This window comes from Pithys albifrons, chromosome 9 (assembly GCF_047495875.1).
Source record: "Pithys albifrons albifrons isolate INPA30051 chromosome 9, PitAlb_v1, whole genome shotgun sequence".
NCBI classification, from domain to species: Eukaryota; Metazoa; Chordata; class Aves; order Passeriformes; family Thamnophilidae; genus Pithys; species Pithys albifrons.
In genome coordinates this window covers 17414787-17970996 of record NC_092466.1, presented here as the reverse complement: position 1 = coordinate 17970996, position 556210 = coordinate 17414787, and the positions used below count along the sequence as shown (strand labels likewise).

Here is a 556210-nt window from a genome sequence, read left to right as displayed (position 1 = left end):
AGCCTAGCTTGTCTTGTCCTGTTCCAGATGGCTGGTGCTTAAAATTGAAATGCAGTAATTCCTTTTGATTTTTTGGCCAGAAGTGGTGAGATTCCTTCTCTGTAGTTGTAGTTGGTGTTGGTACTGATCAACTTGCTCCAAAAGCAAATGCTATATCCATTGTTATTCTTCATGGCTGTGGTATTTAATATTTCAGAATCCCTCCTTGAAAAAAATTGAAAAAGATTAAAGTCTTCTTAAAGCCTCTGTTTAATGTCCTGACTGTCAGACAAGCATGTGTTTTTTATTCTAGAGCACCTGGTTCTCTTCCAATAAATTTGTCTGTTTGGGTCAAGTAAGTTTTCAGTCTATTTGTAATCTTTTTTCTTCAGGATCTGTGCTGCTGTATCTGTTGTTGAAGTTCCTTGCACTTTTAAATAATCATAGTGCAAAAGAAAATAATAATGGGACAGCCTGGGCTGCTACAGCTGTTTCACTTGTGTTAGAAATGTCCTAATTAATAGTCAGGTAGGTTTTGTTGTTAAATTAATGAGCAAAAATGGGGCCCCAGCCATCAGTACCTTTCAAAGTGTTAATTACATTCTTATTGAATTTTAAACCTTAATGGCTTTATGTAAAATGCAACAGGTATGGCAAGGGTTATTGTGTTTTGATATAATTAGTGGATTCATAACTGTAGAATGGATATTTGATACAAAAATAATTTGTTATACAAGTAACATCTGTGAAAAACCTCTGAGGTCAAGGGAGATGGAGACATTTTGTCTGATCATCTGGTGAAGTAGTTGCTCATTAAACTCTGGAAGTCTGGTAGAAGTTCACATAAGTTGGGCAACACTTCAGTTTTGGTCTCTTCTGCAGTACTAGAATTCAGTAATATCTATATGCATAAGAATTGGATATCTCAATGAATATATTATGTGTTTCAGGAGTTTTGTGTTCTACCACAGCAAGGCTTCATTTCCTGTTTTTAGCATAAATTTGATTACTTGGTACTTATACTGAGGGATGAATAGAGTTTTACTCTTTGGTGCAATATATTCTTCCCATCAGAGTTGTCCTGGATTCTGTAGATATATAATGTTCAGGTTTAATTTATGGGCTTCTTCTTTATTTGGTGTTTTAACTCTATAACATGATTTCTTATTAACCAGGAGAGATACATCATGCAAAGGTATTCTCTGTTTATCTTTTGCCCTTGAATTTCTTCTCAGTTTACTTGTTGATGGCTTTATTAGTATAGGGCTTATTAATTACATATGACATAAGCATGGCTGCTACACTTAATCATACATTCAGTTATCATTTTCATACTTGCAGGTGTACTGTGAAGAGGTAATAACTACTTTCCTGCAGCACAACCAATCCTTGGTTATTTGTCCTGCCATTGCTGATGGCAACAGTCTGCATTCTTTGTATGGTTATGCTGCCTATGTTCAGGATCTACTGTCATTCATAATAGATAGGTAATTGTAGAATGATTGATGGAAGCTTTCACTTGGAATTTTTCTAGATTAGAAAATCATCCCTTTGGCTATTTGTGACATTTTTTCTACTTTTTTTTTTTTTCATTAGAGCTCAGGTTTTATTTTGTATTTTCTTAATACATAGGGTAACTTAGGGAAATTTAACAAACATTTTAGAAATGAGTTATCACTTACACAGATTAATTATTTAGTTAGCTCTCTTGTCAGTTCTTATCCTATGTAGATGCAGTGTCAATCCTCTATTTGCAGCACACTTTCATAAATCAAAGTGATTTTAATATTAAGGAAGAATACATAGACAAAGGTGCTGCAAAAGGATAGTGACTTGTGTGTCTAGGGTGCAACTTGTGTGTCTCTGCCCCTTAAAAAAGAAAGCTGATTAAAAGCAATGTTTCAAGCTGGTGGCAGGGAAAAGTGGAGAGAATTGCTATGCTTCATCTCTCATTTCTGGGAAGCTACGCAGAAGCTACATATTGAAAATACCCTGTATGTGAGAAAAATTCCTGTGGGATAGCTCTACAAGCTTCAGATCTGTCATTGTAACTCAGTCTGCTCTTTTGGTTGGTACTAGCTTGTTATTTGAATTACCTTGGGAATGTTTGCTTTTTTCCCCATTGATCTTGTCATAGCCCTTGCTTGCCTAACTTCTGCTAGTGATGGGTTTCACGTGCTTTGATTGTCAGAATTCAGATTTAAATTGAGGAATCAAGTTCCACTTATGAGATGAGAAAGAAGCCAAGGCTTGACTTGGACCATCTGAAATCCCAACCTATTTGACAATATGTGGAAAGCTGAAGAGTTAACAGCATCTATCTCAAATCTGTCTAGAGGGACCCATTTTTAACCAAGCCCAGATTGTAATGCTGCTGGGGAACCTTGCTTGCCCATATAAAACAGCAGAGCCAGTGCAGAGACTGCAACTGGGGCTTGGCAGTGCAGCAAGTTGGCTGCAGTCCTTCACTTCAGCTCTCTAAATGCTTCTCAGTTTTTCACTCTGGATTCATTACCACTTGTTGGTGTCAGTCAACAAAGGCTGGATCCCAGCTGAAGCTCACCAAGTATCTTGGCTCTGTATTCCAGTTTTGATTTCTCATCTTTTTCAAACAGATTTTGCTAGAAATTGAGAAGTGGTGGTGAACAAATAAATATGAAATGTAGGTTTGTTACCTAATTAGAATTAGTCAGTCAAATATTAGTAATTTCTTTTGAAAGAAATAATTATGGAGGGGAGGAGGGGAACCCACAATCTATCTGACTTTTTTAGGTTTCCTGTTCATGCCTTTTAGTATGTGGCCTTAGAGCTGTCCTGAAAATATCATAAATGCAAAACCCTGGTGTGCCAAATTTCTGCAGTTAGCATTCTTCCCTGATTAGGTGCATGTAGGTATCTCTATGATTACTTCACTCAATTTGAACCCCAATATCTTTTCAACTCTGCAGTCAAAGAAGAAAACCAAGAAGCAGAAGATTCTGGTGTTTTGGGTGACTCAGGTACTACCACCAAGATGTCAGCCACGTGGTTGGTGACTTTTATTAAGTTTTTTATATCATGGCAATTTTGGAAATGTGCAACACTTACATAATTACTTATAATATGTCTTAATTATTGCAGACTAAAAGATAAAACAACTGCACCAAACGCCATCTTGGAGCTTTTTATTAATAAGAGCAAAGAATTTTTCACATAGCTTAGGATCAGAGCTTTGTCACAATTATTGACTATTACTAGTCCAAAGCAGCTAAATAAAATATTCTCGTATTATCTTAGCATATGGTACATGTTGAGTATTATATGTCTGTTATATTTTGCAAAACTGGATAACAGCCTTTTCCATCTCCCTCACTACTTTTTTAGCATAGGCAGGATGTGGAGAGAGAAGAACAGAAAATACTGAACCACACATTGTCAACTTGCATATAAAAAAGAACAATTTGTTCATTTTTGTGTATTAAATGGCAGGGGCGTTTGATTTGGGGTTTTTTTTGGTGCTTTTATTGGTGAGGTTCCCAGACTGCCCACAAGAAGATCATAGGATAGGTTTGACTGAAGGGAATTAAAAAACAAGAAGTAACTCTAGGGCAATGGTCTGGTCTGTAACTGCTTTTCACTTTCAGGAGCTAGTATTGGATCTAGCCAATAGTGTAAGTGCTTGTTTCATTAGTGATTTACTTTTGTAGCAAAGATGTCTGATTTTTGCAGCAAGATAAATACAGATATGTATACCATACACATCAGAAATTACATTTTATGAATAAAACATCCATAAAATACACATAAAATACATGTAAACATCCAGTTTGCATACTTTCAAGTATTCAAACCTACAGTAATCATCCCTTGTGCCTTCATAACCTACTGGAGGTTTTTGTTTGATCCAAAACGGCTGATAAAATTTAATGGCTAATTTTGGCTCATGAGCTTTGTGGGGAGAAATACTTGATTTACAAAGTGAGGAAGGTATCATGCTTTCCATCCTTTCCATTCAGCACTGAGGTGGTCAGAGCATTTACCAGCAAGGGGCAGGAGTTGGCATCCAGTCTTCTGATTTGAACTTCTGTTGTCTGTAACCCTTGAATTCCTATATCTGTGGTTTGCATCAGGCATAGAGAGGCTGGTCCTGTCCTACTCTAGATGAGCACATTGACTCGTTCAGAGAGAACTGAATTCTCCCACCATCATGCTGTATGAGCTCTAGCTTTTAAATTCCATGGTTGCTCTTGTTAAACATCTCCAAGTGGAATAAAAGCTTCAGTTCTGATTCAGTATAAACCATGGCCACCTACTTCCTCACCTTAGGAAAACAAAATAGCCTCCACTGCACTTCTGTCTTGATTTGTCTTGAGATCCCACCTGGAGTACTGGGAGTACTGGGTCCAGATCTGACGCTCCCAACACAAGGAAGACCTTTGGAATGAGTCCAGATGAGAGACATGAAGTTGATCTCAAGTCTGGAGCGCCTCTCCTATGAAGGCAGGCTGAGAGAGTTGGGGCTGTTCAGCCTGGAGAAGAGAAGGCTTCAGGAAGACTTTCAGCACCTTCAAGTATCTGAAAGGGAGCTGGAGAGAGACTTCTGACAAGGGTATGTAGTGAGAAGACAATGGCCTTAAGCTGAAGGAGGGAAGGTTAGATTAGATATTAGGGAGAAATTCTTTCCTGTGGGAGTGTGGAGGCACTGAAACAGGTTGCCCAGAGAGATTGTGGAGACCCCATCCCTTGAGGTGTCCAAGGCTGGGCTAAGTGAGGCTATGGGTAAACTAGTCTACTGGAAGGAAGATTTCCCTGCCTATGGCAGAGAGTTTGGAAATAGATGATCTTGAAGAACATTTTCAACCCAAGACATTCTATGATTTTACATCAATCTTTGTTTTCTGTAAATCTTTTAATTTGGTGGCTAAACCAAAATATTAATCATGCTCAGGAGTCATGCATGAAACAAACCCTCCCTCCTACTCACAAGGCAGATGTAACCCAAGGACAGAAGGGGCTGAGAATGGGAAATCATTCTGTGAAGTGTGGTAAGTCTAAAAACTAAAGTACCATTTTTCTTCATGTCTCAGTATGCAATTTTCCTGAGCAACCTGCAAAAATAACAAGCCAGAAATACCTTATTGGATGAAAATACAGCGAATACTGTGAAAGCCATCAAGACAAATTGTTGAGTTATTACTTAGCCCTAACTTCTTTTTTACTATCAAACTCAGAAAATAGCATGTTTTATCTTGATATCAGTGCTACATTCTTTGGGCTACATTTGTATTGTATGGCCAGGCTTTGTGAACAAAGATTTGGGAAGGGCTCTTCCCACATGGGTGTGCCCTTCCAGCCTGCACAGTGGATTTTTTAGGTGAGGCACAGTGTGCGCAGAACTGGCTTCACCTTTTAACTCCTCAGGTTCATCTGCCACTGCCGAGTGAGCTTGGACAGTGCCAGTGAAGTCCTCAGGACTAGAACCTACAGCCCCTGATATTGCCAGGAGGTCTCCCATCCAAGTACAGACCGGGGCTGACCCTGCTTGGCTTCCAAGCTGACAGGATCGGGTGTCAGGGAGGCATTCTGCCTTAGGGCTGCATTTAGCTGTTTATATAACATCATAAACCTTTGAGCAAGGTATTGCCTTGGCTTCTGAAGCACTGGAAGAATTATTTTCTCTGGGGAAACTGCCTTCTCTTCTCAAAGTCTGGTGTTGGGCCAGGCTTTGAGCTTGATATCAGTTTGTGGGGTTTATTTCCTGATGCCAGTTTATTTGCAAATATTTTCTTGTGTGAAAGAGACCTTATCACCAATTCTTACCATTCCTTTTTAATATTCCAGTCCTTATTCCACACTGTATAATACTTCTGTGTGAACAATTGTGATTTAAGGCATGCTAAAATTTCTGCTTCTGTAACACATGGAAAGATTTGTAAACATAATTTTTAGTGAGCATTTGGAGAAGCCATACCAATGAAATTATGAATGCTTTGTAGGGCATTTCTTGTAGAAAACTCTCTTCTGGGTTGCAGATAATTAAGAAAAAAAGTTTAATTGTTTTTTACAGATTTTCTCAGTAAAAAAATCTTTGCACTTCAAGTACTGGATGAAAGCATACCTATGGCACTTTGAAACCATTGCCATCACCAAAGAACAGATTATTTTGCACAAAATCACATAAAGACTTGAACCCCACATGGATATTTTGACTTCTAGTTCTCTGTTGTACTCATTAACTGAGTTTTTTTTCACATAGATAAATTAAATATAGACAGTTTTGAAAACTACTGTGTTGAAAAAATATGCATATGGGGTCTCCATGAAACTTTGAATTTTTAATATGCTGAAAAATTCTAAGCTGAAAATAATCCATTTTGACTATAAAGCTTTAAGCAGTTTTTCAGAGATAGGTGTTGAGAATGCTGTGTCATTTGCATTATGAAGCATATCCTGTTAAAGTCCTTCTTCAAGCTCATGAAAGCACTCACTGAATTCTGTAGGCTTTGGATGAATACCATACTTGCCAACTTGTAAAAATGCTGTCAACACAGAACTCAAGTTTTGGCTGTAGAAATTTCAGTTTAGCAGCTTCATTGGCAAAGACTTTAATACAACTATTTATATACTCACTAGTTTACAAAATATACTTCCCAAACTTAACAATTTCATCATTCTTTCCTTATTTATGAAAATCATAACTTTGTGCATAGAACTGCAGTTTGCCTGATGAAAAGGATGTTTGAATCCTTATATTCTAATATTTCTTCCCTTTGTCAAGCTTGGATGTTTTGTGCATGTTTATATCCAATGCATACAGCATGCCAAAAACCATATAAATCCATTATGCCCTCTGTATATTCCCCTAAATTTGCCATATTATTAAGTTACTTCTTATAACACCCTTGAAACAAAAATACTTGAAGTTCTAATGGAGAAGGTGTTTGTTTTCAAGTAAATAGCATTGCTGTAGGTATTCCCCCCCCCCCCCCCCCCGCCTAGAAGTACTACTGCACTGAGTATTATGCATCTTTTTCAAGGAATCTCTCATTTTTTTAATGAATTGACTTTTGTCAAGACAAGGAAATAGATTGAAATGGGCTTATAACTCTCCAGTCTGAGGGCGGGACCATAATCAGCTGCAGGAACACTGTGGTGCTGAATATACTGTGGAGAAAAAAGAAAAACAGCATGAGCAATTTTGTGTCTGTTTCCCATGGGTATTCATGCAGCATATATTTAAACAGTTTTTACATTTATCCTATTCAGTAAGAATGAATAGTGCCATAATTTAGCTGCTCCAATTCTGTGTTTGGGCTTACCTTGCCTAATCACATTCCAATAAAGGTCCCCTAGCTCCAGATGAATTTGTGCCCGAGGTGAGTTTGACCATTCCCTTACATGACTCTGCATCGCTCCATTCTGTGCACTTGCCCTGAGGGTGTAGCTGCTGCAGAGGGTACAGGCAGCGCCTTCCATAGGAATGCTCTCTTCCAAAACTGTTAACCACTTTGGAATGTTTAAAGTGTTGAATGATGAGGCTGAATGAATAAAATAAATCACTGTCTAGAACATTTAACCTTCTCCAGTCTAATTTTGTTGTCCACTAATCACTTGGTCTGTTGCTCTTTTTCCCTCTATTTTAACAGGATTGAGGTGTTTTCCTGTTGTTCTCTAAACTTGTTGAAGAAGTTTGACTCTGTCCAAGGCAAGAAATGCTGTTGATAGGTTGATATGGAGTTCATGTGGAGAACTTGCTTGAGTCAGTGAATATTGTCAGCATTAAAAACTGTGATTCAGTGTTCACAGGAAGCTGTTTAAACAAGCAGAGCCATACTCCATCCTAGAGGTGCAAGTTCACGCTAGGCAAGAATTTGCCCTAAGGCTTTATCTCCACATAATCCTCACTTTAATGTGATGGGGTGCTTGCTCAAAAGTGTGTTAACAGTTAAGATGTAAAATTAAAAAAAATCTGTACTTTAAAAACCCTGAGTATATTTTGTTCGCAGAAACATACCCAGTCTTGCATTATAAATTTTTAAATTATTGTTAAATGTTTTCTTTATTTAAGACCAATTCACCACCTAATTACCTCTATCTTACAAGTATAATTTGTGCTTGCTTGAAACACAGTAGAGTTTCCACTTAATGCTGGGATTTATGCATTATGGACACCAGACTGCTTAGAGTCCAGAGCACCCTGGTCTCTCTGCATCCACTCTCTAAAGCTGGGTTCATGGGCTCTGCCTCTTCTGGCCCCACAGGTGGTCTGGTGCACCAGCAAGAGCTTTCTTCTGGCATAGAGCTGCACCTTCAGTCGCAGTCCTCCAGTTTCGTAAAATTATTCAATTAGAATAATAATTTAATTTACCTTTATTTAATTAAACTTCATTAAAGGTGAACTGTCTCTCATTGAAGTGAGAAATTGCTGACCTTCAGAAGGAAATAATTTCCTTTTTTTGTGCTACTCCAAGTCTTCTGGTAACAGTCCAAAGGGGAAGCGAATGAGGGCACCCTCTGCTGCTGCTCCAGGATGGAACCAAAGCCTGTTTGTGAGTTGGACCTGGATTTGAAGCTGAAGGAACAACCTCTTGTGCCAAGGCAATCAGCCTGCCCTGTCAGTAACAAGGCTCTGTGAGGAGCGTGGTAGTGAGACTTGGCAGTCACAGGCATGCTCCAGGCAAGTGAAAACACTATTTCAGGCTACTCTTACACCACCTTTCCAGTACTCTCCCTGACGTGTCTCATTGCAGACTTCTCTTATATGCTAGCACAGCAGCTTGCAAGGAGATGGGGAATGAAGCTGAAGAAACCAGAGTTTATGTTCCTTTTACCTAAACTTTTTTGCTTTGTGTATTTAGGTTTCCATTAGGCCTTGTCTCTGACAGCAACTGCCTCTGAGCCTCCCATGAGCAAAATGTATTTGGCTGAGCTGCTTCTCAGGGCTCACACACTTCTTTCTGCAGCAGTCAGACTTCTGAGCATGAAGAGACAACTGAGGAGGGAAATGGCAGACAAGGTAAATTACTGTTTCTTTCCCTGTACATTCCCATGTCCTGTATTGTTGCCAGTTCAGTAAGACCATGAGTGGTCACAGGATTCAGAAGATTACAAAAGCCAACTCATCTATAAGATGCCAGGAAAAAAAGTAAAGAAAAGAAAAAGGAAAAAAAAATCAAAACCAAATGGAAATGGCGTGTCTGCCAGATGAGCCGCAGCACATCGTAGGAGCCTGTTCATCCCTCTAGTGCCAATTTACTGCTGAAGAGCGAAGCGTCAGCTCTTGAGCAGCTGATGGCAAGAGGCAGCATTTCATGCAAATTGTAAGGTCATGGATACAGCAATAACTATGAAAGGATTTCATTAGCAAGGCCTGTCCTGTTTCCCTAAGGCTGGTCATCTTGCAAAATCTGATCTGAAAGCTGTTGGTAAATTATTCTTTCCTAAATCCTTTTCCAACATCCACAAACTTTCTGCAAAATATAGATGTGGATTTAACCACTGTTTTGCTTTTTCAAGCTTACCTCAGGATTGGTATTACAAAAATCAAATAGAAAACTAATGAAAATACATCTTCTTGGCAAGGTACATCTCTGGGAAAAAGTCAGTTAATGCTGAGATTAAATTCAAAGCTAATATATGCATGGTAATTCTGGATAATGCAATTTTTAAAATTATATCATATTTTAAACTCAGGCTCTGATATATTTTTTGTGTCTGCCTTCCCTTGGAGGTGAGTTTCTTGTGGATCACTGAGATGCCGAAGTCCTTTCCAGCAACTGGACACTGTATGTGGTATGTCAGCCCAATAGGCTATTAAATTCCCACCTAGTAGTCTATCACAGTCACTGGTATTTTGGGACTGAAAATTAGTTTCTAATGTGTCTGATACTTTCATCACATCTGGCATTTTATCAATAAAGATACAAATATAGCTCTGAATTTAACTCATTTCATGCTATGAGACATAAGTGTTTGTGGGAAGTTAGATGACAATGTGGATTTACATTATAGGTGTGTTTAATGGGCAACCATGTAAAGATAAATTTTTCCCACCTTGCAGTACTTCACTGAAGTACATTTACAAGGAAGCAAAAGAATGTTTTATAAAACTCTTCAATTAGAACCATAATAATGAATGTTAAATGTGAACTTTCTCATTCAAATATGAATTTGCTCATTTGCAGAAGGAAATTATTTCCCTGCCAATGTTTATGTAAAGTCCAAATGATAATGTAAAACTTTTTAAGTGGAATTTTCAGGCTTGCCGCAGAACACTATAGGTGGAATAAAGGTCTAGATGAAAAGAACAAGTAATAATTCTTGATACAATTCTGTAGACTTTTCATTATATTTTCTGTGGGACTCTTTCTATAACATTCTGGGACTTTTTTATTATTATTATTCTGTGAGATTTTTGCATAAAATAATTACAGTTCTTAGGTTTCTCTTTATTTTTCTTTCCCTGTTCTTTTTTTCTTTTCACAGTCATACACCTTGGAGAGTAAGGGCAAGTGATTTGACAGAAAATAGAGGGAGGTTGTGAGGAAGGAACTGGCCTGACTCTCCAGAGATCTGTACCAGGCTTTTGTGCAGAGCACCTGGCTCTGTATCAGGGCTTCTGTGTGACTGGCACAGGCAGAGGCTGGGACCCAGGTACAGCCCTGCAGGGCATGGGAGCAGACAGGACACACTGGGCACAGAGCCTGCCTCTGGGCAGGGCTTGGTGGCTCCACATGATCCCACCCTGCTGGCCAGGAGCAGCAGCAGTCCCTGTTGAGCCTGGGAGCACCAAACTGTGCCTGGTAAGATCACAGCCCATCTTACACCAGGGTTAGGCAGCCTCAGCAGCATCCCACTGAGTTGCCAGCTCCTGTTTAGCTGCGGAGCAGGCCCACAGCTCCTTGCACAGGGGTCACATCCAGCACCCACAGACCCCAGAAAGCCACACCCTCAGTAGAGCACAGGGGTCCCTTTAGCTCTGTCCCTTCCTCAGGAATTCAATTACAGCTGCAGCAAAATTCCAGTCACTCTCCATAGCTTTTCACAATGCTCCAATGATGCTCTTCCCATTTCATTACAGCTCCCAGGTAATTCCTACAGATAACACCTGTGTAAATGGAGGCAGCCACAGATCTCTCTCTAATAAGGTAAACATGATTGTTTTACTTTTGGGTTTAACATAGCCAACCCCTTCCCTGAGCTGCATAGTTTGTGTGTGACATTACTTTTGCAAATATTGGCGTGTTTCCTTAGCTCTCTGTTCTGAAAGCAAATAGCCTTTACTTGAAAATTACGGTATGTTGTCAATTTTCTCAAATGAGGCTGCAACAAGATTGGTAATTATTGACTAGACAGAACCTCAGATAATCTTCCTAGGCTTCTGTTTCCTTATGTGAAAAAGTGAGAGCAATGTAGGGGTTTAGTAAAAGCTCTGGATACTGAAGCACACCAGACAGTGGGTGCCTTGTTGCTTGCTGACTGGTCAGATAACCTCACCAGAAGTAACCTTCCCCCAAAACACTACCTCTGGATGAAGATTATTATTTGTTTCAAGAATGTATATGGATCTGAAAAGAATGATAATACACTGAGTAGAATTATGATAACTGTGAACTTAGAACAAACAGAGCTGAGATTTCAGCTGGGGTGAGAGTGCCTTGATGCCAGAATAAACACTCTTGTTTTACTTTGGCTTTCCTTTGGAAAAATTAGCTGCACACACATAGCTGCCAGCTTTTGTTGGCTGAGTTGACACTCTTCTTGCAAATACAGATTTAACTCAGCCAGTGATTACAACACACTTTCTTTGCCTTTATATAGTTGTTTCATGTTTCTCTGCCTCTAGCTTAGTCTACTCCCAGTTATGACTTCACAGCCTAAGAAACAAGCTTTGTGTTTCTGGGCATCTTTTGCAATTTCTTGAAATAGTGTGGCACCAATGCTTTTATGCTTAAGGGTTGCTAAACCCACAACTTCTAGTCAGTTGTGGAAACGTGATGGCATCAATAAAGAATGATGCTGATAGGTATTAGAGTAGCCCTGTTTTATTTGTGAGAATTGTGTTGTTCTTGATCATTTCCCACTAAGATTTATCCATATGTGTTGTTAAATAAGCACCAGACTTTGTTTGCACATGACGTAATTATTTGTTCTAATGTTCACCATACTTAAACAGAATGGTGTTCATATTCCCAAGGAAAGTTTTCTCCAGGACAGGGACTATTAACATTGCATTAGCAGAATGTCTGGAAGCTGGAACACATCTCTGTGCTACTGACTTCTAGTTTGTCCAGTAAGAAAGTGCAGCCTATCTCTACGTATGATAGTGGGGTTCTGCTACAAACCAGCATTATCCCTGGAGACTCTTGTTCCTTCATGAAAAGCTTTGTCCTGAGATGTGAGTCAGCATAATAATACCACAGACTTGCCGCCAGCCTCCACTATTGTTATTCCTGGGTCAAAGCAAGATGCTGGGGTGCCAGAGCGTTGCTCAACCTTTTACCAAGTTGCCTTTTGTCTGCCACCACTTCCTTACTGCAACAGCCCTTTCTGCTCTTGAACAACCTGTAAGGTGTGACCAGGTTTGCACTGTTTGGCATCCCACTTGCTGTGGCCCCAGCACTGCTGCCAGGAACATTAGCACCACGAAACTCCCTCTTTGTAGTCACGGAATTCCCTAAAGAGGGTTTAACAGAACCAGAAACAATACTGGCAAAGGCAGCAAAGGGCAGGCAGGGTCAGGGATGTTTGGGAAACAAAATCCTGAAGCTGCTTTAAAAGGACAAAGATGTAGCCAGGAAAGAGCCCAGATCCTCGGGGCCATTCCTGCCTAGCAGGAGCTCACCTGAACTTTTTATATTGGCAATTTACACCAGATTTCTATGTCTTCTGTACCCTAGGTGACTAGAGGAAAGAGAAAGAGACATCGGAACCTGAAGCAATGTGTAAGTTGGTTGGCTCAGCGCCAAGTTCAGGCTTGCCTGCTGAAAGTGAAGGCATTTTGATACCAAACGTATGGCTTAGATACTCCCAGCTGGCTTTCCTTTGCCTGAAATGGCTGAAACTTTGCCTTTGCTCTGTGCTAATGTCACAATAAAGAATACAAATTAGCTTGTCTGGATAACATAAACCTTATAGACATGTTATCTTTTCAACACATTTAATTAATCGCAGTCAGAGCTATGTTAGCCCACTACCAGAATATCTGCTACAGAACATGACACAGTAATTTCTGTCCATACTAATTATGCAGAATGAGGATTTTGGCCACTGAAATGAAAGCACTTCCAACAATTTTCTTATTCCTAACACTTCAGGAAGAATCAGTAAGGCATTTGCTTTTGAATGCCAAACAGCCACCTCTTTTCACTTAACCAGGATGACCAACAGCTCTGATCAAATTCAGAGCCAACAGAGAGATTTTGACTGGTGCTCTTCAAAACTCAGGGGTGTATTGAGGGGCTGCATTTAGAAGAGCAGTGTCACTCTTAGTGTCCGTGTTTTGTATTTGTGATGGTGTGGATCCTCTCTGTGTTTGAGTCCGTGCCATGGCTGTGTAGCTCTGGGATAGAAATATTCATTATTTAAAGGTAATTGAAAATTTGCTATGTAGCATACCTACCCAGGGTTGGCTTCGGTTCCAGTGTTGGTGGATGAGACCTGTGTGGTTACATCCCATGAATACAGTTGTGTGCAACACCAGGCAGCACTGGCTGTTTGCATTTTCTGTATCCCGAAAGTGCATCTACTGGTTCATGTACCAGCCTTCTGGAAAACTCTGGCCAGCTGACCTCTTAGCAAAATAATTTAATATATCAGCTCTGAGGCTTATGTATGTTCCTACATTTGTTATGAATGTTTTAAGCAACATGCACACATTTTTCCTAACAAAATCAGTTGTCTTGTTTGTTTGTTTGTTTGTTTTTACTGTTCCTAGATTGAAAAAATTGGACAGATTCTTAGGACTTAGAAATGACAATAGGACTACCTGTCTGATAATGAGTCCCAAGGTATTTCCATATTTCAAACCCAGTGGATATGAAGATAGAATGAAGGACAATTTGCTTTCATTTTTTGGCAATATTGCTTTTGACAAAGTTTAAAAACTTGCTTAGAGACCAGCTGAATAGCTTGCTTGGGGAGGCAGGAGAGGAAGGGAAGGCCTCTAGTTCATGACATGGTTTTAGTTCATTAAACTGCAGAGTGTTTACATTTTTGTTTGCTAAATGCACAAACAGTCTATTTCTTTCAGCTGAGAGCTGCATCCAGGAAACTGTGTTGAAATATAAAAAGTACAAAGCCAAGGAATGGCTTATTATGTTGCAGCAGGGTTGTGTTTCTGGAAGACATCAGTGAGAGAATGTTAGAATATGTCAAGAAAAAGAAGGTTCTCACAGTTCAGAAACATTTCATGTAGATCATTTATGGCACAGGAGTTATATTTCTTCTACAACCAGACAAGTAATTTCTGCTTTCTGCTGCAGAAGCCACAGCAAAAGCTTATGGCTTTATTGCCATCTCCTCACATACCTAAAGTAGTTCTTTAAGTGTCATATCACAAAATTCAAGTTTACACATGCTACTGAACCAGGTAGATAGAAATGAAGCACTGTCTGTGCTGACACACTTTGGTGGGTCCTGTCCGTTTTACTGAGAGAAGAGGTTCTTCATTCTGCTGGATGTTTGCTTTGTGGAGTTCATCCTCTCAGTCCTGGGAATGAAGTCAGAACCTAATTATGTAGAAAAGAAAAGCAAAACAACCAAACGTCTAGTTGAACCTGTGACAATCATCTCCAGACTCTAAAAACATAGAAGAGCTTTCACTGCTAACCATATTTTACATTAATGATAATTGGATCTAAATGTGAAAATACTTGGCTAATGGGATAGCAGGAGAGATCTGTGTCGTACACAAGGCATATAGATGGGGTAAATACTGATATTCACACTAGCAACAAGTAACCTCTTAAAATATTGGCATTAAAGAGAAACTATCAGAGGGGTTAACTTTATGAAAGGGCAGTCTGAGGTGACATTTTTGAAAAAACAAAGCGCAAAACAGTGATGACGTGCCTCAGGGTTATCCAAAGTGGGTCAGGATGGGGATGGGGAGGAAGCCCACACGGCGTCAGCAGCACATGGGAAAGCTGCCAAGTGCCAGGGCCTTGCTGCTTTTCCTGAAACAGGATCAGCCTTCAGGAATTTAGGAAATCCTGCCACAAATGAAGAGAAATGGTTGTACTGAGTTCCAGATGAAACCTTCTCAACTCTGTTTATTGGTACAAACTAGACTGAGAAAAATGGACCAAAAAGATGGACCTAGTGTTTCCCTTCACCTTCCCAGATCCAAAGAAAGGTATGGACAGTGCATGTTCAGGTTCCCATTTGCAAAGTACTATCTAAACAAGACATATAAAGCTCAGTGTGAATTAAAATTCTCTGTTGGATAGTTGTAACTGTCCACATTTGGGCTCTGTGGTACTTTCAGCATAAGTTGCATATGCAAAAAATGGTACTACTGCACTGGGAAAGGGAGGAGAAAAACAGGGAATGAGAATGCCAGTGCCTTTATGTTCCAGCTACAGCCAGCAAATCTAACTATTTTTGCAAACAGCCTTCATTGCTCCAAATTCATCCTAAGAGAGCTGAGGCAGAGGTCTAAAAGTCTGGTTTTGGCAGCACACGCAGTCTAAAAGAGAAAAGATTCTGCTTTTGATTGTTCAGTCCCATCATAAAGTCTTCAAATTAGCCCATTAGACAGTTATTAATTAGCATCACTCTAGAGGAAATATATTTAGTAAAATATAAAAAGAGCTTTGGCAATCCCCATTTTAGGTAAACAATCTGGATTTATCATTATAGTAAACGTTTTGCTAAATTTTTTTGTTGATGGTTTTTATGGTTTGGGTTTTTTTTTTACCTTGAAAGGTACTCAAAGAGAACAGAATTGTTTAGTTAATTGGATCCAAGAGACATTTCACCACACTCAAGGCAGATGTATCAAGAAGGATCATTTGTATTGGCAGTCCTTCAAAAGTTACTCTTTAACCAGGCTCAAATCAGATGAGTCCCCCAGAGAACTCCTACTTGATTTTGGCCATGGCTTCAAAGTCTGCAGCCACACAAGCTAAAACACAACTGTTAAATTTTAACTGACATTACAGTTTCTGTCTGATCTATCAAACTTGGATAACCTCTGATTGGTAAACACATATTTTTAGACATTTGCATGTTAGTAAATATATAGAAGCTGATCAAAAATGTTTGTATCCCTTGGGGTTTGAATGCAGCTTTATTAGTAAAAAATTCAAATAGTTTCATCTTTAATGGATTGTAAGAATTTTTTCTCCATTACTTGCTAAGCATCATGCTGGTGCACTTTCAGAAATCAGCAAACTTTACAAGTTAGCAATTCTTTTTCCTTTCCTCTCTTCTCTTTTCCTCTGCTTTTACTCCTAAGTAGAAGGAATGAAAAATTAAAAAAAAAAAAAAACAACAATCCAACAACAATTTCTTTCTACAAATCGAGAGGTACTCTCTTAAATTTGAGTTGGGCAGCCAACCCACTGTTCAGCAGCGCAGGAAGCTGGTACAGACTCTGCGAGTCATCAGATTCAGATTTAAAAAAAGAAATGGCAGTGCTTGTTTGCACTTCTTTTACAAAATGGACTCTGCGGGTGAATCACATAAACAAAGCACCAGTCCTAGCAAATAATGTTGTCATTTAATTTACCCACACTGGGTATTCAGAAATTTGCTCATGTGAGAGTGTGAGTTGTGCCCTTTCTGCACTGTCATACCGGGGCTGCTGCAACCTCTCCAGCTGCTTTGGGGGGCTGGGGAGTCTGGGAGTGGGGAAGAGGCTCTGAGACTCCATGCAACTGTAACAGTGAGAAATGATCTTTATATTCCACTCAGGGTGTGTGTGATAATTTTTTTGGTTTCTATTAAAGAAAGTTGAGTTCAAGGGTGGAGGGGGAGGGTGCTGAGATGCACTGCTCACTTCTGAGCCCAGATTCTTGCGATTGCAAAGGTCTGTTCCGGGGTGCTCCAAGGCATTAGCAATGCACGAGTTTGCCTCCATGGGGAGGTGGATCTGCCACACAGTCACATCTGGGGGGCAGGCCTCTCACCACATTTATTAGGGTGAAGGCTGGAATCACAGAGATTTCAAACTGCATCTTCCCCATCTCTAGAAAGGAATAATGTGCCAAAGGGAGCAAGATCTTTTTTACTCTTTTCACATGAGGGAGGCCCCAGCTCAAATCTAAGATTTTGCTTATAGGGAAGAAAGTCAAATATACTTCGTGGTTTTAGCCAACTTAGTTTTACTCCTTTTGTTTTTCAAAAGACTCAACATGTATTTAATATGGCTCTGTAAAGCTGAGAATCCTCATTCCCTGATATCTCCAGTCTACCTTTCTGAGCATCAGTTTTCTGAAACACATTGCTTTGTCTAGCCTGTCACTGATTGAATATTATTTATTCTAAAAATGTCCTCTTTGTGTCTGAAGGAATTTGGTCTGGCTGCCTGACAGGATGTGAAAAACAGCCCCCAGCTCTCTCTCTTAGTATGCCACACGGGTCTGCCAGTGTGGAGCCCAGGCTGCCACTACCCAGACATTCCACAGAAGATGCTGAAAAGCTGAACCACCTTCACTTCTGAAAACTGCCACAGTCAAGGGAGGGACGGGAAGGATATTCTGCTTTTCAAAGAAGCAGAACAGCAAACCCAGTGCTGTAATCTGGATGCTTGCAACGCACCATAACTGGACAGAGACTGCACAGACCTAACCAATGTGTTATCTGCAAGAAAAATATTTGAACTGGACTGGGCCTCTTTAGGCTCTCTGTTCATGTGTAACATGCTACTGGCTGCCGTCCCAGTGACACAGCAAACTAGAGAATGCACCACTCACACAAGCTCCCAGCTACCTTCAAATTCAGAAGCCCTTTGTAAGCTTCAGTTCTGTGCCCATGACACATGGTCATCCTCTGCAGTCAGAAGGACGACACAAATTTACAGGTATTATCAAAGTTTAGAATCATGGTTACAGTTGTACTTTAGAAGATTTCTTAAAAACCTTTTAAAACCACAGCCTAAGAGATACATCAATACTTCTTCCCTGTGAAGACCAATCCTGCTGGGAGAAATAGGGTTTATACAGGGCTCTCTTGTGCTATATTTTCTCTTTCAAAGGTATTTTCATTTCCTTAAAGACATATTTATGGAGTTAGAAAATCATATTCACTGGTCTCAATGTAGGATTATCCTACATGGTGACAAAAACCTGTACTTTTCACTTCTTCAGTTTTCTGAGGCCAAGAGAATGTAGTGAAAATCATGAGCTGAAAGATGCACCAAGATAGTTAAATTCACTGAAACACAGGCCCCATTCAGGAATGTGCTTTTGTGAAGTGTAAGGATATATTTATATAGAAAAGACCATTAACTAGATGACCATTATAACAAATAGCCTAATATAAACACATTGCAGCTTAGACCAGGGATTTTACTGAATTAGTTCCTAGCTGAATAAACAAAATCATAGAATGATTTGCATTGGGTAGGACCTTAAAGACCGTTTCGTTCCAACCCCCCTGCCATGGGCAGAGATACCTTCCACTAGAGCAGGTTGCTCAGGACTCCATCCAATCTGGCCTCAAACACTTCCAGGGACAGAGCATCCACAACTTCTCTGGACAACCTGTTACAGTGCTTCACCACCCTCACAGTAAATAATTTCCTCCTAATATCTAATCTAAACCTTCCCTCTTTCAGTTTAAAGCCATTGCCCCTTGTCCTATCATTATATTTAGAATAAAGTCTAATTTGATTTCAAAATTGGTATTGATGAAGTGTCCACAATAGTCCTTAGCAAATCATTCCAGCAAGTCAGATGGTTGAAACTTTGCAGTTTACTTAAATAACTTATTACTAGCTCCTAGACACTTGAATCTTGTCACATGGGTAAGTTTATGGTCCTTCTATTCTCATAAAGGATTCTCATATTTCTGATCTCCATGCAGGGACTGAAGATTTAAAGAGAGGTAGATGTTGGCAGGGACCTCTGGAGGTTATTGAGTCCAAGTCCTCTGCTAAAAGGAGCTTTGAATATCTCCAAAATCTCTCTGGGTGACCTGTTCTAGTGTTTGATTACACCCACAGTGAAAAAGGATTTTCTAATGTTTAAGGGGAATTTCCTGTGTTTCAGGTTTTGCCCATTGCCTCTTGTCCTGTCACCACAGAGAAGAGTCTGGCTCATTCTTCTTTACTACTCACCACAACTATCAGGTATTTATAAACAATAATACAATTTTCTGTTAATTATTCCTTGTGGTCTCAAATTCTTTTTAGAATCTGTTTCTTTTCCCTTCAATAACTACTGTGTGGCTTCTTCCATTTTGGACAAATTTATTCCCATTTGCAAATGTACATTAATCATTCAACTTGTCAGCACATGCAGATTGAATTGTGGCAATGGGTTGATCTCTTTACAGTTTGCTAGCTTACTATCTTCCTGATAAATTTTCATAAATGACTTTTAATTATTCTGTGTTTGAGATTTGCTGAAGTGGTTCAAGTGGAGAACCATAGAAAACTTGCTTAGCTCTTGCTCTGAAGTTCATGTTGCTATCACTGTAACAAGGGAGAAGACTGGGAATGGTAAGAGGCAGGGGATGCAGGGACACTGGATGACCAAATTTGGTCAGGGATTTGGAAGTTCATAATAATTTGCAGTTGTTTATTACACTAATTTGGTAATTTTATACTAACAGTAGATTTTACTTGCAAGATCTGGCACAGATACGCTTACAACTTATTAATGCAGCTTTGTTATTCAAAATAGAGATTAAGATAGAAATTAATTGACAGTCTACCCACAGTTGCACTTTACGATTCATAATGCAGTACATGAACAGGAACAGTCTATTCTATAACTTGCTCAGGTTCCACAGATCTATAGATCTAGAATAGACAGGTCAGTGACTCAAGGAAATCCTGCTAGAAGATGCTGTAGTCATGGCTCACAAAAGCCCACTGAAGTCACGACCAATAGGTATGAGTCACCTCAGTGAGAGCACCGTGCCCCTCATCATGCACTGGGCTCTTATCTGGTTGCTTTCCTGTTACTGGGAACTTGCAAAGTGCCTCACCTCCCAGGAACACTGGTAATTGCTAATATGCAACATTAGATTGTTGAACTCAGCCTGAACCCAATTTATTTTTACTTCTGTTAGAGAGGACATGAATTATCCTTCTGACACCAGATCTGAGTAAGCAGATGCACTCCATGTGATCACACATGTTGGATGCAGGAGGCAGCAGCAGGCTCCAGTGCTTCCCCCCAGCACTCTGTTCCTATATCTATTGCTGCGTGGCATGGATATGCTTACATGGCCATGTGGGAAAAGGATTGTGTACACCCTGGGGAAAAGTGTGTAGGAGTGAATTCTTCTCAGACAGCAGAGAGTCCACAGGAGTTCACAGTTGAGAACAACCCTCCATCGATTCACCACCATTGTTAGCACTATTTACAGAGGGTTTCTATGTTGCCTCTTCCTTTCTTCAGAAACGAAACTGAATATTTACCAGAGAAACTGTCATGAACTATATTAAACAAAAGCACCGTTTAGAAAAATCACTAATTTAAGAAGGGTCATAAATATTTACACCAGACAGACCATAAACAGCACCTTAGAGACCATGCTGTGTTTATATAAATCCCTCTTAATTTACAAAATGTTGGTTTGATAGACTGAAGCAGCCATAGCCATCAAACGCATGTTTAAGAAAACTCCTCTACAGTCTCCTGTGACCAAAACTTCTTCATTTGTATAGTATTCGGCTTTTTTTTTCTGATTAAAACTACTTTTACTAGTTGCTTACCATACTTTTTCTTATAACTCTCTCTTCACCTTGAGTTTTCATGCTAGAAAGTTTGCTCAGGCCCAGACATTACCCTGGCAGCATAGACAAGTCCTTTCAGGCCTGCTCCCAGTCTTGCAAGCAGTTTGTGCATGAGGCCAGGAGTCCCTTGGGGGGTGCCGGCTCCAGGCTGCAAGCTCTGAGTACCAGCAACTACACAGGGCTGGGTGGTCAGCACAGAGCAGCTCCTGTCCTGAGCTAGAGTTGTTGAGAAATCATCTTGCTAGAAATTATTTCTCTAAAAGTGTTTCTGAAATTTGTTCTTAGTCTCAGACCACGTAAATCTCACTATTTGCACAGAACAGGTGATTGTCTCTGGAAATATATTCTGCTATCCAGGGGTTATATTTGCAGTTGGAGGCTACTTTCAGACCTTTTAGCCCAAAAATATGAAATTAAATGTTATTTCTCTACACAGACTGTGTATACAAGAAAACCATGTTGCTGACAGTCCTTCCCTTTTATTTTAGATTGCAACGGATTGTGCAGCAGAGTTGTCCACTTAAAATCATCTTTTATTATCATGGAGTAGAGCCTCTGACCTCTTTTTCTGCTTAAAGGAGGAGTGAGCAGGTTCCAAGCTCTAGGATATGGGAAATAAGGGAGCTGCTGAGTTTCAGAATCTGCACCCAAGCCACTACTGGTAATGACACTGGATTACTCAGTGATAATGAAGACGCATTCCCCAGTACAAAAGTATTATTTATTTAACATTTCCTATCCTGATGCAGAAAAGAGGCATCAATTTGAACAAAAACCTGACTAATGACAAGTTATTTGCCAAGTTGCCATGTCCCACTAAGACAGCACAGTATTTTATACACTTCCATTACTGTACTTTTTTCCCAAGTTTGAGCCCAGTTTCCTGAAATAAAAGCAATTTCATACAAAATGTGAGGGCTTGATGTGAGGAACAGCAGCTGAGGGCTCTGAGTGCACAAATACCATTGCTGCATCTAGTTTAGTGACATGAATTGTGGGAAAGGGCAGCTCTTCTACAAGATATTGTAAGTTTTTATGATGAGGGCAAAGTGCAACTGAGCTACAGTATGTTCTGCATTTTTTCTCTGTTAGCCTGATTACTCATATCCAGATTATGTTGAACAATCCTTGGCATGCTCTGTGCTTTAATATTATAATAGTTTAACAACGTTCTTAGCAAATTTACTTAGTTAACCCAAATAAAGCCAAACTCACAAGAATCTGTTGGGTTTGGGGATTTGTTGAATCTGTGCTTTTATCAGAATTTATTTTGGTGCTGTGCCCATCTGCTAGACCTCTCATTACTTTTTAACTATATTACTCATTTGTTGCAGCTCTGCACATAAATCAGTGATGGCATCACATGATTTTGACTGCAACTTTTCTAAATATAACTGGTCTATATGGGATAAATTGAAGTCACTGGGGTAGAATAATTATTCTGAATGAATTCCTCAGAGAACTACCAAGAAAGTTGTTTCTCAAGAAGTGATGAGGTTAGCACAGGGTTCTACAGAAGCACTTCCCCAGCTGCTGCTGTCTCACTGGTCCTTTCTTGATTTTCTCTACAGAGAATGAATGTTTCTTATAGTAAAGCACTTGGCCTTCACATGAATTCACTCCCTTAATAAAAGAAAACATCCAGTACTACAAAAAAATGCATCTGGCATCCAAAGGAGTGGGGTTTGGATTTGTGTGCACTGAGCTTAGGTATACGTAGGAAAATTTTTCAGAAGGGGAGTGGAGCATAAGAACCAATCAGGGCTCACTCACTGTCTGCAATGGGTTTTCAGAAGTAATTATAGAGTCATTTACATTGGGAAAGACCCATAAGGTCATTAATTCCAACCATAAACCTAACACAGTCAAGTCCACCACTAGACCATGTCTCTAAACACTGCATCTACACATCTTTTTAATACCTTTGGGGACACTGACTCAACCAGCTCTCTGAGTAACCTATTCCAGTGTTTCACCCCCTCACTATAAAATATTTTTTCCTTATATCTAGCCTAAATCTACCCTATTTAGTTTAAAACCATTACCCCTTGTCCTGTCATAATAGGCCCTGCTAAAAATTCTGTCCCTATCTTTCTTATTAGCCCCCTTTAAGTACTGAAAGGCTGCAGTAAGGTCTCCCTGGAGCCTTCTCTTTCTCCAGGTGAACAATCCCAACTCTCAGCCTTTCATTGTAGAAGAGATATTCCACCTGTGATGACACACCTTCAAGCTCTGAGCCACACATTCTTCTCATGATTTTTGTGGCCTCTACACACCGAGTCCTCTTAACCCTTGGATGTCAGCGACGGAACCCCAAGTCCTGACAGTGAGATGAGTATGTAGGATAGATGATTTAGATGCAACTGAGCTGTCTGCTGCAAAGAAAGGTTTCAGCCTGGAACATTAGTGATGCCTGTCCTCTATTTGAGGTCCTCTAAAGAGTGTTTTCTCAAGAGATATGGAGAATTTAAGATTCTGTGTAGAAAATTTGAGAGAGGTTCCTGGCCTGTCTGTGTTTCACATGTCGAGATCAAGTTGTTGTATTGAGCACAAAAAGGTACCTTCTGGCAGTAGGAATGTGAGCTTGGGATCAAGCTCTGACATGGGCATGTGGAAATCAAGACCAGGACACAGTGTTTTTAATGCAGCTTGAGCAAAGAAAACCTCCCACTGAGCACAGCTGGTGGGCTGGGGCTAGGAAAGAATGTCTACCACTGACACTTCTGGCATTTCTCCTCAGCTCCTAAATTGCTCTTCTAATTTTTCTAAAGGCTGATTTAGTGGTTCTGAGAGATATGATATGACCACTAAATCCCAGAAACACCCAGAGGGCAGACTGTGAGGCCTCCTACCCCTCATTTTTCAAAGATGTAAGGCTAGAAATGCATCTGTCTTCTGACTCTGTACGAAGTTAAAATTGTGGTTCCTTCTTATACTCTACATATCTGTGCTTTTAAACCCACGATTTGACCCTGTATCTTTTGGGGACTTAGTAGTCTTTGTGTTATAAAGTGACCTGGCAGAAGATACACATCCCACTTCCCTCCTCTGTTTGTGAAGCCTTAGGTAGCTGTCATGCCCAACAGTCTGCCCCTCTGCATTGCCCCTCCAGGCCCAAGTGTAAGTCTGTGATACGGAACGACCTCAGGAAAGACCTGGAGGACAAGCTGGATAGTCAGAAATGTGGCCAAAGTGCTCTGTGGACCAAGTAAGTCCCAGTAATGTCAGGGCAGCTCACTGTGCTGCTCCAAGTCACAATGAAGGAGAGCAGCTTCTCGCTCCACTGAGCTCTTGGTAGCCAGGGCCAGACCCAGAAGGTGTAAACCTGACTTAACACACTTTCAATTCTCTTCAGCCTCCCTCAAAGTCCCTGGGAAGCTACTGGGCATACAGTCTTTGCCTGAGGTATTTCTTCTTCATTACTCAAGTCTGCTGTACACTCACTTGGATGAGGTAGGATAACTTAGATAAAGTAAAAGAAATGTGATGTTAAAAATATGTAAATGAGGCTATTAGAACGTACTGAGTGTGTTCACTTTTGCCATCAGCTCTCTAAAAGGAAGAGCTTTAAATAAAAGTAGACGAAGCTGTACTTTAGGTGAGCATAAAACACTTTCTGTTATGAAGGCATAATAAAGGCGTCAGCTGAAGCAGGGCCTGATTAATCCATGGCTTGGGTAAGTGTACGTACATTGCAGATGATGTCTTGTTTCAAACCAAAAAGAAAACCCTGTTCATTGAAACTGAAACACTGTTGAATATGGGATCTGTTGTGAAATCTCCTTGGAAATGTGGTAGTCATGTCCATATGGTACTGTCTGGTGAAGTGAATTTTGCTGCATCAGCATCGCTGCAATCAGAACAACACATGACTATGCTTTATTTTTTATTAGGGAAAAGATTTTATGGCACCTTGACTACCTTTAAACAAAGTTTAGACAGAGGTTTCAGTGTGGACTGTGTTTCTAGCCATTGTTGAATGCTCAATAAATCTATACATACTTGAAAAAGATGTAACTTTTCACACCTAAGAACTGGATAGGAACTCTGCAAAACTGTATAAAGAAATTAGCTTTGGTTTGGGGGAAAGGCAAATTCTGTATACATTTCTGAGAGTGATTCTTCCATTTTCTCCATGAAAATCAGTTTCCTCTGAGTACATACAAGTTATCCATTAATCACTTTATCTCTTTAACTCCTACTTCAAGTATTATCAGGGCATAGGGCAACCTTACTATGTATCCACCTTTCTTTTGAAAGGGAAGGGAGAACCACAGGCCAAACCACAGACTCCTTGTTGAAAGCCAAAGGAAGCTTCATTGCACTGAAGTCCAGATACAGAAAAGAACTTTAGGATCCAAATCCTCTGCTCCCCTGACTCCCATTTAGCTGCTGCTTAAGTCCACAGCAGATGCAGTCTATAGCATCTTCAGATTCTGTTGTCAGCATTTCCCAATTGCCTAGTTCTGGGACTGTCTGCCCCAAAGGTACCTCAGCTGTGAGAAACCTCAACAACTGAGCATTTATTCCAACTCATCCCTGTTGCAGATAAGTGGAGGAATACATTTTCCCTGGACAGCTTCAAGAATTGCTTGTGCAATTTATCCAGTGGCAATTTAAAAATACTTAAGTGTTCATAGGGCAGGCCAAGCCAGGTTAATAGTTTAAGCAGTGTTCAGATATATTAATATTTTTATTATATGCAAGGAAGCTTTTTGCCTATGATGAGTAGTGGGATACTCTGACAAGGTTATTTCCAAGCATTTTCTCTTAGATTCAGAGGGAATATTAGCTCATGGGCAGGAGATGCTCCTAGAAAATATTTTTAATTTTTTCTCTGATATGAAAGGGAATCAAACTGGACATCGTGCACTGGGGTTAACATAGCTAGTGACAACCTAGAAATGGGAGTGTAGGACACCAGTGGCTGCAAGAGCTCCCTTAGCCTGGGCTTCACCTGGTAAATTTGCCATCTGAAATATCCACTCTTCTGTGTGGGCTCAGTGAAGTGCTAACACTGAGTTGCTGCTGAGGGCATTGACTGGCTTTGTGCACTATGGATGCTTCTCACAGCATGCAGTGCCTGTCGTGTTGGCAGAGCCCTGGAGGACAGAAATGCACTGAGCAGAAAGCTCGGTAACATCCTGTGCTTGCAAAAGGCATCAGTTGCTGTTCAGTCCTTGAGAGGCAAAGAGGAAACCGTGGAGTTATCAGAGCCAAGCTACCAAAATCCCATTTCCATTTAGTGTTAGACTCTTTCTGCTATCTTTCTATCCTTCTTTCTTTTATTTCACAGAAATGGGAATCTTGAAAGGAGATATGTAGGCTTTAATTCAGACTTCTAAGAAAAAAAAATGAAAAGAGGGAAAACCAAAAGCATCAAGGCATTTGGCAGCACTAAATTAAGAGAAATTTTTTAAGTACAATTAAGTAAAAGGCAAAATAAGTTATTGAGCGGAGCAAGACTTGACAAACACTTTCATGTTAACTAATTGAATGGTTTCCATAACCATGTAACTTCCACAGAAATATTCCTGAAATGCCTTGTTTCTCCTTAGGAAGAGCAAGCAGTCTCAATTCTGAATGAAAGGAAAAGTTGCTGCTTAGCAGCCTTCATGTCTATTCTTGGATGCAACTCCTCCTGCACAGCCACAGCACTCTCATTCCACTCGCATCTTTCCCTACTTGGCATTCAGACAGTCTCTTCTGCTTACATTAAAACCACAGCACTTGCATCCTGACATGTCTTCAAAATATTGACAGTCTTAAAGAGAATATTTGCAGATAACATCTTTGTACTAAGTAAACAAATATCAAAACATGATTTTGTAAAATTAGAACAGCCATACATCCATAAAATGTACTGTCTTTATTAACATCTGCAAATGCTGTTCAGGGTATTACACAAAACTTATCTAGAAGATAAGGAAAGATTATCCACTTGGCCTTGCAAAGAACTGTGAGGACAGCATGTCATTGCTGTAAAATACTTATAGGGGAAATATGCTAAGCATTGCATTCTTTAAGCCACAAACTACAAGTTTTTTGCCATGCTGACCCTTTACTGATTCGTCTCATACAAAATATCACGTAATTACTAGGCTCTGTTGGGAAGAGTAGACCAGAAGGGGAAGATACTGCACAGAGGGTCAGAGTGCTGGCAGGGCTCTACAGGAGCAGTGATGGTTCACCCTCAGCCCCATAAAGAGCTACTCCCACCATACAGTTTTAAAAAGAACGTAGAAATAGTTACATTTTGGAAGAAATTACATTGACTTTAGTTTGCTTTGCTAATTACTGTAATTTATAACAAACACTAGCTAAGCCAATCACACAATTAACTGCAGTTCCTTTTATGGTATTGGAATGCAGTGCTGTTTTGTTCTTGTTTTAATGGCTGTTGCAACATAATTCCATGGTGGATTCATTACATAAATCAAATAATTTTTTTTAAAGACAGTAGATTTTAACTCTGCAGTTAGACTGACATCAATATGGCACATCTCTGTGATACCTGATTGGACATCTGCCTCCAGCTCCTTCAGAGCAAGCAGTAAGCCAAAAACACATGAGAACTGGCAGTGATTAAAAAGGCAGAACAACTGGGGAATAAGGTTTAATTGCTAGTGCCTCAGTTGTGCCAGGATAATACTATGTGCACTGACTCATCAGATTCAAATTATTTCTATCTACAGTGCTGCATTTTGCGAGAATTGAGAGAATGTTTGACGGAGGGAAATGCGAAATTGCTTATAGCACTTAGGCCCTATCCCTGCCTTTCCATAGTGCTTCAATTTGCAGTCTCAGTATAATGGGATAGCATATTTCAGACTACTGCAGAAAGCCTTTAGGGTAGCTATCTTTTACACAATGGTCTGCAACTGTGAAGTTTGGACCTGATGACTCAGGTATGATGTTTTTCCACTGTGATATTGCTAATAAAGTGTTGTGCTAAATCACCTTCAACTCCTTCACCACTCTCGTTCCTACAGATGAAGTGTCCTGCTGATTCATACTAGCACATACAACTTTTGAACTTCAGGAAGGGCAGAAGGTAACAATAGCTCCACTGCAAGTCTGGGAACTGGAGATGCATGAAGGGAAAACTTGCAGAAAGCCCCAGAACAGAGGAAAGCATGACCGACACAAGTAAGAGGTATCCTTTTATTCCTCTCCTCCCTAAACAAAATTCAAACTTGATTTGTAGCTCTGGTCTTTACTGAATGAAGGAGTAGAACACCTGTGAAAGAAGTGAGGGATAAAAATACATGTATTTCTCAGTTCTGTTCCAAATCAGTGAGATTAGCTGGAGGCTTTCAGCACTCATGTCTCCATCACTGGTCCATCTGTCAGATGTAGGAGTAAAATAGAAGTCTAAGAGGAAGCAGATGCTGGCAGTACGACTATTTCAGCATCTCCTTAGAGCAAAGAAATATTCCATGCAGAAGCACTGAGCTGCAGCCCTGCCCCCACTTACCCAGCCACCCCTTAACCTTGTGTTTGGAGCTGGCTGGGCTCTGCTTGGCAGTCTGCATGGGAAGTGAGGAGCTGTGGCAAGAATTAACGACCGGATAGTGGAAAATATCCAGGGACTTCAGTCCACATTCTGTCCTTTTTCACTTTTATACATCTTGCCAGTGAGGCAGTCACACATATCCCAGTTTTAGTGAAGGACCAGACACTTAATTTGCACCATTATGTGAATGGAAATCTGAACTGTCTAGGAAACCATGTGGGCTCATGGTGTTGAAAAGGAATGCCCTCTGGAGAACAAAAGATGCTAGAAAAAAAGGAGCCAAAGTCACTTCATCAGGACTGGCATTAGCTTAAGAGGAATTGCCCTACAGACACTTCTCTCTCACCAGCATAGTCACAAAACCAGCAAATTCACAGCAACATCATCAAGTTATTTGCAGGCGGCCTGAACTTACAGTCAATTGAAAAAAAAATACATTCCAAACCACGGTGCAGATTTATCTCTTATAAAGGCGCACAAATAAATCCTTACGAAAATTACTGCAGGAGCTACATTCTGTTCTTCACAAACTTGTGACTCAGAGCAGCAGAGGCAAGTTGCTCTGACAAAAATTGAAACCACAGATGAAAAAAACCCACCAGTCTCTCAAGACTTTTTTTAAACCTATGACAAATGTCCCCCTGGCACCTAAGCCTCAGGTTATGAATTACACTGCCCTATTTACCAATAGAACAGTTAAAAATAAAGTTAAAATACAAGGAATTTTTCTGGTTTCTAGCCATGCAAGAGTGGTGTGGTAACCCTGATGTCTGAGAAGATTATTCCAAAATGTTATGAGACCATTTTTATAAGTACTGCTTTAATAGCTATGCTTTGAGGGTTTAGAAAATACTCAGTAAACAAGACGAATTGGAAAATACGTAAAATGGTGCCTGGAAAATGTCTGTAGGCCACTTCAGAAAGCAAATGCTAGAGCTGTTAATACTGTTGAATTAAGAGTGGGAAAAACACACTTCTCATTCTCTTTATTGTTTTATGTAAAGATTTTTAGTTTTGTACATCAGGAACAACAATGAAAATCATGGAGTTTTACTATTTTCTCAAACCACCAACTTGCTAACAACTGCAGGTATCAGTTAAACTGTAACCTAATCCTTTCCCTGGCCTACAGACAAAACACTCTCCTCTTGTCTCCTGAAATAACACTTCAACAGGTTTCCTTGCCAGCAATGAACATTTGACAGGGCCATTATCCACAGCTTCCCTCTCCTCTGGTTGCTCCTGTAGCCCCAGACGGACTTCTGCCTTTGTCCCTCCAGGCTCACCTCCATGGCCTCTCTTCTCCCCGCTCTGCTCACACTGCAGCTGCATCTCTTGGACCCTTCTGGCTTTATGTGCAGATCCAGGACTATTTTCTCTATTGCTAATCTTAAAACAGAAGGTGGCAAATACACTTTACATTTTTAATTCTGCACATCTTAGCAATGCCAGGCATTAAATCCCAGAGCTGAGAATGCTTTGAAAAGGCTCCCGAGAGGGATAAGCAAACACCAGAGGGGCTAATATAATCCATATGGAAAGGAAGGAGGTGGGCAATATTTTGCATTTGGAATTCACTCTGCTCTTGCTGCCCTAACATGATAATTATCTATAAATACATGTGTCTGCCTAATTATTCCTTGTAAAGGCCTTGCTGCAATATGTTCACCAACAGCTAAGAAAAGCATTAGTATATACCTCTGAACAGCAGGTCTTAAAGGGTAAAACATTCCTTCCTCTAAGGATCTTTTAGCCCCAGGAAGGTGAGTGATTATTTAAAATGAACACATAGACCTCTCTTTTTGATTCTGTGATTTAGATGAACCTCTCTTTGCTTCTGTGATTCTCTCCCCACCACTGCCATGCTGACAGAAAGTAATTCTTTCTCATACTACCATAAGAGATAAGAAAGACTGCTGGGTGAGCAGCTTCACAGTCACCGTGACCCTGAACTTAGCTCAGGTGCATGCCCTGAGCATCCTCCCAGAGCTGGCAGAAGTAGGATGACAGCTCTAATAACCAGCTAGCAAGACGTAATCTCAGAAACACATTTCACCTCTCTTTTTTTACCCTTTCTGAATAATGACTGAAGTGTGAGGAGGAGAAACCCAGCACAACCTCCTCTGTCAGTTAACTGCTTGAGGCTATGACCACATGAGACCTTAACTTGCACATGCACAGTATGAACACATTCATTAAGTGTAGAACATTTTACACTGAAGAAGTAGCATATTTTTCACTGAATAGAATAAAATGCAATTGTCTTGAGAATAGTAACAAAATACTTTACATTTGCAGTACAATGAAAATAAAAAATACTATTTTTTCTAATTACTAGCTAGAATGAATATCAGAGTTGAGTTCTTCAGTATGCAGCTGTTCAGGGATTTTGAAATAGAGGAGCAGACTCTTCACTCACACTGATCACTGAGTGTATTGCCTGATGGCTCTCTTCCAGCTGAGTGGAAACACTCTGTATCTGTATCCACACCCATTAATCCAGCAGGGTCTGCAGTGAACTCAGCACAGCCCCGGATGCTTCTTCAGTGGTGGCTTCACCTTATACTTTCACATGAGCCAAGGCAAAAAGTTAGGAAACTGGTTCAGTACACCTACAGAAGGGCAGACACAGGGGCCTGTGAAACACCTCTTTTGATTTTTCTCCAGCATGGTAAAGGTTTGATTTGGAGGAGAAGGAATGTAATTCAGTTATTTAGCTAATAGCCACCATGTGTGCCATACAATCAGCACCTGCTACACCCATTTTCTCAGGTGCCGCTAGTACAGCACTAATCCACCACCTCCAGGCTGACATCAGGCCTACAGGAGATTTGCTTTAGCAATAATACCTATCTCTAAAACATCTTTTCTATCTCCTACTAGTGGGAGTGTTCCTAACTCTTGTCCTTAGGGCCTCTGGGGGGTCCTAACCTTCCTATCTCAGTTGCTGGTGTCTCCTTTCCACTCGCAGACTCTTCTTTTGTACTGGGATTATATACTGCTCTGGTGTCCTTCCCAAACAAAAATGATAACAGAGCTCTGAAATGGATATTGTTCAGAAATTCAGATGCCTGTGGTCTTTCAGAAGAGTAAGGTAAGAAAAGAAGGATTTTATAGCCTCATAGAAAAATAAGGAAGTCTAGGGCTGGGGAGTTAACATTTCCTGACTTCCCAATGCAGAGCAAAGGGAAATGTTTTTGATGGTGTAGCTGCTGAGGTGATAACAGACACAGAGACCATGAGTTGGTTCTGACTGTGGAAGAATGACTTCTTCCAAGGAAAGTGGAGCAGAAAATGTTAGGAGGTCTTCCATCACTCACCTTCACTAGATGGAGAATTTGAAATACATCAGTATTTGACATACAACTGTCACTTGAAAACAAAAAGTGTCTTTAGCTGTACCTATCCAACTCTACAGCTCCTGTGGGTTTCTGTGCCATATTAGTGTTTGGCCTGAGATTCTTTACAGGTAGAGAAGGAGTGACAGGTCGTGGTTGTGGCTGAGCTCTGAGTTTTACAGACAGATCTGTTTCCTGGGGTCACTGGATTTGCTGTGGTGCTCAGAGCTGAGTCAAGGATGTTTGTGCTGTACCACAACCTTCTTGACACCTGACCTGATAGACCTACAGAGTGTAATTAGCTTTCAGTTGAGAACAGTAACAGGGTGTTTTGCTTGGTTGGTTTTTCTTTGTTGGTCTGTTGTGGTTTTATGTTTGAGGGTTGGTGGCATTTTTTTAATATCTCTATAAATTCTATTGTAACTTTTGGGCTAAAGTAATGCAGCTGGATGCTTTGAAAACCTATCTCTCTCCTGGTTCAATGCTGAATTAGCTCCAGGCAGGGGAAACTGGAGGGAGATTGTGAGTGGGAAGGCAGGAGAAAACGACAAAGCCTTGTGAAGAAAAACATTTCAAAATCACAAACATACAAAACCAAAAGCCCACACACTGAAAAAACACACCTCACTCTGACCTTTCCCTGATATCAGTTAATTATACTTGCTCCATACTCTGAATGACTCTGTAAAATGTTTTCAAAAAGGATTATCAGTAAGAGACATTTTTGAAAAAAAGAAAATTAGATGCTTGCTTTTGGCATTACAGTTTCACAGACTTGACTTCATGGTTAACTACAGTTGTGTGTTTGATTCAGGGATCAGGGGACTATTTAGGGCAGGAGTTTTGCTGTGTGAAGGGTTTTGTGTTGTAGTATTTCTGCAAAAGAGGGGAATTGTTGTATCATTCCCATTGCTGCCAAGTGTGCAGCAACAGCCATTCTCACATTGCTCCTAAAAGTAAGGTGCTGCAAAAGCATATAAAATACTATGATGACCTGAAATACAAAGAGATAGCAGAGATATTTCCCTAATAACACCTTTGAAGCAAATAATTTTTATTTTCTTCTTTCCCATTTATTTCATTTACAGCATGGTAAACTGTAGACCAATTTTCTTCTCTTGCACCTCTGCAGTTTCTGTTCTACTACATTTGATGGCTTGCTCGATACTTATTCGTTTCCCCTGAATCACTTTTGGTTGCCAACTTACTGTAACCATAAATACACTGACAGTCACTTCTGTCAGAAAGGCAAGTCTTTATCTGTTGACCAGTCTTGTTTTTTCCCCTGTGCTCAAAGCAAGCTGGGGCTGTAACACAGGTAGACGACTGCTGTGTGTTCAGTGCACTGCAATGCCTCTTGCCAAGTTATCAGTGACTGGGCAGAGCCACCGTGTCACACCTGTGCTTTGTCTTATGAGAATCAACCTGGTATTTTCTACCTGTTTGAAAGATGCACTTACTGAGGTGGACACTGGGCTACTTTCAGTGAGCACTGCAAAAACAAATGTCAGACGGCCTCTTCTGCACCAGCCCTATCCCACTTGGACAAATTTTATCACTGAAGCAAAGAAAGCTGCTCTTCACATAGAAGAAATTAAAGTCCACCAACTTAATGACTAGTCCAGAAGGGAGATAATCAAAGGCTGGAGTGTTAGAAGTAGTTTGTAACACAGGGAGGAGGAGCAGGAAAAGAATGGATGTTTTTAATGGAGGAAATGGCATCCTTAGAACAAATGGTCAGTGAAGCGCATCACTGATTCAACCTGCCCAGCTGTCATGAGCTTCACAGACAGGTCACTGAGCACTGCAGGAATGAGACATGCATTCTACAGGCCTTATTGCATAAGGTGGATGAAGTTGGTTGAGCAATGAAAAATGTGTACTGAGCTGTGCTAAGTTTTCACTGGTGAAGCTGAGGACCACATCATGAGGCTTTTGCCATAGACAGCTGAGAGGCATATTTCTGCATTAAGGAAGGTCCATCAGGTTCTTTCCAAACAAAGATGGAAAGTCAAAATACCCATTTCAATGAAATGTGTTACACAGCCTAGAGAAGGGATCTGGGGAGAGTAGCGAAAGTTGTTCTTTATGCTCAAGCCATTACAGGCTGTTGTAAAAAGAAAGTAATACTTGTTTTCTTGCCTATGCAGAATAAAAAAAGGAATTAAGACCTTATTTTTAATTAGGCTAAGACCTCAGAAAACTTAAAGTAAATCAAGGAAGAAATAATTGGAAAGCTTGTGGAGCCTCCATCATTGACGGGCTGTAAGAACAGGTTAAGTAAATGCCAGTTGTGAAAGACTGAAGTACAGATGGTTCTTGAAACAGGAGAGACCCCTTGAGAGGATTTAGCACATCTGTACCTTATTTTATTTCAGCCTCGCTGAAACACTTTATTCTTAATTATATTTTATTTTAAAGCTCAGAAGTGTCTGAGAGGGGTGTGAGTTGTTGCTTTGTGTCTGTTTAATACTGTAACATCTACTACATTAACACTAATATACCAGATATACCATATAAATCATGGTAATTTGCTTAGCTATATATAACTACAGAAAAAGACATTCACTAATTGCCTGTGAAAATTCTAATTATATTCTCAGGAAATGTTCATACACTGTTCTTCCAGGGTTACAGATCTTTACTAATAAAAAATTTTAATTTAATTTTGCATGGCAAAATTAAATCTAGCTTCCCAAAAGTGAGTACAGCTATTAGGAACCCAACTTGAAATACTCATGTTTGAAAAATAAAGTGTGTAAGTACTATGCCACTCATAGGCTATAACTGAAAGCCAGACACCTTAGACCTGCAGAGCTGTAGGATGAATCCAATCATTCACTCTGTCACAACAGTTGTGGAAATACAAACCTACAGTGCAGCTGAAACAGTAATTACCTGAGAGAATAAGATGATGTCACCCCAGGGTGCAAGCTCTGTTTCAAGGACCACACCTGCTTTATACATTCCTGTTTTAGAATGGATGTACCTGAAAGGGCAGCATCTAAGATGCTAAGACTGTTTTCCAGAGGTGATGTTTTTCTCAGTGACTGAAAAATAGATTTGTAAGACTAACGTTTTTCCAGTTTATATCACCTTAGTGTTGCTAATACCTTTCTCTAGGAACCTGTAACTTTTGTGATGGATACAAGCTTTAGTGTTAAACGCAAGCTCTGTTGTAAAGAGGAAGGAGTGCAACTGTGTTGCTTTGGTAAGGAGTGGGAAAAGGAGAAATCCTTTGCCCTCTCAGCTGAGGGAGGGCTTTGAAGCTGCTGAGCAACACTCCACTGACTCACTGTTGGGCAAGTAAGACCTTGCAAGGCATCTTAGCAAAGAACCTGGCTTAAAGCCAAGGCCTGGTCAAAGGAATCTGTCTTACGCTATTTTTAAGTGATTTATATCTTGGGCAGACAGTTGGGCTGGCTGGACACAGGACCTAGTTAGAGGATAAGAAAAGCTACTTCTCATGCTGGAAGGCCTTGCACCTGGTTCACTGAAAAGTTCCACATTGAGGCGGTGGAGCCTTCAAGCCACATAAGTTACAAATCTCTCTTCAGTTCACCTTTTTCTTAGAGTAGAGAGCTGGTGGTGCAGTATAAGTCATAAGAGCTCCTGCACAGTATGACCCAGTGTAGTATTTAGTGGACTTTGATAGGTAGTGTTGGGGAAAGGAGGACTTTACATCCAGTGCAAGTTTTGCAATGTGGAAGATCTAAATTCATTCCTTGGCTCAGCAAAATGCTGTTAGCTCCATGTCTGCCTTTTGGGAATTGCTTTTTCAGAACTAAAGCTAGATTTCTTGCTGGGAAATGCTTGACTTTGTGTGCAACAGACTGAATTAAACTGCATCTTGTCACTGAGTTAACGTACTGAAAAATCCTGTATGAAGTAGCTGGTGTGTAACCCATAGCCTGTTCTCACTCTGTGCTGCTCTCAATTGCCATGGAAGAGAAGCATGGGTGCACCAAACCTGTCTGTCAGCCCCCAGAAGATGAGGCCCTTGGAAAATACACACCCTTGCCTCCATTCTAAGTGTCTGTGAGGTTCGGTCCGTGCTGCAGGGGAAATGGGGAATGGCTGGCTAAGAGGCAGACACTTCATTTTGAAGGGAGATCTTTGGTACTGAGGGCAGTTCTGGATTCCCGAGTACAACAGGAGAAACCCCAAGCTTCCAATGTCCCAAACAGCAGCATAGCTGCAGGAGGCAGCATAACTAGCCAAACTAAGGTGAAAACAAGCCAAAAAACATTAGGTGCTGCTGTTTAGACTCATCCACCCAAGCACCACATATGCTACAGCTCAGCAGGTAAGTCTGGCCACCAGATTAAGACAGACTCCTGCCAGACTTGCTCACAGTACAGTAAGATCCCTTACAGAATTTGTAAAACAAAATATTCCAGTTAAATTTAGTGTGATACAATGGGTTGTTTGGTTTTTTTTTAATGGCACAACTTGCAAGGTGAATACTTACCTCTCATGTAGTGAAGAGCTTGGATTTCATCTTCAGGGTAATGCCAGCTCCTGACCTGACATGCCATACCACAGCCAGCTTTAGCAAACCCCATGGTATAGAACTGGTATCACAGCTAAGTTGTTTTACAGAAATTGAGAAAATAGACGGAGATGACAAAGCAGGTGTATCAAAATAAAGTTTATTTTTAAAATGGCTAGTTCACACATAACAGTAAGGGTTACATAGGGGAAAAGTGCAATTAGTGGAGGAGGTTTATTTCACTCTAGTCTTTATCATCTCGCTGCACTGCAAGTAGCTTCGCACTCAGGATATTATACTTCTTAGCCGTGGACAAAAATGTGATTTATATCTTGATATTAACACCATTTCTGTACAGCTAAAAGGTGTGCCAGTATTCACACCTGCTGAGCATGTATTGGACAATTTCTCACACAAGTCTTGCATGAAACACAGATCAACTTTACAGTTTGACAGCTCAGAAAGAAAATTATAACCATATAGATACAAAATATATATTAGTTTACTAAAGTCTAAAAAAAAACTTCAAAAATGAGGTAAAATAGAACAGTTTTCTATGTGCAAGCCCATATTCAGTCTAGAAAAAACTAGTAGCAACCCTGCTCTTTTAAAGAAATTAGCTTTCACAAAGTGCAGCTAATTCACTGTCTTCAATATGAAGGACCTTGCCTATGTTATGCACTTGTGAAAAGTCATCACTCACTTTGCAATTGAGAGCAGGACACTCAAACATCAGATGCTGTAAGATTAGATCAGGTGATGAATAGAATCACCTAATGCTGCCACAGACAGGAAACTTACAAATTGGGGGGTTTTGTCACCTGACCCTATTTTGGGCATATTAGGGTGGCTTGAAAAAGTTTTTTAAAGGCACATTTTTCTTTTAACATTAAAAGATAACCATCTGCCTGCTAAGTGAGTAGGATGATGAAGTAAAGGTTAGATTTATTATCAAATGCAAGGCATTCACAAAGCCAATGAGGACAGACATCTTCTCAAGGCAGTACTCACTTCCACCACTTACTTTGCATTATTTTCTTTAGTCTTTTTATCCCATAGAACTTTCCCTGGGATTTAGAAAAACAGCACTTGAAAGAAGCAATTAGAACATTGCACATCTCCAAGTTATATAGCACTTACTCCATTACTCCATTACTCCTTACTTCTCCATTATCCTCTCCAAGTTTCTTAACCTGTATTGAAGCCACAAATCTTTGCCATTCCTCCCTACCTGCCTCTGCTACAAGCACACAGAAGCTCTTAGCAAGCCTCCTGACAGCATCTACTGCATTCCTATGAAGTTCAAAGTGAATTGTGACATTCTGTTAATGTAACATCCCTGTGCACACACACAGACTCTTACGCATACAGTTACTACAGCTTGCTAATATACCATTGCCTTCCATATTACTTCACAAGTCTCTCTCCTAGTGACCCAGAAGAGCTGACAGCAGAAAAAAAGCAGCATGTACTTGTGATATGGGCATGCTATTCCTATAGTAGGTGGCATACGCATGGGTTTTATCTTGGTTTTCTTTCCTTCAAGGATAAGGTTTGGCTAAGAACTTCAGTAGCACAAATGGTATACCAAGTCCCATAGATCAATGAATTTGGATCTCTTCAGACAGCAAACAAAACCTGCCAGGTGGTTTCATCATGTAGTATGTGAACCAGAAAACTTATGCAGTTCTGCTGCCAAATGGAAGAATGCTTCCTCAGTATTATGAATCACCAATATGGTGATGAATTTTCAATCCGACCCAAGCTCTGCCACTGGGGAAAGAGGCCACTGGACAGCCTCGGACTGCCTAGCTGATCGGGGTCTCTCTCTTGTCCTCTCCTTGGAGTCTGAAGATCTACATAGTCTTCCTTGGTCAGTGGTATCTGAACACCATCAGGCTTCCACTCTGCATGGACAATCTTGTAATTCTGACCCTCATTATTGTCCCAGAAGGTACGTTCTCCACTTTGGTAAGAAATGCAAAACTCTATCTTCTCTTCAGAGGAAATGGCAGGAGGCAAATCTATGGTAAAGGAGAAGGTATCATTTTCAGACTCATTGTAAACATTGTTCATGTATACACACTCAACATCCCTGTAGGTCTTCCATGTATCGAAAGTAATTCGAACCTGAACCTTTTTCTCGAAGCTCACATTTTTTACTTTCACAGTACCCGACAGCACCTTCTCTTGCAGGGTACAATTCTCCAGGCAGACCAAGTTCTTCTGCAGGAGGTTCCTGAAGTCCAGATAGTCAGCTGAGGGCTGAGGGAAACCCAGAATCAAGTTTTTCTCCTCATGTAGTTTTAAGTCAGATGTTACATCCTCAATGCCTAAGAGGTCAAACTGAAGATCCCACCCAGGGTTCTCCTGGAACTCAGAGAAGGTGTGTATTGCCGTCAGGGACAGCCCCTTCGAGTCTGCAAACACGACTCGCTTCTTGGCCCGGGCTGATGGCTGGTTCCAGTCGCTCTTCTGAGCTTCGGAGTCACGTTTCACATGAAGGCATGGTCTGAGGGGTTTGAGTCTGTTCACAAAGTTGTTTCTTTGGCAGTTCTCAAGGGGGCTGAGAAAGCTCTTCAATGGTGGAGAATGGGCTAAGCAAATTCTCATGGCCATGTCCACAGGCATGATGGAGCTTGGCAAGGGTCTCGGGTCCAAAAGCTGTATCATTCTGAAAGGAGCAAAAACACAGGACATTATTATTTATTACATCAGATAAGAAGCTTCCTAACAATGCGTATTTGCTTCATCCACTGTCTTAATTATTCAGTCTTATCTCTGCAGGGCTTTAAACAATGCAGCCTAAATTAAAATTGACAGTTCTACCTAAGGAACTCGGTTGAGATTAATCAGTCATTTCTTGTCAATTCTGAACTTCTTCAAGTCAAATCTACTCTATTTTGCCTTAAGCAAACCTCTGAAAAATAGATTTTTGTGACAGCTAATTAAATGTATTTTCTTGAAAATACAGAAAAGAACAATGTAGCAACCAGTAAAATAGATCCAGGTTAAGTGGAAGTGCTCATCCACTTTAATTTCCCTCTTAGAGGCTCTGAGCTGGGTCTTAAAATTCCAACAAGCTGGATCAGCTGCTTCATCTCTGGAAAGAGACAGCATTATATTAAGCAAGTTGCCTATCCCATCAGAGTGTCAAATGGGATTCTATGTACCTTCATGCAGAACCATTACACTGTGGTTCTGAACAACCATTAGTCCATGTTTAAAGCACTTTTTTGGATAACTCAGATGAATAAAAGTGCTAAAGCACCTTTGGAAATACCTTCTATGAGCTATTAATCCAGGTCTAGGTAATACAGCTCTGCACTTTTAATGTTGACAGCTGGGTGAAATGTGGGGGAGAGGCACACTATTTTTTCACCTCCTTAGGCTTCAAGAATTGGATTAAAACCAATTCTTTGTAATCCACAAAGACCATGCAAAAAGCTTACTGCAAGTATTCAGTAAGAATGCTACAGCTTTATTGGTAAAGACTCACTCATAACCCTCTCTCTCAGATGATGAATGTCTTTATTGCTGTGCAAGAACATGGCCCATTCAAGGCCAGTTAGCTGGAATATTTGTAAAAAGGGGCTTCAACTGCAGCACATCCCTGCTGAGATGGATGCAGTCCTTGCTGGCAATGCAGAGTTTTGTTGAGTCATGGAAAGGGCATAGACTTTGTCACTTAAGTAAAATAGCTTTCTGCTTCCCAGAGTTCTCACTGGTATTCCAGAACCCTGCCAAAACCAAAGCAGAATCTGTGCAGAATCTTGCCTCCTTGTTGCTTTTTATGGTTTGTTTGTTTCACTTGGGGTTTTTGTGGAGCTATTTGCCATAATAAGTAGTAGTAGGACAGTACCCGAAACAAATTAATCAACTTTTGCCTTCCTTTAATAGGAAGAGAACTCAGACTTCAAAAATACTCTCTCTGCAAGTCTGGTGACCCGCTGCTCCCGAGCTTTTGCAGCGTCAAAAAAAAAAAAAACCAAAAAACAAGAAAACCACCGCACCACCCGAACCACAAAACAGAGCCAAGCACGCAAACCCCCACGCCACAGCCAGAGGAAGGCTGGGGGAGGCTACACCGAGCGGTCCGAAGGGTCGGAATCTCCGAGGGGCACTGCCCGGGTAGGGGCGGCCCCCGCGGGACGCGCTGGGCAGGAGGGGCGCGGAGCAGGGCAGGGCAGAGCAGAGCAGATTAAGCCCCGGGGCTTACCTGCTGCAGTGCATTGAGGCCGCTCCGCGCCGCTCTCGGACCGCCCCCGCCGCGCCGCCGCCTTTATGGGGCCGGTCCCGGCCCGCGGCCAAGGGGCGGCCCCGGCCCGGGCAGGGCGGTGCGGGCGCTGTCAGCGCTCCCCGCGGCTGGGGGGCTGCGAGTACCCGTGCCACCCGCGCCCGGGCACATCCCCGGGCTCCCTTTCCTTCCCCCCGCCCTGGTCTGGAGCTGCTGTGCTCTCGTCCCGAGGGAACGGCGGGTGCGGAGCCGCGGGCAGCGCTCCCGAGAGGGCTCAGCATGGCACCGCCTTTCCCCGCTCCGGGGAGCACATTCCCTAAAGGGGCTCTCCGAGTGCAGTGGAGGTTGTCCCACATGTCGGTGTAGGGCTGCTTCGAGTCGCAGCTAAAGGGCATTACTCAGTGCAACAAAAGTAGTGCCCAGTTGTACCGACTTCTCGGCTTCGTTGAGCAGGAGCTGGAGCCCTATGGTGTGGTGATGCTGCTGAGACCAGGAATCTGTCATCCTGGATTGCAACTGCCCTTGTTCTCAGTGCAAAAGTACTTTTGAACTTTTAATGTGAATGGCGCTGATGGCTTTTCGCCCCCACACCTGGTAATCTGTGCATTGCCTGAGGATGACAGGCCCAGCTCTAGTCCCACGTTTAATCTACTGCCCGTTTCTAGAGGAAAGGGACAAAAATTGGTGTAAGGCAGCCCCTACAGCATTAGCCATAGCGATGCTGTGGTACTGCTGCTGTCCTGCCTCCCAGAGGCCCCAGGTGCAGGATGCACAAAGCACACAAGCCCTGGCAGAGGCTGTGGGCAGCCCACAGGTGACAATCTGCTGTCTCCTCCAGGCTGTGAGTAACACCTCTAGAGAAGCCCATCCCCGAGTTATTGCTCTGTGTCCTGGCTGCTAACTGATTCTCTGGGTCTTCTGTAGATCAAGTTTCACTGTCACCTTCTTGCTGGCCCATTTGCTCTTTCCCGAGGGCAACAGAGCACTTGCAGTCACCCTACAAGGTGTGATATGGAGCCTGTGAACTGTAATTTCATGAGTTCATAGTTTTTATCAGTAGATGAGACCACACGCAATGACCAGCAGGAAATCCTGTGCTCTTACATGAAGCAAATGGGGACTTACAGTGATGAACAGACAATACAGCACTATTTTTGGCTCACACAAAATAGTTTTCTGTTCTTGATTTGTAAGCAAAAGAAATTAAAACTCCACTGCTTATGTGTGCAAAGAGTGCGTGAGCATGGTGGATGGTGGCAAGGAGAATTTCATCTTGGATCCAAGCTACATATAAGTGGAGGGAACAGTCATGAAAGGCTAGAGGCTTATGCTGATGGATGCATGGCACATGAATCAGTATGATGTTTCTGTACATATAATAAGAATATTCATAAGACAGTAAGCCTTCAGTTTCTTAGCTCTGTCCCTTGGTGACTGAAGTCCCTTCCTTTTGTGACACTACATGACACTAAGTGTCACACAGATGAAGCCTGAAGCCCTAACTGGCAGTGCAGACAAGGTTTTGGAAAGTACTGCTCTTATTTCCTGGCACCAGTTCCTCGGGATGACCTTCCCAGGTCCTCTGCTTCTCCAGTTGCATCCTTGCTGCTCCCATTACTCTTCCTCTCCTTTCCCTTCTCTTATCTTTTGGTGACTGCAGCTTCCTCTCAAAGACAGATTATATTTTCTCATCATTTTCCTACATAAAGTGCTAGGAAACAGCACCTTTGTGTCAGAAGCCTTGCTAGTAGCCTTACTAGTTGCAAAGGGTTTATTTTTCTTTAGGAGGAGCTACAAATAGTTTCAGCTCCAGCAGCCTGGCCTGGCAGCAGTAAGACAGGCCCAACATCCCCCATGGGTATAAGGAAGGATTGGGCACATGGCCAGCAAATATCAAATCTCTTCTATTTACCCTTTATAAAAAGTGAGTAAATAACTCTGGAGAGGTTTTATGAGCCGGTGCTACTTGAATGTTTGTCCACGCTGCTTCCTCCACAGTGTCGCTCGGCTGGGCTGCTGCATTATTAGGGATCACGTGCAGCAGCTTCAGCTGCACTGTCACACTACCTGCAGATATTAAATGAGAGCTGCTTGAAGCCTGCTCAAAAGGAATTACCTCAAGGCTTTGCTACAATATTTCTGCTACTTTGTAGTAGCTCATTGCACTGTTTCTGCTATAAAATATTTTGTTCCTGTTGTGTTAAACTACCTGTTTTACCTGACTTGGCAAACATCATGAAAGATTGTTTAAAGTGACATGCTTGGCAAAAAAAAAACCAGTAGTGAGATCCAGAACCTTTCATGGACAGATCGTTGCCCAAGTCAGTAAATATGAACTTGGTAATCTGGAGCACATTCATGACCCAGTTTCCACTTGCCAATACAAGCAAACAGCATTATGCAGGGCCAGGATAACTCTTTCCTCATCCCAGGAGGTGTCCCTGCATTGAGCCAAACTGACAGGGTTAGCACACCAGTTCATCCTGGCAGTGATGGTTCCCCAGCTGTGCTTTTTATAGAGCACTCAGGTTTCCAGATACTTTGGTTCGGCAGCTCTTCTGTCACCAGCAGTTTAAAACGTAGATCTGCCTGTCTGTCTTACCTTTCAAATAGGGCTGCTAAAATGGGAGCAGCAGAATAAAACATTCATTGTCTTACTATGCATTTGACAGCATTTTGTGGCATGTCAGCTTTTCTGGTATTTGTAGGAGCACAATGGCTGAAATATATTCCTGGAAGAGGCAGGGTGATTAGAAAATTAAGACCCATCATAGGGGGTTGTACTTCCAACTGCTTTTGTACCAAGGAAATCCAAATTGATCACCCGGACTAGTTGTCTTTTCCTGAAAAAGTTGCATATCAAATGTAGTAAGTTAATTACAATAACTTAGCTATAGTAAATACAGTTTTATTAGAGCTACCATAGTTTCACTAACCCTTAAATGTATGTTTTTAAAAGCAAATTGCAGCCTAGATGATCCAGATGCAATGTAAGGCACAGGCTCATTTTGCAAAGAGTTCACTGAGACTGCTCTGTAAAAAACAGGCAATTGGGTTCACACTCTTCTGTTCAAGGACAAATAGATGGTATTAGCTTCACAGTGAATGCTTTTATAGGCAGATGGCCCTCTGGGTCTCACTGTTCTTTACCTACCTGAACTAACCCAGACTTTTCAATCAGCAGCTCTGAGAGAAGATGATGAGTGACTGTGCCTTTCTGTCAGCAGTGATGAGCTGCTCTGATCATCTGTTTATTGGCTCTTGTCATTTTATGAGAATGAAAGAGCTGCTTCTTTCAGTCTGTGTTCTGACATTGAGTAATTAAATGACGGTTTTGTGGTTTACTCTGACTTTATTACTTTCAGGTCACTCTGCTTCTCTGCTGTCCTCCCCCTCAGCTTCAGGAGGGAAGGAAGGAAATATGTTGCAGTTGAGGTACAGAAAGACTAGAATAGCCTTTAGCATTTAATTGAAGCCTATTGAAGCAAAGATAAGCAAACATTTCCTCAGAGCAAAGTAAAGTCATGACCACGTTTATAGTTAAAAAATTCCAGAGAGAAAAAGAGAATTCTCCATTTCACTTGCATAGTAATGCATCCCTTGAGAAACCGTTGCTGTTTGCTGGGTGGGAGAGCAGTGCCAGCTCAATTCAGTTAGAGTGTGCAATTGAGCTGGGAAGTTTTGCTGTGATTTTGGACTCGAAACTGAAATCTGTTGCTGGCCAAAGGCAAAATACTGTGGTTATTAGAGAACAGAAAACGTCCACCTTATTTTGGCTGGCACATATTTTGTTCCTGGAGCACCTGTGAATGATACAGAGCTTCAATGAATTTAAAGAAATCTGTGGTAATAGACAGGAACAGGGACAATTTTGTCACAGAAGGTTTACAGCACCCTTTTTTTTTCCCCTTGAATTTACTTCTGTTTAATATTTATTCTCTGCTACTAAGACTGATCTTTGTAAACATTACTGTCTATTAAGCTGTTCTGCAGGTTTCTATGAATGTGATTGATGCAAATAGTAATTATTCTGAGACATAGCAAGGCTAGTCAGCTGAACCTGTGAGTCTTTGAAAATTTAAAATCACTGATTTATCTCATGAAATACAGTGAACAAAAGTCTTACTGAGTTTTAATAAAAGACTATTTTCTTTACTTTCTTCTCAGAACCCTTTGGTAAACTGTGAAATTCCTAATGAATATATATTTCTTACCAATACATACCAAGGAAACTTGCCCTGGGAAACTCTGTTATTGTTTTAGGGGTTTCTTCAGCACTGGCATAGTCCATATGAGAAAGAAATACGTTTTGATATTTTTAGGGGTTTATGAGCCCATTTCTCATGGTTCAATGAGAACTAACATGCTTCAGCTGTTGGGATCCCCTCACCGAGACATTTGAAAATTATGATCACTTGTTAACATGCAAATCACAGAAAGTCTGGAAAAAGTATTGCAGTTCCCCCACTGCACATCCATCCCCTAGAGAAAGGGGCAGTCACATGCACCCAAATGCAAGTGCAAAAATGGATGGGGTTTATGTTTTCTTACAGCAACAGGACAGAGGTTTAACTCTTTGAGCACTAGCAGAGGGTCCAGGTCTTGTTTTCTTTCAGTCAGTAGTGCAAGTTCTTGTCACTCTTGTAACTTTGTAAGGCTAAATTCAAAGACATTTAAATTTAAGGCATTTAAAATCCTTGAAACTGAAAGCTTTGGACTGCATTAGAAGCTAGAAATTGATTCAAAATGTCTAATCTTGTTAAGACTGATTAATGATAGATGTCATTACTTTGGAAATGTATAGTGTAAGAGAAGTGCATTGCTTTCTGAAACAAGTGACAGAAAAAGCAAGAAAATGTACCTCAGGCTGCTCAAATGTTTTATGTACTATGATTATATTAAATTCAGGATATTTTGAGCAAGATTCCTTGAACAGCTTTTATGCATAATGCAGCCCATTAGAAGTATAATTGCTTTACTAGTATGTAGTAAGATGAAATAAAGACAATGCCACATTACGTATAAATTGCTGCAACTTAGAGTGAAAAGAGAAAGAAAACTGAAAGAGGCAAAACCATGAATGTAGGTATTCATTCTTGGAATAACTTGAACTTCCCAAGACGTTTTTCACAAGAGTGCAGAAAACAAAACACATACATGTATTTTATGCATGAGTATAAACCTGACTTATAAATACAGATCAGTTTTTGAGAATGCAAAGGCTTTCCTAGATATTTGAAATAAATACAGTATTTCAATATTACAACATTTCTTTTCTCCATTTTTGTGGGGTTTATTTTTAACCATACACCCAAAAAGGTTGAACCTTGATATTCTGTGACCAAACATTTCATAAACATTATTAATGTTGCTGTGTGGAGATAATCAGTGTTTATTCTCTATACTTTTTCTTAGGCCCAGGTGCAGGAATTGCCTCTGCCGATGAGTAGTCTTCTCTAAAGAAAACAGCAAGTTAAATGCTGCTTTATGTAATTTGGTTTATGTTTAATGCTGTGTGAACATGCAAACGTTGGTTGAGTAGATACGTCCATCAGCTCTGTGGGAAGTATTCTTGTCCTTTGCAATGCACAATTCCCTACAGACTTGCAGGAGCCACATGATTATTCAGTATGATTACCAATCCCTTAAGACTTACATTGAATAAAACATTTATACTGAATGAGCACTGCTATATCTGACAGCAGCCCAGCTAACAGCTGCAATATGTTCACCCAGAGTGGTTAGAAGCCTTTGAAGGGTCTGAATAACACTCATTTTCTGGTTCTGCCACCCAAGAGACTTGATCGATTCCTGCATTTTAGGTTCTCTTACAAAGTTCTTTTTGTCTTGTGTATCACATGGGAAGAATAGGGCTTGGAAATCAGTACAGTGAAATTCTGTGTCAAGTTTTTCTTGGATTTTCTATGTGGGGAAAAAGCTCCCCTATGGCATAGGTCTAAGAGATGAATGAATCTTTTCTTTCAGATTTAGTCTCATTTCTAACCACTTCAGTAAAAAAAATTGAGTTTCCTAGGATCTGCCCTAGTTATCCTTATTTGGATGCACAACATATATATATGAATGTATATTTCCCTGGTTTAAAAGGGGTAAGTTTCATACAGAGATTCACTTCATTTTCAGATTTACTGGAAAGAATGGAGCTCTTTATTACAAGTTCTGCAACATGATTAGTCCCCTTTTATCCTGCAATGGGTGGGGAAGTAGTTATTGTTCTGAATGTAGAAAGACTTGTGGCCTAAATACCATATTTGCAATAAATTGTCTTCTTTGGGTTATTCTTGGATGTTGCTTCCCAGAACACAGATGGTTTACTGTCAAAATGTGCTTGCTCCACATATGCATTAATGCTTACAGTAAGTTTTGCAATCTTTAAAATGGTTTTAATCAGTGAGAATAATCTTGCATGCTTATCTGAAGAATTGCAGTCATAGAATAACGAAGGTTGTAAGGGGCCTTTTGAGGTAATTTAAATCTAGTCTCCATCTCGAAAGAGGGCTAGTTTCAAAGCAGATTTGGCTGCTCAGGTTGCTTGTCTAGCTGAGCTTTTAATACCTCCAAGGACAGTGTCCACAGCTTCTTAGGCAACCTGTGTCGTTGCTTAACCACTCATAACTTTTTCTGTTTATCTGTCTGGAATTCCTTTACTGTGACATGTGACTGCTGCCTCTTTTCCTTTTGCTGTGCATCTCAAGAGAAAGTCTGGCTCCATCTTCCTCTATTCCCTCTTAGTAGGGAGAGGCTGCACTCTGACCCACTGTTAGCCTTTTCTTTTGCAAGTTAAGCAGACTCAGCTCCCTCAGCCTCACCTTCTGCAGCACATTCCAGTCTGCTGACCATCCTGGTGACCCTCCACTGCCTTCACCCCAGTTAATCATGAGACTTTCTTATAGAGGGACCTAAAACTGGACACTATTTTCCAGATGAAACCCCACATGTGCCCCATGGAGGGGAATAAGCATTTCATTGGGCTTTATTTCAGGACTTTAATACAAGATTCATGGTGTTTTCTTATACACACAAGCAAAACTTCTTTGTTTGCTGTGGCAAAGGCTCTGTACAGATTGGTACATAGAAATTGGTGTAATCTCTTCAGTGCTGCTTGGTTTGTTTGGGAAACAGCAGTTATCTCACTGGATTTTTGACATACAATTAGTACATTTTGTTGTGGGGGGTCTTCTTTAATCATTCTTTGTTTCAGCTCCAGTAGTTTTGGAAATCATTCTCTCATATTATTTCAGTCATTTTTGAAAAGGATATTGCACTTCTGTAAACAGGCTACTGCAATCTTTCTCTCAGGCTGTCAGGACTTTTGATTTCACATCTCCCTCCATTTCCAAATGATCACAGTTCACACTTACCTGTAAAACTGATAAAAGTGTTCCCCAAAATGCTGATATACAAACCATTTTCTTTGCTTACTGTCACAGTCAGGCCAACGTCAAACCTGTTTGAGACTTCTGCTCTGACCGTACATCTTAAGATTTTACATAACTCTATTTCCACACATGTTGCTCTTTCCATCTTCCTGTCTCTTCTTCTAATTAATTTTGGTTGGGTGGCTCCTCATGCTTTCAATTTACGTTTCACCTTCTCACCACACTCCAACTTCATGTCCCTTAACCTGTTACTCAGTCTTATTGCCCTGTTAGTTTATCAAAAGCCACTAAGACTTTCATTACTACTTTACCTCATCTCACTTAAGCATTCATGATGGCAACCTTTCAGTTTTTCTTTATGAAGCCCTTTAAAAAGGAATCCATTGCAAAAAAATGCAGCTGCTCTTTCACCATGCTCTTCCTACACCACATCAACAAAAATTTACTTCAAGCCATTTAAGGTTGCTCCACTGCAAACCTAAAACACACAAATCCTTTCTTGCTAGTTCTTTTTAACCACTTTGTGTTAACCAGGCAAGTGGATGGACTTTGTTTGTTGAGCAAAACACAGCCCATGCACTCTACTGCAAAGGCATAGATCTGACCTCAGTGACACTGACATGCATTTCCTGGTCATAATGTACTATTTAAGGATATGAGAAGTTATTTGACAGCTTTTATCTGAAGAAACGTTGAGTGTGTTGGACTGGAAAAGGAATTTTGTTTTTCATTCCTAGACTAGGAAAAAGGAAAAAAAATTCTCTTAACCAGGGGTAGTTAGAAATTTTTCTTTTTTATAAAATTCTAATATTTAAAGGAATAGATGTTCAGCATAACATCAAACAAACCAAATATTTCTCTTTGCCTTTAGCAAGGAGTTATATCCAGGAACACTTCCCAGAGAATGAGATGGGGCACAAAATAACACATGGCACAGGTGGCATGGCATTCATGTATTTCTCCTGGGTTAGGGAAAACCCGTCCTGAAGTTCTTGATCCTCTTTCATATGCCCATATATTTCTCTGCAGTATTTTTATGTATGCAAAGCTGCATAGCTCCAACAGGAGAGGCCCAGGGAGCTGGAGTCCAGCCAAGGCAGTTTGCAGACTTGATGGGGCAGGAGCAGCCTGTCTTCTGAGCCAGGGCCTGGCCATATCCAGTTAGGGGAGAGGAGGTTTGTGGTTCTCTCCTTTAGGAGCAAGGGAAGGAAGGGAGGAAAGCAAAATATTTACAAAGTGAAGGTTAATAAATCTTTTTCCCTCCAACCTAGATTGCAAACTTTTTTAAACTCTCTGTACCCCAAGGGGAAGAAAAGCTGCTCCATTGATAGCTTTTTTCCCTCAGGGCAGTAAGAAGGCAGTGAACATGAGAGAAAGTATTCTAGCTTTTTATAAAACAGGTAGCATAGAAATTATGTATCCATTATATTATTGGCATCATATATTACACATCTGGCTTTTCCACACAACAGCCATATTCAGAATTTATATAGTCTGTATTTGAATATCCCATGAAGAAGGTATTTAAGGAGAAACTTCTCTGCTAGTCATAGCACAGCAATGTTGAAAGCAGGATGGGGTGTTGGTCAATGGTATGTCTGTTTTAGAAATTATACCCTATTATCAGGGCTCCTCGTTCCATAATCAGGTTATGAATGCCCTGCAGGTATAATACCAGAAAATAAAATAGTATTCCTGGCCCTTTTATGTAACACAACATGAGTACAGATAGGGGAAGAGAAGTGATGATTCATTATCTGTTCATCCAAAAACCAAGAATGCTGATTCACACACTACATCCGAAAGCTTCTCAAGTCTAAACGCGTTCTCGAGTATTGTCAAATCACCTTTTTAGATGCTGTGCACAGGAGCATGGCCATGCTTTCTGTCACTGATCTTGTTCTAAATTGAAAGGTCGAGATCAGCCTTAGACACATTGGTATGTAATGCCTTTTCTAGTAGGCTCTACTTCTACCATCCCTTTTTATAAGTTTTACAGGTAATACAGCACTAGTTTTGTCCTCTATGTTTTTAAACAGCCTATAAAACTTTAAAAATACATACTATAGTCTATAGCACACTATAGCTTTTGTAAATTGCATTCCAGGCTTATACTTTGCCCTGGCTTTTAGGATAGCCATATACAGGACAGGAGGCAAATTAATCATTCTTGCAGGTAAAAGTCATTCTGTTCAAGACAGGGAGCTTCCTGGGCTTGGACATTTCTCTATTTTTATCTTTTACCTCATTCTGCCAAAATTAGCAAAACCTTCTTTCTACCATTTTTCTCAAGATACAACATAAATCACTATTTTGTTTAAACTGCATAAACCTATTAGAGCTTGATGCAATGTTGATTAAAAATAACTGTGACTAATGAAACTGCAGATTTTCTGAAAAACATGAGACCTATTCCAGTCTAAGCACATCAAACTGGTTGTGAAATGATGAATATAGAAGGTCCCTGCCATGATTTTCTGGCTGACATTGCTAATGATATGTTCTCAGCTCAGTCTATAGAGATATATTCTCTCTCTTTCATGGATCTTTGAGGTCCTCTGTTCTTAGGATCATTTCTTTTCTTTATCCATAAGAATTTGAAAGAGTAATTATACTCCTGAAAATCTTTCCCTGAATGATGTTACCACACTCAGTGTGTAACCCTTACAATGCAACTAATAACAAGGGTGGAAACTCCCACTTGAAACTCCTACTACCAGTCTTTTCTTGTTAGGGCAAGGAGATGCTTAGAAAGCCAATCAGTGGGATGTGTTCTGAGTTTAGAGACAATTATACTTTTGCTGTGCATCATCCCCATAGCCACAATAGTTCATGCAAATTTCATGGAGCATGGGGTTCCTTTGAATACATGGGTTTCTCTACTTCAGTACCAGTATAATTTAATCAGATTGAATGGTGAAAACAAACTCCAATCTGTTGCTTTTGCTGAAAAGAAACACCATAAAAAACTATAATAGTTTCAAGAAGTGTTGTCTAACATTTATTTTATCTGCCTGTATTGTTTATGGAAGAAGGAGTGGTTCAGCGAACCAGCTGAGCAAATCTGCTTTCCCTGCAGATTCATATTGGTGTAACAGCTGAATGGCAATGTCTTCATGCCTTATCAAAAGTGTCAGATGCTCTAAGATCTGAAACGAGGTATTAGAGCAAGACTTTCTAGCAGGAGGGAAACATGACTTACAGACGTGCTATGTGCCACTCCACCAACCTGCAGCCAAATTCCTGTAGAATTCTTGGAGCCACTGTTATGTCATACAATGTTTTAATTACTACCAAAACTCCATTGCTGATACATATCATCATATCTAAAACCAGTTTTCTTCCTTTTTAAGTCTTATGAGTCGATGAGTTCAATTACCCACTGAGGCTTCATTCTTGCAGATAACTGATTACTCACTCACTTTAAATTTGCCTTTGGTAGCCTGCTACAGAAGGTAAATGATAAGATGGCTGATGCAAAAAATTACCTATGGATTTAGGCTGGGTAGGAAAGAGATGAGCATACACTCTGAAAAAATGCCTAGTTTGCTTGCTTTTTTTAAAACCTGAAAAACAGGGCACTGATTTCCTGCTGGGAGATGCTTTTGAGTAGGAATGTCTGGAATTACCTGTTCTGACATGGAGTAGGAGGCAGAGAGCAGGAGAAAATTGTGATAGAAGAAAAATGGATGTCAGGCTAGGAAACAATTTGCTCTAGAGGTCTGTATCTCAGGGGCTTTCTTCCATCTCTGTGCAGTTCCAAAATGGCTACTGACACAGCACTTTTTTACAGGGTCCTACACTTTGCTCAAACAGGAAGCAGAAGGAAGCACTTCCAATTCTTATTGATCCTTTTCTCCCATCACAGCATAATTTAAATGGAACACATGCCAAGAAAGAACTAAGCAAAAATCTTTTTATTTAGATACATTTTCTAATTTTGAAGGGAAATTTTAAGTCTTTTTAAGTTCTATATTTTCCCTGTTGCTGAGTTTGTAGGCATATTTGATTTCATCTAAACATCATTACTTTGATAGAAATTTAATCTCAGGCTTTATTAAAAAAAAAAACCAACAACTTTCACTGTCCTTGAGCACAAGGTCTCTCATTCAGAAGGGCTGCTGGCCACTACCCTTCCCTTGCTGTTTCCTTCACCTTGTGCCTCAAGTGATGCAACACAAATGTTGGGAAAAGGTGACAGCTAAAATGGTGCATGACATTTTAAGAGGCACATTTTTTTCCTGACATCCCATTTCCCCTCCTATCTCTTTTTTTTTCTGTCCCTGCAGTTAGAGGAGCTGTGCCAGACATGAGCCTGCCTGGCTGCTGTGTGTGCCAGCCTCAGGGCTGGGCTCACACGTTTGCACAACAAACTCCCCACAGCGGAAAATACATCACTCAGCTGAGGCAGGTCACTGGAGGGCATACAGCAGGGCACTCAACGTGCCATTCTTGCCCAGAGGACACGAAGGGAAGGGATCACATCCATCCTTGCCTCCTCTCACTTGTAACTAACCAAAGACAGTCAGGAATTTATTCAATGAGTCCTTCTAATTCATTTTGGGTCATGTCAAAGGTTTGCTGAAGACAAAGCAGAACTTCAGATGAACTCCTTTGTCCTGAAAAATGACTGAGACCAGTCATGTTCTCAGTTGCAGCTGAGAGGCAGCTTGAAAGGTGAGCAGCCTGGGAGCTCCAAAGTGGTGCCTCACTGTGCCATTAGTCCTACCATATGCTAACACACCAGGTGCAAAAGCAAGGTTAGTCTGTCAATGAATCTCCTGCAAACACGTGCCAATTTGGCAGCACAAAGGCACACCTATTAACATATCTTCTAAAGAAAGGCTCCTCACCATATTCAGAAGCAATTTAAAAATAGGAGGGTGTTAGTTTCATATAGATAAACTTGAGAGAGTGATATAAGGCAGTAAAAGGCACATAGCAGAGGCAAAAATAAATCCCTGCAGTTCACAGTGGCCTTGCTTTGGATTCCTTCTGAATTTAGCTAGAATGCCAATGCCCATGTCAAGTCACTGTTTACATGCAGCACAACACAACTGGCCCAAGCTAAGCTTCAAACAGAAAAACCAATTCCCTTATCTCTGTCATATTTTCCCTTGTTAATCACTCAATGATTTAAAGCCTTCCAACAGCTCACAGAAAAATTCTTAGTTAATAAGCTGTTCAGAGATCCCTGAATTGAAAGGTAGAATGTGAAATGAACACCAGATAAGATACCAAGAAATTATGGAAGGTCTTTCTCTTCTTTCTGATCAGTCTCTGGAAGAGGTGTTATTGCTTGAGGTTTGGGTTTTGGTTTTGTTTTTTGCAAACATGCTTTTTCCTGCAAGAGAAGCAGTGCAAGTATTCCTATTAAGGAGCCACACTAGTGAAAATATCTACCCCACTCCCAAAATCTCAAAAACTTTTAGACATATTTATATGCAGTTTTTTATTGTTTGGGATTCTTGGTTAAAAATTAGGCTAATGGTTTCATTTAGTAATTTTAAGTGCCTCAGTGTTTTGCAAGGTACAAAATAGTCTGTGCAGAATTACAAGGTAATTTGTTAGCCATATTTCTAAGGCAGTTTTTAGCACAATAAAAGCACACACCATTTTGGCCTGAAAAACAAAGGTCTTTCAGATTTTAAATTTTCTGGTTTGAAACTTTTTGACATACAATGCACATGATGTTTACAGTGGTTTCTCTCTGCTCAAATTCTTTTTCCCTGAACAGCAGACAGATGCAGGGTTTCCAAATAGCATCGCGTTCCAAGATTCATCAGTGCTTGGCATCAAAAGTAAAAAAAGCAGCAGAATTCGCCAGTACTCACAAGAATCACATATCTAGCTGCATTACACAGCTCCTCCCAATGTAGATAGAGGGGCTATATCAAGCTTTGACACAGTTTAAGTTTGGAAGCAATTTAAATATGAAGTCACTTAAGCCTTCACATTTGTGCTGGGATCAGCTAAAGCAAAAGCAGTGGTTTAAAAGAGGACATTGGCAGTTTGCCTAAAAAGAAAAAACTACCAATAAATCTTCTGTCTAAAGTATTTGTACAAAATGTCACTTAGAAATTTTTAAAAATCGGTAACCAGGCAATTTCAAAATATAAACAGACAATCTTGGATTCCTTGTTTCTTTGTACAGACAAAGCATATTTCTGAAGTAGTTCAGTAACTAAAGGTCAAATCCAGTTCTTTAGGCTTCTTTCCTAAAGGATGTTGTGCCAAGCTGACTTCTGTTCCTCCATACAGATCTCTGTCTAGAGTAACACTATGACTTTGACCTGTGTGGGAGCATAGTTTGGAGTTCACATGCTTCTGATCAGACTGATAATAATAGCAAGGTTCTGACTACTCCATTCCACTGATAAAGCTATTTGGGTGGTTCTAATATCACTTTGCAGCACATCTGGTTTTACTTAGCTCCTCCTTCATTCTCGAATGAACTCTTACCATACCTATCATGAACCCTTCTACCATCCCAACTGGGGAATTGCCTCCATAAAAAAAGACAAGACGCCTGTATGTGTGCTGCTTTGAAAGAGTCCACAGGGTAATGTCATACTCCCTGTCCCATCTCCCATCTGTCCTGCTGCCTCACAAGTTTCCTGTAGCCTACAGACTCAGTGCCCCAGGTGCTGGAGTCTCAGCATTGTGAGGGACCAGCTAGTTTAGGTTTAACCAGGATGGTTTCCCACAGCTTTTTTGAGCAATGTAAGTAGCAGGAATACTTTTTTAATTTCTCACTGTAATGAAGCATAATGTCTCTGGTTTCTTATACAAACTGGTTCTTCTCTTCAGGGACTTATTAAATATTCCTTTTACAAACGTTATGAGCTTAGAATCAAAGTACATTATAAATCTGTTCAGAAATAAATTAAAAAATACTGAAGAACGATAGCTAAGGGAATCTATAGTAAGATTTATTTATTTATTTTGCTAAGGCAGAAATAAAGCCTTCAGATTCTTCTTCTATCCTAAAGGGATTGGCAGCTGACCAGTTTAATTAGCAAAGCATTTCGGTAGCTTCTGAACTTCCCATATGCAGTTCCCTCCATGTAAGTCAACATGACTACTCCAAATATTACAATACTTTGCTAGCCAGAACTGGCCCTGTGGGGAAAAAATAACTGGTTCAGCTTTTAGCCAAGGTGGCCTACACCTACAGGACTCCACAAGATCTCTGCTAAAAGCAAATCAGTTCTGCCCCAGAAGCTGGTGTTACTATGCTGTGAGATGCAAGTTCCAGTTTCTATTTCATAAGGTGAATCCAACTTTCAAGAGCTGCCCCCTCTGTGTTAGCTGAGTAGATGTCAAATGAGAATAGCTCAGAAAAAGTATGATTTTACTTAATTCCAAGTTTGTTTTGCTAAAATATCTTTTGGCTAAATTGGAGGATTACTAATACCTCCTGATGTTTCCTTACTGTGCTTGTTCTGTCTTGGATAAAACAAGGACAAGTGTGTATCACTGTTCTGATAAGTCTACGCTTTGGCCTCTCAGATCTTTGCTATAGCACAGACTGCTTTGGAATCACTCAATCTAGCTGTAAAATGGAAAACTGTTCCTATAGAATTTTTAGAAACTGTCACATTTTAACGTATAGAGAAGAAAATCCCTGAGCCATTTGTGTACACTGTCACCAGTTCTACAGTGCTCTGCACCCTTCTGAATACATGGCTGCTTGTGTCAGACTTACTCCAATGACAAAAAACATTTGTTTGCTTACAATTAAAGATCCTTAGTAACTGGCATGCATTCCATACAATTTTTCCAATGAATATAATTTCTCTTGGAACAAATACAAATTAGGTCAACTTGTGTCCAGTGTTTATCTGTTGCACAGGCTTTTTGTTTACAGGCTCAGAGTGCCACAAGAACAGCTGGCTGCTACATCATCTACTCTGCAAGGGCTGCTCTGGTCCACACTAAAGGGTTTCCATGCATGGACAGTATCAGCGGGGCAGTAGTAGCTCTGATCCATGATCTGTCCAGACAACACAGAAAGGATCATTAGGAAAATTATTTCTGAAGAAAACCAGTTAGTAACCTACTGTGAGAAAGCTATTTCACTGTTAGATGCCTATGGACCTTTATTTGTGTGCACGCATATTGTACGCAGTGATAGCATTTCACATTTCTTTAAGGTTTTAAGATCTTAATCATGCCCACTCCTCCACACCAATCTAATCTTCTATTCGGCTGTTCTGTTTCTAGTCTCGAAATTGTTCAAGTCATGAGGTAGATCTGGAAAGTAAGTTTGGTTCACACTGGGCATTTACTGGTGAAGTGAGGAAGGAGAATCCTTCAGATAAGTAAGTACTTCTCATCTTGAAGACCAAAAAGCCTGGTCAAATGAGGCAAATAATTGAAAAGGAAAGACAGAAGGATGACCCCTCACTCCTGGGGTGATTCCAGAGTGATGGAACTTGAGATATATTTAGTTTTAACCCCAAGTAACCTTGCTGTTGAAATGACATCTTGTGTAACTTCATCTTAGCAGCAATAGTTAGCATTTAGGTAAAGTAAAAAGGACCCAATTTTAAAGAAATTAATTCAATCACCTCTAAAATACAAAAAGTATAGCTTCTAAATATATTTTCCACATAGCTAAAATCCCTGTGACATAGGAGTATCCTATACCCTCAAAAATATTGCCGTCTGAAGATGGGTATTGGGCATTGGCTGTACTGGCCAAGTACACAGTGGGTACATGCCACGCAAAATTATCAGTCCCAGGGGCAATACAAGCACTACGATTTACTATTTTTAGGCAGTCAGATTACATCACTGTGTACCCAGGGTCTTGAGAGGGTGACCACAAGTCAACATTTCAACAATCAAGGTATGTTTGATGCAAGCAAAAACCCAGTACATCTCTGGAATGAATGGGAAATTTATTTTTCATGGATCAATAAAGATATAAATTATGGTTATAAAGCTTTCTGTAAAGTATGTAGATGAAACATCTCAGTTGCTTATAATAATTACAGACAGAAGTGGATCACAGAAATAATCCTAGAATAAACTCTCTGAATAAAGTGCTTAAAACTTCCCTCTCTTGCTATTCCATAATGCCAGTACATACATTAATGACTATTACATTGCCATGCATTTATATCACTCAACTGTGATGAAAACCAACAATACTTAACTTGCTAATATTTTCCCATCCTTTAAATGTGTAATATTAGCAATTTTAAAAAGGACTTCCAATATGACATTCTATCAATTAATTTTTTTTAATTGCTTAATACATGGAGGTTTTTTGTGTTTGGCAATGATGCCCAAGACATTTCACTTCTAAAGTCTTTTAATAGCTAGTTTTAGTAAGCAGTTGAAAGGAAAGTAATTCACTTGTCTATTTTGCAATTCTGTAAACCTGCATGTAAAAAATAATGAAGTGAAAACATAAAAATCACAACAGTTTGAACTTTGAAACATTTTGACCTTTGGTAATGTATCAACATTTGTAGCTAGTAAGGCCTCTTTGAATTTAACATTAATAGAAAATAAAGATGACTTTTCTTGCAGCCTGTCCAGGCATAATGCAAAAACTCTGCTATAGATAAGAAGTTAGTTTGCTATCAGGTTTCAGTGCCCACTCTTGTGCTAAATCTTTGTAGTAATATACTCTAGTGTAAAATACAATAAAAAAGCCCTTTGTAAAGTATCAGTGAAACTGATGCAAAATTTTTTTTCTTGCACACATTTAATCAGGTAATAAATACAAAAGTAGAGACCTCTGTGGCAGAGTCTCAAAATGAAGCTAATTTAATGACTTTTAATTCAGTTTTGTAATTCAGTTTGTTCTTAAGACTATTAAAACATAGTTATTTTAGAACTTTTTTACTTTTCTGGGTTTTTTAAGTTTTGTCAGGCCCAATTCTTCATTAAATTTAGGGTATAACCAGCTGTTGTGTTGCTTTGTTTTCATCTCAGAAGTCTGATAAAGAGACTCTATCTTCAATTTACTCATGGAACTAATAAATTAAACAGATGTCCCTTAAGTGAGGATTAGTCCCTTACATGCAGTGTGGCTCTCTACTTCACATTCAGGCAGGAATGCAAATAAATATCTTTGCCTGAGTACTACAAGATTTTTCTGTCACAAGCAAAAGTATCTTTGGATGGAGATTTTAAATGTTGTTTGCAGGAACATAAGAATTGTCTTAATGAAGCACAAAACTTTTTTTCTCCAAGAATATCCCTCACAAAATGTACTCTACCCTTCTTGAGACATTACTACTGGCTACAGTGAACCATAAGGTGTTGGAAAAATCATCTCAAATGAGAAGTTTCTGGTTGTCATGTGTTGGTTTAGCTCTGTGATACCTTATGCTTACTAGGACATATAAATAACTGTATTCACATCTCATAATCCTCCTTTAAAAAAAAAATTAGTATTTATTTTTATTGGTTATTATGGAAAATTTGTGACCATTACAGTGTGACTCCAACAACCATTTGAACTTGTTTCCTACTTTCTGTCATTCAGTTAAAAACATACATAAATATATTCTTCACAGTAAGTCTTAGGATTTTAATGTTTTCATATCAAATTTTAATTCTACTGTAATCAAATTCCTTCTCATTTCAGTTTCTCTTCTGAATCAGTGCCATGGACCACTTTTCAGCAGGAGCCTTCCTTTAGAAATACTGAAATTCACTGGATTTGGTAATTATTACTTCATGGTGAAACTAAAACAACTTCTTAAACAAAGTAACTGTGTTTCTTGGGCTTAAGTCAAGAATAGCCATGGGGGGTTGGTGTCTTTATTCCCCTGGACTGTGTTCCAAGAAACCATAATTTGAATTGTTGAGAAATTGCCTCTCAAAGATCTATCCGGAAATAACAACTTGGGAGAGGCATCACAACTTGCTGATCTATGTGCAAGTAATTGGAGAAGTACACCACCACTTTCCAAAAAACCATTGCATTTAGTTGCTTCTATGCTTTCCTTCACACTGCCTGCCCTGTATGGTATTCATAAAGTATAGGCAACAACTGATTTAGGTATCCAAATGAAAAGTATAGGCTTCTTATGCCATCAGTGGAAAGAGAGTGCTTCAGAGGGCAATTAAGAGTACATCACTGAGAAACCTGCCTGCTTTGTTAATTACTTGGAGGACCTGGATGCTTCTGTTAAATGCCCAGGATAGATTGTGAAGATGTCTGGACCTCCACATAGCCTTTTTTCTTTTTTGCTTTTAATTGGAACAGGAAACAAATATGGAAATCTGTTAAAATAATTGTCACTTGCACTGCAATTTAAATGCATGGAGAATCTCTCACTAGTCGTTGTTTCTCTGAAATTTCATCCCTCTAAGATGATTTTTCAAGAGAACCAATATTTCCCCATTACTACCTCAGCCACTTCTATGTAGATTATAACCTAAGTAGCCCACAATTTTTTTCTTTTGATTGGCTTCAGAAAAGCTGAATACGTTATGGTTGGATAGACACTCCAGTTTGCCTTTAACTGGTTTTAGTATTTTCATATTATCGTACCTATTTGAAACACAAATGAATCTGTTCTGCTGGCATCCCTAGTCAAAGCTGATCTTTGGCCCTGCTGCTCCTCTGCTGCTCGTGGCTTTCTCACTAATAACAAATAACAAATTCCCAGGTCTCTGCCATGTTCCTGTGCTGGCAACCCATGCAATTCTGCTTTACATGTCTGGACTCTATGTTTTTTAAAAAGCACTCTGTCAGCCCAGAATGTTCCAGGCACTACAGAAAAACAAACAAAAGCTCCCTTTAAGCCCTCTAGATATGTTTCTGTCTAGCAATCTTTGACAGCAAAACTGGAATAATTTTAAATCAATCACAAGGGTCCTGGACTAAAGGTTTTTTAGTGCATAATCTAGTTACCATGAACTCTCATACACTTATCTGTGCTTCTCCCTACCACTAAAAACACTCTTCTCTGACTGTCGTTGCAGTCACCAAGCTGATGAATAATTACCTTGGTTGCTGCATACACAGACGATGCTCTGATAACTAAATCCCCCACCGTTACAGCTGGCCAACAATCCACAGTGCATCCCCATCTCCTACAGGGACCACTTGGCTCTGTTTTGCTCCTCCCTGCAATGCTCAGTCTCTCAACATTTCACCATCTCCATGTCTCCTTTCTTGTTTTTTTAATCCCTTTATTATTCCAGAACAACATTTTATATTTATTCCACTTTACCCCCATCTGCTGGTAAAACAAAGCTGGCCCATATAATACACCACTAACAGCAGGTGACTAGCAGAGAAAAAGATTGGGCTCCTGCTTGTTCAAGATGCACAGTCAAAGTACTTGATGCATAGAACATGGAAGGGAAGGGAGAAAGTTTCTTTAAAGATCTACTGCTATACATATTATCTGATTTACAACTTGCTTTATTTTTGTTGTGAGCTTGTACTTCTTAAATTGGTCAGTGTCTCTTTTCATTTAGAAAGAGTAGCTTGCACTGAGTTTATAGTTATAAAAATGTAGTAACAAGCAATAGATCCCTTTTGCTTCTTTTGAAAATTAACTATTTTCTTTATAGGAATATTTTATTATTCCTTGATGTAAAATAATAAATATCACTGGTTTGGGTTTTTTTCCAAGTCTCATCTGGAAATACTTCAAATGGAATAAATTTAAGATCATTCTCCTTTTGGAATAAGCTAAATTTCTGAACTCTTAATATATTCCATTAATTCTAGCATTTTACTTTGCTTCCTAGAGCAAGGCAAAGCACTGCAGGGACCAATTAGAAAATGCTGAGAAATCCTCATGACATGAAAGGCTGACAGCTGAAAATCCTAAGTCTGATGAACTGCCTTGTAGATTGGCATGGACAGTGTCTCTCTCCATAAGCAAACAGTCTCTTAAGCAGAAAGGAAAAGGGTTTCATTGTAAGGCTGCCTTAGTCTGTTGTACCAAACAGTCCCTCTTTTTCTTTACTTTTCTAATTCTTTTTCTATTTAATTTTCCTCTTCTTTTTCCATCATCTTCTTTTTTCCTTTTTTTTTTTTCCTCCTTTCCTTTCCTGCCCTCTAGCGACCAACCAAGCATGCTTCTAATTAAACGGAGCACACTTCCAAAATACTTTATGTTTCTATTAGGCTCGATTATGCCACTTGCATAAATGAACTGCAAAGGTAGCGGCCATTGGTGTATTACAAACGACACAAAAGGAATAACAGTCAGATGTTTCCGGGCTGTTAATAGCTGAGCCTCTCGGGTGGTGTTAATAACAGGTGCCTCTTGGAAAATCTCTTGAATAAACTGCTGCCTCTTGAAAAATGCCTACCACATATATTGTGTGGGATTGGGCATATATTTCAGCTACGGTTTTCTAACCATAATATTGTACAGAAGATGGAAAAACATTGGATTTTACATATTATTTTCTCATAAATAAAAATAAAAAATAGTAGGGATTTTTATTTGATGTGAACCTCAAGTCATTGTGTAGACTATTAATACACTGAATATGTCCTAAAATATGCTGTGAGTCTTTGACTCACTGAATTCAAGGCTAATTGAATCCTGTTCTTACAGTGTAATATTTTTTTGTTTCCATTCACAGAGACCTGCCATAGTTTCAGACTGAAGCTATCAAGAAGACCTTGGAAAAGGAAATCAGGCTATAGGTAATTTAGAGTAATAGTATCTTTTGGGTATAGTGATGCAGAAAGAATGGGGAGTTTGTTTATTTTAGACCATACTCTATATAATCTTATAATCCTGCTCTTTTTCTAACTCAATTTTTTTTTTCATTAGCACTTAATAATTTCTTAAACCAAGGAAAGAGGCAATGATAGAGTTTATAGTGGAGCAGTTAAATAATTGTTCTGATTTTAAACTTACTTAAAAGACCTGAGTAGCAGGATGTGTTTGTATTTATAGCGGTATTTGCACTTCCACAGACTTTTAGATACATTGTCTAGATACTTTCAGATACACACTCTACTTCTTCAGTTTTTAAATGAGAGCAGCCAAGTTAATGCATTTGCTGCATCTACTGCAGGCCCAGAGAAGTGTTTATGAACTCAGAAGCTTGTATATCTTCTCCAGATATGCTGATGGTGCCAATAAAGGATACAAAGGTCAGCATTGCAGGTCTTGTTTTCAGTCTGTGGAGCGTGCGCTTAGGAAGGGAAGTTTTCATCATGCATACTTTGGAGAAGTTGGGAAGGTCTGGGATGGCTGCAGGCCTATGATCCACATTTGATGACAGTTTATTCTGGAACATGATGGCCCCATGCAAAGCACTGGATGAATTATGTATGCGTGACAATGCTGATCCAGGAACTCTGGCCATAGCCTGACTTCTCCCTGCCTGCTGAGCCCAGCTTGTAATTTAAAGGGAGAAAAAACAGCGGGATTACAGAAAACACACATGACCAAGGCATCACGTGTTTGCCGAAGCAAGTGGTTTCTGTTTCTGTGCTGGCTGCATTCTTCTGTCACACTGCTACTGTGGCTGCGTGTAAGTCAGTAAATTGTGCGAGGACACAGGCACAGGGATTGGACCTTGATCTGCTGCTATAGCATGGTGTGGGCCTGCCACAGGTAGTAATCTCCAAAAAAAATTCCTGGGCACAGTTTAGGCATTAGTATGAACCAGGGAGAGGCAACGTGGATGTAACTGCCTTGTTTCAGGGACAAGGGTGTTTAACAGAATGGAAATCACTGAACTGTACAAAGGGGCTGGATCTCTTTCCTTGTTCTTAGGCCACTGATTTTCCTCATATAACAACAGTCTGCAAGTTCAGTTGAGTTTGGAGGTACCTATCTCTGCCTTTGGAAAGGGAAGCTACTGACCCTATTCAACTGTCTTTTCCAAAGCAAGTGTTTTAATATGGCATGAGTGCAAAAAATACATTTCAAAATTATCGACTGAATCCTCTTCCAGTCAGTCCCATCTTAGGGTCAGGCTTTTCCATGAAGCCAGAGGCTCACCAGAGGGAAAGAGGTGCTTGCTTTCCTTTTGCCTTCCAAAACGTTGAACTGGCAGTCAACTAACACTATTTTCTGATATCTGTTTTTTGAGACTAAAAAAGAAAACTATGTCATTGATATTGTGTAATTTCCATTTCATAGTTATTATGTGATCACTTCCTTTTGAGCCTTACACATTTTAACAGGGAAAAAAAGCGTTCCTGAACAGTCGTCGCCTCCTACTCTATTTAATTACTGCAAGCAGCACAGGCACATTTTGGGACGAATGTGGGACGAATCGCTGGCGCTGTGTTTCTTATGCCCTCATCACGCCTTAGGGGAGCGGCAGCAGGTTCAAGGCAGGAGGTGTCCCTTATCTCTCACGCAGCTCCCCGCACGGCTTGGCATATCCCTGCCCGGCCCGGCACAACCTCCTGCTGGGCACAGCCCGGGTCCGGCCCTGCCCGCTGCAACCTCGCCCCCGTCGGGGCCCGCAGGGCTGGCCCTCGGGCCGGGCCCCGCTGTGGGCGGTGCCTCCGGGCGCGCCTGCGCACGAGGGGGGCGGTGCGCGATCCCTCCGCGGGGCGCAGCGCCCGCACCGGAGCGTGTGCGGGGGCTGCGGGGCCCGGCCCGGCATGGCGGGGCGGCGCTGCGCGGGCGGCGCGGCCGCCCTGGCTGAGACACCGGGCTGCGGCGCGGCGGCGGCGGCGGAGCCGGCCCGGGAGCTGTTCGAGGCCTGCAGGAACGGGGACGTGGAGCGGGTCAAGCGGCTGGTGCGGCCCGAGAACGTGAACAGCCGGGACACGGCGGGCAGGAAGTCCAGCCCGCTGCACTTCGCCGCAGGTACCGGGCGGGGGAAGCGGGGGGGCAGCGCCGCGGCCCTCGGGGCCGGGCCGGGGGCAGCGCCGGCAGGCTGGGCCGCTCGGGCCGGGCCGCGGGGGCGGGCCCTGCGCGGGATCCGAGCGCTCCATCCTTCCCAGCATCGCGCCCGGCCAGGCCCAACCCCGGGCGCGTTCCGCGCCACCCACGCGGTGGGGCTGCGAGCGGAGCAGCTACGGCTGTTCTGTTTCCTTTCCCTTTTTCCCCTTTTTTTGAAAGCAAACCTCGGTGGTCTCGAGGACACCTGGAGCGGTGTTTGTTCTGTTCGTGTTGTGACATGTGAGCTCTGACAGGGGCTCTTGTCCCAGGTACAGTTCTCATGGATTTCAGCAGGCCTGCGCATTTTTAGAGCTGCACCCACGAAGGTGCCTGTCAGATAACCGCGTTTCTGAGCTTTTTGCGTTTTTATCTTTAACAAATGGACTTTGTTAATTCAGGACCTAAGTACGCAAACAACTGACGTCACAAAACAACTGCTTTCCCTGGCAGCAGGCCAGAAGATTGTATCCCACCTTTTCAGACAAAGAGCTGACTGTAATTTTCCGTGTTGTTTTGATTTGATTACAGCTTTAGATGTAGGACCCCATGGCTGGCAGGCTGCAGGAGACAGCAGCTTCTTTACAGCTAAGCAGTATGGATAGTTTGTTTTTTTACTCAGTTGTCTTGGGAAAGGTTTCTACTTAAGGTGACACTTCTTTGTGTTAAGAGGTCTTGACTCAGACTTAAGAGGTCTTAAGTTCTTGAAAGCCTTCTCAGGACAGCAGCATTTCACAGTTTAAAAAACTTGATCAGTAAGAGAGCCCAAGAGACAAAATATCCTGTCAGAGGAAAACAATTTTGTAGCTATCCCTTTAAATGCAGCAGTCCTGCCTGCTCACTAATTAACTCTGAACTTCTAAACAAATGTGTGTGTTTTAGAGCATTTTGGAGAAGTGAGGTGGTTTGTTTACTTGGTTTTGGTTGGTTTGGGCTTCCTTTGAGTGTCTAAGATGTTTCTCGTTCAATTTGGTGATCTAGTTTATCTCTCAGGACAGCAGTGATCTGTCTTGACTTTAGAGAACTCCTGATCTATAGAAAGATTTTTCTTCAAAAAATTGCATAGCAATAGGTTCATGTAATTGTTAGACTTGTAATGTTGGTGTGTAAATGGGAAACACCATGGCCATGCTTTAAATGTTCTTCAGACCTGATACAGAGACATTAATTGCTCCTCTCACCAGACTGTAGGAGATGCTGAAAGTTTCTGGTAAACATGTGGTATAAAATACTTATGTCATTTCTGCATTTAACACTCTTTACTTCCTTAAGTTGAACTCCACAGTTGTCAGTCCACCTGCAATAGACTCCATGTGAAAGGTGGGCATAAGTAACTCTTGAATTTGGGGGTTGTTTTTGTGTTGTTTTGCCTCTCCCCTGTTATTCACAGTTGGAGTAATACTAACTTCTTCTGTCTCTAAAGGAATTATATTTCAGGAAGTAAAAGCAAAAATCTGTTGTATTCCTGTCTCGGTTATACTGTCTGGCTGGGCATTCTTAGAAAATATGTTACAAAACTTTTCTGACCACTTTCATTCAGATTTGAGACTTCTCATATGGAAGAGATGAAGCTGAAATATGCTGATAGGTTTTGTATTGCCCTATTTTTGGGTTTTTTAGTGGTATTCTGGGGTCTGAACTTGAGTTCTATTTTTTAAGTATTTTCACAGATTTAACCTAGCATTTAAAAAAAAAGAAATTCCACTTTTTCTATGTATCATTTTACAAAAGTGGATTTTAAAATAAAGTGTATAATAAAAAACTGCTTCAAGCTCTCTGTGAGCATGTGTCATTATCAGAGGTTGTACATACTGGCTTTTGGGAAACGCTGCTCTTCAGATTTTGTAGTGCACAACTGTGTGCGGTGGGTAAGTTGTACTGAAGCTTCAGTCAGGAACCCGCCACCCTTCCCAAGAAAAGGGGCTCCATCGTCTCCCAAAAAGGGGCTCCATCGTCTCCCATCATGAGCTGCACATACTTGCTCGAGTCCATCTTTTTCATCACAGTGTGTGTCAAACTTCACAATATCACAAGTTTTTTGGCACTTGGCTGGTACCAAAATGCCCTTCCTGCAATCTGAAATACCTCAAAAATATGAACATCCAAGGTAGAGGAGATGAATTGGAGCTCAGTTCTTTCTGTTAGCTTTTCATTTCGTCAATATTACCTGATGTCAGTTGTGACACATAGTGAGTGTAAATAAATAATTTTTAATTGTATACAATTACACATTTCTATTATGATTAATAATCATGAATTGTCAGCTAAAATTTTGTAACTTTTCAGGGAATAAGTGCAATGGGATGTTCAGCTGTCACAGACAGTAGAAGAGGGTCAGCTGAAGATCTTGAGCAGGCAGCCCTCCTTCTCTGCAGAAAAAAAACCCCAAGTGTTCATAATGATGGGGCCTTGCACAATTGCAAGCTGTGATCCCATTTACATGTTTTTTATTTAAAAGCTCGTGAGCCAAAGAAAATCCCCACCCTTTAAAAATTACAATGTTGGGATTTTTTTAAGTGTTGAAACAGTTTTTTCGGCAGCTGACTAATGGTAAGGAGAAATTGTTACAGTAGGTAGTGGCTGCCTGCGTTGTGTCAGCAAAGGCTCTCCCTGTTTGCCACTCTCAGTGAAAACAGCAGAGAGAGATCATTGTGCAGCTTGGACACTTCCTCTGTACACACATCCTTTAGAAAGTAATGAGAAAATACTTCTCCTTCCATATATGGTGCCCTGTTGTGCAGATGCTTCCACAAGGAAGTCAGGAATCCCTGCCCTACACTCAGTGCTGGAGAGAAGTTACAGAATTTGATGTGATGCAAATGAGCCCGTTACCTTTGCTACAGGTAGTTGCATTGCAAGGTGTTGCTGTACTGAGAGACATGTTCCAAATGGATGCAGGCTTTGCACAGGGAGAAGCTACGGGTTCCTCATCAACTGTATGTGATTGAAACCATGTACTAAACAGAGGGATCCAGATGAACTCTCTATGCCTATTAAGAGGTTCCCTGCAGCTGATTTTCAATTATGGAATTGATTCCTGCTAAGGTTGGCATTTTACCTTCAAAAATGTGGCTATACATCAACCCTTTGAGGGATAGGAATGCCTTCTTTACAAGAATGAGTGGCTTAGCTACCAGATATGTAACTTCTGGATGAAAAATTTGATCAGAGGCTTTTCTAACATAGTTGCTGCAGTCCTGGAAAACATTTTTTGTTACTCAATAAGCTACCAAGCAGTTTGTCATCAAATAACAGCTTTGATGATGTGTTTACAGGACTCTGGCACTTGTGAAGGTCTCATTTGAGTGGATTCTCAAAGAATTTAGTAAATTTTGAGTATACATTCAAACTAGAAGCAGAATTTTTAAAAAGCTTGAAGACGGAGAAAAAAATCAGGACACATTTAAGAAAAATAACAGAATTTATCATACCTTGTTAGGAAAGCTAAATGTATTTAAGAATGAGAAATGCACTGCATATAATTTACTATATAGACATTATGGTTGCATGGGTATATGTATAGGTACTGATTTTTTTTTGGCAGCAGAAATACACATGCATGTACAGTGAATATGGTTTATTGTGCCTTTGCAGATGAACAGGTTCTGCATGGACCGTATGTCTGATCCAGCTCTCATCCCAAGTGTGCTGAGCTCCTGTTGTCTGTTAGGACAGCCAGGGTGGGTGGGTGTCATGTTGAGACTCAAAAGTGAATTTGCTGTACAGTGTGTGGTTCTGTCGTAGGCGAGGGGCCAGTAAGCTCTGATTTGTGTTGCTGAAGTCCATCACCAGTATAGCCTTGTGACTGTTACGCGAAAACAACTTGCAGTTCATTCTGAGATTAAAAAGTTTCACATAAAATGGTTTTTATAACAAGACAAATCTGTGGCAAATGTGGTTCCTTATGAGACTTTTGAGGGAAGAAAAGTTTAGAATTTAATTAAGGCTTTTCTGAGTACTTTTCCTGTCCTCTTTGGCATATACTTCTACAAGATCTTCTCTTACCAAGTGGGATCCAGAAGTTGATTAATAATGGTAGTGTTGTGGTTTTTTGAGCTCCAGATGGTGAAAGTGCAAGTGCCTGCGTCTTGCTTGAGGAGAAGGATTTGCTGAAGTCAGTTTTAGTGAAAAACATACTCTGAAAATGTTGAGCCACAACTAAGCTAAAGCTAAAAGCTCAGTTGTAACTGAAATGTTGACAAGTCTGGTATGCTTTGTCACTTTGTCACTGAGGTCTCGAGGCTTTTGTCACTGGAACTCTGTGGTGTTACCAGTAATATTACATCCTTTCTAGCTTACGGTTGCAGGGACTTACACCTACTGACATTCCGTGGATAATATGTAGCGAAGTTTAAATTTGCTACAAGTGCGTATCCTGATGTTTGGCAACTGTATGGTTATTATGTCTGAGGGGAAAGCTTAAGAATTCATCCCCACCCAGGTCTTGATCTCTGCAGGAAAACAGTTTGTAAATCAGATACTTAAAGCAAGGAAAGCCAAGTCCTGCACATGTGGGTTATTTCCCAGACGGAAATTTTTTTGCTGTCCTCTAACTTGAATAACAGGCTTATAGAAAAGTGTTTGAAAATGTATTCTTGTACTTCAGTCATGATCAAATATTTATAATAATTTTAGACATCACTGAAAATAGAGTATGAATATGTTCAAATTATGGTTGTTCATACTCATAATAAATTTCTTCAATATAGAATGGTGTCAGATAAACCTATGTCCCTAAGGGTTTTCTTAAGTGATCATTTCAAAGATGGAATCTGTATACACATTAAGTTAATTATTCTTTAGAAGGCAAACAGTTATGCTTCTAGTCTTAACCTGAGAGTAGTGCTGTCTGCTTACTTTTTTTAAAAAACAAGAAACTTAGTTCTGTAAAATACTTTTCATGTTATATGAATATTTTTTAAAAAGCTTAAAATACAAATTGTAAACGGAATCATAGAATTGTTTGGGTTGGAAGGGGCCTTGAAGATCCAGTGTAGTTCCAACCCCTCTGCCATGGACAGGGATAGGAGTCACTAGACCAGGCTGCTCAGGGCCCCATCCAGCCTGGCCCTGAACACTTCCACCTTGAGGCACTGCGTGTGTTGGCCTGTAGCCAGTCTCATCCTTACTGCTCCCAGGGACCATCTATTGGCCCAGGGTATCACACAAAGTATTGTTCAGTTTAATAGCCATATAAAATGACTAAAAATAGTTGTTGTTGTCACTATGTTGTTCTTTTTGTTGCATTTTCAGGAAGGTGTTTACTCGTGGGAGCCCCATCAAGACGCTCATTGTTCCAGTAACCTTGAATATTATTTTTCTATTGATTTTTAACCTGATTTTTAAGGGTTTCAAAAACAGCCTTAGTGTGTAAATGCTCCTTTAGTAAGTAGTGCCAGTTGAAGTTGTTATTTAGAGTGGTTACTGTTAAATTTAAGTTTATTATTTTAATGTGCACATGTGGGACACAGAATTCTCTTACCTCATCCTGACACCTTTTCTCCCTTTTACTCTTCAAGGTTTTGGTCGGAAGGATGTAGTTGAATATTTACTTCAAAGTGGTGCCAATGTCCACGCACGAGATGATGGAGGCCTTATTCCTCTTCACAATGCTTGCTCTTTTGGTCATGCTGAAGTTGTCAATCTTCTCCTGCGGCATGGTGCAGATCCCAATGCTCGGGATAATTGGAATTACACTCCCCTTCATGAAGCTGCCATTAAGGGCAAGACAGATGTCTGCATTGGTAATTTTCTCCTACTCTTCCTGTGACTGATGCATTTCTTTTCACTGTGAAAAAATCCAGAACCTTTTAAAGACCATTTTTATTCTATGAAGCTCTGGCTGATATAAGGGTTAAAGCTAAAAAATCTTTCATAAACATGAATTCATATGTCACTTGTTATGTGTCACTGTTTTTGATAATGCCTAACTATGAAGGTTCACATTGACATCAAGGAGAAAGAACTGTAGAGTGTTGTGATGGAGCTAAACTGTTCTATTTCAGCTTAGACTCTTGTGTGGCTGCTCACAGTGCAGTGGAAAGAACAAAACTGTTTTAATAATGGATTCATTCTGTCTGTGTGTAACAACCATGTTAAATTAGTTAAGACAGGAGCTAAACTTCAGTTATATTGACCACTTGTTTTGCCTGCACAGTTCCTAAGAGGAACTTCTTAAGAGGTAGAAAGTTACATATGTGATCAAGAAACAAATTTTTTGATTGTGTGGTTTGCTCTCCTTTGCTTTAGGAGCACATCTAGAGAGTTGTTTATATAACATTACCTGTTTGTCCTGCGTATGAGTGCAAGATGCATGGCCTGGCGCCGCTGTGTACAGTCTAGGGCACAGCCATTTGTGGATTTGGATCCGCGTGCTCTGGAGTTGATGGAAATAGCTACTGTTTTTTTCTAGTGTGTCACAAGCTTTCAACTGAAAGTGTGTCTTGCCAGTCTGTTGTTGTTCCCTTTCTGCTCTGCTTTTTACTCATAGAATGTGTGTGAATGTTGTTCACTGGATAAACTGTTCCCAGATGACATTAGGGAATTCTGACATGAAAAATCTGAGAGAGGAAGTTAGGATTAGTAACTGGGTGTTTCTTTTATTGCTTGCAGCTTACAGTAATGATAGATCTCATAAGCCTTGTCTTGTAGAATTGTTTTCTCATGAAAGGCATTTTTGTAGTGCTGTTGCAGCACGGTGCTGAGCCAACCATCCGGAACACAGATGGAAGAACAGCTTTGGATTTAGCAGACCCGTCTGCAAAAGCAGTGCTGACTGGTAAGTGATAATCTTTAGATTAATTTATGACTAATAACAGTTGAACTAATGTAATACAGTAGTTTGGGTTTTGTCCTTTTGATACTACTTTAACTTCTCTCTGTTTTGTAATTCTGAGTACTAATTCCCTTATGGCCTTCATCATCTCAGTCAGGACATGTGTTCTGCATAGTCTGTTGTGCTAGTTCAGTAATAAACTGTCAAATTTTTAGAATCATAGATTTGTTTGGGTTGGAAAGGACCTTAAAGATCATCTAGTTGTACCCCTCCTGCTGTGGTCAGGGACATTCACTGGACCAGGTTGCTCAGACCCCCATCCAACATGACCTTAGACACTTCCAGGGGCAGGGCATTCACAGCTTCTCTGGGAAGCCTGTACTAGTGTCTCATTACCTCTGAGTAAAGAATTTCATCCTAACATCTATTGTGAATCACTCCTCTTTTAGTTTAAAACCATTTCCCCTTGTCCTGTTGGTATCTACCTGTGTAAATGTATTGATGTGACTGAGGTAGAGTTCCTTTCCTCATAGCAGCTCTCACAGGGCTCTGCTTTGCATTGGTAGCTAGAAAGGTGTTGATAACACACCAGTGTTTTGGCTACTGCTGGGCACAGCATCAGCACCATAACATTCCTCTGCCAACTGAGGGGCAAGATCCCAAGAGGGGATACAACCAGGCCAGCTGGCCCAAACTAACCACAGGGGTATTCCATACCCCATGTGATGTCAGGTCAGATATGAATGCTAAGGAAAGGAGCAGGAAGGGGAGCATTCATTGTTTACATTAGTTGCCTGCTGAGAAACCTTTAGGTGTGCTGAAGCTTCCTGGGAAGTGGCCAGACACCCCTTACTCATGGGAAGTAGACAATAAACCTTGTTATTATGCAAAATTTCACTTCTGCTTTAATAAACTACCTTACCTCAATGTAAATAGCATTTGCCATCTTATTCCCTCTCCCCCATCCAGCTGGGAAGGGGAGTTGATAGAGTGGCTTGGTGAGCACGTGGTGTCCAGCCAAGGTCAACCCACTGCAGTAAAAAAATTGCTCTTCCTCTTTTCTGTAAGCTCCTTTATGTACTGAAAAGAGTACTTTCAAGTATTTCTAGCACTTACATTCTATGAAATTTTAGAAGAGGAGGATAAGTAGTGAATTTCACATATATAGATGTTTATTTGAGCCCTTTTGTCTTCTAGGTGAATACAAGAAAGATGAACTCTTAGAAAGTGCCAGGTATGTAGGTTTGAAATGTATCTGGAATTGGTTATATTTTCAAAATCATATGTAATTAATATATCTATTAATACAGAGGTGAACATAGTTCTTGAGATCTGCTGAACATTATAGCATGGAAAAATATAAAACCTGAATAAGCTACTGAAAATTGGGATAAAAATAATTCTGCCCATTTTGTATCTTGTTTTTCAGGAGTGGAAATGAGGAAAAGATGATGTCTCTTCTTACACCATTAAATGTTAACTGTCATGCAAGTGACGGCAGAAAGGTATTTTTGTTTAAAAGCTGATTTAAAATTAGTTCTCTCTTACATATTTCACAGTTATTGTTTGACCAGATTTTAAAAATGTTAAACATAAAATCTATTTTCTTCACTATATGTGGGAAAATAAGATTCCACCTCTCTGGCAGCCACATGATTGCTTGTTTGTTTTTTAATCTTAAAGGGACTATATAGGTATTTCTATCTAGGAGCAATAAATAAACACCTTTTCAGCTGAAACTTCTGCTTGACCTCTCTATTTACAGTGATAAAGAAACAAGGCCTTTTCATAGATTTTTATTGCTATCAGATACAGGCCCCTTATTTGCCATGCACCCTAGGCAAGTTATCCCTCCTGTTTCAGGAGCAAGCTGTTCATTGCTGTAAGTGTTGTAAAGAAATAATAGGTTCAGAATCTCCATTCTGAAAAATCCTGAGTCTTCTGGGTTTAGCCTATGGAAGGTTCAGATTATTGAGTGTCAATTTTTGGCATCCTTGTTGTTGTCATTAAGTATGTGTATTCATTCACCTCAGTGTTGATCTAATTACTTTCTGGTTTTCAGGCTTTGTGGTAAGATACTGGGATCTCTAAAACACTGATGCATCTCTGTTTTCTCATCTTCTAGTTCAGAAACTCATCCTCTAGGAACTGTACAAACCCAGTTCAGCAGATGGGTTTGTAAATGTAGAGGATAAGATTTCACTAATTTGTAGCTGTGCCCTTAGTGCCACAAATGGGAATGCTTGAATGCATTTGATAGAAAAGACCATAAAAGCAATTATCTGTCTGCTCTGTGGATGGTGAGAGTTTGGAAGAGAAGATTCTTTCCCACATCCCACTAACTTACTGCATTCACAAATGTGGATAGCAAGCTCAGTTGAACTTACTTTATTGATTGGCAGGCAGATTTCTTCATAATTTATTGCTTCTAATGGCCCTCCTACTTACGCTTTCACAAGGGTCATAGTTTGTGCCAGCAGAGTATTCCTAGTTACAGCAGGCTAAAAGACAAAGACAAAAATGGATTGTAGGACTCAAAAATTCTTTAAGAGGGTCTTTGTCACCCAAATATGTTAGTGATGGAGTAGATTCAGGATTTGTGTTTATGTTGACTTCTAGAGTAGTCAATAAATAATGAATATAGTTATCAAATATCTGACTCAAGCGCTCTGGTTTTTTTTTAACCTTGTGAGTCTTAAAGGACTTCAATATTTAGTACTGTTAACAAGTTTTGAAAAAAAAATATAAAATCAACCCTTGATATTCTGTTACTGATCACTTGTACATTTTGTCATTTCAGTCTACTCCATTACATTTAGCAGCTGGGTATAACCGTGTAAAAATAGTGCAGCTCTTACTGCAGCACGGGGCTGACGTACATGCTAAGGATAAAGGGTACGTTCCTTTTTTCCTTTGTTCAGAATAAACAGAGTTTGTTAAAAACCAAGATGAAGTAAAGAGCAATAATACTGTTTTAACCAGGAAGAATTTCCAACCTGAGACTGTTCTGTCATCTTCAAGCTTTCTGTTATGACAAAAATGCAACTTGCTTAGTTTTCAAGGGAGGAGAAATATTACAGCCATCTTCCTGTGGAAAAGGATATAGTTACAGTCACTCCTGAACATCCTCTGCAGATAGTGCTTTTTGCTTAGAGGTCCAAGTCTGAGTGAAACCATTTCATCTGCAGTGAGACAATGCAATTAACTTCTCATCTTCTGATTATTTTAAGTGTTTATTGTTCTGATAAGTGCTGATGGGATTTTCTGGTTTCTTCTCCTGCTTCGTATTTCCCCTCAGCTTCATTTGGTTATCTCTCATACTATTTTTGTAAAATGCTCAAGGTGCAGCATAGTACCATTTGTAGTGTTATCAATGCATTTGGAATTGAAATATGTGTACTGAAATAATCATTCTTCTCCTTTTTCTTGTATATAGAGATCTGGTGCCACTACACAATGCCTGTTCCTATGGTCATTATGAAGTAACAGAGCTTCTAGTAAAGGTTGGTCTTTGAAGGCATGAAGTTGCATATTATTAAATAAGAACAGTTTATAATAGACTAATACAAGTTGCGGATTTTTTTGTTTGATAGCTTTTGCCTTACATGTTAATGATTATTAAGCTGGAGCGACAGAATCTTCTGCTTGCAAGGAAGCTTTTTCTTTATAAATGTGCTTTCTGTTTTTAACCTTCTTTGCTCCAAAGTTGAATGTTTTTGTACCAGCAAGTAAGTACTGCTTATCTCAACCTTTCTACCCTTACCCAAAAAATTTCCACCAAAAAGCCCCCTACAAACTGAGCAATATTTTGAGTTTGACAGTAGAGGAATATTTCAGAAGGCAAAGCAATAAGAGATGTTTAAAAAGATTATTAGTAAAGATAATAAATGTTTTAAAACTAAAGATTAATCAGTCTCTTGAGGAAATGAACTTTATAACATCAGTTCTGGTCCTGAATTGTAGCATTCACCCCAAAGAAAGAGAAATGTGTCAATTTTCTAACATAGTGAACTCTTGTAACTGAAGTGGCTCATCTGCAGTATGTTAATCTCGAAGATAAGTGTGAAGCACATTAAACTAGTGGCTTGAAGGTATGGTCTGCAAAACAGTCTGTTTTCTCCACCAAGGGAGTTTTCAACTGTGCCTATTTTCAGCTGCCACAGCAAATCAAGATCATTGTTACAGCTGAGGATGTTTCATTAGATAACTCCAAATATTTGGATGATCAGCTCATGTTCCGTCCTGGATGTCTCAGCCCCTCACTAATTACCTGTGTCTTTCTATTTGTTCAGCAAAAAATTAAGTGAAAAAAAATTGAAATAAGTATATATTGCAGTAAATATAAATAGTCATGATTTTTTTTTACTTCAGAGGCTAGTTGTAAAGTGCATTTTTGCAATGGTGGTACTAGACACAAAAAACCCACAAACTTCTGCGCATACACTGTGTATCTGAACTGTTAAGCTGGAGTTGTGTTCCATGTGGATTTCTCCTGCAGAGAATCTTCAATTACTTTTTACAAAGCCATACAGGTTTAAAAGAAGCAATGGGAAAGTGCATGTCCTATTAGACTTGATGACAGTCTGAACTCGAGGTGTGATCAAAACTGGAGAAGAATTCCACATACATTAATCATACAAGAGCAGTGCTTGCAAAACCTTGTACTTAAATATTTTGAATTGTAGTTAATTTTGAGTGCCCACATACTTTTAGATGTCTTGACATTCATATCTTGGGAATTATTCACACAACATATGTTTATCTTAGTGCAGCTGTTCATTAGGTATTTCCTAGAGCAGCAAGAAGGAGTTTATTCAAAGGTGATTTGGACTATATGACTACTTCCCTTTCTCCAATTTGACCTGTAGCAGAGCTGCTTTCCTTGTAGAGATGCTGAAAAAAGCCTGAAGAGGCCAGTCTGCCTTTGGCTTCTGCGAATGTACCTGTGGGACACCAGAGCATTAAGAACTGCAATGTGCTGAAATGTTGTGATAGACTGAAAACAAGTGTCTCCGAAACAGTTTGCATATAAGCATTGATTTGAACTAATAACCTTGTCTTTTTCTAACGATCTGATTTTGATATTGCATCTTTTTTTTTTACCCCTTTCAATTTCAAGCATGGAGCATGCGTGAATGCAATGGATCTATGGCAGTTCACCCCTCTGCATGAAGCAGCTTCTAAGAACAGGGTGGAAGTATGTTCTCTTTTGCTAAGTTATGGTGCTGACCCAACACTGTTGAACTGTCACAACAAAAGCACCATTGATTTGGCTCCAACACCCCAATTAAAAGAACGATTAGCATGTGAGTATAAAGTGAGATCAGTTCTGTAGTTACAGCTTGTGATGTGTACTTAGGCTCACTAGACAGTGACTGGCCAGAAATCAGATTGGGAAAATGCTTGCACTTTCCAAGCAATTGTGCAATATATGAACAGTACATTTCACTGTTTATAATTTGAGAATGCTAGATTTTCTGAGTGTAGGCATTTAAAATAATTTTGCTGTCAGTTTTGTAGTGATGTTGTGATGGGGTTTGTAGCTTTTCTTCCCTGAATACATGCTTTCCCTCCCAGCCTTGCCAATACACTGTTCATACTTGCTCCTGTCATTGCATCAAGACTGTTGAAATACTCATTTTTATTCCACAGTATTTTGTTTGAAGAAAAGGAAAAAGCTAACTGTTTAGAATACTGAATATATTTGAGTATGCCACAAACACTGAAAGTGCAAAGAAATTGATGAAAGGCATTGATTTTTGTCCAGCAAATTAAAGGAGTTGAAGAGTGACCTCAAATTCCGTTCTTGAGTGGTCAAAAAATAACTTTCTGGGTTATGTAAAAATTGTCAGTAAATACCAATTTAGACTTCATGTTAGCATCTAAAAATGGTTTTCCAAAGATAGGTCAGAATATAGATTTATATATGCTTGAATGGGTTCATATGTGAACAGTAGAACCTACCAAGTGGTGAGTGAAATAGATCTTGTTCAGCCAGTTTGGATGTCTCTGACTTTGGTTTAGAAACAAAGCAAAATTCCTACAGTGTTTTGACTGAACTATCAAGTTCTGTCGAGTGATGTAAAGACTTGAATCAGAGTTGAAAATGTCTGCATCGTGATCTGCTGAATAAAGTGAATGTTTTTGTCTAACTGAAAGAAAAAATTCTCTTGATCTTTCTTGAGCCGTGATAACCTTCTGCTATGTGTTTATTTGTTTTTAAAGATGAATTCAAAGGTCACTCACTGCTACAGGCTGCAAGAGAATCAGATGTAGCTCGTATAAAGAAACATCTTTCTTTGGAAACAGTGAACTTCAAGCATCCTCAAACACATGAGACAGCATTGGTAATATCTCAAGATTCAGTAATGATTTTGCTTATAGTGTGGCTGATCTAAGCATACCATGTTATAGTTTAGAAATAAAATTCTCAATGTCAGCAAGTATAATTCAGACCAACCTGGAATATCCAGTGTCTACTTAAATAATACTGACTAATACCTTGTTCTTAATGTTAAGACTAACCTAATGGCCTTTTTAGGTTGTCTAAATGACTATTTTTGTGGAATAGTCTCATTTTAAGCTACATGTGACGACTTTGCTTGTAAAGCTTGATGGTTTCCAGCAGTTATTTGAGGGGGAGCCCTACCAGAGTAAATCCAAAAACCCCTTGTAGAATCTTTCAAATTAATAAGCTTCTACTTATTTTAGGGCTTTTTTTTGCTGGCTTTGTACACCGCCAGCTCTTAACTGCCAACTGATCAGCAAGCAGTAAAACCAATATATTAGTGGCTAGTTGTTTATCCTGAATTTTTTAATGTTCACAGCACTGTGCTGCTGCATCTCCATATCCTAAGAGGAAACAAGTATGTGAATTGCTGCTGAGGAAAGGAGCCAACATCAATGAAAAAACAAAAGAGTGAGTGGTTACAAGTGAATACTCCTAAGTGTGTATCTAGAAGATTTTGCAAAATACATTTTGAATGATTCCTTTTTTTTTGTTTAAAGCTTCTTGACTCCTTTGCATGTGGCATCAGAAAAGGCTCACAATGATGTTGTTGAAGTAGTTGTGAAACATGAAGCTAAGGTATGTGTATCATGCTTTTTTTCGTTCAAATTTGTGTACTGTATGTTTTCATACCATGAGAACAGACAGCCAAGTAGAAAGCTTTTCTAAATTAATTAACTTTGAAAGGTTCTAGACTTATACACTTCAGATGTAGGCTATCTGTCCATCACTACAGCCCTGTATATTGTAGAATCATTGGTGTTTTGGTCCTATTGTGTAAGAAATGCGGATGTAGTTCTCTTTGTGAATGGAAAACTTTTTGAGTGTCTTATACAGTCCAGCAGTAATAATGAAATGTGTAAGGAGAAGAGGTAGGGAGTATATGTGAATATCAAGAAGCTAGACTGAACTGTGTGACAAGTAGATACTACATGATGTTACCTGCAATAAACGTTACAATGACCTTTGGAAATATGCTAAAGTAAAAGTCGGAAGAATATTTGTTAAGTGCTCCCAGTGAGCAATGATAACATCTTTAATACTGATCTTTGATGGTGGAATTTCTTGTCTGTGTTATATTTAGGTTAATGCATTAGATAATCTTGGCCAGACTTCTCTTCATAGAGCAGCACATTGTGGTCATCTTCAGACATGCAGGTTGCTGCTGAGTTCTGGATGTGATCCTTCCATCGTGTCTCTGCAGGGCTTTACAGCCTTACAAATGGGGACTGAAAGCGTGCAACAGCTCCTACAGGGTATGCTGATTTATTCAAGATCCACTGTAGTGCTTTGTTTTATTTGCTAATTCAAGTGCTGTCAAGAAAAATAGTGAAGACAAAAAAAAAGTGTGTTCTTCAAGAGATAGTATTGGGTTGTGGAGTTCTATTCCCTGGTTAACAGTATTGTTTACTCTCTAGATGTCAGAGGTGCTCAGAACGCTTGTGACATAAGCCCCTGAAATAATTTTAGGAAAGTCCTGACATAGTGTGTGGGGAATCTTGAAAGTTATTTTCTAAAGTAAAAGATGTCTGCTTTTTATTTGTGAGCAGAGGCAGCAGTGTATGTGGATTTTCAAGACTAAGGTTTGGACATTATACATATGGGTAAACTTGATTCAGTCTAATTCTGAAACTGAAATAAGAATCCTTAGTTGGTTCCACAGTACTTCAAAACACATAGGAAGCATATTGCTAAAGACAACTTTGCAAACACTATTAGCTCTGTCAGCAAATAGTAAGCATAGGCAAAATTTGTCTGTAATGGTTAACTTTATTTCAAGGATTTCCCTTAGAAAAACCTCATTATTTTCCATCGTAACAAATTCCTGCAACTGCTTACATTTACCTGTCATGCAACCTCATTTATTTTGCAGAAGGGATCCCATTAGGTAATTCTGATGCAGATCGACAGTTGCTGGAGGCTGCAAAGGCTGGAGATGTGGATACTGTAAAAGTAAGCTTCAACCTGTCTTGAAAAATGACAGAATTTGTCATGGTTTAACCCCAGCCAGCAACCAAGCACCACACAACCACTCATTCACTACCCCACCAGCAGCATCAGGGAGAGAATTGGAACGTTAAAAGCTGGAAAACTTGTGGGTTGTGATAAAGACAATTTAATAGGGAAAGCAAAAGCTGCACACACAAGCAAAGCAAGACAAGGAATTAATTTGCTGCCTCCCATGAGCAGGCAGGTGTTCAGCCATCTCCAGGAGAGCAAGGCCCATCACACATAAAAGTTACCTGAGCAGACAGACTCCATCCCTCCAAATGTCCCCCCTTCCTACTTCCACCCCTACTGAGCATGGTGCCATATGGTGTGGAATATCCCTTTGGTCAGTTGGTGTCACCTGTCCCAGCTGTGTCTCCTCTCAACCCCCCACACAGCCCCAGCCTCCTCACCAGCGTGGCAGCACAGAAAGGCCTTGGCTCTGTGCAATCCCTGCTCAGCAACAACATCTCTACATGATCGGCCCTGTGTGCAGCACAAATCCAAAACACAGCCCCATACCAGGCACTGTGAAGGAAATTCACTCCACTGCAGCCAAAACTAGCACAATATTGTATCTCGGTGTATAATTTCTCAAAGCAAGCAATCAAACAGCCCTTCACTAACTGCTTTACCATTGTGATCTGTGTCCTAAGAGCTTTATATTGCACAGTTATTACAGATGACAAAATATGATACCACCTCTAGATGTTTGCCTTATAGTAAAAAGCATAAATAAGTCACAGGTGTGGATTTGGGAGCAGGGCAATTTTTTTGTTAGGACACAATCTGTGAAAAGTAACTACTAAAAATAAATTAAGAAATAAACTTTCTTTTTAATGAAAACGGTTATTCAAAGTTAGATGTGTATAACAACATTCTGTGACTAAATTAAAAGTGCCAACACTAGATATAGTGACATATGTTTTGTTTTGGGAAATTCACAGAAGCTTTGTACAGTTCAAAGTGTGAACTGCAGAGATATTGAAGGACGTCAGTCTACACCACTTCATTTTGCAGCTGGATATAACAGAGTTTCTGTTGTGGAGTATCTTCTTCAGCATGGAGCTGATGTGCATGCAAAAGATAAGGGGTAGGTGCTCATATATTTTTTTGGCAGTTGTAGTTGATGGTATCTGTCAACTTTTGAGTATTTCTAGCAGATAAGCATCCCATCTTCAGACATTTTGTTTTTTTATTTTCATGGAAACTTCTGTTAGAGTGATCATATTCAGAATATCCAAAAGCATTGTGCAGTCCTTAAGACCAGTGTCAAGAATTTCTCTGCCCCTGTGTTTTTACTTCTCTTCAGTGCCATTGGTGACTGCATTTTCACTGATTTGCCAATATGTCCTCCTACTATATTGTGGGGGGGACTGTTGGGGGGGGGGGAGAGGGGAGAAGTTTTTGTTATGGTTTGATTATTGAAAGTTCACTGTGTTTTTAAAGTTTTGCTTGGTGAAAAAGCACCCTGATTTTAAGGATAATTTTCTTTTCTTTTAATTGTTTCCAGAGGACTTGTCCCTTTACATAATGCTTGCTCATATGGTCACTATGAAGTTGCAGAACTGCTGGTTAAACATGGTGCAGTTGTCAATGTAGCTGACTTATGGAAATTCACTCCCTTACATGAAGCTGCAGCAAAAGGAAAATACGAGATTTGCAAACTCCTGTTACAGGTATTACATATGCTGGAGAAAGCTTACTTTCTTTTTTGTTCACTCTGAAATGTAAATTGACTTCTTTGAGAAATGGATTTGTGCTTTGTGGTTTCTAAATGATGGTAGTTAAATGTTTTCAGAAAAAGGGATACTGTTAGCACCTATGTGGTCCTTTCTCACACAGTAAATGGAAGGTTCTCTGAAGGGTTCCCATATGTATCAGTGTTTGCTCAGTAAGCTGTAAGATGCTTAAGACACAGCGGGTTTATCCTGCTGGTGTACTTACCACCTTTTTTTGATCTACCCAGCATGGAGCTGACCCTACAAAGAAAAACAGAGATGGAAATACTCCTCTGGACCTCGTTAAAGATGGTGATACTGATATTCAAGACCTGCTTAGAGGAGATGCAGCTCTACTAGATGCTGCAAAGAAAGGCTGTTTGGCCCGGGTGAAAAAGCTGTGTTCACCTGACAATGTCAACTGCCGGGACACACAGGGACGACATTCAACACCGCTACATTTAGCAGGTCAGTGTTCTAATTACTAGTTTGATCAGTTATTAATTACTGTGACTGAATTTTCTATGTCTGATCAAGTTTAAAATGTAGCCTCAAGCTAGAGGAATTCAGTATTTTCTCTTTAATAAAACTATTATTTCAGGCATATTAATCTTACATGGCTCTTCAAACAGTTAATATTTAATTTCCTGTTTTCTTTCACCAAAGAGGATCTTATATTGTTAATTGATAGGTTTTAAAACTAAATACTCTTAATTAGAGTGAAGCCGTCCTCGCTAATAGGTAATATACTGTCTTCACTGGCATTGACATACTATCTAACTTTCAAGTAATTTAAGTGAGTTACTACTTCTCTACAGCCTGTTGTGGGTGTGTTTTTTTAATTCTATTTATTCTGTCCTGCACTCTTCCAGCTGGTTACAACAATTTGGAGGTTGCAGAGTATCTGTTGCAGCATGGAGCAGATGTGAATGCACAGGATAAAGGGGGTTTGATTCCTCTGCATAATGCAGCATCTTATGGGGTAAATATTTCAAACTTTTTTAGACTTTATTTTTTTAAAAACGAGTTATACATTTTATTGGCAGTATTGTGAGCCAGTACTCTGTAGAATGCTTTTGCTATTGAGTTGCAGTGTAATCTTACTTGTAAACCATAAAATGAATAATTCGATCATAGCTCATATTGTAGGTGAAGACTCTCGGGAATTTGTGAAATCATGTTTGGAGTTTACAGAATGGAGTTTTCTGAGCATGAACATCTAGAAAACCAGCAGTTCGAAAGGTGTTCCATAAAATGCCTTTCCTTACCTGTGCCACTTTAATTTTATCAGCAAGATCTCACTTTCACTTATATGGCTGCTGTTGAGACAGCAATTGGTTTTTTGAACTGGCTGGATCTTGGTTCTTTAATCAAATCTTTAACCAAAACAGTTGAAGTATTTTCCAAACTGGAAGTTTAAAATCAGGCTTTTTTTATCTTCACATTCCCCTGGATTTGGGACTCTGTTTTACTCTGTCCTCTTTTCACAAGAGAACAAATCTTAACTTTTTCTGGTATGTTAAAAGTGAGGAAGGAACGACCCTGTTTTAATAGTAATGTTTTAATCACAGTGTATTCTAACAAAAATCAGAATTGCTCTGATTACAGAGAATTATCAGTAATAGTTCTGAGTTACTCTAATGCACTGTGGTGCCTTGGAATTTAACAGGTTTTTTTTTATTTTTCCAGCATGTTGATGTAGCAGCTTTACTTATAAAGTACAATGCATGTGTGAATGCTACGGACAAATGGGCTTTCACACCTCTCCATGAAGCAGCCCAGAAAGGAAGGACTCAGCTTTGTGCCTTGTTACTGGCCCATGGTGCTGATCCTACTCTGAAAAACCAAGAAGGGCAAACGCCGTTGGACCTGGTCACTGTAAGGGACAGGGCTCATCTGGGGAAATCTGTACTTAGCTGCTATATTTGTGACAGCTCATCTAAAAACTGCCTCTGGAGAAAAGGGTTATACAGCAACAGCAACTTGTGCAAAATTTAAAATACTGTGGTTTCTCTCGTGTTTTTATTTGTCTGGTAAGGAAAGTCAGTAGAACCTTTTTGAAGTGTCTGAAGGATTTCAGGCCTGTTACTTGAGTATAGACTGAGGGGAAAGAAAGCCACCAGCAAAAAGGAATTTATTGTTATAATTTGCTGCTTTTAATTCAGTGCTAGTGGTTTGACTAGCACAAAAATTGTGTAAGCAAACTTTATACCCACATAAATTTAAGAAACTATCTGGCTCTTTAATGTTTGGGTATGGAGTTTTTTTAAGTATTATAATGCAATCCAGAGTCAGGGTAACTGTTTTGTTTCATAAATTCTGCTGCCGGCAGAAGCTTCTATTCATTCTTTGTAGCAAATTAGTTCTATTTAACTATCCCTAAAGTTTTCACTTTTTACCTTACTGCAGCTTTTATTTTTCAGCTTTTATTGTTTTTCAGTTTCAAGTATGCTGTTGGCACTAAAGGCTCTTTGTAAACTGCACTGCAAAATGCCTATTTTCCATATATGCATTTATTTATCTTATACTATACTTAAGAAATCTGAAATAATGATAGTGCATTCTAGGAAAAAACACTATGCACAAGTGTTCCTCTGTTTTAATGAGTTGTTTTTTGCTCTTCAGGCAGATGATGTCAGTGCGTTACTGACAGCGGCAATGCCTCCTTCCGCCTTACCAACTTGCTACAAACCTCAGGTTATAAGTGTATCTCAGACTACAGGTTCTGCAGCTGATTCCCTGTCTTCTGTTCCATCCAGTCCATCAAGTTTGTCTGCTGCAAGTAGTCTTGATAACTTGTCTGGTAGTTTTTCAGAACTCACCTCTGTTGTTGGTGCAAACTGTGCAGAGGGAGCTACTATTCTGGAGAAAAAAGAAGGTGAGGCTTTCTCAGGAATTAAAAACATTTCTTTAACATACAAAATAATACAATAGAAAAGAATACAAAAGTGTGATGTTTCCCATACCTGCATACAGTTATTATGACATATGCTGTATTTCTATTCCTTATGCCATTAACAAGGAACAGAAGTCTAAAAGTCTTGTAGTATAAGATTTTACTACTTCTCCCTTATAAAACCTTTAAAGTGTGTTTTGCTGTACAGAAACAGAACGGTGAATTGTGTTTTAAAAGTGAAGTCAAATGAAATTGGGCTCCATATCAAGCAGTATTTTACTACAAACTTCATCTCGTTTCTGAGAGGCTATTCTTAGATGAAGTACCTTAAAAAGATTTCTTCTATGACTTTTTAGTTCTCAGTATATTTTCTGTTTGAACTTGCTTTTCTGGTAGCTAGTTTGTGGCTTATTTTGTGGAAGCACAAAGACTGTTCTTAGTGAGGTAGAAATTTTAAAGGACTAGGGTAGACTAAGTCATAGTTGCTACTGGTTAGTGATACAGATATTTAATCCCATCTGCAGAAGACCAGAAGTTTCTGTCTCTCTCATTGTTGCCACAGACAGTGTGAGTTGTATATACTTTATTTTACAATGCAGGTGTGAATCTTCATTGTGAGTTTTTCTTCTTACACAGTTTCAGGTGTCGATTTTAGCATTAATCAGTTTGTGCGGAACCTTGGCCTTGAACATCTAATTGACATATTTGAGAGAGAACAGGTAAGTGGCTACATTTATTTCCAGATACTCAGCCCTAGCAAGCAAGGGGATAAAGCTGGGGACAATAATGTTCATAACAGTTTAACAGTGTAGCAACGTTTCCTTTCAGTGCTATAAATGGTAGAGTGAGTAAGTAGTCAGTGTGATCAGTAAGGTCAGTTTTTGTTTATGTTGGCTTGAATACATCTAGAAAAGTATTTCTCAATCAGAAAAATGATCCTTGCAAGAAATACCAGTTACACAATTGTAGTTTGTAGCATGTTTGTTTAAAGACAAAAGGTTTGGAGAAAACAGATGAGTTAAAGTAAAATATGAGAATAATAGACTAAAGTCTCCATGTTTGTGTTCTTTTCACACTTGCTTTTTCTCTCAGCTATTGTGAGGTGTATTATCACTGTCTTTGGCAGTTGTTCTAGTTTACAAAATAAATGGTGTTCCTTTCATTATAGATAACATTGGACGTATTGGTTGAAATGGGACACAAAGAATTGAAGGAAATTGGAATTAATGCTTATGGCCATAGGCATAAAATCATCAAAGGAGTTGAAAGACTTATTTCTGGACAACAAGGTATGTACTTATTTTAAATTATTACATAATACTGCTGTTATGTAATGGGTTATAAATTATTTACGTTATTCCAAATTGTATCTCATTAAAAAGATTGATAAAAAAGATTGTCCTAGAAAATGGCACTTCAAACAGTAAGAATGTCTTCTGACTTGAAACATGAGTATTTTTATTTATGCTGTGAATTACTGTGAATCTTCCCTTTCTCAGATTTATTTTTTCTCCTGTGATCACTGTTTTGTGTTTACTTAGATAAGGTGTTGATCTAGTGCAATTTGCTTATAAGCTGTTTGAGGTGGGGAGTGTTTATCTTCTTCAAAGCACTCTGAAGAGCAAAGCATGTTCTCTGTGGCGAGTTCAGGCCTGTTATATACTGTTCCATTGGGTACTGCCATACAGGATTGTCTTTTCTCACTCAGAAATCCAGCTGAAATTCTTTCTTACCCTTCTTTTTAAAAATAGAGTTGGTGTGCTTTCAGTGTATCAAAATTAACATAATTGCTTTGTTTAACAACTTTAGCTTATATTGAAGTTTTTGCTAAAGCCTTTTTATTTGTGCAGTACCGTTGAGACCAACACAATCCTGGGAATACTGAATCCATTGTAATTCAGTATGCTTTGTTTAATTATGGCTGCATAAAAGGCAAAAAACCACTCCAAATCTTTGTTTTTCCTCTTTGTCTCACTGAACCATCACTTATTTTCGTTTTGTTGTGTTTCATAGAAATGAAATAAATTAGTTAGAATTGGTGGGATTTTTTTCCCTCTCTTGATGCACCATCTATGAATTTTCATTCAAAAATTTGCACTCCATAGTAATGAGTCACTATCCCAAGCTCTAAATTACTTTTTTGTCCTTACAACTGTATTAACCAACCCTTAAGATACTAATAATGAAGTATTTAAGTGAATCTTCATCATCTCCTCTTAGTTGTCGGATCTTTTTAGGCAGATTTATTGAGTAATTTGAACAGAAGTAAGTACTCAGTTATGATTTAGGCCTCATGTCCTCTTTATGTTCCAAGTTTACACAGCTACTAACCATATACTCTTTCTTCTGAGTAGGCCTGCTGTGTTTTTGAACATGTGTGTTTGTACATGTTTCAATATGTCTGTTTATAGACAGAATGTCAAACATTGAAATCTTTCGCCACTCTCACCTTCATTCTTTCCAATCCCTCGCCAACTTGACATAAAAGACCTGACGTTTTTATTTGTCATAGTAACAACAGGCATAAGTACTTAAACAATATTTCAACAGCTCTTGATCTTTTTCTAGATTATGTTTTTGGGGTGGATTGTTGTCAATTTTATATAGCTTACTCCTGGATTCTTGCACTCGAGTTGTTTTCATTGGTATTTTGCCATCTCTTTCTAACCATTGCTTCAAGGTTAGTAGGGCTTTTGTGGAAGAGCTTTATTTTGATTCTTGCCAGTTTGTTGTTCCTGAACACCTTGCAGTTTCACATTGCTAACATGGGCTCCTGACTGTTGATAATCTGTAATTTCCACTTTCCCCATGTTACTCCTTTTTAAAGAGATCATGACAGACCCAGTATCTAACTGGCCATCTGCTAGTTGTCTGGAAAGACTATGGCCAGAAAAGACACTTGGTACACCTTATCTTCCTGTTCTTATATCCAGTAATTACATTCCCATTACTTTGGAGCCATGATTGCAGTCTGTATGCAAATTGAGATTAGAGTCTGTGTAAAATTCCAGGGTTTTTTTGCATATTTGGAATGATAGAGAAATTTCCTTTGAACTTCCAATATCTTTTAAACTTATTAGGCTCAAGCCTTTTGGGTTCACAGGCTATCTTGGTTCTTTTGTTAGTTCTTTCTGCCTGATCCATGGGAAAAATATTCCTACTGAACTAGGACTTCAGGTCACTTCTGTTCGTGATGCCATTGCCAACAGTAGTCATGGACTCTGTACAGGAGCAGGTTGTTCACTGTTTCACTGCCCAGAGCTGAAATGAACTCTGAAGTAAGCAACTGCTTCTAAGTAGTCTCTCTGTCATACATTACCATACTGAGCTAGGCATAGACACATGGGTTAGTGTGTCTGAAGTGATGATTCTTGCTGAGAGAACGACTGATCAGTGTCCACAAATCAATGAAAATCATTGCAGTTATCTGCATCCAGAGCTAACTTGTGCTTCTCATGTTACTTACAGAGCATGCATGGTAAATGTATGGATAGAGGTTACAGACATGCTGAAAATGTTTGTTGGAAACAATGAAATAATGTGAGGGATCACGCTCTGACATCTACAAAAATGTCCATAGCGAACAGAAGGCAATTAAAGTAATTTGTAATCTTTGCCTTTTTTAGCAGCTAAACTTTCATCTGGTGAAGTTGAGTTTTGAGAAAATAGTCTCTTGAAAAAGAGAGGTCTCTTCCTGGTTAATTGTTCCGAATCAGCAGTCATAAAGCATTTTCTGAAACTTTTGTGTTTTATTACATTGACAGGACTTAACCCATACCTGACTCTAAATACTTCTGGTAGTGGAACTATTCTCATAGACCTCTCCACTGAAGATAAAGAATTTCAATCAGTAGAAGAAGAGGTATGCCATTCTTTGTAGTCTCTCAGTACTTTTGTTATTGCAACTAAAGAAGTATTGCTAGACAATTTAACAATGCAATAGCCATCACTAAACCTAAGAAAAAGTTGCATAAGGATACTTCAAATTTTTGACTTTGCACCATTTATAATCTGTGCTCATAATGTCTGTAACTTTTTTCTTACTTACATTATTACTGCTTGTAGTATTTTTAAAACCTCTACTATGTAGAAAATCTCTTTGCTATAACCTATGAATTCTGTGCTACCAATTGATTGCTTGTCTGTTATACACAGTTTTAAATCATTCCCTTTCAAAGTGTCATAATCACACAAGATACAATTCCAAAGAAACAGCATTCTAAGTAGATTAGATCATGAACTAGTCAAAATACAGGGTTTTTTAAATATCATAAAACCTGTTCTTGTGCATCCACAAAATCTGACATTATTTGATATACAGTCATTGCCTAAAAATTTCTTGTATAATTTTTTGTTTTAATACATAATTAGTTATTTTGATTATTTGAGTTGTGTGGAGGAAACGTGTGTTTAATGTGTTCTGATACAATGTGGTCCTCCTCCAAATCTCAATGTTCAGATGCAGAGCACTGTCCGAGAGCACAGAGACGGAGGACACGCCGGCGGAGTCTTCAACAGATACAACATCTTAAAGGTACCTGTTGCATGTTTATGGTCCATGGTTACACCTTTAGAGTTCTGCCTGAAAGTAACATCCGTGAAATGTTCTACATTTGTTTGTGTTCCATAATGTGACAAGATGTGTGTGTCCTTCTGAGACATGCATAGGATAAGAGATCACCTTTCAGGGAAATTCAGAGTAAACGTATATGGAAAAGCTACTTAGGGATTAATAGTCAGGAAGAAATCTCATGAGAAATTGACACAAAAGATCTCACAGAAAACTACAGAATGTTTGAAAGAAATGATGGGATTTTTATAGGAAATAAAAGAAGGTTTCTCTTGAGGAAGAATGGAAGGGGGGGAAAAACAGCCAGAAGCAAAAGCAAAACTGTTGAAATGTGGAACCAAGGGTACTTATTTTGGCTTGATTTGACATCAAACAAGTGTGAAACATTTGGTTTGTATTTATACATTTTTCCCCCTGAAGAAATGGTAATTTTCATTAATATTATGAAGATTTTGATTTGCAAGGAAGTACTACTAAGTTTTATTCTGAATTAATGTTACAGTTTTCCCAGTAGAATTGCTATGCTGTATCCAATTACATAAGGCTTTGCAGTGTCTGGCATACCTGTGCAGGGAGTATGTAATTTAACTTCTTTTAGAAGTGTTCCAGAAGTCTTCATGGAAGGCATTTCATAGTTTACTACTTGATCATTTTAGTAGTGATTTGGCATCAAGTAGAATTGTAACTAAGCCTGCTAAATTTCAATTATGAAGTACTACTCAAGAGCTCTTCAAAATTAATTGATTCATAATTAAGTATATAGTTATGATGTCGTTCTCGTGCTGCAACAATCAACTTGTGCAGGCTAAGTTCTGTTTCATTGAGTTCCAGGGAAAGTATTCTTGTTTAAGTGGCAGTGTAAGTGTCCTGTAGGATAGTGGCTATAGGTTATATGTCTCTCCAATAAAGTGAACAGAACTTTTCAGTTTCAAGGCTGAACTTGCATTTTGGCTGTTTCAGATTCAGAAAGTGTGCAACAAAAAACTCTGGGAAAGATACACTCACAGGAGGAAAGAGGTCTCAGAAGAGAATCATAACCATGCTAATGAAAGGATGTTGTTTCATGGTGAGATTTTCAAATTCACCTTGTTCAACAATTAATTGGAGGGTTTCCACTGTCTCAAGCAAAGTATATTCCTCAATGAAAATAAGTTCTATGTTTTACTTGAGGTTTTATAAACAACTGTTTATATATGACACAATGGGATGACATAATAAACTATATCTTTTTTCTGAAATTTGCATCTCCTTGTCTCTCCCCAAGGAGACTTCAAAGATCTAAGTTAAAACATTTTAGCAATTATAAATGAAGATTAAGTAGTGTGCCTCCTCAAATCTGTTTTACTGGCTGTTTGACCAAAATGATAAAAGGTGAAGCTTTTTTCTGCTATGCATTGTTTGGTTGGGATTTTTCTTGTTTTCTTGGGTTTCTAATTTGATAAGTTAGTTTTGTTCTGCATTCCAGAAATATTAGCTTATCATTAGCCAATTAAAGGCCATTGAAGGCTCTCTTGTGCATAAACACAGTGTTTGTCCTGATGAGCAAATTAAACAAATTCACAGCATGTGCTCATAATGAAGGCCATTGTAGTTGCAACCATAATGGGAATGGATGATTGAATTGTGACACATACAGAAATCTGTATACTGTATTTTCAATATTTTGCTTCCTTTCTCTTAGGCTCCCCATTTGTGAATGCAATCATTCACAAAGGCTTTGATGAGAGACATGCTTATATAGGGGGCATGTTTGGAGCTGGGATTTATTTTGCTGAAAATTCTTCCAAAAGCAATCAATATGTGTATGGAATTGGAGGTGGCACTGGATGTCCAGTTCATAAAGATAGATCTTGTTATGTTTGCCACAGGTAAGTCCTTCAAAAGAATCTGATTTTGCTGTTCTGTTTTGTGTTCTGGACTCGCAGTGCAGCAGACTCTGCCCTTGGCCTTGATGTTGATTTGGCTGTTAGATACAAATTGAGCTTTTGAACACTTGCGATTTATGGTGTCAGTTTGAGTGATAGGAGAAAAGTTAGAAATCTTTTTTAAAAACCCCGAACAAATTAAAATAAATAAATAAAATTTTAAAAGGAAAAGAAAATATAGTGACAATCTCCGAGTACTTTGTTAGGCATACTGTTTCCAGTAATTAGAATAAACATTTTTTAGCATTACTGCCAACCATTTCCTTGGGCTAAAGAGCTTTCCAAAGGGAGCATAACTTTTGTTCTTCAAAACCAAACTTCAGAATTTTGTGAAGTATGAACACTGCCTAAAGTGGCTTCAAAGTTCCACCCTTCTCAAGCAAAAGTTTCAAATTAAGGAAGCTGAATAATCATTCATAAGCATTGGATGTTCATGGTCCTTTTTCCCTTTTCACGCAGGCAGTTGCTCTTTTGTCGCGTAACATTGGGCAAGTCTTTCCTGCAGTTCAGTGCTATGAAAATGGCTCATTCTCCCCCAGGACATCACTCAGTGACTGGGCGACCCAGTGTAAATGGATTGGCATTGGCAGAATACGTCATTTACAGAGGAGAGCAGGTAAACAACGTTTTGTGTTGGGTTTTCAGACTTCTTTTCTGCCCCCCACTTTTCTGTCTTTCCCCCCTCCAGAGGCACATAATGCATTTTCTTATGGTTGAGATGCTGGGACTTGCTTGTCTTAAAACACACACTCCAGCTGTGGTTACAGGTGAAAGGATACATGTTTCCTGAATGCTCTGGGGATTTAACCTTTGACATTTTGCCCTTTTTTCTTTAGCATTAGTAGTTTGTTTTTTCCTCTCTAAATAACATTCTGAATTTATTCAGAAAATGGAATTATAATAAAAAATGTGTATGTCATTTTTTCAGGCTTATCCAGAATACTTGATTACTTACCAGATTATGAAACCTGAAGTCACCACTGAAGCTTAAGACAATTTATTTGTGGGAAACCATCAGACTTTGAATGCAAAGATAACCGATGGCTGCCATCCTGTTAATTACAAGTTTTTGTTGAAAAACTTCCGTGCACAGGTGGTGTGGTAACAAATGTGAACAAAATATACCAGTTTTGACTTGATAAAGCTTTAATAATGTACAGTATGTTTTTCTAAAATTTCAGAAATGTCCTCTTTTTTCAGCACTTTAACAGATACCATTCCAGGCATAAACTGGCTGTACTAAATTATAAAGAAAAATTATCTTGAAACAATGGTTTTATACAATACTACATTCAAATTTATCAGAAATTGTAATGCTCTATACAGGAACTCATTTTACTAATATTGTGTTCTTTAAAACACTGCATTTACACTGAAAACGTTTTCATTTGTAAAACTGTAAATAAGAGCTTTTGTACTAGCCTGGTATTTATTTACATTGCTTTGTAATATAGGTGTTTTAGAACTGCAATCTTGTACAAAATGTTCTTCCCAGATGTTTTTTTGTTCACCTGGTTTTTTTCTCATGCAAGATAGATTGGAAAAGCCAAGGTTTTTTTCAGGTTTTATCACTGAATTGCAAGGGTGAAAGCAAATTTTATCTGAAGATGTTTAGAAATATCCAGCTTTAGATTGAATACACAAATTTTTGTTCTGTATTTTTATTTATGAAATACACATTCCTGAACATGGTGGGCTAGGAAAATAGACTATTTCAGATGAATACTAAAGTGGTTTTCCACCTACTTCTTAGAGTTGCATATTTTATTTCTGTAAAATGTCGTCTAAAGTTTTTTTATTTAACTATGGGTATAGTTAGCCTGTATCCTCACTTCAAGGCTAGTAGACCTTGCAAGTTACAGTTTTAGTAAATTATTTCCTTCGAATGTAGATGGAAAATTAACTTCAAGGAATTCGTTCTTGAGTTTCTCTTGCTTACATTTAAGCCAGGAAGTTAAATATTTTATTCCTAATATGAGGGCAAACGACTTGGCCTATTTTGTATGCTTATTTTGGTAGATGAATCTACCTGTTGGTGCCCTCAGAATATGAATATTGCCAGGCGGAAATGTTAAAAACCATCCAGTCATCTCCTGTGTCTCTTCCACGTTAACGTTCAGGCTGTAGTTGGAGTGGGTGTGAGGGGTGTGTTTCTCTGCTTTCAGCTGAGTGGGGCTGTTTGGGGTGCACTGTTCTGCTCCCAAGAGGGCCAGAGGGGGTGAGCAGGATGAGCAGCTCTTCCACAACAGCAGCTGCCCTTGGTAGCCCTGGTAAGACCCTTTGACAGAGGAGGAGTGCACAAGTTACAACCCCCTGTCCAGGTCTCACTCAGGGTTAACTGAACGCACCCAGCAGTTCAATCAGCACTATCATGGCTCTCTTCTGTATTCTGCTTCTCTTCCATCTGCAGTTTTTCCCTACCTATTTCAAAAGTGTGTAAATACAAATTATAGTTTACTTGGGGTTAAAGTGGGTAGGAGTATATTTTAGTTGTTTAATATCTCTACATACAGAACACTGTCCCGGAAGACAATTTGTTTGCAGGGCATGTTATCATACCATGATTTTAAATGTAGTAACTGGTCAAGATAATGAAATCCTCTTGCTGATGTGGTGGTTATGTGATTATGCTCTATGTAAAAATGTATTGAACCTTACCCAGTTACGTGAGGAAACTGAATAATAAGATTGCAGAATTCTTGCAGAAAGTAACATTGGCTATGAATAAAAAGGTTTTGATTTTTAGGTACTTTCTCCCAGCATGTTGCCTGTTCCTTAGGTATAGTAATGCTGGAATTGGTGTTCATGCAAAATCTGTTAATTATGTTTAAATTATGTTTTTGTTATTGCTAAGATGCTTCATTCTGTATGAATGATCACCTAATGTCTTGTAAACTGTTGTGGTATGATAGCATTTTAAGTGGTACCACAGTGTTGGTTTTGTCTGTTTGGGGATTTTTTGAGCTGTTTTTTTTGCATGACATACCTTGCACTCTGAAGATGGAAGCTGTAATGATTTGATAATACTGACTGTTGAGGTGAACCTTTAATCCCTTGTGCAAATAGTTCGGCTTTACTCATCTTGAAGTGTCTTTACATGTACTGTATGACATTCCATATCCATTTAACACTAAATAAATTTAATTCACTGGTTTTCTGGTAGTATGGGAGTAATTACAGATGTAGTATGTTAACCCATTGTTTTAAATGTAAGCATGCACAATACTATAACAAACTACATCACTGGTGGTGAAATTAACTGCATTAAATAGGAAAGCTTTTAATGTGGATGAAAATCTGTAAAAACTGTGAAAACTGGTAGTTTGCTATATGGCTAACTAACAGCTTTAGCTAGCAGTGAAAATGTTTTAATAATAAATCCAAAAGTAAGCTTCAATTTGTGCACTCTATTATATGGTCCAAAACTGAAAAAGAAAACTCGCTTAGATTGGTTTTGTAAAATGAAAACTAACCTAAAAAGTCTTACCTTTCAGATAACTGTGTGGGTAGCAGTATAGTAACAAAAGTAACTGCTTAGATCCCTGGTAGTATTGAAGTAAGGCAATCATATTATTTCAGTAGGACCATCTGTGATTGTGATTTATATGGTAGGAGGTTTCCAAAACCAGGCTTGTATAGAGGACTTAAATAGTCATGAGCACTAGAGGGCGGGAAGGCAAATGTTTGGTAAAATCAAGGGTAATTAAAATCTTTAAAGTATCTTGGGAGCACAACTTCTGATAAAATGGCTCCTGAAAATTCCACCTGTCAAGGTTGTAAAAATCAACATTAACTTTCCATTCTGCATTGGTTGTTTTTGTAAAAAAAATAACATAATTAGTATAAAAAGAAGTGGTGCAACTATTAGGAGTTTTTCCTTAAAAAAATTGCTCCTAACTTAGACCTTAGCTCTTGGAAATTAAAAACTAATCAGAAGAAGCTGCAGGCAGCCAGAACGGAACACCAAACAAAAAGAACAAGCATGTAGATGACTGGTTTGAAGCTAACAAGTTCTGCCCTAAAAAGGAGCAAGGTTGGTAACTAAGAGAGGACAGACAGGAGTGGAGAGATAACAAAAGAACTAATAACCTGCAAAGAAAGAAAGGCAAATTCCACAAGCACTAAAAAGTTCTGGTAGCAGTAACTATAATAATTATGAGGAATGGCCAAGGTAATCATGGTACATCAACTTCCCAACTTAACGTTTGAGTTAAAACAGCAAGCAGGCATTGATGTACAGACATCACAGAGATGCCAAAACAGCTCCTCTTGAGAGGAATACACGTTTCAAAGGGGAAAGTTGCAGCCAATTCGAAACACTAATGTTAGTCCTGGGAAATAACGTGTGCAAGAAAAGCAGTCAAATTTAAAAACTGAAGGCAAATGCCCTGTACAATAGCTCTTTAAAACTGTTTTTGAAGCATTGATTATCAGAGACAAGCTGAAAACCCCCAGTAGGTGGCACAGCTCTAAAGTATGTCATGTTAAATTATCCACCTGGATTCTATCTAGTGGTAGGATGTACACTGGGATTTTAATGCAGCCAGAAAAGTCGAAGAAAGAAGTGGATCCATCTCTCCATCTGTAATCTTGGTAAAACTGCTAAACTTATGTCTCAGCTGGGATCTTGGTGGGTGGCAGTGAAGGGGATTGGGGTGCTTCCTTACAGGTACAGTGACACAGTCAGAGGAACACTTGCTTGCAGAGTTTTTAAGTTAGGAGCATTAAGAGTTTTCAAAATATCCTGGCAGTAGTATTTGGAAACCTTAATATTTAAATTAAATGTAAATTGTTTGAGAAGCAAAAGAATATGCACTAGTGCCTAAGAATGTGTGATTGAGGCCTTTACAGTTGGAAAAGCAGCTTCATGTGCACAGATCTAGGATGGTACATGTGGGAAAGGGTTAATATTGAACCGTGAAGCTCATAGAAATAACCTGAGAAATGGACTTGAAAGTAGGCGCAGATTTCTGGACTAGAGGTGTATGGCTTTGTGTTGTCTTGCTGCTCTTCAAAAAGGTAACCTTCTCCAGCAATGTATTTGGAAACTTATTTCACAACAAGAAATTTATTCAATTTTATGAGGCAGTGGACTTCAATAGATGTGCATAGAAGTGAAGTTTCTTACTAACCTAATAAAAGGACTAAATAAAATAAGCAAGTAAATAGGATTAATATGTACGTAGAATTGACATTACAAGGACAAATTCTGTTGCAAAAATGAGTAACGGTAAATCCCCTAGTGTATACAATATTTATGACTGAGGAGCATATTGTACCTAATAGGTTTTAATTATTGAAGTAGTCAAAAGTAGAAGCTGACAGCAGTTACATTAAATATTGTTTTAATTAATGATAGAGTGAGCTACTGAGCAGTCTAAAAGAGTCATTCATAAATAAATAAACCTGTGTATGGTGACCAGTGTCTGATAGTGGTTCCCCATTGGAAAGTATTTTACTGAAACATTGAAAAGGTGTGAACAAATTAGACTTGGAATTAAAGGGCTTTACTTTGAAGGTAAATATTCATTAGAGCAGTTTTTTTCATGAAGTATAATTCAGGATTTAGGGAAAGAACCTACTTAGCAGTTGATTACTAATATCTAAAGATTTATAAATAATCAAAACCTACATGAATAATCAAAAAACTATATAAATAAGGGCAGTTTCGCTGGTAGCAGAGTCCCAGTAATAACATGAGGCCCTTGAAGTACATAGTGTAGAAGGTGTTATTTAATGCAAATATTCTAAAACCAATAATCAGACAGTGAAATAAATCTAACTTCAAACTAAATGAACTAATGCTAAAGCTTATTTCAAAAGATCAGGAATGTGAAAATGCACTAGAAACTGCAAAAATGTAGCTTTTAAGAGAAGAAAAATGTTCTCCTATTGGGAGTAAAGCTTTATGAAGGGAGAACAGTTTAGCACGTTATGCATAAGATGGATTTCTAAAGATGCAGAACAGACCTTGAATAAAAAATTGAGGGTAAAAAAAAACAAGGGGGGGAATAGGGGTAGGGGTGGAATTGACTGAGCATCTCAGAGTGGTGGTAATTACATTAACAGAGAAAATCTGGTCAGTGGTATACCAGAAGGTATGGTACAGTCTATGCTAAATTAGATTGAAAGGGAGCGCTGCTGCTATGTCAAGTTGCTGAATTTCTGAAGTGAACTGTTGCACTGAACTTTGAATGCAAGGTCCTATTTATATATGCTGTGTAAGCATTTAAAATACCTTTAAAAGCCTCAGCATTTGTATAATCAGACTCAAAATGAGACAGAGGGGCAGAATGTTGAGCTGGTGCTCGTTCATTTCAAGCAACACTCAACAGGAGCACAGAGCAGACTAGTCCAAGGGGGGAATTCTCTTGGGAATAACCCATTATAGATAGAATTGGACAAAAATAATATGGAAGTTGCTCTTTTAACATATCCCAAGGCACTTCTAAAGCATTACCTACTATTACATGTGCACTTCATCAATTATAAATTTGGAAACACTAATGAACAGATGTTTACAAAAGACAGAAATAAGTAATAGTGATTTCAAACCTGGACCAATTAAATGGAATATTTCAGTCAAAAGAAATATTTCATACTTATTGTAAATAGATTTATTCAGGGACATGCTTTAAAGCTTTGGATAGTTTTATTTATATAAGTATCATGTATCTGCTGTTTGGAGTCCAGCAGAAACAGAAAGCATGGCAAGAGTTTGCAAGAGATATGAGAACCTTGTATGTGTGGCAACTTTTAAAAGCCATGAGAACCTTGTATGTGTAGCAACTTTTAAAAGCCAAGGACTCGTACAACATGGTCTGTAAGTGAGTAGTTATGGGGTTTGGTGTGCCTGCTCTCTGAGACTCCCATCTCCAGAAATTCCAGCTTTTCAGTAAAGGAGTCTAACAAAACGTGTGAGTTAAATATTTCATGTATCAAGTTTTGGTTGTGTTTATTTTTTTTGAAAGGAGAAAGAGTAATGAGGTGATGTTAACAGCTTAAATATTAATTGTGTAATACGGTGCATTGTTATGTATTACAGGTGTTTTATTGCAATATCAATAAATAACATATTTTCCTTAAAAAAAAAAGAAAAAGCTTTACAAAATAATGCTTAACATGTCTCCTTCACTGGACTGATTTTTACAGTACAGATTTTGTGGAGTTTGTGGTTCAGCATCTTCAACCTCCTTGAAATACTGTTAAAATAGTGACCTACTAGTTTTAGCATAGTGAATTATCTCATATCTGTAAACACAAATTTGCCTCGTAATTCTGTTACTCTTAGAAAAATTAATCAGAACAATATTTTTACATACCGTAATTTTGCAACACAGGTGTTTTAAGGTTAAGCAGAATAGTTGACATTTCAAACTCAGGACACAATTCAATTTCCTCTGTCATATCTAAATCTGAATGTAAAATGTATCCAGGATTTCCCAAGCAAATTGATGATGTTCTTTAATTTTAAAACTGACTTTATTCAAGTTTCTTTTTTTTGTAGCATTTTGTCTCTTCCAACCCATCAGAATTATTTATTTAACATGGCTACCTGAAAAAAAAAGCCTCACTTCATTAATACTGTTTCTCCCTTATACCTGAGATCAAAATGGGGTTTATGATGCTATAGGGACAAGGCTATGTACACATTTTGCCTCTGAACTAAGGTTTTTCTTGTTCACATCATGAGGGGCTTGTGGGTAGTTCAGGCACCCAGATGATCTGTCTCTATTCCCTGAGCAGTGCTGAGGGGTCAAACCACTGCAGTGGGTGTCACCCGAGAGGCTCAGGCTCAGGTCAACCACCGTTTGCACCTTCTCCCGTGTTGCAGAGGGCAGGGACTTGCTGGCATTGAGGACCTCAGCTTCTTGGTTCAGAGTCTGCCCCTCTATGGACCCTCTGCCTGACCTGGAGAAGCAGTACAAGTCTGTTCTGTGTGGCTGGAGCTGTGATCTAAAATGTTTTGAGTGACATGGGTGGCATGTGACAGGAATATATGCACCCTAAATGAGCAGCAGTTTCCATGGGGATCTCTACCCGTAGGGAGCAGACAGGCAGGTATCATTTTTATTGCTGGAAATCCCTGTTCCTCTGCAGCATTCTCTATTATTTTACCTAGTTTATTTTCAGCTCACCTCTGTAATAAAGTGATTTGACACGGAGCTCTGGGATAGTCACGATATGTGCTAAGAAGCTGAAAGACATTTCAGTTCACAGAGAAGTGGGGTTTGTCCCCCTTGCTCCCAGGTAACTTCACACCAAAATATCTGCTGTGGTGCTTTCAATATACACCCTGTAAAAGCAAATTGTCATAGAATCCTAAAATGGTGTGGGTTGGAAGGGCCTTTTAAAGGTCACCTAGTCTAAACCCCTGCAATGAGCAGGGACACCTTCAACTGAACCAGATTGCTCAGAGGCCTGTTCAGCCTGAAGGTTTATAGGGATGGGACATCTACCACCTCTCTGGACAACCTGTACCAGTGTTTCACAACCCTCATCATAAAACTTAGGTTAATTCTGGCTGATGTTAGAGATTCTAAATTGCAACTGGTAATTTTAAACCTTATATTTGAGAAGGATAAAACGAGTATATATTTCTAGAAGTCTTTTATTTAGAGATCTTTGCTTGCTTTGAAATAGGATATTTCTATTCTTGATGTTAAATTGTAAGAGTATGAACACATCATAGTAAAAGCTATTTGCAATTTTAAGTTGTTTGAAGTAAATAAGGAGTATCTACCTGAGAAAAGGAACTATGTCCAGCTTGTATTTATAGTTTAGAATTCAAAAAAACTAAGTTGAGTACACCACTAACACGCCATTAGTTGTTAAGAACAGGGTACATTAATCTGCATGCTAGTGATGTAAAATGCATGTGAAATCTATAGCTCTGTATGTGGAAAGCAGGACAATCAAGACCACCAGTTCTGCCAATCAGTCATTCACATTTCCCACTGTTTTCCTCTATTGTAGCAAAATGTGAGAAGCTGCTCTCAGGCCACACAAACAATGCTCTTTATTGGTCTTTACTGAGGCATGATTGGGCATCTATGCTAAGACTGCCAGCTTCAAAGAAGTGCTAGTGGATGACATCTGGCAGCCTGGCTTTGCTACAGATAGATTTATGAGCTGTGAAAGATGGTCAAATTAACATCTTCTGCATTCTTTATAGGATTAGGGTTTCTGGGACACGCACCATTTGCATATTGCCCTGACTTACCACATTAGTGCTGTGTTTGTGGCTCATTTTAATAGACTGGGGGGCAGTGAGGCCTTTCCCCTTTACATCCTACGATTTTCCAGTCACTTCTGGCAGTGCCACGGCTGTGTTGGTTTAACAGACCTAGAAGAAATCATATTTCCTGTTCTGACTTCTTCCTGTTATAGTCTTAACATGAATTGAGCAGCAGCAGTTGTCATAAGCATTTTCACTCAGGGAAGGGTGCTCTTCACGAGGGATGCGCTCATGCAGACACACACTAAGCTGAATGATGCATTTTTATGAGAGTCCACAAAAGTCACTAGGAGTTAAAGAGAGAAGATCTAACATGAGCTACCTTTCTATGGCCTCAAGCAACTATTGAAGGTCTTGGAAGTCTTAATTGAATCAGTAGAAATTTAGCTAAAATATCTGTTAACATTAGATGCCTGTTCCTATCCCTTCACCCTCTCCCCACAAGGGACTTAGACTACATGATTTTTTTTTATTATGATCATCCAGTCCTGCTAAAATACAGCCTGTGCTTGTCACTAGACTGGAGATGGCTTCAGTTTGCTGTGAGTGCCCAGTGACAATGGCCACGCACCCCTCAGCAGCTCCCAGTGGTCTGCCTCAGCAGTGGCACAGGACATCTCTTCTGGGGGACAGGGAAGGGTCTGGGCTGGAGACATTGAGCCCTGGGCAGCAGTAGGGGGAGGAGGGGGCTCTGTTGGGGCCCCTGTGGGATGGCAGAGCTGGTGAGGTGCGAATATGGCCAGTGCTGGAAGGTGCTGTATGAGAACACAGGCCACCAAGAGTGACCACTGTCCTTTCAAGTCTCTAGTGTGGTTCACAGCCTGCAGGGTGGGTAGGAGTGATAGTGTAGGATGTAAATTGCAGCTTAGATGCACCATTATAGTCCTGTCACTGAAAGAGCTAGGCTTGACTGTGAGCACTCAGTTCAGCTCATGTGCCATCCCTTCCCTCAGGCTAACAGGACCACCTGGGTGTCGGACCCAGCTGAAACTGCTCCTGCCCCCCGAACGCTTGACCCCAGACTTGTTCCCTGTCTCATTTGCGATGTGCCTGCATAAACACTTGCACTGACAAAACAACATAGGCAGCAGCAAAAAAAGGAGGACAAGGCTGCCTTTTCCAGCTGCAAGGCCACCTTCTGCTGGCTGAAGCTGATGGCGTAAGCAATGTTCCCCAGCCTTGGGGTGACAGTGTGAGATAACTGGGTTAAGCTGCACAGACATGCACTGAGCAGCATTTCCAATGTGCCCAGAGAAGAGAGGGTATCCAACTAAGCACTGTTTCAATTTTACAAAGAGTACTTTTATGTGCTTACTCCTTATCTAGACTGTAACAATAAAAAAAGGAACTATTCTTCAAGAAATTATGTTTTTTGCCAGTCCTACCACTCCAAGTTGTGGGCAGAGGCAGAAGCATACATGAACAGAGGAGTATGATCACACTGGGCAGCAAAGAGCATGAAGAAGCAACAAAACATCTGCACAACCATGGCAGGTGAGGACCCAGTGAAAGACAGAGCAAACTGTGATGGATTATATTATGGTAGCATTAGGTGTGTACTCCTAATTTTGTGATGTTATTTCTTTACTAAGCCATGTTTACCACATGGGCACATTAAAAGGAAGGAGGCAGCCAATGTAAGGTGATTTGGGCTCTCCTCACCATCCTGGTGCTGGCAGAAAGGGCTAGCTGGAGCCTCTTAGTATCCCAGTCATGTGTTGTCGCCATAGGTGCCCCCTGTACATGGCTGGACACCACCCCAGGTCTACCTCATCTCCCAGAAACTGAAATAGGAGCTGTATCTCCCTTAGATCTGTAATAACTTCTTAAACCAAACTACTTTTCATTTCCTGGTGCTGTTTTCCTACATGACTATGGCACCATAACATTCCTGGCTCAGAGACATCCATTGAAACAAACAATTACATTATGGCTGCTCTTTGCCACAGAGTAGTAAAGCTTCAAAAAGCCCCCAGAAGTGATTAAGATGCTGTTGATGTGTACGTGTGTGGCGGGGCTGGGTGCTGGAGGATGTTCATTGGCCCCGTGCTGGGTGGGATGACATCAGGCTCCGCTTTCCATAGGGCCTCCAGCTTTGCCCCAACGTCTGCTGAGGGCTGCAAGAGAATAGAGCTGAGGGGAGAAAACCTTTACACTACACCCTCTCGGTTCCAATGAGAACACAGGCAGCTTCAGTCAGGGATAAAAGAACATAAGAAAAAAAAGAGACTGTAGTCTTGGAGCTGCTATTAACAGGAGATGAATTGCAAGAGACCATTTCATGCCAAGGGACTTTAGAGAGCAGCATCCCCAAGAGCCATTAACTGTCAGCAAGAGTTGTGCTGAAGCCCTTTGCTGTCAGGACAGAAGCATGCATATAAATTTTATACCATTTGTTTTTGATCAGAAACAAAAGATCAGCTCTAAATCCTCAGCATCTTGTCTCGACTAACATGAAATAATACTCACTTGTGTGGATGTCTTGTTACTCTTTTCCAATCAAAAGAATACTAGTGATAAATCTATTCATAATTTTGAAAGGTTTTGCTCTTAAAATTAAAAAAGAAGCAGCAAACACATGGGTTTGAGGGTATATTTATTCCTGGTAGGGCAACTCACGTTATTGCTAAGCATGGCAACTTTGGGAGGTGCACAGTACTTTTTTAATTGAAATTACTGTAGGATTTTTTTCTCTTTTTCAACGAAGAATTCAAAACCTATAGACATTCTGAGACCTAGGACTTTCGTTTACTCATGTAAGAAAAACTGCTGAGTCCAGTACTCTGATTAATAGGGGCTATTAATATAATTTGTGGAATGAAATGCTTTACAATCTTTTTTATTAAATTAAGAATGTATGCTGAAGTAGATATTACATACAATTTTACATTTCAGGATTTGGATCTCTTTTACTGGACCAGATTTTGTCCTACGGGTTTCCTCTCTTAAATAGATTCTTTAACTTCAGTACTTTGTGAACATGTAATAAGACATTAGTTAATTCTGTGTTTTACCATGAAAGTTTCATCAGACGTTTTCTCATTTTATGGCAGTCTAAATAGAAAATAACATCATGTTAGAGTCTAAAATCAGTTAATCAAATCCTGAGAAGTCTTACTTCACATGGAGCAATTATTCCTAGGTTTCCCCTAACAGATTAACACAAAACTTCTCCAGCTGATCCAACAGCTCTCAAGTGGGTGTAAAATGGGTGAGTGAATTGTTGGGCACAGGAGCTGCCGTGGTGACGGTGCTGTGTCTGGGGTAGTACCCAGCAGGCAGGTGGGTACACCAGCATGAGCTGCTGTTAAAGGCATGTACCTGTCCAGGGTGCAAGGGCCAGCAGTAGGGACAGAGCTCTGAAATATACACATAAATAGATAGAATTGGTATATAAATATTTTTTTATTTTCCGATAGTGAAGCAGCTGTGTGTTTCCCTGCTGTGCTGAGACCCCAGGGGCCAGCCCTCAGTGTTTGTCCTTGTTGGCTGGGACTGCGTGGGAGCCTGGGAGAGACCAGGCTTGCTGTGGGAGGGCTGAAGTGGACACTTAAAACCAGAGCCCCGTGCTCAGGCTGTGCTGCTATTCAGCCGCGGGGAATGTGGGCTGAGCTCGGGCTGTGCCTTGCCGCCCCTCTCACGCTCTCTCCCCCTCAAAGAAACATGCAGCATTAACCATTTGAGGGCTTGAAATAAATTGGGCAAAATATCTGCCATCTGAGAGGCCAGGACAGCCTGTACACACTTCAGAAAGCACAGCACATACCAAAGGAGTCTAAGCCCTAAAACAATGAATTATTTCTAAAGCTGTAGATATTTTATACATGCTTGTACTTAACAGATCCCTTTCACATAAGGAAGGAGTGTGGGAAAGTTAATCTAAACTCTGTAATACTGTACAGTTAAAAGCCTCTTTCATGTAACCATGTTCCTGAACTGAGCTTGGAATTCTTAAAAATCCAGATTATTACAAAGGAAGGGATTTGGTGTTTGGCAAATTGACAACACTTGCCATTTACTCACCTCTTGTGCTGCTTGGCCTTGCAGTGAGTTTCAGACAGGGCTCATAGCACAAGGGACAGCCTGAAATATGTCAGAGGCAATGAAAGAGAAATGCCCAAAGACTTCAGGTTCTGTTATCCAACCAGCTCCCATTTGAATAGTTTCTTCTTTTTTTGTGTGCCTCCACCTTATTCTTATTTGCAAATAGCCTGATGGCTTTTAAATTGCATCACCAATCTCCAAAAATATTGCATTTCTTTGTAGGCTTCTCCAGCACAAGTTGGTCATAAACTCAGGTAGAAAACATCGGTGTCAAATGATCAGGTGTGGAAACAATAAATATACAAAGACAGGCAAGTACAGCTGGTAGAGATAAGGGCTGAACTATGACTGCCTGACCAGATTTTGCTTGCTGAACCTGTGAATTCAGAGGAATTGTGAGGGCATGAACTGAGATGGAAAATCAACAAAGATTTAATTCATTTATTAATTTTCTGAAAGGATTGTTACACATGGCAAGAAATATCATTGCCTGCTTTAACCTTGCAAATGAATAACATCTTTTAATTGTTCCTTTAAAAACAGAAAGTGGTGAAAGACAGAGTAGTAATTTGGTTTTAATAAGATCAAGGATTTTCTATGTAAAAAGAGAGTCATTAAAGACAGTTGCACTAAAAGCATACCTAGAATTCACCATGACTGATTTCTCTCCAAAGGAAAATCAAGAAATGGTATTGCCAGCTTTTGAGATGCTGTTGGAACCTGCAGACACTGAGTTGAACTCAGCAGCCAAAGAAAAGAAAACTGCTGCATATACAATATGCCTCAAAGCTGATTCTATGTATTCTTTTATGTCTGAAAATTTCCACACTTAGAGCTCCCAGAATTCAATATCCTGAAGCTAAAATGTCAATTATTTTTGTTGTAAGGTAATTCATGTTTTAACTTGAAAAACAGGCATAGTGTCCTGATATGTCAAGCTGACAGTGCCTTGTGATGACAACCCAAGCAGCAGCTGCATGTGGTGAATGCGCCTTCTTGTTAATTGTGCCCAGGACCACCTGCTTCTGTGAGGGAAAAGCTTATCAGGCCTACAGGGAAGGCAGTCAGGGTTTGCCTCTGCCAGGTTTGCTGCCCTGGCTCTTCTGGCTGAGGACATTGGGCGGTGAGGAGGAGCTGAGGAAGGATGGGTGAGATGATAGGAGCTAGAGAAGTGCTGAGGGGCCACCACAGCTGCAACAGGAAATCAGAGGTAAGGTTGGCCACACAGTGGGTGGCACATTTGGGTGGCTGTATGAAAGCAGGGTGGGGGGTAGTGGTAGAGGGTGCATGTGGAGCATGACACGTACATGTTGTGGAGCTGCTGTAGGGCTGGAAAGGAACAGTTGGTTGGCTTAGCTGGTGGTGTCAGCTGTTACCTAACCATGGGAAAGAATGAAAATGTTGAGAGAGGAGGTAAAAAGCTATGGTTTTCCATCTTAAAAAACAAATCTGAGGATCTCAGTATAGTTTTCCAGCCTTTAGGATCTGCAGATCAGTTTTTCTCTGTAAAAACTGAATATTTGTTGCCTTTTGGCTTTAGGCATTGGTATTGTTAACCACAGCAAATTGAACGAATACAGTCTCATGAGTTGTATTTCATTAGTTGGTGGTACTAAAAGGAAGACTTTGAGTTCTTCTGGAGAATCAGGGGAATAATGTGGTTAAACACAGAGTAAGGGACCCTCTTCTTTCTTCTCACTCTTGGGTAAACAATGAATTTGTTCAGAGTTCCTAGTTGGGTTTTTAAATGCAGACTGATGTGGGTAATCAGCTTGGTTGCCATGGTGTTCCACCTTTGCATCTGATGGTGTGAAATGCAAGCTCTAACAGCACTGCACAAAGCTGCCATGTCAGTGCCATGGAAGTAAAACAAAGCTGTGTTTCATTGCAAGATACTGTGCAGTACTGTAGCCAGGAGCCTGCTCTACGGCTGCTTGTGTGACTTACACATGATGGAAAAGTGAGCTGTCATTAAAAAATAATTATATAAGTCACATACATTGATGATAAAGGTTTTACATGGTATTGCTGAGAATTATCCAGCTACTTGCTTTAAATGAAAATGCTTTGGCACTAAGAACTGTATGCAACTGTCCAGAGCCTTGTGAGATCCACTGGGCAGATCTTTATTGTTTTTTGGTGGCCCTCTCACAGACATCCTATAGAAAGATTCTGTAAGTGTTCCTAGTCCTGGACACGTGTCTGGGGCTGTGTAGGGCCACAGGAAGACAAGAAGGGCTGGTTTGCAGAATGGGCCATACTTGTGACTGCCCTCCTACCACCCCTCACCTGCACTGTGACTGTACTCAGTCTATCTGTGGCACTTGATACATGAATGAGAGCTGGAGCCAGCAGAGGGTTCAAGCCAAACATTGCCCTTTTATTAAATATCTAGATTAATGGTGCAAAAGAATGGCTAAAGGAGAGATTGCAAAGGCACACACACATATGGAACTACAGAAACAACAGTTACAGTTTGGTACTTGTCTGGGTTAGGTTCAATTTAAAATTGTTAAAATTCTGGTTTAGCTCTGCTTTGTTAAAATTCTGGTTTAGCATCATGTTTGTAGGCTGCAGGGCTTACCTGTGAGGCTGAATAACACTTTACCCTAATAAGCTCACCTACAGTTTAACTGTGAAGTTCAAACTTTTGCAACACAATGTTGCCATTTCCTGGTATGAAAAGGTGAGATGCTGTGATCCAGCAAGGTAAATAATGCTGCCATAAGAATACATATGACATGGCTAAGCACTCACTCATGTGTAATGCTAGAGCTTTGACAGAGATATCTTTTTCTATGAGAGAGCTGGTTAGGCAGTGAATGCTAGCCTTAGGAAAATAGTGCTGGCTTCCTCTTTTAACCCAGCTGCTTTCCCAAATGATTCTCAGATTAAAAAATAAACGCATCTGATGCCTTCTGATATGACTGCTTCTTCAAATGCCCTTGTTTGAGGGGGGAGAGAGTTTTATTTTTGACATTTACCTGTCTGCTCTATCCATGGTTTCTGCGGTTGTTTTACTGCACATATCAGGGATTTGATGTCTAATCACTGATTCCGTCTCATGTGAGGGGACCATGATGGATGCTCTGCTCTGCTGGGATACTGCTCCTCTGTTCTTGGTCTGTCAATGCACATAAGTGTTCTGGTTCAGGAATAATGTATGAGCAGCAGCCCTCTGGGTGACTCCAGAGGTAATTTTGAGATATCTCTGTGGAACAATTAGATTAATATAAGCATTTAACCAAACACCTGCCTGTAGACAGGTATACACGCTTTCTGCACAAGTGACTCCCCAGGAGTGTATTTTGTGAGTGAAGGGGCTAGGTCCTTCCCACATTTACCTGCAGTGTTGCCCTACTTTCTGCACAGCTGTACTGGACAGCAGGACAGAAAAGTTGCTGACCTGCAGTCAGGTATGTACTGTAGAAATCCTTTATTTAGCATCTGAGTGGGATGTGTCTAAAGGAGAAAAATTAGGACCAAGGAGAACTTGAACTTTCCTTATCAAAATGTACCATATTTGTGTGGATAAAGTATTTAACATCTCAAACACCTCTTCTTCCTTGGAAAAACAAGTTGCCTATTCTAACACCATGTCATTAGCAGGGTGAAATGCCATTCTTCTCCCAAATCCAGTTTGTGTAACTAAATGTCGCTGAGTTTCTCAGCCTTTCTTTTCACAGCTGGTTTCTCACTGAAGTCTGTTCATGTTCCTGTTTGAAGACAGTCAGTTGACCAACTGTTCTGTGGAGAAAGGGCTGGACTGGCTTACGGAATGTCAGCAAGAAAGTTCTTTCTAGGGCTTACTGTTTAGTGACGTCCGAGTTGTTTCTCTTTCTGGTATAGATGAGCAATTTCAATGTAACTTTAGGCTTATAGAAACTGATTTGGGGAGAGAGTAGCTGTCTCTTCGCGTTTTTGTGCTTTGAAAAACTTTAATGTACCTGAGTGCACGAGCCGTCCCTAGACGCTCTCACCTGGGTTAGCTGTGGGTGTAACACACGCTGTTCAGCAGCGTAAAGGTGCTGCAGGTATTACAGGGTTTTGACGAGACAAAGAATTACGTGAACTTCTTGATGCAAAATAGTTATCGCTTTATTGGGGGTAAAAGAGGAAAGCTGACAGTCGGGGGGCAGTGGCGGCGGTCGGTGAGGGCAGGTGATGCCGGGAGTTTCCTGGCGCGGTGGACGGGCGGCCAGGGCGGCTCAGCCCTCCCAGAAGCCGACGAAGAAGCTGCACAGCGAGTGCCACCGCTCGGCGCAGTAGGTCTCCGCGGGGTCCTTGGTGGGCTCCGGGGTGGGGGCCGTCATGGCCGGGCCGGGGTCGGGCAGCAGGCGGAGCTGCGCTTCGGGCGGTGCCCGGCCCGGCCCGCAGAGGCGGGCGCTGAGCGGTGCTCCCGGGGCGCAGGGATGGAGCCGCCGCCGCAGCAGGGACAGGATCTGCCGCCAGTATTGGTGGCTGCGGGCGCCGTAGGCCGGGCAGGTCCGCGGCTGCCCGCGGTATGCGCAGCTCCGCGCCGCCCCGCCGCCCGCCGCCCGGCAGCTCAGCCGCAGCTCGCTGGCCCCCGCCGCCGGGCGCAGCTCCCAGCGGCACCGCTGCTGCTCCGGCGTGGAGAACCGGCCCGCCCGCGCCTCCTCCCGGCCGGCCCCGCCGCCGGCGGCGCCCAGGGCGGCCAGGGTCAGCAGCGCCAGCGGCAGCCTCATCCTCGGCAACGCAGGAGCCTCCTCCGGTGCCTCAGCGACGGGGCGCCCCGGCGCGGGGCTCGCCGTGCCGCCGCATCCTCCGCGCCCTGCGGAGACACGCACCGTGGAGGGCGGTGCCCCCGCGGCTCCCACCCGCTGCCCGCCCCGGTGACAGCGCAGCCCCCGGGGTCGCGCCAGCCAGAGCCAGGGGTTGTTCGTCTCTGCGGAGGGGCGCGGAGCAGGCTTGTCCCTCCAGGGTGGGACTTTCAGCCCTGGGGTTTTTAGCTTCTATCCACCCACCCTTCGGCTCCGCTGACGCCCCGCCGATAGCGGCGAGGTCCCGGGATCGCCCCGGCCGGGAAGCCGTGACTGGACAGCGCCAGTCGGGAGCCCGCACCTGCCGGCTGCGGCATCACAGCTCGAGCGGTATCGCTGCTGCCGCTCGGCTGCCAGACCCGGCCACGGGAAACCCGCTCCCCTAAAGCCCCGTCCTTTCCCCCCGCACTCGGTTTCCCCCGCGCACCCCAGTGTTTTCCGCGCTGTCCCGAGGCACTCACGGTGCGCTGTGGGCTGGGTGGCGGTGCGGGCACAGGCGTGTGCGGCGGCTCCGCGCCCCGGGGCTGGCCGCGGCGGGCCCGGCAGGGGGGTTATCAATGCCCGGGGACTGCCTCCGCCGACGCCCCTCCCCGGCCGCCGCCCACGGGGGACAGCGCGGGGACACGCCGGGAGTGCTGTGCCCCGACGGCACCTCTCGCGAATTTCCCCCTTACACACACACAAACACACACAGACGCTTTGTTCGAGGAAACCGCACGCCAGTACCTCAAAGCCATCCCGGGACTGTGACGTCCTTGGGAAGTGGCGAGGGGAGCGCAGTCCTACCATCATGGACTGAGTGTACCTAGAAAGTTGCATGTTGGAGACAGGAGATGAGGTGTGCAGAGCATCAGTTCCATCACTGGACAAAGACCCTCGAGAATGCACTTTGCCCGTTTGTGCAGTTGCTCCACATCCAGTGTGGTCAGATACGTATCTCATCTTCTGTTAGCAGATTACAGTCACTTTCCCCTTTCTGCATCCTAAAAGGTTGCATCAGAAATGGAAAATTGTTTTTCCACACCCTGACTGTTCAGAGGAGCGTAGTGATGAGATCTTTAGAATTACCCAGTCAGGTAGTAATAGAATCACAGCAAATGCCACAGTAGCAGGCAGGGAAGGGATTGCTTCCAATGTTTGGATGTAACAGGCAACATAGAGCAATAGCATTGTGTGCAGGCAGACTGAAATTTATGGGAAATCTATTTGTGGATACTAGATTGCAGGATGTCAGATGCTCAGCTTAAAGGCTGTCAGTCCTGCTTGAAACATCCAGTTCTTCCCAGTTAACCCTTTGGGCATGCTGAAATTCTTTGTATTTTCCATGGTAACTTCTATCTGTATACTGAAGTTATATAGTCTTTGTTCTTGGAGCAATATGCCATGAAGGGCTTTTTTCCTTTCCTATCACACATGATACTCTTGCCAAGAATGATGGGTCTTCTGCCTCTAAAATACTATAGCGTGAGTCAGAATATCATGCTAATGAGGAAAACTGCCAGTTTTACTGAAAACACACTGTGGTTGAGCCTCAGAGACAACAAGGAGCAGTTTTAAAGGAAATTATGATTTTTGTAAGTAATACAGAAGCATTAGTATCAATACTTAGTGGTATTAAATGATGTGAAAGTTTTTCCTTGCACAGCATGCTATTCTACCCCAAAGGTTCTTTTATTTTGGGGTTTTTCTTTATTTTGTTTTCTTTTCTTTTGTTTTGTTCTGGTTTTTTTCGGTTGGTTGTTTGGTGGGGGTTTTTTGTTTTGTTGGTTTGGTTTTGGATATAGATTTCCTTCATCTTCTGTCCCTGTGTTTTCCAGGAATGACTCTTGTGACTGGACTGCAGGGGAGCAGGCATGTTGTAGCAACACTTAGGGAGAAAATATATATTTGAAAGCACATGACTTGAGGTATTGTTTGAGTTCAGCTTGAGCCGCTCCAAAATTACACATTTCAGCTTTATAAAGGAAGACATACTAAACAACAGTTGAAGCTCACAAAGCATTTACAATTCAAATTTTGTGCCTGTCTAGCTTGCCTGTCACTGAAAGTTAGGCTTAATTTCACAAAGGGGATTATTCAGAAGCAAAATAAAAAGTAGTTTCTTTTAAAAAAATGTAGTGCATATTCAGATAAATAACTGTTGTGCATTATATGTGACCAAAAGTGATGGTAGTAGGGAGTTCAGTGACCTGTGCTGCAAATAACATCAGTTTGAATTGTCAGATATCAGCACAGCACAAAAAGCATTATATTTTATCTCTATTCCCTTGTCCCTGGACTAGCCTCTGCTGTGCTAAACCGGTGCCTCTGAGACTCATCACAGCAACTTTTTACCACACTTTAAAGTAATGCTTCCACTACAAACATCTTTAAAGCTACTTTTTACTTCTTCAGTAGCACAAGCTGTCTGCTGACAGCAGTGAAAACCTAGACCCTTTTTGAAAGAAATCTGCAGTGAACTGCTGTGTCCCCAAAGCCCTGTTGTTCCCAGTAATAGGTGCTCTATACGTTACTTGTGATGGTAACAGATGTTTGGGGGTTTTTTAAGATAGTGAAGAGCTTTAAACCAAGTCTGGCAGCACACCAAGGAGGTATCAGTCTGGTTCTACTGTAATTCACGGCTTGGATGCCCTGGTACTACAGGATAAGCATGCTTAGAGTGGAAAGTATGGTTTCTAATTACTGCTATCAATTAATTTATTGTCACAATGTAGTTCGGCAGGACTGCTGTGGTCCAAAACATGAGGCAATATCCAACTACCAGTCTGATCTCTTGAAACTCAGTTCTTTTGTCTATTTCTCTCCTTTTGTTAACAAATGTGCACAAAGAACATTTGTTGTGATGTTGTCTCTGATAACTGTATTGATGTAGGCAGTAGTAAATACTCTAACCTCTGCACTATTTTATGCATTAGTTTATTTAAACTACTGTGGAAAACTGATAGTTCTTATTATTTTGATTATATTTTTTATTTCCTGAAATCTCTAGTAAGGTTGGAGAAACTTTTCAGAGAGACTATCAAACAAAAGAGCAAATCCCAGCTCTGCATGCATAGTAAAGATCAGGACCTCTTCTCGGGTTTTTAGTATGATCTCTAATTGATTGAGTTTTGTTACCAACAGAAAAAAAGTGGAACTAGTGTGCATACTGGATCATTTATTCCCTGCCTGTTACTGTACTTCATCACTGGCTTTTTTCCCCCATCAACTAGTCAGTCTGGTTTTTCCTCTCATCCTAAAGTAGGTATCTTCACCTGATTCAGTAAATTGCTCCAGACATGTTTGACTGTTTGGTCTAGATTTCCCCTAATTGTAATAGAAGCTCAGTCAGCTTGCTCACGTTTCACGCAAAGGCATCACAAGATTTGAGCCCATGAAATAGTGCATATAAACTCCATTCAGCCAGTTCAGATTTAAATATGAAAAGAGGAAAATTATGTGTTGTCGCTGAGGGTGGGTGCAAAGATGAATTTAATCAGTTAAAAATACATTCAAATATTGAACTGCAGAAAGCTGTACAAAAATGTTCTTTAAAGAAAAAGGGGAATCTAGCAACAGTTTCTGCAAATTTTACAAATGGAAATGTCCTCTCACTACCTATACTAAACTAAACCTGCCTCAAGATGAAATTCTGCTTCTCTGGTTGATGAAGATAAACCTACAGTTTCCCTAGCATTTTCATTCATTTTATGCTATGCACATGTAAAAAATCCTGGTTACATGTCCTTATTTCATTCATCGCTGTCAGTAGTTCCACTGATAGGCAGTTTTGCTATCATGCAGCTCATTAATTTAGAAAAATGTGAAATGCATTCATAAGCCCTGCATTTGCTAAAATATCTTGAATGATTAAACACAGATAGGGAGTGGGGAGGAATATAACAAGCCCAGATCAGGACTACTAAAAGTTTACTCAAGCCAAACATGCTAGAGAGAAAAAAAAAATTAATTTTCTCCATCAATATTGTTTCTGAATGTCTATTTCCACAGGAATTTAGGCAACAGGCAACAACTTTAACATCTTTGTGCCTTTCTTTGTTGTAAATGCAAATCAGTTCTTAAGGAAAGTTGATATCTGAGGAATAGTCCATGCCCAGGGAGTGCATCCTTCTGCATGTCTCTTTATAGTAGGAAGGGCAGGAGGTTTCAGGAAAGTAAATTAAATTATTACAATAAGATTAAGTTGAGTTATGTGGTGGGAGTCCATAACCATGGTGATGAAACCACCTAAGGACATCAGAGTCCAGAGGGACAGGACTGACAGTGAAGAAACCCACTTCAACCTCCCAAGAGGAAGAAACAGTTTATGAAGTATAGAGACATTTTCACAAAAGAATTTTTACCGATATTCAGCTGAGTCAAATATGCTTAATATGGTGTGCGTAGGTGCATCATCTGAAATCCAACACAAGAGGCATGATTTTGGCAAAAGCAAACAACAGATGCTTCTGACAACCAAGTTGTGTAACAGGTTTCTCTTTTTGCTACTTAGGTCACCTGTTTTTCAGCGAAAGCTTAACTGAAGTGTTAAGGCATCAGCTTGGTATCACAGGCTTAAGGAAAAAATTGAGGTTCTGATACATACATACATACACACAAGTGAGGTATGATCTTGGTTTGCTTTACATGGGTATTTACACTGAATTCAGAACTTTTTAAAGTTGTATATATCTATAAACATGTGGATAAGGATGGGCTTTTAGTTAATTTGTTTTGGTTTTTTTGTTTGTTTGTTTGTAGTGGTTAAAGGAGCATAGTATTACATTGTCAGCAGAACTCTTAAGTAGAGGACAGAGAAGCAGAGCATAATGATGCGCCACTTTATATCTGCTGAACCCTTCAGAGAGACAGAAATGATCTCAAAGTTCCCCCAATATTTTCTCTGCTCCAAGCAATCCAACACCCATTTGCTCTATCTTTTATTGTTCTTCATATCTACAAGTAGGTAAACGGGTTCAGAGAGATGACCAGGTCACTTTTTATGTTGTGGGCCAGCTTGGTTTCTGAAAGGATTTGCTGCCTGAACTAGTAGGAGAAAGAAAGGATTGCAGCTGCATCAGTTGACAGCAGTTTAAATCTCTCTGGAGTTGTAGTGTTAGTGCTCAAACATCATCCTTCTGTAGCTTCAGCCTAATAATATATTTCTAACATTTGAGGATGAGGAAGATCCTAGCTCAATAGCATTAAGCCCAGATGCCAAAGTTAGACATCTGAAACTGTTTGGGGTCCTACACAAAACCAACTTAATTTTCCACAGTTTTGTGCAGTCTTTTAACTCAAGACAGCAATGTTTTAACAGAGTAATTTTTATTTAAGAGCCTAAACACAGATTCAGATGTATAAACCCAGGCTTCGGAATGAACACAGAAGTAAAACTACAAGCCTTTAAGACCAGGTCTATGAATATGTATGAAACCACAAGGGGGATGAAAAAAGGATTTTAGCAATGAAGATAAATAGAAGATAAAGTTATCTATGTAAGATCATATTACAGAGTCTCAAACTATGACCTCTTTTTATTTTCATCTAATTATCTCACTATTCTTAATAAATAGCTCAAGTTTGATTGAAGAGTGGGGGTAAACAAATGCATGGGAGATGTCTACTGTCACAAGAGTAGGGGATGATGATGGCCTTGGGAAGAAGTTAATATGCCTCTGCTATATGCCTTTGGAATGGTCTTCAAATGCCCATCCTCCCTCCGTGGTAAGAGCAACATTTTCTCATCCCTCTGAAATGGAACTTTGTTTGCTGGGGGACAGATGTACCTTACATGGAGGCAGAGCGAACTCTCCCTGTGGGGTGGCTGTGTGTGAGAAGAATGCAAATACTTATCCCTCTGAAACAAGGCAACGGGATCCCTCACACCAACCAAGTCCTGTGCAAGGGGCAACAGTTTTCAGGGATAGCTCTGTCTTGCAATCCAATTGCAAAATATCTGGCACCTGGCAAATCTTGGGGCTGCTCCCAGGGGCAGCCTGTGTCTGAGAAGTCACAAGTCTCTTCTCCATAGTCATCTCGCTGCTGTCCTGTTCCTGAAGGCTTATGGCATGTGGTAGGGGCTGCACCCAGGCACTGGTGGCAGCAGGAGGTACTGACAACGAGGCAGCTCCTTCCTTCTGACAGGTGGTGTCATGGTGATAGGAAACCAGCTCATTGCTGAAGTTGACCCTCTCCACAGTGGATTTGGGTGTGCCACAGCAGAAGCACCGGCAGCCCAAGAGGTTGCTGAAAGCCCTCCTAAAGTCTGCATAGAAAGCATAGATCACTGGATTCAATGAAGAGTTGGCCCAGCCAAACCACACAAAGATATTGAAGGTAGTTTGGCCAATGCAAGGTGACTATCCTTCATGGTCTTTCTCAAGCATGGGCTGGCAGAAAGGCAACAGATAGTTGAGCAGGAAGAATGGCAGCCAGCAGCAAACAAAGACTCCCATTATGATAGAGAGGGTCTGCAGCACCTTGGTCTCCTTGTGCAAGGAATTCCGCAAAGAGGAGGTGGGCTCCTTGTTGTGAGCTGGCCATGGCCCCCTTCTCTCTCAAGGGTGGAGATACGACAGATCTGGGCCTGAGCAATTCGGTAGATCCTGGTATAGATGATGATCATTATGACCACAGGGATGTAGAAGCTGATAAGGGAGGAGGTGATGGCGTAAGTGCGGTTCAATCTGACATCACAGTGGGGTGTCCCAGGCAGCCAGGAACCTGGATATCCCCTCTCCTTGTCTTTATGCCAGTGCAGCTGCACTGGGATGAAGGAGATGAGAATGGAGAGGGTCCAGGCCATGGCTATCATGGCACAGGCAAAGCGCTGTGTCATCCTGCGCTCATAGTGAAAGGGGCTGGCAATGGCCCAGTACCTGTCCAGGCTGATGATGCAGAGGTGGAGGATGGAGGCAGTGGAGCACATGATGTCAAAAGCCACCCAGGTGTCACAAAAGTGGCTGTCAAAGAGCCAGGAGCCTCCTGCCACCTCAGTGACCGCCTTCCAGGGCATCACCAGGAGGGCTACGCAGAGGTCCGAGAGGGCCAGTGACAGCACGAACCAGTTGGTGACCTTGGTGCGCAGGTGGCTGAAGCGCAGGACAGCCAGGCACACCAGCGCATTGCCCACCAGCGTGCTCAGCACCAGGGCGCCCAGCAGGCATCCGGTGAGGGCCCGCAGTACCAGCGAGCCGCCCCCCGCCGCCGTGCTCCCCACCAGGGACGCTCCCCGGGCCGCCGCCGCTACCACGGAGGAAGGGCCGGCCCCGCTGTCCCGGGACCCGCGGCCGCTCCAGCCAGCCGGAAGCTGTCCGAGAGAAACCCCAGCCCCGGCGCCGTCCGGGGCTGTGGGAGCGGCAGCCCCAGGGGCATCTCCGCCCGCCGCCTCCGCCCTCCTCGGTATCGCCCACGGCGGCGGCGGCGGGTCGGGCTGTCCGAGGCTACTCACCGCGCCGCTGCCGGCGCCGCCTGCCTGTCGTCTCCTCTCCCTGTCGCCGCCGCTGCTCCGAGGTACGAAGAGAGGGACGGACGGGCTGTCCCGCGGTGGGGCCGGGCGGCGGCGGCCCCTCGACAGCGGAGCGGAGCGGGGCCGGGCGGGGGGACCGGGAGCACGGCGCGTTCCGCCTGGGACGGAGCAGCAGCACCAGCGCCGGGCGGGATGGGGACCCCGCGCCGCCCGAGCCAGCGGGGCGCCGACCGGGACTGACGGGCAAGGTCCCTGGGATGGAGTGCCCTTCCCAACGGCACGGAAGGAGATCTCCCGACGGAATGGTTCTGGGAAGAGCCCTTTTCCAGTCCTCAGTCTCTACTTGCCAAAGTGCCAGGGGCGAGGGAGGACCTGGCGTTTTCCAAGTGTCTCCTTCTTTTGGAAACCACGATCACGTTTCACGTTTGTTAAAGAGCAGGATAGCACTTTGCGTCGGATTATGTACACTGATAATATCATCAAATCTGGGTATCAGAACCTGTGTTTTCAGCAAAACAGCATTGCGTCATTTATTGTTTGATTTGAAATACTATGTAAAGAAACAAAAAGCAGAGAAACATAAGATCTGTTTAAATCTGCATTTTGGCATAAAGTTGTTCATGCATTTCCTCAGACATAGCATCCAAAACCTGTGTCTTTATTTTTCAGCCAAGGGGTTTTCTGCTTTATTTCAATAGTCTTTAATTTGCTGATATAATAATATGCATATTGTTATATAAATGTCTTGCATATATTTACAGCTTACTTTCAATAAGGTATCCTAATACAGATCGAGTATAGTCCTTTATTTTTAAAGAATTTATATGGTCATCTGATCATCAGGAAAAAAAGAGACTGATATGAATAGAAAATATTAATAAATATAATTAATTGATATGGGAAACAGGTATTTATTTTTATATGAGGTATTTTTTGTTTCCTTTGCCTCAATTAAAACTACTCCAGCCACTAGTGCCAATACAAATAATTTTCAAGCCAGCAAGTATCTGATTTCCATTGTACTGTACAATATTCTTGGTAATTAGAACACAGAATGGAATTTTTTAAAATAAATTGTGAACAGCAAAGCTGGCATCTTACCCTGTCAGAAATCAGCACATTTAAGCTAAACTAGCTGGATTGTACCAGTTCATAACAGATTGTTAACATTTGGTCATGTTTTTAAGATCCTAATTTCCTTGTGCCTTTGAGACCACAGCCTCCATAATGCAGCCCACTGTTTTGTTCCTGCTATGACAGTGAAAATTGGAATACATTCCTTGTTAATGTGTCTGTAAGACTAACTTATAATTCAAACAATTGATCTGGAATATTCTCTAATGTACTGTGTTTAAACAGCACTAGCTTTAAAAATAACATAAGCTCTAAGATAAGAGCCAGCTCCGGATCTTGTCTTACTTGGACCCATGTGTAGTTTCACATACATGGATTTTACAACATCTGCAAACCACAGTAGGTCTCTGATGTTCATTCCAATGCTAAGGACTAAATCTTTGTTTGTAAGAATTATCTACACACTTGTTAATTTGACTAAACATATTTACTTTCATTTAACAATCAATAAAATTACCCCAAAGAACAGAATGTATTTGTGGAGGATTGTAAATGGGACAGCAGATGGACCTAAGGCAATACAGCACTGGAAAGGAAAAAGCAATGCTTTTGCATATTCAGCAGATAGTAGTACTGCAGGGCTCTGTGGTGGAAGGTAGCTGGTATTATCCATATTAAAACAACTGTTTGCAGTGTCTCTGTGTATCTCCAGTTCCCAGGATCTCATGCTCTACTAATATTTCTAGTCCCTCTTTAGCATGCATTATAAGGGAAAGTCTAGGTATTGTTGTTATTTAGTGAGCATGTCTGTGAGTGCCCTACATCAAATTTTGTGTCTAATGACCAAAGTAAAATCTCACTGAGAGGTAGATATCTCAAGAAGTTAATTTCCTATCATTGTAATTAAAGTAGACATCTGGGTAGAAGTGAGAACCCCTACTAATAACCTCACTGATAGGAAGGTTGCAGTGTGGACTCAACCCTTATTAAACACAAGAACATCTGCAGAGAGGGAGATGATGCGAAGGCTCTTACCCCAAAGAAAGCATCAACAGACACATTCTTCTTAGAGACCAGAGAATCCAAGTGGAATATCCAAATGCTGAAGAAACTATACAGTGAGTCAGTGGCAAAGACAGGAATAGAAACACTGCCCGGCTTTTATTCCTATATTGGGCATAATGGAGTGAAGTGTAAGCTTATAGGAGAGGGAGGAAAGACAGACATGGGGAATAACACAACACTATGTGAAAATTAGTGTGTGCAGTGAGTTGAAAATGCTGTAAACTTCGATTTTAAGGCATGTAGCTATTTCTTAAATTTATCTTATTCAGGATAGAACAGGAAGGTACCGAGCAAAATGATGGGAAAAAATATTGTTAAAATAGTAACAATAGTGGATAAAAACAGTCTCTTGTGACTCCAGAAGATTTGCAAGCTTGTTGCATCTGTGAAAAAATAAACATATCCAGAGACTATATATAAAACATATTGCAATATATATGTATGTATGGCCAAACTTCACAAATGAAGATTCGGGAAGGGCTTTCCCCATGTGGGTGTGCCCTTCGAGCCCGTGCAGTGGATTTTTCAGGTGAGGCACAGCGTGCGCAGAACTGGCCCCATGCAATATATATAATATCTTGTTATTGTTTGTGGGTTTTTTAAATGCAGTCACTTGTATTTAAAATCTTCCTTTCTCTCCAAGAAGAGAAAGAAGAGGTTTTTATAAGAAACCAAAATCAGTTTATTTCTCCCTCACCTTTCCTTCTCGCTGTAAAATTATCTCATCTTAGACTAAGTGCTCACATATTTATAGCACATATTACGATCAAGAGGAGTTCTGATTCAGAAATTAAAATTAAGCCTTTAGTGTTTTACTGTGATTACATTTGGACCTCATGCCTTGGTCTAGGTCCCTGATGTGCTGGATGGACAACTGAAGCAGTTTAAAACTCAGTGCTCAGCAGGATATAATATTTCAACAGAAGCATGAAGGAGGCTCCTGGAAGGGCACTGCAGTTCTCAGGTCCTGTGAATGACCCTCCAGCAGGTCAAAGACAGGGGCTGCTCTGGGCCTGTGTGCTGTGTGGTCTCATAAAGGCTGTAGGATGCAGACGCATTTATCTGCTGCCAATCATTGCTGCTTTGTCAAATGAATGTAATACCAACAGTGCTTAGTGAAATAGTTAATTTAATTTCAAGATCCTCTCCAAATAGGGGAGCATTACAACAATCAACTTCATGAAGTGGTGTCAGTTATTGGAATGTGATCACAATGTGTAAAGATGTATTGAGGTACTGGTAAAATGAAGCTCTGGATGCTTTGTCTTCCTTGCAGTCTGAAAAAACATTGATAGCATGTGAATCATACTAAACTGGCTTTTAAGATTAGCTTTACAGGGATTTTACACTCCCTCTAGGGATTGGTTTTAAAAGTCTTGGAAGAAAATGCCATCAAAGGCAATAATGTTACATCTGAAACCAGTATGATTATCTGTACATCCATCTATTCATCTCTGCATAGCTAAAGAAGCTATCCATTTTTTTACATATATGTGTGCACGTGTACACTTATAATCTTGGCTTTATATATTATATTCATACTTTCAAAGCCATAAGAGTTTTGTGAACTTGATCATATACTGAGACTGCTAATCCATTTGTATAGTGAATCCAGCATTTACTATTGAAAATAAAGGAGTTTTTATTACAGAAATAGGAACTGGAATTTGATGAATAATTGTTTTAGAAACCATCTAGAGAAGTTAAAGAATAACTAAATTGACATCTAACTATCAAGAACATGTTTAGTCTTCTCAGACTTAACAGAAATAACTTGAATTTGTGTCATCCATTACAAAGTCCTCTGTAGCTCTTCACACATTTTGAAGTTAACATGGTTCTGTCAGAGGTTTTACTAGGAGTTGTTTAGCAAATCAGCTCTTGAGTTTGAATTACCTTTAAGTAAGGAAGAATAAAAAATATGTAGTATCTAACTAAATTACTTTTCTGGGGAAAGTCCCAGCATCTTTCCCAGAGAGAAAGGCCAGAGACAGCCAATTCACTTTTAGGAAAGGCCCTCCAAGCATCGCTATATGATGGCTTATGAATACCAGTCTGTAGGGATGCTGTGAGCTTTCATGTGATCTAATTTGGAGAGACCCTATTTGCAGTTGGGATTTCCTGTGTAAGTGCATTAGGAGAAAAATAGCTATGGGTAAATAAATGGCTTTTCCACCACACTTGCTGGTATCACCATACCATGGGTACTCAGCAGTGCAGATGCTACCTTTTGTGTGCCTGGACCACTAAGTAGCTACACCAATTTTCTTGTGAGATAAATGGAAGGTGCAATATTTTGACCCTTCAGGTCCCACATAAAAGCTGCCTATTTTTGCTAGCAGCCTGACCACTTCATCTATAAATGCTTTCAGTGTTTTTGGGTATACCACCTGGACATGATGACACTAAGTCTTTTGAAATTGTATGATTGCTCTGGTTTATCTTGCAGATACTCTTCAGTTTGAGTGGATTACTGAAAAGATTAGATCAAGAGTTGTCATCTTTCCATTCCTTCAGTTTAGAATTGAAGTAGAGAAGATAACATTCCCCTTTGCAAGGCTGCCTAAATCTTTGATTATTCCCTATAACCTCTAGTGATACAGGAAATGCACAGATCCTTTTAGAACCATACCATCCCTTCTAATTGCTTTCTTATTCTCTGTCTGCTGTAGTCTACTATTTCTGAGACTGTTTTCAGTATTTGCTTTTGGAGCTGGATCTCAGAATTCAAAAGGACTGCATTTTGAGTAGACATCAATCATGTAGCCATCTTGGGGTTTTTTGAAAATTACTTTCTTTTATCATGATATTGTTCCTTCTGCTATTCTCCAGAACTAGCATAAGTGAGCCTCTTGGTTTTTCCTTTCTGGTGTTCTCAGTAGCCCAGCTTTTATCATCTCACTTGGCTCAGTTCTAGCTCCCTGCTTCCAGCAAAGCAGCTCAGATGAGAGATCAGGGCTGGCAATTTATCCCCTCTGGCCCACTGGTTTGGACCTTCCTGGGAGAGTGCCAGTGACTGAACAGTAGCATTTTTCACCCTCAAAGTGGGTACCCTTCCCAACTGAGTAAGGGATGAAATGCCCATTGTGATGTTGAAGTACAGGCCAAAATCCAGAATGTAAAACCAGAAGCTGTAGTGCCCAGGCAGTCCTGTGACAGTGCTCTTGACTCTTCTGATCCTGAGCACCATTCTCTGCCAGACATGGGGCACCTCTGCAAGGCAAAGCAGCACACATTTGGTGCAGTAATGGTGGAGTTGAGTTGACTCCTGACACAACTCAGTAATGCAGGAGGCAGAAAGATGCCTGAAGTGCAGTCTTTGTTCCTTTGCATATGAGCTGTACTTTTGAGTTGCACTTTATTGAACAAAGCAATGTGTCCAGCTGCTCGGGTATTTTATGGCAGTGGCTGCTGTTTTCCAGGGAGCCCGGGCACAGTAAAGAGCTTTCTGATTTTACTTTTTAAACAGAAATGCAAAATACATTACAACCCTATAGTAATCAGTGCCTGTGTAATTTTAACTAGTGTTTAATCTAGATTAAAGTAATCAAGATAATAATAGGGATAATGTGAAAACCAGTCTGTAATAAAGTTTGACAATTTGTATACTTCAAGATACAAAGGCCTCACTGACTGTGATTGCATTTATAAAACTAGCTTTAAAATTAAGATAAAAAATGCAATCCACCCTATGTTTCCAATAGAGGGCACACAGCACTTTGCAAAAGAATAGATTTTTGAAATTTGCTCTTATTAACTGATGTGGCAAAACTATTGCCAAGTCCAATTCAGATTTCTGTGAAAATTATTTATTAATTTGTCTCTACTTATGACAAGGCATTTCCAGCATAGCAGATAAATTATCTCCTTGATTTGCTTCAGAACTTTATTTATTCAGAAATCAATGAGAGTTTTCTTTATTTTTTTTGCCCATGTCCTCACAAGGTGTAAATAGTTTTTTGAGAGATGATACGTGGTATTTTCAGAGGGCAGACTGCAAATATATTTTCTGTCTATATGGGACAGTGTTCATGACTCAGAATTAAGAAGTCTAATTAATTTTAGTTAAGTCTAATTAAAATTATTTGACTTTCAAGCATTTCAGACAGCCACAACATTGCTTTTGTTTTGTTTTGTGTTTGTTTATTTCAGAGATTTAGTGAAACAGGGCCTGTCAGCAACCTGGAAAGCCTCCTAGCACCTGCCAGATGTGACACGTGATAGCCGCTGAATTTCAGTGTTTCGCAAGGACCATTTTGGTCTATCATCTTGTTACACATCTCTGTGCTGCCTCTAGTTGTACTGCATGGTCAGACAACACAGGCAGGATGCACAGTTTTTTCTGTGCTGAAGAGAAGACCCAGCCACTGCCTCCAGTAAGGCTTGGTGCTTGGAAAACCCGTGTTTGAGAACTGACAGTGGTTCAGTACTAAAAATATAAGCAAGGCAGAAGTGATACCAGGAGGCAGATAAAAGCCTTTTGAAGGCTTTGTAGTCCTATATTCACCATTCTTTCTTTGAAGTTCCCATATCCCTACACTCTATCCAAAATGTATTTTAGAACAATCTTTGGATTCCTCTCAAATGCTCATTTGACAGCACAAACTTTCTATTACCTAGCTAGGTTATTAGCCCATACTGGCAAGCAGTGGCAAACCTGATTTACTGCAAACTCATGGCTGGACTAAAGCATCTAAAGTTCCACAACACTTACATACATGTAAGCACAACAGATAAGCCCCCACAGCTTACACTGACTACTTTGGAAATTGATTCAGATTCAAGTTATTTTTCTTGATCTTCAGTTTCCCCGGACTTTGTGTTGGTAAAAGCCACACAGAATGTCCACATTAAAGTTCACAGTTAATAACTACTTAGAAATCATCCCTGTCCAGAAAAAAAAATCCATCCTGCAGGAGTTGTTTGATTGCAATCTTTGCCCTGGAAGTTCCAACACCTCACACACCTTACTATCTAGTGCTTTATGTTCCTTGTCTAATAAAAGCTGAGCAAATTTGTGTTTGAATACAAAAGAACTAAACAAAAGTCCTTGTTTGCACTATGTGCTTCTTTCCCTGTGGTAGAACATGAGAAATATTAGTTGCACGGGTTATGTCTTGATTGCATGATGGGTACTCTCCATGAGACACCACTATTTAGACTGGGGACAACTCCCTTTCTGTCCTTCCTTGGCTTTCCATCCATGGAAACCATTGCATGGGGAAGTGGAGTCATGATGTATGATTGGCTCTTAAGACTGGATCAGGATAAGTTAGACCACTGGAACTGAAAAGTGATGTGTTACACTATCCCACAGTTCAGACACAGCCATCATCCAATGGCTGCATTTACAGCTATTATGTGATGCACTGTTGAATTGGGACATTGCAGTGATAAGCAAAGGACAAAGAACTGTATAGAATAACTCAGCAACTCAAGCTTTCAGTGCTATCTGGAAAATAGCTCAGGGTATGTGTAGGATGCAACACTGCATAATTAGAAGGTGGTATTTCTGAATAGTAAATATATGCCTGTCTTTTTTTTTTCTCCTCTCATTTTCCTCATTCCTGTCTATCCATGCAAATACTGCCAAACATTGCACGTTGGTTTTTACAAATAGACAAATATTTCTTAGCAAATATACTTAACAAATGGCCTTAATAAATAGTACACTTTAAAAAGTTTCTCCCCTTTTGCACTGCCTGTGATTAGTCCCAGTCATACTGGCTGTACCTGGCTGCAGCATTCCCTAGGGGACTGTCTGCCAGTTTAGTGCAGCTTGAACACACAACAGCAAATTGAACCTTACCCTTTCCAACCACTCCCTGTTATTCTGTTTGCCCAAGACAAGGGAGACCTGTTCTTTTAAGGATAAACTCTTGTTTACTATTGTTTAGGACCTGGTTCAGCACTCACAAGCAACACTTTGCAAACTGAGGTAAGCAACTCTTTCTTCCAGCTATTTATTCCTGTATCTGCATCACCAGCTTCATGTGCTATGAAACCAATAGAACTACTAGGATGGTAATGTAACATGGCAAAAAAAAAAAAGTTGCTTTTGATCCATTGGCAAGGTCAATTCACACCAACATTGTCACTGAAAACTGTTCATTCGTTTGCTCTTACACATCTGGTGACAATTGCCTCAACTTTCTGTGAAAGGTTTGAAAGCTTCTATGCTGGTCATATATCAAGAAAATAATTTATGGTAAAATCCAATTAAGAGTTTTCATCTGCAAATAGTTCTCAGCCCAGTTCAGTTCTCAAAGAATTCAGGAGGAAAAACTCTTTCAAGTTTCACCTGTTTTGTTTTGTTGGGTTTTTTTTACTGGACTTCCGTTGCCACTGAATTAATCAGAAAGAGTTCCAGAGTACCCAGGACTTGATGCTCAGCCTTGGCAACATTTTAGAGCCATGCTCTATATTGATGCACAGCACCTGTAGGTTCAGGGCAGATTAAATCAGTTCAATGAGATTATTCCTAAATACTGAATATGACCTTAACTTTTTAAGCAAAGAGGACATGTTTGGAGAATGCAAAGACAGACTTCTGTTCTCATAGCCCCCAATGTGTATTTTTTTGAAAAAAATCAATTTGAGAATACAAATCTAGTATGTCTTGGCAAAAACAAACAAACAAACAAACAAAAAATCCCTCAAAACCAAACCAAAACAAAATTCTCAAGAGTACTCCCCCCCTCCCATTTTTGCTTTGTCAGTCATAGAAGTGATTTTATTAGTATTAGTGACACAGTAAGCAAACAGAGCACAAGAATGAGACAGGAATTTTCTGTAATCACCATGGGGGAGGACTAACAAATCTTTATCAACAATGTGTTAACTTTAGAAAAGTAAACACTCTCATTGCATGTTACAAGAAATGCTGGTAGGAAAAGTGCAAAGTAGAATCCCTGCAGCTGAATGAGATCCCACAAAAATATTTACTGCTGTAGGCTGAGGACCATGCTGATATCCTGCCCAAAAACCAGAAAGGGTTGAGACTGAACACATGTAATTAAAAAGGCATCTAATTAGTGGATGAAATAACTTAAGGAGGAATTGTTCTTGATTCTAAAAAACCCACACACAAACCCAAAAGAGGTAGGTGGAGAACAAATGGCCAAAATACTCTCAGGGAAAGGAGAAAAGGGCTCTGACTTCCTCTTCATTACAGTGACTCCCCTTACATTTCATCCCAAAAAGATGCCTCCACTAACAATACAGGGTTACTGCCTCAGCAAATGATGACCTCAGGCTGAGGAATGTGAGATACTGTGTTGCCTGTTTCCCCTTATTTGTTTCTTTTCTTCTGCTTCATCTGTGTCCATTCTCTGCCCACTTGCACCTATTCTTTAGGTGGATCTGAAAGAGTGGATTTGTACAAAAAGAAAGAGAAAACTCAGTCTCTGCGAACACATCACCAGGTTTCTGGCAGACACGGACAGTCTGGAGATTAGGTAAGTGTGTAATTGATTAGCTGGATAGAAAGAGGAAAGTAAAAGCTTTTTGGATCATAACAGAAGCAGATTTTTTTCTTTCCTCTGTTCTACACTGTTAAGAATCTGTGTGATTACATTGCTGGTTTGCATTGCGTGTGGTAATAAGTACTTCTGCTTTTTTCCATTTTACCCTGGTTTCAGATAAGGGTGATTTCAAGATAACTCTCTGTCCGTGTGAGTTTAGTGACATTTAAATCAGAAAAAATTGAACACATAAGAAGTCGTCAGCTTTTCTGTATCTTAATGGTGATACCCTGAGGGAAATAGATTTCTATATGTAGGTATGCCATCTCCATAGCCCAGTCTGGCAGTGGGGATGGGTTAGAGGGAAGGAGAGTCCTCCAGTGAATGTCAATAACCTGAAGAGCCGCCTTCTGGCCCCTAGCACAGCTTACCCCACAGCAGCGCTCACGGTGGTTTTGGCACTGTTTGGACCACCACAAGCATAAGCATACACAAGCAAAGTAACACAGGCTGAATTGTCTCAATACAGGTATGGAGCAAGTCTGATTCCCCGCGGGAGGGGCTGCGCGCCGGGAGCGTTTCGGTGTATTACGGTAGAGGGGGCGGGGCCTCGGCGGCGCCTCTGGCGGGGAAGAGCCTGTCTAGGTGGCATCTCTATGGTTCCGGGTGTGGGTGCGGCCGCCCCGGGAGGGTGGGCAGGCGGACGGGCGCGCTTCCTGCCCGCCTCTCTATGGTGACTTTCCGGGGGGAAGGGCCGCCGCCGGCGCCGCGCGCCTGCGTGTGCCGGGCCCGCCCGCCCCCCGCCGAGGCCGCTGCCCGAGGCGCTCGCGGCGCCGCCGGTGCGGAGGAAGGCGCGCGCCCCGGCCCGGCCCCGCGGCGGCAAATGGTGGGGCCGGACCATGGCGGAGCTTCGGGCGGCGCGGCCGTGCTCCCCGCGGGACGGCAGGAGGCGGCGGCGGACGAGGAGGAGGAGGAGGAGGAGGACGGGGAGCGGGATGGGAGCCGGCGGGGCGGCGGGCCGGGACAGCCGCGGCTGCTGCAGCGGTACCTGGCGGCGGGTGGAAAGCGCTGCCCGGACAAGCCCGCGAACGGGGCCGCCTGCGCCCTGGGCCCCTGCGGGAGGATGACCAACGGGGACGTCGGCTTCCTGCTGCCGCGGCAGGAGCCTCCGCCGCCCCCCCGGGCAGCACGGGATGAGCCGGGGCCGGAGGAGGAGGAAGCGAAACTGCAGAACGGGGGCTTCCTGCCCTGCCCGCCCGGCCCGGCGGGCGCCGTCACCTCGGGAACCGCCTTGGAAGAGCCGCTGAGGAGCTGCCGGCTGCGGGGCGAGGCGGAGCGGCGCGGGGGGGCAGCCGGCAGCCCCTCGCCGCCCCGCAGCCCCGGCGGCGATGCCGACAGCAGGGCGCCGGCCGCCCCCGGCGTGCGGACCTGCCGGGACCGGGCAGAACCCGCCGCGCTGCCCCTCGGCTTCGCGGACGTGAACCTGAACTGCCGCAACACGTACGAGGTGAGCCGCCGCCGCAGCGCCCCGGAGCACCTGCCCCACGGAGGGACGGCGCCCGCCGCCCCGGCACCGCCGCCGCAGGAGCCGGCAGAGAGGGCCCGGCACTGGGTGGGCATCGCCGGCGCCGGCAGCAGCTTTGCCGAGTTCTTCACCAGGTAAAGGAGCCGGCGGCGGGGCCGGTGCGGCGCCCCCGGCAGATCCCGGGCCGGGGTCGGGGGATGCCCCGCGGGGTGCGGGCACATCGGGGGCGCGGGTTCGGGGCTGCCGGACCTGCGAGGTTGTCCTGCGAGAGTGCAGTGTCTTACTGCAGGAAGAGCGATTCCAGCCTTGAGGTCTTTTGGCATCAAGCGGGTACTTTCAGAGTAAGACAGGCTTTGCGTCGGACCTGTCGGCATTATGATAAAGGCGCTTTTATTGCTGCAAACTACATGGACTTCAAACTGGAATTTGCTTCCTGTAGCAGAGCATTTTACTGTCTGGATGATCACAGTGGCGATCAGTGGTACTGATTAAACTGCTTGGGGAATAAGGTGAAAGTTGTTGGTATTGGAAGCTACTTATGAATGATTGTGGAATTTTTAAAGCTTATAAAGCCTTTGCTACTTAGTGACAGTGTAGATACAGTTTATTTATTTATTTTAGAATGTGTTCAAAGACAAGGCTCAAATTCTCTTAAGTTTCTAGCACAAAACAAAAAACCATAGGACATCGAGCTTTGTCATCCAAGAGCTCTGTATCATCACTCATTCTTTAGCATACTACACAGGAGATGCAGCTTTACTAAAGCATACTCTATATTATTTTTGTTATGTTTAAAAGAGTAAGTTTAGTTTCCAACAGTTTTTATTCTTCCAAACCCAGGAGTTATAGTTATTGTGCAACAGTCACTCTGAAAGCACAGTTTTAAAGAGACAAAGTAAGATTAAATCTATTAGCGGAAGTGTTGAGATAGGAGGGAGGGGTTTGATCTCAAGGTGGGATCCCAAGCTGAGAAATGGGCTCCTTCTGCTGATCCTCAGGAAAGAGGGAGATGGATTCCTGTCTGAGGATAATGGTAGTGACAGTTGCAGAGTAAGTTTGGTGTGTCCACTTTGTTTCAAGGGTAGATGGAGAGATGTTCCTCTATTCCTACTATTTCCTACTAGTGTTCTTCCCTCCCACACTTCCCCCCTCCCACGTTATGTGAGCTGCAGTATGTTGCCTTCCTTTTGCCTCATTTCTTGAATACTTTGGCCGGTAACATTTGTACCTTTTTCTTTTTACCTCAGAGCAGTAGCTGATTTGAATTCTGAAGAATATTTCTGTTAAATGCTGTGGTTTAACCCCAGCTGGCAACTAAGCACCATGCAGCCACTTGCACGCCTCCCTCCCACCACGGTGGAATGGGGAGGAGAATCAAAAGTAAAAATTGTAGGTTGAGGTAAGAACAGTTTAATAATTGAAACAAATGAAAATATAATAATATTGATAAATAATAATGATAGTAAAAAGAAAAAAAACAAGTGATGCACAGTACAGTTGTTCACCAGCTGCTGACTGATGCTAGACCCTATGCCTGCACTCTAGTCGGCCCCTTCTGGCTAACTCCCCCAGTTTATATTCTAGGCATGACATTCTATGGTGTGGAATATCTCTTTGACCAGTTCAGATCACCTGTGTGGGCTGTTCTTCCTCACAGCTTTTTGTGCACCTCCTCACTGGCAGAGCTTGAGACACAAAGTAGGTCCTTGACTTGGGGTCAGCACACCCAGCAACAACCAGTGTGTTATCAACACTATTCTCATCCAGAATCTGAAACACAGCTCTGTAACAGCTACTGCGAAGAAATTAACTCTCTCCCAGATGAAACCAGGACAATAGAAAAGACTAAACTTGGTGTGCAGTAGAACTGTTGCCAATATACACTGACATTTGCTGTTTTCAGTAGGGTTGGGTAACACATGGGAAAATTTAATTGCTTCTGTCCTGACAGACCCTCTAGTCCAGATGCCTCACTGAAGAATGGCTCTCAGCAAATCCTATTTCATAGCCCCTTACTGGCCCAGCTGTGCCTCTTGTGCATTTGGCCTAGTGAGCAATACCAGCTTCAGAAACTTTGTCTTCAGCTCTGCCTTTACATTTATAGAAGTGCCTTAGTTACGGCTGATTTAATCTCAGCAGTCAAAATGAGATCTACTAATGAAAATGTTTATTATTTTCTTCAAAAACAAATCCAGACTTGTCTTCCTTGATAGCTTTGTCTCCAGATACGTAATGGTAGAGTGGATAATCTGCATTGCTTTGAAAAATGATAATTAAACTTCTGTAACTTTTTTAGTAGTTAGTTCTTGTCTTCTGAACTTTAAAAGTTTAGTCTTCTCTCTTTTGTTTTAAACTGCCCAGATTCATTCAAAACTGATAGTTGCCATTGTAAGTGGATTATCTTCTGGTTCTTAGAGAACAGATCTTGGTGGTAAGGACTCAAATGGTGTAAAAAATCATCCATTTTGAATATCGGTAGCAACTATACTTCCTTGTGAAGCTTCTCAGGAGAAGGTTTCTTGTATTTTTGAATGAGTGCAGAGCAATAAATGATGTTGCTCCACAAAGTTTATGTTGTGTGGACTGGCTGTGTCTTATCAGAAGTACCTGCTGAAGAGAGAACAACAGATTTGTGTTTTGTCAGAATATGTACCTGCTCCCACAGTGTACCAAAAAAAGGTACTGGATGTGCCAAATACAGGTAGATCAGCAACCTGGAGCATCTTAGGTAGGATGTTTTGCACTTAAAATGCTCTTTGTCCAGTTTGCAAACTCTTTAAAATTTGATAGCTCCCACTGTTTTTCCTAATAGCCATAATTATATGGAAATTTTTTGAGAAAGTGGACAGTTCTTGCAGTTATTTAAAAAATGAGAGAAGACCGGGGGAAGTCCTACTGCCTTCATTGTGAAAGCTTCCCTGTTGTAATTGTCATGACTGAAGAGTTTGACTGATCAGACAGATCTGGGTTAGGAGGCTGCTGTTTCCAGCTGCTTGTTCCCAGACTGGCCTGCTTCGTAGTTCTTTGAAATAATCCATGTTAATAGTCTGTCTTCATTTCACTGAACTGGAGGAGAAACCTGTGAGGTGAGGTGGGGGAAAAAGCAAGCAGCTGTCAACAGAACCTTCTTACTCAAACTCTGTGACAGGAAGGACTGTGCCCTTGAGATTGTAATTAATAATTATTCTATTATCCTGAGAAAGTTTGCATCAGCGATTAAAGCCTTTCTTTCAGCTAAGTATTAGGTGTAATATTTGGTCCTGGGATCTTGAATTGTATTTGTGCCAAATCATTAAGCCTGTCAAATCAACGCTAACAGCTTTTAACCAAAAAATAATCGGTTTTGCTCTACTTCTTGTTTCTCTTGGCATATGAAATGGGATGCTGTGAGTAGATCAGAGGTATGTGGAGCAGAGGAAATTGTATGACTCTGGTCACTTGTCTCTGCTGTGCTGCTGTTCTGGTCAGAGCATTAAGTGGCTTCTTGAAAATGTCCTGTCACTGCCTTGTATTCCTGTGTGTGTTTCATAGTGCAGCCACATACAGGCGTTGTGCTTGTGGTTTGTGGTCTCACATGGCCTCTTACAAGGGCAACGCTCTGTTCTTCGGTTGTTCGTCGCTTTTGGGTAGTGCCAGTGGGTTGCTTTTGGGTACAGAATGGTTCAGTGAGCAGGAATGTTGTGTGGACAGTTGAATTAAATCATGATGACTTGACTGATGTCTTGACTGCAGTATGTTCTACTCCCCAAAGCAGCCCATACAGAGCAGAACAGTTAACCAAAAAGGTCAAGTAGGTATTCCAGGGCTGAGATAAAGATACTGTGATTCTGCACCTCTTAAAGATGAGTTCTACTTCATAGTTCTACAAGTATGTGCCAGTCATCTTTTCAGCTTGTATAGATATTATTCCTTTCTGAGTTGTATATTTACTAGACAAATTTAGGTATCTAGTAGTTGGCAAAGCTTCTTATTTCTGGATTCAAAGCTTACTGTTGACAACAGCAGTGATACTTGCTTTGTTATAGTGCAGCACCATTTTTCCAAATACTTGTTTTCCAATATCCATCTAACAAGATTCATAAAGGACTTAATTCGTAGCTTCCACTTCTGGTAGGTCTCTGTGATGTGTTGTGAGAAATAGGTGTAAGGGGTTGTAAGCATCTATGGCTAGTTGGCACACATGCTTATAGAAACTGTCTCTCGTCTCATCCTTCCTTGCTCACCCAGAATGGTTGTGTTGATTGTCCAGAAGTTTTGAAAAATATTCACTTGGGGAGATTATGGAGAGTTGAAGGGAGTCAGTATTTGTAGGAACAAAGAAGTAAAAAAAAATCTCTGATGCTCACATCTTTTTCTCACTCATTGTAAAAACAGTCCTGTGGTTCCATAAGTACATAGTTCTTCAAAAGCTGCTAATCTTCTTGCCTCTACGGATGTCCTTGGCAGAGACTGTGGAGGGTTGGAAACAGGGTTACCTCCCTGACTGTTGTTACTTGTGTACATGGTACTGTTGCTACTCTGTAGTTTATTTCATTTCGTTACTAAGTAGCACTTGCATCTTTTTGCAATACAGGGGCACCTACAGATACATCTTGTCAATGTTTAGCACCAGAGTGAATGTTTTTGCTAGAGAAAAGTTCTGCTATGTAAGGCTGCATGAAACTTTGGGGGATGTACCGTGCATCAATGGAGAAAAAGTATATTTATTGGGCTTTTAGTCAAAAACAAGAGTCAAGTGGGAATGAGCTGTCCTGTTTGCCATGGGTCTTCTAAACCTTCTGTTCATGTAAAGGGAACAGGATTGATGGGGTCACTTCGCAGTGCTTAATTTATGTTTTGGTATTGCCTATGCCTATATCTTGGTCAGATCTTACTGACATCCTGAAATAGCTTTTGTGTTTTCTTTTTGATTTTGGGGTTGGTTTTGTATTGTCCAGATTAAAACAAACAAACACAAACAGCAACAACAAAAACGCAGCGTATATAATGTCAGATTATTGGAAAGATAATTGGAGAGAAGAGCTAAGGGAATACAACAAAGCATCCCTGTAGAAATCATGAGGCCACCCTTCACCGTTCTGGTTTTGTTGGACCCAGTTATTTTTGCTTTCTCTAAGCAATCTTGTAATTTAAGTGAACAAGAGGATACATATGATTGATTTGAATTAAATCTGACTGGAGAAAGTAGGCAAGGACCCTGGACCCAAATCTGGGAGTAACTTCATGCAGTGTTATTTTTTCCTGTGTTAGAGACATAATTAAGTTAATATAAATAAGAAGTAGCATTCGTATTATTGAATTGAAAAGTTCCTCTGTAGATTCTTCCTTCACTGTTTGCTAAGAATGATCTGTATTGCAGGAAATTAAAGGACAGCACCCTTGGTTTTATTAGTGAACCAGTTCCAAGCAGCTCACAAAAGTGAGCAAGGCCTCAAGATCTGCGAGTTGTAAATGCCTGAAAGCTTCACTCTCAGGTCTCACAATGCATAGGTTTTAAAGAGTTTTGTGTTGCTGGAAAACATTACAATGGGTGTTTTACCATAGGTAAGATACTGTGTACCCATAGCATCATTTTGGTTAGGATGTCTTGTCTTGCAAATCAAAGTTAAATTTCAGGTGTGAAAGCAGAAGAGTGTTATGCCGATTTCACTCTGGGTAGGTTTGGGACTGCCATATTATTTCTTCAGCTTCTGTCTCCAGTCAGTCTTCCCCCCCTCAAAAAGCTGACTAAATAGATGTCACCTCTAAAAACCTTAGAGCCATATGTGTAGTCTTCATCATTTTATAAAGACTAAAGTATTATTAGCAATTTCTCTCCTCTCCTTGGTGGACAGCGTAATATTCTACATTGGTACTTACATTTGCAGTAGGAATTTTGTAACCCTAATAAGAGTTTTCATAAAGTTCTTCTTAAATTATTCTATAGGTTTTCGTTGGTTTTTTTTTTGTTTTTTGGAGTTTTTTTGTTTTTTTTTTTTGTTTGTTTGTTTTTTTTGAGGCAGGGGAGAGTGGTGTGTGTGGGTTTTTTCCAAGACAAACAGCTGAAGTTGCTGTTTAGTGTACAGCAAACTGTTGGATTCATAGCTGGTTTTGCTAAGGAGTGTTTTACAGAGGGATTTTGACTTAACCTGAAAGCATCTCCTTTTCCCCTCTCCTCGCCTTTCATTTTGCAGAAGGCCTTTTCATTACTTGGTCTCTTCTGCTTATTTTGTCTCAGAGTATTTCTTAGACTCAATATATTGAGAGTAGTGACAAAGTCAATGGGACATCTCTTCTGAATAGGCTATGACTAAAAGGAGAGTCTTTTACATGGGAAATAAAAGCCAAAGGAGGTCACTTTAATCACAGCTGGCCTCTAAGAAAATGATAGTTTTATGTTTTTGCTCTCATGGCTGTTCAATTATTCATTAGGCTTTTTTGTCCTGATTGCTTAAGAATAAAAAAAGGGGTTTTCGTCACGTTTTGTTCACATGGATGCAAAAATTTTTATTCTTCTCCTCAGTTTATTGGAGCTACTGAAATGTTTATGATATAAAGTCTGTCATTTTTTTATCTGTCATTGGTCTTGTTTGCTGTTCAGCTGGGAAGGGACTAGGCTTGTTGGACTGGGTGGTAGGCATTGCTTTAAACTCCTCAGCTTCAGCGTGTGCCTGTCTTTTTATTACTACTTTCTAAGAAGGTGAAGCAGAGTTACTGCCTCAGCTCTCTCATACTGCAGCCTGTTACCCAGGCTCTGTCAAACCTTTGAGATTGAGAGGGCTCCAGCATAAAAATCCTGCAGATTTTTGAATGATGCCTGAACATAAGGACAGCCTGCAAAAGAGAGGCTGCTAATTTGGCTCTGTAATTTCAGAAACCAGTCAGCTGTGCAAGCTGCCTGCAGACCATATTGCTTCTGGCTTAGCGTTGGGGTAACAGTATGAGAGGTGCATAGATGTTATGTGGATGAACTTCAATTAGTAGAAAACTAGTTTTTGTGGTCATAGATGAGTTTATTCTTTCAGAACTTCTGATGGCCAAACACTCAGAGTAGTGTTCTTTTAAATTCCTTTCCTGCTTTCTTACCTTCTGACTGAAAAGAATACCTGTAGCCTATAGGGATACTTTCCGAAAATTTTTTTTCTCTTCTTCTCCAACGAACTCCTTTATTAGGAAGAAACTATGTTCAGTTTCTCTTATTAGGAAGTTTTATTTAGTGTGCTCTTGGGTAAGTGAATGAATCTCTTTTGATAATGTAGTATAAGAAAAGCTTCCTTGTTGGCTCCCCTTGCCTGGGGCATTCTGTTGATCTAAACCTCCTGAAGGTCAGCTATAGGAATAGGCAAACTAAGTGATTATGTAGAAGTAAAGGAGAAAAGACACCAGAGATACAGATAGCAATGCAACACCTATAGCTCTTCTGCCTTTGCTGGAGCCACACAAACCCATCCTTGTGCCTGCTGCTTCTGTTGCTGAGGAAGACACTGTGGGTAAAAGGTGCTTTTCACACATCTTGTGTGGTCCAAGAGCAGCTGAGTGGTTGATGCCATCTCCTTTGCTTTCTGTAGCAGGGAAAGCTTGGCCCTGGTCTGGTCTCAGACCCTGCAAAGCTTAGTCCTACCTGTATTGCTTCAGTTGCCTAATGCACCCATTAATGTATGATCTTGTCTGTCTTGCTGCTGGGCAATAATGGAGCTGTTTGTATGCTGGAAGCCAAAATACTTCAAAAAAACCCCAAACAATCCATAGACTACCAAAGGTATTTGAGTGGTTGGTAGCTGTGAAATGGGAAGCAGTGGAGATTCCAGAGCACAAAGCATCTACTTTAGGTAGCTGAAGAACTGAAGTAGTTTAGTCGGGAGAAAAGGAGGCTGAAGGGAGGTGTCACTCTGTTAGTTGGGTGTCAGTCTCTTTTTTTCAAGTATCAATCAATAGCTTGAGAGGAAACAGCCTTGAGTTGTGACAAAGAAGGTTGAGATGGGATATTAGGAAAAATGCTTTCACTGAAAAGCTAGTCAAGCACTGGAACAGCCTGCCAGGGAAGTAGTTGAGCTGCTGTCCCTGGAGGTATTTAAAAGACGTGTGCATGTGGCACTCAGGGTCATGGATGGACCTGGCAGTGCTGGGTTAATGGTTGGACTCAATGATCTTGGTGGTCTTTTCCAACCTGTTTCTATGACTCTAGTTTTTTGTTGTAAACTGTAGGTGTTTTGCAAGTCGTTTGATGTTCCTGAAATTCCATTGGTAGCTGAGTGATAGATCGGGAACTTTCTTACTTGTTTTGTAAAACACCATCAAGCAAAACTGAAAAGAGTTAGCTAATAGATGCAAAATAAATTCTTGTGGTTTGTAATATTTCTGCAATTGATCACTGAAGCAGTGACATGAAATATATTGTGAATTGCTAACCAGAGCAGGAACCTGATACACTGAGTGGCTACACAAGTACTACAGTAGTACAGGACATTGCACAATTAAGTAGTTGACAGGCACTCTGTCTGGGAGGAGAAGGGAAAAATATTAACTGAGGTTTAACCAGGTTGGGCAGAGTAGCAATCATTGCCAGGTCTTGGGAAAGTCTTCAAAATAAAACTCTGCTTCTATGTCTTAACTTACAGTTCTCAGGTTTGTGGACTGAGTCAAAGGTGGGAAGTCTTTCTCACCTTTGTTATAAAGTATATATTGTTTACAAACATTTGAACTACAGGGATAGTGACTGCCCTGATAAATCTGGTGAGTTTTGCTTTAACTGGAAGTGACTCACTACTAGAACAGTTTCAGGTAGTTTGTTTAATTAGGCTATACTCTGAGATGTCTTGGTGAGCTGATTGAAGAATTTGCTATTGTCAGGAAACAAAGGAAATGTTTCTTCTCTGCTTCTGGTATTTATCTGATCCTCTGTGAGCTGCTGTAGCTCATTAAGCTGGGGAGAGAAAAAATGTTGATGGTTTTCTGTGGGATTAGTGAGTTGAATTGACTTGCAAGGTATGGAGAGTTGGAATTGATGCAGCAGAAGGGAGTGTAGGACATCACTTGAGCAAGGAGGAGAAATGGATTTCCCCTTAGTGGCTACTGTGTGGATTTGTGGGAGGAAGGGGCCTTGTTTTTGCTTGGAGTATATTGCTGGTTAACTAGCTTTGACTTTGCTGGAATAGATATTCCTGGCCATGCAAGAAATAGCAGGATATTTGTAGGCAGTGGGTAGAAGTGCTCCATTTCTTGCAGCTGTGATCTAGGATTTCATTTTAGATACTCTGCGCAAGTGACATTTTATTATTGTGGAATATTGACCATATTTGATGTAGTGTCTAAACAGCTGCCAAACTGCCTGACCAAATATGAAGATGTTAGAATAGTCTGGCAGAGAGCTCTGTTTTGCTGCTTTACTCTGAAAAGTAAAGGTGAGTCTGGACTGATTATCTTCCTTTACTCACTTTGTGTTTGAGCATTCTGAAATTTAACCATGTCTTACCTTGCATTTGTAAGTTTTTGAATGCTTGAGTTGTTTGTAAAGCTGACCTGTGCAACAGCTCTTTGTTAAGAGTGTAATGGAGAGTGGTAAAGTGCTGTTTATCACTAAGTGTTCTGTACAGAGTGTTCTGTAATACCCCTAAACACTTTCAACTCCTAAAACTTCCCAAGTATTTGTGTGCCTGTAGTAAAACTGTTTTGCCAGCAGAGTTGGTAAAGCCACTTTGAGACTGGTATCAAATGAGAGTTTGAGCAATAGAGTTGATCTAATTTAGTATCTTTAGAACAATAGTTCTGTTAATCTTTGTCCTCTCTAAGAGGCCAGAGGCCACCTCTTTCCCTGCCTCTCAATCCTTAGCAGCTGGTCCTTGGCAGTTCATTGAATTCCAGGTATACCTAATTGTAGGTGAGGTTTTAGTTTACCACTAATATCAATGGAAACATCATATTCAATTAAAAAAAATACTACAGGCTTGGTCTTGCTAAAGATGCATGTTCTGGTTACGATAGTTTTGTTTTCTTATTTAAATTTTTTATGTGGGAGGAGGAGGAAACCAAAAACTTGCTTATAAGCACTAAAGTCTGTAGGTTTAGAGTATTACAGATGCAAATGTGGAAATGCCTTTGGAGAGAGTGGTTTGGGATATTCTCTGGGGTGTCTTGGTGTGGAGAGAAAGAGGATATCTTTGTGCTGCTAAAGGGTGCTAAAACTAGAAACTTCTATAACAGATCTGTGTTTGGGGTAATAAAGTTTAAAGGGAAGTTTGTGTCTAATTGCTTCTTGTGGCAAGAGAGTGGAAGACACAAACTGTAAAATTGGTTGAGTCCCATCTCCTCCAGTGTAGGACAGAGCTTAGAAACTTGTGCTGAGGGAGGGCAGCCATTTGAGTGTATTGAATCCAAAAGGGCTGACGTTATTTGAAGCTATTGAAATTGAAAATGTAGAATGTTTGATACATTCTAAATGTATTAGTGTTTTGCTCTAAATCTCCATCTTAAGAGTTTTAAGCTAAGCCAAAAAATACTTGCATATTAACTTAGAAATTAAGGTTGAAATGTGAGGGTAAAGGATGAATTTAAAAGTATGTTTGTAAAGGAGGGGATATTTGATCTTAATGTGTTTATGTTCATGTCACTTTTCCAGCCATAACTAATGTGAGAAAACAACTATGAGTGTGTGAAACTGAGTAAACAGCTCGTGGACAAGGTCATGTAATTCCAATCTAAAATATCAGGGAGGCTGTGACATGCTATCCATTGGTCTAAGAAGTAATTACTGTGTCCACTCTGAACATATAGTAACTTTTTGGACACACTTTTTTATCAATTCTTACAAATTGTGTACTGTATATAAACAGTCTAAGATGTAGAAATAGAATCCTACTTCTGTTGCTCTGCAGGCTTTGTAAGTGGCTAACCAAAAGTTTTATTTCCTTTTAATGATTCATTATTTATGCCTAGAGTTGAGTTACATTTGTTTCTGTATGTAAATTATTGACAAGTCTTATTTAAAGCAGACGGGCTAATGGTGCTTAATAAAGCAATGGGTTTGTTCTGCTTTTATTTCCAAGTTATTGAACATAAGACCTTAACAGAGTGGACAAGACTGGAGAATGAAGAAGAATTCTCTTGTGTTCTTAAGCAGCTTTGGTGTTTTACACATGGTAAAGACGTACCAGTGTGAATGAATTAATTCTTGTTATGTACTCGTCTGTAGTAATGAAGGAATGTGGCACCACAGGCTTGCAGGGATCTTCAGAATTTGTGCAGACTGTTCTGAAAGTATGGTTTTAAGAAAAACTAATAATTTTAATTCTACACCAGTAAAATGCATCTATAGCTGTTCTTGGGACATACCTCTAACTCCTCATGATACAACTGTCTGGTTAAAGATTATTGGATAAATAAGTAATTTCTTTATCAGTTTGTCTTTCAACTAATTCAAATCTCAACAAATTTCAAGCATAGACCCATCTTTAATGGCTAGGAAGGCATAAAATGAGCACAGGGTTGGAGCAAGAGCAGACTGCAGGCATAAGCAGAACTGTTCTTTGTGGAGATGCAGCATCAGTTGTTTTGTAATACAAATACAGTTTTTAATTAATTTTGTTACATCAGATATTCCTTTTACAAATTCTGAGGTTTTATTTGAATCACTAGGTTTTCAATGTGCTTCAGTTATTGCAGAGAAATGCAGCTTTGAGGGCTTTTAACTGTATTTGTGTGCATTTGTGCTCATTTGTAGCATTAATTCTGTGCTGGATTTTCCCTCTAATCCTTTGTGATTCTGTGAAGAAAAATTATATGTCATAGAGTGAGGATGTTCTTGATGGGATGCTGATTCCTTCCTGTTTGTGTGTTGCTTCCCTTGTTTTAAAATCAGACAGTTGTCTTATGCAGTGTTTACTAACAGGTACCAGACCCTTAATCAAAAGGAAAATCTAATCAGCCCTCACTTCCTTTGTCAGTTCTTGAGGCTTTCAAGTCTTATTTTCTCGGTACTTCCCTGTTATCAAAGCTCTTGAAAGGTGAATGCAATGAGAAGAAATGATTGATGATGGAAAGTGACAGTAAACAAGATTATGTGTGTGAAGTAAAAAAAACCCAACAAATTTTGCCTTTTTTCTCTTAAAAAGAAAGGTAATTTTTAGTATGCTAACATAACTTGAGGTCTCTTTTTGGAACTATTTTATTTATAGATTAGTGAGTAAAAATCTTGAGCAAGGTCAAAGTTACCTTGCAAGGGAGAGAAATCAAAGAATAGTAGTTGAGCTTTCAGCATAAAGATTTAAACACAGTATTTCATCTATATCTAAAATAACTCTGAATTCTGTATATTTTATTTGGGAAAAAAATTACTTTGGTGCCACGCTGCAAGTTTTGCAAGGATTGCTTTCTAGGGATGCCCACAGTTTGTTTGTCTGGGTTTTCTTTCTCTAACATGGTGTAGCATTTTGAAAGAAATTTATCTGTATATTAAAGTGAGCTGTAAGGAATCATGTTTTCTTGTTAGTGTATAACAGTAATGGTGATTATGTGGTTTTTCCCTCTTCTGAGACCCCATCCTTGTGTCAGTACTTGATACCACTTGAATTCTACCATTTTTTGTAGTGCAGGATTAACAAATTGGAGAAACATCAGCTCATTTTTATTGTGCTTTGTACTGATACTCTACTGAAATGGCTCAGTAAGATCCAACCTTCCTCTACACCTTTCTCTACTCAGAAAAGCATCAGAAGAGGTGAGGCTTGAGCCTGAATGACTGGATTCTCTAACACCAAATAAAAAGTAGAATGAGGCTACAGCCATTCCTTTGATGTTGAGGAGGCAAATCCCAAGTTATGACACTTGACTGCTTTGGCTGAGTAATTATCTTTGTGTTTGTTATGCCTTTAAAAGTCTGATTAAAACTGCATGACTGGACTCACTGGCTTAATAGTTGGGGTGGCTTTCTGGGACATTCTAAGCTGGGGCAGCACTGACAAGTGTTGCTGAATGTATGGGCTTAAGGGCTGCAGTTTTACAGAGGGAGTGGAGAGGTGCATCAGGGTCTGTATCTTGCTGCAAAGCCACAGGACTAAGGGCCGATACAGACCTGTGAATGCTGTTTCTAAGAGTTATTGTCAAGAATGCTGAACCCAGAGGGGACTTCTAGGGAAAAATGGAAATAAATAAAGTTGATGGCTTCCAGTAATGCACTACTATATCTTAACAACATCAGAGCTCTGAATCATCAGAGAAACCTTCTGGCAGGCTCCTTTGAGTCAGTGATTGGAAACCTGGGGATTTGGAGTGCATTTGGAGTGGGAAGGAAAGCAACTTTAGGTGTTGCTGGAATGCACAAAGCAGAATACTGATAGACTGTTGTTTGTGGCACACAGTGGAGTTGTAAAAAGGGAATTCCATATATGTGGTCTTTGTTGAAAGAACTGTAGCAAAATGATGTCTAGTTTGAAACTAGATTAGAGTTTGTAATTTTTAGTCAAACAAAAGATTGTCGCAAGACTACTTGGTCTAGTGAAGAGGTGAATCACTCATACCTTAGAGGCAGAGTGCTGGAGTTCCATCCAGCCTGGTGCCTTTCCTGCCTGCTGATGTTCATGGTTGCTGCTATTCAAAGCACTTCAGCTTTCTTCGAGTGACTGTTGTGTAAATATAGCAGCCCAGTTTCTAGTCTGGTTTTGGATAAAATTTAAGATCAAGCTTGAAGTAATTGTCTTGTATTGTTCAGTAACTTCCTTTAAAACTTGGAAATCTGTCACCCTTTTGGGCTGACACATAACTAGCTTGGAAATGGTAAAAAAGTTGTGTTCAGGTTTTTTTCCTTAGGAGGGAAGCCAAACCCCCAAAGTAAACAAAACAAAACAAAAAATCCATTGAAATATCAAGTTCCAGCTATTCTCTATTGAGACTTAATTCTAACTGCATTTAAACTTCACTAATTTATCTTAAAAGCAACAAAAAAGTGATTTTTGAAAGCAAAAGCAAAGTGGAGACAAGCAATTGCAGTAGTAGAATGTAGAAGTGGTTAACATTTTTGAATTACTGTACCATCAATATGGTGAAACTTGCAGAGAATGCTGTGGGCACAGGCAGGAGTAGTTGAAGCAACAACGTTAAAAATAAGGAGGAAAACCAGCATTCGTAGCTGTCCCTACAGCTGTTGTAGTTGTGTGCTCAGAGCCCCACAGGTTTTTGTGTAGTGTAATCCAAACCCTGTTAGCAAGAGATATCTTGGTCTGTGCCAGTAACAGCTTCTCATTCTATGGCACTTCATTAAGTTTTCAAGACACCTACTGAAACATTTTGGAGTGTCATTTGAGAGTGTTAATATGTGTTCTATAAAAGGAGCAGGGGAAGAAACCTACAACTTTTCCCCTGGGTTTTTGTAAACTAGAGCTTAAATCAATGAACTAATTTAATAATTTGGCCCCGTGGGTCCTTGCAACAGAAAGCATTATTCAGTTCTAAAGTGTAGGCTTCTTTATAAGGAGTTTTGAAGTCTCAAACAGATTTTGAGATTATGTACCAAAATGCTGTTGACTTTTCAGCCATCTCAATAGATGACTCTTCCTGGGATCGGTAAAACTCATGAATATTCTAAGCAGCAACAAATGTATCAAATCTAGTCCACTTCTGCTATTCAGCGAATGCAACTTGTAAGCATTCACAGATGCTGTTCCTTAACAAGGCTTTTGAAAGGCTTCACTGCTGTCAACAACACATCAAATGTTACCCTGCTAGCTGCCAAAACAATGTATTAGAAGTGTCCTTCCATATTCAGCAAAGCTTATTTGTAAACCTCTCATTAATTTCTCTTGGATTAGAATTCCTGTGTGAGGTTTCTTCTGACATGATTAAAGTTTGACCAGCTTTTTGCTTTCACAAGACAGACTTCAGTGAATATCTACTCAATAAAATTTCTTTTCTTCCAGACTACTTTCTGGAAGGTTTGTTTTAATGTTACATTTGTCTTAAAAAACAAAACAAAACAAAAAAACCCACAACAAACCAAAACAAAACAAATGAGCTGTAAAAGCCATGAGCATGCTTAAATCTTTTGCCTAGAAATATTAATTAAAACTTTCTGATTGTGTACATGTTTCTTCCTTTTTTAAGTCTACCGGGTTCCTTGTTATTCACAAACCACCTTTGATACAGTGACAGATTGCTCTTACTGTTAAAGGCATACACATCTTTCAGCTTCCACAAGTGCTAGAAGCAGTGAAGATCAACTGCCCAGTAATCCCGGTGGTATTACATAGTATGTGTAGAGACTAGATGGTTGTTGCTATCCCTGAAGTCAAGGACAGTACTCCAGAATGTATCTTCTTGGGTATGTGCTTTTGGGGGGAAACATCTTCTCCAGGTAATTTCAAATACAGTTCCTGCAGGAGTTGCAGATTTAAGGGCAAGGCTGTGGTGCAGTGCTTAGTGACATGTCTTTAGAATACTTGTTTTGTTTTGATTCTTTGAACGCTCTTCCTTCCCTCTTGAAGACAATGTAAACCATTGTGAAAGGTATCCTGTACTGTGAAGGGAGCCTTTGTTATTTATGTAGGTATGCAAATGTACTTCTTTTTTTTTTTGCCTTAGTAGATGGACTTGGTCATTTCATTAGTGGTGTGCAGTCCTTGGACTGAGTGAGGGCAGTGTCTTTTAAAGACATGGGTACCGTGGCTTGGCTTTTTCATCGCCCGTCTTTCCAGATTATGTGAGAAACCCATGTGTTGATGTTTCTGCGTGCTGACTTTGCTTCTACAGGGATGGACTGAGATATTGCAAGTTTCCCTGATGGGGACAGAGCTGTGGGATGTGTGAGTCATAACTAATGCTTCCTACAACACCTTGTATTAATCAAGCTATTACTAATAGCAACCGCTTGATTCCCTTAATGGCAGACAACTATTCATACTGTGCAAGAAATTATTCCCAAACATGCTCTCTCAGTTACTCAGCTGGAGCAACAGCTGGGACACCTCCATAGAAGTGGCACAGTGTGGTGAGGCAGCAACAGCTTCTGTTTGGGCATTCAAAAGATCTGTTATGGTGCTCTCTTTCATCAGGAGTGTATGTAATCCTGTACTCCCTTACCTATAGCAGCTGCTATTTTCTTGAATGCAGGGTCTTTTTGTGGTGGTGGTTTTTTGTTTGTCTGGTTGGTTGGTTTGGTTTGGTTTTTTTGGCAAGCTGGTGCTGGTGGCCTCAGACAGAAGGAGAGTCTTGGTGTTCTGGGTTTCTTGATCTTCCTGGATAGCACAGGGCCACCAGTCTTGAGCTTACCAGTTCTTGGGAGGCTTTCCATGCTCCATCAGCATTCCTCCTCCATCTCTCCAGCTTGCTGTTTGCTGGTGGCTGTATCCTCAACTACATGTAATTTTACAGTCTGTAGAGTCCATTCACACAAACTTGCGTGGAAGGGATTTCTGTGACAGGCATTTGCCTGTTTCCCAAATGACAAAAAACATTCTGGGAACTGAAAAGCTAGTTTGTATTTGAGGGCTATACAATGTCTCAGAAACACGAAAAGTTCCTAATTGTAAGGCTGTGCTGCCTAACCAGAAACACTGACAGCACTGGAATTTGAGAGCACTGAGTGCTTTTCAGACAGATTGTGGTTGTTGGGGTGTGCTTCTTTTATCTGGGCAAGCCAAAAGACTATTTGCTGTGCACAAATGTGACTGCATTCAATTTGAGAAGGAATCATATTTTAAAATACAGCAATACTTCCAAGCGCAGATTAAATCTGGAGATCTCTTTCTGGAGGAAGAATGTGAACTTTGCTAGTTAGCACTGCACTAAAACATCTTCCAGTAAAAGTGCTCTGTCTTCTGTTTGCTCAGAGGTCAGCTTGTAAGCTTCCTGAGGAATAACCTGACAGACTACTGGGCTTTTAATTCCTTTGTGTTCCAAGTTTCTGGAAAGTAACTTTCAAAAATTCAGGATAAATACACTTCTCTCACTTTCTAATCATTCATACATAGCATGCTCTGTGGGAGCTTGTGATTGGAGCCAAATAGTGCAGCTGAGTATCTACGCAAATGGGAGCTAATATGGTCTTGTGATGGTTGGCTTTCTAAGAAGTCACAGCAATGCAGTCATTTGCTTTTTTGAGTGTAATTGCTTTAGGCAATGGTAAATGTTATCTGCTAAACTGAAGCTGTGTGATTGTTCCCTGGTTTTTCTGTCCATGTTATGAAAGTTGAAGGTGTGAAAATTGCAGTGAATGTTAGTAGAGGTAATAATTTACCATTTCTTTTTTAAATCTGTTATGCAGTGGTTTTCAACTGTTCTTGTTTCAGTCTCCAAATATTTAGTAAGATACACTTAAAGCAACCCCCAAACAAAGGTCTGAGAGCTGTCTCATGCTACTGTCTTACGTTTAAGAAAGACCCTTGTTTTACTAGAAAAAGCTCTGATACTACAGCAAGTAGCTTAGAATTCAGAGGTAAAGCTGACTTATATTAAGGACAAGTATTTAGCATCAGAGCACCTGTGCTGAAAGATGCTCCATTTCAAGTTAATTATTTTTAAGTAGAAGAGAAAACTAAAGTAGCATTCTATGCATTTGCTGAGCAGTAAATATCTACAGTTCACCCCAGTGGTGAACTGTGTTTTAAGAAGTATAAGTGGGCACAATATTATTTGTTTATATGCTTATAATAAACAAAAAGAAAACCCTCCTCTCTTTTCAGAAACTTTTTCACTAAAAAGGCAAAGGAGCTCAAACCTGCTGTCCAAAGCGCTCCTGGCTGGAAGTTGTTTGGAAAAGTCCCACCCAGGGAAAACCTTCCGAAAGATTCCAGAATTATTCAGCAGGTGAGTAAACATCACACAACTCCTAGGTATGAAACTTGTAAAAGTAATACACAGTTATTGCATTTCTCTGCTGGTGTCTCCACGTTATGTAACTGTCGAGTGCTCTTAGAAGAACCTTCTGGGGCTTTGTTTAAAGAATAGTAGTTACTAAGGAGTTTGAGTTTTATCAGGTATATTCTTCAGCACATCTTAATGCTTATAAGAAGGTCATACATGTTCAGAAAGCATTTAAGCTGTTTTTATGAAACATCAAAACGTGTTATAATTGCCTGTAACATTTTATCTCGTGGTTTAACCAGCATACTTATTTAAGATGATATGCTACAATCCAACTCATTTTTCTGTAGTCATCATTGCCTGGAAGACCTCCTATCTGGGTAACATGTGTCAAATTGCTTAGAATTCTGAAATGTCATCTTTAATTTAAAGTTTTAATCTCACTCACGGTATTTTTTCCAAAATAATACTGTAAATTGAATTTGTTTTGGAGTTACTGGGGTTCTTCAGAAAGGTACCTCTGATTGTTCTTTCTCTGACACCAAGTTGCACTTCCATGTAACTGTTCCTGTGGAGTTTATTTGATAAAATAATATTAAAACATCATAGTCTTTAAAGGTGAGTAATTGGTAATGTATTATTAAGTTAATTTTAACTTGCAAACCTGAAATTGAAAGATTTTCTGACATATGAAATGTGAATGTCCCATGTGTTGGTTAAAACAGTAACATGAATCTCTTAAGAGCTGCTTTCTCTGTCTCCTTTCTTAAATTCCATATAAACTGATGTGTTTGGCAGGTGCAAATGGCTGTGAATGAAGCAGTGTTCAGTTTCTTCTAGAAAGAGCTTAGTGGCAAAAAGCGCCTTTTGGGAGCAACTAAAGTGAAAACTGAGAGGTTCTTTTTGAAGGACTTGAACGTAATTGAGTTTGTCACACAATCAAATGTTGTAGGAAAATGGTTACAGCAAGGGCAGTCTTGGGGGTAGAAACTAGATGACCTTTAAAGGTCCTTTCCAACCTAAATCATTCTGTGATTTACTGTGAAGTAAACTGAATGATTTTTTTTACATTTTCAAATACAATTTTCATGTATAAATGGTTTTCTTTTATAGTTGGGAGAGGGCAAGTGTTCTTTGTTTACTTGCAGATGGATGTTGTTTGCCTTGTGCTATGAAAATGCTGTGGTAAAAATCCAGATGTTTTTTCCATCCTGAGAAATGGAGAATCTGCCCAGTGCTACCAGTCATCAGCTTACTATTTTCTAGTAATGAAGATATTTGCTCTGGAGACCATGTTATAATCATAGAATGGTTTGGGTTGGAAGGCACCTTAAAGGTCATTAAGTTCTACCCTCCCTGCCATGGGCAGAGACACCTTCCAATAGACCAGTTTACTCAGAGCCCTTTCCAACCTGACCTTGAACACTTCCAGGGATGGGGCATCCACAACCTGCCTGGGCAGCTTGTTGAAGGTAATCTGAAAAAGTAGTCCTATTTTCTTGTTCTGTTGTTTGTCAGTGATGGTGTTTGTTTGAAACCATAGTGTTTCCATTTTTTAACTTCTCCAAAGTGGTAGAAAAGCAAATGTGTTACAGCAGTATATTATCTCTAAGTATGGTGGAGTTACTCCTAGCCACCAGTCACGTGGTTTGTGTCATAATGTTTGCCAGATTAGAGTCACTGTTGGATTTACATAATCTTGAGAAAGGTAATAGCTAATATTTTTAGCTTTCTATTTGGCTAAAGCATACATGGCCTTTAGATAAAGCCTCATGAGCCAAGATATGCAGTTATCAAAGGGTCATCCAGACTAACAGATATACAACACCTAAAAAAATGTGTTTAATTGAGAAGTGACCCTAATGTCTCCATATTTAACATGCATCAAATGTCTTGCATGTGTGTTTAAAATTTACAATATATCTCCTTGTGCATATGCCTTTGCTTCCCACCCCCCAAAAAATTGCTTAAATTTGCTAAGCTGTTGATGGGTTAGAATGAATACAGGTACACTTCGTTATTGAAGATCAGTGGGAAACAGCATCTTCACTTTCAAATGTGTGACTGAAGCCCCTAGACTAATTCCTCACTCTGCAGGAGATGTGAGCAAAAGAATATAGGCAAGAATGCAGTAATAAGGCCTTCAAGAAGTTGATATAAATATGATTAAAACTTCATATATTTTATTCATAAGCAGTTCTGGGAACCTGGCAGATTAGTTCATAATCTACATGAAGTGTCTCTGCAAACCTGCACTTTGACTTTCTAAACTGCAGTGGAGGGATCAAAGATCATCTGAAACACGAATGCCATGCTTTTCTCCATTTTTTAAGCCATCTGTGGCCAGAACCATGGCTACTTACTGTAGCCAGCTTTTGTAAAATGAACTTTTGGTGTAAGACTGCGAGGAGAATGGGCTTAGCTGTAGGAAAGCTGCCTGTGAGGGAGTTTATGGTAGTTTATTATTAGCTCCGACTCTTCCATTCCTGAACGTTATTCTCCATGGTTGAACACAGTTCTCCCACTTTACTAATGCCAGTGCCCAGCCTTGAGAGGGTGCAAATAAACCCTTGATTAAGGAAGCTCAATAATGAGTCAGCATCCTTCAGATAAAGGATGAGATCTTAAGCAGCACTGTTGCAAGGAAAATTAACTCACAACAGGAAAAGCTTTGTAATTAAGAGCAGAAGGAAGTCTTTTGGATAAGAATAATACTTACATCAAAGCTTGGTGGCAATATAATTAGGCTTAAAGGACTTTCCTATTAATAAAACAGAAAAATTGCATCATTGTACACTTATAGCCAAAAGGTTGATACAGCTCAGGTGTCCCCTTTCCATCCTGGCTGATGGAATCCTCCTTCGTTATCTTTGCTATGGTAAGGATAATGTAGTTAATTGATAATTACGCTTAAATGAATGTTCGTGGTTTCCAGTCACTGTCTATCAACTAGACACGGCTGTATATGCCTCTCCAGACAAGTCAGGTAGTGATTCTAATATCTTGAATAACCTCCAAGAAAATCTGGAAACTTAATTTGGAATACTGATTCAGACATTTTTCAGATGGCGACGCTAGCAAGGTCTGCCTTCAAAGGTTGTCGAATGAATACGACTGTAAATAATTTCTTTGCAAGCTTCTTAGCATATGTAGAAGAAGATGAATGTTTTTGTGGTGGAGCAGCCTGGGGGGCTGCCCTGCCTGGGGAGCAGCAGAGTCCCCGGCAGCTGCGCTGCTGTCAGGCTGCTCCGGGCCAGGGGCGCTCGCTCGAACTGGGTCAGAGGTTGGAAGTTCTTGGCAACTGCATCTCCCCTCTCGCAGCTGCTGGCACGCTCATCTCTCCTTGAATTGAGAGCTGCCCAAGCAGGATGTGATTGAGGCCAACTCTTTTGCTGGACATCTCCCTCCTCTGGGCTTCCTTCCTTCACTGTTTTTTAAAAAGGGAAAACAGCAACTCCCCAGGACTGCAAATGTCAAACACATTTGATGGTTTTAGGAAGTGTGCCTTCTTTCATGAACTGGAGCTAATAAAGCTGGCTATTATAAGAAATATGTGGTCATTAATGATCCGTTTTTTAAACTCTTTCAATGTGTACAGAAATCTGCTTTAGATTAGACTGCTGAAATATTTTAATGCAGAAGTATTTAAAGCAGAAACAGACTTGTGAGTAGATATATAACATTTTGGAATGTATTGACTAGAGTCCAAGTTCTGTTTAAAAATGCGAGCTCAATTTCAGTTTTTGTGCTTATGGTTTATATAAAGAGCTTTTAATCTATGATCAAAATTATTCTGAATATCAAGTCATTACATTTAGCTTTTTTTATCAAAGCAATCTTGCATACTTTTAATTAATTTGTTCAAAGTAGTATGGTAGGGTTTTTTGTCTTCTAATATGACTAAATTAAAGTCAACTCACAATATGCAAATACACATGGCAAAATAAATAAAAAAGTACAACATACACCAAATTCATTTTATCAGCAGTTTTAACAATGCTTTTCTCGGTGTCAGCCTTAAATGAGGTGGTAAAAAAGACTTATTTTCTATTTAAATCCAACACACCATGAAAAGCTTGCAGTGATTTAGAAATACTTGCTTATTCCGAAGCGAAGCCATCTTTTTCAAAACCTGTCACCTTGTGTACAAACCGAAAGGTTTTAATTTTAGACAGTCCACTAAATACTAACTTTTGACTGGGTCACTGCTGTACAACTAACCTTTGAAATTGTGTTGGGGTGACTCTTAAATCTTTAAGAAGTACTTGAGGGCTAAAAAACTCAGTGTCTTCAGTTGCATATTTTTCCAATGTTGTTATCTCCGGTCTGAAATCTAATGGAGAAATTGCAGTCACCGATTTGGCAGAATTCCCATGGTCTCCCAGGGACAAGGGTTTTTAGAGGCTTCTCTTCAGAGGAACAGATGCATTTTGAGTTGGTTTTCATAGGACTCTAACCTTCTAACTTTCAATATTAACTCCTCAGTCTTGGTTGTTGCTGCTTAAAAGAGCATGAAGCTCTTAATGCTTATAAAAATGTGTATGGTGTTTGTAAACAAACCTAAGGGCTATCTGTGAGAAGCTGTACAATGCTAGATGCTTTTTCATAGGAATGGTTTGTAAGCAGATTGTTATTTAGAGGTCCTGTTGGCTCACCTTGTGCTACTGCTGGAGAAAATAGAAAGGCAAGACTTGTGCCTGTTTACCAAATACAGAGTAGAAATACATTGAAAGGACAGACAATAAACTTGGCTATGGAGTCTTGTTGCCCTATTAGCAGCAGTGAAAAAGCTGTGATGGTTTTCTTTGCAGGTGCTGTGGTGGTTCAGATTCTCAAGAAATGCACTGTATGATTGCAGAATTACATGTGTAGTCAGTAAAATATCTATTCTAGAAGTAAACCAAAGACATTCCCCAGTATTTTAGATTTCTGCAATGATTATTTTTCAAATAAATGGTAGTGAAACTAGTAGGACTTGATTGAAAAGTGCTTTGTTTTGCATAGAGGACATAAAATACAGTTCAGCTCCTGCTACCCAAGCTTACCCAGCAGCTTTGACAAGGAAAACTTGTTAAGGAGAACTTGTTATTATGTCAGTGCTATGCTAGTGCTACAAATGCATCTTCAGGGGAGTACTTTACAGTAGGGATGAGATTAGTGTTTTGAAAATAACACAGAGGTGTTGACTTTGGTGGTGTGAATTCTTCTGATTGCTGTTTTTTTAAAAAAACCAAAGTTTTTGAGGAGAACTACTAAGGTTATTGGAGCAAACCTTTTCTTCCTAATGCTTGAAAAAGAAAGTATAAGCATTTTCATTTCTTGGAAGTTTGGGGTAAACAAAGAGTATAAATTGAGGTAATAAAAATGATAAAACTACTTTGATTTGATGGGACATGAAGTTTTGAGGGTTTTTGTGATCTGGATTTTATCTTCCCTCCCCCTCTATTGTGCCTTTGAATTTCTTTAGCAAAGCATGATGAATTTGTGGGGTTTTTTATTTTCAAAGAAGTGAGGATTTGGAGGTTAAGCAGACATGCTGCTGAGTCTGAGGTGCTGATATAGCAAAATCATCACCTAGTCAGGATGTATCAAATTCCAGAAGGACAGGATTTAGCGAAGAGATTCAGGTGGTAAATTTGCTCTTTCATGGACATTTTTTTTTAAGTTTGCCTTGTGTTTTTTGTTGTTGTTGTTTTTGTAGCTGGTTGGTTAGTTTTTTTTAATGTAAGCCTTGTTCTTCTGAGGCTGGTATGGTACTTCAGTAGTGAAAAGGAAAAAAATAGTATGTCAAAGGAGAAGAAAGCCTTTAAAATGCTTTCTAATATTCTGGATTATGCGTGGTGAGGAAAACTGCTGGTATGTTCTGTTGAAGTCATGATAAAAAGCTTATTTTTCTTCTTCCAGGTGCTGTAATTGAGTGCTTAAAAGGAATGGCTGTGTTTGTCACCTCTCCTACATCCCATTTTTAAGCTCAGCTTTGCTTTCCATTAGAAATGTGCAGAGCTGTAGTTGTACAGGGTCTCCTCTAGCTGGGCATGTTTTCAGCTGACTGTCTTGCTGCAATGTGCTATGAGCAGTTTGATTGGTACTTAGAATCTTACTGTTAATTAAAGTGACTGTTTCTCAAACCCTTACAAATGCATCTCAGTTCTCATCAGCTCACCAGTAATGTTGAGGTGTAGTTCACTTTTGAACGTTCAGTTTAGAAATCCTAATCATAACGTGGCAGGAGGAAGGGGAGGCAATGTTTCGTTTCTCCTTTTTAACAGGTACCTTCTGAGGCTGGTGTAAGTCTATGATGGGTAGTAGGGAGAGACAGTGTTGTATCAAGGAGTGCCTTTTGTCGTGCACCTGAGAAGCACCATGGAAAAAGACCTACCTTTGGGCAAAGGTGCTGATAATTGAAGATATAAATCAGTTAAACCAGGAAAATAATCTAGTCGATGTCTGTACACATCTTGCACAAGTGGGCAGTCTTTGTATGTATGTATGTATACTTTGAGAGCTGGAGAAGGAGGTATAGAGACATCTGTGTTTCCTCAAACATAGAAGATAAATACATGTGAATTTAAATTTTGGCTTGCATGTTGCTATATTGTAGTGGTCTTTTCCTTCATTTATTCACTAAGGCTTTGCTTCTGTTTTTCTCATTAGGAGGACAGTTCTGGCAGTCTTGCGTCAATATCTGCTCTCAGTCTGTTAAACACAGGGGTATGAATATGAAATTTAATATATACTTTTTTTTTTTAGTTTTATTCAATGCCATGCATGGGACTCATTAAAATAGAACAAACATCACATTTTCACAGTAGCATGAATATTTTAAGGCACTAACCATCAACTCATTAAATACCATTAGTAGAATAAACAAACTTCACACGTGAATCTCACTAACAACTTAAAGTGATAGAGTATTATTGTTTACTGTTTATGTTGCATGTTCCTGAATAGCAGGAAATAGGTAATGATAGAGCTTGACAGTAATTTTATGTTTGCTGTGCCTCATTGCTTAATGGTAAAAGTTCTTAAAAGGCTTTAATTTGTACTATTTTTGAATGCCTTATTAGATTTGCAAACTGATAAACTAGAATTTTTTTCTATCGCTAAGCCACACGTGCTATTAATAGTGGCATTTCAGAACTCCAGATGATTTTAATCACTTATTTCCAACATGAAATTGGACATCTAGCAAAATGTACGTATTGGAACTTATGTCATCTATTTGCTGTGACCAGTACCCGTCTGAAATTGCTCCAATGTGCATGCCTGTTACTTTGTAAGATTTTTATGTCATTGCACACTCTGTTAAACAGTAACAGTACAGGTTGGCTCTTTGCTTTTGTGAAACCCAGTGGCGAGGTAACTGCCAGTTGATACTGATGCCCGTGGCTTCATGGCCCTGCCACTCTCAGCTTTCTGTACTGGGCCCAAAGGTGGTGGCTTCTTGTAAACAAAAGAACATGAAATTTGATGCACCTTGTTAAATATCCAGTTAAAGAAAAAATAAAGGTAACAAAGAATTGCAGTTGGATGGCATCACTTTGGAAGGTTGACCTAGAAACTCTTAGTGTCTGGGTATTCTGTTGTACTGTGTGAAGATAGTGTTTTTTCCTCCATCAATATAAGTTCTTCCTATTTCACCTGCAAATTAGACAAGAATGTACTGTTCTGCCTGTCCTGATAGCATCTGGAATTTAGTTCTGGAAAGTTATCTAGTGTATGACTCGGAGAATTTTTCAGTGACATCTGCTCTTGCTAAGAACACTTTGTTTAGGATCACCTTGTAGCCAGTGCTGGCTTCAGATTTTAATGTTTAACCTGGCGGCAACACAGATGATGATGTAGGATTATGCATTAGCAGAAATTCTTCCTACCTGGATCCTATTCTAAGTGATTCTAATAATGCTTCCTTTCTTGAATTATCAACCCTGATTCGGAGAACTACAGAACCATCGATTTCAACTCTTCCTGCACAGGACCATCCCCAAGGGTCACGCCATGTCCCCAAGACTACGTTCAAGTAGATTCAAATGAAGGGAAACAATCTTTCCAATAATATATGTAGTTAGCTGTACAACATCATGAAAAGAATCATATAGATGGTTTATAGACCCATCTGCTCCAGAGTCTTGCGTGTAGGGGGGAAAGAGGTTTAAAACCATTTGCACAACATATGGCAATCCCCATTCTGTTTCCTCAAGAGAAGTCTTGATTGATAAAACTTGTTTAGTATCAGACTTAGAATTTTGGAGGAGAAAGCACGTTAGAAGAAAGTACACAGGGTACATACTTTTTTAAATTGGAGTATTAGTATGCCTTGACATCTACTTTAGAGGCAATCTTTAAGGTAGGAGAAATTAATTCAGTGTTGCCTATCAGATCACTTTCTCCTCCAGCATATCTGAAACATAACTGGATCTGTGGTGTTTCAGCTGTATAATTGGTACTATGAGGACTTCCACAATCTTTGTAATCCAAGTCTTTTATTGCTCATTTTCAGGAGTTCAGCTTTTGTTGTTGGATCATAGGTAGATTAAACTTATCCCAGCAAGATTCATGTTAAATTTTATGGTTGGTATTTTACTCCATTACAGCTGTATAGTTTGGGCACTGTAGATGCAAGTTTGTTTTCTAAGACTGAATCAATGTGTTCACAGATAGTTAAATACTTTATCAGCACAGGCAGACCCTACTTAAGGTCAAACTAATGCTTTTGGAATGCTGCAGTGCAGCTGTTTTTCCTTTCTGGAAAGGAGGTTGTTAAGTATTGGAAGAAGCAGCTACGGGCAATTGCACATATTACTCAGAGCAATCCAGTTCACTTTAGAAAAATCTGAAATAACTGTCAATGGTCTGGCTGTCCCAGATGGTTCTTCAGTGGAAGGATGAAAGAAACTTCAGGTTTGTGTGTTTTCCATGCAGATAGCAAAAAGGTGCAGGCAATACATCTCTGCAGGTTTGTTATTCTCCTTTTATTTAGAACATCAGGACCTTTGTGTGGTGTTTGAGGGTGGAGTTTGTTTAGTTGGTTTTTTTGGTGGTTGGTTGGTTGTGGCTTCTTTAAGAAGATACTGTTTGGGATATCTTTTATCTTTGTAAGCACAAAGGCAGTTTATCAGTGAAGGACTTGTTTTCCCCCACAGTTACCTGCTACCTGTCTGTAGGTTAATAGGCTTATCTGTATTTCTGCAGGATAAATAGCAGAAATGCAAGTCCCTCTTCATATTGAAGCACTCTTAAATATATTATCATGGTGTTTTTTCAGGAAAACCATGCTTTTTTAGCCTCTTAACAGGTTAATTATTAGCTGAGAGGATGAGGGGATGCATTTCCAGCCTTAGTAAGGAGATAAGTAAGTATTTCTGCTTTCTGTTAAAGCTGAAATTTGTTTGTCTTTATTTTGGGATTGTAAAATGTTCTAGAACTTTCAATAAATACCTGATATGTTACATTAAAGCATCTTTAACAACCTTCTCTAAGCCTGTGAGACCATACATATGACACTTCCAAAATTACTATTTTTTACATATATAGGTCTTACATAGTCTCCAGTCTTCTATCTTTTGGCACATTCCCTGCATTTTAAGCATTTGACAAGACATTTGACCTTAGATTGTATTTTTACTTTGTTATGGAAAAGTATTAGCTCAAATATTTTGAAGTGAAATTTTAGATCAGCTCAAGCTTTTTTGTTCTGCATCAAGATTTTTAGATTCTGCTTCAAATGAGTAGTAAAATATATTGGATTCTTTACATCTAGTCAAGCAAAGTATTAAGAAAAAAATTGGATATTTTAGTTGCATAAGTTCTCTACATGTCTGGTGGTTTGGGGATCTAATCTTCAAATAAGTTTCCTAGAGTACAGGCTTCTTGGGGAAGAAGCAGCTTCCGTTGGAAAGTCCTGATACTTTGGGAATGTGTTTCAGTTTGGGGAATGTGCCACCATGACAGTCTGAGCCTTGTAGCTATTTTGATTACTGCTTTGACTTTTTCTAGTAACACTTAGAATTTTCCTTCTCTGTTCATGCGATCATTTCTTACAGAACCCAACTGTTCATAATGTGTACTTACTTTCAGAAACACAGTTGGATGATGAGTCTACCCTTTTGTGGAAATCTCTGTTGAAGGGTTTTTTATTATTTTGTTTGTTGTGTGTTTTTCTTTTCTTTCACTGTTGCTTTGGAAATAGTGTATCAGTTCTTAACACATTCAGTAGTCAGGAGCACTAGCATTGTTCAAATGTGTTGCATGCATTAACAAAGTGAGAGTGGTATCATTTGTAACATACATCTTTAGGGCTTTTTTAAAGCTTGCATGCAAATTAGATATTTAGGGATGTTGAAAAGGTTGCCTCATCTCTGACCACTAAATGAACTTGATTTTGTGTCTCCTGTTATACAGGAGAGTGTGAAAGTAAATTAGGATCTCTACCAGTAATAGAAGGGATGGCATTGTTAGAGTACTGCAGCCTGGATGCTGAGCTCTCCTGTCACAGGGTGCATTTCTAACTTGCAAATGTACTGGAGTATCCTGAGGTGTACAGCATGGCAGGAGTGTCAATGCTTCTGTTTTCAGGTGGAACGAGATAATTTTACCTTAAGAATGTATATATTCATTCATAGGGAGAATGTTGATTTCCCCCCTCCCGATTTTTCTTGTGGTTGTGTGAATTACAGCAGAACTCCACCAATCTTGTATGTCCAATTGCTCAAGGTACTTGTTGGAATGTGACAAATGGTGTTGGATGTATATTATTTTAAATCAAAATCTGTCTTGGGAATTACCCTTCACGAAAGGAAGTGTGTTCTAAGAAATTTGTTTAACCACAGTTCTTGGCTGAAGACTTTAGAAATATTGAGAATTAAGTTGTATTTAAGAAGACTTGGCTAGTAATTTTGAAGTCACTGTGTTTAGAAAGAATTAGAATTTTAGTGTGAATGTTTAAATGATGAGAGCAAACAGTTGCAACGTGTGTATGTGGGCTTTGTGAAGATTGAAAAGCAAGAGAGGTTCTCCTCTACTTGAGAGTAGCCTGACTGCTACAGATCTGTGCCTGTCTTTTCAGGACACCAACAAAATTATTTATTTGGTACGCTGTGATGGGGAGGAGTATGGTACAGTGGCTGAAGGGTGGATAGCTGAAGAGTTTGTTGAGGAGATGTGGAAACCACTACAAAAGATACTGAGGATGGTTTTGAAACATTCTTTGCTTGATTTTGTGGAGGTGCAGTGCCCTTTTCTCTTCAATTAAACTATTGTACTGACTCCCACAAACTAGGAAAAAAAGGGAATAAGATGAGGTTGGAAGGGGGGACCTCTGTTAGTTTCAGAGATCAGAGGAGGTCAGGCCACAATGACACATCCATTATATGCCACTGTAGTTTTCAGATCGTGAGGAATTATCTGGAATGCAGAGGGCTGTAGCCTCTGCCTGGCAAGAGTAGAGTCTCTATTCATGGTGATATTAAAAGTGTGGCTGCATAAGGCCCTGTGCAACCTGATATAGTTGTCCTTACTTTGAGTAGGGAGACTGGACTGGACCACCTTCAGAGGTCCCTTCCAAGCTCAATGCTCTGTGATAACTTTAGTCTTGAGATGAGATTAATGTGACATTATTGAGGTTATACTTTTCAGATCACTTAATGTATTATGCCCAGTGTGGAAGAACAGAACTTTTGTTAGAGATCATTAAAATGGACAGGAAGAGGAGGCTGTTGAGCAGAAAGCTCTGAGACCTTAGTGTTGAACTTGTGCCTTCTCTGGAAATCTGATGTTGCATTCAGTGCTTGTAAGAGGTCTTTTCACATTTAACTTTATGAACTGTGTACTGAATTTTTAACCTATATAATAGTTTTCAAGTTGTCAGCTCTATTTCTGCAGTGCTGTTGAGGAATAGTGACTGTGTAAAACTTTGCTTCTCCCTGAGAGAACTAAGGTGTCTGTAGAGCTGTGTTTAGGTGTGAGATTCACTTGGCAGCAGTTTGAAGAGAAGACTCATGTTTTATTGGGAAGATATGTGACCTAATTGGTATTTGATCCTTTCTCCTTTATTTTTGGAGACTGAAATGTGAGGTATTCTGGTTAATCTGAGACTGAATTTACTTACACAATTATTAAAGCACTGGATGTATCCAAAAGCAAACTGTATAAATGAAAAAAGGCTTACACAGGTTAGAGCTCACTTGGCTATGATTAAGGATAGAGCTGTGTGATCTGTGAAAATACATTACTAAGGTATCTTGAATTTGTTCTCTTAAAAAGATGATTTTTCAGATCTATGTTTGGATTCCAGTACATGAAACACACAGAGAAACAAGTATTTAGCCTTCATGGCTAAGGAGAGTGTGAACCCACAAGTTAACTTGGTTTGGGAACAGGTTAAATCTTGTCACAGATACCCATTCAACACATCCTAAAAGGTTATCCCAATCAATTGGCAGTAAATATTTATTTAGAGACTAAAGAAGAGGGGATGTGGGATTTGAGGTTTTCATTTGAGTCTGTTTAACAGCCTTTTTTCTAAAGATTGTATCATATTTCTGTTTTGTTGAGTTGCTTTTGTGGTAAAAGGAGTGGGATTCTTCCTCAATCTTGTGTGTATTAAAGCCTGTTAAATATTTCCTAGTAGAGTGCATGTTTTAACCTCTGAGAAAGAAATTATATGAAAAAAATAGACTTGTAATGATAAATATTGTTACATTATCACTGAGTATAGTGTAGGTGGTTAATACGAGTTTGATGGTCTTGCTAAAGGCGTCGAAATGTGAGGTGCACTGGATCTGATGGGTGGATAGAATTGAGAGGAAGAAATGGGAAGAGATGTGGTCTTGATTAGTGGCTTTTGTTGTTAGTGGTGGGAGGTTTTTTATTGTCAACTCTACATATTACTTAAATATACTTGTACACTAATTAGGTTGAGAAGATTATGCATGTTTCCTAAGTAACTGATCCTTGGATGCTCAGTTGTAGTATTGGACTAGAATAGATAAAAGGTTAAGTTGATAGAAGAAACTGCTTTCTCATTCATCTTTACTTAGCAGTCCTGGAAAGCTGCACTGCTGCTGTCAGCAATTTCAACTTGTACTGTCTTGCTTGCTGTCTTATTAAATAATGTTAAAATATGTGATGTTAAATTATTTAAGTATCATCATGCCTAGTAACTATGGGTGAGTCTGAAAGTTGAAATTCAGCTTATATCAATAATGTTGTTTAGGAATATGAAGCACGGACAGGAAGAATGTATAAACCTCCACCCCCATCAGCAAGACGTAAAAATATTGAATTTGAACCACTTTCAACTACGGCTTTGATTCTGGAGGATCGACCAGCGTAAGTGTGATGCCACTGTGCAACTGAATTTTAGATATGCTTGTGATGAGCTAAACTGTCCCAGATAATAGTCTGAAAAGTACCTCCAGAAGAACCTTTTAAAGTATGTGATAGTCCATATGAGGAGTTCTTTTTCACTGTAATAGAGCCACTGGTCTGTTATCTACTGTATATCACTGCTGTCTCTGTGGGCATCCTCAAAGTCTTCAGCAATTTTCCTGATTAATTTTTTCACTGCCTTCTCAGCATGCACTTCCTTTTCCCTACTCCTTCTTTCCCCATTCTGGAAGTTTAATTTCCTAGAGTAATTAAAAATTGGTAGTAAATGGGTCAGTATTTTCACCTATACAGTCTTTAGCAATTTTAAGGAAAGAGAAGCCCCTGCTGACCAGGAGCACGTGCTTGAGGAAAGCAAATGGAGCAATGCTTTCAAAATGCACCATGGAAAAGCTTGTGATAGCACTTCTAAATGTTTGCTCTTATCACTCCACTTAGGAAATGGAAACCAGAACATATTAATCAATCAGTATTCTTTCTAGGGGTATATAAGCTCATTTAGTGCTCAGACAGAAATATCCTGAATGGAATTATGGATTGCTATGAGTATTTTTTCATCAATGTATTACTTCTTTTACTGTATGACAGAGAGTAAGATAGGCAATAACTGGATTGCTGATGCTTTGCTTTACTTTCATGCTATCACAATTCACCAACTACTATAGGTATGTTTTTACAAATGATACTTGTTTCAAATTGCAGTGCCAACCCAAGTGTTGAATATGCTGCTACAGTCTAATCCTTGAGTATATATTCTGCTCTCACTTTCATTGGAAATATTAATAAGTGATCTTGTCTGTATAAGAGGAGATGGAAAACTTTTAATATGAAAATGACAAAACTGCATTCTATTTATTTTGAACCAAAGTAGACTAGAGATTGGGTAAGAGACTGAGACCAAACATTATCCTCTGATGTGTTTTGAAGTGAGTCCTCTTTGTCAAGAGGAAGCAAGTGTTTGGCAATTAGGGGATCACTGTGCAGCCAAAAAAAACCCAAGAACATTTTAAGCTGGTGGACTTGTAGCAGTGCATCAAGCTTCCTTAGCTTTAGCTTCCCTTTCTTTGGGAAACTTGTCATCTTTTGTGGGAGTTTTAAAGGGCTAACTATAATGTATAAAAAGCTTTACCTTTTGTTGAAAATACATTATCACAGATTTCACATGAGCAACTGGATATCAATATGCAGATGTCTTTAATGCTTAGAATATACGTGCAGAAATGCATTGGAATAACTACCTGTATGGTTTATCAGTATTTCCCTTTTTTCATTTCATTTGATCATCATTCCAACTGTTCAACAAATTTAATAACCATACTTTGGAGGAAGCTCTAGGAGAACTAAAGAAAGGAGCAGTAAACATCTGATAGTTCTCTACAACTGTTGCTGAAACACTGGTAGCGTGACAACCCCAGAGCTCACCTTAGAGAGAGGCCACATTTAAACCTGTTCTGAAATGGTCCAGAATGTCACTTGTGTGTATTGAATTCAGGAACAATTTGTTTTCAGAAATCTTCCTGCCAAATCAGTGGAGGAGGCTTTACGTCACCGACAAGAATATGATGAGATGGTGGCAGAGGCAAAAAAACGAGGTATGTTAACTGACAATAATCACTAATTCTTTTTAACTGTGCAGCAAAAATAATGTAAATTCTGGCTTGTAGGTGAGTAGGTATATTAAAGAACCTCTTGTTTAATGTCTGGGTTATTCTCTGGTACAGAGGGGCACACAGTTTAAAACAGAACTCAATTATGAAATTGCTTTCTTATTCCACTACAATGAATGTAGCCAGGTTCAGAATGCAGCTTAATCTTCTATTTACTTTTTAAGGAAAAACTTTTGTTTTTTTAAAATAAGTTATTTGTGTAATATGATCAGCTAGAAACTTTCTGGGTACTTGGGCTCTCTTCTTTTCAAGCCGTATTGCTGCAGTTGCCACTAAGAGCCTAACTGTAATAAAGCTGACGGCTTAAAGATCTGGTTTCTTTGGAATTTGAGATCAATTTCAATGTGAAGACAGATGAGGACTTTGGGGTTTTTTCCAAACAGCTGTACCTGTGTGAACCTTCCTAGTCCCACTAGACATGTTTAATTTAAAAACCAGATCTGTAGCATCTGGTACTGTGTCAATGAATAGTTGTTGAAAAGACTTGTGCGGTCTTGTGTCTTGTATTCAGGGAATATGCTATTTTAAGAATCTGTGCTGCATGCTTTACTTGGGCTGTTGTCTGAGATACCAGTTTCTGAACTGATTGATCCTCTGTGGATCTGTGGCAGCTTACTTTGAAAGATGCAATAAGAAATCCAAGGCATTTGACAATCCATTTCACTCTGCTCTTGTGGTGTGCATCTTGTAAGTTGTGGTCTGTGATCCATGTTCTTTGATAACTGCATCTTTGCAGGATCAGCTGTGTGTAGTGTCTGTGTGCCCTGGTTTATGGCATTAACTGTTGCCACTCACAGAAAGCTTCAGTGAAAACTTAATGAAGCTGCTCAGCCACATCAGTTCACCAGGGATGGCATGTTTATGCTGTTGTGTCTAATGCCTGTATAAATAGCAAATGTCTAGTCACAGTGGTTCTTAATGACAAGATAGCATTGCTCTGTCCTTCTTTTAGCCTTATTAATAAGAGGGATCTACAAATGATTGTTTTTTAACAGAAGGGAGAACATTGTTCTCTTGTTCACTACTGTGACTTCGTCTCAGGTCTTTAGGTCCTGTTTCCAGAAAAGAAAATACTTAGTCCTTTTAGGTGGATGCTTCAGTAAAATCTGAATAATTTAAAAACAGATACAGAATTGCACCTTTAAATAACAATTTTATCTATAAATACTGCGGATTAATCTAAGTAATAAGTAAGGCTCAGATAGAATGTGATATGAAAATCATGACAGGAAGAACAGTGCTGATGATGTGTTTGCTTTTTAGTCATTCTGTGTACTGCAGAACAGAGTTCTATGAGACTTCTAGTCAGATTTTTGCTTGTCTAAATCACTGTATTTGAACAACTTAGCTTAGATTAAAAGAGTGTCCTGAGAAATGCACCTACAATCAATAGAAATAGTGTGCACAATTGTAACTTACTCTCGATCTTTCAGTCATCTAAATAATTGGAAAATAACTGAATTATTTACATAATAATTTATATACACTAATACAGAATTATTAACATGTTATGCCTCACAGAAATTAAAGAAGCACATAAAAGGAAAAAAATAATGAGAGAGCGTTTCAAGCAAGAAGAGAATATCGCTAGTGCTATGGTGATTTGGGTCAATGAAATACTACCTAACTGGGAAGGCATGTAAGTAAAGTTCTACTGTGTAAATGAGGCAAGGATGGCTTCTTTCTCCTCTGGAAACTGAGGACCCACATACCTTATTTCCCTTTTCCTTTCTGTGTTGTCAAGAAGTGAGTTTTTGTTGCTGTGATACAGTGTGAGGTCATTACAGAGCAACATGAAATGTGCTTTCTGGGAGCTTAATGTTTTGGGGGCTTTTAATAAAGCTTTAGTATAAGCAGAGATCCTTCAATATTGATTCGATAAATGATATGTTATTTTGCTTGTAAATTGCCCAGTGATTTTCAGAAAAGATGTGCAATATGTGCCTTTTTTTCCCCCCTTCTCCCTGTTTCCCTGTCCTAGGCGTGCTACCCGAAGAGTTCGAGAGCTGTGGTGGCAGGGATTGCCCCCAAGTGTTCGTGGGAAGGTTTGGAGTCTGGCTGTGGGAAACGAATTAAATATCACTCCTGGTATGTCTTAACAGGTCACATTGTAATGTAAAGTTAAGTTGGTTGCTTTCAAAGAAAAATGTAAAATTTTGTGAAAAAAGTATAAATCAGAGTATATATCTTAAGAACTGTGTTTTGCAAGGTAAGGAACAGCTATGTTTTACAATTAGGCATTGTAGCCTTGTAAACTATGGAAGTAAAGTTCAAAACCTACTTACAAAAACATTTTAGTATTTTTAAGAATTAAGGTGGGGCTCCCCCCCCCAATAATTTTTTATGTTTAAAGTTGAGAATCTGTAGCTTGGTTTTTCTTAAGGGAGTGAAAAGGGGAATTGCTTTATTTCATAACTAATGATTTTAATGATTTTGTGTTCCATTCATGAAAGTAAAAATCTGAATTAAGGCACAATTTCCCATTTGTAATTTGCATGTTCACCACGACAGAAAGCATAATACACTATAAAACTGTATTATAGTGGTGCTCCAGTGGTTAGTGGTAACCATCTAACAGATTCTTCCCCTGCTCCCAGTGACTAAGATGAACCAAGCAACCAAAGCCAAAAATACTTGTGTGCTTTTGTCTTGGGTCGGTGCTTTCTTGCTGCTTCCTTTTTTGTGATTGATTTTGTTTTTCTGTCTTGCAGAACTTTATGAAATCTTCTTGTCAAGAGCTAAGGAAAGATGGAAAAGCTTCAGTGAGACAAGTTCTGAGAATGACACAGAAGGTGAGATCTCCTGAGTGCTCAACAACTTCATATTCAGTTTTACAAACCCAGGAAGTTTCACAATGCAACTGCAGCATTAAGAATACTTGTTAAAAGTGCTTTTGAGTCATTCCCTACTTAAATATTTGTTGTCTTATAAAAAGTCAGTGAGCTTAGCAGTATTTATTATACCAATAAAAGATGCATTAAAATATTCCATATGCTAGTTCACTTTCAAGTGAATGTTTTCCTCCAAAATACTAGGACTAAGCTCTCATGAAAATGTTAGATGAAATCTAAATAGAAGAAATGAGAAACTAAATTACAATATGTGCTCTTGCTTAGTTCTGCTTAGATGGTTCTTATATCCCTTTCATGATCTTGGGAAAGAAAAAATATTCTCTGTTATTTGATTGTGGAACTGAGAGGTAAGGAATGTATAACATGATACATTTCAGATCCCACTTGAGTTTCTTTGGCTGCCCAGATGGCCTTTCCTCCCAAATCTATTAAGTGGGGATGTTAGCACTCGTGTGCATAATGGCGTTTTTTCACTGGCATGTTGCTGTCTCCTGTGGGCATTCTTCCTTTTAAAAATCGTATCAGTGTTGTCTTTAATGTTGGATACATCCTTGTTATAAACACTAACTTCCTGTGCTGTTAATAGATACTTTTTCAAAATGCTGCCATGTGCAGGTGTCTCTTCTATTACTGTTTTTGTTTGCACTTGCCATAGCCAGGCCTCAGTAACTGCCTGCTTGGACTGTAAATTATTTGGGTCTTCCATAGGCTACTCTGTGACTGATCTGAAGCTTGTCTTGAGACAAACAATTGATAAAAAAATTTGTGTGTACATGACTGAAAATATGCTTATCCTTGGAAAACATGTTTGCAATGCCCCTTGGTTTGTGGGGTGGTGGTTTGTTTGTTCTTTTGTTGTGGTGGTGTGGGCTGTCCATGGGGGAAAGCTTAGGTAATTTGTTTATTTTGGAGAGGTAGTAGTTCTGGATGGGAAAGGGGTCCATTTTGATTGTGTCAGATGTTCTGAGAAATGTAGAAATAAGGCAAGATTTAAGAGACTTTCATCTCTGGTTAAAAAGCAAGCAAGCTGATTGTGCTTATTATCAATCTTTGGTAGCAAAGTCTGAAAGAACATCCATTGTAGTTTTAGGAGGACTAGAATGAAATGCTGTTTTTGAGGCTTCAGCAGAGCAGATTCTTCTTAGCCTATTCATCAAATTCTATGATCATCTGCTTTACAGATGGCTCTTGTCTGATGTAAGCCCTCTGAAAGATCTTTTTCCCGAAGTGCCTTCTGTCTTTTTCACCACATTATCACTAGTATTTGTATCATGTCTCTGTGTGGAAGATTGGACAAAGATAACTCAAGGGCCAGCTGAATTTCAGGAGGTTCTTGAGTGAATGCCTGCCTTCTTTCCTGCCATTTGAAGAATGCTAGTCCTAAGGATGCAGAAAAATCTGAGTCAAATGAGAGTTACTGAGAGTTCAGAAGTAATGTAACTTCTGCAGAGAGCAACTGTGTGGTCGGTTCAGTAACAGTGAGACTTGAGAAATGCATGACTTAATATGCTTGACTTTGCAAGTGAAGTGTTGGCTTCTTGTGATGATGTGATTAATCTTTTTTTTCCCCTCCCCTCTGGTGCATATACTATATTTTAATGTGGTTGTTTTAAATGACACATTGCATGAGCTGATTAGGAATGAAAAATTTGAAGTCTGGGTCATGTTTAGATCAAGAGTAATGCACTCACTCTGCGCTCTGAAACACACTTAGTAACTGAAGTCTCAGTGAAATATGAGAAAGAAAACAGGCTTTTGAGAACTGGGTTGGGCAAAGTTAGAATTCTGGTTAATGTAGGATTAGTCTGGGCCTGAATAGACTTGAAAAAGAAGGAGTAGACAGATAGTAATTACTGATAGTTTACCTCACTTTCTGAAGTTGTTGGTATATACCAGGTATCAGTGGACAATGTTATCTCTTGAATTACAGCACTGTAGAATTATACCTGCAGAATTAAAGCAAAGTAATTTTTTTCCTTATATCCTAAATCTTTATGTGCCTATGGCAGTTTTATACTGAAGTTTGTAGAATTTATCAATTTCAATAAGTGTTGGTTTTGCTTGCAGATGCAGGAGCACCTGTTGCTGATCGTGAGGCCAGTCTGGAGCTAATTAAGTTGGACATATCACGCACATTTCCATCCCTGTATATTTTCCAGAAGGTGAGATTCCTGTAACTTTAGTTATGACAACTTTAAAATTCCGAATAGCTAAACAAGAAAAGAAACCAAACCAGCCAAATATGGTATAGTTTTAGAAGCTGTTTGGGGGTTTTAAACGAGAATAAAGTGGAGACATTTACTGATGGACTGTAAGGTGTTTTTTTTCTTCTGGATAAATTGCATGATGTTCCTATTAATGATTCTGAAATAGGCAAATATGGGAATATTCTTAGTGCTACAGAAATCTTGAGGCATCTTAGTACACTTTTTCAGGCTTTATGATTTTTATATATATCTAATATATGCACATACACATATATAAAGTAGCATGCAATCTTGTAATACAATAACTTGTGCTACTGTGAATTCAAATATCCACTGTCTCTCAAAAGGAAAGACCAACCCTGGATGTGTACCAGATATTCTCATTTTCCATTATGAAGTCATTAACTGGAAATTAGTACATAGGATTATTTGTCTGTTACTTTTAACATCTCAAAAGCATACACAGTAATGTTTAGAGTAAAATCTGGTATTTTTAGATATGAATAAGACAATAATTCACTGTCTCACTTTCATCTTAAATTACTGGCTTGTTACTTCCTTGTATGTATAAGTGATTTCGGGAAAAAAAACAATTTTGTTTTCTTTCTTCCCCTTTCCCTCTCCTTTTATTAGGGTGGTCCTTATCATGATCTCCTGCACAGTGTTTTAGGAGCATATACATGCTACAGACCAGATGTGGGATATGTAAGTATTTGTTGTAAAATGTTTATAACTTGGCAAATAAACTTAAGATGTCATGTATTAGAGTGTATTAAATAAATAGGTTCTCTAAACTTTATGCTACTAGCATAAAAATAATAATAAATAAAACTAATTGATAAAATATTTAAAATAATTCAACTTTGGCACTTTTTTATAGTAGTTACAATGATGGTAGTCTTTAGAGATAATAGCTTAAAATGTATTGAATGTCAAGGATAAACATATTATCTGGTTTGCATGGAGAATTTTAAATGGATGTGGCATTATGGTTCTGACAGACCCAGAGTATCTACAGAAAAAACCCAAGACACGCTGCAGGGTTTCCAATGAGCACTTCACCTTTTCTGCCCTACTGTTGCTTCCACTGTTACCATTTCTGTAGCGATACTCTCCACTTCACTACTGCATGTCGTAAAATCCAGAAACTCCTTCCTGGTGTCTTGCTGACACAGAATAATCACTCCACCTGAGTTCAGTGAAGATAAGACAGTTTTCAGCAAACATTAGTGTGTTTAAAACAAACAAAATAAACCTACAAAAACTTTCAAAAACCCCTGAACAAACCAACTAAACGTAACATCTCTTTGAATGGTGTCAGCTTACAGAAGCATTTAAATAATGAATAGATGATTTTTTTTGCTTTCTTTGCTTCTGGGGATATCTAGGAAAATCTTTCACAAGCTCTAATGCTTCTGGGCTCAAAAACATTTGAAAAGTTCTAAGTTTCATCCATGGAACAAAGCATTACTTAACACAGGGTGTGTCTTCCTCTCTAAATCAGATATACTTGGGACTCTGCATAACTAACTATTTGGTTTTTCATGTGCAAAAGTTTTCAAGCCTGAATTCTGTCATCTGTGACCTCATTTTTGGAGACTCTCCCATATTCTTTAAGTGAGATTATAAACTGTGCTGGCTCTGAGACTTCTTGTTCCCAGGGTGGAGTTTTAAAAGGCAAATAAGTTGTTTTTCATGGATAAGCTTTTTCATTTTCATTAGGAATACAGCTAGTCTGGATATTTCTCATCATACTTTTTTAAATGGTAACATGGCAGTAAATTTAATGTAATCTTATTTCAACACCTATTTATTCCACAAAAATGGAAAGCTGCTGGACTGTTTCTGATGCATATCAGTGTTTTCCCTAGTTGGTTAAAATGCTGAGTACATTTTTTTTTAAGAAGCAGGCAGCATGAATGCTTGGAGATGGTGAAATAATGATCATTGCAACTGAAATTGGTAAAATTATTATAATGAGTATTCAGATCATCACTTAAGAACTACAAGAATCATGCTCTTCACTTTCATTGCAGGCTTGTGTTTTTGAGAGAGCAATCCTGAAAAATCTAAACTTCTAACCACTTAGAAGTAATTTTATGTATGTGAACAAATACTGTTTGGCAAGTGGAGAGAAGCGTATTGACTGTTTTGAAACAGAATTTCGTCTCAATTCCAACATACATCTGGGTCTAAACTGTCCCATATGTAAAGTTTTTCTTCATGACTGCTTTTCCCGTAGCTTAACGTGAACCTGAGGCCAAGCTTTGTCTCTTATGAGCTCTGCATTCAGCCTGTGTGGTTTTAACTTTCTTGCCTCGCAGACTTCCACTGAGCACCTAAAACCAGTGTCTGAAGAAACATCTTATTTTTGCTAAAATCAAATGGATTTGCACGCATAAAAATTTATCTGTATTGTTTCTATTAATCTGGAAATGTTATGCAATCGTGTTTGACTGTAAATATTTTCATTTCCAAAGATATAAGACATACTGAACCTACTCACTTATATTTGCCCGATGCTTTTTCCACTTGAAGGTACAAGGGATGTCCTTCATTGCTGCTGTGCTCATTCTCAATCTGGAGGAGGCAGATGCTTTCATTGCCTTTGCTAACCTTCTAAACAAGCCATGCCAACTGGCCTTTTTCCGTGTGGATCACAGCATGGTATGCACAGAGTTTTCTGGTTTTGAATGTAACATTTTTTGCTCTTGAAGCGTAGTTGATTAATTGATGAATTCCTTTTGTCCTATAAAGGAGAACTTAAAGCTGTGGTTACAAAATTGAGAATACTAGATACTAATCCATAAAGCTCATTCTATTGTTTTGATTTTTCCTCTAGAAACATTTAATAATTTTACTTATCCTGAAATGTTGCATTGTGTTATGTTGTCATTCTCAGTTCTTGGTGGGTTTGTGTTAGTTTACAACTAAACATTCTTTTGATGACTGCTCATGAGATGCTTTACTATCTCTACAGATGCTGAAATACTTTGCAGCTTTTGAAGTATTTTTTGAAGAAAATCTTCCCAAACTGTTTCTTCATTTCAAATCATACAGTCTTACTCCAGACATATATTTGATAGACTGGTGAGTTCATAGAACATAACAAACCTAACCTTAGAACTATTGGAATATTTTCTGGTTTTGCTATAGATTTTTCAGCATGAGAAATTAAGCATAAAAAATGGCATTTCGTAGGTGTTTTTGTACCTCAGCTTTCTAGGTCTTGTGGAATTGTGCAACTGTTTTGTGCAACCACAGTTCCTCTGACATGATTCAAACTTTATTAACAGAGATGTCTTCAGTTAGAAAATGAGACACTCGGGAGTCCCAGGTGTTCATTCTCTTGTTGCTGCAGTTCTGAGTAACATAAGTAGGGGGCAGGAGGGTACTACCCCATAGTAGTCTTCTGACTGATTGTAAGTGACCTTGAAGAAAGTGTGACTATGGGAATAGAGACTTTAAGTCAAAAGGAGGATGAAATTTAGGACTTGGTTTGGGAAAAGATAAACTTGCAAACACAGTGAACAATTTGAAGTAATGAATGTTCTAAAGCTGAGAGTACCAAACTGCATTACGTGCCTGCAATGGAAGGCAGTAATGCAAAGCATCCTTCAAGTGTGGCAGAGCTGCCAAATACAGAATGTTTGTGTATTTGTGTGTGTGTGTGTATAAGGATAAGCTTCACAGAGAAACTTCTAACCCATATAATAATTCTAATTGAGTAAATTAAATTAGGTAGAATTAAATAATATAAAACAATTGTCATCTGAACTTTGCCATGAGTTGCAGCTTATCAGTAAGCAGTAAGTCTCAGAAGGGGCAGGCTTTACAATAGCAGGGTTGAGTCAGGAGTGTGCTGCATCCTGAGAGTTAGGCAGTTCGAGGGAGATATGCACTTTGTGGAAATAGTGCTGCTGTGCAAAGCAGTAGAACATTGTGCTTCCAGTTACTCTGGAAAAATGAAGATTATTATTCCTGCACATGTTCCAAAGATGACCTTGAGACAGAAAGAGCTCCTCTTATAATTGGGAGAGTAGAAGAGGAGTAGTCTGTGATACAGCGTGTTCTGGGGTTCATGAACCATTTCCCAATAGCAATAATGTGGAAACAGAGAACACTGTGCTTTTTAAAGAAACCACAACTTTATAGGAGGAGTTCTACAATCTCTTGCATACATCAGACTGAGCTCTTCTGCCCATGTGTAATGAATGCCTTTTAAAAATAAACTTTGCAAACAAAAATGCAATTTGGGCTCTTCACAGTAAAAATAGAACAATGACTGTCTTTAGATTTTCATGATTTTTAATGTGAACAGAAATTAAAAAATCTATCACAGGAATGGAGTTACTGAATTATCTTTAGTACATAAGTGGGACGTAGCCCTGAGATGGTTTGCAGCTTTAGACTTAGTTTAGGAAACAAATGATGAACAGAGCTGTTAATCTTGAACATTTAAGCCATACAGTTTGTTACATAGTTATGATCTTTGTTGCTCAAGTTCTAATCTGTATAATATACTCTGTTTGAGTGTGGAATGGTTGGCAACTTACTTAGCCAGACCTTCCTAAGGGAGGTGCTATTCAAATGGAGGATTTCCTGTGGCATAAGAAGAGATGGGTTTCAGAGTACAAGTTCTGAATTAAAAAACTGGAGATATGAGGATTGTTGAAATATGGAAAAAATAAGAATGTATGAAATAACTTGTCATCTGCCTACTCTGAAGCCATGTTACTGAGGCTTAAGAAGTTGTATTTCCATTTTTCTGAAATCAGTTAAAGTATAACTTTTTTTTTACTCAATTGTAGGATTTTTACACTCTACAGCAAGTCATTACCACTTGATCTGGCCTGTCGTGTCTGGGACGTTTTCTGTAGAGATGGAGAAGAATTTTTGTTTAGGACAGGATTAGGAATCCTTCGGTTATATGAAGATATTCTCCTACAGATGGACTTTATTCATATAGCACAGTTTCTAACAAAACTTCCAGAAGATATTACATCCGAAAAGCTTTTTAGTTGTATTGCAGCTATTCAGATGCAGAATAGTAACAAAAAATGGGCACAGGTGAGTTTGTTGGATACGTATCTGTATGTATAGATATATAAAATCAGAGATGACAGCACATGAATATATGGGGCTTACATATGGGCACATGAATATATGGGATCTTAGAGACTATTTATATGCTGTATGTCTGACTTCTGAGCAATGGACACTTCCTTTGTAGTGTCTCTTTCTAGAAATTGAGCTCTATGCTAATATTGGGGTGGTTAATATGGATACTGTTTTTCTATAAGACTGGCTTTTTTTATATTCATTAAATAATGTACTTTTCCAGGTGTTTGCCTCACTGATGAAGGACAACAAAGAAGGGGACAAGAACCATAGCCCAGCACCGAAAAACTAATCCTTGTAATGTTGAAGTCAATTAAAAATGTGGAAAACCACTTGATGACAAAGAAGCTTTCACATCACTCCTATGTGGAAAAAGCACTATAGAAAATGTGAAAATGAGATGGAAAAATGATATAGCTCTCAGTGGAGTAATGAACTGATGAAATCTTCACCCTTTTGCCAGTATTAGTTTTTGTTGTGGGAAGATTTGTTTTCACACAGAATACTAAAATCTATGAAACTGAGAAGTGAGAAGTTCATATTTAATACTTTAAAAGAATCAGCGCAATGCAATAAACATTTGTAATAACTTCTGTTGGTACTTTAAAAAATTTTGAGGCATAACTTTTTTACAAATACCACAAAGGCACTTTTTTTGGGGGGATGAGGGAAATGCCAGATCTTAATGCCCCAAAACTGCTATCCAAACCAAATGTTTTGGTACAAATGTTACCTCCAAAATTAACAATTGAGAGTATTGAGGACCAAATAAGGTAGTTTGGTATGTTTATGTGCAAGATTGTTAAAATTTGGAAAGGGGTATTGTCTTGTTGTGGTTTTTTTCTTTTTTCTTTTTTTTTTTTTTTTTTTTAAGTTGCAGCTTCATTCTTCAAATCTGGGCAAATGTAATTAACTCAGGAACTGTAAAAGTATTGTGCCCAAACTTAGAGCAAAAATAATCTCAATTTTAAACAGTGGCAAGAACGGGGCTGCTATTGTTACTGTACAGCTTTCAAAGTCAGTGGTTGGTTGTTGTATTGGTTGTGGAGTAAATGGAGTGGTATTCTGTGAAAAGGTTTTGCCACCAGAAGTTTTATTTTGTTGAGCCATTCTCAACTAACAAAGACGTGTATGTAGTGGTGAACACTAGAAAATGGCAAAGCTATCTGTGGACTCTGTGTTAGCAAAGCAGCAGCCACTTTTAACTCTTGGGAATAATGCAGGCACAGATTTGGTTTTGAAACTGTCTTTTATTAGTGTGCAATACTGAAATCCAAAAAGTGTCTGGTTTAGTAATACTGAATTCTTTCAAATCTTTTAACTGTGAGACATAAGGTCACATTGTATGTGTCATGGCAGTTCCTTCCCAACATTTCCTGTTCTCCAAGATGCTGTACAACCACCTGTGGGTTGCAGGGGACAGAAGTTTAATATGGATAGCACTGCAGGTGAGGAACACTTGCACTCTCTTCATCCATTTTTGCTAATATTTAATGTAAATAAATTCCTTACATGTGGGTTTTGTAACTGGTCCCTCTGGAAATCAAGTCAAAATTACCATTATGTATTTTTAAGTGCAGGAGGCTTCCAGTTGTCTGGTGTTTAAAAGCAGAGTCTGCATAATCGGGGTAAAGATTTAGTGTGGTGTAACTTACATTGCTTTCTGGTCTAAAAACTACGTATATGCTACTCCTAACATTACGATTTGAAATGTAAATGTCACATTTTTCTTAACTTATGTATTCACTACTTTAATTGGATCCAATTTGTCCTATATTTTTGTGTTATCTTGTACAGTTTTCTTACTTTTCAACTATAAATCTGTATATAACTGTAAATAGAAGGATCAAGCCTTCCTTTAAGACCACTAGTACCAAGTCCTGTGTAAATAAAACTTAGAGCAGATGCGCGCTGTGCTTCCTTTCGCTGCCGCCAGGACGCGCTGCGGGCGCCGCGCTGTGCGGTGAGCGGTGCCGAGGGTGAGCGCGGCCCGTTCCGCCGCGGCCACGGCGTTAATTACGGCGCTTATTAATTGGGGCGGTCCTCCACCGCCAGGGGGCGCTGTGGTCGGGCCGGGCCGCGCGCTTCCGCCGGGCCGCACGCGCCGCCGCCGCCGCTGCCATGAAGCCGGTAGGGAATGGGAGCGGAGCGGGGCGGGAGCGGAGGCCGCGGGACTCTCACGGGGCTGGGCGGCACAGGGAGCCGTGCCCGGGCCTGGCCGCTGCCACCGCGGCCCCGGCAGAGCAGTGCAGGGGGTACCGGTGGCGGGTTCTGGCATGGCGGGTCGCGGCAAAGCGCAGGCTCTTCCCCCGTCCGTGGGGGCTGATCGTGGCGGCACCGAGGGCCGGGAGGATCTCGGGGCGGCTGTCCCGGGCCCGGAGGAGCGGGGCCGCCGGCTGCGGGAGGGTCCAAGCGGCCCCCAGGCCGCGGCACGGCCCGTGCTGGCACTGCCGCCTCGCCCTCTGCGCTGTGCCCTCCGCCAGACCTGGAAAGGGAATTCAGAGGGGAACCGACAGAAACGGCGCATTCGAGGAGCTCTTCACTGAGCCAGCCACTTGGCCCTTTTCTAAAGGGACGCAGCTCCCCCAGCGAAGGCTGCAGTGTCCTCTTGGCTGCGCAGCCTCCGCCTCCCCATGCCGTCAGTGTGCAATCCCCGCTGACCCCGCCTGCCCCCCGGGCACCCGGGCTTGGCTGTGCCGGCTCAGGACGCCCGGGTGGCCCCTGCGCCTCCGGCTCTCCCGCAGCCCTGGTTCGCACCACCGCCGTGTCTCCCCGAGCTTTGGCAACTGTGACACGGCCACGCATCCTGCTCCTCTGAGCCTTGCCAGCTCCGCGCCGCAGCTGGTCAGGGACAGTTTCGGGCTGGGGAAAGCCAGAGCTCAGCGTGGGGAATTGTCCTGCAGGAGGACATTTGTCCGAGGCTGTGGCCTTGTACCTTAAGTACCCCAATGTACCTTACCGTGTGTCAGCCTTAAGAGAGAACAGAGTGAGTGCTCTGGAGCAGACAAGGAACTGCACCCTTAACAGCCTGTTTGTCATACTCTGGGTGTCCATGTGATGTCTAAGAGTGACGGACATAAGATTTAAGAAAAAAAGTTGTCAAAGAATGTTTCTGTAAAACATTTGTCTTGGGTCTCTTTCTCAGAAACGCACCACAGTTGTGTAAATTTGAAGCTAACTGATGATACTGTTTGGAAGAAACATATTATTCAGCCCTGAACTTAATGAGATCTCAATAGTGAAGTAAATTTCACAGAGGCTGTGAATACGTCAGTGACTTGTGATTTTCTGTTTGTTTCCTAGAGAAAAAACACAAAACGAGTTCCAAGCTTTCGCAAATTACTGAGAACTAGTCAAATAAAACTTGACAACAAATTAAAGAATAAACAGTACAAGCAGAAAAGTGCTGCTAAGAAGTATCGAAAAGAACAAAAGAAGCTAAGGGAGGCTGTCAGAGATGCTATTTCTAGAAAGCCTTTTCCATTGGAAGAATGCAAGAAAAAACAAGTTGGTAAGTGGTTGCTCTGAGTTATTTTAGTAAGCTGGAAGGTGTGAGGGTTACTAAATATCCTGCTTCATGCTGTAAAATTCAAGAAAAACAACACTTTTCTGTCTACAAATAATTGCTGTTCTGGTTGAAAGAAGGAGAGACTTGGGAAAAATGTAAAATGTAGCCATTCTGGCATCAAGATCTGACAGCTGGAGAGAGCAGAAATGTGTTTACAGTGATTGTTATTGGATGTCATTGTAAAGGGGGGCAGTTTCTGGGATAATGTGAAACACATGCATAAAGGTCAGTGAGCTCCAGGTTGAAATAAGGCTTAAAACGGTCTCACAAGTATAGGCAGGGTTAGATTTTCAAGTTTGAATATATGTACAGGATCTTAATCTGTAAACTTCATCATCTAAAACAGCTGGAAAACGCGAAGAAGAGGAAGAAGATGCTCTTCCACTGGACATGATGGATGAAGATGACTTAAAATTAATAGAAGATTTGGCCCAAAAGGCATCCTTTTTAACCAGAGACCTTTCTTCTAAGTGAGTGTTCTTGTGGTGTCTACTTTTTGTACTAATTCAGCCTTTTGTGATTAATATGTAATGCAATACATACATCAGGAGGTCCTTTTCAGTCTAGTGCTTCTTTGCAGTTCCAGTTTAGTGTTTCCTTAGTCTGTCAGTACATTCAGTATTAATGTATTGATGTGTATCAGTACATTCACCTGCTCTGCCTGACCTTCAGGATACTGTTTTTGCAGTGTTTCTTGCTGTGAGATGAGTGGCATTCCTCAACCTGAAAGAAATGCTTTAATCTGCTGTCACTTTTTTTTTTTTCTGTAGAGAGTACTCAGGACATTCCCTGGACTTTGGGCCTTTATACATATTGCATTGCAAATTGCTGGGAAAAAAAAGGGTTCTGGAACCCATGTCTGTAAACACATGCAACACCAAAACATTAGTACAAAAGATTTGTTACCAGTTTTCTTGAGCAAAGTGTTGGGTAGAGTTCACAGTGTAGAAGGACAGTGCTCCTAGTTGTAGACTTGTAAGTCTTTACAAATACACTTCTATAGAATCATCTGGTTACATGATTTTTTGAAAATCTTAACTTGGCTTTTTTGATGAATGTGAAAAAATTGTATGCCTTGCTGCTGTTGTAGCATGGTTTTATTCTGTTCATGCTGATTAATATCAGTATCCATTGCTAATCATCACTAACAGTACTGATTAACATCCGTAATCAATTACTAATTAGTAACGTAGTCTAGTTTTGAAGGAAAGTAGTAAATGGCTTTTAATTTCCAAAGTTGCAGTTGGGCTGTACTCTACTGCGTGGTTTCTTGTAGCCATGTTGCAAGTCCTTGAATTAAAAGAATTTTATCTTAAACCTTCCCCTCTCCCTTAATTGGGTGTGACGTGAGTTTAAAACCTTGCAAAAGTCAAAATTTATTGTGTGGTTTTATTTAGTGACATTTTGCAAGATGTAGGTCTACATGTCTATGCTTATTATGCCAAAACATTTTTAGAATGGTGGAAAAACAATGGAAGTAGTTGCTCTTTTACCTGTTGTACTGTTATGAGCTTTTAGCTCTTTTCAGAGTGTTCCTTTAAACTGGAGAACTTGTCTTTTCAATCTGCTTTACTCTGGTCAACTATAATCATTTTTAAACACTTGTCAGATACTGTATTGCTTATAAATTAAGTGTTCATGTCAGCAAAGACTAGGTACTGATGTTCCTATTTACTAAAGTGTAGTTTAGGAACATACCTGCAAAAGGGTGGTACACCACACTGCATTATTTCTGTTGTCCTTGGAGAGTGGGATGTGACATGGGCCTTCCCAGTCAGCAGAGTAGAAAAGTGATAGTGGTGGTAAAAGTAAACATGGAGCAGGGTAAATAAAATGTTCATTGACCCACTATTATCGCATCCTGGTTTGGAGTCACAAGGCACAGTAAGGGAGAGAGACTGTGGGACATTTTAAGGAAGACTCTGGACTGTTTGTCCAGTGAGAGAATCCTAGTCCTACTTGCCTGCCAGTGGAGTCCTTCATGGCAGGACTGCTTGGGGTTAAGTTGTTAATGAGCCTGAGCTCTGCCAGGGCAGCCCCTCATGCTGTGGGGAAGCACAGGGGAGGAGGAGGGACAAGTAAAACAGTGCCCTGGCCTAGGTGAGAGGTGGGCTCTTAACCCAGCTAGTACACTGTCATACATGGTTCTTGTCTAATTAATTTAGTTTGCTTTGGGTTTTTCAGTGAACCTGTTCATGTCAAAAAACGAAAACATGAAAGTGTGATTGAGAAATATGAGAAGGTGCCAAGACGCATGCAGACAGAGCCAGAAAAGGAACTCATCCATCTGCTCCCCATCAAAGACAAGAGTGGCATTATTCCTCAAGCTGTGGAAAAGCCAGGTAAGACACAGTAGCCAAAAAGTACATAGTTTATTCTTTTAAAATTTCACAGTACTTATTACATGCTTGACACTGGACACCTTGTTTTTGCAGTTCTCAATGTTGCACATGATGAAGAAGAGGATACAGGAGAAATGGAGGAAGGAGAGGGTAATAAAATATTATGTTTGCTTTATATTGGGGTTTTTGTGGCTTTTTTTCAAATCACTGACATACCTAATGAGTACTGGGCTATTCCCTAAGGAAGTTTGTAACTGAAGTGTATTTTGTTCAGATTTTTTGAACATGTTCGTTACCATTTTGCCTCCAAAGCATAACAGTTATTCAAAACTTGCCTTTTTACCTGTTAGAATCTCAGGACTGAGGAACAGCTGGTTTCAGAATCTCTTTCTTTAAAATTATTTTGACTTTTCACCTGGAACTGATGTTTGCATGAAGTAACTTTTATCAGTTATGTCATCTTTGCTAGTAAGAAGGAAAATACTGGTCTTCTGTAAAGGATATATACTGTGGTTCTATTTTAATTACTCTGAGATCATTTTGAAATGCAGTTCAGGACACTGTGTAGACTTGTGTAGGCTTTTGAGTGTCTGCCTTTGAAATTTTTTACCTAGAACTTGGGAATACGAGGAAGTGGAGAGTTTGATTTGCAGTTGGCTTTCCAGTTGGGAGTCATTTTCAAATAACAGTTGGGGTTATAACTTTGCTGCTTCTGGGTCATTATTGTCTAACTATAATCTAAAGTTGAGGAAGGATATAACAAAATAATAGTCAGAAAACACAAACAAAACAATTGTATTTTTACAAGGAAAAGTGAATGGTGAATAATTCACTGCAAATTACAGAGCACTGCAGTTTCTTGGCACAGTTGAGGTAATATGTTGAGTTTCTGTGTTCCTTCCCACTGTACTTTATGAACACCATGGGCAGATTCAGAAACACATAGTCCACTTCAGTTTGCAAGCAAAAGATTTTGAAGTGGAGCAAAAATTAGTCTCTGGGTTAATGTAAGCTCTAGCAAAGTCATTCTTAAAGCTTCTTTGACTGTGGAACTTCATGTGTTACTAATATATGGTTAATGTGGCACCCATCTGAAATGCAGTATCTAGAACTGTAGTTTGCAACAAATTCCCCACTGACCCTCTTTTCTAACTCTCACACCTTGTGCCAGAATTTAATGAGGAACCGCTGCCTGTTCTCACTCCTGAGGAAATGGCTGCTCAAAGGAGACAAAAGCTGCAGGAGAGGAAGATGCACATCGCTGCCTTGGCGTCTGCCATTCTCTCTGAGCCAGACAACAATGTATGTAGCATTGACTTAATGTGCATGAACGTGTGTCTGTGTTGTGCAGTAACTCAGGCAATAAGGATCTGAAGTGACCAAACAGCAGCAAAAGCACAAGAATACATGGGTAGAACAAGGAAAAGATCAATGTTGTATCACTTCTCAGGGACTGTCAAACTGTGAAACTGCTGCCATAGGATTTGGATCAGGTGCAGATCTAGGTGACTGTGTTTGCTCTGTTCAGGAGTAATTTGTTCCTCTGAGTACTTGTGGTTTTAGGAATAATACTGTCTGTGGTATTTTCTGTCCAAACTACCTTGTTCTTTAAGCATTACCCTGATGTACGCTCTGATTTCAGGGTTGTATCTGGTAGCTCTCAATGCTTCAGGTTATGCTAATTTTCTATAATTCTGTGCCCATTTTTAATATCAGGACAGTTTGAATATTCCCGAGATTAAAATTTTGTTGGGATATGTAGCATTTCTTGGGTCTTTATGCAGTGCTCAGTAGAGTCTGAGTAAATGCTGAGTTAATGGACATTGTGCTTGTCCCTTGGTTTGTAGATGATCTTCAGCTGACTTTGTTTGCCTGTTTTCTTTGACCAGATTAAAAAGTTGAAGGAGCTGCGTGCCATGCTGATGGAACAGGATCCCAATGTGGCTGTGATTGTTCGGAAGCTGGTCATGGTTTCTTTGATGGAGATATTCAAAGACATTGCACCTTCTTACAAAATTCGGCCTCTGACTGAAGCAGAAAAGACTACCAAGGTGAAATATCACATTTATTTATAGGGTATTGTGAGTAGTTCAGAATTTTTCCAGTTATGTCAAATACTAATACTGATTTTTTTAAATGTGAATTTATAGTTTTGAGCAAGGGGTGACAAATACACAAATACTTGTGGAAACTCTGAAGCTATGACACTTTCAGGTTTAGGTCTTTGTTTTGAACCTTTAATTCTTACATACTTCCTGCAAGAAGTAGGTGACATGCTGGTGGTGATGGAGGGGAAAAGTAGTATATGAAAGTAGCACCAAACCTGGGTGACTTTCCTCATAAACCTTGGAATAAGGTCCCTTACTGAAGAGAATTAGAAAGAAAGCAAATTTGCATAGATTTCTTTGAAATGTGTTCAACAATTTGCTAAACAAATGCAAAGTAAGTTGTTTTCTGGAGCTTATTTTTAATCAGTTCTTTAGAAGGTTTCTCGAGTGTAGGTTTAGTGCAGTTTAAGAGTCATGGCTTTAAAATAACATAATGTTACTTCAATCTCCATAAATGAAATAGACCATCTGAGCACATGTGTAGAAAAATGCAGAAATATTTTATTTTTAATACATTTCTAGGAATGTCTGTTTAGAAGAAAAAACTACTTAGGTATCTGATACTTGTTTTAAAACTTTTTTTTCCCCACCATTGGCTAATTTCAGTATTTAGCACTCCAAATAAAAATTCATTTCTGTTGTATTTCCAGGTTAAAAAAGAAACTCAGAAACTGAGAGAATTTGAAGAAGGCCTGGTGAGCCAGTATAAGTTTTACTTAGAAAATCTGGAACAAACAATTAAAGGTACAGTCAGCACCTCCCATTTTTTGTAATAAAGGCAAAATTGCAGCATCAATTTCCCTCTGAATGCTACCTGCTGTCTTTGAGATAGTACTTGCATGAAGTACGCAGCAGAATACCTGCAGTCACTAAAATTTAAATATTTATTTATAAGCTCTCCATCATTCTGAACAGTAATCACTAAAAAAATTAATATTTTGTGCAGATTGGAAGCAAAGGAAGTTGAAGAAAAGCAATGTCATCTCATTAAAGGCTTACAAAGGTTTAGCAGAGGTAGCAGTGAGGTGTCTGTGCGAGCTGCTTGTGGCCCTATCCCACTTCAACTTCCACAATAACATTATTGTTCTCATTGTTCCGCTCATGAATGATCCATCGAAAATGGTAAGTGATTTTCTGAGTAGAGAAAGAGTTTTTGTTTTGTATGAAAATAATCTGTTTCTGAGCTTTATTCCACAATATTCAGATCTTTTCGCTATTTTACAGGCAGTGTCCACTTTCTAGTTAGTAAATACCATGAGTAGCATCTGGTACTAGCTGTTGTCATGGACTTGGCTTTACAGAACAACTTGTGTGATTTCCTTTTTCAGATTTCTGAACTGTGCTTTGAGGCAGTTAAGAAGCTCTTTAAACAAGACAAGTTGGGCTATGCATCACTTGGTGTAGTTAAGGTCATTTCTGGCCTTGTGAGGGGCAGAAATTATGATGTCAGACCTGAGGTAAGAGTCTTTCTGTTGTACCTCACAATATTCTTCTATCAAAGGTTTAAAAAAAAGCCAAATGTCAAAGTCAGCACAGGTGCTGGTTCCAAACCACAGACAGTTTAGGATTAGACTGAGCCAGAGGGTTGGAAAGAGAGGGATAAGGCAAGGGAAGGAGACTGGGAGGTAGAGATCAGATCCTGATGGGAATGTGGACTAAGTCAGACAGGGAGACTTGAAGTGAGAAGCTGGTGGAGTAATGAATAGAAATGGACAATGCTGGGGAAGGAACTGAGAGCAGAGATTAGAGATACAGGTATGTAGCAACAGGAGGAGAGCAAATAGAAGGACCGTTGACTAGCAAAGCCCACTAGCTGGAATGGAATTCAGGATTTTTTACCCTCTGTTCCTTTGTTGTGGATCACCTTTCATTTTGTTTTACAATAGGTGTTAAAAGTATTTCTTCACTTAAGAATTAAGGAAGTAGAATTACAAAAAGATTCTGAAGACATTGCACCAAAGAAAAAGTTCATGACTTACAAGGAGAAAAGAAAAAATCTTTCCAGAATGCAAAGAAAGGTATGACAAGTGCTTTCTCATGCCCTACTTCTCCAACTTTATGTAGCAATTTGTTCCAGCAATGATTGCACATCTGCTGTTGCCATTGTTAACTCTCAACATCAGTCATCAGTGTTTGCGTTGTACTTGAACATTTATGAGGTTCTACAGGAATTTAATTATCTTCCTATCTTTTTTTTTCCTCTTTCCTGTGTTGATAATGCTTTTGATTGGTTGTTTCTGTTAGGAATATCTAATCTGGTTACCCAGTGGCATCACAGGGTGACTTAAGCAACTCTGGGTATCTTTGCAACCTGCATGTCCAGACTGGTTGGAAACATTTAATCTGTTGTCTTAAAATCAACTGTATATTTTCAGTGGAAGAAAGCAGAAGAGAAACTGGAACGAGAACTCCTGGAAGCAGAGGCATCAGAAAGTAAAGAAAAAAAATTGAAGTTGGTAAGTAATTTAGATTATTTCCCTATTTTTGCAAAGTGGTAGTTCCTAACCATTCTGTAATCAAGGGTATTCCTTCCAAACTGTCAGCATTTTGTATCTCTAGATAATGTTGGCAGCTAACAAACACTTTGCCTGTGCCAGAGGCCTAGGTCTTTGTAAACCAGGCTCTCTCCGTTTACCCAGGAAGGCCATTTTAGCTATTCCCATTTTCTTCTGCACTCTGCCTAGAAAGATACTGAATCCACTGACATATGTCCTCCAGGTGCCCTGCTCCATAGGCCACTCTGGAATGGGTGTCACCAGCCTCTCAGAGTGGCCTTCAGGCAAAGGAGGAGTGTGGCTGGTGTGGACAGTTTAGCCAGGAGAGAGTGAGGGGCCAAAGTCAGAGGCAGGAGAGCAGGACTTGAGCTTTTCAGCATAAGAAGAGTGGAAATGGTAGAGCCAGGACTGGTTTGGAAGGCCTGAGTGCAGGCTTGGACAGACAGAAGCATTTTCAATTGAGTTTAAGTGAAGTAGAAATGTTTGTTTTCCATGATTAAGTATTCATTTTGTTTTCTTAACTTCAGCACACAGAAACCTTGAATATTGTGTTCGTAACTTACTTTAGAATCTTGAAGAAAGCTCAGAAGTCTCCACTTTTGCCGGCTGTGTTAGAAGGTCTTGCAAAGTAAGAACTGTCTCTGCCTTCTTTTGTGTGTGTTGGAAAAGACATAAATTACTAAAGGAGTTTTTGACTTTGAAAGGGATTTATAAACAGTGAGAGAAGATGATCCCTGACAAAGTAGTTGTAATTATTTTATTTTTCCACTGAAATTTCAGCTATTTCCAAACCCTTTTCAGTGTGGTGTGAAATTCCCATTATAGAATCCATGTGGTGCAAACCCAGCAGGTTGTGATGTGATTTCATTATTTTGCCTGATTACTTCCTGAAGGACATGAGCATGTTTCTCAGAGCTATGGGGGAGCCATGACTAGCAGTTGGGGGCTGACTCATTGCTTCATTTAGCTACTTTTGAAGATTTAGCTGCATTTGATTTAGCTGCTTTTAAGGTGTGGATTTGGACAATTTAAAAAACTCTGAATGGAGTTGACAGATAATAAGTTTAAAAATAAAAATCTCTTTGATTCAAGGTTTGCCCATCTCATAAATATTGAATTTTTTGATGATCTGTTGATTGTCCTTCATTCTCTTATTGCATCTGGGGTAAGTTGAGTTTACTTTTATTTCAGTTTTCTTAAATTTACTTTCTTTTGGGTACTTAATCAGTTTTGTATTCATAGGGATTAAGCTATCGTGAGAGTCTTCATTGCATTCTCAGTGCTTTTCACATACTGTCTGGTCAAGGTAAGAGATTTTTAAAAACAAACTTTTGTTCAATGTTGTCTGATAAATCCATGGAGTAAATGTGTTTATTTGGGATTATATTAATAGGTGATGTTCTTAACATTGATCCGATGAAATTTTACACACATCTTTACAAGACACTGTTCAGCCTACATGCAGGTAATTCAGATTCTTGTTTTCAGTGTTTAGATAATGTTTATTCCTTGGTGTCACAGCCTTAATGTAGTGTTAATAAACTACATTTCTTCTAAGATAGCTGAGTTCTGAAAAAAATTACTGTCTGGTTTAACCAGCCTTTTTCTCAAGTTACATATTGAATTACTGAAATACAAATACTTGAAGTATTATTGCAGTACATGATAACAGGTTCTAATCATGTCATTTCATTAGGGAATGCTGAGTATGTGATCTTGGATAAACATTTATCCTGTCCTCAGTTTAAATTTTTTTACTTCCTTGTTTCTTTCAGTGGCAGTTTGAAATTCTGTGGTTTTTATCTAATTCTTTCTCTAACAGAGAAGAAATACCTACTTTTCCCAGTATTAAATTTAAATTATTTTAAAAATTCTGTCTTCTAAAATTTTCTGGTGTATATTTATGATTTTTGTAATTCTGACATTCTAATTTTCAAATCTAAATTTTCCAATAATTTGGAGCAGTTGTATAGTTTAGGAAGATGTGTTTTTTAAATTTGAAACTAACATAATTTTGATCTCATAAATGTATATTCGCTAAGGAGGAAAGGTTAATAAAAATATTCTGCAGTTCTGGATGGGTAAAAGACTAAATCTCTGCACTGTTTAATAATTTATAGAAGATGATACAATGAATACACTTAGAATTAAAACACTAGCTGTGTCTAATGTTTAGATATTTTTGGTGGAGCAAGTATTTTCTTAGAAAGGAGCACAGAAACAATGATACATTTTTTTTGTTCAAAGCTGGAGTATTTTTACCAAAAAAGTGTGGATGCCTGTCTGTATCCCATAAAAGCTGTGCTTGAACCTCTTGGCTTTCGTGCTATTCTCAGTTCCCAGTGTCCAGTCCATAGCAGAGTATTCAGCTGTGTGTTCCACGAAATGGTGATTGACTCTTTGTCTGAAATTCTGCTTTTGAGGCGGTACCAACGAGGATATAGGGATTGTGCTCCAGTGCCTGGATGTCATGTTTGCCAAGCGGAGAAAGCAAGTTTCCCAGCAACGAGCTCTTGCTTTCCTAAAGCGACTTTCCACACTTGCTCTTCATGTACTTCCAAATTCCAGTGTTGGGATATTGGCAACAAACAGGATATTCATGCAAGTAAGTTTTACTTGTGGAGATTTTTAGCTTGATGACTAAAGGTTATTGAATTTCTTTACAAATTGATTTTATGCAAAATATTTTAAAGCCTTTTAATCAAGAGTGATGAAAACAGGGTATCCTTAAATGCTAACATGGAATGAATCCTGAAACTGACTTAACTGTTACAATTGGATGTGTGATAGAAGCAACTCAGTTGGGGTTTTTTGTGTTGTAGATGTTCCCAAAGATGGACCTCTTACTAGACAATGAATCTCAAGGCAGTGGAGTTTATCTCCCAGAACTAGATGAACCAGAGCATTGCAATGCTCAGAACACAGCTCTGTGGGAGCTGCATTTACTGCAGGTTAGTAACAGTGAATTGGGAAGTAAAAGTCAGCAGTAAATAAATAAATGTTTATGTGCTTTAGTCAAATAGAGAACAGAGGTCTTCAGGCTTATCAGTCAAATCTGTCCCACAAGAGCCTATTCCATACAAAGAGAGAGAGCAACACAGTGATATGGAAAGAATGGGCTCAAGAGGGGATGTTACATGTCCCCTAAGATAATATCACACTGGATCTTACTGCAGGTTGTGTAATAAGATTCCTTTGGAGGCTTTTTCAATTTATCAAGTTCCCTTGAAGTCCAGCCCTTGTCCAGGGAGGAACAGACATGTTGATCTGTCATTCCAGTAGAGTTTGGAGTTTGGGGCTTGGGGAGGTCTTCCTTGGCCCTTTCTTCCTGTTTTCTGGGAGTGGACATTAAAATAACTGTTGAGAGTCATCTTCACAGCATGACATATGAGTGAGTAAATGTATGACTGAGTGTTCTCATTCACCCACAAACAGCGATTTTGCTGTGCTTTTGCTATCTGAAACAATAAAAAGATGTTCCATCTTATAGCAATAAATGTGAGAATCCACAGATAAATAAATAATCCCTCATCCTTCAGTCAACTACCTTCTTTCTTCCTTTCTTTAAGAGACATTACCATCCAACGGTGCAGAAATTTGCAGCTCACCTTATTGCTGGAGCTCCAACTGAAGGCTCAGGAGCTCTTTCACTTGATTTCAGCCAAAGGTGAGTTATCAAAGAGTTAGGTTTTTTTTAAAATAGTGGCTTGAAAGGAAGCTGTTGCTTATGCTTTATTAAAGGAATTCCTAAAAATAACTATCCATAAAATTAAAAGATTCTGATCTTCAGACTCTTTGTTCTTCTGCCAGTACAGAATGTTGGCTGCCCTTTTTTTTCCTTTTGATACTTGTTGCCAGGCTGTGACAAGGGTAAAAATCTCAAAGTGCAGTGTGTTTTCTTCCCACGGGAGCAAAATATCTGCATTTCCTCAGCAGCAGCCCTGATCTGAATATGGATCAGGATCACTGAACTGTGGCTGTCCTTCATAAGCTGGAAACCAGGTTGCAGTGTAAGGTCCATAGTATGTTCAAACACGAGAGCAGCCATGTTCAGACTGCGGATCTAATTTAGCATGCTGTCTTCAGCAGTGGCTGAATGCTGGTGCCTTGTGAGAAGTGAAACAGGGTGTACATATAAGACATACTCTGAGATGAGCTCAGTTGGTTAGAGCACGGTGGTGTTGGTAACACCAACGTTGTGGGTTCAACCCCTGTATGGGCCGTTCACTTAGGAGTTGTACTCTGATCCTTGTGGGTCCCTTCCAGCTCAGAATATTCTGTGATGCTGTGACATGCTCTGAGCAGTATCCTGGCCTCTGGTTTCAGCCTGGTGGATCTCCTGAAGCTGATACCCTTTTCTCTTAGTACCTCTCTCTTCATGGAGTTCTTTTCAAAACTGTTCAGTGTCCTTTGAACAAAAGCACACATTTTGCAAATGCAGCATTGTTTGATAAAGTTCCATGAGTCCACAGCTCCTTAGGTTAAGACCTGCTGTCTTCTGTTTTGAACCTGGTGCCAGTGTGCTTCATTTAACAGCCCCTGGTTCTTGCTCTGAGAGATGAAGTGAACAGTCTGCTCTAATAGACTCTTTCCATGCCTCACAGGACTTGATAGGCCCTCTCTCATATTGTCCCTCCATCTACCGTCTCTTCTGGCTCAAGGAATCCAGCTGAGACAGGAACTGTTCCATACTTCTCATCTTTGTAGCATGTTCCTGAACTTGTACCAATTTAAGCATTTCAAGATGAGGAAATTGGAGACTCAGCTGCAATATTTGAGATGTCATGATGTGTGGGTTTTATACACTGATGTAACTGATTTTTGTTATGTTCTGTGTTTCAACTCCAAACAGCATTAAGGTCACAATCCCATAAAAGTATCTGCCATAAGATTTTTTTTCCTTAAATTATAATTGTCAACTCAGAGCCTATTGTATTTATGTAAAGCCGAGACTGATTTCTTTTTCCAACACTAAATTTCATTTGCCATTTTACTGATCATCTCAGTCTATCTGAAGTTCTTCAAGGTAGCTCATTTTCACTACCACAAATAACCTGGTACTCTCGTGCTTATCTCTGAGCATGTTGGAAAGCACAGGTCCTGGAACACGCCTTGTGGAAATCCATAGTTTCCTCCTGTCATTGCAAAAACTGACCTTAGATTCCTGTCTTTTAACCAGTTCTTTTCTCATGTGATGGTCTTTCCTGTTCTCCCATGGATGCTTAGTTTTCATAAAACTCTTTGGTATGGAACTGTTGGAAATTTTAGCAGATTGTGTCAGCTAGATAATGTTTATCCACCTTTTTTTTCTCCCTGTTGCAAATATGTACAGATCAAGCAGTGACAGCTTGGAGTTCTGGCAAGCCAACAAAACAGTTTTCTTGTCTCCCCCAACTGAGTATTTTAGACACATTTTACTTACTTTGATTTGCATTGTGTCCCAGCTGTTGGCTTCTGATCTTTTCCAGGTGATGCTCATTACTCTGAGAAGGTCTCTTTAAGTGTGTTGGAGGGGGATAGTGGTGTGTGTGAGAAGCTGCTCTTGTATTGTTGATGTATCAGTTGAAGATGTTTCCACTAATGCCATTTTTCTTTCACTGTGGATTTTGCTGTAGGTCTGCTACAGAACTTTTTGAGGCATACTGTATGAAAGAAATGACCTTTAATCCTCCTGTTGCATCAGTAACACCCAGAAGAAAGGTACCATCTTGTCTCTGTGTCTTTTTTTAACCATGTGATGTACCACATAATGTATATATGCTGGCTCACTGTGCCCAGGCATTGGCACACTCAGTTTGGCTTTCTGGTTTCTGTACTTTGTGTGTCAAGTATTTTTTTAACTGGCATAAGATAGGACTGACTGTAAAGAAGGAGAAACAGCTGTATGAATAGTTCTATCTCCCACAGCATTAGTTAATATAGCAAGATGAATATGGTAGCTGTTATTTTTGCACTTTGCAGTGGTTCAGTGCAGATTTCTTGGCCCTTTTCTGTAATGATGAACTAATGTTTGTTCAGAAAGCAATAATAAAAATTCAGCTCTTTCCCCAGTGTGTGTAGTTGGCAGGACAGCTGAGTTTCCAGAGCCTTTCATTCAGTATGTAGAAGGATACTGATCCCTGTTAGTGTCACTATAGCTTTAAAGTGTAAATTTGAGGGGAACAAAGAGTTAATGTATTAAGATGAGAAATGGGGGAACAGTTTTTCTGTCCTCAGCACTGTTCCAGGTGCAGCCTCCCTTAAATGTCCAGGGAGGAGTGTGTCCTTTAAAAAGTGGTAATTTTCTTTCTTCCTAAAGAAAACATTACAACCTTTTAACCTTGTCAACATAATGCGATAATGGTGGTTGAAGCCTTGAGAAGACAATTTCTTTTTTTTTCGTTTTAGAGAAGCATCTTCGGAAAACATGTTTGTACTTACTTATTCTGTTGTGTTACAATGACTTCTTGATGTGTCTGTCCTGCTCAGGAGTTGCATTAGCACCTCTGACAGAGCAAGGCTGGGAACAGCAGATAGGACAGAGATTTGAGTTGTAGTGCTTGAATAAGGAAAAACACAAGCTTTTTAAGGTAGCAGAAACAAGGAAGAGGAAGCAGAAACAAGGAAAACAGAGAGCAGACTGTCCATACTGGGGAAATTACCAAGGGTAATTGCCTGCTCTCTGGATGTTGGGCTCACTTAATGAATTTTCGCAGTATCTGAGGTTTACCCTCTCTGTCCTGCATTATTCTCTGTGTGCTGGGATGCCACTGTCTGTCAGCACCTCCCTGCTGTTGACAGAAGCTTGGAATTGGAGCCCTGTGCACCACTGAAGAGGGGATCTCATTTGTCCTTGAGTGCACAGTGTACTCGGCTGTGTGAGTGCTAAAACTTCAAAAGGGAAGTTTAAATCATATGTGTGATTCCAACTCCTCATGTGAGCACCAGGAAAGAGTGAGGGCTCCAGGCCTGGCTGGAGGCAGAAGGGTCAGGGCGCTCCCTTCTGACTTGCAGCCTCTACTGTGAGCAACATTGCTGTCACTGCCCTTTTACTTAGAGATGCTTGACTTACATATAGAATCATAGAAGAATCATATAAAAGTGCTCTCACCACACAGTGCTTGATTTCTGTGTGTGAGTTGAACAGGAGGCAGTATGTAAGCGCCTCCAGAGATGGAAGCTGTGGCTTTGTGCAGTAGGTCATCTTCCAAAGCCCAGTTCACCACAAAACAACCCCCCCCCCACCAAACCCACGAGCTCATGAAGGACTGACACAGCACACACTTGGAAGCCAAGGCAAACGTACCGGCAGGCTGGGGCGTAAGCTGCCAGTTCCGTGGGTCTAGTCTAGATGGCTGGGGATGTGGGAGTAACAGGACTGCTACTTTAGGCAATGCCATGGAAAACACATACTTGGCTTCATTTAGTAATGCAGCTAATATTTTGTAATTTTCAGGATACGTTCTCACAAATGGATTCATTCGTAGATGGAGAGCTAAACAAGCAGCTTCAACAACACATCAGTGAGACTGTTGTTCACAAAGCTTTGGATTTTGCTAAACACTTAAAGGAGTCATCTTTGTCATGAATGTACCTGCCATTCAGCTTCAGCTGGCTTCTTAATTATGGAGAAAGATTGGCTGACAGAAATTTCCATTGGTCATTAAAGGCTTTTGTTTGAATATAGAAACACACAAAAATGTAACAGCAGCTTTTCACAGTTAAAAAGCCTGTCAACCACCAAGACTGTGTTCACGGGGCTGGGGAACCAGTGAACAGTTGGATCAGTAATTTTAAAAGATACAAAACAAGGTTATTTTAAAATTGTTTGCAACTGTGCATGAATTGTATTTTTGTTAATATATTTTCTAATTTTTTAACAAAATATAGACATATGTGTTTCTAAGAACTCACTGGGCTGTGTTGAGAAGTTAATAAATATTTTGAAAAATATTAACTATTGACTTATTTGATGTCTAAATTACTTAGAGATTTGTAATATGTATTGCATTTTTTGTTTTTCTTTTGATGTCTTCTAACCATTTATCTTATTTTGAAATTACTTGCATTTGATGGGGGTTTTTTCCCCTCTGCTGAATCTCGGTATTGGCAAATTGAGAATACTCAGTTTCAGTTCTGAGCTATCATCATGACTGAATGCTCTACTGCAGTGTCTTCAGTAAAGCCTTGCTATTGAGAATGATGGACAAATACAAGGTAAGAATGTAAATATTTATTTATATTGAAGTAAATTTCTTATGATTCCCCAGGTATAAGTTATTGCCTGGTTATTTTAGAATCCATTTTCAGCTGCATGCTGGCTTCGCAAACAGTAAGTGAAATAATTTAAAGGTGAGTATTATCTTTATGTGAATTCCATTCTGCAGGGGAGTGTGGTGGGGCTGTCCCTGGCTGATAGCTGATGTATTTTTGTAGTGTTTAGTCTGTGATGTGATACTGATATGTGTGTGAGCTTTGCAAAGCTTTCATTCAAGTCAGAAAATAGTTTTTTCTCTAGGGTATTTTGGTTTTTATCCTGATTTATGATTCTTCGTTAGGTTTACAAGTAATTTTTTTTTCTTTTAACTTTCAAATCGTTGAATTCAGAAACACATTTAGAATAGACATCTGTGTATTAATGGATTAGAAAATTCCTATTTTACTATGTATACAAAACTGCATACATAATACTGATGTGACCATTTGCCAATACTTTTGTCATTCAGGAAGGCAAAAGCAAAGTGTGAACATCTTGAAACCATTTATTTTTTACAACATATACAAATACAAGTTTATTCTTCAAGTCAGCAGAGAGAAAATAGTCCAGGTGGAAAACTCACTTTGGAAATTTTTCATTTTTCATAGTTTCCAAACATATAAAGACAGGCATGTAGTGATGTTGAATTGTCAGAATACTTTGACATGCTTTAAGAGACAGGAAGACAACTGTACAACTAAGTCATACTGAAAGAGCCTATACATCTATTGGAGCAAAAGTCTATTTGCTGCTATTTATTTTTGTGTTTAATTTGCTAACTCTGCCAAATGTCTAACACTATTTAAGTTACAAAACATTTATCACAGACAGGAAAAAAATGCCACCATTGGTACCTTTAGTGGGCTACCCTAAAAGTAAACTGAGCTTTATAGTGGAATAATAACTGACAGTGATTAAAAACCAAATGTTGATTGAAGCATTGTACGAACTAGAATAGAACAGGCAGTTCAGTTTCAGAAGCTGCAGACTTAGCCTTTCACTAAAATGTAAAGCTCCCAGGAAGGTCTTCTTTCTTGAAAATAAACTATGAATGTAAAAGGAAGTGTTCCTGAAATATTTAGACATTTCCATGTTGAAGTCCTTAATCTCAAAAGCACACGATTTCTAGAAGCAGACAGCTGTCTGGAAGTGGCTATTGAGACACTTCACCTAGTAATATTTGTAGCAAGAAAAATAATGTGACTATGTTTTTAAAAAAATTAAAACTGTTATAGTACTTTTTAGTCTTCTAACTGCTATAATTTGGGATCAGTAAGAAAGAAACAAGAAACCCTTCAGGTGCTAGAGGAAGTACCTCCTGGTGTGCCTTAGACAGGAGCTGTGACTGCCCATCTTCTGTCCCTCCCTGTCACACCACTGCAAGCAGCATGTGCTACACAGGCAGAAGTTCAGAAAGTGGTGGAAAGTAGCAGGTTTTTAAATAGTACTGAATAAAATGCTTCTGTATTTTTGCCAATAGGCAATGGAGCATGTGCTGAACACTACAGGTGGAAATCTCAAGGCCTGCTACTGCTCAGAGACTGCATGTTTCTGGAAGGTGTTGATTATTTACATTCCTTTCTTTCAAACTTTATCCTGGAAGCTGCTTCCTGTAAATAGTTTGTAATGTAAAAATGATGTATTTTCCTAATTGATGTCCATGCCCAGCCAAAAGCACAGAAAAGGACAAAGTTACTTTGTCAGTCTTGTCACAGGAGTTTGTGAACAAGTATTCCTGTAGAAATAAAATCTGTGGCTAAGCAGAACAAACTTTCCTATTAGCATAATAACTCAGCACATGAAAGCTCTTTAACTGAGCTTTCATAAAAGTTAACAATACCACCCAGTCAATGCTTCACATGGTGGTGTATTTTCACTATTAAGATACCTGGACACAACCAAATGAAGGGTATTGTACTTCTTTCCAAATTCACCCCCAAGTGTCCTATGTTTCACCAACAAAAGTCTACCTGGATATTTACCAATACCTAAAAATACCTAGAAAAATTATTGTGTTAGAAAAAATAGTACAAAACTGCTGATTTTAAATTGCCACCAGGCTTCAGGCTCATGTTAGACCTGTGTTAAACAATGACATGGCTGCTGTTGTCCCTTGATTCCCCAAGGTGGTTTTTTTGTGTTTTAAATCTATGTCATTAACGTACTAGTGGATGACAACATGGGTATAAGAACTTTCTATGTAGAATCCAATTAATTAGCAAGTGTATCTTCAAGCCTACTGTGATACTTACAGGTGGTGGTAAGAATTTTCAATGCTGCTAAAGATTAAAAAAACCCCCAACAAACGACCACCAAAAAAAAGAAAAGCCAAACAGGTAAGAACGAACTACAGGAAATTAAGTATTGTTTCTAAAATGCCACAAAAACACGAAAAAGAAAAAAATTTTAGTGATGTGATTCTGCTACTGTGGTCAAATAAGAGAAAATGAAGCTAAAAAATTAGTTGAATTGTGCAGTATGTTGATGTATTTCCCAGTAACTCCATAGTATTTCAAAGCAGACTATGCATATAAAACTATGTGTGAATTATCACTTCTAACTCAGGATCAGTCTTGCCTTATGTATGTGTGGGGATCAAACTGGTTCTGAGTGACGAGGCTGAGCTTGGAGGTGGTTGGGGGTTTGAATGGGATCATATTGCTGAATTGCAAAATGCAGTTTTGCTAATCAGTTCAAAAGTTTACTTTTGTAGATAAGCAGTGGGAAATGCATGGCCTCAGTGAGGATATGCCACCAGGAAATTTTGACTTTGCTGTATGTCCATGGTTATTTTTTCATGAAAGCTGGAAATTACCTCAAGAGGGCACTTTGTTGCTTTGGTAATGGCTACTTTATAGGCATTTTCTGTAGTGTAAAGTGAAAGACTTCATAGTTTCTGGTGACAGAATGCAGGTTCTGTCTGCTTGTTTATATGCCAGTTAATGACTTTGCTTTCTTTTATTTCATTTTCTAATTAATAGGAGGCCATTAGTTGTGATAAGACTACTGCCTGTAACTCCTTTCCTTTGTTTAGGGATTGCTCTAGTCAGACAAAAACGTGTGCAGAGCAACTTGTTCACCACAGACATTTCTTGTGGGAGATCAAAGGGATGGCTGATTCCAGCAGTTGCTTAATTTGTGCCCCTCTAACTCGGTATGGATTATTTTACATAATTAAATAAATTACTAACTCCCATGGAAATAAAAAAAAAAGAGACTGTGACAACTAACTTATATATCAAAAGATGAATTCAGCAAACCTAAAACTTCACAACAGTGTTTCTATGTAAACAAAAATGTCAAGAGTTACTGTGTAAAAGCTCTTTATACTTTCTTTATACTTACACACAAGTAGAAAGACAGGTTCTGACTATGGAAAAATGTGTTTTGAGTTCAAAATTTTGAAATGTTAGTTACATTGTTTTGAATTTGGTCAGTCATGGGTATTAAATATCTTGTGCTGAAAATAAACAACCAGAAACGTTAAAACATTTTTTTTCCTCTAAAGCCAGAGAGAGGTAAAAATCTGTATTTTCTAAAAAGTATTATATGATAAATATATTATACAATGGCATGTACTTTGGAACATGATAATAAATATTCTTTAAACACAAGCCTGGAAAACTAGAATTTGTAAGACAAAAATGTTGTTCCTTGTCAAAGTCTCACTACCAGTTAGGTGTATTTAGCTATTGTACATTATTTTATTAAAGTAGATAAACCATAAATAATTTTGAGTGTTTTGTGTATAGTCACCGAAGTTAAACAGTTATGCAAAGGAAGTTACAGTATATTTAAATCTCTTTACAATCACTTAACACAGTGTTTAACAGAAATCTTCAGGTAAAAGTGCGTTATTTTAAAATAATACAGATAAAAGAACACCCTGGTTCTCTGCCTTCGGTTTCCTTAGAGGCAACAAGCTAAAATTATCTTTTGTTTAAAAAGGGGAGAGTGATGACATGTGTTTGTTTACAACATACAGTCCAAGAAAACTTCTCCATCTGCCCTAGGAGGATCTGCAGATGTGAAGATATGGGAAGAGAAGACTCTTCCACTTAGCTGAGAGGCATCTTTCCAGTCTACAGTATCCCACTTAGGATTCCCAGATTCTGGATGGTACTCCAGCAGCATTTCCTGGATTAAGTATCTGTAGCACAGGGCACACAGTTGTGACCAGTTCAGTCCACAGCAGGATTCTTCAAAGGCACTGCAGAAGTATTCAGTGATGTAAATTCCAGTTTTTAAAAAAAGAACAAATGCAGAACAGGAAACCTGACTGGGATCTTCCCATAATTTACTTTGCTTTCCTTGAATTCAGATACAGTAGCCAAGAAATAAGGTATCAAATTTATCCCTTCATATTTGAAATACCTTGCAAATGAAAACATTACTTGAATTCTGTAATTTATTGACTTAGCACTAGTGTGACAGTGCATGCACAGTAATGTATGTATGCAGAAAGAAAAAGGTAATATTAAATTGGCCATACATGAGGTGGGATTATCAACACTGGAAAAGATTTTTTTCTTAATTTGCAATGAGCTGTAACTTCCAGTTGCTATCTCAGTGCTGTAGTAGCACTGTGTAAATGTCTGGTTAGTGTACAGAGCTGGGCAAGTGGCACTTACTATCTCCATATAAACGAGACAGTCGTATGTTGTGTATTTCAGTTGTTTGAAGTTAAGCAAGATGGAAGAAATTGAAAAGATACAGAAAGGATAGAATAAATGTTTAAACATTTCTGGCAAAATTCCCCCAGAGAGAAATTAACACCACAAAATTGTTTTAGCTAAAAAGGAGATTGCCAGTCCTGATGATTTTATTGTCTGCACATAAAAAAATTATAAAAGCCCTATTGGTTACTTCCATTTACTTTGGCCCAGAGCAAAAGAGTAACAGAATATCATTAATTAAGCACAATTATTTATTAAAATGCACACTATAAAATCAACCAGGCTGCAACATTTTGGTTTGGTTTTGTGGGTGAAAACTCCAGGCTAAATCACTGGAGCAAGTGCCATAATAAAGGACTGGAGACCTTACTGATGTCACTGTGCCTGTGAACACTGATGGATAAGGCTTTTATGGATCTTTTTGTCAGTCCCTTGTACCTCTCTCTCGTTTAACCAGCTACAAAAAACCCCTCTGTAAATCATGTCAATGATTGCTCAGCGTTAGGATCGGTGCCTCATACCTGAACAGACTGCAGGGGGATGACTATTCCATGATGTCACTGAAAGTCAAGCCATACGCGGCCCTTTCGTCCTTGTTCTGGGGACTGTCGGACAACACCTGCAGTGGGGGTGACATGAACCCCCGATACTGCTTACTGGACTTGGTTAACTTCTTGAGTTCACTGGTAAAGGAGATGCCTTTTCTTTTGTCATCTCGTGCTGCCTGTGGGGGAGAAAAAAACAACCCAGAAGTGGTTTAACAGCTGTTTATTAGATGTGAAATACAGAATTAATAGGAAAACACCTAGCATATTTCTAAGCGGGCCTTCCTTTTGAAATTCTGTATGGCTGTACTTTCACAGGCAAGCACATCCTTCTCTTTGTTCTGAATAAATTAATTAAAAATTATGCCTTGTCAAATTATGCCTTGTGTAGCAAATTTGGAATAAACTTGTATAAAAAGATCTGTACTTATAATATAGTTACTTTAAAGCAAAAGCTGTGATGGATTGGTGGTGTCTTCAGGAAGGGAGAACACAGCTCCTCCCAGCAGGTGTGTAGTTCATTCCTGCCATTTTCTAAAGCCTAAGATAAAGCAACAGAACAAATTTTTCACTGGGCAGGAATAAAGGGGACTTTATTCCAGTAGTTTTTTAAGCTCTGCCCATTTTAATGGTCCTTTGCTATGATGGAAAGCATGGCATGCACAGCCAGAAGATGTTGAAAAACAGAATGCTGGTAGCAGATAAAGGTTGTCCTGGATTTGCAGCCTGTGAGGAGTCGTGTTGCTGGACATAACTGATGCAGTTTTGCAAAGGAAAAAAGTAAGGGAGGCTTGGGGAAAAGACGAATCTGCATTTTGCTGTAATCTGTCCTCCCCACCTGCCCTTGTGCCAGTTGTGTCTCGCTCTCACTGAAAGCAGGTTCCCATTAAGCAGATCACACACCATCTACAACACCTGCTGTGAAGTACTGCATCTTTTACCTGAACCTGTTCTTTGAGCTTAAGGATAAATTTTCCTGCTCCCTTCCATTTGCTTTGGGCCTGAAACACACACTCCTGATCAGAGAGAATCCTCTGAGATGGTTTTGATGTTGAGGACTTTTTGTTTGCTGGCTCTTTTGTCACCTCTTCCAGGAGCACATAATCACTTGGATTTGGATTGCTCAAAATGCTGTAGGAGTATTTGGCTTTGCAAAGAGTCTGTTTAAAAGCAGAGAAAAAAAAGAAGACAAAAAAGACAGCATTCCCTCAGTTTCAGGTTATAAACCAATTCCTCAGCTAGTGCTGAGAGCAAACCCCACCTTATGTTGCATGAAACCAGCCTCCACCCTGCACATTATCATGGAAAGGTGCAGCTCACCTGCTGTATGACATCCTGAGCCGTGCTGAAGCGCGGAGCCTTGATGACAGTGCGTGGTTGCTCTGGGGAGACATCATGTACCTGAACAAAGAAACTGTCATCCTCAGAGCTGATGGCTGCTTCTTCCTTTGCTTCTTGAAAGACATTTCTCTCGTTTAGGTTCTACAGAGAAAATGAGAGCCAAATTCATTTATTTCAGAGAGGTAACTAATAGCTGGTGGTCACAAAAGGTTTTTATCACATGGAAATTGGAGACTGCTGTTGCCCCAGCACCGTTTCATTAAATGCATTATAGAGGAGTTTTGACAAGCCACTACTGCTACTAAATACCTGTGTTCCTAAAATCAGTGTCTGAAATACCTTGCAGAGGCAGGGAATGGAGACATATGCATACTCACTTAAATCCTTTCTTTCCTTATGTACACAACATTGTATTTTGTCATGTAATGGTGGCAGTGAGATGGGAGATGGTGGAAAGGGTTCTTTTCTCTCCTGTCCTTGCACTAATGCCAGGAGTATTTAGAGAGGAAGAAGGCTGAGCAAACAGTTTCCTGTGGTGTGGAGCAAGAGGAAGGCTGCTTGTCTCTCTGTCCCTTTTCAGGCTCTATTGCAGATTTTAAGACAGAACAGCTCCTTGCCCCTTCTCTCAGAGAATGCATTTCTGTGCAACACCTTGGATTCATAAGCTGTGAACACCCTGCCAGTGGCCCCAATTCTTGTTTTTCCAATCAGATTTGCAGCTTTATTTCTAGTTCTGAGTTGTCACTATCTGCAGAAAGGTTCAAATACAGATAATTCTCTGAGGTACTCACATCACAGAACAAATCTACAGCATAATTTTCACATGAGCTAAGACAGATTTTAACCCCCATTTTCTGAAAGAACAGGCTTGGCAGTGACAAGTGTCATGGGTACACTGATGAAGTTAGTGTTGCTGTCAACAGACTTTGGTAGGTTACTATTTCCACAAACAAATTTCTACCTTGTAACTTTTAGTAATTTTTTTCTCCAAATGTTAGGAATAAAGGAGAACAAAATGTGGACCTGTGTAATTTAATGGTAATTTGTCAAATCGAAGCTTTATCAAAAATTCTATTAAAATAATAAAAAATACATTTTTCCACTTTAAAGTACCTCAGAGGATCTCTGTAATTTGTGTATGTAAAATCTGTGTACTAAACAAGCATTTTTATAGGCAGAACTGACCAAAGAAAGTGTGTGTGAAAATGAGATCTTTAAGTGTCTCTCCCCTGCTTTTTTCTCTCTCACACAAGCCTGGGCACTAGCATATTTTCAAGCTGTAGATGCTTTGCTCATAGTTTAAACTGAAGTAATCACTCCATTTTCCTCCTTTAAATTAAAAGAAATCACCTCATTCATTATTTTAGGCTATCATTGATGATTTAATCATCTTTTGTTGCTTTTATACTTTAATATTAAAATTATTTCTAATTTTTCTAGACAGATAAGAAGTTGCTGACATCTAAACTGATTGATAATGGTTGTCTGGAGTTCTGTTATCTATTATTGGTATTAACTATTATCTTTCTTTATATTCATTTCCTATTGTGGCATAATGTAGATTTTCATTAAATTAGAACCCTCACTGGAAACAAGTGACTAAGCAATAATCATTAAACACCACACAGCTGATACTAGAGCTATGTGAGGTCCACTTAGCATCACACAGGTGCATAAAGTCTAGTTGTCCTTGCTCACTCAAGAGTTATGTTTGTTTTAAAATAATGTACACAGCATTAACATGAATCACCAAGTAGTGAAACAAATAACTGCACCCTTTTGTTTCCAGGACCAAAGAGCTGTTTTTAGCTATCTCTGTAAATAACAATTTATTTAAAACGAACTTACTTCCTCTCGGGTTTTAAAGATAATCCTTCCAACATAGCCTTCTTCTGGGAACCAACTGTTCAAAAGCTGCACTAGTCCTTCTTCAGGACCAATCACTCTCTGGAATGGTGGTTTTCTGCATTCACTCTTTTCTTTAGATATAAAACTTTTCTCTTCCATCAGAAAATAGTCTGCAGAAGACTCGGTGCCTTTTACGGTAGCCAAGAGCTGAGACAGACCATAATAAAGACACAACAATTAGAATGCTAAATATAAACATGGCATAATTAGTAGTTATAAATGAGAATGAATAAGGAAGCTTTAAGAATCAATAACTGTTCGGACACTGCAGACAGGATTTCTGATGTGCTATTTATTATTCAGATATTTTACTCCGGGGTAATGTCCTGTTCTCTTTAGCGCAGCCAAGCAGTTCAACTATCCCAGACAAGGCAGTACTATTTAAGCTTATTTCTGTCCTGTTTGGCTGGCCAGACAATTTATTCATAATCCCAGGACAGTACAGTCTTTTCCCACTGCTAGAATAACAATCCCTGTTGAGTTAACTGGTTTTTCTACTCATGAACTTAGCCCTCTAACTTTTACTCTGTATTCCTATGGTGCTCAAGTTCAAAGAATTGTGTGGAAACGTTTGCCCTTGTAAGGACAGCCCACTGCCTCCATCGGCCAGAAGGATTGGTTTTTCTCATCTGCATATGCTCAAATATTAAAATACTAATAGGGAATATGTTCTAAAATTATAAACCCATTCTCTGAAGCCAAGATTGGGAAAATTTCACTGATTATATTCTCTTTTTGCAATGTAATTAATTCCACAGCAAGACATTTTCTAACAGCTTCTTGCTGCATTGAATGAACTACAGGGACCCTGCAGGGAGAAATGCAGGGAGACAAATATCCAGAATGATACTAGAGTGAATTCTGCACATGGAGGCTGCAATGCAGCATACATGGTTGTCTTACCTGGTGGAGCAGCTGGGCAGCCGTGGTCCCTGCGCTTACATTAAAAACAGTGAAAGGCTCCGGGCCTGGAATTCCATGAACTGTCACTCTGTAAGTCACAGCAGCTTTCCTTTCCCCCAGGCTAAACAACTGTTCAGACAACATTCAACAGGTTACTGAATGTTTTTACACAGGCATGTTAATTCTGGGTTGCTTAAAAGAAACTGTACATGCAAGTTGTAAGGACCTTGACAGAGCAAAGCTATCCAGTTAATATATAGCTCTTTCTTACACTACAGATTGAGGCATCCAAAAAACTCCCAAAAAACCCTCCAAAAACTCCACCCAACCTTGAAGCTGAAGAGAAAGAAGATAAAGGAAGTCTTCCAGTGAAGGGTAGACCTCCATTGCTCAGTACCTCTTCTAGAGCTGAGCACAGACTATTTGAATTCAGCACACAGTTTACTGGGTGAAAATCTACAGCTTTGTTTAAACCACCAAACCATTTATGTTCTTCCTTTCTGCCCTAGTGATTCCCCAGGATACATGTTTAGCATGCATTCACAGGAGGATGATATCAGCAAACATCTGCTTCACACACAGGAGCTCAGGAGGTTTTATCTAACACTTGAGGAGTCAGCAAAATGATAATGTATCTGTTTAAAGATGCTAAAACTTAAGCCAGGTAACCTAATATTAAGGGCTATGAACAAAAAAATCACATCCATTTATGCATGCATACATACATATATACTTTTAGATATGTGTATATGTATGTATACATATATGTACATATAAAATACGTGCACAGACATATATAAATATGCCTATTTATGGAAATAGAGTCCTTATTTTCTTGTAATAGAACTCAATTTTACTGTCATTATTCCAAAGTTGTTGGTAATTTGCATCTTTCATTTTTGCTCCCAAATGCTTTGCTTACAATTCATATATAAAGGAATGCAATGAGGCAGCATTGGACCTCGCTGCCCAACCACACTCGTCCAAGCCCAGAAGTTCTTGTGCTATACCTCAATACACCAGAGAAGCCAGGCTTGGAAAAGATTTACCTTCCCACAGTTTTAGCCAAGTGGGATAATCTTACTTCCATCAAAGCCAAAACGAAGTAGGCGTCAAGGTACTTGTGTAGAATGTGCAGGTTTAAGGGCTAACAACTTTGAACAGTCTGTCTCTAGAAGTCTTCACATCATAGTAGTTATTAAGACAAGAATACAGGTTATTCACACACACAACAAAAAATTAAATTACCACAGATGCAGGCAGAGTGTTTCCAGAGGGACTTTCTTCCATTCTCCGACTGTTTATGAACAAACTGGAAATCTCTAATGTTTCATTGTGGAGGTTATGGAGCTGGACATGTCTGTAGCCTGAAGAGGAAAAATCCTTCTGTAAATGCTTAGCCACATCCTAGGACACAGGTATCATAAATGGAAAACTCAAATTTGCTGTATTTATAGCTACAATTTGCCACACAGATAGAATTTAAGGCACTGTAATAGCACTGCATTAACACTGTACAGCAGTGTTACCCAAATGCTATGAACTGCTCAGTGGCTCATACAGCACACTACTTTAGTTTTGCCATAACACTCAATATACATAAAAGATCTAAATACTAGAGTATGAATGAAACAAGGTCAATTTCTCACTGGGAAAGTGCATATCTATGGCCAGATCTCCTCATATGCCAACAGAGAGTTGTGCAGTATTACAGCGATACAAAGCAAATGTGAAAGAGCTACTGGCAACACGGAAACTCCCTCTCCCAGGTGTCACAGAATCAGTGATGTTTCCTCATCTCTCTCACCTTTTCCACCCTTCCTCCAACTCTCTTCCAGCCATAGGTGCGAGAAGTGCAATTCCCCTCTACCCAACAATCATCTGCTACAACAGTTTCTTGGGCAAAGGACAAGGCAGGGAGTGAAACCACTCCACGCTTCCTAAGGGAGCAACCAGTCTCCAAGTGAAGATAACCTCACAAGCACAGTTCAGGATTGGAGCAGGTTTAAGATGCCCCTGTCTCCACAATAGCACAGGATCAGACTTTGTACAAGTCCCCCTGAGGCAGCTGCTGGGTCCCACAGCATCTACAGATCAGCATTGTACTACCAGGACATGGTATGTTGTCTGATATTTGCTCCCTGCCTCCTCTAGAAAAATGCAACTAGTTGATTAAAAATGTCCCTCTGGAAGGATTCAGTCCAGGAATCTGCTGGACCACTTTGGCATAGGGTGTCACCACAAATCATACTGTACCTCTCTTCAGTGCTTTCAGGGGAATGATTCTCTGAGCTGTTACCGCTGAGCTGTTATTTTCAACAACTGCAAAACGGAGAAAGACCAAATCTTCAAAGTGGACCCGGAAAAGGAACTGTTCATTCCACATGGGGTTGAGAGTATTTCGATGGATGGGCTTCGTGCGGAAGTGGCAGCTGTCCAGAGGCATCCCCAGCACATCAATTTCAATGCAGGGACTGCCTGTGCTGTTGCTGGGACAGACATTCTGTCCAGACACGATCTGAAGCCGAGGAGTACACAGAGAAACCAATTAGTGGAGTAAATCTTTTGCTGTCATGATTCTGAGCTAAATGTTGTTTAGTACAGTCCTAAGCACAGTTTGTTAACATACTGATTTAATTATGACACTCCCCTACTTATGTAATTGCTAGGGCAGTAATTTCAGAAGCAGAGCTGCCTTAACCCCACCCCAACATCACTGCTATGGTATCTTTCCTCTGAAAAAAACACTTTGTACATCATTAATGTAACCATCCAAGGCATCTGAAAGCTAATCTAGAAAGAATGTACCAGTAATGTAGTCGAAAAGGATCACATATTCTTCTCCATTACTTTGGAGTGATGGCACTGACCTCTGGCTTTTTTTGGTATATGCAACACAAGAATTAGGTGTGCAATTAGCACAGCTGTGAGAATTCTGATTCTTACGAATCTTTTTCTGACACATTTCCCACATTTTCTGAGAATACTTTTTTTTTGGCCACAAATCCATGAATTATATATCTTATTAGGTAACTTTTTAAAAATATTTTTTCAGGATTCATTACTTTTCATAATGGCTTTTTTGTGTAGCTTCTCAAGTGTTCACAAATGTGTCAAACATCAAGGCACATGTGTAAAATGCTTTCAGGACAGGGTTTTGATGAATATTGTGAAGGAAACAGTGAAAGTGACTGGATACAAACCAACCAATATAATAAAATTAGGAAATCTTTGCTCCTTCCCTCTCCAATTTCTATTAGTTATGCTGACCTTCAGCAGTACAAGCAACAATTAAAGGTTCAATCCTTATGTTTAGAAGCACGACTGTAGTGCTGGTTACATTGTGGTTAACTCTAGTTATACGCTGTCTGCTTTTATTTGATTGGAATTCCCTTTTAATGTACTTACTGTTAAAGAATATATAGCTGGCTCCTTATTATCAAAGTCTCTTTCCAGTGGGCAAAACTGCTGGTACATTGAACAATTTTTATCCCACAGAACTGGAGGTTTCAAAACATATCCACAGCCACCATTCGCCTCAAACATTGCTGCGTTCAGTTGCAGAGGAAGATCTGTGAAAGTAAGGCAGCCAAAACTGATTGAAAGCAATGGTACAATGGAAAAGCTCTAACAGTGAAGACAAAGTCAGGTTTTAAGTATCTTTTTAAAATTATTTTCGTTGTGTACTATAATTTCATTCTTGATTTTCAGAGATAGCTGTAATTTACATATCCAGTTTATCCAATAATTATACAAAACTCTAAGAACCATTCATTCTTTTCTATCCCTTTCCATTGTCTTTATTGAACTGTAGGGCTTTTCTACACCAACTCTCTGAGAAGTTTCTAGTTATGTGCCCTGAATTGAAGAATGAAAAATCGCTGACTGTGTAGCTTTGTAGATGACCTAATGAACCCCCCATCAAATAGGTAAAGGAACAGAAGATAGGATAGCAAGTAGTCCAAAAATGTTTTGATCAACATTAAACGAGCATCCATGTCAGCACTTTCAAGTTAAAAATAGTTCAGCACCTGCTTATATTTGAAATTATCAGAAAGGTATAAGAGTTTCTTGAACTGGGTGGGGGGTGGAAATAACATTCAGCAATAAAATAAAAATGCTGTCCAGGCATTTCTGTGTCATCTCAGGATGTGCTGCATTGGCATAAAGCTCCTGAACTCTGGGATCACTACTCTCCAGGACCAGATTGTTGTGCTATGAACCTGCTTGTGCTGGGGTGCACTGACAGGTAGATCCCCCTCGTGAGAACAGGGCAAAGCTAACACCAAATACAAATTCATAGTTTAAGGAAATATTGCATTTAAAATGTATTAAAACATGTGCTCGTGTCCCCATACCATCTGTTTGGTAGTTCAGAGCCACGAGCTGTACCCCATGGAGCCAGAAGATGAGAGGATGGGGGTTTGAGGAGTCGATGCGGGTGGCAGCAGGGTAGGTCCTCAGGAGCTGGCAGGTGGTGTGCTGGATCAGCTTCTGCGAGTAGCGCCGGCACAGCCGCTTGGCAGCATTCTCGTTCAGGGACGAGATGTGGTAGCACTTGGGCGTCCTGATGATGGCACTGAGCGAAGCTGGAGAGTTGTAAGGAGAGCAAGGATCTTCCCACGTCTGCCGCATCACATCCAGAGGACCTGGAAAACAATCAGTACCCTCAAGTTAGAACTGCAGGTCCAGAAACTCTAAAAATTCCATGTTTTCTGGTGGAGTACGTTTGCATGCTTTAGTTATGGTAGAAAAAGGTCATCCCAGAAAACAACACTGCTCAGGGTAAATGTCACATTCCTTCTTACACGGTAAGAACAATCCATGAGAGAAAACATAAGGTTTAAGTATTGAAGTAATATAATGATCAGATGTGCTAAATAAATAAATAAACAAATGCGCAATTGGGATTTGCCTGAATAAAATAAATTAATAAAATTCCCTTCTTCTCAATACATTTTACGTGAGGGAGGGAGGCAAGACTGAAAGCCACCTGTTAAATCTCCAAACAGGCAATCTGCAGAGACTGCAAGAGTTAGGGAAGAAAGGCAGCAAAATAGTTACATACTTTAGAATTAGGCCCCAGACTTCTTCATTTTTAGGACAGTGGCCTCTAAAAGAAAATCTAACCTGTCTGCTGCAGCTGTGCCCTTGGGCTACAAGAAATGCAACACTCCCTGAGCCAGAAAATGAGTTCTAACTTTCAAGTGATTGCCATAAATAGAAACGCAGGGGATTTGGGTCTCCAGAACCTTTTCTGTACTTTCTTTGTATTTCTTTACATCTGTTCATAGGCAGAAGCATAATTTCCAGGTTCACAAACTGAACCACCTGCAGAGTCTGATTTGCACAAGTACACATTTGGACTTGGCTGAATTTTAGGCAACTAAGTCCTTCTTCAGACAATAAAAATTCTTTTAAAATTATAAACTTTAACATACATCACTTAAAATGTATGTTAGTTTTGAATTATGAACTAGGGTCATCACATTTCTGACCCAGTAATCCTATTTTAACATTCCACACTCAACACTTCAGTTATAATACTGTTCTTGTAATAACTGCAGCACTAACGAAAAACCGTTCCAAAATTCAACATCTTACACATTGCAAAGTATTTGATCTTTAACAACTTGGTCTGGTACATGTGTTGGATTACAGAGTCATTCCACATGACTGGTGAAAGAAGATGCTAACTTTACCTTTTCCAGATGCTTTGGCAAGAGCAGCTGACTCCCCAGGGCTGAGTCTGCCAGGATTGTTGCCAAAAATGGACTTCCTGCTTTTTCTTTCTTTTCCTCTGCTAGAGCCAGATGGGTTTAGAGTTGACAAGCCTGTTCCCATAAATGAAAAATAAATGAGCCAAAAAACATGACCAAGAGGGCATGACATTTTCCATCATATTTTACATTATTTTTGAAGGCATGAATACTCCTGTGTAGTGTATTTTTCTCCATAATTTAATTTTAACATCCTTACATATATACCTGCCTTTATAGATGTATATACTATGCACATTTTTGTATATAATGTATACATATATGTGCATAAATAATGTATATTATGTATATAACAACATATACAAAGCAACGCATATACAGTTCTCCTGTGATGTTACTGTTCTCCATTTTACTTTTTGGCTTGAGGAAGGTAGTGGCTTTCTCTCAAATTACCAACTGGTCCTTAGTTTATACTACAAAAAATCTGCAGTAACAGTCCCAAAGTATTCATCCTTAGAATAATATTAAAAAACATAAAAATATCTACCCAAGTAATAAATCTATACAGAAGTGAATATCTGGGATAGGATACCTACATAATTAAATAAATGCAAGACTGTGATTTAAAGATGCAGTATAAACGTAAAAGTCCAAATGCTGTTGATTAAACAGTTTAACTTCAAGATGTTTTCAGAGTCACCTTCTTCTGTTTATTTGTATTTCAGTGTTGGCAAATACAGTTAGGTGTGCAAAATCCAATATGCATTTAATGGCCAGTATGTATAAGAAGTGGAGCTGGAAAAGCCCTAGTATCGCTATTATGTAAACTTGTGCATTCTAAAAACATAATCATTAAAATCATGACCTAAATCCCTGTGAAGTAAACAGACTTAAGTCAGTTTCTTCCTGTTGACTTGGAGAGAGCACAGGACAGACCAAAACTGAAGTAAGTTAAAGTCACAATGCACAACAGTTATTCTGGCACCCACAGCAGTGAGGTGTGGGATGGTCTCAGAGACCCAAGATGTGATATAGAATATAACAGAGCAAGCACACTGTTATTTGCCTAACTATGATGCCTAAAAGTCACATCAATTCACACCTGTCTAAAGACAGTTCTGAATTTAATACTATTATTTCAAATACAAATGTAAATCGCTAAGAGGACACATCAGCTTCTTTTTTACTGAAGTCTGTCCACAGCTGTAAATTTTCAGCTCTCAATCTTCATGGCATGTGTACATGTACTTACTAAAATTACGCACATAGTTTCAATGGAACTGCCTGGGTTAGTAAAATTTAGGATATACAGAGATGCTTTCAGCATTGGAGAGGTACTGTCTCTTTGGGCCAAAGCACACACATAAACCACAATAGATGGTAGAAACTGAGATCAAGGAATATTAACTGACTGGAAGAATGACCAATGAACTGTGTGCTTCCAGTACTATTTAATCCCAGTTTTCAATGGATCAAATGGATTTGGCAAGTAAGATTCAGGTTTCAAAATCCTGTTGTGGAGACAGTCACTGAGGAAACAAACTAAGCTCATAAATCACCAGAGAGTGCAAGGCAAAACCCCGGGTTGACAGAACCCAACATGGTGGCCACAGGGTAAGCTGCAGCTGGGAGTTTTCTTTTAGTCTTTCCCATGGCCACACTTTGCATGTGACACATCTTCCCAGAGGCAAGATCCATTTTTAACTCCAATTTAAGCTTGACTCAAAAATACAGCTTCACCTATATTCATAGAATCATATATTTGCCAAATAATGGAAGTTGACAAGGATATGGAAGTCATGTGGTCTACCTCTCTGGTCAAAGTAGGACCAGCTTAGATCCCACCATAATGTGCATAGATCCCACCATACTACCACAATGACAGATTGAATGTTTTGTGTTTCTCTACAACCCCTATGCTATGTTCTTCAACTTATAGAGTTTAATGCCTGTCTCTGGTGTTTCTTATTCTAACCATAGTGACATAACACTTTAAACTGTAATTGTCACCTTCTCACCACATGTTTGAGACCAAGAGACAGTCTGCAGGTTTGCAGATCTTGAAAAAGAATTTACAGCATTTTTGTATGTAGGGTGTCCATTTTCATGTTCATTTTAATGTCTTGAAAAGTGATACTATAGGGGCAGATAGTCTGATACAATGGAGACAGTGTCTGAATTTCATGCCAATTAGCTCAGGTGACTCCCTGCTCTCTCTACTTGATTGTGCAAATTCTGCTTTTATGCACACAGCTTTTCTTCTCACTGTGTGAGGATCTCCAGCACCAAGGCAACGAGCCATGTGCCAGTAGGTTACAGCAGCACTGTGTTCAGGTATGCTGCTTCACTGCCCTCATCCTGGGAGACACAAGAGCACAGACCTTCACACTCTCAGAAAATGGTATGATGATATCCAACAAACTTAAATTGAAGGGTCAGAAAGCGCGGAAACAAGAGCTGTGGTGGGTTCCTTGTTGCTACAGATTTTATAAACAAGAAATGTTATTTTCTCCACATGGTAAATTCTGTTTTGACCAGGGAACGCTTAGGGAAGTCTGTGTTACTCAATAGGCTAGGACAAGTGAACATAATGGTCCTTGTCCTTTTTTATAGTCACAAAAAAATCACAAGTCAGGGATTAACATTCTGGGACATAGGCAAGTGTAAACACAGAATCAAAATATATGAAGACAGGAGAAATAAAATATTTACACCATTGATTAGACACTGACATGAATTCTGAACTCTCTATTTCCAAGACTCTTCCATTTTCTGAATTGGTTAGGAATGCACTCAATAGAGCTACACAGTCATGGCTCTACCAGCCTTGTTTCCATCATTAATGGACAATACTGGGGTATGGCACCGCACCATGTCTGTGCCCTCTGGCTGAGCAGAGCAATCCAACCAGTGCATGGTGGTCATGGAAGTCTTACACTACTTGCAGAGAAGGCAATATTGGTCTCAAAGGAGACAAAGTTTGTTGGAAGAGTAATTTCTACAGATTCATATGTTCATCTGTGAAAGGAGCTCATTTTCTTAATTGTTCTATTCATAACCCCTTTAAAGCAAGAGGAAGAAATCTGATAAGGAAAGCAGATATTTCATTTATAACCAAAATTACATTAAAATTAAATATTTCAAAGTTTTCTTAGAACATCAGAACTTTTTTATGTATCAAAATGCTTAGAACAACTCAAGCTATCCCTGTTTAATCTTTAATATCTTTCTTTAAAAGAAAATATTTTATTTTAAAGATATCTTATTGCAGATTTCATTAAAGAGAGTATCAGATTTGAATTTTTAGAAGTCATTATTTTTACAAGTGCCACCTACAATTCTTGAAGTTATAGAGGATTATCAAAGAATGTCTGTCCACTTTTCAGCATGTTTATCTTGCCCATTTGACACTATTTTATGTTTGGTTAGCCTCTCTAATCTGATTATAGTTCTATTTGTATAAGATCATGATTTGGCAGAATAGCTAACTTTTCCACAGAGAACCATTCCACTAAAAAGCAAGATTTTTCATTCAAAACATGAAACACATCAATAAACAATAAAATCTCAATTTAAAAGTGTTTATGTACACAGTATGAGCCAAAATATACCCAATCTCACATTTCAGCACCGAACAAGTAACGATCAGTGATCTCTTCAGATACTCCCTCTCCTTTTCTCTGCAAACATTATTCTTTCTACTGTACAGAAGAAGACACTCCTTCCTTAATGTTTCCATGAAGATTGTGTGTGAGTGTGGAATCAGCTGTTCTCACCCACCCCATGAACTGGCCCCTCTCCTGTCTACTTGGGCAAAAACAAAAGTAGGCAAAGGTGAAACACTCTGAACTGAGGTCACTCAGAGAAATGTGACACGCTGCTCTGTCAAGGTCTTAAGAATATTTTCCTTCCTAATTCAGTAGGTCCTTACATGGAAACTCAGAGCTCTTAAGATAAAGCTTTCTGTCATCTGGCATTTGGCAGTGAAGCAGTTGTCTAAGTTGTGAAGACTGGCAAATTTCACTTTTGTAAACATTTTAATATGACAAACACTATGTAGTCACATAATTTATGAATACTACTTCTCAGCCAGGAGCTGTTATTTTGAAGACTACTAAGTCATCAAGAACAAACCTCCTCGACTACTTCAAACTAATCCAAAACATAAACATAATGTCTCCAAGAATTAGAAAGCTTAGAGCAATAAAACAGGGCAGTGTACTTACCAGGAAACTTTACAGCCTGACAGTAAATGACAAGATCTGATAGCTCTGGGGCTATTTGTCTGCTTTCCTTCTTATTTTGTGGAAGATAGAATTCTTCACCCAGCTCCATGTCATAAACCTGAGTGACAATTCCAAGAACATATAATAATAATATTACTGAATGTGGAAGAAATCTTGCATGTCTTACTTATGTCTTTAAAATACTTTATCTCTTTCTTCCTATATGGTTGTGTCGTCACCTAACACATCTCCCTCTCCTGTGCACATTTATGTAGCAATACCTGTTACTGATTCTACAGTAATGTGCAAAGCCTTAATCACAGTTAGTTCTACATTTAGACAAAACAAATCCATGTTTAGGAGAAACTACAATTCACTAAATACCAACGCACTGGTTCCATCATCAGATGATTTAGTAAGAAAGAGATACAGTTGTTATCTGATATCATAGTGCGGTATTTTAAAGTTATTTTGATATGATGAAGATTTAGATGACATCTTCAGTTGTGTCAATATAATGGAAATTAAATATATAAATAAGCTTCTGGATCTCACTTCAATTAATGTTTCCTTGAGACCAACAACAGTTAAGTTTTCAGCCAAACAGCCTATATATACCATAACCTCTGAGGACTTTTTTTGAACCATAGGTTGAGCATCTGTTCTATTTAATCTATTTTCTCTGGTGCCTTTCCATGCTTTCTATTATTTGTCTTCATTAAAGCACATTTGCCATCTGATGCCTCAGTTACCAAAACTGGCCAAATCCTTTTGAAGCTAGTTATATATCCAAGTGCAGTTGGGAAGAAAGGGGGAAAAAGCAGGACTACCTTTCCTTTATTACTGTAAGTAGTACAATCAGCCTTCTTTAGTCGTTTGGCAGTCTCTTCATTATATTCAAACTGCATTTTATCACTTGATAATTTATTCTCAGGTCGGTCTTCAAGAATGTTATCTAAAAATTAATGGGATTTTAATAAACACAGAGCTAAACAATTTCAACTGGAAATTTAACATTTGTGGTTATATGAATAACCAGAAGCTAACATAATGCATTTACTGGTCAAAGCATCATATTCTAATAGTAACCTTCTATTTAAAAAATTTAATGCTTGGCTTTAGTTAATATATTTAAGTTTCTTTAAATCTGATCCTTTTGTGCTCAAACAATCCTTAAAACCAAATCATCTAATGAATTAAGTTTGCCATCTAAAACCAACTGACAGTCCTGAATGGCAAAGAATGTTCAAACACAATTAACTACATCAAATACCAATACGCTTTTGTACAGCAAGTTTTGGCTTTCCTCTCCTTACCTTCTCCATGCACAAATATTTTTTCCATCTATAGAAATACCTCTTCAAAGTTACATATTTATCAGAGAATAATATATCTACTAATTTGGTCTTTTTGGACCAAAATACTGCAACTGTCACAAAAAGAATGGTTTTATTTCATTCCTGATATTTCTGATGCTTTGACCGTATTCTTTTTATGCATAACCAGTGTCACACATGCAGCCTTCTAACAGCTTCTGACCAGCATAAAAATATATGATTGCATTTATAATATGAAGTAAAACCCATATATTCACACTGTCACATTGAACAGGCTGAAGATGCAGTGCTGATTTCATGCAGTTAAAATGCTCAACCAAATGGCTTTACCTTCCTGGCTGTTAGGAGCAGGAGAAGCATTAAGGACATCAGCTACAGGGAAATGAGTCAGAGAGGGAATAAGAGTAAAGGAAATTAAGATTTACAGCCAGAAAAATGAAAATTTAGTGTCAGTTGTAAAACTACTAGCCTTACATAAAAAAAATCAGTAAGAAAAATAAGACCAAATCTCCTTTAGAAAGTTTACAGACCATTATTTAGATTAGTTTTGCCAAAATGTTAACATAATTAAAGACTCAAAAGAATATGATTATAATAAAGTAGTAAACCATGCTGCAGACTTCTTCATATATTGGAAGGTGTGAATATTTCTTGTTAGCTTCAGATTTCTCAAGCCTTCTCTTAACTAGAACATTGCTCACAAGTCACTTACTGCAGTTGGTTTGCAGTATTTTCCTCACAAGTCTGTTACATCTTCGCTATCTCCACCCTGTCCCACACAATGAGTATTTTCAAGTAGCCCTCTCAGTCCCCTTCTTTACCAGCTGGAAAATTCCAGCCTTCTCAGGCTTCTGTAAGGCCACTGCTGCACTCCCTGTACCTTTCTGGCTGCCCTTCACTCTAACCTCCTTAACTCCACCATATCCTTCTTGAGAGCTGGAGGCAAGAACTGGACACAGAACTCAAGTTGTGACATATTAAGGTTTTATACAGAAGCAAAAAGATACTTTTTTTCAGCACTGTCCTGATGATCTCCATCTTTTGGCCATCACTGAACACCAAGCTGAGCTCTGCAACTGATACTGCCATCACTGATCTTAGAATCATATAATCAAGGTTTAAAGGTTTTGCCTCAAATGTATAACCTTACATTTATCTGCTCTGAAGCACATCTGTAACGTTTTGCCCCCTTGGTCAGTTTTGTGACTCATTTATGGAGTTTAACAATGGTGCAGGGTTTAACTACCCAAAGAGCTTGGTTTCACTTGTACCATCACTGCTGTCTTATTAGGTAAACACACTGTGATATATTCTCTGAAAATTACTGATTAAAAATAGCAAGTAACTCATTTACGTGCATTCAGCTTCTTCAATTCATACTTGGAGGTTCTGACAAGCATCCTTTGACAAAATTTGAGAGAATTGCATGTTTTTTGACATTTTCTGACTCCAGCTGTTTTCTCTATGTGAATCAACCAGCCCCACAGCAAAAGAAGCAAAAAAAGATGGATGACTTCAGCTTAGCAACCTCAGCAGGGTACATTCTGTCCTCATCTGTACTAGAATCAAGGAAGTAGTGGAAGTTAGTAACTGCAGTATTTTTTTATCACTTCTGGCATGTCAATCATTAATCCAATCTATTAACTGCTCCTAAAGGTGGAGTTATGCTACACTGCCAGTTCCTGAAGGGTAGGATAGCTGAAGCATAGACAGCCCATGAACTTACAAAGCAAGCCACTAAGGCATGTCTTGCTATTTTTCCACTGAGCACCTGAAGCTTTAATAAAACCATCTTCACTGAATAAACCAAGGACTCAGCAGCTTCTCCACCTTTACTCACAAACAGCTAATGCCGAAAGTGCAACTAAAATGGTACTTCACAGATCATGCAGACAAAAGGGCTATGCCTGTTGTAAACATGAGCTTGCAGGAGTCTATATAAGTAACAAAGACTAGAATTTAGCATACACTTCACAGGTAAAACATCTAATGGTCAGCCGTAAAGTCACACTCAAGTCCTCCATATGGTCAAATTAATTTCACAGTATTAGAGACTATGGCACCAAAGTGTCACCAAGGATAATATGTACATCATCCTCTCACAATGTAAGATCAACTTACCTACCTAATTTCTGAACTAGAATACTTACATCTTTATTGCTACAGTTCTAACAACAGCACTGTAATTAATAAATAAATAAATAAAGGAAATATTGTTACCATCAGAGAGAGATTCATAGTCATAGTCATATTCGTCCTCTTCATCTTCTTCCTCTTCATTGGTAGGTGTGGGGTTGCTAGCACCATTGCTAGCCTGTGCTTGCATATGTGCCAGCTGGTGAGCCTACAACAATAAAGTCACTCATTAAATTACAGGCAAGTACTTTTAAAAAACAAAAGGGTTTTCATTGCTGTTTGCATCTTATTTAATTTATATGAAAGTACTGAACGAGAAATAATTGAGATTGTTAAGATGAAACTAAAATACCATTTTAGGGGTGTGAATATAAAGAAAACTTGTATTGGAAGAAAAACACTTGATAAGATAGGAAAACTAATTACTTATGGGAAAATTTCCACTTGGCACATCATACAAAGGAAGACTGCTTTTTTGCAGTCTTATGTATGCTTTTCTGGAACCAGTTTAAAACTTTCTCAAAAGATGAAAAATGTCTATATACTGCTACGAATCAGTGTGATTTAGTCATTCTGATACAAGAATTTAAGTCCAATGCTACTGTGTTTACATTTTCAAGGATTCAACCAAATTGCTGACTCACCATAGACATTATTATATTGAGGCTACTACAGATGCAGTTCTAATTTTTAGAAATCAAAGACAAATTCTCATACATGTATAAGCACTGTTTGAATAGCAGAGTCTCCCACAAAAAGGAATTAAGACAGAGAGTATTTTTCTGGACTGACTATGAAAAAGAAACAAAGCAGAATTCTACCAAAAATTACTACATATTGTAAATATACACACATACTTAATCCACATCACTATCTCCCAATAAACATGAACAGTAAATGTTATAGCCTCAGAAAGCAAATTCATTTATGTTTATCACATAAGGCATGTGGTGTTAATGATAATATTGTGAAGTATTAAAGAACCAATATACACTAAAATTTAGTTATGCTGTACCTGTACTTTACTATATATCTTGTCTACTCATTTGAGAGCATTGCAATCCACTGAGTCTTCCAGGCATGAATATGCACTACATTATTCTGGACACGTGGAAACAGCACAAACTTCAAACACAAAATAATTGTTTCTAACAAAAGTTAGGTCTCACTGCTTGCTATTAAGGAGATGTTTTACCTTTTGCTTCAATATATCCACCGGTGTTTGATGGGCTTTCAGCTTCTTGTTTTTAAGCAGGATTTTTCTTCTCAGTTGGCCAGGGGAAGGAAGCATGGGATCATCAGAAAAGTCACTCTCAAATAAAAACTTTGTCACCAACTTATCTCCAAATACATTCTGAAATGTCAAGAACATGTGATGTATCATGGAAAATCCCAAGGCATGTGCTTAGAGGAATTCACTGCAGCTGATGGCCTACCTTGAAGATCTCGGCCATCTTGCGCTGCTGCGGCAGCGAGCAGTGGTTCTCAATGGAGATGATAACCGGCATGTCGGAGGTGATGAATGCATTGCGGTCAATGGCTTCAACCACCTCCTGCAGGACACAAAGGCCATGGAAAGAACACTGCATTACTTGGCAGCATTCAGTTAACTCACTGTTAGTTGAAAGGGGAAGACATCTGTTTTCCTCTCCAAGAAGGAAGGGTCCACAATTTTGCTTTTAAAACAAGCAAGCATCTTGTTACAACAGGACTGGTAATACCTACTTATGTTACTCATGTTGACAACAAAAAGACAGGAAATCACAGTATATCTGCTAGCAAAACTAATTTAAAAACCATAATCTTTGGCACTGAGGAGTTCATGTTTGACATTCATGTTCAATTAGGATTGAGCCTACTAGGATTTGTGTATTTCTAGTAGGCAATTTTTTTCCTTCATTACAGACAAAAATACTATTTTTTTTCTCATTTTTTTGTTTCTATGTGCAATAATCAGCATACCTTAAAAGAGATCTTAGTAGTAAGAGTGTGCCCATGATAAATGATAGGCATCCCGTCATCACCATCCCAGCAGTCTAATTCTACACTTCTGCAGCCTTGTAAAAGAACCTACAATGCAATTGAACAGTGTAAGCATGTCTAAGTCATAGCCTCTTGCCCTCAAAGCAGAACAGAGTCATTACAGAGCTGAATGAAAGCCCAGTGATTCAGCAAGAGTGCTGGAAAGAGCCATTTCTGTGAAGTAAACAGCGCACAGAGCTACAGTCCCCAGCTAAATGCATTCCCTAACTGAATTCCTCATTTCCCATTGAAAAAGAATGGCAAAATTAGGAAAGCATGTATGTTCTTAGGAAAATTACCATAGAGCTTTGAAATTCATGGTTATCTCAGAGAACACAGGGAATTTGTTTGTTGAAGGTGGTTCCTAATGTATAGCTTAATTTTCTGAGGGAGAGAAACATTTCCATATTTCTACCTTAAAAAGCAGCTATAAAGCAACATGACAATTTATTCCAGCTTGCTCCCAGGGCAACTTATGGGGATAGCACCTGCATTTTGTTTGCTAGTTCTTTCTGTTATAATTAGTTTTATAAATAGAGGATCATCTGAAAAGGACGTCTTAAGAAACAACTTCTATGAGGGTATTTAGAACAGAAATGTACCAGGCCATCTTAATCAATTATATTAAGTTAATTTACACCCACTTTTTATTTATTAATTTAATTATTTTAGAAACCCCTACTTGCTAGAAAACCACTGAAAGAAGCAAAGAGGAAGGATGAAGGGAAAGACAAGCTAACCCATCTGTTGACAACCCAGCTTATTATTGCTATCAGTATTTAGCATGCCTGTCACCTGCACTACAATTAAATACTTTACTGAATAGAAAGATCTCAACAATCAAAACCATTGCCAGCAAAAATATTCATGAACAAAGTAAAAGTTACTTCTCCTACTCAAAACCTGAATAATTGGATTTCAGACAGCTGTGTCCATAGCTGGCACACCACAACTTTTGAGAGAGCTGGACACACACAGCCAGAACAAAGTGCCCCTTCAGCTGCCAACAATGACTTGAGGGACAGGAGAGGTTTTTCTGAATCATGAGAATCTTGAAGCCAGCTGAGCTCTGTCTTCCTTCCCATCTATTACCAACACAACACTCACATCCCTGTGTAATGCTACTACAGGAACCTCTGCAATTGCATTACTCAATGAAATCATGTTATTCAGGATTTCCTAACACAGCCTCATCCCTGTGTCTTACTACCCCAGGTGAAGAAGCACATGGGACACCAGACAAGCCCTTCTCAATGGTAAGTCATTAACATTTAAAGTAATGAAAATACTACTGACAGCAAGTTTGATGCTTTCTCTAGCATTTTGTAAACACACAGATATGAAAAAATATATACAAACACAGAACCAAAAGCCCTAGGGAGAAATCGTTCTTTTCCTGTTCACCACCAATAAGGCATAAAGTCTAAAAAACAGTAGAATATTCCTAGAAGTAATGCTTTTACAAGTTATAGTTCCATTTGAAATTTGTCTTAGCATTGCAATGTACAGTATTTCAGTAGTGTTTTTGACATCTGAATGAACTAAAATATTAGATCAGTCTTTCCTGTGGGAAAGTCTAATTTTAGTAGGTTGGGTCAGACCGACTGGTGTCTAAATGCTATGAATCTCAAACTAAACCCATTTTTTTTTCTTAGAAAAGGCATTTGAGCACAACTGTGCTTACAGGCAGCTTTCCCACACGTCATGTTTTCCAACATTTTGTAAGCAGGGGTTTAGGACATTTAGATTTTCAAAGCAAAAAGGTCATGTTTCTGCCACTTGCCAGTAAAGCAAACAAGTTCATGTTGAAAGCTGCACAGTGATCCAATCCTGCATACCTGACTGTAGAGCTCTACTGAGGACTCCCCTTTAAGCTGATGGCCAGTAAGGTAAGTATTGTGTGAAGATTCTATGTAGTAATATGAGAGAGGAAAGTGCAAGTCCTCAGCATTCTCCTGCGATTCATCATTTTTGGAGGCAAAGTTGTCTTTATCCATCAAAAATCTAGAAGTGAGAAGATGTGAGGCAATTTTATGCTGTGCTGAGCATTTTGTGACTGTCACACAAACATCAATACACTGGTGGCTTTTGAGATATGTATATAAAATATTAACACATAGGTAATTACCTTGCAAATCCTTCAAAAGATAGCAGTCCCTGCTGGCACATATTCACACTGGGTTCAAATTTCTATGAGGAAGAAATTGAAGAGATACATAATAATTCTTAGAAATACATGTTTGCCATGTTTTCATAGGGTAGTATGCTCATAGCACTCATCGGCTGGCATGTAAAACCAGTCTTTTTGCGGCTAATTATGTGCCTGCAAACTGTGTTTTACAAATCACTAAACAAGCATACTAAACCCCTAAATGTAAATCACAGAATCATTCAGGTTGGAAAGGTTGTCAAGAGGTCATCTAATCCAACCTCCTGTAGAAAGTAGAGTCAGCACTTAAACTGAAATTAAGAAGGATCTGTGATCAGGCATCCTATTCCTACCTCTTATGCTTAAACACAACATAGCCCCGCCTCAGTTTAAAGAGACTTGTGGTATTCTAACTTGATGCTTCTTTAGAATATCTTTCTTTTACACTTGCAATTTTGTATTATCTGTTGATAATTGAAATATACAATTTTTAGCCTTTGTTAACTGCCAAGTGGGTGGTTAGTTTTGAGGCATATTAATTATGTGTGTTTAGAGGAATAAAAAATTTTCTACACACTTTCTACAACCTTCAGCATTTGTACATAATGGAATAAAATGTCCATGTTTGCTCTGGATTTTTTTTTAATAATAAAATAAAAATATGTGGAAATGGTGCTTTTTTAAGTTACAAATTAGGGTTAATCTCATTCAAGTGTGGCCACAGACTAGGAGAAAAAAATGAACTGTCACAAATACTTTTCCCAAGTAGTGACATCCCTTCCGTGCTAGAGCACACACAGCAAATAAAACTGTTTATTTGTATGATTTTTTAAAATGGATTTATTTATGGACATCCATTCAATTTTCTAGCCCAAAATAAAGATAATATGAAATTTTAAATTTAAGTAAACAGTAGTGACAATATCAGAGTGACAGGAGATATCCACACAGATGCTATTGTGACTGGCAGACAATGCTAGTGGGGAAAATGGAAGTAACAGGGGTTCAAGTAAAAAGAAATTGCAAGATATTTATATTACAGACCTGGATAATACTGAGGATTTCATCGTAGGTGCAGTGTTCTCCTTGGCAATTCACTAGGAAGTCATTTAGCTGCTGGATTCCCACTCCAAATATTCCCAGTGATGTGCTTTCCACTCCTGTACCATTGGTTACAATGCTGGCAGCAGCAATAGCATCAGATATTTGCCTCTGGTTGTCTGATAGCTGCTGCCTGCTCTTAATGAACAAACCAAGGTCTGAAACATTTCTAGTCAACAAATCTTAAGAGAAAAATAAGGGAATATAAATATATGCTGAATAATTATCTGTATTATATATATACTGTAAAGAATATAGTCCAGCATACAATGTGCATGAGTATCTGAATGAGTATTTTAGCACTGACACAGTAAATAGAACAAATCCATCCTTCTATTCACTAACAAAAGAAAGAGATTCCATGGGAGCAGACTGTGTGTTCAATTGTTATGAATAAAATCCTGGAACCTTTAACATGGATCCATAGCCTCTCCCACACTGTCACCCAGGACTCTCCTGCTTCCTCTCACAACCACAAACAGCCTCAAAGTCTTTCCTTCACCGTGTGCAACCTCACAGCCTTCCTGCTCAATAGACCATTTATCTTCTTCCAGTCCCCTATGCCAATTGTTCTGCGCCCTCCCCACAAGCTGCTTGGCAGAAAGACTATTTTCTTTAAGGTTCCAGATTTAGGTTATGGTAACTGGGGAATTTAAAGAGGGACAGAGGCTTCCTTCCCCTTATCCCACATAAAGCAGATCCACTAGGACACCAGATAAGTTAAAAACAGCCAGATGAGACACAGGGCCCAGCCTCCTCATTTCTCCTCGTCATGTTTGATCAGTGTTTCAGCCCTTCCAGAGCTCCTGTAACCTGTACAGATCCTTGAGCTCAGCCACTCAGTAAAAAGTTTTATGTCTCTAATATTATCGGTCCCAAATATATTTGGCTAACAGAAAGCTGGAATACTCTTCCTTCCCTTCATTTCTGTCTCACATCCTGCTAACAAGGTATTAGTGGAGGCATGGCAGCACTCGCCTACTTAAACTTATAACTGAGAGTTCTTCTTGAGACTGAGACACTTTTTGTTAAGGCCAATAACCAAAGCTGCTCAGCAGTCTAATGGCTCGATTTTTCTCTTTAACACACCTAAATCAGGCTGGAATCCACTGCTATTTTCATCAATCTTCAAATTAGTATAAAGTGGAGCAGGGTCTAAGCCGGATCGATTGCAAGGCACAGCATAGATATCAAAAAGGTCTTTCAGATCCTTGCGGCTACGGACACTGCAAAAAGAGTGGAAAAGTTCAATTTTTGCTTTTTGATAAACTTGGGTGAATGAAATTAGTGCAGAATAAAAACATACTTTACCTGAAAGACTTGAAGAGCTCTACAAATTCCACAAAAGTCATGTTGCTATCAGACACCATGAAGTTCTGAAAGCCCTTCATTCCTCCTTTAACGCGGCCGTGCCAGCTACTGCTGCTCCACGTGCTAAATCAGAAAAAGATTGCTGTAGTGTGGTTACACTAAACCTACTGATTGAAATGTTCTGCATGACTAGAGCAATAGTTACTTTGTGCTCTCCTTAATGCATTTATTACCAATATCTGGAAGAAGCAAATGAAGCAGCATCTTCCAAGATGCACATTGACAGTTTGTACCTTCTTGCTTTATGGCAGCTATTCTTTTCCCTCAAGACAACTGCAAACTTAGCCAGAATAAATAATGTATAGGCATTCTATTTAAAATTTTCATGTGCAAAAGTGCCTGATGCATATGGCACAAATGAAAGCATTCTGGTTTTCCCTTTAAGGAAAACAATTAAAATATTCTTGTAATGCAGGATCTTTATGACATTCATTAAAGATTTGCTATGGAAAAAATAAAACAGAAGTAGAATTCCTTAAAGCTTTGCTGTCAAAATAAAATACTAATTTTTTGACTCAATATGCAAGAAAAACAAATATTTTCCTTATATACATGGGGTTTCTTCCATCTGGGAGCATTGAAGGTGCAGATTTTAAGAGGTATAAGCCTTCCGTTTTCCTGGCATTCAACTCTTCATTGTTGGGATTATCATCAGATATCTCAGAGACAGGTCAAACTACAGTCCTCTTCTTCTATTAGGCTTGGACAGTAGCCCCTGAAGGCCATTTCCTTCTAGAAATGTGGTTCTGATGATTTCCTCCTTTCAGGTTTGTGGACTGAAGGAAGGAAAGCAAACTGGAATTTCTTGAGAGCAAAGGCAGAAAATGATCACAGAAACAACTAGTTGTTTTGTGCTATTTATTTTAATTGATTTGAATAATATCAAGCCCAGCCAATTGCTCTGTAACTGCAATCATATAATCTAAGTTGTGCAGCTCAACAAAGTTTTTGAAAAAGATCCAGTACAAGTCACTTTCCAAAATCTTCAGGCTACTAAGGATTTACACCAGTAAGTGTAGTTAGGCCCTGACTCGAGAAGCGTGAACAAGTCCTTAGGGAATTACATGCAGTAATTTGCAATGAGGAGCTGAGCTCTTGAGCCTCTTCCTCAGTCAAAGCAGCAATGAACACGTACTGCAGGAATAGGATCTGCCAGCACCAGCATCCTGAAAAGGGAGAGATCTAAGCAAACAACACAAATATCAAGAACTGTCTAGTTTAAACCATAACTGCAGAAGCTACAGTATTTGTTTCAAAATATCAGGGTAGGCCACCATATGTCAGAATTCATTGCTTGTAATGTTTAAATATAAAAATCTATTAAGCTGTGACTTCTGCCATCGGGTTCAGTACAAATAGTTCCAAACAGCTGTGATGGAAAAACAGAACCAGCTTGTTGTCCAGTGTTCCTAAAGACATGCAGGTGACTTTTTACACAAATATGCTAGATCAGATTCCTCAAGTTACTCCTGGCCTTGGATGAATGTATGCAACTGAAAACAGAATGTGACTTAAAAGTATTAAAAAACACCATCTACTTTAGTTGATAATGTTCGATTTGTTTGACATCATTATGCCAAGTACTGACATACTGCATATAACTTTTTTTGGATAAAATAATTCCTAACATTTTTATCAGACAAGAAAAATAAACTAAGATGAGGAAAGTCTCTAGACTCCAGAAAACAGACTGGAACTGTAGAGTACCAAATGGAAGACCAACAGCAGAAGAAAATGTTCAGCATTTCACCATATCTGACGACTAAAGACTATCTTCTAGAGTTGTTCCATGGGTAAAATAGGTTGTTAAAAAAACAGCCAAAAACCCCAAGAAAACCCCACCATCACCAACAACCAAAACTGCAATTAGTAAGTCTGGATTACACCTGTATACAGTTAATGTGAAAGGTAGTTTACTCTCTCTTCACAAATAAACCCCCATCCCTAGTTTTCCATATCCTGTGCTCCCTTTTCCAGGGGCCTGATCACCTTTCCTGCTTCCTTCCTCTTTACAGGTGGCACTGGATTTCCAAAGAACTTGGAAATTTGTCAAATGCACATCTGCTTTGAAAGAACAACAAAAGCAGCTGGACATTTGGATTGTACACGGATTTATCTGAAAGCAAATTATTTTGAAGGACACCAGGGATATGAGAATTACGAGTTACATATGTAAAAATACCATTTTTTACTCTCTATTCATAAGAATCACTATTATTTAAAATGTACAGTAAAGATAGCCAGGTCCTTCTCTTTTTATATTTTTGTCATGATAGTTAGGGTTTTTATTTTTGATTTTAAGAAATTTTATTCTATTTAGAACTTCTCATTTAGTGGAGACATTGTCCTAATTTACTGCTCAGATAACATTATGCACATATTATATGGCATGAGAAAAAGAACTAGAAATCTCTCTTGCAGTTCTCCTGCTACACTGCAGGAATTTGTCACCAGCTCAGCTTTCTGTGCTGCTGGTGGAACCCTCTGCCTGCTGCTCTCCTAAGCTCCAGGTTCTGTGAGGGATCATGCACTCACCTAATGTGCATAACCAGCTTATGATCAGCTATGAAGCCTTGCCAGTGTTTGAGCCTAAATCCAGATGCTAATCTGAATTACTAAACTGTGTTAGTTCACATGTGTGCAGAGCCATATGAATGTGTACAAGCAATCCCAGTGATCATGTATTTCCTAGGTTATTTCATTATCTAGGTAATTCAAACTTTCTGGTACTTGAAAATGGATACTCCATTTTATCTTAATTTATGATCATACTGACCAAACTTGTATGGTTGAACTAAGTATGTAACTTTATTTGTATGGGACTGCAGAATAACAACAAAAACAGAGCAAAATAGAAATTAAAAATGGGCATGTTCAGCATGTGTGGATTCCCAAACTTACTTTGCTTGCGTATCACCTGAGTTAAAGGCAGCAGCTCCCAGGAAGAACATTCTGCTACTCAGTGTCTTGACATACTACAGCCTGTGGACCACTGCCCCAGTCTGCTCCTCCATCACTTCCACCAGGACTGCCGCAGGCACCTGTCCTGCCTCTGTTTCTGAGTGGGGTAGAACAACTCAAGTTCCCACTGCTCTGCCCTGCCCTGCAATTAGCACAGGTCAGGTTGCTTCCAATGGTTTTGGTCTGTCTCTAAGACATATTTTCAAGTTTGGTGTGTTTTATATCTGAAGTGGCTGAAATAAGCCATGGCATATTATTGCCCGACAGACTGCCTAATGTTTAATGCAACACAAAGCAATAGGACATACCACAATTGTGGGTGGATTGCCAGAAGGTACAAATCTTGCTGTGTCCTCCAAGACAGTATTTTATAGATAGTTTGAGTAAGCTTTTGATCCATGCATCTGATTACAGAAGTCTCTGGAGCACCTATTTCCAGAACTGCACCTAAATTTCATATTGGAGGCAGCCAGCTGGTTTACTCTAAAATATATCCCAGGAGTGAATGAATAGACATATAAGGTGGAAGATCAAAAGAATTTTGAGGAAAGCAGAGAGCCAACTATTTGATAACTTAGACTCACTGATCACAATTGAGGGACACGTGAAGTGTCCACACACATGAAAACTGGCAAGCAAAATTTAGGCCCAACAAGGGTCCAAAAACTAAATACCAAGAATAAAACTCTCCCCAGTGTTCCAACTCACTTAATGGGTCATGAAAACTAGGTCAAGGTAACGGGCAAAACATGCAAGTTTATTCTGAGATGATTTCTTCAGGACAGATGAAACAGCCACACAGCTGTCCTGAGGAAGTTTTAGCAAGAAGGGCCATAGCAAACATGGGAGGCCTTTGCCAAGAGATGTGTGGAGTTGAGGAACAATGTTGCCAGGGAAAACCTGTGATAACTTGGAGAGGCCCACAGCACTAAGCTATGCAGGGATCTGTACAGAAACCCACCACTAAGAGGATTTAAAAGAACATTAGCTGTCCTTCCCCTGGGAATGTGAGTTCTCCGTTGAGCCTTTTAATCTCTTTTAGAGAACAACAAGCATTTTGGCATAAAAGCAAAAAGCAGATTTGCAAAACACAGAAGCATTTTCCAGAGGTAGTAAAGCAGTGTTTCTTCAGTTTTAAGTAAATCTGTTCTAACCCTTAAAAAAACCAAAACCCCATAAATGCTTACAAAGACATATCCAAGGTTGTGAATGGCAGTGAAGAACAAAAGTAAAGAACATAATACAAGTCTCAGAAAGCAGTGGAAAGCAGTGTTAAGCCAGCCACATAGGTCCACATGTGGCTCTACTACTCACGCCTGTTGTCATATCCAACTCTCTTAAGTCTAAATAAAATCCCCAAGAAATACACAGCAGGAACCATTACACAAGACATGTCTTTGCAAAAGTAACATCACACCAGTGTCAGTAATCTCTTTCATTGTTTACTATTGCTCTTGTGGAACTCCCAAGATTCATACTCATAATCATATTCCATTCATTCTCTTAAAAGGCACTGCAAAACCTCTACTGAGACTGTACTCTTGTACTCCATAAAGTACCATCCACATCCCTGACACATTATGGTTGTGATATTATTACTACTGTAACTACTACCATCACCACCAACCATCACTATTTATATAATTAATACAATAGCACACTGTGTCACTGCATGTAACATAACCAGTATAACCTTTTGCACTGCTTAAGTGACATAAAAAGGTTGAATGTTCAAGGATAAGAGGCATTGAGAGAAAGATTTCAAATCTGTTCCTCTGGTTCATCACCAGGAATGTCAGCAAAAGTTACTATTTCCCTAAGCAGAAATGAATTGTGATGAGAAACCTCAGAGCTTCAGTTCACACATCTATAACATTTCTGTTTATTTTCATTATAGAGAAGATGTCTATAACTATGTTTTGGAGAACTGAAGAAAGAGTTAAACTCTCTATTTGTGTAGTTTTGGAACAGCATTCCTATCTGCTTCTGTAACAGACAAACTGAAGCATTCTGCTCAGGGACTTGCTGAAAGCTATCTTCTGATTCATGGTATTTCAGCTTAAACATCCTTTCTTGTTCTACAATGTGTTTCAGATGTCTACAAAGAGGCTAATGACATTTCTGGTGCTGTTTTTATCAGATTTTGTGTGTAGAAAATACACATTTGATGATAAGTAACAGTATCTTTTTTTTTTTTAATCAAAGCATTGATTTAAATCCTTACCTAGACTGACTCTTGCTTGAAGATATTACAGGAGAGGAGACTGGTCTTGCTGGTGAAGGTGATGTAGCTCCCAGGTTTGGAGATCCGGATGCAGTCAGAGAGTGAGCTCTTCTTGATGGCAGGTTGTTAGATGGAGAAGCATTAATAATAATATTTTGATCTATGGAGAAAAAATTTTCATCACAATTAAAACATCTTGCCCAATAAAAATGCTTATATCCAATTCACTAACACACAGTAAGACACTAACAGGATTCCAGATTTGTTCCAAAACAGCCAAAAAGTACATACTGAACCACACTTACATACACATTTCATCTTAATGGAAAGGGAGTGCTACTGAAACTAAATGAAAGAACAATCATGAACAACTACAGAAATTAATTTAAAAGCTTACAGCATTTGGAGTTTTGACTGCAAAAAGTCTTTAACACCACAAAAAGTGTCTGCATAAAAAGACTTTGAGCAAAAGTCTGATGGACTTCTAAGTACTGAAGCAATATATCTACCTGGTTCTTCTCGTTCATCAATATCTTGAGGATCTGAACCACTTCTATTACGATATTCCTTACAACTTTTTGCCTTCCGAGTTGCCATTTCATCATCAGTGGCCTCTCCACTTTCACCCTGGAAATGATGAGAAGCATAATAAAAACCCCACACCCACAACTATTTCCATTCTTTATCAGTGCAACCTGTAACAAAACCATGAGATAAATTAGCTATTCCTTAAGAAACAGACTCCTGTAAGGCCAACACCAGTAGAAAAGAGGCAATTTTAATGGGATACATAGTGAAGTGTGGGACCACTAGCTGTTACCTCAGTTTGACATCACACAGAAGCAGACAATGATTTCACCTCTGGAAAGTGTTTCAGTTGGTTTTACATTATTTCACCGGTGCACAGGAGCCCTAAAGAGGATGGTTCTCATTTAAGAATCTCCCCTACCTGCCCACTAGAATGCGCAGGTAGTATAGAGCAACAAGTCATTGCCTTTTTCTCTCTCCTGCCTATTTCTGAAAGCAGTTGAGTTCAGGAAAAAAGAGAAGACTGCCAGATCAGGTCATGTTACTGTCACCCACATGAGACAAAACTGCATGCTAACCTGAACTGGAATAATTGTGGGAATGTTTCTGGAAACATGGAAACAAAAAAGATTAAAAAAAAGTGACACCAGACTTCAGATATCACTTTGTATGTTAATATTTTTATTATTACCAATATTTTACCTTTATATTGAGGTAGTACCTAAAGGTTGCAAGAAAGCTCTGTCCCCTTCTGCTAGCCCCAGCACCTACATGTCCTGAGAATGCTTTAAGCATGAGAAAAGAATCCAGAACTATTGGAGAACAATAATCCCAAAACCTGAAACTGCAATAAACAGTTTTAAAATTATCATCTTTTTCCTCTGGTTCAGAACACAGTTAGCTACACAGTAACTGCAAGAAGGAAACAAACCAGCCAGATAAGCAACAAAACACATGAATAAAAAAATATTCTACCCTTATGAGTACTTTCTTCTTTTTCTTAGCTGTGCTTATCCCCAGGGTGTTGTTTCTCTGTACGTTAGGTTTCTCAGTGCTCTTGGTGAGAGAGCCCGTGCTTGTGTTCCTTGCGCTCCACCGTCTGCCTCCAAACAGCTCAACAGCCTGAGCCAAGGTTGGGCCTTCAAACCTTCCATCCTCCTGCAAAAATTCTCAGCGTTAACAAAACAAGGAGACTAAGAACAGACACACTTTTTAAAGCAATAATACAGACATCTCTGAAGAACTAATGAAAGACAAAACATCAAGAGGAGGCAATTTTTAATTACTGTGTGAATACCAAAGTGCTATTTTGTTTGCTGCTTTGGGGTTTTTTTGGCCCTAACTCTCATCACTCAGTAATTCAGCATCCTTTTCAAGTACTGTCATTGCTTTTTCCTTAGTAACATGTTTATTATAAAACTCCAAACATATGAAGAATTTAATAAGATAAAAAAAATTTAACCTTGGTGTATTCAAAACTTGCGAAGTTTGACATAACATTGTTTGGAGAACCAGATCTTATTGGCTTAAGCTGTGTTACAAAGTTGGAGATTTGGTGCTCATGTTTAATCTAACCCTACTTATAATAGAAACTAATTATTTTACATTAAGTTGTTGTTATTTTGAACTTTTCTTATACAGAATCACAGCATCTTTTACCTGGTAAAGGCTGACATACTGTTTCCGTAGCCACTGCAGTCTTTGATCAGGGAATCTCCTCATTTTTCTTACAGCTTTAGTCAATTCCAGCAATCCATCATACAGCATTCTGGCAGTATATTTTGGAGCAACAAAGTGCAGTAACTTATTATCAGTAGTCTGAAGTCCATAAAGTAGTGTTATACCATTTTCTTCAAGGGACATATTACAAAGTTTATTTTGAACACACACAGTGTGCATATCAATGCCTGAGTGTCCCATATAAACAGCCTTGGCTGAAAATAAGTCCAAAAAACCTTCCACCAGTCCAGGATTACCAAGAAACTGACATTTGCCAAGCTCAGCAGCATTACCCAGGACACTTAGTTTTGCCTTAGCAGTTGCAGGGCAAACGGTTGTGGGTTTTGTCCAAGTCAAAGTACTATTGTCAGGCTGAAGCTGAAGAAAGCAACGTGCTGAGAGATGTGTCTCCTGGTCATAATGAATGACAGTTGCTCCTTGTTGCATGAACTGATGGACATCAGCCCTGATAGATAACACATACCAGGGAATGAGTTCTATCCCATGGCAGAAAGCCTTTTGTTGCTCTTCCGTTGAATTTGTGTCCCATTCCTTCAACTGCTCAAATATGTCACTTTCAGAATCTGAAAGATCTCCAATTATAAATCTGCATGTGAACAAAGATGAGAGACTTATATTTAGTGATACATGTGCTGGTTTATGTTATGATTGATGAATATTTTTTCTGCCATAGTTTAAATAAATAGAATACTATTATCATTATATAATTGCAACTTACAGGGATTCTGTAGCTTTTACAGTATTACAATTTATATTACTGCAATTCCAAATTAATTAAGAGATGCTGTAACAATATAATTATATTTTCTTAGAACTTTCCAAACTTTGCAGTAGCAATAAAAATGTCTGATTGGTTCTTAAGGCCAAGTGATTCCAGTTTTTCAAACCACAGCATTAGATTGCTTCACTGAAATATCAAGTACCATATCTGGGAACTGTTAGCAAGATCTAGTGGATTGAAGACAGGACTTCTAATCTCTGTCTTTTACTGTTCTGTTACTGATTTAATGTGCAGATCATTCCCATTATTTAATACTCTGATTAACACTAGTAAAATAGTGGTTAAAATACATACTTTCCTCATAAGAATGCAGTAAGAATTTTATCAGATACTTTTCATCACAAAATTTAATTCTACTCAAGGAAAACACTAACAAAAAACTCATATGCAGCAATGAAAATTTTTGAAATATTTTGCCATAATTAGAAACAACAGATACAGAGCAACAGTACTGAACTAATAGAAGAGGCAGTTTAAATAAAATACCTTCCCTGCAGAAGCTTCTAACATGTATGAATGCACAAATGTTCAATATTTTGATACTTCTTCAGTGAACGTAAAAAAAGAACAAACTGTTCTGTGTACAACAGAACTAATAAAACACGTTTTCCTAAGGATATTCAGCCAATAAAGTCCAAACCATTTTCCTTCACATATCCTCCAAGACATCTGGTCCTAATACCCTCTGTGCTTCCCCTTCATATCACCACAGTACTCTCAGTTCCTGTCCCTGTTCTACCAACTGAGCAAAACTTGTTCCAAATTATATATGCAATCTCTCAATGCAAAACTTCATAGACGACCATTAGTTTTCCCTCCAACTCTCCTCTACCTGGGCCACAAATTAATTTATTAATTGATGAGACCTCTACCTCTTCACCAAATTTATAAAAAGGTGGCCAATAGGCTGAGGATATATTGCTTGTGGTGAGGTGACTTGCAGAGTAACTGCATCAGCCCTGCGTAGCTCTGTTTCTTTAAAAAATATTTCTAAAATAAAAGCCATACATTATAACTGAGCTGATATACATTGTCTTACTAGAGTCTTACCAGACACATGTAAATTGAAATATTTACCTGTGTTATACAAGATTAACATTTGAAAATCAAATGAACAACTGAAGCAGCTCTTTCTCCTCCATGTCCTCAACACAATCAAACAAGTCTATGTAAAAATGCTACGAAAATGTATTCTGAGACTAGGTGTGCATGGCCGGAGGAGACAGAAATGGCAGAGCTTTGTTTATGCCTCATTTCACATTTGGCAGCATGTTGCAGGCTGCAGATTAAAATGTCCAAGCAGCAGGTAAGGCAGACACACACATGTGACCACACTCAGAAACAGAACCTCTGACATGAGCTGCCAAAAGCAACACAGCATCAAATACTGAGAACACACTTACAGGGCTCGCTTTGAACCAGGGGCTTGCTTTCTGTGTGCTGCACTGAGATGCATGGGAATGAAAAGGATAAAGGAAAGAGATTGCAGTTTTAGAGGAGAAAATGGCAGAGTATATAAAAAGAAAACAAAATGAGATTTCCCCCTATTATTTTATGAGTTATTTATTGTAATTAGACAAGCTTAAAAGTGAACATGAAATCAGGCTAATAAAGCAATGTATCAGAGTTTAGAGTATCTAAATAGGTCGATGAATTAACAATTCCATAAAAACTGTATTTCAAACGTCAAGGTTTTTTCTATTTTCCTGCCTACCTTTATTTATCTGAGAACTGTCAAAATAGAGTTCTAATAAAGATTAGTGTTTAATACTTATCTCTCATGTACAGACATTCAGGGAAATTAGATGGGTCACTGATTAGAGAGTGATAGAGCTTACTTGCTAACTCAACCAGCAAAGTAATTATACCCATTGTTCACTGATTCTATTAGATGCCTTTCATTTTCTTCAAATCAAATTAACCTACCAGCTTTAGTGAGTTCATGTTTCACAATACTAATCCATATCATCAAAAGAAAAACTAATTGAAAATCTTTCTTGCAATTATAAAAGAATGAGGGACATGCTATGCAGTGTAATTTTTTCTTTATGACCACAACACAGAATTATCAGGTACTACATAATTATGATATGATTTAGATTTTATAATACTATGCAAACATGACAGGTCTTACAAGAAAGGACTAAATTTCTTCCTTAGAACTCTTTAGCTGTTTATAGAATTAAAAATAAACTGAACATCACAGGCTCCATACAAGACGGACAACAGAACATGGCCCTTCTGCCTCTGCAGCAATTCGATCCCGTGCTGTACCCAGGTCTCTGCATGCCCAGGAAAGAGATGGCAAGTGAAACAAGAATTCTGAGTCTGTGAAGTACTTGGGCTAAGTCAGTACATTCAGAAGTATTCTACAAGCAATTTTACTGTTAGCATCAGAAATACAAATACTACTAGCAGAGTAGTTAGTAGCCTGAATCAGGAAATATAACTTTAATTTCCTATCTGCAGTTTTGTTCTTTTAAAATTTAAACTCATTTCAGATTCATATGAGCTTTTTTTAAAAAAAAAATTAATTCCTACCTAATTTAGAGTGGAATTTACTAGATTATATTTAAAGCATAAATAACTAATTCACCAAGAAATTACTTCATAAACACATAAAAAAACCCTTTAATTCTCTCCATATTGTTCTTTTACATCTAATTTTTATTTTGCTCATCCAAGCGAAATGTTGATTTGCGTAGCTTATTCTCCATTTGAACTGTGATTTGCAGGATGATTTTAAAGCACATTAATTAACAAAAATTAATTCCTAAAGTAAAGTATTTGGCCTGAAGTAACCACAAGATAACATAAATGGGCAGAGAAGTGTGTCTCTCTTTCTTGCCTTAATCTACTGCTCCACTTCCCAGAAGCAACTAAAGCCAGATGTGAATAATTCTATTAGAAACCATTCTTTCAGGAAATAATGATTATTTATTTGAAATGAAATTTAGAATTACATGTTAATGAAATAAATGCATTTTAAGCAGGAAGATGGTAGTTGCTTCTCAGGCAGCCACTTATTAGATTTTATGTTTAAGTAGCTGAAATATGTTGGATAGTTCTGAATATCTGGATATTTCTGACAGACACTACCAATAAATAACTCAGGCAGTCACTTAAGCATGTTCTTTTTATGTAAACCTTCATGTAATTTTAGTGTTTCACCTCAGAATAATACAGTTCTGTTACTTATTTTCAAGTTAGTCTAACACAGTTACTCAGTTTAAAGCTGCTCCACCTCTGTTTACACGAGCTTGCAATGAGACTTCATTGAACATTCCAAAACATCATGTGATGTCTTAAACTTTGTATTTACTACACTTCCTGCTGATGAATAGTACAGAATACATCAGGTCTTCAGAGTGAAATCTGAGACTACTGAACACTGGGCTTTTTTTACATGGGGCATAATGAAGTAAAGTCCTTTCCGAAATAGCAGGACTACAGCAACCTGAGAATTCAAAATGTGTGCTCACAAGTATTTTCTGGACAAAATTTAAAAGCCTCAAACTAATATGTCCCTAAAAGAACAGGTCTTCTGAAGGATAATAAATAACCTTTATTTTGAAGGAGTCAGAACACTGCCTGAGCATGCAGAATATAATGTTCTGAGCTCTGATAACAAATATGTCCTGATGCTATTCCTGTCACTAGAGATCAAAATTATAATTGCAACTGTGGAATTTTAAAGCTCTATGTGTAAGACAAAAAGGATTTACCCTTATCGTGAGAGGAAGCAATTATATGTGAGGGAAAATATGACCATACAGAGAGTTTCCAATAAGTTGAGTATCAGACACTTATAGTGACTACAGGGGAAAAAAAGTTCTGAATTGGAAGAGCATAAATACAAGGGAAGTTGTTAAAGTTGCCCTTAATTCTAAAAGCAAGCCTTGGTTAAAGGAAATTAGAAATTAAAACCATGAAATATACATGTGATGACAGTAAATAATATGAGACCTACTGGTACCGGCTTTTGTCCTTCAAAGAGTTTTTTCGTGACTCGCTCCCTTCACTGACAGTGTCTTCACCCTCCTCAGATTCCAAACTGCGATTGCAGCTCCGAATAGTTTGAAAGATACTGTTTGTTGTTGATTCCTTTTCTGGATTATTTAAACCATCTTGCCCTACTCGTTGCAAGAAATGATCTTGTCCACTGTAATCTGAAACAAACTAGAGATATCTAAAAGATTAGTATAGTTATAGAGTGTTTTGTCATCTACTTCTCACTGCAGAATCTTTTACTACTAAGATATTTTAGCTCATACTTTCTATTGGCTTCCAGTGGGATTTTGTGCTTACTTACAACCCAAAACAGATGAAATCACCTCATAAATCAAGTAACATGAGTTACAGTAAGTCCTGAAAACTTTTAAAACACCTCAGTCTTAATCTTTTCATCTCACAGGGACATTTTTCTTTTAAAACCAAAAGGATAAAACTCAAGGGAATTGTTTCTTTCCCTAGAAGAAAAGCTCGATCCACTGAGCTTCTAATTCCATTTTTAACAAACTGAAAACTTTCCAATTCCCAAGGAGCTAAGTGGAAGGTCAGAGAATTTATCAGAAAATAATTACATCTTCAAAGCTTTACATACATTTCACCCAAAGTATAAACATGACCCTTTGCTATTATGCTAATTTTTCAGTACTCTGATATAGAACTACGTTATAAGCAACCAAATCTAAATTGCTGAGTAACTACAGGAATTAAATTGAGGTCCATGTAACTGAGCAGTCTAGTAACCATTTGGTTCAGAAAATTTTAGTTAGATGATGCCCTTGTGTAAAATTACATAAAATAAAGCACTGGATGGCTATGACCATAACTTCTTAGAATATTCATCTCATTTACCTCTAATGTTTCTTCCTGGGAGTTATATCGTGGACAGAGTCTGATGAGGCTTGATGCTCCATCCAAAACTTCACAAAGCTCTTTTAAAAATACACCACAGAAAGGAACAACTTTACAGCCTGGAATGTTGAGTGCCCGGTTGACCACTTTCCTGTATTCAGATGATGACTCGTGCTGTGCCATAGCGTCTTTCAGACTTCGCATGGTTTCAATATCAGACTGGTCCATAAACTGCCACATTTTTAAAACTTTTCTTGACCTATTGTAAAAAGAGATCACACTATTTATTAAAAAAATTTGAAACTATTTACTTTCCAGTTCAACACTGACAGCATATACATAATAGAGGAAATCATCATTGCTCAGAAATGAATGAATGAATGAATGAATGAATGAATGAATGAATGAATGAATGAATGAAATAAAAGTAATTATTTTTAAGAGATTTCCACCCTCTGAATTATTAAAGAACAAAGCTAAAAAGGAGAAACAAGTAGTCTGATCTACTGGAGTAACATTTCACATTTTAACAAAAGCCCAGCTGTGTAAGACATACCAGGAGACTTTCTAACTCTTTCATTGTGTCATTGCCTAAAATTTCTAAGGGCCTGGAAAAAACTAAGAAAATTTTAAGGAATTTGCATAAAGACAAACCAAAATGTTTCTTACAAATTCCTTTAATTGTATTATGAACCAACCATAAAGTTAGCAAAAGTTGGGGGTTTCTAATTAAATGTATTTTTAAAAATTTAGGCAGGTTATTTTCCCCACTTCACTCACAGATTATTTATTTTCACAGAAATAAGGAAGTCAGGACCATGTTCCAGCTCTCAGGCACCAGCTCCAAGGACCGTGAGTACCTCTGGGAGCTCTCTCACTATCTGAGCTGTATGTCTGTGTAATTATATGGCCTTTCTGCCCACCCCTGGCCTCAGACATTCCAAAAGGTCTATGGAAATGCTCCCAGTAGAATGCCCTTAACCCCACTTTCTGTCTCTGTCCTGGAAACACTGCTAATCAGCACTAGCCTTCCTCTCCTCTCCTTCCCTTGTGCTGTGCAGATGCTTAGAGGTAAAAATTAAGCCCTTAATTGGCTTTACATTTTCCCTCATAACTTATGTGACTTGGAGATTGTGGATATGTTCTGCTGAAATGTACTTCCCTTGCCTATGAGTGTTTCAAATGTGTTTTATATACAAAAATATAAACAAATAGCTCAATGAGAATCCTTACTAAACTACAGAGCAGCAGCACAAACACTTTAAAGCTTGTAACTTTGAAGTTTGTTACACAAACGCTATATACAAGGAGGGTTAAAGCTAAGAGATGGGAAATCTAATCTTAACTATTCCTCATTTGCCATCCCCTGAACTGCCAATGCCAAGGCACTGCTTTCCTGCTCACCTGGCCCTGCATGGTGAACCTGTAATTTGATAGAGAAACAGGTAGTGAACTGCCTTTAACCCCCCACTCTCCCCAGGGGATACTGTAGGTTCTGTATGCTGTGACAGCATGAAATCCCAACATCCATCTGTATAAGTAAATTGCAGGAGTTAAAAATCAGACTTGGCTGTTTGGTTTTGTTGGGGTTTTTTGGTTGTTTTGGGGTTGTTTTTTTTTTTTACATTTAAGACTGACCCTTTTAGAATGTCATCACGATTATGTTTCACTTGTGTTCTGGAGACTCCAACCCCAAGTTACATTTGTTGTATCTCATTAGATAAACCACAACTGCTTTCCCATCTTCTTTTCACATTTTAAACATTTCAGTAAAGAAACAAAAGGATGTCTTCTAATGCAACATATTCAGTACCAGGAAAACTGGTAAGTGTCTCCAGTGCATTTTTAGGAAACAAAAAAGGGTTTAGCATGCTTCCTTTTTCCAAAAGGATTACTAGAAAGTCACAGCGTGAGATGATGTGATTTAGCCATGGATTTCTGTTTAGTTCATTGTTCTCCAGAGACATCTGCTTAACAGAAGCTGAAGTGTAATCAATCACTAAAAAGACATTTAAAAAAAAAAAAGCCTCAAGTACCTTAGCCCTGCCAGAAATTCCATTACAGCATTGTAGTTGCCCATATTCCAGCAGCATTTTGCCACATGTACTAAATATGAGAAGACTTCTCGTTTCTCCTCCATAGAGCCTGCAGTCAGGATCAGCCAGGTAACCCAGGAGCTCACCTTGTAAAACAAACAGAAGGTCAGCCAAAGCAATGTCACTTGGAGCATTCATGTATACTTGATAGATAATGTGGGGGTTTGGGGGATTTTCCATCAGGAGGTTATCAGTCAGGATTCCACTGATACCCCCATGACCAAACCACATATGTATTGCAAACACAACTTACACACCCACATATTCACATTACAAGAGTTAAATTATTAACTACTCTAGAAAAAATCCACTAAACAAAAAACTACTGTATATTAATATAAAACATTCTGAATATGCATCGAGGCCACAGAAGAAAATGGACAGCATAAGTTAGCACTGATTTCTAAAGCTGCCAGAGAGACCTGCAGTGTAAATTCCCATTTACATGGCTTAGAAATCTCAGCCTCACACTGAATAACCCTTGTTCTTACAACATGGACAGTCAAAGTTGATACATTACAATTTTTTGGTTTTGGTTCAATTCACAAAACTGATAGATGTATTTAATGCACAAATTTGCTAATTCCTCTATGCATCAAACATTTAGGACAATTCACATTATCTGTTTGCAAGATCACAAATGAAGTAAACAAAAACCCGCCCTCACCTTCCTAAGTGTGACCATACAACCAACTTCTGTTTGATGAATAATTAATGCCAGAATCAGAAATCAACTTAGTACATGACTCTGCTTGCATTTAAACAAATAAAAATCAAACCTTCATCTTATCAGTGTGCAGATTTTCTTTCTAGTTTATGTTCCCACAACATCCATAAAAAGTAGCTATATTTCACATGGAAACCTAATTTAAACCAGCTGTTTCTTTTTACAATATGACTCCCTGGAGGTTTGATTTTTGTCATTGTGTAAACACTTAGGAGGCAATAAACGTGATTTGTTTACTGACACTGAGTTCCATTCTTTGGTCCTGGAGGATTCAAATGTTTACAGACAACAGCAGTGTGAGGAGAGGCTTATAAAAATTAGATAATGCTAGTTCATCCCTTGGGGGCATAGACTTTTGTTTTAAAAAAACAAGCATGTGAAATAAAATGTAAATTCATTAGTACTAACAGGAAAAAAATTATAGTGCTTCCATTTGTGCAGGTCTTTACAAACTCAGTGTTCTGACCCTCCCACTCCTGAAGGAGAACAGTCAAAGAACATGAAGCATCTAAGTTACTATTTAAGCTTTCTGAAGCCCAAGTCAATCAAGAACAATAAAGAAGAAAAGTCCAGATGAGAAGACAAGCCACAGTTCTAATACATGCAATATATATGTTTGTACAAATGAAAAAAACCCCCACATTTTTAGGACTGAATTCTTGAAGAAATTCATCTGCTGCGGACAAAGGGAGTACTGTGACTGTAGGGATGCTCCAATGGGATGGGAGGATCAGGGGACAACAGAGTAATCACTGCAGCAGCTCAGAATGAGAATTTGAATTCAGCCAAAATTTTATCTGAAATGTTCACTATTCCTAAAATATAAAAACTAAATCAAAGAAGTGCATACTGAAAAGCATGAAGGTATGGAAAAAATAAAAAAAACCCAACCTGCATGACATGGGGGGTCAAATGAGGGCAAAACCAGAATACAAAGTAATAAAACAAATCCATTAAAAACAGTCTGGTCTTTAATTCAAAGTTGGCGTGAATTTGTTTGTGTATGCTGGAATAAAATTACATATTGTTTTTGGATATTACTGCCATTTTCCAGAAATGTCTTTGTTAGGGAATGCAAATGCTAAACATGCAATCATACAAAAATAATATTTATTTGGTATGAAATACCAAGTGTGGTAATGACAGTTTGATTAATATGGTTTTAAACAGTTTAAAGAATAATGTAATTTTAAACACATATGCTTTAATCTAAGCAGTAAAGATGTAATGACCACAAGAAAACAGTAACAAAATTGAGAAAAAATGTCTAAAAAGGCAATTAACTTCAGACTCCCCACTATGAGGAAACCCTGAAACCAGGGCAACCATTTGCTGCAATTTTATTTAATAGAGAATTTTAGGACTGCTATAAACAGTTACAATAAACTCTTACAAACAATCTGAAAAAGCAAACAAAAAATTATAAAGGGCAGCATGAACAAGCCTTTGCAGCCTCCAGATACTGCATGTACAAGCAAAAGAAGGGTACAAAAGGCACCATGAAATTTATGCTCACTCCTCTTGAAGGACAACAGACTTACAGGAAGAATAGAAAACATTTAAAGAACCTTTCACTAAACAAGAATGAAAAAGAATGTGCCCGAATCTCTACATTTAGAAGAGAATGGGCAAATGCAGGTTCTCCAAAACTGCTTTCTTGGAAGAATTCATCAGTGAGACTAGAACAGAGATAATTAAAATGCAACAGCACTGTCAGAAAGGAGGGAACAGAGGAAAGGACTGTGCACAAAGGTCATCCCTGTTCATTAAGTGAAGCTTTTGCTGAGTGCTCTGCCTAATACCTGCAACAACCTTTCTACTGTGAGATTTTTTTAGCAAAGACAGACGGAAAGGGAGAAGAATTCAGTCAGGTAACAGAACTGAGGAGGCTTTTCCCAAAAGTTAAAGGTGGTCCTGAAGCCCAGCTGGGAAACAAACATAAAATTAATAAGCAGAACTATCAGTTACCCACTTAAAATGCCTGGGGGGGCTCTTCTGATAGGAATTTTGAAGGTGGGAGATCTGGCTGAATCAAAAGGCTTTAGAGAAGCAGAAAATTGAAGCTGGATCTCAGCTGGCTGAGGTTACTTGCCAGCTCTGAACTCCATGAAGATTTTATTCTGCCCTAGCAGACTGACTTATGAATCCAAGAACTTTATAATGAAGAACAATATTCAAAAATATTCAAAAGCTCTTCAATAAATGCATACTGGAATATCTTGACATTAATTTGAGGTGATTACTCATAACGGGCACAGCTAAGATGACTGATGTAGAAACACTGAATTGCAAGTAAGAAAGCCCATGGTTGATAGCTTAGAGGAATTAATTAAAACATTAATTAAAACATTAAACAGTACTCAGTAAATACACTCTTTAATTTTGTGATTTACTGATAAATATGTGAGGAGTGCACAGCATATCCTCAAAGGGATGCCTCCATAATCACTGACATTCTCAAACGTGTATAGCTGCCACTGGATCCCCAAAATACCTGACAGTGCTTATAGTAATTTTTTGCTGCATGGGATGCACAAGCCTCCTCTGCACAGATGGGATTCAAGAAATACCAAACTTGTCAAGATCTTTGTTGAAATGGAAGTTCCAAAGTGGGATTCCTCAGATGCTGTCTGTGTATACCTGAGCTAGAGGCACCTCACACAGGAGTAAAGCAGAGAACAACTCTGCATATGTACTTATTTCTTGGTGACTATGGAATTCATCCGAAAGTGGAATTCAGAATACTGTTTTTTCCACTTTCACAAGCAAGTAGCACAGACAGTATTTTGAAGAGGCACGATTTCTCTCTCACGAAAATCAGGAGTTTTCTGCTGGGGGAAGAGAGCAAAAGGAAGCTCCACACTGTCACGCTCTGACTTCTGGACACTTTGGCTGACTGAGAACAGAACAGTGACTCCTCTTCCTGCAGCTCATTGTTGGTTGGCTTGCAGAGCTACCTCCCCAGCTGCACCACACCTGAGGAACACCTCACCTGAGGATGAAGCACCATCAGGTAACCAGCTGCCCAGTTATCGAGCAGCCACTCCAGCAGCACGAGAGCTTTGCCACACGGGCGGTGCCTGAGGAAGCACCAGGACCAGACATCACACCCCAGCCAAAAGAGTGCACAGCATTAGCCTTGCCAAGGAGACCAAATCCCATCGCAAGCATTTCTCAGACTGAGCAGTAAAGCTTTTTGGACAAAGTTTTTGTGTTAGATAGCACTGTAATGTCAGATCACAACCTACACATCAACATAGGAATCATTACTTCCTTACTTTACTTTTTTCACACTTGACTTACATAGTTCTGTTTACGTAACTCATTTTAGACTCCCTTCAGAACAGAAATCACCACAGCAAACCTATAATTAGATTTCCGCTGCACTGCTGATGAGTCTCAGAAGTATGAGAAAATGTATCCTGGCTTCGTTACTACAATCCACATGATTGTAAGGCACAAGAAAAGTAATAAATCAAAACACGATCCACTTACATAAGTTGATAACAACACCAGTCTTTTCATTCAGATGGATAAAAATGAGTGTCCTTCAGGATTACTGCATACTAATATTAAGTACTAAACAAGCAAAATTAAATAAAATAGATACTTAGTTAAGATTTAAATATTCCTGATGCCCCAATACAACAATTGTGCCAAACTTATTTCAGATATAGAGTAGCTTCATTTGCAAATTTTCAGCAGTATAGGAGTCTCCTTCGAATCTGAATTTGAGCACACAGGATCTGCATCAGGTTTCTGGGTAATGCAAGCTGTAGTGAGCAATGTTCTCAAGTACAGTAGTACAAAAAGATCTGTACAGTCTCACATTTTCTAAAATTATCTTTTTATATCATCCTTTACTATTTTAATTGCATTAAAATTTATTCTTTTCAATTATTTTTTTAAGGTTTTTAGATTTATTTTACCTTGATCAAAGACAATTCAAGTTAGATATTGCTAAATCATTTGGAAAGGCATATAACCCAGTGTTAATATTTTTTACTTTTAAACATGGGAAATCTATTTCAGTGATTAAAAATATATTATTTTGATTATCTAATCACTGAACTACCACTAACTTCAAGTCAAGTCTATACACCGGCAAAAATCTCCCAATTTGTCTGGGGCAGGACAGAGCTTATTAGTGACACTCAGCTGCTTTAACTAATAAAATCTAAAGGGCATAAAAGAGACTGTCATGATGGAACTTGATCTTCAAGTTATGGTACATGACCTTAAAGTCTTTTCAAGTGGTTATCCTTTACAGGAACCCTGCTACATGCAGTACACAGGAAGGAACGGTGTTGGATGCATTTTGCATTATTAACTGTATCTCTGAATTTGTCACGGATTTTATTTACTCATTCTCTTAGTCTTTTAATACTCAAAATTATACTAATTCATATATATGTACATATATACAATTCTTTACTATCCTCTATACAGCTGCTGGAGTATGTATTACATGATATTTTTTAAATGGGAATGAATTTATTGTTTATATTTTATCAGAATGTAGACGTGATGGTGATAGGTATTGAGAGAGGAAATTATTAACAATCTCCACCTGCAAGGTGCAGTGTTTTGCACTCATTTCTCCAGTGCTTAAGTTTTTAAGGCTTTTACAGCAACTCCCAGGCTACATACTTCAGTGGGTGATACTATATGGAAGAAAGGATATCTTCTATTTTCATATTACATTTTTAGGAACTTCAAAATACTTCATGGATGCAGCTTTTGGAGGAGAAATTCACTAACACAGCTCTCCACCTGGAGTTCAACACTTACCATTGGTAGCAAGTAAAACAAAATCTTTTGGTTTATCACAAAGTAAGATTACAGTACATATCTTCTCTAACACCTAACATAAAAGTTAGCCATGATACCTTTCTATAATAAACTGTAGCTGATGCAACTACTGCCTACATTGGAGCAAGAAAACAAGAAATTTTATTAGTGATGCAGTAAAGTATGTGTGTGAAAAGTCTTTGAATACAAAACAAGATGATTTTTCAGGTATCCAAAGGATAAGCATGGCAATTTGTAACCCACTCAGTCAAGTCATTCTGCTTTTAATAATTTTGTTCGCGAAAAATCAAGAAATTGAAGTAAAATCTGAAGAACGTGAAAAATCTGTGAAAAAGCTAACCCTCATCAGGCATCATGTGGTACTTATGGCAGAGGGAAAAACATACACTGTCTTGCTTAAAAGCAGAAATCAGTGTATCAGTGGAGTCTGATTGTTCCCTTTAAAATATAATTAAATCCCACTATGAGCATGCAGCATTAGCACTAACAGCTGGCTGCAATGAGTTCCCTTGCATTGCTGACTGTGCACAAACCTGCCAGTGCTTAATCATAAATATAAGGATCGAAGAGTATAACACAGAACTGGAGTTTTTTACATGGGATTTCACTGAATTTTAATTATTACCTTTTTTTTTTGGCTTTTGGTATAATATGCAAAATAATTTTCAGATGCATTTTTAAAATGTGAGTATTTTAAATTGCATATCTTATGAGTTGATGGTTTACTTTACATGCTTGAGTGAAATTATATAACCCTACAGAGAACATTTACCATTTTAGCTCTGATTAAACACTATTCCAAACAAGGACTGGAAACAGTTTGATATTTGTACAAACACAATCTTTTTAAAAGCATTATGCAAACCCATTTAGGCATTGCAAAAAAATGCTGAACTAAGAGTGTCATATTTATTTACATTCCATTATTTCAGTAAAATGATATGTCTCTGTTTTGCTAGTGAGGTTTAAATTTGGGGTTTGAATGAACAATGAAAAAAGCCTTACAAAATTAAACCATGAAAAATAAAACTATCATCACTAAGTGTCCTAAATAGCCATACTTTTAATTAACTTTACTGAAAGTGAGAATGACTCAGTGAATGATGAACCCACTGCAGTAGCAGTGCTATGCTGGAGTGGTTCAAAATATTTTATCTTCTTAGCCTATTTTTTAGCAATCATATTGTTCCAAAAAATCACCTCATTTACTCAATGTCTTAATCTGCATTTTCAAGTCAAGAGTGGGACCACCTTCAGTCAGCTGTTTGAATGATCTTTCAGTCTGGTGCAGCTTTCAATCTATGACATCACGATTGATTTTTATGCATATCTCAGCACGGAAAATTAAATGCTTCATTTTACTATAAGTTTTATTCCTTTTCTTTAACTTGAAGCTGCAGCCAGTAAGATCAACTTAAAAGAGACTCTTTTCATGTTTATATAAAGCAATGACTGAAATGATTTTAAATGTTTATATGAACATTTGCAACATGTACATTGGACCTGTGTTTCTGAGGGTGCTTTGCTGGTACAAGGCAGAAGAATGGCTGGAAGTAAAAGCCATAAAGGTGCAAGAGCCTGGGGAGGGGTAAAAATACTGAAACAGAAAGAATCGCAGGAAGACTGTGGCACATGATACTGAGTAAGGACCACATCACTCCTGGTAAAGAAGTAGGGTGAACTCATGTCATACAGGAATCAGAGAAAAGAACTAAATGAAGAGGAAAAAGTCACAGTATGCCACAAGGAGAGATGGAAAAAAATATGTTACAGCTCTCAGGGTCCTAAAACACATGTGGATGTCATTTTCCCAATTTGTTCCCAGCCACCAAGGCTCCGCTAACTGCAGAATCTCTTTAACAGTTTCTTTCCACAGTTTTACCACAATGAAAATTACACTTCTGGTAATCAGGGCTCTATCAGAGCAGAAAAATATATTAGTAGTCTTTTTAAGTGCAGTCTTAGAGAATCCAAAAGCCAATAGTTTTGTAACAGTATATGTTACTATATTTCACTCTAATCCTCCCACACTGGCAACTAATTCAGAATCAGCTTTTAATTACATGTAGTAACAGGAATGAATATCTGCCTTTAGCTTGGTCTACTGCCTTGCTCTAACGAGACTATGTTTAATTTGATATTACTAGCAGCAAGTGAAGTATCAGCTGTGTCTCAAGGATGAGTATGTGTTGTGCTTCACTATAATTCCACTACAGCTCCAATCAAACCTTAAAGACTGCAGGCTTTATTTTTAGTTTGCCATACTGAATGCATGTAGCTCAAAATCTTCATGATTTATTGACTGTCATTTTAAACAAGCAGTATAAAGTGTTCCTCATTAATATATACTGTCAGAAAAAATTCTAAAAAGCATAATGCTTTTTGAAAAATTCTCTATATAATTGTTATTTAACAGGACAATGGCATGGAATTGTTTTTTCGCCATTATGTACCAGAGGCCTGTCATCCTAAAAGTAATTTTGGCTCCCACATTACAAATACACTTCAGAATTTCTATAGGCAATGCCAAAAGAATCAGCAAGTGCTCACTGACTTTTGCCAACAAAATCATGACTCTTTGCACAAGAATTTTCTTGCCATTTATAAACAAAGACATTTTGAACATTCACGCTTGTGATTGGCTCCAGCAACTGATATACTCCACCACCAGATAAAGCAGATAGCAAACCAGCGATTTATTACAAGCAGTAAATATTGTACAATAACTCCACTTAAACATACAATATCTATGTTTTAAAAAAATTTATTCCAGATCATACTTAAAATAACCTATTGCACTAAACACCATAGAATCTATGCACTGAATATTTAGGAATTAATTCAAATTGCATAAAAACTACCTTGTAGCATTATCAAACAAAAATTGGTAGACTTCAAAAAATGCAAAGTCACAAACCTCCAAGACTAAAAGATAATGTTAACTTTTTATCCAAAGATAACTTTAATGCTAAAATTCTCATTGTTATGGGACAGACATCTCTTCACCACCTACTTGCTCTTCAGTCCTGTCAGAGCACAATGATGGCTCATCTAACTTGTACAGCAACTGGGACATGTCCTCTAGAAACTTGTTCTGGCATTGTGCCTCACCAGCTCCTACCAGAGCTTGACCATTGCACCTTTTTTCCACTGCCCTCACTCTGGAGATCCCCAGGAGTAAGAGGAGGACCACAGGAAGGAGGGTCCTAACTGGGTCAGCAGCTGGATTGCTCTCCAGCCATGCACCAGCCACGGTAATTCTTGAGTACTGTAACTAGAGCTAATTCAAACAATTTTTAGGCTCTGTAAAGACTGAAATACTGTACTTGCACTTTTATGTATGCCCCCATAACAGAATGAGGTGAGAGAAGGCAGTATATTTACACTATTTTAGATGTCAAATCTCAATAACATGCAAGAATCAGGAACCCTTGAAACATGCTGGACATTCACTCACTGATTCTTCCGTGCACAGGAAGTTCCCTGCGGGTTAATACACATTCTTCTGCACCTAATTAATTTTATGCTGGGTTTTTTGCCACCTGCACAATTTTCATCCCTTATTCAACCACAAGAATGCAGTGGATAGCAAACCAACAGAGCACTAAGTCAACTTTATCTTCAATTTATTGCACTTCTATGAATTTAGAAACTGCTAACATTGCTCATGTTTCACACAGAAATAAAAAATTAAAAAACAATGAACACAAACAAAACAAAAACCCAAACACAAAAAAACCCATCAAAACCAAAAAACAACACAAACTCCCCCCTCCCCCCCCCCCAAAAAAAAAGAAATTGTTCCATGTTTCTGCAGCTAAAATCTGAGGGTATATTTAGTTGGTTTTCTTCTATTTTGGGTTGCAGTTTTGGGTGGATTTCTTTTATAATTTTCTCAATATTTGATCAGTTTTCTATTAAACTCATCACAAGATCATCTTACTAAAAATAAAATTTTAGTAAAGAACTCAAGATTTGGCATTTGAAAATGTGTCGTGCCAAGTCACACTTCTTTTTATGATAAAATTCAAGACACATAGAGAATAAATAAATAAATAGTGCAAATTAGTGTAGTTATATTACAGAGAATACAGAAAATTCTAGTATATAATACTTCTGTGCTGACTCCTAAGATCATGCTTAGTCTACAAAAATCCAAACCAAATAAATAGAACTCCAGCTCCTAAACAAAATAATAAACTGACTGAAACCATACCGCATACTGTCATTATAAATACAAATAATTAGAACTCTGTAATTTTTCTCTTCATGTTTACTTTACAATGTGCAAGAAAAAGTTGGGCTGATGTTTTCCAAAATCCCCGAGCAAACTGGTCACATAACTCCAATTAAATTCAGTGCCAGTTATTTAACTAAATCCGTGGTCATCTCAATTTACATCTTAAAAATTTGTCACTACAGCTCTGAGAGATAAAGGTAATAACTAACCCACACATCATGTAGCAACTCTTTTGCAAAGATGTTTTAAAGTTATGTTTTACCTCATTAAACCTTGTCACAAGATCTTCCACAGCATTATGTTCACCATTGGGAGAAGAAAGAATAGTAGCAGATATGGAAGCCTTAATAGATGGCAGCTTGCCTTGACATTCAGCATTACCCAAATCCCTGGTTAAAAAGCAGAGGTAGTCAATGGGTAAGACTTTGCGGTAGAGCTCCTGCTCCTGCTCCGTCAGAATGCTGGCGACCTCCTCGGGGAACTGGATGAGGTGCTGCAGTTCCATCAGCTCCCTGCTGATTCCAGCCACGCTGGAGGGAAGGCCGCTGGAGCCAGCCATGGATGTGCACGCCTGACGTTCTACAACAAAACAGATAAAACATTAATTAGGCTTTGCCTTTAACTCATGGGCTGTGCTGTGCAAAAGTGAGACAACGTATTATTTTGGTTTGGTTAAACTGTTCATTCTTTTACTCAGCAATACATTGTGTCCTAACTACTTTCTTTATACTTAAACAACCTAATATGTTCTTTTTATTTGGGGGTTTTCTGCATACCTCTGTATCTTGTATTAGCTAGCTAGCTGGTAGCTCGGGCTTGTGAGAGTGTTGAGCCTCCTGCCAAAGCGTCCTTTCTGACATAGCCAAACACTTGCTTCAGGCACCTGCAGCCCTGTCAAAACCTCAAATAAAAGGGTCACCTGGGCAGAGCGTGCCTCTGTTTTGCCTCCATATGAGAGCAACAGTGCAAAGCAGTTTGTGGCCTTGACTGGGGCACTGAGACTCTACTGCCACAATAAACAATGTATAATGATCACTTAAAACCCGTGTGGGTCAGTATTTTTCTTTACATTCCTCTTGCTGTAAGATGAATTGTATCTGAGCTCACTGCATTGTGAAACCAAACATCCAAATTTACAAAACATTTCTCATTCCTCTTGGAAAACAAGTATTTGGGAGCATGCATGTTTTATCCACTAATACAAAACATTTATGGTAGTTTTATAATATCCTAGCAGTGGTATCTCTTGAAAAATAAAACTTTCCCTAAGAAGGAAGAAGCCAAACTTTGTAAGATCGTGTGAGAAGCATGAAACACCAGCACAATGATTCCAACATAGTATGAGTCTTCCTACTAGATAAGTTTAGAATGAGTTCTTTGAACAATTTTTCAAGAATTACATAAATGTATAAACAATCATAGTACTCCAAATTAAATAGTACAATAAGTTACATACTCTTCCTCATTCTCAGAAAAAGGAGTTTACTTTTTTTGCATTGCTTCACAAAATATCTTCAGAAAATTTTTTCACACATAATTGGGGTACACCCTGGATCTATATTTTACCTGATTTTTATATATATTTATAATCTCTCATTTCATAGAGGGAACAAATATCCCTCTTTTCTCCAAAAAAGAGGGGGACTGAACTGATTACAGTTCAGCCCCTTATAATAAACATAAAATATGCTACATGAGGTTTCTCCTATTACATTCATTTTAAATGAACTATTATTAAGCACTGGGAAGTTAAAAAGGCAAAAAATTGCCTTTTCTTAATATATTCTACTAAAAGTCAAAAGATAAATTACAGCAGCCCTAAATAAAGTCTTTGGGCTAACAGAACCTATTGAAAGTGTTAAAATACAGAAGAGGCTTCTGAAAGAGCAAAACCAATTTTTTTCTTTGTCTAGACTAGAAAGGAAATTTGCAAACAAGCAATATCTTGGTTATATAGTGGGGAACACATGTAACTTTAGTGATACTTAAGAATAGTGTACAATATCTGTGAATACAGAGAAATCCCTGTCACCCAAATGCCTGCAAGAAAGATCAGGGTGAAAAGATACTTAAAAACTACACATTGACACGTCACTGCTGGCTTGGGCAGCAGGTGAAGCACAGTGGGCTTCTGGGCTTTCTTTCAGTCTTGTTTAGTTCTATGTGATACTCTAATTGTGTCTCCTACTTCAATCTGCACAGAACGATTCTGAAAGGTTTCATAATAAAAAGCTCTTGAAGTTCACGTGCACTATTTTTGACTTTGCAACAGAACATAAACTTATGCCAAAATAAAAACAATGCAAAATATAATGTTCCTTTTATATTAAAAGGATCATGTATTTACACAGCGCTTTACGTATATGGACTGTGCTGTCACTGTCACAACCTGCATTCTCTCAGAAAGAGGAGGATATGGAAGGCACGGCACAAACATCCACCACCACTCACTTGCTCCCAACAAGTCACAATCCCTCGCTGGCTCCCCATGTATGACAGCTCTTCTCACCCAAGACAGAGAAAGCACAGCCTTGTACCAGCCTCTCCTGTGCCTCACTGCTGAAACACAGGGTGTGTCTGTGTTTTGAATTTATTGAAGATCATAAATGCACTTCTGAAGGGAATCTCCCAAACATTCTCACTTACAGTGCTTTAGTTTAGTCTTAGGGCAAAGAAAATGGATCCTTTTCAGATGAAACTGGGCCAGAAGATGCACTTCGAGATGGCAACTAAGGCATCCCCATTGGTCAAATGCTGTAGCTGTCAGTGGCACCTGATTCTGGAGCAGGCACTGGCATCAGGAATGGCCCAGACAGCTCAGATCAAGGCTTGGCTGCAGGTGTCCATGTACTGCAGGAGCAGACAGTAAGTACCATGGACAATGCAATGCCACAAATCTGCAAATTTAACCTTATTCCGTAAATACAGTTATAAACACCTTGTATCTGTCAATATTGAAAGAAAGGAACGCATAACTCTATAAGGATTGTCTGTTCACGGAGTGACTGATGAGAGAGGTAACACGTGAGTGAAGATGAGCTGATCCCCAATGCACTTCTTGCTGAAGAGATTTAGAGGTGCATTCTTAATAATTCACTTTCGCCATTACAATACCAACTAGAAAACTCACCCACATTCCCTCTTTCCACCTCAGAACTCAAGCTTTCCTCAAAGACCTCAAAATCTGGCAAAAGTTGACACTGAATTTCCAATAGACTGATCATGATCCTTTTAACATTGCTTTGCCTAAGTAAAAATCATCCTTCAGGCTCCACTTAGTACAACCTCTCACATGTAAGAACAAGGCTCAACACACTGAAGTGACCACAGTTAAGAGGCTGGCTCCGAAATGTACTGCTAGAAACAACCAGAAATATCTCATTAGAATTTTATTTCCCAAGACTGACTGCTCACTGAGCAAGTCCAGCAGAAGGTTAATGCAAGGATTTTGAAAGCCTTTAATGAAACTGTGTTAAATGAAACCATCATCTTCTGTAACAAAGGCATCACAACCCAGTTTCACTCTACCAGAAAAATGAAGCTGTCAAGAAGAAAATCCTTCCATAGAAGCTGAGCCAAGATGATCCAAAATCAGCCACTTATACTGCTGGATTTGGAAGAAGATAGAAAATAAATAAAACACTTCCTTATTCAAAACACTGGATTTCAAACTAGCATTTCTCAATTCTTCATTAAACTGGAAGAGCTTTATGTAAATTCTCTTTGTAATGTACGAGTCTGTGGAACAGGCTGCTGCAGCAAAAAGTGCAGCTGATATCCAAGGAGAGGCACACAGGCCAAACAGAAATGTGAAGCCTCAGAGCTCATGGCTAAAGTATGGCTATAAATACTGAAGTAGAAATATAAAATTCCTGTTGACTACTTCTACACCTATAAATATTTATTTCTTCCAAAGTTCACATCTTTGCAAGTCTTGGTTGTTGGCATAATTTATCTCTCCAGATTCAAGTCTTTTATTTTACCTCATTCCAGTATTCTGTGTTTTATCACTGAAAATCCAGGATCCTTATTCTCAGCTTCACCACCCTTGATGATTTACACTCTGCACAAAAGTCTACTCCTTTTTCTGTCTCTTTGCCTGTACTAAATTAGTCTTTCTCCTGGACTTTTTCTCTTTTTTTTCTTTTTCTTTTCTTTTTTTTTTTTTTTTTTTTGGTGCCCAAGACTTTTACATTTTGCACTCCATGAACAGATCTGCACTCTCTATCGTTTCATACATAAGTCCTCCAGCTTTGTATGGTCAGTTTGTGTCCTTCCGGAAAGAAAGAGTATCTTTCTGCGGTTCAAAGAAAGATTACCTTGGAGATGGGACTGCTTTCCAGCTAAAATCACAGCTCTACCACATCAAGTTAATGCTAAAACTACTAGAAGAAAATGAGGACCCTGACTATTCATTTGCAAGTTGTCCAAAGCCGAAATTGATAGCTTTGCTTATCCTGCTGATAAACAGCTGAAGCAGATAATCTTTTAAATAGCAAGCATTGCATTTATTAATCAAAACAAGATAACTTCTGCCTAGCTTTAAAAGAAGACTCATGGGTAGACTTAAGCATTGCTAATGCACATGGGAAACAAAAGGTTTTGTCTTCTCTAACAGATGAACAATCTATGTAAGAATGGGAGAAAAGCACAGCGTATCTGCTTCAGGGTATTATTCAGCCTAGGCTCAGCTTAAACTATAAAATATCCTGTCTTAAGAACAATGTGGTTTTATTATTTTTAAAGTCTTAAAGGTTTAAAGGTTTCAAGTACTTAAATATGTAAGAACTGTGTGTCCATTTTCTGCATGTATATGGAAAAGTTTCAAGCCAGTTTTGAGAAACTGAATTTTTTTCCTGGTGTTTTTCTCTTTGAACCATATTATATTTGTTTGTTCTATTAGCAAGAGAATTGCTTGATCCAGTACTTTATTAATTTGAAAACCAGGGAGGTTCACTTTAAAAATACTGCTAGAAAGGCCAGTGCTAATTATCTGCAACCACACAATTTTTCTACATTTGTTATGTTCTACTAAACACAGGAGTTCTGTGACAAGTGATATGTCCTAACCAAAAAGCAAAATTATCTGTATGTTTACCATATCTCTTGTAAAGCTAAATTCAAAAGGTGTTGATTTATAAAATTTTATTTCAGCACACACAGAGATAGTTTAATACAGAATATGATATAAGTGTTGAACTGCTGCCATCAATTTTGTCTAAGCAGAAATTCAGGATTGGGTCTGAGTACAGTAAGCAGAATCTATACACAAACAGACAGGCAATAAATGCAGCCCTGACAGCAATCACACCAATGTCAAAAGTGCTAATCCTGTGTAAAATTACAGTGGTCAACCATGCAATTTGTACTTTGATAAAATCACATCACTTCCCACGTGAACTGTGTTCCATGTGAACACATGACCAAGTAAGAACAGTGGTACAGAATTACTTTTATCCCAACTCAAAACACAACAACTCTGACATTTGATACTTGTAGGAATGTGCTACACATATGGGAGCTCATCCAGGGAAAAGTCACTGAATTTTTTAGATGAGCACAATCTAAAAAGAGTAAACTTGCCTACAATATGAAAATTTTCTTTCAACCAAGTTGGTGAACTAAAAATTAAATAACTGGATTTCTGCCTTAGTTTTATCTCTAGGTTCTTTTCTTTCTACACTTTGGTAAAATATGTATTCTCTCTACACATTAAAAAAACCAGCAGTCTGAAAGCAGTAAAGTGAAAATTACAATCACTAACAGTGTATTCACTCTCTAGAAGGCGACTGGAGGAAATCTTGTGAATATGACAAACTGTATTCTAAAGCAAAAGATGGATTTCAATAGCTGTAAAAGTAATTATTCAATCTATTATAATATCTGGTAACTTAGCTGCTTTTCTGGTAACAGACTTTCTTCCATGACATTATACTAATGTGACTGTAATAGAAAAAAATCTTAGAGGATGATTTTTCTCAGCTGGTTTTAAAATGTAGTTCAATAAATGGATTATAAGAGATGACTTTTTAACAAGCCATGTTACAGATACCATCTAAACTGCTCATATGACTTAAGAGAACATATGGATTGTGTTTGCAGTGAGAAAATAAAACCAAACCATGGAAAAAAATAAAAACCCAGCCGCAGTTAAACAGCTCCAGCATATAAAATGCAAAAGTGCTCTGTTCAAAAAAGAGGAAAAATATAAAAGCTCTCCCAGAAGACTCCTATGCAATATATGGCAGCTAAATTGAACACCAGCTTCCCAGCTTCCAACACAGGTCAGTGTAACTGGAATAGCATTGTTTTGCTGTCCCTTAGATGTGACATATCTCGGCACTATATTAACCAAACCAACAAGTTTTGTTAATTTCCTGTTCCTCTTTTATCTAATTAAAAACATACCTCTCTCTCCTTTAATGAACATGAATCCACTGCTATCAATTTTGACTGCAAACAACTCACTCTGGTATCAAAGGGCCTGATATTTAACTGAGTGGAAAGCTGGGCACAGAACAGGAGCAAGTTCGTTTTATTTCACTGGAGGAACAACTGAAATTAATAGGTCCATTTCGTCTTCAAATTTGCATATGAGTCAAGTAATTAAAGAATCAGAAGACACACAAACTCTCTTGTCCATATACCTACATCCAGCAATATGGGCTACCTCTTAAAACTGCCTATCAGGATGCACTGTAAATTATTAGCAGGGGAGTTCTGGATCTACAGGGTACTTGCACTAAATAAAACTGGAGTTCAGTACGACCTGAGAATCAGTAAGCAGAGGACATCACTCTGAGATGACCTGAAGAAAAGAAGATTAGCTAAGGTCTGTATAGAAAATAATTTTTTATTAGACCTAGTAATACTACTGACACACTTTTAGGGTGCAGGACTTTTTTCAGGTTTGGAACAGAAATGAAAAACTTCACAGCAAGTTCGAGAATACCTGCTTTGAGTTAAATTCAGTCACTGTAACAGCAAGACATCAGAGAAGGTGATCGTCTCTTGGGGACAAGCAGCAAGTCACCCCAAGTGGCCAGGTGAAAAAAACAAAAGCTTCTACAGTACAAAGGGAAAAGGAAAAAGTTAGAAATCACCTGTAGAACAGAACTGCCAGAAATAATTTCACCATGAAACTGTAACACAAATATTTCTTCCAGGGCTGAGACTTTATTGTTGAATAGATTTATGACCTCTGGAGAGAATGTAAGAAAAGGCAACTAGCATGTTTAAGTATAACTGAATTAAATTACAATTATATACCACAAAGTCCTAACTCATGAACTGACTAACAAAGTGGAATTCAGCAAAAATAAAGATATGCAGTGTTGTTACAACAGCCACTTACTCCTAAAATCACTTCTTGCTTTAAGAACTGGCAAGAGGTTCAGTTTGGAAAGCCAGACTCTGCAAACACTTTTTTATTTATGCAATTAGAGCATCAGTCAAATGAAATCCCAGAAAAAAAATGGAAAGTACTGTGTAGTTAGAGACACAACCTGCCTATATAATTTCTGGCTTTAAACAAATTGAAGTTATGTAAACATATTACATAATTTTCAGGGCAGTTGAGATGCACAGGCATGGGAAAGAAATTTATTTATTTTTCCAGTCACAGAAGTTGTGGATAAACATTCTCACAGGATAAAACCTACGCACAGAGAAAAATTCATTCAGATTTTAAAGGTGAGTTAAATAAGATCAGCATGAAGTAATTATTAATATATTAACTTTAAATTAACAATTACATAGCAATCCTTACATTTTTCAGAAGTTCCTACCCATAAGTATGAACTTGAAAATGTATTTAAACTCTGCTTGCGGGTGGATTAGAAGATCCTGATTGTAAGCTATATGTATGAGCACTGATATAACATATGAAAGGAATTCAAAGGCTCTCCATGATTTCCCCACACCTGACCCGCCATGCCTGCATCCCACCATCCCCAGGGTACAGGTGCTCACTGTGCAATTGTGCCACTCTGCTGCTCGGGTTTCTGGAAGTGTATCCCAGGGCTTTTACCACTCTACCAGCCTGAGTCATTCATGGAAGTGTTTTGCAGTGTACAAGGGAACTTGGCTGCTTCTCTCTGAATCACCCTGTACTGTCAACACATTTAACCAACCATTTCCCCTCTGCAAGCAGGTTGGCTTGTACTGGCTATAGCTGGTAGAAACAATCACAGACTTGTCCATGGACAGTAAATGGATCCATTGAGTCTTCTTCTGGCTGTAAACTCACGAGAAAAAATATGGAACCAGTAGCAGTATAACAGCAATTTTGACTTGGCAAAATCAGCAGCAGATCTCAGGACAAAATTTATCCCATTTGATGCTGATTTTCCAATTTCTTTCCATTTCAGGGCAACTAGCAAAGGGCTGAGACTACATCCTCACACAGAAAAGGATGACTACCAATGCCTCCAGAATATCTGCATAAGAATCAATGTGATATTGTGGGTTAACCCCAGCCAGCAAACATTTCGTCTGCACCTGAAGTAACAGGCTTTGAAGGCAGTGCCCTAACAAATGACCCCAAGGCTAATAGGGCAGCAAATAGATACCTCAGCTCCAAAGGGTACCCTGGGTTATGCAAGGTTTGGCTGAACACAGACATGCTTATAGATACTGAGGAGAGATGAATTAGAACTGTGTAGAAGTCTGAAGAGATCCACCATCTACATGTTTAGACAGAAAGCAGCTTTCCTGCTTCCAGAATACATGTAAGGCAATGGGTCACCTGGGACCTGCTATTTTAAGGGACCTTCGGCTACTGCTATAGTTCATTAAACTATATTCTGATTTCAGAGCACCTGCCACAAGAAGGTGTAGTTATAAATTTGGTAAGTGTCCAGTTGAAAACCAGATCTCAAAAGCTGTTTGATGCCGACATGGCACCTGTCTTGCAGCATGATGCAGCATGTGCTGTGCAAGAGCAGACATGGGATTTCATTACTTCAGAGGCACCTGCCATCATGAAGTCTGGGGAAGGGCATTACAGGCAATAACGACTGACTTCTGAACCTACACCTTCATATCACAGTGTAACAGGTAGGTGAAAAGGCTGCAGAGAGATTCATCCAACACCACCACACTTGCTCTTGAACTGCTTTCAGGTTTTTCATTATTTACCTGCAACAAAACCCCATCTAATGAATTCCCTCCTCTCCAAAACTCCTGAGACTATTTTCAGAAATACTCAACTTTCACGTACATTCCACAGATCTTTCTCCTAAAGGTTGTCACAGTGGTGTCTCTACAGCATTTTGACCTGAATGACACACCAGCAGGAGGATTCAAGACCTTTTAAAATATTGGATATAAACACAGCATAACATATGCAATGTTAAGTTCAGATGCTAAATAAATGTACAGATAAATTACCAGATAAATTCCAGCCCATAAGAATGAAAGGGTCAAAAGGGAAGATTTATGAGTTTACTTTGGAGAAAGAGTGTTTTAGAAAAAGAACTGTACAATTATCATTGCAAAATGAACTAGTTCCTGCCTGAGTTAAAGCAGAACCCAAACTTTAACCTCACCCCCCAAAAATTGATGAAAAGCATGTTCAAAATCAAAGCAAGAGTTGTTCAATGATGGAACAACATTAAATTAAAACACATCCAACTTCGACTTAACTGCAATGGAGAGATATCCACGGGGGAAACAGAGTGCAAGAATCTCAGATCAGGATCCAATATTTGAGTATTTTGCTTAAGACAGTCAAAATTAAATTTAATTTTTTTTCCATTTACATAAAGCAGAAATCAAGCAATTTTTCAATTTTAAGAATAAAAAAGCTCTGTTATAAATCAGTGAGAATGGGAGACTATGCAAACAAAAATTTAATTTGAGAATATATATACACATCTTTAGAACTAAACAAGGGTGTTAAATTAACATGCATAAAAGTTAGGTATTCATTAAAGCATAGGCTCATGATATTTATTTTTTATTTTTTCTTGTTTTAGGAACATTTTAAATTTGAAAGACTATACAAACTGTAGCTGCAGTAAAATAGAGCATTCATAAAAAATAGAGCAGAACAACAGACATTATCAGTGTTTCAGAGCCTCAGCCTTGAATCATTCCTTTCCAGCCTGAGTACAGTGGTCTTTGAATCAGCAGTCCCTGAATTTAGCTAATGATCTGTTGAAATTTGTGCCTTGGCTGTACAACTTTCAAAAATTATCACAAACACAAACTGAAATTGCATTTTTAGATTTAAGATTCTCAGAAACACATTCTGTAAAAAGCATCATCTTCATTACTTTGGTCTCATCCTGAAGATCAGAGTACGTATGACGAGACCCTTTAAAAATAGGTGGGAAAGAGGAACGTCTGTTCCCATGTGGTCCAGTTACCCAAATACTGCACAGGAATGTCCAAATTCAAATTGAAAAACAATTATTAAATACAGTCCTTTAAGGTAAAAACAGTAAGACTGTTTACTATGGCTTCAGAGTCACACCAAGTGAAGCAAATACTAAAGTTGTGTTAGCGGCACAAGACGAAGACTAGATGCCAATCTGAGAAATTAATTTTAACTGTGTCAAAGAATAAAGTGGGAATTAAGTAAGATCTTGTAAGTGTAACATTCTTATGATTCAGTATTTTACTGCCTTCATATAAAAGACAATCCAGTGCATGAAAGATGTCACCAGACTTCCACATAAACCAAAGGGCAGGCAAATCTGCTGCATAAGGTATTTTGGTTATTATTCTTACTGATTAGTGGAACAAAATTAATTCAAGTCACATCCAGTAAAAACAACAAGATTTGATTAGATGTTCCTGACTTAAGCCCCGAAGCGTAACAGCGAAAGAATTTTAAAAGAACGAAATGCACTTGAAAAATGTTTGATCAATTCAGGGGTTTCATCATACTGGCCTACTTTCAGCAGTTACCTAAACAGAACCTGATCACAGCACTAGTTTGTTTGAGAACTGTCCTCCACATAATTATTTCACATTAAAAAGGATGGAGAATAAAACCACTAACAGCAGATACTGTTGATTGTGCACTTGAGTTCAAAATACCTTCTTGTGATTTGCTAAGGAACCTTTTGCACTTATTTGACATTACACCTACAGACTATACACCTTCACCACTTAGCTTTGGTGAGGATTCCATTACTCACCCTACTCCGTGCTCTGAATATTCCCTGATGATGAGAACATTTTGTGAATAGGAGAATTATTGTGTCAGCTATAATTTAATTTCATGTCCAAGATTTTTAGAGTTCAAACAGAAACAAAATCTGGGAAATATATCTGTATTTAAACAAAAATATGCACAATGAAATGCCCTTAGACACATCAGAGAAAGCAGTGTGATGTACTAAGTCAAAATGTGTATTGGAACACCACAAAACTATTGTGACAATATATTTATATTTCTTTTCATCAGCAGGATAGAGCAGGAAGAACCGACCAAGAACAATAGGACCTTTCGAAGACAGTACCAGAATTTATAAAGAACCTTAACAAAGACTTAATAAGAATAGTGAACTCTATGCTACTACAAAGAAATACCACAGCAATTCTACCTCTGAGTTCAAAATCCACAGTGTAGAGGAAAATATTAAAAGATGCTCTCATACAAGAATAAATGAATGAACCAAGGACACTAACTTAAAAAAGATGCCAAAAATGGAGAAAAATTATGCACTGGAAATACATTGATGGATTTCACACCAGGCTGAAGGGCAAAGCTAATACTCATAATTCATAAGTATTTAGCACTTGCACTTCATTATTAAAGAAATGGCTTAAATATTTGAAGACTTACTAAGAGAGTATTCACTGAAACTGGTCAAAAAGAGAGGGAGATGTTTAAGATGTGAAAATGAATATATGATTAACTGATGATGATCCAATCAGTAACCTGGCTGCAGCCACAATATCCACTTGGAATGCTGTGCACCAAATGCATGGCTTTTCTCACAGGTCCTGCAGTGCACTGACGGTGCTCAGCTACCTCTGCTCTACCCTCACATATCCAGAGCTGTGCTACTCCCACTTAGGCTTCTGCATTCAAAGTATCATTTGGTCTGTGCTCTGTTTAGACTGCACAAAAATGCAGAGGTAAAATCATAGTTGATGCTCTTGCTGTATTCCTAGATAAAAATAGGTAAAATTCCTTAAATTAAAAGAATTAAGGCTAGCTATTGCAGTTGGACTAGATGATCTTGCAGGTCCCTTCCAAATGAACTATTTTGAACTACTCTATTCTATGTATTATTTGGAATTTTTCTTGTTGTTGGACTGAAATGTGGACTATCTTCAAAGTTAGCGTTAATAGAGTCACATTTATGAACTACCATAAAAGCCATGTTAGACGATATAGGCACAGTGTCAAGTTGAGCAGTATAAAAGGTACTTTGGCTTGAAAATTAGTTTAACATCTTATAAACGTCTTCAACATTTATTGGTTATGATGGAGAGGCCATAATGAAAACAATACAACGGAAATAAAGTGAAGACAAGGAACTAGAAATGCATTTTTCTCTTTCTCTGAGAAATATGGTATCATGGGCTAAGTATCATGGGCCAAGGGCTCTCAGGACAAAAAGCGTGTTATTTAACAAATACTTTAAAAGAAAAATATAAAAATATCACAGTAACATAAGACGTTTCTTCCACACAGATCCTGCAATACCAAAGAAACAAGCGGCGGGAGACACACACCAGATGAAAGCTGTGGGAACCTCTCACAACATCTGCCAGTGCAGGTAGTCACAGTCACCTGGAGACCACCTCATTTATAAAACTACAACATGGAAAGGCATCTGTGCAGGAAAAACACAGCTTTCCTAATACACATTCATTCTTTATTTTGGGGTGGATTTGTGCATGTTCTTTTTCTCTTCCCCCAGATATAGTCTTTTCTCCAAGCTCATTGGTGAATATGAACTGCAAATATACAAAATGTCAAAGTAGCATTTTTCATGTACGGATAAACTATGATCCAGGAAGGCAGCCTGAGAAAAGGAAAGCCTGTAACCACAGAGGAACAAAATAAAATAATTGCCATATTGGTTTTTTCAGAAGGGAAGTAATTTAGCTTTCTTCTGTAAACTACTTTCTCTTCTAGCTCAGAAAAAGTAAAACTAATCTCTCAGTCTAGAAAAGCAGCAACCCTCTTAGTTTCCAATGTAGTACAATATCTGTTCAGTAAAATCCAATTACTACAGCTAAATTTACTAAGTAAAGAAAAGGATCCTGCAAGAGTTCACAAAACTTAAATTTAAAAAGTTATTCCTCATTGTAGAGTGCAATTTCCAAATTTTAGAAGGTAATTTTTACAGGTATCTTTCAATGCAAACATGTAATTATGAATTATGCCAACTACCAGAAAACTTTCAAGAAGGTTGTAACAGCCGGTATCCGTAGCAAGCTCATTTTGTCTCATGAGGAAGCCGGTGGGAAGCTAAAGGAAATTCATATACTATTTTTATAAGGGATTAACATGAATTTACAACTTCCCATCATAATAAGTAATGTTTGTGATGTTATATAAGTATTATATCATGCCAATTTTTCTTTTAAGAAAGTATTGCTACTAGTCAGCTATTCTTAGCAAGGTTTCTGTAATCACAGAGACTGTGCCAGAAGCACAACTCAAAGGATGCTTAGAGGCGTTTTAAAAGGAAAAAGAGAAACACCCAGTAGAACCCAGGTCAATATGATCAAAGTCCTTCCACTAACACACAGAACACATCAAATGGACAGTCACAAACTGTCAGTGGCTATACCAATGACTGAAGGACCTTGACATCTTTGCCATTTTGGGCCACCTCGCCACTCCAGAAACAGCCACAGCTGCAGTGCAGTAAACTGTAAGATCACACATAAGAAGCTGTTTAGCTGTGATAACATTTAACTCCCTAAGCCAGTTACTTGACAGGTCAAAGGGAAAGTTTGTGTATATGTTTTAGTGACTGATTTTCAAGTTCAGCATGTCCAACTATGACAGAAAAGGCATTCATCAAACCAAATACTTTTCTTGACAGTACAACCAAGAAGTCTAGAAAGGGAAAAATAGCATATAGTAAGAAAATGTATTATTCTTGGAGATTATAACTGGTCAAAATGATTATTACCTGTATTCTGTCAAAAATTAAAGCTTTTAGCATACATTTAAAATACTTCCAGAAGAAATAATTAGTATTCTAAACAAGTACCTAAAAAAAAAGAAAGAAAAAGAAAAAGACACTTTTTGCCAGTAAAAAATTAGTTTCTACAAAATTCAAACTTTTTTCTTCATAATACCACGTGCTTTGAGCATCCACATGTCATACATAATACATCGTTCACTCTTTAAATCCTTCTGTACATCTTCCTGGATGAGCTATTAAAACAGCTTTCTCTGCCATATCCTGAGAAGAGAAAGTCAGGAAATATGTACTGTTCCTGTGAAGGTCAATCTTCATAAAATCCAATGGGAAATTACTACAGTCAAAAGGAAAATTTACCTGTATGTGTCAGTCAGCAAATGACCTAACAGTTATATATATCATCATTTTGTTACAACTTATTTTTTTACCACTTCTTAATAGCCCATTTGGCTTATGAATTTTCCATTCTGTTTCTATTAGCTCTCTCTATTCAGTTTATTCCAATAGTCATTACTTAACCAGGCTATCAGACACAAACGACATATATTATGTTGCCTGCTGAAATTCTTTGATACTCTCAAAAGCTGTTCTAAAATATGTGTCTGTCTCAATGAAAATGCTGGTCTGCTTAATAAAACTCTTAAGTTCCAGAAATAATTTATAACCCTGAGACAGCAAAAATATTATGTAGCTTAACAAAAGCACTCAGCATAATATCAAGAACTGCCAAGAAGTCAAAACTGAAAAGACTTTGTTGATTTCTTTCAGAGGTATTTAAATGACAGAGTAGAGGAGCCTGTGTGGTTTAGCGTTAGAAGAGAAATCAGTTCTACAACACAGGAGTTTAAGCCACAGAGGGATTATAGTGGAATACAGCATACTGCAGAGAACAGGGCAGGCACATGTCTGTAAGTCAAAAGAGGCAAAACAATAGACTACAGAAAGTATTAAATCAACCTTAACTTCCTAATAGACATTTCAACATCTACGACTAGCCTCAATATAACTCACTTCTTCCTACCTCAAATATAATTGCTGTAGGTACTTATTTATCCATGCAAGTTTTTACAGCCTCACTAGTGAATTGCCGTAGTTGTGCTTAGACTAGACTCTGCTGTAAGCAACTATTTTCTATAATAATTTTTGTTAATTCATGCCATTAAGGAATCAGTGTAAGCTAAATTAACAAAGTAAGGTTATACAAGATTGTGTTCAAGCAAACAGAGGATCACTATACTAGTGTAAAAAGTTGTCTTATAAAAATGAAAGTATTCCATTTGGGTTTCACAGGATTAATACACTTGCTACATAAAATCTGCTCTAAACAGTCATAAGACTTTTTAATGAATTGTGTCTTTGTCATTAGCTTTAGCAGATTATACCAGAAAGGCTGTTTGAAGTCCTTTCCTAACATGAAAACTTTCCAAGTTAGTGATTTGCTATCCAAAAACACACTCAAAACTAGGACCTTCCTCAGATTTTAAGAAATCTCCCTTAACCTGAAGACTTCAAATGCAATACATTCTTTCTCTAAAAGTACATGGTAAAAATTAACACTTCTCTTTCTGTTCCTTCCTTGTGGTGCCACTGCTACCCGTACTGCAGTTAAGGCTTAAAAAGGAGTTATGGCCAACCTTGCCAACAATATTGTTCGGATTGTAAGAAAATAGAACAACTAGGTAAGTAAAACACATCAGCCTTCTTTTGTGTAGAGTTGGACTAGGAGACCAGCACAGATCCTTCCAATGCAAATGATTCCAGAATTTTTACATGGCAGTTTAGCATTCTACCTCAGAAATCTCAGTTAAAGAGTGAAACGAAGTAGTTGAGTTAGGGTACACATTGCAGATCTACTGGAAATAGGACGTATTCTCGACACAAGAATTTCAAAGCCTGTGTTTGGAATGGGGTTTTGCTTTCCTAAAGGCAATGGCTCTGAAAAAATAAGATGGAACACCAAAACTAAGTGTTTTCTATAAACTTTTAAGAGGTAGTAGTGACAAAAAGGAGGTGGCAAAAACAGGTTCTCCCACATAAATAATTGATGACACCAATATTGTACAATCATCTTTTCCATATTTTTAAAGACATGAACAAACCACAGAGCATGCAAGGAAAACTATAAAATTATTCCAAGCTTTAATAGTGAGACCCAGAGAAAAAGATTTAGATCAGAAATGCATAACTTTAGTTCAACGAAGTGAAACTGAGAGGAGACTTTACTAGAGTAGATATGTAAGCATCTCCAACAGGGGAAATACATCAGATTTTAAATACTTCAGTCCAGCAGAAAAATGCATAACAAGAACAAACAGTTGGTCCTTGATGACAGAGAAATGCAACCAAAAATGTCACCCTTCTTTGACTCTGAGAGTCAATGACCCCTGGAAAAAGTTGTGCATCTGGATGATCATTCTAAGGCGTCCTCTGAAGGCTGTACAGTAGCACTGCTGCCTTTCAATTACTGAATTTAGAATAGAGACAATTGAGTTCAAGCAAATGACATCCGAAAAGAAGGTCACACCAGCTAAAGGTCTCCATGGACATTAGGCTACGAGCTGTCTTTCTTTCTCAAACAACATTCTCTTACTGTCCCCCTATTTTAAAATTTGATGTGCCATCATCCATGCAATCACTTAACTTTTTTTCTCCTCTCAAGATTTCTGAAATATTTTTGGAAATTTTTCTGTCTGTGTTCAGTTAAATGCACCTCTTTTCTCACTGCCTTTGCTGCTTCTGTCCAACTAGTTATGCCAGCTAACACCACCTGTGGCCATTTTCTTCCAGTGACAATTAAATGAAGTCGTTCAGTTTGATTGGCCCCCTCCTCTGCCAAATCCTTCTTCCCCCACAGTACCTATGGTGAGGTTTACTCTGTCCAGATCCACTTTTTGTTCCACTCCCAGCAGACAAAGGACAACTGACTACTTCTCCTTACAGTAACGATCATCTATCTGCAGGTTAGCCTGTAGCTCCTCAGCATCTCTAGAAAGTGCTCAGGGCTGGGTGGCAGCAATGACAGGCCACAGAGGACCATTCTGCACCGCTTTTACCTATCAACTATGTCACTTTGTCTCCCAGTAAATCAGCAAACACCATCACAACCTGGCACACTTAGCAGCAGCTTGTGATGCGCTGTAACCAAGTGCTTTCTGCAGCCTGTTTCTCAGCAGTCCTCCCACACTGACATAAAAAGTGGTAACACTTTCTGCCCAGTAGAATCAGAAAACTGTTACCTTCATGTCTCCATCAATTTTGATATTGTACCTATTACTGAGAAATCAAATATAATACTTACTTTCTACCATCAAACAAGTGTCTGTAACTTCCATGTACTGTGGAAGGCAAAAGTAACACCACAAAAGTAAATTTGTTTCCTTTTTTAAAAAACGTAGTGGATTTCCAAACTATGAAAATATTGCCTTTTTTGTTTGTGACAGACAATACACTTGTAGTGCTTTAACTTTCAATTGAACTAGAGAGAGATCAAATATGCAGGAACATAAGTCTGCAAGAGGCTCCTGCAAGTCAAATGAAAGGTAAAACTTCCATTTTCACACTTTTTACATGGCTCATGGAAAGCACAAAGAAAACAAATACATTCTTTTAAAGACATAACACTTATATGTGAGAAGTATTTTTTTAAATAACATATTTTTGCAAAAGTGACTACGTCAAACACCAAATCTCTGCACAACATTTCTGATAAAATTATTTCATATTTGTGTGACTAAAATGCTTACAAACTTATATTAAGTTTATCTAAATGTTTTGGCTCATCAGTTAATAGCTTTAGCACTAATTATATTCTCAAACTAAAAAGTATCTACTTTTCATACCAAAGTTGATCTACATTTGTTCTTTTCAAATCATGTATTTCCCTGCAGGCAAAACAAGACTATTTTCTTTTTGATATTCAAAAAAAATTTGTTTTTTGTCAGATCTGGTTGTTGCTTTTGCACAAAAAATGTCTCATATTTTGTGGGGCTGGGAGCACACAGAAATCCTAGTTATTGGCACACTAGTTATTCTAGCTCTATTCTATCTCTGCAAACAAGAATTCTAAATATACTTGCATTTTCCCTTCTTCTCTTTTTTAGAGCAATTCAGTCTATATATGGTTATGGAAAATACCTGAAGCTTTTCCTTCCAAACACTAACTTTGTATGCAAATCCCACCACCATCTTCAACCCAACCAGTACCTGAAGGCAGCACCTCTTCCTTTCTTGTGTTCAGTGCACATATTTGAATGGTTTGTTGATAGCTATTAGGAGGTTTTATATTCAAAAATTCTGTACCTATGAGGCAGAGACGAACTATGTGATGTCATTTGATCCCGTCTACTTCACAGCAGTTACAGAACAGTGTATTATGAAGGCATGAAACCTGGAAGAAAATCCTACTTTTAAGGTTCAGTTTTTCTCTGTCAGATTGAAGACGTTGAATATAAATAATAACAAAAGTATTTCATGGTGCTTTAAAGTGTGAAACCACAAATAAGTTTCTAAAATGTTAATTACATTTTCTCAGTCAAGTGCCTACACTAACACAAATTCAGAACCAACTCTTCTCAACAAATATGTCAAGAACATTCTTTTCAGACCACACTAATATTTTTTAAAATATTTTTAAGTTTAAGTTAGTTACTGTACTGGCTCCTAACTTGAATTATTAATGCCATAATGGTTTATTCCGATTCTGTTAACACTTGAGTTTTGTTTAATTTCTCCACCAATAAAAACAATGTCTTAAAGATCTCTAAAAAGATCTATCAAGTTTTTAACCTACAAATTCTACCATGATCTTATGCAGCTCAGGATTGTTGGGCACCTGAAAATAAACCTGGACATATGGCATGTTTTGCCCTTCTGAGACTTGCGAAAGTCTCAACACAGTTCCAGTGGCAGCAGTTCCATAGCTGGAGGCAGAAGGAAATGGTCATGTTACCTACAAACAGTCCACAAAAAAGTTCAGTAGAAAAAACCCCCACGCAGTTTAATGGCTTTAGGTATAGCTGTTTTCTGGATCAACTCCTAGAGACTAACACGGATACTAATCTGAATTCTTCTGAATTTCAACCTGAAACTTTTAGAAACTCAGAAGTAGAGAGATTTATTTGAACAAACTACTCCACTTTTAAAAGGAAATTTCCATTAAAGAAATTTTTGCTCCGTTTCTCTGAACAGCTTGGCAGTTTAAGTCTAAACAAGCAAATACAGGTGAACAACTTCAGATCAAATCTTCTTCAAAGCTAAAAGTAACATAATAAAAAACATTTGAAGCAATAGTTTTTCCAGACTTTTTTCACCTCAAAGGAAACTGCTCTCAAAAGACACCACTCCTGCCTGTGGATGGGGGTAAAGAGAGAAGACCTAATGCAATAGCATCAGATCTATCCCTTTTTTAGAACACCCAAACACACTTTATAAAGACAGCTGAAAGTGTTCATGAAATCTGTTGTACCAAGTCCACAGGACATGTAGGATAAAAATATGTAATTGCTGTGTAATAGTGCAAAGCCCTTAAAATTAAGCACAAGAAGAAATTAAAGGTGCTTTTAGCATCAAATTGTATTTCTAGTTCTTTTTTTGTTGCTTTGAAGTATTTTTAATTAGTTCTTGATAAATCTCACTGGCAAATTATTTATTTCAGAATTATTAGAATGCATACCAATGTTTTTTTATACATAACTACTGTTTCCAAAGGAAAAACATAAACATTAGAAAACTATGTCAATATGAAGCCCCTTAGACAAAAATGAAACCAATTATACCCTATGAAAAATCCTCATATCAGCTATTTTTTAGAAAAATGCTTACACCATTCTATCTCCAACCAAAGCTAAGAACATTACAAAAGAGTCTATTGAAAGCAGGGTCTGAGTTGAAAGTAACTAAAATCATTTTCCCTTCCCTTCTTGTGCTACCACTAAGTATCTCAGGTTTGTTATCACTGATTGACTAGAGAGATTAAAAACACCATTATCTTGCAACTAATACAGGTATACTTGATATCAGGATGCTTTTTTTTCTGTGCTGTCTGAATCACTGAAGTGAAAATAACAGTGCTGACAACCAAGACAACCTTTCTATTGCAATGGGATGGTATCACTTTGAATGGCGAATGCTTGTCATAGCCTTTAGCTAACAGCCAGATCAGGGAAATGGGAGGGTTACCACATAAAAGAAATCCCTTTTATGGAGTAAAATATTATGAACATTCATTCAAGTTAAACATGACAGTTTAAAAAAATTTCAAATATAGGTGGGGGTTTATGACCAATTAGTAGCATTGCAGGATTGCTTTTGCATCCTGCTATGCACTCATGTCATTCAGAAAGGGAAAAAATGAACTGCCTTAAACAACCACAAAACACAAATTCGTTGCAAGTTATAAACTTGTATACTGAAAATCTAGGAAGAAGAGCTCGCTAAAGAAAAAAGCAGCAGTGGATTTACATTCAAAAACACATTACTAACTTGTAACATTTGAGTTATTTATAAACTTTAGGAAAAACCCAACGACCTGATTCTAGTACTTTTAAAAGTACTGACATTTGTATTTTGTCCAGCATTTTTCGTAACAGTCACTTATTTTTTGTTAAATAAGAAATAAGGGAATGTCCTGCAACACAATGTAATATTGAAATAGTTGCAATGTGAACTGAATAAATACAAAACACTTTACCTAAATTACTTGAAATATTTATTCTGCATTTAATTTCAGACAAAATACAAAATACGCACTTAAGACATTATTTCATACTGTTTATATTAAATCTTTACTTCAATTTCCACCTAGAAACAGTTCTGTGTCCTAAAGCAGTGTTATCAAATGCAGACATTATAGGTCTAATATTAGATTTGAAAATCGTCACCTAATTTACTTCTAACTCTGGAAATCAAACTATCACTTTGATTTAACTACCTACACATAATCAGAACTATAAGCTACAGGCCAGAAAAAGGCAAATCTTACCGGCAAATGTGCCTTCCATTGAATCTCTGATTGCTCCTAAAATGCCAGAAGAGCAGGTACTTCCAGTACCACAAAAAGTCCGCAATGCTGCACTTGTCCAAACTAACAGTCAGGCAACAGCTGCTCAGTTTAAAGCTACAAACCGTGGCAAAATGCATAACTGACATGCCTTGTGTAAGCCACGAAGAAGACATGCATTTGGCTGGCTCCCCGAAAGGTCAGGTTACCCACCTCCCCAGATAGAAGCTGGAACACCAGGATTCGAATGGAAGGAAGTTTAGAAATTAAGGATGAGCATACATCCTGCTAAGACTAAAACCATTTGATTTTGACAGGAGTTATAAACAAGAGAGATTTTAATTCTGCTGATTTTTTGTCTTTAAATATATTAAGAAATAAGTTAGCCTACACCCAAGCTTTTGTACAAGTTATATTTATATCCATGTTGTTTAAACAGGCCAAAAGTAATAAACAGAATTACTTTTGTTTTAGGAAACTTCAGTTGAAGCATTACAAAAACCATGACACTGGTTACTTTATGAGCAAATGCCCTACCTTTACAGCTATTATGCTCGCTGCATTAGTGACTCTAATAAAAGGCAATAGCATTAGCTTTAATGGGACAATGGGCTATGACTTAGGCACCCATCCAAAAAACTTTGAGAGGCAAAGAAGAACTCCCTGAGGCTTCCAGAAGTACAATTAACCGTAAGGAAATTACAAATGGGGGAATTAAAAAGACGGTATAGCCTTCAGACTGCACCTATGTTCATAAAGAAAGTGGACACTAAAGCTCTGCCTTGATCCTTCAGTCATGATTGGGCTCTGGAATTTTTATCACTTCTTTCTAACCTTAGCCACTTTACATCACGTTTACAAGCAGCAGGACGAAAAGTCAGTGAAAAGTCAGTTATGAAATTTGCCATAAGAAACCTTTCTCCATTTGCCCAGGAAGTGTGAGAGAGCAATCCGAGAAGAACTGGAATGTGAGCAGAACACTCAGAGACACTGTGTTTATATGGTGAATATACGTCTTGTCTGAAAAATCTCTACTGGAGGAATCATCATGGAACCTGGCCAACATACCAATATGTTTTCATTGAAAATACAAGCATATTCTTTCTTAATTGGAAGAATGACCATTTAGTGTTGTTTTCAACTTCCAGCCAAAAACCAGTACATTTAGATTTCAAAAAAACTCCTGTTAAGTATGATAATATAAGGATGTCCACAGGATACAACATCAAACTTTAAAATTAATTTTATTTATAATTATCAATTTTATTAATGCCATCTCACTACAAAGATACAAAATAAATCATGAAATGAAACATTTCTCATCACTATAGGGTCAATACTAAAGAATTTTTCACTAATTATAAAAGCATATATCTGAAAACCTAAGGGAAAAAATCAGAATGTTTTCAATTCTGCAAAGAAAACTACACATCTTTGAATCCAACAACAAAAAAAAAGTGTCTGGGGAGAAATAAAACAGCAAGTTTTATTATGAAAGTTGATTTTTCTCCTAATTTGTTTCCTAGAAACAAAACTTCAAGGGAATCTTTAGAGATGACCACTGAGTCATCTTATGCTTGAGTCCTTGGAGTTTTTTGCTTGTGATTGACATGCTAACATAAACATACTGAAAAAGTTCTATTGTGCACTTTAAAATTTCCCATGGACACTACTTTTACAAGGCCCATTCAAACTAATGTTCAGATCTTTAAAATAATAAACAATAATAAGCAGTGAGGGGATTAACTGTCTGCACTTAGAATCCCATTTAATTTTTTTAAAGACTAATCAGTCCTCATTAAAAAAATAAGAAATCTGATTTTAAAACAACCACCACTTTGCACAGACTTCTGCTCTCTTAGCCATGTCCTTCACTCCCTTCCTCAGAACAAGCCTCTAGTAACACAGACTTATTCTGTGTATTTAAATTCTTTTTTTCTTGTGGTGGAAACAATAGCTAAATACTACTAGCAAAAATATTGCTGTAAGCTGAGATTCAGATACACAAGTTAATGGATCATCAGTGTACCAAAACTGCCACATAGCATTTTTGGAACTGAAATCTACACAAGATCACCTGAAACTCCGTTCTGTTTCTTAATGGGTTAGCCCTATACACAGGTTAGGATACCCAGATCCATACAGACGGACTTTCCTGTACCTTGACTGTGATACCTGTTAAGTCCAACAGAGCAATTTTAAAGATGAAAGTATTTTTACTCTTTTACTTAAATTACTTACACTGGTTAACTTCAACCTACTGCCTCGTTCAATTACGTCCCCATCTTGCAGTAATACACTTTACTGAATATAGAAAGAGGACTCTAAGGACAAGTTATGCTGGCAGAACTTAAACCTCTGTCCCTATAATGTTTTAAACACATTGGATTCAAGGAAGTTTTTGTTAAATTGATGTTGTCAAAGATCCTCCTTAAGACTTTCTCCTACCGCCCTCGTGACCCATCTGGCTGCAACCAGGCCTGGCCAGACAGTGACAGGTCCAGGAGACTGACCACAACAACCCTTCCCTCTGCCAGGTAACAGAGACAATCATCATAGCCAGCTCCAGACAGTCCCACATGCCCCCGGACTTAGAGCTGTCCTCCAAAATCTTTGTCCTCCATCCTGCCATCTCAGCCTTGATCTGTGCTTCCTGCCATGTCCCTCTTCATTCTCTTCCCAACCAGGTGACCTGCACTTGTTCCTGCTCTTCTTGACCGACATTCTGGAAGCAACACAGCAGGCATGAAATCCTTGTCTCCTGACTCACATCCCTGCCTCAGGCCACATTATCTACATACTGTCTGATCCCTCTCCTGTGTTTGATTTCCTCTCCTATGGAAAGACTGACTCATATTCTTACCAGACTCTCAGCCTAGGACACATTTTGTCTTTTCAGGTCTTAATTTCAGCTCATTTGGATTTATGCCTCACTCTCGATGGTCTTAGCATTTGGGCCCAAACACACACAGACCACCTAAATCATGTGTACATAATGTCTGTTATCATCCATGACTCACACACAGCAATCAGACAACTGCCCCAACTCAGGGGTCCTGGAATTTCCCCAATACTGTAACAATACACTTTGTGCAAAGTTTACAAAAAAAAAAAAACAGTAGGAAAAGCCACAGAGAATCAGGCACCTGTTTGCTGCCCAGTCTTTGCAGATGGCAAAGTCTGATTACAGAATAAGGGTAATCTCTAAATTCTGTGGCATGAATGAAGTAGGTTTTTTCAGACCAATGCAGGCTGCCTCCATGTTCATGACAAATTAGTTTCCTACCATTCTGGTCAAAAACTGCTGCTGCGTATTGAACAAGTCCCGTCGAGCTTTCTCTGGAGGATGAACAACAATGATCAAAGCTGTAGTCTGATTTCTATCACAAAAAGTGGTATCAGAATTTAACAGCTTTGAAAGACGCTAAAGAGAACAGAATACTGATACAAAATGATCGTGGTCTCCTCCATCATCAGACACCTTTTTCTACTTCCCTTTTGTTTTTTCTTAGATTACAAAGCCAAGTTATTGGAGGAAGGGGAAGGGAAGAGTACAAGTTTCTTTCCAACAATGACTATAGATTTAGATATCAAATGTAAAGAACAGACATTTTCACATACTCTAGTTTCTTCTTTAAGATGCAGAAGATACAAGCCTTTTTTTCACTTTCTGCATAAAAATGTCAACACCACATAAACTGTGACAATGACTGCCCCTTCAAAAGTGATTCCAGTGAAAGTTCTGGACCATTCACTACTACGAGCAAACTTCTGTAACAATCAATTTGTAAGAAACAGAAGAGGCTGAGAAACAGGATTTCCTTTCTATGGGGAAAAAAATCTGGTTTCAATCCAAATCCCACTGAAAGACACTCTCAAAACTTTTTACTAACCAAAAATTCTGAGTTACATCCAGAGGTACTAAAACAGTGCAGTCTAAATGTCTTCAGTGTTCATATGTGAAAATTATGTTCTCTGAAGCAACAATGATGCTGACAAGGATGTGAATGTCACTGACTGGCTGTGGGAACTCCGAGCATCTGTGGTTCCCGGGAGTCCACTCTCAGCCTGTGCTACCGGGACCAGAGTCGCAGCTCCTCAGTCGGGAGCCTGAGAGCCCTGTGAGCCAGCTGGGAGTGGGGCTTCCAGCCTCACTGCTCCAGGCCCTAGAGATGAATCTTCTACACAGCAGGCCCTACATGAGTTTTTAAAGACTCTCAGCCTCAGATCCATGTGACTGGGAATTCTGGCTTAGGAGGTCTGGAATGCTTGGAAGCCTTCTGTGGAGCTAACACTGGCTGATCTGCCCACAAAACCATCCTAGCCCTGGGGACTCAGAGCGTTTAAGGTCCTTAGCTACCGAGCAAAACCTTAGAACAGTATTCCCTCGAGCTGGACTGCTTGTGACTGTAAGGTTCATTGCTCGGGTCACTAAGTAAGTCCTAAAGGACTGAACACAAAGAACTCAACAATGTGCTCAGTGTGCCAAGGAGGCATAAACCCAGGAGGCCACCCCAGTACTAGGGACTCGCTGTTAGCAGGATCCTTATTTCAAGGGCAAATACTACATAAAAGCTGTAACTACAGAGAGTATAAAGTTTTTGAGAAGTCTTCCTTTTAAATTGGGACGGTACTCCTCATTAAAGTAACAAGCTCCTCTTTAAACAGACTGTGCAAAAGAGTGCTGAACTTTCTCTCTAGTAATTCTGAACATTGTGAAAGAAAAGAAGAATGTTTTCTGGTTCAGAAGAGGTCCTCCAAACACAAATGCAATAGTCCTTGAGATCTTTTCAAGACTGGATGATACAGACTGGTTTAATTCAACAAATTTACTTCCACTTTGAAAGCTTTTTAAGAACTGTCTTGCACAGCAATAATTACTCTAGAGCTGAAAACCATCTAAATTTTGCCCATGGTTTCATGTCTGTACTGAAGCTTAACTTTCAGCAGAGCTAACAAATAGTTTTACCTGGCAGAAGATAAATGTCCACTTGACATGGACCTCACTATTACATTGCATGTTCCTGGTACAGGACTGGATACACTGCCACACACTCTATACATGGGCTGGCTGCCCCTTTAGAAGTGTGAAATTCAGTAGTCCATCCACTCTGTCCCCTGTGCACCAGAACTTAAGTTACTGGTCAGAGCTGTAATTTTCTAAATAGCTTGTGACATTCTTACCACAAACACTTCATTCTCTCTCACAGTGGTGTACTAGTGATCAACACAGGTGCACAAACTAGATTTTCTTTCTCTTACTGGGAAGAGAAAAGGAAGAGTTTTTGGATTTGTGACCAAAACAGTGTTGATAACACAGGAATGTTTTAGCTATTGCTGGACAGTGCTTACACAGCTTCAGCATTTTCTGTTTCTCATGCTGCCCCATCAGCAATAGGCTAGGGGTGCACAGAAACTGGGAGTGCACATGGACAGGACTGATGACCCCAAGTGACCAAAGGGATATTCTGTATCATATGCCATCATGCTCAGCAATAAAGGTGGGAAAAATTGTAGGAAGGGTGTTTGGAATTCCAGTGTCAGTCTTCCCAAGAAATCACTACACATGACAGAGCCCTGCTTTCACAGAAAGGGCTAAAGACCTGCCTGCTGATTAGAAGTAGTGAATTGTTTATTTTGCTTTGCTTGCATATACAACTTTTGCTTTATCTACTAAACTGTCTTCAACTCAATCTATGAATTTTTGCACTGTTATCCTTCTGATTCTCTCCCCCAACCCCCTGTGGGGAAGTGAGTGGCAGCATGGTGCTACATACCAAGGTTAAACCGTAACTATAAAACCACATCAGAATCAATATATTCCCTTTTCAGTGCCTCCAAACAACTACTAAGTGAAGTGTTCCCATGACAATCTGTATCCTGTGATAAATCCTACATTGCATTTGATACCAGAGTTGTTTTTGATGTCAATTAAAAGTTCTTAGATTTAGATGAGATTAGTGTATGGTTGAGGTTAAATCCAGCCACAAGAGAGGATGCTGGATAGATCAAAATAACCTTCTTATCAACTATATAGACAGGACAGTTTCTTTCTTAAAAGGCACACACACCCATAAATGATAACTACAGCTCTGAAGTCAGAATAGAGTTGGGCTCATTGCTAATCTCACAGCTCAGTTAGTAACATCAAGTAATACTCTGTAAATGTTATTAGGAGGACTCTGTCATTTCTCAGATATATTAAATCACCACAATATAACTGAACATGAGCCTTCTACATCCAGAAATTCAATACCCTAAAGCTGCAGCATATTTCCTCCTCAACAGAGAGCAGTACAGTCAATCATGTCTACAGAACTACAGTAAACATAATCCCTACTATCTACAAACATTATCAGTGGAACTGCAATTCAAGACCTTGGGGTTTTCTCTAATGTCTCACATCCTTTGGCTCAGAATCCAACACCGAAAGTGTACATCATATAATACTGCCACAACAGAGACCCCCAAACTAGTGCAAAGTGTGCTGGTACACAAACCATCATGTGCAGTCACTGGCCCAGATGCAGCCATGTTAGCAGGTCAGGGAGCCTGACCTAATTACTGCTGCTGCTTCCAGTTTTAAAATTCAGTTCTGAAGCACATGACTCAGTTCTTTTAACCCTGCTTTCTGAGATGTCACAGGAATGCACATGCTTATTTTTCTGAAGCACTCATCTCCCCAGAACAAATGAAAACCAAACAAAATAAAAAAGGAAACCCTACCAAAACAGGACACTGTACTGTACATATCTCTGTCTCTCACAGACAATTGAGTGTATGTGAAGCTTAGTAATGTCGCTCAAAGTACTACTGAAATTCACTCCGATGCTACAGTTTGTAGCTGTTGTTCTTATAACATTTTAGTGCCTCTGCCACTTGATTCACCTGAAGAGGGACTAATTAAAACTCATCATCACTCATGGCTCGGCTTCGCGAATGAAGATTTGGGAAGGGCTCTCCCCATGCTTGTGTGCCCCTCCAGCCTGCGCAGTGGGTTTTTTAGGTGAGGCACAGTGTGCATAGAACTGGCCCCACCCTTTAACTCCTGAGGTTCATTTGCCACAGCCAAGCGAGCTTGGACGGTGACAGTGAAGTCCTCGGGAGTAGAACCTACAGCCCCTGGTATTGCCAGGAGGGCTCCCATCCAAGTACTGACCAGGGCTAACCCTGCTCAGCTTCCGAGATGTGACAGGGTCAGGTGTCAGGGAGGCATTCAACTGCCTTAATTAAAACTAGAAAGGGGTGAAAAAACTCATCGGGATAAAAATAAGACACCCATATCTGAGCATAAACTATACCATTATCTGTAAAAATGAGGTCAGTATCCACACTAGTTAAGCAACTACACTGATAATTCTGCACTGATTGTGTCATATTCCTGTAAAAGTTTGGGCAAACCATAATATCCATAAATATCACTTCTACCATTGTATGACTGAGATACAACATTCTTTTGCTAGAATATGTCACATGATGATAAATCTCCAAATGCTTGAGTAACTTATGAAAAATTCTAGGCATTAATTAAAAAATAATCCATAACGTAGGTACCATTCTGTACAAAACCATCTTTTAATGCAATGAATTTGTACCAAGAATGCTTTTGTCTGTTTACTTCCAAAACTGTGATCAAACTAAATCACATAACAGTATTCTTATTACACAGGAAGATGCTCAGCATGGAAATTCAGTATGCAACATACATCCTTCAACAGGTATTTTCCAAATATACAACACCCACGTTATTTGAAATGATCCAATACTAGAAGAATGATGGATCCAGGAGAAGACCAACAATAAATCAATAGTAAGTTGTACATACTTAACCACACAGAGCTATGTTGACAGCTAGTTGCATACTGACAACAATAATAACCAAGTAGAGTATACACTCCTTTCCCAAGTCCTGAACCAAGTCAGCACAGGAGCACTTGGTAAATGAGAAACACTACACACAGGAATACCCTAAAAACAATGGCTTAGGCATTAAATTTGGATGCAGGGAGAAAAGATTCCAACATGAAAAAAAAATCTGAGAAGGTGTTTGTTTTGTAATAAGAATCTTTTCAGTTTAGTATGCATTTTTACTTTGTTAAACTAACATAGTTAGTCATTATGGCAAAGGAAAGTATCGACAACATGAAAACCATTTTTATCTGTTAGCTTCATATATGAGTATATAAACTACAGTATACTATATAGTATTAATAATTTTGAATTCACCCTACACTTAGAGTGCAGAGGGGTCAAAAAAAAATCATTACCTTTAAGCATTGTTCTTCCAGTTGATCCTCCAAGGATATTTAACAGACCACTTCTTGCTCCTAATGATGTAGTTGCTTCTAGCAAAGCACCAGTTATATAGTTAGAGAGTGCAGTCCTCTGTAAAGTGGCACGATATTGACAGTAAGCATCTGTTACACATGGTTTTACACAAAACCCATCACCTTTGCATATACAGTCTGTAACAAACTTTGGGAGATTTCGATTTCCCAGAAGATGAGGAATATATTCAAAAATATCTTCTGCTCCTTCTTCTTCTTCTCTCACTGTACTGAAGATCTGTGAAGAATGCAAAAGCAAGGACTGTTAGTTCATTTGCTCAAGATAATACGCAGAACATCAAAAAATTCCAAATAACCATGACTCCTCATAAAGTTCAACAACTTGCAATATCTATGTATCCGAAATTGATTTGTTAGGATTTTGAGTTGGGCTCCCAAACAGGATACTTAAATAACATGTCATTCTGATTTTCAATCTATAGTTAAAAGCATTTGAATGAAAACCAGTTTTAAGGATAACCACTAGACTAAAAAAAGGCCACAACAATATACCTGGTCAACATTTAAAATAAACAACTTGCACAAAATTGTTTATAAGACTATTAACCTACTGTATTCCCAGAGAAGTCTTAGAGGTATCAGCAGAAACAACAGATCAGCTCAGGGTTGGCACTTTTTCTTGCTGAGGGGGGTGGGGTTTTGCAAATAGAAATGGTTTTAATCGCTCTGAGCCCTCTTTCAAAACGTTCTGCTGTCACACTCATTGCGTTACTTTCAGCCTACATGCAGGCTCTCTGTCTAATATTGGTTTAGTACTCTTTTTCCTGTATTTGTGATAACACACTAATGAACTTCAGCCTGTGGCTTAGCAACTAAGTAATGTTTGCTTACTTAAAAGAGTCTAATGATCAAAGCAGGAATCTGGAAGAAATCTTTTCATTTAGTATACAAGGAGAGACTTGATTCTTTTCATTCTTGTATGCTGACTTCCTGATTAACATTAATAATTTGTTTCAATGATCTGTGCTTTATAATTACAAAGTGCAAACAACCAAATTAAAAATTATCTGTCACCAGGGCAGGTGCTAAGAAAATTTTCATGAGGTTGTTCCCCATCAGTCCTTTCACATGCAGAAGAAATAAGCAGATGACTTCATGACAATTTTTTGCAATTAATGCCTTGCTTCTTGTTGCCATCCTTCCCCACACACAAACAAATTACAGCTATCCATCAATATGGCAGAAACTGCATCCAGTCCTACAAAGCAAGCACACGTGTGCTCAGTGCAATGATACGAAACTCTTTGCACAGACTGTGCACACCACATGTCAGAGGCACCGGCACTCTCCCCACGGGACACACACATGCCCAGCCACACATCCAAGGGCAGGGGCAGCTCCTGGGACAGCGACCTGCACACCATCCACTTCTGCCCCAAGACTGGCATCAACCCTCAGGAGGGTTCAAATGCTCCCATGTGACACCTGACCCACCACTAACAGAAGCTGTGAACGATAATGCAGGTAAACAGATTGCAGAAAATAAAATAACACCCAATATATTAAAGTACATATTTGTTACCGTACCTTAAATTTTGTATTAACCATTTATTGGGGAAAACTAACATTTTGTATTAAAAATATAACAATTTATTAACTAGTAAAGCAATTCAATGATTTGAAAAAGAACACTGACATATTAAACATAAAATAAAAACTAAAACTATCACATGTTGACTATGTCTATATAACTCAATTCCATTAAAATATGGCCTTTGTGATGCCTTACATAGTGAAATGCTGTGATATCATTTTTTCTCCTCTCCCTGACAGTTTTCCAAAATTAGCCTGGTCTGAGATTTCTAGATATATTACACCTCTGCTTGAGCATCTTTATCTTCTTTTCTTTGGTATATGAGTTTTAGGAACTTAGACTGACAGTAAGAATACATGTCCACCTTTATTCAAAGAGAAAGCACACTCTTGAAGTGGATGGGATGTGTGCAGACCTTTCAATCAGGTAAGTGTCTCCAAGGGACAGCAACTTTTCAAAAGGTGTACTGTGAAATTGTAAACCTGACTTATGCCTGGATTATGACTGTGCCACGCACAGCAGACACGATCAGTCTTTTTAGCTTGTTTAAAAAAATATTTAGTTAATGAATATAATTTAACTTCTCAAAACTGAGTTACCATCCAAAGTATTTTTAAAATTGGGTTCTGCAACTTATAAAGGCATGTTCTGTAGCCTACACAAGTAAAATTTCTTTCAGCTGCCAAAGCAAAGAAACCATTTGTTGACAGAAATAGGCGACAGTGTTTTGCTGGAGAGATTATACATAGAAAAATGGTGTTAATCTCTTCTGTATAAAGTAGACTTCAGGGCACTAGCTGTCTCCAAAGACTCTGCACTTCACATAACATTTTCAAATTCTGTTTGTTTTGATGTGTTAAAGTTCTGAATGTGTTACCTCTGCTGCCCACGGATGAGGTTACGGATAAACACAGACTTACAACGTGTACACTTATCAGGCACTAAAAAGAACTGAAAAGATCAGAATAGCAACACATCCCTCAGGTAACTGATAGGGGAAATTACCTTTCAGAAACATTGCACCAGACAATTGGGGAAACTTAATCTTGCCTGGGAGACAAAGAAGTTTATTCCAAGCCAGGGCTTACAGGTCATCCTGGCAGATGGCGTTATATTGATCCATAACAGTACCAAAGAATGACTAACATAATTATACATGAATGTGAACCAATATACAGCCCTAAACTGACAGTTACCTGTCAAAAAGCGAAGACTCACCAGGGCATATCACTCCTGTTTCACTTTTGTCTTATTTATCAAACTGAAGATTTCAGAATCCATCTGCAGTCTGATGCTGCCATGTCTCACCTACTCTGTATCAGGCAGTAACCCACAAGAAACTCAAGATAGTATCTGAATCTGAAAGTTTTGCAATATTAAACATACTGTAATGAGCATAGGTGTAAATAGGAACATTTATATAGTCTGGGCAATAAGAGCATTCATTTTAAGACCAGTTATTTTCTCTTTTTGTTTTTTCATACAATACTTTTAAAATAAGAAATGAGCTGACAGAGAACTCCACATACTAATACATCAGCACTTCAATGAAAGTATACTACAGCTTCAACAGATTCTTACCTTTTTTATTTTTTTTTCTATTTTTAAACAGATTTTAATGGTAAGTAAAATAAAAATACTTGCAACATAAAATTTCAGACTACTACAGACAAAACCCCATATGTCCTTCAACTCAAAAATGAAAATTAGCATGAAAACAAAGAAAGATTAAATTCAGGCAGAATTCCATCCTTGCAGTTTTACAACCAAGTCCATATTTGGAAAATAAATGGAAACAAAATAGATTTTTCAGCTCTTAATAATGTATGCAATAAATCATCAAAACTTTACTTTAAAAAACCCCTCAGTTTTGCTTCTAGTAACTTAAAATGGTTTCTGCAAGTTAACTTATTGATAACCTTCAGGCAATAAAACTTTCTTACAGTGACAACAGACATATTTTGTCAAGATATTAAAAATATCTTTAAAAATAACTGTAAGAACAAGTAGTTCATGCTGGTCTCAAAACTATTCCATATTTTTCTCTATCTTTTTTTCATGTTTAATCATCACTGCAATTGCAAATTGTGTTATGTTCTTTTCTACAGACACATTACTACAGGTTTACTATGTAGAAATGGCAGAAACCTAAACACTGTAGCCACTTATTGTCCTACAGTTTGACAGGTATTCCCCCAAATTTCAGCTGGAGTTCACAGGTGCAGCTGCACTGGAAATACTGGAGACAGCAGTTCACAAAAAATAATTGTTCTGATTTCTTACTTAAACTCACATGCATCTCTTCTTGCAATCTTTTCTTTCTCTTTTCCTATTTTTTCTGCCCCAGGTATTTAGTTTAGAATCTGAAGGCACGTTATCATGTTGCCAAACATGAAGCAGCTGTTTAGTGCATATGAAACCCAAAACCTAGAATTTTTCCCACCAAAAATTCCCATTATAAGGAAGAAGGCTTAATTCCTCTAACTTTATCATAATAACAAAGAATATGCGTACCCCAACAGTTCATTGCAAAGAAAAGTCATGGAAAATCATGCTTATTGCTAGCACACTATAAAATAAGAGAAAATAGAGTGTTAATGGGGTTTTAATACTGTACTGCATCTGTTCAAACTCTCTCTAAAAACATCTATCAACATATCCTGAATGATCAAAACTAAATACTGAAATGTAGGAGGTGTGTATATATGCTCAGTTGGTGCTATGCAGTTCAGTCTGATTTCCTGGCTATTTATCTACAGAGAGTTTCTACGATGGAGGGCTCCTGACAACCCATGCACACACAGCCCTCCTGCGACACAAAGCCTTCACTTGTTGCATGTTTTTAAAGCAATTTTAAATGTCTGTAAACCAGAATGGTATATTATCAAATATCTCTCAGGACAGTATGCCTTGAAGATCACTAAAATATCTCCTTTGAAAAATAACACAAAGGTTTTACAGAACATACTACTCTAAACACAATTAGCATCACAGGAAATGCTGCTCTTTCCAAATCTGTTCTGTTCCAAGAAAAATTACATTAAAATGAGGAAGTTCTGATGGTGATTTTTCATTTCACACTGCAGGTTTTTCAGAAGAAAACCCTTGCTAATATCAACCAAATTAAGTTCACAGTGATCTCTTGGAAGTCATGACAAAGGACCATTCCAATTGCTTTCACATGTATTTAATAAACCATGTAATTCAAACATCTATAGCATGGAATAAAAGAGCAGTCCATTATAAGAAAAGCACTTTTGGCAGAAAGAAACTATTATGCAAGGTGAATTTGCATGGAGAGGAGAGGGCTGAAAGGAGAAACACACATATCAGAGTAAAAATTTGCTCAGAACAGAAGAATGAAGCATTAATGCACAGTTGATCAATACTTTAGTTTTATGTCTTCCAAAATGCCACTTCAGCACCACTCTGCAGAGCAATTATTAATAAAATTCTAAAAAGAGGTGATGGTGATAGTCAAGTTTTCTGATGTATTGGGTTTTCTCAGCTTTATCTCATTCAGTTATCACTATACCCACAATGATTAGCCCATGACATTTCAAGATCACTGTTAAAGTACAAATTCATAATAGATTTCAAAATGCTTTTTTGTGATGATGTTGCCTACCTAGAGCCAGCACTTGTCACTGGACAGTTTCTTCTAAGGATATTGAGATACTGTGGGGTCAGGGTTTTTTTAAACAAAAATGTAAGAAGAGCTTTCAATTACTCCCTACTATTAACACCTTTTGAAAGGTATTGTTTAAGAAGTGGAAAAAACCAAATTTTGTAATGAATTCTCTATTAATAAATTACCTTCCCCAACATTCTTACATGAAAATTTGTTCATCTAATTACTCTCAAAGCACCACCCAACATTATGCTGCCCAAACAAGACTGAGGCCAACAGTCCAAGGAACAGTTCTTTTAGTTACAAGTGCACAAGCCACTTTGGATGTGACTATTTTTAACATTTATTCTTGATCTACTTAGTTGTGAGAGAACCATTCCTTTAACTACTCCTTGAACAACGTTGTTGACCACTTGATTTTCAAAGACACTGGAACAAACAACTGTCAATTGGGATGTGTAGAAATGCCCAAATCTATGAAAAAGGGTCTGCCGCTGATCTGGGATTTAAAGACAGGTCTTGTGAACTTGTACAGATTCCCAGGCCAATACAGAATAATTATTGACCTTATTTTAAATCTATTTTAATAGTCTCAAAAACAATTCCCACTGTGCAAAAACAGAATTAAATCATGCTATTTAGTACAGCCAATGCCCCACTCTTCATGTACAGTTACCTGGTCTGAGTATTCATTCCAGGTACAAAGATACTTGAACTGTGATCTGAAGACCAATAGCGGAAAAGAACTTGCGGCTTTCCAACCTCCAAGCAAATGAGACATTTCACAGCACTGCCTAAACCAGAGATCCCATTTCTGAGAAGGTTTATTTGCGTGTGCACTTATTGCTTACAGCACTACTGAAACCAGTTACAGTGTTTCCTTCACGAGCTTCCTTTCTGCACTCTCACAAAGCTCACGCGTCTCTGCAGAGAAGTTCACACCAAAATTTAGTTCAGAAGACAGCATGAGATCAGATCCTGTACAGATAGGTGTTTGCAATGTCAAGGGGAAAAAATATTTTAATAAAAGTACACTTCAAAATCTACAGCAAAAATGTTTATATCCTGGTTTTTGTTGCTATTGCTAAAACCACCAATTAAAATTTTGAAAAATAGTTTAATTGCAACAAAATGCAGATGAGAGATGTGCCTAAAAGTAAAAATATTTTATACCAAATAGCAAGTTAACAAACATCTGTATGTAACTTCATTCCAATTCAGTTGTTCCTGCAAAAAGTTAACTCTGGTAAAATTGCAAATATATACAAACACCTTTACTGGAAAAAAATATTGGCAAATGTACCATATTTTTTTACAATTATACAACATCTGTTGGTTTCAGGACAGAAGCTGAATGTTATTAGACATTAAGTATGGGTTCAAAAGCTTCCAGCTACATTTCAAAATAATACAGAAAGTAACAGCAGAAGAGGTGATAAAGTATAGGGCTCAATTGTGTCTCACTACAAATATTCTGCACTCAAAAAGATCAAAGATTAACAATTCCTACATGATTTTCACAGAAGGAAAATAAAGAAACACCACAATTTTCGTATGTATACTTTTCTGATCCTCAGGAAGAAGGAAATCTTTCATTCTTGGGCTTTCTAAAATATGAATCTCTTGTAACCATTTCTGATTCTGTATCAGTTACAAGAACTGAAATACATTAAACACTGAATGCATTTTCTGTTATGCCTATTCTATGATGTTTCTATTGTCAAGAAGACATGCCAGAACCCCGCATTGAAAACAGTTGTGCAGGTTGTTCAAAGCCAAAGGATATTACTGTGTTTGACAAAGATGATGCTGTGAACAGCAGAAAGATCTGCTCTGCCAGGACTCTTTTTTAGCTCTGTTCATTGAGTAGTCTTGTTCACTTTAACAATCAAATTTTTCGGTGTTTGGAGTTACAAAAGACATTTAGACTGTTAAAACATTATTTCTTTCATGGTACTCAGCAGCCTGTGACCCAATAAGCACACAATAGGAGACCTGATCAAATTTTGGGTGGTATCTTACTAAATTTTGGTATTTTACAAGAACAAGTAAGACTACAGACAAAATGGGTGGTCAATTAAATTCCATTCCTAATTTACTAGCTAAGATGAAGTGGATGATGACAAATAGTCATCCACAAGCTTTACTACATTGTACCACCACTGAAATTTGCAAGAGATTCACTACCCATCTCGGGCTTCTCTGATTTCTTGTGTGGCATGACACTCCATTGCAGAGTGTACCCCTGGGGGCACTGCAGCAAATACGGAAACAGCTATCTGGAAGCAACTGCAGTTTTGCAAGCTGGCATCAAACTCAAAAATTCCCACAGATCCTCTCCCACCATCTCATGATCCACGTTTATTGGCTAATGGCAACATTCTTAAAACATGAACAGTCAGATTAAAATAAAATAAAATATTACATATCATAATGCCCTTCTTTGTACTCAACAGTTTTTGGAGATGCACTTGAATGTCACCCTTCTGGTGGCTTTGCAAGCAAACAACTGCCCCACACAGGGGGCAGAGAACTGACAGCAGTTTCAGCACTGGCACTTGCCATCTAGCCAGCCTGCAGCTTTACCAACAGGAGAAGAACTGTCATTACCTGATGGAACTTTTGCTGAAACACAGCCATTTGGTGCAGGTTTGCATCTGTGTTTAAGAAACAGCAGTAACAGACTGTTTTGGCAACTCATCAGCAAGAAAGTTAGGGCAAAGACTATTTGGAATATCAGGGGTTAAAAGTGTTCTCTACATCTTAACTTGCCCATATCTTGCTCTCTATATATATTTTCACATGGTGCTTAAACAGAATATCTCAACTGCTGAGATGCTACTTCTTGTAATGGAAAAATTCCTTAAAATGTCTCTAGTCTGCTGAAATGTTGTTGTGTATTTGAAAAAAAACTGCCTAGGAAACAAGAGAATACAGTGCCATGGTACATTCTGAAGTGTACCCCATAAGAGACTACAAATACTATGCTGTCTTGGGGGGTAGAGGCAGGGAGAAAGAAAGCCTTCCTCGAAATACATACATACAGTAATCAATACCACTACCATTTTTCCCAGTACTTGACAAATGCACAGTTTACTATAAGGTGATTCAGGCATGTTCAGGGTGGTGTGGTTCACAGGTGGTGTTCATCTTTTGTCTGGGACACTATAACAGGAACTGCTTTGAGAATACAAGAAATGGAAACCCTTGCTCACTGCAGCAGCACAATAGCATGGAAGCAACAGGAAAGACAAAGGGGAAGATTTCTGAGTGGAGAGCTGAAACAAGCACCACTGCATTGAGGATTTTGAAGATGGTGAAGAGCCTTGAGGGGAAGCCATACAAGGAGCCTCTGAGGCCACTTGGCTTGTTCAGTCTGGAGAAGAGGAGACTGAGGGGAGACCTCATTGCAGTTAGAACTTCCTTGTGAGAGGAAGTGGAGAGGCAGGCACTGATCTCTCCTCTGTGCTTACCAGTGACAGGACCTGAGGGAATGGCCTGAAGTTCTGCCAGAGAGGTTTATGTTGCATACTAGAAGTAGATTCTTCACATAGAGGGTGGGTGGGCACTGGAACAGGCTCCCCAGGAGGTGGTCACAGCACCAAGCCTGACAGAGCTCAAGAAGTGTTTGGACAATGCTCTCATGGTGTGATTCTAGAGAATAGTTCTGTGCAGGCCAGGAGTTGGACTTCAATGATCCTCGTGGGTCCCTTCAAACTCAGGATATTTTATAATTCTATGCTATGAATGCAGTCAATAGGAGTAGGTAAAAGAGGAAAGAAAGGAAATTCAGTAAAATTAACTACAGTGAGGTTTTTGTTTGGTTTTTTTGTTGGGTTTTAGGACCTTCTTTTTTTTTTCCATTGTGTGAATTTTTTTCAATGCATTTAACAAGATTGGGATTTTACAAAAAGATCTGTGTTTGTATAATTTGCCATTGTGTGCACTGAGTAAAAGCAAACACCGTATTTTGTGCCCTCACTGCCCAGGAACTGGGGCTGGGGGAGGAGTGGACAAGATGCCAACATACAGTCCAGCATATATTCTCACTTTCTGCTTGCAATAGGAATAAATCTACCAAGTCAAAAGGAAGTTGTCCTCCCTGAGGCAGGGAGCAAACTAGTGGCAGAGGAGGTGCATGCATCAGAGTCTGTCCAGTGCCACTACACATCTGAAGGAAAGAACACATCACAGGAAAGCAGTGATGGTCTTCAGGCATCTCTTCATCATAGTGGTTAATGTTTGTTACAGTATACTCATAACAAACTCTAACTCACTCACTGCTTTACTAACAATGTCCAGTATTACAGAGAGGCTGTCACTGTGGGAGATCCAGATATTTTCCTTTGCTTTTCTGTAAATGACCTTCAGGTTCTAAAAATTCAGAAAAAACACTGTGGTGACCTCTCTGCCTTGGCTACCCTTCCAGCAGCTGTCTTGACAGAGTGCCTGTTCTCAAAGACTTTTCAAACTTTCATGGTCTCTTGCAGAATGAGGGAGGTAACCTTCACAATGTCAGGACGGAGCACAAGGCAACAGTATCATGCCACAGAGCAATAATGCTCACTTAATTCAACAGCAATTTTTGCTGTGTATTACATTCTAGACAGTAAGTTGTAGCTGGGCAGAATGGCACAGAGCAGCAGAGCACACACAGGATAACAGATGAGCTGACCCTGGTAACACAGAGTGGTGTCGATGGCAGCTGGAAGACTGCCAAAAGAGTGAACCAGCACAGATGTGCCCAGATACTAATATTCATTAACTGATGTTCTGTGAACTTTGGACAGCTTCAACTGCAATTACAGAATGTGCATTACCTCACCAGCCAATATTCCTCATGAATTGCATCCTGTTAAGGATGAGATAATTTTAAGAAGCAGAAACTGAATTTAATGAGGATGAAACCATCTTGCACAGGCAATCTTTAAACATAGCACAACATTCTTCAGAAATAACAGCAGCCAGTCCTATTCAGCTCTGGCATGTAACTAAAGTCTTCGGTAGGGAATTTTTTTCATTTGTTATCATAAGAAAATGATGATGTAGTTTTTAAAAACCAAATGCATTTGAGAGTTGGATTTATGACTAGAAATTTTAACAGCAGGTCCAAACTTCCAACAAGTCATCATTAACACTATTACCTACTAATTTTCCATTTCTGTAAGGTAACATTACTAATTTTAACAGCCCTTACCAAAGGAAAGATGGACTTCATGGATTTGAAAGACAGAAAAAGTAGTTCAATCTAATTAGAACACCATCTCCACCCTCAAGAGTCCTGCTTTTAAAGAATCATGGCAGGTAATATCCTTTAGATCCTAGTAAATACTAACAATCAAGATAAAAAACAGAGGCCGAGAAAAGATATTAATTAACTGTCATTTGAAAGATATTTCATTAATACTTGAAATTTCAGTTTGATTAAGGAGAAAATGAAAGGATGACCCCAAACACAACATAGGAGCTCTTCACATCACTTTCCAGCAATGTGAAACACTGCCCTTGCCAGTGAGAGACACTTTTGTAATCCCACCCAGAGAAGGACAAAAATATCACTTTCTGGTCAGACAGGTCAATTATTTATACTTCTGTTGGTACAAAAGTCTATGTGAAAGAAATATCTCTCATTAGTTATTATTTTATTATTAGATTCACTTGCTAACTTCTTTATTTTAAATGATATTTTTTTATTTTCCGAGTACTTCTCAACTTACTACTTTGAGTTAAATTTCTATTTACTGCTCTACCCTTGTCAATTCTTCATGGAGCCAGCATTATCTTTTATTTCCTGAGTGATTATTTACTTCCTCCAAACTTTTATCAACAAATTCACTTACAAACAATATGCTGTCCTAGTAACTAACTAAATTAAATTACTGTTCAAACATCTGTGTTATTTCCACATAACTAATGCACACCTTGTGATTTTTAATGAAAAGCTGATAGATTGACAAGTCTGGTATGGATCACATCTTCAAACACTTGACCATGTAGATTGGAATTTCTTGAGTTATCAGCTTTCAAAATTGCCTGCTGTGCTTTTAATATAAAAATATATGATGTTCTTTTGATACATCTGACTGACAAAAAAAATTCATTCATATAAAACTTACCAGGTGTGCTACAAAAAGTATTTACAACAAGCAAAAGACCAGCAGGTTGACTTTTCAATTCAGCACGCAAGGCTTATTGTAGCTAAGCACATTACCTAAAACAGACTAATTAGGCTTAAAACTCCAGGTCAGAAAGCAGTCTGAAATAATTTGCAATCAAACCACTTAGAATATTAAATGTGTCATGATTCAATCACTTCAGCTCAAGAGAGATGCAAATTTTCATTGTAAATTCCACCTTTCACCGTACATCTTTGGTACCTCAAACTGCAATGGGATGTTGTTAGTGCATGGAACACTAAGCTTTCCAAATGCAAGTGAAAAACAGTAAGAAGACCTACTTTCTTCAAAGGTAGAAAAAATATTTCACTTGAGTCATTAAATGTTTCAAACAGGGACCGTGTTTGTATTTTTAATTTCTGAAACACTGACAGTGTGACAGGTGCATTGAAGACAGGTGAATACTAAGCAACCACAGCACAGGGACCCAACAGCCACCTTCCCACATGTCTTTATTTTTAAATTATTATTCTGTATGTGGAGCGATAGCAAGTATAGATTTACTCTAGGAAACAATAAAAAAAAAGCCCCACACATCAGATACAGGCAGAAATGTGTATGACTTTGTACCTTAGTAACAACTGCATTCTTTCTATTTGAGGAAAGGCTTCCACAGAACTCATACATTTACAAACAGCTTCATTCCAACTCATGTGAAGTGATTGTTTAAATAACTTTGAAAGATGAACTTCCTGAACTACAAGTTGACAGGAAGTTTGAGGGGTAACACATAGCACAGACCTCCTGTCAACATGACCATCTTAAAAACAAAGAAGTAAAAAGTAAACCTAAAAACTATGGCTGTTGAAGACCATGTCTTGCCACTCCTTACTTGTCTGGTTTCTCATCCTCTTTCTAGAATCTTATTTGTTTGTCAAAGATCACTATAGCTACTTCTATAGAACTCTGGCTTTACCTGTTCTGTAAAAATATTAATTGAATACATATACTCACATAACTGATTCAGAAAGCACACAATCTATTCCATTCCCATGTCTCTCATATTGAAATTCATGAGATAAAAAATGGTAAGGGTTCAAGTTCACAGCACTGGCTAATTCAGCTTTTATACAGTGCATGTTGCACCCCTGCAACTAAGGGAGCTGGAAAGAATTGCTTATAAAGTCTCCAGCTCAGAGTAAATGTGCCAAAGCTGGAACACAAAGCGGATGTAATAAAACTGTCTTTGTGGTTATACAATCACTACTATTATTTGTACCAAAACAGGCTTATATTAGGATTTTATTGTACTATCCATTTTGGATTTATATTGAAAGGTGGATCTTTCCAAGTCTATCAGAAACAGCCTATGGTTCTACAGTCAGAAACCTAAGTATTACATAAATGTGAACTGCAATAGGACCTTGCTGTATCTCTAAATATTTTCCTTTATAACCAATTGTAATTTATATTGTTGTAAATGACTGGTAGGCAGATTACTACAGCTGTAAAATTTATGCATCCCATCCATGGCATAAAGCTAATAAAAGATCAACTTTTTCTTAGCACAGCAAATCTAGTTGTCATTTTCTAATTTTATAGACACTGAATCCATGCCTATTTGTTTGCTTGTACTTCAGCTGTTGGGTTCATAGGGTCACATGAATAATTATAAGATTATTTTGGATAGTACTTAAGGGCCAGGAAATTCTCAGAGTTTTCATGACTGAATTGTTTAATAGACTTCTAGGTCAGGCTACAGAACATGATTTCATGAAATCAAATAACTGCGTTCTATAAAGAGGCATTTTCCATTTTAGGGATTTTTTTACATTACCCAGAAATAGAAAAGGCACCATTGCTTGTCCAAAGTAACAACAGAATATTAATTCTTTGAACTTAATTTTTAAGTGACACGTCTAATCATAATTTACTGATAAAAAGTGAGTCTTCATTCATCACAGCTCACAATGAACATTTAATGACAACGCTGAAAAAAAAAAAGATAAAAATAAAGGTTTATCTTGTAAGATTTTTGAATACAATTTTTGGCTAAAACTCAGCAATTGCAATAATCTGCCATGGTAGAATGAAGCAATTTTTCTAATGCTGGTTTGTTAAATCAGGAACATCGTACCTTCAACACTGTTCATTTTGCCTAGTCATTAGCTGCTAAGGAAGACTGTGCTTTAGTTTAGAAAAGCTAAAAATATGAAGACAGTGTGAACAACTCATACACAATGCAGTAAGTTAAAGAAATAACTTCCTGTTTTCCTTATTTCCAGATGGTGTCTTCAACCACTGCCTTAAACTTGGTAGCTGTCCTGCAGAACACAGTACATTCAATTTTCACATCATATTCTTGTTTTATGACACAACTTTGATCATAGACATCTACTATACGCCAACAGCCATACTTACATTAGTATACTAGAATAAATCTGTATCTACCAAATTAAATATCACTGAAAGAGTTTCTGAGTATCATATGAATCTACTAAAAACATGAAAGGATAGTAACACTTTGATTAAGTTAAAAATTATGGTGTCTCCAAATGGAGGAAGCCAATTCCAAGACTCAAACACAGGACCCTGATTTATTAATTGTATTTCCAGTTCAGTTCTACTTGCCTGAAAATCAAGAAATAATCTGAGTTATTTCTGAGTTATTTCTAATTCAAAGTTCTAATTCCTTCATCAAATTTGAAACATGCTTTTTAAAGTAAATATGCTTGCTTAAAGAGAATGAGCGAGAAAGAGAGTGACTGAACAATGGAGTAGCAATGAGAGTGCATTAGTTCTGTATCGAAATTACACTTTTTAACTGTTGATGAAGTAAGTTTCTGCAGGACCAGAGTACATGTTCTCCTTTCTTTTCCCACTGGAGTGGAATGTCACTAGAGGTCTGATTTTCAGAATTTAAGGCATCTGGCTTAAGACCAGAAGAACAAAATATTTTAAATTAACTTTCCTTATTCTCTGGGGACTGCTACAGACCCAAGGACTACAGTTTAGTCATCCATGAGATTTATTTTACTTTAGCATTAGCTTCAACTAAACTTTGTATATACAAGAGCTTCCTTACAAAAATTCATAGCCACTCTGCTCACTGTAATCGTTTTTATAAATTGCAATTATATTACACTGAATAACACGCATAAGTGACCTGCGTGTGTGCTTAACCTCTCAAATGAAGGATAAAACTTAGACTCCTACTATAAGCTTCTCTTTAATACTATCACACCAGTTTTGAGAAAACTTTGACTCATTTATCTGTAAGTACATATGCCCAATTTAGGATTCTTTAAACTTTTTCTAAAGCTTCACTTTAATGAGAAATAGCTGCTTTCAGAGAGCTGAGTACAGATTTCTTTTGAATTAACTGCAGCCAGTTTTCATGTACATAAAAAATATTCACTTACTTGGGGAAAATTTGTAGTGGATGTTTCATTTAACTACCAAGCAAAAACTGTTGTTTATTCTTGTTTTAAATAATTATCATAGAAGGATGGAAAAACATTGAAAATATCGTATGTTTCCATGAAACTCTGGTAGCAGCATAACATTTTACTGAAGCCTCAAATACTTTCAACTTGACAAGTACACTCTTAAGATCTTTAGAGAGCATTTTTGCCACAGTACCATCGTTCTGAGAATAACCAGGAAGACTTTTTTGTTCAAATGGTGCTACTATAAAAACTTGAGGGGATGAAGAAAAAAACAAACAGAAAAAATACTTTTATAAAAGATATTTTACTGTAGTACAGAATAAACAAGCAGATAATTTCTGGGCCCTTATTTGGTCAGAGTCATATCAAGGACAACTATTTCACTGAAGGTAAAGTTTACATACGTTTTTATAACAGACGTCTCATCAAACCCCAAATCTACATTAAATATATAAACCTGTTATAACAGTAGCATAGAAAAAGGCAATCATGTGGTGAAAAAAAGTAATTTCCATCTGAGACACATACTTCTGAAATCTACTATAAAATTGAGTCTTTATATTCCACAATTACTCTACCAATTGTACCAATATTTTCATTTACAAAGAAATCTGCCTATGAAGAGTTACATATCAAAGACCACATGAAAACAGAAAATGAAGCAATGATGGAGGTTTACCTGCTTATGAAAATTTAAGATGTAAAGCTCGGGCACTGATTTAGTTTTACTAAAATGCCTGATACAAAAAAGACTTGCCGAGAGTCATGACCTCTCTCTAAATTAACAAAGCAGAACAAACGAGTAAAGATGGCAATAAATACAATTGCATAGACTAAATTAGGATGGTTTTGACAACTGACTATGACTGTGATAAATGTGTGCCTGTAATTCAACATTGTAGTCTAGTTATCCTTTTTTTTCTAATCTTCTGACTGGCTATCTATGTATTTACTTTATTCACAGGGCATTACTCCTCTGGACTTACCAATACACCAGCGAAAGCCCATACACACATACATGCTACTTATCAATACAGTCATTTAATAAACAGTTGTATCTGTATATCCCACAGCTCACTTTCTTTTATCGCTGCGTACACACTTTAAAACAGTAACTTTATCTGCCTATGCATTTATTCTGTTCCTTGAAAAATAAGTCCCACAGCCTAATGCTGCCAGACATTATCACAGTAGATATGACTTTTAACATTATTTTTAATGCATCACCTTCAGTTCCCTTTGTTTTATCACTTTGTAGCACCACAAAGAAACAAACAGATATTTGGACCCTTTACTGAAGACCTCAAAGCTTTTTCATAATGTTGTCAGGTTATTTGCTTTTAACATAATACAGTGAACTACAAAGGTGTCAGAGACATTAAAACTCCTTCTGTTATTTAAGTGGAAATAAGACAAGTTGTCACAGAGATGGAGAGTTTATTAAGTGTAACCATCACAATTTATTTTTACTGATTATCAAGAGCAAAGAACATTATCGTGTTAATTTTAGAAGGAGGTACTTCTTAAGTTAGTAGTTGGTACTTCATTAACCAACCCACAGAATAAATTGCTTGCACCAGGTCAAAAGCACTGTTCATAGTTTAAATTCCTGATACACAGCACTTTACAGGAAGAGAAGTCCAGTCCATTTCCAAGTTTTTGAGACTACTTAAAAGTACAACATATGTTTGAGAAAAGGCAACTATTCTCTCACTATCATCACTAGTGTGTAGCGAGCTGCCTGTAATTCTGTCTTCACACGCACATGATGGGAAAATACAACAAAATAGTATTCTTAGCATTTATGAAAACATACATACTGATCAAATGTCATCCTGACCACAATTCTATTGAACATTTTCTATTAATTAAACTGGGCAAAGAATTTTCTTTCATTTATATTCTACTGAATATTAAAAAAATCTTACATATTCCCTTTAAGATTTCAATACACTAAAAACCAGCAAGTATTTTCTATAAATCCTTGCTGTAAATGAAATATTTATTCATCAAGTCACAGTATAAATCAGGTGTTCATGGGGGGAGTTAATGCCGACTTCCTGAACTATATCTAAGTATTTCATGAAAACAACATAGTAAGAAAAAGAAAACCCTGTATTACTTTATTTATAGAGTTAGAACCCAATATGAAGCAACCAAGTAGACTTCTATAATGATAAGGACTAAAATTCTGCAAGTGGCTTTACAATAATTAAACACAATAAGCCAGCAAACATTCACGTGCAATATGCCTATTTTAAATAAAAAGAAAACAACACAGACTTTTCATAATTACTAATTGTTTACATCTGCAAGGTAAGTGTTGACTGAAAAAGAAACATTACCGAAAGAATTGTCTTGCTTAATAAATCAAGAATATATTTTTCTCCAGCACTACATTCTCCTTTCTGACGAAGGAAAGCTTTCCTGTTATTACTGCAGTAAGAAAAACTATCTTATATTTTATATTACATGAACCATACCTTTTCCCTTGTGTTTCACCATATCCATATCATATCAACTGGTAGGAAAAATGACCGAATTGTATAGAAATTGAAACAAGCAGACACAAACAGAAACTGCAAGTTAGCTTCCAGCAATACAAGATGACAGTCTGTTCTCATCTACAGAGATTGCCTCAGAGCCTGCAGAGAAAAGAAGTGCCTTGCCAAATCTTAAGCCCATTGCTGCATTTCACATGCTGTTGCCTCACCTCTGCAGTTCCTACAAGTACACTGTCCCAACAGTCAATGGGAATCTGTTCCTTGCAAAAACTCTGTAAGCATTTCAGTTTAATCACAGACATACAGATAACAAAATCTGAAACATTTAATATTTAATACTGGAGTTTGTGTTTACATTACTACCAAAGAAAAGAAGCAATGCTAAATTTATCTGAAAGCACCATTTTAGGCTCTTGGTATTGTATGACTTCAGAGGAAAAAACTATTTTAAAATGCCAGCAATTAAGCAAATCCTAAAATGTATTTATAAATACAGAAAATAATGTCACTGGCATAATGTAAACTCACTGTAAGTAAAAGCACAATAATTCTTCCCACATTAGACCTCTCATCTCTAAGCTACTAATACAATTACATTACTGCAGAAAACATACAGATTAATAGGAAAAAAACTTTGAGACAAATTATATAAACACAAGAGGATTATTTCTAATTAAAGTTCTCTTGAATCAGTTCCCAAGCACACTGCTCAGCCTGCCACACTGCTCTGCTGCAATGCCCTTTCCTACCGACCCACCATGTTTCTTCACAAGGGGGCACACTTTAGAAAGGAAAGTTCCTGCTTCCCAACTCATTTCTGCAAACCTAGACATTCCAAGGGGGACTGTATGCTACTTTGAGAGGGTCACAGAGGAACACAAAGAAAATGAAAGATAACTTTTCCTAGTGCTGTTTTACAAATCTATTTTCTTAGTGATGAAAGTATGTATGAAGGAGCCACCAGGGAAGTACTGCAGTGCACTGGGGATGTTGCAGCTTCAGAGTCATACACTCCTCAGAAAGGGTCCTTAAAGTGGGTCACATTTCAAATAAATGTGAATAAATCCGTATCTGGTAACCTGGGTAACTTTATCTCAGAAAATGACCTTGTTACTATTTAGTTTACCCTCAAATAATGCTCTTCAGTAACTTCATCTATGGACAAACACTGATTGAAAAGTGACAATAGGTGAGAATAACAAGTCATGCAAGGGAAAAAAAAAGGAATGTGTGATAAAGGTGACAATAGCAAAAGTAGAAGTAGGAAAGCCACTGACTAGTAGAGCCTTTGAAGAGCCACTGACTAGAAGAAACTGTAAGGTAAATGTGACACTTGTATATCTTCTGAAAACATTTTAAATAGCATGACACTCCATTTACTGACTTTAAGTTCCCTTCCCTTAAGTTATGGAAACACTAACAGACGGAAAACTCTGCAAAGATATGCTACAGTTGCATGCTGGAGTGCTGGGGAACGTATGCAACACGCAAAACATCCACCTATCAGTAAAACCCGAGCTTCCTTCAGTGCTCTCCTACAATAATTTACAGACAGCAACAAGTCAGAAAAAGGGCAGAGTATTGTTCTTGTTCACAGAAAGCAAATACAATGATTTCTGAAAAAGAACTTTAGCAAGTGTTTTAATATTATTGTACTTATCAGGACTATCAATATTATATATAACATGCCATCTGAGATCTATAAAGACATTTTAGAAAACTTTACAACATTGTGTCATTAAACATCCCAAAGATGAGTACATTAGAGCCATTTTATGTTCTGTAGGCTCTGGCATGACAGTACAGTTTCCTCACTGTTCCAAAAGTGAAGCAAGGCCAATTTCACATGCATGCTTTTGTTAAATAAGGCCTCCTGGTGTACATTGTGTCTATTTTTCTCTAGAATCTTTCTTTTCAGTAAAAGTAATGAAATATCATACAACAACTACATGTGAAGAACTTTTCTTCAGAAAAATAATTTGTGTAACTCTAACCTCTGATTTTCTGATATTGCCTTGATAATGTAACACCTGTCTTAGTACTCAAATTGGCTAATAGTAATTTGTTATTTATCTTCTCAAATGCTGGAAGCCAGAAGAATACCTTAGCAGTTATACTCAGGGAAAATGCACTTTGGATTGACAAAGCATGACTTCGGGATATTCTAAAATTTGGCTCATTTTTCCTGTGCAGATTTGTGTCTAGAAGACAACCTCTTGGAATTAACAAGCATGAAAAGAACACAGTAAATACCTCTTCCACATACACCAATTTCATCACATCATTTGGAAACAGAGATAAATCAATTACATTTAAGCAAAAAGGGCAACAGAAAAAGAGTGCTGGAAGGAGAGTCCATATGACTATCAGTGAGAGGAAGAGCTGTAGAGCCTCTTGTTGCCTATTTTATGCCCAATAATGAGTGTTCTAACACATAATGACAATGTAGTAGGTACATATGCTCTGCTTTCTCTTTTCTTACTACCGATTACCTCTTGTCAAAATGCATCTGTCAAAATCGAGAATCTTTGATAGGGACACAGCATTCAAATATTTAAAGACACCTCTCCTACAGAAAACATGTTGGATACAACTCCTCACCACACTAAGGTTTGCAGCACAGATTAACTCATCAAAGAAAACCCGTACCATTATATAAGTTTTGCAACTACAAGTTACAAAATCCAGCTATTGCTCCTGAGCTGGCCTGCCAAATGTTTTACTGGAAACAGAGAGGAACATCAACAGATGTTTTACCTGCTAATATTTAGGAAATGGACATCTTAGATGACAAAGCCGTTCCTTCATGCCAGCAAAACCACTTTCTTCACAACAGGAAGCCCCACTTTGCCTGGGAGATTACTAATGAAAAGATGCCCATCTTTCCTACAATCATTTCAGTCTCAGTGGCAATTTCTATTCCCACTGTAGAGAAAGGGAACTGCCATTTTTCTTAATTAAGAAAAATTTATATAATGAATGAACATAATAAAGCTCAGACAAGTACTTTTAATTGCTTTTCTTAACTACAAGGAAATTTATTCCAAGACAAACTTGAAGTTTGCTGGCAAGCTTCTATGGGCATTTAGTTCATAATGTATTGACATTCTTAAGTCTATGGACATTTTAAAGGACACATTAATGGTTCTTTAGTAAAATGGTTTTGAAAGAAGCAACTGATAAGAAACAAGTAAAAACAAAAGTGTTAAAAACATGTAATGGATTTAGCTAAGCAGCTCTCAGATCTGTAGCTTTACCTATATCCTGTATGCTGCTAAGGTTCACATTCTTTCATAGCTACTACTCTACAAATGCTGCAAAAGTGTTGAGAATATAGAACAAAGCACCTGAATGAAAGATGTAATTCAAACGAAAAAGTCCTAACTTGTGGCATCAATAATAAACTCTTCACTTTAAGTGCATATGACCACATCATTATCCAAATAGCCTGATACCATCTAGCACCGAAACTGATTTACTCCTTTAAGCTTCTTTCATGTGCAGCATGATCCACTATGCAAAGAAATACTTCAAGACAGCCAATCTGTTCTTGGCAGTCCCAACAAAACAACAATCTAACACATTTATTCAAATACAATTTAAGTGCACTTCTGGCAGATAAACAATGAAATTCTCTTTCCTCTTTGGGGACTTAGGGTTTGTGTAGAAGAACAAAACACTATCAAAATTCCTTGTATAGTTTGGTAATGCTCTCTATCAGTTGAATTTAAGATCATCATGTCCCTATGGTCCTGAACACACTCTTTTCTACACAAACAGGCTTGCCAAACTAACTAAATTGACAGCACCCTAAAAGTACTTCTCTACACAAGGAAAAAAAAAAAAGAGGAGGCAGCTGACAAATTTAGGTTTCCAGGCCTGAGTCGTTTCTAACATCTCATCAGGAACTCCAGTACATGAGGTAAATATTGACATGCCAGTCAGCACTCAGGCACCCCCAAGACATCCTCACTCTCTTCGTCTTAGCACAGGGTCACCAAGAAAACCAAATGCTTTTCCTGTCAAATACACTTTTCACAGATAACATATGGACCAAACAGCCTAAGAAGATCTGCAAGACATTCCATTCATCTGTGGAATCCAGCAGATGAACAACACTGTTCCCTCCTACCCACACCAACAGCTTCTTTGTTGTTTGTTGTTCTTCCAGTTCAAGGAAGAAAAGCTATGTATTCCCAATAATGTCAAGGAATTTTAGGTAAACAAACCACTGCAAAATGCCTGAGGGATAGGAGTTTCGAGTGTATTGTGCCAGCACAAGGGATAAATAGCGCAACCTGCTTTTGTAGAAGGTGACACTGTCCCCAGCTGCAGGATTTTCTTGACAAAAAGGTGAAGGTGCACTATTACTCAGCTTTGTTTTGACTCCAAAGAGAACAAACCATCTCTGCTCAAGACTGACTAAATGACCTTTTAATTGAGAGTCTGTCAATTCTAAAATAGCTTTAATTTCACAGTGACCTTTGACACTGCAAAGAGCAGAAACTTTGTGCTAGGGCACAGAAGCAAACTTCGTATTTCCTACAAAGCCTTAAATATGTATTTCGTTAGCTTTCTACTTCTCTGTCTGAAGAGAACTGGAGAATGCACATATCTGCAAGGAATCGTATTACAGTGTACAGCCTGGGAAAAAAAAAGGAAGGCAACATCCAACAAATCCCCTTTGGTCTGCTTGCCAAGCCTGTCCCAAAGCAGAAAAATCCAGATGCAGAACTCTGGTGTTACAAGCTCTCCCACATACCTTTTATGAAATTTGTCTGTGTAGGTTTGTGTCAAAGGGCTCCAGTTTCTTAGACATTTTGGAACCCGTGTCTGTACCAAGACATGCATTTGCAATACATTAAGTACCAGAGCACTTTCACTGAGAAAGTGTGAGCTGCATTTTGAGCTCCAGTAAGTTATGCTTTTCATCACAAATATTCTGTATGATTGGATCCAAACTACCCCTGGAAAGCTTCTCCTTGGTGAAAGGAAAAAACACTCCCATGAAAAATTATTTCCTCCAAGAACATAAATGGGAGCTCTCCAGCTCATAAAATTACACCAGTGAAGAAGGAAAGAAGACAAAATTCAGGAGGCCATTTTAGCAGAATTCAGAAAAACAGCCTACCTTCAACTTTTTATAGCTGACAAAGACCAACTGGAAAGTCTGCATTGTCCATCAGTAAAGACCTTAATATTTTCTTTCCTGTATGTTTCCTAATTTCTAAAGCCTATTGAAAAGTTTTACAAGAACTAGATGGATGAAGTTTTTCTCTAGCTTTCCAAAGTGCTCAGGAGGAGAACAAACTTAACCCCAAAATCAGTACATAACACTACTACAGATTTACAAATGCAGCAGACATGGAGAAAATAAGCACGTAAATAACATTTCCAAAATGAAAACTATTCAGAGGAAGAGTCTGAAGGAAAATCTGTAATTTCTAACTTCAGTGTCTTGCTTTTTGCTGAGCAACTCTCCTTCAACTGCCTGACCTTTCCCAGGGATTATACACCTCTGTCAATGAGTTTGGTAAACATCAACTGGTGTATGAAACACTCTGAGACTGAGTTTTGTGTATAAACTCAGATTTTTCAGAAGAGATACAAACATAGACAATCCTGCTACCCTAATTATACATAAAATTAACAGAGTTAGCATTGCCCAAACTTTATACAAATAATATAACTGGGAAAACTTTATTCCCTTTTTTCTTATGAATGCTTCCAAGACATATAAAAGAAATTATAGTGCCAACTTCCTTCATAAGAGGTCTGAGAATAAATCTAATACTAAGAAATTAGAAATATGATCATTATTTTCTAAAATAGTGTCTACAAAGCTCAGCTGTTCACAAGTTTTTGTCACCTTATTTTTTTTCTATCAGATAGATCAGTATTTGTAGTTTGAGGATTTTCATTCTAAATTTCTATGAAAAAGTTACCCAGAAGAAACTGCCTACTTAACAGCTATGGATATTAACAAATAACAGAATTTTCCTCCACTCAGGCAATGCAACAAAACCCAATATGACTGTAAGAAGACTTCTAGAAGAAAGTTTTGGCTTGACATTGGTAAAAGTCACGTAAGAAGAGAACATTTTTAACCTATCCAGGAGTTCTCTTCAAAGGTGCATATAAGGAACCAGTGTCAAAGTCATCCTATTTCTAAATATAAATACTTTCTATTGATATAATTTGTATTCTTATGAGCTAAAAGGTTTTTAGAAGGCTGCTAATATTTTGAACTTCAAAATTAGAGGCACTCAGATGATTCCGTTTGGCTGGATCAGAAAATACAGCTACATGCTGTGTTTAATAGTTAAGATTTTCATCTGATTCCACCTACTGGTAGAAAAAATTGTTTCTATAGCCATGACAATGGTATAAAAAGCAAAAAAGTTTTGCCCACAATCATATTCAACTAGAAAGTAAAATGGGCAATCAGGTTTTTCCATCAAGGAATATGTTTTAAAAATGTGTCAGTGAATAATTGAAGGAAAGATATCCCCATTTTCTTATAAACTCACAGGCTGCATTGAGGCTTGACTAACTTTAAAGCCTAAACTTGCTTGAAATGCATAGCAGTGAAGGTTGGAAAAAAAAGGAATTTTCATTTTGTATTGTTCTTTCTACAATCTCTCTTACTTAGTGTTTGCACTGTTCTTTACATGAAAAAATGTCTCTTTTCATCATTTTGCCAAAAGCAACACAGATTTTTGAATGTTTTTCATACATGTGAACAAAGAGAACATTTTAATCAACAACACAAAGCAAATTGAATAAATCTTTTATATTCAGATAATTTGCTCAGAATGAAACTTCTTCTTGTTTATATTCCTATAAACATAACTGTCATGACATAAGACTCTCCAAGAGAAAACACTATCTCTGTTCAAGCCATATAAGCACAAAAAGCAAGGGAGGCTGGCTCCATGATGGGCAAACTCACCTCTGGAAAAGATTATTTTGTCTGGGTTGTAGAAGAAAGTCAGTAAAACACCAAGCCCCAACTTGAGAGCATTTTTTGACGAATTCCAAGCTGGTAAGAGGGTGGATCTTAGAAAACTAAGATATGACATACACATCATGGACCCTATTCTCCTAAATAAAATGTGGGAACTAGGCCAATTGACCTACATGACATCACAAAGCCTGTGAAAAGACCTAACTCTTCTGCTTGATCCCACAGGGTGCAAAAAGACCTGCCTCTCTAACTGCACTCTCAAGGGAGAGAGGCAAACAAGAAAATTTCTGCCCAGTTCTACAATTAAAGTGGAGGAGAACTTCACCACAAATTGCCTGAAGGAATCCTTGAATACCTTTTAAATACCATGAAAACACTCCCCCCAATAAACATTAGGAAAACATATCTGCCTACATGTGTTTTGTTTTTGTTTTTTTAATCTCTTAATTTAATTGCCTGGTTTGGGTCAGAATTTACTTATATTTCTCCTTTGGCTGACCATGATTCAACCAGATTGGGAAAAATATTTTTTTAATGTAATATGATAGGAGTCATTCAGCATTTCATGGGAAGAAAATAGCAGCATGTGGACAAAGCTTAAAAAATTTATGAGAAAGGATCTTTTCAAAGCAACCTTAGACATCAGTGTTTGTTGAACCTTTTGAAGTGCTGTGAGCTTTCTGAAGGCATATAATCATATCAAACACTTTAGACACAGTGAGATTCATAGCACAAACCAGACAATTTACTCCCCATGTAGTATAAATATGTTTCTGCAAGAATGCAGGATCATGTGAAGAAGTATAAACCTGTGGATATTTCAGCAATGTTCTACTGAATATATGTTTCCTGGCCAGCGAAACAGTTAAAAGTTTACAAATGCTCTTCCTTCATGAAATATTCGGTACAAGAAAGTGCCAACAGTTTAGTTCAGAAAAAGCTCTGTTATACCACAGTGCAGAACCACTTCAATTCTCATTTTTGCAAATAACATGAACACTTGTTCTTCTGTATTTTTAAACATTATCTATCTTTGCCTGTTGAGAAATAAATTAGTTACAAGAATAACAGAGTCATGAAGCATGCAGTCACATATAATAAGTCTGTTAAGTCTACTGCAAGTAAATTTACTGTCAAGAGGAATCTTTTAAAATACTTCTAAAGTAGTCAGCTGCTTCCAGTAATAAAGCAAACCATGAATGCTTCCATGTGCAATTAAATCTCCCTTGTTTCTGCACCATGACTGAACTAATAGACTTTTAGAACTGAGAATGTCCTGTAGCACAGTGCAGAGACCTGAACTGGCTCTGTGAAATCAGGAGCATGTGGAAGCAACAGCATTATCTGTCTTTTCCATTGTGTTGTATTTCGGCTCTTTCCTTGCCTTTTCTTTAGCTAATGGAAGAGTGACATAATGTTATGATGACAATTCCACTTCACGTATGAACCAATTACAACATATTCTAATAATTTGTTCCTTTACAGACTATAAGCACAGACTTGCTTTTATTTGATCCAATCTGTAGTAAATCACAATATCAAAGACATTATTAAGTACTTTTTCAATTATTTTCTAATATGCTAACAGTAAATTTAGAAAATAATTATATATTTGGATTGATCAGTCTAAAGACAAAATGAGGGAGCTGTACTACCAGTCTTCCAGTAGATAACAGGATGTTAGATTCCTTCATGTCCGTAAAAGAGCAAAGAATAAAAACTATTCACCCCTCTCTATCAGAATCTACTCCACTTGTTCTATGTCTACTCTTGCAAACTGTACTGAAACGTATACCATGAAGTCAGGCACCAAAGCAGCATTGTGTGAAAAGGAAAATTTAATACTGGCCACACACTTTACTCTATCTGCCAAATCTAGACAGTTAAGATATTCCAGTCACATCTCCACTCACATCTACAAGCAGTCTCACATTTTTAAAAGCACGGATTTCTGTATGCAATGGTATCCAACGAAACTACTGCAAAGGGCTGGCAAAACGCAATTCTGCCCTGCAGGCAAAGGCAGCCCAGCTGCTGCACAACATGAGCCCAGGGGCTCCCACAGGCTGCTCCAGCCTCACTGGCCATGCCGCTGCAGACCTGGAGTGACGGCCAACCTGCCTGCAAAGATCACACCAAACACATCAGAATTTGCAATGATGCAGAGGCTTAAGAAAGCTTTATCAGATAAGATCTCTGACTAATTGATACAAAATTTTAGATCTATAGAATCTGAAATGAGGGAAAGTGGTTACTTTTCCATGGGCATCCAGTTAAACACCACAGCCAAGTTTAGAATTTCATTTTGCCTCGAATTCAGTTTTCAGATTTTTTCCCCTTTACTTCTAACTAAAGAAATTATCCACCAATGCAAATTAAAAGTGGTAATGCAGCAGAGAATAAAAATGGATGTAAAAGAATAATAGAAGCCTCTTGTTAAATACATCAAGATTACCAATAAAACTGTATGAATAATTTTATCCACTAGATGGCATGTGCCTCACATTTTACTTCAAATATAGGCAAACTTCAGTGTTTGTTTTTGTTCTAATGTATAACTTTCAATAAAATTTTAGAATGTATACAATTTCAACAAGTGAAAACAGACATGCTGTAACCACAGTGTGGAAAAATGAGTTTATTTACACACTTACAATATACATAGCCATCTCTGAGCTTATTTGAAACAGCCTTTGCTAGAAGATGCCAGTATAGTTCTACCTGGGAAGTTATACCTGTAAAACTATCCTTGCAGAGATCTGGGGCTGCATAAATATTGTATAAGGATTTTTCTCTAATGAAGTTTTATTGTCAAAAGAACTATAGGAAGACAATTTTATCATTATGGATATTGTATCACATATTCTCACATACTCATGATCTGAATATACGTATGTGCACATATGTATGTATGAAACCAAGTCTAAGTGGAAATCAGTGATGAGAGTTATGCAGAAGCCTTGTGCACTTTCAGAGAGTGTTTCAGAGGAACTTTAGACCAGACTTTCAAGTTGGACTCCTAAAATCAAACCTGTAAATCTCTAAGACTTCTAAATGTTGCTGGTCTGATTATGAGAAATACAAGGCATTCAGCATCTTGAAAATCATGATAGTTTTATCCAGCAGATTGATTATGAAATTTTGGTGTCTAATTTAAATGCCTGTATTTACAAATTTTGACTCCAAGTTTTTTTGATTTGTACTAAAACATGAATTCTACCTTCAGAAAGGTACAATGAGAATTACTGTATAAACAAAGCTTTCTCGGATCATCACCCTCCTGTTTTGGGGCATTAACTCTGACAATTAATTCAAACTTCTATGCTTTCTTCAATGTCAATCAGCTCAATTGTATCTGTCCATGGTATTTGACTAAGTTCAAGGCAGCATCCTAGACCACCTGACAACAGTTGGTTGGACAGTAGTAACTTGCAACCAATAGGCCAGCCTTAGAACCAGGGATATACAAAGCCTCATGGTCTTAGAGCCATTTGATCCAAGCAAATCCTATGATCAAACTTGACTCAGCAGGACATACAAAATATGACTTCTTATATACCTTTCATTCTTACCTAAATCTTGTGTTAATAAATGCAGAGGATCAAGAGCTGGACCACATGTGCTAATAGACATACTAATAAGGAGATCTACCTACAGAAGACCAGATGAAAATCAGGTAAAGTATTACAGTAAACAGATGTTTTGCTCTAGAGAAAAACTGGTATTAGTGACTTGCTTATAGTGCTTCCTTGATTATATAAGTTGGAAATTTGAAAAGTACAAAACTTTAAACTGCAGAATGTTCAGCAGCAACAGCATTATTACCTTTCAAAAAAACCAGCGTGGTTTCAAATTTCCAGTTAATATCTTGTCAGTGCTTAATCAATTTTATGGACCTTTCTTCTTGAAAAAAAAAATTACAATGAGGCAAGTAATAATAGGGTTTTCCATGTTACATAATAATGATGCATCTATTCTAGACAAACATACCCCAAACTATTTATTATCCCACAATGGTAGTCTTGACAAGCCATGAAGTTTTTTCCCAGTCTTAAGAGGTCTTGAAGACTTTAATATCTTAACATTTGTGCTAAAAACATGGCAAGGATTTTTTAAAAATAAAAATCTGGAAACCTTGACCTTTCTTTACTATCCTGCAGGCATGCTGTGCCATCCAGCCCCTGCTCACCCAGCAGCTGCAGGTGCTCCGGGTCCCTGTTACAGCAGTGGGATTCCCTCCCATGCAGCTGGAGCTGACACAGGCACAAAAAGGAGCTCTGTGATGTGACTCGGGACAAGCCAAAGAGATAAGGTATGTTAATAGGAGGAACAGTATCTTCCTTTCCTTTAAATCTGGACATTAAATGGTGGATGTGGATGGAGGGCATGCATGGAAGGCCCTGCAATAACTCTGCCCAGGTCAGCAAGGTTTCAGTAAACCACACTGTTAGTGGTGCTGGACCCGGGGCTTCAATGCCCTCATGCCACTCACAGCCACAAAACAAGTCAATGCCTGACCAAAGGACTATAGTGAAGGCAGCAGCAGCTAAAAATCTGAAATGGAAAGGTATCTACACTGCAGATCATAGCACAGAGGTAAGAGAGGCAATGAAAAAAGGTGATATGGACATGGCTGGGGCAGAGGCATAAATTAGACTACAGAATGATGACGGGGCTTTTCATTTTAATGTCTTTTAAAAAAAATCACTATTAATGTCAACTTTTCTTCCGTTCTCCCAAAATGAAAACAACTTATGGTCTAGGTTGCCTTTATGGGGGACAACATAGTAATTATCAACAAAACACAAAGCAAATAATCTCATCTCAGTCAAAAACTACATTTGATGCAGTCAAGTGGTGGAATCAGTCATGGGGTTCCAAGCTGTGGAGCACATACTACTAATGATGCACAAATGTCACCTAAGCAACAAAACCCTCTTCTCGCATGTGCATGTTAAGTACTGCGGCTACCATGATAATGGCAATAGATGAGCAAAATAAATTTGGAAGCTCTGCTTCTCCTCCCTGGGAGAAAGGTTAAAGTCTTTACATCTCTGGAAAGCACAGAGACTCAAGGTATCAGGAGTAACACTGAATTTTCTGATAGGCCTTATCTATGAAACTTTGCTATTCTAAGCTTTCCAAAATTAAGCTTCATTCTAATTCATTATTCAATTTCATTTGCTGATCAGGTAAGAATTTAAAACTGATTTTTATCCAGCTTGAGACTCAATAACTCTTCTTGCAGGTGTGAATTTTTTAAACTAACAATCATTTTTTAAAAAGCATGTTATTTTCATCAGATCCTTTCCATAGTAGAAAATATTGCCAAGGAAAAAACCAACTATAAAATATCATCTAATTAAAACCCCAAGAAACTAGTAAAATTGGTCAACTAACTGAGCCTCGCTACACACACTTGGCCTTGTCACACCAAACCTTGCCAGAGTGTCTCACTTCACAATGATTTACATGACTAATAATGTCTCTCCAAATTCAATTAATCTTCTTTATATTTTTACTTGAAAGTGCAACATTTGTATAAAATCATCATGACAGCACAACACTAGTTTACATATGTCTTAGTTCCACAGAAAACCAGCAAAACTGTTACTTCGGGTTAGGTTTGGAAATAAGATCTTGTTGGGTTTTGCTCTCTACATTTTTGAAGTCCCAAAACTCAAAGGACTCTTTGTCAACTATCTCTTTTATTTTCCTTCCAAGTTTTTCATAGAACACTGCCTCCTTTTCATTAGTTCTTTCAGTTAACTACCTTTCATATCTCATTAGCAAATTCTGCCCACTTACTGTTACATCAATTTCCACGTCTTTTACTTAATGAAAAAGGGTTTTTCAGTTTTTGTTCTCTCAGATCCACTGAGTCACAACCACATGGGTATGTCCTGTTGAATCTGCTTTCATCTTGCCTGCTGTTTTCCTTGTGGTTTTTTGCAGACTAGAGAAATTTAAATTCAGCAATGATCAGAGGAATATGGTCATTAATGCCTAATATAAATACTAATTAGCAAATACTTCTTTTTTTATTCTGATGAGTGCAGCAGAAAAAAGAAACTTACAAATATTCTACCCTCTATGACAGTTGGATGAAACAGACATTTAACTTCAGCCAAAAATACCAGCTCTTTTAGAAAGCCAACTGCAGTCTGAAAGTAATAGTACAACCATTTGCATATCAATCACCCAATGTAAAGTTTGAAGGCTGTTTACTAACCTTCACAGGAAAAAAAATCCACAAAAAGAACATGGAAAGAAAGAGGACAAAAAAAAGTTAAAAACAAAGCATAATAGCTACAAATGGTACAGATGCCACATGAGAATTTGTATGAGCTCAACAAAGATGGACTTAAAGCCATAGAAGCAGGAACACCCATTAAGACCACACAATTGCATGGAGAAAGAATTTCAGCCTTAACTATCAGACTCAGCTGAAGAATAGATTGTGAATACTATGGAAAAATACTACCTAGTAGTAGAGAACTAAAGGGAAATATATTGGGAATTCTTTTCTCTATATAAAAGATTGAAGGATAAAGGAAACTCCATAAAGACCAGCAACCCAGGGAATGGTAAGCAAGTTGAGGGTAAGTTCAGGGACAGCGCTAGAGGACAAGAAGAAACAGCTACTTGATAGGCTTGATGTAAAAAGAGCAAAACTAGTTAGGAGGTGTTATAAATGTTTTCAGGGGAGAGAAGAGAATGTTTCCCTCTTCCCATCACTGAATTTAATGAGAATCCCCATGGAGACTTCCAACGGCAGGAAGCCTAAAAAGTGAGAACAAATCTTGGAATCATCCACAAAAAGGGACCTGTGGGAAAGAAGCCTGGAAAAGCCACAGGGAAATGAAGAGAGTGCCAAGAGGCAGAGGTGAGTCTTTTCACGTAGCAACAGCTGGATCATATCCTGAGGTAAATGGTAATTAAGGCTGGCATTTGTAGAAGATAGAAGAAGCCTTAAAATGGTACGTGATAAGGCCTATAAATGGGAAAAATAATAATTTGTATGATTATAAAAATGAACATATCCTCTATCCAAAGCAATCCAAAAACCAGGGGGCAGGCAGAACAGGACAAATGGCCAGGTCTTTATGTAGATCCTCTATCAGATAAATCAAAATATGCTCATATTAACACAAAAACTTGGAACTGCTTGGAAAATTCCATCACACACCTCCAAATTCCCTGCACAAAGCTTCACCCTGGTGTTTCCGATCCTGGATTAATTTTTCTATATCAAGTGAATTCCCTGGGTAGCAAAAGCTTTATAACATATGAAACACCTAGGTACAGCAAACAATGGTTCATCTTTTGAGTTTCAGCATAACTTGTAATAGTGTCTAACACTTGTTTTACCCTTTCGTTATTTCATACAGGTAATTTTACTTCTGAAACAAATCATTGATGCCTTTATCTCCTTAGCAGCTGAACCACTAGGAGGAAAAACAGGAAACAGCTGGTCAAAACTGAAGTGTGATGAGAAATGTATTCAAAACTAAAAAAAAAAGTATGACTCAAAACTGATCACCATTTACAAAGGCTGAATTTGCAGTTTATACAAACTAATGGCAAAGAAACACTGGGAAAGATAAATTACATACACAATGATTCACAAATGCCTGCTAAAGATGAAAGAACTTTGTTGCTCAAAAGAAGCATTCAAATTATTCAAAAAGTCCATCCACAATTTATTGGTTAAAGGAAAACAAAGAAAAGAACAAAAAACCTTTATTTCTGGACTACCAGAAAATAAGAAAATTAACACACTGCTTTTTTAAATATGATCCAGGCTATACTTCAGGCTTGTTGATAAGCAATACCTGTTTTTTCTACAGCCTCCACCCTGTTGAGTGACTTGGTGTGAACAGACCAAAGCCTCCTTTATGCTGATGGCAAATCTCAATGAAATGTTCCTGTAGCAAAAGGTTTTGCACTCTTGTAGTTCTCCCTGGCTGTATTTTAAGTAAGGCCAGTTTGAAAAGGACACACAGATAAGCCAGAATACAAGTAATTTCCTAAAAGGGAAACATTCTGAATGCTCACAAAGTAACATTTTTTCCCTTTAAAATATACACATTTACATACAGAAGCCACCTGGTACAATCCCAAGACCAAACAGCAGACAGGAAGCCCAGTGCTACGGTTCCTGTGGCAACTGTAATGTGCTTATATAAAGTAAAAAAATCTTACTTATACACAGGGTCAGAACTATAATGGCCTCAAGCATGCTGCAGGATGCTCTAAGTCTGCAAAGTTACTCAAGATTAATTTAAAACAGAGAAGATTGAGGATAGTTTTCCCTCAGGAGTCTTTTTGTTGATCTGATTCACAATCACATTTAGAAGACTCTCCATGGCTCACACACATTCTTACATTTTTGCTGAAAGAGGAACTATTCAGAATTATCATTCAAACCTTGTACTCAGCCTAAAAGTATTTCAATGATGATTGGCTACATACATTTTTCTTAAAGACTTGGTTTTGCTTTGCTCTTATGCACATAACTCTAAAATTCCCTAATATTAACACTTAGAATTGTTGGGTAAGTTTGAGGTTTTGGGGTTTTTCCCCCCACTGGAAACTTGGCTATGTCCCTTCTGCAGACTACAATGCAGCTACTAAGCTCACTGAGATAAAAGAAAATCTGGCCACAGCATATGGTGAGTGTTTGGGAGAAGTTTATCTTCTCCAACCTCTGAGTGAGCTCACTAACAACTGACTGCCTCGAAGTCTAGAGAACAGATGAGGTCATCCCTTGTTTGTAAAACAGCTCGGACACAGAGTCCAACCTAGAAGCAGAGCTTCCAAGCAGTGTGGTATCAGGAACAGTAAATAACAGCACATGCAACTGAAAGGTACTGAGGGAAGTTTTACTTATCATGATAATGATCCCACTTGAGCTATATTACAATGCATTACACGTATTTTTATAGACAATATTTTTAGTTTAAAACTATAGTTTTAAAACCGCTTAATATAAGTTTGGCATATATCTGTATTTTAAAACGTTTGACATAAAATTACGGTTCCCGTGAAGCCAACAGCTCCATTCTGCACATGCTTCTTTTTCTCCATCCAAGTAATGTTATCCCAATAGGAGATTTTGAACAGCTTACAGCATGACCAGGATTTCACCCATTCTCTAATACTTGAAGGGAATTCCTGAACACTAAGAACTAACACTGATGTAACATGAAACTAGAACAGCTAATAATACATCCTTTGTTTTGCCCACAATTTACTTATGAAGGTTTGTATCTGTTGTGATTGCTTGAAAACAATTTTTACAGTGTCAGGAGAACAGCATAAAAATGACCAGTACAAAAGAATCACTTTTAATCACCTTAAAAGAAGCTCACATTATTTTACTCTGGATTTATAGTCCAAATAGTAGCAACACTCAACAGGCATTACAGTTACTGGAAAACATAAGGGAAAAAAAGCCCAACCTATTTTCACAAGAGTTAGTAAGACTATTCAGAGTCCTGCAACAAGTGCATGTGCTGATTTCAAGATAAACTTTTTCATTACTGTTGCTTGTTTCCATGCTATGACAGCAAACTTGTCTGTAGATTTCCATCTTTGAGTATTTGCTATACTAAGGAAATCTTATGTTTTTATGTATTGTAAGTGTTATAATTCTAGAGATGAAAAGACTCATTTGAACTTCATACAAGTGGGAAGACAGGAATTCTATGTGTAACTAAGAATGAGCACAAGTCAAACCAACATATTTTTCTCTCTCATACTCATTTAGGGGATTGATGAGTGCATCTCAAAAGTGAGTCTTCAATCTCAGATCAAAAATTATTTTATTTGGTTACAGTTGAAAATATTAGACAAATTGTTACTTTCACACTATTTGCAGGACAATATCAGTACTGGCTGATACATGTGTTTTGTAGGTAAATAATAGCTTCTAACTATATCATTTTCTAGTAAAATTATTAGAAGAATAAAAATATTAAAAAAATAAAAGAAGAAGAAGAAAATAGTTACAAATGCCAGAGCTAAATGTTTATGTTTCCAGCACTGCCCCACTTCCAGCATTCCTGCTGAGAGCTGTATGTTGTCCCACTGCCCTGAGTCATGCAGGTTCCAACTGCTGCACTGATGTAATTCGCTCTGGTTGGTGTGGGAGCACCTCGGAGCTCCCCTGTCACTCGATACTCCGGCTCATGTGTACTTGGACTGTATCTAATGGCTGTATTATGTTCAATTCCTATTCCTTTTCTCAGGCTGCCACCCATCTGTACTTTAAACAAAATTTTATGACCAGAGGGCTCCTAACTATACTATATCAAATAATTTTTGACAAACAGAGGAACCCAACAGCCCCATATCTCCTGGAGGATGCCTTAGACATTGTCCATAATTTTACAATAGAGATTTTTCCTCTAAGTCCTTCTTCAAATTTTATACCAGTAAGATATCTGCCTACCAATTACTATCAAGCCTAGCTTACTCCATTTCAGAAAATCTTCTCTTTAAAAGATCCTGAAAAATCATAGAAAAGTAAGATAAATCAAAATGTATATGAAATCTGATAAATTCAGATTTTAGTTATTCACTCACCTACAGAGTGATCTTTATATGGCACAGTTTTTACTCACTTATACCAGAGTAAACAATCCAAGTTTCCAACAGTTCATACAGGTAATGCAGATAACTTAGTTTCAACCAAGAAAGAATTTAGAAAAGTGTCCAATTCTAACACCCTGAAATGAACTCTTTAATGTGCTGCAGGGAGATTTTCTAAACCAGACCTTCATGCTCCTTTACAGCTAATGAACAGTCACTAGAAGGAAAGTCAGAAAATGTGGAAAAACTGAAGGCATAATATATTGCTCTTGCCAAGACTCCCACACTATTGGCTCTAAATACTTAAGTGTGCTCACAGCTAAAACTTATTGTTCATAATTTGGCCCAATATTGTTAAAGGTATAAGGCAACCACAAAATAATATGACGTACTAGGAGATTTAACTCCATCACACAATACGACAGTAAAACTGACTTCTTCTACAAACAAAGGGTAAATTTTCTATTTTTAAAGCTAGCCTTAAAAACTGGAGTAACTCAACCCAAAACAAATATAAGTATACAGCTTCATTTTGAAAAGTTCAATTTATTTTTACAGCACTCACTGAAGGGAAAACATAATTTCATGCCTATTTGGCTTCTCTCTTGCTTTCCTGATTTGTTTCCAAATAGTCAATTTTGCTCATGAACTTTTTCTTTAAACAAAGAAACACAGGGTCCAGGTGGAATAAAAAACCAACTTGCCCATACCTAACAACTACTTCAACATAAGAATATAAACCTTTATGTCTAAAAACACAGTAATACTAGTAATAGGCAAAATACTCATGCACAGTCAGATAAAAAAATTGTTAGAGGAACACGCCAACCACTTGCAGATTATTTGCTTTATGTCATTTTTTTCCTTTCAGCATGTTGGACTAGACATTTTACTTCAGAATGGAAAACCAAAAAATCTCAAGCCCCAAATCTGTCTGTAATCCACAATACAGAATCACAAACTAGGCTTTTTTTGTTAAATAAAAGTACAAGTACAGAATAAACTTTAGCACAAAGAGCAGTGTTACATTTTAGGTATTAATGAAAAACTCCAAGGGAAGAGACGAAAACTCCATTTAAAGGATTCCATCTTTTACAATATGTAGCAAGAAGCAAAAAACTGTAGGAAAAGCACATAATCCTAACAAAAGGATGGTATGATCAGACCTGAAATCCCTACAGAAACAATTAAAAAGAACCAAGAAGTGAAAGACGGTGAGAATTTGATTGTTTAGGCTGCTTTGTGGGTTGTGAATCTCACAGATTTTGGCAGAACAACTTCACTAATAAGATGCTTATGGCCAGGAGATTTCACGTGGACTCTCCACAAGCTTTGTGTCATCTGAGTGAAACACAGCACATAATCAAGGACTCTTATGCTGCTTATTGTTATTAGCAGAGAGGGGAAGTCAGATGCTTTCAAGTTTTTGTTTCACTTCTCAAGAATCAGCATAGGCCACTTCATTATATGAATTATGCTTTGAATACACTGACTAAGTACATCTTCCAAAATACTATGAGATACTAGTAATTCTGACAAAATACTGAAAATTAAAGGTTACAATTAACTCAATGCCTGAGAAACAAATGTTCTTCAGGACATGCAGCATTACTATCCCTTTCTTTGTTCATAAACATGTGTTAGCATTTGATGTAACATGTTTGTTACAAGAGTCTAAGCAGACTTTATTGCCATGACTGATAGTGAAATAATCCATCTCTATTTTCAGAAATGGCAAGAAAGCAGGTAGCAGTGACACACTGACTAGAGCTGCTGACACAGCTTAGCAGGGAGGGGGGCTGCAGGAGGAAACTGAGCTTTCCACAGGGTCACAATTAAAATTAATATTTATATTAATTACAAAATACTTATTTTAAGTCTGAATTTATTCAGACTTAAGAACCAGTTTCAAATGGAAGAATATTAAAAAATATGTATTAAACAAAAAATTACTTGTGTCTGGCTCTATTTCTTTAAAAATATTATCCAAGATGACTGGTTTTAGATATCACATTAATAAAACAGGATAGTAAAAACTTTTTATCTTCAAATTTTTTTCTTTCCTTAAGTTTTTGTGAACAGATACCACCAACTGACTCTAGCTCAACATTATAGAAATAAAGAAATCATAATACAGGACTCCTCACATTAGCTCTGCATAAACAAATATTCTTACATTACATTGATTTTATAAAGGAATCATAAAAACACCATTGATGCTACACAGAAAAAAAACCTAACAAAACACTGATGCTAAACAAATGTTAAACTACTATACCAAATCATTAAATTAAACAGCTGTGGGACAATTAGTGCTTTTTTAATTGTTGACTTATTAGTATTTGGCATTTCAGTAGTGCTTTAGCAACTGTGGAGAGTGACAGATGTCTTTCTTAGAGTGCTAACTTCTATCTGAGGGGAGTTAAGCAAGGCAGCAGAATTCTTGCTTCCTAAAGCTTGAACTACTGACACCAGGAATGTAATGACACAGCAAGGTTAGTACTGATGCCTACAAAATAAGCTTAACTAAAGAATTCAGCTGTTATGCATTGCAACCATGTTGTTGCAGCTGCCATCTGGACATCTTCAAGTCACTTACCTGGTTGAGAAAATCACCCACGATAGTCTAGTGAGCTGCCCAAATTTAATAACTAAGTCCTGGTTACTTCAGTCACATTACATTACAGCAGAAAACACCACCATACCAGGAACCAAAGAGGTGTAGTGCAACACTGTGAACCCAAGGTCTCACAGGCCCCAGAAACTCTGACTTGGGCAATTAGTCAGACTGCTAACACGGTGCAGCTGAGCAGAACCCAAGGAGTGGTTACACTGCCCAAGCAGAGCCAGCACTAAAGCTTGCACTCTCATCAGCTGTTTGTAGGGCAAATTCTTTGCACTTGCCACCTCTTCAATATGTACTAATGTGAGGGGCTTGCACTGTTCCAACACAGACAAGAATATGTTTCACAAACAGATACAACATTCATGTTACCCACGCCCATCAGATAAGGGTAAGTACTGCACTGTATATAGCAACAAAAACTACGAGCAAAATTAGAAAAAAAATTCAACATAAAACATCTTTTCTCTTCATACAACATATCCACAGCAGAGGAGGAGTCTACATCTGCATATAAAATTTCTACAAACAATAATAATATGCTACATGAAAAAATTTGTAACTTCATGTATTTTCTATATAGTGCAAAGCCTCGGTCCCATCTCCCTGTGTACAGAAAGAAAAAATCATTCAGCAAGACGACAGTTCAGTGCTTTCCTTTATTAGCACTAGAACTTTTATGTAAGGGATATGCACAAATGAGACCCACATTTTCCTACTTAAAACATAAAGGTCTCTATTGTTCCATGTTACACCAGTACCGCTATGAAAACTTAATTTCTCCAACTTTTTTCCCCTCTTGAAGAACAGAACTACTGTTCACTTAGCTGTTCCAAACAGAATGCATGCTCAAAGGGTGAGATAAGGGGAAAGGAAGAACAAATTACCACATTCATTTACTACTTTTTCCTTCTTCCTTTGATTATTAGCATGAAAGCTTCCTACAAATGCTCATAATTCATTTAATTACTTTAACCCAGTGCATATGTTCAACAGGTCCATATATTTGTCACATCCACTAAGTTAATTTCTATGTTTGTGTAAATCTATCTTTAATGCTCATAAGCCATCAACATATAGTATTATTACAGAAACAATATTTGACACTAAAATAAAAGAAAAACTGTTAAGAATACTGGATGCATGTTATATATAAAGAGACTAAATACAGAGGTTGATAAGAAGAAAAATAGTTTTAGTATCCATTTGGAAGAAGAAAGACTTAGAAACGTGGTTTTGAGCTTTTTCTGACCACGTGAAAACATTCTGTACATTGTGATTTTGCAAGGTGCTTCACAGTGTCTGTTTATACTTTGTTCATTTGTAGACAGAGCTTTTCCTTTTTAAATAATTATTCAGTGTTTACTCATTGCATTTATTTCTGAGTTTATACACATACACCTTAAAAAAAATCTTCAAATTAAAGCCCTCACACCACAAAACGCTGTATGTTCCATATTACACAGTGGTGGAAAGGAGTGAAACAGGCATGCATGATGAAAGCTAAGGAACTCATGTCAAATTGGAAATGTCCAATGAAGAAACCTAAACAAATCCTTCAGCAACCCCACCTACAAAACATTCTTCCTTCTGTCCCCTCAGAAAACTTAGACTGATAATACACACCATTTACCATGTTATGTAAATACCCAGAACCCTATTCCTCCTTTATGGGAGCATGACCATGCACCCTGCAGTGCATCTGCTGGACCAGCAAGTTTGTACTTCCACTGACTGGTATTGCACAATAATGAATAGCATCACAAGGCGTTGCAGCCTAATACAAAACCATGACATACACATGTTTATAGAACTCTTCAATCAACTGTTTAAATGGAAAAATACTAGTTTCTAGAAGGACAGGAGGATATTAGAGGAGGGAACATCTGCTATGGAGTCCCTGAACTACCAAGTCCCCCCTTTCGTTACCACTGACAAAATTTCATATAATCCATTTGACTGATTTTGCAGTAGGATTCAGTGATTTTAAAGGACTTTTCCAATCGAAATTAATCTATTGTTCTATATAAACAAGTGACTTTTCTTCTATTTCAATCCTAGTGAAAGCTGTTGAAAAGAGTTTGAGCACTAACTGCTAGAAATTTCTTCCGGCAGAAGAGGGTTACGTTTATTCAGGACCAGTTCATCAGCATAGCTCATCTGACCAGTCTCCTTTTCCTTGATTCTTTTCCCCTCCCTGGAGCTTTTTCACACATTTTAACAGAGAAAAATTACACCTCTTTTTTTCACTAAACTCAGTCAGTAATTACTGGTCAAAATCTTTTACAGACTACATTGTCAATTATTTAATTTCTACATCACAGAAAAACTTTTACTCCATAAGATATTAAGGATCTGCTATGTAATTTGTATAATAATAATTAATGCATTAATGATCTAATTCTAAACTTAGAATTCTTTGTATTATCTAAAATCAGGGCAATATTAGCACATTAATATGCATTACTCAACCACTACTTTTTTATTATTTGCAAACATAGAAGCAGTATAAATTCCCGCAACTTGGCAAAAATACGAGGCTTTCCTTTTTAGGGCAACAAAATTTTTCACTGTAATGTAACACTCTCACATATAATTTTATTATTATATGTATGGAACTATTATATAAGTAATGTATCTGCTAAATGTATATACACACATATATGCTACATATATTCATAACTGTAGATCTATAATATATATCTATTTTATATATATGCAAAAGTATAAATGTACATTATGTACATTTTCTATTTAAAATATAAATATTTATACCATGTTTCTGCCTTTTAGATACAATGTTTCTATCTTTTCTATCTGTACATAAGCATGTTGATTTTTATATAGAAGAAATATTTAGCAAGATATAAACGTATACATACATCTGTTTATAAATATGTATCTACAAAAGCTTACCTCATACCATAGAGACTTCTCAAGGCAGGAATTAAACTTCCATTTTATTAAGGACTGAATTATAGTTAGCTGTTCTGTTGTAATCCTAGAAAGCTTCAAGCCACTGTTGTTTCTCCTTTGCTCAACATAATTCCAAGCAACAGTTCCTATGTGCCCTGAAGGTAAAGTCCTAACAATTGCTCTCGTTCCAGTATAAACTGATTTTTTAACCTCTTTATCATTTTTACAGAAGCGTCTTATTAATAGAGTAGAACGTTCCTTCTTGTTTCTAAAAAAATCCTCTTCCAACTCGTCTTCACAGTTATCATTACAGTCCTCAAAATGGCTCAGAAAGGGCTTTGAGGGCATTCTTCCAGTAAAGTTATTTCCACAGAAGTTGTGACCTGAGCATGACACTTTAACCTTTCGTGGTGCTCTTTCCAGACATAAATACTTATCCCTTAAAGCATCTTCATACAACTGTGGCCTATTTTCATTCTCACAATTATTTGCCAACTCCATTATGCTGCAAGTGCAGGCTGGGGAACCAGAGGTGTTGCCATCAGCGCTCACAGGCTGCAAGCAGTCATCCAAAATGAAGCTGTTGTGTAACCTGCACAAAGCCTTTGATAAATTCCTTTCTCCAGCACAATGTAAGTGAAAAAAGGCCACTTCGTCAGGATCACTGCTGTCATTATTATTTGCTGCTGTCTGGCTTCTTAATGAAGGTCCATTCATTTTCAACTGAATTTCAGCAAGCATGGCTCTTTCGAGTGAAACAGGAATTCCAGTTTCCAGGCATGCCTCTCCCTGTGCTGAAGGATCACAAGATCGATACAACTGGCTGCAGGGGATATCGCTCTTGTAGCTCTTTTGTACAATGTTACAGTTAATGTTAAGAAATTCCACTGAATCAGGGATAGAGCTGCTCCTCTCCCAGAAGTTTTCATTACTCTTGTCATTAGTCAGTTGTTCCTTCGTCAGAGAGAATATTTTGGGCACTGAGCCCTGGAGACTTTCTTCTTCAAGTCTGTGTAAGTATGACAAAGCATGTGTGGTTTGCCTTCCTGAACTGGCAGTATGTCTTTTTATAACACTGGTGTCCAAAGCATTTTCAGTATTTTCATCTGCAGCTGACTGAGCAGGTATCACTTTACCCCGTACCACAGAGAGGAAAACAGATGCTGCCATCTCCTCAGAGGTCATCTTGACAGAGTCTCCAGTTGCTTGATGTGTGCTCGGGATGGCAGGGGGGACGCTGCCTACCAATCCTCACACCATGATTTCAGTGTAATAAAAGATTTCAGTGCTAAATTATCAGGGAATACATGGTAAAATATATATCAACTGCTTGTTCTTTTTGAACTGGATTTTACATAAAAGCAATTTTTTTTACTATTGGGCTACTAGGCTTTGCCAACCCTGGATTAGTGGCATGAAGCACTAACATTTTTAAACCAATTCCTTATTGTGACAGAGCCATTCAGCCATTCTTTCCACAATTCATTCCTCTGCCATGTGTAGCGCACACACTGTTGTCTCTCTCTGTAGATGACCGAACATACACTCCATGTCAAAGATCCATCTCCCCATACGGCATCCAAAAGGTTGGTTTTCTGTAAAGAAAAGAAATATGCAGATATATTGAACATCATCCATGGCATAAAATCCAGCATCACAACTACAAAACAAAGACATTTCTTTTGTGTAAAAGGACAGACCACACAACAAAGTAAGTTAATTACACTGAGACCCAGAGATTTCCAAAATACACATTTAAATCAGTCTTAAAATCTCACTTAATAATTTTAGAAAAGGACAGTCATGTTTGACATATTTAAATAGCTGTCTTCACTTCACTATGGAAAGCCACATGACTGCAGAGAACTAGTATTATCAAAGATGTAACACCGAAATTGAACATACAAGATAAATACAAAGGGAAAAAAGAAAATGTCTTTTCCATATTTTTTTCTCAGCCAAGATAAGTTAAAACATTTTGAAAACAAAACCATTTTTAAATCTACACTGTCTTTTTCAATTATTATTTATACATTCAGAACTACAGCTCCAGTTGTTTTGGTGTTATGTGGGTTTTGCTTTCATTAAACTTGGTGTTGATACCATAAAATCATGAAGAAAACAGTATTTTCACCACAAGTTTACAACTGATAAAGCATGAAGACAGATTAGGGTAAAAGACTGAAATATTAGAAACAATCTTTTTGACCCCTTTACTTGTCTGCTTTAAGACAAAAAGTTAGCCTGCCCTCCTACATTGCCATTAATTCTCAGCGTCTTTCCTCCAAACACCATGGTAGAAGTAAATCTTGGAATCAGAAAACATGAGGTTACAGAGAGCTCAACTGAAAAATCAGAAAAGAAACACATACAGATAAATCATGTTGATTAAAAAAAATACTCTTATAACTTCAATTTATCATATTTACCAACTGAAAAAACTAAAGTGTGTTATTAAAAATATGAAAAATGCAGAAAGTTATATCAAGACCTAAATTTACTAGAACAGTCTAAATTCAACAGAAACAAGCAAAAAACCCCAAACCCAACTTTGAAACTTCAGCAGCAAAAAATATCACAAAATTGAGACAAATGAGGAAATCACTGGTTCAGCTAAACACAATAATTAAATAATCTATAGTTGATAAAATACCTAGTAATAATGGGAGGGATAAAAATCAGGAAAGCTCAATAAAGAAAGTAAGTGTAAAATCTATTTTGATACACTTCTTGAGTAACTATGATTAACTATTTTATTTTAATCCATTTTAGAGTGTCAGCTTTCATATTTCTTTATTACTAACCTGCATCCCAAGTCTGGCACAAAACAAAAGGTAAAACACAGTCATTAGGTAACAGGATATTTGATATGCTATTTTCTCACACGATTAAATGCAAAAGTGTAACTAAATTTATCAGTTTACAGGAGTAGGGAAGGGGTCACAAAAAACCAAATTTATGAAGTTACATTTAGTAACAGTCCTCCTTCCTTCTACATCATTTTCCCATCTCTCTCTTATGCCAATGTGCTGCCACACATGTCCTCCACAAACAGCTTCTCTCAGACCTTTTTCTTTTCTCCAGAAATTGTCTCAAATCTGCCCCAGCAGTGGTTCTCTTGGTCACCTCTCTCCTCAACTCCTGAGGCTATATGCCTGCCCATTTCTATCTGTGCCTGTCTGAAATCCAACTCACCAAGAATAATGTCAGCTTAAGAAGCTCCCAGTGCATGTCCAGCTGTTCCCATCCTGTTGTGACCACTGCAATGTGATAGGGAACTGATCCATCTCAAGAATCTTTTACTCAAGTTACTTCACAGATAGAACACTTTCCCAATCCAGTTCACAGTACGGTTGTACCAAAACGTGCTAAAACAGCACAACGGAGAAAATGAGCAGCATCAAGGGAGGAAAATGCTACTTAAGGTTGTTTACACATTTCTGCAATTTGCAAATGTAATTTGATGTTTCAGCTATGCCAGTCTAGCAGGTAGCTGCCACCAAAGCCAGCAGACTCACTCCTCCCCTCATCCTTCACCTTTTGTTCCCATTTCCCCCATCTCACTCATCTAGAGATCATGAGTCCACAGAGTTAATTCAGCTGGCTGATTTGTCACAAAACTGTTCTTTTCATCCAAATGAACTGACTCACCTTGTGGTCATATGATCACTATATTCCATGAAAAGAAAATACTAGGAATGTCTGGTAGGGCCACATCTCAGAAGCTTCAGCTCAGACCATGTTTGCTACAATGCCTAAATGCACGCTGAACTTCTTTCTTAGTCTGTTATGTCGAGTGTACAAGTATGTACAACCTGATGAAATAGCAAGTAAAACCCATGATGGTAGAGCTTCTGATCTATGGACAAGTGCAAAAATATCTGAGGCTGCAGCTCAGCTGAACAGATGACAAGGGTTTCAAGTGTCTCACATTATACTCTTCTCAGTCTGCTTTCCACTGCAATCAACAGACTTCAATTCACTGTGCCCAGTAAATTCCTGAAACTAATGGAATTCATTAGGCATGTTATGAAGTGCATTAACACAGTCTTATAAATGCTATCAAGTGAAAAACTCACAAGCTCAACCAATAAAACTGTATTTTGCATCTTACAGTACAATAACAGAATTGTCACTCCCTGTGGCTTCCCTTATTTGCCTGTCTGCATATGGGTGGCCAAAGCCTAGATCTTCATGTAAAATCCCCATACAAACATATACATGCATTTGTATACAAAAACAATGCTGAAATTATTCAAAATATATTCTTCCTGTTGTACATTCAACTCAAAACACACTAATTTACAGTTAAATCTGAATATAAAAGCACATGAAGCAGACAGCAAAGCCTGCACTGTATTCAATATGTGCTGGCATTTCTAAAGCCACTAGATTAGCTGATGAAATCCATTAATAACTACACTGGTTCATTTCACAAGGCCTAAGTTATGTCAGAAATGTAATATGCTCTTTCTATCAGTGAAGGAAAGTAAAAATATAAGAAACAAGATCCAGTGTCAGTGAATCATTGTGGATGCAGAGGTCAGCCAACAAAGACAAATAAATAATTAAAATAAACTGACTGGCAAGCATTCAGCACACATTCACAAAACATATTAAGTCTAAAAACATGTGACACAAAACTAATTTGTCTACTTTTTTTTCATTTACACTGACTGCACACACTTGAAGACTTACAGTGCAAGGTGGTTCTAGTTAGAATGAATAATAATTAATAATAATATTTAATAGTTTCTTGTTCCCTAGACATCTGGATGAAAGCTACAACAGTCTAGGTAAAACATTTCATTAGTGTTTTCTCTCAGAAATGAGCAGGAGACATTAGCACAAGAACTGGTCACGAATGTGTCATCACCAGTTTTCTAAACCTCTCTTCTGCCCAAGGAACCATAGGGAAACAGCAAGGAGGAAATAGCTAGACCCTTAGGAATCACTCAAGATGTGCACAAATCCTATTTGAACAGTTGGAAACAAGTTATAAAAACATTTTATTTGGCATGGAACATCATGTGGAACCTCACATTTACAACCAGTGTCTGTGTTTCAATAACAAGAAAGAAGAACTACAGTACTTATATATCCTGTCAAGTTAAGAGTAATTTTTCTAATTTCTAGAATATTTATCTAAACATGATCAAGTATTAGATGTCTCAAACTATGCAAATGTCTGCCAGATGGTGAACCCTCTCAACTGCCCCATCATTCATCACTGCATCAGGCAGAATCTGAAGCTTCTGCCAGCTAACAGCTTCACTCTTCATTTCTTTACAGAAATTCCCCTTCTGCACAAGCAGATGCACTGAGAGAACCCAAAACTGCAGTTATCTTACTGTCAGGGTCAGTTCTATATTTCTTTCTAGATTGGATCTGTAATAAGCTGTTCAAATAAATTTTCTGTTCAGTGGTTACTTGAATTTCATGGTAAGTGACTTTATCTGCAATTCCATCATCAACACTTGGATGAACAAGTTCTTCTATCTGAGATGCATGGCAACTCTAAGGCATTTCTACCCAATGTGAAACCACTCCTTTAAGGGACTTAAGATGGCACACTGACATATATGTCAATAAACAGCAACTGCACCTTGTCATAAGAAACTGTCACTTGCCAAAGTTTTAAAATTACTCCAATCCAAATGACACAATAAGCAACAAGAACATCTCAGGTTCCTTGTTTTGTTCATTCTTCCTTACAGCATTTTACTCCTGTGAGTGCCCAAGTCTTCTCTTATTTCCCTCTCTCTCACTGTCCCATATTAGCTGTAATTCTAACCACAGTGGAGAGAACAGAACAAACCTCTAATAAAAATATTTCTGAGTACTAAAATGTCTGAGGGTTTGTTAAAGGTGCATATATCACTACAGTTTATCTTCTGTAAACCCAAGCTAACACTTTTACTCACAGTATGCTAAGTCACAGTAGTCCTACTTAAAACATAACTTGAATAATAATCTATATGTTATTGCTCAGCTGTCATAACTGCAATAAGAGTCTGAAACCCCAGTATATGTTTCAAGTATAAATGAAATGCTAATATGTAAATGGGCAAAAGTTCAGTCCTTTGTCAACTTATGCACTTACACTTTAGTTCTAGAAAGGCAAAGAAAAATATTTCAAATGCTGAAGACTGACATTATTAAGTTATTGCACTACTCTTCCACTTTCTCAAAATACATTTTCTTTGTATACCATTCCTGACCTATTCATGCTGTTCTTTCAGGAATCATAATATTTAGTCTTATTCTTTCTCTTTTGAACATCTGCTATTTCATCTGCATATTACTATCATGTCTAATAGGGAATATAGAAGTAAAAAACAGGGCAAGAGCAAAACAAGACAAGATCAAGCAACCTGTTTGCTTAGAGGATAATTGATTATCTGCTTTAGAAAGATGTAATTTTCAGAAGACTCCCAATGTAACATATCAAATACAGCAAACAATATTTGCTCAGCAAATCAACACTACATTTGATTTTTGCCTGTGATGGCTTTATCAATCACATCATTCTCTGGGAGAAAGCCCATCCTGACATCTGACTAAATCAAGCCAAGTAAACCCTAAGTTGTTGGCTCTTGCCAAAATTAACTGTGCAAGCACCAAGTCACCACACAAATGCAAATGACTTTTTCAGGATATTGCAAGGTGTTTATTATACTAACATAAAATTGATTACGTTGGTAATGACCTCTTAAGCAAACATTTTAAATTAAATGCTTTAATATTTTAAAATTCCTGTAGGCATCATTGTAATTCACATTATTTATGCTACTTATTCATTCTTAATAAATAAATAGGGCAGAAATACACCCAGGATCAAAATTAGGAAGTTTCTTTCAACATACACTGTCACATCTTCCAAGATAAAGGGAACCAGACACAGAAAATACACGGCAAATTTCATGTTCCTTAAGCTCCACTTGTATTTCTTTAACAACTTAACCTATTTGAAGAAGAAACGTGTCTGAAGATCAATATAGCATGTCTTCACATATGATTGTGAGACATTTGGGTGATCCTTTATTTGAGGATCTTTAAAATTGTTGCAATGAATATCTACATCCTTAAGGAGGAATAGAGATTTATTTGTTTTTCCTGGTTAGGTTTCAGAGATTCTACGAAAGTAGTCCATTAAATGTTTCTGACTACTTTTAAGATCTGTATTTACAACGTGTGGCTTATAAATATGCATTTATACTTCACTCGTTATTTTGGGATAAAAAGATAACATTCAGCAAGTATTCAACCAAAGTTCAGACATCATAAAACAGCTCACTTTTAAGCTCTTTACTTCAAGAATAGTAAGAATTTGGAATTCTAAACATGAAAATCTACTCCCTTGATAAGATGGGACTTCATGCCAGATTTTTAGTCTACTTTAGTTTTGACAATACAGTTAATTGGGATAAGAATGTGTTACAAAAACTAATTCTATATTTATCTAATGCAAACAATCACTTGTTCAAAGTTTCTTACGTTTCTTATATGTTCTTGCACTTTCAACTGAATAGATGGAATTTTAACACAGTGAAATTGTTGGTTAAATTAATGGACAAGTATTTCAAAGGATATTTAATGTTCATGTAGAGTAGCTAAAGGTACAATCTACAACAAAAGAACACACATCAACCAAGCATTATATACTTTAGTTCTTCTAGAAGTAATGAATTGGGAATAATCATGATGTCTAAGAAGAAACCACTTGCAATTGAAGCTTTCCTTATAGCTGGGGGATTACCAAGGACTTTCTCTTATATGAACCCTCCACTAATGTATGAACTCTCAGATCAACTTCTTCACAGCCAGAATGATCTACAGAACTTCTCTGCTGCACCTGAGTAACATCTGCATGAAATTCATTGAGTCTTCAGCATTTTTGTGACCTGCACTTTGTAATAAACCCGATTGCCACACATCAAGTTAAAAGTTGGAAGAAAATATACACAGACACACAGTGTGACTTTGCAAAGTCATTTCCATAAGAAACTAGGCTAAAAACTACAGTAATAATTTGGAAAAATTCACTTCTTTCTCTGGAACACCCTTTTTCACTTTGACTGAACTGGCAATGTGTGCCAGAGACTCTGGGAGTATCCAAACAAAACAGGCTCATTAAAATCTGAAAATGGTACCAGGAAATCTTGTTGGGTTTTTCACCCTAGATAGACATACATTCCAATATTCACATGCCTCAGTAATAATATATTACGTAAAAATGAGTGTTACATATATACTTTCTCAGTCAAGCAGAAAGATTTGTTTGCATCCCTCCAATTGTGAATCTCTGCTGCTAGCACATTACTTAGCATTGAGATCAAAAAGGTCCTAGAAGGGAGGAGGCACGTACGTATGCCTGATGTACACCATAAACCCGAGCAGAGAAGGGAAAGCACCAGCGAGGAAACAATTGGTGCCAGTTAAGACAAGCCAAAGAACACAACCACAAAAGGACTGTAAAAGATAAGGCAGTGGCACATGCACACTGAGACACTCAAGGTTATTTCTGCTGTAACAGTTAAAGATGAAATTACTCCATTTTCTGTAACGTAGTTGGGTGTGATAAGACCACAGCAATGCTGCAACCAGCACAACATGGCATGATGTCAGCCCAGAGCAGGATCAGTGTGGATGTTCATCAGAGGGACTCTCAAGGTTGTGAGAACACCAAGTCCTTAAATGCCATAACTGACCCAACCTGTGTGATGCTCCACAACAGTCCCAGGACTGTCCCCCTCTTCTGGGCTGAGCTATCTTGTTGGCATCTCTGAGCTCAGGCCCTGCTCTCTGCTGCTCTTGACCTTTTGACCAGACTTGTCAGATCAACATCAGGACCTGATGTTGCCTGTCTTGATGGTGCCTGTCTTTATACACCCCAGCAGGGGAGGTCATTGGCCCTACCGTCAGGGACAACCACGTCCTCACCACAAATGATCAAAAGGAGCTGAGGAGAATTAATGATCAAGTAACACTCAAACAACACAATGAGTAACTTCTCTGTCAGCAAGAGCAGGGATGAGGAGGTTACTCTGAAACGCTGAATCAAACACTATCAGGCCAGTACTGAGGCAACAAACAGAAATATAAGGAGCAGTTCAAGGCCTTGTAATCAGACTTCTCTTGGGCAAGATGACAACAATGACTTCATCCCACTGAGGGGAAAACCCTGCAGACCTGTGCAGGAGGAGGCTCACCTGCAGGACAGACCATTCAAACCAGTGATGACCCTACCAGGCAGCTGAGTGCGTTATGAAGTAATAGAAGAGATCCCTGAGGGGAGGCAGAACAGCAATGAAAACTAATGATCTGTGCAATCTACACAGTTTTGAACAAAACAACGACTGATGCTGGCAACACTGTTCTGCATGCAAGAAAAACCTATGTAATGTTTCAAAACAGCTTAAAAACAAAAAACTGTTTTAAGACAGCTTGCGAAGTGGCTTATCAGTGGCTTACCACAACCGGTCAAGCTCATTGATAAGACAAAGTGTTCACAAATGGTAGCTCAGCGTACCAGCACTCAAAACGTAGAACAGGCAGATTGAAGCTCTCCCTTTTCACAATTACCATCTTGCATACTGTGTGGAGTTCTTTGTTTAAATTATAACAGTTTATAATGTGGATGGTACTGCTTTCCTCTCATACTTTCTGATTGTTAGGAAGGCAACAGTGAAAAATCAGGTCATGTGGTGAGGAGGAAAAGAAATATACTATCTGTATATCTAGAATAAAGTTTATGGATAACAGTAGATTACCTATGAAAAAAGAACATATAAAACCAGCATACGTAAATGAATGCAGACTAACCTGTCCTTTGAGATTTCAAATTAAATATTGTTCATCTCTCTTCTTAGGCATGCCACTGCCACACCTCAAAACAGTTAGCTGCTCCTGCAGATCTATTTAATTTCCGTCTTTTCCAAATCAATAGGCATCTCTTAAGTTCTAGGGTGCTTTTTTCCCTCTTTTTATTTTTTTATCAGTAGTCCTCTTATTTTATTATAAGCTTATCTTGCAATCTCCTAAGTGCCTCCTTAGACTTGTTTCTGTTAATTTAGCAGAGACAATGTCACACTCAGACCCATTATATATTCAAGACATCTTTTTATTAATTTTCAAAATTATCTGCCTTCCCTTTTTACTTATCTTTAAGAAAAATAAAATCAGTAGAATGAAATTTAGTTTACAAAAGGCAAGCTCTAACTTCAAAACCAAAATGTACCCTAGCCCTCTAAAAGTATTTGACAAACTTAGAACAGTTCATGAGAGTAATCTGAGAACAGGTTAAACCAGAATCAGACAGCACAGTCCTCACACTTAGGTCTTCACAGAGTCTCTATAGGTTTCTGCCTTATTACCGGTTCATTAATGCTGCCTGGTTTCATTTAAGCATTTTAATACATTTATAAAAGCAGAAACAGCTACAGAAGGAATAATGCTAACAGTACTATAGTATTTCAACATATTTTTGAAAACACAATATATGCATTTCATCATTTCTAATTTTACATGTGACCTCTCTGAAAAAAATAAAGATTACATCCACTAGAGAAAATATGCTATAACTATAGAGAAAAACCCAACAGTCAGGTATACATTATTTATATAACTGTGTAATAGTTTTACATAATCCAGATGTGCATAATTATTGCCTGTAATAACCATAAAAACCAAAACACTTGCTTAGTTTTAGTGATTTGCTTACCAGAAAAAAATCACATAGCAACGTCTACATAGTCTTAGGTACGGTTATGGTAAAAGGAATGTGCAAGAGGTATTATTACTGTACTACTTCTAAACTCTACATTCTGATTTTTAATACTGTAAGTTCAAATATTTGACAAAAATAAATACTTATGGCCCATACCAGAACCTATTAAAAATTAGCCTAAATTTTATGGATAATCTCCTTCTTAATTTAATATTCTTATTTTATATAGGCACACAGCATTCAACAGATTGCCAGACTACGTGAACACAAAGTTTTAAAGCCCTGTGTAGGCAAGAACCAAGTACTGGAACTGCCTACATCCAAACACACAATAAATAGTACAACAGCCACCATGCTTTTGTAATTGCACACTCATTTGTACATCAAGTAGTATAAAAAATAAGCAAGGAGGTCTTTAGGTTTAGTGGTATGAGAGTCAATGCATAAAAATTATAATTCTGTAGAGATGGGACTTCTTGGTATTTAAGATTGCAACTGGAGGAAAAATATAAAATTATCATCAAACTGATAATCAGAGAAAAAAGCCAAGGTTGAACTATAGAAGTCCACTGTAGACTAGAGGTCTTTTCCTGGGGACTTTGGCCCACATTCAGCAAGCAAGAGACAGACAAGTCCTACCAAGGATGCATCAGGGACTCAGTACTTACAAAAATCTGTATGCAGAAACATCAGAACTTCCCTTTTCCTTTGACAGAGGAGGGGCCTCAGCTTTCATGCTTTTCTGGCGAGTAGAGGGAACATGGCCAACTTTCTTTGCATTTGCTGGCCAAAAGCTGAGACAGCCTCTGTCTCAATTCAAACTTTAAAACCTTTATTGGGATGCATATGGTTGCTCACAGAATAGACTTTTGTAAGCAAGATGGCTAAGGCAGGAAAACCATTAGATAGAAGCTATCTTTTTTAATTATCCAATGATTCGAGTCAAATGCAGCTAAAATGTATGGGAGAGTTTTGCAAAGTGTAAATTCAAGCAAGAAGAAGTAAGTGAAAGGTTTGTTACCTTGTTTTTTAATTTTGTTCAAGACTTTTCTCTCTTCTCAACAGCACCCTCAGAGCTCCAATGCTGTCATACCAAACAATTTTTCTTGCTTTAAATCTGTGCACACATCTTCCTCAAATATTTTTACAGCTCTCCCACTAACTCATAAGTCACCTCTATGCCTTTCTATAAAGCGCCATGGCTGAAATGAAGTTCGGTAGCACACTGAAGCTCTTGTACAGGATAATGCTGTGCTGTAACATTGTAACTGTGGTACATTATCTTTTGTCCTCAGAAATATTAGCCTCAAAACCAGCTTTATGTTTCTAGCCAACAGGACATCTGATTGCTAAACATTTTCCCTATCAACTTGCACAACAGAATAAAGAAAATACAGAACAAAATGAGGCATGATACAAACACAGAGGTAAACTTTGGGCAAAACAGAATGACATTTGCAAATTTTAAGAGAATACATAAACTTGCCTCTTTTGGAAGGGTGGAAGTGGACCTCCAGAAAACCTTTTGCTGTCTACACATCTCTACCATTATTATGTGTATCAGGTAATGAAACGCCAAACAGATGTTACAATCTGAATCCTGAAAGAGAATTCAGGCATAGTAGTCTAATACCATACAGACATTTGAAATATGTTACTGCATATTTTAACACTGACCTGTTTTATAGCCTGCTGTCTAGGGAACTGTTTATTTCTACAAACCACTACTGAACCTGGCTTGCAAATCTAGAATCACAGTTCAAATGGTATGGAGAATAATTTCTAAAGAGGCTTCATAGTATCGGTAATTCTTACAGCCATGTATTTAGAGAGGCACTGTTTTTCTATAACCCCCTAGTCATACTATTATATAATTGCTCATAGTCTCAGCTTTAAAAACAGATCCTTTAGTTACAAAAACAAGATGAAAATGGGAACAATAAGGGTTTAAGAATTTTAAGACAAAAAGGAAGGTTCCACATTTACTAATTTTAAGCCATACCAATCACAGAAGGGGAAGGATAATGAGGATTTGGAACTTGATGCTCTGAACAGTTGGTGCTGACAACACAGTTTTCATAATAAAATCAGTTTGTTGGCATGCCCCATGGATTTAAATGACTAGAAAAAACTGTGAAAATACACTTCAGTTGTAGATATTATCCACTTGTATGGCCAAACTTCATGAACAAAGATTTGGGCAGGGCTCTCCCCACGTGGGTGTGCCCTTCCAGCCTGCGCAGTGGATTTTTTAGGTGAGGCACAGCATGCGCAGAACTTGCCCCACTGTTTAAGTCCTGAGGTCCATTTGCCACACCAAGTGAGCTCAGACAGTGACAGTGAAATCCTCAGGACTGTCCAGCACCCGGTACTAACCGGGGCTGACCCTGCTGAGCATCCAAGATCTGATTATCCACTTACTAATATCACAAATCACCCACTCTTTTTTCCGATTCTACCAAAGACAATTTAAAGTTTTAGATCTTCCTTATATTGGTAAAGTAGAAGGACCATTTACAACCCAAAATGTTGCTGATTTCCAAGTTATTCCTATTCATTTATACAAATGAATCTACAAAATTTTAAACAAGGGTCCCTATTTTCCTTGATCTCCTCAAGTAATTATACCTATTACAAAGAAATAAGAAGCTTTAGGACAGAGTTCCAGAATTTGCTTCAGTAACACAATGACAGTAAGCAAAGCATTCTCCCAGAAAGGGTTCATAATTGAGTGACATAGGAACCCAGTTAGAAACATTTGCCATAGCTCAGAATTTGTTGGAACAAGAAAAAATTTCAGCTGACCACTTAGAACCAAAAAAAGGCATTGAATAATTTAAGAGACTCATAAATCCCCTCTTGCTCACTGGCCTAAACTAACATTTTAAAAGAATATTTTTTCCCTATAGCAAATCTAAAATATTTCCATTACTATACTTAATCTGTACAAATAGCTGACAATATCAGCTTAACATAAACAAGAAAGGACAGTATTAATATTATATTCTTTCTCTACAGCAAAAGTGGCTGCTACAGCTAGATTTTTAATGACCACAACATTCTTATACCAAGGTATTGTGTATATACTTAATTTTTATTTCAGAAAAGCTAGATGAGAATGGAAACAATTGACCATTGCATTTTGGGATTCAACTGTATTTCCAAACAAGTTTAAGCTCTAGATCCTCAACTACAAATGTTTTGTGGTTAAGTACCAAGAAGGCTGGTTTGGCTTAGGTAAAAAAACACCATCTTCTCCAACTTTAAAACAAAAAAACAAAAAAACCAAACAATTCTGTTTCATGTTGCAAGTCAGTAATGAAATCTTGCTATATAGTCTCTGAAACCTGTTCTAACTAGGGGGCCAAAAGGCGTAAGTATCACAATGAGAACAATAGCACCCAATGTCCCATGGATTTGGGCTAAGCTAATATAATTTCACAAGATGATGAAACAGTGACAGTTACTTTCTAAATCTGTCCTACAAAAATAAAATCTAAAAAACTATAATTGTACTTACATATTTAAATTATCCAGGCTAATGATATTAGGAATGCCTCTAAATGTGATTGTCATGGACATTTAAGTAAATGACACATATGCGAAATCACCCATTTGTATAACATTTCTCTGTATTTCATTTCTGTGTCTACTGAGTGAACATCACCACTGAAGTGGAACTTCTTATACTTTGCTGAATTAAAGCACAGAATAAGAGCAGATGTATATACAAATCAATTATAACAGCTACATTTTGGGTGGCTAGTAAGACAAAAATATTTGCAATATAAGCAGGTGTTCAACTGTTTGATTTTATTGTTTCTATTTTTGTTGTCTATTCCATATATTGACTATTAAGAAAAGCAACACCAAAACAAAAGGTGTGATCACAACAAAACAAACGTAATTATGCAAGATTCTCCTCTTTTGGTACGTTCACTTTGTTCTTTTTGGGGGGAAATGCAAACAACAGATTATTCATGCTACACTGAAAAACTTCAAGGGCTCTAAAGAAGCCATATTAAGAAATATTCTTCCTCTAAAAAACACGCAAGTACCACAATAACGCAGAAGTACCATAAGACAAAAGACCTCAGGAAGCATTATCTGCTTGGTACTGTCTGACACCTTTGCCACTCAGTACGTTTCAGGAAAGCCGCCTGCAGTGTAGCCAAAGAGCAAAGTGAATTACAGAACCCAACAGGGAGGCAGCAGCCTGTTGTCAGCCTCTCCTGCTGCCAGAAATGTTGGGGCTTCCAGGCTTGCAGAGATATTCCTCCACATTTACTGCTCCCCATAAGCCTGTTGAACTCAAATGGGTGCACATTGATCAGAAACTTAAAGCTTTCACAAAAAATAGCTGCAGCTAGAGTATTTTCCCACAGCTCTCAGCAGATACAATACATATACTTACAAAACATCTGATATGCTTGAAAGTCACCGAAAGTGTGACTTTTTCTAAAAAAAGTTAGAAAAATACTAGCAAGTTATTAGAAATTTCTTTCCATCAATGCAACAATCTGATTATAAGTGCATTTTAATATATATGTCCAAACAGAACAATAATTAATTGGTTAAAAATACATCTTTGAAAACATCAGAGTATGAAAATTACCTAAAATGAGAGCAGAAGCAGAACACCATCTTCAAAACACAATTCAGCCTGGATATTAAAACACTGGGTTTTCTTTTTCCCTTGCAATTTGGTACATAGCTGAAACCCAAAACAACTGTAGCAACCCTAAAAGAATCAAGAAGAAGGCATTCATGCCAAGAAAGTTCTTCAAGAAGAAATCTACAGGTTGTTCTCTGATGTGAACTGTTGGTAATCCACAAAGCAGTAGCTGCTCTGCTATGACCCCTTTTTATCTTGCTAAATTCCAAAGGGAAACCAAGTTGGTTTTCCCTAAAACACTGCTCAAAGGTATTTGTACTGCTACAGAAGGAAATTAACCTAATCCAAGCAACACAGTTTTGTACTTGGAGTAAAGGAATGCATTATGAAAATGTTTGAAAGATGCAATGTAACAAAACCCTTAAATACCAAAGATCACTGCAGCAGCATTCTTGTTGTATGCTGTAGCACAGACAGAGAAAAATACTGTGGGAGGAGAGGTCTCTCATCAGAGCATTGTCTGAAACTGCAGACAGCAAAGTCCTACTACACAAGGCGAGGTCATTGCAACTGGAGAGTCATTTGTTTAAGAAAACACACTATTATTAGATGCAAGTTATGCAGCACTTGTGCATACTAATAGAAGAAAACCATTACCCCAAAAATAAATGTTTTCAAATGGTAGCTCTGACTTCACTCTCAGCATTTCTACTTTTTGTGTCTCATTGAAATGAGCAACATAAAAAATACGGAAAGTAAGTGAGCATTTAATTTTTTAATTAATTATGAAAAGTTACAACTGACAAGTGCAACAAGATAATCTTTTTTTTTAATAAGGAGGCTTTACTGAAAATGTTGTGACAAATTGTTAAATATTACTTACTGACAGCAATATAGAATAAGAAGTACATCAGAGGTGACAGCCTATTTAAACTATCATGATATGCCTTGGACTACTGAGTAAAATGTCACAGTAAATATTCTGGCCCACAGAAGACACCTCCTCCTACAAGACTCAAGCCTGCACTGTCTCCATATCAAAAGCCACACCAAGTACATACCAGTTTTGGATGCAAAGAATGCAGAAGGCAGCTCTGTGGAACACATCAGATAGGCCACAAGATGTGTGTCCCTGCTGCTTTAAATCATTTACTGAAGGAGCTGGTATTACCTGTGGCACCATCACTGACATTTGATAAACTGAAGCAATATACTGGGCCCTGAAAGAATAATTCTGGTGGAGAGTTGAGCTTGTTCATCAGTTTCCAGTAAGTGATGGCACATTCAGCTCTTGCTTGAACATGTCGGATTATTTATGAATGACTGGGCAGTTAAGAAGAGAGCATTGAGGATGGCCTAGTTTAAAATCAGTGACATTAATTATGTCTTGCACAGAGATGTCAGCATGGCAGAGTATGCAAAACTAGAGGAGCAGACTTCAATCCCACAGCAACATATTTACAATTAACTTCATTGTTTCAAGTAAAACCAAAATTCTGTGTGTCAAAACAGAAGAAAAATATGAGAGACCTCCCAATGTAGGAAATTCATAGAAAAATTGTCACCACTTTATCCTCAAGTCTTAAACATGAGTCTCATTTCAGTAGATGAGTGTTTTCCTCAAAAAAATCGAAGAGTGAAATATGATCGATATCTGGCAGGACCATAACTATGGAAAACCCCACCCACAAGCAGATATATGTATAGGTTTGCCAAGACAAATAAAGCAGTGTGCAGAGTAAGCTGGACTGCTCTCACATAATATGTACTCAGTCATGTAGGTCCTCAAGTACACGTGCAACAACTCTCTTCTAAATGATTAAGAAGGCTCAAGAAGGGACAGACTTAATCTAAGGAAAAGCATGGATTTCACATTAGCATGCTAATAGCTTTCTATAACAGAGACATGATGAAAAGTACAAATTAATCAGACTGCATATTAAAGGTACAGACAGCCATTAACCTGCTGTCCGCATAATCAAACGACAGTCATTGCTCAAATGAAACCATCAATGGCTGCATTGTGTATGAGAGTAAGTCTGGCCATGCTGGAGCTGCCTGATTTGTTCCAATGTTTCAGTTACTGGTGTTTTCAAGATGCATATAAAATAAAAGAAAGTTGTAAATTACTGCTAATAACACTTATCATTGTATTTTATAAAGTTTAAGAGTCATAGTCAAGACCCACAATCCATTTTGTGGTAAGTGCTGTACAAACAGTAAATAAAATAACAACTCTTGTTCCAAAGTGCAGCCTTCAGTGTTTTAAAAGAAGATACTCTTAAAGAAATACTTTTGTAAATATGCAGGGAAATTAAGCTGATCATTAAAAAGCCTTAGTTTTAATGCTTTATGAAAAAAATCCCAATGGAAATCATAGACTTTTAATGAAATAATAGACTCATTACTTTTTGCTTCCTTTATAACTGAAGTCTTTCTTTAATTCTCATTTCAAATCCAAACACCAATGTTAAATTACAGCTACTCTACTAAAAAAAAAAAACAAAAAAACCCCAAACTGCTAACTTGAGCAAAATGTTTCCAGTGGTTATAAATCTACAACGCTTCATAAACAGTCACAACTGCCACTTTTCAATATGTGCCTTACTTCTATACTGGATTTTGGTGTTGCTTCTAGTCACTGGTGGATCTTAACCTTCATATTTCTCTTAATTAAATCAGCTCTTTGATACAAGAAATACTATCTTCTATGGGTACTCACAAACAGAGTTTCAATAGTTTCATGATATTCTTTTGGATAACCTTGAACATTTATTTTTCTCATATTACACATCTCCCAAACCTCAAATTATCTTATAATTTTTTCATTAACTTGTTCTAAGATCTCCTGTAAACTGAGTTTTCTGAAATTTTTTATTCTGCAGTAGGGCTTTCATGTGTCGTGATCTAGAAGTTTTACTTTGTGGGGGATTTTTTTGTCTTCATAGTATTTTGGAACTCTGGTTTGAACACCACACTTTTTGTTGGATAAAATGCATCACATGAAGTCTACGTTATAGGAACTGCACTGGTCTACAAACACAAAGTCTTAATGAAAAACCACTTACCATGCAGGAAAACAAGAATGAATGCATTACAGAATTTGAGATTAATACTTCAATATGGCAGAACAAGAATGAATTCTGTTTAGCTGACTAAGAAAGATTTTTAGTAATCCTCTGCAAATTTATGCAGAGTGGACATGCTCTTTTATGTCTTGGGAACTTCTCTCTCAAGCACTTCCTCATACACAAAATGTTGTGTGTGTTTCTGGTTTCACCTTGTTTGTTTCACCACTCACAGATTTGTTTAGGTGTTTTTGTAACAATCACAAGCACCACTTGTTTGCAATTGACTGTTCAGGGGATGAGAAACCACAGATCAAAAATGATTATTTGTAAATGAAAACACATGACTTCTTGAACTACATAATGGTCACTGCTTTGCAATTTTATTAGTTGGCAGGTTCTCTGATCTCCTTTCAAATACACAAACATAAAGGCTTGAAATACTTAGCTTGTCATACAAAGGTAGAGGATTGAAATATTTAGCAAACTTTTTGTCAAACTTTCAGCAAACTAAATACAATAGCAAGGCCAATTCTGCTCCTCACACAGATGCCTTGTCCTTCCCCGGGCAGCCTCACACAGATGAAACAAAACATTTTACTGTTCCTTGAAGTACTGCTGATCCTTCAGGCATTTCTCTGGCACTCTTAACCCAGCTCTTACACTTGCTTTATCAGAAGCCCAGTTCAGAGTCACCTGTATAGGCTCTTCTCTGTATCACCTGTGCTGGTGGCATCCCAAGAGCGTAAAGCAGAAGGGACAAGCATCACACCCAGACACTTTGGTCCTGATCCTACAAACACTTCAGTAAAACTACTTCTATAAGTGTTTGCACACTTTGAGTCATTGTAACTCAACGACATTCACCAAGTGGGGCAAAGAGAAGTCTGGAGCTGGAAGGAATGCACGTGCCCTTCTCGCTCGGGTGCCAGAGGCTGCAGCACCTGCGCTTAGAGCCTGCAAGAGGAGATCGCTGAGACTCTCCGAGCGGGGGGAGAGAGGCAGCGCCCTTATCGCTTATACCCTTCCAACACTACATCTACGATGAGCTGCATGATTCTTGGACTACAGTTTGCCAGACTTCAAGGTAAAAAACACAACTGTTTGTACAATCACAGTAGAAGGGACAAAGCAAATAAAGAATTTATAACAATTTCTGCCATATGGGACAAAGGCAGCCCATCTCAATTTGCTTCTACATTTCGGGTTTTCTTGAACCCTGCCGGGGGAAGGCGGGGAGCGCAGCATCCGAAGGTCGGGCGGGGCGGGCGCGGGGCTGCAGGTCCAGCGGAACATGGCCGAAAGCGGAGCCCCCGCCCGGCCCCGAGCATGGCCGCGCCGGGCAGCCCTTCGCAACCCCCGGCGGGACCCTACCCCATGGAGTCCCCCGAGAAGAGCGAGCCTTACGCGGGAGTCGGGGAAAGAGCCCGTGAAAGCGGGCGGGGGTGAGGAGGGGACGCACCTTTCAGCGTCCTCCCGGCATCTTCTCCACCTCCTCCTCGGGGCGGCCGGTGCCTCCAGTGGCGGCGGGGCCTCAGTGGCGGAGCGGTCTGCGGGACGGAGCCGCCCCCGCCTCGCCAGGGCTGCACGGCCGCCGCTGCCCGGGGCGGCAGAGCGAGCGCGGCGCCTTCGCCGGCGGGCCGGGGGCGGGGGCTGCGGGCGCGGACCGCCCCGCCGGGCCGGGGGGAGCCGGGGAGGGGCCCGGGGTAGCGCTGCCGGCTGAGTCAGCCGCGGACAGAGGGCGCGGGGCCGCCAGGGAGGGTTGCCCCGGGAACGCCCCTCCTCGGGGGCGAGGAGTGCGGTTCTCCCTCCGGGCGGCTGTCCCCGGGACGGGTCGCTGGGATCATCCTCCGCACGCTCCTTGTCTTGCCCTGAGCAGCCCTGCGCTACCACGGGCACCGCGGCGAGGCGGCAGCACCGCCGCTCCGGTGCGTCAGGGGGTGCGTGGTCCGGGGCAGCTCCGCTCGTGGCGCCGCGTGGAGCGCTCCACACCACCAAGAGCGGCTGCGGGAGCCGCTCCCCCCGGCACCGGCAGCGTGCCACGGCTCGTACAGGACCAGGCGGCGCCCGCTGAGGGGTCTCGGCGCCCCGGGCCCCGTCCCGCCGCCCGGCCCTTCCCCGCTGGGGCCGCCCGCGGAGGAGCTTCCTCCCACCTCCCGCGAACGGGCGCCGTCGGCCGAGCGCCCCAGCGCCGCTCGCCGAGCAGCGGGGCCGTCCAGCGCGGCTGGACGCGCTCCAGCGCCATCGCCGAGCGGGGCCGGGGGCGGGCCGGGGCTGTGTCACCGCATCGGAATGCCGGCGCGCCCCCCGCCCCGCACGCCGCTCACCCCGCGCAGCGCCCCGTGCGCGTAGCGGAGCGCGGGAACCGAGATGCGGAGCGGGGCGAGGAGCGCAACCCCGGCCCTGTACACCGCGCCAGCATCCCCGGGACAGCGCGGAGCCTGGGGAAGGGGAGCGGAACACGGCGTGGCTTCCAAAGGCGCTGCGGAAAAACGCGATTTGGGCGAACTCAGCAGTGCATCTTTGTCTGCGATCTTTTTCATTAGGAGTACAAAAAGGAATAGAGCCTCATAAGCTTCTAGTTTAAAGGAAGAATTCTCATTTTTTCAACTGGCGAAAGCTGGCCATAGATAACACGCGTTTATTTAGGACATTTTTATGTGGAGGGCGCCGATTCTCATAACAATGGTATGTGGGGATTTTGTCCAGTGTGGGGTTATAAAACTTACAGTTCATTTACTTCATTCTCTTCCAGTGCAAGAAACTCATCATACTATTTTCTATACGACCACTTGAAAGTCAGATTTATCCCTACATATTCTACTGTTAGCAAGCACACACCATTTCATTGCAATGATTGTCTTATGAGCATAATACACAAGTCCTGTAGAAAGTGATCATAGTGGAAAGTCTATTAACAAATAGTCTATTTAACAAACATTTTAAAAAAGCCAGTGAAATTACCCACTGGTAAGTTTTTTCAAAAAGTTTATATGTTGTTATTTGGATTTTTTAAACAAATAAGGTCAGATATAGTGTGTTATATATTCACGTACTACTTCCTGACTTTACATTCATTATCTATTCTGACTCTTTCCATGGCTTACAGATTATTAGAATAGGGAGAAAAAATATATGCACTAGTACCTTGATCTTTTTAGCAGCGTAACATCTAAGTGTTTTATTGTTTAAGAAACACAAGACATGGCCAGTCTGAACTAAATCAGGTAATTAACTCATGATATTGAGCATTCTGCACTGAAACACAGTACACATGGGATAAAATCCAGGTCCTGTGGAAAACTTAGTATTCCCTTTGCCTCCAGCATGGCCTGGATTTCATCACTGCATATAGTAACCAAAAATGCCATAATACAATATTTTGCAAAAAGTTAAGTTTGGGTAGTGAATCTTTTCCAATTCATGTTCTGTGTAATCCGTATATTTTTCAGTAGTTTCATGTATTTAGGTACTGAATATTGGCCCAAAATACATTCAATTAATAGTACTCTAGTATACTCTACAATTTGTTAGCATCAGTTGCTTCTTAACAAGTCATGCAATAGTTTTTCAGCTCTACAATAGTGACAATAAACTATCCTCTAAACACGCAGGCAACAGGAACCTTTCCATGGAAGCTTTTTCCAGTTTCTCTCTGCTTTTCCATTTGTTTTAAAGAGTGCAGGAAAGTTACTATCGCATTGTTCCAAGGGAAAATATATATAATTTTTCCTTCACAATGTGTTTTGCAAAACTCCAACACTAAAAGATATCCTGTACTAAAAAGAACGTGTTATATTTTACAGAATGGAAAATTTGGAGAAATCACCATTTCCTTGACTTGCCAAAAGATTAAGGCATCTGTCTACCTTCACACATCAATGTGCCAGCTTGGCATACCAGGGGTTAATAACATACTCAAGCAATTTGTTGTATTAAGAATCTCATTCCTGAGATATAGCTTCTCACCTGTAAATTGAGGAATTCCTTGTTTCACCAGGACACTCGAAGATCATTTAATAACAGTAAGATTTTTGAGCACTGTAAAGTTACAAGACAGATACAACAGTGGCAGGTGATATCTACAAAATAATTAGATGCTCCTTCCCTCCAGGATGACATTTGCTTCCCTGAATACTGTACAAAGGAAGAAATAACAAATATAACAAAGCTTCAGCACTCTTCCTAAAATGTATTTTTGCAGCTAACAGAAGTACATGATCCTCTGAGATGCTGCAAGCAGATTTACTTGGGAAGAAGCTCATTTCCTTGGTGACAGGTTAGAAAGCTGCCTGTTCAGGATAGTTACCCAGGTAATCTGTTTGCCTCTATTTTGGTGAGATTCACTGGGTTTGGGTTTCTCTCCCTGGTTGTACACACAAGAGAAGTAACTCCCCTCAACAAAAGTCACTAACCTTTTTTCAAAATTAATTTGTTCCCAAGGTAGGAGAACTCTGCAGGCACCCAGAACTCCACTTTCTCTGCAGGACTCCCATGTCCAAGCTTTACAGAAGTGAATTTTGAGCAGCTTGGCAACCTCAGTGCTGTAGAGATGAAGAAAATATTTTTTTCTGGACTTGACTCATGGGTCACAGTTTCTTTTTAACATTTTCAGTCAAGCAGAGAGTGCCTTGAGAATGCTTCAGTTTTCTCTCTCATTGTACATCAGCATCTATCCGGTTTTTATAAGAACTCACTGTTAATCATCACACTGTACCCTACTACTCCATCAGGCTTGATGATCTAGAGAGACAACACATCCAGCTCAAATACAGTATTTATAGGCAGAGAAAAATACAGGACTTTCAGAAAACATTGATCCATCTTTTAATTCTTTTGTCAGCTAACAGTCTTCTACCAAACATATTTTGGAGTTTGGGTTACAAAATTGATTTAGAGATGAACTTCAAAGTGGTGCATAAATATTAAATTCCACACATTCCTGAAAGATGATAAGTATTATTCACATTATACAGATGGGGAGACTAAAGCAATGTGAGTTTACTTGGGCAATTTTCCCACCAGGAAAAAAAAGTAACTACAGTGGCATCAGTACTCAAGAATACTTGGCTTTTTTTCTGTACTCCATCTGAACTATACATCATTTGCCCAAATGCTGCAGTATAATTTATAAAGGAATATTTTCGTTTTAATCATGATATTGAATAGCAATATTTTCAAACAATTTATTTAACAAATTACATAAAGCACTTAAAATATTATTTTAATTAAAAAAAAAAGGCAAAAAAGTTTTTCCTTGGGCTTTGCTCCAAAATTCACCCTTCATCTAGGACTAAAGAAAAGCACGCACACTTACACACATGCAAAAAGAAATTCTAAAAGAAAATTAGAAACACATGAAAATAAGGACTGAGAATGTTTTCTTAACTGCACTCTGATTTCAGTATAGCAAAATTTTCATTGATTTACTAATGGATACACCTTTTTCTTGTGAAGTAACACACAGGCCTTATCTGCAATTAATTTCTTGCTGCTATTTAACCAATTATCATCCTACAGAAGTACAGCCCATGGAGCCAGGGTAGCAACTGCTCTGTCAGGGCAGTTCAGCTCTCTCTCTAAATCACAACCCCATTTCACTCATAAGGGGATTCTGCCCTATGAAGAGTTTTTATAGAAAGAGTTTCAGTTAAGATAACTATTATTTTGGTAAGAGCCAGATTTTGAGGCTGTTATTGCTAGATAAATAATCAAAACCAGTGCAAGATTTATATTGATTCAAAATAATAAATAAATAATACAAACTACTTGAATTTCAGAAACTGTTTTTAAATTATTAACTCTGGACTGGAGGTTTCATAGGAAGCCTGCTATTCTATAAATGTTATAGGAGCCTTGTAACTATATTACAGACTTAATGTTACTTTCCCTGATGAAATGTGAAGTCTGTTTTGCCTGTCTGACCATTAGAACAATCAGATGTCATGGAGGCAATTCTGAAAGTCTAATGAACTTGCTCAAAGACTTTCTGACATTTCAGTGAGGAAGAAAAAAATTCAAGCAGATAAAACAAATAACTGTTTAAAAAGAGTAATAAGTTGGAACAATGAGCTTTGGAATTCGTATCAGCTGTTTTGACTTTCAAATCACTAGCAGAAGTCATCCTCCAACTAGTCTTTGGAAGAGAGACAACAGGTTTTGTAGTAAACTTGAAAAAAACTCACACATTATTTTCATGTATCTCTAAGATGGAATATTTCCGAAAAGGATAATTAATTATAAATATGGAATAATTGCATTATCACTCTTTTGGCTATTCAAGTTTTATATTTCAGTGGAATAACTCCTGATACAGATCAAATGAAAGAAAACCTTTTATGCCTTAACTGTATTTCCATTGTATAACTTAGCTATATTTTAAAAGTTACAGACTACAGTAGAATGCAGATCTTCAAAGCATCAGAGCAGTAACTCTTGTTTATTTCATATTACAGTTCAGGGACAATTGAAGTCAAAGTATTAATACTACCAGTTGAATAAAGTTAATAAATGTAATAAAATTGAATACCGTACCATAATACTCCCTAAAAAAACACAGCTCCCACCCAAACAACCCACCCCACCCCCCAAAAAAACCCCAGAAGATAAAAAATACATAGCTATTAATTGATTAATCTATGAGAGTTTGGGGATCAATAATAGTACATAAATACTAGTGATATTAAATGGCAAGTAATAAACACTTACATTCCAGATCATATTAATACAGTCATGATGAAAATGTACTCAGAAGCCTGCCTTACTACTTTCCTCATATTGTCTTAAAGCTCCTCAAATATACAGTAAAGTCTTTAATACATTTATAATGATAAAATGTATTGGTTTTTGCATGAAATTACATGGTTCAACCATGATGAGTATTGTACTGAGCATCTGAACACTAGTCTGATTCATGCAATCAATCTATTTTACCTATTTGTCTTTGTATAATGCCATTAACTGTTCAAGTTCACCTGATTAATCCTGCTGAACTTGTTTCTCCTAAAGGACATTTTCCAGGGAGCTTCACCAAAAGGCAGTTCTTCTATTGCTGCATAACTGTGCCTTTGGTTTGAATATTAAATTATTATTGTACTCCTGGATTCACTTCATCTGCAAAACAACAAATGAGCTGACTTGCCCATGCTCTGTCATCCCTTTAAACAAGCAGCCAGGACAATGAGTTATTCATATAATAAGTTATAAAATCTGTATTGTCTTTAATGCTCATGTCTAAACACCAACCAGTCTATGGCTTAATTTAATATTAATCTCATTAAGTTCCTTTACTGGCAACCTGCCATAGCATATATTTGACTAAATTCAAGAATAAACACAAGAATTTGTTTAGGTAGCCAATCAAACAGTTAAAGCCATAAGATTTTTTTTTTAATAGTTGAAAAATTTGGATGCTAACACAGTGGGCAATGATATTAGACAACATGTAATTCCTCATATAATTGCTCTCCTAAATGTTAAGATAGTTTATGTTGGATGATTTCAAGTATCCTCTCTGTAAAAAGTTTAACTCAGAATCTTGTAGTGTTTTACCTGTGTAGTGTGTGATTCACTGCAATTCTAATGTAGTATTACACTAAATGATTCAGTGAAAAGGAAAATAAAGTGGGAAAAATATTTTAGCACTATAACAGCACACATGTTTTAGCCTGGTGAGCACTTTAATGCATTGCTGAATTCTATAAAAGGTAAGTAAATAATAATCTAGTGTTTTCTGCAAAGTCAGGCTGACTGATTAGGTGCTGAAAATGTGAGAACACAGGAATGCTTGTGGTTAATAGTTATTCAGAAATAAACATATAGGACCAGGACTTTCCATGGAAGAAGCCAGACAATCAGACTGCAAAAAAGGTAACCATCATTTTGCTCTTTGCTCATGAAATATAAAAAGGATATTAACTTTGCAATAGCTATTACAGCCTTCTCCCCAAAAAAGGAAGATTATTAAATTTACTGTAAATTCTAAAAATACATATTTTATAATCAATGTGTAAAATTATAGTATTAAATATTTAAAGCAAAAAAAAAGCCTTGTTCCACTGTCACATCAGTGTGCATAGTTTCACAGCTAGTGGTGAACAACTCAATTTTATGTAACCTTAAATACAACAGAACCTTAGTAAAATGGGTTTTTTCTTGTATAATAAAACCAAAATAAACTTCAGCTTCTGTTTTATATGCCAGTTGAGATTCTTTGCAGTAATTCCTTCCACATCTGTTCTGCAGCTTTCAGATTTATAAAAGCAGTATCTCCCCATTTCCTTTCATCAAAATATCCAAATGCTGTGTTTTATAGACATGTTGGTACAGTTTAACACTGAGTCCCTAATTACAACTTGGAGTCATATATATGCTAAGTCTAAGAAAATAAATGCATGTGGTTATGAAGCATTTGTTACAGAAAATCCCAAACAACCTTGTCAAATATCCTTCAAAGTGTGATAACATACCAATAAAAGTACACCTGAAATTATCACAGAATTTGTAAAAATAGAATAGAGAGTTAAAAAAGTAATTAATAAAACTAAATACAAGCCCCACCAGATTCTAAATGGCCTAAGATCATGTGCAGAAAAGGTGCCAACCAGATTGTAACAACCATTGCTAAAGAATCGAATGATTTGGGAAAGAGGTTGGTATGGGAAGATCTTCACAAACCATTTGTCCAAAACATACGTTTCTAGGACTTTTGAAGACAGTACAGCGTTGGTATGTCCTGATGTCAAGTTTTTCAGCTGCCAGTGTATTGTAAATACCATTGGCTTTCTAATGGACAGCCCATTGATGAGGACAATCTCAAATCACGTTGATTTTCACTATATGTAGGATTAGGGGTTTTGCATTGTCCTCACTGACCTGTATTCCCTTTTCTGTGCACCGTCACTGCACATCAAGTATTCCCCTTGAGTGTACGAGCAGAGCAGCCATTCCTTCCACCTCTGACAGATGACAATCTAACCACTGCTGGGGAAGTGAAGGTAACTGCTGTTCTTTGCAGCAAATTGTGCATAAGCATGGTATGACCTATATAAAAATGAGGGGGTCTAAAATATCCATTAACCTCTAGAGAAAGAGAATTAGACTGTAGTTTTAAAAAGTGCAGTGTAATCCTTCATGCCTCTGTCTGGAAGTTCCTAATGCACTAAAAACATTTCAGTGGGAGAAATTAAACGTGAATAATGCTTTTTCATCAATTACCTACCTGGAACATACTACTAGGTGTGATATGAAAGAGGAAATCTGTCTTGTTACAGAAAAAAAGATCAGTAAACACTGCAAAAAAAAAAGCTTTTAAACCTGAAATGAAGTTTTAAATAAAAAAAAAATTAAGAGGCAAAAGCAAATTAGAAAAAAATGTGACAAAAATAGCTGTGGGCATCACAGAATTTGGAAAGAGCAGAGTCCTTCAGAAAATTTAAAAGAGCAGAATCAAATTGGCAAGTATATTTCTCTCAAGGAAAACAGCATAGAAGTTTGTTGATCAAAACTGACGTCTAGAGAGCTACAGGCTAACATAAAGTAGCATCCATTACCATAGGCCCAAGGCTTCCAGGTTTCAATAAAGGCATACTAAAGAAATAAAAATGTGGGTATAACTCTGGTTTTCCTATTTTCTTCCATGCTAGTCATGGGATACAGGCTGTAATCTGAAGCAAGCAACATGCTCTCAAGGGTATTCTTATATAATCAGCAGAGAACAAACTGTTCCTTCTCTTCTTTAAATCTGTACCCAATCACACAAACAGGGTTCATTGGGACAGCTTTGCTACAGAGTACTTGCCAGTGAGAGAACAAATATTTTCCCCCAGACTTTTCCTTTCCCTTTCCTTCCCAATCCCTACCCCTTCCAAGAGAACAGCAGTACAGGAGGCTGTTCTCTAAAGCTGGGTTAAGATGATTTATGATTAAGACATTGTCATTAAAATTTACAACTCCTGTTGATGCAGAAAATACGATTAATTTGTAACGTTGACAGCTTAATATACATATATATATATATATATATATATATATATATATAGTTGTTTCACACCTTCCTCCTTTCCTTGAAAAAATAACATAGCCTAACTGCTGATAACAGCATAAATTGAAATCAGCCACCTTTACTGCAGATTATGAACTAATGAACTGCAAAGGAAATAAGCTACATGGTTCTGGCAGATAAAGCAGGAAAGGGAGGTGAATCACATGAGCAAAAGAAGCTTCTGGGGTAGAAAAGGCTACCTGGCTATTTGCAGTCCTCCCATGGGAGATTTCAGATTGTAGTATTTATCACTCTCCTTTTGTAATAATGAAGAAAAATGTTTTGTCATATGGCAAGAATAAAGAAGATCAGCTAAGTATTTTTGTATGGCCTCCCTACATACATTACTACGAATAGCAGAACATAGGGTCTTATTCATGTTACATAAAGATGATGTTTAATGGATAGATTGAACACACGTCTATTACAAGGCATTCATTGGTGTGAAATATTTCTGGTAAAGCGAAAAAACCCCAACACAATCAGGGTTACTTTTTAAAAGTAAACAGCTATTTCCTTTGCTTCCCAATCAAAACTCAATAGTGACTGAACAGTTTTTATGGTACTATAAAGGAATATTTTTTTAAGAAATAAAGTACAAATGGGAAAGCAGAAAGTAAATATTAATATCTGATTCACAGTGCACTGTGTTTATTTTTATGAAATAAAATGGACTTGCCACGTAGCCTTTCCAAATATTAAAAAGGTTTTTCTCTTCTCTAACTTAGCTACCCAAAAAACTGTCCAGTACTTCCTATTAAGTAGAACAACACCTCCCAGTGCCAGCGAACACCAGCAAAAATTCCTCCAGCCAACCTTCCAATGGAAAACATTTTGACAAGTATATTTTCTAGCTCACTGTAGTACTTAACTGTGTCACCTCCTCTTTTTCTAATACTTTTACCCCTTAAATTTAAGTTGGAACAACCTTTTGCAGTTCTACCAGGCTTTAGGCACAGCACGGTGCATCTGTGCTCAAAAGCTTGCACTTCCCGTTTAAACAACTGCTCTGACTGAAGAGGCTGTTCCAGCACACCTGGTCCTGTCCATAGCCCTGTGCTGTGGTGATCAGAGCAAGTAACTGGGAAACTCTGGCACTGGAAATATTAGGTAGTAGGGTCCTGGGGATGAGGTACTAGTTGATGTTTAGGGCCTCCCTGCCTTAGCACCTGCAACAAGAACCTGGTCAAGGACTATGTTGGGGTCTCACCCCAAACCCAAAATAAAAATCAAAAGTGGAACAGAAATATTTTTTAAATCCCCCAGCCCAATGGAAGAGAAACAGGAGGCAACAGTTACAACCTGCTGATCAACTGCTGATAGTGCACGTGCTCTATTTCTGTGCAAAATTAGAACTAGTAGCCTAAATTCATCCTAGCTGTCACAAATTGCCCCAGAGAATTTAATAGCAAGAATTAACTTGTTATCCCTCCCTTTTGTCTCTTTCTCTTAATAAAAAGAATGCTTAGGACATATGCTATATATACAGACTGCATCATATCCAGCAGCATCATTATTGATGAGATGTCCCACTTCATTACCTGCCAACTCACTGACATTCCCATGAAAGGGGTAGGGCCACTCTGTCCTTGCTGCCCAGAATTTCAGAGAAAGTGTTGCCAAAGTCCTCCTGTACCCTCTATAATCTTTTGCTTTCAGAAGGGGTGGAGGAAACACTTTAAAACATGAGAGAAAAGAGATTATTCAAGGGTCTGCCGAGCAGCATTTTGAATAGTCATTTAAATACTTCACTAGTATTTGGGCTCCTATTTAATATTTACACTGTGTACATCACACTGTATAGAAACTTTTATTGTCCAGAGCTGTGTATTTGGATTTTTATGAGGGTTTAAGCTTACACGCTAAGGAATAGCCCCACCTGCCGACAGAACAGCCATAGTACAGAGTGAAAGCTGAAGAACCTGTTTGCTGACCAGAAAACACGGGTCTCCTTTCCACCTCTTCCACATAGACCCAGAATCACCTTATTTCAGCAGAGCAAGAACTCAAATCTCTCCTTCTCCCTTTGCTCAGTCTGTAAAGTCAGATCACAAATAAGTTTCTTATTATCCTTTCCAGAATTCACTGTTCATTGACAGGATAACATACCAACTTCATTCAGTTCAATAAAAGCTAATGGAAGAATAAAAACAATCAACTGAAACCTATTTGTACAGTTCATCTGCAAACTATATCTCATGTACTAGAGGTCCTGTGCTCAGGACTTTAGCAAATTGGTAAGGGGATAACTCACAGTGGCCCCAAGTACTTTGCAATGCCAGTGAAATCCGTTTGCCAAGTAATAATGGGAATGTTTTGTCCTTTGAAATCCTTTGAGCTATTTTTTTTTTTGAGTGAATAGACACAATTCTAGAATCTGGGTTTGAGTTTTACTATCTAGTAATAGATAATAGCCATCATGTCTTATGCTGTGTCACATGCCATTTGTAAATAAGGAAGATTTCAATATTATCTATCAAAAAATCTTTTCCTCCTTCCCTTAAACTTCTAACTATTGGACACTTTTAGCTGTTCTGGAGAACCCCAGAATTGCCAAGAGAAAGTGACAAAGTTTCATTCACAATCTTCCTTGCCTATGCCTGGCACAGTAAGTTCTCTTGGAAGTACCTTGCTTTTCCTTTACTTTAGAAGCCTGTGAAACAGATGGCATCAAGTCATCCTACAATGAGTTAATTTTTGAGCCTACAAAGTGAAGAAAAGGGTGCTGGACACACAGCCTAATTCCCCATTATGTAACTCACCATTCCCCATCTATTTCCCCCCTATAACATTAGTCAAGTTACACCCAGAAATAAAGATTTGTTACATGCATAAAACTCTCAAGTGTAAGCTTCAGAAGTCCACTTGTTATCTTCTGCTCTTATAAAACCTGACACTGTAGGAGGAAGCACTTAGAAGGATAATAAAAAAATTATTCCCATTTTTTTTGACATTTAGCAATTATGATTGTTCTACAAATGAGGGGGGTTTTCCCCTGCTTTTTCTTCTTTGGTGAACAGTTAATTATTGACACACTAAATATTGGGAAGCACTAGGATGAATTAAGTATCACTTTGTGACAAGAGAGGTAAGACTTGAATTCACATCACGACATACAGAAATAAAACAAAACCAAAAAAGTACGCAGAAACAAATGACCACTTGTACACAGGAAAATTTAACTTTACTGATTTGTCAATGCCACAGTGTTTTCAGTTAAGAAATGGCTGTATGGAAGCTGATGGAGCTTCATCTTTAGCTGGTTGCAAGGCACAAAAAGTGACACAGCACACTAACAATAGCAGAATTTGAGACATATGTTCATGTTTAACAGGAACTGTTTGGTTAACAGTTCTTTCATAAAGCTTTTACAATCACTACATTCAGTTATGTTCCACTAATCAATGCAAAACCAGAGATGAATTCTTCAGGATTATTTTATTAGCAATGATGAATATAAATCTCTTATGAAAATATTCTTAACATTTCAATATATAAGAATTGTCTATAAAAATATACTACATAACAAAGCCAGTAACTTCTACAAAACATATAATTCAACATATATTTAACAATATATAGCACATAGTAAAAATCCTTTAATTGATGCTGAGGGTATTTTTACCCCCATTTTGTCAAACAGTAACTCACATAATATAGGCAATTACTCATTCTGATATACAGAAGTGTTATCACCATAGAAGTCTATGTATGTTACACCCTGAAGTCACCTGCATCTGCAGGAATATAAAGCCACAAATTTTCTTTGGATGGACAGGCAGTTAGGAATACAAAAATATTCTGCTGGTAGCTGCAACGTCCTGCTGAAGCCAGTGTTGCACATCTGCTGTCAGCACTGCCAACCCTGAATCCATGCAGGGAGAGAGATCATGTTTCTACTGCCCTTGTGGGACTGATGCCACAGATGAGCCTATCATGGTTACCATGGCTAGAGAACTGGAAAACAGACTTCCTCGTTATCTACTTCTAGTTAGCAAGGAAATAACTTCTAAAGAGGCTGCCTCTCTAGAAATAAACCTGCTTCAACAGACAGTTTGAACAAAAGCTTAAGAAAGAGAAAAATACCGTGGGGGTATTTATTCAAATGATGAGCAAGGGTAGTACTATCCATCTTGTCATTACCAATTACAAGAAGCACCATCTTGGACCAGTTTCAGGAATTGGGAAAGAGCCTAGTTTCAGGTTTCAGAATAAAAATGACACATTTTACCAATGCTGTGAAAGTTCAGGTTACTTCATGGCTGGTGTTACACAAACACATGAAATCCATTTTAATTATGCAGATTGCTCTTGTCTGCACAATGTGTGGATGTATTTAAAGGGCTTTTAGATCATACTTTGACAACCAACTTAACCTGAAAAAACCTGTCTGCTGCACAGTGACAGTACATAACTTTTTCAGCCATCAGCTTTTTAAAGAATTGGATACATAAGGCTTTAAGGCAGTAACATCCCACTGAAGACCACAGACAATTACAGTGTCTTGCATAGTAAAGAACATAAGAACTATGCTTGTGATGCATCAGTAACAACTAAATCTTTTTACCCTACGTTTATGTGCAAAACAACCAATAATTAATTATTACTCTTTCTATGAATCCACTGAAATTAGTACATTGAATGAGTATGTTGAAATTCAAGAGAAACTTAACTTTATAGCACAGCAATTGTAATGCGACCAATATTCCATTGTATTACAAAGAAAGAAGTTTCCATTAGAAAAGTATATTTATCAAACTTTAAAGTAAAGATGACAACAGGACATTACAGAAGATGAACATTAATATATCTCTGACTCAAAACTCAGAAAAATAACTTTTGACCCTGAGAAACTTGCTGTAAAAGCTAAAAAAGATCAGAACCTGAAAGAATCAAGGCTCAGCCAGTTTAATTTTAGATACTCAAACTGTTAAGCTTTGAAGAAAAGTTTTACCATCTTAACAGAAATTTTAAGAAATATTTTCCATTAAAACCCCCCCATCATTTCATGATACCTGTATTTTTGTATAGTTTCATTATCTTCAAGGTTACAACTAATATTTAGGTTTTCAACCTATATTTGAGAGGAAGAAAAAATTTTAAATTGAGGTGGTTGAAGCTTAAATGTCTTTCATTCCCAATATCATCTAGAAAAGCTAATTACAGAAACTAGCTTATTGTGCTTTATGACTGAAGTCCTAGTCAAGTCCTTCATTCTCATACCAGTTAAAGAATTCTCTAAAAGATGGAGCCAAATCAAAATAAAGTTCTGAAACATGTAATGTTCTCCAACACAGGATCTTATTTAGATTATTATTTTAACAACTTAAATATTTAGGAAGGTTTGGGAACAGCAAGAGGAAATCAGCAAATGAAGCCATAAGGGAACTCCTATAGGTCTGAACAAACTGAAAAAAAAATCCATCTGGGGGTTTTGGCACTACAGGTATGGAAAGACATTAAAAGTTTCTGCAGTAACTTTTGACAAAAATCACCAATCACTATATCTGGATGTTGTTCTCAGATCAGCTTATTTTCTACACTTACTTATATGTTAAGGGAAAGAAAGCAATGCTTTCAATAGCCTCCTCTTCTCTATATGATTCACTGAAATCATATAAGCTAAAGATTTTTTGATGTCACATTTCTATTCTGCACTGACAAAGCAGCATTCATCTGCTGTAATTTAAACTATTATCTAATTCCCTTTCCTACTGTTTTTATACTGTCATCCAGTTGAGGCTACTCCTTTCCAACAATCTTACTAAAAGATATATAGCTGGATCAGCTCCCAGGTCTAGCTCATCACATAACCACATAAGCAGGAGCACTGAGCCAAGAGGAGGGAGCAGGGTTAGCTGACAATCCAAGTTTACATCAGTCTGAACTAATCTGGAACCACACCTTCACAAGTGACAATTCAAACAGATGCATATTAAACATGAAGTGAAGCAGTAAAAAATGCAGTGTTTTCCTTCCCTGCCCTGAAAGCTATTGCTCTATGGCAGCATTGGCCGAGCAGCAGAAAAACAATCCCAGTTCACAGTTTCAAGTATTAAGCAAAACAGGTGCCAAACTGGAATTTTATTATTACATGAGGCTTTAAAGAGATAGAAAAGCAGCTTCATACTAGTCCTGACCCCTTCAGCAGTAGCTGTACTTCAGCCTTCAGGAGAAGCAGAAAACAGACAGCTAAAAGCAGGAACTGACTGTTTCACTCAAGTGGAATTTGCTCAGATCTGTGAACACACATGGATTCAGGGTGCTGGTTTACATACAGAAACCCGTACAAAGACAGCTCCCCACACCCAGAGACATCCTCCAGTACTATATGCATTCCAGTCCTTCGGGACTCAAGTCCCTGGATCTGCCCTGACAGGATGCAATGCTTATTGACAAAAGAAATGTGACTAGACATCCATAAATCAAAATAAGGAAACATACGCCACCTTCAGTGATTTTGAAACAAACGTGTCAAGTGTACAGAACACTGCATTCTCCTTTAGAAAAAGACTAGAGTGAGCAAATAACTGAAAACCTCCTCATGATACAAATGACCAAAAAAAGATCTGAGTTAAAATTTTCTTTAAACTCTTCTGAGACAAGACCTAAAAGTACGTAAGACTGAATTTGGGAAAATCCCACCTCGTGATACTAAACATTTAGTCCTCAACTATGAAGGACACCAAGATCAATAACACAAGTATTTTTTCTTAGTATTTGTTGCTATTAAGATAATGCCTATAAAAGTGAGAAGCGTGAGAAGATGTGCAAGAAAAGTGATAAATGTAGATTTAAAAGGGCCAGCTGGAGAAATGGGGCTGAAGATGCCCAGTAGCACTGCCAAACATAGTGGGATGCTTGAACACGATGAGATGTGTATGCACAGCTCCACTGTTCCACCAAGCTCTCGTCAAACCTCTTCTGTATAATCTCTGTATGGCCTTGGCCAACCTGCATTTTCTGTGAAACTGCAATTGTACTGCACTCTTGTACATTCTTAGGAAGTGGGAAAAAGCTTTATTGTAAATGCTCCTAACTTTATGAAGGCCAAGGAGACTTAAACTTGGTCTCATAAAGAACTTTCATACAGAAGAATCTAAACAAAAGGGTCATAAGCAGCATTAAAAATAACCTATATTAAATACCTAAAAAATATAATCTTTTGCATAGAATAAAGAAAAGTGCAGCTACAGAGTAACATTCTATACCACAAGAAATGGCTAATTTACAAGTGGTATACAATTAAACATTGCCTTTCACCGCTCAAGCGTGGAGCAATTAAAGACATGTTTATTGGGAATATCACATTTGGAAAAAAAAAGGGGAGGGGGATTAGGTTGTTTCACTGTATCTGTAAAACAAGTACAAACACTTGAAATTCTTTTGAAAAGAAACCAAAGTTGATTGATAGTTTTCACAAGTTAATTTTCTCTTGATACTACATTGAAAGATGAAATAGCTTTTGAAATCCAAATTAAAAATAAATGCCCACAGGGCATCTGTTTTGTGCAAAAAAAAAAAGTTTGCAAATGTGCAAGCTTTACCTGTTCTTAAAAAGCTGGCAGCCTAAAGATTCATTTCCTTCTAACTTTTGTACTGCAATTCCTGCTAATCAAGCATAGAACAGTATTAAATAAGCCTGGGAGACTATTTCCACTGCTCAGAAGAATAAAGAAAGAGACTAAGAAGTTGAGAGACAGGAACTTGCACAAAATAAATATTCACAGAATCACAGAACATGTCGAGCTGGAAGGGACCCATCAGGATCATCAAGTCCAACTCCTGGCCCTCTGCAGGACATCCCAAGAAGCACACCATGTGCCTGAGAGCATTGTCCACTTCTGGTAGGAAGCAACAACTTTAAAATATCTTTCTACTGCTCCTGTTAGCATAACTAAATGTAAGAAAGAAAAGCATAAACCTGATCAATTGCTAAAACACCTTCAATTTTGGTTTAAAAAAAATCAACTTATTTTATTGGATATAATTTGGTATAACAATTTGGTAAATGGGATATTTAAAATAAATAAAAATAAATATTGTGTGTATATATATATTTCAAGGTTGTTTGTTTCTGTGATGAATTAGTGTCTTAGATTTCACTTTGTTTAGCTTTTTTCACGCTTTGTCGCCACTTGCGAATGGCGGTTCCGGAGCTACTGGCGACTACACAAAGGGCACCACCCACAGTCCACCAAGTTGGCAGATGATTGAGAAAAAGAATTTGTAAAATAAAAGCAAACACCACATCCATTGTTTTCATTATGGATACAGGTCCAGCTTTCTCTATCTGTAATGCTTTTGTGAGAAATATCTGGCCCCCTAACCCTAACACGCCTATTAATATTAGAAGAACCCTGTCTTTACCACAGTGTGGTAAACGCCATTCATTCAAAACAAACAATGCTATAACACAGCCAATTAAACCAATAACGGCGTAATACCAAATTGACAAAAAGTAATGCACAGATTTTCCCACTTTCCTTAGTATAACAAAAGTCGAAGCTGCGGAGACTGTGCTTGCAATTGCTGCTATAGTTCCTTTAAGGTGATCTGTGTAACTTCCTTCAATGCCTGTAACACGTGACCCAAACAGAAACGGTGGTCTAGCAATAAGAATCACTCCAGTGATTGCAAAGAGGGTAAACAGAAGATCCCAAATACTGTATTTCTCTTTGAGAAAGATCCATGCCAGCAACGATGTAAAAACAGGACTGCTAAAAGTTATAACAGTGGCATCAGCTAGTGGCATGACTTGGTAAGCGTAGTAGAGAAGAATCATTGCAGTAGAGCCAAGGAATCCTCGGAAGAGAAGAAAAATTCTTTTACCTTTTGGTCCCAAAAACCCTGTTCTGAAAAACAGAAAAGTCACATTAATGTCACTGGCTTGCTTATTTCATGGGTAACATTCAAACACATCTAACTGTACACACCCATGTAGATGGTATACACCTTTCTAGATGAAGGACTTACATATCCCAATATTTTTAACTATCTGATCACAGAAAATTCATTTTCATCATGACCCTCAACCACACTCAGAGTTCAGAACCTGTTCTTGCTATTAATTTTTTGCTTGCAAAATAACCCAAGAGTATCTACAAATTTTAAGATCACCACTTCATGGAAGATCAAAGCATTTGGTAGGATAATCCTCACAGAAACCTCTACAGTTCAGAGAGTCAAAGATTTTCAGTTTTCTGAGTCATATTAAGAAACTACCAACAATCAATTCAATTGGTTACGTAATTGAAATCCAAATTAAAATAATACTGCAATCTGATTTAAGTGAATGATAATTCTAGATTTATTTTCAAGAAATATCTTTAAATTTAAACATTTGCTACACTTACTTGTAGTATATTAAACCAGGAAGAACGAATGCCATTTGGAAAACACAACGAATTGCACTCACTTCCACTGAATGTACATCTTCTACTTTTTTAAGAAATAAAGAGGCCACTGAGAAAAGGAAGGCAGACAGTACAGTATAAAACAGACCAAGTCCTGGACACGCGGCTTTCTTCTTTGTTCCTGCAACAGACATACCAGAGTTAATAAGGATCTATTAGCAGACTTCTCTGATCAGGCAGTGCTCCATATGCTGTAGCGATTCTTGTGGTAGAAGACAAGGGAACCAAAGAAATAAATGCAAGTATTACAGGTATTTACCAGACCTACCTTGAAATAATTCACTGACTACCATAGGTCTCCTTTTTTTTTTTGAAGGGGGAATAAGAGATGAACTCCAACACCTGGGATACAAAACTTCTCAAAGTTCTACACTGGTTAGCTTTACTTCTTTTAGGTGTCACAGTAGTATGGGTGATTTACTATGGGAACTAGTCATGATTCTGCCCAAGGACAAATAAATATAATTGACTACAAAATGGTCCATGGTCAGATTCTGAAACATTATCTTGGGAATCTTTTGCTTAGTTAACTAAGGTTCACAAACAAGAATTTAATTTCCTTTCCCACCAATACACATACATAAAATATCTGTGTACAGAACACCACTTTTCTTATACCTTATGTTTATTTTGCAGCTAATCATCCTAAATTTGACCTAGACCTACAGAATTTTCATATAACATTTTTATCTTCCTGTAAGACTCTAAATATGTTTTACAAATAGGCATCAAATATACATTTTAAAGCAGAATAAATTCAAGTAACTAATGTTAAAACACCATAGGCCTGATATCTATCATAATTCCATGAAGACTGTAGTTTATGCTTATTTATCAGACTTCTCCTTCCTGAAACAGTTTCCCAAGTCTAATGTTTCTATTCAAGCTTCCTCAATGCTTCAGGCTCTCTTCAGTAACATACTCTTTGTTGTTCCACTCATTTGCTCCACCCTTGACTATTAAAAAAAACACCACAAAAAGCAAACAGAGAGGGAAAACTGCTGCTGACCTCCACATCATCTCCAAAGAAATCAGCTTTTTTTGTTAATTGCTTTGTTGAATAAAATGAACAGTCTTTCCACTGAACGTAGAGGTGAACACCATGGAAAAGAAAAAACATCTAAAAATTTGAGTGGGATATTACCTCACCATCTCTTTTTCTCTGTATAAAACATTGGGAGTTACCCTTTTCTTCTACAACACTGTAAAGACAGGAGCAAGAACTCCATGTCCCAGAGACAGTGTTTTGATAAAAGGGTGCCTCATCTCACATTAGTGAGGCAGCCTGTGAGCCTTATGGATCCTCTAAAACATAATCAGCAGGGTACTGCTGTGAGTTGCTTAGCAACTAAATATGGTTTTGAGAGGGTTTTTTGCTTTGTTTGGGGTGTGTGGCTGGTTTTCTTTTACATTAACAAAACTTGTCATAAACCATTTTGATCCTCCTCAAGATCAGCACTCAAGGCTGAAAAACTCCATCTCAGTCCCCAAGAGCGGAGCCTGTGGGCTGACACACTTCTAGAGACCCAGGCTTTAAAACAGCAACAAGAATCTGAAGTAGGCAAAAGGCCTGCTGCTCAAGGGATCCTGCCACACTGCAGCTGCAAGTGAGTTACAGCTTCTATTTGAAATATTTCTATTTAGCAACAGCCACTTACATAAAAGTGACTATAAAAACTACCACCAACCAACACTGGACCGGGACATCTACCAACTATGAAACAGGGTGGATTTCAAAATGTTCATGAATTATGTAATGTCCTAATCCACACAGTCACACAACAGAACTACAATATCAACAACGTCTCAATATTAAAGCAAGAGGAATCAAACTGGCCTAAAACTGAAATGGGGAAGCCAAACCCATGGTGGCTTATGGATGAACACAGTACAAAGAGAACTATTAACTCTTATTTCAGGCATGATAGCTTGTCTGATTACTGCAAACAAAGCCAATCTCAATAACAGAAGTGCTGAAATGGAAAACCAATCCAATTAAAGCAAAATATGCTGAAAAGATCTTATACCCAGAACTAAGCTTTGGACTGGGAGGAACAAAGAAAAACTAGAAGGAAGTCATTTTTGTAAGCTATCCAATATACCAAGCCTACCACCAACCAGAACCTTATAATACTAGAATTTAAACCATCAACATCTTGCATTGCCAAGGCATGTACTCAGCACAATGAGAAAGTGTTTTATTTCCTTTTAAAAATAAAATGGTACAAGTTCTTCCACCAAAAACAAGAATTGCAGTTCTGAAGAGTACTTACTTCAAAGTAAGTTATAAGGAGAAGTTAGGTTAAGATAACACTTCCACACGGTAAAATATAAAGTCTCTAAATACTAGACCAATGCCATCAAAACACTGCAGCACTCATACCATTTTTTAAAGACTGTAGCAGCCTGGAAATAAAAATGTTTCAAGCAGTGCCCAAGTCCTCTTTTTTGAGTGGCTACAGATTTCGTTTTCCAATTTTATTCCCTGGCCAACTCTATATGTAAAGCTTTCAAACCATTTTCCACTCTTAAGTCCAAGGCAAATGCCTCCCACTGCACTGTTTTATGTGTAAATTCTGTTTGTGTTTTAATGCCATGCTTTGTTCTAAACAGTTTTTATACTTGCAATCCACAGAGAGAAGAAAATCACACTTCTCACATACATGCATCTCAAGAATAGTAGCAAAGGCAGAAAAGTACTGGCTATGGGAAAGATGGTCAGCAAGATAATTTTCCCAGACCTTCAGAAAAGGCAGAAGAGTGTGATACGTTCTTCATATTATAAAAAGCAGATCAAGTTCTCAGACTTCTGTGAAGTGCCAGGAGCAGTCTGCGTATGAACTAATCATGGTCATGATTAATCACAGGACCTAGAGGTGACTCATAAAGTTCAGTCACAGACTCAGTCAAAAATTTTGCTTGACAGACTACTCAAAAACAAAGTACTCTTTTTGGTGAGTTAATGCAAGTTTCTCAGGAGTTCAAACACTGGCTGCTTATTTTCTCCCCCAAGCATTGACTCAGAAGTGACACTGCTATGAAGTACACTTTTCTCTTCTATACTCTCCACAGCACACTAACAAATCTATTTTCTGCTGGAAAGTGAATTACAGTCAATTTAACGACAAACACATTTCCAGTGATGTTGTTTAAAACCCACACATGCTAAAGTACTTCAGGTAACAACTTCAGAAGCTATTTTAAGATGGCATTTATGTGACTCCACGTTAAACTTAAGTTAGTGGCTTTAACAGTTGAAAATGACCAAGAAGCAAAGCACAGATTCAAACAAAATCAAGACTACACTCACACTGAGGCATGGTAAGAATTGCCCGGGAAGTCACAGACACAAGTCTGTGGACTTGTTGAACTGCATTTGTGCCCCGCTCAAACTTATTTACAGCGACAGAAGTTCACACTGCCAGAAGGCACCTCTATTTACCCAAAACTGCCAACTCTTTTTAAAACTTTGACAACAGGAAGTGCTGTTTTCCTGAGGCATAATCGCCCCCGAAGCACTCTGAGAGGCGATAGAGGAGCCTCCCAGCCCTGGGGATGAGCGGTCCGGAGCGCTCCCGCCGCCGCGGGGACAGCGGGCACCGGGCCCGGCCGCGCCCGCCGCAGGCAGAGTGGCACCGAGAAGTCGTGCCTGCCGCTCCTGTGCATTTCTGCACCGGGGCCGGTTTGCCCGGTAAAGAGGAGCGGGAAGAAAAGCGGAGGCCGAGCGGGCTCGCAGGTGCCCCGGCGGGCACCAGGTGTGAGCCCGGGCGGGGGTGCGGGCGCCCTCTGTGGCCACCCAGGCCCGCCCCGCTCGGGCCACGTGCGGACAACCCGGTGCCCTCGGGCCGCTGCCCTTCCCCCGCGCCGCCGGCAGCGTCACCCCGGAGCGGGCAGGATTCTGACCCCCCTGCCAGACTCCCCCTCCTCACCAGGTGCCTCGCAGCAGCGCGGCCAGGGCAAGCCCGAGCAGCAGCCGCAAGCGCGGCGCTCCTCGGTGCCCACCGCCTCGATGCACGGCTGCCCCGCGCCCGCCCCGTCCTCCCGGCCCGGCGGCACCTCCGGCTCCTGCGCGCCCGCCGCCGGCGCAGCCTGGCACGGCACCATGGGGGACGCGGTGCCGCGATGCTCCCGCGGCCGCTCGGCTGCCGCCGGCACCTGCCCTGCTGCGCATGCGGCGCGCCCGCCCGGCGCCGCCCGGCGCCCTCCCTCCCTCCGCCCGCCCGGCGCGCCGGGCACCCCGGGGCGGGGGGGCCGCACCGTGGCGTGGCCCGGCCCGGCCCCGCCACCCCGCCCGGCCCCGCGTGCAAACAGCAGTGCAGCCGTGTCTGCCCGCGGCGGTACCTGCATGGCAGTCCCGCACGAGCCCAGCAGGAGCAGCGCTCGCTACCTCCCCGGCCACCCCCCCCGAGGGACCCGGCGAGGGCAGCGGTGCCGGGAGTAGCGAGGCTGCCGTGCCTCGGGAGGGGGAGCTCTGACCCCGCCGTGCTGTGGATGACTTGAGGGGGCCGAACAGGCCGAGCAGGGGAGGCAAACACTGGAAAAGGGGACGCGAAGTTATTTTAGGGGTGTGGTTGCGTCGTCTGCGCGCCTGAAATGAAGGTGTCCCGCTGCTCCGTGCGCAGGAGCCGCCCCTGGCAGCGGGCGCGCCTCAGCCCGTGCGGGCTCAGCAGCACAGGCAGCGGGTGCCCGGGATGAGCGACCTGCCGCAATCCCCCGGCTGTCCCAGCGCCATCCCTTGCCTCGGGCTCCGCGGGAACAGCCGCGCTGACCTGCGGTGACCCCGGCACTGTTGCCTTGTTAGTGAGCAGGGACAGAGCATCTCCTCCGGGAGGAGCTGCCGCCCGCACCGGCCGCACTCACGAGTCTAAATGGAGATGGGAACCCGTCGGGAGATTCAGTCAGGATTGTTAGTAGGGTGCAGAAAGCATTTAACCACCTTTTCGTGGTATGTTTTCCTTAAAGAAACAATGCCGCCTATGCCTTGGGTAGGGGAATCGAAAAGGATGCAAAGAAATACAGAATAGCCCTTTCTCCTTACACATCAAAAACTGCAGAGTAAAAGAACCAGAATAAATTTCAAGTGCTGAAATATTTCCCTTTTGAGCAAGTTGAGCTGTTATCAATTATTAAGTTTCTATTCAAAGAAGAGATTTATGCTCACACTCATCTTTTAGTTGCATAAATGAATGTGGTTATTCTTATCAAGGGGAAATGTAATATATAGCTTCAGCGAAATTAATACTAAATGGTAAATACAAGCTATTTCACACAAACTATTTTAAGTTTTCCCTCAAGCTACTTCATAAAAGCTATTTCAAGCTTTCCTTATTTAGCCCATTTTATCATCCATGTTAACCTTCCAGAAGCCATAAGTATTTCATTATCTTGAAGCTAACATTTGATTAATATGACCAGAACTTTCACAAATTATTCTTAACTAAAAATTAGATGTGCTATATCAATTATTAAAATGAGAGAAATGAGTTAATAATGTTTTATTGAAATCAGAATTATTTTTTAAATATTTCATCATTTGATCTCCTATTGCTATAAGTCAAGTAAATATATATATAAATATAAATAGCTTTTGTTAAAGCTTCTATCAGCATAGCCCTCTACAAAGTCTCTGTTGAAAGCTTTACTAAATCTTTCCTCTGGAGATGCAATGGCAGCTGCTTGTTCCATCAAGGGGACAAGCAGGCCAGCAAAATTCTCTGGTCACCCTTAATTAAGAAGTTACTTTTCCCCAGTGCACTCTCCTGTCCCTCAGAGCTTGGTTTAATTTTGAGAGGGAGGTGCAAATAAACCTGGCAGCCTGCTGCTTTCCCAAGAAACTTACACTTCTCTGTACTCCAAGGCAGTTTCTACATGTCAGTGTCACCCTATCCTCACAGTCACTGGGTGAGTTACCCCTGTAGGCAGCAACAGCAGAAGCATCTGGCCAACTCGAGTCTTCAGTGAAGAAAACCAGAGCCAAAACATAGTCCACAGTACAGACACAAAACAAAATTTTTACAATTTCTGGCTATTTGTCTATAAACTTCGTTAAAATATGCAGATTATATATTTATTTTATAATACTGCCATTATGAAACCCAAAGCAAATCTTTTAAGTGCCACAGTTCCAAGTACTGAGCTATAGAGTGTTTCAAAGAGACTGTAACAACCCTCTCTGTATCCCTCCATGTCTGGGTTTGAAAGGGAACATTTAAGGGCAGTGTTTGCTTATGCCAAGATACATAAAGTTTTCTGTTTGCTCCTGGTCAAACTGCCAGGCTTGGCTCAGCTTAAGAGCTTCCAAGTTCTCCTTGTAAAGTAAAGCTCTCTTCTCTGAGCAAGGAGTCAGAGTAGTTGCAGCTGCTGAGACTAACCAGCAGGCAAATGTAATTTGCAGTCATGATGTCCTAGATTGGAAAATTAAGTAGGTGCATAAATGTGACAGGTCAATATCTTATGCAGTCTTTTCAAGTACGGATTAAGCCTTGTCTCTGTAATACTGTGCCCAGAACTAGCTGTTCCTTTCCCCAGTGCATCACTAGCTTGCCACAGTAGAGCAGTAAGGATGTCCTATAATATCTACCCTGAGTGCAAAGTCCATAAGAAAAAGCTTTATTAAACTTGGGATTTGATCATTGAAAGTTAAACTACAGGACCAGCTAGAATGGCATTTCTTTGGTTTCCATAATACTGTAAGTGCAGAAAGGGAGATACCTCCTGCATAGTCACTGCCCTCCACACAGTGAGCTTTCTTGTGTTTCTCTTTTTTTCAAAGGAAGAGTATTATAATCCTCATCCAGAATTTAGGCGCACCATTTCTGTCATTATAAATGCTAGGAACAAACCAGTACTTCACTGCAGGTTGAGATACAGACCTGACAGGTACTTTAAAGTACTGTGGTGAGTCACTGGTCTGAGTCTGTGTGCCTGGTATGGGACTCATCAGTGTTCTGTTTCCATCTCCCTGCCTGCAAGTGCTGTCTCTGACTCCTCAGAATGGCTTTTCAGAAACTTTAAAAGGCAAAAATGACAAAGCAATTAAGTGAGTTTTGTGGAGAACCGTGGGAGTTTTCTATGAGATTATAAGAACTTTAGCCACTATCACATCCCTTCTTTTATCCAGCCCTGAGATAACCTAATAAGCTTTTTGAAACACTGCTGCTCTTGGAGGTTTAGTGAGAACTAAATAATATAAACTGAGGGAGCCCTGGAACTGACCTAGCCCTTATTCACCTCAACTATGGGCAGGACCAAGGGCTTTGCAGAGGTCCAGTGGAAAAAACAGCAGGCTGGAGTTCCTGGTACTGCACGTGGAACACCCTGGTGACATCTATCCCAGTTTGATCTGAACATAGCTGTGTCAGCACAGTTATGTACTGCTTAAGCTATAAAAATGGTAGAAGATTTAAATCAAAAGAGCAGTCCATATTGATGGCTTTTATTCTGTAAAAATGCAAATTCTGTAAAAACACTTTTAAGATCTTAATTTGCAATTTAAGTTGTTGAGCTATAAATTCATTAAAACTACTATAGGCTAATGCAAAGGAAGTAACAATAAATAAGAAACTTACATTTTTCAATTCCTTCTGAAAAGGTTTAACAAAAATATAGATAAGAATTACTTTATCAACTTCTGAAATGGATCCAAGTTTTAAGTGCCTTGTAAAAACCATTTACCTCTGCACTCGGCTGCCATAAAACAGATGATTATTGCAGCACCAAGGAGTTTCATTGTCCTGGTCATTCATTCAAACTTCTGGCCAACCCAGAGTTGTTTGGGAATCATAGAATAGCTGAGGTTGATGGTCACATGGTGCCTTGAAAGGTCATCTAGCCCAACCCCCTGCTCAAAGCAGGGTCAACTAGAGTTCAAGACTCTGCCTCTTGGATGTTTGAGTGTCTCCAAGGATGGAGACTGCACCACCTCCCTGGGCAACATGGTCCTGTGTTCAATCACACTCACAGTAAAAAAAAAAAAGAAAAATTGGAGTTACATGTAAATTAAACACTTGTAGTCTCACAGCCCAGTGAAAATGTGGTCCATATGAGCTCCTGCCTCTCCATCAAAATTCAGTGCCTGTCTTAGTGGTTTTTATGCCCATCTTATGTGTTAGAAGAGACCCGTATTTTTCAGCTTCCCTGTTAAGGTGGATGGCGAATGATTCCCAGTTTTGCCATTACCACAATTTGTTTCCACATGTATAGGACTGCTATACAAACAGTTAATCTTGCGCCACAGTATGCTCAGAGTATCACAGTTTTCTTCTTCCTAAGCTGGTGGTTGTATTGAATAGTGCTATAAAACTGGAGATGGAGTGGATCGTTGTCATAATAGGGAATCCTGCAATCACGATCAATATAATGGTGATATCCTGGGGCTCTTTTTAACTGCATCTTTCAGATTGCACTATTATCAGTTGCTCTTCAGGAGACTGAAAGTATTGAGATAAGTACATTCAGGTAGAAGTAAGGAGTACCAAAAAATTCTCTGATTTTCAGAATGAAGGACTTTTTAAAAAAACTGAAGAATTGAAAAATAATGGATAAGCAGGACAACATTCAAATTCTGCTTCTATACTTATTAGTGTGCTTTCAGCCCAGTATTAAAGGGGTGCCGCTGAGCTGGTTTTGGTCACATAAAGGTTGTGCAGCATTGCTTCTATCCTCAGATGCCTTAATTACACTTCTTGCTAAGCAATCAAGTTCCTGTAGCTAGTATTCATGGGAGAATAAATTAAAAATAATTTTCCATGTACTCTAAACACTGTAAGATTAGTATTTTCTTTTTTTCGTATTTCACATAAACTTCTGGAGAGTATATGCAAATTTAGATGATGATCCTTAAACTTTAAAAATTATGTAATTTTTTAGTTCTCTTCAAAGGTGTGGAAAAGACTGCTATTCCAATACATCTTAGGAAAAAAAAGTCTTTTCTTTTAATCTCTTTAATAAGAAAATTATCTAATTCCTTCTCTTTCTTTATCATTTTATTTCCACAGAATAACATAAACATTTAAGCAAACCAGTAGAGTGAACTTTGGTAGCTCACTGTTAGACAAGGAAATGAACACTAGTACTGGTCATGTTGATCATCTATCTGTATTTGCCACAGGCCAGAGCACTGTAAGGTTTGTAAAGCACGGTGGTGCAGGAGGCATTTGGGTGTTTGCCTTGGTACTCTGAGGAAGCAGTACAATTGCTGTCCTATTGCAGTCAGATTCTATAAATTGTTGTTATCACTTAAAAGGATATCATACTAGTCTCAATGAAGAGAGTTTTTAACAGTAAATATATTATTTACACACTTCATGTGCCTCTGCCTCATGTGTAACTCAAGTGCATCTCAGGTGCATACACATACATATGTATGTACTTAGTTTATACTATGACAGCGGTCCCATGGTGTAATGGTGAGCACTCCGGACTCCAAATCCCAAGGTCGTGAGTTCGAGTCTCAGTGGGGACCGTCCCTGGGAGTTCAATGCCTCCCTGCCATCCCATCCTGTCAGATCTCGGATGCTCAGCAGGGTCAGCCCTGGTTAGTACCGGGTGGTTTGACAGTCCCATGGACTTCCCTGTCACTGTCCAAGCTCGCTCGGCCATGGCAGATGGACCCTTAGGACTTAAAATGGTGGACCAGTTCTGTGCATGCTGTGCCTCACCTAAAAAAAAAAACCCTCTGCACAGGTTGGAAGGACATAGCCACGTGGGGAGAGCCCTTCCCAAATCTTCGTTCAAGAAGTTTGGCCATACATGCATACTATGACACAGCGAAGGTAATGAACAGAATTTCTACATGGTTTCTTCAAACTAGCAGTGCTTGATAAAACATAAGCAAGGCTATTACTTCTACTTCTTTAGCAGAATCTATATTTTGAATATAAACTTGACAAAGCAACCAATGTGAATGTCTGAATTTGGAAAAGTGTCCTTTCTGGCAAAAGAATTGTGGCTGGTGTTTTTTTCAGGCATATTGTCTCATTTGGTGGGTTGAAGGTATTTGAGTACTCACTGTATGTAAAAAATTTCCATTGAAATTCCTTTTAAAAAAATGTTAGAGGAATGTGGATTCCCTGTAATACAGTAACTCTTACAATTCCCCTTTCCCTTGTTTATTGGGGCCATTTAAGCAGTAAGGAACTTGCAACCTTGGCATGTTCCCTTTTCCTTACTGCATTTCCTGATGTGTCAGTATTATTTCAAGGAATGCAGAACATTATGAGATTAGCTGTAAAACTAACTAAAGCTCTGTTCCCTTTGAATAATATGCTATCCATGAAGGGTAAGATCAGTCAGTACATACTGAGATGCACAGTAAAAAAAAAAAAAAAAAAAAAAAGGAAAATAAGAGAAAATTAACAAGGAATCTAGGAAAAAAACCTGTCAAACATTGATGGCATTTGATGTATGGGAGAGAAGAAATGAACATGCTACAATTTATGTATTCAGTGCCCTGGGTACATGCTTCTCCTGAGAAGCATTTCCTCTGGTACATGTTCAAATTTAGATATTTCAAAAAGAAAATTATTTATTTTTAAATATCTAAATATAATGTTTCAACAATATAAGCCTCCAATATATTTTTCATTTAAAATTCTTTCCCAAATCCATCCCAATTTCTGGATCTTTCAAAAGATTGTATTTGGCAATTTTCATAACTGCTTGTTTTTGTCCCCCTCATTCTTGGAGAAGTTCTTGGAAATTACCTAAGAATATGCCCTGTTGCATTGTGCAAATTGCCACTTATGTATAGCTGAGATTACTGTAAAAAGCCTGTTCAACAAGCCTGTTCAATGCAGCTATGAAAGCCAAAGGGCTTGGAAGAGGGAAGGGCAAATATTCTTTGAACCACAGATAGAGACAAGAGGAGTAGGCAGCAGGTTATCAGTTACCATTCTGCAACATGCTTGGATAGAAATGATGTAATCATGAAATTCATGCTTTAAGTTACTCAGTTAAAGAATTAGTACTAGGTAAGGGGAAGTATTTTCTTCCTTCTTGATGGCATTCAGCACTGTGGAGAGAAGAGAAAGAAAAATAAAATATCATGTAACTTCAAAGTTTGTGGTGACTTTCCAGAAATTTCTTTTCTAGCAGGCAGTACAGTACAAAAATCAGAGAGCAGAAGTACAGCTTGAGTGTCACTGAGTATCATAGCTCTCAAGGAGTGGAGGAAACTGAGAGCTGCTCAAAGTTTTGCTTGTGTTGTTTTGCTCTGTTCTATAATGGCCTTTGTGACTGTTAACAGGAGATAATTTGTTCAATTATATTTTTTCACTGTCACTTTGACTTTTTACAGCAGTAGGGATGGCTGAATGTATAGTTTCTCTTCGAGAAAAGAGAGAGAACTATTTCAATGATCTGCCTTGGCGCTTGCACAGTATGTTTCCTATTCTGTAAGCTATCTGCCTGGGGCTGCTCTGCAGGATAGGAAGGGGGAAAATATGAATTATTACGCATTTGTTTATATGCCTTACTTGAAGGAAATTATTGTTCCTTAGCGACTACTTTTCCCCAGAACAGAAATTACATACAATGTACATAAACTTGTCACAGGTGGTGGATCAGCGTTACTGTATCAGAACTTTATCCTACATTTATACACTTATATTGATTTAAAGAAAATCTAGATATTGATAGTAAAGCATCATTTTATTACGGCCTGGCCACAGCTGGGGTCATGCAGGGGGCTCATGCTCCCAAGTATGTGTCCACCAGGTGTACAAAATTCAGCCCTTTTTAAGCAGTTAGCTCTAAATATTATCTGTTATAGGCACTCTGTAGATTTATGTCATGGAATTATCCATCCTGTTGTTTATGTCTTATGTTGTTTACTATTCTTCATCCCCCCTTTGTCCAGGTTCTGCTTCCCCCCCCCCGCTCTGTGTTAGAAAACATTTCTCATGTGCTTCGAGCTGCTCCTCCATTCAAGCAAGGCCTCTTATCTTGGTTGCACATACTCAAGTTAGCTCCAGTCCTCTTTTTATCTTAACCCCCACCACTTGGGCTGGCCCTACTTGCAAACAATTCCACTACATAGCATTTTGCAAAGTCTCAGCAAATTCAAAAGCTGGCAACAATATAGTTAAATTTTAAGCCATATTATTTTGTCTTTGTTTCAATATATAAGTGAATTATGTATCATTTATATAAAATATATTTGTGTTCTGTATTTATGTATAGACATGTAACAAACACATAAAACACTAACATGATTCAGCCTGTGCACCTCTCACCTTGTTCTGACAAGCTAGTGCAGTGCTTACTCCTCTTAGTTTGCTTGTACTACTGTGTTCAACGGGGAGTGATCTGAAATGCCACTCCAACTGTTGTTATGGAAAGAAAACCTTGAAACACAGGTTTTAAAACCCTTTCCCTTTGTCAGAGTCACATATATAAGTGGGGTCTTTTTTCTTTTCCTTGTTTTTTTAATTGTCAGTGCTCCTTCATTACCTCCAGGAGCCTCAATCTAGAAGAGCATTCCTCATTATAGCAAAAAAACCTGCTGCTGCCATGCCTGTAGAATGTATCTATTCCAGGCATTTTGCTGTCCACAAGAATACCCCCTTAAGGCAAGAAATGTGGTTTCTTTTCTTTCCTTGCTGGTTGCTGAGAGGGTATCCTGGGAAATCATCATGCTGTAATTCCCATACTGTTTGGGTTTTTTAATAAGCATCACGTATGGCCAAGTGGGCAGGACATTGGAGCACATGAACCCAAGTCTAACTCCCAATGGTTATTTTTGTTCCTGTAACCTCAGCTAGCTTAGATCCTGTGAACAGTGCCAGAGTGGCAGCCCCTCAGGAATGGGCTGACCAAGCTTTTGCAGAGTGTGCTGATCTCTGCAATCTGTTCCTGGCTCCCAAGCAAGTGGACACTAAGTGAGCTCGGGTTTGATGACACACACAAGCTGATTACTCCCTCTGAAATACCAGCCAAACTGGGAGTGTTCTGACATGCAAGGACTGGTGCCCTCCAGACCTTGCTGAGTTGTCCTTGTCACTGGGAGGAATGCCTCTGGTCTGTGACTGTTCTTCAAGGAAATTGTCACTGTCTAGGCATGCATGAGGCTTGTTCCCTTCTTCCAAGACCAGCTTCTGGGATGCCTGCTCCTTGCACAGGCACGAAGGAGGGCTACAAGGTGCCCTCAGAGAAGTAAACACTTTTGCAATTTACTGGCTTAAAGGGAGCTCTGCTTGTATATATGATATTGCTCTAGTGTAGTCTTGCCACGTACACTTCACAGTTCATGCAATTGAATTATCTGATTATTTTGCAATTGTACTTAGCAACATTTATGCCACTTTTAGACAATAGTCACAAACAGGATTTTTTGAGAAGCAGTTGAAATTATCGTCCTTTTTTCTTATCCTTAAATCTTCTGATACTGTCACCGCTCTCAAAAAATAATTCACAGAAATTCTGAAATGCATTGTAATTCTGGAACAAACATTCATTTTCAATTTGGTTCAAGCTAACAAAATATGATTATTGTACTGCTGTTGCAGTTTGATGTACTCCAGAACCCTGTATAGAAAGGCAGAGCTCTCATAGCAGCTGCTGTACCACATATTTTTCCTTCGTCTGAGACTTAAAGTGAGTTTAGTTTGAAGGAGTTATTGTTATTGTAAATAATTCTAAGGAAAAGTTAGAGATAGGAGTTAAGACTGCACTAATGCTAGTGTGTATGAATTATTTAAAAGCAGTGGATTCTTATTTGTGTTGCAGTCTATAATCCAGATAGCTAATGCCTTCAAATGTAAACATTAAAAGGATGATCTCTTTTCAATAATAATCTATAACTCAGAAGATTTAGATATTCACTGGTGCAATTAAACTTTCTGTTCCAGATTTGTCCTTTTTCTTCCTTTGTTTCACACTCTGAAGTAACATATTTACTGGTGGTTTTCCTGAATGGGTAGTATCATTATGCTATCGTATATGGGGGACAAAAGGCAGCGGGATAGGTTTTTCAAATTTCAGTTATTTGGAAATTGTGACATTGGGATTGTTTGTTTGTTTATTTGATTGTTTTTCCAAAATTGGTGACCTGTACCAGTGATTCAGAAATTACCCCCTCATAGGACAATACTATTATCTGGTAAATCATTAGGTATGTTGCAACTAATATTTCTGCAGCTCTAATACACAAATCTTAATAATAAGCTTATATGTTCTGTTCTTCCCAGGGGTGTCTACTTCAGTCAGGACTAAAACAGCTGAAGTCAGCCCAAGTTCTGCAATTACATTCTTAAGTGCTTGCAAATAGTTTGGCAGTTTTTTTTTTAATTGTTGACATAATTTTAAGGAATTATGTTGCTGGTATCTTCCAGATTTTTTCAGTATTGTAAGTGCTTCTGCACAGATAATTCATATGCACAACTGATATATTTTATTTTGTGAACTTCAGCAATGATGTTGAACAATGTGCCTCAAGAACTGAAGATAGGAAATGCCACACTGGAGCACATTCATTATCCTGCTGCTTGGCTTTTCATCCAAAATGGCTACAGCCAGATGCTTCTGCCAGAAGTGCAAAGAACCTCCACTTCCCTAATAAAGAGCAATTTTGCTCAATACTAAAAAATAGAATTACAATTTTTATGTAATTAGTCCATGTTTGACTTTCTGAATGCTATCTAATTGTCCTCAACAACTGCCTATTACAATGAATGCCACAGTTTAATTTTAGGGGGAAGGTATTTTGGTTTATGACTTGGTGTTTGGTAGTGTGAAGTATCATCTTGTTTCACACCTTTGATAAGTTTTTCCACATCTCTGAGTCCTTAATCACTCTGCAGAGATAGCTACATTAGTACTGCATGCAGCACGTCAGATAAAGCAATGACATATAGTGCTGTATTCTCCCTACTATCCTGCCCAAGTGGTAACATATTTATTCTTTCCTGTAGCTGTATATTGAGATCAATGTCTTGCTGTGTTGTTCAGAACAATGACAAGTTGACTTGCTTTACTGCTAATTTTAAGCTTTGCAAGCATTTCTTTCTATGTATAATATTTTGCATTTCTGACCCTCAACTTCACTAGTCAGCATGCCCCATGTCCTGTTACCTAATTTCTCCTAAAGTTTACACTTCCATTTCCATTTATAATTTCAGACAAATGTGGACCTTACTGATTTGAAACTCCACTGGTTGTCCCATGAACTTTTTAAAAAAATAGACATTGTATTTGCTACTTCCACTTCTTTTGCACATAAATGGTTTTTAATGAAGGACTGTGTATTCTTAGCAGATCAGCCTGTTTATTCTGAAGCTCTTTCAGCATTTTTGGATGCTCACCATCTGGGCAGGTTGACAACTTGCGAACATACTGCTGTCACTATCCAGGCCTTCAAACAGGAAGTGAGAACGGGTCAGAAAGTCCTTTTTCAATTGAAATAATTCAGTAGGAGGCATAAAGTAAGGCTGAGTTGAAAACAACTTTTGAGAATTCAGAAACTGATTTGATGAATGGGAGACTGGGAACAGTAACATAATTATTGCCATCATCCACTTCAGTTTGTTTGGAGTATAAATAAACAATTATATGAATATAAATATGCGTATTTAGGGGCAAATTGCTTTCTACTGTAACAAATTTGAAGACAGAAGTATTACACTACCATAACTACTCAGAGAGATTCAAAGTCTCAAAGCACAAATACAACACTACTTCTGTATAGCACACTGGAGGTCTTTGTAGTTATAGTTCATTTCAGGAAAATTCCTGAATAGAAATAGGGTTAGGTTTGCCTCTGAGCACTTTGTTGAAGTGAACTATAAACAGAGACATGCCTGTAACACCAGCCATTAGAATTCAGAGTCATCAGTAATGAAGAATAGTTGCCATTAGCAGGAAGTCAGGCACTGTACCGCAGTTCTGCCTTGAGGAATTGAACTCCCCAAGACCTCGAAATTTACCGGTCAGTTCGTGGCCACAAAAACACATTCAGCCATTCTAATCAATAGGAGTCTAAATCACAGCTTTACTACCCTGCTCAGGTCTCCAGATCAGCAAGTATGAGAGCAGAAGGCTTGCAGGCAAATGAAAGGTAGCAGCAAGTGTTGGCAATATGTAGAACAAATCAGAGAGAAAGCCTGCAAGGCAGTGGGGGAGGCATTAACAGCTGAGTGAATTGAGTGTTTGGGTTTGTATTTTCTACCTGCTGAACCTGCCTTAATTTCTGTCTGGCCCTGGCCCTTGTGGTGGGCAGTAATGTGCTTACCACTCCGTATGTGTCACCACGGCTGAGACTGATGCAGCAAAGAGGTGTCAAAAGGAAAAAAAATCTACATAGTAAGATCATGGATATAGTGCATTAAGTTTGTACGCCTCTTACTATATTTTGCAAGAACTGGGTGACTGTCTGGATTTTCAGGGGTCCTCACAGAGAAGGAACACATTTTGTGTTTCATGGTAAGAAAAATACTTGCTTGAAAGGGAAAACTTCCAGATTCTTGAGACTTGCTGTGGGCTTATATTCTGTCCCTAGCTACAACATTTTGAGCATGTTGATTCTCTGCTTTCTCTTGGTGCCTGTTGTCAGTCTGAGTACTGTTTGTTACTTCTATGGTTTAAATATTCTTTGTTTCCCTTGAATGCTAACACAATATATTGTAATGCTCATATACATAAATACAGCTGTTAGACAGTGAGCTTCCCACTAGGATGTATCAAAGCATATCACACATATTATTAACTATGCCAATAATTGTTTCCCCTCTCCAGTGTACTTTGAGTGGCTGTTACAACCCCTTCAAATAAAATTTTAAAAATTAAAATAAGATAATCAAGAGAAGTTGTAATTAATGTTAAATACAAACCAGTAATACATTTCTGTTTGTTTTGTTACTTTGTACAAGATTTTTCCTTAGTGAATTTTCTTCTTAGTAGGGAGAGTGCATTTTGGAATATTTTTCCAACAGATAAAATAAAAAAAATTACACGTGGTGAAGTATCAGGTATTCTAAATGTATTTTATATATCTCTTCCAGAGTAGAGAGGTCTATATTCTTTTATATTTGTGCTCTAATAAAAAGATAATGAAGGAGTTGTAGGAATACAATATAATTCCATTATTTTTTTTCTTAGATGTTAACACAACTAAGCAGCATCAAACACCAGCAGTACACATTAATAACCTTCAGTACTGTCTTCTGTAATACATTTAGTACTTTACATACTCTGCCAGGCATAAACAAAACAATTAGGGAGTTTAGAAAATCCATTCCAACTACAGAGGACAACCAGTAACATAGTGTTTGCTGAAATATATGTTTATTTTTTTAAACAATATTTTTAAAAGTATCAAAGTACATATGATAAAAGGTTCTATTCTGGTAATTGTCTGAGTCTTCCACTGATACCAGATGGAATACTGAGCTGAGAACCAGGATGGAATATGGCCCTCTGCTCAGATGAGTTGTTAAAATGCCCAGTCTCTGAAATTAGGAAGAAACAGCATAGGGAACCACCTAATGAGCCTTTACGCTCTTCTACACTAAGGATTATGAATTCTGTTCTAAAAATACCCCAGTTCCTCATACGGTGCAAAGAAATGCTGTACTTGCACAATAAGAAACTGGCTGTAGTCCCTGTGAGTGTCCACCTGACATAAATCGACTAGAGAAAGAGGTATTCAAAAGAGAACAGATTCAGCATTTTTTAATAACTAGTTGACCTTCCAAAAATTATGTAGGCATTAAAAACTTCCCAAATCATTAGTGCTTGACTACATGTAAAATTTTCTGCAGGAGCAACCAAACCGGTGACACAGTTGCGTACTCCAACAGATCAATCCCTTGCTACCCTCCCCTGTACTGCTGTTGGCTTTATAGGTATCATGAATGTAAAATTCTAGTGACTCACACCCTTGCAGGCTTTTAAACTCTTCTTTTAAACCCAGGAGTAAGAGTAAATTCCCGTAAGTCTGTAATATTTCAGGAAAACAATCACAGCACTACTGTAGCTTAGGGCATAGCCAGCATGGCTGGCTGGCTCTGAAATACAATTCCATGAAACAACTTTCTCAAGGTACAATTGTGAGATAATATATTGAGGTATAGTGTTTGTAAATAAATGTTGGTAGCAGATTGGCGAGGTTTACAACTCCACTTAATATGTCCATAATGAGAGGGATACAAAGCTATGACCTCTATAATCTGATAGAGAGTGCCTGTAGGCAAGTATAATGGGAAAAGTCAGATTGAAAACAGTGCACATAATTCAATAGGACCTTAAGTAAAAGACTGAAACAAAAGACAAGAAGAAGCAGAAAACAATTCATGATTTGCCAGTAGACTGGAGATGGGTTCATGAATTTGCATTTCATTCCTTTGCCATGCAAGGTGCACTGAAGAAGAAATGGACAAACTGAGTTGGCAATCACAAATTGCAGCCAACATTGAGAAACATTAAAAAAGATTATTTGGGTTCATCTGGGTTTTGAAATCATGCTCACATAAAAGCTAAAAATATATAAAGGAAATAAGGTTTAACATATAAAGGAAACCTGTCAAACAAGGGATGATTTATCAGATGATTTTTGGAAATGTATTTATTCAGAAAAAATTTGGAGGTTTCAGCTGTGAAACATAGTTTAAAATCTTTCTAGGCACATTCTAAATATGGAATAGGTAATTACTAAGCCAAATATTGACCAGAACACAGGCAGTTATGGATAAAAAGGCATCAGAAAAATTAACTTATTAGAGTAGTATTGCTCAAGTGATACCTTTTCTTCTCAAATACCATTTAATATAAAAAAATCTCCATTCTTTATAATAGAAGCATACTGTTTAGGACTGACTTCTTAAAATACACATTAATCAGCTCATGTGATTAGCTTACACGCATAGTGTGATTAATATTATTTGCCAGTCAATGTCTGTGAATGTGAGAAATGTAAGAAATGTGTATAAATGTACAGAGTATTCATGTGTATATTTTAAAGATGGCACTGGAGCACAATGCTCCATAACTCCAAGTGAAGTGCAAAGGTTTCTAAAATAAACTTGAGCTCTCTTCCTGAGCTGCACCAAATCATCTTCAGCAGCAGTGTAGGTTTCTCATAACTGATGCACTAGACGTTTGTAAACAAAAGACTATTTTGAGTTTGTAATAGATTTTGATGCCAAATTCAGATTTGGCACAGCTTAACAGATATAGGTATCTTTCCTAGAGTTGCATATGCTATATACAAACTGAATTTATCCTGCCACATTCAAAGTTCCCTAAATTTCAGAACAATCTGTTACTAAACTTCATTGCAGGATAGTGGAAAAAAAATACTTCACTAGCTTCATTCAGAATAAGGAATAAATTCATTGAAGACTAAATAATTGCAATTACAGTGGAAAGACTTGACAGGGACACACAGAATTCATGCAAGTGATGTGTGACAGTTCAGCTATAGAAATATTGCTACCTGCAAAATAAGCTGTGTTTCCAGCTTTCAGCACAGTAACAGCCCCAGTGTTACACAAGAGATTTCTTTTGTGCTGCTTCAGCATCAGGTGTAGAAAGATAGACCTTTACCTTGTCCTTTATTCTGCTGTGTTCTTTGTAAATTTTAGAAAACTGCATGCTTCCAGCTCTACACAGTACAAAGCCCCATCCTACAATTACGTGTGTGTAACTGAACCCTCCATCCTAGAACCCGATCTATATAACTGAACTCTTTCTTCTGGGTAGAGTTCTGTTTCAATCAGTGAAGCTTCACATAATTGCAAGGAATATGTCCAGGTGATAATTTATAGGCTTGTGTTACAACACAGTATTTTTATCAAGAACTTATTTTTCTGTGTAAAACCACCAGATCTTCAATATTGTGTATCTTCTCTGCAGTACAACACTGCATTGGGCAATATGCCTTCTTAGATTTATTTTTTTTATGTGTATAATATATACACAAATAAAAAGTATCACCTGCAGAAAACATTTGGAATGTGAAAGACACAAAATGTAAACATTTTATTTGGCAGTTTTTTCAAACAGGTGAATAAATAAATGGAAAAGTACATCTTAATATTCTTTATAGCAACAGATGCAGTTGCACACATATTTACATATTGTGGATGCAAAGAACAGTTAATTTAATTTCTTTTTGTTAAAAAATGCAACTTCCAACACCACTAGACTTGACAATTAAAGATGAAGATACTAGTAATACTTTGTTCTAGCAATCTCAACTTTTAAAGGCATTCATTTGGAAGTAAGATAAGAGAGTCATGCATTTAGTTCATTTTGTCCGCTTACAGTAGAAAGTCTGATGTAATCTCAGAATTATGAGTGTCATGCGCTTAAGTCAACTATGACATGTTTATAAATCAATGTAGTTCCCTTAAAACTTGAAGCAAAGAGAAAATCTCGCCTATCGATGGAGACATGTATGAAAGATCTTGGTGCCTGTACGTTTAATTCTTGAAACTTCACAAATTTTGACTTTTCCGCATCCCAATAATAGACTTGAGTAAAAGAATAATCACTTCCAAGAATGGCATATTGATAATTACTTATCTGAAGTGGTTGGAATACCATTGACCCTCGGGATGGCATTCTTTGTGAATCCAGAAATGCTGAACCACCCCATTTCATTACTTTAGAGTCCCCAATAAATCTTGTTAAGCAAATGTATACATCCTCTTTCACTTTGAAATGCTTCACTGCATATGCATCTTCCATATCCTGGATATCAAACCGCTTAACAAATTCATTTGTTCCTTTGTTCCATTGATATATTACAGGTCTTTGGGAACTACTTGACAGAATTAAATGAGGTTTGCCAGATATTTCAAGATACTCCACATCAGTATCTCTGTACCAGGCATGCAGAGACTGATGGGAATAAAATCCATTCCCATTCCACTTGTAAACTGTGGTGAAACCAGCCTTTGAACTGTCTGCAACAACAAAATACCAGTCTTCAGCAATCCTGAAAGTTTCAATGTCATTGGGTTTTCGGATTTTAAGGATTTCAATATCTTGGATTTTTATAAACTTATTAGCAAAAATATCTCTTTTATATATGTGGGAGCCTCCAAACAGCTGTGCGACAATGACATACAGCTGACTCTCAATAACTATAGGTTTACACACAACAGTCGAAGTACCTATAAAAAGAAAAGTAAAAGACAGGGTTAGCACCACTTTTTGGATCAGCTGTTGGATTGTTATTTGTCAAGCAGTATTCATACCTGTAATGTTGTCGTAATTCCTGAACATCACTTCCACATGGTCCCATTCAAGAAAGATGCATTTTCCAGTAAAAGGCTGAGCAATAACCACGTGTTCATCATTCATATATGAGAAAGTATCTACTGAGAGAGATTGGTATGGCAGGGACTGATAAACTTCAAATTCTGCAAAAGTGCACAAAACAGATGACAATTATAGAGATACTTTACATACTGTACTGAAAAAAAATCTGCTTATCAGATACCAAATTTTTACAAATTGCAGCATTTCAGCACTGGTCTAATTTTCCTGTTGATAAAGGAGCACTGCAATTTGGTTTTCAGTCTTTCTCAATTGGAAGAGGTGCTGATTTATGTTCCAGTTCTCTAAATCCTTATGTAACATATTAAAGTCTGAGTAAATGCAGCAGTATAAGACTCCACTCCCAAATGATTCCCATGTCAGACTTACACCTGCACAGAATTCATATTGATTTTAGTGGAAGTTCCATCCAGTATGCAGACTTCCGGTTAAATGGGCTCTAGAATGAAAAACTCTAGCTTTGACTTCAGTTTAACAAGATTAAATAATTTGAAGCACATTACCTGTAATAATGCAATCAAAGTCATTTGTAGAAAGGCTATTGATTTTGCGACCGTTATATACTGGTGGGCTTTCACAGAAAATGTCTTCAACTGTTGCATTGGTGCTGCCCAGCCATTCCACTAACCACTTCAGTTTGCAGTCACAATGAAATGCATTGCCTCTAAGATCTCTACAACAAATAAATCATGCATTTAAATATGTTGTCTGCTGATGTATTCCTCCTTGCAGGACAACAAAACAGGCTCATGTTAAATATGTGCTCTCTTGCTTATTTGCACTTGATACCTTCCTGGCTGAATTTGTCCTGACCCACAGTTAAATCTACATATCAGAACCCACACAGATTTTATTATATTAAGGTAAACAAGGAGACCTTAACTTAATGATCAGCTGGAAATTTTGTTGATTTACCCAAGTTTACAGGTACTTAAAAGCCTACCAAACTAGTGACCTCTGTTTCTTTTGGACTACCTTTTCTCAGTAAGAGCATTCTAGATAAGAAAATAGGAATTAACATAACCAGTCAGTATTCACGATTTCCTTTAGATATACTCATTTAGGGCTTTGGGAGACACAAGCAAAGAGTTCTGTTCAGGTCTTTTACAGCTGTCTTCAGTCAGATTTCCGATCGTATGTACAGGAACAGGCAAGTGCCAGGACCACACTGTGTAACCACCTGGCCATGGTCAGTCATGCCAAGGAATGCTACCAGATACACTGACCATCTCCACATCTTACTGCTGCAGTTCTACACTAGGAATTCAGCCTACCTTGTTACTACAGGGAGTGGGCTTTTTCTGTGCTTATTATCCCCAATCAGGTGAACCAGGATTTGGTATAGTGTAAACAGGATCTATTTCAGTGAAGCAACTATAGGATATATCTGTTTATATTTTGTATTTTTACTGGTAAATAATACATATATTTAAATAAGTTGATGTTTTGGTTTGGTTGCAATTAGATTTAGTATGGGAAATGGTACTTACTAAGACACATGCTTTTGTGATAAAAGATAGCTTTCCTAAAAATTACTTGCACATTAAAATATTACTCCATTAAATACCTTCCACCTTCTCCTCATGCCTTGCTCTCTCATGCATCCCTGAAGATATTCCTTATTATTCACGAAGTCTCAATTAATATGCAGCTTTATCACAAAACTACTAACAATATTAATTATCTTCATAACAGGTGGAATATTGAAAACTAACTCAAATTCTCAGCAACGATCAACAAAAACCCAGGGCCACCCATTCTGCGTAGTCTCTACCCAGTAACAAGATTCCATTACTGGCTATTGGTTTGAACGGTTACTCAGAATATTCTCTAAAATAAACACTTTATACTTTTAGCATAATCAATAGATTAATTAATTGCTTTCTTACACATTTGTTAAAGAATCCAAGCCTTTGAATATGTCTCTTGGAAGCGACTGGAGATTATTATTTGCAAGACTCCTGTAAAAGAAGACACTTCAGTATTAGTGCTAGTTCATGAAAGTGCACGTTTTTGCAAGTTGTAATACACTGTGTGGGGTATTTTTCTTCTCGTAAAGAACACTGGTATTCTCCAGCACTTAGTTGTAAAAGATTTCTTGTAAGAATAGCTCATTTACATTGTGACTTTTCCTTCCACTAAATGCCATGCCTCCTTCTGCTTTCTCACTCTTCAGCAGCCTTGCAGCATTTACAATACCTCACTTAGCAGAGTAAAAAGTGCAATCACCTTTGGTGCTTCGCCAACACCATTTAACATTTTAAAACAATTAGTCATGATTGGATGTATTGATATTATTTTTATGAGCTTCCAATACATAGCGTTCATATTACTGCAATTTTCTCACTTTCTTGTATCTTTTCTGGAAGGAAAATCTTAATACTGTCTTACATTCTAATGGGTTTAGGTTTAGCTCATAGTTTTTGGAAATATGCAGTAACAGACAATAAATTGCTGATCAGCATGATTTTCCTTCCTGGAATGTGGGTGTGTGGGTGGGTATGTGCATGTGCATGTGTGTGTGTGTATGAGACCAGCAAAAAACTGCCATTAATTCCCAATTTTTAATATTGGGGAAACTCATTTAAATTCAGTGAGTATTTTAGCTAGTAAAAGTGATGAGGAAACGTGAGCAGGATTTAAACAAACAATATATAACATTTCAGTCAGACATGTCTGTGTGAGTCCACCAAAGGTCTTGGAGATGTCATGGAGGGCATGACAAAAAAAGAACAATGTTGTAGGGTATAGTTTACACCTCTTTCAATTAACAAAATTATTTATTACTTAGAGAAGAAAACAAATGGAAAGAAATCATTCTAGTTTAAGACCCCAGTTAGAATCTGTAGCAAGTAAGACTTAGAACCATTTCTGTTTTAATTTGTAAACATAAAAGTAATTTATTAACCATGATTTCTTTAGCCAAGCAAAGACACTTCCGCATGAACCAAAATTCAGGAACAGGACCAGGACCAGATGTACTAGATCTGCTGCCTCATTTAAAATTAAGTGTTTGCTTTATCAGGAGTAGTAAATACGGGTTGATTCCATTAGTCCATTCTGACTTCACCACTTGCAAGGTACATCTGATTGTAACACTGGATATGTATGTATCATGGGCTTCACTTAAGCATAATTTTATGCTCAAGAGCAATTCATGTGACTCACGTGGAGAAAGCTGTGTGGACATGCAAGGTGAGTCAAGTTTAATGCCCTGTATAGTTTTTATATATTATTATATAGCAAAGTGAAAGAGATGATATACTGGGAAGTAGCAGTGGTTCATCAACACCACGGGAATATGACTGACAGAAAAATTTAAATAAGTTTACACATTTGTCAAGTTTTGAATGAAAATTATGCATTTTATATTTCACTGTTAAAAAGCATACTTATATATTAGAAAGCACTGCCTGGTCTAGATGGTGCTGGTGTTTGGTGCTGGTATTGTCTTAATAATGAGTAACATTAAACATGCAGGTAAACTTATGGTCATAGCTCTGAAAGAAATGCTATCAAAATTATATATTCTGCATAGAAATTATTGTCCAATGCTAACTGTAAGATTTTGACATCGAATTAGTCAATTAGTAAACAAATTGTTATTTTTAATTTTTCTGTCCTTAAATCTACTCTGACAAGAAAATAAATCCTGTTCCATAACAATAAATATTAGATGGCTCTCTTTTCAATAAGGACACACTGAAATTATCAAAGTTAATTGCATTATTAAAATACAAATGCTTGGATAGCTTACTGCATTGCAAAATTTATGTTGTGAAAAGGAAGTGGACAGAATAAACAGAACAAAGTTCACCTTATCTAACTTCACAGAACTCATTTGTATGCTTATTTACTATGATTCATTTCAATATATTTTATGTACACAAGTACTCTCCTGTTTTTTTAATGAAAAATGCCTTGGGGTGCCAAATAATTATTCTTAATATGTATGTGCAATTTTCCCTAAAGGATGGGGAGTGGTTCTGCAAGCAGATTAAACTAGTCACATTCTGTGATGCCTTTGCAGTTATTTTCTGCAAATTTCTCATTGTCTTTGTGAATAGCACTCCATGAACAATAACAGCATGATGCATAAGTCTATGTCCCAAAAATATGCATGGAAATAGCACTGGCTTCTCAAATGTGGTTCTGTCTTTTGCATATGTTTTCTCTTGTGAAACTCCTGAACCATCCCCAGAAACCACTGTGACAGGCAAGACAAGATGTTACTCTTGGACTGCATACTCTGTGGAGAAGAAACTGTGCCTTCCTCTGTGTTAGAAAAGCAATTTTTTCACTGGCAGTAGCAGCTACTAAATAAGTAAATGAATGTGATAAATTATGTACTGGACCCACTTGTGAATATAAAGGTATTCATGTGCATAAATATTTTGAAGTCAGGGTCCCAGTTACCAGCCTTATCCAATTATCGGTCTTTTTAACAACAGTATAATTATGTCTGTACCTCTAATATGGGTTTGTTATGGGATGTGCACAGCCTTTTCATGTACTTTTCCCCTCTCCTCTTCCCTTCCTCTTCCTCAGACCTAGAGCCATTCCATAAGTATCTACACAAGTAGTCACAGTAGGCTTGGTTTCACCCAGCTGTAAGCCTTGTCCTGACCAAAAAGGAAAAAGTAAAGCGTTTTATGATACATTTACTATGTGGTGAAGGATGTGGTGAATTGCAATTCCACTATTATATTTATGAATTAACTATTTAAAATGGAACCCTTGCTTTTTCTCCTCTGTCAAAATATATGAAAGTAAAGTTAAATGACTGTTTCAAAACCCTCTTGGAGATTATTGTGTTAAGGCCGAAAGGTCAGAATCCACTCTCCTGTTTTAGCCTCCTTTTCTTCCAGTATTCTTTGTAATTTTTTTCTGTTTTCTTATAGTGTGTATTGTGTTTTCAACAAATTTATTCCTTGCTAAAATAAAATTATTGCTAAAAGATAAACTTGTGAGGTAAAAGACAAAAACCTGTGTAGAAACTGCCTCCGTAGCTCAGAACACAAAGATGTTACTCCTGTGTTTGCAGTGAAATGTTGCAGGTATTTGTTGCCAGTGAGTGTTACACGAGAAATTCCCTGCTGGTGTGGGCATGTGGAGCATTGCTCCCAACAGCCCCACTGGCATCCAGAGTGCCTTGGACTAATCTCCCCTCTTGGCTAACACAGCAAGGGGCTGCAGCATGTCAGAGGGCAAGGGCTGGCTGCATTTCTGAAGGGCAAGATCTCCGAAGGACTGAACAGCATCATAAGGAATGTTATGCAAACCCCAGTGTGCGTATGTGACAGATCCTGACTGTGGGACGCTCGTGTGCAGAAGAGGACAAGGTGCAGAGCAGGGCTTTGAAGCCAGTCCTGCTGGAGTCTACAGGCTGCTATGCCTTACAGTGATGTGGAACATGTACATCAGTCAGCCACTATAAATGCATCTTGTTGCAAGTCTTTGATTTAAAATTGTCCTCGGTGGGAATTTTCAAACTGTACTTAGTCAAATTTTTCTGGATACTGTTAGTGGCTGAAGTGGACAGTGATGGGCTGTCCCAGGAATGGCTGTAAATATTCTTCTGGATCAATGCCAGACTGGGGTACCTGGGAAGAGGTGTGTGTCTATCCCTCAGCCTCTCACCTTCCTAACCATAACTCCCACTTTCCACATTTCCATGTCCCAAACTGGGACTCACCTTGTCAGTGCCAAGATTCCCAACCCATACTCCTTTCCCTCTGCTCCTACATGCTCAGCTGGAAATCCCCAGTGCTCTGAGCAGAGAAAAGCAGGGAGCTACTGCCAAACATGTACTGCTTGGAAGCTGTTTGGGTCATTGCCGTCTACAGATAACACAGTTTGGAAGTCTTTGGAGGAAATAAAAAGATTAACATTATAATTAAATTACTAATGCCACTTCAACAAATATGAACAGGTATATATCAAAATGAGAAATTCAACAACAGTGATTCAGTTATTATATTAAATATATCAAGTAATATATCCAAGTAATATATATTACTTACAGGTGAATTAAGGATTTCAGTCCTCTGAAAGTATTTCTTGAAATGGACTTGATGTTGTTGTTCTCTATGAACCTGTAATGGGCCGTAAATTCATTCTGGTCAAAGCAATGCCTGGAACTTGAAAGCCCACCCACTCTATTCAATAATGCCAGGAAATATACTTTTGTGCACTCACAAATATTCTAGATGAGGAAGGCCCATGAAAGCATCATCACTAATAACATCAAAAGTGTTGGACGTAAACAATCTGCACAATGAAATGCAAAACAAAAGACCATTAGGTTGTTAACAGCTTTAGAAAATGGTTCAGCAAGCCATGGTAGGCCAAATTTCCACTGCATGGTTTCACATTTTTTTCTGTGCAAGCACTATAGGACTGTAAAGCTGATATATTGCATCATAGTCTGGTGTTAATGGAAGGACCCAACAATTGCCTACTGAGGTCATCTGATAAAATTCCATTGACTTCTGTGGGATGTAAACTTGGGTTTATCATGCCAGTAAAACAATGGGATTGTACAAGTGCTTCTGGAGATATACTAGGACAATGAGATGTTCAAGTTGGTTTAAATTGCTGGTTAGCCAAACACCAAGCTGAAATTGCCCTGCTGGCAGGCAGGAAAATGTCTTAACTTAAAAGTTAAACTTGTAAGCTTATTTAACATGAGGGTACCGAGAAGTTACTGAGAGAAAAAAAAAAGGAACATCTCTTAATTTAGGCAGTGTTCAAATCAGAATTATTTTTAAGACCACATTGTACCTGCTGGAAATAGCTCTTAGTGTGTGCATCTAACATTAAAAATACCAGTAACACATTTAATTTTATGTAATTTTGTAAGCATTAAAAGTGCACTAGCACTCATTTTTCCAGTGATATTTATGCTTAGCAGCCAGGTGTGGATTTGTCCATCTTAATTCAGCTCTGGACTGCCACAGTTTTAATATGGTGAGACATCATCAAGTAGGATGAATGATGAATTTTACAACAGATTTTTATCCATTGGATCTGACGGATAAATAGATGCATACTATGACATCCTTAGACATTCAGGAATGCAAGATTTCCAAGTACAAATCAATTCACTTAAAGAGTTAATATCTTGTTTTGAAGTTTGCATTAGTTTGCATTAAGAATAAATTGCAGTTGATTTATTTTCTCACTTGGCTATTGCAGACTGCTTTTTCCACTTTAAGTATGTTACTTTATGAAATGTACGAAAAAATATAAGCAGGAAATTCTTCCTTTTTGTCAGAAAAAAAGAAATACTTCAGTTTTAAAGAAGATAAGTATTTTAGTAGTAGAAGACCAGTTTAGTAAATTCTGCAACTAATTTTATTTTTCTGATATGATTTCTCTGGATAATTTTTCATTTTCTGCACTCTGCTGTATAATGTAGAGAACAGAGTGGTAACTCTTTAAATAGTATAGCTATTTTAGAGATTGCCAGGCTTATACTGTAGGTCTTGCACTTGGTGAGCTCATTTGCCTCCTGTCTCATACCTCTCCCCAATGGCTGTATCACATATATTTGATGCACCAAGTGGTTTTTCTCCCACTCGGTGACCTCAAACATCAGATTTGCTTCATCTGAGACTCACCAGCCAACTACTTCTAGGGACAGAGGCTGAAGATGTTGCACTGATTATACAGCTTAGCAGGAACTGTACAGTGACAAGAGGTACAAATCCTGATGCCATGATTGCCTCCCTTCTTTCTATGGGCTTTCATGTCATCAGTTTATAAGGGCACCCTCAGCTCGTTGCTGATATGCAGAGATACAAGTGCTGGAGATGAGAGCAGGGAGATTTTCTCTACATTCAGTAAACACTCCTCCTGGCACTTCACCATAGCTGTGTAGGTTCTTCGTATTTTTGTTGTCACACGAAGAGCAGAGCATACCATCCGTACTACACAAGGGGAAAAGCTCTTCTGGCCTGGGAGTTACAAGTAGTGTTCAGCAGAAACCATGATTTTTCCAGAGACGATTGCTGCTACTACATTAAAAATAGTAGTAAATAATAATAGCAGCAGATATATTCCATATTTAGACTGGTGCATTGGAGATACCAAATTACATTTGGACTTCAAAAATGTAATGCTGGAGGCTATTACTATTTCTATATGCATTTCTATTAATACAGAAATACATAGAGGCTGCTAAATCTTGCTGTTGACTAAATTAAACGTGCCAAAACAGCTTTAATCATGCAAAGCTAAAATTTCTTGTATTTTTTGATTAACCTGAGTTTTCCATGCTGTTATTTCCCTTACTATCTTATGCCAAAGAAGAAATTTTTTATTTCCCACGTACAAACTGGAGTATTGTCCCCACAGATACAATCCTGCTCCTGTGGTCTATATTTAAGGAGTCATTTGCCTTAGATCAGCAGCCTGACATTCCAAAGATGGCAAGCAGTTCAACTACCATATTAGAAATGTATCTAGAGAACAGATCACTCATTAAAGCCCATAGTGTAACAAAACCTGCTTTTCTAGGGTCATAGGTTTTGTTGCAGCATTCATGGACAGCAGTGTAGAACATGTGTTTCAGTGCATGGCAGAAATGGAAATTATTATCATTACCAAAATGCCATAAGGCGTTGCCAAACCCCACTGTGCCAGGCACTATAATAAATCAAAATAAGATGACTGTGTCTGTCCTACTCCACCCTACCCAGTTCTGCCTGCCTGGCAGCGGGATCGCTAAGTGTAGGTGGTGTATCGTAGCCAAGAGAGATGATGTCCTACTCACTCTCTTCAGATACAGCTCCACCAATGCTGCTGCTTTTTTTTCCCTCTCCTTTGAAAGGCCCATTGCGGGAACGATGTGAAATGTGTCCCTTTTGTGATCTGTGACCACCTGGGAAAAGCTTCTCTGGAATAAAGCACCATGGAAAAGCATTTAGGTTTCCATAGTAACTGCATTTACCTATTTACCCTGTATCCAAAATTGTACAGTATGTCTGCACCTCCTTATCAGCTCCACTTGAGGTAGCAGAGTACAGCCGGGGTCAGGGCTTCAGCTATCGGTTCGGCAGCAGTTTAATTTAACAGCCACAGGGCTCCAGTGCATCAACATTACACCTCTGACCACATCTAGAGTACACGGGAAGTCAGTTTGGGTCAGACATCCGATGCTGATTTTGATCACATCGGGGAGTCTGTCTTGCTGGATTTCTGAGACAAATCTGGGTGTGTGTCAGGCTGGCAGCACATCCACTATAAACAGTTCAGGTTACACCCCCTCTACCTCTGTATAGCTCACAATTATATAATCATATGCCCACATTTCTAGGAAAGCTTGTGAGCCTGTAAAAATCCTATGTTGAAATGCAGCTAATAGTTAAACATCCCAAAATATTCTTTTTCTGTGTATACCTCATGGCAATATTTGATTTTTAAATAACTGCTTTAATTTTTTAATTGGAAGAAAATCTTCATTACTTTTAAGATCATGAAATAACAAACAGGTTCAAATCCAGGTGCTATGAAGCCAAAACTCCCACTAAACTTCCACAGAAGTCAATAGTAATTTTACATGGAAAAGGACTTCAGGACCTGTCCCACTGCAATGAGGGGCCTGATCTGAGGGGTTATGAGCTCACAGTCTACGGAAGTTACAAACGGACAGCTTTATACTGGGATCAGGTCCCAGGACTGCAGAAAAGAAACAAGAATAGTTGTTGCAATGCTCAAGTTCCTACTATAATGTTAATTAAGGTATAATGAAGATAGCATATGTTCTGTCACCAAAAGCTTCATCATGTAATCATTCAAAGTAGCACTGACAACAGATAGCCTTGCAAAACACTATGTAGAAATACTTTGAAAAAATTAAACATGCAGTATCTTTCACATTGCTGAAAAGTCTTATATTTTATCATCTAATGAATCTTCTGTTGCTGTTTCTTATAAAATTAATACTGAGACCCTTTCTAAAATATTTATGAATACATATACATTTCATAACAAAAACTGCATCATATAAATATTTCTCACAGAAGCTGCAGAGATGGTGTGAGCAAAAAACTCCCTTCTGGGATTTTAGTAAAAGCAGATCTCACAAAGGATCTGTAAAGAAGAAAAAAACAACCATATATTAATGTAACCTCATATAGCCATGGTTATAATACTGATCTGGTCATCACAGAGAAATTTATTTAAAGAAAAAAAAATAACACACACCCCCAAAAATAATGCTGCAGGTTTCATGTAGTATAGAAGAAGGTATAAAATTATATGTGTGCACATACACAGACAGACAGACAGATGAAAGGGACATAAAAATCAGGATTCAAGGATGCAGCACAATTTTAACACATTAGCTGATGATTCTGAATGCTGGAGGTACTCCCTGCAGCAAGCATCCTTCTGTATGCACTGAAAACATCACACATCCTAGTTCATTTTAAATCATAAATTAAATAACCAAATGCTTACAGCCCTTACAGTGAGATAACATCAGGCGGAACGCTGCGAGGAATAGATCTGGCATTCTCACATAAAGCATTATCTTTGGTACAAGTACACCAGGCAGGACATTTTGGCTTCACTGGTTTCTTCCCTTCAGTCAGCAAAAGCACAGATAAAAGGCATAAGAAATAAGCAATTCTTCTAAAGGGTCTGCTGGCATTTCCCATTCTTTTGATCCGCTCTCGTTCCAGCCAGTTGAAAGAATATCCCAAAACATGAACAGGGTTCTTTATTCAGCCATTGGATGTCTTTCTATAAGTCCAGGTCAATATTTGTCTCTGCTTTCCCAACCCTTTTCTTTCTCTTTCACTCTGTTTTTGTAGACAGAAACCTGCAGCTGATCTGTATGTTTCCACTCACTCAGGCAACGTACTGCTCAGAGAAGAGACCTGCGAGGTGCTGTAAGATGGGGAAAATCCAACCGGCTGAAGAGAAAAAAAAAAGGAAGGGAAAAAAAAGACTTGCATCACCACAAAAACACTGAGCACAACACAGCATTAGATTGCAAAGTGATGTAACTGAGAAATACACTGCTTTCTGTTTTCACAGGGAGGCCCTTTCCCTGTTACCAAAAATAGTACAGCATTATGTTTTGCTGGTGGGTGGGTGAGTGGGTGTGGGGTGGAGTGTATGTGTGTGGGGGGAGAAATCAGTCATCTCTTACTGGATCCCTACAACCTCGTGAACCTTTCAGAATTATGCTTCACATATTTCAAGCAGCAGAACTAACGGCAGTATCCACAGGAAAATGAAATCGAGTGAAACCATCAAAAGCATTGCTGCAAAAGCTGTTAGATTAATTTTTATCCTTAGCCCTTATTGCACATATTTGTACCACTGAAAAACAAGCTGCCACACATGGAAAATATTACAATGTATGAGAGAATGCCTATGACTGTCATTCCTAAACAAAATATTTTCTCATGCAAAATAAGAGCCGAAATAACTGCAGCTTTTTTTTTTTTTAAAAAAAGAACCCTTCGCATTTGTTACATATTTCCTGAGCTGGTTAAATAAAGTGGTCAAGCACAGCTCAATAGGGTCAACATTAATTTGAAGTTCAAGTAAAAAAATTATTTGCTTGGAAACTGTTTTGATCATTTTAGATGGAAAAAAACGAAAATTTTTATTTAAACACCAGCTGTGTTAAACATGTAGTTAAGAATAGACCTTCTTTGAAAAGCGACAGGATAGGGATGGATCTTGGGGTAAGGAATCTTCACAATACCTTCTGGAGGCTGCAATCGAAAAGAGTGCTAGATGTGGTATGAGTACTCTGTAAGATACAGTTCTCAGCCTGAAGACTTTACAGTAAAGTACAATAAATATTTCATAAGGAACTTAAGCAGCACCTAAGTGTTATTATATTAAGAATGGTAAGACAAAACTAATGAATGCCAAATGGCTGGAAAGCCATATGGGATGATTTTTTGTTTTCAATATAGGATTGCTATTAGAAGAGTTTTGCAAACTTTAACAGGTCTTAACACTTCCCCGTAAAACCATTTACATCACAAAGCTCACAAAGCCTAGTAGGGTCAACCCAATGGTACAGACATTTAATACATTCAGGCTCACTATTGGGTCCTTCATATAGATACTGTCTCCTCAGCAGGAGATGCTTGATATTCTAATGAGGAGATCTCTCTCAACTCCTGGTTGCCTCTCCTTTGATTCCACATGGCCACTTGGCTCTGCCAGCAAGGCCCTAGTGCATATCCAGATATGGGTGCCCAGCAGGAATCTGATATCCTATGTGTAAACATATGGCAAAAGGGAACAACAGCCTGCAAAACGGCAAGAAACCCTGTATGGATACAAGGCATAACCCTAACATTGCTGAATCCTTGATAAGTGGAGATGCACAGAGCTCGTGCCAGGTGGTGGGACTGCATCCTCTGAGGGACTGGGTGCAGCCAGAAAAGTCCAGAAAGCTTCCAGAGGCAGACAGACACCTTCCAAGGCCCTGCTGGGAGAGGACTGCAGTGCCTGTGCACGGCTTCCCGCCAGGCAACTGTGTCTGTGGAAGAAAGGGCAGCTCGTGCTTTCTCAGCTCCCTCGCTCTTCTGTGTTGTGCTTTTGTAAAGCTCTTTATTAATTTAAGTGAGGGCCCATGTTTTTGCTCTTAAGAAAATCTTCCCTGTCAGCAGTCTCTCCTGAAGCAGGATTGACTTCAACTAAGAGTGACAGAAACCTGCCCTTCCACCTTCTGTAAGAAAATGGTACAGAATTACAGCAACCAAAGCACTAAAATAATTGTTAAGGAAATGTCGATGCCTTCCCCTGCTTATAAAGGTTATTTCTTGCTCTGGAAATGCTCTAATTGTATGCCTGAGAAGGGAGCTGATCTGTGGGACTTGCATAAGTAGGGTACACCATCTTCTCCCCTCCAAGATGTCCAATGGCACAGACTTGGTGAGGTAAGAACAGAAAATTCTCTAACTTTCTTTCTGAAAGAGAAGAGGCCTGTTGTTGTGTGTTTGTTTATTCCTGGCAAAGTTACCCATTGCCATGGCGATATTTTGCCATTGATGGTGAAACCCTGTGTTACATTTCCTTTGGCTCATTCACTGAAATCCACCATTAATTACCTAGGCATTTCTCTTTAGTTAATACCCAGACCACACTGTGAACCTTCTGAAAACTTTGCAGCGTGGCATTTTTGGGGTAACAAAAGCACATTCTGCAGCAGAGCAGTAACCTGACTCCAGTTTTGTCCATGCCGAGAAACGCCTGGAAGTTAGTTTTCTATTCCAAACCACATGCCAAAACAACCGCTTTTTCCAAAATTGCAAATATTATGAATAACAGCTCTATCAAAAGAGAGGCACAATTACATTTTCCAGGGCCCTTTTCTGCCACGGTCAGCATCTCGTTTCTTGCCGTGGTAGTTTAACCCAAACCGGTCGGTGCGTTCCCAGCGCGCAGCTCCCGCACCCCGCGACACTTGGCTCACCCCGCGCTGTCTGCGCGCTGGGCGGCGGGGCGGGCAGTGCCCGCTGTGCCCACGGACCAGCGCCTGCCTCGGCCCCTGCCTGTTCTGCCGGGTGTTTCAGGCACTGAGTAGGCACAATGGGATTCAAAATCCATTTATTTCTCTTTCAGCACGGTTCCAGCAGGGGGGATGAGGGAGTTGTGGATGCGTTCCTCGGTCTGCTTCCCATCACTGGCCGTTCCAGCCGCACAGTCCGCACGCAGCCCCCCCCGCTTCCCCGGCCCGGCCCCGCCGCCCCTCGGGGCAGCCCTCGCTGTGCCCACGGGGGGCTCCTGCACGGGGGGCTCCTGCTCGTGTCCCTTCCCCTCCGCGGGGTGAGCAGAGCCAGCCGCGCCCTGCTGACCGATCGCTTCCCACCCAGCCCTACGTGGTCACCAGTAGCTTGTTTCTTCCCATGTATCCAAACGGTTTGCTAAACAAAAAATTCTGATCATAACCAGCCATCCAGTAACAAACTTGGTGCAGGTATGGGGCAGTTAAAATTAAAGCTGCTTTTGCCTGCTGTCACTAGAGGTATTCACCACCCACCACTGCTTTTGTCTTCAGCCAGACTTACCACAACTTCTATGACTTGGTTTCTAGAGCAGAAATATGCACTTATTACTATTAATACTTGCTAAGTACACATTTTTAGCAAGTATTCTCCAATATCTGGTTAAAATGTGAGTACTTCTACAAGGAAACCTGTTTGCTAAAATATTTGAGGAAAGCAAACCAAACATAGAATGAAAAATTATTTTTAAAAATATTTAATATTTTTGAGCGGTTAACTCTGCTAAATGACTATAGTTGCATATTTGCATCAGACCAATATGTTTTCATTACCAATATATGACAAAATTTGAATAAGCTTCCTGCGGTTTCATGCTCTGTACCTGTCCCTTTGCAGATACATATACTGTTACAATTGTCCTTAATTTCATACTGCTTTTATAAGAAAACTGTTGCCTTTTTTCTGCTCAGGATGAGCTGCCTGCACAAATGTAGCCTAATACAAAATTCACTGATGATGATGATGAGACTTAGTGAACTGTGCTTGGTGTTCAGCCCATATTACACCACACAGATGGGCAATAGTCCGAATCACACACTGTGTTCATGGATTTACTGAAGAACAAAACGTTGTCATTGCTATGTTACCACTGTTTGGAGCAGAAGGATTTTGAGATCAAAGACTCCTACAAACATCTCATGAGTCTCAGTTTTCGCTCTCTCAGTGCCACCTTTTTAACAAATTGTTCAGCAAATGGTAAACTTAAAGCAGCTGAGAATGAGGCTGTACTTCCAATAAACAAAACTAAGTCTTGTGAATTCTAAACAGTTCTGAAAAGACTATGCTTCCTGGTGGATCTGGCACCAAGAACTACTGCCAGGAAGAGGCCTTCTGCAGATTAAGTATAATAAAACTCAAGATCCCTTTACAGCAGCTTATAGCACAGATGAGCTATGGGAATGATCACAGGGCTGCCCAAAACTTTTTATTTGGAAAGTTCTGCTTACTTTGCCCTATCCTGTCAATACAGCTTCATATTATGGGCTTCCTTTATTACAGCACCACAGTTCATTAAAAGCCGACCAACCAGGCCAGTCCCTTGTGTTAGAAAGCCCAGAAAATGGCTACTTAATTGCTGCCAGCTTTCGAGGAGAGAAAAACTTGGAGGGTGGTCTCCCTTCCCATGCATCAAGTAGCGAGTTCAGAGCTCACCATGGAGTTTGAAGGGATCACCTCTGATGCGAATCTTGTCTTAGTTCTCATGGCCAAAACTGCATAGTGATGTAGAACAACTTGCACTGAGCACATCTTGGTGAGTGTGCAGGTGTCTCTGAACTGCTTGCTGGCTTAGGTACACCATAATTTGACCAATGACAAAAAATACGTCAGAAGAGATTTACTGGTATCTGAATGATCTCTCTTTAGGAAAAACAAATGCACAATGTATTCCATTCAAAGAGAAGCCAGTAAAATTAATCTACATTTAGGTTTTATTTTGTTGCAACCAAGGACCTTCAGCATTTTTATGATACTTGACGCTTCATTTTCAATTGCAGGCTTTTAAATAGTAGAAAGTATTAGAAACTGCCTCAGAAGATACTTTGAAGATATGAGATTTCTACCCCCTTGCTATTTTTGAAAGGCCATCTCAGGTTGGGAGGACCTTGGGAGGACAACTCATCAAACCTCCTGGTTAACCAAGAGGAATAAAGGCTAAGAAGCTACATAGAAAGTATCCAAAATGTACTATGTTTTGATATCACATGGCTTTTAAACCAGTATCACAAAATTTTAAAGACCTGATCCATCATCTTGGAACAGCTGATATTGACAATACTGCTAATGTTAAGTGTGTTTACACGTTCTGCGGGATACCTGTTCTTACAATGCAGGCAAATTAGTGCCACCATTTGGTAGCTTTACCTTATGTAAGTAAAGAAAAAGAACTGAACAAACAGTCAAACAAAATCCCATTAACCGTCCTTAGGGCAGACATGGATGTAACCTCTGCTGGACTGGCCCTTCACTATGAGAACAAATCCTATTCATCTGGTAATGTATTGACTCCCAGTTTCTTCTGGGGCTGTCTATTCTTATTCTTTGAAATAAAATTAGATGCTTATCTAAATCCTAGAGCTAGGATTCCTCAGTTCTTCCCCAGATACTGCATTCTCTTTTCCAGCAGACTGGGACCAGTTGTTTTCTCAGGTTTTGGAAAGGGTCCTAAGCTCTGTGACAAAGCAGTGTGCTTTGCAGCACACAATCCAGTGGGGCGAAGTTAACTGCTCTCCTGACTACCAGACACTTTTCTCCAGACCTAAATGAACAGTTCTTGCTTTGCTTCTATTGTCTCTGTTTTGCCTTGAAAACCCTAACAATGGATATTTAGAGTTGGGGGGGGCTGGGGAAGGGGGGAAATGAAAGAGCAAACATTCAAGCTCAAGAGCAAACCAAAGCTCAATTCAAAGATATTTGAAGCTGGGCTACTTCGTGGTTCACAGCAGGAACTGAGACCACACCTAACATAGCGGGAAGTATAAGAAAGGAAGCAATATAAAAGAGCACCAGGTTTCCACTTGTTGCAGAAATCCGCATTTTTTCAATCTTTCAAGAAAACTCAAGAAAATTTGTCTATAGTTTACAGTCAGGGAAGATCAGCTTCTCACATGTTGGAAATCGGGACACTTTTGAGACAGACAACATGCCCATCCACTTCAGTGGAACTGGCATCACACTCATCACCTAGCATACATCCTATTGTAAGATTAAGTGCTCTTTACATGAACCTTTCAGCAAGGAAAGGTCATGTTCAAATACGTAAGTTACTTTTTTGCCTTTTTTTCCCCCCTACATAGCTTGATCAGATATTAAAAGCACGATACTACTGAGAGAATCTATGCTTAATTTATAATTGGAAGTGGTCTCATGACTTTTGAAAAACTGGCATGGTGATTTCAAGAATGTACTTCTGTGCAATGCTTTCCTTAATGGGATGGTTTCTCTCTTGCCCACTCTTCCAAGTACTCTCAATTCTGCTGTCTCCCACAGCTCACTGCTGATGTTTCTGGCTCCAATGCTAGTCTTTAAACTGGATTAAATAAATGATTTGGTAAAAGAACAAGAAAACAATATCCTTAACAAGCCTGAATCCTTAAAAAAGCCCCCACACCCCAAAAAATCAACAAACAAAAAATTGCTAGAGCCAGAACAAGCAGCTGAAGGCAGGAGTAGGCAGAGAGCACTGGTTTCACAGTTAGAGAAAATGTATAGGGAGCCATACTCTGGAGGGGCAGTTTCATGTTACAAATGCTTATAAACATTTAAATGAACCATAAAACAGAACTGGTGACAAACTACCTCAATCAGTACCAAATAGGACAAAAAAAGAACCTCATAAAATGCCCTAATATTTAGCTAGCACAGTTTAAAAGTTATTATCTAACTGGAGGACAGACTTTCAACAGGTGTATACAACCTGACACTTGATAATTATGATCTCCACCCCCAGCTCCTTGCACTATTTCTTAATTTATTAGTTATTCATAGAGGGTATCCTTCATACCTACAATAAAAATAAGGGGGATAGAAAATCCAGTCCAGTAAGAACTCTGTATCCAAAACAAAATGTCCCAGATTTTTTAGCATGAGCAAGTGCTTTCTACAGACCCAAAACAACATACTACTGCCACTGTAGCAAATGCCACTTAATTGGCAGCTACAAAAGTCTATAATACATTTCTTCATGGAAAAATGTTTTGAGCTCTTCCAGTTTGCCAAGATGCTAATTAAAAACAGACGGCATGTTATAAAATCCTTTCCTTGACCTGTGCTATCTTACAAGACCTTCTGTACTTTTTTCATGGCATTGGCTCCCTGAAGAATTGTTCTAATATTTATAAACTTGTCTTTAATTTTCCATGTCATTTTGCAGACAGAAAAAAGCAAAAAAAATTATTTATTTAAATGTACATAGGAAATTTATTTGTAACATGGTAGAGACAACAGGCTTTTGAGGAGAGAGTCTTTACTTGTTCAAAACAAAAGGTTTGTATATTCTGAATAATTCACAGTGAAAGAATCTTCGTGCCACTGAAGTCACTGAAACAGTTCAAGCAAAAGCCTTGCTGGAGTGCCACTGACATAATGAATTGCACAATAAGAAGGACGTGCCTCATGAAACACATATTGTTTAATCATTGCTAATCAAAATGCTTTACAAAGCAGGGATTCAGATCAGCACTGAAACATTTTCTGGGGTCATTGGTGACAGCTCCACAAGTGTATTTTACTTACGTTTTATTGTTCTTAACAACGCAAGAAATTTGGAAAAATACCTTATTTCAGTAAGAGGTAATCCTTTTTACCTCAAGCAAATACCAGATCTGCCTGACGCCCCACCCTACACCATGGCAGGTGCACTGCCACAGCACAAGCCCTGCACAAATAAGATAGTGCACCAAGCTGAACATCCCTTTTCCTTATGAACCACATCCCCCTCTACAGGAGACTCTGGAGGGCTGACGAAGTCCATTACAGCTGTTTACTCATATGCCAACATGCTATTTGCTCAGTACAGCTTTCAGAAAAGATGCTCCTTTGGCTGTTGGCCCTCTCCCTCTGCAGCGGGAGAACAAAACCAACACAACATCTTTATCTAAGAACCGTCTGTAGTTTTAAATATTCTTTTCATAGCAATAGAGAAATGCATGTTTTAGTTATGACTGCTCAGAAGCTAAAGGATTTTCCCTATTTTGAGTATGGTAACATCCACATTTTGAGTTCAAAATACTTCCTAATTATCACTTTTCTAAGACAACAATCCAAATACCATATAGCTGACTTTCTTTTAGACACGAATCACTTGTAAGTTTCCACTGTTGCTGCCCTTGTGATTTAGGCAAAGAGTCATTAAAACTAGAGGGCCCAATTCCCAGTCTCAATAAAATGCATTAGTAAGAAGTAATAAGTTCCTCCATGAAGCAGAATAGCTCCCCAGCTAAATAAATGGCATGCACTACTAATTAAACAAAGGCACACGTGGATTTTTTTCCTAAAATTTTTTTAGAAGCAAATGGATAAATATATAAGAGAAAAAAAGGGAAAAAAAACAGGAGTGGGAACTCAAGAGAACAGTTGAGACATCAGCGATGTTGGCTCCCAGACATGGAAAAGGGGACCTGAGAAATGTCTCTAGAGAACTTCTTGGAGCAAGTATTGGCTGAAAAGATCTTGGAGCTGCAAATAGTCTCCTACTGTTCAACTTGCTCTTCATTCAGGGAAATGAAGGCTATACATTCTTTGCAGAAAAAGACTGAATCAAAGACACCCGATTCCATTAACAACTTATTTTCCTAAACAGAACAATTGGAAATCGTAACTTTTTAGATAACTGATCAGGTCAGAAGTGGTAATAATGCTTTACTCTGTGTATCTGATGCCCCTGCCCCTCCCCAGGGAGGCAGATGTCCCTTCATATACACATTATATATGTTAAGCTCTCTCTCAAGAGCTATATATAGCTTCTATTCACAGGCAAGCACCACAACCACTTATTCATTCTTTTCATGCTTTACCTGCTGTTTTCAAGGCTGCCCTGATGCTAAAAATAGCTTCGCATATTAGAGGAGGGTTGCTATAGATTCTGAATGAGTGATGTTCCAAAGGCAGCTAAATCCCTCTTTGCAGAGGACAGGGAGGATCCGTGTGGATGCAGCTGACAGGCAGCTGTGACCAGCACTGTGATGCCCTTTCGTAAAGGCTCTTGGGCTCTGAGGTTGGGTATCTGTGTTGCATTTAAGACTGCACTTAACTGCAAATCAATACAAATCATGGATGTCATTGCAAGTTTGAGGCTTTGTTTTTCATACTGTAATGTTAGATGGCAGTAAATAGTATCTTCATATATTGATGACACATTAGCCTCTGTTTTAACTGGGAAGACAATTTAATATTCTATTGAATGGGCATATTTTTTCTGCAGGCCTTGATGTCTTCAAATAAGAAAATATCAAAATGCTTCACTAGTCTTACTACAGAGTGAAAGGATCACAATTCATCATCTATTTTGCTACTTCCAAGAAAGAAAAGAAATGGCTTTAAGAACTGTACTACAATAACTACTGTTGTTTTGAACTTCTGGCAGTGTGTTCTCTGACAACGCTGACAAAGCTCATGTTAATTTTGGAAGTTACCTTCCTGTCTACAATTTAATGGATCGTGCAAGTGAAAAACTGCTTGTACATAACTTTCAAACTCATTTACTGCATAAAACCATAAAGTGTGCTATAGTTAAGTGTAATTTAGCTATGAAAACTTCATTTTCAAAATTTTTCTAGGAAAAAGTTTGGGATCATAGGAAAGATTTTATTTTATCAAGCTTGGACATGTAGAAGTTTTGAGGACTCTATTTCAGAACATATTTATCTCTATATTTTGCAACTGAAAGCATCGTAAAATGTTTTCAAGCTTTTAGAAGTAATTTTTTTAAATTAGGAGAATGTCACTGATTGCATCCTTTCAGGATACTGTAGATTGGATTCACAGAGATAAGGAAGTGTCTGAATAAAAATTATTTTTCTTTCATAATGTAGTAAAATCCTTTCAAGGTGTGACAATATGATCTTGAATGTGAAGGCAATGTGAGTCAAAGGGTGAGTTTCAAGAAATAATGAATGGCAAAGTACTGGTTATTAAATAAACTCCCGCAGAGTTTTATTCTACAGTATAGATTAGCTCCCAAACATGCAATAAAACAGGTTGATGTCTGTATACAAAGTATCCTAAACTTACTTAGCTACATTAATTTTTTTAAAATTCAGTGATTTTTAGAAAATGACAACGAAAAGTTGAAATTCAACAGAAAATTGTATGATAAAGATTATGCCCCAGCAGTTCTGTATTAGAAAATGAATTCAATGCTTCCTCTCAAAAGACCAATTTTTCTAGTTCTTAAAAATTGTGGTTGGATTATGACCATATCTAAGATAAATGAGATAGTCACAGCAGTATTTTCCTTTTGTTGACAGACTCATATTATAGAAACCTGCCAAGTACTGATTCTGTTAAGGCTGAGGTTCAAATAAAATTTGTACAGGGAAAGAGTGGTACAGATTTACTATAACAAGATTGTTAAAATATATTAAAACAGATCCTAATAGAACTCTAAATTAAACACAATTCATCTTTTGAGAACTGTGTATTTGAGGCCAGTGTAATGCAAACTTCATTTAATGAAATGCTAAAGGAAATGTTTTTCACTCAAATCTCGCTTCACATCCTGACCCTTATCTTCCTGTGGTTATGTTTCATTTCTATTCAAGCAAGGCAATCAATATGTAACTGTTAATGTTTTGACTTGCAAATTGTATGTGGCTCCAGCAAGTAGCAGGATCTCTCCAGGGTACAAGATGGAATATTTCTTTTGACTTGCTACAGATACTTTCTTCAGTGGTTTTTTGAGCCTGCCATTTTCACTTCTAGATTTGTGGGTATTGCACAGCTCAGTGTTGCTGGCGATATAACTAAACTTGGTATTTGTAACTAAGTTAGACTAATTATTCCCATTTAGGATAGTTATCTTTCCCATTCCACTTAGGTGCCATGGAATGAATAGTATCCTGCCAATACTATCAACACAAAGGTTGATAATATTTCAGTACTTTATGTCTGAATGACATTGGTGATTAAATAACACAAAATTGTATTTAATTTGAAATATAATCCCTATTATTTCCAAATCTGGCAATCAGCAATATAGTTTTACTAACAGAAGATCAGTTCTAGCGGAATGGCTAATGGCATTATTACTTAAATGAGGTCTCACAGCAGCACTCTCTAAACATGTTCATTAAAAACTGTGAAATAGGAATTTTTAACAGATTCATCCTACTTCACTGCTTAAAGCAGCCTTTTTGTATCCCTGTATCCTTTGGTTTTCACTGAAGGATCAGCTACTGATCATCTCAACATTGATACTATCAGCCTCTACATCCAGCTACTGTGCTACTTTACCAGGTAAGTAATCCCATTGAAACAGTAAGATGAAGTGAGGGTTGATTCTGTTGTCATTACATCATATTATGCTCTTCTACCTTATTTGCTAAAGTCTGACTGTAAGATTCCAAACAATCCCCAACTACACCACTGTATACCACAAATATTTTCCTAGCTTTAGGCCAACCAGTGGTAAACACCACGATGAACACATCTGACCAGATGAATAGTACAGTTTGTAGGACTGGCCTTCTTGATTCCTCAATTAAGATCTCAACTTCTAAGTTAAGAGTAAATACATCTCTAAGAAACTGAGCATTTTCTGGAACACACATGTAGGAATGAGACCTTGTTTCTCAATTACACTGTGTCTTAGACTCAGACTTTGAGGCATCTTTGTCTTCCAGGTCATGCTAAATGCCAGAACTGCTTCCATGACTCAGAAGATAATGACTTGTTGGTCACCTTTTTGTATAGAAGACTTTAGATTCCAAACATTCACCGTCAATGATTTGTACCCTCCCTCGATTCTCATAAGTGAATATAAGGAATATACATACATGATAGACACTATGCACCAAAATGAGTGCCAGGAAACAAGAGAATGTGTATCTTTTCCACTATGGTTTAAAAGCACAATGGACTGTCATTTTGCTCACATATTCTTTTTTTCCCCACCAAAAAATCCAGTCGGAAACAACATAATTTAAAGAAAACAAGCGTGTTGCTTGTTTGTCAGTTGTTTGGGTTTTTTTAATTTTCACATTCCCATATTTCCTTCTCTTGCTTACTATTTTCTATCATTTTTCATCTTATATAATAACTCTGATACCAAACTGGAAAAACATATTTCCCTGTCTCTTGTATTTATGCAATTGAATGCCATCAGTCAGTTTCCATCATAGCAGTTCTATACATAAAAGTAAGATTAAGCATTCTTAGCTCTCTTAGGAAACTGTTCATACTTCGGGGAATTTAAGCATAATGGGCTTCTAACATCTCCTCAAAGGAAAACTGGAACATAGGGGAGGAGTTAGTTTCTTTATTCTGATTATTTCTATGCACGTTGATAAACCTTAAGAAGTAGTATTTTGTACATATTGGTAAATACTTTTTAATTAAATTCCTGACAGGCTGAAGTCACTACCTTTGTTTATGCATGCCTACATAATAATCTTTTAGTGAGCTTTGTTCTCAGCAGCACTGCCAGACTGTAAGCTCTGGAGACCAAAATTACCTGCCACACAACAAATGCAGCACTAGCAGTGACAATTAAAGATGCCAGACAGAAGTCTACATAATATATCTCTGAGGGATTTATCAAGTAAAATTCTATATATTTTGCAAAAATCCCAAAATTTAGAGATAATTTAGGAGGTTGCTTCCAAGAATTGTTTTTTTATCAAAGTCTATCAAATATTTTATCAAAATATTACTATTTCCATAACTGAATCAGTCTTTACAGGATCATACTGGTATTATTTACACTACACATCTTAACAATGGCTTGAAGACAACTTTATTTTAATGATATTGGTTGAAGTACACAGAAGTTTTAGGATCAAGACTGATGCTCTCCTTTAATTGCAACAAAATGAATGAATGAATGAATTAAACAATCCGGTTTTCAAGACATTATAAGATTCTTATATAACTCTGTAGTCATAGTCAAGAAAACTAAAATAGATGTTAGAAGTTAAAACAGTTACAGTTCTTCTGCAGTGTATCTGTGATTCTCTAGTGTGTTAAGAGCAGAAGGGATCCTACCACCATATAAACTGTTGAGGAGGAAAATGTTCATGGATAACTGGAATTTAGGAAATTCGATAGTCTTATAATAGAATTAGATATATTATTGTCTCTATTTTATCTTATTAACAAGTAAAACACAATACAATGTGGTTACTTATACAAAGGTCTGGGATTTTGGAACAAGGAATGAAACTTATGATCAATCAGATGTTTTTTCAAAGGCACTTTTCTGACACTGATTACACTCTGAAACTGTAAATGCAACTTCAAAATAGCATAAAACTGCACAGCTGATCTCAAAATAATGGACACAGCATGAGTTTGTCTGTGGTTATTTTTTGTAACTGACTATACTGAAATAACTTTAAATACAGAAGTGCTTTTCTTGAATAATTATCAGCCAAACAAATAAAACTGCATTTGCCTTTTAGCACAGCAATATTGACACCTAGTGGCTACTTAAGCTCCATGTTTGGTATTTGTATGACAAAAAAATGTGGGACACATAATTTGCTGAATTTGACAAAATAAACTTGCAAAGCAACAGCCTGTTCTCTCCATATAACTTCTGGATGGTTACAGAATGACTAGTCAGGAATGACTAGTCTTTAATGAGTACTTTGGAGCAACCAGTACCAGTGATGGGAACTGGTGAGCATGAGCCATTGCCCCTCCTGTACAGTCTCACTGGTTTTCCCTGACTATCAGGAGGTCTCTCAAGCTTGGGAGTCAGCGGCCTGACTGAAGTCCACACCTTGCTGGTGGCTTGCTGGGGGGCACAGGGCACCCATGACGGGTACAGCTGAATGAAGGACTAAACTCACTGAATGTCATGTCACAGGCATATGTGAATGCCCATTTTTAGTTTACTTGCTTTTCCACAAACTACTAGGGGGCTTCAGATAGGAGGAGATAAAAATCAGGAACATGACAGATGCCAACGTACTGTTAATACTATGAAGGCATGAAAATAAATGACTTGGCAACTTACTTTATAGACATGTAGAAGATGGGAAAGCGCCAGTATCAAATAATTTTAGAAAGTCCAATTTCCTCATTTGTCAACAAAAAAACTGACTTAATGGAGAAAAAAGGAAAGATTAGACAAGACAAATCTCAATTTTGCTAGCCTTCTTGATGGTTCCACATTCCTGTCTCATAATCTCACTGAAATGTAGTCATATATGTCCCCTGAAAAGAGCTCTGAAAATGAATAGTTTAACAGTGACTGCCTTGCCCTTGCTCTCCACACCAGTGGTGGCTGCCTCTTCAGGCCTGCTGGCAAAGCCTTCTTATTTGTGTCATTAAAAATTGGAGTAATTTTTTAGCTGGCTAACCAAATTAGATTCCGTTCAACAAATCAGAGGTTGTAGAGTTCAAACAACTTTATCAGAAGATCTTACAAGGCAGTAGTAACCTGTAGGAAGGCTGATGTGTTTTTTCCTGGCTAAATACTGTTAAGGATTAAACAGCTATGCTTAGTGTTTCTTAGAAATATAAAAAAATCTGAGTCTGAAGAAGAGCAATAAAATGTAAGAGTTCTCCAAAATGTAACCTATATAGAAAGGTTAAAGTACGTTCTTAGGCTGCAAAAATGGAAGACTGTGGGCATATATATCTTTCCGTATTTAAAGATGTCATTCAAATAATGATCAGTTCTTGTTTTCTGTATCACCTAGTGCAGGGCTTTAAGAAATTCTCAATTAGCAACAAAGAAGATTCTTCTTAGATAGCAGGAAAAAACTCTTTATACCTAAGAGGTTAAAAGATTTTTATGCTATGAACTTTCCTATAGTGGAAGCTTTTGGGAACAGCTCAGTAAGTATGTCAGGTGTAATTCTTTGAATTCTGTACCTCCATGATGTACATACCATGTCTGACTTATGCTTTTTTGGATACACTATGTGTCATACTTTGCCCATTCTAGATAGACTTAAGTTAAAACTACAGTGATGTTGTTTCCTTTGTGAATCATGGGAGTTCAGCTGAAAGGGCAACTGTTCTTCTCACCTCCTCCTTCACTCCTGTCCCATCCCTCCAGCCTTAACCTTTTATTTTTTTCCCCCACTATTGCTAGTCATCAGACTCCTCAGCAGGATAGTCACAGGAGTTGGGCTGGCTGAAAATTAAGTACTGCAGTTCAGCAGAAGTGGCCAGATGAGCACCAGGGCCAGTTAAAGAAGAGGAATGATCTCTTCAGCAGCAGCTAACCCACGGATTTATTTATCTGTAAAGGAAAGCTGTGCTCCTAAGGTTTGGCTGTACACCCATTGAAATGCAACTTAGAACAGTAGCACCTCCTGCTCTGTAAAGAGTTACGTCCCTCTCTTCTCTCCTTTTTCCCATATATTTCAGTCCTGTAGTACTCCTACCAGAGAAGTGCCTTTTTGGTATCAAAGCATACTGTTGCTACATGTAAACAGAGAGATACTCCCATAGAAGCAAACGATAATGCAGATACCAACGGCTAAGGACAGGTCGAGTTTCAACTTCAAGTTTATTTAGGAGGCCATTTCTGATCCAGTTCCCCAGCTGTAACTTACTGTAGCCTACATATATAAAAAGCAATCAGGTGATCTGAAAGCAACACAGTCGGACATCAGAAAAGCATAGCATAGCAGGATGAAATTATCTGGCCACTATTCTCAGAAAAGCTGTTTATGAAATAACTTCAGCATCTACAGCAGTTGCTATAGTTGGACTCACTGCAGAATGTTCCTGTCCCAGAAACTTTATTTTTTCTGCATGCAGGCTTTTGTGCCTACAATGCAATGCCAAGAGATTCAAGAATTGTAAATCTTTCCTCTACCTTTTCCACTCTTCTTCAAAGTGCATAATCAATGATATGTTGGCCCAGTTTCCAGAATCATGTCAGGATTCATTCACACTAAAGCAGTCTGTCATTTCCATATGAGAGGAACAACAAAAAGATGCCTACAATTACAGCTTTGAGAGTATACATTATTTAGTTTGAGATATTTAAATTATTAATTAGGATAATTCCATTTTTGCAACAGAGTCTCTGCCCTTTAGAGGAAACCGGCCGCACTCGGTAGGACTCCAGCAGAATACGGCATACACTCAAATAAGCATAGTGCCACCCTGTTCCTTTCCATGGGACACTTTAGCATCACCTTTACATCCCTTTGCAGTAATAACATGAGTAACAAAACACTGCATCAGGACTAAAAATACTTTTGTTTTTATAAAGGAGATTTGGTAGCCAGAGTAAGGAGGTGCACTGTCAACTATGGTGTGTGATTGCCTTATACCAACTACCTAAAACTTGTAGTTTTTCACCCTGTGTTTTATAAGAACAGCAGTAGTATTTTAATTTTTAATATTTCCCTGTATTAAGGGTATCTGTGGTTTGAGAATCCTGGAATCAGTAACACAACTGGAAACTGATGCGGTCCAAAAGAAAGTATCTGTGATGGATTGAAGCATATCTGAGCTCAGCAGTCAAAATGCTGGTTCAGGTATTGTGTTTGATGGGAAACAGCTACTTGCTGTATCTAATGACTTAATGCTGAAGATTGATATTTCCCAGCTACCTCATCAGAAAACCGTTTATACAGCTTCTTTCTCTGATGCAACCCATAGGCTCCCAAACTCTATTGCCCAGTTGCCGTTGGTCCTCATACAGAAACTGGGCCACAAACGTTGTGAGTCACATTTTGTCCTTGGCACTGCGCGATGCGATCGAGGGGCAGCGAAGCCGCCAGCGGGGGCAACGCCGGTGTCAGAGCTCGCCGTGCCCGGCTCCGGCTCCGGCTCCCCTCCCGGCCCGCCCCGAGGGGCCCTTCCTCCCCAGGGGGTCTCCTCCAGGGCGACCTTCCCCGGCCCCTCCCGAGGGTCCCTCTCCGCCGGGCCCCGGTGCCCGCAGTCGGGTCTGAGCCGGTGCCTCCCGTACTGGGGACTGCCGTGCCCGACAGCACCGGGGGTGGTGCGGGGAGAACCCGGGGCAGGGAGGGGAGAGGGGCGCGCTGAGGCCTCCGTGAGCCCCTGCGGCCGAGTCCTACCTTCCAGAGGCGGAGACCGCGGCAGCCGGGGCCGCGCACCGGGTTCCCGGGCAGGAGAGTCCCCTCGCCTCTCAACATGATGCGCGGCTTTCCCCTCCCCTCCCATGCCGGCTCGCCCTCGCCCTCGCCCTCCCCCGCGCCCCGCAGCCCGCCCGCGGCGCAGGGAGGGAGGGACGGAGCCCCCGGCGCGGCCCCGCTCCGCCTCTGCCCCGCTTTCCGGGAGCGGCCGACAGAGCAGCGCCGGGGTCGGGAGCAGCGCCGGGCGGCGGAGGCGGCCCTGGGCCGCCATGGAGCACAACCAGCTGCGCCTCTCCGCGGCCGTGAGTGGGGCCGGGACGGAGGGACGGCGAGGACGGGCGCGGCTAGGCCCGGCGAAGGCCGCGGCCTCCATGGCGCCGGGGCCGGGGCCGGGACCGGGACCGTGCCCGTGCCCCGCTCCGGCGGCAGAGGCGGGTGGGGGACCGGGACAGGTTGGGCGTGTGCGGGGCGTGGAACGGCTGCGGGGCCGCGTGGGACCCGCACGGACCCGTGTTCGATGTGATTTGCCTCCGTGGAGCTCCACAAAACTAGTCCTCGCTGTCGTGGTCTGCTGACAGCTCCCCTTGACTCCTTCTTCTTTCATAGCGTTAACGAAAGGGCAGTATCTTATGGGTGCCTTTTCTCTTTGTCAGGGCCGTTCACTGTACACTATATGCAAATAGGAGGAGTAGGTTTGAAACCAACTGTACTTGCTCTGTTTTTTTCCCCGAAGTGTGGGCTACAAAGCTTCATAGACTACGTCAAGGTGGAAAGAGAATGTTGCAGTGAAGCATTCTGACCTTCCACACCCTTTGTCCAGAAAGGATGGCTCCTCAAGCCCCCGTAGAGATCTCACTCTCCCTTCAGACCCTCCCAGAGTAGTTTGTGTGCACCAAAAGGAGCATTCGGGCCTGTTCTGGGTCACATCTGGGCTGTGAACAGACAAGAGCACCGACCTGTGTGCTGGGCAGAGAAAGGGAAGGATGAGTGGCACTTGAGAGGGGAGTAGAAAGGTTACGGCCGAGGTCAGGAACCAGGAGCTGGGAATTTTTGTCTAGGATTCTTGTGACTTTTTTTTAGTTTTTAACTGCCTGCTTATGTTCGGCTGTATGTTGTGGTCAGGAGTAAGGATGAATTGTGATCTGTCGCTTTCACCAGTGTGCATTTACCCCACTGGAGAGGCTTAAAGGAGGTGCCTTCTCTGGGTGCTAATCCTGCAGTAAATGCAGTGCTGGGGAGTCAGTAATGTCCTGTATTGACATCAGGAGCTGGTATGTGTCTGCCATCAGCTGTGTACAGCATTCATACATTTACTGTGTTTAAATTAATGGGGTTTAGGGCCCCTAAATTAAATGACTATCCTGTCTCAAATTGTTTCACTATTAATTAATTCAAGATGTTGGAATTACTTACATGTGAGCTAAATGTACCCCAAAACATGTCAGTATTTGTTTTAATTTTGTGGTTTCAGTTTATTTTGGGTTTTGGGAATAAAAAGTTTGGAGTTGGTGCAACATACAAAATACCCTGTACCACTTAAATTACGTAGCTTTCAGGTTTGTGCTTTGATAGAACACTTGGTATTTACATTAATAATTTACCAAAAGCATTCTGAGTCTCTGACAACTTCCATCAAAGCAAAGTTTATATTGAAGAGTTTATTAAATAATGAAAGTAGTTATTTTAAATATTGTTGACAATTTTGCATGCCCCTATCTGCATCTACTAGCTTGGGCACAGAGCTTTGGTGTCTGCCCGTATTTTACTACAGTTAAATATTAAATATATTTTCTTTATCTGCAATTGCTCTGGCTTTTTTTTTTTTTTTGTCAGGAAGGGGAGAAATCTGTCATGAAATTTTGCAGTATGAAGCAGGTGTCTGTTTACATTGTTCTTCCAAAGTGGAAAGATTCGTTTATGAATAAGATTCTTTGATGGAGTTAATGAAATGAACTAGGTGTGTTTTACCTGACAGTCAGGTCATCTTGGTATCATCCTAAGGCATCAGGTCAGTAATTGTTCAGTCCCAGTCTCCGGGAGTACCATCCAGCACTGCTGGAGCTGCTGATGCCAAACCAGCTTCAGTGAGGGACCTGCCCATCCTGCTGTTGCCTTCAAAGGGGGAGTGATGTCAAAGCGTCAGGATGTCAGTCATGGGTTGTATTCTTTTTCACTCTGAATTTATCTTTGAGCTATTGTAGTGATTCAGAGGAATGTCTGAAGTTGTGCAGAGTTTTCCTGTTGGAAGAGCAGCCTATGCCTGCCTTAGCCATACCTAACCTTATGTTCATAGTTTTTCAAAAGGCAATCATCAACCTCTGAGAGTCCTATAGTATGACTCTGTTGGAGCAGCTTTTCTTGGATCTTTTTTTCTTTTTATTTGAATAATTCCTGGAATCAGTTGAGGGCTGATTACTGAGGATGTCTGCTTCTTTCCTGGGGCCCATCAGCCGAGGGCAACCGCTTTGTCAAAATCTTCTTTCATATGAGCTTTCCTCTTGCCTGTTTCTGTGCTTCATCTGTCTCATGTTGACTTTCATGCTCATTGGGTTGGCTGGAACTTTCTCCCCTTTTGAGTGTGAAGGAAGCTCTTAGTGTTTATCTGGGAAGCATTATGTTTGCCATTTAAAACATTCCCAGATTACCATATTTTTTAAATTTAGAGGCCAAGTGTAAACATATTTGCTGCACACTCATAGAGTACTCAGCCTTTTCTAAAGGTCACATAAGCTTCATTAATCAGAGCAGTGACAGGCTGGCTCGTAGCAGCATCTCAACTGTGGGGCTTAGCACCATTGCTGCTGTTTTGCCAGTGTATGAGAACCACTTAACCAGACATCTGCTGCACTGGTGTTTATTTGTTTATTTGGTAGCTGATAATTTTTATGTGTCTTGGGAAACAGAAAACATAAAGACAAATCAGAAAGTTCTGGTTTGCTTTTGTTCAAATATATATGTGTGTGTATGCAAGCCATGTGCTCTTCAGAAGAGTTCAAGAGTGGGAGGACCATTACAGTATTAGTTTATTATTAGCAATAATAAAAAAACCCAAAAATCTTAAAAACACTCCTTGACTGTCAGTTTGAGAAGATAGTGTTTTACATACTCTGCATGATACAGAACAGTTGTTGGTGTCAGTAAAGGATACAGCTGACTCTTCAGCATGGCATTTTTGGGAGGCCCTTGCATCAGGAGACAGCACTTCACCAAAATTATCCTGAAGATATGTGTCCTTTTTGCAGATTTTGTTTTTCTCAGCTTATCTGAGAAGGAATATGTAGATAATATAAGAATCAGCTGAATCAAACATGTTTCTTTTCTCATGCACAGTCTGAATTACCAAGATACTTAGATAGTGTGTGTTGAACCTTTCTGTGTGCAGATATATAATAACCATCCCTCTTGATTTTACCTCAGTTGTGTAAAAGCTTTTTTGGTGTCAGTGCTGGTTTATGGAGTTCTGAGCTCTGGCTGCTCTCTCCCTGTGCTACCCCTGGAGGTGTAGCTGGTTGTGGGGACATGGATGAACTGTCAGGAAACTTACCTGGGTTAAAATAATCTTTTTTGCAGAGGTTCCTTTTTAACTTGGATGAGTTTTTTGATCTGGTTCATGTGTAGTTTCACAACTGTAACTGAGCAACTGAAAGGAAGATGCCAGATTGGAGTGAAGGAGAGGAGTTGGGATCTACTTAAGCAGTTGCTTCTGCTGAAGGAATTGAACATGGAACTATACCTTGAAAAATGGAGGTGATAGGCTGGGCATCAGTCAGTGCTTGGTCGCTGAAGGCATTGATTTGACCTTGTAGTCCCAAAGTGTGTAGAAAAAATTTCCTTGTAGGAATGTTGTGCTGATGAGGCAGTATGTTTTGCAAGCTTATTGGTTTTTTATATTTTAGTTATTGTTTCAATTAGATTTACTGTTACCACTGTGAGATCTAATGATCTAAAATGCTGTACCAGGGCCTAAGAAACTTTTGTTCCCATCTTTGTTTATAATGGTGTTCTCAAGCCCTCTGAATTGCTAACTCCTGGGGAAAATACTCACCTTTTTCTTACATAAGGAACATTGTTTGAAATTAAAAACCAGAGGTATTTATCGTACTTTTGTTTTTCTACATCTATGTGAAGATTAAATACGGGGACATATGCATATAAATTATTTATAAGGGGATCTTCAGACAGACTGACAGTGTCTTTCTTTGCCCTGTGTTATTCGGAATACACTCTGCATTGTCTGTTGACTTTGGCTTCATTTAGACATATGTGAGAATTTGCACTTGTTTGGTTACTCTCTGTCTTTCTGTCTTTTATTTATGCATGATAGACAGTACTGATTTGTAATTATGCCATGTCCATATTACATTAGCAGTTATATTGGCTGGTCTGTTATTTTCAGGCACGAGGCCATGGAGGCTATGATTCTGATTTCAGTGATGAGGAGAGTGGAGAGAAATCTCTGCAAAAGACTAAAAGGTAATGTACTACAGAATTAACACTTGCATTATGTGTTTTGTGCAAATGGCCTCTTGATGTGCATAGAAGATTATGCTGTTGTATGAAAAGTCTGGTGTTGAAATGGTTTTAGAAAAAATCAATCTCTGATTTCTGCATCTTCTCATGTCAAGCTTGCCAAAGCTTGTCGTCTCCCAGGGGCAGCTGATTGAGATCCATTCTGCCATCTCCATCTGGTGTCTATATGCTCCTCAGTTCTCAGAGCAGAGTGTTTCGTTTTTCCAAGCATTAGTATCCACTTGCTGGGGTTTGGCAGCACTGCTGACTTCACTGGGAATCCATCAGGACAAATGGAACTGCTACAAGAGACAGGCAAAAAGGCCAAGTGGTAGCGCAGGCTTTGTAGATGTAGAACATAGCGATACAAAGTGAAGAACTGATGCTACTTTATTATGTAATTTGTGAAGAGACCTGGGAATTGGTGAATTGTGTTGTATTCGATCCTTGGAATGTAACTGTACCTCTCTTACTTGAGATGACCTTTGCCAGTTCTTTCAGTGGTTCCCACAATTACTGACCTGGAATTTTGTAGTCTAATTTCATTATATTGTGAAGATTGTTTTTTGTTTATGTATTTATTTTACCTTGGTCCTGTAGTAATCCTTTGACATTTTCTTCACCATACTGAACATTTGGCCTGCATTATGCTTACACTTCTTGTACTTTTTCCTGTCTCCTGTGCTCTTTTATTGAATTTCATTTAAGACTTGCTGGAAAATTTCCTAGGCTCTTGCATACTTTCCTTTGTAGAAAAATGGAAAGAATGGGTTTTGTACTGTCTGATTGCATTCTGGGAAAAAAAATTTCATGTTTTAATCATTGGAATAATAGCAGCCATTGTGCTATTTCATTTATTTTATAAATATAGCTGTTGTCAATTAAAACAATGACTTTTTTCAGATTTTGTTTTCTTTAAAAGGCCATTATACATTCTACCATTCCACTGACTAGGTGGAATATTAACTAACCATCAGGAGCCTTTCAAAAATACAGTCATTACCCTTGTTCTGGCACACTAGTGCTGATTCCCTGTAGGGCTCTTATGTGAATTCACTCCCTCTCTCGTGCTCTATGATGATATTTATTTTCACCTTAAGAAAAATAGTAGTCTTAAATTTGCTCCAAATTGCTGTTTTATGGAGTCTCCTTATGGGAATTTTGTGATTACAGATCCTTTTGAGTAAATGATACTCTTAGGTTCTAGAGTTCTTTATTCCATAGCTTGAAATATAAATTTCCTGGCTTGCTTTCTTCAAGTTTCTGACTTCTGTTCTTTCTGCCAGCTGATAATTATGAAAAAATCTTTTCTCCACCTCTATTCATGAATGAAACTAACTAAAGATACCTTCTACTAGCTAAAATGCATCCCTTTGTATTTAACTTCTTATTACTTCGTTGAATTCTTGTATTTTGAAGTATTTTTGGATGTCTGCTAACATCATGGTTCACAGCAGAGTTTTAAATTTGTGATTCTTGTGATTACAAGAGGCAGAGGTGTTTAGTGAGGTGTTGGGACACTGGCCTGGCATGGTGGGATGGGGTTACCAGCAGTCAGTCTCATTCAGTGAATGCACCGTCCTTCCTGTTCTTACTTTGCTCTGTAGCTGAGACTTGTAGAGGACTCTGAATGTAGAGTGAAACTGAGGAAACTTCTGGTGGTTCTATAGTGATAATACTGATAAAAAGAAATATTCCAAATTGCTGTTTTAAGCATTTTCCTTTAACTGCTAACTGTAAGCAATTGCCTTTCTGATTTTGTTCTGCAAATAAGGTAAAGACCATGCTGATGTTGGTTCTGAAGTTTTTATTCATGTAGGAACTGGCAATATAACAGTGTTTATTAATCAAGTTAGTGCAAGTTTGGCATATGGAAATTTTACTGCTTATGAAAAGTTCTTTACTAACTTTTCTTCCTTTTTCCCACCTACCTTTAGAATAGAAGAAGATGGTCTTCTGATAAAGCCATTCCAAAAAGCAAAACAAGGCAGGATGGTTCACAGACAGTTCGCAGCTGAGGAATGTGATAGGTATCTTTTATATATTGCTTTTGTGAGACATTTTTCTTAATGAACAAAAATAGCTTTCACTGAACCATGTTTGTTATTAACAGGGAAGAAGCAAGAAAAAGAAGATTTCACTTGATATCGATGAATGCTGTATCCTTCTGTTTAATTTTTCTTCAAGATTGAAGATGGGGCACAGGGTAACCGTGATGGTAAAATACCGGCATTTCTCAGTTAGCACAGCATTGACAGTGCAGCACCAGATACTGAATTGTTCTTCAAAGGAGCTGCTTTTGGCTGTTGAGATGCAAGTTAATTGAGAATCTTTTTAAGAAGTCCTATATAATGTTTTTATTCCTGAAGAGGCTCATTTTCTGAGTAACTAATTACAAATTTTACTCAAATTATGGTACAAAATGTATATCAAATTATGTCTCTGAGGTCAAAGTACTGTAAAAAGCATTACATATTTTTCCATGATTCTCATCTCCAAACTAAAGCATACAACTTTTATTTGTATGGTGATGGTAGAAAAGTAATAAATTATTCCATTTTAGTAGTCAGACTATTTTTGTAATACAAACCTGTTTTAAACCAAAACTGCAGTTCTAGGAGGCTGTTGTTTAAGTTACAGCTGAAAAAATGATTCAAGTTTCTGTGTATATGCATACAGAGCATCTTTGATACAGAAAGACAGTTTCATAAAGGCCTGGCAGCTGAATGAGGTTTTTAACATGAAATTGCCTTGAATTCCTGTATTTGGAAAGTATCTTCTATGAGAGGTTATTAAGTAAAAGTTGCTAGTTAATTCTGTTCTTTCTGGAAGTTACTGAACTGTTCATGAGAAAAAAAAGTCTTTCTGTTAAATATATAAAAAGCTTTTTGGTTTTGTTGTTTTTTTTTTAGTTTTAAACTATGGTAAAACTAAAGATAGGTTCTGAAACAATCCTTAATTGCTTTATTCAGTATGAAAGACATAAAAAGTTTGTGCATGACTACATTTTGTACTATGGTGGCAAAAGAGAGGATTTCCAACGATCTGGGTGAGAAGCATTAGCAAACCTTCCCCTTGTGCCCCTAAAGGTCCCCTGTTATGTCAAGCTGTTAAATATGTTATAGCTTTGGGGGCAGAGATGGATGTGGCTGTAGATGAAATTAGTAATGATTTTGGTCACAAGTGGTAACTACAGTAATTGTAAATCCAGACCAGAAAACTGCATTGTTTCATTTTGGTTTCGTATTTTTAGATAAGAACTTAACCATGAGCTGAATGATTCTTGTTTTGTTATGTAAAAGGAAAGATGACAGGTGAGCATTAATTGAGAGTACATTGAGAAATATCTGTCAGTACCTTCAAAATAACAGTCTGAAATACCTTCGAAATGTGCAGAATTGCTATCCATTGTCCAGAATAATGATAACCTTCTTTAGAGCTGTCTGTAACTGCCTTTTAAAATCACTGTCTTCAATAAAGTATAAAAAGTATTTTCAGACAGCCTCAAGTCATCCACAGTTTCAGTTGCTGTTTTCCACCATGAGTTTTAGTTTTGGTTTTTGGAGCAGGTATGCTGGGGAATACACTTTTGGGACTTCTATTTCATAGCAATGTATTCCTTTATGTGGTGGGGTGGAGAGCACAGCTGTGAACTACTGATACTTACCAAATTATTATTTGATGGACTTTTCATTTTAATGCTACATTGTACTAAAAAAAGTGTGTTCTTTTATAGAGCAAATGACAAGACAGATCTTGATGTTATTAGAGAAAACCATAGATTCCTGTGGAGGGAAGAAGATGAAGCAGACATGAATTGGTACCTGAAACTATTATGGAACATGTTATTTTTAGATCACTTGTACTAAATTTGTAGTGTCCCCTACTAAATAAGAATAACTGTGCATACTTAGTAATCTTTCTTTGATCTTTGATGCATTTGAAAATGAAAGACCATTAGGTCTTTCATATTGCAGTATTGCTCGACTGGCAGTGTGAGTTGATGACAGAAAGAACTAATAAGTAATTGTGGATTCTCTGAGATCCAAATGACTGTTCTGAAAACTCTGAAGAAAGCGGAGTGTGAAAAAACATGGTTTAGTGTGTACTGTAGATTTATATATTTTTTTGCAGTTTTATGGAAATTACTCCTTAGTTTAAGGAGTGTGTATCTGTTGCATTTCTCTGCAACTTTTTTTCTGGATTAAACAACATGTCTTGCTAATGTCATTATAAATGTAAAAGAAATTATGTTCTGTATTTAATAAGTAATACTTTTTGTTAAAGGGAGAAGAGTCTTGCGAAGAAGTATTATGATAAATTGTTCAAAGAATACTGCATAGCAGATCTCAGCAGATACAAAGAGAATAAGGTATGTTTCATTATTATAAATCATACTAATTTTAAAGTGTGTCCTTTTTAAAAATTGCCTTATGATTGTGGATATGTTGTGAAACTGGAATGTTGTACCCCTTACCTAGAGAGAGAGAGTTGTGAGAATTTGTCAAGTTACTTAATAAGCAGCAGCAGTTGGAATGCAAGCATTGTCACTGCCCCAAAAATATGCTCCTGTGGGAATAGGAGCATTTCTGTCAGATGGTGTGTTATGAAGAAGTGTGTGAACAAGGCAGAAAATGCAAAGGGGTTAAAGGAAGACGGCTAGAAAGGTTGCTTGGAGAGGAGCAATAGATGAAGCCTAAAAAACCCTGGAATGTTGCTGTTAAAAAGAAAAGTCTAAAAAGAGTTTTGTAGTTGAATGCTGGCAAAAACAATTTTGGAAAAGTCTATTCTAAAGTAGCATCTTTTGCTGGTTGTTCTTTTCTCTTTCTGGAAAGAGGATTTGTATGTGCCTTGGAAATAAATAGAATTTCTTAAGAGAAACGGCTCAATTCCAGCACCAGGTTTTCTTCTTAACTGGAGCAGCCTTTATTTTCCCCAAGTTTTTGGCTGACTAACTTCTTAGTCAAAGAGTATACATGGATTTTGTGATTTTGCAGAGTGTTGCTAAACTCAGATGTGCCTTGGGGTTGTTAGCACACAGTAACCCAGCTCTGGAAAGAGTGTCAATATAGTTCTTTTAGATTATTTATAGTATAGAAAACTACATTCACTGGTAAATATTTGCAAGAACTGGGTTTAACTCTATTAGGCAGAAAAGATGGCAGTCATCTAAAGACAGTTGGAACAGTAAAATGCAAAAATGTAATTAAAATTTACAAAAATGAAGATGCTGAAGATGCCTTCCCTCCTTTTTTTGAGTACATTTTGTTTTATTTTCCTATAGCTGTTCGTGTCCCTCAGTGTCCACTCTGTCTTCCAAGTGATTTCCCTGGAGCTTACAGATTTTGTTTTGCCACTGTGCCAAGTTTCTGTGTTTGCTGTCTTTCGTGGGAAACTGGTCTGCACCAGATTCTTTTCTTTTTTTTGTGAGTGTTGTGTGAACAGTTTCTCCCTGTCAGAATTCAAGTGTGTTCTGTCCTAACTTTAAGGTCACTCTCAATTCCCATTTGTATTTACCTGTATTTTTGGAATTGCCATGTCAGCATAACTGTTGTGTTATGCAGTTTGTAATATATGTGTGCTTTCTGTTCTCAAGTATGATCTGAACATATGAAAGTCCTTTCTTTGAAGTTCTTAGAAAAACAGGAAAAAAAGAGCTTTTTTTAATTACTGATTTATCCATGCCTGTGTTTGGTATAGAAGGATTTCAAAGCAGGGTTTTTTCTTGGAAGTCTGAAACAGGCTACTGATCCCATTTGCACCAATGGAATTCAGTTAGTGCTTTCAGATTATTCCGTCTTGTTTCTTTTTTTGCGTTTCCAGAAACCGTTGGGTGTCTTTAGCCCCTCATTCCTTCTGTTTTGCAGTGCTGGTGCTGTGAGAGGTGCAGGGTAGATAACAAGCTTCTCAGCTGGCCAACCTTTTGCATGATCATTGTTGATGCTTGGTATGATGATGCTTCATCTTGATATAAGAAAGATATTTTTTACAGTGAAAACATTAATTTACTGGAACAATGGTCCTAGAGGCACGTTACAATCCACATTGCTGAAGGTTTTGCAGGTGCAATTGCACAGGGTGCTGGATAATCGTCCCCCTTTTCCCATGACTGACTGAACCAGGTGGTCTGTCAAGGTGCCTTCCAACCTGGGCTCTTTGATTCTCTGATATTATATCCTTCTGGTGTCAAAGTGAAGTTGGAGGTCAGTTTTCTGTGATGTTTTAAACATATGTATTGCACAGATTGAGACTTGCACATACACGCTCATCTGTCTTTTCACAGCTGTAATTATTCCACTCCAACTGAAATCATCTAGTCAGGTAATTTTTCTAAAGATCTCTGCATAGAGATTGCAGCTCAGATATCTTTTGCACCTTTTCTTTCAAGAAAACACACTGTTTTCCCTAATACTGGATAAGAACCAGTTTCATGGAAGCATCTCTCTTGAGGTTCTGAAAATAAGGAGAGCAGCTTGTCAGAGGCTGAAACTCAGAAGAAAACAGTCAGGAGCCCCCAGACATGAAACCCCAGGGCTGCAGCCACATTGCAGGTGCTGGTTCAGACTGTTTCACGCAGATACACTCATGACTGTGCACACCTGCACACACACAGCTGGCTGAGACTCCCCTGGTCTCACAGCATACCCCTCGTGCTGTCAGCTCTAGTGGTGCAGCAGGGCTCTCACACACAGAGCTCACCAGGGCAGACCCACTCACACTCCTTGCCCCCCTGCCCTTCACCTCACTGATGGCTGCTCTGGCTTGGTCTTCACTGGTACTCACACGCTCACTTTCACACCTGCTCTCATCTTGGTTGCTGATGCTGTAGGCAAAGAGGACCTTGTGGTCCATGATCCCACTTTCCATTGTGTGATTGGGACATGCCATCTTTTCATTTTGATCAGAAATGCCACTGTGAACCTCTGGTATGAGGCTACTTCGAGACAGTGGCAGAGTCTGTTCTGAAGGCTTTTGCTTGTGATGGGTCTGTTGCTCCTTACATTTTCCCTAGACAGGAATTTTTTAGGTCAAGGTTGTCTTTGAACCTTCAGTGCATCGTGTCTGCGAGCTTTCAGGCTGGTAAATGACCATCTGTATTGTCAGAGTTTAGTTCTGTTGTCAGTTTTGCAATGCAGCAAGGGAGGGTGCTCTTCATCTCATCTTTACTTTGATATGCATTGGACTTGAAATGTTCCTTATTTGCTGTCTCTGTGCTTTGTTTTGTAGCTTAACAGTTTGGAAATGTCTCCTATTTGCTAAGAAATGAAATCTGTTTGACACCTGGTCATTAAATAGAATACATTTTATTCCTTTGGTTTTATTTCTAGATTTCTAGGCCAACTTGTCTTCCACTTAGAAATGTTAAATGTTTACTGTTGTCGTTGTTTTCCAGTATGGACGCTTTCCTGTGAAAATAAAAGTATTTGAAGTATTTTTATAAGTAAAATGGCATTCTGGCAAACAGAGGCAGAGAGCTAGTTTTAATTAGAAGAGAAAGAAAGTACTTTTTCCTGATCAGAATTGAGTGGATAAATCACGAACCAGACATCAATCAACTGATGTTGACTATTCACAACTTAATTTTGGTTCTTATTTTAACAGTTTGGATTTAGATGGCGTCATGAGAAAGAAGTAATTTCAGGGAAAGGTACTGCTGTCTTTAATTTTTTATTACATTTCTTGATGCTTTTCTTGCTGCATTTTGACATAATTTTCTTACACAGTATTTGACAATACTGGTAAGCTTATCAGATAATGGAGGATAAATTGATATAACTTCCAACTTCACTGTTTCATCCCACATAGGTCTCAAGTGCACACTGATGTGCATATATTAAAATTAAAAGAACATGGGGTTTATTTTTACAGGATCAGATTTGTAATGAACACCACCATAATGCATTTGATAATGTAGAATTTCATGGATGTGCTTTTAGCTGCTTTTCTCCAATAGTTCTGTTACCTCATTAGCCTTTGATGCTCTTAATTGGTGTCTCTCGGTAGTTTTCCCCAGGAAATAATTTATTTATTACAGTTTCTCCAGTGTTGTTCTGCAAAATGTTAACTTTTAGTCAAAATTTATTGTGTAATGTCTGTTTTAGCCTAAATTGGCTTTGAAAGCTTCAGTGGGAATAGTTGGAATAGTTATCATGCCTCCCAATCCTGTTTCTAAATCAGTAGCTTAATTCTGTGTGTGAATTCTTACCAGTGTGTTACAGGGACCTTGCACAGTGGTTCCCATTCCATGGCCCAAGTTCTGGGCTTTTTTCAAGTTGCTGAACAAATGAGAAAATGAGGTGAATGTATTGCTCTTCCTCTGGGTGGATTCTCATACATGAGTAGTTTTCAGAAGTCATGGGTGCACATGCAAGTAAATTGCATGGAGTGGTATTGTTGATCAGTATCACTCAGTTACAGTTCTGTAAAGAGCTCTATTATATTACAAAAAGTTAAAAGCCATTTTTTTAAAAAATACATATTTTTCACACTTTAATTGTGAGGGATTTTAAGCTATAAAGATTAAAGTTTCTAAAGGTGGTTGTAGTAATATGTTTCATTTAGCACAACAGGTTTTATTACCAGATAGTTACATTTGATGTGTGCTTTATTGACTTGTCTAAAAAGATAATTAAAATTAAATGAGCAATAAATTATTTTTACGTCTTTGTGGTGAAAAAGAATTTAAAGCTGCATTGTACTTTTAATATCAGGTGCTTCATTTTTTAAAATGTGGCAGAAAGTGCAGAATTGCGTATTTCAAGCTTTTTAATGGAATCCCAGTGGGAAGCGTACAATGGGAGAATTGGGAAATCCTCCCTTTCACCACTGGAGGGCGCGAGAACCCAACGCGCTCCCGGCCATCAGAAACACTTCACGAGTGCGGTTCTAAACGATCCCTTAAAGAAGACGTGGGTCTTTAATGTTATTTTTAAATATAAACCAGCAATATAAATTGATTTACTCAAATCTAATAATACGTTAATACCTACCTGTCTGATAATTCACACAGTATAGACTTACTTTAGCTATGTCAGTAACAGTGGCAATGAGAACCACTGTTGGTGCACTGTACTGTGGTTTGGGTGTGTTAAGAAGGGAATGCAGGAATGAGTTACTCTGATTTGGTTGCTTTGCTTTTCTTGTCTGTCTTTGTAGGGTCACAAAGAAGAAGGGCTAGGATAAGTGAAAGGAGAGGTATCACTTCGCTTATAAAACTAATTCTGAATGCCAAATTATTTCTTTTTCCTCTCTTTTCTTCCTGATTCCAGTCTTTTGCCATAGGTGTTTTGAAAGGAGGTCATATTGGAGATTGCTGATGACACAGGATATGATAGCCATACCATACATGTTTAATGTATATTAATTGAAACTTTTTTTTTATTGGGAGTCCTGGAGGGGTTTACCTTCAAATGTTTGCATTGCAAGTGGTGTTTCATTGCAGAAATGAAGTATGTGAGGACACTGCCAATCCACTAGTTAGCAGCTTAAGCAGAATTTGCTGTGGTTAATCGTTCAGTAGCAGTCCTGCTTGTGAGCCTGTTAATACATATCCTTCACATTCCTTCTAGCAGCCCTGTATGCAAATCAGTCTTCTGCAAAGGGAATATACGTATATTGGGATGTCAGTGGTGTAAACATCATTGGTTATGTGCAGATTGTTTTAAAAGCAGTGTTGCTTTTTGCATAATGAACTGAAGGAAGCTTTTAAAGCTGACATAATTTCTCACAAATTTGTACTTCCTTTTCTTAAAAGTGCTTATGGAAAGTCATTAGAATACAAATTGTATGGGCAGTATATCAGGTAAACTAGTTAGTTGATAAGAACATGGGCATCTTCATTTGATACGTACATGATACTTTCAGTATTTTGATGTCATTAGAGATGCATGTCTGTATCACACCTCCTGATCCATCATCCTCTACTAAGTAAGTAATTATTTAGGGAATAGAATGTATCCTTGCAACATTAATTTTTTCAGAGTTCAGTATTAGGCTTATTATTTCATAGCATATCTTCATCCATACATTTCAGAACACAGTTCAAGTTATGTTTTTTCTTTGCAAATAGGCAATATTGTGCAAGTATAGTTGATTGATTGCTTTGTTGTTCTTTGTTACAGTTTTCTTAATCTATATGTTATTTTTTGATTTGTTTTTTATTTGAAAGAAATGGAAAACAAAAAGCAAAAACTGAGCAAAACTGGAAATAACAAACCCAAACCTATGCTTGTTAATCACTGAACAACACTTTGCTGCTTTTGATCTTTTTACAGGTCAGTTTTCCTGTGGAAGTAAGCACTGTGATGAGCAAACAGGCCTGAAGAGCTGGGAGGTGAATTTTGGTTACGTTGAACATGGTGAAAAGAGAAATGCACTTGTGAAATTGCGTAAGTCAGCCCTTCAAGGATATGGACACTTAAAAGAAGACAAATATCTTGTGTTTTAAAAGCCATTGAGCAAGATTTGATGATAATGATATTAGTTCATGCAAAATGGAAAACGCTGAATAGGAGATAATTCTGTTAAATTAATCACAGGTGGTAGTATGATGGTCCTGATTTGGAGAGAACAGCTGTTGTCATTCTGTATGATGAAGCTGTTACATGTTGACTATACTGCATAATGAATGGTATCATAAAATGAGAATAATTGATTATAAGCTGTTTTGTATACAGGCATGCTTAGTTTTAATGGACAATGCTTCATTGCAAGGAGTGTTTCAGCGCTGTCATTGCTCATTCGGTTACTTGATTTAGGAGTTGTTAGGGTTTTGGACTAGACGACTTCTTGCACACCTTCAGCTCAACGGATATTTTAATATTTATGTTTTCTTTCAAAAGTTCTATCTTTAATTCAATAATTTCATTTTCCAGTCTTTCATCTTGACTGGGATTTTCTTATTCAGTATTGTGTACATTTTGATGCATTCATCAGATAATTAAACTTGCCAGAGTTTACACAGTTACTTTGTGTAAAACAAACAAATGGTGGTTTTTTCTTTTGTGCATGAGACACTCCATGTGGGAGCACTTGGTATCTGGAAAAGTTCTAAGATGCTTTGGGTCTTCAGTATTATTGTAGAACAATTTGATCTTTGCACAAAGATCCATAAAATGGGATGTCTGTATGTGATAAGTACCGATACTTCAGATGCCAGTGCTAAACCTGTGATCTTTCTCCATGTTTAGTAAAATCTGGGTTTGTACAGAAGACTTTTACTATGATATTTTTCTCAGTCATGACTGTAATTACATTGTAACTACTATGTTGAAGGAAAAACTACTGAAATGAAAAGATCTGGTTCTATCTACAAGTTTTGTTAATTGTGCTTATCCAAATCATGGCTGCAGTGTTCTCATTTTCTCTTTTTCAGGACTATGTCCAGAATGTTCCCACAAACTAAACTTTCATCACCGGTAATGACATATTTTGAAAATATGGGGCTGAATTATTGGTAGGTTACAGTTATGAACAGCAGACAGGGGGAATCCTTCAGCTAGATGATTAGGAACTTCTTTTATTCTGAAATTAACATAATTATTTTGAAGTTCTTAGAAAGCCACTGACTTGTCCCTGTTGTGAGTCAGAGATTGTGCTAACGAAAGTGCAAAACCCCTCAAAGTGGAAGAATCCCGTCCCTACCACCACAGAAGTTTCATTTGCCTTATTTCAGCCCAGTGATTATTTTTCTTAGCTGAACATTTACACAAAACGCTTTTATTTTCTCCCTTTCTGTGTTTCAAAGCTCAAATGCTTTCCCTTTTATTCAAAGTAGTGGGTTTATGTGTGAGTCAAGTGACTGTGCGTGGAAAGTTTGTATTTGAGTGTTCTTTGAGAATCACTTATTAATAGAAGAGAAAAATAGTGTATTTTGAACCTAAAAAATATGTGCATTAGGGTTGTTTTTTGTGGCTGTCTGTAATCTTATTGAATTCCACAGCTATTGACACTCAGTTTTTATGATTTTTTTTCATCTTGATGTGAACATGAACTTAGTTGCATGTCTCCATAATTAAGCCATACAATTATCTGCAGAACATGTAAAAATGAAACCTTTGAGCTAGGAAATGATTTCTAAAGTAACAGAAATCAGACATGCATCTAGTAGTTAATCCATTTTAAAAGTTAATCCATATTCAGTTTCATTAGAGCACTAGTAGATATTAAGATGGATAATTAACTAACTGAGATTAGTTTGATTTGATTTTTTGAACTGAAATCATAAAATCCCTTAAATTCAGAATAAGCATGATCAAACATTTTGTCGATTCCAGAGTAATACTTACTTTGAAACAATTACAGTGACTCCTTTGTACAAAGAAGCTGGAAAAAGTTAGTCTGTGTTCTTAAAACATGTCTATATATGTAATACTGAAAATAAAACATGTGGGTTGTTGTTTGTAGCAGCTTCTTAGGCTTGAGAGTCCTCTACCTCAGGTTTTGTTGCTATCAAATATGAAAATGTATTTTAAAATCTATGTTAACTGTGTTTTTCTCATTACATATATACAAAATCATTTGCTAAATGAAAAAAATTCAATATAAGCAAGAATTTGGGATGATAGAAAGTTATTTTTTATATTTACTGTTTATTTGACAACTTACTGTTCTTGTTGTCTGTATCAGTGTCTTATTACTGACTTAAGCATTTCCTGTCCTCTACCTTCAGCCATAGAGCTCTTGTGTTTCTACAGCACTTTTAACTAAAGTAATCTTCTTCAGTTTAACTACTATTAGGTTTCTGAAAAAATTGCAACTGTTTGACTTAATTAAATGCTTCAAACTTCCTGTTGCATAAGAAGTAAATATAACAGAGGTGTACGTTCATCTTTTTTAAAGGAGGAAGGAAGTCAAAACACAGAAGAAAAGAGGCACAGCTGTACAGACCTCTGAAGAGCCAAAAAGTAAGAAGGCAAAACAATCTCGTTCAGCAAAAAAGAAGTCCAAAAAAAAGACCCATAAAGGTACATTTAAGTTTTACGCCTTCAGTTATTAAAATATTCAAATGTGTTAGTTGAACCTTAGTTTTGCTATAGCTGCATAGATATAGAAATATAATTATGTATAGATAAATACATTTAGTTACACAGAGAGATAGATAACTTTCTTGACTGTAGGACAGGTAGTCAAAAAGATAAATTTCTTAGGTAAAATTTCCTAGATGCAAAAAAAAGATAAATTTCTTACATATAACAGAGAGGGAGCCTTTTGAAAAATACACATTACCAGTAAAATTTGTCCAAGAATTGGACATTGCATACCAAAAAGAGTTGTGATGTATTTCATTCCATGAGGCTTTGGGGTTGAAAGCCTTTTGGAAATGTTAGATAACCTTTTTACACCAGAGATCCTGGGATAACATAATTGTGCTCAAACTGATGACCTTTGTACTCATGCAAAAGAAAATCCCTTTACTTCAGTGTTTGCTTTCTTTGCCTGTGGTGTGTGTGTGTGCATGTGCACGTGTTTACGTGTAATACGTTGTGATAAAAATACCATTGTAAACAGTTTAAGATAATGGATAACCAAGGTAAGCTTACTGGTTTTTTTCTATTTTGGTGTTTCTTTACAGATCAGGTTTCTTCAGAAGATTCAGAGAATTCTAATAAAGGTGAAGTATTTATGTTTTTGTAGTAAGTTGTATTATTTCGTAGACATCTGTCATTGATCTCAGTTTTATTAGCTCTCTTTTAATATTTTGCAAGATAAAAATGTCTGAAAACCAATATGAAGGTTCAAATTAATTACTTACATATCTTGAATTAAAACGAAGGGAATTTGAAGAAGGAAATTGTTTAAGCAAAGAACGAAAATGTGGGCAGATAACAGAGTGAAAATAATCAGAAAAGTGAGAGGTCAGACTGCTTTGAGAAAAGAGTAGAGGGTGCAAAAACAGATACATTATTAATTGCATGGGTCCAGGTATGGAAATACGTGCTGTGTAATCTGTGCTGTGTAAAGAAAGTACTTTTCTGATACAAGAACTACTACATTTTCCTTCACAGGAAATGTGATTTGTACTTTTAGGTTCTCTGCTATGAAGATTTTAAATAAATCTATGATCTATGAAGATTTTAAATAAATCCTAGGCTTTAATTAAAGTCTTTCCAGCTACCACTTGTAGTACCTCAGAGACCTACTTGTGCACTCAGTCTCAGTGACTCATTTAGGCACTGGTTGTCCCTGTAGCTCAGAAATTCCAGTCTTCTGTTTCTTTTTTGATGAAATAAGCCCCATCTCCTGGTCATGCCAGTTCTTACTGCAGACTGTCTAGAAGGGATTGAGTGTTTCTTCTGATTGCTCTGCTCTGCTATACAGTTTTCAGGATGTCTTCAGGCTCCAGGTTTTTCCAGTTAGATACAAGAAGACCTGAAGCAGTTTTCTTATCACTTGAACAATGTCCAAAATTTCTGTTTTGTCAGGAAAGCTTTATTGGAAGATAGAGTTTTTTTAGATCAGGGCATATTTCTGATACAAGTTTTCACTCCTATATCCTTATATGAAACATTTATGCAGTAATCTGTGTTTTCTGACAATTTCACTGGTAAGTCACAATTGATAAAAATTATCATTGAAGTAGAAGTAAGGTAATTGATTTATTTAATATCATTAATTGAAACTATATTGTTATTCTAGGTTTGTGCCTGTTTAATTTTAGGAACAAAATGCAAATGCTATGCTGCTGTTGTGTCAATATCAGTGTTTTCACATAGTGGTTGTTTTGTTTGACCAGAACTTTAGTTCATAATATCTAAGAATCTTTTTGATGCTTCATTGATTAACACTGCAAAACACTTTATGCAAAGTAAAGTTCTGTTTATTCTCATTATTGCAATTAAACATTGCTCCTAGCAATATACCATCCAAGTAAAAAAAAGGATGAATTATTTTAAAATTTATTTCATAAATATTCTAAATTTTTAAACAGATTCTGATAACAGCAATGCGGAAGATGGTCCCTCAGATGCTGACTTCTGGAAGGGTCCTCTACAAGATGCAGATGAAAAGTCACGGTTAGTTTGATCTAGTGAACTTACAGCTGGTAAAATGTACAGTGTCCATTCAGAAGTGCAAAGGCAGAGGTTTTTCACAAGTGTTTCAAGGGTTAGTCTGCCATCAAAAGTTACAGCAAATATTTTCCATGCTGTGAACCTAAGAACGTGTTTTTAAAGAGACATACACAGCTCTGGAGGAGAATTTTTGTCAAGTGTTGCCACTGCTGTCTTACCCACTATGATACTGTTAATTATTTTAGAAGTAAATCCTAACAGTCAGCTCACTGCTGGTGCACACATAAAAAAATGTGAAGAGTGTTGAAATAAGTCAAAATTACCTATACTTTCTATAATTCTAGTGAGAAGTTTGCTAAATCTTTTTCATACAAAGATTATCTCCTAGGTTCAAATCCAAAGCAGAACTATCTTTGACATTTTTGTTGTTGTTCTTACAGGGAGGAGGAGTTTGATGAGTACTTTCAAGACTTGTTTCTCTAACACTTGAAATCAATGTAGGCTGATTTTCTTCAAGAATTGTCAAGATGGAAGTCTGGAAATCCAGTCACAATTTACCAGAGACCTCTTTTTGCCTGCATACCTTTTCTGCAGTCACTCATACAAACTATTTGGGTAGATTATCTTTGTAGAAGGCTTCAAATCGAAAAACTTTCTTTTTCTTGTGGTAGGCTGCATACTCATGAAACAAGAGAAATCATTTTTTCAGTGCAAAAGATACATGGCACCCAAACTTAAACAAACAAGAATATAGTTTATTGACATTACATCATGGAAGTTCGCTGCTTTCAATTTTATCCCAAACTTCAGTTTTTACCAGATTTTTGTAGAGGAGCATTTTGTAAGTTTCTGTGAGTAGTTTAAAGCCATACACTTTAATATATTCATGTTTTAATTCATTTGACAAGAGTTAATAGCCTTAAATTTATTGGTCATGTAGACTTTAATATTCAGGTAAGAAAGTATTTTCAAGTGCTATTGGAGAAGTTCAAATTTTATCAAATATGTACTCTGTTGAATTAAGTAATTCATATGTGAAATGTCTCCTGTACTCCTTCAAAAAGTTCAGTTTATTGTGACTTTGTTTTAAATTTTAGTTACAATGTGATGTGCTGTATAATTCCTTTGGTAAAAATTTGTGTGGTTGGTGAATTTTTTCGTGTGAAACGTAATGTGTGGCTTTCTACTGGAGATGTACATGTGACTTTTATGTTATCTGTGGCTTCTGATCTCCTTTCCATTAAATGAATGTTAATCCTTCTTTAAAGTGTAATCCTAAATACACAAGTAAAGCATGTGTATTGCTTCAGAAACTTACTGGATTCGTCTTCCTCTTCAAGGTGCAACACATCTTTAAAGATTTGTTTGGTTATGTTTCCAAAGAAACAGTCTGCACATGAATAGGTGCAGTAGGTATCTTTTTTCTGTCAGGTGAAAATTATTTTGGATACAAAGAACAAACTTCTTAAATTTTCATGTTATTCTGAGGAAAGTTAATGTTGTATAAAATATTTATTTGGTAAGTACTTCTCACTGTAGATATGTGTATAGAAAGTATTTATAGTAAGTATTTGATGCAGAAAATGTAACAGCAGAGATGGTTGCAGTGTATTTATGAACATTTTACATGCACTCATATGAATAAGTTGAGAACTCTATTTACAACAAAGTATTACTTGACATAATTACATTTTAAACAGTTTGTACTTACATAATAGATGACAGTACAAGGACATATTTAGGGTGTCCTTGAGTAAGAAGTAAATGTGGCCTTGCATGAAGGCTTCTTTAGGTAAGAAGGTGGATTTAAAGGTTAATCTCTGTCATCTTGCAAGCTTGGTTGAGAGTCAAATCCAATCTGCAGCAATCTGCTTACACATGTACAACTTGCCCAAAGGGGCTTTTGTCAAATGCGCTGCTATATTTGTTGCTTCAAGTATTGTATATTAACTCTGTGTTCTGGATAACTAACTCCTTGTTGGGTCTTTAAAATACACTTATAAAAAGTTACAGTATACATAGTAAATACATAATTTAATACAGTTTGAATAAAATTACATTATCAAACAACCTTGAAATAGTTTTCTTTAGCAACTGCATTTAATACAGAAAATAACACGATACCCAGTTTTATGTCATAACTGTTTGCATAAAATATCTGGCCAGTTTATATCAGGATGTTTTAAGTGCTGAGGTTTTTTTGGGGAGACCTTTAATTTTGCATGTTAATTGTACACAGTATCTCTGTTTGTGGAGCATTCTTAGAAAGGCTTATGTAGAGCAAATTGCTCATTCTCCCTCCTCTGTGGATGCTGAGAGCTCTTCAGAGGAAAAAATGTGTGGGTCTGCTTTTTTTAAAAGGGGAGGAAAAGTGACAGGGTTGTCTCTGCATGTTGCACTTGTTTATTGCAGGAATTGCATTTGACATCCATCTCCTTGGATTGGAAACTGATTCCAGTGAATTCTCAGATCCTTGTGTGATATAGCAGCCATTGCCCCTCCTGCATCTGCAGAAGGAGCTGGCCTTGTGAGATCTGAGTAGAAGGCATGGAGTGGACTGTTCAAGAACAGGTTTTAGTAGGGAAATCATTCTTTATGAATAGCTGATTTGTGTGCAGTCTGTCGTCTTGGTTGGAGAGAGAGGTGATGTGAGGTAATGTCATGTGCTCTAATTCTGCTTTCCTTCTCAAGATTAAATTGGTTCCAATTAATTGTTTACAAATTCTTTAATTTATTGCATTTTAAAAAAGGTACACTGGGAGTACATGAGCCTTTTAAAGTGCCTTTAAATGTAGATCCTGCTGTAGATATGCTGGTACAGGTATCTTAGTAAACTGTATGTAAAGTGTGTTTATGGTCTGCCATTTCAGATTTTTACAAAACAGTTGGTCAGTTTAGGAACTGTGGGAGGGCCCTTTGCATACAAACAACAGAGAGGTTCCCCTGAGTGGTGGCTACAATTTACAGATTTATCCTTGGTAATTTTGAAAATATATGATGTACCATGGACCTGCTTTTTATAACTAGAGCCAGGGAATTGTGTTGAGCATTCCTGAAATGGAGGAGATTTTTACTGTAGAACATTATATAGTATTGAGAATGAAGGAAAAGGACAGAATTCCAGATTAAGGAAAGACACATAATATCAAAATCTAAATATACAAGTAACGAATTGCAATTTTTGTTTGAATTGTACACATTAGATTTCATTCCATAATTTCATAGAAGTTCTTCCAAAAATTATGTATTTTCTGGACAGTGTGCAGAAGTTACATGTTTTAATAAAAACACTGTATGTAAATTGAGTGACATGAAAAAATTCCTAGAGTGCACAGATCACACCGTTACTTTTTTAAGTTTTTAATTGTAACCATTTTTTTGCTCCATTAAAAATTATTTCCAACAAATGGCAAGTGTTTTAGGAGAATTGTTATAGATCGATCTATACTATTCTATGCAAAGCAGAAATCCACTGGTGTTCATTGAAGTTCTTTCTAGATGTCTTTTCTGTAGCAGGAACAGTGTCTGAGACAAAGAATTACAAAACTACACATGTTTTGGATTTTCCATCCTCTCCACCTCCACCTCCAGGTCCATTTTCTGGTAAAAAACAGAGAGGGAAAATAAAATTAGTATTTTGTGTTAATTCTAGCTGCTCTAATTTCTTGTTATAGAAGTGTGCTTTTGTTTTATGTATTTTATGTGTGTTTGACCTTCTGAAATTTCATTGCCTGTCTGGGAAATAGAAGTATGAAACAATGACACGTTATATATACATATATGTATATAGTGTAGGAGTTGATACCAACATTTCTCAAAGGACCAAACACACACTGAACCACTCTTACTGGAAAGTTTCAGCAGTTAAATATATATGACTGTCCCACACATACAAAACTGAGGAATGCAAGCCATGCAAAAGAAAAAAACTCTTGGATCATTATAATCTGTGAATCTATTTTTGAAGCAGATCATACAAAAACTTTAATTTGACCTAATTGCATAAACCTTTATCCAACCCTGCATGAATCCCTTTGTAATTACTGATTAGGAGAGACAGTTTTATGCTTTTATCTATAGCTACTGATTCTATTACTGTCTCTCTCAAATGATTCCACAGATGTTCATTGGTCATAGTTAAGATTGTTTCAATGTAATAAATTGTGTTTCCAGGTTCATTTAAGGTAAGATACCAATATTAGAATTAAAACTTACATTCGAAAGCTGTGGATCACCATGTTACTAGGTCATTTTCGACCCTTTCCACCTGCATTGAAACATGTCACATGATCAGTGTCCTACCCTCTGTAATTTGTGGATATAATCAACACTATGTCACTAAGTAATTGATTTTCTCAGTTTAATACTGTATTCTGTTTTACTTTCTGTTCTGAACTTTCCACTGTAGTGGTTCAGCAAACATGTTTATTTTGTTTTGTGTCTCCTGAATGGCTAAGAATAGCCAGGTCAGTGTGATCTAGAGAAACCACCATGGTCCAGCATGTATCAAGTTTGTGTTTGTATGAACTGACTTAACAAACCCATATATTTACATGGCCTTGATTTGGCTGTCTGAGATTGTTCTTCACAAATGTGCATGGCCTCATTCCAGTGTGTGTTTAAAAAGATGCAGAATAATTCTTTTTGTGATGCCAATTATTATATGCAAAGGCCAGATCCTTAGCGCCTGCAAATCAATCTGTCTGTGCTTGCCTGTTTTCCTTGTGGAAAATTATTTCCTAAGTCAGTGACTTAAGTGATTGCAAAATATCAATGTTCTTAGAAGGTCGTAAGTTCAAGTGGGAGTAGAAATATTTGACTCTTCCTAAATGTATTATTTAATTTTTATTTAAGAAGCTTATGCTTAATGGCATAGGGTCTGACTTTAGTAACTATACTCTTTGCCAAGAAAGTGAATACATATTAGGAAGTCTGAAGTTACATAAAGAGATCCCAGGTTGTTTTGTTTTGATGTTTGTTCTTGCTGATATTTCTGTGAAGTTCATATGCTTATGTTCTAGTGTAAGGGAAGGAGTACTTTTCTCATGCTAACAACCTCAGCAATAAATTAATCTTAAATAAAATTATTTGAATAATTGGAAAAAACTGTAATTGCAATTAATTGAAAATAAATTTGGGAGATAATTCAGAGGGTGTAATTTCTGTGAAATTTTGCATAAGTGGTATCACAGTGTGATCAGGCCAAAATATTTAATTAATTTTATTACTCTTCCAAAAATCTGCTTTGGCTAATGATGTAATTTATAAAACTTTTTAAACTACTTTGCAATAACAGTTAGTGGTTGGTTTTTTTTATTTTAACCTAATACCAATCTTTTAGGAGCCAGTAATTTTAGTTCCTCTTCACACACTGACAGTAACTTGATGGGTGGCCTTGAATAGCTTTTCTTTTGTGTGAAATGTGAAGAATACTCACCTATTTCCAACAGACACTGGTTAATGGATATATTATTCAGTACTGGTTTATGTTTTAAAAATGTGAAACACAGAGTAAACTAACTTTTCTTCTTCAAACTGGCTGACAGTAAATCACTCTGGTTTAATCACACATGGTTTTGTTTTAATCTCTGAAACTTTTCAGTCATCTCAGTTGATTGGCAGAGCTGTTGGCCTGCTGTTCCACGTGCATAACAGAATAGAAATAACTGACTCATTTGACTCAGGTGTTACACTTGAGTGATAGCTTCTCAGTTTCTATAAAATCAGATTCTCTTCTAGGTTACAATACATAGAGCCATGCTTTCAGTGTTAGGACTCGGACTGTCTTTGGAAGATTAGTGTTGAATTTGTAATATGAGGGTTTATTTAAGCCAAGAAACAGGTGGTAGGGAACTAGAGCCAAAAGCTTTATCTTAAACTTGTAAGAGAAGTGGGGATTTGCACTGCTTTTTTATTTTCCAAAATGCACACCCTCCATTCCCTTACGTTTTTCATTTTCAACTTAAAAAAACACTTGAGTACGTTTGTGGCTGGTGCCACACAGAATTTTAATGCATCTCTAGTATTTCAGATAAGCAAGTGTTTAATGACATTCAATTTTAAGTCTTTAGACAAAAGAAATTTTACATTCCCTTCACTTTTGTGATGGTCATATTTTATGTAATTCTGCAGTTTAGAAAATGAGGTCAGCATCCTGGATTTTTGTCATGTTTAAAGGCTACTCTTTCAAGTAAAGACAAAGCTAATTTGGGAAATTCAGAACTTGCATGCCATTAGTGTAAACTCTTACAGAATAACGCACAAGTGCATTGCATGTAGGAATTTGAGAGAGAATATGTTGACTGCCTTACAAATACCGAAGAAGTTACTTAACCTTTTTGTTGGGCAGCTTCCTCTTCCTTTTTCTTTTGCTCCTCAATAGCTTTCACCTTCTCTTCGTATTCATCAGCTCGTGTTTTCCATTCAACCCTGTTGTTTTGAAGACCATCAAACATGGGTGTAATTTCCTTGTGAAACCTTGAGAATTCCTGTACAATGTAAATAAGTTAGAAATTGGTAAGCACTGATGAATTGTAAAGTCTGAAATTGTCGAAATACTGCTGAGAAAAATTTCATTTTTCTATTTGATCCCATTCTAAAGAATATTAATGGAAATACCATATTGGGACAATAATGCCCTATTGTGCCTGTTAAGAAAATATCAGAATTCTATAGTGCACATTTCAGTATCTTCCCTAATCCCACGTATATGCAATAGTCTGAGTCATTCAACTATAAATATGACAAATAGTATTTTATCAGGATGCAACAAAAAAATCTATTACCCTATAGTATATTCCAAGCAGATGAGGATATATCTGAAGATGTTAAAATAATACGTGTCACTTTTTTACATGACATTTTGGGATATTATAAAAGCTAGACAGGGGTTAATAATGTTAACATTTCAATGCCTTACAAAAGATAAAGAATATCTACACATCCAGAGTATTGCACATTTCCCTTTGCTGTGCCATTAACTGCTTTCTGTAACCATCCACATGTTGCTTGTTTATATTAAAGGGTACTGTGAACGATCAAGCTGAACATTGTAACTCAATCGTTCAAGGTAAGAACCAAACCTCAGCACCTCCAGGTTTCACTAGGATCTTCCCTAATGAATTTGCTTCACATCTCTTGAATCTGCTCTGTGGGAGCAATTCTTTAAGAATTTGAAATCTTTGAAAAATTGTGGCAGTTTTGATGGTTGCTCACTCTGTGACCAGGAGGTCTACTGCTGTCTAGAGTATTTTAACTGAACAGCTTGCCAGTAATTGTGCCATCAGAACTGCTACAGTTGGAAAACAAAACCTGTTATTCTTACCTTGTACACAAATGTACACACAAAATCTATGAAACCAACTTGGAGCTTAGGTAATTCATCTCCCTTGTTTCTGTCCATCATAGGCTAGAACAGAAGAGCAGTAATTTAGAAAATGCAGATATCATGCTTTTTGATATAGTGATCTAGTAAGTGTCATGGATCATTACTTATTCAATGTTTAATAACAGTTAATATTGCTTAACACAATTAAATTATTTAGTACTTACAATAGGTTGTTGCTGTAGCACAGTTCTTTCCAGGTCACCTTGCTCCCAGAATTCATTTGCAACCATGAGGGCAACCTGGATAATCACAATTCGGTCAAATTATCAGCAGAAAGTAGTAAATTTAAATAAATAAAAGAACAAGGCTATCCAGAAAATGCGAAAATAAAAAAACCCAAAACTAAACCTGTCAGGTTTTTTTCAGCAGTACTGTCTGCTGTACTGAAGGCTTTTTGCAGAAAATTATCTCTTAACAATATCCTGATGCATGCTGAGTAAATGACATTGTTGTCAATGGGAACATGGCAATATTAGCAACATAACAGTCTTGTAGTACTGTAACATATATAACTTAGAAGACTGCACAAGTATCCTACAGTGGTATTTTGATTATGCATTGTTAAAACATATTCCATTCTGTAAGCCTAAGTGATGAACTTGAACAGGATGGTCAATAAATACTGGGATACTCGAAATACATATGTACCACTCTGTATCACAGAATTTATTTTTAGCATGTTTAAGCTACTTTGCAATGGTACCAAGATCTTCAGAATAGACAATTCACACCATACTGTTTTTAAATCTGTACCTTAAAAATAGCTGGAAAGTAGTAAAAGTTGTATAGCACAAAAGTAGCTTGAGTGATATTTAAGGGTAGCAAGAACAGCTACCAGAATTGGGGGTGCCAGTTTTAGCAGAAGGACAAGTAGAGAACGGTTGAAAGCTGTGGAGTGGTTGAGGAGAGACATCATGGAACTCCTTACACTCACAGTGACAGAAGTAGAGGTTCTTTTCTGGAAGTAACACATACTTAAATATGTATGAACTGATAATCAAGTTTTTGGGTTTTTTTAGCTGATAATGCCCCAAATGGGCAGTAATACAGAGAGTAAATGCAGTATCGTGTATTTCAAAAGTACCTACCTTACTCTGCACTTCCCAAGGCTTGGTTATTGCAGACAAGTCACATCCAGTCATCATCATAGCCCTTTGAAAACAAAAAACCAAAACAAGCATAGTTTTGGGTGTCAAGAGGATGGTGCCAGACTCTTTTCCATGCTGCCCAGGGAGAGGACAAGGAGCAATGGCCACAGACTAAAACACAAGAAGTTCCACCTCAACATGAGGAAGAACAAATATACATTGAAGATGGCAAGCACTGGACAATAACACTAAATCTTAATTTGCATGTTTAGGAGCCCAAACTCTTTTCAAATCTAGTCCTAGGTAAATGATTCAATGAAGAGTAAAATATTAACCACCTACATGATAACTTCTTTTTTTGTTGGGTCAATAGATATATACTTAATTGCCTGCTCTTCTGTTTCCATTTTCTCAATTGCATCAACAATCTTTTGAAACATAGTTCTTTTCCTGTTAAAACATACCAATAAAACATATATTAGTGAGCATAATCTCTTGCAATAAAAAGTAAATAGAAAACAATATTTACTGTGTTACTGCTTTTCCAAACTAGCATCCTAATAGTAGTATCAAAGTGACACCCTCCTGTTGAACTCAAAGTTTTCAGGTAACTGAGACATTTAGATTTTTGTATATACCACTGACATGTAAAGTAATATGTCAGAATTCTGTCAAAGAAACAACCCATTTCCAACCTCTTCACACTAAACTAGGATGACATTCTCATTTGTTTAGTATTACAGGTGCATTACTTTCTGTAACATAGTGAATTGGGAAAAGTGAAGCAAATACTAATAAATATTATTCCACTTCCTCCCATCAAAAATCCAAAGAATTATTAAGATCTGACTGAGAAGAAATTTCAAAAACAAAAAGTGTCTTGCTATTGCTTAATAGATCTTCTAATTTGTGATAATGAAAAAATGGAATTACTCTTCTTTAAAATTTAATAACTGCTGTTGAACAACTACCTGAATTTTTACCTGTCTTATAAGTTGTCCCAGTCATAAAACAAAAGGCTCCATATATCTTTAAAGAAAATACCCATTATAAAATCATATGAAGTCACTAACTTAGGAACACAATGGATGATTTGATATTTGCAGTCTTTGGCATATTTAGTGCTGGGATCAGTTGATGTCTGCAGCATTTTTTTGAAACCAACATATTAATTTTTGGCATCCTCTTGTTTAGTGTGAGTCTTTGTTGTATGGTGTGCTAAATATCACATATGCACACAGCCTTATGGTTTGGCTTCCGAATCCACATTTCTGGAATACAGTGTTTGTTGAAACTAAAGCACATTGGAATGATCTGCTAAATGTTTATGATTTATTATATACATCTATGCATTCTCTAATTTGAAAACTTATAATGAGTCTAAAAATGTCTTGGGTTTTACAATAAGTAGACTTAATAATTTTAAGTAGAGCTCTATGCTCTGCATATAAACATGTTTGTATTCTGCATATAAACTAAAAATGACAGTTATACATTCTATAGGATTGACTTTTTCAGTAGGAAGTTATACAGAATTTAGTACTTACTTGAAATACAAAGCCAAGTCAGTTGCTATTATTGCAACTTCAAATAAGTGTAGAACGGTTTCAAACTGGCGCTTATTTAGGTTCTGGAAGATGTTTAAACTCTGCAAGGTGGAAAGTTTATGAATTCAATTCCTTTTATAACACTGTCTTTGGTTTGTACTATAGAAGTTCTCGCAGCATAGTGTAACAAAATTTGCCAACTACAGTCCCTAAATTAAAACAGTGCTACAAATTAAAAATTCACATTCTGTAAATCTAATTTTCCTAGACTTTTTAAAGCTTCCCAGTAGAGACCTGTTCCTGCTGTTAGCATGGGTTGGCACAATTGCCTGCAGTGGAGTTAGGGACCTACCATGGTAAATGCAACATCCTTTTCCTCAGGCAAGGAGAATGAGACCATCACACAGCATTTTTCTAAGTGTCCTGGATTTCTTTCTTTCTTTTACAGAGGGGACAATGCCTGTGTGAGCACAGGGACTGCAGTGCTGTTGGTGAGAGCCTCCAGAGGTCCTGGCAGCTGCTCTGACCGAGAGCAGGAGTGAGTCCCCAGCGTCTCACATTTGAAAAAGTACATTGCCATCAATAAAGGTAAAGGGGTTTTGCTTGTTTGCTTTGTCATTGTAAACCTTCTCAGGTTTTTATGAGCATTGTGCTACTGCTTAGCATAAGGGTTTATTCTGTGGCCTCGTGAGGTCAGGCAATAACATCACTGCAGGGATTAGCAATGGAAAATGAGGGTGGAAGTGGGTGCCTGTCACACAGCTGCGAACAAGGGATGGAAGGGCCACATGTGTGTATGTCCTGCATTTAAATTGCTTATTTCCCAAGAAAATACATAGTAAAGAGTGCAAATTGTCTCCTTTGCTGTAACCAGAGGCTGGCACCGCTGAGGACAGGATGGCTGATCCCCTCTGGAGGAGCAGGGCTGGGATAGCCGAGCCTGGGGACTCTGTGGTGGGGAAGGGCAGCTGGGGAAGGGCAGGCTGGGGAAGGACAGGCTGGGGAAGGGCAGGCTGGGGAAGGACAGACTGGGGAAGGGCAGGCTGGGGAAGGGCAGCTGGGGAAGGACAGGCTGGGGAAGGGCAGCTGGGGAAGGACAGGCTGGGGAAGGGCAGCTGTGGGTGCTGCCCCGTGCAGGAGCATTGCAGTGGGAGCTGCAGCTCAGCCTCGCCAGGCCCCTTCTCTGCTCAGCCAGGTAAAGGTGTGGGGTTGGTCTGGCCTGGGGGCAGGGGGCCCTCCATGAGCAGCTCCAGCACTTTGTGCCTCAGCTGAGAGCCTGCAGCTGATCTGGGACCTCGTGAACCAGGAACAGCACTTTAGTGACAACATTTTGTATCTGTGTGTGTTATATTTTCTGCTTTGGTCTCAGCATCAGCTGTTTTGTGAAAATGGAAAAATAACTGAGACGTGTGAGTGAGGCCCAGAGGAAAAGCTTTTCTATCCGAAGTGAGTCTGTTTCTGGTGGAATTACTGACGTTTCTCTAAAAGTGGAAAATTTGTAAGAATTTGGTTTGAACTTCCGAATTTTATCATGATTTCTTAATCTTGAGGAATTAATGAGGACCAGTGAAATTTGGAACAGTGTAATCTAATTGGATTTTTGTGTTGATCATTGTGAGCAGAAGGCCCATGACATACCTCATCTTGCAGCAGGGTTTTACTGTACTCTAGATGATGCCTTTCTAAAATGGAGGAGCCATGAAGCTTTGCCAGTGGAGCAGCTGACCTGTCGAAAAATAGGCAATTATTTATTATTTTGAAGGCAATTGTTTTTATTCAGTTTTCATATTTTTAGGATTCAAATGCACCTGATCTCCATGTTCAATACTTTAATCTGTATACATTAACCATTGGCATGATACAGAGAAAAAATCCATCTTGCTGGCCTTCATTTTTGTGAGTGATGTTGGAAACTGGAGAGCCTACTAAAGTCAAAGGCACCTCTGTTCTGTCTTGAATGTTCAGGTTTGCTGTTTGTTCGATCTATGCCTCTCCTGTGTACCTTAAAAATAGGCTTTATCCATCCTTTACTGTTTATTCTGTGGCATGGCTTTTGAAATCTTGTATGTCTATAATAACTGGCCATGTGCCCTGGGATTCTAGTTAACTGTAAGTTAAATCTGAAAAAACACTATAATGGAGTTTAAGTCCTTTAATGTCCTTGGGCTCCTCCCCTGCACCAAAATCATCTTTTTAAGGACCACACAAATCCACACAGATCAGGTGTGTTCAGTCTTCTCACAGAGCTAAAAGCATTCCCCTGACATTGGACTAAGCTTCAAGCAGAGGAAATTCTACATCAGACTATGCTTGTGGGGTGGAGAAGTATCCTACCTACAAGCGCCCCAGGCAGCATTGCATGTTTCGAACTGTATTTTCCTCCTTTTTTCCCTTGGCTAGTAGCTGTGTTCCTCAGATAACCCAAGGTGGACTGCTACATCGTAGTTGTAATTTCTGATGTGATTAAGACTGCTGTGGTAAAGCCTGATGAGTTTTATAAATAGCTTTACTGCGTATGACCTCATGGTAGAGGGCTTTCAGCTAGGGAAAACCACAGCAGGAAGATTTAACACCCCCCTTACACTTGTTTGGATGAGAGGCAGTCCACTGAATAAGAATCAATGTCTGTCGTTCTCTCTCTCCTACGTCACCTGGAGAATCCCTTGGAATAATCAGAAAATCCCCCTGCGTCACTGCTCTAGCACACAGGCTGAAATGCCTCTCCTGTGAGGAGTGTATTCAGGGTCAGAGGGGGAGGATCCATCATTCTGGTGATACAGCTGGTGGAAACTGTAGTCAGAAAATTATAATCTTCTGGTACTCATGACATTCTGAGAAACCAGTGTTCTCTGGCTAGCACGTGGAAACAGGCCCTCACAGATCACATAAAAGACTAAATGATGGATTGTTCACTCTTCAGGACAAGAGTGAGTCTCACCATATGTAATATTGTAATACAAAGGTAAATTTAAAATGAATTAATATTTTTTATAACAACCATCTTCTCATTAATATTGTTTCATAGCAAGCAAGGTAAAAATCACAAAGAAATCTTTTAGAATATGTTCTTAGAACAAGAGGGGGCATGAATTGCAAAGTTTAACCTCATGATGTGTAATTAGGGCGTGTGGACTCAGTGGTAAACTCAAACCTGTTAGCTCGGAATCCTGTATAACATGAGGAGGTTACAACTCAGGAAAGGACCTCTGTCAGTCAGGAAACTAACTGTGAGAAGGAAAAACTGAGCTAGTCATAGCAGACAGTGGAAAAGAGAGAAAAAAATCCTATCTAACTCTAATCTGCCCCTTGTCTATGTCACATCCTGAATCTCCAGAAAAGCGTTTATGCCTTTGTATTGGAAAAGTAATCCCGTTAGGGATTTTAATTTACTTTTCTCATTTCTTTGTGGCCTCATGCACAAGGTTCTGTCTTCTACAATTCAAGCATTTCCAGAGTTTAGTTTCTTTTAAAAATTAATTGCAGCATCAAGAGACACTTCTAAGATTCTGCTTTTGCATTTCATCTCTGTGTTTCAGCTCTGTGAAGTGCTCTGAAACAGAAATCTTCTGTAGCATAATTATTTATTAATGCCAGGCGAATATGGAATATATATATTTATATTTTTGCAAGTTTTGACATGTTTTCATTTGCCGCTAAAAGTAGTATATTTACATGTATTTGAGCATTTGTACTTACTTCATTTGATACAAGTTGTTGGTCCCTCTGTGGTCAATGTCATGGCAGAAAGCAGCAGCAACCATGGCAAAGGCTTCTAGATCAGTATAGTATTTCTTTATTTTGCCTGTCTGTAAAAGAAAACAAATAATTCTGAGCATGTGTCTTCCTGAATTTTCCATTTGGAATTGAAAGAAAACTAAATAGTGAACATAAGGTTAATATGAGCAACATTACCATCAGCAGAGTAAACATTGTTTGTCCCACGTTGAATCCATGTCTCCAGTTATGGTAAGTGATATCTCGATAACCCTTCCTGACTGTGTACATCCATCTTGTAAGAACCTATTAGGAACAAAAGTAATTAAGACTGCGTGGTTAATTGAAACAAAACAGTGGAATTCCTATAAAAGTACTGGAATATACTATGAAATTACTGTAATAATGTGCAAGTTCTTTGAAAATAAATGCTTTTCATTAAAGTAAACATTGAAAAAGCAATTTGTTCTTATATAAATGCATGTTGACTTAAAACCCTGTATAACTCACACAATTCAGAATTAGTTTTATGTTTTTATGACAAATATGTAAATGTTTCATTAAGAATGGATGGTTGTTAATCATACCACTAATATTTTAGTATTGCCTACTTCTAGATCAAAATACCTAAAATCAGCTATTTAAAAATAAATATAAACAAGAAAAAATAAACCAGACCTCAGCTGGGACTTTGAACTTTTCAACCACATTTATCTCAAAGAACAGTCGTATTCCACAAGTTATCAGGCCGTGCTCTGTAACAGGAAAGTCACTGAAGCGAAATTCATACAGTTCTAAATCTTTTGGATCGGGTAATTCTTCTTTCTGTTAGGAAAAATCAAAACCAGGGGTTTTTCTTTGGCAAGAAGAAAGTTGGAAAAGCTTTTTTTATTTTCTTCTGTAGAAATATCACTCAAGGATGTTTTGCTTACTGTGTCTTCAAAGGCCTCAGGTGTCAGTTACGAATTAATGTGTATTAAGTTATGAAACACAATTGTGATGATGCTGGGTTTTTTCTCAAAGACAATAGATAAAAGCCTTGGGCAATTTCTTCCTACTCTGAATTCCAACACAATTTGTTGTGACCATCACAACATTAGTTTAGAAACCTTGGGCCTTGGAATTTCTCCTTCCTGGTGTAAAATCCTATGATTCTCACATTTGTAGCCTGATCTCAAGGCTTCAGTTCATCTTTTTCACAGACAAAATTTTTCTTGCTAAGTGTTCTTCCCTTTTGGATCTTACAAATAGTGAAGCTTATAGTGACTGAACCTAACCTGTCTAGACCAAAACATTTTTTTACTTTTACAGTTGAATAAAGCATAGCAACAACATTTGATTTTGTCCAGAAGGCTTCCTTGCATGCCTCCCTACCCACAGTCTTGTCTTCTTTTGGAGACATTATAGGCAAGCAAAGATTCCTGTATGTTTTTTCACTTCTGGGGTGCTCACTGTTTGTTTCTGCTCCAGAACCAACTCTAAAAATGGGTCTGTCTTACATTTCCTCCTGTAGCTGTCTCTCTTTGTACTAGTCTATATGCACTTAATAGACCAACCTCTAAGATTGATTTGGCACATGGAAAGAGGACTGGAAAATCCTACAAGATCAGGTTTTAAAATTCACAAATCTTATTTATGTTTTATTTGTCAGGTGCAGTAGATTCTTGACTGCTTCACTATTGAATGATCTCGCTATATGCACAAAGAAAAAATTCTCACAATGCTTAAATGTACAAAGCATATACTATGTTTGGTTATTATGGCTTATTTAAAGCCCTTCGAGTCATTTACTTTCTAGTGCTGCAGCTGATGGTGATTCTGCCTTTCTGTAGTTTACAGCAGTCTATTCTGGACAGGCTGACCACTGAAGAAAATGAGGGATCATTCCAGAAATAGTGGACTATGTAAGTGCGTAACATTTGCCCCATGTACTAAATTTCATTAGAAGTTGTCTGGTTGCCAATCAGAGATCTTTCTCTCTCTGAAGGGCAGATATAGAGCTTTGTCCAGCTTGTATTGAAGAATCTCCATAAAACATGCTAAATTCTAATAGGCAGAAGATACCAAAGTTAAGAAGTCCATATTAAATTTAAACTGCCTATTTTGTATACATTATATAGATGCACATTGAATAGTCTAACTGGTAATAGTGCTATTTGAGAACTCTTCTGTAACACTCTTCACCTGTGTATCCCAAAGCTGAGGGAGAGCAGTATTATACCTTAAAGAATGTGTTCCAATCCAAACAAGAATTAAGTTAAGTCTGATGCAACACAAAGAATAGCTTATATTATCACAATTGCTGCCTTCCTCTGTAGTAGTCTATAAATGATCTTCACTTTACAGATAAGGATAAAAGATGACTGAATGTCTGCATATATTTCAACAAATAAGACTAAATATCCATTGCCTTTTCCCTGGGCTTTTCCTTTATATCTACGCAGATCTGAGATCAAGGACAAAGAAACCTAGACCAGTGGTGCTTTAAGACCCATTACTTTGTGAATCATCAGATCTAGAAACACCTGCTTTATCCCATTAGCTATCTGGGACTCCAGGTCTTATAATAGGATAAAGCATATGCATGTAGCATTGGAAATGCAGAAGATATTAGACCTTTGAATTTGTGACTCCACAATGTTGAGAGAACCCACTGTAATTGCTTTTTGGAGATTTAAAAATCATACCAGTATTCTAAGTTCACATTTGTAGCCTTTACCATAATAATCAGGTTTTGCTCTACTGGTAGAGAAATTTTATATTTTTTTATCTATTATTTTTTGCAGTTCTTCATGTAGCTAAATTAAATTTCCTTTAACAGGTATGTGAAGCTACACATGGTCTGCTGATGTTTTTTATTTCACCACTTGCAAGCTGTCTGAGCATCTGCTTTGTGGAAGCCAGTAAAGCTCAATCAGCTCAATCTAGCCTGTGGCACTGATAGCTAATGTTAATTATATTAATCAGGATTTGGCTGTACACAGCTTTTTCTATGATGAGGTCACATTACTATCTGAGAAAAATACATCACCAGAATTTTCAGACTTACCAAAATCCTGATGAGATCCTTTTGCTCACATTCATCCAAACTATTTACATTTAATTTCTCCTTGTATTTCTAAAAATGAAGAAGAGTAAAAAAATTCAGGTCTTGTGTAGCAAATTTCCCACTTTAATTTTGTGGTTGTGGACAGAAACTTACCAGGATAGATTCAACTTCAGCAGGAGTGGCCTTTGTCTGGTACATAAGCATTTCCTGAGCAATGTCTTTCCTGTTTTCAAGCTTGTTCATTTTATCATAAGTGTCAGTATTTAAAACAGACCACCCCAGGAACTGTGTGAGAGTCTGGAACAAAGCCAAACAAAGCAGAGGTGATGCCATGACAATAAAATTAACAATTAGAACTTACTTTTCTTAGGGTCCAGTTTCTAGTAGTGCCCTTTGAAAAGCAATGTGCTACTCTACTTGTTAGAGGCATTTGTCTCCCATCAACTGGTTCTGTTAGCACTCACAGCTTTTAATGACATTGTTTCTCTCAGCCTAGTAATTAAGGCCCCATATTCCCACTTTATATACAGGACTTAGAGGCTTATGAAGCTTAAGTCAGGTGAGTGGACTTGGATACACTGCATCATCTTACCTTGCCTGATTGCATGGGATCATGGATGCTCTGTGAACTCCCATGATCACAGGCTTGATATCCATTGGCAAGCAGTATGCCACACCTGCTTACCCATGATGACCTTGACTAAAAAGTCAAATGATTAAAAATAAAATTTTATGTGACTTCTTTTCAGTACTGGAATGTAAATGATCACTCATAAATTTTCAGTTTATTAAGGGCTAATAACATCTTTGATTCTTAAGAAACTGTATTGTGAAGAGACATTTGGCTAGATGTTAATACAGCCTATTTTGAAATTTTTAGACATTTAAAATGACTTTTTACTATTATACTTTTTATTAATATCATATGACTCCTTAAACCCTCTACTCCTATTAAGCTTACTTCAATAATCTGTTCATCATACTCGTCAAAAGGTTTTCCATCTTTCCTATTGTAAAATGTTGCAACTCCCACAATTTCTTCTTTTTTGTTGACAATAGGCAATGACAGAACATTTTTGACAACCCATCCAGACTCATCCACTGGTCCTTTCTGTAGGAAAGCCAAAAACGAGGAAATGTTTACTTCTTTGAAGGTAATAACACAGCTATTGATACAAGCAATGTAACAACAAGATCCGTGCATCACAAACAAAGGAGAAATTATTTATATAATCATCTGTATAACTACTTAGTGGCAAGCATTAGCATATTTTTCTACAATATCTACAATTATCAGCATTACTGAAATTACCTGAAATGTGAAATATTCATCTGCTGGTGCATTCATCATGTTACAAATCTGCAGCATAAAGAAAATGAGATGTTGTTTAAATGGATATAATGTGCATCAAGACTTAGCCTAGTATTTTAAAAAGGCATATTTATTCTCTAAGCTAGAAAGAGTAAGCATCCTAGCTAGCTACAGAAACTAAAACTTCCTATTCAAGTAGATGTGGTTATTCTAACAGACATCATTCTGAAGTATTTGCAGCAAAGTCCCTCATGTAGGATGTCTCACAGTGTAAAACCATAATGGTTTAGAAAGTGACTTCCAGTTCAAAATGGCATGGGAATCTCTGGAATGAAATAATTGAGTTCTAAGGGCTCTATTAAAAATGCATAGGGTTACTAATAGCCATCATACATCACTGCTTTGAATTACATATATTGTCTATGCAAGAAGATAGAAGAAAAAAAATACAAGTTTAAAACTTTGTATGTGATGGGTTTTTACTTTGACATTTTGTTGTGAGGCTTAGCACACCTGGAAAGTAACATCAGTCGCACGCATTATTCCTCTGATATCACCGCAATCAGAGGGTGTTCCTGATGTTTTGGTCATTTGTGCTGAGGCCCTGTCTCCATCCAGACTACTGATTCACATGATTTCACTGGGAACCAATGGCACTGGAAGCATCATGATATTTTGTAGAGGATTTTAGTCATGGGGAGGTTTTTTTTGTTCAATCAGAACAACTGCATAAAGTAAAACTTCTAGATCTTACTTTTACTGTGAACTTACAAGTCCATTTTCAGCAACATATGTTGGCAATCCACTGATAAGACACCAGTGATCTGCTGGAGGTGACCTTTAGAGAGACAATAAATTAAATTATTTCTACAATATAGACATGTTGTTCTATCCCCACAGTGTACCTAATTACCTCACATTCGCAGGGTGCCAATGAATACTCACGGAATAACTTTGATTTCTTCTTGTCCATGTAAAAGATAGTCAATAATCTTATAAAAGTTGACTTCCTAAATAAAAAGAGAAAAACATGTAGGTGGCCTGTACAATCTCCATGTCAAACGTAAGGTTCATAAAAAGAAAAATTAATATCCTCACTCGTCCATCAGGTGTCTTGGGGCCTTTGTAAGGCTCTGCCTCCCCCAGCCGGATTGGCCACTCATCATAGAACTCCTGAGAAAATAATACACAGAGTTTAGCACAAGAAAAAAAATCAGTTTTGTGTTCATAGATAACATCACATCTGTGGATTTCAATTTTATTTTTATTTCTCCATAGTTTACTATGGTCACATTTCAGACAATATTAACTCAACATTGTTCATTATATTCCAGGCAGTGTTTGCCAGGGAATTGCAGGCTAATCTGAAACTTGTTTCTAGACAGTTGTACAGCTTAGTTGTTGTTTTAGAAGGCAGGTATTTCAGACCTGCACTTCCCTCTTCTAGCCTTTCTCACATGGAATTATTAATATGAGAAATCATTTCAGAATTAGCCTTTGTGTTTATTGTGGTTGTATCCTTTGCCGTGCTTGTATTTCATGTAATTTTTGTAACACGGTTAAATTTTATATAAATTATCCAGAAGGCTTGGCAAGCATGGTAACTTTGTGCCTTTGAGACTTAAAGTTAGGAGCGGAACATTTCTAGCAAGTAGGCAAAATAGTTGTTACCTTTTCTTTAGTCATGTCCAGCAGACCAATGGAGTACCTTTCACAATTCAAATACATTCGAATAGTGTACAGTGCTTTGTGAAACTGTCGCTCTATATCTGTTAGCTCTTCAAATACTTTGTTGGCAGACCACAAAAGCATCTGTTTACAAAAGAAAAGAGGGCAAATGTTCATAACAGTAGGAAAACAGAAACATACGCATCTTTGGCATTCCAGAATAAAATTATAAGGTGCATTGCTGTTATCATATGAAAACAAAATTAGTAGATGGTATCCTTACTTCACTAAGCTTGCAAGATAATTATAAAATGAAGTATTATTGTTAAAACATTCTTCTATACCTGACTTCTTCGTGATTCAATGTTGTAGAGATATGATGTATGGTGATTTCTTAGGACCAAAGACACAAAATTGAGGTATTTTTTAAATACCTGAAAATGACAAAGAGCAAAAATAAGACTAAAGTATCAAATCAATAGATAGAATCACTCAAAGTATTAGCTGAACTAACAGCTGTATCGTTGTGTGACATTTAAGGTTATTACCTCTTCATCCTCTTTTGAGAACTCGGTTGCATTTAATTTGTTGAGTGCCATCATAACAGCAAGCACCTCTTTACCCTGTGTAATTGGGCTGGCCAACATATTGACTGTTTTATAACCAGTTCGTTTGTCCATATAGTCAGAAAAATGGTTGTTCTGAAAAAAAAATCACAAATTAAATGCAGAACAATTAGTTACCATGCCAAGAGAAAATGATCATTTCATTTGGTAATTTATGTTAGCAATACTGTGAGCACAGTTTAGCAGTGCAGTAGGTTTATACTTGCAAAAAACCCATTATCATTATTTACCTCAATCTTGCAGAGTTATATGTACAAGCTTAACTTATGCATTAGTTATGAAGATAGTTTATGAAACCAAGTTCTGTGCAGGTCTTTATTATAATGCTGAGGAATTTGAGGAATTGAAAATTTGTGAAAATCTAGAATAAATGTGGGAATAATGACCTGCTCCCTGATTACTTGTGAATCTAATACATACGGCTCGCATGTAAGAGAATTACTTCATAGCTATTTTTATTTATTTATCATTTATTATTTTATTCTTTATTATTATTATTATTATTTAATTATTTCTGTAGATAAGGTTCATTATACTGTTCCATCACACAATATTTAAAACTACCACCTCTCCTGGCTAAAAATACTTCTGGCTGAGAAGAATCCCCACAGGAACACATCTAGCTGAGCTGTTTCTTATTCCTTCCTGTCTGACAGACTTCCATTCCTGTTGTTCCCAGCCCAGCCTGGTCTTCTGGTGAGAGGGAGGGTATAGGACCAGGGGGATCAGAACGCAGAGCTGCTTTTGTTGTGTGTGTGATCCTGTGGGAATAAGACCATGTGACTAATGAATGAACCACAACTAACTACCCTATCAATTTCATCCTTGAGACTGAGTGCTTAGGACGGTTTAGAAAAAGCTATTATTTTGATTTTTTTTCAATGTAAAAAATACTGGGAAGCTAGTTTATGTTTCATAGAATCTGTTTTATTTCCTCATATCACAGAAATTCTTAGTGTTTTCTTGAAAGACTTCAGTGTTCTCTTTAATTTAAAAAAGGGCTTTAAAATTTTTCAGGGAAATCTGTTTGTCAAGGGTTTTTATGTTTTGTGATGTTATTATGAAAATATATGTGAATGAGGGCAAGTTGTGAATTGGGGGGTTGAAGTTTGCTGATATGTGCATACTGAGAAGTGACATGGTTCTACTAAAAGCAGCCAAAATAGCCAGAGTGTCTTCATTGAGGCTTTTCCATCCCCTCACATATGCCACTGCTAAGAGGCAGTGCTCAGACTTCTGAGAGATGATTACTCAAGTCTTGATCTAGAGACAATGGCAGATTCTCCCTGAATTTCCTTTAAGAGGTGTGCTTCTGATTTCTGGAATGATAAGGAGTTAGTGCTAAATATGAATGTCAGGAGGCAGCAAGTGGCTTGGTAACCAGGCAAGGTCAGACTATGTTAGAACACCAGGGATAGGAATGGCAACTGGACAGGGCGAGCCCAACAGAGTCCTGTTTAAAGGACATCCACGCAGAACCAAGATTCCTAAGCCTTACCAGTCCTCTGCTGTTCGCATATATTTGTGAAGCCACTTATAAAGGGATTGACTTGTTATTCCATGTCTACCCACAGAGCTGGTAAATATTACTGCTAATAATTACTGCATTAGCTTAGGCAGTGAAGATCTGTGGGATGGATCTCAAGGTGTCTTTCTTGCTGATAGGCTGGAGAAGGTTGCAGGATGCCACATAAAGGAATTTCTGCTTTCATGAATTATATAGAAAGCTACTTTAAAAAATCCAAACAAATAAACATTTTCTTGACTATAAAATCAATTATGACAGTGCTTGTAAATGCCAGAACTAAAGTTTTTTGTCTGTTATTCAGATCTTTCCTCTTAATTTCCTTTTTCTCGTCTTCAGTTTAGCAACTGTTTCTAGTTAATGTTGAATTTACAGCATATGCAACCCTGAGAAGGAAGACTGAATTTTATTATGTGATCAAAATATTAGGATTGTTGGGGTTTTTTCCCTTCAGTTCTTCATACTCTTTAGACAGTTCATCTTTTATTTTTGCCTTTTGTGTTTCCTTCTGGAGCTGCATTTTGCTGAAAGGATTTAAATGTCTGGAAATAACTCAAATTTCTATATTTACGGCCTGGGCTCTTTTACAGAGAATTGATTCTCTTAAGGACAGCTGGTGTCATCCCCATAAATAGCATTCAATGTATCAGGCTGTGTTTGGGTCCCTGAAAAGTGCTTTGAATATATTCCATGTGAAAAGGAGATGTTTTCTCCATTTCTGACAAAATTTCCATGGTTTCCTATTTTCTGTTTTTCTCAGAGAAAGGTAGTATCTCACTTAGTAGACAGAAGTGAGGTAGCAATGAAATAGCAGTGAGATAGGGGTATCTCAGTTGACAGACAGAAAATGCCAGTCTGTCTTTCCTGTGTAAGAATCAAATACTGTCCAGTAGTCTGCTAAACAAGTATGTCACTACATGGAAATACTTCATTTTCTCTGAGATGTACCACCTACTGACATAACCATTCTGGACTTGGGTGTGGGTTTGGGCTTCAGTAACAAATTCTGAACGTCTGACTGTTTTAGCCATTGAAAATCAAGTAAGTCAGACAGATAATTTGACTTTGTTTGTAGTCCCTCTGTGTCACTAAGCGTCTAGCATCGTGGTGAGGCCCAAGTTCCTGGGTTTAGGGCACTGTGTGCTGCTATGAGGGAATAAATAAAAATGTCAGGCACCCCTGGATTTTTGAATGCTTAGAAGGGACCTATATACACCAAATGAGCTGAATCAGAAGGACACAGCTGCTGTGTCTGACTTGGTTCAGTAATTCCAGCCTGAAGGTACAAGCAGTGGTGTTCAGAAGAAGCAATTTGGTGATGCATTTTTTGCAGAGGATAGAAAAATTTTATTGCAAATCTCTGTTCATAAACGAAAGTTCAGAATCCACAAACTATCCCTGAGTTGTGCCTATATAGTGCAATGTAGAAAGATACAAATACCTTGTAACACATTGGCAGCATTCCCACAGCATTTACAAAAACTCCTTTTTCACATGATTTGTATATACAAGCAAAAAATTGTGCTTAGTTTTAGGCTTTTCATTATTGAATATTTTATACATAATTGCTAGGAGTTTTGAAGCCTTTAATTCCACTTCTATTTATTTTAGAGGTTTTAAGATATAGGGAACATAAGCTCGTTCCCCCCCTCCCCCCCCCCAATAAAATCAGTTTTCACAATGATTAGGACATCATGTTCATAGACAAAGAAGCGAGAAGTGTGGTCTGCTGTACCAGAGCCCAAAGAAGATATTGGTATTCCCACAACTACATGAATGTGGACACTTAGTGTACTTGAGCCTACTCTTAAGAATCAAACTGTCTTTTAGAGTGATGTCTTCTACTTTTGGCTCTCAGTTAAATCATAAAATAGGCTTTTAAAAAGAAATGCTGGAAAAGCAATCTGCAGCTAACTCCTTAACTGTAGTACATTTGAAAGCATGTCCTGCTAGCTCCGTTTAACGCTGAGATGCCAAGCCATTTACTATACAATGATCAGTTCTTTAGATATGTCCTAAGATGTGCAGCATGTCCTGGGTTCACCCTAAGCTGGCTCTATAACCCAGCTAGCACAGCCCCTTCAGTGAAGCAACATCCCCTCTCACAGCTTGAAGCCCTTTCCTCTTGTCCTGTCACTTGTTACTTGGGAGAAGAGACCAACTCCCACCTGGCTACAATCGCCTTTCAGGTAGCTGTGGAGAGCAATAAGGTTCTCCCTGAGCCTCCTTTAATCCAAGCTAAACAGCCCCAGTTTCCTCAACTGCTTCTCATTAGACTTGTGCTCCATATTCTTCTCCAGCTTTGTTGCCCTTCTCTGGAGATGTTCCAGCACCTCAATATGTTTTTTGTAGTGAGGAGCCCAGAACTGGACACAGGATTCGAGGTGCAGCCTCACCAGTGCTGAGTACAGAGGAACAATCCCTGCCCCGGTCCTGCTGGCCACACTATTGCTCATCCAAGCCACGATGCCATGGGCCTTCTTGGCCACCTGGGCACACTGTCAGCTCATGTTTAGCTGGCTGTTGACCATCACCCTCAGGTCCTTTTCCACCTGGCAGTTTCCAGCCACTCTTCCCCAAGTCTGCATGAGATAGGATTGAAGTGACCCTACACAACAGAAATTATAAGACTTAATCCTGCAGGTGTAGTGATAGGGCTAAGACAGAAGATGCCTATTTTCCTCCACCTCTTTCCCCTTATAAAGCACAGAGGAAGAAGGGCTTGCTGTGACCCCTTGAAATTATGACTGTTTCACTCCTGTTGGGCTGGCAGCTTGTGTTGGGTAGATAAGCTTAAACTTGTCAAAACTTACCATCCTTTGGATATGTGATGACTAGGAGTGGGTCTGGAACACTACTGGAATGGGAACCACAGGAACCTCAAACTTGAGGAGATGGTGTCGCACTCTCATGATTAGCACATATTTCCTTGCATTATCTCTACATGTGTCTGATTCTCTTTCTGGTAGCTCTGCAGTATTTTCTTCTCTTCCTGATATTTTGTTCTTTAACTGACTGTCTTGCATTGCCTCAGATTTCACAACATTTTAACCATTCAATAGGTGGTATTGCTGTGCTGTATTGCTTTATCTCATACTTCTGCTTAGCCTAATTTCAACTCACAAATGTTTTTGTTTCATACTGATATATATATATATATATATATATACATATAAATATATGAATAGAAAATAAAATTTACCTAATCAGCTACAAAAAAAGTCATCAATCTGATTCAAAACCAAACCCCATTAGTTAAATGAGTTGGTCATTCCTTAGGCCACACTCCAAAAATCATGTATTGTCAGGGATGTAAATTGCATTTTGAGATGTAACTTACTAGCATTGCAGAACAAATGGATTTTGTTATCTTCCAGATCACTAGGGTTCTGAAACTGCATCAAGTAGAAATTACTATATATTTAAGAGCACTTGGTGGTTGAACTTCTCTGTTTTGTCACTGAAATGGCTGCTTGTTACTTGCCATACGTAGTGGCTATTTTGCAACTTTTTGAAATTGAATTTGTGTTATACTGCTATAAGTATTTTTTCACATAAAACAAGGGTATTAGGCTAAATTTTAATTTTTAATGTTCCTCTTTTAGCACTAAAACGGGGAGAATTGTTTGGTGTTTTCTTCTGGAAGATGCAATTAATAGAAATTTGTTCCTGTGTTAAAACATTTTCTGGTAAGCTGTCTGAACCTTCGACTCTTTAACAGATGGGAACACATTGCCATTTTTCCAGTTAATTTTTACTGCATTGAGTATGAATTTCTGACAATCTGATTTCTATTATCAAGATGATAAGATAAAATAGAAGAGCAGGCATTAACATTTACAGTGTGTGTTCTTTCCAGGTAAATTTCAGGCTCAGTCTGGAGTCTGGGGACCAGCACATTCACATGAATCTGAAGCTCCTGTCTCTCCAGAAGGCCTGGAATTCAAATTGCTCCCACCCTTGCATTAAAGAGAAGTAGAGCTGCAGTCTGAAGCTTGCAAGAGAATGATACTTGCAACTTGAAGATGTATTTAAATGGGTTTGTATGATAGGTTTCCAATATTTAAATTAGGTGCCACAATGATCACTGCTCTGGCTGCTAAAACTGAGTTGGAATGTCTCCATGGTCTCTTGTTTCTTCACTTCACTGGCATTTGTGTATTTCAGTGCAGGACCTCTAAAAATGAGGTTTTGTTATTTCAGCATCAGAACATTTCAGTCCTGTAATAGATCTAATCAAAAAGCCTTCACTGGTTGTGAAGCATTTTTTTCAGCATTTGTATAATTTTATACTCTACTAAAACCAGAAATACTTTTTCTTGAGTTTCCAACCCTGTTTAAATCCTTGTCTTCAAATACCTCTGAATTGAAAGGAGTAGTGTAATAATTTGAATAGATTATGGATTAAAGCAAATATATATAGTCTTTACTATTGGTTCTTACAAGCGGAGAATGTCAGATGTTGATTCCCCAGAAGACAGACTCCTTGTTAAACTATTTCTTAGTTTTATCTGGAAATAATGCCTTACTTAAAATTGTAAGGTAATTTTACTGTTCTTTATAATGTTTCCAGTGTTATCAATTACTCTTTTAAGAATATTAATGGACATAACAAATTTTATGCAGCCTATTATTTTGCTTTGTAATATTTAAGTCACACACTCTATTGATAGACTCTGGGAAGAATGTGAGAAAAAGTCTTAGGATAATGGTCCTGCCTGACCTTCTATTTCTCACAACTGTTAAATCCTGGATTAAATGCTATTAGCTCTCACAGTCAACAGGTCTGTAATCTTGTGAGGAGAGACTGTTCTGCCTATTAATTGAATTACAGAAGGTCTGTATCTTTTCCTCCGCTTTTCTTTTCTGAAGCATTAGTCAGGATGAGGAGCTTCCTCACGTTTATTGGTACCTTTCCAAGTTGAAGAGGGAGATAATCCCTAAAAAAATGGTTACCAGGCACTAAAAGTGCAGTAATTAATTTTCCTCCCCAATGATTTATTACTATTCTGACCTTTTTTACATTTACTTTTGTTATAAATGGGTGATGATTGAAGCATGAAAATGTCACATCACGGGTTTATCAATGTAATATACTTATGACTTAAAAACCACCATGCTGTTTGGATATGGACTGTCAACAGTAGAAAGTGGCTAGATACAAATTTCTAAAGTGCTATAGCCGTCTAGTAGTTATTGTGCATTTTGTATTCTGACAAGGCAGTAGGGGCAAGATTCCTCTCTGGCTTAATTCTGCTTGTAATTTTTTGTTCAGAACATGGGTGGCAGACAATCTAGTTTGACTGAAGTGTTTATGAAGTGAACTGAAAGATAATTATCCTTTCAAAACATGATAAAGGCTTCAATGACTGCCTATTTCTGCTGCTTTGGACTAATTATATTCCTTACATGTCACTGACTCAAGCTGCAGTTCTGTGTTCCCTATGGAGATAAAGATTCTGATGACATTAGTGGGAGCTTTGCCTGTGTGAGCAAAGAGGACTTGGACAGGGACTTTTTGTACACATAGAATGGAAAAGGTGACAATTTTGAGGTCTTGAGTGTTGTTTTTAAATATCAATCCTTGGTCCCAGGGAAGTCTCTGGGAATTTTGTAATTAACTTATAAAATGTCAATATTTTGATGACATTTAGTTACCAAATGTAGATCAATGGGACCATGGTTTAATTGCATTTTTAAGTGTGTGCTTAATGGCATAGACCTCAGTAATCCTAAGAGAGTAAATGGGTGCCTAAGTAAAGATTACCTTAGAATAATTGAATAATAGCTGGACATATATTCAGATTACATGAATTACTTTAAGAGTGCAAACTACCTAGCAGGATTAGATGGACAGAAAAGTTCTCTTATTTAAGCATATTCAAATGACATTTCTCACAAAAATTTGAACATATCGTATTGCAAATGCAGAAATATTTGGACATCTCTGTTCTGGCACATCTCACATAATGATATTAAGAAGCAATGCAGTGTCTGATAGGAGGCACATCTTTCTTGATCCTTCTGATCTTTTCTCATGTAATCAGTCTTATGAATTTAGAGGGATTATCCTCCAATCCCCCCACGTGATGGTAAGAGACAGTAAGTCAGATGCTTCTTGTCAGAACAGCAGCCATTGAAGAAAAGATATTAGTGGTCAGTTGAAAATCAAATGATTTTTTTATTTATCAAAATAGTCATTCTTCTGTTTGCTCCTGTGGTTCCTACTTACGTTTGAGTTAATTTACTATATATTGGAATGTTCTTTTCACATATATCTTTTTCATTTGTTTCTGAGCTTTGAAAGTAGTCGTTTTTTAAGCATTATAAAATGTATATTTTTTGTTTACTTTCTGGAAAGCATACATAATGGCAGTGTATAAATATTTTCATTATTTACATTGAATTTAGGACACTGAAGTAATTTCTATCTCTAAAACGGCCCAGATTTTTAAATTGACTCCATAGGAAATACTGAGAATCCATACTGTCATCTTGAGAATTATCTTAGCACCATTTCATTATGCTCAGCTTTCCACATAAGACTAGAAAGAAATGAAGATGTCACCATTTGATGACATAAGATTAGCTGTTTTTAAAGAAGTGTTCAACAATCAAAGCATATTTATGTTTTTCCACGTATTTCAGAGTAGTTTCTAAAGCAGGTCTCATTCACGCATGTTTCATTTTTTTAGGCCCCTCATCACTTTAATTAACATTTATAATAAGCCTTATCAGAACCTTAAATAAAGAAGGGGACTCTGTGCAAATTTAACATGAACTGTGAAAATGTCAGCACAGGTCAGACTCATTAAGCTTCTTCTATAGATGCTTCTGAACAAAACCCCTGGATCTATAGCTACGCAAAATTGGACCCATTTTAAATCAAACACTGACTTGAACCTGAACATGTGTGTTGACATCATCTCGATCTGTCCTCATTCACCCACTCACAAGGACGCATCTTCATTACAGAAACTGCAAATTAAATGTATTCAGAGATACATGTATGGAAGCACAGAATGATAAGGAAGAACACTTGCAAGCCCATGCTGTGAAACAGAATAGAAGCCTGCCATGTTCAACAGAAACTCAAATACTTACTGATCTCTATTAATATAATATTCTCCTCCCTTAGAGTCCTTGACATTACAACAACTATAAGGGTACTGGAAATGCCTCACTAGGCTACATGATATGGTTCTACTGGATTGTTGGCACTCTGCTGATGCTTTTCTCATGTTATTGATCTGAATTTCTGTCTCAGATGTTTCTGAAGAATGACTTTTTGTCTGGATAGGAAGCTGAGTAAGCAAATGCACAGAAACCCATTCCCCAAGAAAGTCACTTACCTTTGTCACATCAGGTATATTAAAAGACTTCTTGGTATGAGCAACCCATCCCACTATCCCGATGTCCAGAGGAAAAACAGTTTCATTTTCTGGTTTCACCAAATTGTCCTCATAGGTGGAAGTTGGAGTGACATCCAAAATCCTGCTGGCTACCTCTGGAATGCCATTTCGGGAACGACAAAGGAACATGCTACACCGATCGGCCGCCAGCAGCTGTGCCAGCCTCTTCAGGGCCTTGTGCACTATCTTTTCCATAACGCAGGCTTCATCTTGGATTTCTGTTATCAACTCAAACAGTATGTCACACTCCTCCAGACGGGACATGTCTTTGAAGCTGACTCCTTCCTTCACATCTCCAGCGCTCACATTAAAGATACTTCCCAGAACTTCTGCCCTCATTTTTCTGTCGAAATACTCCTTAGCAAACTGAGGATTGTTCTCCAAGTATTTTTCAACGGCATCTTTATTAACCTCACCCATTTTTGCTGGATTTTTTTAGGATTTCTTTTAGAACTTCATCACCATCAAAGCAGGAGTGGTAGCAAGAAGTCCTAACTAGTTACTAGTAAGAAAAATGTACTTTTTACATATTTTATAGCTCACAGACATAATCCATTCACCTTCCTCTGTGGCTTCCAAGCCTTCTGAAACTCTTGAGATATGACAGAAGGCACTGGCTTAGCATCTTCTTAGTGTGAGATCTTGGAGACTGCTAATTAAAGAGATGTCAGGACACTAAACCCCTGAGCATTCTTAGCTCATAAATCCTCAGGGAATCATTTTAGCATTTTAAACTAACCAATTAATTCTTAGACCTTATAAAAGTGTTGGATGTGTAGATATATGTACTTGTGTGTTATCTCCTTCATTTACAATGTATATATTGTACTATGCACACCGAAGTTCTCATTAAAACTTAATGTAAGGAACTCCACCTAAATACTTATCCCACATTAGACATGTGCACAGATGTACACATGTGTATTTATGAGAGTTACTTAAGGGCAGGAAAGCAGAATGTTATGGAGAAATCTTTTAAATTGCAAAATTTTGTTTTCCTTGAAATAGTCATGATAGTGATAATAGAAATTGGATTACTCAAAGCAATTATTAAGCTCTACATATGTAAAATGCATGAAATCCTAAAGACTCTACAAAACTAAAGAACTTACAAAAGTCTGAGCTTGCACAAGTGCTCAAGTGATTTATCTAGGTGAAGGTGGAATAAAAGAATCAGAATTTTACTCAGCACAGCTAGATATGACTTATTTATATATTTTTTTTCCTAAAACAGATAGCCAAATAAAGAATGAAATCAGAGAATGGATTAAATTCAAACTGAGTTGAGGACACAGTAAAGTTTTTTGTTCTATAGGTGTAACTACCCAGTCAGGTTCTATGCTTTCTTCAGAAAAAGCTGAATATCTCTTCTCTCTTAAATAGCAGAGAAATTATAACTGACTGATACTTGACAAAGAGGGAATCTTGAGTCTGCTCATAGATGTACATGATTATATGTCTTTAAAGTTTCCTACCATCAAAAGTTCAACATTGCTCACATGAATGGAAAAAGAGTGATGGAAACCTGTTGAATTTTAGGAGCAAACACTCCAAGGTTACATGAGTGAGACTCCTGAGTTTAAGTGGAGTGCCAGCTATGGCAGCAAATTATTTGTGTTCATTCAAACAGATTCGAATTTCAGCACAGTAGGAAGGCTGCAGTACAACTGATCTTATTTCTGTTTGTGGCATCCACATTGCTCAGAAGCAGAAGGAGATTCTTGGTGTAAGAAAAAAATCACATACCCTTTGGCAGTTCTTAACTTGTAAAGAGTAATTACCAAAGTACAACTTCATCTGCCTGCCAGAAGCCACAATGTGTCAACATTCCCTTTTATCAACAGATCCAAAAGAATCAACACAGGCAACTAATACAGATACTCTCAGCACGACGAACAGGTCACTGCTGGTGTGCAATGGCAGCTCAGTCAGTACAGTCTTCCCTCTGACCATGATATGAAACACCAGGTATGACACTAAATTTTGTCTGACTGCAGTTGCTGTACAGAGTTAAAAATTATATGAAAATCATCACATTATGAATACATTTTGTCCTGGTTCCTATTCTCTAATTGGGTTGTTTCTCCCAAGCAGCCTGGGGACAGTATAGAACCCTCACTGGTGGGTGTGTGTTTGCAGCATTTTCTTCACAGGTGACCTGGTGATACTGACTTGTGGCAGCACAGCAGAACATTCTCACCCTGGTACACATGTATGGTTCACAAGAAAACAGCAGAAGAAATGCACAGTTATCTTAATCTTTTAATAGTTTCATGATTTGATTAATATGTCTAAAAGCAATAGAGACTTGAAAAGAATTTTATATGTAATTGCAGATCAGATTGGATTATGTCCTATTGTTTTCCTAATTTCTAGCTCATTGCTTTTCGTGTTCTGCTTTAAAGAAAGAGGATGTTGCAGAGCTTCAATGAAATCATGTGAAGGAATAGTAATCTTTTTTTTTTGTGTTATTTGTTCAGTCATATTTGTTTACTGACTTTGGAACATTCCATGTAGTAGTTTCTTTGAACTAGTAGGGGTCTATAAAGGATCGGTCCTCATGCCCAGCTAAAACATTCTAGAAAATTATCTTCTGTGTAATATTTACACATTCATCTCTATCACATGTGAGAAAACAGTTTTACAAGCATTAGTTCTTTATGTTGTTGTCTCATTAATTCAATGAAATAGAGTGGTCTGTTATTCTCTGGAGGGAGAGTAAGTGAAAACAGACAACCTGACCAGGTTATACCATTTCTTTTGGGGGCAGGGAGGTTGGTGGGTTTACATTTTTGTACACTAACAATTTTAATTTATATTTCATTATTATTTTTTCTATGTGCAGTATCACCTAAAATGTTTATCCTGGTTCCACCAAATCTCCCTCATGCCCATCTGTTTTTACAAATGAGAAATTACACTATTTGTACATTGAGATAACAAATAAAGATCATGTTTTAATTAGGCACTACCGTAAGGTGATACATCTTTATTTGTAGCAAAATATTTCAGATGTAGCTGGATTGACTCATAATCATTCTTAACTGACTCATAATCATCAAACAAATCTGTTTGGTTTTTCCCCTAATATATATTCACTCTTAAAATTGCACTCTGGTTCTGTACCTATGAAATGACATGGAAAGAAGTATCAGAAACCAAGAGAAGTTCTTTATGAAATAGTTTACGTTTGGAAGACAGGTAAGTTGGCTTTTTTTCAACAGTTGCTATAATAGTCATGTTTTGTTGTGGGCTCTATATATGTATTGATTAACCATGACTAATAAAAGTTGAAGTGATTTGATAGAAATTAAAATGTAGATTGATATATAAGTGTACCTTACATTTATGGAAGGCCACATTTTAGAGTTAGGAAAATACATTGTATTGATGCCTTTTTGTTTTTTTCATAATAGTATTTTAATGAATTGTGTAAATTAGGCCATTTAAACATTTTGGAGCACGAGCATTGTAATGAATTTTAAAGTTCCTCTTCTGGAATATGACATTTTTTTCTGTTCTATCTCCTTTAGTCTCCTTATTTTCCACACTATTGAACATTTTGTCTTTAGTAAAGCTAAGTACATTTGTTTTTAAGTTTATTCTTAGAAACTATACCAAAAAATAATTTCATGTTTTGGCACTTTCAAACATGATTTTGCTGACATCTTTCTGAGCAATTTTTTTAATAAGATCACCTATTAAAATGCATTTTAATGTAGGTTCCATTATATGCATGGAGGCTTAATATTGGAAACTAACCTTGCACATTTTCACTACACTTTTAAATACAAAAATAATATGCATTTGATTTGATTCTTTTCCATGATGAGATTGTTTGATTTAAAAACATGATGACCAGGATGCTTATTTTCTAAAATATTTTAATTTCAGAAAATATCAGAAATATTTGTGCTTTTTGATTTTAATGCATATGATGTCATTGGCCTTTGACGTTCATAGTTACTACAGAAATTGAACTATTTATGGAGTAGTTCTTAGTAGTAGACCATTCCTGAGCCCTTGTGATACGTGGAAACTCCTAAGAAGGATAAGTGACAGACATGGTTATTTAAATAGACTCAAGCAGCACGTAAATGTCAAAGGCATTTATAAGGTTTCCCGGTTCAGTGTTCGTATCTGAATGTCTCTGTCCATCTTGATAGCAGTTAATGTGGTTTGTCCAGTTAAGATTTTCTGAAGAAACACAGATCAAATGTGTTTATGTCAATTGTATGGCTTTTGATGTGGATAATTTTGTGGCCACTGTCTGCCATTGGAAATGCATATCTCTAATATAATACAAGAAATTAATATTCAGAAATTAATACCTGAAAATCCAGGAAATTAATATTCAGAAATATTATTGATTTTTTCCTAAATGATCAGGCTGTGAGAATGGATTCTTGTAGGGTTTTATGACAGGTATTGTGTGACCCTAACATAGCTAGGCTTTGGCACTGAAGTGTTTCAGTATAACTGATCTGGTATGTTCTGGGGACCTTTATAAACATCCTCAACTTTTATGTTTCTTTTACAGTAATTTTCTATCCTTTTTCTTACAAAAGTAATCTTAAAAATGTAAATACTGAAGATAGTAAGCTAACTGCTTTTTTTTTTCCATTTGTCTGAAAATTTTCATGTTCCCTTAAAACTACCAGTCATTAGCTCTGGGGCTTCAAGAAATTGCAGAATCACAGAATATGCTCAGTTGGAAAGGACCCACAAGGATCCTGGAATCCAGCTCCTGGCTCTGCACAGGATGGCCCCAAGAATCACACCATGTGCCCAAGAGTATTGTCCAAACACTTCTTGAATTCTGTCAGGCTTGGTGCTGTGACCACTGCCCTGGGGAGCATGTTGTAGTACCCAGCCACCCTCTGGGTGAAGAACCTCTTTGTAATATCCAGTCTAAATTTCCCCTGACAGGCCATTCCCTTGTGTTCTGTCACTGGTTACCACTCACAATCTTCAGACAGATTTGCTAAAGAAAGCAAATGTACCATGTTAAACTAGATTTGTTGGTAAATACTGTTTATAAAGAGTTCCGTGTAAATTTACTCCCTAGACAGAATGTCATGTCATTAAATTACAAAACCAAGTAGTACACAGGCTGGCATGGAGCAAAGGCCAATCTTCCTACTCCATGCTGTCCTTGACCTCTGTACTTGGACTGCCACTGAGGGGAACGGCTATGATGGTGACAGTGTACACAGTTGTCCCTTGCAAAGCACACGCAGCTCCTTGGCTTAGCTCATGCCATTTGCTGTTGCACACAAGTCTGGTTTCACAGGGCAGTGACTACGTTTGCATCCCCTGCTCTGTACACACAGCAGTCATTCATTCACCTGCAAAATCTGCCCCAAGAGTTTAATGGATACCCATGTTTGTGAATGGTATTGTACAAATAAATAGCTGTAAGAAGACAGCAAGAGTCTCTCAGTCTATGTGCAGTCTGGCTGGAAATGGAGGCTCCATTTCCTATCAGCAGCTTTTGAGCCAACTTTCTCCTAAGAGCTAGACTTATTCTTGTGACCACAAATAAAATTCTAGTTATTCTAATATTTAAGGCTTAAATGTTGCAGTGTTAAAAATGTTTTAAACAATAATTTGACTCATTTCCTCCTCTTTTTCTATAGTCATGAACAGAGGTAAAATAACTCCTACAAGAAAAGGGTTTTTTCCCAACATTTCCCTTGAAAATCTGAACTTTTCTGTGTATTTTCTCTTGCTCTTCCTAATGGAAAATATTGCAGAATTTTATATGCTATTAGTGTAGAAAATATTTCAGTTACAGAATTGCTGACAGAAGGTAGCCCCTTTTTTGTCCTCTTGGCAAAATGTAAAGTTAGAATATCTTCTTTCATTTCCATAAATTATAGTTCCAGAAAATATATACCGACTTTTAAAAGCTTTCTGTCATATTCAAAATATGCTGCCAGCTTCAAGCATCAGAAGTAACATATGAAATTTATTGAGCCTGATGTTGAATTCAGCACAAGTTTTGTAAATGTATGCTTTACATTCAAATTTATTTGCATACTTATGTGTTATCAGTATTTTAGTAATTCTTTAAATATGTAATTGTTTGAGCTTTCTCAGAACCCACTGATCCTTTGATACCATTGGTTTAATCTACACACACTTCTCTCATAATCAGTTGAAATCTTGGCCCAAATTCTGACCCTTTCAGTTTGCATGAGAAAACAGATCTGCAAGGTGCGTATCCAGGTCTGGATGAGGATCGCTTTCTGGCATAATTTCTCAACCAAACCCATAGCCCAAGACAATCCAAATGAGGTAAAGTTTGCACTGTTTATGAGTTTACACTGTTGTGCTGTCACAGCTATGTCTGTTAGGACTGAGGAAGAATTCACCCTTGAATTGCCGTAATGCTGCTTGTCTGCCTGCAGCCTTCCGTTCCTCCTCCAGCACATCCTGATCCACGCATAACTGACAGCAGGGGAGCCTTTTTGCTCAAAAGGCTTGTCTCATTGAACCAAGGAAGTGCTTTAGCTGTAACGGTGAAAGGACTTCATTACTGTGAGCAGTGTTTTAAGTAGGCACTGTTGAAAGTACAGCTAAACCAGAGAAGGCACAGAGCCAAACTCATCATGAACCTTTGCTCGCCCAGGTCCTCTTGTGCCATCGCTGAAATCGGGCTGGGAAATGCAGGTGTGACTTCACTGTAGCTGCATTACCACAAATTCCCAATGATAACAGATCAAAAGAAGAGTTTTCTTAGGCTGTACGTAGAGATTGCAGAGATCCAGATTTGAGGAGAACAAGTTCAAAGTTACAATTACTTAGTCTCTTCATGAGTTGCCAAATATTGCAGAGATCAGTGGAGGTACACAATTAAAGAAATGCTGTGCCGTGGCTAATGCAAAATTACGTGTTTCTGTTTTGTTTTATTTTACATTAATTTAAGAGACTGTAATAGCTGTTGCACATATTTAGAACCAATTTTATTAAAAATTAATAACACAAGTAGATTTTTGTTTCAGTGAAGCCTGGATTGGTCTCCAGTCTGTAAGACTGCTGACAACAAGCAATATAACAGGAGCACTGACCTAGATTTTCAGAGGTGGTCAAATCTCAACAGGTTTTGATTCATCTGTGTGAGTGCTGTAAACTTTCAAAAACCTCTGCCATATGATTTTAATAGATAATTTTGTTATTGAAAAAATTTTATAGCAATAGATTTGATCCTGCAAGAACCTCCCTGACAATATGCAGCAGTATACAGATTTTTTAACAGAACAAAGAATTAAAGAAAAGTTAAAGAAAGTACATAGATTTAAAGCTTATTAGTTAACATATAATCCATCTTATTGCTGCTACCAATCATGAGGGATGCTGAATAAAAAAATCCATGTTGATTTTGATCTTATAAGTACAGTTAATTCATATATTAAGACTCTAGTAAGTGTTTTGTAGAAGTTTTATAAAAATGCATATGTATCACTAGTATCGCCATTGCCAGAGACTGGAGCAAATTTCTAAAAGCCACCAGATGGGTATAGGTTACTGCTTCTCTTCAGTCTCTGTAGGAATTAGCCAACTTGAAAATCTCAGTTTAAAAATGGAAATGTTGATTTATTGAAAATCTACCATTGAAAGTTTCAGAACAATTAATACGCATATACCTTTCTGGTTCCCTGTGTTAAATATGTTCTTTAATCCAAATAGAAGCTTAATATTAAATATAATGGAATTTTTAGTGTCTGATGTTATCCAGGAAATTAAAGGATTAAGGGCAGACTTGGAACAGCCCTGTCTTGATGCAGTGAACAAAATATACTGTCTACGCAAAAATGCTCCAACACAAAGCAGAAAAGGAAGATAAATCAGACTGTTTGCATTGCATATGAGAAGAGATTGTAAAGGACAGCAACTGTAAAAAGTTTAATATTTTTATGAGTAAATGAAAGGAATAAAAGGCTGGAGTAAATTTCTGAGAAAGGCCAGACTAAATAAATTGGCTTAAATCTGTACATCAGCTACTATTGAAGTATTTTTTGTACTATGTTATTGTCTCCATATTTATATTTTTTGCTCAATTTTTAATGTAACCAACACAGACTTTTCAAATAACAGGCTTCTGCCTTTATTCTTTCAAAACTGGGAGGTGAAAAAATAGGTGAATTAGTTCTCTTGGTAACAATCATTCCTGTCCTGCTCTGGTTACATGCCTAGAAAATAATTAACAGGTTTTCTCTAATGCTTCCTAAAGATGTTGAAACTAGAGAACAAATATTGACTGAGAGGCAGCAAAACTTGCCTGGACAGGAGAAAATAATGGTTTATATAACCGAAAGCAGTTTGTCAAAAACAGAATAGAAATTGTGGAATACCTGATTTAAAATTGATGTCAAAAGGGCCAGATGTGGTGTGTACATGCACCTGGGTATTTGCAGGCCATGCTTAGGTCCTGCTGCCCTTGCAGTACCACACTGAAGGGCTCTTTTGCCTTCCTGAAGATCTGCAGAGCCCTGGTTGCTGTTGCTGGAGCCCATCATGGGATGATTTAGCACCCAAGACAGCCTTTTGGAAGCAAGAGGGAACCAGCCTTGAGGACCTGAAGAGGTTCTGGCATGACCAGGTTTTCAGAAACATTAGCAGAAACTTGCAAGTATTATGTTTGCCACTGTTTATATGGGAAAAAGAGGAAAGAGGAGGAGGTACAGGAAACAAGTTTGCACCTTGTAACTGGGTTTAGCCCATTGGGTAAGAAGGATTTTGGACTGTAGAGTGTAAAATCACAGAGGAGGTGGAGGCAGCCCACTCTCCCCCATGCAAAGATGGGGTGCCTCTCATTCCATTTGTTCTCCCAACAATGTGCACACCCTTCCCCCAGGTGTGAGCTCTACTTTTGGGTCAGGAAAAGCAAAGAGAAGCATTTGTTCCTAGCGCCTGCTTGGCTGCTGATCAGGGTCAAAGACCACCTGAGCCCACGGGTGTTACACAAGAGGCTGTTATGAAGGGGCCCAGCCTGCAGCAGGCACCCACCCGCCTCCCTGCTCCCCCTCCAGTGCTGGCATTGTAGCTCAGGGCGTTGCGAAAGCCCCAGGACTACATAAAGCATTCCCTGTCTGGGTACTGCCACTGCCATCAGCACTTGGGCTCTCAGGAGGCTGCAGGGACCGGCACTGTCTGTGAGGGAACCTGCTATTGTGGGCTGGGGACAACCAGGTGCTTTGCCTGCACAGGCATCAGAGAAAGCTGCACAATGCCCTGGCGACCTGGCAGAGCAGCCTTCCTCCCTTGTGTGGCAGAGCCTGTTTGTGATGTTATTCTGTGTTTGCTGCAGGGACAGGATGGCCCACACAAAGAGAGCTCTGCCCTGGCTTCTGATGCTGGCACTGGCCTTGCTGGGCACCAGCACTGCGGAGCGGGACTGCCGAGTAAGCAGCTTCAAAGTCAAGGAGAACTTCGACAAGACCAGGGTAAACCTGCTTTATCTCCTGGATTTGTGACGTCTTGCCTAGCTCCTCTTCCCAGGCCACAAAATTTGGCATTCAGTAGCACCAGTGTGTTCACATTTTCACTCAGTCACAGACTGCAATACTGAGAAATAGCAGAAGTGTGTGCTGTTGCCCACACCTCCACAGGTGCTGGATCCTGATGCATCTGATGAAGGAATACTGCAGAAACTGAGCATTAGAGACTGGACCTAACTGTATGCTGTAAGCAAAGGAAGTGTGATGACTTTGTTGTTTCTATGAAAAATTAGTACTCTGGTGTTTTCAGACATCATTACAAGGGAAGAAAATTATACATAGATCTATCAAGATCTACCAGTTGTTAATCTCCTTCCACCAAATTTGGTATTCCTAACACTGGAGAACTGCAGATACAAATAAGATAACCAACCACAAACACTGACTGCACTAAGGTGTATTGGTGGGTTTATTCTGCTGAAACAGCTGGATTTGTTTCTTAGGTACAACTTTGAGGCATGGTGTCAAAGATCTATATGCCATTCCTTCTGTCATCTCCCCTAGTCTATAGTATCTGTTTGTAATGTTTCTATTCTTCTAGGTCTAACTGCAGCCTTTCTTCTTTCCTTGCAGTACAGTGGCACCTGGTATGCTATGGCAAAAAAAGATCCTGAGGGACTATTTCTGCAGGACAATGTGGTAGCCCAGTTCACAGTAGATGAGAATGGACAAATGACTGCAACTGCAAAGGGCAGAGTGAGACTCTTCAAGTAAGCTGTTTGCAATTTTCCTCTTGTTCCATTTCACTAAGCTCCTGTGGCACTTACTGGGGCTCCAATCCTACCTGCTATCCCTGTGCTAGTCACACTGACACACTGAATCTGTGCTGTTAGGTTTGAATGTAATGCTTTCTCTGTCTCTGGCCACAGTAACTGGGATGTCTGTGCCGACATGATTGGCTCTTTCACTGACACAGAGGATCCTGCCAAGTTCAAGATGAAGTACTGGGGTGTTGCCTCTTTTCTACAGAAAGGAAGTGAGTACTTAAATATAGAAGATACAGAACGACTTGAGAGCCTAGTTATGGTATATGTGCATGCTGGGGGAGAAAAGTACTGTTTGATTTCTTAAGCACAGTTAAAAGAGGTAATAACTATCATACACGAAACCTTAATGTGAACAACATAGTCACTACTTTTTATATGGGACAGCTGGTTGGCTTTCTTTAAACAAGTGAAGACCAGGCCTTTGTATATCTTTGTATTTTATTTGTTTGTTACACAACAATATAATCGAAGGTCACTGTTTATAAAGAAATGAAAGGCAGATGAAGTATTTTAAGACTTGTTTTAGCTCAGAATTCAGCTACCGGATGTTTCTGCTCTCTGAAAATCCTGATGTCAGACTTGGACAGCAGGGAAGAGGATTTAGCAAATGTTACTTTTTTTGGTCTTGTCTTTGAAAATCTAGATATTTATCTGTTTTCAGATACAAAAAATATCCTATATTATCTGTACATTAATATTTTCAGGTAATCTGTCACACCCCATGCAAAATTAGTTTCTTGAGCCAAGCAGAGATACAGACAATGCTTTGTAGCTCAAGACATTTGCTTGGCCTGTTTCCAAGAGAAGCAGGTGGAATCTGAAAGTGACAGAAGCTCCATTCTGTCCAAAAATGCAGTTACAAGGAATGTTTTGGATGCCAATCACTCTTAAATTGTTGCCAGGTCTCCTCACAACATGCCGCTGAATCATGCATACTTTACGTTGCTGGTTCAGCCCAGACTACCTTTCTAAAAAGTCTGGGGTCCCCCCACAGGAGAGAAGGGGAAGAAAACAGTGTTGCCTTCAGTGGTGCAGATGTAGTGCAAGAGAGAATCTTTTGCTCAAGGAGAGGAAGGTGCAGATGTGACCTGGTTTACTGCAAACACTTAGATTCACTTCTGTTAGCACTGAGTGTCTGTGTGACCAGGGATTTATAAGGTTACATGGCTAAATAGTTAGGAATTCTCTGAAATCATAACTGTGTTTTAAGAAGTGGGTTTATTGTAGCAAATACACTTCTAACACACATGCAAAATGCATGACAATCTTTTTCTTTAAAAATACAGTCCAAGTAACATCCCTGGTAGGAAAATAATTACAGTTTTGAGTCATCTGGAACAGCAAGAGCATGTCCTTGCTAAATATATTTATTTTCTCTTTAAAAGCAAACAACTCCTGCCCAAATATGAAATTAAATACTGAACACAGGAATAAACTAAGAGCTAGTCTGTTATAATTTGTACCAATCTTCATCTTAGTATTTTCTTTACAGAAATTTGTCACCAACCTCTTCTGTTTTACTAGATTTTACTTGTGTCTTTAACATCTTTGCTTCTTTACTATGGTTTCTTCCAGATGATGATCACTGGGTAGTGGACACAGATTATGATACATATGCACTTCATTACTCCTGCCGCCAACTAAATGCAGATGGCACTTGTGCCGATAGCTACTCCTTTGTGTTCTCCCGGGACCCCAAGGGATTGTCTCCAGAGGCACAGAAAATTGTCAGACAAAGGCAAATGGACCTTTGTTTGGAGAAAAAATACAGGATTATTGTTCATAATGGTAAGAACCATCTTTTTCTGAAGAATTTTGTTTCAGGGTTTAATGACTAAAGCACTGGGATTCTCTTGCTTATTAAATGTCAGATGCATGAAGTCCATTACTTAGTGGCTTTTGAAAACTGGATCTTGTAGTAAGTTATTTCCAGTTTCAGATACTTCCCTTATCTGAAGGAGAGCTAAGGTATATGGCTTTTTATGTAGCATATCAGATCAGCTGAAACAGTAATTAGAGGAAGTTGTAAAACAATTAAATCAGTGTACTGCATGTAAACATAATAAGGATAAACTTCATGGTTGTGGTAAAAAGGAATCGTATCTCCTTAATCACAACTCTGCCTTTTAAAAATTATTTGAAAAATTCTTTTAAAAGGCTTTTAAGGAAAATCAGAAGTCTTGGAAAGAATCCTTATAACAGACCCTTTCTCACAGGTCCTCATGCCACCCATTGCACAAAGGGCAGTGGAAAAGGGACATATCCCTCATACTGGAAGCATGACCCTATCTTGAGTCATATGGTCAGGCTGAACTTGCAACACAGGAAGGATACAGATTAGCTCACTTATGCTAAAGTTATATTAGAAAAGGCCAAATGACAATGATCTAGAACAAAACATAATGCCCCTTCTGGTAAAACTTACACCTAGAGTGGGGAATAATAAAGAACGAAGGAGAAAAATTAGAATATTTAGAATAAATAAAATAGCAGTCTACCTGTCCCTACATTACCCTCACCTTCTGGAAGAAGACTTGACCAGTGACTCAGGTGAATGTGAACTCCCAAAGTAATGATGTGGCAAAAGAGTTAATGTGATTCTGGGATGCATAAACCAAGACTTGTATGAGACTGTTGTGCTTGGCATAGGTCTGCTTGCTGTCATATTTGATGATAATCATAACTGGAAGAGTACTGAGGACTAACTAGAAGTTTCAAAGAAGAGCAGAGAAAATGGTTGAAAGTTTGTAAAATGTGTCTTCTAGTGAGGGCTTCAAAGACCTCAATATGATTCATTAGAATGACATTAAAGGGTGACCTGAGCAAAGTTTGTGCTTGCCCACACAAGCAATGGTAATTGGATAATAAAGGACTTGCAAACATAGAAATAATAAATTTAAATGGATGGAACTTTAAACTGGACACATTCAGAGCAGAAATAAATAGCCATTTGTTTAACTCCAAAGGTCATTAACCTTTGGAACAGTTTACCAAGAGCTGTTGTATGTTCATCACTGAAATCTGTAAATCAAGATTAAAGGCTTTTCTTTGTTAGAACAAACTGGGATTGACTGAAGGAACTTTTGTGTCTTACAAAGAAAGTCAGAACAGATGAGCACAGTCAGCCCTTGTGGCTCTATTACCTGTTCATCTGATCCATAAACAGAGAGTAATATATTGCCATGTTGTAAAGTAGATACGCTGATAACAGGGTGCCTGAAAGATCTGCTAAGGGAGGTGATGTTTAGAGTACTAATCAGTGACCTAGAAAAAGTACCTGACAACAATGAAAACAAATTTTTTTTCTTGAATGTGGATTTCTGGACAACATGAGACAGTTGAAACTTATGGCAGTCAAGAATAAGAGACACCATAAATGCACACGAAACTGACTTTTGTGAATTATTTGTATGATTGCATAAAGGGTAGGATAGAAAAGAAACAGTGTCACTAGATAAATTGCTGATACTTTTCTGTTTTGAATCCTGCATTCATTGCTTTTCAAATGAGGTGCAGTAAGAATAAGAATTCTGAAGATGAGAAACCCAAATAATGAGATAGTTATAGATATTACATTGAATCTAAGATACAGTGTAGACATACAACTGTGACTTTGGGAGCTGTGTGCTATGGTTGTTCCTTGTATTTTTGTCAAACCCAGAGGCTGCTGTAAAATCCGGATGTTGGGCTAGTCCAAGGACTGGTCCAATTCCGCATGGTGGTATCTGTGTTTCTATTATTTCTACTCCATATGAGGCTTGCAAGGCAATATATGTATTGTCAATCTTTGCAAGAAAGTATAAACCAAAAGGAAAAAATAGAATATATTCATCCATTTATAATTTGGGATCTAACTTTTTCAAATATCTCAGAACTTCTATGTAACAGAATGCTTGTGCTTTTTTGCAGAGTAGAGAACCAATATGTAATTTAAACATAAAACCTCAGAACGCCTTTTGAAACTTCAGCCTTAAACATTCTTTGACTTCCTAATTAATTTAAAAGTTGATCATGCTGCCTCCAGTTTGTTATAGAAATATCCAATCTACCAAGTTGCACTGTTCTTTGTCTGCAATCCTAATTTATACTCAGATCTTAGGTGTTGAGTGCAGTGTCTGATATTGGCTGGGTGAGTTCCATACTGTTGATAAAGGAAAAATGATTGTGAACTAAACTGAAAAAAATCAGTTACTGAAAGATTTATGTCAGAAACTCTTTAAAAATTGCTTTATTTCTTTATATGTGGACTGGAAGCCTTGCTGCTTTAGTTTTAAGTGCTATTACGAGATACAGAATTATTAGCAAAACAAGCCAACTTCAGTTGTCTGTATTGACCTGCATCCCATTGTTCCTGTGGTAAACTTCTGACTGATGTTAATAGATGCTGCAAGAATAGGCTTCTTTCTGTTTCTGTTTGTGTATTCTCTGCCTATGTCTTGAAGCTAATATTTTTCCTAATAATTTTTCATTAGATTTTTTAATTAATAGTATAGTCGAAGTAAATGTGTGCGTGTGTCTCCCCCAAACTAGTAGATGTGCAAAACTTATCTTGACTAAAAAAAAAACCAACCTAAAATATCTGTTCTTTGTATATTGGCTCTTCAAGGCAAAAAGAGAAGCCTAGGAAATGACAGGGTTTTTGTTCTAACTTACACTGCATTTCTGATGATAGCTCCTTTTCAAATACAGATCAAGCTGTGATACACTTAGTTTCTCTGAGTAATAGCTTAAATTACTTGAAGTTATACAATGTGAATGTGGATATTTAGTGAACAACTGAATCTGCTATTAGCATTTGCTAGAAGCAAAAATTGTGAATTAAAGCCAGGTATATTCCTTCAGCTAATTTACTATTAGAAGTTTTGGAGGTCAGGAGAATCTTACTTTGCTGAAAGACATTCTTAAATTAATAACTTTTAAAAGGCAAATAATTTGAAGCTTGTTAAGGTAAATAAATAACTCTTTTATTGCTGATCTGTCCAGTACCTTTTATGCCAAAGTATAAAAATGCTCAGGACAGGTACAACAGGCTGGATGAAATCCTGTTTTGTTCTAAGTTGAAAATTCTTTGGAATTATAAACTGCAGAACAAGGAAATGGCATTATTATTACAAGTAACAGACTGCTGGATTCCAGAGCATTTTAAAGAAATAAGACATGGATGCCTTTTAAATTTGGTGAGAGTTTGTGTATTTTAATTTTGTTTAGTATGGTTGAGAAACAAAATTTTGTTTTTTATGTGTTTCAGGATTTTGCTCTTAAGGAGATCCAAAGCTATGGAAAGAAACCAAGTAACAGCATCACTGATGTAAAGTTAACACATTGATCAGGAGTTCCCTGGAAAATGTTCCAAATGGCTTCATTTAGATTTTGAATATATTTATCTGAGCTGTGTAGCTCACCTGGTTAATAAACCAATGAAACATTTTAATAAACTTGGATTACAGGGGATGAAAATTGTTTGTATGCAAATCCATACGTTTGTAGGCATTGGTTTTATTAGTAGACTGTTATCTTACTGCACCATTTTGAACTGGTGACAGATGGCATTAATTAAGAATTTAATCTTGCTTTTCTTTTAGTGGTTTCAATTTCTGACTAAAAGAGTACTAATCATAAACACCAAAGTATATATATTTTAATTTCTTTTCAAATACAATGTCATACTTTTTTTTAGAAAATACTGGAAATCATTCCAAATAGCCTCTCAGAAAAGAGAAGGTAATTTCAGTGACCCTAAATATCACTGATTAACTTTATTATATGACTACTGGAGACATAAAAAATATGCATATTTTAAAAGAACTATTTTACACATGACAATTAAGCATTTATTTATTTATTCTTTATTTATAAATTAATACACTTTATGTCCCTATTTTTCATTTGATATGGAGCCAAACTCGTCACTCACTTGGTGATCATACATGGGTATCATCTTGTTTCCTACATGAAATGGATTGTTAGTTGGCTCAAACCTCGGTTTAGGCAGTCAGTTATCTAAGTGTATAATCAAGTTCCCTTTTGAAACAAGATTTAAAAAAAAAGAAGGTACTTTCTTCACTAGAAAGTTTATGTCTTTTACTCAGAAAATAACAAGTAAAAATGGATCAGGTGCCCTCTTGATATGGATTCACTATAACTTAATAGGGCAGTCCCATGGTGTAATGGTGAGCACTCCGGACTCTGGATCACAAGGTCATGAGTTCGAGTCTCAGTGGAGACCGTACCGGGCAGTTCAATGCCTCTCTGCCATCCGATCCTGTCAGATCTCGGATGCTCAACAGGGTCAGTCCCGGTTAGTACCGGGTGCTGTAGACAGTCCTGAGGACTTCACTGTCATTGTCCAAGCTCACTCGGCCGTGGCAGATGGACCTCAGGACTTAAACGGTGAGTACCGGGTGCTGTAGACAGTCCTGAGGACTTCACTCTCATTGTCCAAGCTCGCTTGGCCGTGGCAGATGGACCTCAGGACTTAAACGGTGGGGCCAGTTCTGCGCACGCTGAGCCTCACCTAAAATCCACTGCGCAGGCTCAAAGGGCACACCCACGTGGGGACAGCCCTTCCCAAATCTTCGTTCGCAAAGTTTGGCCATATATATATATATATGACTTAATGAAAGTTAATAACATCTATGCCATCTGCAAATGTACCCTTATAGAAATTAATTCATCTGGCAAGTAGTTATTTCAGCTATTTTTCATTCACCAAGTTCACTGCCATATTCCTATTTATTTCAGTGTAAGAGGACAATTCAATCCATTGGATTAAATTTTAAAAATCTTACTGAGGCAAAGCAGTGAAGTCAGAAGAATTTTACCTGCAGGAATTAAAAATACAGATTTCGTGCTTTTATTCCCCTTCCCTGGCATATAATACTATAATATGGTGACCTGTTTGACCTGGGATAGTGTAGACAACATCCAAAGTGTGGCACAGCTCAGATTTTAAATAATTATCTGGTAATGAAAGACAAATGTGGCTGTTCATGGTTACTTCTCCTTGCAGTGGTTTCTGTACCTGCTCTGTGCCTTTCAGGGTTCCCTGTACAACAGAGAAGAATTTCCTGACATTTACGTCTGAAATGGGCAACATTATACAAAATTGGATTGACAGCAGAGTTGGCAAAAGTGAATAACACTATCCAGAAGAAAACTGATGGCAAAATATTTAAATCTTTTTTGAAGTTCTGAACTAAAATTAAAAAAATAATTACTACTATTGGGCTCCACATAATGAAGAAAGAGATCATCAGCAGAAAGAGGGCTCGGAATAGTTTGTAGTCTTGCTGGGAAACACGAATCTGATGATTTTCTGAGTAGGCTAAACCAGCATTTAAACTTCTTCTTGATGCTTTTGTAATCTGCAGCAAAAGAGAAGAAAGTAACTTTCACTGAAACACAGAATTATTAACATATTTTTACAAGTGAAAAATTAAATCTTGGCACATGATATTTCTGTTTTCTTTTGAAAAGTGACTACAAAAAAAGGCATTGCAGAATTCCATTTGTATTTTTTGTCAATGGTTCCATTTCAAACATTCTCACTTCACTAGCAATTTTTGTTCCCTGTCAGCTGAGAACTCACCTCTCTATTAGTCAAGGTGGTTGTTCTCTTCATAGTTTTCTGCCAGTCATAAGTACTTTTTAGCATAAAACAGAGCCTTAATTACTCATTAAATCCCATTAAATTTAAATTATGACCTCATTTGTTCTATCTAAAGAAGCCCATTGATTTCTTTCACAAATGAAACGTGGAACACAGTTACCAATCCTTGATGCACAAGAATGAATGCAATCCAATTCCCTTACGGCCATGCTGGTATTACAAGGTAGGTATTAGAAGGAGCCTGAATTTAACTAAATCACTTTAAATGTGAATGAGATCATATGTTGTTTTGTGTCAGCTTCTAGCTTTTTAGTAAGCAGAATTATTTTCAATGAACTAACATGAAATCTTACAGATCCTTTTGTCACTATGAAAATCTGTGTCTTGTAAAAATACTCTCTGATGTAATAAACCAGACTGTGGGTAGTTAGGAATCGAGTATTGATGGGTGTGAATCCTCTGTCGTTAGGGGTAGAATATTGAATCCTAGGGACTTGCAGAAAACTCTACATCTCATGTTCTACCTCCCTGCCTTCACTGAAGTTGGCATGGCACAATTAAGTATGTTACGTTCACATATCTGATGAAAATGAAATACAACTAAAATATTTAGCAAACACACTTATTCGCAATAACTGAGATTCCATTTTATTCCCTGCATGTGTAAAAAAGGGGTATTTTCAAAAGCCTTGATCAATTTGCTGTCTGAGAAGGAAAATCAAAAGGCATAAGACTATTCCTGCCACTTTTACATGTGACATTTCCCTTTAGCAGAAACTACAGGAAGCTTTCTGCTTCAGGTAATTATGAAAATGTTTAGAGAAAGAGTAATTTGTCATTCTTTTCACAGTTTTCTGAATTTGTCACAGAGATAGATGGCCTAGAATAAATACTTATTAAGAACCTAAACATCTTCCAAAGATTTCAACAGAATTTAGGTGTATAAATCAAAACCTGTGATCCAAAAATGGGCTTCCTAGCAGCTGCAGAGCCTGACAAGGGGACAGGATTGTGGTAAATAAGATGCAACTGCATCTTAAGGAAGTGCTCAACAAAAGTTGGGTGGCAGTGACATGTTGGGGATCCCTTTTTTGTCTGCCCAGTATATGCAATCCAGATACCTGTTGTGGGCATCTGGACCACACTCAGACAAACAGGATATTAGAAGTCAGGTATATATAAATGTGTAACTTCCAGAACACAGACATCTTTCCTACCTCCAGCCTCCAGACTAAGTCTTGCCCAAGAGGCAGAAGAGGGCAAAGCCAAATAAATTACAGATCATGCCTTCTGTCATTTTTTCCAGAGTTCTGGGAAACATTACATAAAAATAACACTCAATTTTAGAGTAAATTGTGAAGTAGACTTTTGTAGGGTATATTTGTTAATAAATTTGAGGTCCTATGTCTGTAGTCTATCATCATCACCATCATCATCTGTTGTTATGTGAATACATGAATGCTTTGAACTGCTTCCAGCAACACTGAGGAGTGTGCTGTGTGTGCACTGGCATCATGGACTGTTCTCACAAACTGAGAGTGAGTCTGCTCTTGGGAATGACTCAGAGATTGAGACACTCTCCAGCTCCATTCTGGTTGCTTCCTGGAGAGGTGTGTGAGAGAGAAGATTCAATTATATCCTGTTATGGGCCTCAATCCTTTTTTCAGTTCAAGAGAAATGGTAATGCATCTTAGCATCTCTGTTACCAAGCTGGAAAAGAAACAGGAGCTTGGCAGGATGTGGTTTTCTTGTAATCCGGTATTCCAAACACTTTTTTTGGCTCCTAACTCCCTATGTGCCATTTTGTTTTCTAAATTTACTTGTAACCTGGAGGAACACCATTCCAGTCCCAGTCTCTGCCCAAGAACTGTGGCATTCCTTGGCCTGCAGTGTTTTTGCAGTTCTTTCAAAGGGCTCACAGTCCTCACTGAGGTACTGTGTTCTCTTTTCCTACAGCAAATATGAGGTTCCAAAGAGCAGGTGCTTTACTTCACTAGAAGTGGTTTACCAAATGCATTTACCTCAAGGTTGTAGTAAAATTATACATGGTACAGAAACTACAAGCTGATGATTTTTACTACAAGTTTAAACCCAATCAATAGGCAAATACATGTAGAGACCAGAGTTTAGATTTTAGGTTCATTGAAACATCTCTGCAGCTCTGGTGCATGTATCAGCAGACCCTTCGTGCTCAGCATTTCATCAGTTAATTCCTTGCTGAGTAAGCTGTGTATTTTGAGGTCCCTTTCCAAAATCTATATTTTTTCTTAAACATATTATGAGAAGCTTAATAACTAAATAAAGAAATCAAGAATCTTTTGGGGACAGTTGGTAAAACATACGCATCGCACTGCCTTGTTTGAAGATTTCTAAATCTTTCTCACTCTGTTTTGGAAAAGAAAGGTGTATGAAATCAGGTAGCTTAAAAGGAATTTAGGTGCTAATACTATGCTTGCTAGAATATAGATTAAAACTTTGTGGTGCTGGGTGTTTTGGCCTCTACTTCAGCAGTTAAACAACATCCACTTAGAAAGAAAGTGGAAGCAGAGGGTTTAATTCAAAGGCTTTGTTTGCAAAGTTTGAAATTGTGGAGTTAGCATAATCTAACACGATCTGTGTACTAAAAATGCATGCAGAAAGCCAGCAGATCCAAAAAGTGGATGGATTTTTTCCTAGTCCTGCCTCTTTCTGCATTTTTACAAATCCCATCTGACTGAAGTTTAGGCTCAAGGAAAGCAAAATCTAGTTTTTAGTCATTTCAAATGCTTGACTCTTTCAGCATTTAGGAGATTGACAGTCTTTAAATATAACAGCATATAAGTGGAGAGATGTAGTTAATATATGTATATGAAGACAAACTGTGTTGAGCCTCAGGTAATGTGCCATTCAAACATGTTCTTAGTTGAAATGTATAGGCTGATATGTACAAGTTGAAGAGCTTCATTTATTCATCATTTATTGAGCAAACTATGCCTGTTTCATGTAAATGTTTTTGTATTCAGTGACATATGTTGATGCTTAGTGAGTTAATGTTTACTTCCCTTTATTCTACAACTAAATTTAAAGGAAAAACATACCTGTAAGATTTTGGAGTAGTTGATGACAATGACTAATCCTGGTATTAGAAAGAAAACAATGGCAAAGGTAACATCCCAGACTATTTCTCCTGCAGTGCTGGGCCAATCCAGGGTGCAAATCTGAAGCTCCTATTTACAAGGAATAAAGAGGAAAAGCAACATTGTACCATTACTTTTACTACAGCATTGTCCTTATCTCCATCTATCCCTATGGAAAAAACGGCTGCAGACAAAACTGAATCTGTGAAAACTTTCTACTTAGACAAAACACCAAATTAATTTATTACTTCATTGTTTTAAAAGCCCATAACACTTATAAACAGATGTGTCCACAACTGGAATACTGCCATAAATTTCCTATCAAATGCTAATAACAACTTCAAAATTGAATCTTACAGACCTTGAACTTAATCATGTATTTGAGTGTCGAATTGGGGGTGCATTTCAAAATACTAGGCAGAAAAATCCGTGCATGGTCATTTGGTACCGAGGACGCCGCGAGTCCTGGGAATGTCTCCCAGGATGCTGATTCCTCGGTAAGAGGAAAGGGGATCTCTGAGCTGCGCTGGGGAACGCACAAAGGATCCCAATCGATGCGGGCTTCCCACCTAACGGGACGGTCCGCCGGGACACGGGGCGGCCGCGGAGAGCTCCGGGCGCCTCTGCGGGCACAGCGCTGTCTGCGCAGTGGCCACCGCTACCTCCCTCCCTCGCCGGGGCTTCTGCCTCGCTCGGGGCCGTCTCCTTCGCTCGGGGCCGTCCCTCGGCGCTCGCTCTCCCCCGGCGGCAGCGGCAGACGAGCCTGCCCCGCGCCCGCCTCCCACCCGGCCCCGGCGCCCCGGCCCGGCTCCCGCCCGGCGCTCGCCCTCACCTGGCCGGCGGGGGCGGGCAGTCGCACCACGGTGAAGAAGCAGCACAGCGGGAGGGTGGCGAGGGCGGCGAAGCCCCAGATGAGGAGCAGAGCGGCGGCCAGCGCCTTGCGGCGGCGGCAGGAGGCGCGACGCAGCCGGGCGATGCTCACGACGCGCTCCAGGCTGACGGCCGAGAGCGACAGGATGATGACGGCGCCGCTCAGGCTCACCACATAGAAGAGCATGTGGCAGACGACGTCGCCCAGCACCCAGGTCTCGGTCCAGCGCACGATGGCGATGAAGGGGATGGCGGTGATGAAGAGCAGGTCGGCGCAGAAGAGGTTGAGGACGAGGCAGTTGGCGGCGCAGAGCCTGCGCTGCCGCCGCCACAGGAGGCAGATGCCCCAGATGTTCCCCAGCAAGGACAGCAGGAAGATGGAGGCCAGGGCAGATGACTCGCCGACGCGCAGGGCCGTCACGTTGTGGCCCCTAAAGTCCGAGAAGAAGGGGAAAAAGGTCTTGTTCCTTCCTGGTGCGGCCCTGGCCCCCAGCATGAGGGAGGCCAGTGGGCATGAGAGACCCCCCATGGGCGGCAGCACCGGCCCTACGGGCAGGGCTGCGCTCCCAACCACCACGGCGGCACCCGGTCTGCCCTCCCCGCACACAGCCAGGGCATGGCCGCCATCCCGCTCCCTCCTCTGCCTCCTAGCCCTGCCACCGAGGGCTCAGCCGTGCCAGCCGGGCGGTTTATGGCCCTCGCGCTGGAGTGGAACAAGGAAGCGGGAGAGTAAACACGGGGAGCTCACACAAAGGCGAGGCCGCGGCGAGGGGCTGCCCGGCACCGCCCCGGGCGTGAGGCCGCACTTGGCACCTCCACCCTGAGGGGCACAGGCCCAGCCACCTCCTGCCCTGCGCTGCTCGGGCCCTCCTGCTCTGCTGGGCTCTCCAGGAGGGCCCCTACGGTGCCAGTGACCTGGAGAGGTCACCCAGTCAGCTCCCATCTGCTGGGAGTGGGCATGGCTTAAAACAGGAATGGCTGCCACACCACTCAAGGTGCTCTCCTCAGCAGCCTGGGATCACCAGCACCAATTTAGCGGGGGAAAAAAAAGAGGTATTTACCCATTGCCTCCTGTCTTGACAGTGGCATTTGGAAACAGCAGACCTGTGCATTGCTTGTGCTAACTATGGAGCAGTGTCACTGTTGTGATTTTGGGGATCTGTTGACAAAGTTGATCCAGCATCTTATCCACCTGTGTTACAAGTTCTTGCTTGAGAAGCCTGTGAAAATAAGGCAAACCTGGACAATGCCATATTTTCTCTGAACTTCAATTCCTGGAAGCAGTTGCTCATATTGTAAATGAAAGTAGGCCTTTCCACTTGCACACTACTTAATTCCAGATGATTTAGAAATGGACTGGAAGTGAAATGCATAAAATGTCACAGACGAACAGTTAATGTCTCATAAAAGAAGATAAAATGTTTTCAGAAACTCTATAAACAGTTGTGTAACTTCAGACAGCTCTGGATGAATTTGTTTATCTCAGTGCCAGCGTAGGTGCTGGAGGGCGCAGTTACAGGCTCCAGGTGTGGACCTGCACCTTTTGGTTAGGTGAGTTATCCCAAAGCGATGTGCAGCGGGGCTGGGTGACGGGCAGTGCCTCTGCAGTACCCTGGGTGTGACCCTGCCATTGACCACTTACGCAATGGCATTAGTGGGGATTCCAGATTAGTGGGGATTCCAGAAACTTGTCCTTCTGAGGAGCGATCTCCTAATGAGGGATGGCAGGAGTGACATCTTTTCCTGGACTGCTTCCCATGTATTCACCAGTGCAGAATTTGCACTCATTTTAATTAGCATGTTTTCTCTTGAGTTATAAATGGTGCTAACTGTCTATGCTGCCTCACCAACAGGGAGTTTGCAGAGCATCCCAAACAGGTGAATGAAATGCTCCTACTAACTCCTGCTAGTTGAAGACTGTATGAAATGTGGGCATAGTTGCTGTTAAGTGGAAATGACTGTGAACTCAAGTGAAGACAATATGAAAACTTGAAAAGATTGGGGGGTTTTTTGCAGCCAGCAACACAAATGACTGGCAAGTGTCTTGATGCACATACTTCATTCTACATCACTTGATGGGAGAAAAAAATCTGCACCTATATTAGAAAAGTTACAGCAAATTTAATAGACGTACTGATAATTGTGATCAATGCTTGACACATCTGGCCACAATATATGTTGGCTCTCTCAGACCGATTCTTTAAAATTATTAGTGAATCTTGAAATATAACAAATACTTTCCAGTTGCCAAAGATTTCACTGGTCTGGGACTTTTTACAATCTGAAAAACTTGCCCCAAAGTTCTGGGCAGCTGGCAGTGGGGGTGGCGTGGTCAGCTCTGAACCCTCAGCAGGGATTTGCCAAAGAGCTATTGATAAAAGTCAGGTTGTAAGTGTGTGAGAACTTGGAAGGCATTCTCAGGACAGGTGGGGGGCAGCTGGAAGTGGTGTCACAGATAAATGCAAATTGTATTATGAATAAAATCTTTAGCCCCTTTGGCATTAGTGGAAACTGAAATTAGAAACTACCTCTTTCAATTCAGGGTAAAAGTAAACACATTTGAAACAGAGTAGGGGAAGGAAAATGGAAAGTGAAACATCCAAGACAGTGTTATGGAAGAAATTACGATACTTTCAGTCAGATAGAAAAGGAATGCCATAGAGGAGCAGAAGGTTTGAAAATGAGATGATGTGTGGAAGTATCTATCTAGATAGACCCTTGATCTTCTTTAGAAAGGATCACCTTTAGCTTTGGTTCTTAGGTGGGAGTGAGAACCTTATATACTTGGCATAAGCCTGTTGTTTGCTCAGGGGAACCAAAGCAAAATGCTGCTTTTAGTATGCTATTAGTGAGTGAGCTTCACACTGACCTGTGTACAAAATCCTGTGCCTGGAGACAGCAGAGGTGTGAAGAAATATGCATGTTTCCATGGAGTTCAGTCAAATGAATGGGAGCTCCTTGCAGGAGCAAAAATAGGCTGATTACTCATGAGTCTAATATATCCATTATCTTAAGTAGTTTTGTTTTCCCTCCCATGAAGTACAAAAGCTGTATTTGCTTTTGGGTAGGTACAGTCATAGCAACCACCACAATGTGAAATCCGAGGAAGGGAGAAATCGTAACCTTGATAGAGCTACTCTGGCGTTACTGTAATAGGTGGATGCTGTGTGTGGTATATGCACCACATGGGCTTATGACAAGGAAGTGATTAACAGAATGCTTGGAAACCTGTGATTGCTTAACCTATATAACTTTTTAAACCTATGTGCTCTTTTATGCTCAGAAGGTGTGAAACATGGAGTCAACTCAGATATCATTGTTCTAAGTTAAATGAAAGTCATGGGAACATCTTTGTAGCTGGTTTTCGTAGCCTAGTGGGGAAAAATCTTGTCTCCTTTGATGTGTTTGGGGTTTTTTTCCATCCTTAATGAAAGCCCAAGTCTTGGCCTTCTCTGTGGCAGATAAAGGCTGTGTTACCTGATACCATAAGTCAAGCTCTGCTTTTTAGATTGTTCCCCTGACAACCATAAACTGTCACAACAGATGGGGATAGTTCAGCTTATTTGTTTCTTGAGCATAAGAAATATTCCTAGTGAGAGAGACCTCTTAGGCTAGGTAATTCTGGGAGATGGGAATTCTTGTTTCATTTGGACATAATCTAATGAGGGGGTTTGCCTTATTTTTGCATCCTCTTGCATGTAGAATGGTGTTTAAGTCTTTGAGTCTATTGTTGTGCCCCTTTATCACAATGAATAAATAGCACTGACCTCTGTAATAGATGTATTGCACATTTAATGTTTGATAAGTGATTTAAATTCATTACATTAGAAATGTTGACACTTGGTCTTCACAAGAGGTTCTAAGCTCTGAGATGACTCAAACTGCCTGTACAACAAGGTTTTTACCGTAAGTTGCATCCAGGGTTAGCTTTTTATTTTCACTTTTGGTTTTATATACCATACTGCAGCTGTTCTGCTTCTAGACAATATGAATTCTGTGCTTATGCAAAAGTCATGCCACTGTAAGATACATTCTGAATACAAACCTGTTTTGGTTTATTTTTGGTTCTAGGAATTTTTCTAACTGCTCACCCACTGTATACTTTCATGTCAGTGAGCTGAAGCATTTACACCGTTGTGCAAGGAACAGTTTTAAACTTGGAGTGTGAATTTAAATGCATCTGTTTGTCTTCATGTAGTAGCAAGCTCACACACTGCAGTATCCACCGAAAAAGCAAGATGCTTCGTATGTCATCACGTCGAAAATTAATACTTGTTTCTTTTTGGGCATGAGCAAGTCACTGTTTCTTCTGAGAAGTCTGATTTTGGTGTGGTCAGTATCCATCAGAAGCTGCCATGCTTCCTGGGATATGTGCCAGTGGTGCTGTAGTTTCAAACTGTAGCAGCAGCATTACCGACCAGTGCCTCAGTCAAATGCAGAGCTGCTGACACAACTCTCAGTTGTGTTTTCTAATAAAAGCTGGGTCAGCTTTTTTTTATCCAGACCACCAGAAGTTCTGCCAACATAAGAAGTTTTGCCAACATCAATATTGAACAATTTGTGGCTCACAGTACTGAAGGGATTTCTCTCTGAATCAAGTGCAACTGTAAGTACATAGTCCATGTCACAGAGAATTCCCCTGGAAGGTCATGTTGTCTGTTTTGCTGCATGCTAACCAAGCTTCACCAGGGTGACTCAGCTCCAGAACGTTTCTGAGTGAGTGAGGTTGTTTCTTACCGGTTTCAGAAATTGTATTACACTTACACATCTAGCCCGTGGATTTAGGGAGTTTATCTGTGAATACAGAGTATCAGAATAATTTGTTTGGACCTTGCAGGATCTGATAGACACTCTAACCAAGAAACTGAGACCCTGAGTAAGATTTATGTGGAGTATTACAGTCTGATGTTTAAGGGCCACTGGACCTTTGCTTAACTTTCAGATGTGCATAAAGTTACTTACATTCCCACTAATGAGCTTTGATGCAGAGACATCAAAGCAAATACGTCTGAAGGATTTACAAACTAAAGTCATCACCAGCCTCTCTGCTCATGAGGTGTACTCAGACATTCCCTGAACACTCTGGTCCACTGGGTTGTATGCCATGCAGGGATCACAGATGTCCTTGTTTCCCCTCATATTCAAGAATAAGGTGATTAGAGAATGCTCTTATTTGTGATATTTAAGGAGAATTGGCTTGCTTTCTTTTCCCTTATCTCATCTTGGAAGAGTAACTTGTTGGGAGCAACAGGGGTTCTTCAGGTCAGAACTGGGATAGAATCTTTACTTTTAAAAGCCATGTATTTCTGAAATAAGGTCAACAGAGTGCCTGCTCCTGCAAAGAAAATCTGTCCATATTGGTAGGCAAGGCTTATGCTTAGCTAGCACTAACCTAGGGCTGGAGAAATAAAAAAAAATAATGCATGCAATAGCAATGAGATAAAATTCAAATACTTCAAATTCTGCTGTAAACCCTTCTCACTTCCCAAATGTAATGCTAATCATGTTATTTCCACACTGTTCATGTTTATCATTATCAGAGGCTGTTTGAGATAACTGATAAGGGGTGACTTAGAACTTCTCATAAACTGAGTCTGGAAAGCATGGATGCCTTAATTAGGCTGTAGTTTTCTGTCTAGTTGAATGAAATCGTATCGACCACATCACACTGGTTACTTTGATAAAACCAGCCCTTTCACTGGTGCAGTGTGCACATTCACCAGTGCTGAGCTGATGAGGGAAATTAAGCCTGGTGGCACAGTCAAGCCAGCTGGATACCACTATGATAAGGTCCCAGGCTTCATTCTTACAGGGTATTCTGAAGCACCTTATCTTGCTCTGTCTTTTTGAAACTATTGATTCAGTAAGAAATATGTAAAATTTCAGTTGGTCAGAGACAGCAAAAACAGTGTATGTCCCTGACTACTCTGTTCCAGATCTGAAGAGTGACTGGGTATGAGGGGAGATCTCACCTCATGGATATGTGTTCTGTTTGAAGTCTGCTTTGTTTTGCAAGAGACTAATTTGACATAGACAGCCAGTCTTAGAAGAGAATGTACATCTGTGACTCCTCCAGAGCATCTCCTTTCTGCTCACCAAGCCTTTCTTGAGCAATCCTGTTTCTCACTGGCTAGCTTGGCTAACTCCCACTCAGTCCATCAGCGTTCCGAGTCCTGTTACCGGAGCACCTTATGGAGGAGATTCTGAACTCCCCAAATGCCAAAGAACCAGACACCACGGTACTCTTCATTAAAACAATGTGGGAATGAGGCACTTCCCAAAAATAGTGACAATCAAGTTGCGCTTGTGTTATGTTGTTTTCCTGTGGGGCTCTGATGGTTGAGCACAAAGATTGACTTAAAATGGCTTTGTTTGCTCAAACTAGAAGTTTATACAGACATAAGAATACCAGTAATTTTCCAGTTGAGAAACATGAGATTAAGGTGTTTTAAGGACTTCTGGTGTGGTAGCTACTAATTTTGCATGGAGTGAAATAACATTGAGGTCAATGCAGAACAACCATTGTGTCTTTAAGTCTTACTATGTGTTTGCAGGTCTTTATGTGTAATTTAAAACAGGGCTTCAAAGCACTGTGAGAAATCAGAGGCTGATGCCCCTGACCCAAGGCAGACTCACGTGTCAGGGATGGTTTAGTTATGTAAGTGTCCCTGTAAATCTCCAGTGGTGGAGATTTCACAGCCTCCCTAAGCGATATGTTTCACTGCTCATCTACTCCAATCACCAGAAAGATTTCCTTATGTCAAACTTTTCACCTGTTGCAATTTTGAATGTTACTCTTCTCACTGAGCATAGGAAGACTTTTTTTCCTTTCCTCTATATGAAATACTGTCACATTTCTTCGTGGTCTTTTCTAGACTGGATAAGTCTGATTCTTTCATGAATCTGTTTAGATTTTGAAAGACTTGTATTACATTCACATTAGTCTAAATTGTTCCTAAAGTGCAGTACTCAAAATCAACCCGGGTGAAAGATGATCATCAAAACCAAGAGAGAAAGCTGCACAAGCAAGTATATTATTAGAAGATGGTCAATTTGATATAAGAAAAATTACAGAGCCATCTTTCATTTGTTACTTCCCAAGCAGCTCTCCTGGCATAAAAAACAGTTATCTAGAGTTCAGCTGTCCTTCCAGCCACGCATTGCACCAAAACCACTTAATTTGCTGTTTACAAAGAACACTGTGTGTGAAAGCCAGGATTTATAAATATGCTAGTATTGGTAAACCTTTGTATTAACTCTCAAGCTTCCCTAGACCACCAGCTTCAAATAATGCAGACTTTCTGCTAGGTTGAAATTCACTTCCTTGAAATGGGCATAACACAGAAAAAGGCTACTGAAATTGTAAACCCAAAGTGCTGAAATAATTAAAACATTGCTGTTGCTTCTTGCCTTACAAAGAACTAAATTTACAGCTAATTAATTCTTAACCTTAAAATAGGCTTATTAGACATAAATCTCTCTTTTCTACATATAACTAGAGAGAGGAGCAGCAGACCTTTTTTTTCTTTGAATACTTTCAGAAGAAAAATAAAATTCTATCTTAGGGTCCTTACTTTCTGAAGAATGGGAAAAAAGCAGTGATACGAGCTGCTTACTTTACTGACAAAGTATTATAGTTGGCTTTAATTACATGTAAGTGATGATAATTGTATTTATGGTTCTCCTTTCAAAATAGGTATTTTTATTCACTAGAATGTCATGTTGATATTTTTTAACATACACCACACTATGATGTATAAATATACTAGCAAGGGGGGTTATTTTGTGCTTAGGTGCAACATTTAGCAGGCAGGAATAAATCCATTGCTAAATTTCAGAAAAGGTGCTGGAATGAACAGAAGTTTTTAAAGGTTATCACATTATCAACTTTATGAGTCTTCCACTAGAGTACCAGCTTCTAATGAGAAAGTGTTTCATGCTAATTTAAGAAAGCCTCAGAACTACTGAAGAGTTGCTGACCCGTAGTGGGCAAAATTATTTCATCTATAATACATGAAAGATCAGGATTTCCTTTTGCAGGAACTGTGCTGAGTGTGCAACTGGGAATAGAATACAAGCTCATTAAGGTGTTGTTGAAAGACAAGTAACTTAAACTTTCGAAAGTAGTTTAGAGATTAAAATTACTAGGCTTCAATGAAAAGCATAGTTACTATCCTGAATTAAAAGATCTTTAAAAAGACATGAAATTAAGACAAATTCTCTCCTGGAAAAACCTGCAGATTCTGAAGCATAATTTCTGTTTTATTCATTAGTTCATCATATCGTTGGTCAGAAAGCCTGTTATTAACACTTGAGTAAATTGTCAGATACAAAGATTAGCCTGAGACATGGGTCAGTAAAATTGAAAAGTGGATAGAGTGGCTAATATTATAAATTTGGCAAAGAGAATAGTTAGTATAAGAAATTTAGTGAAGATATTTCAATTATAAAGATAATAGCTTTTAACATTTACTTTCTCATGAACAGTGGATTAATCAATAATAACATCACTTGATACTATAATTTATTTTCAATAACTTGGAAAACACTCTCATATTTAAGAATCAGGTTTAACCATTAGAGATTAAGGTGAACATCATGGGGTAAATTGATGCAGCTTTGCAGCAAAGCTCGATGGCAAAAGCTGATAGCAGCTGGCAATCAGAATCAGTCTACCAGAGAAGGATAGACCTTGGGTATTTGACTGTCCTCAGCAAACCACAAACTTGGAAAAGAATCCAATTTGTTCTTAACTAGTGTATCTTTGGAAAATTTTAGTTATTTCCACAGAAGGAATTTCTTCTGAGACTTCACTACAGATGCAATGAACAAAATGCTAGAAACAGATTTAGGTGCTAGAGAAAAATAACACTGCAATTGCAAATCCGTAACAGAATTTTTTTGTCAGTTTGTTGCCAGAATTTATCATTAACTTGTTTCCTGTATTAATACCAAAATACAGTAAATCCACTGGAGCACTTTACAAAAACTGTCCTTTGGGACGTTGTGAAATCTAAGATTGAAAAACTGACGTTTCCCCACTTTAACCTCTAAAATACAGGAGTACAAACAAGTTTATTTCAGCATAGTTCTATATCCAAACTTCAAAAATGGCTTTTGATGTCTGAAATATAAACTCTTCAGCACCAACACTTTGTATTTTCTGGGAAGTTGGTTTTTTTGAGATGAGCTTAAACGTTGCTCAGTATTTTAGTCACCCCTGAGTGGTTCAGGAAAATAAGCTACTTATGATTGAAGTTTTCAACATGAATCTTACGCAGCACAGATCTAACATGACCCTCCTGAGTTCTTGTGAATCAAGATGATGATACATGTCTATATATACCATACACACTACACATACATACACACACCAGGTATATATAAATATATATAATGCACCTATGAGGGCCAAAAATTTTTTGTAGCTTTTCTTGTTAAGGTACAAGCACAATGATCAGGATTCACCAACTAAGAATTGGATATGCCAAACATTATTAAAAGAAAGTCTGACACAATAGCTGTGCTTTTGCTGTTCTTATATTTAATAGTGCAAAAAAAAAAAAGTCAGTAGCTTACTATTTAGGATATTCCTAATTCTAAAAATATTTCCGTTTGCAACCAAAAGTGCAGTAACTGGTTTTTTTTGAAAAAACATCAGGTAAAATATTTAAGGCCAAATTATTATAATCTTAATAATGTTTCTGTGGAACTGGATTATAAAACTAGCAGTCCTTTATACAAGCTTAAGAATAAAGCTTTAAAAAGATCTTTTGCTGAGCATATTGGCAGCAGAGATAAAGCAAAAATAGTAAGTCCTTTTGGAGCTCAAGCTGTACAGAAGTCAATATGTGCTAGTAATTCTCTGTGCTGGCTCGTTGGGTACGGCACTTTACATCTGGGACACTCAAGGAAACTTTCATCAAGGAGGCCTGAGTGTTTCAGGGAAGGACTTCTGTCATCCATGGTCAGCTTCTCATCAAACAGAGCTTGCAGATCCTGTGGTTCCACATGTCCAGATTCCCTAAATTTCTGAGAAGGAAGGAGCTTTAGTGGAAGACTTGGCATACAGGTGCTGATCAAACACTGCAGAATTGACGGCACACAAGCCTTGCGTGTGTTACCGCACCAAGGACTGTGTCTCGTTCACCAGCAGCAAGTGTGAGCAGAGGCACAATGTGGCCCTGTCATCGTGCAACAGACAAAACCAGGTAACACCCTGTGATGTAAAATGCAGTTGTGTTCCCTGCTCAGGAACCTGACTATTCTGGATGTCCTGCTGCAGCACTGCAGGAAAAGCAGTGCCTGGCTAGCTGGCTGACAGAGGGCTCTGCTCCACGGGACCACATACCCAGAGGATTAAGGACACTTACTACGCTTGAAATAAGATTCCAAAGTGAGAAGAGGGATGTTTATGCAAAATCCACTCAATTAACCTGCAAGTTATTCAGTACATACCAGACGTTCCAGGCGGGATATTTGCTCCCTGGCCTCTCGCAGTTCCTTCAGAACTTGGTTTAACTGATGCTCTAAGTCCTGGCGATCAAGCTTTCCATTCTCTAAGTCTGTGGTGCATATCTGGATCTGTCACCCCCACAAAGTGAAAATAAAGAATTAAAGTCAATTATTAAAAATGGGGAGGAATATTTCCCATTTATATATTTAAAATCAGTTTTGCTTTGCAATCATGTCCTAAAATGGGATTAAAAGTGAAATAAAAAAACCCCCAAACTACTTGTTGCTTTCACTTAAATGACATTCATACATATCCAATTTATTAAATCTCCTTAGTAGATGTGCAGTTTAAAGTTGGTTTGGACAGAAACTGTGGATAACACAGTACACCCAAGCTTAGCAAATAAACTTTTTTTTTCCAATAACATCCCTTAGATCTGTAAAAATGTACTTTAAAAAAATAGAGAAAATTGAAAAGATGGCAATGCAATTATTTCCATAGCTTTTTCAAAAATATACTACAAAACTTCAATGAGCTGACTGGTTTTAAGATATTTCCTATACTTTTCCTGAGATTGTAACTGTTGAACAAGTGATTATGGAGAAAATAATATCAGCTTTGATCACACTTTCTTATCAGTAAAGGGATACAGATTTTCCTCTTGATAGATGTGTCAAAATTTTTAGAAGGATCAAGAGATTATTCACAGTTGAATATTCATGCCTAGTATTACTTTATTTAATAGACTGATCATTCTTAAATTTGAAGTTAGTCTAGAAAGACTTTATGCATAACACAGATTAAGTATCAGCATCTAAACATGTAATTGGGTACCTGTTGTTCCAACAAAGCTATCCTTGAGTGTTCCTCTTTCTGTTTGAGCAATGATTTATGAAGAAGTTGCACCTGCAAGGCAGAGGAACATTTGTTACAAACAACTTTCATATACAATAGTTATTAAGCTTAAAAAAATAAGGAAGCCAAAGTGAGATGGAAGTAAACTTACGTTCCCATGCCAACAGAAAATATTTGCCTGTTATGTAACAGCGAAACCCAACTCAAATAACCCTACTTCCCTGAGGAAAACTCCAAGGAAAAAATCATAATTGCACTGAGAAAAGGAAATGCAGTATGATGTTTATCAGTAAAACCAGGAAACACAAAACTGAAGTTTCCTAGGCGATTGCCGGGATGCCAAAAATTACACACAAAACCCATGTTTGCACTAATGTGACATGATGTTAATAATACCAAAGAATGCAACTTTTTTTTCAATAGAAGAGAACAAGTTTAAGGCTCAGAAAGTACTACACTATAGTGATTAAATAAATGCACAAATTAGAAAGTGGTAAAACAGATCTGGCAAGACTGTAAACCACACATACTGAACATCCTGCCTGACAGGCACTTCTTGGGCTTTACAGAGAATTACGAATTCTTCTCAGTGGTTTCTATCATAGCCATCTTCAAGACAGTGACAACTTAAAGGTTGATCCCTTCCCTTGCTATCTGTCCCCTGCTTTCTAGTACTCAGGTGTATTCACAGAGTTCTTACCCGTCATATAGAGAATCAAATGCAGGAACTTATCTAAATGGAAAAGCAAAGGAACAGAAACCCAGCTGCATGGCTGCAGTGGTTGGCTGAGGGCACTGTGCAGGGGGCATGGCTGCTTAGTCAGTATGAAGCTGCAAGGCCCACAGGTGTGTTGTAGCCTTCAGGTGACAGCAAATATCAGTGATACCCCATAGTTAGGAGCACATGATAAAATGTGCTTTTACCTTTCCTGTTCTTATTTACTATTAATCTTGTGGATCAACTACATTAGAATCAATTCAATATTTTCTCTCTTCTCCCTCATGTCCCACAAGACCAAGGAAACAAGTGAACAAAGAAGTGCCTTGTTTAAACATCTCAGTTGTAATCACAAGGATGTAAGTCTAGATCTATGTAAGGAACAGTTACCAGAGTGAGTGGTGGGCAATTCTGACTAAGTAGGGCTTTTCATCTCTCTTGGTTCTTTGCTAATGATCTCAAACCTCCAAATGCATCCACTTACCTGACAAGAAAGATCTTCAGCCTGTTTTTTTCCTTTTCTGACCTTTTCTTTCATAGTTTCATTTTCTTGCTTTAGTTTCTGCACTTTCTCTTTCATTTTATTTTCATTTTCTTGAGTCTTCATTTCAGCAACCCGTTGTGACTGCAATAAGGCATTTAAGCTCATTATTTCTCCTTGTCTTTCTTCATATTTCTTTTTTAATTCAGTAAGTTCAGATCTCAGCTGGACTACAGTGCATCTTTCAGTCTCAAGATCCCTCTTAGCATTTAATAACAGTTGGTCATAGTATTCTTGCTTTTCCTCTTGTAGATGACCTTAATGAGTCAGAAATAATTGAGTTAGTAATGTGAAAAAAATACCACTTAAAAAGCAGAGCACTAAATCCTCAAGCATTTTAAGGCTTATTAATAGAAATTGATGTAGAAGGCTATTACATAGGTCAGATTAGCACCAAACTTTAGTTAAAATAGCTTTCAATATTTGTAATGCATAAAGTCTCCTTACCAATACAGTTACTGGAAAATTGCAAATTGCCATGTACATAATAAGACTCTGTGCTACAGCCACTTCCATCACTAGCCCTTACAGCAATATTACATCCTTTGTCCCAACTACACAAGCTCCATAACCTCCTGCATTATACTGACTGTGGGATCTGACCCAAAGACAGTAGATTCTTACTTCCACTTCTAGGCTCCTTAGCATTACTCCCTCCCCAGAGACACCCTGGGGATCTGATGGACTCTACTTCACCATTGTTGACCAAAGTCAGACCATCCACTGTCTTTTGTAGAACATATTCTTCAAATTGTAATTTACTTCTAAACAGCAAACAGAAAGAACTAGGATGGTTCTTTTGGTAAAAAAACAAATGCTTGCTTCTTGGTCACTGACTGTTCCTTAAACCAGAGTTTGAAAAATTTCTGCTTCTCAACACAAGAGAAGTTTAGTAAGTAAGAAAAAAACTAAGAAGCCATTCAAGTAATAATTCAAGTAATAAAAAATATACCTAGCAGAACAAGGAATGGAGAATTTCATGGGATTTACCGATTTTGGGCACTGTTTCTTAATTTTGATACTGTTACTACTGAAGACACCCTATTTCTTCAAAGAGTAATTTACCAGAGTTTCCTACTTGACTGTTCTCCCTTTCCTCAGCTGTAAACTAAGCCTTACTTCTCATTAGCAATATTCCCTTATAGGGTGGTGACAACCTCAGAGATAGACCAAGTGTTTCCTTGGAAAAAGTTGTCATACGTACTTTCAACTTGTATAGCTGGTTATTACACACGTGGATTCCTGCTACTGTCTGGCTGCTTGAAGGAGGAACTTTGTTACACCCTAACCCCTTAGTCTCCTGGCTGGTCTGATGACACAGCTTTGACTGCAGTAACTCTGCTGTTACATTTCCTGGTGAGCTACTTCTGTCTGTCTTCCTCTAAAAATCCTGTTCAGGGATTTCTGAACAGCATCAAAACAAGATTATCATATTTTACATTTTTCCATACAGATTCAAACAATAGAGAATCCAGGCCACTGCACGTGAATGACTAAGTGCCAAGTCTGTGAGTGTGCTCTGACCCCACAGCATGGGAGCTCTATTCAGTGAATTTACCTTGCAGGTCACCTGCAGCATATAAGAAAATAATAGTTTGATAATAAGAAAAGCAAGTCAACACCTTCTGATTCTTTTGCTCAGTGTGATTTTAATTTTATTAATACTGAGCAGGTGTGCCTTACTGGGGAACTGCACAGCAAGGAAGTGAGCTGGAGGTGACCAGATCCACACTGCGAAACACTGTTTTGGAGAGGTGCCAAAACCCATCACAGGTTTTCAGGCCCTGTAACAACTGTTCAGGTGAGTAAAGAATGTGGCAATCTTGAGTCATTTTTATAATATTTATTTTGAAAAAAGTAAATTAAAAAAAAATCTGATCCACACCTAGCTAATAAATCCTTAATGCTTCCATTATGTCAGTTGAAAGTGTACTTTGAAGGATGGGAGATGTACATCTATTTGCCTCAACACTTTCCACAAACAGAGAGATTGCTAATAGAGTGTCAGGGCTGTTAAAAACCATCTTTGAAGTGGATAAGAACATGTAGTACTGTTGGTAAGTAACACAGCTAGATAACAGGCAACAAAGAAATATTACTTAACCAGGTTTCACCATTAAGCAGCCAAAGTGTTGAAAACAAAGTCTTGATTTTGGGTTTTTTTGATATTACTTGTTTTCAAAAAAATTATTCTATAGATAATTTTGGTTTGGGTGTCTTGTGGGGAAAAAAATAAAGCCGATACCTTCTGAATGTAACTCTTTAGATTCTTGTTGGCTCACTATTTCTGCCTTCTGTTCAAGTTCAAAGATCCTTCCAAGCAATCCCCTGACATACGCTTCCCGTTGCTGGTCGTACAGTAGCCACTGTTGGTTTTTTTCAAGGGCCTGCAGGAAAATGAACAGAAGAACAACAAAAAAATTCTCCATTAATTTTATCAGATGGACTTACTTCTTGGAATGAGAAAATGAGTTAAAGAACCAAGGCTTTCATGAATCATGCCTAGATTATGAAGAATTAACTTTTCAATCCTGAATATAAAATAAAATATAAAATAACAGACCTTGAAAATTGGATAAAATAAAACTGTATGATTGCAACTTGGGAGTTTTTAGAAGAAGGACATGGATTTTTAGCTGATTGGATCCTGGATTTATTCAGCTTGGAAGGGACCTCAGGAGGTTTCTGATCTGGCCTCATGCTATCCCATGCAGTGTCAGACCAGGTTCCTCAAGGCTCCTGATTTGTCAGCAACCACTTTGTTCTGATGTTCCAAGCAAGGTTTTTCAAAGATGATGGAAATCTTAATATTTTTTGCAAAGTTTTGCTTCTCAATTCAAATTACTGTCTTATTACAAATTAATTAAAAATATTATATTTTAAGGGAAACATACCCTCTGAGGTTCCATACTATCGAAACTGTATATGATAATTTACATTCTTATGCATCTCACTATCTCATGATACATTGTACAGGAAACTTACATCTTTCAGTTGTCTTTCAACTTCGGTGCTGTTTGTTACAGCTTCCTGCAGACAAAGAACAACCTGTCAGTGTTGCTTGTAACAGATGGGGCTGAAACAGCAAAGCCACCCCTGTGTAACTACTAATTTCATATGAACAGCATAAGACTATTTAAAAATGGAAACAGATGCATATATGTGTCTTTCATGTTTAAAGATCTTTATAATTGTTGTTTTTTTTCTGAAGGAACTAAGTTATGTAGAAGACCATTTCATATACTTAGAATAGAGTCTTCTGCAAGATACAGGAGAAATATTTATATTTAATTTATTCCATAACTCTGCAACTCATAGTTACATTAAAACATTTCCTAAGAAGACCATCATATGTTTTCTGTTGAAGTGCTCTCTTGGAGACCTGAAGAGTGTTCTCCAAAGAGTGTTCTCCAAAGAACAGTGTTCTATTTTCCTGTCTTCATGTTTGACAACAAGCTAGACCTGAAGGAATTATTGGGGAAAGCTGCAGAGACCTCAACAGCTTCATTGGGATAACAGGGAGATTGTAAACATCTGCAAAGTCATGCAAGCCTGTTTAGAACAATAAGGACATACTGACTAATTTTCTGAGACCTGATCAGTGCTTGAAGTTGGGTCAGAGAGTTCTTTAGACCCCTCTAAATCTAGAGAGCAGTTAAACAGTTATATTTCTTCCACAATCTGACATGTTTATTCTCTGCATGATAGAATGAGTTTATGAACTTGTGTAGATGTAAGTCAGAGGGAACTTCAATAAGAAAAAATCCCCAGTAGATTACTACCCCAATCCAAACTACACTTTTCCAGTGTTTTCCTAAGGGTTTTGGAACATGATTTACAATAAATTTTACAACTGAAAAATACAGAGGAGCTTTGAGTGCAATTATTAAACTTCAGCACTTCCTAATAAAAGTAAGATTTAGAGACACTACAATTTATATGAACAATAGAATCCTCCCTCAGTGAAAACTGTCATGCAACTGTTGTCTCTACTTCAGAGCTCACGTGCCACCTAGCAGTTTCAAGCCGCATTGCTAGACTTGTTTCCAAGTTTTCGAAGACATCCAGTCAAAACATCAGTCATATTCATTGTCCTCTGTTGATAGATCAGTTAAAATTTTAAAAGAAAACTAAGGTGTTAAAATAATAGGTATTTTTGTAGTTTATTGTCAAAAATATAATGAAAATCCGTTAACTTTACATATATTCCAAATTCTCTAACACAAAGTCTCTTAAACTTGAAAATAAATACATTGCATTTAAAGTGGTATTTACCAATATACTTCATTATTAGAAGTGATATGCATTACCATTCAAAAGTGACAGATTAAGATATTTTGCTATGTATTTGGCTAAAGCAGAATTTCTAGAAATTGCTCAACTTCCATGTAGAGCACAGGGAACCAGCACCATCTGCAGGTCAAAAGCTGGAAAAGAAAGACTTAATAGGCACCTCCTTGCAGGCTTCAACTTCCCTGTGCCCCTCACTGAGACACTACTGCATGATCCATGGAACATCGGAACAGGGAGGGGCAGAAAAACAACTGTTGAAAACTAAATGTACTTGTAAAGGCTGCCAAGGATTGGCACCATACCTACTGACCACTTCACATAAGGAGAAGTTCATTATTCATGTCCTACCTTGCATCACAGTGAAGTATTTAGTGTGTGTGATGCCACAGAAGTACAGACAACTCATTTTAACAACTGAGACACAAATGAGGATTCATAAGAGCAGAGAGGAGAAGGATATTCTCACAACTGAAGGAAAATTAAGTGAGGAGCTCAGTTTGTCTTTGTTAGTGTCCCACTGCTGCCTGTTCAGTCTGAGCACACAAATCCAAGGGTACAGTATCTGCTTAAGCATCAGTGGATCATTACCTGTAGTATCACTAGTCACACTACCCATGTGTGAACTTGAATAAGGAACCTTGCAGTACAGAATGAGAGAATTCCCTCCCCAGCTTGTTGCTTGAAGTTTGCTCCCTAACTGTTCTTCATTTAGCATTCAATCTGGATACCATCTCTCTTCATACAAGAATATTCAGCATCCAAAGCAGCTTGTAAGAAAACTAAAAACCCATCCTATTTTACAAAAAGTATTGGTGCTTAATAGGCACAAATTCCATTTGCAATTGCAACATTACCTGAGATGCCTGAGAAGTGCTACTGGCTTTGTTCTCAAGATCAGAACATTTTGCCATAACAGCAGAAAAATTACATTTTAACCGGTTAATTTCTTCTGACAGAGAACAGAGTAACTGTTCTCTCTTTTCTGCTTCCTTTGTTTTTTCCTCTAGTTGATTTTGTAGTAAGGAGACTTCACAATTATTGGTTTTGGACTTAAGCTTGTCTTTCAGGTTTTGGATTTCTCTGTCTTTCTCTCCAATAAGAAGGTTGTGTTTTTCCTTTTCTTCTTGAAGGGAAAGTATTTTCTAAATGAAACAAAACAAAAAAGTGACACAAAAGAGTAAGTTAGTCTATGCAACAAATGCATTAGCAAATTTACAATAGTTCAAGTGATCTGAGCAACTGGGCCTAGTGGAAGGTGTCTCTGCTCATGTCACAAGGGTTGGAAGTAGATGATCTTTAAGGTCCCATCCAACCCAATCCATTCTATTATTTTTTAATTCTGTGATACTGTAGTGGGTTGACCTGGTTCACTGTCAAAGGTTCTCTCTTAGCCTTTAATTAGCTGAGAATTACTTTTTACTCAAAACAGATAACACTAAAGTGATCATCTGAAATATTTCAAGTGATAGTAAAACCAGGGCGAAGTGGGTAAAACAAGGAAATAATGCAAAGAACCAAATTTCACAGGCTTGACAGGTACTCAGTTTTGTGTATGAATACAGATCACTACAGTACTTGAACCTTGAAACACAAGCAGTACAAGAACTCCAAAATATTTCCAGTGAAGAGGTTGGTGCTACATTTCTTAGTGTGCTGTTTAGCATATTTAGTAGCTTCTTGAAAGCAGCAGAACCTTCTTGCAAACTACATGATAGGAAGTGAAGTTATAAAAGCATTCAGGAGAAGGAACCCATTTTCAGTGTTTTAGTAGATATTTTCAACAGGCACTCTTTTCAGTGGGCCTCCAGCACTGGTAATTATTACATAGAATTAGTACTGCATTTAAGATACCTTGGGGCTTTCCTTGACCTTCTCATGTGAGAGCATTTAATTTTTGGAGAGAAAGGCTGATGCTGAAATCCTACATGTTGACAACAAGTCATTAGCAGATGACAAAGAATGTGAAAACACTGAATTTTAGAGAGCCTCACTGAGGGAGTGGCTGAACACCAGAGAGTGCTCACTAAAATTAAAATACTGACACCAAAGAGTACATGGTCTATCTAAACATGCTGGTGATTTTCCACCTGTAAACCAGGAACCCAGTCTTAACTAACACTGAGCGCGCAGCAATGTTAACACACAGCAAATACACTAAGGAATTTAACCACAATGGTACATGAACTGCCCAGCCAAGGCTGATCCTTGGCCTAGCATTTCTCAACTGATGTTGTGGCACAGACATGAGAAAAGCCGTTTTGTCAAAAGAAATGGCCTAGAAGTACTAGTGTGCCTAGCCTGGATTAGCTGTATCCTTTCAAAGAGTCTGCAAAGCCTGACAGGATGTAACTTGGTCACATATTAAGTCTTGAACTTTTTTCTCTGCAATCACAGGTTTACCTTGAGTGGAATTTGTGGTCTTAGTTTCCATTCTTTGGTTGCAATGGAAGAATAATGTAGTGACTAGATTACAGTTTTATTTACCCACACCTGAGTGGGAGCTTGATGATTCAGTTCAAGGAAATATTCTGTACTTTTTGGCATGTCCTTAAGACAAATGTTTGCAAACATAACGGTCTTTGCAGGAAGCCCTTAAAATAGTTCTCTGAGACCTGCTGGACACATGAGGACAGATCTTAATGGACTAATTGGCACCTCTGACCTCAAGTTTATGTATTTGACAGCCTTGTCCGACGAGTGTGACTTTATTAGTTCATTCATCACTGAAAAATATCTGAGAATGAAAGTGCCAAAAGTTTGTCTAAACTGTCTAAGGCCAGTAAAGCAGTGGTGACATCACAGGATACTCAGTTCGGAGCGGCCAGGAGGGCCCGGCCGGCCCCGCTCACCTGGAGGAGCGCGCTGCCCTGCTCGGGGCTCTCGGCGCGGGAGCTGCCCGACTTCAAGCCCCACTTGCCAATAATTCGATCTTTGGCGGTCTTGGGATTCATCTTCAGGCGCCTACACAAACCGAACGCGGCGTCACGGAACAGCGATGGCTTCCAGCGGGCAGGACATGCCTTCCGACAGCTGGGGCTGGGGCAGGCGCAGGCTGCGCGGGGCTTCCCGGGTCCTGCCGATCCTGAGTCCTGCCGCTCCCGGGGCTGCGAGCACGGCGTGCCCGGCCCGGCAGCTCCACCGCTGCCGCTTCCGGGCGTTTGAATCCAGCGTCCCTGCCGCGTCACTTCCGGGCCCCGTGTTTCTGTCCCTGTCCCCGCCCCGTGTTCCTGTCCCTGCCCCAGCCCCGTGTCTGTGTCTCTGTCCCCGCCCCGTGTCCCCTCCCAGTGTCGCTGTCCCTCCCTGTGTCTCTTTCTCTGTCCCCGCCACGTGTTCCTGTCCCTGCCCCAGCCCCGGGTTCCACATCGGTGGTGCCTCTCACGTGTCCGTGTCCTCGTCCCTCTCCGAAGGCGTCTTCCTCAAATTACTTTTTTCTCCTCCAGAAATCCTCCTAATCCACCCATACCCTACTAATTTTAGAAATTTAGGAGTAAGCCGGGCCAGTTCTCTCTGATGCCATCAAACCCAGCCCGAGGCTGCTCCCGCCTGTCTCGCTGTGCCCCCCGCGCTTCCACAGCTGTCCCGCGGCTCGGGAGATCCCGGGACGGGGCTCGGAGCTCTCCTGCTTCCCAGGGAAGAGTTTCCTGACTCCCGCTACCGGGGTGTTGCTGCGTGTTCAGGTTGAGACAAAACAGTCATATGCCATTCATATTTTGCACTCATTCCCTTAATTCTTTATAATTTCTTATGCATATGTATTTTAATAAATTCTCAAGAAATCGAGTCAATCCAGGCTGCTCCCTGAGGCAGCTGGAGCATTTACTGTGTAACACGTGGTTGTTCCAGAACACAACGGAAGGGGGAGAACTCTCTCTATTTTTGGGGCCGTCACTGGTTTGTGCTCGGTGGCTGACACAGCAAGCCGAAAGCACTGGCAAACAATGAAGTTCTGAAAATTAGGAGGAAAAAAATATATAAGCCATCGTGAAATTTCATACTTTGGTATAGCAAAATGCAGATGCGATTTCTCTTGAGTAGTAGAGTCGCGTTTGATGTTGATGTTGCTTAATTCTTATTCTTGCTTTGGTTACTTACAAGAGAAATTTTAAAAGCAACCAAGAAACCCCCCCAAATATATCTGCACTCGTTTCTGCACCCCGTACTTTCTGCTACAGGATTTCATCAGCGAGACCTCTTACTGTGCAGCAAGACAGAACTCGGTGTCAATTTACAGGACTTTTTTTTCATAGCTTGAGTAGCTAGTCCGTCATAGATCCACCCATAGACCTTCTTGCTGAAAGGCAGCAATTGCCTGCCTCCTCTTCCTGCTAACATTTTAGTCTAGAAGTTGAGGAGTGTGAAACTGAAGACTTCTTGAATGACTTTTGTAGCAGTCGACATTTAGGCAAGACGGGAAGCAATGCTTCGGGTAATTGTGGAATCTGCCACCAATATCCCTAAAACCAAGTTTGGGAAACCAGATCCTATCGTTTCTGTTATTTTTAAAGGTAAGGAAAGCTGTCATAAATGTAGTCAGGGAGGATGTTTTGTGAAAGATAGTGCCTTTTGGAAGTATTTAAAAATCTATGAAAGTAGGTTTTCTTGAAGTTACATCTGATGTAATTTTGTGGAAGATTGTTTAATTAGAGTAACAGGAGTTACCTGAATGAAGTTTGAACTGGGTGGAGTGCATTGGTCTGTTCTGTCCAGATGTGCTTCTGTTTCAGGATCCACATTTTACAAGCTTTTGCAAAGGCTTGACCCTTTGCTTTAGAAACACAAATCTAACTGCATAGATAAATCTACTTTTAATTCTGTTATTGAAGATTACCTTGTTTTCAACCTAAAAAATCTGACTTGCCTTGATCACTTTGCACAGCCACTGCTCACATGTTTTTATTGTGAGTGGTTTATTGTCGTTATTAGTATCATGTTGAAGAACAGTAGTACCATTACTGAAGGTGTTTGGTTTTATTTTAGTTTTGGGGTTTGTTGGTGTAGGTTTTGGTTTTTTTGCAAACTGAATTGCTTTTCAAAATTTTGCCTGCTGAGATTATTTAATTGAAAGGCTTAGAAAGGAGACCACATTTTACACTTTTATCACTAATCAGTTATATATGGGAAGACAGTGTTATAAAATTAGCAGTTACATGTAAAGCTAACTATATTTTACTGTATACTTTACCTGTTGCCATAATTTTCTGATTTGGCTAGACTAGAGGAACTTGATTGCAAGCATTGGTTTATCTTCGAATTGCCAAAGCCTCCAAGCAAATTTGGATCATGTAATATGTTAAACCAAACTGTGACGAATGGGCATCTTAATTCCTGGTGACCTGGTTTTCTAAGTTTGGCCTTTTTTAGCCCCCTGTGTGTTAGAACAAGTGGCAGAGCCTGTCTCAGTGGCTTTTGGAACTTCCTAACCCTTAAAATATGATTTTATTTGCCCTGCAAAAAGTGATGATACAGTAATTTGTCTGGTTTGTTCCACATTCTGTTGTTTCGTAAGTATCTATATTTTCTTTTCAGTTTCTTGTCTTTTTCTTTGCTTCTTTGTTAGAGTTTTGCCTTTCTGTGTTGCATCTGTTTCTGCAGTTTTATACTCCAGAGTTGGTTTATACCTTTTCTTCTTCATGTCTTAAGTGTCTGTTTAATCCCTCCTTGCAATCTTTTGTTCCTACTAGGTGCTCCAATGCACCTAGTAAATATTTACCTAGTAAATACAAGTTATAGATTTTTCTGTATTGCTGGATTTGTTTTTCAATCTTTCAGTTATCGAATCACAGGAACTGGACAACAGACATTGAAGAAATGAGTTTATATACATCCTTTATGTGCTGTAACTGGGGTTTTTAATGTTCACGAACATGGTTAACCAATGTCTTAAATACGGCTTTAAAATTGTGACAGAATTTTAGTAGGATATTTAATTTCTGCCTATCCATTATCCTTCTATTTATATGGTTTTGCTACATACCAGCAGTCTAATTTTTTGCTTTCTTTCCAGAACAATTCAAGGGGCACAGAAAATATCAGGTTCTTGCCAGCTATTCCATTCCAGTTTACTTTGTGCGTGTACTGCCTGATTGCCAAATGCAAGAGTGTAGGGATCATATCTGAAATATGTTGAATTTCTGGCTGTTTATGTTTGTAGATGTCTTTTTATATACACTGCTGGTTCTCCTCTTACCCTGTTAATGTGTAGAGATGAGAAACTAGTCTTATTTTGGGAAAATTTATGTCAAAGGGCATCAGGCTTTCATAGTCCCTACCCAGGGTAGATCCTGTGGGACATAAAAACCATTTGGGAGTGCATTTTCTAGACTGGGAAAACCTCAAGCATTTGCAGGACTTTGGCCATAACCCTGCAGTACATTTTCTTGTTTTTCTTTGGCTCTGGAGTGTTTTTTAGTGAGCTGCTCTCATTTGACAGAAAATGGCCGTGGAAGTTGACATTTCAGTCAAACAGTGTTTTGTTCAAACTTGAATTTACAGAGCCTTTGCTGATGCCAGGTCAGTAAATCTAAGGCTTCCATGAAATCACACAGTGTCCCTCAGGATCAGCCCTTTATGACTGTGCTGTAAAGAAAAAGCTCATGATCCCACACCTGTTAGTATGAAAGTGACTGCAAAGACTTTATACATTAAGACACAAGTTAATATGGTTTCATCTGTGAGTAGAATAGACTTCATCAAATCACAGTCAGTACCGTTGATACAGTGATTTATATTAACTCCATATTAGGAGGAAATAGGCAGCTGTTTCTGTTCTGATATCTTACAATAGATGGGTTTTGTGAAAGCATTTGACCTTTTTTTACACATTTATGTTCAGTCCAGTGGGATGGAACTTTTATTTACTTTAAGAACAGCTCACTGTTCAAAGAGAACTACACCCTGAGAGTAAACAAATATCGCTGGATGGAACTGGGGCCTGTTCTTGCAGACTTCTGAGTTCATCAGCTCAGCATGAGACAAATTAATAGTCCAATTAATATGAAAAACTGCTGCCATTTGCTAAAATGGCACTAAGTGGTAATAATTATATCAGTATAATTGTTTTGGTTTGTTAGATTCTTGTCTTAGGGTGTAAAAATTGACTCAACTGGTTATATGTGCACTCAATACTAGGACATTTAGTGCTTTGATCATTCCTTTTTACTGCCTTTTTCCAATTTATGCATTAAAAACTGAGGTGAAATGGCATTTAGCTTGATTGGACCAGCTTGAATAAAATTTCTCTTTCCATTGACTTTATCTAAGAGCTTTCCAGCAGGCCTACAGCAGTGCCTAGCTATGTTAGTTTATATTCCAGTGGATGAAAGAAAAGAGTCTCAGAGTGCAATTATTCACTAAATTTATATTTTCTGTTTTGCAGAAAATTAAAATACCTATATTTAATTTCCTGCATTTTGGAGATCTGGCCATTTGCTCCTGCAGTTGCTGCCACAGTGCAATCTTAGTTCTCCTTTCACAGAAGTTTTGTGGAAAACTTAGTTAACTGAAATATGATTCACTCTTGAATCTTAAACTTAGGACTGATAATAATAATAAAAGATAATGTTTGCTTCTGCTATTCCCCTCCTGCTGAAATTGGTTAAAATGCTATTTATAATAGAAGAAAAAATTTAAGATGGAAGCATTGGTTGTTTTGCAGAACTGTAATTATCTTTCTAATAATGGAATAGTTATTATTTAAGCAGCTCATCTTGAATGAATATTTTTGAACACTGAGTCAACTCATTGGTTCATATTACAGTCAATTCCAATTAAGAATATTGATCAGCATGTGGTAGTTTAATGCCTTGATCAAGATAAAGCTAATAGTGATTTCTCCTACAGTACCAGAGCTATTGCAGTTAAAGGAACAAATATATGGAGTCTCCTACCTGAAACTATTAGAATTTCTTATTTCTTGGTAGAGCCAAACTAAAAATGATGACTGGCCATATCTGACAGTTTGTTCTGGTGTGATTCATAGTCTTTGTTATATAGCTGGAATCATTGCCAGCAGAGGAAGGCAGCCTAAGGGCCTGAAACTTATGTGAGCTCCTGGAATAACTGAGCAGTCCTTCTTTACCCCACCTGGCAATGCATTTTTTGATTGGAAAAAAGAAAGAGCTTTTCCAACAGCTTAAAAACCAAACACCACCACCCAGTGCATTAAAATACTGAAGAAAGTGTTATAAAGGGAAAGTCAGTAAAGTGAAGAGAATATATGCAAAATACATCCATGAGTAATGTGAATGCCATACTCATACTGACTAAAATTGCAACTGAAACCCAGTGTAAGCCATTTCCCAGGTTTTTTTTCATCCAGCTTTCACACAGATGCATAACACATTTTTTTTTCTCATTATAACCTAGAATAAACATATTGTTAGTGAAAACATAAGCCTTATTCTTGCTTTTATGAAAATGGGTTGTCCAGAGTGGAAAATTTTGCTGCTTGTCAAGAATTCTCTTGACTGTTGTTCAAGCCAGGGCTCTCCTTACCTTAGAGAGTTACATTTGAGCTTAGGCAGAGATTGTAGGACTTTTATCCATTACTTCTGCCAGAATCAGGTCTGTGATTCACTATCTCCTTTACAAACAGCTGAAACTGTTCCTTTTTCCACCAGCACTGAAAACATCTTTTCCCTGACTCTCAGTTTCTAGGGCAAGTTTCAGTGTCAATCCCCAGACCTTTCTGGGATCCTCAGTTTTGAAAATGTGTTGTTTCCTGATAGATAACATGGAGCTGAATTTCTCGCACCAGCTTGTTAATTAGTGCTTTGTTCTGCAAAATGTGAGTCCACAGCATGGTATGTTATGAAAACTCTTTCCTTTGTCCTACGGTGTGAGTCAATATCCTGTATAAATTGTAGACAATTCTTGTTACATAAGTGTGAGTCAATTCTCACAATTTCCAGCATGGGCTGACTTTTTCAGTACATCCCACTCTCATCCAATAAGAAGAGGACTGCTTCCTGAATAGTGGGTTTATAACTTGCCCATTTGGCATAGCTTTACTCTGCTTTCCCAGGCCTTTGCAATGTTTTCCTGGCTATGTATAGTCATAACTTGTAAATAATGAAAGTCTGGTTATCTTTACTGTAGTCAAATACAAGGAGTGTGTCTGAAACTTGGCCTTGTTGTGGTGACTGAGCATTTTGTAGATCAGGAATTGTTTAACTGACTGTACTTAAATATGGTCATTTGTTATTGCTAATATAAGCAATTTCTGTTTAAAGAGCTGTGGGTTTGCCAGTGTTCTTTGGTGCTTCTGAGGGTGAAAACATTTGTTCTCCATCAGAGCTGTGTACACACAGTTCAACTGAAAAGTAAAAATTATGCCACACTGTATCTAATTTACATCACACCACACACATAACCATGATTTGCAGGTTGCCCAAATGCAAATTTTACCATGAAGTATGGAAAATTGTAATTTTCAGGCCACAGTAAATGTTGGTGAAATGATCTGCATAACCTCTGGAAACCATTTTTCAGGAAGGATTGCATTTCCTCTTACATACATATGTATTTCTGGTAATATTGGCTCATTTAAAGCAGAAAGTAAGCATATCTTCTTAGTAGATTTTTTTCATGTAATTTTCTTTTAAACGCAAGTATTTTGTAACTCAGATATGGTAAATATGTAACACGTTTACTTTACTCCTTTCCAAAGTAGTACTTTACTACTATCACTTAGAGGTAACTGTTTGGTTTGATGTCTCCAAGTCTTTCAGTCTCTTTTTTTTTTCGTTATTACTGAAGCTGCAGACAAGGGTCATAAAAGGTTGAGAAACCTAAATATTTATTTTGCTTTTGGGGAATGCAGTTAGCTATGCTCAAACAAAACAGGATAAAAAGCCTCAACTGCTAAAATTGCCCAGGGGACTTTTTATCGTAAATTGCACAACTACTGGAAGAGAAAAAAAATAATAGGAACGTGTAGTTTAAAGGTCCAATTTTCTTTTGAGAAGTGAAAGGAGAAATTATTATATTTGTGTAGTGCTTTAGCAGAAACAAATAATCACATTTTGTTTGTATTTGCAGATGAAAAAAAGAAAACAAAGAAAATTGACAGTGAACTTAATCCTGTTTGGAATGAGGTAATTTTTAAAAAATAAATCATTGGTCATTTTTAAGACAAAATGCTTGTAAAGTCAGTAAGTCAGTTTTAGCAGTTATGTATGTTGTTAGAAAGAGGAATTAGTGTTAGTAAATGCAGGTGAATGGATACATCTTGCACCATGTATTGCAATTAATTAAGTCATAAATTAATGTAAAATTAGATGGGTAACTAATGAGTTTGTGGCCTGGTTTTGTTCCCACTCTCTTTCGATCAAAGGGTGTTCGGCCTTTCTTTAGCCACATGTATGGGAACATAATCAGATCATTTATTACATACTACAAAAGACCCTACAGAATTGAATCAATCAGGTATTGAAGTTCCACATGGTTTATTTCTAGGACTAGTCCTATTTTGCATCTTCAGAAATATTTTTCTGGAACAAAATGTTTTCTTAGTACTGTTTTATTCTCAACCATAAATGAAAGTTAAAGATTATGCTTACATTTTGTAATTAGAAATACAAACAAAAGGGAACCTATAACTATTTGTCTAAATTCAACAGCAGCTGACTTCAGCCAATATTGGAGGAGAATAATATCAGCTATTATGAGTGACAAGAGAATATGTATGTTAGTGTGAGGAAGTGGAACTGCAGAAGAAATTATGGCTGACTATTAAACAGTTCTGTTGTTGTTACTAGTAATCAGCAGATCAAATATGTGCTATGAGCATTTTCAACTTTGCTTTTGCAAATAAAAGTTGTTTTGGTGTCTCACTGAATGCAAAATTTATTTCTGAATAATTTTGTTGTATATGCTACTCTGCTGTTAATTAATTTATACATAACTTCTAATTATAAGAGTTTCATCCATTTTTTTTGTTCAGATTCTTGAATTTGACTTGAAAGGAATTGCTCTGGATAATTCATCTTCCCTAACAATTATTGTGAAGGATTTCGAAACAATTGGACAAAACAAGTATGTTCTTTCTTTCCACCACCACCCCCCATCCCGTCCCCATCCCACTATTAAACACAACTTTCAATACAGAAGTTCGGGGGGAAATGGAACTGCTAGCTGCTGTTTGCTGTGTTCTCTCTGCTCTGTCAATTCCAAGTAGTCTTGGCTGTTGCTGTTTTGAAGGGTAATATGATACCATGTCATCTCTTTTCTTTCTTATGGCAAATTTGGTATGAGTTAGGCATACAGTCATGTTTATTGATATTAGCCCAGTTCCATTGTTAGCTTTTCTTTACTACTCCCTGCCTCCTCCCAATATGTGGATTCAGGCTTTTACAATACTCTTAACAGCTCAGTCATAAAATCACCTCGAATCAAGCCAATGCCCTCAGGTCTCTCATTCTTGAGATTCCTGCAGGTCAGTAAAGCAGGAATATATTGCATCCCTCTGACTGCAGACATTTCCCAGAATTTGAGATAGGAAAGCCTGTCAGTGATCTGAATTTTGTAATGGATTTTATAATGTATCAGAAAATAAAGGAAGGTGACTGTCTGAAGCACCTAAAATGTTTCACTCTGTATATGGGTTCAGGGTTAAGTAGGCATGTATTGTTTTGGGTTTGGTTTGTCTTTTTTTTCCAAACTGTATTTGGAAATATCATCTAGACTCAGATTTGTAACGCTTAACTCCCAACTTGTGCAAATGCCCTTTTTTTTTTTTTTTTTTGCATGGGTTTATGCACTGGAAGTTGTCCACCACATACTTAACTGTGTCTACAATTTGAAAAGTAAACCACTGAAATTCTTTGGGAAAGTGACTTCCCGTGTATGGAGCTGTGCAAAAAATATATGGAATCCATACCAAAGCCAGAGTAACACCTTCAAAGTATTGCCCTTTGAAAACAGATGCTCAATAACAGCCACGTACTTGCAGTATGTGATGTGCTTGGAAGGTCTATTGGCAGGGAAAAGAGGATGACCGGATGAGAAGTGGGAAAAAAGAGCAGGCATCTTGACTGTAACAAGATAATAGGAAATAGCATGTTGGATTTCTTTCAAAGACACAAAGCACTGTAACACCTACCACTTGCATGTATGCATAACCTGTATTTCTGTAGATTTACTGATTCTATTTGCTGAATTGGAAAGAGATTTAGGACTACTATATCACAGATTTGCTATTTTTTCACAGTATCCTCTTTTAATACTTAAGAAAAACTCTATGGTTGGATACACACCTGCAGGGCTGCAGCGTTTCAAAAGGGTGCTCAGTAGAAGAGTGTGCAAATGACACTCCCTTGTTTTGTTTGTAGTTCAGGATTGGAAAGGTGGAGTGCAATGGCTGCCTAAAGGCCTTTCTATTGAGGGCTAATCTAATGACAGTTTAAGAAACCAAATGTTTGCTGAGTGCTTTTGACATTCAGGAATTAATTTGGGAGGTGTATCAAGTGTTTGAGCTAAGTGGGATTTGAGTAAAAATCAGTTATCTTTCCCTTAGAGTTTCATATTTTTATATATTTTACTTTAAAGTCTAGATTGAACTTGGATTTCGTTTTTGACTGTAAAGAGTATGCCTAGAGGCCTCTGTTGTCTGAGAATAAGCAGTGAGAAGAAACTACATCAGGTCTTTGGCTTTATTTGCTGTCTTCAGAAGGAAAATAATCAGCGGGGATTGCTACTGTTATTTTCAAGGTAGAAACAATGTTCTGCCTCCACTTTGCTGCAGTGTAGGCTGGAAGAAGAGCCATGTGTTACTGTACCCAACCTCTCTCTGCTCGCTGGTGTAGCTCCCAGCCCATCCACACCCTGCTGTTCCAAGCACCCTTAGCCCTGAGGTTCCAGGCACCTGCTCTGGTGCTGTACCTGAGAGGTGACTGCAAAACCCATACTCCCCTCTGGAACAACAGAGAAATTTGCAATATAAGACATGATTTGTTCCAGCTCTTGGAAACTGATATAGCTGTTCATCCAGTTCGTTCTTAAACTGATGCAGGAGGAACAAGACAGTGGATTTTATTCTGCTTTTACGCTGTGCCAGAACACTGAACTCATTGCTTTGGCATGTTTCTCTAAATTAAGCCTGAAAGAACATTTGAGTATTTTTCCATTTCTTTTTTCCTGGAGATAGAATTTACTGCTTCATTTACAGGATCACTAAACTTCTGCAGATAGATTAAATGAGTGCTTATCATGGTAAAAAGACAGTCATTGGAAAAGATAAATAAAGCAAACCACCACGGTATGCAGAAAGGTCATCATAGGAGTAAACCAGAGGACTGGTATGATTCATGCTTAGTTAGATTTCCTGGCATCAAGATGTTTGAAAAGAGAACACATCTGCTTTCTATTATATCTAGTACTGTTAGAAGAAAGATTTCAAACTCTCAGAACAGAAATATTTGTGCAGTTAAAAAACAAAACAACAAAAGAAGCCCAAAAAATGAACAAACCAATCAAAACCAAACCAAACCAAAAAAAAGCGCCCCCAAACACTTCCAACAAACCCCAAGAAGAAAAAAAAACTCAGTAACTTTAGTTGTCCCTGTGAAGTTAGGAAAAAGAAGTTAACAGGAAGTTACAGTTGTGTCTGTATGAAGTGATTTTCATTCTATTTGAAAGACTCAGTATTATGTGTTTCCCGTGTCCTTTGTGTAGTTAGTAACCTGGTGACACGGGAAAAACAGCTTGGGCACACCCTTTTCACTGGCATAAAAATGTAGCCACAAATCAACAGCACAGCAAATTATTTAATCATGATTAAGTATTTTTCATAGTTAAATAATTTCTGGATTGTTTGAATCCTCCTACAGCTGTACCCTTTTGAGTGGACTCTTTTCCACATAAGTGTGACTGTGCATAGTTGCAAGGCTTTACTTGTATCCATTGTATGTAACATCCAGCCACTTTAATATTCAGTTTTGGGCTTTTCTTCCTTCTACAAAACAGTATCCTTGTTTTGTTTAATTTTAAAAATTTGTTCATGCAAAGAGTATTATCAAAGAACTAAAGATAAAATAGAGCTTTTTCTTAATAAAAATTGTTCAACATTGTATGAGTAACAGAAGGTAGGTAGTGGGTCTTGTAGCACAGACTCTATAATGAAACACACTAAGAAGGAAGGGTTGACTACAGCAATTAAAACTGCAGCATGGAATCAAGTTTGCTGATGGGAAGGATAAATATAAACCTCTGCTGAAATAATCCCTTAAAAATAGGGGAAAAGGATTTAAATGCTTGACTCTCAGCAATTGAAACCTCTGGACTTCTAGTAGAAGTAGCATATAAGCAGCTGGTGGGCATGATATGCTAAAGAATTTAGTATAGATTGCTACCTTCAAGCAAAGAGGAATAATAAAATGGTTGGTACTGTGAGTTAGCATTTCCTGATTCAAACATGGGTGTGGAGTTTCACTTCTCTTGGTTATTTAGGCAGCTAAAGGGAAGTGCTAACTGCAGTGCTAATGGATTAATTAGCTCTGGCACAAATGCAACTCAGTGTTCAGTAGTTGGTCATCAGGAGTTCACTGATTTCATGCTTATAAACTAAGTATTTGCCTTTGGTTACTGGTAGGAAAGTGCTATAGGCCTAATGCTAGTAAGGTTCCAAATCAGCTTCTGCGCAGGGATTTTGCATTTATCTTTAGTGTCCTCTTCAGTGGAAGACCAGAACGTTTAAATTGCTTATAGCAGGACAGGCTTTTTGCTTTACGTTTGCAAAGCTGGGCAAGTTTAAAAGACCTGACTGACTTAAGAAGAAATACTCATTTGCTGTCTTCTACTGAAACAGCTGATGAAGGAAAAGGTCAGAGGATGCCTGAAGCTAATCCAATAGCAGAAACTATCCCCACCTGATGGTGTCAAGAGACTGGTGTGATCTGGAATTAGTCAAATGTTGCTCTTCCCAGGCAAGAGGAAGAAAGCTGAAATAGGTCCAGCAAAGAGCAGTGTCCTTGGAGGATGAATGGGTAGCAGGTGGTCTTTTCAGCTATGCTGTAAGGGAAGTACTCCTTGTCATCTTGGAAGTCATGGCTTTAGATAGAGATGATGTACAATCCTGCCTGAAGGTAGAGTCTTCAGAGGAACACAGCAACTTCACAGTAGGCATGCAGAGGACTGAGGGTCTAGTTATATATCAGAAGGAAGTACAGTAGCAGCCCTTGCAGCAAAGCATTAAGCATCAGTGATCTGTTGATGGACGTGGTGTCACAACAGCCACTGCCTTCTTAAGCTTAGCTGACTTAGCCCAAAGATTAGAGAGATGAGAGAAGCATGTCAGAAGAAAGACTTTCTCCAAGACTTGTAGACAAGTGATAAAGATCAGACCTATTGATGACTTTGAGGCATTCCTTGTTACTTTTGAAAGGATTACTTCAGTTGTTGAGTAGCTATAATCACAGCCAGACTGGACATGGTCCTGGATAACCTGTAATAGCTGACTCTGCTTGAGCAGAGGCAGTGGACTAGATGATCTTGAGTGGTTTCTTTCAACTTACTCGGTTCCGTGGTTCTGCTAAGCGAGGCGTGAAATCCAGTGAACAAGATGACTTTGGGGAAGGCAGAATACTGCCCAAAGCTTAGAATTTGGCTAGAGCTTAGAAGTAGACTAAGATAGGATATAGACTGAATATTAAATTTCTCAGTCTTTCTAGAGTAGAAACAAGACTGGAGACTATTGTTGCCCAACCTAACGGAGAGGGAAACAGAAGACTATAGAGGCAACTGATTGCAGGCAAGGAGTGTGTGTAACAGATTCCCTCTTCAGACTTCTGAAGGTGATCAGTATTTTAAAAATGGTTACTGTGCATTCAAATGTGTGCAGTTATCATTTGCACAAGACAGATAAAGATGTAGAAATGGAAATTTACAGTGAAAAATTTCAAAAGCACTATTTTGAACAGCTCCTCTTGAGTTAATGTCACCAGATAGGAGGGTGTGGTAGCTAAAACAGTCATCCTGATAATTTGAGATTACTTTGAGTGGCTTCTGAATTGATGATGTTTTTGAAGTTAATGTAAGTCACTCCAGCTCACATCAAATCAAAATGTCAAGTCTACATAATTTTTCTACAAATGTGCATAGAAGAATATTTTCTTTGTCTTTCTTCAGAATCAGATTTGGCCTAGCTGCTTTTTGCTAGTCTTGTTCTATTTGTTATTCTCAAACAGGAAGGCATAGTCACAATTGGAAGATTTAGGGAAAATAAGAATATTTGGAATTGATATTGATTAATTTTGCATTGAAGGAAAGAGTGAAGTTGGTTTCTTTCAGTATCCAGCTGTGTAAAGGAAATTCAAGCATTTGTTCTAAATGTAAGAATCGTTTCTCATTTTCTTATAATTGTTTCCAAAGCTATTAACCTGTTAGAAGGCTGTGTAATAAAGAGGAAAATGGGTTAAGCTACCCAATATTTTTCTCTCTTAGTTGTTCTGGGATTTACAATCTTTATAGAATGAACTTTTTCTGCTTTAGTTTGACTGTTGAATAGTATCAGTGACTGTCTGCATGACATAGCTAAGTTTGGTCATTTGGTGTGTAGTGTCAGGTTTACTCAACTTCTATGTAACACCCTTTTTTGGACTGTTGAAGTGACAGGTGAAAAAATATAGCCTCTCTCTTTTAGCAAGACTTGGTCATTTCCTGAGCTAGGTAGGCATTGCATGCACCATGGCATGTATCTCTGATGTTCCAAATCTAGTCTTGGGGATTAAATGCAACTTTAATTACCTAACAAGAGAAGTTGCTTCTTAACCTCCCCATCATGGAGTAATGCATGGAGACAGTGTTTCAGCTGATGTCCATCTCTGTCAAGCAATTTGTAAAAACTAAAAATGTACCTATGGTTCATGTAATGCTCACTGAAATAACTAGGTATACTTCTGATGTTTTTTTAAAGGACACTGAATTGAGACTACAATACTGGATCCAGGTGTCTGCTCAGTAAAGGGAGCAGAGACAGGTGTTAGAAGTGTCATCAGAGTTTCAATTATGGTCATCTTAAAGATTAGAACAGCTTTGTGCATTTCCTCTGCAGAATGGCCTGATCTGTGTTTCACATCTAGACCATCCCCTGTTGATAAACAGCTGGAGTATTACTGTGCTCTGGCAGTTTTGGGGAGCAGAAATGAAAATTGAGTAGTGAGCCAAAACTGTCAAAAAGATAGCTGGTTTTTGGAGGAGTGAGATGAACTAAGAAAGCAGAATTGCCTGAGGAAGTGACAGCACCAAACTAATTCTAACAAGTCATTCAGGCAGCAAGTGTAGCTATTTTTCATACACAGCTAAACAAAAGCTGTAATGTGTAATACCTGGAAGGTATATTTGCAGGAAATTAATGTTTTATACCTATCCTAATGTACTTTGCAAAAAAATTATTTTATGTTCTCATAACATAGCACCTGAGACTTGCTATAATAATGCTCTTGCTCTGTGTCAAAAATACCCTTGCGTTCTTAGCTTCTCCATAAAAAAGCACTGCAATCTCAAGGGACCTCAGTTAGGTTCTCTGCATGCAGATCTTTTTTCCTCTTTGGCAGCAAAGCTGGTATTTTGTTTGTAAAGGATAAAATTATCTTGGTTTTTTTCATTGCCAAAAATCTTAGTAATTCCAATAATCCACTTCAGTATAGGAGTAAACTGTTTCTACATACTATGGCAATGAAATACAATGCCAGGTATTATGAGACCATTGCCACACTGTGAGAAACTCTGCCTAGAAGAAGTCTCTCAGATCAAAAGTATATACAGTTTTCAGCTTTTTGGGAGACGATGGGTGTGACAGACGCAGTCCCACAGCAGTAAGAAGTAGCTCAGGAAAGTCTCCCACGTGTCAGATCCCCTGAGCCACCTCCCTTTGGGAGGCCTCTTTAGAACCACATGAAACATTCTGAGGATTTAGAAGCAAGAAGATGAGCATGTTCCAAAATGTAGATGGGCATGAAGATTAGTTTTGTGAGTTCTCTAGTAAGCACATTAATTGCATTTGTTCTCTTTCATTGGGATGTGTGCATGTATCTGGTTTTGTGTCTCTTTCTATGTAGTCCAATAGCTATCATATCTAGCTTTTATCCATTACTTCTCAGCTTAGGGTTTGCAAAGCTATATAGGGAAAGAAAGTATTATATCATTTAGTTTACCAGTGAGAATTCAGGGGTTGAAACAAGTGACATGGCTGTTGAAAGTTACACTGGAGATGATTTTCAAAAATACATAGAAAATTAATTCAATTTAGGTTTTTAACCTCTTAAATTAAAGCTGTGTCTTCCATAAAGAACACCAGCACATTTAAGTGTAATGAAACAGAAAATACAAATTAGTGGTACACAATCATTACATGGCATTTGCAATGATCTTTTGTTGTGCTTTGAGTTTTCAAGTCCTGGCTGAAGTTACTTGGTCGACTAACAGACACCAGCAAAAGAAAAAGGGGAACCTCTGTTTGGTGTATACTTGCATTCTAATGGTTTTTGTTTCATTTCAGATTAATTGGCAGTGCATCTATAGCACTTAAGGATCTTGTAGGTAATCAAAGCAGATCTTTTCCCTTCAAACTCATCCCTCTACTAAATGAAAGGGGACAAGAAATTGGAGTGAGTGACATTTGTTTATTTTACTGTATTCTTGATCAAAATGTTCCAGCAACAGGGTATCAATTTAATGCTTGGAAATTTGTAGCAAAAATTCCAGAGGAAATTTATAGCAAGATAGACTTATGTCTATATCATCTGAGTTTGTTTAATATGCTTTAAGTCATAAAATTGCTTTCTGTGTATGTATTATATATTTGTATATATATGTTATAAATATTATTGGCCACAGAATATGCATGGAAATCAGCCTGATGTTGAAAAAGTGCACTTTCCAAGTACCAGATGGAGGTCACGTATGCACTTCTTTTTGCTGTATTCTTTCTAATAGCCACATGTATCATAGCAATGATGCTGGAAAGCACATGATCGTGTACATGCTCACTGCCAGCTCAGTTCAGAAAACCACACAAGAACTTGTTTAACTTGGTTCAGCACATATTTAAACTTACCTGGTTATTGACTTAGTTATTAAGTAGTTTCTAGAAGCTGGGGCCTTACTATGTTTGTGTAGTTTAGCTGTTAAGGCACTTCATGTTGCATTCTAGTACGCTTAACTAACAAGAGGCTGTAAGAGTAATTTCAGTTTCTCATCAGCTGCAGTTTAATATCATGATTAGTTGGTCACAGGGTTGGGCTTTTTTTTGTTGGCTCCTCATGTTACTCTGGCAACTAGGAATAATAATGGTTTGTTCTGTAATCCAAAACCGCAGACAAGCACAAAAAAGACAATTCTATGATTAGAATGGAAAATGACATAGTGCTTTTGTTCCAGGATGGAGGTATGAACAAGCAATTGCGAAAGCCAGATAGGAAGTTTTACTTATGGTTCAGACTTGTTAAGTTGTTGATCAGATAGTGTTACTTCTCCACTGCCTTTATTTTCCTGTCTGCAAATTTAGGATGTCACCTTGTCTGCCATGAATATTGTGGAACCAAATAAATTAACATTTGTAGAGCATCTTGTATTCTTGCATTGTGACAGATTTTTCTGAATAAAAACCACAGCAATTCCATTTGTTAGATATTATTTTAGAGCCTCTTTCATTTTAGCTGCAAATTGTGTAATCTTTATTATATATATACTTTAATAACAGTTTATCAATTTAGTAGTAGCAGAAACTTTATAAAAATGTGCTGTGACTATGAATAGTTAACTGTTTGTGTACGGTGTAAGAACAACCTATTGCTTTAAATTAACTGTTGTGAATATTGTGTATTTCTCTATAGGCAACAATTGATTTGGTAGTAGGATATGAGCCTCCAGCTGGACCTGCAAATCCAAATGATCCCAGAGGGACCGATACACAAGAAGGTATTTCAGTCTTTTCTCAGAATGTTATTGTTAAAAGCTCATGTAGCTATTTAAGATAAGGCAAGAAAGTGATTCAATAGCGTTGTTCATCAGAAGAAAATTTCACCAGAAAGAACCATGTCAAGACTGCCAGGTAGTGATTTTAAAGAAATTAAGGATGATTCAGAACTACAGCTAAGAAGAAAGTTGGCATTTCTTGACAGAAAATGGATTTTAGCATAATTTTCTCTAGTGGAATCAGGTTGCAAAATAATGATGTTGGTTTAAAAGCTTTTCAAAATGGCTTTTGTTTAGGAAAGAAAGGATTTTGAATGCTCAAGGAAACAGCAATTATCTGCTGTAATGCTAGGGCTGATCCAAAAGCAGGAAAGTCACATCTATTTATTTGTCAGGGAGCTTTGTGAAAAATTTTCTTAAATCATTAAACCTTTTTTTCCCTATAGAATAATTAAGTTTTCGAAAACACTGTTTTATCTTATTTGAGACTTGGTATTTGACTAGCCAATGAAACACTGTGATCAGTAAGGAATACTCTTTGGTCTCCCTATAAATTATATTAACCAGGCTTTTGCTGAGAGTGTTTTTGAGATCCTCTCATTTCCCAGACTCTGTGAAGTAACAACATGTTTTTGCAGTTGACAGGCAGCTAATTAGCCTAATATCAAGGCTGTGTTTGTGCAGAAGTAAATGTAATAAATGTTAAGTGTTTGAAGAGAAGTAAATAGTTTTGACCAGTATTTGGTGATAGATAATAACATAAGAAGATAAAAATTGAATTCTGGAGGGAAATTTTGATTCCATTAGCCTCACTGAGAGCTGTTCTTGGAGTAGAAGGATAGATAATGCAATCACAAAAACTGTGTGTTAAATCACTACACTTCAGAATAATTTTATGAAAATGTGGAGTTGAAGGCTAAAAATGCAAATTCTGTTAATGCTAATCATCAGAGACACAGCTCAGTCTTCCTTTAGATTTTGCCCCAGTCACTGTTTTTCAGTTAAGAAAAAGAAGCTGAAAACATCTGGGAGGGACCACTTTTGTGGTCTAGATATTTATGGATCCTGTTTTGCAATACTGGAATCTCACTGTATGATTCAGTTTTGTAGTGTCATGTGGTTGTAGAACTGCCTTTCACAGGTATGCTGATTTCAGAACTGTCAAAGAGGCTTACTAAGAAACATTCCACACTTAGGTGCTGCGGAGAAGGATTCAGAGTTTTATTTTGGATGGCAGAGTCTAAAAGTCTTCATATATTCAAGATTCTGAACTAAAAACCAATGCTGTGCTATAGCCTAGTCTTGAGGAGGGAAAACAATTTCTGTTGGAATAAAATGAGTCCCCTCTGGTGTATTGTGAACTAGCTGGGTGTTGGTTACAGCTCAGCTGTGCTTTGCTTCAATCAGTTGATTCAAAAAAGTCTGTGTATGGGAATTGTATTAGACACTCTGCATGCTGAAGGGAGACAGATCTAGAGGTAGTTTGGTTAGGATATTAATTTGTACATGGAATCATGTTGTTGGCAAAAAAAATTGACATGAGATAATACAGTTTTAGTGAAACTCTTGGATGTCAGACTCTTACTCCTGTAACTTTAACATCAAGCTCTGCTATTTGTTTATTAATTGCACTGTTTTTTTCTGTATGAGATGGAGAAGATGTTGGAGATTATGAGGATATATTGGATGGCCCAGTTGGTGGTATCACACCAACAGTTCCAAGCGGCACAAAGGAAGCCCAGCTAGTGAAACGCATCACCAAAGGAAAGAAAACACGGAGAATCCTTTCTAACAAACCACAAGACTTCCAGGTAATAGATTTATTAAATATTGCATGTTCTGTTTTTCTGCCAAGCATGACACTGCATCTTTCACATAGCCTGAGCCCAATTTAATGTCAGCTTGTGCAAATCTAATGCACTGCAGAGACAATTGGCCACTTCCTTTGCCAGCCAGTACTTAAAAAGTATTCTTCACAAAAATGTGCCTGTTACTGAGATATCTGATTTTGTACTGTTCTGACTGAAATTCAGATGAACCTTTTTTATTGTGTAGTTGTATAGATTTCAAACTATGACAGCAGCTTTAAAAATAAGTAGTTTTGGCAAGTGAGCCTACTGAAATTATTTACCTTAACTTGTCTTGTAAACTTACAGTAAAATTATACTTGCTGTCATAGTTAAGCTTGAAAAGTCTGTCTGGTCCATAACTGCCAGCTTCTTCAGGTTTTGGCAACTTTTTTGTTGGTATAATAAGAAATTACTGTCACCAGGATGATACATAATATAGAGAATGATTTTATACAAATATTTGATGGTTTGGTTTTTTTCCAGATTCGTGTTAGAGTCATTGAAGGTCGTCAGTTACCTGGAAATAACATAAAACCAGTAGTGAAAGTTCATGTTTGTGGTCAAACACACCGGACAAGAATCAAAAGAGGAAATAACCCGTATTTTGATGAAGTGAGTGGTATAACACTCTAGTTGAAATGTTCATGCTATCAACTGTAGAAAAATAGTTAATACAGGTTTTCATTATGATAAATTAATAAGAACTTGCTAATATTTATGTGTAATTATGGCTAATATGCATTTTGCCATTTCCAGTCCCTTTCTTTATGTGTTCACATAAACACATCTCTGTCACCAACAGTCTTAGCAGATAAAACTATATAGAAGGAACTCAAACTTCAGCTGGGACATATGGAACATGTTCTTTGGTGCAGTTGGCCATGCGACAGAATCACTTGGTATAGTGTGCGCGTTATAAAAATCACAGAAGACTAATTAGAAATCATTAGGAGAGAATGCTGAGACTAACTCTCGTTATGTGAATGTGTGTGGAAAATCCAGAAGATTCTGGAACTGTGGCAAGTGTGTCTAATACATGCAGGCAAAACCAAGGGAGTTATACAGCTTTGAAACTTAGACTAAACTCCAGGTAGTGTGAAGGTTTATGAAGCTATGGAATAAACAGGGAGGGCAAAAAGTCAGCTGCACCTTATATTGAAACAATTCCTAGGCAGTCTCAGTATGCAGACTAGTCTAAAAATGGAATAGGAGGGACCATGTTCACGTACCCTTCTGTTTTGTTGGATAAAATAGTGGCTGGAGGATAGCTGGGACCAAAGACCAAACTTAGTGAGGCATATACTATTATGAAAGCAGAGAAGCTAATAAAGAGTATATTTCCCCTCATGCTGTCAGACTCTTAGATTTATTCTTATGGCCTTGAAATTTCAAAAATTACAATCACTGTCACCACTAGCCAGACCTTTTTGTCAATTACAATAGAGGTGGTTAGACCAGGATTTAATGTCCTGGAAAATGAACAACTATTACAGTTCCCAAAGTTGTTTCCCTGAGAGAAATGTGAAGGGCAGAGCAAGAAGGAAGGGTAGTGCTGAAAGTTTGCAGCACAGTTATGTTTACTGCATTCATTCAAATGGAAGTTGTGACTGACTTGTCTGTTTTGTACTGAGTCTATTTACTAAATTTAGTTTTTTATTCTGCACTAAATTATCATATAATTTGTCCAGCAAAGAGGCAGGGTAAAAGTACTGTATCAGGCACACTTCACATGCCTCTTAAAATAATGGTTTTGCATTTTATGTTTAGAGAATTACATGTTCATCATTTTGAGACAGGTTTTTTTGTTTGTTTTTACCCTAACAGATATTTTTCTACAATGTCCACATGACTCCTTTAGAGTTGCTTGATGAAACAGTTAGTATTCGGGTAAGAAAAAACAGCACATAATCAAAAGGCTGCTGGATGCAGATGGCAGTGGCTGGCCATTTTCACTGTGATGTTTAGTAACATTCCTGTTTCATGCTCCTCTGTCTTTTTAGGTGTATGATTCCTACTCTCTACGAGCAGACTGTCTAATGGGAGAATTTAAGGTGAGTATGAAGTAACTTCTGTATCTTGACTAAATTAAATAAAATGGGAGAATTTTTTTAAGTACTAGTTTTAAATCTTAAATTTATACTTTAGCATGGGACCAGAGAATTACTTGATGATGTCTTGCTTCTGATGCTAGACACCATTTGCTCAAAGCACTAGTAAGTATTTTTCTCATTTGAGTAGAAGATTATTATTAAAGACATTCGTGTGGTTTATATACCAAGTTCTCTAGTTTGCATCCAAGAGGAAAATAATATTTGAGAAAAGGTAATTTTTTTCCTTGGGAGGTGAGATGATTATTTGTTATGATGCAGGGTTTGAAGAGATAATTTTAACAGGGAATTATAGTAGGGAGAATAGTTATTTGTGTGGTGGCACATGGGTACATATTTTCAAATTATGTGGAAAGGTGTTCCTTTGGTCAGAAGTTAAGTAAAAGAAATGGTGGAAGAGTCTCTTAGTTAAAATAATTTCTGATTATATTAGTGACATTGTCTTTATTTGGATTTGTTATGTAGGTGTCTGCCTGTTGAAGATATTTCTAATGCAATATGGACTAAGAATACTCATGGCAATTGTAATGGCTATGCAATCCCCTGTTATAACATTTCCAGTATTAGTATTTTCTGCTTGCTTATTTTCCACTGCATAAAGTCAGTAGGTCTCTGGACCAGCTTTTACAAAAATATGCAAATGGTGAAGAATGCTCTTTGCTGAATTAAACACTTTCTGCCACAAAGCTGGTTGCTTTTTGCTTCTCCCTGCTTATTCTCTCTGTAAGTTATAGTGACTCAGGGGTATATTGTTCTGTGGAGGGTTGATCATTCACTAAGCAGGTGATAACTTGTCATTCAGCTTCTTTCTGTTCCTGCAGGCACACATTCCAAGAGAAAACCGCAAGGGTAATTCTGTCTAGAAAATCACCCTTTCAGACTCTGTCTGCAAGGAATACTAGCCCCAATTGCCATGAGCAAACATACTTACCTTCCTGAACATGTTTGAAATCTGATACAATAAATGCAGTCATGGCATATGTGCAATCTTGTCCAGGTTGGACACGGTGGGGGGGGGGGGGGGGGGGGGGGGGGGAATTGGTCATATTCTTAATTAAAGGAAAGGAAATTATTCATTTAAAAAGTAAAACTCATTTCTGGAACTGAAGGATGAGATGTTGAGCAGGAAATAAGCACAAAAGTGTCCTGAAAAGCCTGTCTGCACATAAAATAATGGCTAAACACAGGGAATTCAAGAAGCAGTAAGCTAGCCCATCTTCTGTCTTTGGTAAATGCAAAAGCTGGGGATCTGAGGAAAGAGGGGAGTAACTACAGATGTTAGTTCTAATACATCTTTTCTTGCATTTTTTTCTTGGCTGCTGTATCCATTCATAATCCCTCATTTTTTCAATGTAAGGTAGTTTCTCTTTTTCCTCCCAATAATACACTATGTAAACTCTTGTTTGTGACAAGAGAACAAGGTAGTCGTACTCATGAAAAATGTGAGGGGAGTTGACAACCATTTTTCTGTTTTGATATTTCTTCAGAGATAATGCCTTTGCTCTTTGTTTCAGATTGACATTGGCTATGTTTATGATGAACCTGGTGAGTAACACTTACTTCAGAACTTCTTTCCTATCTTGAAACTAGAAGTTGAAACATTTCATTGAATTTCTGGAGTAAAAGAAGAAAGTTAATGTAAAGTTATTTAAGTTTGCTGCTTTAAGTATTAACTTTAACTAATCCAACATTACATAGCTCTTTCAGTCATTTCAAGATGAAGTACAAGCCTCTTTTTTGTATCAAAGACCTAAAATTTGGAAAATAATGCAAAAATAATTGATAATTATGTCCCTGAATTAGTGTGCCCTGACATTTTAACACTAGATTTCTTGTTTGAATGGCACTCTGCAGACTTGTCTAGAACAGAATAAATTTTTTAAATAATTAGGATAATTTAGGATAAAGTGTTCTTTTGGAATAGTTGACTGTTTATAGGATGTCTGCAGTTTTGTAATGGATATTACTGGGAGCTAGTGGTGTTTTTTGTTTTATTCAGGCCATGCAGTCATGAGAAAATGGCTTTTGCTGAATGATCCTGAAGATACAAATTCAGGACCCAAAGGCTACATGAAAGTCAGCATGTTTGTCCTGGGAACTGGAGATGAGCCACCAGTAAGTTTCATTTAAATGTTTTTCTTCCCCTCTCCACCCTGCAAATATTTATTTATGTCCCCCCAACATTTTTTTAATACTGTATAATTTGCTTTGTGAGCAGTATTTAAAAGTAAGACAAGATTTAGAAGTGGTTTCAATGGCATGCAGTACTAAGTGGCTAACTCAAAGGGTGTTTTGTTATTCTGCCTAGTTAAGCAACCTCTGGACCAGCTCTTGGTGTGTTGATCTACCATTTGTAGATACTCCTTCACATACTGGAAGTAGAGATGTTTTTGCATGCAAGCTAATATGTAATTCGCCTTAGTAGAGCTAATCAGAATGAGTAACATACTGATACTAGTTCCAGGACTAAGTCAGGAATGTCTCCACTACCACATAATGTAGACAAGCCCATAGACACCCAAGTACCAGAAAGCTCCAGGGTTTTCTAGGTGAAAATCAGACCCATCAGTAATTACAAGCCAGGCACAAGTAATTTGATGCATATGAAAGCAGTCGTAGTTTTAACAATCCAATCCTTAACTGTCTGCTGTTCTGTAACAGTAAAAACAGGCCCTTTTTTCTTGTAATATTTTTCTTATTTGATTATTGTCTATAGATTAATTTCTGCTGTTCTTCCTGCCTGAGATTTTTGCATACTGGTACTCCCTTGTTAAATATAGCATGGTCCCCAGAACTATGGAAGATTTCCTTCTTGTTCCATATTAACTCTTCCTCTCTGCTATCCTGAAGATTCTTGCAATCACAAGGATATGTCTAGTTATTTGTGGTGTGTTTAGGTTTAAATGAGGAACAGTAAGTTCTGGTAAATATGTATCAGTTGTAAACCCTTCTAATTGCTGTAATAGGCTTTATCTTGAGATGAATATGAAATTTACATGAATTTACGTTGCAAATGTGTCAAAATCATAATCATCTGATGATGATAATTTTAAAAATCTGATTATAATGGGCTCCTGCAATTGAGTTCTTCAGACATGAAAGTATAAGTGAAATAGTTTATCTAAAATTAATTTTTTGTGGCTTGATAATTTGATACAGTCTCATTCTTTGTGATGAAACTGACAACAGTCTTCTGTTGAAGAATGTTGTGGGCACGAGTTTAACTAATCACCTTAGTTCTCTGCATTGCTCTGTCTTACTTGTATACCACTGTATCTTCCCACAGGTGGAGAAAAGGGAGAGAGATAATGAAAGCGATGATGTGGAGAGCAATCTGTTATTACCTGCTGGAATTGCACTTCGATGGGTCACTTTCCTTCTCAAAATCTACAGAGCTGAGGACATCCCACAGAGTACATAGCTTCTCCCAACTTGTCCATTGGTGTATTTGGTTACTATAAGAAATATTTATTTGTGTTAGCTGTTCAGAAACGTTCCTTGAACATAAAACATCTTGAGTTTTTTTTATTTTTAATTGAGCCAATAATTCTGTGGTGGCTCCAGTCCTCTTTAAATTATAAGTAAGTCTACTTAATTCTTGTAATGGTTAGTTTACTGTGTTACCCATTAGATTAGATATGTTTATCTGTTGCTGAATGGTAGTGGGAAGGGGTCCTCTTCACTAGCCCTCTCCAGCCACACGGGTTACATGCAAGTAACAGTTGATATGTGGGTAAGGTGGATGTTCTGTGCACAGCTCCTCAAATATATAGTCCATGTGTCAACTTGCCACTGGATCCTGATCCCTGCCCACTTTGGACAGGTTGTTAGACAGTTGGTTCCCTGCATCTCTCTTTTCCAATGTCATTTAGATCCCAGTAGATAAGTAACACTGCTGCTGGCCTCCTGCAGTTCCTCTCCCCAGCATTCCATTCGCTGTGCTTCACAGGTGCTCACACTGCAGGTGTGTTCCGAGGGGAAGGGCCCCAGGACTGCTGCGGGCTGTGCTGCATGGCCAGGGCTCCCTGCAGTGCCAGCAGCCTGCCCTGGAGTGGCCATGGCAAACAAGAAAGTAGGAGCTGACACGCCTCAGAAAGCAGCAGGCAGCTTGTGGGCTCTGAGCTGAACACCATAAGCTTAAATAAACAGCTTTGGAGGACAGGGAAACTTGTATGAGGTTTGGTATTAACTCTTTCAGTGAGATTTTACTTGTGTCAATCCTGTATTGCTGGGATGAAGGCTGTTTCTCTCATTATATGCCATATGTGTTCTCTGATAGACTATAGGTGGCTTTCTATCCTTTATTAGCTTATTTTCTCACCTGTATCTGTGACAATAAATGGCAATGTCTACAGATACATGCATAATGTTTTTGAAATACAGTGATGTCTTTAAATTCAGGAGCACATCACCACTTCTTACGATGTTTGAAAAATCTGTATTCTTAAGATTGCTCCAAAGGCTAAATTCACCATTTTTACCAGCAATACTCTTCAGAATTTTCATCAGGTTTACCATCTTAGACTTTACACTTCCTAGGTCTGTAAGGTGGTTGATTTGGGTGGGATTGGAATAGGCAACTTATTATTTAGGCTGATAATGATGCTCATCATCATCAGTAACAACAACCAACCACCTTAATTTAATCTTTGACACTTCTCTCCAGTGGATGATGCTTTTGCACAGACTGTCAAGGAGATATTTGGAGGAGAAGCAGACAAGAAAAACCTGGTTGATCCATTTGTAGAAGTCTCTTTTGCTGGAAAAAAGGTAATTTAGTAAATATCTGAATCTTTAAATATCTGAATTGTTCTCAATTATAGTCTTGAGAACAGATTTCATATCGTAATATGAATTTTTAAGTTTACTGAAATTATGGAAATAAAAACAATAAAAAACAAAGCTCACTGTTTAAAGTGAGGACAAACTGCGAGGTACAGTAGAAAGGTTGTAGAGCTGATGACTAATAAAAGCAAAATGTGACTAAATGCTATAACCCCTGCACGCCAGATTCCTTGGCCGCTGGCTGTTCCTGGTGGCTTTCTGTAACTCATGATACAGATCTTTCTGCACAGGTTAACAGCATTTCTGCATTTTATTACTAATGTGTTCCTTAGAATGCCAGATTTGATCTGGAGCACAACTGCACAACTTACATTCATTGGTAGCCAGTATTTTTGGTCATTCCTTTAATATGTTTATATAATCAGGGTGCCACACCCAGGAATGCAGAGGCTCTTTAAAAGATACGTCTAGCAAATAATATAGCCTCTCCCATATTCTCCATCCACTCTGAAATCTGCATAAGGGAAGTTGGATTAAGTAATTCCTTCCTCTGTTTCTTTGCTGTGATAAGACTTCAGTACTAATTTGAAAGCACATTCAACTGTGACTTGTGAAAATAACAAGCTTTAAAAATTTCATTTAATTGTAGCAAGTGAAAATAAAGAGTAGGACAACCCCAATCTTAAGTTTAAACACTGTTTCCAAATTTTCCTTTGCCTCTAATACTCAGTGATGTTGCATATGCAGATCACTTTAGCAGTTGTTATCAATGGAAAGCTGATGGCTCACTGAAGCATAAACCACTCATCATTCATCATTAACTACTACCTATTTTTTCCAAACAGATTCTGATGTACCCTAAGCCATAGCTAGTATATGCTGTTTTGTCTGTTTTATCTTTGATGTGCTGTGATTTTATTTTTGGCAGGTTTGCACAAATATAATTGAGAAAAATGCCAATCCAGAGTGGAATCAAATTATTTCTCTCCAAATCAAGGTCAGTTTTTAAACCCTTGTTTCTATAGAAAGCATCCACCCTTTTGGAACTCAGGGCACTAACATTACAGAGGTGCAATAAATAATGAGTTATTTTACTTTAATTGCTTTTTTTCAGTTTCCTTCAATGTGTGAGAAAATAAAAATTTCAGTCATTGACTGGTGAGTTATGACTTTTAATCAAAACACTAAATAAGCATAATTATATTAGGTGAAGAAAAGTCTGGTTCTATTGTTATCAGGTATTTTACAGTCTATGAGAGTATCTAAATGAGTGTTTAAGTATCTTTATGGTTTCTTTACAAAAGACCTGATTAATGAGAATATTGTTAATTTTGTGCAGTGAGGACTGAGCACTGTCACTTTCTAAGTGACAGTGTAAAAGTCAGGTGATTTCTTCATGGCACAGCCCACTTTTGTAGTCAGTCATTACCATCTTAGTCATATTAAAGCATTCCAGGCTATACAAAAGGTGTGTACCAGTAGCTTGTTTATCTGTGTGATGACCAGCGTTATATTTAAATAAAGTCTGTGTTTTTTTTCTTTTTGTAGGGATCGTCTTACAAAAAATGATGTAGTGGGAACAACATATTTAAACCTCTCAAAAATTGCCTCATCTGGAGGAGAGGTTGGAGGTAATTGATTGAACAGTATGTAACTTACTGTCTTCTCTTGTGTTACAGAGAATAGCGAAGATCAGTGTCCTAAGAAAGTGTATTTTTCCTGTCATTCCTCAATTCTGTGGCAACAAGATTATCTGTTTCTGTAGTTTTCAAAACAATGCTCCTAGAAAACATGCTCTGTGTCTTTTCAAAGTATTAAAATTTCAATAATTACATTATGTATTAACTTGCCATGAAAAAGGTTTATCTTTTTAATGAACATAGTTTAGCATATTAGTTGTCCATAGAGGATTGTGAAGCTCAAGGCTAAAAAGGCTAAATATATTTATTTGACTATCTACACTAGTTTGAAGGACACTGACTCAAAAACATTTCCACTATATCCACAATAAAAATCTAACTTATTATTTGTTGTTGTGTTTATAAAATCTGAATCATACATACTTTTCTGAAACAGACAAATTTGTCCTTAAGTTGGTGGCTATATCAGGTGTTTAAAAACAAAATTAGTGGCTTCAGTCCTTTGGTGACTTGAGGCAAGAATTGAATGGAACTGTATTTTCAATCACATAACTTCAAGATTATAACGTAGTCCTCTTACAAGGACTGCTGTTGAAGGAAGTCTTCATGCAAACACTCTTTTCATATAACCCGTGCACAACCAGAAGCAAAAGAAAAGGCAATGGGTTGGGCTGCAGGGGAAAATTCAGCCCTGGAGAGATCAGTTTTACTCCCTATGTAAGTCTGTAACTTGAACTGCAGCTGAGCCACAGCACACTGATAGTTCAAACCCGGGCACTTAGTAACTGGGGAAATCTTATTTGGTTTCCCTCTCTACTGAGGTACTGACATTGGAATAGCCATCTCTATGTAAGATCACTGGTTATCTCCTCTTCAGTGCCATGCCTGAAGCCTATTCTGGCTTCTAAAGAATTATGAAACTGAACCAGTCCATAGTTCTCAGTAAATGTAGAAACCATGAGGGGTCCTGAAATGTGGTGGGTTTCTTAAATGTTCTTAAGATTTATAAAATAGTTCTAAAAATGAATTTGTATTTTGTGTGGAGGAGAGCTGTACAAAGCTGAAACAGAAGCATCAAAACAATATATTTGGTCAGCTACATGCTTATTTTTTGTTTGGAATTTGTTCAGGAAGAGTAGTAGTTTAATACATTAATCAGGAAGCAAAATTCTAACCCACATGAACTTTATTTTCTTCCAGGCCTTCAACTTTATTTTAGAAGGAGGTTGCTTTGTGATATGTGTGTTTTTAAAATGCTATTGTCACTTGTCACATAACTACTTCTCTTTTCATAATATAGAATTTTCATCTTCGGGAACAGGGGCTTCATCATATGAAGGTTTATATCTTCATCTGTTACTGATTTTTCTTTCCACTGCCCAAACTGAGGAATATTGCTGAAGATTGTCCATCATCTTAAAAATATTTGTTAATAATTACTTTTTGAAAATACTTCACCATTATGATTAATAAGTATAAAACAGAACTACCTTTATAAAACAGTTTTGGCACTGGAGTTGGTTTGAAAATATTTCTGTTTGGCTGGTGCTTCAAGCTGTGTGTTAGAGATGAGCGTGTAGTTGCTTCAATTATAAGAGCTTAGTCTAACAATGGCTTGCAATTTTTAACTCAGCTATGAGATCACAGCTATATTTGCAGCTGCAGAGTCCTGCTGAAGTAAGTAACTGCCTAAAATAATTAGTAGCTGTTTTGCTTATGCTTAGCAAGCTATATAAATAAAGTCTGAAAAATAAAATCTGATTCTGTTCTACCTGGAGAGATGGCTTTTTCCCTAACTGTCTGTGTTGACATCCAGTTTTTAAAGACTTTGTGATAAATATTTATATAGTGAGAAATAAATACAAGTGGAGTGCAGTTGAAAGGTAATATACATTCATCTGCACAATACTTCATTTACTATCATAGTGTCTTAATAAGGTACTACTAGATTAAAGACTGAAATAATTTCTCAGAGTCACTTTCTGTAATAGGTGATGATTAATCTTCTAAAAGTAAACAATTGAATTTTAAACTTAAAAAGTAGGAAAAAAATCTTTTGATTCCAGGTTTGGGAGAGGTATTTTTTTTATTTGTTTTAAAATTTATATTCTGTTTAGTTTGTTACCATCAGTAAGTAGTGAATATATTAATTCAACATATATCTGTACCTTAAATCTAGCCATACTGAGATCTGATATGAGCAGTTCAGTGTCAGAATGTTTAAAATATTGGATATCATTCCAATGATTCTTTTTCATTCAGATCTTGATTTGTTTCTGATTCAAATATGAGGATGTGAAAGTATCCAAATGCAAAATAGAGAACTGAAAAATCTTTATTTTATTTTGTGCAGATTTTATGTGACTTTGTATTGACAGGAAATTACATCAAGACATCTATTTGTCATACTCAGTAGTGACATAGTCATACAAGACATAACCCTTCACTGTCACTTTCTTATCACTGCCTTCTTTTCCTGTGATAAATAAATGTATCCTTCTTTGTGCTGCAGATCACTCCAAGTGATATCAATTGCAAGGTTAAGAACCTGTTGCTTCCTTTTTTTTTTAATATGCAGGCAAAAATTTCTAAATACTTATTAATACATATTTTTATCTACATTAAAACACTAGGAAATTTTAAGTTGTTAGTCATGAGATGATTTTATTGAATTTAGTCACTTATTCATTTAGTCAGTTTATTGTCATTGGAACTGATTGAGAATCAACTGAGTTTGCAGACTTTCAGTCTTGCATGAATTTTTAGCCCACTGAAAAGGGAGTTGGTGAGAAACAATGCACTGTAGCATTATGATTAAAGTTTGCAGTAGTCTGGTTTACACTGAAGGATAAGCACAAATAAATTCTATTAAAAATTAGAACAGAAGGATTAGCTCTGTTGACAATAGGGGGTTTTCTGCTATGGTGTACATATTTTTTGTGACTAGATTGATCCTTGGCCTGTGTGTTTAAATGGTTGCAAATATTGTTTTATTCCGTTTCATTTAATGCTAGAAAACGTATTTTCTGTTAGCATAGGAGTATATTACCCTTTCACATAGATTTGGAGTGGGATATAAGTTCTCTTTATTCTGGGAGGGGGTTACTGCATGAAGTGGTATTTAGTGTAAGTGTTGTACAATGAAGAAGGGAGTGAGGAACAAGTCCAGTTGTTGATGTAATGACGTTAAATTCATGTGGTATATCCAGAGAATAAAGTGTTCTTACATTACTAATGCTAATACCTAACTAATATCTAACATTCTTTCTGCTGGATTTGATAGTAATGTTAGTTTTTCTTCTGGCTCAGTATGGTAATTAACAAAGACATAATGGTACTGTTTTCTGTTAGCAAACACTGGAGAAACTGAAGTTGGCTTTTTACCCACATTTGGGCCTTGTTACCTAAACTTTTATGGAAGTCCAAGAGAATACACTGGATTCCCAGACCCATATGATGAATTAAACTTTGGAAAGGTCAGTTTCCTTATTAATTGTTTTTAATAAAAGAATTAGATGCAATTGTTTTTAATCAATTAATGAATTAATTTTAATTTTTTTTTACTTTTTGTTTCACATTGCATTCCTTTTGGTGTTTCTTTATGAATAGTACTTTTTATATAGGATTAATAATAAAGTATAATAGTACTTAGCCTTCCTATCTGTTTTCATTTTAAAGGTGTTTTTGATGGAGCAGCAATGTTTTTGATGATTTTCACTAGCTTCATTTTTGCATGTATTTGTATTTTCTGTTTCCTTGCTTATGTAAAAATGTTTTTCACTTCTAGCAGTAATTAAAGCCAAATGCTTTATTTCAGTTGTTCAGATATGTACATTCATGCCTCTGGAGGAGTTTTGAGAACACTTCAGTGAGGCCAGAATCATGTACAGCTAAAGAAAAGAATATGCTGCTCTAGGACAAAATTGGATCTGATGTGCTTTTATGTTGCAGGGAGAAGGAGTTGCTTATAGAGGGAGAATTCTGGTTGAACTGTCTACAATACTAGAAAGCAAGCCTGTTCATAAAAAGTTAGAGACGATTCCTAATGATGACTTACTGGTTGTTGAGGTAAATCCTTGTTTATTGTCACTGTTGGTAATGGAGAGGTGCCTTGGCTGGCTGTTTATGAGGAATGGTCTAACTCACTAAAACTGAGACTAGAGTTGAATCTCTGAATTAAGAGAGGTGGTCGCTGGAGGTTATTGGTGACTGAGGAGTTATGGCTACAAAAATGTCATATACTCATGACAAGAACTGTTAATTTGAAACATTTTATAATATCAAATACAATAATTTGTTGTACCTGTTATGTGCTTTGGTTGCTTCTCAGAAAGTAGTAAAAATATTAAAGTTATTATTTCCATTAAGAAATTATTGCTCTTCTATAATTTTGGATCCTGTTTTACAAGATTTGAAATACAACTGAAAAGGTTGTTGTTGCAGAAGTACCAGCGCAGACGGAAGTTCTGCTTGGCTGCTGTGTTCCATTCTGCCACCATGCTGCAGGACACTGGGGAGCCCATCCAGTTTGAAGTCAGCATTGGGAACTACGGCAACAAGTTCGATACCACCTGTAAACCTTTGGCATCAACAACTCAGTACAGTAGTGCTGTTTTTGATGGTAAGGATGCTGCCAGGATGGGGGTGAAATAATCTAAAAGTCTGTTTTCAAGGTGCTATTTTATAGCTTTGGAATGTCAGTCCTGACTGCACTGAACACTTACTGAAAAAGTGATAGAGGGTGTGGCTTTTCACAGCTTTTGAGAGGAAGTTGCATTTATGGAATACATGCTGCAAAAACTACTGGGGTTATTACTGAAATTTTGACAGAATTCAGTGAAATCTTTTGACCATGTCCTAGATGTGCACAGGAAAATTTGCAAGTTAAAAAGTCACATTATTTTAGTGGTATCCAGGGATTAAATAGGGAAAAGCACCCTTTGAATATTCTGATTCAGAATAAAATAGCTTGTTTTTAAACCATGCATCTTGCAGTGGGGGAAAAAACAGCTTAGCTAGATCACAGGAAAATATATTTTGACTGTATTTTTTTTATTAACTGCTAAAAGTAGTTCTTTCTTCCATTTATGTTAAATGAAGTAATCAGACTTACTCTGGAAAATAATTTTATTAATGTGCCATCTACACCAGTAAGTTATGGGAAAGAATAATGAACATATCAACAGCTAATTTATTTTTTAAAAATGTGTTGGATTTTGAAACAATTTAGAATAAAAATTTGCTGTTCAAGAGATGCTGCAGTGGCTTGAAAATAAAGCAAATCCTTTGATGAATTTGGACTAGCTTGTAAGTTCGTAATGATTTGTAGTACATAAATGAAGTAAATACAGCAGCAGTGTATCGAATATATTCCTGCCATGAATTCTACATCTAACATACAAATGTTTCACTCCAGGTAATTATTATTACTACTTGCCATGGGCAAACACAAAGCCAGTTGTAACACTGACTTCCTTTTGGGAGGACATAAGCCACAGATTAGACCCTGTGAATGTAATCCTACACATGGCTGAAAGACTGGTAAGATACTTAAAATCTTTGTTTTGCTGATATACTTTTCATTTTTACTTCTTTTTCATTTAGAGTTGTAATCAAACCATTTTCAGCAAATCATGGTACAGTTTTCTGATGCTTTCCTTCCTTTTTCTTATTCAAAATTAAATATAGCTCAGTGTAACAAATTGCACTGTTAATCAAATGTCTGTATTTCAGCAATGCTTGATACACTCCTAATTGAATCTGTAGGGAATTCCTACAGGAAGGAAGAGTCCTTGGTGTGGGTTAGGGGCATGTTAAGTCTGTGAAACTGTTACTTGTTTTATAAGCTAGGTGCAATGTCATGTATTGTTAAATACAGTTAGGAGGAACATCAGAATAGTCCTGTTAAATATTAATCAAGTTTGAACATCTGAGTCTTTTTTTTGATTTGGGCTTTACACTGACAAATAAATAAGATTACAGTCTTGAAACTCCTATTGACCATAAACCACAGTGGAAGTTTCTAAGTGCAAATCCTTTTCTTTTAAATTCCTCAGCAATCCAACTTAGCCACCTTAAAATCAGGAATGCAGGCTAAAATTTCTGAAAACCGATTAGCTGAGATGAGGTTGAAGCTAATTGATGAACTTACAGAAGATATAAGGTAAAAACATCTTTTTTATCTCTTGTGTTATCATTCTAGGCGTGTTCAGAATCTTTGCTATCACCTTTACTAAGTCAGAAAACAAATTCTAAGGACTATAAAACCGATTATCCCTATGAACTGACCTAGGAACTGGAATTCCAGAAGTCTCTGAAAGCAGTAAAGCATCATGGATGTTGCCAGTGAAGTAATCCATGTAGTTTTGCAATTCTCCTTTATCTCAGGATAGTTTTATTACTGACAGTGATAGAACAGTATCTCTTGGGAAGAATCTAAGGCAGGACTGTTCTGAAAATGGGAGGTTAGGGCTCTCTGCTGTCTACCATCTTGCCTTTAGAATTCCTCATGTACCTTTGGTTTACCCATGTTTCAATGTTATTTTTGAAACTGAAGAGGGAAGAAATTCTGTGATTTACTGGTAAGCCCCAAATGAAAAAATCTATAGTTATGGGACACTAAAGGCCATAAAGATTTCAATTTTGAATAAGTCTTTACTCAACATGTCTGTACATATGTGAGTGTTCAGAGAAGGCAATAGGAGTCAGCATTTAGGGTTTTGGAAGAGAATATCTTCTAAATAGAGAGGGAGGAATTGGATGAGAAAGACACATTGCCAGAACGAGATACTGAGATGGGGAGAGTAAACAAGTGAGTAATGAAACAGCCCAGGAAAAAGAAAGTAAAAATGACAGAACAGTTATTTACTCACAAGAGCAAATAACGGAGAAAATGAAATGAAAGAACAAATTCATTAAGTTGTAGATCCAATATAAAAGTGAAAAAAGGGAAAAAGCAAACAGTGGAGATCAGTATATGTTAGCAAAGAACTATATGATTGATAGATATGGTATGCCAAAATATAAACTAGTAACTTCAAGGAATACCTGCTGTGATCTGGAAGAAAGCAGGGAGAAATGACATACTCTGGGAAAGCCAAATGTGAAGGGCAAACTCTTGTCACATGGAGCCATCGAGTGAGTGTGGGAATTTCAGGTCAGCTCATCATCCTGTCACATATCTGCAGTGTTATTAATTCAGTCCCTTATTTTATAAAATATCACTCAGCAATTATGGATCAATAGCACCTAAAGATATCCACCAAATGAGCTTCCTGTTGTTCATGGGATACAATGGGGTTTTTTCAGCAATATTTAAACCTAAAATGAGGTTACTTTCTTGACGTTCTCTTGTGGTACATTTGATTTATATCCAAGTACTTGCACCCAGGGCAGACAGCAATTGCATTCAGATTAGTAGAACTAACTAGTGGAAAGCACAATAGCCAGTATCAAGAGTTTACAGAATCAAACCCCTTAGAAGTGCACAGCATATCATTAAAAGTAGATCAAAGAAGAGTCAGTCTTCTCAGACTAGGCAGTGTCTTTGGAAATTTTTACCCTTTATAAAAAGGTACCATATTAAAGACCTCCTAATGAACTCTGTTAAAGGGATACAGTCATTGGTCTTTGAAAAGCTGCCTTTTCCTCAGACCTTCTCCAACTTAAGAAACCTCATTTCTCCTCAGACACATGGTGTGATTTTTGGGTAATCCTGTGCAGAGCCAGGACTCAGTGACCCTTGCGGGTCCCTTGCGGTTCAGGGTATTCTATGGTTCTGTGATTTCTCGGTTCCATTGCATGGTTACTCTGCTACTCTGCCCTCTGGTGACTCAGAAGTTCTATGTCATGGATTTCTTTTGGAGTTCTTTGATGTTTTCACGCTGAAGGGTTAGATAAGTGTAGTCATAGACACAATCCATATTTGTATATTGAGTTTCTGTGAATTTACAATTTCCATTGAAGGAAAAGAACCTAATCTTGGTCTGAATGCACTGATTTAATTTTGATATATACATTCTGAGACAATAATTTTTTTAATGTAAATATATAGGAAAGTGGATTTTGCTTAGTTTGCTTAGCAGCAATTACATTAAAGCATACACATCAACGCTGGTGCTTGTATATTTAAGTGCAGCATTTCCCTTGCTTACTGTAAACATTTTGTCAGGTGGAAATCTCTGCAGAAACAAATGCTATAGCACTATTCCAGTGGTTTTTAATAACAGGAGAAAGTGGCCCTTAATCTCTTGCCACTGTTTGTGTGTCTGTGTTTAGCATGTGGCAAAATGAAATCCACTTAGATTATTAACCATAAATAATACTCTCTTTTCAGTAAACCATTTCCCCTCATAGAAGGCAAATCTAATATTACAGTCCTTGACACTCAGATAGAAAAACTGCGCCTCAAGTCTCTCAAACAGATTGGAGAAGCAGCAGCAAGGATGAGAAATGAAGCTACTGATGTGAAAGCCACTCTGACAGAAATTGAGGATTGGTTGGATAAATTACTGCAACTGAGTGAAGAGGTCAGTACTACATAATACTGGTGATTCAGTTACTTTGACAATACCTGTCTAACACAAATGTGTGTAAAGTTCACTGCTGATCAGGCAATATCCACTCTCCTTAGAAAAGCAGTTTTAGATGTTGTGAAAGTAAATGTGTTCCCTTCTGTAGTTAAGATTTACTTAAACATAACACTCTTGTGTGTTACCTGTCTAAATGAGAATGTGTGTTGGGTAATGACCACTCTGTGATTTATGGAATACACTATTCTGTTAAAAGTGATTGTATTTTGTCCTTTCTTCCAGAATTGCAAGTCACAATTCTGGTTCAGGGACTGCAGGGTGTATATTGTATTTGCACAGCTTGTTAGCCATGGTAATCAACTTCTAACAGACTTAAATCTGTTTGTTTCTGTGTTTTTTAAATTTTCAGCAACATTTCCTGTTTTCATCTCTGCAATCTCATAATTGATTTTTATAACATTGTAGAAATTTTTGATTTGTTGCTTCTGCTCTGAAAATCTACTGATTAAAAAAAAAGAGCAGACTTGCAGCTAGCATAAAAGGTGTGCACAAAGCTGCAAAAAATGATAGGTAGGTTCTGTCTTCTGCTAAAAGTCTTATTATGACATACCCTTAGTATGGAAGCATCACAAACACTTAAATATGTAGTGGGTCAACCCAGTCCATTAGCATTTGGGATCAGTTGCTGTAGATGCCATAAGGGGGTTGAGATCCAAAATGTCTCTAGAAAAATTTGGAAAAAAAATTTTTAATAGGACTTACTTGCCTTCTAAAAATCTCAATGGTATTTTTTTATGATTCTTTTGGAATTATGTATTGCTTTTCTTGAAAAGTAAAACAGTTTCCTCTATTTATAATAAGTTGATTCTTAGTGATAATCCTTTGACATAAATACTAATTTATGTTTCTGTTTTCAAAGCACTAGATTAGTTTAATGTTCTATTAATTACTCTTCTTAACTTTCCTTTCCCCACAAATAATCTGCAGCCACAAAACAGTATGCCTGATGTAATCATCTGGATGATCCGAGCTGAGAAGAGACTGGCCTATGCTCGTGTTCCTGCACACCAAGTGCTGTATTCTACTACGAGCCCCGAATCATCTGGGAAATATTGTGGAAAGACCCAAACAATCTTTTTAAAGGTACTTTTTCTTTCTTCTTAAGAAAAAATTAACTCCCTCAACTGAGATGCTTTCTGACATGAGCATGAAACATGCAAACAAACTATGAACAGTAAGGTGTCAAAACTCAGGACAAACTAAAAGCCAGTTGCATATAGCTTCTTCAAAATATCACAGAAATTGTAAACTCATCATAAGCCAGTTAGAAACAGATTGCCCTCTGTCTCTGAGGCTTTTCTAAAAGAGCTCAAACTTGTGATTGGACTTTTAAAATGTTATTGGAGTTGGTGTTTTCAGGTTGGACATGAATCAAGACTTTCAGAGGGAATAATAAGTGTAAGTCAGAGAAGTTCCAAAAACCAATTTGAAGTTTTGAATGGTTTTCTGCAAATAATACAGAGCATGTCTACAACAAGAAGTTATGCCTCTCTGAATTGAGTCTTACTCTTGAATAGGAATGCCTTTCTCTATTTAAGTTTATATTATCTTCAACTGAAATAAACTTAATCAGACAAAACAGCAATCTGACTGTAAAACAATAGCATTTACAGAGTTTGTCAATGTAGAAGTAGTTATATTCAATGCAGACAAGCCTGTACCTTCATGGTTTTATGCAATCCCCCTTATCCTGCATTGTTTCTGCATTTAGTGAACCATCCCAACTCACCTCTGCATTTCCAGAGTCTCCTGGAAAGAAACTCCAACATCAACATTGAAGTTATTGTCAAACTTAAAAACTCACTGTTGAATGAAACTTGGGAGAGAATATAGAGGAATGGGGATGATACTGCTGTTACTGTGTTTGGTTGTTACATGCCCGAGGCAGGTATTATTTAAGGAATGTTTCCTTCCTGGACTGTTTATTACTGTCTTTTGAGAAAAAGCAGTACAGGAAGAGATAAATATATCATGTATTATTACTCATATTTCTATGTTATTTTATATATTTTACTGATATCTACAATACCTGCATAACATAACAAAGAATAACATTTTTGTTTGTGTGCCAGTACCCACAGGACAAGACAAAAGATGTCAAAATGCCTGGAGAGTTACGAATTAACCTTTGGCTTGGGCTCAGTGCAGTTGAAAAGAAGTTTAATAACTTTGCAGAGGGAACATTCAGTGTTTTTGCAGAAATGGTACGTTCGTCATTGATTTCTTACTTAAAACTTAGATGTGACCGTTAGGAATTCAATGCAGTTGGAGCTCTTTTGAATTTCTTTGCATGCTGAGCAGAAAGGTAGAGTAGTATTTATTATAATGAAACAAGTAGACCCCATTCGAGGCAATTAATGATCAAGTCCATTGTGCCTACCAGATGAAGTTCAGCAGACCAGATTCTGAACTGGTTAATCAGGTACAAATCTGGTTAACTCCAGTGATTTCAAAGACATTTATTTTAGATTTTAATCAGTGTAATTAAGATTGGGATCTGGACCATTATGTTCTGGCCTGTGAATAACCCATTTCTTTTAATTGCTTCTTGACTTCTACAAATTAGACTTCACTACAAGTGGTTTTGCTTAATAATGGTTCTTTTGTAGCAGTGGAAAATTTACTGCTACAGGAAAACTGGTCAAAACCGGTAGATTTTGCTGACAAAATAACGTCTCAAGAGTTAACAAATTCAGAATAAAAATGCTTGAAATAGTCCCACAGGATATAACAGAGATTTTGAATGGTAATGGTAAGTGACAGGTGTCATTTATATGCTACATCAGCTAATGCTGCATATAATCCAATATCAATGGGTTTTCAAAGACATTATTTAAGTTTAGAGTTTAAAAGGCTATTGAATATCTCATTTTTTGCTCTTCATACAGCAATCCAGCAATTGTACAGGAATAAGAGCAGAAAACTCAAGACTATCATGAATTACAAATAATTTCAGGAAGGGAAGTAGACTATATAAACTGGGCTGACATCAGAATCATGCCCCTGGTAGCTACAATGATAAGACTTTAATTCAGTTTTCCATGTTATGAAATAAAAGAACCTGACTAGGAGGAGATTTGAGACAGAAAAGAATGACAGAATCATGGACTTAAGGAACAGAAAGAACTTGTTTGAATAATGTAAGAAAATTTTATTTAACAGAGCTTTAATTTTGAGGAAGTTTAAGAGTAGTTGTAGAAAGGTATTAAAATGAGAAGATTAGTTTAGGACTAGATTTGTTGTTTACCAGGCAGCATAGAAGAAAATGAAATAAATTAATTATGACATTGCAGAGTAATGGGGAAAGGTGGTAGTTAATTTCAGAGAAAAGAAATGTATAGTAGAAAGTTCATTTGTAAAATTGACATAATTATCTGTTTATTATTCCTAAATAATAATGTGATTTTTGCTTTTCTTTCCACACAGTATGAAAATCAGGCTTTCCTTTTTGGAAAGTGGGGTACCTCAGGACTTGTTGGTCGCCACAAGTTTTCTGATGTCACAGGAAAAATCAAACTGAAAAAAGAGTACTTTCTACCCCCAAAGGGCTGGGAGTGGGAAGGAGAATGGATGGTTGATCCTGAAAGAAGGTCAGATTTTTTTTGTTTTATGTGGGCAGCAATAAAGGCATTTGTAGTGTAGACTGAAAGCTCCTCTCTGTTTTCTTGGCTGAGAAAGAGATTTTAAGCTGAACATTCCAGGAGAGAAAAAAAGAGCCAATAGTCAAAGCTAGTTAATAATGCTAAAATTAACATTACCTTTTTTAAATAGTAAAGTAAAACAGGCAACAGAAAGGAGACTTCCCTTTCCTAGGAATCAGCTTATGGTTTAGCAGTTCCCATGTCCTCAGGACTATATTCCTTGTATTATCTGGGTCTCAGTGCCTCATGTTTTAAAAAAGGGATAATAATTGTATTTTATGCCTGGAAAGCTACTGTGAGGTTTACGTGTGTCTGTGAGATTTGGAGATCCTGCTGTGATTGTTTCAGACAAGAGCCTTGGATTGCTGGATCTTCCCTAGGTAGAAACTTAACCTTGATACCCTGTATCAAGCTGCAGTTCGTGTTGTAGCAACACCATTACAGCATTTGCATCATGGTTCACACACACTGGATAGTTTTTTGTGTTTATTTCATTAAATGTTGAGAAGTTCCATTGCTATCATTTAACAACTGACACAAGTTATTTCTCAAACTGACTCAAGGCAAGGGTTCTTTTCATATTCTAAGGTTGTGGTACCATATGACAATTCCTCCCCTGGCAGACCAAATTCAGGAGATGTCAATTCTCTCCCAGCTCCAACAGGTTCAGTCTTGCTCTGTCAGAGCTTTTCAACTCTGGAGTTGTGCCAGTTCAGCTCTGTTGCCACACTTTAAACCAGACTGGGCACATTATTTGTTTCATAAACAAAAACCAGTATGAGAAAGTCTTTTTTCTTAACAGAAAGTATTCAGTCCTTTTTAAATTCTTGTGTTCAAATGGTGAAAAAAGTACAGTACTGTTGCTGTAGAATAATCATGCAGGAAAAATATCTGCTATTATTTGATCAGTTTAAAATTGTATCAGTTAAAGGTAGGAAAGGATGGAGGTTTTTCATATTTAATTAATAATTTTTATTTCAGCGAATAGTCTGACATGAAAAAAGCAATAACATGGAGATATTTTCTCAGATAATGGAAAAATCCCTCTTGCTGAAATGCATGGGTTTGCCATGCATCTGTTTTCACTGGAAGATCTGCCTGTCTCTGTTTGGCCAGCAAACGGCAGTGTAGAACACAATTCAGTGTGTTCTGAACTGCAGTGAATCAGAGGGAAATCAAAAGGCTTTTGTATGATTTAATGTTCTCTTATTTCTTTACTTGCAAATCAGAAAATATTAGCCAACTGATTGCTTGCCTTGTCAACAGCATAAAGGGAAACAAAATTAAGTCCATTGCCAGATTTTTGTGCATGCTTGCATGGAGGCATGCACTTTAGAGATGAATGCAGCTGTCATGCACAGACTGGGGTTTCCTACACTTAAACGTATGTTGTTTTTCCATTTTCCAAGATAATGTGTTGAAAGCAAATCCTGAAAAACATAGCAGTTAAAATATTCCTGCTACTCACTCATATTTGAGTAATGTTCCTCCTATTGCTTAATCCTGCTGGTGTTGCTTCAGTTTTAGAAAGACATTCTAAGGAAAAAGTGTCTCTCATATACATGGACAATCCAAAATACCACCATATGTGCACATTCTATGCTTTGTTTCTATGTGTTTCTCTGTAGTGAAGTAAAATATGTTTGATTTATTATGGTACTTGTTTTGGATGTGCAGTTTGTTGACTGAGGCTGATGCTGGTCACACTGAGTTTACCGATGAAGTGTATGAAAATGAGAGTCGCTATCCTGGAGGGGAATGGAAAGCATCTGAAGATTGTTACACAGATGTGGTGAGACTTAGTTTTTACTGGATAAGTAAAGGTTTAAGAGAAGGAGTTCTGTGTTTTGCTACACAGTGTCTTGCTGTATTAATGCACAGAACTGTTATGTTTTCCCTACATAAAAGAATGGAGAAAAAGCTCCACCCCCACACGAGTTCACTTGTCCTGTTGGATGGATGTGGGAAGATGATGCTTGGAAATCTGATTTAAATCGAGCAGTGGATGAACATGGTAAGATTTACTGTTTATTTGTTGATTACTAGGACAGTCTGTTGTAGTTGATAGTGAAGAAGGACACACACCAAGACTGCAGCAATATCCTCAGCATGATAGTGGTTGCCCTATGGAAAGATATCCAGGAACTATTTTGGTAACACTTACTTAAGGAATCAGATAAAATGACATTGAGAAAGTGTTTGCTGTCTGCATCTGCTTCAATTTCCATTTTAATCACTGTTCCATCAAACTCACCATTCTCACTGAACCTTTCTTAGATCAAAAGGTGATAAAAGCTTCACTCTCTCTAGGTATAGTCATTCTATTTCCTATGCTTTTCTTCTTGGCATGTTGCTTCTATTTCTGAAAACATAGCAACTAATCAATTCTGTTTTAGGATGGGAATATGGAATTACTATTCCTCCAGACACTAAGCCCAAGTCATGGGTTGCTGCAGAGAAAATGTACCACACCCATCGCCGCCGAAGGCTGGTGCGGAAACGCAGGAGGGACGTGTCTGAAGGGGTAACAGCAGGAAGGGTAAGCAAAAGAGATCCAGTCAGGGACTTGCACGTTTTAACAGTTTGAGTTTCTTTTTTTTTTAAACTGCATGAATTTCTCCTTTTCAGAGTAAAGAAAAAATATAATACCAAACAATAATAAAAAATCTAGAACAACCTTTTAGTTTTTCATTATATTCCGTTTCTTTATCTTTTTGTAAATTGATGTTGCTGGCTTTGGTTTATGACAGGAATTTTAGGCCTGCCAGGGGAAGTGCTGCTTTTTTTCATTACAGTCATACAATACTGGATAATGAGAATTTGTGTCTTCTAGGTAATATCATCATATGAAGATCAAGAGGGATGGGAATATGCTTCCTTGATTGGCTGGAAATTTCATTGGAAGCAACGCAGTTCTGACACTTTCCGTCGAAGACGCTGGAGACGAAAAATGGCTCCCTCAGAGACACATGGTGCTGCAGCTATCTTTAAGCTTGAAGGTGCTTTGGTAAGGGACAGAGTATGAAATAAGTCTTTCAAAGGTCAGGCTGTTAATTCACAGTAAATAAACAAATATATCAGTCATTCTAGTCCATGAATTGTTAGGCCAATACATAACTAAGAAACTAACACAGTTTATATTGTTTAAATTATTTAAAGTCTGAAAGGGACCATTGAAGTGGTGTAGAGACTATTGTATTAGGGTTTTTTAATATTTTATAATGCAAAGAAAATATTAGGTATTATATATAAATTGCATTTTCATATTACCTTTTTGATCTTATATATTACTTTATTTTTCAAATTATTTTTATTATATTCCATGAGATCTAGAGCAAAAGGCCAAATTACCAGATGAGCATTCTAAGTAAAGTGAAAAGATAGCTCAAGCTTTTCATACACACTGAAATAGCTGCTCCTGATTAGTATTTGCACATATAAACCACCAAGCACAAGAAAGGATAGCAAGTGTTAGAGAAGCCAGAATGTCATATGTCACAAACAGATGACTAGAATGTAATTATTCCTCAAGTTTTCGGGTTACACAGCTTCACAGATAAGCTCTATTTATCAAAATACAAATTGTAGCATATAATGTGGGGAGGCTACTTTGCTTACATAAAATATATAATGATTCCGAGTCTGATTGCATAGCATAACAAATGTTTGCACTTTTTCTTGGTTTGTTCTCTTTTTGACATCAAATGTCGGCCAAGGGTTCACTGATACCATTTTCTTTCTCCACTTAATTTGATTTCATAGAGTTCAGTAATTCCTATTTCAGTTTTGCTTATGACTGTACTTCCTGGGCTATTGCTTGGGTAAAGCCTTACAGCAGTTCTCTGAAACAGTGCAGCGCAGGACACCTGCGACCTCTTCTTCAGCCTGAGCTGAGGGGTAGCCAGTGGAACTCCAGAAATAAGACATCCTGGAAGGCAGATAAAATGACAGGATGATTTCTGCACAGCTTCAATGGCAATCTCTGGTCATAAATAAACATCTTTCAAAGTACATTTACTCACAGGAGTAAATTTCTCCCTGTCCTGGAGGAGAGACTGAAACCCATCCATTCACACACACAGTCTCCTTTTCTTAGATTGTAAATACTCAATACCTTTTTTTTAATTTTTTTTATAACTGCAGGGAGCAGACACCAGTGTTGATCATGGAGAAGGGAAGAGTTTGGACAAAACCAAGGAGTCAGCTACAAAGGTGTTTGGTGCCAATACACCACTTGTTTCCTGCTACTTTGACAGTAGGTTCTTTAACAATTCCTTTCTTTAAAATCATGTCCCTGGTTTTGATCAGAAATATAATTCTCTGTGTTTTACATCCAACTTTATATACCTTCTGTTAAAATTAGTATTGAATCCCTGATTGGGCCCTATTTAGGTTGTTACAAGAAAAATTAGAGTTAGTCATTTTGGTTCACTGTCAGGCAGACATTTTTAAAACCTGTATGGGACAGGAACTCTGAAGCTTGCTATTGCAGCACCTGAAGTTGGGCTGTCTTTAAGTGGTGCACTTTTAGCACTGAGGTCCCTCCATGACAACACAGGGAGCTAAAGCAACAGAGAAGATGTGTGTACAGTTAGTTTTTTGTTGTTTTAGCTCACTTAACCAGCTCAGTGCAGAGTCAGACAATGCCTGACCCAGAGGAAGCAGTACCATGTAGTTGAGTTGGCAAAATGAACAAAACTGTAACTTTGCCAACCTGGATTGGTTTTAAATGCCTTGTAATCACTGTAATGTGATTCACAAAAGCAGAGACACTGAGAGGGGAGCCAACAGTGCGAGTTAACAGGAACAGAGGCCAATCCTGAGACTTAAAATCCTTTTTTGAGGAGCTCTGACTGCAACACTTGACTTTATTTGGACTCTGCAGAACTTGATCTCCCTGCTGAGAATGGGTGGGCTTAAATCTTTCAGAACCTGAGGAATATTATTGCAGTTTCTTTTTAATAATGAGCACACTTGGAGAAAAATGGCACCTTCTCCTGCCAGAGCTCAATGAGGCTATGGGTGGCTCAGATTTTTATCAAGGGCTGAAAGGGTTAGAGGTCATGTCTTTTAAAGATAAGCTGTAGTAACTGAGACAAATGCTGTCCTGGGTTTGGGCACCTTTTAAAGTTATTCTACCTTACCCAAAGTGTTTTGTTTGTTGTTGGTTTTTTTAATCTTTTAGTTCAAGAGACAGAGTTGCAATTGGAATAATTTTCTAGAGCTAAGAGCTAAAACTGTGAAACATTCAGGTCCCTGGAAGTACTGTAGTGAATATTTAAATTGAGCACAGGAATGCTGTTCTTGATACTCTTTGGATGAACTAGATTGTCACACTATTTCAAACAGGAATTTTTTGAATAGAAGGATTTTTAGATGATCATACAGTGAGAAAAGCCCAAGTAGCATTAGTGGGGTTCTTTTTCATTTCTGCTATGTGTTGGAACAAATGTTTTCAGGTGGTAGCTCATTGGCACTAATACACTTGTCACAAGAAAAGCAAAAATGTTACTGTAGTGCTTGTGTTAAAATCTGTAAGACACTTGTATGAACTCAAAATACCTTCATTACAGAAAAGAAGCCTGTATAATGCAGTTGAACTAGTTTTATTTATTTCATACAGGAGTATATACTTACCACCTTCGCTGTTATGTCTACCAGGCAAGAAACCTCATGGCTTTAGACAAAGACAGTTTTTCAGGTATGGAAAAATCATTTTGCCATGAGGCAGTAACTTCATTTAGCTCTAGAATTATCTTAACTCCTTAAGGTATGTGTGTAGGTTCCAGCTACTGAAACTTCACCATAAAGAAATTTTCAGCTTTATTACATATGGTCCCAATTTGGTTAGTAGTGCCCCAGAAGCTGCCAAAAATGCAGTGCTCTGTATGTGCAGTAACTGTTGCTGCCAATGAATTCTCAGTGAGGGAATGGGATTTTAAATACAGGCTGAATTTGCCGTGACCAGTCCTTTCCTTTTGCCCTAGTTTCTCCTTCTAACCAAAGCCTATATGCAGTATTTTTGTGCAGGAAGTTTGCAGAAAAGCAAGGATGAAGAAAGCTGGATGGCTGTTACATCACCATCTGCCTCTCAGTGTTCAGTGTTTTATAGCAATTCATTAAGGAGATGAACTTGTAGAAGAACCACACTGTGCCTTACTGATAAGCATGGCTTTTGTTTGTTTATACATGTGTACTGCCTGCTTTTTGATTTCCAGCTCTTAGGTATTCCAACAGTGTTGTATCCATTTGTCATCTTTGTGGTAAGGTTAATACTGAGGTTTATCAACTATTCAATAATTGCTAATTCAAATTAAAATTTCACTGGCAAGCTGGAGAGCAAACTGAATTTAGATTCCGTAAGACTATGATTTTACACTTCCTTTAAGGAAGTTCAGCAAAAGATGAAGATGAAATGAATTTTCTTTCCCCATTATCCTCCCTTTGCATCCTTCTTTTTCTCCCCGTTTTAAGTAATAATTGAGTAAGTGTAATGCATTTCTAACAGAAGATATAGAACTATACATATTTTTAGTGCTATTTTCTGAAATGAGGAGGGTTTTGTACAACTGCCTGTGTATTTGGTTTTACTTCATTATGCAGCACTTAAAAGCAGTGCAAACAAGCAATAATAAATGCTCTAATTTGCATATATGTAATTCAGGACGAGCACCTCAGATGCAGTCATATATAAACTAGCTCATCTGCATTTTAATTTCCTCTAAAATTAGCTTGAAGAATTAGCCAAATTTTGTAAAACTCTGGTCAGGTACCTAGTCAGAAGCTATTAAAACTGTCCTAAAGATAACCTTTAAAATTGCCTTTAGTCCTTAATAATTGCAATTTGTACAGGAAACATCAATGACCATCATCAGATACCTTCTGCAGAGCTCTTGATGATTTAAAGACCTGCCAGACACTGGGCCTAGACCACTTTAATCATTCTGCTGTTTCATAAGCAGAGGCTGCTATAAATAAGCATGTTTGAAACCAAAGCTTGATGTAAGCTATGTAGCCTATGAGAATTTGTTATTTGGCAACTAGTCAGAACTAAAATGATTTCTTTGTATTATTTATCATGTCAATTGAGACAACAAAGAAGAGTTTCTATGGACAAGATTTAAGAGGAGATTAGTACAGACAGTGTTTCATTTTAGTTTTCATGTTCTCTTTCTGATTTGCAAGGCTTTTTATCATTTTCATTTATTACTCTGTTAATTAAGACATGTATAAAGGAAGTGATTTAGTAATCAGGTGGAAATTGCTGTATTAAATGTAAATTATGTATATGTGCTTGTTTTTGCTTTACATAGAATGGCTTAGAACTGGTAATGACAGAAGAAAAATAACATGCTATATTTGATAAAAATTGTGCTTGTGTGCCTTATGGCTTGATGGGGTTTCATTTGTCTGTAACTGTGCTTTTAATCTTTGTATGATATTTCAGATCCGTATGCTCACGTTTCTTTCCTCCATCAAAGCAAAACAACTGAGATCATTCATTCAACTCTAAATCCTACATGGGACCAAACTCTCATATTTAATGAAATTGAGATCTATGGGGACCCACAGACAGTAGCCCAAAACCCACCTAATGTTGTTATTGAACTTTTTGACAGTGACCAAGTGGTAGGTGGAATCTTTTTAACTAGATTTCTTTTTTATTTATTCATATTAGTTGAAAATACTTTCATGGGTGTGATTGCTAATTTTCGTTGCAGGGTAAAGATGAATTCCTTGGAAGAAGTGTTTGTTCCCCTATGGTGAAGTTAATTCCAGAAGAGGACATCACACCAAAACTGCTCTGGTATCCTGTAACAAATAATGGCAAAGCTAGTGGAGACATTCTTTTTGCTGCAGAACTTATTTTGAGAGACAAGGTACATGTTTCTGTTTTGTGTGTGTCTGTGTAATATAATATGATACAGTGTATATCCTTTCAAAGGGAGACATTATGTGAAGAGTATCTTAATATTTGCAAGGTATTTCATCTAAGGAAGGTGAGCAAAACTAATACTTGTGTTTATGTCTTAATAGAGTGGTGCCAACCTCCCAATTCTTCCATCACAAAGAGCTCCAAAGCTTTACATGGTACCTCAAGGAATCAGACCAGTAGTTCAACTCACTGCTGTTGAGGTATGGCTCGCTCTTGAACTGAGTACAAGGTCATCTTATCCTCTAGACAGTAAGTTTGTGTATTTGCTTAAAGAAAACAAACAAACAAAAAATCATAGTGAGAAATACGGGAGATTCTTTGCTTTGTGTTTTGGAGTTTCACTGTTTCCATTAACTTTCCAAGAATTAGAACCAGTCACATTTTATTATTTAAAAGACTTTATTTCTTCTTTCCCACTTTCTGGGTATTTTATTAAACACGTTGGTATCTCTTTCCACTTTTGTTGTATTGGATTTTATTTTACAGATTCTGGCTTGGGGCTTGCGAAACATGAAAAACTACCAACTGGCACCTGTTACATCTCCAAGTCTCATTGTGGAATGTGGGGGTGAAATGGTGGAATCTGTGGTGATCAAAAACCTCAAAAAGACACCAAATTTTCCATCTTCTGTTCTCTTCATGAAAGTTGTACGTTACAAAAACCTACGTACCAGCTATCTATAGCAAATTAGTTATTCCACAGTTGTAAAAGTTAAGGTGTTGTTCTGAGTAGAACTCACACATACGTTTTTGACTTCCCATAAGCAATTTATGAGCCTGAAAACCCTAGTAAAGACCATGTAAACATCTGTACAGTCACTGACAAGTTATACAATTTAATATGCACAATCCAGTGCAGTATATATACTTTTTTATTCAAAAATATACCTGTAGGTGTGGCTATTTTTCTACTGCTATAATGGCAGCTGTGCGAGAGTTAAGCAAATTCAAGATTTGGGACAATTAAAATTATTCTTACTAATTTGTATTAATTCATAATATAACATTATAAGTTTTCATTCACCATACAGCCATAGAACATAGTAGTTCCTTATTAAATAAATGAAGCAACAGCTCTGATGTAGGGAGGAAATATTTATTAATTTTTCTTCTGTTTGCATTACAAAAAAGTCTAACCATTTATTTTTAGCTTTTGCCAAAAGAGGAGTTATACAGTCCATCTCTAGTTATTAAAGTAATAGACCACAGACCATTTGGACGGAAGCCCATCGTGGGACAATGTACTATTGATTTACTGGAAAGCTTTCGCTGTGACCCCTACACTACTAAAGAGGACATTGCACCACAGTTGAAAGGTAGAAAGCTGGAAAATGAAAAGTTCTACTTTCTTGTGAGATGCCAGAATTACCTGCCTCGAGTGTTTATTCTGCATGCTGTGCTGATGAATAGCCACCTCATGTGGTGTTCTTATTTGGACATACTGTTGTATGAAAGAAAAAATCTAAAACAGAGTATTAATTAGTGCAATATTCTGTAAAGCATAAGAGAACATTATGCAAAGGCAAGTCCACTCTCATACTTGATGTGCTCATTCCCTGAAGTTCCTCTTTTGTGTCGACTTGGAATTTAACTACCTGCAGATTACCCCTGCAATGGTACCTAAGTAACAATCCAGGATTATGGCAAGAACACTCTGAATACAATACTGAATTTTCCTCTCTATTTTTCCCAAGTTTTACTCTTTAAAAAAAAATCTGTATATTTGAAAAATGTTTGTGTGTCCTGTACAAAACTATGTTGCCTTTTTTAGCAAAATATGGCAATAATTGCTTCCTTTGGAGGTTCAAATATATAACCAATTGATTATTTGAAATCTTTTTGGGATTTCAAATCTGAAGAAACTGTTTAGTAAGATATTTTTCCAACACCATATTGCCTTAATAAAACCTTTGGCTTACAGTTAGCCTGCTCTCTGCTGCGCCTCGCCAGGATACAGTAATTGATATGGAAGACACACAGCCACTGCTAACAGCTCAGGTAATCTTTGAAACTTGATGCTTGACTTTCTTCTTCAGATCTGTGCTTTCTGAGAAACTAGACAGCAAAATTGTCAGAAACATATGCAACCTTCTGGAAATCCAGATGGAACAAAGATACTTTGTGACAGGAAAGCAAAGGAAATATGTTCATTATTGTAACCTTTGTTTTTATACAGTACAGATCAAACTGTAGCATTTTGTGCTTGGTAAAGTTCACTCAGTAGTGTAAGAATTAATTCACTTGTTCAATAGCTACTGAAAGCACATGATTGAACATCAGCAGTTGCCTCCTGATGGTAGTTAGAGGAGCCTGATCTTGCCCAGACTGAGCAGTTGTAAATAAAGGAGGTGTAAGTAGGTGTGTGCTTTGGTGGGTACAGACCTTCAGCAGTTCGGTCGTATCTTTGCCTCTCTTGAAGTCACCCAAACTCAATACCAGTGAAACAACTTTATCTGCACTAACACTTACCTTCTTTCCTTTTCTGCTGTGCCTTCTGAATCTCTTTACTGCTCTCATCCTTTTGGGACCACTAAAATACAGTTTTACTTGGCAGGTAAAAAATAGCTTGCAGAATTTTACTCTTGAGTGGAAATGTTAGTGATGACAAATTCCTGACAATGCATTTTCAAGGAAAAATTTTCAGTTCTCTTAGAACTGTAAAATGTTTCCCTTGCCTAGATGTTTGCATAAATTTCTGATGGCTTGTTGTATGAAAGGAAGCACTTTAATATATAGTAATTTTGCAGGCTCTTAATCCACAATTTTGACTTTTGAAAATGCAGAAAACTTCGCTACAGAGTTTCCAAAGTAAATACTACTAAATTTAGAGTTTTCAACTCTGACTGCTATTTGAGTGTATTAATGATTGCATGTTCTTCCTTCATTTTTTTCTTCTGTATCTTGAAGACATGATATTCAGACTCTAATATAAGTGTATCATAGACCATGGTCTTGAATTTACTGTCATCATACATGTAAATTGTCCTTAATATTTAATTTAGAACATTTGCTAACTTTTATCTGAAATAGATTTTCTCTTCTAATATAAGTGCTTTGTACATAGCACAAAAATTATTTCCTTTTAAAAATTTAAGAAAAAATATTTAGAAAATAAAGAAGCATTAGTTCTTCAAAGTCACTGGCAAGATTGATTACATTTGTGTAGTTTCAACTAAAAAGGGAAAAATTTATATGCTAGATAAGGTGAAACAGAATTTCTTTTACTCTGCTATCACCCAAGCCAAATGTCACTCTAGATACAGTGATAGCACCCATATTAGAGGAATCAAAATTCAAAACAATTGAAATTAAGTGCAACTGTGGGAAGTGTAAGTGCTATGCAGACACCCCGAGGACACCAAAATTTCATCAATTACGTTCCAATTTCCAGTGTTTAAGCAGTATGTCAACAGCACTCAGCAAAATGGCTTCTCCAACAACAGTGCATGTATGTATGTACCAAGCCAATGCATGCAGGCGACCAGAATGTTCGTGTGATGGGGTCATGGGGGGGTTCTTCTCCTGGCAGCTCTGCCACAGAGAGGTTTTGGAGGAGATGATGCTCATAAGTCTGGTATGATTAGTTACAAATATTAAGGTATCCTTGTTCTGAAAGTCTTATTGTGGGTATACATACAATATATATAAACTACTAAAAACTTACTTTGTGTGTCAGCTTACTTGGAATCTGTGTGATAAAAGCACAAAAATCAACAGGAATTATTTAACTATTAATATTTAAATTTTGTTTAGAAGTCTACTTTGCAGAAAATAAAATAACTTTATGATAAGTAAAGTTCTAACTCAACTTTTCTAGGCATCCACTGCCTCTTAGATTTTTTGTTTTTCCATAATTCCAAATTGTTCAAAAAGCTAATAGTTCAGTGTTGATGTCTTGAAAACTTCATGTATAACAATCTACAGAGAAGTCACTGGGTACATTTTAAAATGACAGTACCTGTTATCTTGTTTTTAACCATGTGAATATCTCACTCCAAAACCTCTAATTTATCCTTTGTTCTGTATTTTGGCATATCCTGCTTACAACATTAAATAACAATAATATCCAGAAGACTATTTTTTGCTTTGGGAATTTTTAAAGAAAGTTTAACTTCTCCTTTCCAAAACTACCAAGTGCATTACTTGAAGAGACATTTGAAGGTATATCAAGGGGAAAAAAATCCTGATCCCAAAACATACACCCTAATTTAAATTATTCCAACATTATGCTTTGATGAAAGATTCAGAGTTCTACACATTATACTTCATGAAAAGGCTTGAAATTGGGAGTTTTAATTATTATTGCATAATTATTCTGGCTACCCTTCACATTGTCAACATTACAAACCTGGGTTTAAACAAAGTGAAATTTAAATATGGCAAAGTATTCAAAATTACCTCATGAATTCTGCCTGTGAGTTTTGCAAATCATTAATGATATGGTTTCCAAGAAAAAAATCACTCCAACTGCCTTCAGAAAGTGACAGTCCCATGCAAATCTGAAAAAGTTATGCTGTATTTCTGATTTGAAGTTAGACAAGACTAGTAAAATACAGTAGACTGGAACATCCCAGAACAATAATAACTTAGAGAACAGAAATGGGAGTAAATGAATGTGATATACCAGAGTGATGTCCTGACCTATTGATGCATTTGGCTTGTATTCATAAAATGGTTTTGCTTATTTCTTCTGCTTTGCACAAAAATTTATGGCTAATGCTTTTAAATGAAAACCCAAGGTATAATATATAAACACTAGCACAAATGACACTTGCTAATCACGGCTTCCAGATGGGATGCATGATGCTTGCTCTTAATGGACTATCAGGTCATAATTATGGTATTGTGTTTTAACAGGTGAAGCATTTTGGATTGTGCACATTGTTTTTTACACTTGTATGGATAAATCTATACACACACATATACTGGTTGTTACTGTACTTTATAATTTTTCACAGTTTTTTTCAGACTCTTGAAAATCCACAGCCTGTAAACAGTTGTTAAAAGATAGTAGTAGAAGGAAAAGGAAAAAGATGCTGAGCATTAGCAAATTGATTTATAGTGAAAAATGAGGAAAAAACCCACTAGAATCTTACGTATGTGAAATTTGTTTGGAAAAGAATGTTTGGACTAGGTTCAGTTTTGTAAGTCCTCCTAGAAACATTTTCCATCTGAAATAAATCAGATACAGTGCCCTGTGCAACCGCAGATGAAAGTAGGGAATGATGCTACTGTGGAAATCAATAAATAGAATCCAGACTGTTAACACTCCAGTGATACAATGAAAAAACAAGCTTGCCTCAGTTTTGCTTGATTATGTGAAGAACAAAGCACAGGGTGATAATGTTTTACAGTCCTGAAAATCTGCTTTTCAAAATTTATATATATGTGCTCCAGTTTAATATCTAGAACATATTGACAGCAGGGGAAAAAAAGTTAAACACATGGTGTTTGAATAGTACTCAAAAGCATTTCTAAATTATTGTTAGTAACTTACTTCATATACATACTATATACAAACCTTAAACTTTTAAAGCCTGTTTAACTGTCTAAAAGTCTACAAGTCACATCCTTACCATTGTTTCTATTTTGCTCTTTTTTTACGACTTGATCCTCGAGAGCAGCTTACAGAGAAGGTAATGTATACTGCTTTAAAAAATCTACACACTGCTTTCTTGTAAATGAGATCTCCATTTGAAAATCAGGATATCAATACTGCCTCTAAATTAGAATTTTAAGCATGTGGGCGAGAACAGTAATGTCTGAAAATATTTGACATAAAACCTACAGTGAAGTTGTAAAATTGTACATTGAGGAAAAATGGGAAAGACTGAAACAAGAAGCTCTAGATATTAAAAAAAAACCCAAACCAACAAAACCAAAAAAATAACCAAACCCTCCCCTTTAATGATCTGTACAATACTTTAAGATTTTCTTTAAATCCAAAGAATCTTTTTAAAAAAATCAAATTTACACAGTGACTGAATACTATTCATTACCAATGGAAGTGTTTTCAGGGGCAAATAATTATATTATGCAAAGTCTATGAATACAGAAAATAGCACTCTCTTAAACACAGTGATTATCAGATTTAAGTAAATAAAAATATTAAAAACCCCCATAGAAATACTGCATTAATGGAATGTATAGATTGCTAGCATCTAGGGTGTCATGGGGCTTATCGAAGTACTATTTTTAAGGGGGCAAGACTCACTACTCCTTTTCAGCTGCACTTGGTAAACATTAAGGCAGATCTGTGACTGCAAGACTCTGTGATGATACAGGCAATCTCCACTGGTTTTTAGGGGATGATGTAGAGTTAGAGCAGTTTCAGGTCTGTCCCAGTGTTACTACCTGGCAGCAGTTTTGAAATAACTAGGAATGCTGGAACCAACCAGCACATTTATCCCTTGGGGAAGTTTTCAACATGTTCACTGTAGTTCTTACAGTCAGACAAACCCTGTAATGAATACCAGGTGTGATGGAGTTTTTTCTTACCAGCTGAAGCAATGACAGCACCAGCAAAGTGTACATGCACATCCTCTGACTTGAGAAATTTGGAATGTAGGGGCTTAGGCTGTACTGCCCTGCCAGAAGGTGGAGGAGAGAAATATACACACCTTACAATACCTCTCCCTTGAGACAGATATTTAGGTACCAGGAATTAATCACATGCTTGGAGATGGCTGGCTGTCAGCTGTCAACATAGCTGGATTATAGACAAGCTACCTAATTCTGGGTAAGAGACTTTAGCCTTAATAATTGCGTTCTAATTCTCTTTCAGTGAACCTTTAATATTGCCTAACTGATAATCAGTTTTAGAGCATATTGTCTTTTATGATGTTTAATTTTTCATTATTTCTGCTGTACAGTGGGATATAAGAAAGGATCTCTCTTCCAATTAAAAAGTATTTTATTTGCTTTTCTTTAAGGAGGAAGAAATTGTTGATTGGTGGAGCAAATTTTATGCTTCAATAGGAGAACATGAAAAATGTGGACAGTATATTAAAAAAGGATATGACACTTTAAAGGTATTGCTCAGGATAAAATAAATTAACATATCTCAGAGTTTACAGATCCAAGACCTAATCAAGCTGTGCCCTCTGTTGTTTTAAATGCACTTCATAGTTTAACTATGCATGATTGCCTATAAAGGTTCATTACTAATTCATGTGGTGAAATCAAGGTTTTAAGAAGATATCTTTGCCTCTCTTCTACTGTTTGTTGGTTAAAATTTGGACTTAGACTACTTTTCTCTCTCATCTCATACACCTGTTGAAGAAAGTAAGGACAAGCTTATGACATCATACTTACTCCGTTTTTTAACAAGGCCTAGATGAAGCTTGATTACATGTTCTCCAAATACTGCATTTGCTTTCACTTGGATGTAAAAACGATAATTTCTAAACTGCATTGGGTTTTTTCCCCCCTTTTTTAAGGTGTATGACTGTGAATTGGAAAAAGTACCTGAATTTAATAACTTAACAGACTTCTGCGATACCTTTAAACTATACAGAGGCAAATCTGAGGACAGTGATGATCCGTCAGTGGTTGGGGAGTTCAAGGTAAATTTCAAATGATTGGCAACAACCAAATGCTAGTTGCAGTCTTTTGTATGTAAATGGTTATCATTTAAGCAGCTGGATATGACACTGAAATATGGATGTGTGGGTCAGTAGGGGCAAGAGATACTTAGGTACAGGTCATTCTTTTTCAAAGAAGGTACAGCTATGCCTTGCTCACACTACATGTTATACATATTAATTTGAAATAAATATCATTCCTGCTAATATAATCTTCCCTGGTACCTGTGAGACAGAACCTTCCCAGATGACCTCTTAAACAGACTCAAGTTTCACCTGCAGACATTCTGAGCAAAGTAGATTTTTAGAATGGATCTGGAAAAGGTATTTCCTACTATTTCTGTGTCTCTGTGACTTTTACAGATTAAAATAATAATAACGTATCAAAAACCAAACAACCAACCATCCAAACCTTAAATTATGCTTTTGGAGAGGGAAACAAATAACAAAATGTTTGTTACTTGTTCTCAGGTGGAGCAAACTGAGTAATTGTGTTGATATAAAACCATCCGAATTGATTTAAATTGGCAAAGGACATAACCTTGCTTTTTTAGTAAGTCTTATTATCCAGAACTCATTAAAGTAAAACAAAAGACTTCTAAGGGACTGTGGATCAGGCTATAGTTTTGCTATTCCTGTATAAAACAGTGTATGTATGTGTAGGATAAATAAGAAAAAACAAACCTAGCAGAGTGACTTTTCTACATTTATCATGACTGAGTCTTTGTATTATTTTTTAGGGCTCCTTTAAAATCTATGCATTACCTGACGATCCCAGTATTCCCACTCCTCCGCGCCAGTTCCGGGAGCTGCCGGACAGTGGGCCCCAGGAGTGCCTCGTGCGCATTTACATCATCCGAGCTCTGCAGCTGCAGCCCCAGGACAACAACGGGCTGGTGAGGCTCTGCCTTGGGAATGTCTGCGAGCTAACTGCTGTAGTATATTTTAAATAAAGTTAGTCTTGATAGCGATTCCTTAACAATTTTTTTTTCTTATTCTGAATAGTGTGATCCTTACATAAAAATATCTCTAAGTAAAAAAGTAATTGAAGACAGAGATAATTATGTGCCTAATACTCTCAACCCAATTTTTGGCAGGTAACAAACATTTTTGTATTTTCATTTTACTGTATTTTCGAATGTCTTCCTATTTTTTAAGATAAATCGTTATCTGAAATATTCCATGTTCTATTCATAGTTATATACCAACCATTAATTGTGAGTAAAATTGCACAAGGTATTCCACTTTGAAATCATTGGACAACACAGATGTTTAGCTAGGATATAGATCTTCTGTATCACATGGGTAAATTGCACAAAATCAAAGAATGTCTTAATCTTAAAACCACCCTGTCTTATGCATATAAGAATAAGAAAATATGCTTATGGAATATGTAAAAAGTTTTAACTCTGAAAACTCCATGGATCCCATAGTGAGTAATCAGCTTAACATGCATTCTGAGTAGACTGGTCTTTCCATCAAAGGCTAATGATATAATTGAAATATCTGAATTAAAACGACTAATCAGGAATGAAGAAGTTGCATCATCTTTATAATTGCTAATGGAATTCTGGGTCTGGTTTGGTGTCCAGAGTTAGAGGAGGATTTTGGTAAATTAGAAAGTTCAGAGAGGAGGACTAGAAGGATCATAAAGTGTTTGGAAAGCTTACTTTGCAATGATGCACTACAGGATTTCAATTCTTTGGATCATGCAAAGGAACAGACAGCAAAGAAGCTTCATTACAGATACAAAATATCTTCAAAATTCCAAGTTTTTGCAGTTTTCAGGAGGTCAAAGTTTGACTAGAAATAAAACAGACAAACAAAAAAGGTGCAGGAAATAATTAACCATGCAACACTTCATCTAAATGGTAATGGATTCAGCAATAGTAGAAACCACAAGGCTGCGTATCTTTAAATTCAGTGAATTAATTTTGAGAAAACTCTTTTTGTGTAGGATAGAGAGATGACAGAATAATCCCTTCTAGTCATTATTTTTAAAGATCCTGGTGTGTTTGTACTTAAAAATTCTAGAAGTTTCTAATCATAGAGAAACTGTGAACAACCATCCTTTTTACAGACTGGCTGGCAGAGCCACAACTGTTTATTTCTCAGTCCCAAACAGCTACACAGAAAACATACAAGTAATATATTGTGCAGAAAGGAAGGAGTTAATATCCAGAGAAGTACAAATGAAATTATTATTAAGTACAAATAGAAATTGGAGCATGAATGGTAACTACTGCTAGATTTATCAGCATTGGAAGCATCCCTTTAATATCTTGTAAAAGTTATTGCTCAAAAATAAACTTGTAAGTGCTTTTTCAGTTGTTCTTTTTTAAGTTTAAAAATAAGAAACATTGATTAAAAGAGCCATAAGCCTTATATAGGCATTTTTATGTTTAGAATGTATGAACTCAGCTGCTTCTTGCCTCAAGAGAAGGATCTGAAAATTTCAGTCTATGACTATGACACATTGACTCGTGATGAAAAAGTGGGTGAAACCATAATTGATCTTGAGAACAGATTCCTTTCTCGTTATGGATCTCACTGTGGCATCCCACAGCAGTATTGGATGTAAGTAATTTTGTCTATTGAAAATGTTTATCTGTAAGATCTAGTACCCAGTCTCTGAAAAAAATCTGGTCTTCCTTCATTTTAATTTTATGGTTTAAAAAAATGATGTGGTTTCTTATGGGTATTTGTTGTGCTCTGAATCATCATCTGAATTCCAAGTAAAGCTGTAAAGTCTTCAGAAGAGCCTTGAATGGAAACCATGATGTCAAACATTTTAATATTCTGTTAATACAATAATGTCTGTTATTTCTGTCCAGAGAGCTCACACTTTATTTTCTGACCTACTCATGGAAATAAATATGAAAGCATCTGTTAGTGTAAATTATTTTGATATGTAAAGTAAAAAACACTCTATCTTGGAAATTAGCTGAACTGTACAAAATTATCACTGTAACAAACTCAAGTGGCCTCAATCTAGGCAGCTATAGTGCTGCCCTTTAGTTTAATAAATACGTTTTGCTTGTGTAAATGCCCTGAATAGTGAATAATTTTAGGATGTGTTTCTTGTGCTTTCCTAAAAGTTCAGGTGTGAATACCTGGCGAGATCAACTGAAACCCACCCAGTTATTGCAAAATGTAGCCAGGTTTAAAGGCTATGCTCCTCCTCTCCTCTCTGAGAACGGTAGAAAGATTAACTATGGAGGACAAGATTATACTTTGGAGGAAGCTGGTGAGTTTGTTCACTTATTTTATATATCTGTCTTAAATTCGTATTGATACAAAGATAAAACTTTCCAAGTATTTATAGAATACTAGAAGAAATCTTTGATGTTTTCAAATTTAAACACAGTTTTCTGCTCAGTTTTAAATACCTGGTTTTAATTTTGAAGTTCGGCTCCAAATCATGATTCATGAGTGCCTGTTCTTTTCCCATTTCCTTTATTTCAGATGCTAATAAAATTTTGCATCAGCATCTTGGTCCGGGTGAAGAGCGGCTAGCCCTTCATATCCTCAGAACACAGGGGCTGGTACCTGAACATGTGGAGACAAGGACCTTATATAGCACCTTCCAGCCCAACATCTCCCAGGTACTGCAAACAGGCTTACTTACAGCTTCTTGAATGCAGAAGTGGAGCATTCTGAAATTTGTACCATGTTGTCAATAGAGGGATATCACCCAGGGGGAAGAGGGCTACAAATCATTATTACTTGGCTTAAAATCTAAAGCAGATTAGTCTGGAAGCATAACAAAAGGCTATTTTTTGCTATTAAGACCTCCAAATGGCATCTTAAACACTGACAGAGTGGGAATTAGAAAAGCTTTCTTTATAACTTTGTTACTGAAATAAACTGTAATATGTACTTGCACCTCGCCAAAAATAAAGGAGACGGCCTGGCTCAAGAGCTTTGTAGCTGCATTCAGCAAATGAGACCAAACCTGTCAATGCTCTACAAGGTTCAGAAGTGCAAGTTTAAACACAAAGGCATATTGGACATCCGTGCTAGAGGAATAAAAGATAACACTAGAGTTTTCTGGCATTGCCTGACTCAGCAGTGATTGGGGTTTTTTTAAGAAAGTTTCTGCAGAAACCAGAAAACTTATCTGAAAAATAAAGGGGTTTGCATTTGAAATAGAGTGTAGAATCTACTGTGGGTGCCTTTCTTCAGAGTGTAGTTAAGGGGACTGATCACCTACACCGTGTAGGCCACCAGCTGCCACAGGTATGATACTGTACTGAATATCCCCTCTGAAAGAACAGTGAGAACTATTTGGGCACCTAACTTGCACTGAATTCACGTTCCTACCGTCTTCTGCATTCTTGGCATTGTTCATTTGAAGACGCTTATATAACTTGAGGGATTGGGATTGCTCTTATCTGAAGTCTGTAAAGGTTCTGACATTGGTAACACAAGGGAGGTCACTAAAATTAGTACTGAATGTGCCAATAAGCAGTTCCATGGAAACACCAGGACAAACCTGTATGCAGCAAACACTCCGTCATTCGTCTTCTCCACTGCTACAGGGAAAGCTCCAGATGTGGGTTGATGTTTTCCCCAAAAGCTTAGGACCACCAGGCCCTCCATTCAACATCACTCCCCGAAAAGCCAAGAAGTGAGTATCCTTACACCCTACATACCTTCTGGCAGCCTTGACAGAGGCAATTCAATTCTCTTTCCCCAAACATCTCTCTTAGGTATGTCTTGCGGGTGATTGTCTGGAACACCAAAGATGTCCTTCTGGATGAAAAGAGCATCACAGGGGAAGAAATGAGTGACATTTACGTGAAGGGGTAGGAGAGCACTCTGTCATGTAACACATACAAATTAAAAGCCATTCAGAATATCCTAGGAATACCTTGACCATGGGTTCCAAGGTTATTTGTTTCAGCCAGGTCAAATGCTAACCTCAGAGGACAGAAGTGTTATGACCAGCTAATATGCGGTGAAAGGTCCCAGAATTTCATCTCCTGAGATGGGCAGCAACAGAAAAGGTAGTGAGTTAGATCTGGTGCTACATAACCTGGATTCCTAATTTTTACATTCCCTAGTCTTAACATAAAAAAATTCAACAGAAATCAGAGAAATACATTGCTAGGCTATTAATCTATTTTTTTTCTAAAAAGGAACTCAGCACTTGACTGCTGATACAACACTGGTCTTAGCAGATCAGAAATTCAGTTCAGATATGCCAAATTGGAACCAAACTGAGAAAGGCTATAGAAAAACTCTCCAGCCCTTTATAAGCAATGCTTACAGCTTGTTTGCAACCCCCCTGTGACACAGTTACAGTACAAACTGGCACCAGTGTAGTCCCACTGCAAACACCAGTCACATCTCTTTGTATTTTCAGATGGATGCCTGGTAACGAAGAAAATAAGCAGAAAACTGATGTTCACTACCGATCATTGGATGGTGAAGGGAACTTTAACTGGAGATTTGTTTTTCCTTTTGACTATCTCCCAGCAGAGCAACTCTGTGTAGTTTCCAAAAAGGTATGTATTTCTAAAGACTTTAATACCTTGAATACAGATTTAATTAGTCTGATAATTTTGTACCTACGCATTTAAAAAGACAGTTTGGCTCAGTTCTGCCTACTTTTCTCAAACAGCTATTGTGAACAAATTCAATTTTGCCTTTGGCCAGGAACAGCAAACTGGCAACAACAGCAGTCTCCTTTTAGCAAGGGCAAGATCAGATCCTTAATACTTACACCAACCTCAGAGTTCATAACTACTAACAGACCATAGTGTGAATTTTCATAAGTAATTTTTAAAGGTGCTTAAGTTTTGTTTTTGAAAATTTCAGGAACATTTTTGGAGTCTTGACAAGACAGAATTCAGAATCCCACCCAAACTGATCATTCAAATATGGGATAATGACAAGTTCTCCTTGGATGACTATCTGGGTAAGGCCTCTAATCAAAAAATTACTGTAATCTCAAAAAAGATATGAAAAGCAATGATTTTAAATTATCACATTAGGACTATGTTTACAAAGTGAGAAACGGAGCATGCAAATACACTTCTACTTTCCCACACAGTACAGACTTAATTGTGATCATGAATGAATGAATGAGTATTCATTCAATAAAGGCCCACTTGAGGTAAACTAAGGTACCTTTCATTCAGGTAAGCCCTCTCACAAAGTGCATGAAATGATAATGTGCATAAAAATTTACTTTGCTTCTTTCTTTAACTAAAATTACTTAATCAAGGGTATTTGAGTCCTACATAAGTGTTGACGTAACGCTGTAATTTAAGTTAAGCGATCTACTTCACAATGTCATTAATTCCTACCTTTTCTAGACATGTTACTCTGCAGATGATTCTCTGCCCTATAGTATGATATCTCCAAAGTCTAGCTTATATACAAACCATATGGATCTCAAAAATCTGAAAACAAGTAGTTGATTCATAACTGTCATTAAAGTTAGCTAAACCATGCAGTTAACTGTCAGGAATTACATATTACATTGCTATATTTGGTTATCTTCTGTTTAGCTGTGTGGGGAAAAAATCCTCTATTAAAAATCAAACAATCTTGCATTAAAGGGGGAGGTGAGTTTGCTAAATCCAATTTACCAACACCAGCAAGATGGGCTTAAACACAGCCTGATGTGTCCCACTTCTCTGTCTCACAACATTCTTAGACAAACAAGAATGTAATGTCTGTCGATTGTATTTCCTGTATGACATGTTTAAAGATAGAAAAAGTTGATGTTGTACCACTGTGCTGTGTGATTGGTTGTGTTATGCAGTGGGTTATTTTTTATTCACCTCCTAGGCTTTGTGGAACTTGATTTACACAAAACAATCATTCCAGCAAAAGTTCCAGAGAAGTGTAATATAGACATGATTCCAGAATACAAGGTAAACGGTTCTCAGAAGGCTCCCAGGACTGCCTCTCTCTTTGAACAGAAATCCATGAAAGGATGGTGGCCTTGTTATGTTGAAAAGGACGGCTCCCGTATTTTAGCGGTATGACTGTTACTTCTTTAAAAAGTACTTACAATGTGCTCACCTTACTTTTCAAATTACAAAGACTGTAAAGAGTGTCCCACTTAGCGGTTATCTTTCAGTGGATAGACAGAGGAGTGGGTAAGCAGAACAATGCATGTACAAGTTCAGGGATTTGGTTCAGCAACATTTTTTCTGTTTTAAAATGTGATCTTAGTATTTAATTTTAGTTTTAACCCTCTTTAACTTGAAAGACTGTGGTGCCAGATCGAGTCATTGTTATCTCACCAGAGCAGCCAGTTAAGTTACTATGTGAATGAATGCATAGCCTCAAACAGCTCTAGGGGACGTTCAGGTTGGACATCAGGAAGAATTTCTTCACAGAAAGGGTTGTTGAGTATTGGAATGGACTGCCCAGGAAGATGATGGAGTCGCCATCCCTGGAGGTCTTCAAGATATGGTTGAACATGGCACTTAGTGCCATGGTCAAGTTGATAAGGTGATGATTTGTCAAAGATTGGACTCAATGATTTTAGAGGCCTTTTCCAACATAAATGATGGTGTGATTCTGTAATTTATTACACTACACAACTGCTCAGGAGAAACATAAGACAACCTAAATGCATTAAAGACTAAAGAAAAAAGTACCAAAGGATTTTTGTACACAAGAAATAAAATTTCTGTACTGAGAACCTAGTCTAGCTTTGTGATTTTGAATGCATTCAGAAGACCAAAAGCATTTTAACCTGTTCTATGAAGAATATAAATGTATATTTATTATTTGTAGAATATTAAGCCTTTCAAGTGTGTCTGCTTCTTCTTTCTAGTGTTTTTGCCTTTAAACTTTTATTATTGGAATTTATTAAATGAGGAAAAATATTCATAAACATCTACCAGCTATAGCTATATAAAAAAAAAATAGATGATTGGTCATTTAGAAAATATGCAGTCCTTGGGTTGTTCTTGAAAGAAGAGCTGGTTCTGTTTTGCTAAATTGGAAAAAAATCTATAGCTTAAGACAGAATAGATGATTTAGCAGAACATTTTTAGGTACAGTGATTTAGGATTTTTTATGTGTCATTCCCTGATACTGTATTGCCACACTGTCATAGGGCAGAAATCAGTATATTTTGGGAAGGAAATGCGAAACACACAGATGCACACAATAAGTAGATCCCAAACTGAAAGTACTGCTCTATAAGCACCAAGCAATTCCTATCAGTGCTGTTTCAATAAGATCCTTGTCTTACACCACCTTTTTTCTGAAGGGTAAAGTTGAAATGACATTAGAAGTTGTCAACGAAAAAGAAGCTGAGGAAAGACCAGCTGGGAAAGGAAGAGATGAACCCAACATGAACCCCAAACTAGATCTACCCAAGTAAGATATTTTTCTCCCACTAGCTTAGAAATACCCAATAACTAGCTACTATGGCATTCTTGACAAAATCTGCATGTAGTAATCTATTAGACGTTAGTTATGCTTTGTAAAACTTTATTTATATAAGCTAGTCTGGTTTCTTGTTTCCTTCTTTTATCCTCATTAGGATAAAGTGCAAGGTGGTCTCAGTATTAATGGCACATATTTACTGCAGCTGCTTTCTTGCATTACAGAACTATCTGTTTTAATGTGTTACAATCTCATGCTTAAATATTTCCTGTTTTTATAGCGTAAATAATACTTTTTTCTTTCAAAATGCAGCCGACCAGATACTTCCTTCCTCTGGTTTACAAATCCCTGCAAGACAATGAAATTTATTGTGTGGCGCAGGTTTAAATGGCTCTTTATAGGCCTTATCATCTTGCTGATTCTGCTCTTGTTTGCAGCAGTGCTCCTCTATTCTTTGCCGGTAAGAATTATTAGATGTTTGTTCTTCAGCTGTGGTATGAGGCTACTTTAGACAGGAGTAATTAACAGGATACACTCCTTACTCCGAGAGGAGTCCATTAGCTCTGTTTTAGCAGGAGATATATCCTTATAGCTATAAAAAAATTCCACTGATCTTTATTGAGAAACAATTAAACTTTAGGTTAAGGCTAACCAATTAAGTAAAGATGAAGCAAATGAATGCTTTAGAAGTGTTAATAACCTACACAATTAAACTAGTTAATAGTTGGTCTAGTATCTGGATTTCAGTCTGAAAAAATTATTCATTTCAATCCATTTTAATATCTTAAATTTTTTTTCAAAACTGCACTGAAGTGTACATCATTTTACCTCTCTTGTTTCTTCCCTCCTCCCCCCACAGAATTATTTGTCAATGAAGATCGTGAAACCAATTTAAAAGAAGAGTTGTTTACCTCATCTTTTTAAATAGTGCTGAGTTTTTGCCTCAGGCTGTGGACCAAAATCAGCAAGGCTCCTCCATCCTTTGTACCTGCTTGTATTTAGAACTGTAAAATAGATAATTAAGACTTTCAATAAGGTTAAACAAGGTTCAAGAGGTCATGAAAGGTGTTTTGGAAAAAACAAAGAATAAACCTCCCCTTAGGTTTCATGTACATTTTTTTACTTCATTGGTATCTACATGGTAAAGTTCTGACTTCTTTGCTTCTCAACTGGATTTTTCATAGAAACCGCTCAGGGGGCTGCCTGCTATTCCTATCTCAGTTTTTCAATGGATACTCACTCTTGAGAGTTCCCTTCATTTCCTTGCATTTTAACTTAAAGAAAAACAACCACTACTTATAATTATGTGTACCAAAGAAACCTTACAGTGCAATCAAAGGGTCAGACATTGTTTCTAGAAAAGTTTTCAGCATCATGCTGCTTAAAATTCTTGGTTACCGCACTGTAGATTTGACAACACTATACATGTATCTTGACAACTGTCTGTGCATAGAAATAACTACTATGTGGTTTATTTACTATAATTTACAAATTTTAAATAAACTTATCCACAAGTAAAAGGCAAGTTTCTAGTTTTCTTCATCAATGACCAAACTACAGTGTATTAGGAATTGTGTAGTGTCTATTAGAGGATGTAGCGCCACCAACCTGGAGTCTAATGTATTTTACTGTTATCTGCACAGTGACAAATAAGGAAGTACATTTCTGCACAAAGTTTGAGTTGATATATTCATTAATTAGGAAATTAATAAAAAATTAAATCTGTTAAATAGTTTCACTGTACACCTTGTATTTAGAGATGACCTTGAATCAAAACACGAGTATATGTGACCCAGATTCAACCCTTGTTTGAAATTCGATCTGCACATTGCAAGTATCTCATTTTGCCTCAGTGTCCTCTCCCAAGGCAGAGTGAAATATAACCTGCACTAAAAATCTGGATATACTCTGGGATTCCACCTCACTTTTATGACGTGCTGAAGCAGAAGCATCTCTGAACATCTTCTGGTCCTTACAATGTAGTAAATCTGCAGCAGAACCTGAAATCAGCATTTTGTATGATTGCCACTCTCTTGACTGGATAAAGACTTCAGCTGTCTTTAAAAAGATGGCAAAAATATCTGCAAGAATGACTTAGTCTTGAAAAACCTTTCACTGTATTTAATGACACACTTAACACACAGTACTGTAAAATAAGCATCGTCAAGAAAAATAAGTAAATTATACTGACCTTATTCTCTTGAAAAAGCTATGGTAAAGGTATTATATGAAATAACTTCCAGAATGTGATGTCCCATTGGCTAGAGTGGAGCAAGCAGCAGTCATCCTGTCAAAAACATACCACTGCCCTTAGTTTTGGGTTGTTAAGAAACTCTCAAGCACCTTGACCAATGAAAGAGACCTGAGCTGGAACTAATCACCATCCAGATGGATTGTCCTTCCACTAATGACAAAATAGCACTCCAGAAATAACCAGCAATTTGCATAAACTAATCCTTGATCATCCACTATTAAAATCTGTCTCAATCAATGCCATAAATCTGACATATGGTAAAAATAACAGCAACCTTATTTTCATGTAAGACAAGAAAGTGTGTTGCTTGTAAGGGTTGTAATTAGAAAGCATTTAACTTCAAAGAGCATGGAGCAGAGATCCAAGCAAGCCTGTT

General features: G+C 38.3%; 14 protein-coding genes, 2 long non-coding RNA genes and 1 pseudogene across 30 annotated transcripts; 8 read left to right on the top strand and 9 right to left on the bottom strand.

Annotated features, from left to right (window-relative positions):
• Positions 1 to 36357: 36357 nt before the first annotated feature.
• PPP1R3C (protein phosphatase 1 regulatory subunit 3C) lies at positions 36358 to 40518 on the bottom strand. Its single transcript, XM_071563495.1, has 2 exons — positions 40435 to 40518; positions 36358 to 38889 (listed from the first exon to the last, which is right to left on the bottom strand). The coding sequence occupies exons 1-2, from the start codon at positions 40446 to 40448 to the stop codon at positions 37944 to 37946; spliced, it is 960 nt and encodes a 319-aa protein (XP_071419596.1). The 5' UTR covers positions 40449 to 40518; the 3' UTR covers positions 36358 to 37943.
• Positions 40519 to 62897: 22379 nt separating this feature from the next.
• On the top strand, positions 62898 to 93481 carry TNKS2 (tankyrase 2). Its single transcript, XM_071564466.1, has 27 exons — positions 62898 to 63628; positions 69220 to 69444; positions 70383 to 70478; positions 71673 to 71709; positions 71905 to 71980; positions 73276 to 73370; positions 73912 to 73978; positions 75595 to 75781; positions 76701 to 76822; positions 77303 to 77394; positions 77484 to 77562; positions 78068 to 78239; positions 78857 to 78936; positions 79920 to 80065; positions 80486 to 80651; positions 80942 to 81161; positions 81566 to 81675; positions 82383 to 82571; positions 83319 to 83571; positions 84226 to 84308; positions 84758 to 84878; positions 87354 to 87451; positions 88049 to 88123; positions 89120 to 89225; positions 89841 to 90027; positions 90544 to 90700; positions 91013 to 93481. The coding sequence occupies exons 1-27, from the start codon at positions 63421 to 63423 to the stop codon at positions 91073 to 91075; spliced, it is 3510 nt and encodes a 1169-aa protein (XP_071420567.1). The 5' UTR covers positions 62898 to 63420; the 3' UTR covers positions 91076 to 93481.
• Positions 93482 to 107448: 13967 nt separating this feature from the next.
• FGFBP3 (fibroblast growth factor binding protein 3) lies at positions 107449 to 108938 on the bottom strand. Of its 3 annotated transcripts, none has more exons than XM_071563885.1 (2): positions 108874 to 108938; positions 107449 to 108158 (listed from the first exon to the last, which is right to left on the bottom strand). In XM_071563885.1, the coding sequence occupies exon 2, from the start codon at positions 108070 to 108072 to the stop codon at positions 107575 to 107577; it is 498 nt and encodes a 165-aa protein (XP_071419986.1). In that variant the 5' UTR covers positions 108073 to 108158; positions 108874 to 108938; the 3' UTR covers positions 107449 to 107574. The 3 variants fall into 3 exon arrangements, with proteins under 3 accessions (XP_071419986.1, XP_071419985.1, XP_071419984.1); XM_071563884.1 differs by lacking the exon at positions 108874 to 108938 and adding an exon at positions 108575 to 108705; XM_071563883.1 differs by lacking the exon at positions 108874 to 108938 and adding an exon at positions 108609 to 108705.
• A 4451-nt stretch (positions 108939 to 113389) lies between these two features.
• On the bottom strand, positions 113390 to 117026 carry LOC139675902 (D(1)-like dopamine receptor; annotated as a pseudogene).
• An 8903-nt stretch (positions 117027 to 125929) lies between these two features.
• On the top strand, positions 125930 to 171628 carry TBC1D12 (TBC1 domain family member 12). Of its 2 annotated transcripts, XM_071563822.1 has the most exons (14): positions 125930 to 126858; positions 144370 to 144493; positions 151145 to 151201; positions 157704 to 157819; positions 159386 to 159468; positions 161065 to 161182; positions 161525 to 161631; positions 162255 to 162335; positions 164463 to 164557; positions 165236 to 165307; positions 167141 to 167269; positions 167583 to 167692; positions 169414 to 169672; positions 169947 to 171628. In XM_071563822.1, exons 1-14 carry the CDS (start codon positions 125930 to 125932, stop codon positions 170013 to 170015), a joined length of 2349 nt encoding a protein of 782 aa, XP_071419923.1. In that variant the 3' UTR covers positions 170016 to 171628. The 2 variants fall into 2 exon arrangements, with proteins under 2 accessions (XP_071419923.1, XP_071419924.1); XM_071563823.1 differs by lacking the exon at positions 151145 to 151201 and having other exon boundaries at positions 125988 to 126858.
• Positions 171629 to 171801: 173 nt separating this feature from the next.
• NOC3L (NOC3 like DNA replication regulator) lies at positions 171802 to 188190 on the top strand. Of its 2 annotated transcripts, XM_071564384.1 has the most exons (21): positions 171802 to 171853; positions 173027 to 173234; positions 173638 to 173761; positions 175476 to 175633; positions 175727 to 175783; positions 176805 to 176935; positions 177523 to 177684; positions 178392 to 178485; positions 178688 to 178863; positions 179070 to 179198; positions 179628 to 179759; positions 180117 to 180197; positions 180764 to 180864; positions 181329 to 181401; positions 181479 to 181542; positions 181630 to 181701; positions 182660 to 182841; positions 183059 to 183187; positions 183806 to 183903; positions 185852 to 185936; positions 187672 to 188190. In XM_071564384.1, exons 1-21 carry the CDS (start codon positions 171845 to 171847, stop codon positions 187801 to 187803), a joined length of 2397 nt encoding a protein of 798 aa, XP_071420485.1. In that variant the 5' UTR covers positions 171802 to 171844; the 3' UTR covers positions 187804 to 188190. The 2 variants fall into 2 exon arrangements, with proteins under 2 accessions (XP_071420485.1, XP_071420487.1); XM_071564386.1 differs by lacking the exon at positions 183059 to 183187.
• A 775-nt stretch (positions 188191 to 188965) lies between these two features.
• On the bottom strand, positions 188966 to 332683 carry PLCE1 (phospholipase C epsilon 1). Of its 2 annotated transcripts, XM_071564382.1 has the most exons (34): positions 332558 to 332683; positions 312684 to 314278; positions 272267 to 272564; positions 243139 to 243455; positions 233038 to 233183; positions 231002 to 231260; positions 230112 to 230320; positions 227545 to 227586; positions 225280 to 225946; positions 224596 to 224778; positions 223602 to 223719; positions 223093 to 223252; positions 217848 to 217970; positions 217626 to 217762; positions 216480 to 216718; positions 215415 to 215476; positions 215125 to 215290; positions 213227 to 213334; positions 212701 to 212817; positions 212460 to 212618; positions 211349 to 211472; positions 208622 to 208746; positions 207792 to 207909; positions 203548 to 203679; positions 202204 to 202494; positions 201254 to 201417; positions 200102 to 200363; positions 199094 to 199212; positions 197846 to 197974; positions 196883 to 197089; positions 195014 to 195175; positions 194635 to 194853; positions 193670 to 193872; positions 188966 to 192682 (listed from the first exon to the last, which is right to left on the bottom strand). In XM_071564382.1, the coding sequence occupies exons 2-33, from the start codon at positions 313866 to 313868 to the stop codon at positions 193693 to 193695; spliced, it is 6927 nt and encodes a 2308-aa protein (XP_071420483.1). In that variant the 5' UTR covers positions 313869 to 314278; positions 332558 to 332683; the 3' UTR covers positions 188966 to 192682; positions 193670 to 193692. The 2 variants fall into 2 exon arrangements, with proteins under 2 accessions (XP_071420483.1, XP_071420484.1); XM_071564383.1 differs by lacking the exon at positions 227545 to 227586.
• An 11614-nt stretch (positions 332684 to 344297) lies between these two features.
• Positions 344298 to 354699, bottom strand: SLC35G1 (solute carrier family 35 member G1). Its single transcript, XM_071563789.1, has 3 exons — positions 354483 to 354699; positions 350494 to 350674; positions 344298 to 349992 (listed from the first exon to the last, which is right to left on the bottom strand). The coding sequence occupies exons 1-3, from the start codon at positions 354655 to 354657 to the stop codon at positions 349233 to 349235; spliced, it is 1116 nt and encodes a 371-aa protein (XP_071419890.1). The 5' UTR covers positions 354658 to 354699; the 3' UTR covers positions 344298 to 349232.
• Positions 354700 to 370500: 15801 nt separating this feature from the next.
• LGI1 (leucine rich glioma inactivated 1) lies at positions 370501 to 399728 on the bottom strand. 3 transcript variants are annotated; one of them, XM_071563036.1, is made up of 9 exons: positions 399581 to 399728; positions 382303 to 382751; positions 381853 to 381924; positions 378028 to 378099; positions 377853 to 377924; positions 373719 to 373790; positions 372333 to 372502; positions 371748 to 371912; positions 370501 to 371663 (listed from the first exon to the last, which is right to left on the bottom strand). In XM_071563036.1, exons 2-9 carry the CDS (start codon positions 382491 to 382493, stop codon positions 370846 to 370848), a joined length of 1632 nt encoding a protein of 543 aa, XP_071419137.1. In that variant the 5' UTR covers positions 382494 to 382751; positions 399581 to 399728; the 3' UTR covers positions 370501 to 370845. The 3 variants fall into 3 exon arrangements, with proteins under 3 accessions (XP_071419137.1, XP_071419136.1, XP_071419138.1); XM_071563035.1 differs by lacking the exon at positions 399581 to 399728 and having other exon boundaries at positions 382303 to 383085; XM_071563037.1 differs by lacking the exons at positions 381853 to 381924; positions 382303 to 382751; positions 399581 to 399728 and adding an exon at positions 380606 to 381760.
• LOC139675440 (uncharacterized) lies at positions 374784 to 383666 on the top strand. Its single transcript, XR_011698484.1, has 2 exons — positions 374784 to 375024; positions 382650 to 383666. It is a non-coding gene; the product is annotated as an uncharacterized lncRNA (long non-coding RNA).
• Positions 399619 to 424440, top strand: LOC139675436 (protein FRA10AC1 homolog). 2 transcript variants are annotated; one of them, XM_071563038.1, is made up of 15 exons: positions 399619 to 399900; positions 403995 to 404071; positions 406045 to 406137; positions 406221 to 406266; positions 407080 to 407156; positions 407844 to 407927; positions 408395 to 408479; positions 411710 to 411755; positions 413264 to 413302; positions 414382 to 414495; positions 415482 to 415524; positions 416948 to 417072; positions 417681 to 417719; positions 419037 to 419121; positions 419559 to 424440. In XM_071563038.1, exons 1-15 carry the CDS (start codon positions 399685 to 399687, stop codon positions 419599 to 419601), a joined length of 1212 nt encoding a protein of 403 aa, XP_071419139.1. In that variant the 5' UTR covers positions 399619 to 399684; the 3' UTR covers positions 419602 to 424440. The 2 variants fall into 2 exon arrangements, with proteins under 2 accessions (XP_071419139.1, XP_071419140.1); XM_071563039.1 differs by lacking the exon at positions 413264 to 413302 and having other exon boundaries at positions 399625 to 399900; positions 419559 to 424439.
• Positions 422504 to 449005, bottom strand: PDE6C (phosphodiesterase 6C). Its single transcript, XM_071563045.1, has 22 exons — positions 448387 to 449005; positions 439432 to 439584; positions 439228 to 439317; positions 438887 to 439027; positions 438314 to 438388; positions 438161 to 438225; positions 437987 to 438053; positions 437216 to 437263; positions 436865 to 437014; positions 436057 to 436200; positions 435904 to 435972; positions 433533 to 433679; positions 433053 to 433160; positions 432837 to 432946; positions 430779 to 430866; positions 429141 to 429241; positions 427936 to 428043; positions 427594 to 427657; positions 426670 to 426744; positions 426443 to 426526; positions 425453 to 425606; positions 422504 to 422718 (listed from the first exon to the last, which is right to left on the bottom strand). The coding sequence occupies exons 1-22, from the start codon at positions 448864 to 448866 to the stop codon at positions 422657 to 422659; spliced, it is 2583 nt and encodes an 860-aa protein (XP_071419146.1). The 5' UTR covers positions 448867 to 449005; the 3' UTR covers positions 422504 to 422656.
• Positions 444913 to 457503, top strand: LOC139675441 (uncharacterized). Its single transcript, XR_011698485.1, has 3 exons — positions 444913 to 445073; positions 450291 to 450414; positions 451593 to 457503. It is a non-coding gene; the product is annotated as an uncharacterized lncRNA (long non-coding RNA).
• A 17-nt stretch (positions 457504 to 457520) lies between these two features.
• RBP4 (retinol binding protein 4) lies at positions 457521 to 464192 on the top strand. Of its 3 annotated transcripts, none has more exons than XM_071563040.1 (6): positions 457521 to 457595; positions 457760 to 457895; positions 458523 to 458659; positions 458819 to 458925; positions 460292 to 460504; positions 463965 to 464192. In XM_071563040.1, the coding sequence occupies exons 2-6, from the start codon at positions 457767 to 457769 to the stop codon at positions 463976 to 463978; spliced, it is 600 nt and encodes a 199-aa protein (XP_071419141.1). In that variant the 5' UTR covers positions 457521 to 457595; positions 457760 to 457766; the 3' UTR covers positions 463979 to 464192. The 3 variants fall into 3 exon arrangements, with proteins under 3 accessions (XP_071419141.1, XP_071419143.1, XP_071419144.1); XM_071563042.1 differs by having other exon boundaries at positions 457532 to 457604; XM_071563043.1 differs by having other exon boundaries at positions 457536 to 457641.
• A 360-nt stretch (positions 464193 to 464552) lies between these two features.
• Positions 464553 to 470855, bottom strand: FFAR4 (free fatty acid receptor 4). The gene is made up of 3 exons (XM_071563044.1): positions 470274 to 470855; positions 469403 to 469531; positions 464553 to 466080 (listed from the first exon to the last, which is right to left on the bottom strand). Exons 1-3 carry the CDS (start codon positions 470838 to 470840, stop codon positions 465673 to 465675), a joined length of 1104 nt encoding a protein of 367 aa, XP_071419145.1. The 5' UTR covers positions 470841 to 470855; the 3' UTR covers positions 464553 to 465672.
• An 8980-nt stretch (positions 470856 to 479835) lies between these two features.
• CEP55 (centrosomal protein 55) lies at positions 479836 to 490333 on the bottom strand. Its single transcript, XM_071563831.1, has 8 exons — positions 490024 to 490333; positions 488029 to 488316; positions 485867 to 485911; positions 485127 to 485268; positions 482825 to 483138; positions 481602 to 481673; positions 480770 to 480895; positions 479836 to 480343 (listed from the first exon to the last, which is right to left on the bottom strand). Exons 1-8 carry the CDS (start codon positions 490123 to 490125, stop codon positions 480140 to 480142), a joined length of 1293 nt encoding a protein of 430 aa, XP_071419932.1. The 5' UTR covers positions 490126 to 490333; the 3' UTR covers positions 479836 to 480139.
• A 1114-nt stretch (positions 490334 to 491447) lies between these two features.
• MYOF (myoferlin) lies at positions 491448 to 555257 on the top strand. 5 transcript variants are annotated; one of them, XM_071564192.1, is made up of 54 exons: positions 491453 to 491679; positions 497213 to 497268; positions 498117 to 498208; positions 505668 to 505776; positions 507004 to 507088; positions 508736 to 508896; positions 509419 to 509547; positions 510760 to 510822; positions 510936 to 510986; positions 512558 to 512588; positions 513043 to 513158; positions 514330 to 514456; positions 515710 to 515813; positions 516757 to 516825; positions 516943 to 516986; positions 517377 to 517459; positions 518769 to 518807; positions 520820 to 520944; positions 521420 to 521536; positions 521912 to 522089; positions 522885 to 523009; positions 523525 to 523631; positions 525804 to 525996; positions 526987 to 527142; positions 528132 to 528263; positions 529486 to 529649; positions 531378 to 531492; positions 531609 to 531714; positions 532097 to 532239; positions 532534 to 532707; positions 533844 to 533955; positions 535324 to 535401; positions 537148 to 537329; positions 537422 to 537580; positions 537738 to 537836; positions 538123 to 538284; positions 538787 to 538952; positions 539558 to 539634; positions 543261 to 543272; positions 544569 to 544667; positions 545076 to 545201; positions 545960 to 546115; positions 546225 to 546316; positions 547626 to 547796; positions 548318 to 548466; positions 548685 to 548824; positions 549761 to 549849; positions 549932 to 550027; positions 550588 to 550729; positions 551043 to 551142; positions 552021 to 552214; positions 553462 to 553571; positions 553893 to 554040; positions 554440 to 555256. In XM_071564192.1, the coding sequence occupies exons 1-54, from the start codon at positions 491592 to 491594 to the stop codon at positions 554473 to 554475; spliced, it is 6177 nt and encodes a 2058-aa protein (XP_071420293.1). In that variant the 5' UTR covers positions 491453 to 491591; the 3' UTR covers positions 554476 to 555256. The 5 variants fall into 5 exon arrangements, with proteins under 5 accessions (XP_071420297.1, XP_071420295.1, XP_071420293.1 ...); XM_071564194.1 differs by lacking the exon at positions 535324 to 535401 and having other exon boundaries at positions 491452 to 491679; positions 554440 to 555257; XM_071564193.1 differs by lacking the exon at positions 518769 to 518807.
• The last annotated feature ends 953 nt before the right edge of the window (positions 555258 to 556210 follow it).

What these genes read in the sequence shown, in the direction of transcription:
- FGFBP3 (XM_071563885.1), bottom strand. Translation starts at nt 108,072, where the DNA reads ATGAGGCTGCCGCTGGCGCTGCTGACCCTGGCCGCCCTGGGCGCCGCC.
- TBC1D12 (XM_071563822.1), top strand. Translation starts at nt 125,930, where the DNA reads ATGGTGACTTTCCGGGGGGAAGGGCCGCCGCCGGCGCCGCGCGCCTGC. An exon ending in TTTGCCGAGTTCTTCACCAG is followed by an intron (nt 126,859 to 144,369) that starts GTAAAGGAGCCG and finishes CTCTCTTTTCAG; the next exon opens with AAACTTTTTCACTAAAAAGG. An exon ending in ATTCTGGAGGATCGACCAGC is followed by an intron (nt 157,820 to 159,385) that starts GTAAGTGTGATG and finishes ATTTGTTTTCAG; the next exon opens with AAATCTTCCTGCCAAATCAG.
- CEP55 (XM_071563831.1), bottom strand. Translation starts at nt 490,125, where the DNA reads ATGAATCCCAAGACCGCCAAAGATCGAATTATTGGCAAGTGGGGCTTG. An exon ending in AGGGCAGCGCGCTCCTCCAG is followed by an intron (nt 488,317 to 490,023) that starts GTGAGCGGGGCC and finishes TGTTTCATTTAG; the next exon opens with AAAATACTTTCCCTTCAAGA. An exon ending in TAAAGAGTTACATTCAGAAG is followed by an intron (nt 483,139 to 485,126) that starts GTATCGGCTTTA and finishes TGACTCATTAAG; the next exon opens with GTCATCTACAAGAGGAAAAG.
- LGI1 (XM_071563036.1), bottom strand. Translation starts at nt 382,493, where the DNA reads ATGGGAAATGCCAGCAGACCCTTTAGAAGAATTGCTTATTTCTTATGC. An exon ending in CTTCCTCATCTAGAATATTT is followed by an intron (nt 377,925 to 378,027) that starts GTGAGTGCACAA and finishes GGCCCATTACAG; the next exon opens with GTTCATAGAGAACAACAACA. An exon ending in GAATTACGACAACATTACAG is followed by an intron (nt 371,664 to 371,747) that starts GTATGAATACTG and finishes TTCTTTTTATAG; the next exon opens with GTACTTCGACTGTTGTGTGT.
- SLC35G1 (XM_071563789.1), bottom strand. Translation starts at nt 354,657, where the DNA reads ATGGTGCCGTGCCAGGCTGCGCCGGCGGCGGGCGCGCAGGAGCCGGAG. An exon ending in GCGCTGCTGCGAGGCACCTG is followed by an intron (nt 350,675 to 354,482) that starts GTGAGGAGGGGG and finishes TGTCTGTTGCAG; the next exon opens with GAACAAAGAAGAAAGCCGCG. An exon ending in CCTGGTTTAATATACTACAA is followed by an intron (nt 349,993 to 350,493) that starts GTAAGTGTAGCA and finishes TCTGTTTTTCAG; the next exon opens with AACAGGGTTTTTGGGACCAA.
- NOC3L (XM_071564384.1), top strand. An exon ending in AAGCAGAAAAGACTACCAAG is followed by an intron (nt 177,685 to 178,391) that starts GTGAAATATCAC and finishes TTGTATTTCCAG; the next exon opens with GTTAAAAAAGAAACTCAGAA. An exon ending in CAGTAACACCCAGAAGAAAG is followed by an intron (nt 185,937 to 187,671) that starts GTACCATCTTGT and finishes TGTAATTTTCAG; the next exon opens with GATACGTTCTCACAAATGGA.
- PLCE1 (XM_071564382.1), bottom strand. Translation starts at nt 313,868, where the DNA reads ATGACCTCTGAGGAGATGGCAGCATCTGTTTTCCTCTCTGTGGTACGG. An exon ending in AAATCCTCAGTATTATCCAG is followed by an intron (nt 215,477 to 216,479) that starts GTCTGTAATATA and finishes TCTTCCTCATAG; the next exon opens with AAATTTGAACCCAGTGTGAA. An exon ending in AGCTCAAAGAACAGGTTCAG is followed by an intron (nt 193,873 to 194,634) that starts GTAAAAGATGCA and finishes TCTCCCCCACAG; the next exon opens with GCAGCACGAGATGACAAAAG.
- RBP4 (XM_071563040.1), top strand. Translation starts at nt 457,767, where the DNA reads ATGGCCCACACAAAGAGAGCTCTGCCCTGGCTTCTGATGCTGGCACTG. An exon ending in AGAACTTCGACAAGACCAGG is followed by an intron (nt 457,896 to 458,522) that starts GTAAACCTGCTT and finishes CTTTCCTTGCAG; the next exon opens with TACAGTGGCACCTGGTATGC. An exon ending in CTCTTTTCTACAGAAAGGAA is followed by an intron (nt 458,926 to 460,291) that starts GTGAGTACTTAA and finishes GGTTTCTTCCAG; the next exon opens with ATGATGATCACTGGGTAGTG.
- PDE6C (XM_071563045.1), bottom strand. Translation starts at nt 448,866, where the DNA reads ATGGGTGAGGTTAATAAAGATGCCGTTGAAAAATACTTGGAGAACAAT. An exon ending in CCAAGACACCTGATGGACGA is followed by an intron (nt 438,226 to 438,313) that starts GTGAGGATATTA and finishes CTTTTTATTTAG; the next exon opens with GAAGTCAACTTTTATAAGAT. An exon ending in CAATGTTTACTCTGCTGATG is followed by an intron (nt 432,947 to 433,052) that starts GTAATGTTGCTC and finishes TTTCTTTTACAG; the next exon opens with ACAGGCAAAATAAAGAAATA.
- TNKS2 (XM_071564466.1), top strand. Translation starts at nt 63,421, where the DNA reads ATGGCGGGGCGGCGCTGCGCGGGCGGCGCGGCCGCCCTGGCTGAGACA. An exon ending in CCCGCTGCACTTCGCCGCAG is followed by an intron (nt 63,629 to 69,219) that starts GTACCGGGCGGG and finishes TTACTCTTCAAG; the next exon opens with GTTTTGGTCGGAAGGATGTA. An exon ending in TAACAGAGCTTCTAGTAAAG is followed by an intron (nt 73,979 to 75,594) that starts GTTGGTCTTTGA and finishes TTCAATTTCAAG; the next exon opens with CATGGAGCATGCGTGAATGC.
- MYOF (XM_071564192.1), top strand. Translation starts at nt 491,592, where the DNA reads ATGCTTCGGGTAATTGTGGAATCTGCCACCAATATCCCTAAAACCAAG. An exon ending in TTTTTGACAGTGACCAAGTG is followed by an intron (nt 537,330 to 537,421) that starts GTAGGTGGAATC and finishes TTTTCGTTGCAG; the next exon opens with GGTAAAGATGAATTCCTTGG. An exon ending in CCCAAACTAGATCTACCCAA is followed by an intron (nt 553,572 to 553,892) that starts GTAAGATATTTT and finishes TTCAAAATGCAG; the next exon opens with CCGACCAGATACTTCCTTCC.
- FFAR4 (XM_071563044.1), bottom strand. Translation starts at nt 470,840, where the DNA reads ATGGGGGGTCTCTCATGCCCACTGGCCTCCCTCATGCTGGGGGCCAGG. An exon ending in TGCCCGCCCCCGCCGGCCAG is followed by an intron (nt 469,532 to 470,273) that starts GTGAGGGCGAGC and finishes CCTTGTAAATAG; the next exon opens with GAGCTTCAGATTTGCACCCT. An exon ending in ACTACTCCAAAATCTTACAG is followed by an intron (nt 466,081 to 469,402) that starts GTATGTTTTTCC and finishes CTTTTGCTGCAG; the next exon opens with ATTACAAAAGCATCAAGAAG.
- LOC139675436 (XM_071563038.1), top strand. Translation starts at nt 399,685, where the DNA reads ATGCCGGCTCGCCCTCGCCCTCGCCCTCCCCCGCGCCCCGCAGCCCGC. An exon ending in ACTTGATATCGATGAATGCT is followed by an intron (nt 406,267 to 407,079) that starts GTATCCTTCTGT and finishes TGCTTTATTCAG; the next exon opens with TATGAAAGACATAAAAAGTT. An exon ending in CAAAAAAAAGACCCATAAAG is followed by an intron (nt 417,073 to 417,680) that starts GTACATTTAAGT and finishes GTTTCTTTACAG; the next exon opens with ATCAGGTTTCTTCAGAAGAT.